Source organism: Chaetodon trifascialis, chromosome 9, assembly GCF_039877785.1.
Source record: "Chaetodon trifascialis isolate fChaTrf1 chromosome 9, fChaTrf1.hap1, whole genome shotgun sequence".
In the NCBI taxonomy this organism is placed as follows: Eukaryota; Metazoa; Chordata; class Actinopteri; order Chaetodontiformes; family Chaetodontidae; genus Chaetodon; species Chaetodon trifascialis.
The window spans coordinates 23,658,301-24,214,194 of NC_092064.1; the positions used below are offsets into that span (position 1 = coordinate 23,658,301).

Sequence of the window (555,894 nt, forward strand, 5' to 3'; positions counted from 1 at the left end):
CGGCTCCCCGACTCGCTCACAGTCGTACCTGCAGCCCTGGGCTCTCTGCGACTCCATCTGAGACGTTTTTGTCTCGTGAGGGTTTGCTTTGAATGTGACAGGTGTGAACTCAGTTATGCAGAATGAGAGGCATGTCACAGAAATCATTTCTGAAGAGTTTGTGACGTGCTTCATCTCCGGCCGCTGATTTTAACTAAAGTTTGCCTGCATACGTATTGTTAAGTCTCTCACTAATCAAACTGACTGTTTATTATCTGAGATGTGACGCATTAAAACGAAATGAGTTTAAAAAGATCAAATGCAACTCACTAAATAATTGATGAGTCCATCAAATTAATCAATTTATTATTTTTCTCACTTGCCAAGCAAAAAAATCTGATTGCAAACAAGACATTCAAAGACGGCTCTAGAAACTGAAATGTCACCATTTTCTGACACAGCACAGACTAAATGATCAGTTGAATAATCACCAGATTGATTATTAATGCAAATAATCATTATTTGCAGCCCTAAATATCCCTTGTGTGTGCTTTTCATAACACCTCTGTAGGCTGGACCCTCAGAGTCTGCATCAAGAGTCCAGGCCTGAGGTTCGTGCATCCAGTAGAGAGGAAAATAAAGAGTAAAACAGGCTGTAAGTGGAGCGCAGCAGTCCGTTTACACTGGGTCACTGTGCCTTAAAAGTATGTTAAAGCCTACTCAAACTAGTCCTTTGTAGATCTACACAGCTCTTCAAAGCCCTTCATTATGTTTGATAACCTAATGTTCTGGCTTTTCTTCTGTATATCCTCTTAATCAGTCATGTAATGAACTGCGGGTAGTATGTTTGGATTAATTATACATCAACCCAATTAGACACAGTGCATCCATGTTACAGCTTCATCTGATTACAAAAACAATGTAAAGATCAAGAACTCGTCACATTTTACATAAGAAGGCCTTCGTTTCCCAGAGACCAGTCAGCTCCTTGAGGAAACAGAGTTGAAGTAGAGCAAATATTTTTCTTGGAAAGAGGACAAATCACACGCTACATTTTTTGTCACAAGTTGCGTTTTTCCAATTTGTGTTTGTAATTAGGGTGTGCAGCAGCCAGACATCCAGCTGATAATCTGGCCTTTCTGTATTAGACGGGAAGTGGACCGTGAAAGTAATTGGTGAGTGTAGCACAAATTGGATCTAAGCGTGATGCGATTTTTATTCCTCTGGGGCAATATTTGCAAAGCGATTAGAACAATGCTGCTGCTGCACAATTTCAAAAGCTTTATTACATATATGTAGCATTTATGATCGAATGTTAACAGGTCTGGTAATCAGCCTTAAGGTGGGAGGTAGTATGTGAAGCTTAGGCTTCAGATGGGAGGAAGAGAAAATCCTGTAGTTTACAAGCGTGGCTTTGGCTGCTTTAAATGGGGAATGAATAAATAATGAAAATAAAATCCAAATGGTTTTCATCACTCAACTGTTTCAACACTGTTCCAATTAGGATTCCTATTAGATGCGTCTGAAATAAACTGCCAAATCAACCACAAAAAATATGGATTGCAGAGTTGTTTTCTGAGAAATAAATCCCACAGAGAGACGTTTTATTTTTGTTCCTGTTGGGAGAGCTGCGGCGTGTTTTACCCAAAGTTGTGTGAGGCACTTACAAATAACATGATTAGAGACAAATTCATTAGCAAGTAACACCACTTGGTAATGAGATCTTGAGCTTGAGCGGGTAACCACCGGGGGTTCAGTAAGTCAGCCGGAGTCATACTGGCGTGACCCTGGCATCAAAAGCACAGAGATTGGATATATCTGCAGTCTGCGGACGCTTCCAGCTGATAAATGGGGTTTTATCACTTCGGCAGAATCCTGGCCAGCGTGCCGGGCTGAATGCTGAACGGGACTATTGTGTGGCGGGGGAGTGAGGGCGGCTGGCAGATGTGGGTGTGGGAGAACTCAAGTCATTAGAAGAATATACTGTAGGTGTTGTGCCGACATAAAGATGGATACGAGCTCCTCTGTAGATTTATGGAGGCAGAGGGGCTTCGAGACTGTTCTTCAGGTCCTGGATCAACAAGTTGCAGGTAACAGGGGGTTTGATCCCATTCATCTGATGGCATATCAAACATATGACTACAGCCTGAGGTGATATTTGACAGCTGAACAGACATTTTGTGGCAGAAAAGCAAACTTACAGGTTGTCATGTTATTCTCACACTGTAACAATAAGTTTCGTGAAGGTTATGCTGTTCAGTTTTTTATAAAAACTGCTTTAGAGGGGTTTAGAGTTAATGGACAAGATGGGAAGTTCATTCTTGTGGTACCAAGGGGTGCCAGCCATCAACATCCCTGCTTAGCATCTGGCTAAAGGCTGTTGCATCTCTCTCTTTGTTTTCTGTCATTTCTTCACTGCTAATAAAGCCTTAAAATCCTCAAGAAATATTTTTACCTTAGAAAAATGACTAGACAGAACAATCGCACGACAAAGTCCATTTTCCGAGGTCAAGAATGAACTTTCAATCTCAACACATCTGCTGAGGAAGGTCGCGCAATACAAGACAGCTACTGAATAAGCTCTCATTAAGGTGCCTCTGATATTCAGTCTACTCTCACTGACACAGCAAACACTGAGGACCAGTACCTTCATGGAGAAAAGGGTTTATTGCAGGAGTTTTGTATTAAAGCAGCAGCTGCGTCATCGTGCAGCGTCTTCAACAAACAGCGTCGTCCCTGCTGATGTTTACATCATCAACCCTTTGCTGAGACCAACTCTCTGCTCCCAACCTACTAATCTAACTGGTGGGGTTGCTCCCAGTTTGCACTGTGCAGCCTGTGGCAGTAAACCTCCATCAATTACCCGCTGCAGTCTGTTTCATGCTGAACATGGAGGAACATGTCAACACCCCAAGATACTGCTCTGCACACACATGAAAGCCCGGCCATCCAAACAGAGGAAAACTCCTGACAGCATAAATTACTGGGTGGAAAAAGGTGAAGCCACTGTACATGTATCAAGCCTTGTTTGCTGTCAGAGACGGGAGACAGGGAAACAAAGGAGCCGAGCAGAGAGCAGGAAGGAGGAAGCGGGATGTAAAAGGAGCAGCGGAGAGGAAGAGGAGAACAGGAAATTTAGATAAAGAGGGGTGATGGACAAGAAACTGGCCAATGAACGAGCTTCCAGGCGACATGGCGAACAGGAAATGAAAATAGCCTTCAGTCGTGCGGGGGGAAGACAAACAGCCGCCGGCACAATCCGGTGTGCTTATTGTGTAGTTTGTGGAAGAGGAGCTGTGGAACTGTCTGATGAGGGATATGTCTGGGTGCCTCTGCTATTGTTCGGCACAGTTGAGAATCATTTATCACAATAGGAGCACCTGGTGTTCAGAAAGAAAAAAAAGCTTTAACAGAGCAGGAGCTGGAACACCACAACCAGAGCGTCTCAGCTAACAAAGAGGGTGAAAATAGCAACATCTTTCTCCGCATCTATCGCTGTTCCCCTTCACATCTCTCCCTTCTGCCTCCATCTCCCTTTCTCTGCTGCTTTTAACATGCCTCCATCTCCTCATGTTAATTTGCTGCTTCAGTGACACGCATCATTGGGGGAGTCATTTCTAATAACCCCGTCAGCCCCTATACAAGTGCCTTTGAGTCATGCACAGAGATGTCATTCAAATTATTAAGCATAATGGTGACAATGATGCATTTGTGGAGCCACGCTTCCTTCCTGACACGACTGCAGTTAGCTCAGCACAGCCAGCCAATCCTCCGACGTTCATCCCTCACCCCCCTCCTCTTCAGGGATGAACCCCATGTCCCCCATCTCCTCGTTTTGAGGAAGAGCACGTACTGAACCGCTGGGGTGAATCGTTTCATTTCCCTGAGCGTTTTGCCACAAGAAAAATCTTTTTATTTCCGAAGGATCTCGGCATGTCACAGCCTCCTCAGTGTCAGCGTCTTATCACATGCCATGATGCAGGGCTTCCCATTTGAAAGGGCTTCAAGGTAAGAGGGTTAGAGGTTTCTAAACCTTCTTCTCCCTGACCTGAGTCAAAGCAGAGTAATTATTCATTCATGCCGGGCTGTCAGGGATGATGCGCAGATGACATTTTCCCTCAGCTACTTTGTTGTTGCAGATCCAAGGCAGAAAGGATTGTCAGAGTCTAACATCTGCTGTTTTCTCCCTCAGCCTCAGCTCGGTGCAACACATTTCACCAGCTAAGAAAATAACTGAACAGAGCCACAGGGATCCTCCTTCCCTCATTTACAGACGTTCAGGTGTAAGCAACACATGTGAGGCAGATGGCAAGATGAAAACAAACCCACACAATGATGTTTAATATTATTTTTGTTGTTTTATCGGAGCAACACGAGCCGAGGTGTGAGATTTTTAGGTTACTGTGGCATCAACTTGTAATTTGCTGGGAGCTACAAGAGCGCCATTACTACAACCTGAGAGAGAGAGAGGTTTTTTTTGTTGATTATTTCAAACTGCCTGCATAATGCCACTGTGTTCTGGATTAAAAAAGCAGAAAGCAGATGCCTCAGTAATATAGACAATTAAACCGGCAGCTGCACCATCTGCTATTGTCCGTGACCGAAGTAATGAGTGGAAAGAGGAGGAATTGAAGAGGGATTTTGAGAAGGTGCGCAGGTACATCTCTAGCCTCATCAGGGATCCACAGATCCACGGAGCGGTCAAACCACGCTCAGGATTTCCAACCTGCATAGTACATCTGATAAATAATCGAGCAAAGTTGACATTTAAGTCCCAAAACAGATTAGAGATGCAGGATAATATGAAATATCCCTTTTACATAATCTCCATTATCCCTTCCCCCTCCTCCTCCTCTTCCTCCTCTCCAGCCCCTCTGCTGCCTCCTGTGTGGCCTGAGCTGGAGACGATAAGTGTTTGGGCAGCGTGTGTCTACGGTGACCTTGCCCGTCTTGGGGGTGATTACCTGATTATGCCTCAGAGAGTGGTGACATTCATGCTTCGAGGCCAGTAATTGTGCTCCTCCCTGGCTGCATCACTTCATAGCAACATGCAGCAGGTGAAGAAGCGAGAACATTATCAGGATTAAAAGACCAAGGCTTCCTCTCCACCCGTGTGCTCCGTTTTAAATGTTGCAGCAGGAAATCAGGCGTGTAAAACGTGTCATGGGAGAAATATCTCGCAATCAGAAAATGCGTGTACCGTGCTCCAAAAACTGCGGCTGGATGGAATCTGCTTTTTTATTCTTGAGTTTAATGTTTGTTTTTTAAGTTTATTATGTGGTAGCGCCATTGAAAACAGCTCTGCAACATTCAAAAGACGAGGGCAGATTTTCAGCGCGAGTCCTTGGCAGCGACTCCTGTCTGCACAGCTCTGCCTATCACACATGATGAAGAGCTACTGTGTGAAAAACATGAGCGCGTTTCCACAAAAGTTAGGCTTTAAAAATATATATCTCATCCTTTATCCCTGTGCGTGTGTGCTTGTCTGAAAGGCAAAAAAAGAGAGTTTTGCATATTTCCGCCCCATTTCATACAACCGGAGACAGAAGCTGGCCTTGGCGAAGCTGTTTCTTTTCCTTCAGTGTGGTTTTCTAGCAGAAGGCAGCGCGTGGGTTTAGAATCGCTTCCTTTTCGTGGACAACATTTGAAGGACAGGCAGAGGGACACGTGTAGTTTGGGCTCGCAGTCAGAAAAATCATTTCTGAATTTATCCTTTTACCTTATGTACTCTCTGATTGCCTTAGATAAAGACCACAGGACACAATCATGTCATCTAAAATACAATCTCTTGTTTCTCTGCCTCCATGAACATCCAAAAACCTCACCGACAATCAGCTGAAGATAATTTTATATTAACAAAACAGAGCAGTCACTCAGCTACAAGACAAACATTAGTTAACTTACAGGTTTCTCTTTTTATTTCCATGACATTATACCGCATAATTGCTGGAGCCAGTCTTTAATTAACGAGAGGCAGACAAGGTTTTGGGGTGTCTCCCACTGTGTTCGTTAACACACATCATTAATCAAGGGGGGTTGAGGGTGTGGTGGGGGTGGGGGGGTTCCATTATGCGGGTCACTCAGGATCATGCTAAACAATTAAGCTTTGATTAAGAGATTGTTCATCAAGCCGTCCGCACTAGCAGCAATGCTAAAAGCACACAGGATGCCTCGCACCTTAAAGTCTGCACTCAGAAACAGTGTAAAACATCTAGCAGCACACACACACTCACACAAACTATTCCAGTCAACAGAGTAAAATCATGCACGCAGTGGGTGATTTTCAACAGCTTTTACCTTGCCTGGATGCCATTACAATACATGACAATTACTGCTTATGTCTGAGAGCCAGAGTTTTCTTTTCTCGTGAATAAAATCTCTCCGCTTTCATGAACATCTCTGCTCCCAGCTTGTATGAATAGTCCCTTCTGAAAAGACTGCAAGGTGAAATGTAACGCCCACACCCACTCCACATCCATCCACCCATCCAGACACACAGAACATAAAGATCTCATGCAAAATGACTTAAACTCATATAACAAAAGGACAATAACAAATGAGAAAACTTACGAGAGAATTACAAACAGTCCTACAGAGTTCTCATGAGGTTGGGAACGGTGACAATAATGCCAATTAGCAGCACAAAGAGGTCTACTAATCAGCACTCTAATATGCAAATCATAAAAGCAACATGAAACATGAAAGTATCACGGCTCCAACGAAGCCAAATCATCTATGAGTGAGCTGCAAAGTTGTCTGATCGCTTAACATGTCAAAAGCAACAGTCTTAAAGATCGTGATCATACAAACAGATTCATATCTGATATCAAGCAGCAGGATACAACACGATTCACACCCCTCAGTCCTCAGTCTGTCTGCACAGGATGCGTTCAGGCACAGTGCTGAGCTGTAGGTCACCTGCGTTTCAGCAGCGCTCAGAGCCCAAAACACAATAACAGCAGGGACGAAGGAAGAAAATAAAGACTTGAAGCATCAAAATATGTGTATTATATTACGTGCTAGTGTGAGTAAAAATGCAAGCAGATTCGTGTCTGTACAGAAGGCTGAATGATTCAATTAGAAGTGTATTTGTTCCAGCAGGTGCTCATGAGACGGACGACTGAAAAACGAGGCTGAAACGCCTCCTGTGTGGAGTGAAAGTATCTTCAGATTTGCTCCGTGAACTGAATAATTTTTCCAAGATTTCCATGTTTGTGAGGATGTTCTGAACAACAAATTTGTTTTTTGTTTTTTCTTGTTTTAACATGAAATCAATCCACAAGTTATTTATCAGTAGAGCATATTAAATGACCAGCAGCTGATGTATTTAAACTCAGTGTTTCTCAGTTCCGGTCCTCGGGCCCCCCTGCCCTGCATGTTTTAGATGTTTCCCTCCTCCACACCTGATTCAAATGATCGACTCGTCATCATGCTCTGCAGTGGCCTGATAACGAGCCGATCATTTGAATCAGGTGTGTTGGAGGAAGGAAACATCTAAAACATGCAGGGCAGGGGGGCCTGAGGACCGGAACTGAGAAACAAAGTGAATTTTAGTTTGTAGTTATTTAAGTTTTTACTGTGCTGTGCAGGACGTAGAAGGCACAGTGTCTGTGCACAAGCTGAATATTTTAGGTAAGAAAAGATTACAACTCAAACTATTAATCGAGTGACAGAAAATTCATCAATAACTGTTTGTACTGATTGTGAGCAGAAAAGCCAAACATTCAGGTTCCACCTTCTCCAATGTGAGGCTGAATATAAATGAACAAATTAATATCTTTGGGGTTTAAGCTGTTTGCTGGAGCAAATAGTACATCTGAAGGTGTCATTTTGGGCTCCAGGAAATAAGCATCTGTCACTACTTCAGATGCTTGAAACAATGAGTCAATTAATGAAGGAAAATCTGATTCTATTGTCAACATTAACCAGTTAGATGGTCAATATCACTCCAGGCTCGCAGCCTTATCAATGAAGAACTGCATGCAACCAGCCCAACCAGTCTGTTCTGACACAAAGCTCAATATATGCAAAGTGTTGCTCAATAATGCCGCGTTTTCCCCCAAACAGGTGGAAAATGATGCAGCTTCTGAAGTCATTTATCAAATGTGGAGCTATGAAGGAAATATATAGAGAGATAAAGGCAGACACGGAGAGCGAGAGAGGGATGAAATGCTAATTTCTGCTGCTTGTCCCCAGCAGCTGGTCTAGATGTTTGACATGTGTGATGAATGGTGTTGCATTGGTGCTGCTGCCCTCTCACCTCCACTCATTGTCACCAGTCCAGAAACAAAGGCGAGGAGAAGCAGGAGGGGGGAAATCCTGCAGCATGAGGAGTAGATGCTTCCTTTCATCACACACACACACACACTTACACACACACACACATAGACAGCAGCTCCTTTCTCCCAGCGCAAACCCGCTGCTACAAACATCAAAGCACGTACCCACACACACACACACACACACACACACACTCGATAACTTGTATCTTACTGCAGGATGTATTTGCTGAGTAAAGCTTATTTCCTTCTGCCTGGCTAACCAGCTTTTCACTCTCTCCACAGACCACCTCCACCAGCGCCTGATGCAACAATCACACAGCCGTATGAAAGCGCAGGCTTCTGGGAGCATGCAGACAAACAGGTACATCACCGCAAACTGCATATTTGCTGCACATTCTGGCAGTGGTGAGAAATGAGGAAGAGGTGGATGAGTGCACACTGGTAAACAGTTGGAAATAAAAGATGGGAGCGGAGAGGGAAAGTTGCTTTGTTGGCAAAGGAGCGGAGCAGTCATTACTCGTCCCGGCCCCCAGGCGAGGCAGAGGAAGAGGTGTGAAATGGGAGCAGCTCCGACTCGTCTGCGGTGATGGGTTTGTTTAAAGGGTCACTTTAGATCGCTGAACCTTTTCTATAAATGTGAATGCAAAAACCTCCCAACCATTCCACAGACGAATCATGAAAATGACATATTCATGTAATGTTACTGTTTGACCCCTGTGGGGGTTGTTTTACGCATTAATGAACCCCCAATTCAGAAAGGAAAGGGTTCTGCCACCAACATCGCTCTCAGTTCTGCAGTATCAGGTTTCTTTCACATAATGTAAGAAATCTCTCACGATCGGGGTTTAAGGGATTAATAGAAAGAGCTCTTAACAGCTTCATCTTTGCCAGAAAACCTGATTTTTTTTTTGGCCGTGTGAATGACTTATAATGGCCTCAAACAGGGCACAACAGGCATCACTGTGACTGCAGTGCAAAGGCAGGTAAGAAAAGATCACTACTGTCAGCAGCGCAACCTTGTATCCGAATTTAATTAAACCCGGCTAAAATTAAAGCTGACACTAAAGTAAACAAGTGTAAATAAGCTGGTTTGCGCAGATGAACAGGAGGCTATTTTTAAGATTCAGACATGAGCGCAGTCAGGGAAAAACCGCGTGCTCTCTGACTGCAGAGCGCTGCAGTCAGATCAAATGCTCTGATACATTAGCTAACAAATAAACAAGTGCAGAAATAAACTCTTTTATGTCACCCCCCCAATGCCAGCCTTGGTTCAAAAATAAGGATGGGAGCTAGGGAGAAATTTGCAAAAACATGTTTTTCAGATGGAGGGAGGAGAGCCAAGAAGAGTGCAGCTGAGGAGGGACAGTGAGTCCGAGAGGAGAGCCAGCAGCTGAAAATCTGAAGAGGAGCTGAAACTGTGGTCAGCTTTCCAACATGTCATTATTCACGATGCCAGCAGATTCTCTCATTTCATAGGTTCAAAACGAAGAGGTAACCTTTAAAATCATGGTCACTCACCGTGGAGAGAAATGACACAAAATTAATGGTCCGACAAAAGAAATCACACATCAGGCTTCACAGAACAAAAGCACAAAAGCATCCATGTTTACAAAACACAGAGGGAAATATCTCATTTCCAGATGTGGAATTAAGACCAAACCCTCTATGTTCCACATGTGTAAGGACTGACCCCACCCCCCACATATCTCCACCCTTCATATTCCACTCTGGGACCCACTGCAGCTCCTCTAACAGCAGCAGCAGATGAAACTTAAAGAGTTGCCTCCATCAATAGAAAGCTCACCCACAGACCACTCCAACAAACACGGCTTCACCAACATTCAAAGACCTGCAGGAAACACGTCCCCACAGCTGACACGAGGCCCATGTTCACCTGGAGCGGCTTCAATGTCCCTAAATGTCCAACACTTTTCTATGAGACACATGAATCCCAGCTGGTAACGCGCGCTGACCTGAAATGAACAGAAATGAGATGCTGCCCCTGCAGATGAATGAGCAGCACAGAGGCCTTCATCCTCAGCGCTCATCAGCTTTAAGAGGATTCTTCAGTGTGTCTGGTTCAGAGTCATGATGTCAGAGTGCTTCCACGCATCTGCGCTAAACAAACGCAAAACTCCGCAAACAACACGGAGCAGGGGGACATGAAAACACACTGCAGGCCTGTGAGTCACTTACGGATTTACAAACATTCACATAAAGCAGCTCAACAATCACGAGGCCTCATCGACGCTTCTCTTAACAAACCGCAGCGTCTTACCTTCCTCCAGGTGTTCCCTCCTCATCAAAGTCCGGCCACAATCCACGACACCTGTGCTAAAGGTGATGCCCCTAGTTTCTGAAAACTCAAACCCTCTTCTGCCTCCTTTGTGCTTATTTTCGCTTGTTATTCTCAGAAAAACAACGTTTCACTTTTGCACAGTTCTTCTCGACTATTTACGTCAAAGTGCGGAAACACGGCAGGAAATGAGCTCAGGTGCTCTTGATTGACAGGTGGGACTGTGCCGTGATGGAACAGTCCACTAATCTGTTTGAGGGTGAAGGTGAGGAAGATGATAAAATAATCACCTTCAGGGCATTTTCGGAATGATTCACATGATTCACGTGACTTTATATATACACATAATGATTGTGACAATAATAATATACATTGGTTTTAGCTGTTAGGGGCCTTCTACTTAGATGCCCACCTGGCCTGACGGTAAAGTCTGCACCTGGGGGCTTTGACCCTGGAGGAGGGTTAAACTATGGTCACATATCGCTGCTGAGAGGGATGAATAATATGAGGGGGGGGGGGGGTCATATTACAGATAACACATATTGAGCCAAATAATCTTTTTCATTTAACTTTCACTACAAATCATATATACACTATATATATAAAAATGATGATGATGTTATTTTTGCTGCAGTCTGTACCAAACAAGCACGCTCCCTTACATCTTGGGAATATGATTCATAGCACCACAAAGCTTTATTTATATTGGTATGTTTATGAAAGAAGCTCCTGTGATTTGGATATTGGACTTGGCCATATTGTAATACCAACAATATTTTACTTAAGCGTTCGGCCCTGCCTCCTGATGGATGAAATTCCCCCAAATTCGGCCCAGAAAAAGAAGATTGTGTCAAATTCACAGGGAAAAGTTAAACAACAGTGAACCCCGACTTCCCCTCCCACCAGGAGATTGGACCAAAAAAGCACATACATTGTTGAATTCTTCAGTTGTACCAAATATCTGTTCACAAACCAGTTAGAAGAGGCTGCAGAGCAGATCTCTGGCGAGCGGGCACCTCGCCATGAGGCCCATTAGCATGTGCAACACAGACTGCCCACTGGAGCTGGCCTCCATCATGGACAAGAAGTGGAAGCACTCTTTGTGTAATGAACTGGCGTGTAGTTCTCCCACTTTTATGGCACGGCTCCAGCTGCAGAGGGTCCATCACCAGGTCCAGGTCTACAGGCGCACAGCTGGCCTCCTGTAAGGCAGCAGAGCAGCAGCAGGCTTGTGCGTGCTTGGAGATCACATCACCCATAAGTTTGGTACATATGGAGCACAAAAAGACTGAGAGGAACACGGAAACCGTTTGAAGGAGAGATAAAGACGATGGAGAACAAGTTGTTTCTTGTTCATTTCTATTTGCACGTAACGCTGATGCAGAAGCTGCTCCTCGTTTCACACATGCAGCTCTGCAGCATTTCTGTGTAAGGGAGCTTGAAAGCAAGCGGCTTGTCTCAGTGATTTAGGAGATTTGGATTTGTGTTTGAAGCTGCTCCTCGAGAAGGATCAAGGTAGGGATTGGTCTGACATAAAAGCACAGCTGAGTCAGGAGCTCTTTCACACACACACCACAAAGTAAGTGCATATATGTTGTTGCTGAGTCAAACACTAATGAGTAGTATGAGGTATGAGGAAGAACCCTACAAAAACTGAAATATTTATGTATATGCAATGACTATGTATCCCCTCCGTTATTATTTTTAACACCCAGTTTGGACGTGTCTATCTCTATCAAGGACAAACTTCAGGCCTTTTCATTTTTCAAAAATATTTTATTTGATATTGATCCAGGTACAAGGAAATAAAAGAACATGGATTTATCTTACAGGACATGGGAATGAGACTGTAAAAGTTTATTTTCTTGATCCACTCTCTTCTTGGACAAGGACATGCAAGTGAATACAGAAGGTGGTTTACAGAAACAAAAAGAAAGGAAAGCAGAATGTATTGTACTGTAGAAATGGCATTGGATCGGGGCGTCACCTCGCCCCTTACTGTACAGAAAGACTTCACCCTACAACTTTCTCTTTTTGTCATTTTTAATCCTCTTTTATAGCAAAAAGGCAACACACAGATAGGCTACAAAGAATCAACAATATTGAGAAAATGAACAAAAGAGAGGGAAAGCCAAAGTACTTTCATCCTTCCAAAAAGATGTTTTCTCTATTGACTTGACAGGCAAATTGTGAGCGTTTTTGCTCCTTGTGTTCAAAAAGGTTTTAAGTTTCTTTAGTTTCGACATGAGAGGAGCAGTGCAGTGAACATGCAGGACGAAGAGTGACTCGGACGACTACTGACCCGGCGTTTCACCGCGCTGTGAGCACAGTGGGCCTATCATCTCCTTATGGCCTCGCTGCTCGCCTCTGACAGCAAAACTTTACAAGGAACAAAAAAAAAAAACAAAACAAAACAAAAAAACACGTTTTATATTCCACGAATCTTTATGCATATTTCACAATATACTTTTATTATCATTTTAATAAATACAAAACGACACTGATTTGAAAGAAAACAATGAGTATTAAAGAGACACTAAAACGCATTAGACATTAGAAATATCAATCTTAATTTGGTATGTTCTTTTACTGACATCTTGTCTTAAGGTGGATGAACCAGCACATTATACTCAGAATCAAAATCCACAGCAGAAAAGAAAAGAGGGGACGACAGAATCGGACATGAGAGGGATATTTTTGTCAATGAAAATGGAATGGCATAATCAAGTGGAGATGCGTATGGATATATACACATATATACACATACATAAACACCACCAGAATGTAAAATAACCTGAGATACTCTTTGCACCTCATTTCCAGAACACTGGCCACTGGGTGGATGATATAAAATGACGATGGCATGACGACAACAGTACAACAGCATCTGACGGCCTTTAGTTTCCACCCCCCTTTTATCAACATTAGCAGTACAAAAAAGGACAAAACAAACAGTCATTGAACCACAAAAATCCTGAACATTAATATTGAAAACATTGTTGTAAGCAGCGTTTTGGAGTCCATAAAAGGCATACAAAGGAACAAGCTTTTCATTAAAAAAGGACAACCAATAAAAATTGTCTGAAAAGACCAAAATTGAGATTCAGAGGCTGAGAAGTCGAAAGCGGCGGATGATAAGTGTGTGTTTGTGGCGGTCAGGCAGATAGAAAGTGTTCTGCTCCACACTGTGGCTGTAGACATGGAGGCAGTGGGACCTGCTTGTTAACATACAAGGCTTTTCTCCATTATCACTCCCGAACAGTGACTCAAAGCTACATTGTAAATCGTACACACACCGTTTCTTCTCAAAGTTATCGACACGAGAGTGTGCTGATCAGAGCGTACTGGAAAGTGAGGCACCGACCTTTAGAGCAACAACTGCTTTAACAGATGACCTAATTTTAGCAGCACTTAGCTGGACCGAACAGCTCAGTGTGTTCTGGGCTGATATTGTACCGCAGATGATGAAACAAACATAAAACAGTAAGTGCTCTAAAAAGCAAACAATATTAAAATGGATGGAATTAAAGACACAAAATCTAAAACATAAAATATGTAAACAACTTATGTTGCTCCATGGATATTTAAGGTAGGCTTGGGAGTATCACTGCTGCTAATCACAAGAATACTCCTTTGTCTGTGATGTCTGCTTACCTATTAAGGCAATAGAAGAATCATAAATCTGCCTCTGTAAGTGCTTTGAGTGAACTACAGCATGCGGACAGATTTCACTGACTCCCCCCCCTCCCTTTTGACTGTTTTATGGGTAGTGTGCTATTATACTGAATGAGGAGCGTAAACTCAGTGTGGTAAAATTATTTAGGCAGTAAATCATAAAAACAAAACTTGAAATGCTCGGAGACCCTCGTATAAAAATAATAAAAAAATCTGTTGTCCGTGAAAACGAGACGGCGCCTGGAGGCGGCAAAAACATTGAGCACTAAGTGTTTCTGATATCGAGCTATTGTTTTAGGACAGTTCTTTAGAATTAAATAGTCACCTACAGTAATACAGCATCCACTGTGTACAATTCCTCCAGCCTCACGTCTGCCCTTCAGACCCTCGGGAACCTTGCGTCTCTGCCACCCAATTAGTCTCCCCTTTGGAAACGGGTGCCTTATTTGTTGCTGTCTGTGAGCAAAGCCTTACTCTTTAATATCTCTCTGTACATTAGTATATAATTTTCTTCTCTTTACTTTACAGTACAGAAACTCCTCTTCACATATTCTTCCGGTTCTTCATGTCAGCAGGAGCTATGTTTTTTGTGCTTATCACCAAAAATTGCAGTGCAAAAACAATAATTAATAATAATGATAATAATTAATGGTAACTATTAACAAACAATGGATTATAAAACAATTATCTTATGGCACAACAGCCACTCAATTCACATATAATACAAATAACCAGATAAAACCAACTGTTCCTGTATATGGAAATAAAAAGCTCAAACTGAATTAGGCTTGCATAGCAATGCAACAACAAGTTAAAGAATATATTTACAGCAAACAAAATTCCCTTCCCCCCCAAGGACAGTTACCAGAAAATTTGTTCTCATATAGATGTTTTCTTTTTTTTTTTAACTTGCCTTTTTCTAACAAAAAGAAAATTACAGTAAGGTAGGAGGTGGAAAATATTTTCTTGAGGACGAAAACATAGTGAGATGTACAGTATGTCTGTGTCTATACATCACATTTACAGTTCTGTGACACTGCTTCTCTCCGCTGTGCCCTCTGCTGCACTCCCTCCCTCTGAGGACACACAGATGAGGACGACAAAGTTCATTGCCCCGGCTGGGAGGGCGTCATTCTTTTGAGGACAGACCAGGTTTACTCCAATTCACATCCCGCGCAGATCACTCTGTGGGAAGCGAGGGGAATAAAAGAAAAAAATGTCACAGTTGAGGATGTTTTTTTGAAGAGATACTCTCATTCGCTTTCTTTCCAGGAATTAGATGAGACCAATGACGCCACACTGCAAAAAGCTACATCTAAGTAAGGTGAAATGTCTAAAATCAAGGCAATAAAAGCTTGTTTTTGTTTGACAGGATGTATAATCTCATCATGCGGATTTTATGTTTGAACATTTCGTGTTTCAAGCCTTTTTCGTCCTTAATTATCTAAGATATTATGACTTGTTTTATTGCTGGTTCTCAGTGTCTTAATGCTTAAAACTAGAAATTTCCAGCTGTTTGATCGACACTGAAAAGTACAAAACTGCTTTGTCAAAGTCAGAAGTTCTTTGTATCCAGACAAATGAATGTGTTTTTAGTCCAGCAGCACTACTTTGAGACAGCTGCGGGTTCTTTAAAAAAAAAAAAAAAAAAAATCTTCATCACCCCTCACTTTACAGCTTTTTATTCTTGCTTTTGAGAGCTGAGTTTTTGCAGCGCACTCTCACGTCAGAACTGGAGCCAGGAGTTGATTTGCTTAACATAAACCAGAATCAGAGTCAACTTCGCTGGCCAAGTACGCTGACACATACAAGTAATGTAACTCCAGTTTATGTTAGATCTCAATGCAGTGGAAGACCGGAGCAGGGGACAGATTTACCGGACAGACACACAGCTAAACAAAGACAAGGAGTCAAGCTAAACAGAAGAGAAGGAAACAGCTGGATCTCTAAAGCAAAAGAAATTAACAGCTCTAAAGCTCACTGATTAACGTGCAACTCATTTGTTGTGAGTCAACCAAAGCTACACAGACGCACTGAGCGGATGGATAAACTATGTGGCAAGAAGTGGTTATGGTCATATTATTGTCACAGTTGTTGGACAACAAAACTGGACTTTTTTTTGGCTATAATGCAGCGTCCTATATCGTAAAACCCTGCCGTAAAACATCCAACATACTGAAACACTCACATAACTCCCCCGTGTACTGTCCCTGTCCATTGGTCCCCAGGAACTCAGCGTGCTCTGAGGCGGTCCACTGTTGTGGCTGTCGTGGACCCTCGGCCTTGCGTGGCCCCGTCGAGCCCTTGGAGGAGGCTGTGCCAGAGGAGCTGTGGCCCCCAGGGGAGGGGAAGGATGGTTTGTTGTATGGCAGGCACCCGTCCTCTGAGAGCACAAAGAGGGACCAAAAAGCACACTTGAAGTTCAAACACTCGATACAATGTGTGACTTTTATTGTTGCAGTGAAACACATCTAACATCTGATGCATGGAGACAAAGAGCACTTTGCAAACCCGACACCCACCCACTCCTCCTGACATCTGCAGAATGGTGGTGCCAACAGGCTATGCCAGGGCGTGCCACAGAGAGGACTCTCAGCCTCACACATGGCCTTGCAGCTACCAGCCTTTTGAGGGGGTAAATACAATAACAGAGGGACCACTGGCTGCTGTGGAACCCCCTGCTGCAGGGCAACATAACATTGACCCTCAGCAGTCTCCGTCATTGCGTGAAATCTCATCAAACTGCTCCCCACTGCTCCGCTAATGACTGTAATAGAGGATGCCCCGACCTCAGTGGATTCTACTGTGAATCAGTCAGCACTCTGACACATATGGGAATTCACCTATGGGTTTTTTTGTAAAGATGCTGATTGTGGCACCTGTCTTTGTCTCACAGTATCAGATTAACTGTCTGAGTAAGTCCTGGCACAAAGAGCGCAGGGCGCACAGCATGGGGATCTCAAATGGCCACAAACACACACGCGGGCACGCACATACACATGAACGCTGACACACACAGATGGGGCGTAGAGTGGCTGCTGTTTGTGTGAGAAAAGAAAGCTGAAGCGATTAGAGTGCATTTCAGTTGCTCGGGCCTCCTGCCTTACTTGGAGCGGAGCGGGCCCATATTGGCAACTGTTACAGGGGCATTGGGGAGGCTGAGGGAGGCATTCTGGAAACCAGAGCAAGTGGCAGACAGTGCAATCTGTTCATGGGAGCCCAGTCTCAACGCAGCATGAAAGCTAACTTCAACACAATAACTTAGGAAAAAACCCCAATTGCCACAGGATAGGCAATTGATACATGAAATAATGCGATGAATTATCCCTTTATTCAAACAAATACTTCAGTCATGCACAGGAACTTGTTCAGGTTGTAAAGCCTAGTTGTTTCATTTCCTTAGTAATGAATAGTTGTAAATAAGCAAAATAAAAAGGATCTTGTCTGGTTGGAAAATGGTGGAGAACTGCTGTGCAGTATATTACACATAACAGCCCTCGATTTTTAGGAGGAAATAGAGTGGGTGGTTGTGTGAAGCATGGAGGGCACTACACTAAAAAGATGTGTGATTGGCTTTCCTGAACTTTTTGTAGCCCTGCTAGCAGCGTGACTCTACTGATGGAGATGTCAGTCGACAGTCCGTCCACGCATCTGACGCTTCAGCATTTGCTACAGGTTATATTGTGCCAACAACCATTGGATGGATTTCCAAGGAAAGAATCCGAATAAGTTTTGTGATCGCCCGACTTTTCATCCTCCACCACAAGCAGGTCAAAATGTACTTTAGTTCATGAAAACACAGTCTGTCAAAACCTTCTGAAGCACGTTTGCGTGCCTCCAGACCTCGTTTCAGCTGTACCTGTCTTGTGTCCCCTGCGCCCATCATCAGCTCGGTCCATGGAGCCCAGCCTGTCTTGAGCTTGGCGATGATGGTCCAGAGAAGTGCGTGTCTGTCTGTCGATGGAGCTCTTCATGTCTTCCGGCCCACACAGGGCTCCTGACATAGGCGGGCGCTCCAGAGATGAAGCCTTCCTATCTGTGGGGGGTACCATGCTGCTTATGCTGCGGGCCCCCTGGATACGACCCTGCCCCTGACAGGGAGGAGGCTCAGGGGGAGGAGGTAGGTCTGTGCCAAAGGGGAAACACACAGAATGAATCAACTGAGGCCAGAAATTACTTAGGAAATGCAGTTTGTAAAAAACTGAACACTGAACATGTCCAGACACATGTTGATCCAATATTATATTTCATATTGGTACAACTTCTTGTTTATAAAACAACAACAGATGTTTTAGAGCATTTCCTTTATAAACTATTTAAAATGTGTTTTCAGTCACTGCCTCACCGTCTGCACCAGCATCTCTCCGGTGGGGTGCTGTGCCCTGGCTTCGGGGTTTGCGTGTGGGCCTGGTGGCCCTCTGGTGGCCCAAGCTGTGTGTGCCGACTGTGCTGCCATCTGTTGAGAATGGGCTGCTGGGCCGGGGCCTGTGGGACAAGCCTTTACCTGCAAGAAGGAAACAGGTTAATAAAGACATGAAGGAGCCAACACGTCAACAGTGGAGCTAAGGCTGTCATCAAGAAGTGTAGAGGTTATCAATGAAGATCCAAAAACCTATCAGACAGCAAAGGTTTTCATTAGAAGAGAAAGCACTCGCCTAAAAGTCTGTAAAGGGTAATTGTTGGAAGTATAACATGTCAACCATTTATTACTCATTGAACCCAGGAAAACCAGAGTGCAAAGCCAGATGAGTTATAGAGGAGCTGAGTTAAAATTAAGGACAAGGAGAGTCCAGCCATGTACAACAGTTGCCATGCACAACCCTGGCTCAGCGTCCAAAAGCAGCAGAGAGGAAATCTCAAGCCAACGTTAAGGGGAAAACATGAGCCGATGGATGACAGGAGGAGGAATCAGAGCAGAAAGGAACAAATCATCAAGTTCCAGTCCAGCAGTGGATGGCCGGTCTCCACACACCAACCTCTCTTGCTGAGGCTAGTGCCCTCCAGGCGGTAGCCTGCCTTGTCTGCAGCGGCCACCAGGGCCTGGGCAAAGCTGCAGTGGGTAAAGATGGAGCCGTCGGACGAACTGCCCAAACTGGACCTATGGCTGGAGAAATTACGGTCATCCTCCGAGGCTGAGCCCCACCCATTGACCATGGAACCTGTGGAACACCGCAGGTTTTCAGCAAACGTGTGACTGAGTGCGTTCGACTGCAAGTGTGACTGACTTTTTGTTTCACACCACTCAAATTCGGCCATATCAAGTCCATACTTTTCCAGCTCGGAGGGCATATTATCTGACATTTTGAACGCAGGTGCTGTGATTTCTCATTTAGACGGATGAATGTATTGAGTGATCTTATAAAAAGGGGCCAATATTAACATCCCACACTTAAATAATTTCATATTTGCTGCAGGGCATTTTTGTTCTTGCAGGTGAGTGCTTCTGTGTAGTCATTCTGTCCTGGCCTGTCCTCTTTCATCTAGTACAAACACACGCAGAACATACATTGCGCACACACACACATGCACGCACGCATGCACACACACGCACACCACAATGTACACAGTGGAACAGCAGGACTTGCATCAACTGATTTTGCTCGTCTTTTGATAGAGAACAATGAGCACACCTGTGCAGAGCCGAGTTAGCTACAAAACTGCCTCAGGTGACACAGATGAAGCATCTCACAAAACACTGTATTGAATCAAACACCTGGTGGTATGCACACACAGATATTTTCCTGTTGAAAAATGCACAGCCACCGCTGTCTGAAATGTGCTATAATCTAAAGAGAACAGAGAATCTGAACATAAAATTAGTGTAAACGCCTCTTTTCATACATGTACTCATATACTATATGTTCCATTAAAGATGGTTAAACTATAGGAGATTAAATCAATACCTTAGACCGAAACATAACAGTGTATTCGACAGGACTGAATGTGCAAACATAGCTAAGATGTGTGCATATCTTAAGACTTTTAGCTTCTATATCTGTGCTGCTGTAAGTGTTTCTTCATGCTTTGATATTTTTTTTCTTCACATAAAAGCCAGGCCAGCACTTTAAATATAAAAAGTATCAGCGCGCCAATAAAAATATGCCACTTTGGCAAGCAAAAACACAGAGAACAGTCGGCTAATGTGACAGCTTTCAGTGGGACTGGTTTGGCAGACTTTGCTCAAGTGGCACAAACCCAAGTGCTCTGCTCACACACTCCATCCCTCCCTCACACAGAACACAAGAGTGATGTGATTGAACAGACTGGTGGAACAGAGAGCCGGGGAGGTGTGAGGGTAAAGGTTGTACGGGGTGCGATGGGGACAAAAAGTTAGCAGCAGGACTTATTAAAAGGTCAGTGTGATACAAAAGGTAGTATAATCCTGGCCAGGAAGGTTGGCAGAGTTCAGACCACTCACATTTATTTCGGCTGCAGTAATAAGTGTTTGGTCTCTCGGATGGTACTTCCTTTCGTAATACAATGCACATTTAAAATTACGCACAAGACTTGGTCATGTGATTGTGGTTTATTTATCCAGATACGCTGGGAAAGCCCCTTCAAAGAGATTTCCAGCTTCCCCATCTGCGAGTCTCTTCATCTTTAAGCATACATCTCAAAGAGGTGGTTACTCAGTCACCGGGTGTGACTTCAGGGAATTGCACCTACGACAGCTAAAGTTGCAACAGCTTTTCGCTCCTATTGCAGTAAAATTCTCTCAGATTAATGGAAACTTCTATAAAATATAAGCTTGCATTAGGTAGAGAACCCCTTACACAACCCATTTTTACAGCGCTAACTGAAATCCAAGGCAGTAACTACTTCGAGCCCTCCATCTTGCCGAGCTATTTTCTTTGAAATTCTTTTCTAAGAGTTTTTCTCTAAGAAAGAAAGACAGCAATTCCGCTGGGTCCAATCCTCCCACAAAGAATAGAGCAGATATTGAAGTATAGGCAGTGCCAGCCAAAGCACTGAAGCTTCCAACTCCTCCGGCTCAGCGAAGGAACACTGCCTCAGCAAATCACATCACAGAATGACTTTTCAGTTGGACTAACTGCCACTTTCTCTGCTGAACCTCTGGAGCACTTCTATTCTCAGAAATAGCAGTCCAATCAAACTGTGATCATTGTAATATAATTTGATAAAAAATTCAATCTAGTTTCCATTTTGCCCCAGAAACGTGGATTTTTTTTCTGTAGCTCCGGACGAAGGTTTGCACTACGGCTCTGTCATTTTATCGTGTCTTGAACCAGAGCAATGGGCCAAGCCGTGCGCTCTAAAATCCACTGGCTGACACCTCCTGTGCTCCACGCACTGATAGAGCAGGGCCAGTAAATGGGAGATGGTTGGGGGACAGTAAAAGCCAGGCCAGGTCCCTCCTGCCACTAAAACTGATTTATACAGACGGAAGCCCTAATCTGCATGTCGTTAAGCAGGAAAATCATTCCCCCTGACGAGCAGGCGTCTCTACCTGCCGTCAGGAGACGTGACCCCGCTCCTCACAAACCTGGCAAGGCTTTATGGGAGAGTAATCGGCCAGAACAGCCCAGCTTTCAGCTCATTGCAAGCATAACAGCCTCACTGCTACCACACCTCGGCTTCACACGACCTATAGCGCCTACACGCAAAGCCAGGTAATACCTGTGTGTTCACTTCATCTGTCTGGCTCAGCCGCGACACGGCTTTTCAATACCCCGCGCAACATAAGGATTTACATTTATCGACCTAAAAAATGTGTTGCATTATCTCAGAGCGTAGAATAACACGTTGGAAAGTCTGTGCAGACAATCTGCTCGTGAAAAATGGTCCCCAAGGAGAAGGATGGTGTTTTATGCTTTTTTTCGGGGGCATCAGTGAAAATGTTTGATTTACTGGCCTTTGGTGTAACATTATGAAAACAGACCTATTTCCATATTATTAAAACAATGACAAATCTATCAAGCGAGGCTCGAATCTCACTCCTACCCTCCCTGACTTTCGCAGCCTCAAAATGGTGGTCACAATAAATCTCGGCGGCTTCCCCTATCCTCCCTCTCTCCCTCCCGCTAACCCTGGAGCTGGGACTGTGTCTGTGTTGTCAAACGAGGGGGTGCGAGGCAGACTTGCGAAGAGATAAGAAGAAATAGTGCTGTCTTCAAAGTAATACAGTGGAGGAGAGATGCAGTAGATTAGAGCCCAGTTGCTGCTTTATATTCCTCCAAATACATCAGCAGTAGCATGTGTCAGCGTTACCAAAACCACTGTTCCATCATCGTATGGAAAACTACTCTTTAGGGCTGCCACTGACGGGGTAGACCAACAAGCAGCGCTGTCAACCCTCTTATTCTCATGCTTCCACCCTCAGCTGGCTCAGCTCCTCTACCTTCAGATAGTGTATTTTCTGCTTGCTCCCTGTTTCTTTCCACCCATAAATTTCCCAGTATAGATTTTATTTTTTAGGATTAAGCAGACTTTATTGGAGGGCCTGATAGATACACTGTGTCACGGGGCTACACTACACAGCATCAAAGCTTGTCCCTTCAGTGCATGATAGCAAAATGCCACATATTTTTTAATGTTTTACCCTCTAGTTTACAGATGGGTAGCATGGTCTGGTCAGTGTGAGAGCAGCAGTCCAGAACGCAGCTCTGGCGCCGCAATGTCATGCCCTTCATACGTCCCCCTGACAGACGGCTGTAAAAGTTTTCAGTGAGTTGTAAAAATGGAAATGGTGCCTCTAGTCTGGAATGGAATATGCCGCACGTGAAATTTATTTCAAATCTCCTCGGGAAGATATGGGTGGTGCTGTGCACGAGTTAAATCACAGTCACTCTCCCCTGCTCGCCATGCCTCTCCCTCCTCTTAATTTCCCTCTCACTATCCTGTTTAAAATTCATGGATGTTCTTATCTCTTTTCGGAAATGATAATTATAATTCCCCGGAGTCTGCCAAAAGTGCTTAAAAAACTTGATTAAGGGACACTCAGTAAGCATGTTCACATAAAAATGTACGCATAGCAGACTGATTACGAACATGTCATGAACAACAATCCATTAACTGTAAGACAAGCTGTAATGACAATGGGAATTGGAGTCATTAGAACGTAGTGCAACTATAGTTATCGTTGTATAAAATAACAGAACACTTGTACAAATATACACGTATGTATTGCACAAAAGGAATTACAACACTGTTGACAAATATGAGCACCAACGAAGAAGAGCCCCAATATCTGCAATTCACTTCAAAATGGCCTAACCTGTTAAAGAGCTGTCCAGGTTGTCCATGCTAGACCCTGGTGTGTGCTCAATACCACGGGGATGCCTGGCTCCGTAGCCTTCATCCTCCTCCTCTTCCTCCTCCTCCTCGTCGTCCTCATCAGGCAGGTCCGTCTCCAGGTCAGAAACCATTGTGCTCGACACGTAGCCCACTGGAGGAGCCGGAGCCTGGGGAGGAAGTGAGCCTACCTGCATGTGCCTGGGAGAAGGAGGAAGAGACGTTAGTGCATATTACACATACACATCACTCTACTGGAATTTACATATGTTCTACAGTATTTATGAAGGAATGCGGAGGAATGATGAATATAGAGGGAGTGATGGGAGAATTGAGTAGTTTCTATGCCACAGAACGGTGAAAAAATAAGGATGTATGTGGAGCTAATTTTAGAGACCTCTTTCATATGTGAAGCACTGCATAAATTTGGAAAATTCCACTAATTCTACAGTGCTGCTTGCATGCTAACACAATGACCCACTAATTGCTGCTGTAGATGGTACAAAGGCACGCTCCCCAGGCCTGTCGACACATGGCTGTCACCTCAGTGGCAGCCCACTCTGCTGACAGCCACGTTTGTTTGAGGAGAGCAATGTCTTTTACGCGTTTTGCAGTGGGAATTGGTTGTAATTACTGGCCCTCTGGTGTTGTCAGAGATGCTCTCTAACCAACATAGTCATTACCGGGTAACATGACATCTCCTTCCTGACAAGGCTTCCCTGTCTCCCCCCACTTCACTATTATGAATGAACGGCAGTCTCTCATTCTCTCTGCGTTGCCGACAGAATGAAGCATGGCCTTCATCTGACTTGCATGAGCACAACAACAATGGAATGTGCCGTATGGGTGTGGGGGGAGTAAACAACCGTGGGTAAGAAACTGTGTCTCTCAGAGTGAAGAAAATACAGTAGTCGCCTAAGTGGTAGCATGGGCCCATTAAAATAAAATGATTAATGGGTTTATCTCCACTGCACACACAGTTGACAGTTGTGGGACCAAAATAAATCCTGGCTGCGATACACGCACAACACAACGTACAGTAAACATTTTTAAATGTTATGAACTACAGCAATATATCTTTATAGATAGATGTAAACGAGATAATTGCATATTCAAAGAATGTCCTTAACTACTGCAGCGTTTACCATGTCTGCTTTGCCATGTCCATTTGGTACGCTCTGGTCAGTTCATCCAAATGGGCCTGGAGCATGGGCTGCATCTCGTCCCGGGGAGAAGGGGTGAGGGTGGCTGTGGACTGCTGTCCAAACGACACAGCGGCTGGGGAAGAGGCGACCCCTCGGATGGGCGGGGTGGGAACCCTCTCCTCCTCTTCCTCCAGCTCATCCTCCATGCCCTGGTGGAGATAGGTCTGCACGGGCATGGGCGGGCCCCAGCCATCGCTCTCATACCTGACATAAGAAGAGACGTTTACTCACACAAGCGTTCTCACAGTCGATGTGTCGAATTGTGTGTGCAATCTTTAGTCTGATCCTGGGTTGTAATATTTTTATTACTGATTAATCTACAGTTTATTCTCTCAGTGTCAAAGAGTCAACAGTCAAAACTCCAAAACCCAAAATCTGAGACTTAAAAATGATCAAATCATTAATTTACTGTCAATCCACTAAATGATTAATCAGATAATTACTTCGGCTCTACTCTGATCATCTACATTTCAGCACACAATAAGCGAAGAAATTGGGGCAAAAACATACGGGCAGAAGCTGAACTACAATAAGGTGTGTGATACTGCCAATGTCTATAAATATAAAAGGTTACTGCAAAGGGAAGGAGTAGCATGCAACATAATAATATAAACATTTAATGAGAAATTCTTATGTGCAGGGATTAGCGCTTTGTGACCTTGTCCAACTTTTGTGGAATTTGTTATACGACAGTCCTGAGTGGAATTATGGAGGTAGTCAGGCTTCACTTCCTCATAGCTGTGCTTATACATGCTGAAATAATACTAGTCATAAAGAAAATGTTCATTAAAGAAATTTGTCAGTGCACACTCCATAGGACATAACTGTTTTAATCTGCTGCCATTAAGAGCAGCCTCAGATTTACAGTGCACAGGACTCTTCATTTGCCAGACAGCCTATTAAAGCAGATGACTCTCCCAGATTGGAAATGGGAATGAGGGGACATCGCACCTACTGGACCAAAGAGAGGGACACACACTAACACTGAGTGGAGTATGATTGAGCTTCTGTTGATTTCACTACACTAAATGAAAAATATATATAAAAAAAAAAACATGTCAGCTGATCTTAAAAAGGAATGGAATGGAATTAATGTATATACAGACAAAAAGGAGATACTGCGTCAAACACATATAAGAACTCTGGCAGCTTTTTACATCGACTGCAGACTCAGAGATGGATAACAATCTGCTGGTAGAAATCTCCCACTCTGTTTGTCTCACATTTTTCTTTACGAAACAATGCAATTATGATTTTTTTTCCCTGTGGAATTCAGCAAATAGATTAATCTGAAACCATCTGTGTGTCTACGAGCCAGTAGCAGCAGGAGACTGCTCGAACATTGTTTTACTTCCCCTTCATTTATTTTCAAGTCATGGAGCCATCCCATAGATTGAAGACAGGATCAGCAGATAGTTTGATCTGCAGCCATCTGTATATGAGTCTTTGTGTGAGAGCCTGTGTAAGTGAGTGTGTGTGTGTGTGTGTGTGTGTGTATCTGACTGCCTGTGGAGACTACACACACTGATCCTTTACTCTTCTCCAGATGTACAGTTGTATGGTAATTAGCAGCAGAGAAAACAGAGCTGAAGCCTGTTATTACACACAGAAATGCATGAAGTGCTCATAGATTCTGTACGGCTGATGTAGTCAGAGGAGGAAACATAGAATGACAGTAATAAGAAAGCTCAAGTGCATCCACAACAGAGGTAGCAATTATATTATTATAAAATCCTGCTTCATTGTCTACATTCAATTGTTTTGTACTTTTACTTTACATTCTTCTGTGTCTGAAAACACTTTTAAAAAATATAAAAGTGAGGCTAAATTGAGCCTAAGTAAAAGCTGTGTAACCTTTAATGGCCTGGGTGGAAATATGTGAGTCAGAATTGAATTGGACTGTATTGCATGATTTGTTTTTAAACTGGAAGTTGTGCATATAATGGGAGGAGGTCCAGATGAAAATTGAATTGGCTCGAAGTGTCTATGAAAATAAATGAGAAAGGTATTGACAAAATTCTGGAAAGCTTATTTTGCATGCACTTTTGATTTGAGCTTCATGTATTCTTTTAAGTTGCGCCAAGTGCCAGACTTCAATATCTGATCATGAAATAAAAAGTTTAATCCTGCACTCAGCAAAATAATAAAACATTACTGCACAAATATCCTTTCATATACGTAGTGAGTGCATCATCTGCTCATATCTGAACAATATATTCATATTTGTTCACATCACTAGTGGACATACCCTCCTCCTTCATGATGCTCATTGGGATAATGGTCCATCTCGGTGCCAGGGAGAGGGTGTACAGGGGGAGGGGGCAGGGGGACATTGGCCCAGTTGGACCCATTGGCTTTACTGGGTTTGGAGCCAGCCTTGGTCTTCTTCTTCTTTCCTCCCTTCCCACCTACAAAAGGACGGGATGCATTTAAGAGCCACAATCATTGAAAATTAGATTGTAAAACAAAATCAATTAAAACTAATACACAAGTGGGATAGCATTGCAAAATACAGTAGCTGCTTTTGCCGTGACAAAGGAGAAATTTAAAGGAGCTCAATTTAATTCAAAAACGGTACCTAGATTACAGATCCTTGGACTCAGTTTCAACACACCCTTGGAAAATCATACAAAATTTCAAACACAACATTTCAATGGGCTCCTGCCTGTCAATGCTTTGGCTGAAAAGCTCAAGGTTGCCTGATGAAAAGCATGCTTCCATTGATTAATTGGCTGAAAAGACTCAAATCTCCATAGAAACAGGAGAGAACGGCAGTAAACGAGGCAGAGGCAGACCTTTGTGCTCCACCCATCCCTCAGTGTCCCCTTTAACACTAGGCTTTGGGTTCCACAATGAAATATCTCACTTCACAGCATCATCATAATGAATGGCTTGTGTAGTGTCAGTGTGTCCCTAATGGAATTCACTGAGAGTCTATTACTACTTTCATTTCTTTTATTACACCGGAGAGCCGCTAACCCCATCCATTTCAACTCATATCCCTCCAACACCAGATTCTCCTCTGTCCCATCCATCTTTATAAATCTGCCAGCCAGGTCAATACCGGCTTTTATACGATTTGATCACTGTGAAAGAAGGCTTTTTTTCCCTCCAAAACATATTTGACTTCCCAAATGTGTTTTTGAGTTGAGGTATATACAGAATACACACGGTGGAAAATAAACTCTTACTCTGGTTCCATCAACATAAAACTGAAAACACAAGTCTAGTTTGTTCTGAAGCTTATCAACAAAAACCAAAAACTACACATTTAGTAAAAAAAAATGTCACAATTTCCTAAAGCTCAAGATATTTAGTTTACTCTCAAAAAGGACAAAGACAAGTCACATATTCTCATAAGTGAAAGGGGGTGTTCTGCATTTTTGCTATAACAAATGACCTAAACCTAAAACTGTAGACTATTTTTCTGCTGACAAAGTAATTAATCTTTTTTTTTTCAGGTCTGCCTAACACATATATAGAAATATATCCATTAAAAGTAACTAATAAAAGGTGCTAAATGGTACTACAACTACATGATACATCATATTCTGAACGTCATTGCTAAAATATGTGGATGGGAGAGGATGCCAATATGACAAAAGACAAGTTAATTCATATAGAAAGCTGAGATAAGTCAGAGCTCTTTCATCTACTGGACGTAAGGTGTCTTGTAAGGGTAAATTGTGATGTTAAGTTTGTACTTTGAGGTGGCAAGTCAATAATCTTTGCTCCAACACATGATTTTTGCCTCTCAATACAGGCAGTATTCTGAAATACTTAAAATACATCATGCTAAGATTGAGTGGTACCTCAATTCAGTACAAAATCTATACTTGGTCAAACACAAAGACTCAAGTTTTCATTTTCTTGCATCCCATACTGCCTCGCTATTTCTATCAAGTCCATCACATGCTGCATAGTTGTGTAATCCTCTACCATTAACTTTTGAGCATGGAGGTTTATTAATGTATGACTTTTCTCTCATGTTTCTGAGATGTGCACATGAAAGGGAACCAGGGAGATATACTGCACAGCATTTGCATATATAAATCCATCTGTGGCAGGCTGCAGTGCCTCTTAAATCGCTATCCAGGAAATACCTCAAACTGACGTCACCAGCCACACAGACTAGTGACAGCCATCTTTGGGAAACTCTCTTGAACACATTTGTATCTGTCATCTGTTGGTTAGCCTTCGCTGCCAAAGGCCTGTAATCACTTTTCCCAGTGCCACAAAAAAGCTGCCAATACTGCATCTTGTGCAACGTAACACTGTGCACTCTAAAGTAATCTAATAAACTGCCTTGACTGAGGCACAGCAAAAAGCGGATCACTGTCATCGAAAGACACAAACAGCACAGAAGCAATGAGGTACATTGCTATTGATTTTCATGGACGCCAGATGGCAGAGAAATTAAAAAACTGTGCAAAATGCTTTAAGTCCAGAAGAGTCTGATAATGTTGCCATTATAGGTTGTTTACCAGCAAGAAAAACAAAAGCATTTCAAAGATGAGCGTGGTAAAAATGCTGGGGCAGGAGAGGAAATATCAGGCTTGAGGAGACAGAAGAGGTGTCAGAATAAGATTAATAAAGAATGGAAGTAATAAAAGAAACAACTGTAAGCCCAAGGCAGGCGGCACCACAGCGTAAGTGTAGTCTGAAAGTAATTGGGTTTCCTAATCGTACCTCTGGGCGACGCTTAACTTTTACCAATAAATGGTGAGCTGACGTGATTGTTCAATCATCCTTAGTCCATCCACACAAGACCGGCCATCAATATTGTAAATGAGCCTCTTCTAGGGAAGGATGGTCTGGCACTGGAATTACAACAGCTCACCCCAAATATGAAAAATACAGAGCAAGGCTGCGGCTAGGAGCTATACAGGAATTACACAGCGAACCCATCTCCTCTGACAAAACTGGGCCTCTCTTCAAAGGGAAACTCATACTAAATATAGATTCAGCATTGGGTATTTATACGCAAGGTTTGGGCGCTCCCAGCCTATAACTGCAGGGCTGCATAGCCTTGAGCTTGCTTTGTTTTCATTGGGTGCGTCAGTGCTGAGGGGGAAAGCCACAGAGCAGAGACTCGAGAAAGACTATGCAGCCAGATATAACTTCTGAGTGGGAGAACCGTCTCAAAAAGGACATGAAAACAACTGAAAGTCAAGTATCATCATTTCTTTGCTAAAAAAATCCACGACATGTTACATAATGAGGTGAGAAGCAACACATATGGAGAGTGCAGGAGCACAATATGTCACACACAAGCGTGGACTTCCCATAATCATGGAGCTTCACAGAGTGTGAGGGACTGCGGGAGCCCTCTGGGTCTAACTGCTACAGAAAACACAGAAAACACCAGCTACCTCTTTCTCCCCTACACTAAGAGAGGTTTTAATGAGCAGCTTCACGTCCCCAGTGGAGATCCATCCTGCCATGAAAGCTGCTCTATTTCTGTTCCTTTTCATCCTGCTCTCCTCCTTCAGACCTGACATTCTTTATTCCCTCCATCTCCTCCGAGGGAGAGCAAGACACTGAAGCTTCGACTTGTCCCCTGTTCAAATGCTGAGTTTGCTTTGGTTGAAGTCTGAATCAAAATTTTGTTTGTACAGATTTCCATCACTATTGTAAAGTACACGGTGTAAACTATACAGTATAGAATACAAAAATAGTCAGAAACTCCTTTTATTGCTTACCTCCTGTTCAATATAGCAGGTCTAGCATCATTAATACCTACTTCTTATCTCTTTCATTCTTGTTTAGATATTTAATTTTTATCATCAAACATGCAAAGCTGTTCTCCTCCTTACCTTAATACATTATGCAGTTTACATGAACTCAAATTGTATATTTTGCGATGCAAGGGGGGATGGAAGGACACTGACTAAGGTGATTTCTGAAAACAATATCTTTTTACTGTATTTTAAATGACATGCATCTATATTCTTTCTTACTTAACTCATAAGAACCTGATTAAAGAAACAGTTCAACATTTTTCTGTCCACCGGTAACAAAATGAATTTCTATGTTGCATCTTGTTTGTTTTATCTGTGCAAAAGTCGTGGTTTGACAGGTTATGTGCTATAAGGTGGATTTTGTTACCTTTGGACAGAGTCAGGCTAGTGGTTTCCCCCTGCTTCCAGTCTTTATGCTATGCTAAGCTAAGCTAACAGGCTGCTGACTGTAGCTTAATTAGTGTACAGATGTGTCGATCTTCTTATCTACTCTCGCCAAGAAAACGAACAAGCATATTTCCCAACACGTTGAGTCATTCATTCAAAGCACATTTTCTGACATGTTATACTGCGCAGGGATCTTTTTGTTAATTATGTTTTCTCTTCATCTTTAAATTACAACAGCATGTGCCAAGCCCAGTCTGGGCCCTCAGTAACCTTCGTGTCTATGGGAAGAATCTGCCTGTAAGGCATGGCCACTTCACATCCTTCTTTCCAGCCCACTGTGTGCCAGAGCATTGAATTAGAGGCCAGTTAAAGCAGTGGCTTGTAACTAGATAAAAGAGGAGAGTGGAGGGGAGGCAGGCAGAGGGCTGCCTTGGTGTCCTATAAATGACATTGTAATTCTCTGAACATGGGTTTTAGTGTAGTCAGCCACCATTAGGAGAAGAGGGAAAAAGGGAGGTATTTTTGCCACTTTACCCAGCCAAGCATCTCTAATGGTGTGTGTGTGTGTGTGTGTGTGTGTGTGTGTGTGTGTGTGTGTGTGTGTGTGTGTGTGTATCGTCTACTCTGTCTGAAAGACTCCCTTTGCCCCTATTCCCGTCTGCTCACTCACACAGTGAGAGACAAAGCCTTTACAAGGACCAGCAGCAATGGCAGAAACCCAGCATTAGCACTTGGAGCCATATTCTGTCAGGAGATCATAGTATTATTCTTTCTCTGATTTAAATGTCCTGTTTCTTTATGGTCCAATAAGCTGTCGACTCTTATCCAGTATCACAATATAGCTACATATAGCAGTAGCTATTGTACTCAGAACCCCATGGAAATTAAAAAATGACTTTACAGCATATACATGTGATAAACTGTAAGCAGTGGGAGCTGAGTGAGCAAAGCATCTCTGGTGAGGTAGAGGGACTGTGTTCATAAAAAAATCTCCTTGTCAGGTTAGTACATGCAAATAACCGATCAATAAAGCAATTAAGACATCAGTCAATCATAAAGTCAAGCGGCAGAACCCCAGAGAACGTCCCAGTGTGCTTTGTAAGATTCTCGTCTGCGTAAACCAACCTGAGAGACTGCCGCTTCGCTCTGAGCTGTTGTGAGAGCTGGTGGTGCTGAAATCTTGTGATTGGTTGTGTGGTATTCTATTAGACAATCCTTCGGCCAATCGGTAGTCAGGAATGAAAAGGAGGGCTACAGTGGGGGTTAAAGGGCAAAAATCACAGTGGCATCAGGTGTTTGGCAGTTAGCACAAGCACATGCAAACATGCAGTTAGAGCATTGAGCAAGCAGGACATATTCAGGATTCAGACATTCAACAGAAGCACATGTTCGACCATTCACTCACTTTGATTTGTATGCAACAGACAATACATTCGCAGGACAAATATGATTTGTTGTTGATTTGAAAAACATCGCACTAATCTTTCACAAACTCAACTCATGAAATTGGATGAACGAGTCAATAGTGGAGATTTTAATTCAATATTTGCCCCCTTCAGAGAGATATAATCATAGATAATCATACCTCTTAAAATAATGCCAGGGAGAAATATGTAAAAACTATAATTAATCAGTTTTAGACTGTTGGAAAATGAGATCATAAATATGTATAAGAACACAGCGGAGAACACTCATTACACCTTAAGTATGAAACTCTGCTCAGCTTTAAAAAATCCTGCATCAAATCCACGGTAATTAATGTGGATTATTTTCTTAAATATTAGTCAAGCTAAAATGGATTGGCAATTACTCTGAACCTGAAGGAAGAGTGGTACCACCATGAAAACCAAGCAAGGGAATGGATGGATGACTCAACTGCACTACTCCTTCATGAAATGTTTATTCAACCTTGGAGAGAAACCAAGATGATGTCTGCTGGGGGAAAATGATTCTTTTTAAGACAAACTCCTCCCAAAAGCAGTGGGTTTGGAAAGGCTTCAAATACTTTTGGTGGAAAAGTTTCAATTCCAAATGGCCATCTTGTTGAAACTGTAAATTTGTGGCTAGTGATCTGGCTTAATTCACTATCACACATACTCTAAAAACACTTGTGAGGGCAACAGCATCCCCACAAATTGCCATTAGCACACTCACTGTCTCACTGTGACTTACTGTTGTTGCAGGAGTTCTTGTCAGGCAGGGAGTACCCCAGGTTGGCCATCTCCTGCTTGGCCTGGAGCGAGGCCTTCCACTGGGCCTCGGGCAGGTCCACAGCCAGCTCGTGGATGCTGCTGGAGTGGAGGATCTGGGTGGTGGCGTAGGGAGTGGCCTGGGATGTTTGGCCAGGGCTGTTGTAGTTGGCTTTGGTGGTGAAGTCTATGCTGCTGTAGATGGCTCCATCAGAGAGCATGGTGCCTGTCTTATCCCCTTGCCCAGTGGGGAGATCTGAAAAAGAGGAAGATAGGAGTTTAGCTATGGTCTAAAATAAATGGAGTATTTAAACAGAAATGGCAGATGAAGATAAGAGGACTATCCCTGTACATTGCACCTTGAGTGACCTGGGATTCAAGTTCATGAGGTCCTGGAGTGTTATGGAATCACACTTAACAGGTTCTCCTCATTCCCCTCCACATGAATGAGGAAGAACCTCACTCCCCTCATTTGTCTGTTCATACACGAGGGATAATGCTACTGCTCTGCATATGTGTGTGATGACAGAGGAAGGGTGGGTGGCAGAGAGAGAGGTGGAGCTCGGGAAAAGAGAAAGCAGGCTCTCTCCGTAGTGCATGGTTTGCATGCCCAGTGAAGGGGAGATGATGTAGAGCCGTGGCGGAAGTGTCCGCATCTGCGCCAGTCAAGCTGCGCCTGTCCTTCACGACTGGCTGCTCAAGACCATCCTTTCAAACACCCATCCACCCCCTGCTCCTCTGCCCGTCTCTCGCCTCACATTCTCTTGCTCTGAGGTATGGGCCATGACACCAGGCTGGATTATTTGCCATTACTCAGCCTGGTGACAGTGGAGGCCCTGCTGTTAATGCTCTAGCTGTCCTCTGCTGTGATATATAAATATACACCCAAACACACATGGGATATGCATATTTGCATTCATATATGTACATGACGAACAAGAGTAGCTCATGTAGAGCAGAAGGAAAGGCAGGCTATCATCTTTCATCTCTTATGGTCTCTTTGTCAAAGCACTGGTGAGAGCACCAGGGCACTCACCTCCTCGGCCAAAGTTACTGAGGTCATTGGGTCCCCCGGAGCTGCTGTTGACAGGCAGGCTGGTGGCTGGCCAAGAGTCCGCTAACCAGGGGTAACCTGGGTCACTGGCATTCAGCAGGCCTGGCCGGCTAGGCAGAAACACAGGGTGAAACACTAGATTAAACATAAGATGCATAATTACATTAATACTAGAGAGTCTATGCAAAAAACTAACAAACAAAAAACATCATTATGCATGGTTTAATTCTGCTTTATGTTACTGGATTTAGAAATAATGAACAAAAAAACATGACAGCAATCAGCAGCGACACAATGTGAAGACAAAAAAAAAAAAAAAAATCCAACATATGTTTAAATCTCAGTTTGTACACAAGAAAGTATGTTTGTGTGAGATAAGCTTGCTGTAACCCACTGGGGCTAACGAAACACTCCTGAGATATGGCAAAATACTATGCGGCTAAATTTCTTCTCCCACAAAGTTGGAATTCCTTCAGGCAGACACAGCCCTTTATCTCTCTGTTCCTCCTGCTGTGTCTTTGTCACATTCCCTGAGTTATTAATGCAAAATCACACTGTGGAGACACTAATGCATGCATTTGCTCTCAGCACACATGTGCAGCAGTGCACATGGACACCCACATGTATACTGTTTCCTTATTCATTAATATCACGTTCATTCTGCTGTGTTTTCCCATCAACCCCTTGTGGTGATGTCCAGACAGTCTAAATCTTATTTGATGAGACTTCAAACCTCAGCTCTAGCCCCACCATGATGCCCTGGCCCACTTGTGGGATGCCTGCATATGGGAGAGGGCAGCTCCATTTAACAGGTGTTGTGTCCCTCCTGAGGGGGTGAGACCCATAAAAAGCAGCCATTAAGACTTTAACCTGTCATGGGTGACTGCTGGGAGGCCATTAGGGCCACTTTACTGTACAATCACGTCTGAGGCTTGTTACTGTGGGTAACACAGATGGTGTTAAATGAGAATGAGAGATGGCCTTAAATGCTTTTGTTAATGTGGCACTTAATTGATATGTCATGCCCCACTTTGCATTGAAATTGATTAAAATGCAAAGAAAATGTAAGAATGTATAATCACTAGTTTACTTCAGTAGAGGAATGATACAAAATAAACACATTTTAAGTAAACAAAAGTATTAGAAGTATTTTGATTGTATTCATTTTCCCTGAGAAATCACCCCCCCCACAATATTTAGACAGGCTCCACATGTGATGAAACGGATGGCACTGTCTTCTGAGAAACACAGCATGCCCTGCTGTCAGTGCCCGGCAGTGCTGTACACAGCAGCATACAGATACATATGCGCGCTCTGAGAGGCTGCGGAGCACAGTAGTTAGCAGCCGGGCATTCCTGATGGGGTTTTTTGTCTTAGCTCCAGTGGGGTGGCATGTTGGCTCTGAGGGACTGGGAGAGAGTCAAGCCCTGAGGACAAGGGCAGGTAATGGGCGTGCTGCAGTCAGTCTCTCCCTCAGCCACAGGTTCTAATGAGAGGAGCCGTTCCACAGAGGAGAGGAGTCCAAATGAACTGCAGCCCTGGCAAGCTAAGAGCCCTCGCTGTGGTTTCTGAATGCCAAAACAGGCCCTCGGGGGAGACAAGTCATTCAAATTGATGGCTGTGCATCAGACAGATGCACTTTTATGGGGTAATACATCTCTCTCCGTCCTTCCTACCTCTGTTTCTAGCTGCCATGTTCCCCCCGCTGCCATCACTCTCTCTTGCCATACCATCTTTCCCTAACCCTATTTTCCTTTATTTTCCCCTTATACACCTCCACCTCCTCTTTCTGCCCCTCCTCCCTGCTTCTCGTGCGCTTAACATCTGTCAGACTAAAAATTCCAAGCAGCTGAAAAAGAAGAGGACATTATTCTCTTTTGTTTACTAAAGCAAGGCTACAACACATATGTACACCATCTAAAGCAAAAAAACATGCCTTTGTCCCATTACTTGTCTCACTTGTCGTGTGTGCTCCAGCGAGTCCTCCCCCAGCCCACTAGAGAAAGACGATTTGAAAGACAAGAATCTGACAGTGGAAATTGCTGTGTCGTCCTTGTATTTATCACACAGCAGTATTTCTGCTAAGGATAATTAGAATAAGACTGATTTCTTCTTCCACGTGTGTTTGTGTGTGCGGTTGGGGTTGGACACCGGGTCATACGTCTAATGAAAAGTCAACACCTAACTTTTAATCCCTGCCCAGCCTAGGATGGATGGTAACCTTGGCCGATAAAATTTGATTTGGAGCATTTCCTCTTCCTGTTAGAAATTTCAGTTACTTGTGATGGGTAGGAAACCATAAATACTGCCGAAGATGCCTGACACTGAGCTTCTCATAAATAAGCCAAGTGAGAGATATTAATTCGGAGCAACTTCATAAATCAGGTGCTTATGGCCCTGCAGACTGGTGAATGGAACTCGGATTAAAAGTCTAGACATTAGCCAACACTTAGAGCAATGGGAAACACAGATTACTTTCTAGATTAACTCTCAGCGAACATGCTGTCATTTAGCATTCAGATCCTGGGATGTAAAGGAATCTCCATAGCAACAGTGTCAGTGAAACCTGTTCACTGCAATGCTCAGCCCATTCTCCCCGCCTATAGGAGGGAATCTGCTTTGCTAAAATATTGATCAGTGCCAAGATAGGAAGTTATTACTACCTCCTAATTACCATCTCCCTATTGGCAGGTGGATAAGGAATGAGCCCTTATCGGCTTTTATCAATTTCAATTGAGCAGCCAAAGTCAAATCGTCCAGGTCTACCAATCTGCAGCCTATTCATCTTCCATGAATCATTTATTTTGTGATCGATTAAGTGTAATTGTTCAGTCAGGGCAATTTGGCAGCAGCCAATGAGAAACTGGGAACAGACGCGGCTTCATTTGCTATTGTCTAATTAATGCAATAAACATCTCATGTAACAAATGAACACATTTTCCTCTGATACCCTGCTACACATTTTCACTCTCAGGGCAGATGGGCAAGTTGCAACATCTGGGATTTGATGGCACTAGAGTGACTAACGGATCAGAGGCGCATGTTAGAATAAGAGTTCCAGACTGCATCCTTTTCCAGTGTAGTAAAAATCGTGGCAGTCGCTGCTACTGACTAAAGATATGACAAATATAGAACAGCACAAATACAGACATTTCAAATCCCATTCGCTGGGGCGAGAATCAGACCCACTTATGTGGAAAATTGAAGGAAAAACACTACAGCTGAAAGTAGATGAGAAAAGGCATAGCAAGTAGCGTGGCTAATTCATTGAGAGCATGCTGGCAGCTCACAGAACAATATAGGCAAAATTGTCCGTTGTGGCATCTGGCGTGCGCACGCAGAAAGGGAAAAGCATGGAAAGAAAAAAAGGCATAACTATAAAAATGCTGCAACCAGACTGCAGAACAGACACATTCCCAAAAGCCCAGAGACACACAGGGTCAGATTTAGTTGGCAATCTCACGCTGAGTGTTTGAGATCTGGAGGCTTTACCTAGTCAGGTGTGATAAGCAGTAGATAGACAGAAGCCCAGGATTCTCAAGGGAGTCTCCTGAATACCCACAAAGGCTCAGTAACTGGTGTCATTGAGATGTGCCCTAGTCTCTGTAACCCCTCTCTCTTTCACCAACACACAGTGAAATGGAGCAGGCTGTATGGGGGTGCAAGCGGGGTACCTCCACACATCTCTCCCCTGGGTAATTATTTTTACATTATTACATGTGCTCAGATCCCAGCCGCCCACGCAAGGTGACAGGCAAATTTATCACTCCAGAGGGCTTCTGGGCTGCCTGTAGCCAGCAGCGGAAGATAAATGACAAAATAAAAGCACTCTCTGCTTAAATTGTTTCTGTTAATTCTGTTGAGGAGATTTATGAGTTCATCTATCGATGCATGAACAGAGATGTGGTAGAAATGTATATTTGCACGGCGGTTTGCATGGCAGGCACACAAACAGGTATTGGTTATCTATCAATCTATCAGTCATTTATCAGTGTTAGAATCAAAAGGAGCTTGCTGTAGACTTGATGCATGACTGTGGAGGGAAAGGTTGTGTTAGACATGTAAAGCTTAGGACAAGGAAATGAAATAATAATGGTGGAAAGATTTTTTTTTTTTTTTAAATTTCCTTGTGATATTGCACTCAGAAATTGATCAGCGTTTCTCTTGTTTTGGTGGGACACTCACCTTCCATTGCTCATCAGACCACCATCAACTCTCTGGAATGTCACTACAGTCAGAAATGAAAGACAGAGGAAAAAGATGGAGGAAAAAAGACAAAGCCAGATATTAAGTTTTTGAGTATAACAGATAGTAAACAACCAGGATTTATTTCCAGAATTAAGATAAGATGCATTGTCTGTTAAGTATTGTCCAGTTCGCCCTTCAGCAGCTATGTTTTCATCTGCTCACTGTTTCTTACACAGCTAGATAGTTGATGGATTCACTGAGGGATGCAGATGTCCCTCTGCGTCCAATACCTTTCATGAAAATTAAAAAAAAAAAGAAAAGTGCAATGATGAGGATTGCATACTGCTTTGCTTTGCTTTGCTTTGCATAAGTGGAGACGTCATGTGTTCCTCAAGGACAAGATGCCTGATGAGAGGCAAAACTCATTTCATCTTTCTTATTTTGCTGCTGAGTTATTATCAGATTTGTGATTAAATCTCAGCCAAAAAATGATTAGAAAAGGCAGAGGGCTCATTAATCACGTTCAGTTTTCTATCTGCAAGCATCGAGGCTGAGTTACTGATCCTTCAGCAAGCAGGGCTCCCCAGAAGCCATACATGTGGCCTGTTCCATTACAGTGATCTATAGATAACAAGGGCCGCGCTCTATGTCAGTGGCTAGTAAAACTCCACGGCTCAAAGTGAGAGACGGCTGTGAAGGATCCATTTCATCTTTGTTCCACAACCATGATGACAAAGCAGCATCGGGAGTTCTAAGCATGTTAGAACTTCAATGGATTACAGGAAACACAGAAAAGCAGCAAGAGTTTTGGAAATCACCGCATACCGATGAAGGGGGAAAAAAAAGAGGGAAAAAGAGAGCTGGTTTACTCAAGAGGGAGAAGGAGAGCTGTTGGTAATTTGGCTCATTTGTTCCACAGATGGAGATTAAAGAGAAAAGGAGGCTGAACATTCCTCCTCTCTTTTCTGTTTCATTCAAGTTGATTCCACTGCAAGCCCAGGCATGGGCGAGAGAGAGGGGGCTTTTCTGTGGGTGACGTAGTAACAGAGATGACAGGGAGAGGAAACTCCCACATTCGATTACAAAGGCTGCTGACAGGATGTTTTAAGGCATCATCAACATTACCTAAGCTCACTTAATCCAATTTGCTCTTTCATGAACAGAATTGAAGGATTTTAAACAAAAGAAACAATTTAAAATGTGTCTAGCATGCACGTCGGAACAGTTGATAGTTTATTTACTGCATTAAGGTTTAAGCAACTGAATATCAGCGAGTGGAATTAAAATACTGCTCAAAAAAGTTTTACACAGATAAAACAAACATTGCAGGTCTGCCTGAATAAAATATAGCTTTGACAGCTCGAGACAGAGTTGGCATTCCTTATTCAGTCATAGCTAAAGCCATTTCTCTTTGTTCCACCACCAACAAACTTGCATTAGAGAATTCTCTGTCGTTTGAGAGAGGACTGACAGGAGAAGGAGGTGGAGTTGAGGGGAGGCTGTGCAGCGGGAAGGCCTCTGAAGTCCCTATCTGTGCTCAGGCACATTTCTGTGCTGCTGTGGAATACTTTTATGTTAGCCGGAGTGACACGGCGGCATAGCTGTGCTTTTCGCCTCCGTCTTCCAGATAAGCACTTTCTCCAATATGAATACAGATTAATCCCCTTTAATAAGCATTATGGGGGGGTGGACATAATCAGCATATAAAAATTCCATCAAATCTCCTTCCTGCTGGCTGTGTGCCTCTACAGCGTAGTGATTTACCTCTCATGTACTGACAGCTTTAGGAGGCTGAGACAGGACACTCTCGATACATCAACTAATTGTCAATACAGAGAAGAGCAGCACTGTGAGACTCTTCAGCAGCACTCTGGCTCGTGTTCTAAATATCACCTCACTCTAACTCTATAATCTCTACTATATTTGACCTTGTTTTGTGCTTGCCACTCAGAACTCTTTTAGCGAGATAACCTGCTTCCTCTCTGGCTTCTCCGAGGTGTGCTTGCAATTTAAAACCAGACAAGTTTCACTAATATATTAATGTGTTCCATAATCTGTTGTTACAGCTGTTATGGAAAGGCCAGAGTTAATTAGGTTTTTGGCTGTAAGCTCCGCAGGGACCCCATGGCTACATGTATACTTTACCAAAAAAAACTGTATTAGTTAAGCTGTCCGTAAATCCAGGAAACAGAGGGAAGGGCACTGTGCTGACCCCTGACTGGTTGTACCACAGCTATCAGATACACTGATACTGTACTGTACAGAGTCCTTGAGGCATGATTTACATATTCATCAGTAATGCCTTTTTAACTTTCTCCTTACATCCAACTGCTCAGTGTCTTAACAGGCAACTCCTTTCTCAATCCACTCCATCCACAGACAGGATGATTTGTACTGTATTGATACCCCTTAATTCAGCAGAGGCCAGACAGTGAAAACATAACATTATAACATTACACCATTCAAAATGGCTCAATTTTGCCATGAAACAAAAGAAATTTAGCCAAGGTAGCCAGATATGTTGAGTCAAAGCGGTGAGGGAAATCAAGTGAAGAACACAAGAAGTAAATGGAAGGAAAAGGGGAAAAAAAATCAAACACACCAGCCAGCTGCCTAACTGACACCTATGGAGAACAAATATGTAAATTACAACACGATCCGAGTCTTGAAAAGAAAACAAAGATGAAGAAGATTATTGGTGGAAGAGGGAAGTGGACAGTCTTACTCAGCACCACAAGACTGCCACGAAAAAAGATACACAAGACAGGATGAAACGTCATTCAAAATCACGTAGCCACAACAGACACACACATAAATACAACACAATATGTAAATAAGGCTGTAGGTTGGGCAGGAATAAGGGCTTAAGTTCGCAGGGCTTTGGTCATGGCCAATAACAAATCTTTTTTCTTGACTTGCTAATTTGCTTCTCTGGTAGGTTAAATTAGCTTCATGGTTATGAAGTTTGGATTTGTATTAGCCATGACCATCAGTCTGACAATCCAAGCATATATAAGCGGGCAGGAGATGAATCTGCGTTGAGGTGGAGTGAGGAGACAGGACAAATGAACAGTACCTGCAGGGGTGAAGGTGAAGGACTGAACTGCAAAACAAGAAGACAGAGAAGTTGTGCGTTAAAAGCCTGCAGAGATAAGCGGTGCTTTAGGGGTATCTGCACGCTGGGGACGGGGTCAAGCTGCGAGGCGTTGAGGGTCAGAGAAGGTAGGACCACATCGTCACCCAGCGTGCAGAGCAACAGCCAGGAAAGCAGCCAGCTCAGAGGCCACAGAGGTGTAGAGACGGTGGCACAAACCAAAGAACACACAAACACATAAATGTAACGAACAGAAATGAAGAGCAAATTAACCAAGCCAGCTTACAGTAGCTGCTGCATGCTCTTTTTGGCTTGCTAAAAATAAGAAAAAACTGCTCCATGAATATGTATTTCTCTTGAATATATTTCTAATATGGCGAGAGCTAATGTGAGAATATTGCGCTGCACTAATGTGTTCATTAGCATTTTCTGCTTTCTAATTAAATCTTGCACCCTTGGCAGTGTATGTCAACTTGGTGGTTGCTTGTATTGACTGGGGGTCATTCAGTAAGATGTCAGGGTCAGCGTGTGGGAGGAGAGCTGGACGGACTCCAGCTTCAGTGACCAGCAGAGTCCAGTCTGCCCACTCAGCTCGACCACCCTGGGCTATTAACCAACACCGTGGGTGGATTTGTCAAAAACTGTAGTCCTCTGGAAATGACTCACGCTGACATCTGTCTCCCTGTTGAGCTTTAACACTGTAGCCAACGCAACCTCACTGCTAGCTACTTCTTCATCAAAACTGTACTAATTAAGACTGAAAAACAATATCGTGGTTGCTTTAACAGAGAGAAAATAAAAATGTTGAACTTCAGAAGAATTCTTCATTGTTTGCTAAGGCACAAGAGCAGAATGTCAGTGTAAATTTGCATAGGTGACTACGAGATTATGATCAATCTAACCTGCGTAGTTGCTCAGGCCCTTTCTCTTCTTTCTCCTCCAATAGAGCCAGATGCTGAAGCCCATGAGGATGACCCAGCAGGCCCCTCCGATACCGGCGATAAAAGCAGGCTGTTTGACCACATCAGTGATCTGTTCTGTAATGCTGTTGTTCCGGTTTCCATGTATAATCACATCCCGAAACTCTTTACCTAAGGGCACAGGAATAAACAGGGAACATAATGCTTCGCTGGGTGGACGGTTACTGGAGAAAAACAGGAAATAACAATGCATGATCTGCTGCTTCAAGGTGAGAGTTAAAACAATCGTGTGACACTGAAAGGTTTGAGAATGCTCGGAAAGAACACCTATAGATACTTCAAGACAGGGTTAGGGCTAGATTAAGCTCAAAGGAAGTAGGTCTGATGAATTATATGTGAGATATTGACCCAGGTAGCAGGACATAGATCTAAAGGATGTGCAGTGAAATATAATGTACGGACTGAAAAAGACAAAGCCTAAAAGCTTATAACAAACCCCAGGTGAGCAGGCTGTTAGCTCAGGCCCTAATTCACTCTACTGCTGGTAAAACACACCATGTGAAATGAGAGGATCCTAGCCTGTATTGATCTCCAAACGCAGCTCATCCTGAAAAGCCTGCATGGCACTATTTCTTGGAGGTTGATAAGAGCACAAACAGATCTTCCCACACACTGACAGGAAGACGTACACACTCATTAAGATAAATATTACATGTGCATGCATGCAAAGTTGCACCAATGCTCTTCATCTTCATATTACTGTGTAACCACATGAACACACGCCCATTCACACATCCACAGACAGGCAAACACACAATATATTATGGCTGCAAGCTTGAGGCTCTGCGCTCAGAGATGGATTATGTGAGTGACACTGGGGAAATAAGAACATGCTACAGGCCAAGCCATCAGTTATGGGTCAAATCAGGCACAATCTGCTACAGCTCCACATAAATCATATGTGGTCAGGCCACATATCAAAATAGTAGTATTTTAACAATATCATCCATTCAGCAGTTCCTAGCATTCAATGAAAATATTCACACTGTTTGTTCTTTGGCTGAAATCACCCACAAACAGTCAAATACAACATTATTCTTTGTGAACACTGATGTTAGCATAGAGAAAAACTCTGGAAGATGAAAAGCTGTGAATGCTTGTTATCAGTCCATCTTACCAATGATGATAGACTGAGGGTCACTCTTGACTCCAACCCCTGCACTTGTGCTGGCAGCCACTTCCACCCGGTACACCACTCCCACCTGCAGCCCGCCCACCACCACTGAGCGTATGGCTGCATCCACCGTCTTATTTACATGGAAACGTGTCTCATTCCCTAGACACCATATCTGACGCAGAGAGGGGAAAAAATAGAGAGGCAGTTGATTCCACTTGGCTTTGGATAAGTTAAATGAGAATCCATGCTGATTCACTGAGACCAACCTTGTACTCTTGTATGATGCCGTTCTGATGGTCGGGTGGAGGAGGGTCCCAGGAGATGCTAATGGATGTGCTGTTCTGGTTTCCCACAGTCAGGACTGTTACCTGCTGAGGAGGGGCACTGGGAGCTGGAAGAAAAGGCACAAAATAACCAGGTCAACAATCAAAGACGCTATTCTGCAGTTCAGGCGGCAGAAGAATATTTAATCCTTACAAACAAGAATAGTGGGAAGCACAGCAGTATTGCACATCTGCATTTGTTTGAACAGGAGCTCATCAATATGTATGCACAAGTACACATCGCAAAAACAGACACACACATTCTTTTCTGAGGAATGTTATGCTTCAGGGATGGCACAGGTGGCTGAAGGCTGTCAAGATGTCTCATTAGAGGGGGATTTACATGAAGATCAGGGCAGCTCTAACATGGCCATAGTCTTTCTTGAACATTTCACTCTGATTTAATATCTAATATATCCTTTGCTCCAGCCTGGTGGATTTGCAGAAAGAATACTAGTATTGATTTGTGGAAAGACAGTGAGGCACAGTCAGACAAGTGCTCTAAAGCTAAGATTCCAACACTGACCAAGCCAGGGTGGCAAGTGGGTCAATGAGCTTATAGGATGAAACACAGACAAGAAGGAAATATGAAAAAAATACATTTCGCACGAAGGGAACATGGTCTCTGTAAACATATTGACTGATTCCATCGATCAGCCAGATGAAACTAAAGCCAGTATGTAAGGATCAGAGGGGAGCTTCAGAGTGAGGCACATCTAAATGAATTGGCTCTGTCCACAGGTAGACAGAGAGTGGATAGAAACGAGACAAGTCAAGCTTTCATAAACCTCACTCTGTTGTTATTCTGATGGCAACAATCTTCTGACCCCACAAGGGCTAACAGAAGAAAAATAAATAACAGTTGGCCAAACTGGAAATAACGTTTTAAAAATAATGTTTTCTCATTTCCGCAGTGGCTGGCAGGAGAGCGGCACCACAGCAGAATACTGACAGGTCAATTACTCCTGGGCTGCCTTCCCTCACCTCGCCTCCATCCAAAATGGCACGTGTCACCCTGTAAATCTGTGCTCATCCCTCAGCGCGATTGGCCACACTGCCCCCCAGAGAGCCTGGAGGCGCTGGCATGGCGGAAGATGAATGGGTCCAATGATGAACCCAACACCTTGGCCAGATTAGAAACAATCTACCAAGGGAGCATCTGATCAAGCATCATGCTCAGGGCTCTCCAACGCTGCATTACGTGCAGGTGACAAAGTGCCGGATTGGAGCACAGCAGCCATCAGAGACAATGTCGTTCAAAGTTAATGTTATGAATGATTTAGCAGCTTATTATCATGCATATTTGCACTAAACAATACACATTTTTCATTAGAGGCCTCAGAGGGTGTGCTAATAGAGCCATTAGCGGAGTGATGTATGTCAGGCAGGAATGTGACCCCCTGTCTCTTACGCGCACACAGTGCTCTGCTGCACGGTGAAGGAATACAAACATATCATATCCAAACAAAAAGGGAGAAGCCAATAGCTAATGTAAAGACCTTCCCCAGAGACACCCATCAACGAGGATGAAGATCAGTCCTCTACAAATGAACATTTATACAACCATCACTGACTTCCCTACCCCCTAAATAAGCACTATTTGGAATAAAAGATGGCTCTCCTTCGTGCCTTCTCAGACCATCTTTCAGAGGGAATCAGATGGCAACTGTGGCTGAAGTTCATTTATCAGCCACGACATGACTGTCCAGATGGAAAGGGAGGGAATGTGTGAAAGAGGAGGGGGGAGACTACAAAGATGGACAGAGCATTGGAACACTGAGCATACTGTAACCCTGCATCCGTCTGGACCTGCTCTGGGGTCTCTCTAATTGTGTTAGCTAATGGACAACCTAAGTTTTAATCACCCTCTGAAAGGGACTTCTCTATCCATCTAGCTGCCCTTCTCAGTAGTCCCACAGTCTCTGAGGAGCCTAGAGCCGTGTGTTTGAGGGTGTATCAGCTATGGCCAGGCACAGCGGTGGGGTTGTGACAGAAATAGAAAGTGGTCAAGCTCTCTGAAGGACTGGGATGTAGATAGAGCAGGGAGAGTTATCAGCATTGGTAATAGCTAGGACATGCAGGTTCTGGGGCCTTGGGGATAGGTGGTGTGCTGGCATGTCGTATGTTTACTGTGTGTGTGTGTGTGTGTGTGTGTGTGTGTGTGTGTGTGTGTGTGTGTGTGTGTGTGTGTGTTGGGGACAGCTGTAATGTGATGGCAGTTCCGCTACAGCCATGCGTACACTGGCTGGCCACAGGAGATATGGTCCCACTGAGGAAGGGAAAATAAATGGGCCTGTCACACCGACAGGATGTGAACTGTCTCTTATACATGCAGGCCTAAATATGTTGTGGCAAGATGGGCTTTGTCTCCAGTATAAAGAGTCTGTATTTGTCTTTTTCTGCTGTTGTACGCACATATTGCGTGTCTTTACTTCAGATCACATCATAATTTAATTTCAGTTATTAGACTCGAAGGTTGAAGCAAGGCTGGTGCAGTGCTGTTGGATGCATTTCTGTTTTGGCATAGGTCAAAATAGTAAATCCATCCAAACACAGACCTGTGTGTATGTGTGTGTGTGTGAGAGAGAGAGAGAAAGAGAGAGAGAGAGATATTGTGCCACACTGCTCTGTAGCCTTGTCAGAGCCTGTATGAATCAAGCTTTGGGCGACAGATCATATACGCAGGAGGAAGTGCATCTTGCGTCCAATCACAGCTCAGGCCTGTGGCTGCTGGGTGATGGATTATAAGACAGTTGGCACTAACACCACCAATCATAAACAAAAAAGGCACAGCAGGAAGGTCAGACAGACAGACAGGCACAAACATGCATGAACACACACACGCATTCACACATACAGTATATACCCTCAGTTCTAAGTATCAAAGGGAGGGGCAGCGGCGTCTGTGATATTACGACAAAAACCAACGTGAAAGCAGCCTATGGGGTCATGTGTCACCCGTCTTGTCGTATTGGTGTGGACGCGCCAGAGTTTTACTCACTGTGCTGTATTGCTTCTGACATAAACACTCAGCATGCTCTTCTTCTTCATACCTTCTTCAGTCGTCCGTGCCGTTCTGGATTCACTGTCCATGCCTTGGAACTCGTTGAAATAAGGGCGGACCTTGATCTCGTACACAATGCCCTTTTTAAGCGCGGAGAGGATGACGCTGCGCTCAGAAGGGACCTTCACATCCTGAGTCTGCCAGGGTCCTGGTGCAGGCAGTCCTGATGTCTGCCTGTAGAGAACTCTGTAACCCTGGATGAACTGGGACTGACGATCCACCTGAGAAAGAGAATGAAGACAAGATTACTGGTGTATTTCAGAGCAAAAAGAACTGTGCAGGCAAGATTGGTAGATGCTATCTCGGGCCAGCCGCTAGATAATATAAACGGATGTTTTTCCGCAATGTTATTTCTCACAGGATTGCATCCATGACACTTTAGAGGCTGTTACTCGTCTAATGGGCCTTTTATCACCTGCTATGACACACTTAGCTCAATTAACACCTTGACATTACCTCATTCTCCCAACTCTCTGCACCAAAGTGCCCGCTTCTCTACTAAACAGACCTTCCTTAATGCCACCTTAAAGGACATATGCATGCCTCCCATGTATTATAAATACTAACTAGTGACACTGGAAAGCACATCCCCCCACATTTAATATAGGCTTCAAGTATGAAAATGTCATGCAGCAACAAACACAGACACTGTGGGGACATGAGGTGAATACACAGCAGAGGTGATAACAGCAGATCTGTCCCATAGAAAAGACAGAGAGACTGGAAGTCTGATAGCCCCCTGCAACCCACAAAGGACCCCTCCCTTTAAACTTGAGCCCATTTAGCTAGACAGAAAAGCTGAATTTATGCAGAGGAGGAGCGGCCGCATAACTCATTGTAATGGCTTGTTAACAGTAGAAGAAGTGAGTGGGGCTTTCAAGTGGGATATTAAGCAGCTGTTTTTCGCCAGTGTAGCCCGAGTAAATCAGCAAAATGGATGTGTGACTTTTACTAATGGAATGATTTGGGAATATAAAAGCTCTCTGAGAGTGGCCCCTCTGTTTACTGAAAGGGCCCCTGATTGATTAGGTAGCCATGTTTTGCATTGATTGTACATTACAATCATAAAGCAAGGCTTTACCATTAAATTAGCTAGCAAGTCTTGGGGTGAGACTTATTACAGGGGTCAATAAACATGTCACCAGGAAAACTGCTAATGCGGTTCGTTTGAAAAAGGAAATAGCCATGTGCACTGTAAATACCTGGACATGAGTGATGTACAGCACCACAATCAAAATAAACCAACACCTCAGCTTTGAATAAAATAAATAGGGTTTTTGTCCTCATTACCATACATTTCACTGAAAAATCATTTTAGCAAAGGCTGCAGCTGATTTGACATTTTCCACACTTAATAAAAATGTAAAATTCTGGAACATTGGCAGGTGTGTGTTTGCACTGTTTACATGTATACAGTGTACAAGAAGTTTGATGCATCATCTCAAGGTGGGAGGAAAAGAGAAAAACTGTTCAGAAAATACAGTTCAACCACAAACATTCATTTCAATCTAATTTTATCTCTGTTAAGTCTGTGTTTTAAGAGGGAAGCTGCTGAAGACATATGGAGGGTTGATGAACAACCAGATGTCTCTGACATCTCTTTTGATGTTCAGTGCGGTTAAGAGAAACAATTTCCCAGCTATTTGATGTTCAGTTACTTTTAAGGCACCAATTACAATATTTCAAAGCTGCTGTCTCAGGGAACAACCTGACTAAAATTTCCTGAGATAAAACAAATGGTAGCCTCAAGGAGCACCTTTTTGGCTTCAAAGAGGAATCTTTCATATCAAGTATCTTGACTTTATGACTCAATTCTACAAAATCAAAGACGCAAAAAGAATGCAGAGAGATTAAAAAAAACAAACAAACAAACATAAAAATTGAATGATTTTATATTTTCATATAGTTTTTCCAATGTTAAGACTTGATCTGTGCAAATGAAAATGATGCACTTGCTGAAGGTGTGGCATTAGTTAAATATAGCTGTGTCCTGTACGCAAAGCCACAAGCTGCACTTACCGTCCACGTGACCTGAATGGTTGTGGCACTCAGGACAACTGGGTTGTGCAACCGAACTATGACCTCACCCAGCTCCTTCTGTACATGCCTGTGGTCGACACCCTGAGCTGGAGGACTTATATCTAAGAAAGAAAAATTAGAAAAAGAGGGGGGGGTGGTAAAATACACTGTTGCCCACTCTCCTCCACTTGGTTTTCACAGAGTTCACTCCATTTTTCACAATAAAACCTACTTTATCGCCATCAAAAGTGGAATTGGGAAAGAGCGCCTGAATAGACCAATCGGTTTCAACAAAGAAATGTACACTTGGTTATCACAGCTTCATTTGAAAGGAGCAACTTCATCTGCATTAAAATGACCTCATTGTATTTTGTGTTAAGGCACTTGTCTGGTTTTGTAGAAAAGAAAGAAGACTCTGATGGGCAAAGTTCTTCAGATGTGTGACTTGTCTGCACTTATGGGGCAGACTGAACAACCACATCAACGAATGAACCATGAATGCACAGCCCCAGACATATTGGATGGGAGATGAATGGACACTGTGACACTATTTTCCAGCTCATTTCCCAGTTTGTACATGCATGTGTTTCAAGTTACAAGCTATAAAAAACTCCAGTGTATGAGATACTGAGTGCAGTTGAAGTGAGCCACATTTTGAGTTATTTATTGAAAGGAAGCAAAAAAAAAAAAAAAGAGAGGAAATTATATTTCAAAAAGCTTCATTCAGAGAACCCAACAGACTCATGAATCACAGGCCACACTAATAGGGCAAGACGGGCCAAACACAGTTAAAAAGAAGTGAAAAATCAATTTGTCATCAATGCATGCCATTGTCAATAAACACGTCTATAAATCATCTCAAGACCTTCACCTCAGCAGGAAAGAGATATGCTGCAATTCAAATCGACTCTTCTCTTAGCTCTTTGGCTTGCATCTAACAGAGCTTGGCCAAATGTTGCTTTTTTATTTATTTATGCCAGGGACTTATCATATCAACGTAATGTGGAGACTGTGGTCTGTCCAGCGCCGTAATCAAATCTTCTATGGGTTTGGAGGCAGTCATTTTCTCCTGTTATGACCATTAACATAGCAGGGATAGCACTAACTCAGTTAGGCCTTCCAAAAGTAGACACGCTTATTTTACATAATTGCTTAAGTGTAGCCTTAATGAGCTGGACTGAGAAGGAGAATTTGACCTCTGGAAACGTCTGCAATGTTTCAGTGTAGCTATTCAATGCAGACTGCTGAGAGGGGGCTGATAAGTATCACACTTTGAAGTGGGGCACAGTGACCTTTACTCTATCAGTGGAAACACAAATTATTCTCAGCAAAAAAGGAAACCACATAGCAACAGTGAATGAGATTATGACACATATACACATTCAATAAACACAGTCAGTATAATGAATTCCTTTCACGTTAATAACGTGTAAGGTACCTTGTGTTCTGACAGGATCGGACATGGGGCTCGGATCACTCAGGCCCTGGCTGTTCACTGCTCGGACCATGAACAGGTAGATAGTGTTGGGACGGAGACCTTTGACAGTGAACTGGGTGGTTTTGATGTGATCAGCTACTGTCTGCCAGCTGTTGCTCACTGATTGACTGTAATGCAAGAGAAAAAAAGATTTCATGCTATTTTTCAATATCCTTTCACATGGTGCAATGTATTTGTACCTGCAATCTATGGCTATACCAAAACCAGGGCTATTCAATGGTGAGTGGGGGTTTGACATTACAAACCTGAAAGCCTCAATAACAAAAGAGGAGACAGGTGATGCTCCAGCCATCCCAGGCTGCCAGGACAAAGACACGCTATTCTTGGTGACATCAGTGACCTGAGGTTTGGATGGCGGGCCTGGAAGCTCATTCTCATCATGGTTTTTCATGACCATCACTCCACCTGATTCTGAATGGATGGAGAGAAACGACACGTTCTCTAAAGGAAGCTAAAGCTGACAAGTTGAAAAACATTTTTGCATGGAATCATTTTGCCATCTTGTACCTTTGACTTCCAAGAAAGCACTCCACGATGTTTCACCGCTCGAGCTGGTGGCCACACATGTGTAGATCCCAGAGTCTGAAAGCTGGTGTACGATAGAATACACATGTATTTATATATGACTCGAAACAAACATACGCATACGCGCACACACACACACACACACACACACACACACACACACACACACACACACACACACACACACACACACACACACACACACACACACACACACACACACACACCACTAACAGCACTGACACACAGAGCATAATGACACTTTTAGTGGAAGGGCCTTTCATTTCACACATTCTTAAAGCAGCAGCAATGACTGAATAAATATAATCTTCCTATCGCTGAAATACTGAAAAGTGATGGGGCGACTTCATGAGCTAGCCCTGTGCTGGCTAAATTGTGTGTCATTTGTGAGTGCCTCAAAGTGCTGACGTTAATTTCCTAATGAATTCCATTTTCTACTCACCACCCTTCCATCACTTTTCCACTCCCCCCCCTTATTTCCCCACTGTCCTGCCGACCACAACAAAGCCAGGCTAATTAATTTAGGGTGGGCTGCTGGAACCCCCTGGACCGATGACAGCTGGCTTGTCTCTCCATCCCTCTTAGGAACTTTGGTTGTTTGTTGATTTTTGTCCCTGTGCCTTCCTTCCATTTATTAAATAACATGTCAGTGGTCGGCAGCTTTGTCAAGCGTAATAGATATTCCACCGAGGCCCCCGAGTGGGGAAAGGAAGACTGAGCCTTTTAAATTTAATCTACTCTAAACGTGTACATGTGCACACATGTGTGTATATATCTGTAAGTGCATACGTGTTTCTACCCTACAGCTGGAATCCATCCAACCCTGCACAGCTGAGCCCACTTGGAGATGCCGTACCACTAAGTGATACTATCAAACAATTAAAAAAAAAAATAAAAATCAATGCTGCGGTTTCATCTCTTTAAGGCACTATGCTACCATGCTCATCGAAGTTATGCTTCAGCCATGTGAATTCTACACAAGCTTGTATCCTGCAGTGTTGCAAGCAGGACCATACACATGCATATAATCTTAGAAATGTTAAACATTATTGGCATATTAGCACAAACTGATTAGTCTTTACCACCAATAAGACTGATGAAGTGCTTCACCTTTATGTTTTTGATCTGCAGACTCCCCAGCTCCTGTAGGGACATGCGGGGGTCCTTCCCCAGCAGACTGACCCCATCCTTCAGCCAGCTGATGGAGGGGATGGGGTCTCCTGATGCCTGGCACTTCAACAGTGCCACACTGTCCACCCCGAGGGTCTGATTGGACGGGCCTTGGCGAATGATGGGTGGCGGCCTGTCTGTGAGAACTGTGTTACAAAGAGAAACACATTCTATCACTCTGAAGTTCAGATGGATGATGGTGTTCACATCAGGCGTATGACTGTAAAATAAACTGAGTGACAGCATTGATCATAAAATGCACTGGGGGTGGATGTGGGTATCTATCATAAAATAGACTATTTTCTCTGCAGGTCTTGTAATTGCACCACAGAACAATGACCATATCCTGTATTTCCAGGAAGCAGGGAAAGAACAGCTGAGTAGAGTTTTCTAGTTTCATTGATGTGGCAGAGGGATGCTAAGCAGCTTCCAGTTACTGCCTGGGAAGCCTTATTTTTATACACTACTCTAGACTCTGTGGTACAGTTTAGCGGTGAGACTCTTGCCTATTGACTCAGTGTGGTTCAGATAAATACTTCATTATGTGCAGCGTGGGGCACAATAAAAGGTGAACTTCAGATACTAAATGTTACTGAAACCACCTCATGATGCTCCAATGATGTGTAAACAGAGTGAGGAATAGGAGCTAAACTTTGACACAAAACAATGAGAAAAGACAACCTTTTTATATTTTGTTCTTGCTTCACTTCAGATGAATGCTAATACCGTGATGAATTCCATTTACACAAGCTAATTCATTTGTTGTAATGTGCCAAAAAAAGCCTGTGGCTTCCTTCTATGAAATAGTGGGTATGTCAGAGGTGATCTCAGAGAGAGTTAGCACACAGGCAGTTTATATATTTAGAGTTGAATAATGTGGAGTCCCCCTGGCATCACAGAACCCACATTAATTAGAAGGTATGGATTAATGATGGCAGACCTGCAGGGGCTAATTACCAAGTCTACCTCAGTAACCTTTCAACACATTATCACACCCTCGTTTTCATCCCCATTTTCTCTCTTGCAGCTACATCTGACAAAAGGAAGTGATTCCAAGTAATACACTTTTGCACCCCTCGCTTTGGGTCACCAAATACAGAAAAAGAAAAACTGTGCAGAAACCCGATATACTATCTACCATGAACTAAACGTCATAAATCAATTTTAGCAATTATATTTCACTTATTGTTTTAATCATCTGGAATGTTTATATTAGGCCAAATCCAATCATATGAATCAAAAGGGATAATGTAAATCAGAGACTAAGCCAAAGAGGATTCAAAGCACCTGCTACTGGCCAGGAACCGGCTGTGTTGTAGTTTATCTTACATCATAAACACATTCGGGAAGTTTTCTGTCTGCCTTCACTTAAAGATTTACATTAACATTATGAACAAGCATAAAGCATTTTTCTTTATTACTAAATAGCCTGAACTTACAGGAGGATTTGCCCTCCGAGGACTGGGAAGAAGCGTGTGCTGAAGCACAAACAAAAACTACCAATACACGCCTCAAAGTACTGCAATATAACTGGCTAATGAGGACGTATGTGACGCCTGAAAAGCTCAATAAGTATAATGGTGCCATTCCTGACTTGTGTATCAGGTGTGGAGAGGAGAAGGGGACATTCTTCCATTGTATCTGGAAATGCAATAAAGTTCAACAATTCTGGCGGGAGATTAAACAAGCTTTAGAGACTATACTAGGTATAAAAGTTGTTCTTGATCCTAAACTGTTTATTCTAGGTTTATATCCTGATAGACATCATATGTCTAGAAAAATAATTACTGCCATGGATTTATGTTTACTGCTTGCAAAAAGAGTCATAGCACTCTCATGGAAGAGTACCAGTAAACCAAAATTCATTAACTGGATTAAGGAAATGTCCACAACTTTACCTATGGAGAAGATTACTTACATTATAAAGGGGAAACTATCACTATTTCAAAACATTTGGGGTCCTTTTATGGAATATATGGAGAGTGTGGATTTAAGGGGTGTGGGGAGTGGGGCGGATGAGGCGTAGTTACCAGTAATCCTCTGCAGTGTCCTAAAACAATTTCTTTTCTTTTAATATTTGATTTTTTTAATCTGTGTGAATTGTGAATTTGAGTTTGTATTTCTGAACCATGCACAATTGTGAAATAATTTGGGCTAACCCTTGATAAAATAGAGAAACCTTTGGTGTTTTAATTGTTGTTGCTTTCTTGTTTTGGGTTTGTTTTTTGTTTTCCTTGTTTGTTTGTTTTTTCTTTTTCTCTTTCCTTTTTTATAAACTTTGTACTTTCAGCTAAGTGTTGCTCTATGTTAACTCGTAGATATCTGACTTGTAAGGAAAGATGATTTGAATGCTGGACAATAATTTAGCTGCTCTTGATGTTTCCTTTGATGTGAGAGCACTCTTATTTTTGTATACTATTGGAAGCATTTTGAAAACCCAATAAAGATAATGTTGGAAAAAAAAAAATAGCCTGAACTACTTTGTTTGTTAGCAGATGTTTTAAGTAAAGTTCAAAACTTTAATGCTTTCCTAATCAAGAGAAGACCATAAGTTTTGACTAATTTTGACTGAAGCATGTGCAAGCATAAAACACTGCTTGGTCCAGGGATTGGATGCGCCTGATGTATGTGTTGATGGCATGTAGGAGTGACTGAGGGAGGAGACAAGGCTCGACTAAGGCCTTGGGTCTCTGGATCAGGAATTTCTCATTACAGATCTCCTTGAACTCCACAGTCTGTTGTCGAGGCTCAGGGCAGTAAATCACATGAAGACTGTGGCAGGTGTGGCCATGACCTCACCCTGGCCCTTCTGTACTCTTTCCTTCTCTCCCTCTTTTTCTTTTAGACTTGCCAAACACCTGTCTGGCAAACATGCCTTTATTGCACATTTAGCACGAAGAATATCCGAAAGATTTAAATAGAAAAAGATGCGAGCATATGGCTGTAAAATGTGACTGTATGTTGCTGGCAACTGACGGACGTGAACATTTTGTTTGTGCAACAGAACCATTCCTGCCTCAGACAAAATATTGAAAAAAGTGTCCTCTCTGCTAGCAGGTACTTCAGCAGACATATGGAAAACCGTCTATCTTGCCATCTCAACAGCCAGGGTTGTGATGGCAAAACAGACACTCCCACACCTTGCAGGACCACATAATTCATTCCACAGAAAACCATTGTCACTCACTCACTCAATCATGTCCCCCCTCTTTCTCTTGCTCCCTCCCTCACGCACACATGCTTGCACCTTGCCCACTCACCCAAACGCTGATCATTAAACTTGAAGGAACTCAAGGGCAACGCTTTATTTCCTTTCCAAAAGGAAAAGTAGAAAATTTTAATTAAATTGTGTCAGGAAAAAAATGAAACAAGGAGCGCACTGCAAAAACACAGTAACTGAAGGTCATGGGCATACCGGCATTTCTCACACCGAAGCTGAATTCATTTCTGCACATGGAATTCAAAAAAATATCATTTGTGCTTGTGTGTATACTTTGAAAGCTGTTAAAGGCCAAATTCTTATATAAACTCAGCAAGGGAAGAAAGCCTTTACAATAAAACCATTACAAACTTTAGTCAGATGTCACTGATGTTGGTATAAATCGGTAGGAGAGAATCAAACATGCACATTGAAAGCATGTCTGTGCACATATGCACTTCACCACATTTGCAGTGGTTCTAAGGAGTGTGCTCGTGTGCTGTAGTGTGCTGGCATGAAAGAAGAAGAAGTGAGGCGTCAGTTTTCCCTCACCATCTGTGACCTCCAGTTGAGCCTTGGCGAGGATACTGCCTGCAACGGTCAGGGCCTGGCAGATATAGTAACCAGCATCTGCCCGCTGCACAGATGAAATGGTGAGGTCTCCGCTGGGTGACACTGAGAAGCGACTGTTGGGCTGCTGGGGTTGGTTAGGAAAGAGCAAATTCTGCAGGAAGAGGAACAAACAGCCAATTAGTGAGAATGTGGAAGCAGTACAACCTGGAAAAATGACAAAACAGTCACACCACCAAACTCACACATTCTGTGCACACATATACACATACACACAGATCAGACTATCACAGCTACAGTATGAACAATTGCATCTATCACTTGGTTAACCAACCTCACAAACTGGCCAGCATGTATACAGTCTGATGGCTTGGTTTCATACTTATTCTTGGGCCAAGCCAGAGGCTCCACTGTGCTATGAAGGCAACTTTTGCTCTTGTTGGCTTCATGACTGCTTTCCTTTCTGCTTCAATTCCACAGCAGTCCTGAGCTGCTCTTTTAGCCACAGAGACCACCCCATATGAGTTAAACTTATAGTGAGTATAATACCACAGAAGAGGGGATATTCAATCCTGCATATTCCAGAGTTAATACACAGAAACAGAGGACTGATTAAGCTGATGAAACATCAGACACTCTATCCCTGCCCATTCTTTTTTATCCCTTTTTTACATTATGATCACCAAAGGCAACCAGCAAATACATTAGTTGGATTTAATGACTTCTAATCACTTAAATGCAACAAATTAATTAAATTAATTGTTTTTTTTTTTTTTTTTTTTTTTAAAATAGGCTTTACACATGTCCAGCACAAGAGACGAGCACTCCATTATCCTCAAGTGTGAGGAAAAAAAGGCCTTTCTGTCATTTAATTACTGTTGTGAATTAGCATTAATTTGTTCTCTTGACAAATACCTTCATACCTTTTGTACGTCAGTGTGGGTGAAGTAGAGAAAGCATCCATAAACACGAGGATGGAGACGAGTGCGGAGATGGCGAGGACGTGCAACTGCTTGCACAGAAGTGTTTGTAGTGCATTCATATCAAAAGGCTCATTTTTAATGACAACGTGAGACACACGATAGAAATCTGCTTGAAGTTCACAAATTACTCAGAGTTACTGAGTCATTGGCTTTAGGTTGCACATTGGTGAGGGGTAAACTGGGTGATGTTTGTGTGAACATGTAAACATGTGTCTCACTTCTGTTCACTGTTATAAAGAGAACCTTTCTGTGATTGTTGGCCTACAGGCTATGTGTGTGTGTGTGTGTGTGTGTGCATCTGTGTGTGTTTGAACCTTAGCCAGAGCTGAATCATATCTCTGGCTCATCTACAAGCCCCAACAGGCTCCTAATTGGCACTGTTGTTGAGCGTTGTGAGGACACCCAGGTATTTGAATGGGTTATCTGCTCCGAGTGAGGGATAGGATCGTTCTTATCAGTGCAGGGTCACAGGAAACCGATTAGCACTTTGCCAGGCACACTGTCGTTTGGCGGCTGCCGAGAACAAAGGTGTATCTGTGTCTGTAGTAAAGATACTGATGACAGATAGTGTAGTTTGAATTGCTGTGTGTAAGTGCATGTCTGTATGTGCAGGGCAGGAGGCTCATAAGTGCTCAGCTATTGTGCATACAGCCAAGAATCCAAACAAAGTGCAGGCGGCAGCTAAGAGAGCAATATGCAGTATTTTCACATGTAAGAAATAATGCAAAAAAGGACACAAATATCTTCTTCTTGTGTACGATTGTTTGCCCTTACCTGACTCCCTTCCTTCTGCCAGAAGACAGCAGGCTGAGGGTTTCCTTTGGTTTCACAAGGGAAGGTGGCTGTGCGGCCTTGAGCCACGATTTGGTCCCTTGGGCGGATGACAAACTGGGGCGCAGCTGAAGTCAAAGGGCAAAAACACCAGTGTTAGTAGAACAGTGGTACACAGTGAGGCCAAACATCAGTGCTGGAGATTATCGGGGCTTGGGGATTTCAAGCAAAAAACAAGCAATATACCACACAGTCAAATCAAAATGGGAGTGCGGTACAGAGCTTCCATGCAGCGTTATATCCCTCTTTCGCTCTCTAATGGCTCTGGAACAGAGGAGGAACACCAATGACTATCATTGCCATGGTAACCAGGTTGGCCATTCATCCAGGTGAGGCTGAGGCTGAATGAATGACAGTCACATTGGCATTCACACGGGGAAGCGCCTTGGTCACAATGGCATTTAGATCTGAGACAACACACAAAGGCACACCCATGCCCTGGACACATCCAAAACTATGAACAGGTAAAGACGCACAAGGGTTAACCATGTCTGACTTTCCACATGTGAGATTTAGTCAGAATGCATCTCGTGTAAAGGTCGTTATCTGCAGAGTATTTCTGATCAAAGTTGTATCAAAATGGGAGTGAGAGACAGAAAAGACTATTTCTGTGTTCACCACACTTCAAGCTAACACCTCTCCATCAAAGAGAGAAGGGGCTTGAAGAGCTATCAAATTTTGAAATCGCAGTGTGAAGCTTTCTCGGTCAATATTCACAACTCCATCAGGAGCCAGACCAGTTGTCACACACTCAGGACAGAGTGAGACATTTCTGACTGACAACTTGACAGATGCAGTTCAATAATAAAGAGAGAGGAGTTTAGAGATTAAGTACAAGTTCTTTTGCTGCGCAGTGTCGCCTCTCTTCACTCCCTGACCATTTTCCTGTTGGTAGTTTAGGGAGGCAGGATTTCAGGACACCTTTCCTTCACTGCTCCACGTGCTCAAGCAACATTTACAGCTATTTCTTAAACCAACAAACAAAGGAAAATCAATTGAGTGCATATAGTTGGGAAAATAAGGGTGTATATACTGTGTTTCTATGCCCACAATGAACTTTATTACTTTACACAAACAGATATTTGAGCAATTGATTTCAAAATGTCAGTTTTTATCCCAAATAATAAAAAAACTATAGAGTCCTTCGAGAAGCAAAGAAGACAGTTTTAACCTTTATAGTCTATCTTTACAAACTACCAGTGATCTTGATTCTCATTTTTCATATAACTGCTGTATGTTAATCACAAGTCCAAGTGTAGAATATGAACAATAATCTCAGCTGCAAAACTAGAATATGATGGAAATGAAAATGTCATTTACCACGAGACCCAAGACATCTACTTGTTTATTCTATGAAAGTTACGTGGGGTCTTAGTCCTGTGTTGATAAGATAAGACATCGATACGTTCATTAGAGGAGGAAACATGGTTCCTGCAGAGATAATGAAAGTCAAGAAATCAAGGATTTGTACTTCCTGCCATAACCTCCAGTAAGTGCAGACAATGGGCTATTTGAGGACACTTTCTTCATACAGACAAAATGAATAGTTGAGAAATGTCTACAGTTATAAAAATGTCTGACAAAGAGCAAAAAAATCTGAATTGTTGCAATGCAACATCTTGCACCCTTTCTGTTTCTTTTGATTTCTTTGTAAGTCCTTTCACTGACAAGCCAGCTGGTTCCAGTAAGGCCAAACTCTTCCCATTTGGCTGGTTTCTCCATGTAATCCCTTTTTGGGGGTGTGTATTTGTCAAAGATACACACAGTTGGGAATGGTACAGATGGCTACAGATTTACTGCCTTCCCGTTTGGCCTTCTGCAGCTTGGATATCTTGTGGCTCTCACAATGCTGGGCCTCATACAGGGCTCCTAAATCATGCTCTGGCAAGGATTCAGTTCCCTCCCTTCACTTCCTCTGCTCCATCCAGAAAACTGCATTACTAACTACTAACTAAAAATATGCTTCAACACCTTACAGTCAGGTATGTCAGTACTGTCAAACAGGATTAAATTACGTGAATGTTTTTGAGGTTTTCTGCTTGTATGGATAATTTTTTGCAGCTGCACATCAAAAACAAACATTTGTGGTTCGGCAAGATTTCATCAAACTTCATAAAAGAAAGAAATCTGGTTGTGAATCATCTTTACTGTACCTAATAACCTGGCATCACTGGAGGCTTTTTGCAACATATCCTAATGATGTAAAAATGTCTCCTGTTGCACTTGACCCAGTAGAAACAGGTCAAAACCTCAAATGCACTGTTTGAATTTGAGGAAAATATCTTGTTTGGGCTTGCTTAGCTTTTCCTGGTGGCCTGAGTTTAGTCTTGGGCTCATTCTGTACCTGTGGCACTACTTTCAAAAAAGGAAAAAAAAGGAAAAGGAATGAAATGCTTCTGGGAGATGTGAGGGGGTGGACCTAAAAAGGAGAGGGAGGCCCACAGAGAAAAATAGATCAAAAACTCAGACAAATCAAGAGGAAGTCAGTGTGTGACAGTTTCACAGCCTGGCCCAGGGCTAACTCACACTGGCCCTGTTTTGATTCAGAGAGCCTTAATGACATGTGAGAGGCTCCTTCCTGTCCCCTCCTAAGGAAGCACATGATCAGGTGTCCATATTTAATTCATGACAAGTCTGACCTGCCTGGTTTGGAGAGGGCTCAGCATAAAACAGCAGCCAGGGTGAAAAGAACAAATGGACAGAGAGGCTGACATTCAGTAGACCCAGGCACAAAAACTGAGAAGCCTCCTCCTTTAAAATCCCACATTCAATCATATTTTATTCAGAAGTTGACGGCAATTACTGTCGCTTCCCACAGGCAGAGTGAATGTGTAATTTACTCCATCTTCTTGAAAGCTGACAGTTTGACAATTGCAGAACATTCACTGCTGTTTTGCCAACCAAAGTCCTGCCACTGAGGCAGCGTCTGGGTTTTTCTGCCAGTCAAGCCTGTCTGAACACACACACTTCTGCCATTTTCCTCTCCCTTCTTTGTCCTGATGTATGTTTCTTGTTCCTGCACTCCTTCCGTTTCTGCTCTCAAAAAGCACACCTTTCTCTCCAGATGCCCATTTTCATTCACTTCCTCTAACAATTTAGCATTGTAAGTGTATCAAATTTGGTTCTTCCCTGACCTTTTCCCACTCTAGAGGGAAATAAAATGAGATTCCCGGCTCTGTGTCGTGGGGCACAGAAGGAAAGAAGCGCGTCCAAAACAAACAGATCTCAGCTTTGTGTTCCAAAAATCCACAGATGGCCACAAGACTTGCAAGTTAAACACGTCCTGCACCATATGAGATGACAATGCCTGAGACTATGAGACTGCCAGCCTACACACTTATTGTAAAGGGCAGGATGTAGATTCTATAGTGACTTCAGTTTAGAGCTACGACTGCAGGGGGAGTTCAGGTGTAAGTGATAAAACACAAACCTAGAGAAGAGAATGTGCACTAAATGATGTTTTTTTTTTTTTTTTTAATCAAAATGTTCATATGGAACAACTTTCATTATAAAGTTATAGACTGATTACTGTCACATTAGTAACAATGGAGTTAGTATCATAATGCATTTGAGGTTATTTCTACATACAGTATTATGGATACTGATAAACCTTGGAAGCCATATGAAAATAACATGTCTCCTTAGAGCTTTGTCTCTGAGTTCTGTTGAGTTGTTGCAGGATAAGTGCAGCTGGCTGCATTGAGCTGTAAAATCTACACAGACTGCATAACTATTTGTGAACAATAATCTGAGGGTATACAATGTGATTTAACACCTGTGTTAGTCAAATACAGTAACGTTAGCAGCAATGGCAGCTGATTGTCAAGCAGTCAAATGCAGTAGGGTGTATGGAGAGGGCATGCAGGATGGAATCAAATCAGAAGGATGGGTACTTACCGACAGGGCGAGCTGGAGACACAACAATGGAGGAGTGGATACACAAAAGGAACAAATTAAGACACAGACACACAAACATATAAAACAAGAGAAGAGGAACAGAACAAACATAATAAAATAAGACAAAAAGAAATCAAAGTCAGAATGAATGACATGTTGTGTTGGGGCCAACATATTTCTGGCACAGGGTAAGCATGGCAGAGAGGATCCAGTAGCTTTTGTCCACCTGACAGACTAACTGATACACTCAAGGTCTCTGTTTGTCAGACACCTGAATGTGCAAGACAGGCTGGTGTGAGCGCCCCCTGGTGGTCAAACATGTTCAATTGCATTCACACACCTGCAGGGGCAGCCAATTCTACTTGTCAGAGACAAAAACTACTGGACCTGTGCTGTCTGCATTAATGAAATCTACAGTTCTACGTGCTGATGGACAGAGCAGAAAAAAGAGAGCAAGAGGAAGAGAGAGGGCATTTCAAAGAATATGTGCATGTGGGTTACAGTCAGAGACCAGAGCTCCTGAAACACTCCATCCAGGTGAGTTGTTCCCCAGTGTTTCCTCTGTGTTACTGTATGTGTCCCCACAGTCAATGAAAACACTAAGATGCCACTTTCACAGATCCACTTTCCAAAAAGAATAAAAACAACCCAGACCTCGTTTTACCTCCCTCTGGCCCCCCGTGTCGCTCTAAAGGACTCCACAGAGACCTTAAACACTTGGGTTTAATGGGAAGAAGAGTGGTGAAAAGAGGGAAAATTATGGTTAGAATGTTTTTATTAACCTTGTAAACCCCAGGTGTGAAACCGGCGGTGTGCATCAGTAATCTGTGAAATGGCTTTGCTGACTGGGTGGTTACAGCATGGAGGGTAGCGTGGCTAGCAGTCCACCATGACGGGTGAGGGGGGTTGGGGCGTAAGGCGTCAGAGTGTGTCAACGCTGCACTTGGAAATGTAAATAATTAAAGGGATTCATAGACTGTCTACATCTCTCTTGGCTGTGGGAGTCAGCATTCTGGGTATCCATTTGTGCAAAGGGGACCCTATGGAGCAAACGGCCAATCTAAACCTCATATTGGTGTACAAGTACAACAGCCCCAGTGGTCCATGACTTCTCTAAGTGTTGTTATGCGCTAATGTGAAAAAATAACATAGGACAAAGGTGTTTTGTACCTCTGACTGTGAGAGTGGCGGAGGCCTCCAGCTTGCCCACGCGGTTTTCTGCCACACAGGTGAACGTCCCCTCGTCGTTAACAGAAGCCTTCTTCACTCTCAGCACATAGTCGTCCTTGTCATACTTGATCTCATACCTGTCAACAAAGACGTAACATCATGAAATTGAGGTTGCCTGTTCAGCATTAAATGCAAATACTGTAAATTGAGATAAAACAATTGTCACACAACCCTGTGACAAAGACATGCTACAGTTTCTCGGCCGAGCCTGTTGAGCCGTCTCGCAGTAGCCGTGGAAAGTGTATTTCCTCTTGGAGAGGTACAAAGGAGCATAACTATTCATTTTGACAAATGGAGATTGTAAGGAGGAGGATCAATTATTCAGCAATGACAGACAGTACACAGAGAGGTGTGCATTCAGTTGGAACCCTCAAAACTCGTTCAAAATTCATGAGATGTTTCCCTCTGTGAGTATATATGTTTAAACCATGTTCACAGCTTTGTGTGTGCACATTACGGTGCCACTGTGTATCTGCTGTTAATGCGTGAATATATGGTTGCAATAAATCTATACAGAGCTACACCTTCTTATTGTAAAGCAACTGACTAAATCAATACAGCAAGTTTGCTGTGGCAAAGCTGGCCCGATTTCAATTCCAATGCAGTAGTCAAATGTTTGTGTTTATGTGCGTTTGCAGACGGTTGCATGTGTGCTTAGACCTGCATGAATTGTATGGCAGTTGACAGTTGGATGATGCTGGTCTGGTATGTGGTTCCAGTCTGTAATTGAAGGGGGTGCTGCCCTGGCAGTGTGTAAGCAGTGTGCTGGTGGGGGTGGTAGGGCTGCATGATGATGGTCTGTCAGCCTGACAACCTTCTGCTGTCCACAGTCTGTCACTCACAGACACTGAGAACGGAGTTGAGATGAACAGATAAAGGGCCACTCTATCAGAGCCTGAAACAATGTTTGCTCCTTCAAAGCCCTTGTGTAGGATTTCTATATGAGTATGGAATATTTGTAATTATTGTTTTGTATATAAAATAAACAATCCAAGTGAAATTGGTGCAGTCCATGTGTTGCTTTTCAGGCTTTAAAATGTGTAGAGTCCCCAAAGTCAGAATTTTTCAAATCCACAATAGGGCTTTAAAGGACGAGCCTGGCGTTATATTATCCTTTTATTACATCTTATGCCTCTGTTCCATAAAACTCCAAACTTGTAGTCCAACAACTATTAAAAACACATAAAAGAACCAAAAGCAGAGATGTCTGCCCAACACTGAGCTAACCCTCCTGAGATTGAAAATGCAGTCACAGTTGTTATAGAACAAACTACACTGGTCATGTTCAAGATAATGAAGAAATATGCAACAGCGTGACTCCTTTATGTGTTTTTAATAGCTTTTGGATGACAGTAGAGCTCTATGGCACAGAGGAATAAGTTACATTAGGATTTGTCTCCACAATTGAAACTTGTTAAAGGATTCATCTGGTTTATTTGGGAGGATTGTTGATGGTAAATACGCAATAGTACACAGTATGAAGGTGGATAACAGTGTTTACTGTGTTTACTCTGGATAATACATTGAACAACTAGATATGGTAACAAATTCTGTCTTACAGCGGTCAGTTCTGATGTGACATTGCAGTAACAGTGAGCTATGGTCAATTTGCCTCAGAGTGGGAAAGACCCCTCTGCACGACCATCAGGTGCACTGATGGCTGCTCGCCACTGGCAGCTGCAAAACTAATCTGTCCTGTCTATCCATGTCTTGTTTTTTTCACCTGCTGTTATGACATTTCCTGAGCAAGCATTCAAAGGCAGCTTTATTCAAGCACATTCCATAACTTTGACTGCCAGTTCCTCCTCTCTGCACAGGTACTTAAAGAGTCATAATGATTATTTGACTGAGTCATGACTGAATGCTTTGTTCTAGTGAGAGGGGATGTACAGTTCAGGTAATCACTGGGGACGTGAATAAAGCATTTATTGTTGAAACTGAGTGAGTGGCATCCAAAGGAATGAGACGGCACCTTTTGGGACAAGCCTGTTGTCAGATGAAAAACAAACAAGCTAATAGAAAGAGAGTCCTCCCATATGCTGCCCTCCGGCTACGAAGGGTAGCTCAACACGCACTCCTGACTTGTAAGAGGAGGTGGAGATGAGCAAAAGAGTGGCAGGGACAAGTTAAAACACTTTGACTCCCTAATAAGCCATGATGAGAGCAAGTGAGCAGGGATGTTTTTCCCAGTATGCTCAATCAACATACCATTACCAGTTCCGTGCCAACAAAGCAGGAAGGCAATGCTTCACTTCAGACATTGGTTGCTACAGCTCAATTTCTTCCAACTTGTCTCTGCCTTACTTAACATCCAATCTAATTGTCTTTTTCACTCTAGTCTCAAAACTTTGGAGATACAGAAGCGGAACACAAATGATCTCCAGTACATTACATTACATTATCGTTACTGTAAAAACAACACTGAAAGTCTACAGTCATGCTGATAGCGACTGTATGAACATCAACACGCAAATATGTTCACAATGTCAATGCTAATTCCGTTGGCAGGAGATGAATAATCAAGGGTTTATCATTAGGGTTCATCCTCTCATTGCCATAAATGCCTGCACCATATTCTATTCTAATCCATCCAACAATTTTTGAGCCATTTCACTCAAAACCACATGCCAACCTCATGGTGGTGTTATAAGACAAGTCTGATGCTAACAAAATTCAGTAGAATTGATCCTTTGGGGAACAATGATTACATTTTTACAATTTCACAGTAATCTCTCAATAGTTGCTGAAGTATTTCAGTCTTGACCAAAGCATTCAACTAACATTGCCATACAAAGAGTCATCCTTCTACCATGTCTAAAAAGGATGCCACCATGTGAGATTGATTAAGGAGTTATTAGGCTAGCATTTCCTCCAACTATGTAGAACAAACCATGATATTGTTAGCTAGCTACAGAGGTTCAAACACTAAGTGGCTAGCAGCAAATTGACTTAAAAGTTAGTAGCTAAACAAATATTCACAAAACATTAAAACAACCGACAAGGTAGTTTGTTGAGCTTCTTCTCTTTGCTTCACGGCATATAATGGGACAATACAGTCCAGCTTCCACCTCAATTTTGGTCTTTCAAGTTGTTTAGAGAACTGCAGATGTTGTAATTACTCATACAACCACAAACAGTTCAACTGGCCATACAGGTTCCCCCAGCCGGACATCTGCAGGACCAAGTCGTTGCCGTGTGGGTAACCCATGTACGCAACCCATGTACGCACCTACTAGACAGCATGCTTATTGTTCTTGGTCCTGTCTCCATCAATCTCTCAAACAGAACCTCAGGCTGGTCCATGACTTATTAGTGGGAAACATGAGCCCAATCAATCTGTAATCAACTTCCTATATGGAATCAGCCTAGATGACAAGATGAGTGGAAATACTCAGGGATAAGAGGTAGTGTGGCCACACACACACGTAAGTACACACAGAGAGGGAACAGTAGCTCTTTATTGAGACTGGATTGGGATAGAGCTCTGTTCTCTATTAGAAGAGGAATGTAATTGCGCATGTACAAGGGCTGTGGAAAGGATAGGAGAGCCAAACCCCACTGGACTCTACCTCTTTTTCAACTAGAAAAGGCACACTGTACACACGCACGCACACACACCCTCACAAAGTATACAATCATCCAACACATATCCACACATGTGCAGAGTCATTCGCTCATGAAGGGAGATGAGGAGTGATGGGAATGTAAGCAAATGCCAAGACAAAGCAGCATTTTTCTGGGTTGTCAACTCGATGTGTTTGCTGTGCTGAGAGGGCTGTGCAAGGATGAAAACTTTATTGGACACACTTTAAAAGCATTACATCTCAGAAATCCTCCGGATCATCTTCAAGGATTTGCCTTAAGACTGTCTGTCAGGAGCACACTCACCCATGTTCCACCTTCAGACTTGTGCCAATTCACTCACATTAAGAGAATCTTATCTCTTGGCTGTATGGACCACTGAATGTGTGTGTACAGTTATCCACAAAATGACTCAACCTGAGAGGATCTTATCTGCCTCGCCTCTGTGTGTACATATGAATGGAGCCGGCGGTCGGCAGAAGGGTTGTGTGCCAACTCTGAGCGCGTGAGTCAGACTCAAGATACAGCAGAGGACTAATTCCAGGCTGCTCTCTGGCCTGGCTGCTCTGACACAAAGTCCCCTCTCTGCTCCATTTCATTCTGACACTCACTCTGACGATCCAGTTTCACACCATCTGACTGCTACTTTACCTCCTCCAGATCAAAAGAACTGGAGACTACCTGTCCATGCCTTGTCACCCATGAGAGGGAATCAATTAGCCACTATTGCTTCTCATCGTTCTTCTGCAAGGTCTTTCGCCAGAGCTCCACTGCTTCTTGGCACTTTTCAGGCCTTAGCAGGGTCATGACCTTCCCATCAGCCTGACTATCATTCATCACCTTATCCTACATTAATCAAAGATCAGTTTGGGAGATTTCAGCCCTCATGGTCTGGCTGGGGGTTTGTGGGAAGCCAGTTGATCCTAAATTTGCCTTGAAAAGAGCTGCTTCACCTCAGTTCCAGAGAAACAGTGACGGCAGTGCAGTCTTTACTTAGTGGAAGTGGTCTGGAGCAGACGGCATGGTTGTACTGGAAAATGCTGTAGATAGAGAAACAGAAACGGCAAAGTACAGCTCACTGACCCATGCCTGGAAGCAATTCTTACTCTTTCTTTATTTGTGAGCATTTGTGTTTCTGTGTGGGTGTGTGGCAAATTTTTCTATCATTCATGAAGATAACTGAAAAACACAGATACATCATGAAAGACCAGCTGCACATCTTCCTAATTTATGTGAAATCATATTTGCTTTAATCTGAATTATGCACTGAATTATTATTTTACTCACCTGCTTGTTGGGATAATCAGTGTCAGTGTAGATAAAGATCAAATATATTCCCGATCATCCTACTGCCATTCCAATCAACAGCCCCCACATAAATAACAGATGTATCCACTTATATATCAGGGGAAGTAATGGAGACAGGAACCGTATCCTGCCGTATTTTCATTCTGCTGAGTTGCAGAGGTGAGAAATCACTGAAACTGGATGGTCAGCATAACACAGGCGTGCCTGTCACACTAGCTTTAACAGCTCTCTCAAACAGCATGACCCACACACCTCTATCATACACACACGCACACCCACACCCACCACAAAGGGATTGAGTCAGAAAGAAAGCCTTTTCTGCTGAATGTTGCAGGGACTGTGCTTTGGAGGTCAACGGGGACACAAGGCCTGAATACAGATAGACTGCAAGACCAAAGGGGCTCTGATAAGGCACAGGAGAGGGCACAAGGGTCCAGAGCAAATGAGGAGGGAGAGGTAGACCAAAGGAGGGAAAGGGGACCACACACTGAGCTGGTAGGCAGCAGGAGATAACATACACTGCCCAAGTCTTTTCACTGGGATTCAAGAGTAAAACTCTTTCATTTGGAGACACAAAGCTCTCTAATGTGCGAGCAGCTATTGTGTGCTTTCCCAAGATTCTGCAGAGATGCCTGACAGACGGAAATTAATCTGATAGTGATATTATTCCAAATGAAGACACTCTTACAAATAATAAATTGGCTTGTTTACGCATTTCCAAATGTGGAGGGTGTAGATGTAGCCTCATTATGGAAGGGCATTGTAGATATACCATGTCCTGTATATACACTTTAAATAAACTCCATTGAAGTTTTATAGCATTTTCAGACACATGCTACAGTCTAGCTGCTTGATGACACATGCAAAGACTTTCCCCCGGGAGGACACTACTCTACCATCTGAATCTAATCTTATGTATATTGGCAAAAAGAATGAGCCACATTTGAACCAGCTTTATTTCTCTGGGGGAGGTTGGGTGATTTTAATATTACATGTGCTGGTCAGTGATTTTAATCCCGCCTGGAGCACATACATGTGATTTTTCTCCTTCTATGCTGGTAATAATTAAAGCCCCAACTAACTCCTGTTTTTCGGCACACTTATTGTTCCTTTCATTATTTAAGCCCCATCCTGAGAGACTTTAGAGTTTCATTAGCTCAGCACACAGAGCTCTGTGTACCAATGGAGGAGGCAGGAAGGCTTTTTCCTGACCTGATGTCAATATAAACTCCTATTTGGGAACCCAGATAATGAAGGAAAAAAGAAAAGCCATTATGAAAAATAAGAACCTGCAAGCTCAACAAATGGCCTGATCTAATTTCCGCTTCAGGTAATTATTCTGTCTTGGCTAGTCTGCCTTCATATAACTAATTTTTGTGTCTGGTGGACTACATGTATTTAACACTATCACCTCACACCCTCCAGTTCTCTCCTTACTGTAAAGGTATAATAGGAATTCAGAGAGGACCATTTGATAACTGTTACATGAATAACAATATAAAAAAGATGAGGTCTTTGTCTCTTAGAGAACCCAAAGCTTAAATTTGGCACAGGCTGATCCAGCAGGATGAGTGTGCTACCGCCCCCTCCCCCTGGGATATTAATCCTGTCCAAATGGGGCTTATGTGAATTTGTATGAACATGCCTACAAGTGTGTACCATAAATATTATCTAAGGTTAAATGATGAGTTATTAATAGGGCTGCACTCCATAGAATGCAAACAGAAACAGAAGAGACACAATGCATGCAAATAAATTAACCTAAGTCTTTTCTTGGAATAAGGTCCAAGAGTCCATACAAATGTTGTCCTAACATACAAAAAACATCTAAATTCCCATCATAATCAATGCATCTACAGTAATAATGCACCTGTTGTTCCTTGACATTTTTAGCTGTTCACTCTGACATGTGCCAGGCTGTAATTTGAATGGTTTCACAGGGATATGTCTTGGGATTTCTCATCATAATGTACACTGGAAAATATAGAACTGACCCATTTTTGACACTGCTGTACCAAAGCACCTTGGCAAGTGCCCTAGAGTAGATCAGCCTGTAGGCTGATTTTAATTTAGTTTTTTAAAACACAGCGCAACACCCACACAGAGGTAAAAGAGCAGCACCATTGTCTTTGTCCTCTAATTGAAACTGTTCTCGTGCTGTCTCTATCTCCTCTTCTATCCTACAGAGACTGAAGCCAGTGCCATCCTGGCGTGCTTTATGTCTATGTGCCAGTGTGCGCGTGTTTGCCTGGGAGGCTGCTGGAGCCACTGAGCATATTAAAGACCTGTTTACTCAGCTGAGGCTCCATTTCCCTTCTTCCTGGTACAAAAGTTGCACACACACAAATATCGACAAAAAGACACAGGCATGCACGATGTGTGTTAAGGGACCAGCAAAGACAAGTTAAAACAATTTGATGGCAAAGAAGGAGCAGCCTTATGAAGTCTCTCTCTTTCTACAGCTTATCATAATAATAAGGACAGTGTAACCTTTTGGATAAAGAGCAAACAAAGACCCCTTCCCACTGAATATACAATTGCTTGATCTTTAGTTGTCTTTTATTCCTGTGGTGAAGACCGGCACTGATACAGCTACAGGCGCCCACAGTGTAATGACACAATGGTTGTGCTGCAGCAGCTGTTTGTATTTCTTCTTCTTCTTCAGAGCAGTTATCAAACTGGAAACTATTCTTTCGTGGGATTTAAACAATTCTTCTGTCTGTCAGAGAGAAGCCGTGTTTGATGTTTATTAAAGTGAGGATAAGCAGCAGAGAAAGCAGGAACAGTTCGTCACTTAACAATATGAGGAGTCTTCTTTTTGGCACGCAACAAAGGCAGCAGAAAATGTCAGAATTAGAATATCTCAGTCTTCGCGCTTGCTTTCTGCTTCAAAGCTAAACTGGAGAATTAAATATAGCCAGGAAAACAAAAGCTCTCACAGTGTAATTAGAAACACTGCAATATTTATTGCTTATTTATTTTGGCAGTGTCTTTTTCATGTGTTCAGTTCTTTCCTCATATCCAAAAAAGGCTGAACTTCAAAGGGATGGTACAGTTTAGCAAGGACACAGGCACATGACACTCATCCTACTCCGTAATAAATCTGTTAATTAGTGTACAAAATGAACTCATTTCCAGAGCCAACTCCCTATCAAAGACATGAGTGAAATACTTTTATGTGTTTGCTTTGGCACAGCGCTCGTGTCCCACTGCCCAGTGAACCAAATCCTTATCAGACACAAACAACCCGCCCACGCTCAGCTCTGCTCTAGCCTTGAGAGATGTCAGGTCTACTGAGTGTATGTTTTATGAGGTGATCCAAGCAGTTTGCGACTGACTTGCTGGCCGTGGACAGAACGCTGGTCTCTTTGAAGTCCACTCCTGACCATGACACCGCTGCTGAGTCCACTGAGTCACAGTGAAGCAACAGGCCGACACACAGGACACGACATGAACGGTATCACTACATCATCAGTGGCTTTTTACAGGAAGTGAGACAGATCAAAGCTGGCAGTAGCGCCGGCATGTCTCAGTAAATTACAGACATTTATTCTTTCATCAGTCTCTGTTTTCGCAACCGTGAGTGAATGCAAGTGTCAGCAGGGGGACGCAGGCTGAATGGGGGTTAAATGTGTAAGGGAGGGAGCGATTATCTTCCAGGTTTCTGAGGTGCCCAGATTTCACCTGAACAGCTGCACCTGTACACAGACACTTGAGGGCCATGTCAGCTGCTATACTCTGTCTCTTCCTATCTCCTGTCATTCTATCTGCCTCTCTCTCTCTCTCTACTGGTCTGCTTTTCAATGTGCCAGATTTTTTCCTGCATGTCTCAATGTCTAACTTTCAGCCTCCCTGCCCACTTACCTGTCACTCAGTTTTAATTGTCTAGCTCAATATCTGTTTATCTTCATGCAGCCCCTTCCTTGACACAAGACACCGTCTAACCCTCGTTATGGCTGTGGGAGCTGTCTTCTTGGGCATTTAAGGGTGGAGTCATTTTATCCTGAATGTGTAATATGTATTGTGTACAGCCTAAGAGAGCTATTTAATGGCCCCTGGCAGCCAGGCCAGGTGAGAGCTCGCAGTGTGAGTTATCATTAGTTTGAAACAGTCACTCAGACTGACATCAAAGCTTTCACAGCTACTTTGCATAAGGTGCAGCCTGTCACATTAGTGTTACACGCACACATACCAGTATGCAAAACACACACATGCACGCACACGCACGCACGTGCACGCACGCACACGCACGCACACACTCAAAAGTGGTTACTCATAAAGACAGTAAGGGTGAGCCATTTACTCGTATGAGCCATCATCTTATTACTGTCTGCAGAAACTTTTCCTCCTCAAAATAAAGCTCGTTCTGGGAATATTCTTGTAGATGTACATACCTCCCACGAGGAACATCAATGTCGTCCTTCCTCCAGCGTACATTTGGCTGAGGGTCTCCTTGTACCTGGCAGCGGAACTCCACCATCTCCTCCTCCAGGACCACCTGGTTGATGGGCCTCCGTAGGAAGGTTGGCCGCTCTGCAGGATGGGCAGAGAGGACAGAAATAGATCTTTTTATGATGTAATGGTCTATATGCAGTGCATGTACACAGTGGTCTCTTCCTACAGAATGATCCCCTCTGTCTACTCAGTTTCCTCTCTTAAAAATTCAGTTTACAGTGTGTCATTCACAGAGAACAGGAGAAATAAAGCTTACCAAACACTGTGACTTGTGCTGTCTCGCTGTCCCTCTCTCCGACCATGTTGGTACCCACACAGATGTACATGCCAGCGTCGCTCTTTCTTGTGTTGGAGATCATTAGTTTCCCTCCTCGAATCTGAAGGAAAATAAATTAATAATAATAATGATAAATATTAGTAAGAATCCTTCATTAGCTTTACTCCTATGTGCCCAACACAACAAAATTTACATTGACAGCAGCTCTTCCTATTCAGTCCAGGTATTGAAACAGATGGTAGCAGTACTCACAGTGATCCTGTCATCCTTGTCATCAATTCGCACTTTGTCTTTCTTCCAGTAGATGGTGGGTTCAGGATGGCCTCTTGGGGGAACACACTCGAGGATTGCTGGCTCTCCTGCTGCCACCACCACGTCTGTAGGGTTTTGTCTGAAGTCATCTCGCAGCACTGTGGGGGGAAAAAGGAGGAAACTGTTAAGAAAGAGTGCAGCTGTATAGCATACCGTTGAATTTAAACACCTAAATGTTAAAGTTCACCATCCGTTTTATGTATTAAGGTTTGTGCACAACACAGCCTGTATGTATGCAGCTTTCACGGTGGCTATTTAAATGGGATGTGCAGCTTCATCTGACAAGGCAAGCACAAGTGAAAGCTAATTGGAGCTAATGTAGGTCCCTGTGGAGGTAGTAGAACAAACAGAGACTGAATGCCCTGAAGCCTGGTGTCATTCACATGTGAGAGCTCACAGGGGTGCAACACTGCTTCACTTTCCTTGGCATGTACACACACACACACACACACACACACACACACACACACACACACACACACACACACACACACACACACACACACACACACACAAGAAAAACAGTGGGTGGTCTGATGAACAACTGTGGCCTTGTATCTAATCACCCTCAGGTAGGCCTTTCATCACAGAGATAGCCTCTCACCCTGCATAGTGTTCAGTGAAACACACAACACAAGCTCATTATTAAACAAGGAGAGCAGCCGTCTCACACACACACACACACACACACACACACACACACACACACACACACACACACACACACACACACACACACACACACACACAAACACAAATGTGAAGGCACAAACATATTAAACAAACTGTAAGAAATTAAACCCTCAGTCGATTGTGTATTCAGAGCAGGATACCACTTCTACACCAGTGAGTGAGCATTCTTCATACCAAATGTTGTTTAAAAAAAAAGGTTCAAAGATACAAACTGGAGGTCACTCTGGCTCTCTCCTGCTGTTTGTACTCAAACAGAGCTTTCTCCATTTGATGTACAATAGATCTAATCTGTGGAGCAGCACTTCAGGAATTCAGCTTCAGCACTGTCCATCCAGTGAGGGACACACGATTCCTCTGAAGAATTAAAAGGCTCAGCTTGTTGGAGGATGTTTGAAGATGCTTGAGGAGGGCTAAATTAGGGGCAGCACCACAGGTCCTTGTGTAAATTCCACATGGCACTGGGGACCATGGCGGGGAGGGCCGGGATTATAAGAGGGGATAACTGGTCCCTGCGCTCCAGGCTTCTCTCATCTCTTCATTCACTCTTCTTACTCTCTCTACAGAAAGCCACACAGCCACTGTCTTCTTATTTATTTATTTAGACCAAGGGAAAGCAGGACGGAGGAAGAGAGGAAGCTTTCAACCCAATCATCCCGGGGATGCACAGGGGTACAGAGTGGGACTTTTGTGTGACATGAATTCCAATGAAACCTTTACTCGGGGGTAAACAGGAGAGAATATAGAAGAGGTAGAGGTAGAGGTTTTCTCTCTCTCACGCAGGGCTGCCTGCTAATCTAAAGAGCTAAGGTAATTAGCCAGCTCCAGAGTTGTCGACCCCCTGGCCAGGGTGGGCATAACAGCCACCGCCACTGGGCTCTCTGTATTTGCATTACAAACAGGAGTCCTGCTGTTTAAAATCATAGCCTGGTTTGGACCATACACTGCCTGTTGTTTTCAAGATCACATTGGATTTAATTGCTCCTTTCCATTCATTGCTAGCACCCATGGGATGCTGTCAGAATCAATTTCCTTTGAAACAGAGCAGTGACAAAAGAAACCCACATTAGGTGCATCATTACGGTGCTTGTGCCACGCTGTCTAATCTGATCTAAAACTGCACAGTATGTCACAGTGAATGCATCCTGACCCTGTAATCTAAATAAATGCACAGAATGTAAAAAACAGAAAAATAAAAAGAGAGCAGCTGCAAACTCGAGCAAATAAAATACAATATACACACACTTGTTGAGGACAGGATAAATGCCTGGTGACAAAGAGCTACAAGCAAACAAACAGATGACTCTGGTGAACGGATTATACCCTGTGTGTTGGTTCAGGCTTTGTTAATACCAAAACAACACTCTGAACTGATACATTTATTAAGTAAATGAGGGGAGGGTCCAGTCCAAATATGCTTTAGCACACTATCTAATCCTAGCTACAAGGCCACAGTCATCGAGGTCAACCTCCTATGCTTGAAGCACACACAGCTCTAATGTTCCTCACCTCAGTGTAACGTCTGCTTTGCTTCATTACAGGATGAGCATGCACCTCTCCCCCTGCTGCCTGCAGGCACTTCCATGCCCTGAACTACACTATGCAGGGATCATAAAGCAAGTGAATGCTTTTATATGAGAATCACAACATGACTTCTATTCTCCCTTAATCTATGCGAGTTGCATCCGATATCATTAAGTGGGTCTCTGCATTTGCTGTCAGAAGCTGAACTACGCTCCAACTCTGAGGCCCTGTAGGCATTCAGGCCTGAATCAGCCAACAGACGTAAGGTAATTGCCTTTCTATCCCCCTGAAACACTCAGCTCTTCTTCCACTGAAAACACCTCCCATTGAGTTCCAGCAGGCCCCAAACTCTGCCTTCTTGCTTACTTGCTTATTAATATTTATATATTTTAACATTTACACCCCTCAGTTGGCAAGTGCTACATCTGTCAATCCGGCTGCAGGCTAAAAAGAACCCATATCTGAATAATATTAATCTGTCTTTGCCTCACGTGTTTAATGTATTTATTTATTTCCCAAATATCAGACGAGTGGGCTGATTTGAATGAAGGAGCATCAGGCAGGGGGCAAAGCATGGCAAATTTGCAGCTCTTTCAGCTGGCACTGTTTCAACACTTCAGACTTAAAGGGGAGGGAGTCAGGTTACAACTAGCGCTGTGAAATAGCCAAGGGGTTGAGAGTGGAGGTCTCTGCCAAACTAAAACACAAAGGAGACACCCACACAGTTACTTTGTAAACCAGATTGTCCTACATTGGTAGGGGAGGCCTGTGCCAGCAACCATTATGGAGGTCTACCTGTGTGTGAGCGTTTGTGTGTCCTTAGCGAAGATAGACTCAGCACACAAAAAAATCATCCCGACGCAGATACATGACAGCACAAACACCCGGCATCATAGCACAGAGGTGGCAGGGCAAGGACAAGGTGAGGAGAGATATTTCGTACGGTGCACCCTCTTCTCCCACCCAAGATATTACTCACTGGAGGGTGACACTGCTTGTCGGTAAGATTAGTGGGGAGCCTTGACTGAAGCGTCCAGCCTGCATACTGAGATAAGTGCTGACAAATGCATTCACCTACAGGAGCGCACCTAGCTTCGGTTCACAAAGGTTGCGCTCACTGGCACGACACCACAGACTGATGTCTAAAACCAAATTCTTCCCCTCCGTTCACGTCCCTTTGATAGACATTCAACACACACACAAAAACCTACACACAAGCCTGACAAACTGTGAAACATCTCTTAAAAGCTGCAGGGCTTGGTATCTTTTTTCAATACTGCAAATGTGAATGTTTGTGTATGTTTGTGTGCTTGTTATTACTTTCCCTCCCTATTTACTGGAGAAAAAGACCCTCCATGCTTTCATAGATATTCTCCTGGGTTAGGGGCTAAGAAATACAGAGAGAGATTACAACAGCTAGAAGCCCGGGGCCATACCCCAACACCCAGACCCACCACCTTCTACACACACTCTGATTAGAAAATAAACCATGCACACACACACAAACTGGGAGAGCTGTAGAGAGGTAGCTCCAAGCTATAATATCATTTTATTTGAGTGCTTTTTGTGCTTCATCCGGTAGAGTGCTATTACAATACCGCCATTTTCAATTCCACCCTTAGAGAAGGGAGACAATATATATGTCACTTGACAAAACACACCAAACCCACTCTATGTGGTGTCATTGATGTTTTGTATTACTTTTGATGCTGAAGGCAGGAGAAGGATAATACCACACTATATAATACTCCACTGTGAAAGGAGATGTGCTCCATTTGTCTGGATGCAAGCTTTTCCTCCAGCTCAGACTCCCTCATTTGCCCTCCCACCGGCCAAAGCTAACCTTTGAACTCCATCCAGATGCAGAAATTACCCCCTCAGCAGGCAGGCAAGCAGCAGGTTCACACATATCCCCTATATTCCTCCACTGAGGGGTCGCACGTCACACCAGAGAAACAGCTGCAAAAATATGGCCGGCTGGCGGTGCCCAAGGCTGTACCTCCTGTGAGAACTGAGAGGAGGCTCTCATCATTAAGCCAACTCATCACCATCTCTCTCTGTCTGTCTTATTCTCTCCTCTCACCATCGGGGGTCATTCTCTGTCTTTCCTTTTCTTCCCTGCTCTCAGTTCATCAATTTCTTCCAATCCCACAGCGCTGTCCCATGTGTTGCATTCTGCCCCCTCCATTCACTTTCTCTGGCTTGTCAAGGCTTTCTCTGCTCTGACTGCAGATGAGGATTTGCAGATGAAGCCATATACATGCACAACTGATCATTCTCCACAGACCATGGCAAAGCCCGATATGATCTAGGCCACCATTCTCCCTATCTGCAAATCCTGAGCTCAGGGATTGTAAATAACATTGTCACTTTCACAGATAAGATGCAGGAAATATGGAAAAGAGTGAAGTTGAAGAGAATCATATGGCCGGCAGTGATACCATAGTTGGGGGAAAACACAGGTGGTGATATCATATGAAATGTGCATCTTTAATACAGCCTTGGATGGAATAAAAGAGAAGGGGCATATGTGTTCTAGTGAGACGGCTGTGAGAACAGAGGCAAGACATAACACAACACAACACAACGGGGAATGACGAGAGGATACCTGTTCAAGGTCAAAATGCAGAGAGGAGTACAAAGGTGCTGAATCGATGGGGCTGACTGTAAATGAATGGAGTGTGTTCCATCAAACTCATACTGCTCATACCTCATACCGCATACTGTGCTTCTTTCTCTGATTCAGTAGATAAGCCTAAACAAACATCCTTATTTAAACAGCAGCCCCGTTCAAAGCTCATTTTTCAAACAGCACCCCTAATTTAGCCTAACAAGCCCCTGGGCAGCACAGTAATGACAGTAAGACCACAGCAGTGGGTGATTCTGCTGGCCGATCCAGGAAAAATGTGCAGTGCTGCTCCTGAGAAACAATATAATTAACTCTTAATGAACCTCTTTCCTTTACACCCTTTGACAATACCAACACACACACACACACACACACACACACACACACACACACACACACACACACACACACACACACACACACACACACACACACACACACACACACACGCACACACACACACACACACACACACACACACATACGCATTTTCACACACATGGACACAATTCAATTTAGCCTAATCCATGCTTTATGGTAATGTATAGCTCATTAAAATGTTAGTTAAAAACTCATTAAAATTCACTTGAAGAAGTAATGGCTTCATTACAGTAATATGCTGAAAAGCAAAGAAAAAGACAAGTAAGGACAATGAGAAGAAAGAGAGCAGAGAGCGACAGCTTTCTAATCACTTAATTGTGTCTAAAATGGAATACATTTGCATAATAAATAACGATGTGCTGTATCCTCCTTTCTATCTGTTTCTATTCTCATAGGGCTCTGTAATTAACAGGCCCTACAATTTAAGACACATTTTGCCCAAAAATGAATTTGGTAGCCACTCCAGTTTTCCTTCTGTTGTCTTGTTTATGGTCATGCATGTGTTCGGGGGGCTTGGCAGATGCAGAGAGTGTGCTGAAACTGGAGCTGGCTGATACTGACGAACAATGTGCCCATGGGTCTTTGTGCCTGCTCTGATAAGGCATGATGTTGTGCTGATGCTTGTGCTCAGTCCAGAATGGACACTTTACAGCCGGGAGGGGGAGTAAGACGTGAGGGAAGGGGAAGGGGAGGGAGAAGGAGCAGGGGGGTGGAGGGGGTTGTAGATGAGAGCAGGATTGATTTCCTGCCAATTCCAGCACAGAGACAGCACAGACAGAGGTAGTGAGGCATCATGATGGAGCAGGTGGGTCTGCTCCTGCATCGGGTAAAGGAAGAGTGGAGAGGAAGTAAAGTGAGAAGAAGAAAGTGAGAGGAAGTGGAGCACTCAGGCAGACCGGCAAATGTCTCCTGCTAATGTCTTCTCTCTTCGTCTCCTATCGCATGCGTCTAAACATGATAAATAATATGGTACGGATGCTGCGGGTGTTTTATGATTAGGCGTGTAATAGAGCTACACAAAGAGTGGCTGAGCAGGCATATTGAGAGTTAGTATGCAGTATTTTGGAACATCTGAACACCTTGAAAGCAAACTCCATTTAGCGGCTGGAAAAGCTGCTCTCTCTCTCTCTCCATCGTGTTGCGACCGGAGGTATCGATTCTTCTCAAGACTAAAGTTCCTTAAAATAAGTTGCAAAGGTTTGGCCAGGATGCAAAAGTGTGGGGAGACTCAGACGGACCAGTCACTCTGAATGAGCATAGTGTGACACATTAGAAGTAAGTAGAAGACTCTCCATAGCTTTTGATCATGAGTTACCAAACAATCTAAACTATCTAAAACTATCCAAGGGAACCTACAAGTCAACCTACAGAACAAAGCACCAGCCTTTCATCTGCCATCTTGTTCTCCTCCTACACCACCTCAAACCATGTCTTAATATCTCATTATTTTTCTTCCTCTCCATCTCTCCTGCAGTGTTACAGTTAATATGTGTAACACCCCACAGTTTTCTCATGTAGCCGTTCGAGTGTAACAGATGTCACATGTCCAGCTGTGACACACTGCTGCACTACAGGAGTAACTCCATTGAAAAAAAGGTGCAGTTTTAGAAGTCACTCAGATAGAAAGTTGCCTGACAAGAGAAAAAAAAATCGGAAATGCTGTTTGTGCGCGTGTCTTCAGCAGATTTGTGCGAGCTCTGGCCTAATGACATTGAAGTAGTGACCTTCCACAGGGAAAGATAATCCGTAGGATGCTGCTGAACTGTGTCCAGGCTGAGAGAACAGGGGTATATTTCCTCAGAGACTGCACACACACAGACAGAAGCTGAGTAGCTTATCCGGTGTGGCATACTTACGCGGGCATCTCTGGTGAAAATGAAACCCCTGCAGCCTTGTTGTGCAGTTCACTGTGCGAATCTTCATATAATCTTTAATAGCACCCCCCTCTTATTCTTTATGCTAGCCTATTTGCTGCAGCTCCTTCTGAATCTATTTTATTGTTTTGGTCTATAATTGGATTGGCAGTAACGGCGAGCAGAGAGCCGTTAGGAGCTTGTAAAAGGTGTCACTCTGTGATGGCAGGCTCGTTTTAATTAAGCTCTCTGCTGGAGTTGAGCAGCTTTTATCTAGCTTGGTCTGATGAGCCCCAAGTGCAAGTGTGCTCCACACTGTCCTGCAGGACAGGCAGGAGGAGGAAAAGAGGTGTTTACAACAGCTGTAGATAGCCCAGTTTACTGGACTCAGCATGCCTCCCTAGACGTCAATCTACATGCCTGGACCAAGAAGATACTGGGAGACATCGTAAAAATTCACTGTGCTTGTGTGTTTGTCATTGCTGTGCCTCCTTGTGCTCATTGTGACAAAGCCCCACCCATCAGCGGTGTGCAGTCATGTGTGTTTTGGTGCAGATGCAGAGCCAGTCCCACAACATGGCGGCAGAAAATGGGCACAAATAAAAATCTAAACACAATTGATCTCACACAACTGCTGTACATTCTGAACTAATCATACTTTACTGTCATGCTGTCTGCGTTTGTGTGTGTGTGTGTGTGTGTGTGTGTGTGTGTGTGTGTGTGTGGCTGATGCTGGAGGCAGTGCTGTATGTGGCATAATGATTAGAGAGGTGTTCATCACAGTCCTTCCTTGCCTGTTTCCCCCTCCTCAATCCTCCTAATGGCCTCCTCAGATCATCTTTTCTTCAATCAATACTGCCTGAAAGGAAGAATCCCACACCTAAGGACACTTTGTTCTCCACTGTAGATCACAGGTGACACATTTTCCATATCAGGAATCATTCAGCGGTTCTGGACCAGAACCTTACAGAGGACTTTGAACCAGTTCTGATATCTATCAAATGTAAAGGTCTGGCCGTTTTCTATGTGGGAGGGTCGGGTGGGGGCTAATACAGTTAGATTTGTGAGCAGATGAAGGTTGAGATCTGTCAGCGTGGTGAACAGAAAGCAGGCAGCAGATGTGGCGGGGTGTTAAATCACATGCAGCCTACATGCAGAGACATTTAAAGAGATTTATTGATCACTTTATAGATCTTAACTCTTGAGGAAGAGCAAAAATTTAACTGGATACGGAGATGACCTTTACAACAGCCTCACCCATGGACAGGGATTTTTTTCTCCGTCTCCATATCCCAGTGTGTAGATGTGAGCTGTTTATGATTGAGGGGAAAGAAGAAATTCACCATTTAGTCAGAATGTGCCTCTGAAAATTCCCTTCTGTACAACCAGCGCCACTATCATCCTGAAGATGTGCTTTACTTTATGCGCATCTGCTGTAGCATGATTGAATGCTGCACATAACATCTAAATACTTGGAATAAATTGTAGCCGTGCTGCTGCCTGCTCAGCAAATCACTGCTACATTAGGCTCACCTAAGTATCACACACTCACACACACACAAATCACAGTTTCAAGTGTCTGTGCCACAGAGTCTGTCAGTTTGTATGAAAAGCAGTTACCCAGCACATGACAGAGCAACGCACCAGCAGCACTAATAACAAACTGATCACTCTATACTGCACTGAAATAGAGTTTTGCCCATATACAGTCCATTAGTGCATTGGTCAGATAAAAAAAAAAATCCTAGGAGACATCAAAGACACCCACCCACACACACACACACACACAGACGATTTAGTGTATAGCTGACTTCACATTTGTACATTTAAATGCGCTGCAATGTGTGCAGCATGTGTGCTGAAATGCACTGACATTAACTATCTCAGCGGAGCGTTTAAATGATTTATTGAAACTATAGCTTCTCTGGCGTCATTCTGTAGTGGAGCTCTACATCTTGAGAAAATCTGCATGACAGTCCAGTTGCTTATTTCACAATCCAATTCATGTTAATTACATTACAGAGGAGTAATTGTGTTAGTTCCATCTGTAATCAGCTTACTGCCTCAGTGCAGCTGGATATACCTGTACACCAGGCTTATGTAACCTGTGTGCTAATGGGGGGAATTTCATTCATTTCAGGGCATGGAGTAAAAACCAGGATACTCACTCAGGTAATCTGGCCTGCTGGAACCGTCAGTCTGCATGTAATAACTCTGGTGTGTGTGTGTGTGTGTGTGTGTGTGTGTGTGTGTGTGTGTGTGTGTGTGTGTGTGTGTGTGTGTGTGTGTGTGTGTGTGTGTGTGTGTGTCAATCCATGCTCATATTATCATGCAAATGGAAAACAATCTGAAACACACCACTGGCTGCCATGCTCAGGATCAGTGCAGAGCACTGTGTCTAAACCATTCCTGTTATGCCCCTCAGCCCTCCCTTTTTTTTTTAAACCTCTCCATTCCTTTCCTCGTGGTTTATCCCATTCCAAGCCCCCTTAAATTTTCTCAGGCACCACATCAAAAAGGCAGATTAAACAGTACTGTTTCATACTGTGTTGGTACTACAAACTTGTCCAATACATCTCTGTAGGCTGGAGATGTGAGGTTAATCATGTAGGCAAAGGAACAAAGTTAATGAGGCAACTTCTAATCCGAAGCTATTTGGAGTTCTGTCAACAGTATTGACTGCACTGCAGATGGGATAAGATATCGTTGGAGGGCACCGATGACCTACATAGCAAGGACAAGACAGTGGCTCAACAGCAGCACAGCACAGTGATCCCACAGCTCTCCAGGGCACAGATTCTGCAGCAAAGACACAACGCTAAAAAGACACTGTGTGTGTGTGTGTATTGATGTGTGCGCAAGGACAAGCATTTCCACTTCCACCCACGCAGTGTCCTTTATCTTTACAGTCGCCAGCTTTCATATCACCCAGAAGCAGAATCCAGTTTGCGACCAGCTATATACTGCTATTACCACTAGCTGCTGAGCAACACACAATCAATACTGATTTCACCTGGCAATTAGCTAATAACTCAATGAGCTAGAACTACTGGGCCAGAACTGCTAAAGATAGAAGGCGGGAGGAGGGTGGAGTGGGTATGGCTGTGGTCTGCTACATATCTGCTGTGAATGATGCTCGTGAGTGTCTGATATTGAAGCTATGTGTATGTATAGTAATAACTAGAAGATAAAATCAAGTGCTATTCTCAAGTGTCTTTCAACCACAGAGAACATTAAAGGCATTAAAGGATGTTCGCTGATAACAGGAAACAAAGCATTACTACTCTACCATGATCGGGATGCAGACAAATCTTAGACATTAAGTGATCATTGAGAGTCTATAATTGAGGAAACTAGTGCACATTCAGAATGTGCATGATCAGATGGGCTCTGGTAGTGCTGGTAGTTTCTCAATCATCGACCTACAGAGCCAGAGAGGCCCTGCAGTTCTCAATGCAGCAGTTCCAGACCCACAGTTTCACATGTGCGCATAGACCACTGCTTTATCTTCCCTTGCCGCTGCATCAACAGCCTGTAATATTAGTTAACCCCATTTTCTCACTCATACATGACAGGTAAATCAACTAGAAAATCCAAAACGGCCGAATAACAACATTAGGTAACTTGGACAACTTGGGTGTCCTTTGGTCAGTGAACAGCTGGTCAGAAGAACACTGAAAAATGTGACCGCGGGCAATTGCACAATGCAAAATATATAGATAATTTTAATAATAAATGGATGATGAAGAAATGTTTGGTTTTAATGGAGCTTTTCTTTTAAGGAAATTCCCTATATTTTTAATTCTCTATGTTTTCCCTATACTTACAACAACATTACAGTCATTTCTTGCTTCTGTCTCCTTATTTGATGTATCTTAATATACATTATCATACAGAATACATTATTTAAATCAGAAACTGTGCCTACTACTCCTAAGGGTAAAAGCAAGAACCATAAATGCTACTGATTTCAAGAAACAGACCTTTCACAGTAAACACAGCCTCTGAACTGTCCTTAAATCACTTCACTTCTGAGGACAATTCAATCTAATGCTTGGATCAAAGGTGACTATTCCTGCCATTTAAGGCAGAAGGCACATTTTTTCTTTGATTAATTCCAGGTCCTTGAAAGGTCACTGTGATACAATGACATTTGAAATCGTCATGTCTAATCCCAGAAAGCAGGACGGTGGGGAGCCATTAGGAGGGACTTCTAGTTGTGCTGGTGTGGCTGCAGACACCACTTGAGCTGTTTTTCTTGCCTCCACTGGAATTTCTGATTGCATACGGACACTGCACTCTCAGATCGGTGGGGGTGGTTGACACATATCTGTGATACAGGCACATACAAGCACACACATGCACACACAGATTCTGCAAACCCCCTGTATGTCTGAACACAGAAACAACCAGACGCACTGTCCCCTGGGTAATGAAAGAGCATTGTGAGACTGTGGCTGCTGTAAAACCCAATTAGTGTGTGTGGTTTTATCAGTTCTCTCAGTTAGAGCTACACATACAGATAACAGCCTCCACAAGATTGTGTTTTGCATGTCTGGTGGTCTGCCCCCTGCTGGAAACACACAGCCAAGCAGGTACACATGGAGAATCAAGGAGTAGGGGGCTATAAATGACTGTGATCATGCATTCTGGGTTAATGTGTTCTCCATAAGAGGCTTAATCAAGAGTAGAAAATCACTGTGTCTCTTTTGGGAGAGGCTTGTTCATGACCCCATACATGAAAACAAAGGAAAAGCCTTCCCTAATAACAAACGACCCACTACACATCACACACTACATGCTGTGTTTATTTCAACATAAATGATCATGCGTTTACATCTCTGATGCAAAAGCTGAGTCTCACTCTGTATCAACTGTAATTAAACAAAGGTTTTGGCTGTTTCCCCGTGTCTGCTCGGCACGTCTCAGAGCCGGATTTCTTGCCTTCAAATGACTGTAGCTGAAGAATGAAGTGGTGGCTGACAGCGTCACAACACCAGCCTTATCCCTGTCTTCAAACACCTCCATCTCCCACAACCACATAAAAGAGCAGAAAAGAGTGGTGGCAATCACAGCCGCCATGGCATGCAAGCCTCTGCTCCACCGCAACCGTAAAAAGAGCTAGTTCTGTATTCATGTGCCGCATCACTCTGGGCTCTTTTATGGCACAGATCACTGTCAAGATGCTGAGGCTCTCACCAAACCATACAGCTGGAAAATAGCGTAAAAACATAGAGGGTTCTGCACAGAGAAAGCGCATAGAGAACGCTTGTGTGCATAGTTGTGTATTTGCGTGACAGTGATTTAGACAATTTGATTAGTATCGATTAGCTAATCATTTTCAATTTGCATTAGCATTATTGAATATCAGAGGTCATTTTCGTGACATTTCTCCCAATACTATTGACTTCGCTGATAGTGGAGATGCCCCTGCTCAATAGGAGTCAAAAACTAAGTAGCAATCCAGTTGAGAGACGAGAAAAAGCAAGAGGCAGAGAGAGAAACAGAGTGAAGTGTTTTTTCACCATCTTTCATTATTCAGCCTCAAGCCATGAATAACTGAATAACTGAATCCATGATAGCAGGGATGGAGAGCTGTATTTTCATACAGCATGTCTGAATGTGGGGGAAGCATAACAAGCCACAAGAAAGCATCCTCCTCCTCCAAAAGAGGTCTTTAAATGAGGAGTGAGGAGCTCCACTCATGCATGACTGCTTCCTCTACGTGCAATTTCAGTATGGACCGCTGCACTCCCACCCCGTTACTGCACACACTCAAGACAAAAAACACATAATGATGCTTAAAATGTCTACTACTTCTAAGCTGTGTCGTACATTAATGAGCCAGTGAAGATGGTTTTTGGTCAATGGGAGAGCCATTGTTATTTCAGCTACTATTAAGAAAGGGGCCAAAATGGTCAGTCCCTGCTCCAGACCAGACTTTAAGAAGTAACCCACACACAGTACTCCTACTGCACAGACTACTGAATTAAATATGAGGGCAGGAGGGGAGGGGCGGAGAAATGGGAGGGGGAAAGAAGGAGGGAGATAAGAAGAGAGGGGGCAAAGAGCCTCTGTTTAAATAGCAGAAAGGTGACATGTGAGCACTCTGCCGAGAAAAGGGACCCCTGACCTCACCGTGCCACAGTGACAACCAGCACTTAGCATTCTCCACAGGAGTCTGATCTCACCAGGTAATTGTTGCGTGTTTTACATCAACATGACCCAGCAGCGCCGTGCTACTGACAAACATGCTGAAACAAATAACGCATGTGTATTTGCTTTGTCACATTTTAGTGCAAACACCCATGCCCAGCTAAAAACCTGTCATTAACACAGATAATTCATGGCCACTCTTCCACAGAGCACTCAGATGATTGAAGTCGATCAACTCATTTGAGAAAAACACAGCAGTTTAAAATTGCCTTTTCGAATTCATCTGCTGATTACCATAATCACTTCATGGCTGACAATACAACGTAAATATGTGTGCTATTAATGCCAGCAATTATGGGAGCTAAATGCAAATGGCCTGCCAGTGTGGACGGACCGATCGATCTTAGTGGATAAGGCACAAACAAAACAATCTTATGATTACCACTGTAGAGTGACCCCTCCTGCCCACCTCATAATTATCCTCTATGAGTTTTGTCCAAGTGATCGAGGAGGAAAACTTTGCTTGCATTTCTACTCTACGCACTGAAAATGGGTCCTAGACCAATTTATAGAGGTAATTTTACTGTGAAAATGGATTCATTCTGAGTTCACAGTGAATGCCTTCTTGAAATGTAATGGCTTCTCTACTCTACACCACTCCAGCATCTGCCTCTAGACTGTGCCTAAAGCTGTAGATCACTTTCCCGTGAGCCCTCACTTCACTGTCAGGCCAGCAAATTCAACCTTCATTAATAGCAGCCACTCATGTCTGACTTAAATTAACGTACAGGCTATCAATTAGCTTGGGCAAGGCCAGGCATAGAGTACTCAAGGGGAAAGGAGAAAGGCTTCCTGGATAGATTCTGGACAGCGGAGACAGATGATAGCGTATCTCTACCATCATTACTCCTCTTTTCTGCTTTATTTTCCCCTCATTATCTAAAACTATTCACCATTTCGACAGTGGGTTGTTCTTTACTCTTGAGTAATTCATCGTAATTTTGATAAGATGCATTCTTCTTTCTGTTGAGCTGCCTTACTTTAAATCATTTAAAACGGAGTCAAACAGCAGGCAGCTGTTTACTTTCTACAGAAAGGCTGTGCAGGACAGAATGAGTGTTTGTTTTCGCACACCAGTATGGAACAGGTCAGGAGTGGGAGGTTTGATTGTATGTCTCAGCCCAATAATGCATTCCTCGCCTCACCTTATGATACCATACTGCATCATCTTATACATAACCCGAACGTTTTTTTCTCTTGATTATTCATGCATCCATCCATCTTTCCATCTAGCCCTTTTCCTTGATGAGTTAATTTCTCTCTCATTGCCTGTTGTCTGAGTGACCCTGACGACCCAGGAGAATCTCCTAACAGGCTCCTCTTGCCCATCAGAATTGATCGGTCCACAGCACCCTGTCAGACGCGATCAATACATCATTCCTTCAGTAACGAGCCCTGCTCGCTTGCCGCCTCTTCCTTTTCCTGCATTGCTTTGCTTCCATTTTTATTATTATTTCTCACAGCGGATCGATGTAGGCAAACAGGCCCACTGTAAACCACACCACAATTAGAGCAGTGTCTAATCTTCTTCTTGGCTCCATCCTTCACAACAGCGTGAATAAAACACAAATGATAATGAAATTTAATGGGATTCTGTGGAATTTAATCACTTAAACAATGAAGAGAGCCCAACCACAGTTCTGAACCGATAAAGATCCCGACAGACGTATATACCAGTCAGTATCTTATATGCACATAGACTTAACAAGCCAGAGGAGCAGCTACTCCTCATGGCATCATTTGGCCCAGACGCTTTCAACAGGTCAAAGTGAAAATTATGCAAAACTAACAAACAAAAATACAATGTTTTTTTTTTTTTTTTCAGAAAACTGGAAAAATGCATAACCAGGCACATATATACATATACATGCATACACACACACCGACCCACACCAGAGAAAGTGATGACACGCTTGAGTGAACAGTCGGAACTTTAGATCTATTTTCATCCCATTAAGTGGATCTCTGCAGAATAAAATTACATTTCTAATACTGAGCACAGCAAATGACATGCTTTGTGGTAAGATAATTTAATAACGAAGTCTAGCCTTAATTAGGCTAATTTAGTGAGGGTGAGCACTAATGACATACTTAATACTGAGATGTCAGCATTTTTTTCTCCAAGAACTATAATGACATCATATTTCTTTGTCTAACATGCAGGAGTTCCCAAAATTGAGGTTAAAACTGTCAGTGAATATGACAGAAATGATTTCTGCAGTGTCATGGCATTGGCAGCTGGTTTACGGGGGGACAGAAACAGACACAGAGCTAATTTCATCATTGAATTATAGATTTAACACGCCTCTGTAGTTTGGCCTGAGTTTGAGGGTAGGCCTGTCTGAGAGTAGCGCTGGTGATGCGAGAAAAGCTGTCTCCTTGGTGCAGGCGGTACACAGGGCAGCAGTGTGGAACTGCAGGAGTAATTAGCGAATCGGGCCCCCAGCTCCCTGTGAAGTCCAGCCTTTGAAGGAGGGAGCTCAGACCGATCAGTGGCCCCTCTGATGTATGTTTGTGAATCTTTCAAGGGAGTGAGAGCTGCTAACGAGGCCTCATCTATTACCATTTGAGATGTAATTAGCGTCGTTGGAGGAATGGAGCAGGGCCAAGCAAGAGTGGCTCAATCTGGGCTCTGTGTGCCGCTGTGTCCCACAGGGCAGCAACAGCAGGGGGATGAAGTGAGCGAGTGGAAGAAGACTCCCTGGAGAGGAGACAGGGCCTCAACAGCCCTGACACATAGGCCAGCCAGACACATAGCCACCATACTGGAGCACAGGGGTGCATCAAGGCTGGCAGAACTAGGCTCTTTGTTGGAGAAGAAAGAGGCTCTAAAATAAACATATGCATATGTTTCTCAGCCCCAATTAATCTGTTGAAGTATCTGTTGCTGTGCTTATTGGTCAGAGTTGCTGCTTTATACAAGGCAAACAAACAATATCATCCCAAAAATTTTATTTAGAATGAAACTGTTGACTTTTGTTGGGGGTCTTTAAGTTAAAGTATATGTAGAGTTAGTGTGACTCATTTGTGTGATGCTGTTGCTTCCACAGCAATGAAGGGGTCTGATAACCTCTACACCCCACAGTTACAGTGAGATGACAGTCCTTCTATAGCCTCCTCCAGTGCTCATAACGTTCTATTTGTGTGTGTTCTGTGTCAAAATGTGTGGGTCTGAAGTGACAGATTAACAGTGGCCTCTCAGGCTACAGCGGGGTCAGGTCAGGTGTGACTCTTGCTCTGTTAACTGTTTTAGTCGACCTTTCACCCCTTAGGGTTCAGTTGCCTGAACCCCTGGGTGTCTGGAGGGGCGATAAGGGTCATGACTGTTTTCACTGAACATCAACTGTGATTTAGTGGAAGCTAATGAACCATTAGTCTTCATCAGGTCTCGCTCTACACACGTACCACCAACAAATTACAAACTGGGGGTTTTAAATGCTACATGGTGGAGACACCTGCTAAACACACCTCTTTGTTCTCAAGCCATGTGTCAAAACACATAACTCTGAGATGACTAAGACTCACTGACAGCTGGTGAAAACTTAAGAGACCAAAACATGGACCTTGCACAGGGCAGTCAGCTCTCTGGAGAGTGGTGGTGTAACTGGAGTGGGAAAGGGCGAGGCTACTTAGTGGAGACAGTAATCTGTGTCAGGCCAAGACAGTTTTTGTCTCTGTTCCTCACGCTCCCTCTGCCCAGGAAGGTTGTTGAACTAGGGCATTAGGGCTGCTTGCATCAGTATGCAGCATGGAGACGATGAATCAATGGAGCCTGGACCACTTTCCACTCTCTCTCCGTTGCAGCCCTGCTATTAATGAGCAGGAACCAGGGCCTGTCCGCTCCCCTCGTGGCCACGCGCTAAATTACCAGCCGTGAATCAAGACAGCATTTATGGGCAACCGCAAATTAAAGTGGCTTAATCTACAAGGACAACCAGACCTTATATAAACAAGAGGATCATAGGGTAGGCTGGGAACGGGAGCTGAAGAATCAAATAACTGTATAAATTAACAGACATATAGTATATAAGGAAAAGTGGCTTTCTCCAATTCTCAGTGGAAATATTTGGTCTGGTGCGAGTTTTAGGATCAGTGGTAGACTCGTATAAATGCCAGGCCGAGCACCTGGCTAGGCACTCTCATCAGCTCTCACAAACAGAGTATAAAAAAACAAGCCAGATATAAAAAGAGAAAAGGGAGAGATAGAATAATATTACAACAGACCGTATAAATGAGAGGCATGGTAACATAACAAATAGGTAAACAAACAGTAAAGCTGAAGGGGAAAAGGCTTTTAAACATTTAAGCACAGCGGCAGGAGATGCCGCAGGATGACCTGTAATGGGACAGAGGGAGAAGCGGAGGAGTGGTAAAAGCCTGATAAAATAAGAGACTGTAACCTCACTCCACTTAGCCGTCAGACAAAGAGATGCTATAGGGAGTGCATGAACAATATCACCATAAAGTCCCAACATGCTGCACGTCTGCGGCTGTTTCTGCCCCCCCCCATCTGCTTCTCTGCACACTGAAATGAATAAGTTTAACAAGTGTTTCTCAAAGAATAGGAATAAATGTTGAACATGTGGGATGGAAAGAGGAAAAGGAATAAAAGTGAGTTGTATATTGGATGTTTAGAACATGAAGAGTGGTGGCCAATATGCCAATAGAAACAGTAAAGTATGAAGATCAACCTTCTAATCGCAAGCTTGTGAGGAGGGAGTGTGGTCTTGAGATTAACCTTAGCATCCATGTGCCAACACATGCAAATGCATATAAAACCCTCTAATCACATCTCTGAAACCTTAACAACCTAAAGTCTTATTTCAGATACAGATGTTTATCCTAAGCTCTAAAATGACAGCGAAACCAAAATCAGTATTTGAGCATTTGTTCACTTACATAATGTAAAATCCATGACAAGTGGATGGATTCTGCCCCCTGGCTCAAGAATTATGACTAAAACCTCAGTCCAAAAATCATTGTATTGGACTAACAAAAGGTATTGTCCGCACTGTGTCAGGCAATCAAATGGATTGGCTTACTGGAATTTGAGCAGCTAGTTTTTGAGTTGGTGCCAAATAGAGGCATTTAGATAAAATAGAGAGTCACTGCTTGCCTGATTTAATGGTGGTATGACTTTGAGTATGTGGCCCTCTGCTGTGGCTTTGCCATACCTTTATGATGGAGAGTATGGCTGTTTGTAGGTCATTGTGCTTTTGACAGTGTGTCAGTGTGTGTCAAACATTAAATGCCTCAAAATGGGCCTCCACTAAAAGTGCCTTGGGACCAGACCGCTCACCCTTCTTCCATCTCAGTAGTGACAGTCCACCACTGAGGGAGAGACAGTCTAATTTCACTGCTGGCTGACATCCATTCAACTTGAGTGATGAGGGAGTGGGCCCTCATGCACCCGTATGCACACACATGTATGCTCACATGGTCAGAAATACACACTCGGGTACACGCGGCCACAGAAAATGATACTAAAACAGTAAACTCAAAGCGAGGTTGGCTGTGTTGACAGGCCCATTAACTGGCCTCTGCCTGCCGTTTCAGTCTTGTTTCACATCCTCCAATTCCAGAGAAATATACTGGCCTGCAAAGCCCTACTGTACGCTCCAGTGCACCACGGCCCCTTCAAAGCCACCCTGATCCATTGTGCTGTCCTCTGTCTGCAACCCATTCCCCCTGTTCATTATCATGCTAAGAACAACTGCTTCAGCGTAATAGGCTGCCATAGTACCTGCTATCAGGTGATTGTCAAGGTAAGGGTTAATGAGAATATGCATGGACCTCTCAGGGAATGTTAGAGGCAGTGATTGAGACATGACCAGAAATGGGGGTCCCCTATGGGGCTAGGGAGGCCTCCACTGTGATAGGCCCTGATGAAGACAAATGGACAGGACCAATATGGCCTCCATGTGGCAGGGTATCATCTACAGGAAAAGGGGGGTATGCAGTGGGTGGCTGGATGACGGACGCACAGCCTAATTGGTGACCTGCAAGGTTAGAGGTGCGGTGGGGAGGCCTCTCCACCGACTGAGTGGCATGAGTGTCAATCTATCCTGAGCGGGGGTCAGAGATCAAGCGATCTGCAGAGGGAGAATTGAAGAGATAGGGATACATGTCTCAGACACAGCCTGTTTACTACTCTGAGAAACACTGAATGATAGAAATTAAGCACTATAGCATCCGTCTGATGAACGGAAGACACAAAGAATCGTTGTGTGGAAGTGAGATTTCTAAAACATCTGACGACTGTTTGAGGCTCATATTTCCAGAGGGAAATACAAAAAGTACGCAGTCTTCTCTGGTATCTTGATGATACCAGAGAAGACATTTCTTTGTGTGTGGTCTGTCTGGTCAGTTCAGCACTGAATATTGTACATTAAGCCCAGAGCAAAACAGGGAAAAAAAGAAAAAAAAAAGATCTCTTGTTGAACACTAATCCGAGTCAGGATTTGAACATTGCCCTCTGTGTTCAGTTCTTTTGCAGCAGCTGGAGGGAAATCGATCACACGCCTGAATTAATACTTAATCATAGCACCCCAGATGCTCTTAGCTGAGGCCTGTGTCCATTGCTGAGCAAACATGGGCGGCACAAAGGAGGAGGGTAGGGTATGGGCCAAAGGCTGAAGCAAAGTCCATTACAGTCTATCGTCTTCTTCACCTGAACAAATAGAGACATTCATCACCATGCGTGAATGTAGATCACCACTAACTGTCAACATGCACATACAGTACATACGGTCGCAGGCTCAACAGAAATTGTCCAAACCAGCTACATTTGCCAGAGCCGACTGTCTGACATTTCATCTCCTTGTCAGTTAAAGCCCATTTCCATCCGAGAGAATCATGTAGCGAGCCTTAGTGTATTATTATTTGCTGAGAGTCATGTGCAGCTCGGCCTTAATGGACAGCACAAAGACTGACAATGATCCTGTGGAGAGCAATGTCAACATGTTTCCCCATACCACAATACTGAAGTGACACTACAACAGAGGATGTGAATATGAATGGCTCCAGTGTCCAGGCTGCCACTGGAGAGCTTCCTCCCAAGTCTATTCAGAGAGACAACTGCAGCAGCACTGTGTACGAGGGGCTTTCACCAGTGACTGACATGGCTAATCACACTGGCCTCTGATTGAAGAAGAATGAGACAGAGATAGCCATTAAGGGAATCCATGTGAGAAATGGTTTTAAACCCTGTTATTTGCTACCAAGGCAACAGATGGAAACACGTTTATTGTTGTGTCTCACTATAGACAAAAATAATGGTTGGCCAAGGACTGTCTATGTCAAAGAGTCAAAAAAGCAGAGTATGCTGCACATAACAAAGCCGATGAATACTTTCCTTTTTAGAAACAATTGTGCTTTTAGAACGCCACGAGCAAATAGGGCCAGAATAAGCAGTTAAATCCATTTATTTTTAACCTGCTGACATATTTCTCAGTCATTTGCTTGCTTAGTCTCACCAGGAGTTGAGTACACTTACCATTTAATTCATCAGACAGACAAAGTATTAGCTTTTGTGAGACTTTCATCTGCTAAGTAAAAATGCCTCTACATTAAAAACTAATCTATTGTCAAAATTACAATTGATTAATTCTCTGTTGAGATTAATCATTTCTAGATCAGTTTTCACCCAAAATTATTTCTAGGCAGTAGCTTTAAATGGAAACTGCTATTGTTTTATTTATATCTGTTGGAACTGACTGAGAAATGATGTACGCAGAAGTAAGAAACAGGGCTTCACTCTGCGCCAGGAGCAGGTATAAAATAGTACTGCTTTTACTGAGAAGACAAAGAAACAAAAGAAAAACGAGACGGACAACAAACCCATGTGAATCAAAAAGGCTTTGGAGGCTTTATCTGGCGGCACCATGCGGGAATGATAATGACCATCTTGGATCCAAAAGGACAACCATTCATCTTAACCCTGGTCTGTCTGGCAAAACTCATAATCCCCCTAACACCCACGACCCACCACTAGACAGACAGCAGGAAAAAAATGGCACTTTGAAGGCACGGGATAAGACAAAACAATACCCATTTCTCCCCGTTCTCTTTCGACTCAGCGTGATTATTTAACATTCCCTGGAATACGCTCCATCTGCCAGCCGGCGTTAATTCCTTCTTTTACCAAATCCTCACCTTTACACCTCTGAGATTATGTCACTCCCTCTTGCCCCCGACTCCCCCTCAAAACCTCCCTCTCTTTTACTCTTGTTACTGGTCCTTCAATCAGACTAATACCTTTTCCCTAGTGATGAATCATTTTATTCAGTCTTTCTTTTATTCCTTTGCTCCACAGCCACACTAGCATCAACTGCTCTTTTCTCTTTAAACATCCTCTATCCATCATAGCAGGAAGCCTGGTCTGAGTCCCCCCGTGCTCCAACTGTCCTCTCCAATCTGGCTTCCTTTTTTCCCCCTCCTTCCTCCTTTAAACCAGCCATCAGGATGAAGGATGGTGAAGGTTAGATGGCTCCATATTCACCCTCCTGGCTTCTCACCCCCTCCCCGCTTACCCCAGGTGACATTACTAAATACTGCCGTCTCAGGGGGAGTGAATAGTCTCTCCATTTATTTCGAAAAAGACTTACCCTCCCTTGTTTTGCTGTTTCAGCGCGAGAGCTCTCCATGTGTTTGAGTTTGAACATGTGTCAAGACTGGATTTTTTAAAGTGTTTGTGGTATTTTGTTGTTGCTTACATTCAAAGCCACTGCACAATTTCCTAAGTGCACTGTAGTTACTCTCATTTCAATCCCTAAAAATTCATGTTGTCACATTAGCAGAGTTGTATAAATAACTGCTACTATTTACAGTATGAGTGAACCCGTGCCAGTCAGAAACACGATTTCTAAGAGGACTGACAGCCCCCAGGGTCAGCAATCGCTGACTCAGCCTCTGGTCTTTCCAAAAAGAATACAGCAATTAGCTGAAAAAGATCCTCATGCATCTAATGGATCAAATCATGACCCAAATTACACCACTCACCGTCAGAGAGGCACTAAGAGGACGATGATGAAAAACATAAAACCACAAGACAGACGGGAAAAAAGAAGCAAAGAAAGATTGACAGCTCCAAATAAAAAAGCAGTAAAGCCACAGAGAACAAAATAAAGGCTGAAACAGTTCTAACTGCGTGGTAAATCTGATTAAGCGTCAGAGCGAGGATGACAAGCAAGGCTAAGTGACTGAGTAAGTGAATAAATAAAGGAGAGAAGATTGTGGTGGCCGCCTGCCACTGCACCACGTTATTTGAGCAGCCTCATGTGTACACAAGCCAGGTTGCTACAGGCTGAGTTTTCACACTCAGCGCAATTACTCTGCCTGCGTTCTGTGCCGGTGAGCTAATTAGACCTTGGCGAGCTCGGGACTGGTAGACTGGAATATGAGGTGAGTCACTGGGGATGGAGATGGAGGTGATAGCCTCTGTTTTTCACCTGAAGCCCTCTCATACCAAGGGAAGTCGTTCCCTGTTTACACCACAGACTGTAAATGAGAAATGGCCCAGAAAGGAGGAGTAAATGTGGCGGGGAGAATGGCTGAGCTGCGGCCGTTAAAGCGGCCGTGCATGCTCCTTTTCCTCTTTCTTTCTCTCGTCTTCGCTGTTTCCCTCTCGGGCACACACGGAAATGCAAGCCTAGCCCCATCCTGTGCCACCAGAAACACCCAGCTGTCCGCTCTCTGCCCCCATGCTAATCCGAGCCCACCAAATCTACTCCCACCCCTGCTGGAGTAACCCAATAACACTGTGTGTACTTAAACAGCAGTGTTGGCAGGCCTCCTCCAGTCCCAATCTCCTCTCATTGCCAACAAACACACAGAGCTCTCTTTCAACAGTGCTCTACCAAACTCAACCCCTTCTGAGAGCCGCTGTTAAAACAAACACGGCCCACAATGCAACTTACTCAGATGTTTCTTTAAAGGAAGAAGAAAAAAGGGAAATACAAACTGATGATTGCCCATCTCTCTCAAGGCATTATTAGACAATATGTTATAATTAATTGAATTGTGGTCTTGTTGGTACATGAGGGTTCTTGGCTGCTGAGTGTTCTCATTAGCTACTCAGATTCTGGCCCTAACCTAATGAACAATAATAATACTCGCCGGTTGAAATGTGTTACGGAGATGAAACCTGATGGCCTCTGCTGGTAATTGGGCTCCCTTCCACTCATTAAGGGAGGAAAGCAATAAAAAGCAATAACACTCTCAATGTGCCATCAGAGGAGGAATGTGGCACTTTCTTTTTGACAATTCATCAAGAGTGAAGCCCTGTCTATTAGCTGAACGAGAGCCCAGGGCCAAATAAACATCTCCCACTCCGCACTGACTGTTTGATGGGTAAACAGTCTTTGATGCCTTCACTGCCAGACACTGACATTTTATGTGGACATGACCATCAGGGCAAAGACCACGGAGAACATCTAGTGTAGTTAACTATTACAAAAATATGGCAATTCAAGGTCTTCTGTGTTTACTCGGACTACTTTGCTAATTCCACTTTGTGTGTTCTCCTTAGCCTGCAGGTTAAACTTTGTAAACAGGTTAAGTTCTCGGGTCAGGGCATGATTGCATTTTCCTATAGGTAAGAGAGAAAAAAAGCCTGTGTGTACTATGAACTGCAGGAATTTCTGCCAAGTTGTGCACATAGAAACTTTCAGCTCCATTTACCACCGAATTTTTCACAACAGCGCTGCTCATCGTAATTTGTTTTCTGAGCAATTGACATGGGGAAGCTGTTGTGCACCGGAATATTCAAATAAACAATTACCTCTGACTGGCTTATGCAGCAATGTCAGGAATGTTACTGCCTGCACTGTGTGTTTCAGCTTGCCTCCCGACTAAGCCTGAGGCTTTCATGCAGTGAAGGGAGAGGATATGAGCCAAGAGTGACACACAAGTCATCCTCAGGTCTCATTCCACCAGAGTCCTCTGTCGGGTCCTGACAGGGTTAGCAAGCAGGCAGTTCAGAGTTCCACTGCAGCTTGGCTAGGGAGATAAAGCTGTCTAAATCTTATACCCTCTTCTGCCCTCTCCATCCGTTGAGTCGGAGGGACAAGGAATCAAAGCCAGAGGAAACACAGGTGAGGTTAACCGGGGAATTCAAAACTACTTCTGGAAAGTTTTCAGGTTTTCTTCCAGCACTAAAAGCTGGTGCCAATTGGCAGAGATGACAGGTATATGGTACATGGCTTAGCTGCGACAGTTCATCTGAGAAAAGAAACTTTTCAAGCATTAAGGAGTAGAGAGTATAATGTGGAGAAGCAATGAAAAAGAGAATGAGAGGGCCACTGCAAAAGCCTGATTGCTAATCCTCTCCTACCTACTTCTATGTGATGCATATACATAATGCATAGTAAAAAAAAAACCACACAGATGAACATATGCAGATTAAAATTAGACTGATGTGCTGCAAATACATACTGCATGGAGAGAGCTGGAAAATATGGCACTTTTTTCTTTTTTTAATCTCAGAGCCCTTAACTTGAACTCATTATAACAGAAGACTTGCAAATAATTCAACATATACCTTCTAATTATGTTACCAACAATAGCAGTTGTAGCATAGGCTTCAATGGAGTGTTTAGGTTGGTGGAGCATTCTTCGCCTTTTCTTTAGCTTCTAATTCACTGTATCACAAACATGCAAATCAAGTCGGGGCAATTTTCCAATTAGAATACCTGCAGTGTAATTTAAGTACTGAGTGTGCATGTCTACCAGGCGAAACACGCTTTATGAAAAACTGTTCAGCGTGTGATTTCACACTGGAGCTGTCGGTTTACACAGCATGACTCCTGATTGTCCAAGGTTCCAGTTCAAGATTTCTGAACAAATAACCACACAGCTAAGACTTGGGGCTGAAATGCAGTAAAGTGCCAGTTCTACATGCAACATACAAATGCTACCCAAATACTCACATTCACAGTAACACACACACACACAAAGCAAATTTGAATCTTTCAGAGATTTAGGCTGGGAGAATCCCTGCTGGCAGACTTGGACAGCTTCACCGAGATACGGGGTGTCAGCCTGTCCAGACAGTCACAGGGAACGAGTAGATAGCCATTAAAGATGTTCAGCAGACAACCTCCTCTGCCTTCTCCAATAATCACAACAGAGCAGATGAAACATGCCATGTTTATGGATGGTCATTTCCTCTCTCTTTTCCCTCACTCACTCTGGTTATGTCATCAAATGCCTCTGGAGAGAAGTTAAAAAAAAAATAAATAAAAAAAGGCCAGCCAATATAAAGCCCCTGTTGCATTGTATGTGCACAGACAAACAGAACTGTTTGACTTGTGTTTTTGGATTGCTTTTATTTTGTGTTTTGTACCCTGCTGAGTCATTGCACTTTTGGATGCTTTCCACCGTGTAGTCAATGTCTAGAGTCAACCAGAATTCTGCAAACTGACAGTGATTCGGTGTCTTGTTCAAACACACCTGAGTTGTGCTGTCACTGTGGTTTGAACTTGAACTTTGCTAAAGAAGAAATGTTTCCCGACTCATCAATTCCACCACCAGACTGCTGCCTCTTATCAGTGAACTGCAGGCATACAATCTGCACTGGATTGAGACACTTCTTATACGACCCACTGTTAACTGGTTACTGCAACCACCTGCTCTGGACAGCATGCTTAGCTGAAGTTAACTATTATGGTATGTGTATATATGAATCAGTGTTTCAGCAGGAAGGGCATGTCTCTACTACTGTACTAGTCCACAGGGATATACACCACTACACTCTCAGTCATTATATTTTCGGTCTGAGGATTTGTCTGGTCTTGGTGTCTCTCCATCTCTGTAACAAAGGGGGCCCTCACTAGCTGCTATCTGGACTGTGGTCCAGCAAGATGGAGTTTGTCTGGATCACCTCCCTTCCTCCCTGACAGTGACCCTGGGGAGATAACACCAAGCTGGGAGGAATGTTGTTTGCGGGTAAAAAATAAAAAAATAAAATAAAACAAAAATTGAGACACACTGACAGCGAGGAGTGTGATACTCAACATGTGGACCAGACAGAGGAGATCTTTACTTGCTTCCCGACAGAAAGTGAGAGTGAAATCAGACTGTAAGTGAAGTGTAGGTGGAAGAAAGCCAAACAAAAAGCAACACGTTGAGGGGAGAGAAGAGAGAGAGTTTGTCCATACTCCAAATAATTGTGCGGAGAGGGAGCTAAAAAAGAAAACTGTGCAAAAATAATGGCAGAAGAGAAAGCAGAGGAGAGAACTCCTTCCTCTGTGGAAGTGATGTATGTTTTATGGCTATACAGGGTTGGTGACCCCACCCTTGGCCTCTTTGGGACCCCGGATATGGGCTGAACCAGCTGTGGAGGGTGGGAGGACGACTGTAGATGAAAGTTTAACAGCCCTCACAAGGCCTGTATACCACCACCTCCCTAATGGAGCTACATGTATGGAAGGTGGGGCCTCTTTCACATCTCCACACAGGGCTCATCAAAGCCCTCAGCTGCTCCTCACACAGGGAGCCCATCTGGTGCCAAGGAAGCGGGAGGAAGAAAGGTTACACTAGCAAGTTGCTGCGGTGCCCTCCCACACATTCACGCATTTGCAGTGCAGCGTTCCAGATAACCTCACTCTGCATCCACTCCAATTTCTCCTGTGCCATTTTAATTTAAGCCAATTAAGCTGATTTTCTAGATTTTACTTTCTCTTCAGCGTCCCGCTCCCTCTGCACTCAGCAGGATCCCAGCTGGGCTTAAACACACACAGACGGGTCCTCAGAACAAATATTAACTGCTCAGCCTGGGAGGATTGAGTAGGATCCTTGTTTAAGTGTGTAATTTGGTGGGCATGAAAACATATGTTGAAAATCCTGTTAAAGGAATTAGTTGTAAACCAAGGGACTGCTCCTTTTGGCCTTCTGCTAGCTGTCAAGATCTCTCTCTCTATCAACAGCTATATCCTTTTGAAGGTTCTGTTTGTGCTGCACAACATTTTTACTGTGAATGAATATTTTCATGTTGATGTTACACTTACCTATGGAAGGCAAGGGTACAGCAGACGACAAAAGGATTGCCAGGAACAGACATGAAAAAGAGAAAACAACTGTTTAGTTAGAAGCAAACAAACAGCAGACAGGCAGCAACAGCAATTTCCAGTAAGAAAGAAAGCGATGTAAACCTTGCATTTCCCATAGGTCGGAGAAGAACTAACCGTGACCTGGGGTTACTGTTAGAACCCAGTCTGAGACCACTATCATATTCCCTACCCCACTTCTACATGCCCTCTACCTCTTTCCCCCTCCACCCCAGCATCACCCCATCCTCCCAGCTTTCTTTCTGACATCTGCTAATCCCTAGACCTCTGACCTCGGGAAATTTACTCTCTCAACCTTGACCATTTTCTTTCTCTTTTCCCTCTTTATGCCTGGCGGATCACCATTATCCATTATCATTCCATTGTTTGAGGCCAAGAAAAACAATTTAAATTCCCGTGAACTGACATCCACTTGCAGGCTAAAGGGGGTGGGGTTATACATTGGGATGTGGGGCTAAAAGGTGTGTGTCTGTGGTGTGATAGTCTGGCTGTGTGATTTTTAACACAATAATAAGCTATGTATAGAGCCTTTGGCCTACCGGAAAATTACTATTTATTACATATTGTATGGTTGTCAAAGACATCTTCCACACTTGGAGCATACATTTGTGGCAATTACATTTTACTTCCTACCGACAGAAAGCAGGCATTTTTATATGAATAATGCTTACACTGCATTCTAGCTTTGGCCAGGCTGGGTAACTCAATTTGGTGAGACACCTGCTCAAAATGAAGAGATATTTCTGTCTTTTTCCACTGACTCAGAGACATAATTATCCACATTTAAGACTGAGGAGTGTATCTCTTTTTGAGTATGAAGCTGAACACACACAAGAAACACCACAAAGACAGACAGAGAGACAGAGAGGGCAAGAGAGATTTGTATTAAGCTTTTTCATTGTTTAAAAAAAACGAGACAGCCGACAATGGCCTAAAAATGTCACAGGGAATCATTAAGGAAATATTTCTCAAGTGAAAGTGTTACACCTGCACCCCCAAGGCGTAACTGCAACTGAAGCAATGATACCCTATTATACAGAATTCTTCCCCTTAGCATTGAAAACTTGATCCATTAAATAACACTGAATGCAACATAAAAGCTGGTCCTGTAAAATGATAGGAGGACAATCAGAGGTAGTTCTGCATGTCAAAAGGCATGAATGCACGTCCAGGTACTGAATCATATTTGCAAACGCACTTGACTGTCACAAGAACAGACAACTTCAACATTAAACAATACAACACAACACAGTATTACTTTATAGGGGCCTGCATTTAGTCAACTTTGACATAAATTATGACAACACATGATATAAAATAGCAATTTGTGTCAATTTTGGAATTAAATTATGTTAAGAAATGTCTACTGATATCAGGTTTTCCCATAAGTCACAATTTTGCTTTACTACATCAGGATGCTCCCGTTGTTCATCTGCTGTTGATCTGGGCTGTGCTGGCGCCCATCCAACTGTGTGGATTCTGACCCCTGAGCAGAGAGGCCCTCATACACCACACTGCTCCTGCCTACCCCAGGATCCTGGCACCACATGATGCACTCCCAAATTTATTATTCATCTACTTCATTACCCTCCACAGATATTTGGTTTCACGCTGCAGCCCTGATGGTGTGATCTTGGGGCGAGCATTATGCTGCTCTTCAACAGAACGAGGGGTAAGACAGATGAAGAGGGAGAGGCACCACCCCAATGTCATTTCATTCATCGCCTCTCTCTTGAAGCACGGAGAGCCAAAGCGAACAGGAGCTGCGGACTGAAGTAGAGTGCTGTAGAGAAGTGGATTTGTGCGGAAATTGCCACGAGGACACTGGCCTCATCTATCTCAGGTCAACATGCTAAGTGCTTAGAGAAGCTCGGTCATTCCTAAGTAAGGATATCCAATCAATTCCAAAAGCCCCCAGGGCAGTCACCATCCCAGGACCCCATGCAAGTGCTGTCTTTCTGCCTCCCTCCCGACGCCCTGATGGAGGCAGCTTATGTGTTGGGCTCAGCTCAGTTAATTGCTTGCGACCCTGTGTGGTTTGTGGGAGAGTTTTTAAGGGTTAGTTGTTGTGGTTGCAGAGATATTCTCTGAACCATAAACAAGAGATAAACCTCACAATGGGAAGGTATACAGCACAACTTTCCTGTGGGACTAAGAAGATAGGAGCCCTCCATTAGCAGAGTAGGGGACACAATGGATTCAGAGTCTCTGTTACTTATATGCTATGTGCAGCTGTGTGTGTATGTGTGCACATCTGCACAACTGTACAATGCTACTTTGCCAAAATGTACATACGTTTCTTCACCGATGTTCTTAGGAATCCATTCAGTCTTTTAATAGATTAATTCCACACTTCCCCTTTCTATAAAAACACTCCAACATTATATCAAGTATTTCAGGGACCTCCTGCTAACTCTCTTGGCTGAAAGAACAGAATTAGAACAAAATTAGAAAATTTCAGACTCCAAAGGGAATGTGGTGCCAGTTTTTATAATTGCATTTATTTTTCTACCTTGATTATTTTTCCCCTTCTCTTCTAAACCAACACACTGTGGTGTGCATGTTTATTTTGGATGCCATCATAATAATTCAATGTGAGCGCTAAACCAGGCCCATAATGACTTCCCTTTTCTTTGCTGTTATTTCTGTGCCACTGGCCTGTGCCAGGACACTACAAGGCTGGGGTGACCACAGAGGAGTAACTCTGGCCTGGTTGCGGTTCTTGGACCAAGCCCTGGGTTCCTGGCTAGGAGTCCATTTCAAATCCAGCCTTTTCCCCCTCCTTTCCACCCTTCATTTCACTGGGGCAACAAAACAGCCACACTCCTTTGCACTGGGATTGTGAAGACTAGGCCACATTGTACTCCAAACTAAGAGTATAATTTTCACAATTAAGAAACAGGCCAACAGACACACAGATGTATACACACATGTACTCTATATGATTCGTCCCATTCTCTCTGGCTTCTTCGTACACTATAGTATCTGCTGTGTACATCTGCTTCTGCGGTAATCATTAGCGCACCCTTGAAATACATGTCCTAAAATAAGCAAAGTCCATCTCTAAATGATCAAAGCCTCTCCGCTGTGGTTAAAACAAAGCAAACATCCAAGCGGAGGCCACAGAAAGACACACAAAACGGGATGTTTATCCTTAAGTGAATGACAGAGAGAGAAAGAGGCAGACGGACAGAGAGCAAAGAACTGCTGAGAAAAAAAAAACAAAAAAAAAAACTCCTGATTGCTAATAAAACCGAAAAAAGTAGAAAATATCATATTCCCTGAGAAGTATCCACATACAGACCCACATAGATATCAAAGGTAATAATGTGAGGGCTCTTATTACTAATTTGCACCTACAAATGAATATTATATAATAAATCTGATTATAATAAATCAGTTTCTGGAAGATTGGATGATGGCCTGAATGCTGTCAGAGTCTATACACCGTTCTCCATCTTCACTTACAGCAGCTGAATGTGTTTATCACGATAACGCTTCCTAAGTGCCTAAATGTGGCTGTGTAAAGGCCATAGGTAAGGAAATGCATAAGGATGAGAGTGACTGCACAGCTGGTCAATATATGCACGTTGTTAACAGATCGATGTACACAAGGACTGCCATTGACTGGTGCAGAGCCAGCCAAATGAAGAGTGGGTGCATAAAAATGACCCATAGCTGCATACATCTCTCCTTGACAATTAAACTGATTGCATCTTCTCGCCTTCACATCATTAACTGTCTCCCTACAACAATAATACAGCTTATAACTTACAACTGGCCATAGAGGGAAGACGTAATTCAACACACATTACTGCATATTTCATGTTACGGTGGCAACGTAGAAAAATGATCTTGTATAATTATCCTCCTTCCCAGGAAGCGTGAGGTTTGGTTACTCAGACATTTCTCACACTATCCGAAAAAGATCTTATGTATTGCCCTCCTGTGGTGATAAACCTGAACTTGTTGTGCAGTACAATGGCAGGCCTTACTAAAACCCTTCAATTACCTCCCCAGTCCCCAGCGCCCCCAACAGGATACACGGCTTTTGCAGACCATCAAGTAGAGATGGGCCAATTGAAAACCTCAACACGCAGTCACACTGAGTACAATTATAGACCACTACCCGCTCGTCTGCCCTCTCAGCCCCACCCACGCATGCACAGGGGGTCATTACCTCTACCCTCACCATCAGGCTGCTGGCATCCAATTGGCCATGCAGCGTGAGCTGTACTGCCTACATGTGGTACAAATGAGGGAGAAGCCATGTGGACTTTGTGAAACTAAAGCTGCATCATGTAAAACCACAGCAAAATGTTCCAGCAGGTCTGCAGGCTGGAGGGCCAATTAGATTAGAGACGGGCAAAACTTGGGTTAAAGGATGTCCCAATTCACTTAACATCTGCTCAGAGAATATGAAGCTGTACATAGTGAACTTTAAAACTGATGCCTAATCCATAACATTCCCACTGAAGTCTACTGTGTATAAATAGTGGATAACCTGAATGGTAGTAAGCACTACAAAGACAACATGCAAGAAGATCTATGTTGAAACAGTGACAAAACAGAACACAACGCCCCGCCATTCGCTGTGTTTGGGTTTTCTACAGCTGAACTCTTTCCCTTGGCTCCAGAAAGAACCTCCAGCTGCGTCTTGTGCCACCATATGCATGAAAAGGGGCCATCAAAGAACATATTTCTTTCATTCCAGGCAATTTCCCTAATCCCTGATGAGCTGCAGGGGAGAGGAAAACATTATGGATGTGGGTTAGCAGGTGGTGGAGAAGGGATTTTGAGGGGAGTGCATGAACGTGCGTGTTTCAATGTGTGCTTGTGTGTGAACACAAGTTTATCCGCATACATTTGCATTATTGCAAAGCCTTGTTTAATGACAGAACCTTTTTAGTTTGTACTTCTGTTTATACTCGTTTGTGTTTGTATGTGTGAGCATGTGTGTGTGTGTGTGTGTGTGTGTGTGTGTGTGTGTGTGTGTGTGTGTGTGTGTGTGTGTGTGTGTGTGTGTGTGTGTGTGTGTGTGTGTGTGGATATTTGGACGTGAGCCTGACACACTCAGGCCTCTGTCCCCCTGGAGGAGGGACTGAGGAGCCTTGAAGTAGCTCCCAAGGATTAGTTTATCCAATCTTCTACTAATCACAGATAAATTCTTTCCACTGGTGAGCTCTGTTCAAGATCCCTCTCTCTTAAGACTCCTCTCACTTCAGCTGGAAGAGAGAGGGCAGAGGAAAAAGAGCTAAGACGTGCGCTTCCTTTCCTAAATAAACTTTGCCATCCAAACACTGGCTACTGCTGCTTCTAGTTAAGGTACAATTGCCATTGTTTCTCCAAGTACTACAGCAGGTGATGGTCCACTGACTAGTGGCCTTTCTCTCATATTTCAGGTCAGGACACAGCAGGGGAGGAATGCCCTCCAGAAAGCAGTCAGTCCAATTTCCCCACATCACCACCAGCTAGCCCCTGACAGCTCTGAGATGTGGGCTGCAATAACAAGGAACAGCAGCAGCCCACGATGTCAGCATTTTCCTGTTGGTGCTCTGACAAACCTCTGGGCTCTGGAAGGAGGTGGGGGCTGCAGGGGCAAGGATGGGGTGCCAAGGGGGGGCTTGTTACGATTTAATAAGTGTCATTGTGGGGCACTGTGTCAACTGCACAAGCAGGCTGCTATTTCTATGCCATGCATCTTCTCTCCTTTCATGGTTGGTGTTTGGGAAGCAGAGCACACATTGTTTTTTTGCAATCATTTACTTTATGCAGGGAAGGTCAACTGAGAATGATGTTTTTCAGCACCTCTTTGCTTCGCACTCACACTGTCAAATTCACACATGGAAGCTGGCCAGTCTACTACTTTTTGCCACCAAGAAAACCTGTTTTTGTTATAGTCTCCACCTCAGTGGTGGCTGGTGAATATTGCTCTTTTACTTTCTCTACCCATACACATGGGAGTCAAACAGGAAGTCCACTGGCAGTGGACAGGTAAAGTTCAGCTGAAACATTACACAGAAAACGGTCTCCTCAAAGGGTGTCAAATACAGAGAAGAATTGTATTGACTCTACCACAGCAAACCATACAGTGTACATGTAAGACAACAGCAATCAAAATGGCCTTTCAAAAAAACCCTCTTTTACTCTACTATTGGAACACTAGCTACAAGGGAGTTTCCATTACTTTCTGACAAAAGATCTTGGCACTGACAATAAATGGGGGGAGGAGAAGGGGGAGTAAAAAAACTGTGAAATCTGACTGGCTGACTTCCAAGTCTCCTATTCTTCTTTTTATCTGAACCCTGGCCTCACACTCTGCCTGGCTGGCTGCCAGAGAGACTGTTTTATTATTCCTGCACTTTTTTTCCCACTTCTCTGCATACTCGCTTTCTCCTGCATTCTCTTTGATTCTTGTCTAAGTGTCTTTGCTACTGTGTTCTCTGCAGCAATCTTCTATTCCCTTTAACACACCTCCCACAAAAAAACAGTACTCTTTTAGTCACTCAGTCTATGCATATGCACAACATGCATCTTCCTACCTGTACTCTGTAACTCTTGAACTAGTTAGAACAGTATATGTGGCATTTCCCTACATGTAATGACAGAGCCATTAAATATCTGACAGGGGAAGGTTAAACAAATTGTACCCAGTTTTGATGGATTAGTTCAATTTGAACTGTGTAAGTCTTCGCTTGTGCATGAGGAGGTTCCCCAGTGTAGGACAGCTGAGCAGCTGGGGGGTGTTTAAAGAGCGCTTTTTCACTCCCTGCCAGTTTCCTCTCTCAGTGTACTACGGAGAAAGCTAGTGATTTATGAAGCAAACAAATTGGGAAATGAGCACACACCACTTCAACATGCCACACCACAAACCTGCTGATCAGAAACAAAAAGAGCAGAATGAGCAGGGCACAGCCTGCTGGCTCAACTCATAGACACATACAGAACAATTGTGTCTCCAGGGGTCCAAATGCTTCTATGTACCATGTAATTCTCTGTTAAGAAGCTGAAGTTAATTCAAACCTGTAACAAAGACTTCACTGCACTAAGACACAATGTTCACCAAATGCAGGTGTTAAAATAAGGGATTATTTAAAGCAGCTCAGGTAATCATACAAACATATCGCAGAGCAAATGAGATGAAAATGATTAAATCACAGTGTAATGTCTGATTCATATATTGGCCCAGTTCAGCAGGTTGGATTATCACGCATCTATTTTATTCTGTTTTGTTGTATTTTGTCAAACATATCATCTCATGCTAGCATTCCAGCAGGAGGGGAATGAGTGAGGAGCAGGAGATGGTGGGTGGTGGTGATGGGTGGGAGAGTGAGGGAAGGGTGGGGTGGAATATCAGTTCCATTCTTCCCCTGAGGGGCCTAGATATGTGGAAGCAGCGGGGAGGAGAGAGCAGGTGCATGGGAATTCAGAAATCATTGCATATGCATGCTACTCAGACTTACACAGCATGCTGTGGCTTGAGGAAAAATAATGCTCAAGAGGGACACCAAGCAGTGGATATGAGGGATTGGAGCGGAGGCAAATTATAGCCTTTTTGACCCCAGCCTAGGCTTTGCAAATCAAGCCTGTTTTGCTCTGTAGTCTGACTAAGGTTTTTCCTGAGACCAACATCAAGGTACAGGCCACCCCAGTCCTCCTCATTCCTCCTGAGTCGTCCCTAGTCAACACTGGAACTAATGTGCTTGAACAAGACATGTAATGGTTCTTGTGAGTATCAAAGGCCTTACCAGGGGCAGGCCTGTTCCAACAGGGGCCCCCCCGGCAACAACACTGGGAGACAACAGGACTGGGGGCTCCCCGTGTGTTTAGATCATAGCACAATCACACAGGGAACACAATAGGCTCCTATCACGACAAGAGCCAAAATGAGACCGCACAGACCCCACATTGAGATCAGTGCAGGATAGTGTAGATTGTCGTTTTCCCAAGACTTCCATTTGGAAGACTCACTTCGGAGCATCGCAGCTGACACACTGATTCTTATGAGATGAGTCTAATGTGTTTTTATTTTTTGATATCTCTCTCTTTCACTGTATTCTCGTCAGAACCTAGACAGGATTGGCTGAGTGGAGAGAGAGAACATAGAGATTTATTTTAAAAATCACACAGCTGAAAAAAGAAGGAGAGAATGTCTTGTCTTCCCCACTAGGCAGTGTAATAACCTTTTAAATCATGTTTGACATTTTTAAGGTGGCACTGTGGAGACTCTGGCAATAACCGAGCTCTGATATTAAAACCGGTTACTGGCGGTAATCTCATTGCTTTGTTTGATGATTTGTAATATGACACCCATCCCCCTCGTCCTCAGCTACCATATAGCCTCCCGCTCTCCCCCAGGAGACCATCCATTCCCGCCCAGATTTGCCCTTGCTCTGACACCAGTTGCTAATGGTGCTGCTGTCAAGGGAAGGCCGGTGGCAACAACAGAACATGGAGACCCGTCTGTTGAGCTTCCTTTAGATATGAACATGCTTTATGGTCTGAATGGACAACATGAGGCCTCTTCTTCTGTGTGCATAACGGCGCAGTGATCAGAAGGCTGTCCCTTTCCAACAGCTGCTAGACATGTCTGTTGGAGTGACTGATTGGCCGTTTGACTGGCTAGTCGGAGCACGTATAATCTGTATAATCAGCCACAGTGCGGGATGAAAGCATACAGATGAAAATCTGATCAAAACAGTGTCAAACATCCCCACAGCCATGTTTGACACACTGCCAGTCTTCACTGATTGAGTGTCACAGCATTTATGATTTACTGTTGCTCTTGATGAAGGTGAAGTCAAATTAACTGTCAACACTTGGGTACAGGAGTGGAGCCACAGTGTGAAGTCTACAATCTGGTCGCTGCCACAGTGCAAGGGCAAACGTCAGGCTGTGGAGCAGGTGGAAGACCACAGCCCGAACTTAAGCAGGGACATGAGAGGGAAGGAGAGAGGAGGCTGAGAGGCAACACAACAGGCTCGTTAATTAGTGTTGCACAAATGTCTTCATAATGAGGCCTAATCGCCTGAGCATGGCAGCAACTATATGGCAGCAGCCATGCAGCCATACTGCCCGATGATCCCACAATGAAGCAGGTACCACACAGGAGAGAAAGAGGGGGAGACAAACCAAGCAGAGGGGAGGTTGACAAGAGTGCAAAATGGAAATGCGGGAGAGTTTCTGCGACTGAAATGTGCATGACAGCAGCCGGTCTGTGTTGTCTGTGCGTCTACTCTCTGGTGGCATAGTTAGGTGTTGTACACCTTGGATTCGAGGCTGGTCTAATTGGCCCACTGGGCTCCAGAGAAGGGGCTGAGAGCAGTGCTGCTGTGACAGCGATTTCCTCAGCAAATAAATCATCTAGTCCCTTTCTTCGGCATACTGCTACATCTCAACACTTCTGTCATTAATGCCAAGCCTACTCAGCTCAAGAGACATATTTACTGTCATTGATCTGATTATAGTTATTAAAGATGCAGCATCACCCCACACGGTACACAAATCTCCCAAGGCAGATGTTAGTGCGTTCAGAGCGCTATGTGGATTGATGTTTAATAATGAAAAGAGCAGGGAGTAAATTAAGCTCTGTAAAGAATATATTTGCATTTTTATCTGAGGTATAAAGTACACTATATAGCGATAAGTAGCTTGTCTTTCCTTCTGGTAAACACAATAACAGTAGTCACACAGGCAGTTGTTCCTCCCACAGGTGTGTGTTGCCATAGAGAGTCATTTGTGGTGAACTAGTGTGAAGCAGGAACAGGAGGAGGCTTGTCCTCGTCTGCCAGCATCCATTCTGTCTGTCCCTGAGAAGTGGCTGTGGCAGGAGTAAGACCACAGGGATGTGCTGAGCTTCTCTCATGCCTAGACTGAACCCTCTCATCACTGCTAGGCAGATAGCTAAGCTTTAAAGAGAACATCCCCACTCCCTGCCACTTACTCATTTCCGGATTACGCGACTGTGCAACCAGCAGCCCGATGCATGGAACACAAGAAGGAGGGTCAACACATCATGTCATCAGAGAAAAGCTGCCACGCACAGACGGAAACTGCAGTCCACAACCTACCACTTAGCAAAGAGGCACGCTGAGATTTAGATTGGATGGGTTCAAATTATACCCAAGAGCTCGCAGCTTAGTTAGAGGGAGGATTAACATCTACTTCACGTCAAGAGCTTTCTGGTTGTAACATCCGCAAGAACATACAAACACAGGCGCGCGCACGGACACACACACATTTGCTTTAGTTATCCAACCAGAATCAGTGTGGGACCAATGGCAAGCTGCCAACCACATTATGACTAAAACCCATTTACAAAAAAAACACTAAAAACATTTGGAATCGAGGCCACAACATCCCAGGACTCCTTAGGAGCCTGGTGGATGGTACGGAGAGCTGGTGAGGTTAGAGGCACTGGTTACCCTATGATCTGAATTTAGATTTGATAGTTGTCAAATGAATAATTGCAACAAAAACCAACAGCAAAGTTAGATTATTTCATATCAGATCAGGAATCAGTGAAGCTGGTGAAAGCTAAGCTAAGATAAGCTGCATATACTCTGGCAGAGTCAAAATGAAAGCCTAATCTCCATGGAGTGCCTGATAGGGGTTAAAACAGTGCGCAGTAAAGCCTGGTAAACATCTTTGGCTTCTCTGCTAATCAGCCCTTGCCTTAGCCCCCCTCCCCTCTCTCTCTCAGAGGAGCTGCCACTGCCTGGGCCACCATATTGTCATTAAAGACCATGGCATAGCAAGGGAGCACAGGAAACCCCAGAGCCACATCTCAGGAGGCCCAACTGCTCTGCTGAGGACGGCACTCTGTCCCAGCCACAGCGCTGCTCACACAAAGGCACAAACAAACAAGCGGGACCACAGACTGCCAAGCAGACAGACATATGTGTGCAAATTCATTATATGCATCTTCAAAAGTAAAGGGGAAAAAAAATCTGTTTAAGGGGTTCCTTTTAATCTCTTGAGACAGACCATGGAATGGACCAGTATTCTATTTAGCTCTTCATAACACCTAAAAGTGAATTCTCAGCTGTGCATTTTTTGGGAAAAAAACAAATTTTTTTTCAACTAAAATCCCTCCTGCAGGCTTTTTACCAGGCAGGTTTGAGATTAATTGATTCCAAGCTGAATAGTCCGCTAAAGAGAAGGGTTTAAGCAGCAATAGAACAGAGCTTCTGTCTGCCTTGAACTATCAGTTGGATCTGTCTCCAGTGGATACTAAAAAAACTGGAGGCAGGGCCGTAAGACAGGGAGGACTATAATCATATACTGCATATGTGTGATGTGTGAGAGCGGGGAGATGGGGCGGCGGCAGTGTCTGGGTGGTCGGAAAGGGAGGAGAGAGAAAGATACTGGGAGGCTGAATCCAAACGAGGGGGCTTTTCTGTAGACTGAAAGCGCCTGTGTGTCTCTAGCAGATGGACTATTGTCTGTTGAGTCCTGGGGAGTGGGTGCTGAGAGTTTTCCTTGTGCCCAGGGTGGCCCATTCTTTATCCCATACTTCACCTCTCTGTCTCCCCTCAGCCTTGGGCTTTGTTACACTCTGTTTTGTTTGCTGTTGTTTTGTGCCTCACTATGTATCTCACTTTTGTTAACCTTTTCTCATACAAAACACGTGGATTATATTCTGTCGTGGAGGGAGGGGGTCATTTTTCTCTGCGCGGGTTGTTTTGTGGTGTCTGAGGAACAAGTTGGAAGGCTGGTTGTGACAGGAGAAGAATGCTGAGTCGAGCTGTTCGGTGGCTGTCCCTCCCTAAGGACTAAATGTAAAGACCAGCACATAAATCACCAGCCACCCAAACAGGCGGAGAGGAAAACAGCCGTCAGACAATGCGACTGATTACAGCAGGAACCATCATCCATATGCACCATCATCTTCCTTGCATATCTGACTCAAAAAAATCTGCTACTGCACGAGTAAAATGTCTATAAAAAGGCGGGGACAGACAGTGGGGGATTTTTTTTACTACACAGAAACCAGACTACACTGCATAAAATATAGCCTCCTGAAAACTGTGTGTATATATACGTGTGTGTGTGTTTTGTCACTGTGTCCTATATTTTTCTCAGGGCATTATAGCGAAATCTGTCTTTACTTCAACCATATGGTAACATTTTCCTGGCCTTCTGTGGTTTTCTGTCTTGCTCTGTTTGAGTCATTAATTACATCACTATTCTAAAGACAAGTATATCAGGATCACTTGGAGGGATCCCTTACCGCACTTAGAAACATTTCCAGTAACACAAAATACATATTAAGCCAACGTCCTTCAAGTCCCCCCACCCGCACCCTTGAGTCAAACATTCCAAAACTGGCAGGACTTGACAAGACGTTCTGACGTAATGTTGTTGGGTAACCCCACAAAATCCCCCACACCAGTCAGAAAAAGTCTTTGAGGCTGTCTGCATGAGCGGGATGTTATGGGGTTGGATGAGGTGGGTGGTTTGAATAATAGTCAGAGGTCCCCCCATGTTACCTCGAAACAAACCCAGAGCAAGCAAGGAAAGAACAGAGAAGTTAGCTTTATAAAAAGGGCCTGGCATTATTTATGACTCCCTATAAAAGCTGTAGTTAATTACAGTGTTTTAGACTTATAAATTACAGATTGTGGAGCTCCTGTTATAATTAGAGCAGTGGAGGAAGGGCCTGGGCTCGGTCTCTGGGTTAGGAGGTGGAGAGGAGCAAGGAGGCAGGGCTGTTGGATGAGGCCTCCTCTACTGATGTGGTGAAGCCAGGCCCAGAACACATCCCTGCACAGGGCCCTGCCTGCTGCATGTGGCAACACTGGGCTGCTCTCTGCAAACGGCTCTCTAATGCTTATCCTCTCTGATTTTTGCCAAACTAGGACCACCATGACGGCTGCTACACAGTATACTGTAAGTGCTGCATGACAGTGGCAATGCACAAATAGCAACCCAATTGCTAGAATAAATGTTGGCATTGTAAGGTTCTGCAAACCACGGATATGTTGAAACTTTACATTTCTTTACCACTTTATGTTGTGACAATGCTGTGGTTAAGGTCTGGTTAGGTTTAGGCACAAACACCACTTGGTTTGGGTTGGGAGAGGAATCATGTTTTGGCTTAAAATACCCAGGTTTGCTGCCACAAACATGGCTGGAAAACGTCCCGTGTATTGTTAAAAATACTCAGTTTTGTTGCAAGAAACACGGCTTGAACGGCGGTCTGCTGCCTCGCTGTCCCACCACCACCACCACCACCATCATCCCCAGCTCATATACAGAACACGTAATCTGAACTCCACTACTTTGCTACATGTTGTAGAAACGTTGATATGATATGAAATGAACAAATTTAACATATCCGGGGTTTGCAGAAACATACAATGCCAACATTTTATTTTGGCGACTGAGCTGCAAGTAGTGGTTATTATTTTGTCAGCAAAAGACATGCTTTCTTTTTCTCAAAATGCCTCTTGTGGTGGAACAAATCAGTAGCTCTGTGTGACATATCTCGAGCTATTGATTGTCTTTTTTCAGCGGCTCAGTGAGGCAGAGCCAGACAGGCAGATAGATGGTGGGATGCTAAAGAGGGTTAATCCTGGCCATCCCCTCACACTCATTAGCTGCATTTTCAATGGCCTTTAGCAAAGGCATACAGCAACATGTGTGGACAGAGAGTGGCCTCAGTGTATCATGGGAGATCTCCCAACAGCCAGGGCATGCCCTGAGGATGTTTCAGATGTCAGAGGTCAAGTCAATGGCCTGCTGTAATGCACTACGTTTTCTCAACTATATCATTAAGTTATTAGGGAGATTTTGATGACCCTGCAGCACTTACACAAAAGAAAACAAAATGCAGAATATATCAGTCTGATATGACTAACAAAACCACGGTAATCTTTTTTTAGGTTTTCTTTATTGTGCACTGTGTGTAGGCAAGTGGAGCAAGCATGTGTGTACTACGTCCGTGGGTAGTGGAGTCCAGCTGAGCCCATCTGGGGCACAGGAGCCAGCGGAGAGGTCAGTCTTGCCATTTCTGGCTTAGACACATTTGGCTTGAGTGCCTGAGGTAGAGAATAGGTGTGATGTTACACCAGCTTCTCACACTAATGTAGAGCTGAGAAGAAAGTCCCTCAGGTGGAGGTGAGTGTAGAGAAACTACTCAGGTCTACAGGGCGTCTTTAGAGGCTTAGTATAAGACTCAACTAATCCCTGGGATTCTGACTCGTCTCGGAGCAAACATTAAAAAAAATAAATAAAAAATACCTTCACACAAAACTGGTGATTGTCTGCATCTGTTTTAAATCAATAAACATCTACTGGTAAGTGCCAATAAATTATAAACATTAGAAGTCACTCTAGATCCTTGATTTTATTCATTTATATATTTTCAGTCCGAACCCAGTTATCCAGCATGGGGTTGTTACTGCTGAATTCTGAATCAATAAGCAGCATAATTTAGCAGAGCTGAGACAGCGGGATGACATTGTGTGTCTGAGTGAAGAGGCTTCAATCCTTGAGTCTAACAGCCCTAATCAGTAGCCCTCTTCAACAGAGTAGAGGTACCCCTTTCTTGTATCCACATCATTTCTGTACAGAGGAATTCAGGACGGGTGCTGTGAATTAGCCATGTGGGCAGTGTCACCAAAGACAGATGCCATCCTCTGTCACCTTAGACCCCCCCACTGCTTAGAGCGACCCCCATCCCCCATCCATATTCCTCTCCAATTCTTTAGCCTGGCCCCGGGCTACAGGCCCTCTCTCATTAGGGGTGCTGACAGGGCCTGTCCTCACCCTGATCCCTCATCATTAGAGCATGTAAATCTCCCTGTCACACATACAGGAACACACATACGCACACATACATGCTGCAGACACACACATCTGACACTGGAGGGGTTCACCTGAGAAATAGGAGCCACTAACCCCCACGACCCAGTAGAAAGATACAGTTCATGCATATGATAGACACAAGTGAGGGAAGCATTAAGAAGGGGAAATAAAACTACATGCAAGCTCAACAGCAGTCCTGTTGATTGCAATGCAAACATGAATGCAGTTTCTTCTCAGAACTGCCGTCCTTGTATGACAAATATTGCGACTATTCTAAAATTATTAAACAGGGCCACACATAAAAACACACAGACAATAGAAAAGACACGGATACAACAAGTGCATGTTGAGAGAGGCAAAAGAGACAAAAGCAGTGAATCTGGAGGGCAAGCATCTGGTGGGTCCCGACTGGATTGGTGCACTACTGCTGCTGCATGTATAATTCAGACTAGCCCTCTCCTCTCCTCTCCTTTTCCCTTTCCTCCAGCCATGTAAACGAGCCCAGACACAGCATATGGAGACAAGGATAGAGGGGAGGGGGAGAGGAGAAGGAGGGAGCAAGGGAGATGTATGAGGGCAAAAATATGGAAACCAGGAAGGGGAAGGGAAATGGGATGGTGAAGGAGAGATAGAAGAAGAGGAAAAAGAGGTGAAGAGAACAGGCACCTGAGGTAGATGAGCAAAGTTGGTAAAACCAGAAGGAGGAGTGGGTGTGGAGTGTGGGGGATGTGCTCCCCAGAAAGCTAGTCTAAATCCCATTTTGTTCATTTCACCGCACGACAATTTCACAGCACAAAATGCAGGCTCCATGCTGAAAGTGTTCATTACTTTGCTCTCGAAAGGGGCCTTCAAAGGAATATCACAGTTATTTCAGCCAGATCCCTTGGGACAATTCTAGTACTCATCAGCTTATTCAGACAGCAGTTATGGGTGTGGGTGTGACTGAGGTGTGCATGTCTGCATGTTCACATACTGTATGTGTTTACATGCATGTGACTGTGTGTGTTTCTGAGTGTGTGACCGTACAAGTGCAGTGAAAACTGTGGAACTGCATCTACACCTGGTTCGTATGATTTATAATGAGCACAGGAGAAAGCAAACCTTACTCAGCGGTGTCTCATCTCTTACAGGCAAATCAGATGAGGAGCAAACTTTAAATACAATCAGTTGTAAGAGTGTTTCTTTCTAGAATAAAAATGAAATGACTGAACAGGAATAAAACATGACTCACCTGAATGATGAGATTTGGGAAAGGGCGGCGTCATCAGAGAAGAGCGTCAGGAAGGAGAGAGAAGAGACAAGAGGGAAACATTAGGCAGAGTACAAGGTTACATAAATATGAAACACAGTGTGTGAGTAAGCATTTTATTTTCACTCTAAGATGCATGCTGTCTCTTAACCACTGCACTGCAACAGACCGGGTTCACTCATCGTCTAAAATACCTGATGTTGTTTACTACTCGAGTTTCCTGGCACAAAATCAAGGTGAGGGAAAACAAATACAATCTTCCCAATAAGAACTGTAGTCAGTGTGTTCTGTAGCTTCAGTACACTGCAGCCATGATTGTCAGATACACATTTAGGGGGGCATAGATTGGCTAAGATACACAGTGCTTGTGGAAAAAAGAGATACACAGAGAAAAGAAGAGGGACAAAGCGATAGCAACTGAGAGACAGAGACTGAGGAAGGCAGAGAAATCATTAATGCAAATGCACCCCAGAAGCCAGATAGACTGGAGTTATCGGAGGTTACTGCTGTTTTTGGAGGGTGTTAATTGTTATTCATGACGCTGTTGGCTTGAGCAGGAACTGGGGATGGTTGTTTTTGAAGTGCTGGATCAGGCAGGGATTTATTGACCATCGCTGCTGGGGGTACAGGCCCATAGAGGGATGTCAGTCAGGATGGAGGAGGACTTGAGGGGGAAGGTGAAGCTTTTGGTGGTTAGGTCAAACCTCCAACCTCACACCTACTGTGCCTTCCTGCATGCCTGTAGCTGTGTCGAAGACCGCTAGTGTACTCAGCAGACAAAAAGGTGCATCTGTGTCCACATCCATTCTTTGCCACCTCTTCAGCACTTGTTATGACAAAGGTCTCCAGAAAAAAGGAACAAAATAACGAAATCTTCAAAGGACTGTAAAAATAACTACTCATCTAAGGTGCCTTAACAGACAGACTGCTGAGATTTCATAAAAACTCATCAACCTTTGTCTGGCTAAAGACGGTTTACCAATGTAAAGCGTAAGCACTTTCAGTTGAAACTGTTTTTGAAAAGCAAGAGACAGCCTTGTTGGCCATATAGGCTCCAAGCTTGTGTCCATATGTTGGATTCACGTGTATGTGCATTTGTGTGTCCACAAAAATGATCTGCATGCCTGTAAGAATGCATGTGTGTGAGCACACGCAGGAGATGCCAGGGGCTGCTAATTGCAGTTATACAGCCATGTCCCCATAAGGCCAAGTGCTGAGAGAGTGACAAAGCTGAGCTGCCCCCCTCCCTCTCAAAACATGCGTACACATACACACATGTAGACAGAGGTTGTCAACAGGCCCGTCAGAGCAGAGTGCCCCTGACAGCCGCTCATTCACCAGCATTGCGACTGCACAGCGCTAACAGCATTATCTACATATTAGCATTGCTGTCCAATAATATTTCCTGTCTCAGTCTCCCCCTCCTTCACCCTCTCCAACCAGTTGTTTACAACAATAGAAAGACAAACAGATGGATAGACAGATCAATGGATAGACAGAAAGATAGATAGACAGATAGATGGATAGATAGATAGAACAAGACAGTGCACAAGGGAGTCAGAGGGAATGACCTTTCCCGTCTATAAAATGACCTACTTCAAAGGAAACAGAGTCAGGGACGGAGGGAATACATGAGCAGAATCAGAGAGGATAGACAGGTAAATAAATAAAGAGCCCTGCTGGATGATAACACGACAGTGGCCTCAGTGTCTTTTTAACCACTAAGCAAATATACATAAGGACAGGCGATGTGGGCTGGCAGGTAAGGCAGGGAAAAGTCCAGATAAGGAAGCTGAAGTAGATGATATCAGGGAGCATATTGCCCTAGCCTGTTACTAGTGTTAAGTCTGCTTATCTCTGGGATCCACTGGTCTTAACAGGGAATTTGGACTTGTTTGCTGGTTGTAAAAAAAGTCTTAATATTAAATCTTTATTTTTAAATACTCGGCAAAAATGGGCCAAACTCGACAGCGCGATGTAAAAAACTTCATCTGAGATGAAACCTTTGTATAGTGCAATGTTAAAAAGACAGGTGAAATTGACTTTTTTGTTGCCAGTCTATCTCAGTCTCTTCGCTCTCTATCTTTGTCTCTTACCCTCACTGTGTCACTCTCTCCACATGACCTTGCCTAACCCACCATTGGGTTTTCCTCTGACGGAGGGGCAGCCAGGCAGAATTTATCCGTCTGAGATCAAAGGGGGGAAGAAAAGAAGCCAATGGGGGCTAGCTGAGGAAAGATTGCATATCCAGGCGTGAACCCCAGGACAGGCACACAGGTCAAGAGACTTCCAGCACTGACATCTTCCATTCGCGCACACCAACATCACAGGCAGAGATCAGTCGTATGTTCTTTTTGTAAGTGAAAAATTAAAATTAGGACACGACTGGGTAAGGAAAATCTACATATCATCTCCATATTGGGTCTGTTTCTCAGCAATCTTTATCTGCATCCCATCCTCTTGTTTTCCTGTCACATGAATGCAAATGCACACTCACGCTGACGTAAACGCACACATATATGCAGCTCTCACTCCTATCTGTATGACACTGGTCTCGGGGGAATGCCAGTGAGGTGTGAAGACTGTGATGGGATCATAGGGAGCCGCAGCCTCTCTCCACCAATTACTCAACAATCTGGCCTTGTCCTAATCTTCCTCTGAAAACACCCGGGTTGGAAATGATGCAGAAAACAGCAGGTTGCCCACCAGGCCACACAAGCTAATCCTGGTGCACTGGAGTGTGTTCTCGCTCTTGCTCTTATAAATACTAATACACTTCTATGTCTTGCGGGTTCATGTGCACATTCAATGGCACCTCTGGTCTTCTCAAATGGGGGGTAGGGGGTGGGGTGTAGATTCTATCAGTATCTATCAGTAGCTTTGTCCACAGCTATGTTGTTGGTCCCGAGCTAGAATGATCTGTCCTCAGGCCACCTCTTAATAGGTCAGACACAACATCTAACCTTTCAAAAGCACTCCATACAATACCAAGAACATTATGTATGAAATGAAAATGCTTTCATGAAGTGTTATGTATGAAGGAGTATGCCACTACTGCCGATATCTCACGAGTCACTGAGCAACTACTGTGTGTGAAGGCCTTTTCGCACCGATGTCTGCAGCATCACTAAACATAAAACCACACAGGCCTACACTATGTAAAGTTTTACAAAGTTGCGGAGCCTAAATAAATGTAAAACAACACACCTTTTAGTATATGCACAAAAATCAATGGAAGACCGCATTTCAGTCAACATCACCGTGCTTATGCATCAGTCATCGTCTAGCCATCAGAACTCTAATGAGAATTAACACCTCAAAAATAGCTTGTGATTTCCATAAGTTAATCAGGATTGAAAATGACTGATGGCTTTAAAGGCAGCACTAAAAATACTGAGCAGCCCAGAGGCCTGCCTTTGATCCCAAAGCTCAAATTAAATTGATTGTAACTGTTTCAGACAGCTTCCTCTGTGTCCTTCAGATTCAAACAATGATTTCATCAGGCTCTCATCACACGGCGGTGCCTAAAGCTATCTGGACGGAACCCCTGTTTCTTGATCCTTCCTCTGCCAGAAGGAGCGAAATGTCTCTGTCTCTCTGTATAAATAAGTGAAGAGTGAGGTTAGTCCATCTAAGAGCAGAGCAAATAAATGAATAATAAAAGGAAAAGTGAATGTCAGTCAGAGTGAGCGTATTGTAACATTTAAGCTACTGTGCGATGGAGTGTTTCAGATGGCTGCTGTGGACATGCCGTTGCTTGTTGTTCCTCCCAGTCCTGTGCATCCTGACAAATCTATCTCGGCCCAAATTCTAGTCTGGCCCAGCCCATCCCAGCCCAATCAGCCTAGCCTTAGCAGCCACTGCATGCTATCACCATGGCCACTGAACTTCACACGCAAACATGACGAGTATTTTTACCCAGGCCATACCATTCTAACCCCACAGCAGCTGTTCTTCATCCTGTGGCTGACACTCACATCTGGTGTCAAGGCTATGAATGGGCCAACAACAAAGGCTGTTCTCTTTTGAGCTGACACTACACAGAGAGGAATAGCCAGCTTTGGCATACAGTCATTTCAATATAGCCTAGGGGCTGCAGTGACCTCCATCATTCTCTCAGCTGAGCACCTGTCCTGAATGTATCGAAGGTGCACCCCCACACTAAGGTGAAATTGTATATCTCTTTTTTATGATGAGGATTAAGAGCTCCTTCTCCCCCTGCCTTGCTCTCAACCACCACGCCTCCTGCACTAAATTACTCCACACAGCATCACCCTGGCTCCCATTAGCCCTTTCAATCTGCCTGCCTTCAGCATGACGAGCCCTGGAGCTATAGGGGATGGTAATGATCTGTGTACACTCCACATTGTACACCCCCCACACACATCTTTCCCCAACACCCCTCTCTCAAACATCTACCCTCATGAGATATGTCCCACCTCAAAACCTTAGCGCTGTATTCAAGATTTGTCCCGGTGTCTTTGGTAACCCATTGCGTGGACTAGACATGCACCAAATTGAAGTGGGCTTTCTTTATCTGCTATGGCGGTGGAGGGGGGTCTTCAAGCGGCAATCCTCCAGCCTATCTCAACGCCCCGCTCAGTCTCCGAGCAGACATCCCCATCCATTAGTGACGGAGAGGGGTGGAGACCCTGTAAATTATAGACGAGTTCCACACAGCGAACAATGGTGCATCCACTCTGCATTCACCACCACATCTGCATTCCTCTACACACCAAGGCACAAACTCAACGTTTCAGACAGATTTTCCAATGTATCAGAGCCCAGTGGAGATAAACATAAAAGGTACTTGGTTAAGATTTTGTATCCTCTTGCCTCACAAAGTAGATCAATATTCTACATGACTATTGATTGACTACAGGCATAAAAAGCTATCTAGAAGTGTGTCCTGCACTAAGAATACGAATTGGATGTATTAACGTGGATTCTTATAAGCAGTCAATTGTGGGTGACATTAACATGCAACGAGACAGATCAGCTCTGTCGGCACACAAACGCAGGTTATGAGAACAAGAAGTCTGAATCATCTTTGTTCCGGTGGAACCATCCTCAGCTCTCTGCTCGGTGAAAAAATGAATGGCCATAATTAACATTCCTCTCTCAGCATCCTTTCCATTAAACTCGCATTAATGAAAGCTCAAGATAAAGACTTGAAATATTCTCTGTCACCCTCATTCTCATTTCCAGAATGAGGCCATTCTAAAGCCACCATTAGCAATTATTCTTTGTGTCTCCAGCATAATATTTTATCTTGTATAATCCTCGTAATGATTTGGATCAGCTGAATGAGAGTGTTGGTATTTGCCACTGTCTCTGAAAGAGAGTGAGTCCATTGGCACCTGCTTGGGATGGAGCTCATCCTCTGTGGCCTAAGCCGTGCTGCTTTACTCCCAGACTGTGACCAATAGATTGTCTTCCAGAGAAAAGTGAATTTAGGAGGAGAAAAAGGGAGAAAGATTCAAAGGTAAACACAGCATAGCAGCTGCTACAGAGGGCTGCAACATCGCTCCAGCTTGGCTTGATCCACAGTTCATTTTCAGCTCTCTCTGTCTCAGATCAGACAATTTTAATCAGCCCCCTTCTGTCCGAGATTTTCACTGAAAATCACATTTTTTTTTTTTTTTTTTATTTCTATATGAATCACATTAGTCTTGATTATGTGCTGTGAACTTGCCAGGTAAAGAGGTGGCAGAGACTTGTTGTTGAAATGGGTAGAAATTAGATGCCTTTACTTTCTACAACCCCCCTCTGCTTTCCTGGGCTATATTCCCCCTAGATGGGCTTTTGTCTAATCCTCAAACACTGTGTACGTGTGTATCCATTAGCACTGTGGCCTGGAGGCCTTTCTACCGCCCCTAACCAAGGAGGTAACCCCCAAACTCTCCATGGACGAGATCAGGTTAATATTATATTGGTGAGGGAGAGAACATTTCTTATTTATTGAAAGGCAGCCTAGCATGAAAGAGTGTTTGCAGGCAGGCCAGTGGATTACCTGACCCCATCCCCCTTCTATCAGATCACGGTGGACCCCAATAACTTCACATACCATTGCTGTGTGAGGAGGACAAAGGAGAGGATAGACAGCCGCTTTCTTAACCCCTCATCCGCCTCATTGACCACTTTAAAACACTGCTGAATTTGTGGCCAAGGAAATCAGGGCAGCTAAACTGAGTATTTGCCAGTTTCAATTGAAAAGACAAGTGGGAAAGACTGAGGTGAGATATGTGAACACATACCATCCCTACATCCCTACAACAAAATGATAGAGTCTCAGAAGATTTATAGCACAATTTCAAATGGATTGACATGTTTTATATGAATTTGAGGGAGCACTGCTTTGGTTTGCTTGGCTACACATAGCAACATGTTTTTCCCCTTGTATTCTATCGATGGCAGTTTATTTGCCACTATTTCATCTTCATTCTTCCACTTAAGCTGTTTGTGACTTAGTTGCCACTAGTCATCTTTTGACATTGAAAAAGAGAGGGCAGTGCCCTTGTTGTCCATGCTGCAGATTTTAAGAGTTGAAAAAACATTTAATCTATTTCTTCTTGGCAGCTTCAAGGGCTATTGTAGATGACGTACTGGAGACGCACAAAGACAAGAACTACTTAGTCTGACAATCCACTCATGATGGAGAAGAGTGAAATGAAGCAAATGAAGGAGGGCACTGTGATCGGGAAGTCTACGACCTTGAAGTGAGCAAAACTTCAATGAGCAAAACAGACTGAACGGGATAAGGTCGGTGGTTGTGTGTGAATCAGGGTCGTTGTCGAGTTGAATTTATCATAGGGTGTAAAACATAACATTAAGTCCTTGGAAAGTACAACATGGAAAACCCATAGAAGCCTGTTCCCTGGGAAGAATAAACCACTCCAGAGAGCAGACACTTCATCTTATTAAAAGAGCTAATCAGAGCCAGATTAACTTTAACAAACTCCAGGGACAAACAACTGAATGAGTCGAAGTACTGCTTCTTCCAATACTGCTGAAGACACAGAGAAAAAAGGCCTTATCATCCTGACTATTCAAATGCATCTATCACAGCCCATGCGAAAGAGACCAATTTAAGTGGTGCCAACAAAAGGACCCTCTGAATGAGTGTTGTGGTGCTCCTGGCACCATAGATGACCCACAGTGGTTAAAACAGCACAAATGAGAGATTGCAATGAGATCTCAACAGTCAGCGGGCATTGAAAAAAAGGGGGAGGAGGGCTCTGCTGGCTCTCATGTTACTATGTATTATGTAAAAGCACTTATTCTGTCCTTTCCACTTATTTCATGAGCACTGCTGGTCCTCCTCCCCTCCCCAAGAGTCCCCAGTTACACAGCTAGCCAGTGGACCCGACTTTGGTTTCTGCTCGACATGAGTCTTTACTCACACTGCAGATCCTTGCTCATAGTCTCTTTGTTCAAAAGAGCCACTCAGTGGAGAACCAACGCTGAACACAGAGAGTCTGGAAAGAAATGGTTTCAGGAAGACTTTTATGTTAAACACCCCCTGCCAATTAGATACTGTTAAGAATTTGCATTTTGAATTTCAATGCGCAGAGCAGGGCTGTAGGATACCAAGCTATCAGAGCAAAAGCCTGTAATGCTGACTACCGCAGTGCTACATGCCCTGGCCATATTTCAGCTGTTTGCAAGAATTCAATTTTGATGTTGATAGGAGCAAGGGCATTATCCACTTAGAGTTATTAATTTGGCTGTTCTCAGGAGGAGCTGGAGGGTTGTTGATGCTTTCACACTGCAGATCCATAGATATTCACAGGCTCTAATTGATTTGGCCAGTGTGGCTTTTCAGCTGATAAGATACCGTGTTGCAGGCGAGGCATGCATGGATAAGCAGCTGTGTGGTGTTTGTTCTAATGGCTGAGAGAGCAGAGCCGGGGGTGGCCAAACACTTCTCACTCCTGACCCATATATTTACACCCCTTTTGACAGAGCTTTAGGCTAAATTCAATAACAGCCACTAGAATATTCAGATTGAAGATGGTGAAACTGGAGCACTTGGTAAAGTGAAAAGAGAAGAAATTAGAATGAGGAACAATTTAAAAACATAAATACTGCCTGTTAAATAGCAGTCAAAAATACAACACAAAAACACATCACCCTAAATAAACATGTCTACTATTTCAGTGTCTAACGATTGTGTCGAATGCAGAGCAGTTTTTTGGCTCTGCAGCAAAACAAAAGCCAAGCCACGCATCTTAGAGTAAAGATGAAACAAAGGTCTAATGAACTGGCTACACCACTTCTGTTGGTGCCTCTCTGTACACAAATAGGGAGGGGACCCTCTCTCCAATTAGGATTTTGTGTGCACTGTGGCGGGATGATTATCATGCATTTTTCATGTGCCCCCTCCGTCTTTACGCTTGGCCTGCAGGTCTGACATACAGCAACACAAAATCAGCCTCCGCGGAGCCTCACACAGCCAGTCACAAGTACGCAAAACCACGCTCACACAGTGAGGGGTAAAACAATCATGCGGGCACATCACATAATATCACTTCATTTTGATTCAGCTGTCTAAGGATTATTAACAATTAGTGCAAAGCGCACACACACACCCTAAACCTAAATAAGTAAATTAGGTTGGGTGTATTTTGACAGGGAGGTAGTGAGAGCACAGAAGCTAGAGCTACTCCTGAATATTTCAGCAGAAAACAAAAAGGAGGAGTTGGAAATGTGCTGGCAAAGGCACGCCAGATGTCTGAGGATTTAATGGGGGGTAAATGGAAATCAATCCCTTTCACTGCTCAAGACGCCCAATCATAACACATTGTTTTAATGGTCCCACTGGATGACATCCACATTATATGTGGAGGGAAGACGGCTCCACTGCTGACTATTATTATACCCAGTGGTTACAAGCAGAGACAGACAGATAAATGAGCAACACTATGGAAGATACTTAGTGGATGGCAATAAGACAGAATGTGAAGGTTTAATGCAGGTCCCTTATTTTTAAAAAGAGGTCTATTGTGTGCAGTTCTCAGAGGAGACTGAATTATTTATTTCACAGATTTAGTGTTTCTCCTACTTTATCTTGTCTTGGGTAATCATGAAGTTAGACCAATTTACTATGAGAGGAATTTAAGAAAACTGCAATTTGTGTGACACACTTGGCACACAGATGAGAAAACCCCACTGTTTACATACAGAGGGTTGATTATCAAAACTCACTTCCATCATCTCATTTCACATTGCCTTGGATCAGATCTGAATACGACCTGAAGTTAAGGCTGGTATTGTGATGCAGAACTATACAAAGTTGCCAACACATAGCGTGTTGTATGCCATATGTGCCACAAAAGGAGAATTTGCTCAGAATTTCATTGTGTCTACCTGGATTCTTGACTCCCTGTGTCTGAATAAAGGAGTCAAAGCAGAGCATTTAATGGGAGCCGACACTATGGGGAACTTCATGTCACTAGAGACAACACAGCAAATTAGCTGATAATTAAATTTTTCTCCATTAGGGAAAGAGCAGAGTAATAACTCACACAGTAGGACTGCCAGCTCCATTAATGTCTCTATTCTCCTCATGTGGGAGGAGAAAAGAGCAAGAGCGGGATGTCAACAGCTCAAAAACACACAGCAAGACGAGAGGAGATGGAGGAGGTCACGTTCTCAAACAACCTTAATGACCGTATGAACAGTGTGACAAAGAGGATCGTGTATGTTCATTGTTTTCTTCATGGAGTGCGCAGCATTGTAAAGAAAGAGGAAAGCAGTTGGCTGGCTGTGCCATTGATTATCACAGCACTGGCCACTTGTCTCTTTTCAGCACAGGTGATGATAATTCTTGTGGACTGTGCGCATGCGTTTGTGTGTGCTTGTGTGTGCGTATGTAATCACCCAGCTGTTGAAGGGGCTTTAGCCTCCAGCTGTTAGCCCGGTGATGACAGCGGTCCATGGCCCCACCTTCATGCTCACTGATCCGGGTAATTACCTCGTCCATCTGACCCCCTCCCCTCTAGACGCAACTCTGCCACCACCACACCACTCTGACCAAACTGGCTGTCACAACACCAATAAGGACTGGTCTGCCAGAGAGCTATATGGATGGTAAGGCTACATGTGATACGGCTCTATTACACCACCAACAGTGATTGTCTCTGCATGTTTATGCTGTAATGTGAAGGCAAAGGCTAATGGATAAAGGAAGCGATTGGCAAAGAATTCATGTTGGCTATCACAAAGCAATCTTCTGTGTAACAAAAGTAAAGAGAGATATTTAAAGTGTTGCGACCCTCAGCAGACCCAGCTGTTAGCCTGGAGGTAAAGCTCACTGGCTCCATGTGGCCCGATGACAATCTCTGTACCTGCCTTCATCAAAGGAGGTGGACACACAATCAGCCTTGGCAAGATTGTCTTCAACAATTGATGGCAGAGAAGAGGAAGATGGGAGACAGGGAACACATGCTGAGCCAAATACCTTCCCCTCCTATTCTCTACTCCATTGCTCCTCTCTAACAGTCTCTACGGCTCTCTCTTTCTGCGGGCAGAAACAAGAAAGACCCGGATGATCAGCAATTTCACAGCTGACAGACTTTAGGTTCCCTGATTTGATATCATTTGTAAAAAGAAGGTAAATCTCCCTACTCGACGTCTCTCCCCAGTGGGATATAATGCATTCTGTTCATCTCATTTTCTGGAATACTGGGAGCGCACAACAGCAGGCCAATCTCAACTGGGCCGGCCAGGAGGGGTAAAGGAGAGCAATACGGGGAAAAGTGGAGGATGAAATTAAAAGACAATGGCTGTGCATCTGCCCTCTGGGCTCACTGGTGTGTGTATGTACAGTATGTGTGTTTATAAAATGTAATGGGGAGCAACTGTCTCTCAGCTCGTGAATGTAATTAAGGCTTTACTATCAGCAAACACCTGGACATCTGGCCCTGATTCTCAACATCCTATTTCTCACAGATATCCAGTTTCATCCAACACAGCATCTTGTGTTTATATTTGTGTGTGTGTGTGGTTGTATTCAATTGTGTTTGTATGTGTGTATGTTTAAACATACAGTATAGGGTGATTAGTAAGCACAAGCAACACTTCACATCTGTGTTTATCCTAGCTTTCCTACCCTGCACTTGACTGGGTAGCCTGGCTATGTCCCAGTTCCCCCAGTGACCCCCCCGCATTCACCCTGGAGGGGCTGCGTCAGCTGGACTGGACTGGGGATCAATGCTGGGGAAACAGCCTCATAATGGGCCGGATTAATGATGAAAAATTTGGTGTCATCCAGTGAGCTCCTAGATATTTATCACTGGGGAAGGGTGGGTTGCCAATAGGAGCCTCTTAGCACCCTCCTGACCTGAAAGGCTGGTGGCAGGACAAGAGTGTAACTGTGGTTGCTACTGTCTCCAGCTGGAGCCCTAATGGAGGTGCTCTCTGGGGCATTTGGTCAGAGGACGATGGATACTCTTAACTGGATACCAGAGCTGTTGCTTCTGCTTTTTATAGGCCAGGGCTGCAGCCGCTGCTGCCATTGTCTCTATTTGAGAATGCCGCTTGTTTGAACAAACTGTCTGCAATCAGTCTGATACACAGAAATGTTTTGCATGTCTCACTGTTTTTCATTCCACCTTCTTTGTGTAATGACCCATAGAGGACAGAAAAAGAAACATGCTATGAGAGTACACTAATATTCATTCATCCTAACTGTGACATTTGCAGCTTAAGAGAGAAAAGACACTTTGAAGGAGACTAAATGCATTCAAGTGCATTTATCAGGGAAGATAAGCTCCTATCCAAGCCAATACCTCCATCCTAGTTCTCCATTTTTAGGAAGACAGATGTACATAGACACAATCTCTTAAGGTACAATCACGGTCTCTTGAGAGACTTCTTTCACAAGAGGATGGATTGAGGCCAAGGCTACTGGTCTCCTGGTGACTGAGAGACAAGGCTATTACAGGCCTGTCAAAGGAGGAGTGGGCCTGAGGAGTCTACCACCACAGGACTTCAAATGGTTCCCCAATTACCTTTCAACAAACCAAAATAATGCTGCCTTGGAAGGAAAGATCTCAACAAAGCCTACGTGAAGTTCCTGCTCACTGGTCTTGCACCTCCCACATAAACAAACATACAGTATGTGCTGTGGTCTCCTCTGCTGTCAAAGCGATGACTGGACATCATCACTGTCAACACAACGAAAAACATTTATTTCAAATGAGCACTGAGGGACAAGGTGCAACGATTTGGATACAAGGAATCATGAAGAAAGGGGGCAGGTTCACTCTGCTTCACAGTCCACTCAATTGTCAGAAGAACAAGGTCAAAGTGTTTAAACATAGCATAACGAGCCACTTCTGCAGCCAGGATTTGGATATTTGCTAAATTGAACTAATACAGAACAATTTAAAAATGTTTGGATAGTCCTAAGCTTTACACTGGTCTAGCCAACAAGTGAAAAGAGCGGAAAAAACAAGTATTGAGTTTAATTCTCTCAAAGCTAACTGGAGCATATTAAGATTTAAATAGTAAGAATCTGCCTGGCTGTTGACAATGTATGCATCAGAGTGAGCAGAGAGAGACCACTGCAGCCGCTTGTGCATGTTTATGGCACATGCGTGAGGGCCAGTTGTTCTATTTGCATCCACCTTGTTGTGACCCTCACTCTAGGAGGATCTGTCTGACTCTGTGTGGACATCACTTCAACACTCCTCCATGCCTTCTGTTTTTATTTGTTTTATGCTTTCTCCACCTCATTGTTTTCCTCTGTGGTATGCCAGCTTTGACCCTGACTGCGAGCGATCTGTCAGTCCTGAAAACCATAGGCAAATGTCACCACTCCTTCTCTTCTGTACAGGAAAATAAGACTGCCCCCTTCCGTGCTCAAAAAACAGGACCCTCCTAACCAGTTCACCAGCATCTCCTGCCACACAAAGCCTGAAATGTTGTTTCCTAGCTTCCATAGCACAGCTATAAATCCCATGCAGCCATGGCACTAATGGACATAAGGCCTCTATCCAGGAATGTGAGGCATAAGCAGATATCAGGGTCTGAAGCAGGGGTGGAGGTGGAGGGAGCGGAGGGGCAATTAAGTGTGTGGTGCAGGGAGGAGTGCAGGTGTGTGGACTGGTGATAAGGACAGTGGTGCTGCCATTACTCATCCCCCACCAACAACAGCAAATAGACTGCCAGCAGATGACGGGTCTGCTCTGGCAGCCTCCGAAAGCTTTTCCTCAACCGGAGAAAAGAGTGTGTGGTGGAACAGAGTGGATAAGGGATAGATAGCAATGGAAAGCGCATTTCATCACGCCAGGAAAGACAGGGGGAAAAATGGTTGTATGCAATATTGTTGAAGGGAGAGTCGTTTAGAAAAACGAGGCGAAAGCAATTAAGATTAATTAAGTGTTGCTGGTGGCATTCCATATTTCAGATACTGGGTTTTATTATCACTGAAGTGCAGCATTAAAGCACCATATAGAAACATAATTTAAAAAGAATTTATTTACATAACTTTGATAAATATAAAAAAGATTGCACTGTTAATAATTCAACCTATTCACGATAGTACCTACAGCAAGAAACAACTCCCTCCCACGGTTAATGGATAGCAGTCTGACAGATGATTCTGGTTGTGATCAGACGGAGGTAAAATAGTGCGTGGCATATAACGTATTTTCTGTGGAATTGAAAATGAAAAGCAACATGATTGCAAAGTAAGAACAGAAATAAACCCTGTTAACCCCATTACACGATATCTATTGATGGTTAAAAATTAAAAGGAATAGGGGTTGTTTCATTGCAAAGCTTCTTGCTCACACTTAACCCCAATAAATGCCTAATTAAGCAGGTACAGTTTGATGTATCTTCAGTGGTGGTGAATTATCTATTTGACTAACTATAATTAAAGCCTAAAGATGTACTTGCCTGCCTTCTAAAAGAATATAATGAGGGAATATGTAAGTGGCCTTTCTGCAGGTTCACCTAGAGAACTACCACAATCTTTATCCCCTTGATGAAAACACATTCCCATAAGAGAGTAAATTTGTGAATTGTCAAAAGAAGTCAGTCTGAAAATCATTCTGATGATGTGCTGACCGAGTCTACTTTGTCAACTCGATGCAGCAGTTCATCCACAGCAGTGCATCAGTCTGCCCCGAGGATCTTGGCGGCCCCTTTCTCCCGGTCAGCAGATCCTGTGTCGTCTCACTGGCCTTGGGGCTAAGGACATCCTGGCTGCCTGTCTACTAGGGCAGCCGCGAAGCACGACAAGCAGATGCACGCTGTTTCATGTGTAGGAGCATGCATATGGATGTGCAGGTTTAACCACTTGACAAGGGATTGAGACCTGTGAAGAGAGCATCTCTGCTGAGGGACTGGGGAAAGGGCATCTCTCAGCTGTGACAAACTCATTGTCATCTGTGACATTTATCATTGTCCCCTTCATATCTGTGCGCCATCATTTCACTCCTCTGTTTAAGCAACCTCATGGGTGAGCAAGGTGTCACAACCAATAAATGCACGGCTAAAGATTTTGTACCTGCTGCTAAAAATTCATAAGGGACACTGAACTTTGTGAGGGAGAAAACTGAGAGAAAAGACTGCAGCCAATTCCAATTGTTAGAGGAATAAACCTATAAGCACTTTTTTTCACTGTGATCCATTCCCTCTAACTAATATGGCTTTTGGATGCTGATGTCAGCAGTTCCTTATTCCCAGAGCCTTGAAATCCAGCACTCCTCCCTCCTGCTGGCCTCCGGCAGTCCAGTAGCAAGCGCAAAGCGAAATAAAAACTAGGTCTATTTAACCAAGAAGAAAAACAACTTGGCTCAGTGGACAGATATGTGATTTGGTGCACCACATACACTACAATTCATATGAGTACAGTTATAATACGCAAATAAAGCATAGTTCAACTGTTTGTGCAGACTATGGCAAGTGGAGCAGAGGACAAAAAAGAAGTCCTGGCTTCCAGACAGGAGCTGATGCCACCTCACTGTTCCATCCCTCTGTCACCTGCTTGGCATCCTCTCTGTTTAATTAGCTGGTAGTAATCAAATGGTAGGAGATTAAGACCCCTAAAACACTGTGGGCAGATGATAAATCCTCAAGAGACACAAAGGCCTTGCGGAGGAAAACAAAACACTGAAACTGTTTATTATGGTGAGTTGGAGGGAAGATTGAGAGAGAAAGAGGGAGGGAGAGAGAGAGAGGATAGAGGGAGGGAGAGAGAGAGCTTATCTCAAATTTACCAAAAACCTGGTGGAGAAAAACGTGTAAATCACTTCACCAAGCAGAGGGCTGCAGTAATTAGACTAAACACACCCTGCACAAATACACAAAACAAAAGCACACACAATAAATTCACTGCCTTCGCTCTCTTTCCTATAGACTATATAGAATTTATAGGAAAAATTTTATTGTTCTACAGCATTTTAACATGTCATATAACATTCTTTCTTCATACATACCTGCGTAGGACACTCAAAATGAATTTCTCACACAAGTGTTATGATGTCAAATCATGACGTTTCAAATTATGAGCTACATGCATCTCAAGTGTGTCTGCTTATCAAAGCGGTGGTTGTTTTTGCTCCATGTTTTACAGAAGTGTGACTTCTGAGAGAGACACTTATCTGGAGGGGTGTAATGGCGGTATACCCACAGTTGTCAGCCACATCTGTCCTCTGGCAAATTCTTGTGGGCTGATCTGTACTGGGGCTGGTAGTCATTATCATGATAAGTTGCTAATGTATGTGTCAGTGACACCAAATATGCAACACAAGCCTCCACTGATACAGTTATGCCTTCAATAAAATAATTTTAGGACTAAAGGAATCTCACTATAAAACTGCAAAAAAGGAGATGACTGAGAGTTTGCTCATGCGAGAGACTGCACATGAATTCATGACTGTGAGTGTGTGCGCATGTGTGCGTACTTCAGTGTGAATTAATGTTGACCCAGCAGTGTCTGATCCCCTGTATCCCAGTCTTAAAGCTGGGTGGTGCGTCTCTGCCCCCCTTTCGTCACCAAAGCCAGAACAGGTGTAGCTGGGTTTCTCTTTGTATGCTTACCGCACACACCCCACATGTGCCTGGACACGCAACCAAATGCTCACACACAACCTTGACCTTTTCCCACAGAAATTGGAGGTGAAGGGAGGCTAGGGATCAAGGGGCGACAAGGGGGGCAGACAGTGATGGTAAGAGGAACGTGGGGTTGAATTTGAGAACAGAATCAAAGAGGGACATTGAGAAACAGGTATCTTATACATAGCTAAAACTGGAACTTTGATCAAGTAATCCAGGAATTTACTGGTGATCCTGAGGGAACTGATGGATGCAGTCTTTAAGGACAGAAAGTCTCTAAGGACAGAAAGACTTTAAGGACAGAAAGACTTTCTGTATTCAAATTGGTTGAACTTAGAGTATTTATGCTCTTCGGCCACAAATTGTTACATTTGGTCATTTCTACACAGAAAAATCTGATTTACAGTCTGCACTTTGGCTAAAGACAGAAAAAGACGTAAAAAATGATTTTGTGGTTAGCAGTGGTGACTGCGGTATGGTAATATGGAAAGAGAATTAAGCCATGGTGTTTTTGCTCTGCCTTTGTTTTAGCTAGGAGTCAGTGGGCGAGACAGGCCTTCCTGGCTTTGATGAGTGTAATTATGCTTTAAAGAGTGCCGCAGGAGTAAATTCATTACCCAGCCAGCTAGCTCTGGTTGCCCGCTCTCTCCGTTTCTGTCTCCCCCAGCTCTATGCACACAGACAGGGCCTGCAGACACGCACACACACAGTAAGCTCCCCACAGACCAGCCACTGCTATAGGGCTACAGCTCCGTAGCCACAGCCCCCCTTCTCATCAGGGCTCTGGAACTCTCCATGCAACCCCAATGATTCTGGATGAATATGTGGAAAGAAAATATGAGCGCTCACACACATATGTGCAGCAGACACACACCAATGCAACTGTACACACACCCTCCGAAACATCCACCCACGTTGCTTTGGGCTGTAATCTGTGCTTCTTCCTGGAGGTTCTGTGTAAAAACAGTGGAATAACAATGACCCCAATTTCCTCCCACACACATCAACACACATGGAGCGCACAACGATGATCCTCATGACCACAGCAAAGGAAAAGCTCCATGACATACATAAACCCCTGGCATCTAAATATCTAAATAAGCCTGAGTTTAAAACCTGAGTGTGTGTGCTTAAGTCTTTACACGTTGCACAGCTGGGGTCAAACCCAAAATTGATGGGATTGATTCCCTGGACCAAACTGTCTATCACAATTGGAAAGGTAGATGTGGAATCGAGTGACGGGTCTCAGCAAATTGGTCGATGGCCAGTGGGAATTGACCATTACAGTCTAAGCTGCTGTGAGTGTGAACAGCCCTCAGCACTCCTATAACGAAACAACGCATAGCAACGGCAGATATTTGTGAACTGTTTATTGCATTTGGGTGTGCACATGCATGTTTGCTTGTCTTTGAGCTCCAAGCCAGGTCTCATCACTCCAACCCCAAATTCATGGCTGAGATGGTGTTACCCCTCCTCTCCCTGTCACTTTTCCTACACTCCAGGGAGCCTCCCAATTTAAGACTCACAGCGGGGGCATATTGGGTATTAACAGTCCATCTACACAGGGCACTAGCTGCTTCCATATTCATTGCGTGAGCGAGAGACAGGAAGAAAGGGAGGGAAACACGTGTTTTTGAACAAGTCATTAACGATGCTTCCTGCAGTCATGCAAGTCTTTTCACTTCTTTTCTGTTTCAATCTTTGATCTATTTATCAGTATGTCAGATTGTGTGTGTGCGTGAGATGCTGCAGCCATTTTATAAGACCTCGATTATGTCTGTCAGTCTGTCTGTCTTTGGGAAAAATGTCTGCAGCCTCTCATCTCCTCCCCTTTCTCAGCATGTCGGCCTGTGCGTCTGTGAGGATTCATCATGCATCCTTAGGAGTCGATCAAGGGGAAAACACCTCCCTCTTTCTCTCTGCTCTCCCTCCTCCAGCTCCTCTTGCCCTCATCTAACATTAATGGCTGTTGGTTTTTTAATGAGGAAGTGGGTGTCCCTGTGCAGCATGTCTGTAGAGGGCTTGCAGGAGGGGGATTGAGGGGAGGGGGAGGGAGAAGAGATGTACTGGTGCAAAACACATCCCCCGGCTGTGAAGCTCAAACGCCAGCCTAGCAGGGTGGGACCAAGGGGGGGCACTCTCTCAGTAAATATTGCCATGCCCTCCTTCAGCCTTCAAAGAGCAAAACAAGCCAACTGCAGCATTTCTCCTCTCATGTGCTCCTCTCCACACTGTGAGCAGGCAGTATGCATTATGATAATAGACATGCCTGTGTAAAACTGCGACCAAGTGTTTTGTGAATCAAAAGCCTTTGTAAGTAAAACATAACTGCATACTCTATGTTTTTGCTTCCCATATTGTTACAATGTGAGAGCTGTCTTGTCTAATTAGCAGCAACACAAAAGACCGTGTATTGAATATGTTTTGGAAATTAACATGAACAACAACCTCTACTTTATCTATCTGCATATTCATATCTGACTAAATAGTTATGGCCTAAAAAAAAACATGGTTTTGTTGTTGTTTTCTATCAATATTGATCTCCTACTGTGAGCAAATAAGCTTGCACCATCATGCCCACAGTGGTTCCTCAAGCAGGCAATTCTGTTGGCACACATCACTGACAGATAAATATGGCTTTCAAACTTACAATGCAGAACGGTACAATGAATCAGACATATCTAATTGCTGACATAATTCATATGTAATTGCTGTTAGCCTATCACAAACACTTTCACTTTTATGAGCATGTGGCTCTATTAGTTTGTCACCTGTGGAGAAAAATGTCACCTACCAGCCAGGTTAAATCTATTCAGTGGCATACAAACTACGATTTCCTGTGGTGTGTGAAGGATAGAGCCTGGAGTGCAGCCTCTATTACTGCACAATAATCTATTTTAGCATGCCACAAGTAACAAAAGTTGCTCAAAAGCGCAATCTGCAAATCAACACATTAATTTTGATATCTATTGTGATATAATATGCACACGCTTTTATTGGTGTACATTTGGCCTTTGCCTTCATGAGAGTGTGGGTGTGCGGTCTTTACCCCTAAGTAACCCCTTCTTCTACTTATTTGGACTCAGCTAAGCATTCACTGCTACATGTTCCTTAATAACACTCACATATTTATAGCCTAATAGTAACCCACCCAACTGTAGACACAAAGTGGACCTTTTTCCTTTTTTATCCACCTATCTTTTGTTATTAACGACAATGAAAACAACTGCAACAACTGGAGCCAAACTAAAGAATAAAGTTGATGCATCTGGAGGACTGGACGGACACATTAACTTATTCATACCTTTATCACTCAAGAAACCTCTGTATGACGTGCTCTCTTAGACACGTTTGATTCTTTCATATGACACTGTAGACTAGTCAATTCCTGGTCCCACCTCACTTCCAACCTAGCATCTGCTCCACTAGCATTTAAACAACATTAAATATGGTTATTTTGTTAGCATTCAACAGAAACAGCTCCCTGAGTAGTTGGATGTTAACCAAATGATAATTACTGATTAAATTATGAAAAAAATGTTTATCTACAACTGCATCTTCAAATAAATTAAATAACTTAAGACAAACTGAATGCTGGTACATTCTGTGGAAAAACTGCATGACAGAAATAGAGGTTTGTTTTCCCAGTCTATTAGCGATATGCAGCGAGCAGATACAAAATACACTTGTTTGATGTGTCTGTAGAGCTCTCAGCCATACCCTCATGCAGCACTCTGCTAGCTAAAAGAGTGGAGCACACACAAGCATATTCCAGCAAGAGAATGAAATGACATGCAACAAAGACACTGAGATACTGGCAGCCAATTAAATAAAGGAAATGGCCTTCATCATTGTATGATTAATGGGGCACACCATTAGTGCATAATCCCCCCCCAATCCCAACCTGTGTGAGTGTGCAGTGCATTCATACACGTGTGTGTGTGTGTGTGTGTGTGTGTGTGTGTGTGTGTGTGTGTGTGTGTGTGTGTGTGTGTGTGTGTGTGTGTGTGCGCGTGTAGAAGAGAAAGAGACAGGGAGGGGCAGGGGGTACCACAGTCCCCAGGGTGTAGTAGCTGGAGGTATTCATCGCTCTCTCCTCCCTCTGAGTGATAATTCCGGTGTTATTCAGGCAGGAGTGGGACGGGCAGTGCTGGGTCCGTGATGAAGCACCATGGCCTTTAGAAATTCATTTCCACCCAGCATTCATTTCATTCCCATTCAGCACTGGTCTACACCCTGCACTCACACCCATGCACACAGAGAGAGTCATTACAGAGCCATGATCCATACTCAAAGACCAGTCTCTATCCGCCAATTATAAAAAAGCTCCACCAAATATGAAAAACAGCTCCAAGCAAGCACAGGAGCCCTTCTTTTTGACTACAGGTGAAGCATGACTGTAGAAAGAAACACAGAGCCCCAGAATGATGGAAAAAGAGTGATAGAGATGAGAGGGAGAGTTTTTAGGCTTGATCTTGGTGTTTGTCTCCACTGTATCTGAGAATATGTCCAGATCAAAAGCTGTCAAGAATCTGACAGTTTTTCCGCCTTAATGAAAACTCAAATCTGTTTTTTTGCTGTGCACCAAAGGATAGCACACCACAGCAGACAGACAAATAGGCTAGTGGATGAAAAGAGTGCTATAATGCATACACCTAATCAATGCCTCTAACTTCCAGGCTGAAGTAAAAAAAAACTGCTTCTCGAACAAACACATAGTCCCAAAACAGCATCAAGGAGGCAAGTCATCTGATTAGAGCAAAGACATGAGTATTTGTAACAGAGTTAGCACTATGATAGAGAGCGGATTTCACTCCCTGATGTCAAGTCTCCAGCCTCACCTTTAGCATTATTGGACGAGTAGCCTCAGAAGAGCAACAGACTCCACAATAAATGTCCCCTCAGCAGTCCCCTGACTGCCCTTCAATGACCATGTCACACCCCCTAGACAAACATACACCCCTAAAACATCTGCTCAGCAAGCAAATGCTGCATCCCATCTGTACGCAGTGCACCCTCGACCACTCTCGCTTAGCAGCCACACCCCTCCACCATCCTCTGAACTTCCACTTAGCAGTCCATCCACATCAACCCCCCCAAGCAGACATTTGCACACACAGACAGATAGCGCACAGAGTGGGCCTGGCCCAGTTTGGCAACGTGCCCCGCCTGTCCGTCTGTGTGCCCACCCCCTGAGCCAGCGCATCAGGATAGCCTTCCCTATGGGGTGGGGGGAAGTGGGGGGCTGTTGTGTTGGCTCTGCCACAGCACCACAGAAGTTCCATAGTGCCTCCATTGGCAGGCAGACTGATGGGTCCCCAACCACTGGTGCCTGCCAATTGGTGTGCCCCACTCCTACAAGGACTAGGCCCACAACCATCATTCAGCAAACTCTGGGAGACGCCATTAATATGTAAGTGTTAATAGGTGGAGCTACACACTAATTGCACACTGGAACAGGATCATGTTTAATATTAGAATCCATTACACGCCGGCTGTTGCAAGCAGAGGCAAATGAATTAAGACAACACATTATTTACTCGTGCACAGGGCAAATGGAGACTGACAGCACCGAGAAGGTTGACACTCAACATGGCAGCTGTTACTCACATCTGTTGGCTCCCGTATCTGCAGCGCTCAGCGGCCCTTTGATACAAGCTGCTCCCGTAATTAGTTGACTTTCGTCTGTTTCTCTGCGTAGCCAAATCTAGCTGCAGTGGGCAACACAAAGACACAACCGCACTATAGAGTCCAAGGTTGATTGCACCTTCTTTTCAGTGGGAGAAGGAAAAAAGCTCTTAGCTGTGGCCTTTAAACAAGGTCATCAATATGGCAAAAATAAAGGGAAGATGTGAAGAGTGGCTGTGTGCAAACATGTCTCTGACATCAACACCGCATGTCAAACACTTACTGACCTATTGTGAATACATATCATATCAGGTTCAGTGTTGCTAAATAATAAATGTTGTGTATGTACAAAATAAAACTGCTATTGCAAAATGTCTACATTCTCCAAAAGAAAAGCGCACTCAGTAGAGTGCAGATCTCCGCTACATGTGTCTGAGGTCATGTGGGTGAAGCAGCTGTTGATCACTTAGGGCCCATAACAGAACAGTCAATAAAATACGTTTTTCAAAAACTGTGCATCACTGCAACCATGAGAGGTCCTTGAGCAGACGGTCATAAATGGGCACAAAAAATATTAGACTGGTAGTCCAGTAGTTTGCGAGATTAGCTGCGGTCAGATACACACACGGACGCGCCCAAATGCATGAACCCCTCCAGGCTTACGTGTGGCAGAGATAAAAATGCAAGGACAAAATTAATAAAATATAGCAGTGACACATTTCTGTCTCCCCCTTGCCTCCCTTTCACCAAGTCCCTAATGAGCATGTCGCTGGCAGAATTAATTTCTTATTGTTTAATTGATCCCCAAACAGCTCTCATCCATCATAGGGCCATTCAATATCTTACTCTTTTAATCTCTGGCTGCCCCTCATCATAATTCTATAGCACAGGCCATTACACACAGAGAGAGGGCCCACACTGTGCTGTGGGCATCTTTAACACTGCCCTTTAACACTGACACACCAACCCACACACATGTACATATTAGAATGTTTCTATTAAAAATGCATCCAAACAAGCACAAGAGTTGATGCTGAAGTGGTAAAGGCTCCAGCGATGAGAGCTGGTGCACCAGGGAATGTGTCTAACATCTGTTTTACATTAATGATTCCTAGTGCAGCTCACAAGCTACTGTAATATTCACAAGGGCTGTGAGAAACCGGAGTAATTGGGATATGTTTAGGATGTCTTACTGTGTAGTTCAAGCTAAAAGCCAACAGCAGGGCTGCTTGCATTTTCTCATCTTAAAAATCATCAAATATGCACTATAGGCATTCAGCTACCAAATAAACAGCCATGTTGAGAAGAAATCGCTTTTTTGGTTGAAAAATAAATAAGCTCAAATGGGTTTAACAATATAGTTTAATGAATATTTACTTGTGTTAGAGCAGTAAATAATATTTACTTAGCTGTGCAGCTAAAATGAGTAATGCTTACTTGGCTGGCTGTGTAACAACAAAGTAATGTTGATTTGGCCATGCACAGTAATGCTTGCTTGGCTGTGCAACAGAGTAATGGCTGTGTCCTCTTTAGATGCAAGAGCGATTGTAGAGCCTCGTCATGTATCAGCACCCAGTGACGTGCCCATCCCAGGGGCGACCACTGCACCATGTCCCGTCCCTGACACGCCAACATAATGAATGGCCTAGCTAATGAAGGCTTACTAATTGATTATGGAGAAAACAGAGTATTACTCACCCAATGATGGCAGCTCCAAGGGGTGCTGAGACACTTTGTCAATGCTCTGTTTTTCCAGCCTGTCCAGCCCAGAGGTTCTTTATATCGACCTTCTGACCAGTGTGGACACCTCGCATGGGATGAAGTGTATTACTTTTGTAATATTTTATTGTCCTCTTACATGTTTTATAACACAGATCAGTGCATATTTTTTGTTCATGCATCCATTAACATTAATTCAACAAATTAATGTGTTGTACATCTTGCTGCAGGCATACACCGAACCCATCCAGGTGTGACCACCAGTGATGAGAGCGAATGGGAATTTCGAGGCTTTAAACTCTGAGCTGCTGTTCAGTGAAGCAGGCAGAAGCTGCTTTGAAGGGAGGTGTGTGCAGAAGGCCATTGTCTTTGATTATCTAATTAGAAGACATTATCAAGACTAAATACAAGTCATTACGAGTGGGCTTTAGTGAGCAGGCGTCCATTTCCCCATGGACCTCCAACCACTGTCTACCAGGCTCTGCCCAGTCTGCCACAGCCCCGGTCACCTATTAAATCTATAACAACTAATTTTGCTTTTTAAATGACGCTCTAATTGACTTTCGTGTGAAGAAAGCGATGTGTATGACCCAGCTTGTGTTATCTGAATCACTGATTGAATCGTTGATTGAATGTGACTGAGAGATTTGGTATCGGGTTTCCAGACAATGGAAGCCAAGTTACGGAGATTGCTGACCCGACTGCTGATGCTTCACCGCACTCACACATACACTCACTCATTATCAAACACACAATAATTCTTGCAACCGTAGTATCAGCCAAGCTATTTCTTGTTTCCCATCTTTCTTACACCTATTTCATCTCACTCTTTGGAGATATCTTGGAGGTGATTTGCACAAACCTGATGTTGAACCACAGATGAAGAGTTAAATATTTCTGCAAATACTGATTTAAATGGCAAAAAATACCTGCCACATTGGCATCACGTGCTACTGCAACAGCAGGGTAAGCTGAAGATAAACACAAAGTACAGCTTGTGTTTATGGAATCTGAAAGGAAGTGTTTGACACTGCAGACCCAGTGGGTTGCACATACTCCCCATTGCCATCTTCTGTTGAGCTCAGACAAGGAGTGTCCTCAGGCTCACAGGCAGGGGCCAAACCATAATCAAGAAATTATCATAATTCACTCTAATCATAAGTGAAGGAGGGCAAAATGACTGAAATTAAATTCTGGATTACTGCCTCCAACTGCAGGGATGTTACAGTAACTGTTATTTTCTGCCAGTGTTTTAAATATACGTTTACTGTACTCGTGCTGCCAATTAAAACACGAAGTCAAGGGGAGTGCCACAGGTTTACTGGGAAGCAACACAAATACTGCATGCATGCATACACACATCCTGGTGTGGATTTATGCTGTTGGTGGGTAATGACAGGGGCAAAGGCTGAGTGATGTGATTGTGTAGAGTGCTATATGGCCGGGCTCCCAGTCTGGGGACATTAGAAAGCTCCACTGCAGTGGTAGCAGCATGGTAGGAGAAGTAAGGAGGCAAAATAAAGGCCTGGTCAGAAAGGGCCGTTATGGTCTAATTGAGTCCTTTGGGTTGAATCTCCACTGATCAGAGACTTGTTACAGGAATCCGGTTTCATGGTTTCCAAACAATGAGATTTGAGAGGAGGGATTTGTAGTCCTTTGGGATTGCATCCCAACCTTTCTGAGATTTTTTGTGGTTCTCTCTTGGTAGTCTGCCCCTGTGTTCCTGTGTTTTAAATCCGATTACTGTGACAATATGGAAACACTGTGGTTGAGCTCAGCGAGTGGTATTCACATACAAAACATAGCAGTGATGCTGTGCTTTGAATGTGAACATGCTGTTTGATGCCTATGGTGTGGATTGTTAGAACTGGTGTCTGCTTCTACATGACTGGAGCTTCCATATGGATACGCAGCTCATGAAGCTGAATCACCACAGCAATTGTAGCTGTGGCCATTAGAGAAGGCTGTAACACAGGTTGAAGGATCAAAGCTCAGAGTCTTTGTTCTGAGGTAACATAAATCCTAAGACCGTTATTCAGACCTGCTGTCCAGATGATTAAATATTAATAGAGATTTACAGGGCCATGCACACAAATGGTGTTGGCAAAGTTTGATTTATAGCACTAAAGAGGCCTAAGAGGTGAGCCATGTAAACATATAAAAATGCATCAATGCTGCATATGTTCAGATTTTTTGCCTAATGTTTGGAATAATGGAAACTCATCAGAGGCCTATGAATGAACAACAGCAACGTATAGCTTTCAGTCCAATGGTCCAGATGAGGAACATCACACCATCTACAAAGAGATTCCTGAGAGAAAGGCATGTTTTATTGTTTGCTCTTACTCCCTTTCACTCTTCATCTCTCTTGCTGTCTTTTTCTCTCTAAACAATCCCTGGGAGACGGAAAACAACAAAAACAAATGACTTTGGCCTTTTAAAAGAAGCGTTGAACCTCTCCCTCCAGTGGGCAGAGGATCCACAGAGGTGTCCATGTTTCTTGCTCACCCCCTGCAGTGGCATTAACTAGTGCAGGCTCTAGATGAGCTTCCTGTGGAGCAGGAAAGGCCAGGACAAACACAGGCGATGTGCTGTTTTTAATAGGCCCTAGGCCCACTCAAGTGTGGCAGTTCATAAATTAGAGAAGAGAGCAAAGAGGGGAAGATGGCAGACTGAGCAAATACAAGCGGCAAACACATGACAGAGAACCGCCTGCCCTCTGGATCATCACTCACTTCAGCATAATGTGACAGAAAGGAGAGGAAAGAAAGGCAAGATCGGACAAGGAAAGGGGATGGGGAATCTAATAAAATGATAGTTATTTGTCAAGGTTTCAGTGAAAATGGGACGGGAGCCTACTGACTGCATGAGACACAAATTCACAGCTATTCAAGACTCAAGACTATATGCTTTTTTGTGGTCTAGAGAGGAGACGGATGGGAGGAGGGAAATAGGGGGACAGGCGCAGCGTCTCATCCACCTGATGCCACAATGCTGCCTCGCACAGCCTCCTTTTGTAGCCCAAAGTGCTGGGCAGAGGAGAAAGGCAGACACAAAGAACAGACAGGACTCTCTGCAGGACACGCTTTGTGCCATCACCACTCACAGGAGGCAGGACAAAGCCGTCAGCTGCCTGGACACCTCGTTAGTCTGCTTCCCGCAGCTCTCACATGGCACAAGGTTGACTGCAGTCCTCCTGCTGGGACTGGCTCACCGCTACAGTGGAGCTTCAGCCACGGAGGAAAACACACACACACACGCACGCACGCACGCACGCACGCACGCACGCACGCACGCACGCACGCACGCACGCACGCACGCACGCACGCACGCACGCACACACACAATGTGGGACTGTAGAGCATTTAAGACCAAAGGACAAATACAGTGCTATAAAACACACCTGTTCGACAGAAGGTTCAAGGCCCTCTCTTCACAAGCCTTTTCATGGATATTTGCTTAGGTTAAAGCTGATCTTTTCAGATGGAGTCCACAACAAAAGCACCTCAAGCCTGGTGGAGGTTGGGGTGGGGGGGCAGCCGAGGCTCTCTTTCCTCCTCATGCTCTTTTATCTTTTTACCCTTTTCTGTCCACATTGGATGAGATGCAGGAAAAAAATAAAGGGTTTTAACTGAGGCTGGGTGTTTGATTGACGATATCAATGACAGGTGCATGAAGACCAGTGGTCATAGAATCAGCCCGATCAGAGCCGAAGGAAAGATCCATCATGTGAGAGCTACATTCTGTATTGTACATACACTGAAACACTCAGACTCAGCAACTAATTTACAGTAAGACCATCCATGTATATTAAGCATTAAAACTGAATTCAGCAGGCAAAGTTTTGACAGTAATTAACACAATGATGAATTTAGTTAACAGCAATATCATGACAGTATCTGTTATTGAGTGGATTATTTCCTCTCACCATTTCGCACAGCTTTCAGATATTAGCCTGGGACTAAACGACATAAAATAACAAAAGACAGCTGGAAAAGCAAATCCTAGCTCCTAAAATTGACGCAGGCATCCATGCTAATTTTCAAGGGAATAAATTGTTTTGACATTCTGAGGCTCCTGAATTTTTCCACTTAAAATCTTCCAAAGGCTGCATGAGGCTGTTTTGCTATCACCAAATGGCTGTTCCTCTCCGCATGCCTTGGAATATTAAGTGGAAATAGTGCTTAGCTTGCTTAGTCCGAGCCAAATAAATATGCAGGAATTAGTTCCAGCTTCATACGCCGTCAAAATAGGATCCACCAGTCAATGCACCAAAACAACCCATTCACCACACTTCAACCCATTCTGGCTACAAAGAAAAGCAAAGCAAATTTCATATCGACGGAAATAAATAAATATATGCCGGGAGCTTTTTGAGCGCAGTGACAGTGCTATACATGAATGCAAAGCAAAATAACAGCCAAAATCAGGGATAAACACACAGTAAATCACAAACACACACACACACACACACACACACACACACACACACACACACACACACACACAGTCACATACTGCATTTATATCCAGGAAATAATAAGATATAGCTGGGTATTGTTTTGATAATGATATGCATGCATTATGATGGAATATGTATATATAAATATGAATGTACTTTATATAACACATCTGTGTGTACTGGAGAGTGATTTTTTTTTCCCATGTCCCAATCTGATTGCGGCTCATTGTTCATTCACCATTTCTTTTCCTAACTTATATTAATTTTCTCAACATTGCGACATGATTCTCTGATTAACCACGAAGAAGTGGACATTCAATTCATTCAGTCAATCAATGAGCTCAATAAAACACATCCTAAGGCACTCCCGGTGTCTCATAATCAATGTTTTAAATCACTTCAGCATTACAGAAGTTTCTCCCTTTTCGGGAACTAACTTCCAACATTACTTTGACTTTACCATTCATGTTGATGCTCTCCATAGTCAAGACGTAAAGACTTAATATAACATGTTGTCATTTTCTTTTATCATGTTGAAATTATACAGGTATTATCATGAATTATATGACATGGGACATCCCTGATGCATATAGAAATCAAACAAGCAACTTCCCCCACCACTCAACCACAGCATGCATAGTATTCGCAAGGAATGATGTACCAGAAGGTAGCAATCAGTCAGCCTGGCTGTGGCCACCTCCCATCTATCAGTCTGAGCATCCTTTCCCATTCAACAGCTGCAGACTCATATGTTACTGTCCCTCTACCTGTCACTGTCCATCCACAACCACACCAACCACAGCACACATCAATCAGCCCACCCCTGCTGCTTTTTAATCTGTTCCCGCCCCCAAAGACCAAGAACGCTTCAAAATTACAGTGAAGAAAGGTCACCCTATCCAATTAGAACATCGTCAGGGATGCACTCTAGAGGGTCATTCCCTGAACCCTTGTAGCACATCGTAAATCCTACACTGCCCAAGAAGGTACACCCAATCTCACAGAACACAGAATGGCTGACTGATCACAGCACGGGTAAATGACGTGCAAGACTACATCTTAAACTGTAATAGTGAAGATAACTGATATGAATTGTTGTTTGGATTGATAGGTGGTGCAATGGCATGTGAAAGTGCCGTGATAGGTTTATTCCCTTAAGATGAACCATGTTATCATCAGTTCATGTATTGACCCCGTGACGACCCCAGGGCCCAGATCAATCAGGTCTCCAATCAGGATTAGATCAAGATGCCCTCTGCATCCTCTCATCATTCTAGTAGTCTGCTACTTGCAAGATTTAGCTTCATAACAGGACATAGACAAAGGCAGAGAAAGTGACAGGCCTGCTGGAAGGAGAGAGAGATTTTGGATTGAACGGTTCAAAGGAAAGGACCATGTGGAGACCATTGTCTTAGCTTGGCAGAAGAACAAAAGCTAATGAGAGAGGGGTAGAGAGAGAGATGGAGAAAGAGAGGGTGGGTCAGTGAGCTTTGAGCCTCTTGTGAGCTGATCTAAGCCAATTAGAGACAAGTGACAGCTCAGCTACATGCTCATGACACAACTAGACCACGCCACCGCTCTGAGCCCCAGCACCCCACAGTACAAGCCTGACTTGGACCCCAACAAGCCCTTAACACTCCCCAATGAACATTTATATACCCCTGTGCCACAATCCTCAGCACTCCAGACAGCGACCAATGCCAAGGAAGAGGGAGAGAGTATGCTTAACAAAAACACTGTTCTCTCCCTCCTGTCCTGCTTCCTGTGATCTCCAGAAGGAAGCGGCCGGCCAAGCAGCTCTCTCTGCCTGCCTTCGTCATGGTCAGCCAACTCTCTTGACATCTGATGTTGAAGAGAGTTGCCGTGACGACCTGGCAAATCCACTGACCTTTGCCCCGGCAGTTCAAAACTTGTGAACCCAAGACGAGAGAAAGCCAAAAAGCTTGGTGGGGGATACATGATGTGAGGAGTTTCAGTTGAAAAGGGGGGCTGGTTCAAATGACCACTGGCAGCTGTCATTGCTGTGCTGCCTTGTTCCTGTGAGCAGATAATAGTGCAGAGCCTTCCCAGTATACATGAGGGGAGGTGGTAGGCCACCAGGTTGTGGGTTGTCAAGGCTCCAGCACAGGGCTTGTGATTAATGAGACAGGGCGTCGCACCACAGGGAGATCGGCAGCACGTGCCACACTGGTGGTAACAACAAATACTCCTGACACTGTGTGGTAGTGGACTCTCCTCACTGTTACAAAGAGCCAGAGTCACAACAGTGCGATAGTTAGACGGTTGTATAAATGTCGACAAATCTACCCCCACCACTGCACATACACATGAATGCATACAATACCAATTGTGCACATGGACGTCAACAATCATACGACACACCCATGATGGTGAAATTGGATATGCATCCCTTAATGCGCCCTCTCATTCACCCTTGACTGAGCATCAAGTGTATGAAATCTGTGGATGGATGCTTGGGGGAGAAGAGGCAAGAAACGCAGAAACAGAGGATGACAGGAAGGAGTGATGGGGGTTGAGGGACACCCAGCAGGGGGTGGGACAGGACATCCCTCTGCACGTCTAACGTCTGCCACTCAAAGTTAATGATGCCACGATCTTGGGCCAACCATCCCCCTGCTGCGGTGGAGAAAAGAGACAGACAGACAGACAGACAGACCGACAGAGAGGACTGAGGGTGGTGTTGCTGGCACATGGATGCAGTCAGAGGAGGTGAGATGCTCTTGCGGGGTGAGTTGGGGGTGGGGCATGTGGGTGAAAATTGAAGGTCCAAGAATATTTATGACAATCAACACCCCGGTTGGCACCGTCGAGTGATTTTGAGATAAATGATATAGCCCCCTGTTTTTTCCTCTCAATCTCATTGCTGCCTCCTGCCCTCATCAGCGTCCTTTATCACGTCAAGTTACTTATTAAGGTTTATGAGAAGTCCTGATAATTTCATTAGCAGTCAGTCACTAGTGTTGCTACTTGATTTTTCATAGCCAGAGGGGGGATGGGCATGGGCGTTTTGGCTGCTAGGTTGAAAATGCTATCATCTACAGACAGTTAGGGAACAGCAGTTTCGGGGATAAGGAAGAAATGGAGGAGGGATGGGGGTTGAAGAATGGCAAGATGCTGAGAAGAGATAGCAGAATCTGGTCTAAGCGCTCAGCAAATGTAGAGGGATTGTGCAGGGTTTGGTTTCACAAAATGTCTCACAAAGCGGAAAAGACCTTTTGTTGCGTAAGATGATAAAATGCATAGTAAATAAAGGGGGTAAAGGTCTTTATATGTCAAAATACCAATCCAGGCTCAATTTAAGTTAAGTCAGAGTTAAATCTGGTGGCAATCTAGTTTTGAGGTTACTGCAATAACAACAGAACTTGAGTACTATAAGAATGAATTAACTGACAGATGCTCATATCCCTTAGCCTGTAATTGAATTATCCGTGCTTCTCTTCCTCTGACACAGGAATAACCCTTCCTTCCCAGGCTATTTCTCCTTTCATACATCTCCCAATAACACCAGGGTAACTGTATTAGCAGCGCATGCTAGAGATGCTCTCCAGACTGCCAAATGGACCCGTGTGCAGCTCTGTTTTCAAGCACTGGGGTCAGATGCTGGTCAATCGATGGTCAGTCAGGGGTCACATCCAGAGGTGGCCAAAGGTCAGCATATCGGGACTCGGAGGTATAACTGGCCTATCAACCCCCTGTACTGACATGAATGGCGCTAAATCATGTGGACAACTCCCTTCTGCTTGAAGTCTGAGATTCTGATAAGAAGAGCAATTTACCAAATCCTGATATTTAACATTTTAGATTCAGGGCTCATGAAAGCAATTAACAGTGTGTCCACAATATTTCTAAATTATAGTTCAGCTTTAATGTTGAGGGTGTTTTTCACAGAGCAAGGATGTGTGTGAGAGGGGAGAAGTTAATTACCAAAAACAAGCAATTAAACTAATAACACATTAGTTGCATAAACTAACAACTGACTAATTGCAGATGTATCCCACTCAACATGTTTTGAATAATATGGTTTTTCATAACCTCCTGCACAGCAACAGCAGCCAAATCGATATTCATGAAGTGTCAGAGTCGTAATTCATGTGTCTGTTCCACATGAACACCACGGGGACCTTTAAAAGAAAGACGGGAAAAAACATGTAAATTTCACAGTTAATGCTTGGGCATGGCTTATGTTGGCCAATTAAGCTGTTCTTTTCAGCTCCATTACAACACGTCCCGTGCGTCTTGGGGTTCATTTTTCCCTTACTGTGCCATTTAGGCTTCAAATGGGCAAACGTTTATCATGCAAGTTGGACGACATAGAGGGAGTTTGGAGTCTGTTACAAAGTGTGTGTGTGTGTGTGTGTGTGTGTGTGTGTGTGTGTGTGTGTGTGTGTGTGTGTGTGTGTATGGGGGGTTTTGGCATGTGCATATGCGCCTGTCTTGTGTACGAGTTCCAAACATCTATGTGCTGCTGTGCCTGTGTGCCTTTGTGTGTGGAGGTCTAATTTGTGCATGAAACAGGAGAGCGTTAATGGCTTTTAAAGATCGGTGGAGTCAAATGAGCGCGCTCATCAGTTAGCCACACACCCCCTGGTGATCACTCAGTGTCGTTAGATTTCATTTCCTGTGAAATAAGAAGATCTCGGTGGATCCAAGACAAATCCCTGCAATTATAACCACGCTTAAGATGATTCACTGCCTTCATTTCTGTCGCACTGGGTGGTAGGTACTGTTGTGGATGGCATTATTGACTTAAGACTAACACATCAACAGTAATCACTGGAGATGCGCTAACAACAAGTTAGATTTCTTTGAATTTTACTCAAGCACTACCTTCCCAAATACTATACCTTGAGTTTCTCCTCAACAGCAAGCAAAGAGAAACGTACAGACAAGTGACCATGCACCTATCTTGACTCATCCACAATGAAACGCAGCCAAACAGGGGACGCACCTGCATGCTCATTAATTGCTTTGCCTGGGACAGTGTAGAGCACAGGGGCCAGCAGCAAGAGGCACTGAGATAAGATTCTGCTTAGCATTTGAATAGGATGTTCTGATTCCTATTCAGCTGGCCTTTGGCCACGCTAGTGCTTAAGTGGTCTGGGCAAGTCTGTTTGGTCTCTACTGTGCCAACCAATGTGCAAGCTCATATCTGGCAATGAGGAATGTCTGTCAGTGGTCCAGTCTGTCTGTCTGTCCGTTTGGCTGGATGGGTGTCTGGATGGTTAATAATCAGCCTGGCTAGCTGCTAATCATCCTCCCAGCTGCAGAAGCAGGTGGTCACACATACCGCAGCTCCCAGTCTCATTCACCATGTGATGTCATCTCACTGCACCTGGTCACACTGCATCACACATTACTGAGGTAGCCTGTTTCCCTCTATCACATCACACGTCTTTGCTGGTCCTGAAGCTGAGAGCCTGTGACGTTTACTTCTTAACAGACGGGATGCAGTGGCTCCTGCAGTGAACGGGTGGCTGCTGAATGAACAACATCAAACCTCGGCGTCCCCTCCTTCACCTCGGCCAAACCTGGGACAGATCCCAGAACAGTCTAACAGGCAGGGGCAGCAGTTAGGACACACTCCACATCAAAATGGGAAGCCATTAACTCTGCTACACACAAGGTCACCTTCAACTAGACACAGCAGCCACCCAACTTCCTCTGCTGATATGCCCAATGGATGCAGCGGCAGTCATGTAAAGGTCAGGCTGTAAAACGGAATGGAACCACAGCTGTCTTAGAAACCACACTTAAACATTTGATCTTGTCTCCCTTCACTTTTGAAAGTGATCAAAACGCTTTGAGTATCACTTTCAAACAGCAGGAAAGGAAATGGGAGGGGGAGGGAATGGAGAAGGGGAAAGAGGAAAGAGAGTGATAGAGGGTGGGAGACAGGGAGAGAGGGAGACAGCAGAAACTGGATGATCAGGTTTCAACTCTGACCTGCAGCTGTTGAGGGCTCTGGTGGCTGATAGGTGTCCCTTACAGCAAATGTAATCTAAGCCAAACACAATATCTGTCTACGCCATTGAGAGATCATCAAGTCATAACACATCCAGATCCACCATAACTCTGCCACGGCCCAGGGCCAAGCGAAGCCTGGTAAAAGCGTAAGGAACAGCAATAAAAGAATGAAGAATATTTAATAATTATTCATTAACAACAAAATGTTCATATTTTTAGTTCGCTTTTTCAAAAAGCCGACACTACAAACTCTCAACTTCCATGGGCCGGTTTGCAAATTGTGGCACATGTATTCCCATTCTCCCTTCCCCCAGTTTCCTACTTCCTACTTCCTCTCCATCCACACAGTTCAGTTGAGAATCTAATGAAGCTGAAACGCTCTCATGTTCCCAAAGGGCTACTTTAATGAGGGACTGCCCTTAATGTTTGTACAACTAGAAAAAAACAGCCACAAAAGAAATTTACCTGAAGTATTTTTGTATGAGCTAGTGCACTTGTGTCAGTATGTGTTGGGTACCTGTGTGTAAGTATGTAAGACATATCCATCAGAGTGCCAGTGTGCAGTGTGACAGTCGTAACCCAAAATAAACAGACTAAATCTTGGGTCTGGCAGAGTCGTGACCTTTGCACAAGAGCAATCCCCAGCAGCATTGTGCACCACACAGTGTTGCGCAAAGGCATGTATGCGTGTGAATGAATGTGTGTTTAAGGGTGTGTGTGTGAAAGTAACCAAGGAAATAATGGGCATTTGAACCAGGAACATCAGAGCAGAAACAACACACCATTCCACACACCAGAGGGTGAATCAATTTCAGAGGCATTCGATTCAAACCCATATCAGCTAGCGGCTGAACTTCAGCCCTCCACCCTGTCACCTCCTCCCCAGCTCTGTATGATGGATTACCATCTCTGGCAGTCTCAGAGGGTCTCAGAGAGAGCAAGGAAGGTGGGTGGGGGAGGTCAGTCACTACAGGGACACATTCATCGGAGGGGAGCGCTGGGTTAAGGAATTATGGTTTGACAGAGATCTGGGGTGGATAGGAGAGGGCAAAGGGTTCTCCAGGGGTCAGAGGATCCAATCCTGGCTGGACTCAATGGCAAGCCACCCTCAGAATGGAGCGGTCTACAGGGATTTCACTCAGGGTCAAATTTTTCGATTAATATTATTATCACTCACTTGTCCCTTCGTTCACTTGACAGCAAATAGAGTGGTATCAGACATATTCATCTATGCAGGTAAATAACACTCCTGCACAACAATTCAACATAGACTTAGAGTTGGAAACCCCATGTGTTAGGTTATCTACACACAACCTGGAGAGCAGATTAATAAACTTATAAAGTGGGGTACATTTTGAAAGATATGTTGAAGATAATCAAAATAAATCTGATAACTAAAAACTGCAAGTTGCGCAGGGCTTGAATAAATTACAAGCATAAGTCGATTTTAAACCAGAAATCAAAGTGCAATCCACCCATGAAAGCAGGAGCCTCTGAGCCTGTCTGTGTTTTAGGGCTGATCAATAATCAGCCTGCAGACAGATTTCAATAATTTACAGCTCAGTCTATATCTACAACTGTCTGATGAGAGTGAAAGAAGCAGCAAGATAAGGTCAGTTCATTTTAGAGAATGTGCTTGTCTGAAAGTGCTTACTTTTTACAACAATGCCGCCAAGCTTCTACAATTTAGGGACTCGATGTTAATGCAAAGATTTATTTTTCAGTCACTGCGGAGCGAGCACCCAGAGTGTGAAGCACGGGTGATGAGACATGGGTAGAGGGAGCAAGGAGAACGAGGAGAGAGGCAGCAAAACTCAGGCAGGCAGGAGAGACAAAGCAATAGCCCTGCATTGTAAGAGCAGAGAGGCCATCAATAACAGTGTCACTATAAAGAGAGAAAGAGGGAGAGAGTGAGGGAGCGAGAGTAGGGTGTATAAAAGAAACACAACAAAACCCGGTGCGACGGGTGCTTCATCTTGCCGGGCACTAATGGGCGTGAGAAGTGGCTGGCTCAGCATTCTCTGCTTGATGGCTCACTCCTCTGCTGACGGGCCGTGGCATCCGTGACGGAGCGCCACACACTTGTTTAATCCAGTTTATACACTTGAAGGTGACACAATGGTGGAAGTAGAGAGGTGGAGGGTGAGAAAAGGGGGAGAGCAAGAGACTGATAAGGGGCAGAGAAAGATGGTCAAAGGTCATCCAAAACTTGGATCTCATTAAGTGTTCCACCTCTTTGTTATCTTCCTGCACCTTCTCACCACGCTTTCCATCTTTGCCCTCAGCCCTTGCTGCACTCCTCCATTATAGCTGTCATTATTCAGCCACGGAGCGCCATGGTCAAGGTGTGCTATATTTCCCATCTTCAGCACTACACTCTCTTCCTCTGAAGGTAAGAAGGCAACACAGGCAGTCTATTTCCCTTGGTGGAGCTGGGGAGGTCAGAGCTGGGACACAAGGCCCGTTGAGGATAGCAAAAGTGCAGTCTCAGGATATATCATGTGTGTGTGTGAATGTGCTAGTTTGTGTGTGTGACAGTGAAAGGTCAGAGTGCTGGTAGTGACTGTTGTGTATTCCTATGATTTATCTCCCTGTGAGAGTTTTCCAAATTTCTGTTCCATTTCTGCAGGCCATTCTCTTTCCACGCACTGCATGGGAGTCAGGCTGTGGCGGAAGCTCCTCATTTGCTGGTGCCATCTGCGGCTGATAAAGGAGAGAACAATCTGCATGCGGCTGCATATGGCTGGTGAGAACTGTGTGTGAACATTTTGGAAATCGTGTGAGCAAATCCCAACAGATAACAACACCTCTTCACAGAGGTCAGCAAACTCCAGCAGCACAGACACAGAGCTGACACATTTAATCAGGGATTTTTCCCTTTCTCACAGTTTATCAGGTGAAGGTATTTCTCACACCCTCGCCTGCTCTCACCATCTCTCTTATCGCAGGACAACACTCTCACCTTTTCTGTATCTATCCTTTTTGCTTTTCCTCTGCCATATCATTACTTCTTTCTGCACTGAACATGACCACCTTCAGCAAGAAATATCAAAAGTGCTGTGTAATTAATAAAAAAAGTCATTCTGATTACTTTTTCTTAATATCAAAATGTACTGTAAAAAGGCGGAACTGGCCTCTCCTCAGCTGAGGCTCATGGGTACTGTAGCATTTAGACCCACTCGCCATGCCAAAATTACAGACAAAAGGTGATGCTCCAAAAACACCTGTTTGGAACATTCCACAGGTAAACCGGCTTATTGGTAACGGGTGAAAGTATCATCGTTGGGTATGAAAGGGGCATCCTGGAAAGGCTCAGTTGGTTACGAGTGAGGATGGAGCGAGGTTCACTACTTTGTGAACACATGATTACATGAGGGATATTACTACATGGGTAGTGGGTACAGGAACACTTTAGGAAATTGTTGTTGGTAAACAGTTGGTTTGCAAATGATTGCGTTCTGCTTTCATTATGTTTTACATAGCGTCCCAATGGGCGTTGTGAAACTGGGGGTCGTAACATAACCCTATCAGATCATTATGGCATCTGAAAGAGTCTTAGGGTTTTATGTTCAGTGATACTGAGGATATAGCTTAAAGAAAATTTAAAATGGGAATACAGAACGGGGAAAAACACTTTGCAAAACTGAGCCATTCAAGGTGCAGAAAAATCTAAGGTCATATTAATTGTTTTAGACTGATCCTCAACTCCCACCACGTAAACACACACTGATGTGCTGTGACAGTACAACGTATTTAAATACAAATTAGACTGTGCTCAGTTTTTGAGACTGTGTTTTATTTCCTAACGGCAGCATGCATCATTAATGTGCTGTAATGGTTGCATTGTTGCTGCTTCCTTCATTACCCTTCATTATTTCTCAAGGACTTCAGTGCAGATTAAACCTCAGCCTACCGGGGTTTATACGAGCGTGAGGGCAGGTGTTTGTGTACACTTCTGTGTGAGAGTGTGTGTGTCTGTTGTTTGTGTGCACTTGTCACTCCATTTTCTCATTTCTGAAATGGAATAATGAGTCCAGATGAGCTTGTGAAAGCCTCTGCAGTGCGGCTCCTGACTCCCCACCTGGCCTGCTCCTCCTGGCCTGTCCCTTTATTAGCTTCCCCTCATGCTGGACACAACAGGAACAGCTTGGTACCCTCCTCCTCTCTTCACCACTCACACCTCTCCCAACTCTATTTTCCTGCTAATTACCTTGTTGTACGAGCACCAAATGCTACCTAACGATTCACTTAATTGCAGAAGTGGTACATTAGATGATATCAAAGGACCTTTTTAAAAGTCATTCAATCCCATTCCAAGCGGCATTTAGAACAAACCCAAGTCATCTGTTTCATTTGTGTGTCATTTGCATTTTTAAAGGTTACAAACTGAACGAAGCAGCAATGGATACAGATTGTGCGCCTTCATTCCTTTGCAATGCCTCTCCCCTGAGACGATAACACACATTTAAAACATATGCAACCACATACATGTCAGAGGGCCAGAGTCGCATTCGACACTCAATTAGAAGTGCAACTGTTCACTCCTCATGCTTCTATCTGGAGCACTATGCATGTGTGTTACCCATCCACCTGAAAAGATGGGGCCAATTAACATTTTCCTTGGAATCCTATCGCCCCAGGTGTGCCTTGTCACACTTACATATACACAGATATCCGCAGTGCTAGCAATTTATTCAGCGGCGGCTGCAGCTAGCTTTTCTGACACAGGCTTCACAATGATTTATGAACCTGCTCATTGACCCAGTTTGTTCTGAAAAGAGAAAAGGGGGCACATCGTATATGCAGCATATCCATCCCATAGAGCTGGCCTGCAGTCAGTTCTGGAGAGCATGGGCGGAGGAATAAGATAGACAAAGCAGACTGCTCAGATACCCTCTGGGCAATACGTTTCTCTATCTTCTGCACTACAGGACAGGGAACAACAACTATTAGGAAATCACTTCCCAAATGCAGCAAAGTGATGTTCTTTATCATTATACTCACACTCCAGACACACACCATGGACTTATATCATAAGGCAGTTCATGCTCTTACCCACCCATTTGTGAACAATGTGTGTTCAACATCCAACTCGTAAAGGAGACATGTTTGAAAGACTAAGCAGTGTAACCGCACAAGTCCCCCCAATCTGGCCCACATTAATAATGCAGAGGCACCTCTCTGAGGCCTCTTCCCCCTCTTCCTCTCTGCTCCACCTTTCCTCCTCAAACAGAGAGAGTGGTGAGTGCTGCCCAGCTTGATGTCCAGCATGCAGCAGCGCAACTCTGCTCAGTGGACACTGAGTTCAATCTGTTTCAGAGCTGCAATTCAATTATCTCACCAGGGTCCTGCTCAACCACTCGTGAATGGAAGGGGGGCAAAGGTGTGTTCAATACGAGAGAGGGAGGGAGAGAGGGAGGTAGGAGACTCAGGGTGGGGTGGGGGGGCAAGACATATCATGCACACAAACCCAGTTCAACATGGATATAGATTTAAATGCTGCTTTTTCTTGTGCGATTAGCTATGGCTTTACAATCACTAGACGGATGTCAGGACCTGATAAAGCTAATCACTGCAGTAAGCCAATGCAGTGGGATTTAGTACCCCACCCCCTTCTGCTCCCCCAGCCCCCCTGAAGACCTGGCTGAAAGAGAAAGCCAAGAAAGCCCAGGGCCCAAAACAAACCGGGCATGAAGCGCTCCACAAAATGGCCTTCTCCTCACTTTGGGATGTCTGATTGCCTTATTTCTGGGAAAATAAAAATACACAGAGAAAAATACACTCCCAATGGCAATATCTTTCTGTTGTATAATTGATCATCACCTCATTCTTATTGTCACTGAATACTTACTATTTATGTAATTTTATAAGTAAGTGGAACATTACTATTTCATGTGTTAGAAGACAGAAAAACACTACTGTGTATTGAAGGGAGATGGAGTGAGAGAGAGCAGGAGAGAGAGTTCACTCAAACAAAGAAAATAGCACGATGGCAAAACAACAATGGAGCTGTGCTGATTCTGTCCACTCTGGTGCTCTAGGCCAGACACTTGATTGGGTCAGACACCAATCCTGCAGATCAGCTTTGGGACATTCCTACTCAATATCCATCAGATTACTTGCCATTAAAGTTGCAACAAGTCATTAATGTCTTATTATAATACCTGCCTGCATATTATTTCTTTTTCCTCATCTCCTCCATTAGCTGTGAAGTAGCTCTGAGGGCTTTGGTCTGTTCATAATGAAATAATTCATATTAACAATATTCTACTTTAATAAAACTTCCCTGCACACGTCACAACACAATCAAGTGACTGTCCCTGTTGAACTGCTCTTGAGGCACCAGCACAACCATTTCCTACACCCACACACCATCTCAATCAGTGCAACACTGCTGTCATTCTCAAACTATGAGTGCCTCAGGTCAGGTCAATGTCGGCAAAACTGTGCCAATTAGCATGGGGCCAGCATCAGTTTACCTATAAATGGTATTGGAAGGTCTAAGGTGACTTTGGTGAACTATTAAATGTAGATGGGGTCATTAGAACTCATTTAAAGATGTTCCCCTCCCCATTGGTTGGTTCGTCTATGAAAAACTAACCAGGAAGTCCAGTTAGGAAGCTTATTCAATGCCAAGAGGCCGCATGCAGGACATTTTTGAATGGTAAGCTATTTGCGTATATATGCACATTTGTTTGGCGAGTACAATGTGCTGTCTAATGATTATGGTGTACTTTTTTGTCAGAATGGGAGGTACAAGGTACAGAACTGTATCCTTGTTTGCTCAGACTATGGCCTGAGGCTTTGACGTGAACCTCTCTCTCTCAACCCCAGTATCACCCTATCATATGTGTCTTCTTATTTCTTCACCTTGCAAGCTCTTGCTTATCCCTTCGTTCATGGCCTCCTGACCTGTCACCCATCAACCTTTAAGCCACTCAAGCAGTCAGTGCCTCTATTCAACCCCCTCTGCTGTTCAACCCACATTAAATTAGAGAGAGCACTCAAAATAAAGACTAAGAAGAAACAGTGTGAGAAGGGAAAAATAAAATAATCTGGAGACTTTATCAATTTTTCATGAATTTTCATTTAGACTGGGAGAGCCCTCTTACAGCAATCGATAGATCAAGCTTCGGTCACGCAGTTAGCACCTGGGGGCTGCTGGAAGGCCCTCGGGGAGGCAGGGGACTGGATCAGAGGCGGAGACCAACCCCCTCCTCTCCATCACACAAAGTCCATTTCCCAAGGATCACAAACCAACTACCCATTCTACTACCACTGATCATTGTAATCACATTGGAAAACAGTTGAGGGTCCTCTTTACTGTGTGGCAGATAGTATTTCTGCTATCTCTTCTGCTCATTGTCAAACATCTATTTCGTAAAAGGTTTACTTGTTTTATGTATACGAAGGAGAATGAGAGCTTCACGTTCTGCTAAATTGCTGACAGAAGTTAATTACAGCTAATGCTACAATGCCTTGAGAGTTCATGTCACTTTTCAGGATATGCGATTCAAAGTTTCCTCTTCACGCCAAATCACACAAATCAAGTGAGGTATCCAAAAAACATCTGTGAAAATGACTAAAAACACATTGTACAGTGGCTGAAACCCAGGACTATGTTACTAAAAGTACCACCAGTTAAAACAACATAAGCACTTAGAGACTTTCCACTCAAACTTATGGGCAGCTGAGGTTCCTGGGAGCCACTAAATAGGAAGGCCAGCCTGAGCCTTCTGGGGGCCGGGGGCTCATCTTCAAAGGTAATTTGACCCAGAGCTCAGGTTCTGCCTGTCAGTGTTCACCAACACAGGCCAGGCGGCCTGTGTCAAGTGTCCATCAGGACTTTGATCTGTGCCTGACGTTCAACCCCCACCCATCTGTGAGAGACCCATGTCTGCCATGCCATCATGTCCCTCACATATAGTCTGACAGTAGCTAAAGGCAAAACTCATTCTGCACAACTTATTGTGCCAACAAACAATGTCACACATAGTAAGATCACAATGGAACTTAACTGTACCTTTAAGACCTACAGGAAATCATTTTAGTCTTTTAGGGAACACCAAAAGCAAGATCAAATCAGCTCTTAAGATAGTGTTCTTTTAAACTTTGATTTGTTTAATGTTATTCCCTCCAGTCCAGAGAATATAATTTTCTATTATGTATGAATGGGGAAAAAAGATTGCAGGAAACATTCAATTAGCATCGCTAAAAGAGGAGAAATTAACAAGAGATAGGACAGAGTCCTGACTTACATGCTACTTCCAAAGATGCATTTCGGCTGACAGCTTCTCCCAGGTAGTTGCGGGCCACGCAGACGTAGGCTCCCTCATCCGGTTTGCTCCGTCGTCCATGAACGATGCGAAGGAAGAAAAGCGAGCCACTGGGCAGCAGCATGCGGTGAGAACGTGGGTCATCTTTGTCCGTTTCCACCCGCTCTCCATCCTTGTACCACTCCACTGTCGGAGTTGGCCGTCCCTCTGCTTTACAGTTCAGAGTGGCGGGCTCCCCTTTGGAGACAATCAGGTCAGAGGGGTGCTCCACAATCCGGGGTGGGGAGTCCTCCTGGCGCAGACGGGATCCTGGGGGAGAAAGAGGAGATGCGATTAATCACTCAGGAACAGCATATGGACTTTTAGCATTGTTTTAGTTTGATATATGAATATAAAAAGGCCTGCTTAAGTCAATAGCCTCTTCCATTAACATAATAGCCAGCAGGAACAAGATTTGAAAAATAGAGAAAACGTGGGGTAAATTAATAAACACAACTAAAAGAAACAGATCACATGTCCAATCTGGCTGGGGAAGACCTCAAGATACCACAGGAGCTACAGGATGTAGCTCAGGTCCAGAGTTTATCTTATCAATGAAAACACAAAAATATCTGCTGCTGACCTTTGTTCCATGACAAAAAAAATGACATAAAATATACATAATATATAGTGGAATAATAAATATACAATAACATAACTGAAAAAACAGTAACATTTAGAAACAAAACCATGAAGACATACTACAATTTTCACTTTGACATAAAAACCACCAGGATTGCAAAAGACAGACAACTGCAAAAAATGAAGTATGGACTAACTTAATATTGCTACAATCTCACTGAAAATAAAACAAATGCAGAAAGCCAAACATCTGGGAGAAATCATGAAAACAGCCAGTGCTCTGCTAAAACTTGAAAAATATCAATTCAAAATCAGGTGCCAAAATCAACACTGCTGGGCAGCAGAACATAAGAGCTCTTTTCCGTAGCTTACTGCCACTGCTACCCAGACATGGATAAGCAGTGGAAAATGGGTGGATGGCTCTAACTAATAGTTAGCGCAGCTTATCTTAGGTTAGACGGGTGTAAAAAAAAAACATGTATTGGACCCTTTAATCACCATTTCAGGCCAGTGAAATAGCAGCCATCTGCCCTTCTCAACCCTATCTGCAAATGGTTGTGGGGAGTTGGAGCTATGGGTGAACGGTGAATGCAGACGTGCAGTCAGTTTACATCTGAGCCATACACACACCCGAATTATATATTTTGCTTTCAGTGGGGTGCAAATAAGTAAAACAGTTGAGTCCACTGTTGTAGAAGCGTACATGTGATGTGAACATGAATGCCAGGGTCTAGATTGATGTCAAATGCTAATCCCCTGTGGCTGAAAACCTTGGCCTACTCCCTTTTATTAGGGCTTGCAGTGGGTGAGCCCTGGGAGTCTGGCAGCTAAGATAATGCTCCCCGAGTCAGGGTGCTCTGTGTGTCTGTGCCCAGGTCTTAACCACAGAGATAAGATGCTGTAGGCCACACACATGCATTTACATCACAGAGGCCCTGGGAACCATGCAACAATCAAATAGTTTGATCCAACATCAAACAATCAAAGACACAGTAAGGGGAATGGAGAATAAGGGAAACTTTTCCGACAGCCTTTTCTTTATCCTCTTGCTTTTGAACCGCATTCAATACCCCATCAATAACTCTGATTCAGTTGGCAGCCAAATGTTAACCAGTCAGTGTTGCTTTGAGGAGAGCGCAGGGCTCTTTGTCTTAAAATTAGTTGTTGCAGGTGTGCGTGTGATTGAGCTGAGTTGATGACTGTGCCCTTCCCCGGGGCAGTGCAGCGGGGTAATAGGACGATGCCTGCTGCACAGAAGAGCAGTGTACCACATACGCCTTTGTGCTTATGTAAGGACTAATTCCAACATGGGATGGAGGCAAAACAGCAGAGGTTCCAGCTCTTTGTTTGCCTGGGTTTGCACATGTTCCACTACCCCTTATACTTAAACCTCCCAGGGGAAACCAGGTCACGCTGTACCCTGGTCTTTTCTGCCCAAGAGTCTCTGGGCAGAAGGACAGGCGCAGTTCGAAACCCACTGATCAGCACAAAAAACACTTCAAAGGCTGTGTGGTGAATGTGTGTGCACACATTTACACACACATACATGCAAAAACACTCTGTGTTAATGTGTACTAGTCCATCATTTGTCTTAAAAGGGATCAGACATCAGACAGTGGCATATTGACCCCTGAACAGGAGGTAGTCTGTTCTCCCCTCCTCCTAATTTGGGCTAATTCCCTCCATTTCCCTGTCATTGATTAGTGATCAGGCCTAGTGTCTTGCTCTAAGTGGGGCCACAGAAAGGGGTTTGTAGTTGAGGGGGTAGTGATATCCTGCTCCCAGAGAACATGATCTAATCTCAATGGCATTAAAACCAAATATGCAGTGTTGGTGGTGGAACAAAAACCTATGTTACTGGCAGTTTTTAACCCAATTACTCTCACCAGTGGGCAGGTAACAGAAATCTAGCAAGCAGTCAGTTTCCCTGTCAGCACAGGGGCAGAGGGGCAAGTCTGTATTCTGGCAGTAAGTGACTAAATAAATGAAGCAGTAATTAACACTGTGACATTGATAAATGGTGGGGAAGATAAAGGACGGACACGGGGACCCCCATCTCCCTCAGATGGAGTGTCAAATGCACATTTATTCTTATCTCATTGGAGCATCTGCTTCACTCATAATCCACAGGCCCTGCGGTGGCTTTCCACTAAGGCCAATGCGCATGCACAGCACTAAACTGGGGCGACTCCATTCGATTTATATCAGTCTAATTTCTTTAAATCCAATTTGTATTCCAATCTACTGCCGTCTAATCACTTAAACCTTGAGTCTCCATCTGCTCTCCCTTTTCCGGTGGAAATGAACACAGCAGATGCCTCTACAATTGTCCTTTCACTGCCAGAAAAAGCTGAGCCGGGCACACAGAGGGCCAGACGTGACTGGTCAGTGTCCTTCCTGAGCGGAGGTAGTCAGGTGTAGAGGTAGAGAAGGTTAAAAGCACATCCATATGCCATGGAATGTGTTTTAAAAGAGGCACATCAATCTCATTACTGGGTAACCTCAACATGGACACCCAGCCTGTTGTTGGGCAAGCTTCACTTTCAACAGCACAAACTAAAATGTTTGTCCATTCATGTGTGTGTGAGAGAGAGTTTTACTGTGGCCTCATGTGGCTCCCATGTCCTGGAGAAGTTTCCCGAAAAGATCAAATAAAAAGAGTCATGTACAGTAAATCCCCATGGCCCGGCCATCAGACCAAGCTCCTGAAGAAGTGAAAGTCAATTTTCAGCTTCCTATTGGGCCCCCTTTCTCACTCTCTTTGCAGTAAATGGGCTTTCTGTTGCCCTTTTAATGCGATCATTGGTGCTGTGCAATCAAGTGCTCTCTGATCTGAGGCGAGTGCACTTCACTGGGTCTCAGGGCACACGCTCCAATCAAAATGCTGTGTTTCCCCCTGTCTGCAATAACACCACCATTACTTTTCAGCACTGCTGCGCAGTCATCCACTCCTGAAGGAAAGCAGGAACCAGAGAACAAACAAACAAGCGCACAGGCAGAGAATGAAATCAGAGAGGGATTACTGAACCAGAAGCTGATTCTTTTCTGCCTTTTCTTTCAGTCTGCTTATGTCAGCTTCACTGAAATCGGATGCAATTTTCCAACAGTGCTATCCAAGAAAAGTGTAGTTTTGTAGCATGCTATCTCACTCTGTAGTGTTTTTTTCTATCTTCCAGATATCACACTTCACATTTATCACTGACAAATAACGAAAGACATATAAAAGTTTAACACAGTTAAACAAAAATAGGTAAAACTTGGTGAAATCCAGGATAAAAACACCACCTCATATCCCACTGACCACACACATAGAAGGCGTCTTTTCTATTATCTTTGTCACATATTTATTCATGTGTGCAACAGAAGGTCAGGCCTTTGATGATCTTTCTGTAATTATTTTTATTAGCTCCCAGGAGAAATTCTAGCCCACCAACCAAATCAATACCCAAACCAGTCTCAGCCAGAGCATAAAAGGAAGGGCTCCCCAAAGAGATATTAGTTATTCTGCCAACAGACATGTGCGCTGATCACAGGTAACCAACGGCAACCTCAGACCAAGGCGAAAAAAGTTCCAGTCACTGAGGCTCCATAAAACATCAAACATGAAAACCAAGGGCCCAGGCCAAGACGCAGCAACACTGTGATGTGGATAGTGCAGTGGCAGCGGCATTTCAGGCAGAAAGTGCTGAAACCCGGCGAGCTGGGAGAATATAAAAGTGTACCAAAAACAAAACAAAAAAGAAAAATGAAAGCCTGAAAGAAATTTCAAAAGGAATGAATTATGCATTAGATCCTTGTTGTCCATTGTGAAATATATTCTCCCCTTTGCTTCCCTCTTCTCCTGGCTCTCTCTACTTCCCCTCAACCTCCCACTCCATCTCCTTCTCTCTATATATCTCTGCCTCCCCCTCCCCAATATCTCTCTGTCTCCTTCACTTGCTCCCTGTCCTTTTACATCCCCCCCTCGCTGCGAGGGTGACACAGTCATATCCGTCATGTCATCAAAAGGGAAATGTGAGACAGCAGCGGGGGGGAACCGGGGGTGGCGACAGAATGATGTTACTGGTCGCCCTCGCCTCTGCACTGGCCTGCCGTGACACTTGCAAGCGGCCCGTTCTACACCCAAGATTCATCTTCTTTACGGTGGGCTGTCAGTGGCGTCACAGCACACGAGCCACACTATACCGCAACACCAGACATATAGCTCATCTCAGTGAGGTGTCGCCGAAGACAACCGGGAATCCATCTCAGCCCACCGCGTACAGCCAGCCAGCAAAATCCTCAAAGTGAAGACAGAGAAAGTGAAATAAAGGGTGTTCACTGGTGGCGAGCAGATTATTTTGTTTCATCTTCTGTTGCAAGAGAGGGGAGTTGGAGCTAGCTAGGTAGCAAGCTCACATGATGGGCTCTGTTCCACCTCAGTGCTCTGCTACTCTACTGTCCCCCTCCTCCTCCTCTCTCAAGCTACAATCTATACTCTGAAAGCAAACACAAGGGTAATTCTAGGAGCTTCTCTCAACATCTCACTGCATCCATGCTTGCCTCCCAACAAATATCAGATAGAATTCCACTCTGAGTGTATTTCGGGCAGTGGTGTGTTGGGGTCATATTGACTCTGCTTCTGTGTATTTGCCCTCTCTCCCCTATGCAGTTGGAATATATAAATAGATTGCTGTGGGAAATAGAATATCTGATTTTGCTGCAAAGGGCCGATTCACATAGCTTGCATTTCAAGCAGTTTCCACCTTGTTTTTCTCTCTGAGCGACTCTCATCTTCACTCTTCATTATACTATTAGTAGCCATGAACAGAAAGGCTGATGTTTCAGCAGACAAGATGCCTCAGAAGAGCTGAGACTTGAAAGAAGAGAGTGGAGAAATGAGGAAGACATAGGGACAGTTTAGACCTCTTTGGTGAAGTGCAATGTGTTGATAAGGGTGCTGTTGCTCTCTATATATGGGATGATTAGTGTAAGGAGTACAGCAACAGCTCTGTGGGACTGTAAGGCCACTGGCAGAGACACTAAACTGTGTGATGCAGATTAAATGATTTCCAATAAAGAGCCATTCAAGCATGTCGCTCGCTGCACCACCCCACCTTCCTCAGTCGTCTCTTTTCCTGCACATCCTTCTGAGCAGCCTGTTCTTAACTGCCTCTGCTTTGGACTATGGCACTAACCTTGCTATTGAAGATGTGTTTGTGTGTGTGGAAAATCAATGATTCAAATCCCAGAACAAGAAGTAAAAATTAAAGAGGTGAACTGAATGATGAATAGTCTCCCCTTCCTCGTGGACTACTGCAGAGGAGCCCCTGACTTAAGTTAATGTCCATTTGCTCCAGTCCAGCAATGATCATCAATAGAAAAATATGGCAGGGGAGCACACTTTTCTTTGATCACTTTAATCACTGTAAATGTGCTATAAAATCATATAAACAAGCAGCAATTTGTTATGTTGGTGTTCTCCAAATACATATCTGTGTCTATGTGTGCCTGTGAGCAGGGTGCAAAATTTTACTTTCACAGCAATTCACTTCCTTCAAGTGTGTGCTACTCTAAACAGTTCCTACTGAGGGAAGTGCAATGAAATGAATGGCATCAATTGATTCTCCCTCAAGCATTGTAATCTCTTTACTTGCATTGCTGAGCTGGCTCAGCGCATTGAATAGGGCAAAATAAATAAGTGCTTTATTGCTTTAGAAATGAAGGCAAAGGGGAGGGGAGGGTGGAGGAGGAGGCCTTCAGGTGTCCATGATACACTGTGTTGAGAGATGAGTGGATAATTGGAGGTGCGCCATGGGTGCTGACCTGTTGTGAACACATTGCAGTGTCCCTGCATGTCAATGATGGCAGTCACCACCTCCAGCCACTCACTGGTCATGAGGAATAAGAGCTGTAACCACACAACATTCAAGTGACGGACTCAGAGGGCAGAGCGAGGTAATCAAATGGCCCTCATAGCTCACTGTTTGTGTGTGTGTTTTTTTTTTTTTTTTTTAAGGTACAGCATACCAAGTCGAGATTTATGAAATTTCTATTCCATGGGACACTTCATCTGGTCTGGCTTAGGGTGACAGGGTCAAGGGTGCAAGCAGTAAGTGGATGAAGGACTTATTCAATTTACTCAGCCCCATAAATCCAGGTTAACACAAAAACAATGGGCTGTGATGGTTATTAATGGTGCTCACAAACACATTCACACACATGCACTCACTACATTTCATAATTCTACCACTGGCTGGGTGTTACCAGGGCTCTACATGACAAATGTCTGTGAGCAGCTCTCCAGAAAAATCATCACCATCCTGGAAGTGAAACAGGAGAGTTCAAACGTTCAAGGATGCGATTAAGGCTTTCTTCCTATCCGCCGCAATGCTTGTGACACTTGGCTTGTGCCACGTTCCACACTGAGACTTCAGCCACAAAGCCAGTCTCACCAGGAGCCATTATATACAGTAAATCAACTCGCGCCTGGTCATGGTGGATCGGTTTACAAAGCAGTCTGGTGCCATGTGTGTGCAGCAGGCACACAACAGGAACTGATTCCCACAGCACTGACATACAAGTCGCATTACTTATCAAATCATTATGTACGTATTAATGTGATCATCTTTCATCTTATAATGAGAATGCTGTGAAATCAGGCTGCTTGGCCTGACAGTCATTATTTTCAATTGAACTGTTAACATAATTTAGCATATTACAGTATATTTTAGCACGCAGACAGACTGATTACACAACAGGGTTATTTAGAAATAGATGTCAGGAAACACTATGTCTTATTACCAAATAAGGCAAAATCATCATATAGTTGTTGCAATTCATAAAAAGCCCCAACAATATGAGCACATTAGTGCTCATATATTGGGCCAGGGAGCCAGCTTGACAGTACTGAAAATACTGAGATGGCCTCATTGACATGCAGGGAGACATCAGTCTGTTCACCTCCTTGGACGATCTCCAGGTTACTGTAGTTTTCGCACTAAAACACTGGTTTGGTAAGTCATGGTGCATAGTAAGGAGTCCATGCACTCTGATACGGTGAGATTCCCCAGTTAGTTGCAGGGCAGAAAAGGTACCAAGCTGTCATGGCTGGGTGATCCATAGACCAGGCTGGTGATGAAGATGGTGGAACAAGACACTTATTCACTGGCTCCACCATTCTGAGCAGCACTACAGCTGCGCTGGACAACTGCTGTGTGTGACAGATGTGTGCTTGAGTGTCATGCTCTAGCTGTCTATCTTCACACATCTCACACTGAGAGACAGCTCATGCATTTTTATCACCAGGCCTGATCTCACTGGTGAGACGCATTCAGCTCAGGTACAACCATCACACAAACTCTTTGCAATGAAGAACAAGGCGGCCTGTTATTGGCTGAAAACTCAAAAAAGAAGGAATGTGATCATGGCCAGAAACACAACATTAACAGGTGCGTACAACACAATGTATGTACTGTCTCCTGAATGGCTCCTCTTGCAAATCAACCACAGAATGCATTTGTGCATTTCTCTGTGTGTTTACAGTGTGCACATGGGCTCACACCCATGAGCATGTGTAGTTATACAGTTGTTATGTACTTCTGTGAGTCCTTCAACGTTGACATCCCTCCCTTCCATCTGAAGGTTGCTGCGAGACAGCCAACCAGAGGGCAGAGTGAGGACAATGGGATACAGAGTAATTAGGTGCTTTCCCAAATATGTCATTTTAGCATAGCATGCGACATGAAAACACTCATAAGGCAAACATGTTGTCTCTTACGGCAAGTTTAAGGCATCACAGGCTCGCGCTGCACTCTCTTCTCACTGCATTTTGGCATGCTCTTAAGATAATCAAGTTTTGTAGAGATAAGAATACTCATCAGATCCACACTCCTACACAGAGGCAGTTTGAATTGTAACTGCTGGCTGGGTATTTACCATTGATCAATAAGGGTTCATTCCCTATCATCTAATCATCAGGGATTATATAACAGTAATTAGATTAACGTTTTCTGTCTGTTGGCCTGCCTAAAACCTTTAATCGGCTGTTGGCAAACAGAGGCAGTGAAGGAATAGAGCAAGGATTATATCTGTGTCTAGGGGCCCAGAAGGGAAAGCACAGGTGTGTATTCTGTAAGTACAGGTGTGTGAGACAGGTGAAGGCCCTGGCTGCTTGCTTATCCTCATAGCATGCTCAATTCATCATATCACTCCTCCCCAATCCTTGCCTGTACACACACAACCACTATACTGCCACCGCAGGTGTACAACAGCCCCCTCAGTGTTTGAATTCCACCCTCATGGACAACGGCAGCGACGGATAGTTAGTGTGTGTGCGTGCGTGTATGTGCGAGTGAGAGATGAGTGAACGAGACGGGCGCGAGGAAGTTTGGAAATATAAATCTATGAAGACAGATACTTATCCTTTACTGCCGCCTACCTGTTAATGTTCAACCTGTACCTCCTCCTGTTGTAATCTCTCATCCTCTTTTTGTCTTTGTTTCTTTAGGCGAAAGCATCAAGGCATTAGGGCTTTTTCTGCTCTGTAAATGTCAGCAGCATGCTTGGCTGGGACTTAATAAAGCAGAGGTAAACCAGGGAAAAGTGGTATTACCTCCCCTGAATTCTGCCGGTCTTACAGCAAAAGCAGCCATGTGCATTGTCTGGCGCTGACATTTTCTCCCCCACTTCTGCACTATGAAAACGTAGAGGCATTAACCAGTATGATCCCAAAATGTAAAACAGCTGTGAATACTTTTATTTTTGAGTGATCACAGATCAGTACTTTGGACTTAATAGAAGTATGCAGAGCTCAGAGTCTGTTCTCTTCTATCCTGAGCTTGTGGAGTTGATGGCTGCTGAAATGTGATCCACAGAGAAGCCAGACTTGGCTGTTAAAATATCATATGAGTTGACAGGCCTTCATCACTGGTCAAGTAACACTTATTACTCACACACACACGCACACACACAAGGGCCTGTAAGCTGATTTTCATTGGACAAGTGTTCACCTCATTCTTTGTTCCCTGTTCACTCACTTCCTCTTATCATCACTACCTTTGTCTTTATTCTGCACTCATTTTTGATGTTAATCACAGAATAAACAGCAGCGCTCTCTGATGCAGAGGCAATCCGCTGCCTTGACAGTGATGAGACCGTGGGAGACAGTAGAGATAGCTTCCTGTAGATCTCAGATGAGGGTTCATCATTACAGCAGCCCCATTCCAGCAAATGAACCACAATTACAATAACGTTGCCTAAACGCTGCCAACTCGAGCAGAACAATCACATTTGGGGCGAGACATCACAATGGCTCTTACACAATGACCTCAGCCTGGCTCATCATTCACCTAGACTATTTTAATCTGGGCTTACTTTCCATTATAGGGCAGTACTTTAAACCTCTCTCATTCAATCATGACCATCAACAGAGCTGTTAGTCTCCGGGTGCTTTGGTAATAAAGCCTCATCTCGCCATTTCCCTTTAAAAGATTGTGTTGTTAAACAACTCTTCTCTCAATTTTTAGATTTGATTACACTCATTCCACTTCCCTCTCCCCTCCTCCTTTCTCCCAACACATACACAACCACTTTCTGGGTTTGAGTTTCTCTTGGCTCAGCATTGATGAAACCACAACCCTGCTGGCAGATAGAGAGCTGCGCACTGTCTAAGCCACCGAAGACCCCAAGCGACTGTCTCCATGGCCTCTAAGACAGATTCAAGTTGGACCATATTTCAGCACCTCCCAGTGTGTCACCCAGGATGGATGTGATGTCACCAGCTCCTACATCAGACACAAGCATGCAGGAGCTCTCAGAATAGCACAGGGTCAGGAGTGCATGTCCACTATGCAAAGTATGTTCTAATCCAGCTTCAAAAGCAGCACGGAGCAGTTTAAGAGATAACCATGCAGCTGCTGACTGGTGTATTCCTGGAAATGTCTTTGAATGCAATCAATCAGATTCTTGCAGTCCTCTCACAGGTCTCAGAACAATCCCCCTCTCCTCCAACCCAGGCAACAACACCCAACACACACTAAGCTTCTCCCCCGACACTCTCTCCATCTCACCTTTTCTCCCCTCTCCTACACACTAGCAGTATTAATCACACCACTCTAAACAGTGACTGACGCCATTCACAAGGCTTGGCTTTGTTGGCAATGCTGCCCAGTGAATACAACTCCAGACCTTTTTGTCTGCCTAAGTGGACTCTTAGAGGAAGCTCCTCCCTTTCCAAGGACCCTCAGATTACCTCTGAAAAGGGCTGGGTGATGGGTGGGCTCTGCAGGGATGGAGGTGGAGGCAAAGAGGAGGGGGGTGGAGGGTGACAAGCAAATGATTGGGAAGATCCAGTGCTCCCTGGGAGTTGTGCACCCTCTCCCTCTGGACAGCCAGCAATGCCATCAGCCACTGCTTAGCAACCAGTGGGTTTGGCTGAACACAGTGAAAGACACCAAAAAAAGGTAAAAGGAAAATATTCAAATCCCAGCAGAAAGGGGACTTGATTTGCTAACTGCAGAAGGCATGAGGACTGTTTCAGACCCTAAACTCGCAGCTGTGAAGAACAAAAGCGGGAGTTGACAGGTGAAAGAAAAGAAAAATGGGGCCTTGCAGGCTCTTGCATTCAGTGACAACAAAAACTCAGCTTTACATTCTGCTAAGTTGTACAAACAATACAGAGCAAACACGTGTGAATCATCGCTCACATCCTGGTGCTGATATAATGTCTGTGTGTGTGTGTGTGTGTGTGTGTGTGTGTGTGTGTGTGTGTGTGTGTATGTGTGTGTGAGTGTGACTGGTCAGAAGAATTATTTCTTCATTCTATGATTATGAGGCCCTCTTTGTGCAGGTGTGTGCGTGTAAGAGAGAGACAAAGGTGAAAAGGTGTGTCCAATTCAAAAAGTAGCACTAAAAATTCAATCACACAAAGGTTTCATGCATTTTATAAGCAATATATCTCAATCCCTGCCATCATTCCACCAGTCACAGGTTGGACCAAATCACGATTTCTGTCATCTACGCCCTCCTTCTCTCCTATTTTGATGATTGATGTGAGTCATCACATTAAGTCTGCCTTTGAAGCCGTTTTAATTCCTCTGTGAAACCGGTCCTCCTGTAGGTCAGTGCCTCAGAATCCCATGAAGCCTTGTAAAATCACTAAAAAAAAAGATGCTGATTTAGCACTCAGCAGCAGACTGGATGAAGAGGACTGAGGCTTTTGGCTGCAGAAATTAAACAGTACCAATCTCATTTGCATCATTATTAAAGTTTAATCAAACAAATGGGAATAATAAAGCGGGACACTGCCCCATCTTGGATTTAAGCCGGCTTACACCACACAACTGCAGCACTGAAATCCTAAAGCGAAATGACCACAGCAGTACCTCTACGACAGTGCAGAGGCAGGGCGTTCACAGCACATTTGCCAAACACCTGCAAGCCAGTGAACCTCCACCCACACGACTTAACTTTCTGTTGTGCTAGACTACTTTGTCTTTCATTTGTGCCGTCTGAATACACACAAATATTTGGGATTTGTTTGCTATTAATGATAATTACAAAAAAAAAAAAACCTTGAACAAAATGCTGTCCACATCTGCATTTGAAAGATAACCTGTAGCCACTGTAGCACAGCCTGAGAATCATTCATGCTCAGAGTTTTTTGCTTTACACTGACTGGCAGACGAAAAATAAGCACTGGAAACCCATTTTCTAACTGGTCCTTACTGTCACAATAAATGATTGTCTGTCCATCATATTTACATCTTAAAACACAGGCTGAACGCTGCTCCTTCCATCTGTTGCACAGTAAGAAAGAAAGAAAATCAACTCATCTCTGCCCTAATTTTAACCTCCTGAAAGGCAAACATTAGCTGCACGGGAGTTATCTGTTGAATTCAGCTGCTTGCTTATGCAGGCTTTTACTTCCATGTGTAATGAGTTTAATTAAGAAATATATATTGATATGTCATTTAAAATAATCGCTGCCACGATAAGAAACTGCTTTCAATTGCAAAGCCATAAGATGAGCAGCGTTCATTGAAATGTATTCAGTAATCAAAAGTCAATGAAGTAATGAAATGTGTTTGTTTTTGTTTGTTTGTTTGTTTTTTTTCCTGCAAAACAAGTCCAACAACATACATTTCTAATACTGCTTCGGAATCAGAACTGGTTTAAAATGACGAGTTGAGTGCCAGGGGCAGTGTCTGGCGAAGTCTGTGCAAAACAGAACTATTTGAACAGATAAAATAAGCTTCTTTTTAGCGCAACACACGCAAGGCAACTTACCATCAACTTGAAAATACAGTAATCCACCAACAAGGATGAACGCTAGCGGACCCATACTAGCATATTAAACATCCACGGCGGGCGCGCAAATCCTCGAATTCACTGCAGAAAAATATGTCCAAAATGACACGCAAAGCTACTCCGTCTTTCTGGGACTTATGGAGACGTCCTAGTTACTGACAAAAGCCAGTTTCAATGTCCAGAAATGAAGAGGATCCATTTCACAGTAGGTCACCGGGAGCTGTTCGGGGTGTTCATATCCACCAAACCTTGAAGCCAAACTCTCGGTCTTTGAGTATTACCCCTGCCTGCCCCGCGAGTTCATCCGCAATTTCTGCTATTTCTCCAAGATGATCTACAAGCTGAAGCCCACAGAGCCTGCGAGGAAAGAAGTCCACAGTGGCAAACAAACGTTGGCAGTGCACTTCTCCGCAGGTCCTCGCTTCCTTAGGACGCGTCTCTGGCACCTCTCAAATCTTCAGCGATGTCTCCACAGTTCAACACATGGCTCGGCTGACACTGACTGGAAACCAGCCTTCAGCTCTCGGCGCATTCCCAAAAAGTTGTTTTACTAGGCCAACAACGGGAAGCTGCTCCCAAAAGCCCCATGTGCTTTGCATGGGATAAAGCGCTGTAAATGTACAGTCATACTACAAGTCACTTGAACATCCTCTTCTCTGTCTCTGCTGTTTGGTCTCTACAGCGCTGCCGCTAGGAGCGCACGGTCGACGCGCACCCGGCACAGCCCCGCAGCCCACCACTCTGAAGCTTGACACACTTGCACCAAACACGGACCGGTGGGGGAAAACAGCAGCGGGAAGGGAAGAGAGTAGTAGACTGAGGGGAAGGAAAAGTCTAGGAGGGCTTGGATCTCACTCCAAATCCGTCTGTAGTTAGGAAGAAATGAAGACTATAGGCGAGTGAGCCGTTTTACAGGTAAGATCCTCATCTTAAAGACATGTACTGGAGTGGAGGATAAACCCACATAAACTCTGTGTCCTTCACGTAAATGTGAGCACTATACTGATGATATTGCAGAATAAATTTTATTTGAAAAAATCTGGATTGTTTGAACCCACTTATTTACGACAATTTTAGTGGACAATTGTGGGGAAAAAGCCAACAGATATCATATAATCACATATGGAAAAATCGTTTAGAAAAAGAGAATAATGCAGATGATTTGATTACAAATCATATTTCACAATTTTCAGGTTATGGTGAAACTACCAATCAATAGGCTGCACATTTGTATGTATGCAGCTAGGAAAGAAGATGCTGAACAGCACGGGGATGTTAATGTATTGAGATATTGAAGCAGAATTGTAAATATGATCTCTGTCAGAAATCAATGACTGATTGACCGAGCCCCTGCGCCAAGATGAGGGGAGAGGCAGCCTCTTGCATACCAATGTTGCATACATGTGTGTGTGTTTAAGGGCAAAAGGCTGTAGACAAAGACAGTACACAAGAAAATCACTACAATCCCATTTTTGAGAACAAATTTAGGTAATGTGATTGAACACAGCAGTCAGGACCAAAGACATGCTGAGGTTCAGAGATGGAGGGGTGGGGGGTGGGGGGCTGAAATGTGGTCTGCACGCCTGCCCAGCAACCTTCTTCTTGTTGCCTCACTAGTATATTATAGAGTGAGCTATGAGCTGTGAGCTCCCCCTACTGGTGTCAGTTATAGCAATCACTTTGTCACTCGGCCTTTTAATACTGCGCTATCAAGTGGTGTAAAAACAGGAGACAGCATATGAAGCACCAGCAGGAATATTTTAATAAAACAACGTGATTGACATAAGATAACTGTGGCATCACATGCATTTTTGTGTTGCTTTCAGCAGGAGAATGAAGCAGATTTGATAAATACCACATCAGAAGAGCTCATTCAACACAAAGTAATTAAAAATTAAATAACTGGTATGTTTTGGAACTACATAAAGCTTAATTACAGCATTGCTTCAAGGTGTATGAAATGATAATAATTTCAATTTCAATTTTATTTATTTGTATAGCGCCAAATCACAACAGAAGTTGTCTCAGGACACTTTCCATATAGAGCTGGTACAGACCAAGCTCTTTTATCTACAAAGAAACCAACAATTCCCCCATGAGCAAGCACTTGGCGACAGTGGCGAGGAATAATAATAAGAAGAAGAAGAAGAAGAAAAATAAAAATACAAAGAAGAAGTTACTATTGTCTTTTTCTTTCCCCACAGAGCACACCAAATGGAAACTGCTTCACTATTTCACTCAAATAACTCCCAGAATGTAAATACTGTAGCTGTTTGCAACCTTAAATGAACACCTTTATAAATAAAAGAAAAATAACGTATGGCCACACAAACATGAAGAGATGTAAGATCAATCTAACAGGTTGGCCACTTTGTTTTTAGCTGAAGAGCAACTAGAAGGAACACAACCAAAGGTTTGGATTTCCCACTTTACAACTGGCATCAAAGTCAGCCATAGAACAAAGCCATCAGAGCTCACAGTATGTGCCCTGAAGGTGTCTGTGAAAACCATACTCTCCCAATAAAAGAAAAAGAAAAAAAAAAAAACTATAGAGGCTAACACCATGACAGGATGGCTTTGGCAAAGGGAACCACTTCTATTGCCTTTAATAATAGCTTTGCTCCCCCCCCCCCCCCCCCCCCCCCCCCCCCCCCCCCCGTTTGTTTGCATGCCTCATGTTCATGCTTGCCCAATAAAGTCCTTACTGGGAACTGCGACATGTTGTAAGTTTGCTAGCTTGCTCCCTTTGCAGGCGGCGCTGTCAGCTGGCCAGACACAGTGATTTGTCTTCATATTTTAATATGTTTGTGAGCTGCATGCAAATGCTGTCTTCTCAGTGCCTCCATAGTGTCCTAGATTCCTAGAGGCGTGCTACCACACACACACACACACACACACACACACACACACACACACACACACACACACACACACACACACACACACACACACACACACACACACACACACACACACACACACACACACACACACACACAGTGAAATAGAAATTTATTGTGTCATCAGTGTTGCTGAGGGTTCAAGGCAAATAAAAGAGAGGAAAAAGGGAATTGGATAAAGGTAATTTACTAAGAAGACACACACTTCAAACATAAACAATGGAGTGTATGGCTCCATTGATGGAAAAGTAAGTAGAGCATAATTCTCCCTCAAGCTAAGCCTTTTATTTCCCCCTTTCAATCATTGTATCTATAGTGGAGGCAGTGATATTCAGCCGGTGCCCAAATATCAGCTGAAAGTGGATTTATTTTAATTAAACTGGAGGCTGTGTTTACTCAGGGCAAGGCATGTTACATAAAAATGAGATGGTTAAGCCACGGACCGATAACTCACGGACACGATAATATGAGCTTATGCTTCATTCCACAGTTGGAAAAACATCACAGATCTTCTATTAGGGTGCCATTCGTAATATTACTGACAAACAGGGTGTGCTGGGTTGATTAGTTCTTTCATTTCACGGAAAGAAAACGGAGAGCATGCAGATGAGGTGTAAACACATAAATAAGTGTGACGTCACTGAGGGGAGAGCAAAGCAAGAGTGGTGCTTTGGAACGATTTTATCAACAACACAGATGAAGGCAAGGATATTAAAAACATGGAAATTACGACACCTTTTTATCCCAGCAAAGATGATCCGAGTCCACCACCAGATGCTGAAATGGATCATTTGTTTTAACCTAAACTTATCACGCCACAATTACTGTCACGTTTTTCTGCAATTATGTGTTTTTAATTGAATCAAAACTAATAATCAATCAGATAATTTCCCATTATTGTCCCCAGAACATCTGCTCATTGATGGATCCTGGGTGGAGCCATTCATTAGGAAGGTTGTTTGGCGTGACCCACATCCATCCCCGTCCACTGCTCAAGTCACATGACTTAAATCAGTCAAGCTGATCCCCAAAATCCAGCCCTTTGTGGAAAAATCAGTGAAATAATTTATTCTATTGATACATAACACACAACATAACAGCTTACAATAAGACAGAGACACTGTCAGCGGCTCACTGAGGACTGATATTGAAGACCAACTTTAAAATCTGCATCCTCTAATTTTTTATGTAAATGATTAAAGATCTTTTATTCAGTGGCTCAGTTTATAGTGAAGCAGCATGAGCATTAAGTGCTGCAGTGTTGTAATTTTTTTGGAGATAAAAGCACAGCTGAGGATCAATAGGGGGTCCCCAAGTGGAGAGTGTGATATCTTCCAGACGATCACGAGTGCGTACAACAGCAGCAGCACACACTCTGGGGGTTTGGAGACACATTCCAGCAGAGACATTTTCTGCACTTTAATAGCATGTAACTAAGATCCAATTCAAATGCAAACTGTGAATCAAACGCAGACAGTGACAGAATGTGCAGTTTGAGCCGGGCTGCATCTGTCTCTATGTACGTGTCGGGGGGAGAAAGAGGAAAGTGTTTTTAATTGTGAGGCAGGTCAGAGGTTCAGGTAGCAGCATCACTCATGATCAGATCAGAGTGGTATTTGGGGAGCTCTTAGCTGGATATCTTTCATGGCTGAGTATCCCCTTACTGGGTTTGGGTCTCTGTGTAGGGATGATTAGGAGCTGGAGGTGGGGGGGTGGCGGCGTGCGGAGAGGGAGGGAGATGTGTGGAGGGGTGATTAATGTAGATGTCAGTAGCGGCCCTCCCTCCTGTGCTCCCTCCCCAGCATCCGTAATGACACCTGGGGAAGGCAGAATGGGCCTACCTGCAGCCCAGGCTCCCTCAGCAGGGTATGATTCTTCCCCATGATCCTCCTCTGTCAGCAGTCCTGTCACTGGACTCGGATCAGGCCCTTATTAATGGGACTCTATGTCAAACATAGATATTAAGCTGTGCTCTGCTCCGCACTTTCCTCGGCAATAACACCCACATAGGCACACACCCTGACACAATCATTTCTATACAAAACAGTGACAGCCACAAACACACACACGCGCACATACACAAACACACAAACACACAAACACACACACACACACACACACACACACACACACACACACACACACACACACACACACACACACACACACACACACACACACACACACACACAGAGTGAAGCACGCTCATAACTCATAAACACATCACTACATGCGCGTTAACATTCGCTGAAATATTACTTTCTTACTTAGCGAGTTTTACAGATTCAGTTCCAGCTTGAGTCCATAGATCTATTAGATATCTCTGTTTCCCTCCTCTGCACTCTTTAATACACATAACCCAATATCACATTATGCTGAAAAAGTGACAAACCCCTCACAATGATGCATTGTCCAACAATGCAAATCACTCTGCTCAGGAGTGAACTATATTCACGCAGCTACAAGAAGGTTATATGGCTACTGAGTAAGGACTCAGCAAAGTCTCTGAACACGCATACACCCTGAGTGCTGGCGGAGTCTCAGAAATGAGGACTGCTTTTGCGATTTAGGCTCTTGTGGCTTTAAAACGATACATGGAAGAGGGAGACATTTACAAGAACCCAAGTTTTTGGAGACGTAACACAGCAGATCTGGATTCATTCAGAGCAATAAAACATTTAATGGATGTCAGTGTCACACGTTAAATTCTGGACTCTCTGATACTCCCTCAGAGCGGCTTAAGGAGGAGGCTGGACAGACGGAGGAAGTATGGAGGACATGACACCTGAGCTCGATGTGGAGAGAGGCTTTTATCAGCAGGACATGAACTCTGTATGTAATGCATCGCCCCGTCTTCCTCTGTGCTAACTGAAAGGCACAGGAAGTGAGATAGAGGCACCCTATCAAATGTTGCAAAACTGGGGATTACTGTATAGGAATTCTTGCTTTTCACATTGAGTTCAGCTCTGTCATTTCTTGTTCTCTCTCTCACTTTCATGTTGTGTGAAGTACTGAATAAACTAGCAATGTGTGTGGGATTTTGTTTGTCAATTTATGTGAACTTGCAGCAACTACAAGGCAATTTCAGACAAAAACCAGCCCCTGAAATCTTGGTTTCTTGGTGACTAAATAAGCAACAATTAACGTTTGGGAATACAAGCATCCCTTAGATAAAACACAGCTTATCAGTTTCTGTGGGTGCAGTTTCATAGCAACATAACAGAATGACCCCAGAACACATAACATGTTGATTAAAATGTTGCTTAACTCTGATTGGCGCAAATATATGACATCACCTTTTTCTAACTGAGCCCCACCCACTTGTCAAATAACCAAAACCGTCAAAAAAAAAAGAAGAGGAAAAAAGTATGTTCACATAAGATCCCACAGCTCATAATAAGAGACAGTTGAGAGGGATTTCAGGGATTTTCACATTTTTTTCTTTCGCCAACCATACTTCAGCAAAATGAAATACGACGATGTTGCAGCAAAGAAAATACTGTGCAACAACTTATCAATGCAATGACACAAAAATTCCTGTAGCAGATGAACTTTTCTATTTAGCCCCACCAGTGGTTTCATCTATTTTTCCCTGAAAAGGCCATTTCAAAGATGCTATGAAGAAACTCACAAATGTCAAAAGAGAATTTATAAAGTACACTAAGAGTTCAGTTGCTGGGATTCCAAAGCAAACTTTCTAAGATGATCCGTCTCCTCCTTCCATTTTTCCATTTTATGTCATCCTCCCACTCTTATTAGATATTCCAGCCCTTTTCCTTCTACCACATTCCTGTCATTAATGGCATTTCCCTGTCTAGGTGAAAAACAGCCCACTCCCAGGGTCCTGAGAACTGTAGCTAATTAGCTGCCCTGCTTTTTTCCTGAACACAGCCGCTTAATCTGCCTCTGTGGAAACTCATCTCAGCTGTCATCCCCCATCTAGGGTAGACCTTGATAACAGGGTGCTAGTCATTGTCATGACAGGGCAGGGTAAACAGTTTGCTCCAGTGAACGATGGGCAGCAGCCGCTAATGAGTGAGAAGTGAATACTTGAGCTGTGACGAGTCAGACGGGAGGGAACGACGGGAAGGGAGGACAAGAGCTTCTCAAGTATCTCTCCAACCTCATTATCAGTTAAGACATTGTCCTTCCTCTCTGCAGTCCTCCTCCTCAGACCCACAGCTACAGACATCATTAGCAAGGCTCTGAGCCTCTGGTTTGTAAATCCCTTGGTCCTGCACAACTGACCAGACCATAAAGAGTGAGAGGACTAGTTTCATATTTGGCATGAGGGACCCACTGTGTCAATCTTCTATATACAATGGTCTCTGTTAAAATGGGAAGTTATGTATTTTCATTACCCCCGCAGGAAATCCTGATAATGGCACAGCTGGTCTCATAAACACCAAAGTAACCCAAACAAATGGGTTTATTTAAGCCATCAGCATCATTTATTCATAGTAATTTCCTTCACCCTCATTAAGAATATTATTGCAAAGAACCATCAAGTCTCCCCCAGACTTGGCATGAGCATTCTCAATCATGGCACAAGAATTTACAAGTCTTGTTGAGGAGAATAAAACTTTACAAGAAGGGAAGCACAGCACATTGAAATATCTAACTAATTCCAAATACCATCATTAACCATTATTATATATAACACTGTTAACCGTTGAGTTTCTCACATGAATTAATCCTTGTAAAAGACACATGCACTGAATATGTCCCATTCCAGGGTTTATTTCCACTGGCAAATTTAACTAAATAAACGGGTTTTTAATGAGAGGAGAATGAGATTTGGAAAGGTTTTCAGATCAGCTGGTAGTAGCACTTTGCCTCAAGCTAGCATTTCATGCACAATCCATGACCGGTTGTGTTGACATATTGTGTTTTACTGCATCTGCATTGCTGCTCTCACATCCTCTACAGTATATTATTGTAGCCTATACTATAAATATGAATTTAGCAAAATGGGTTTTTACTGAATGTGTGAGAATATCTCCTCGTATTAGCGGTGTTAAATATTTCTTATTCTTTGTTAGAGGAGGCAGAGTGGGTGTGAGCATGAAATAAGAGTTTAATTAAACCTCCTTCTGTAGTGATGGCATGCGATCAATAAACAGTATTTAGGGATTGCTAAACTATTCAATTGTTGGAAGTCATGTGATTTATTTTCTGTGTCAGCAGGTAGCAAATGTACAGTGGAAATCACATTATACTGCAAGTTTCACAAAGGTAGTATCTCTGTGTTAAAGGCTGTGTTTTTGTATTGCATTGCATTAGATATCGGATAGCATCGCCTTTTACAGGTGCTCATTCTTTTCTGCCTGCCCTCTATAGATCGCGGATGGAAAATAAGTGGTTAGCAGAGCAGCGGCTCACTCAGTCATGGAAAAGTCTTGAACTGAATTGAATTCTCCTGTACATACTTTAGTCTGCAGCTGACAGCTTTGAGGACTGTGATGGAGGACTTGGATGATAGCAAGATTTTGGGCTGCAATCTTAAATAGATTCAAGTATCAGGAAAAAAAGGGCAAAGTTTTCCAACTCTCCACTCTGATTCCTTAAACAGCATTGTCACCAGACTTTGTACAACAATTTGTATGTACTAATGCACAAACAATGTGTCTCTCTCTTACAAATAATCAGATATATCCAGTATGTTTAATACAGTGTCACTCTGAACCCAGTATGATGGAGTGTAAACTTTTACTAAACATTATAATGTAGCTATTGGAACAAAACCCCATTTTCTGGGAATACAACTGTGTACAAACAGTTTATACAAATAAAACTCTGCTTTAATCTGCTAAAAAGCTGTTTCTTTTTTTGCACAGTCAAGATTAAACTCTAAATATGAACCCCATTACACTCTCAACTATGCACTCACTTTTGGAACAGAGCCCAGAGCTGCTCCTCTCACCACTTATCTCATCCCTACTTAAACCTTTTCAATCGCCCTGTCCCCTCTGTACACTGCAAACTGGCTGTAATCATGACTAGAAAAACAATATTACCCCCTCGCGGCCTTTCAATTGTCTGCTTTATTCCTCACTTCCACTCAGGTGTGAGGAAGGGGAGAGGCATTAATTTCAATATTTGGATTTGGTAAGGCTGTGGCCTGGGACAGTTTGAACATCTGTTGTCCCCTATTGCCAGAAACTGAAATTTGTTGCAGGCTTTAATGTGCGATGTTGTTATGAAGAGCCCCATGAAACAGTGTGACACTACCCAGGATGACTTGCTGTGGCTGTAAATGAAGAACAAATAGTCACACTGTAGCAGCAAGCTCATTTGATCCTCTAAGTACAAGCAAGTTTACCAAAGCAGCTTGACCATACACTGTTATGAATTGACAAATGAGAATTTTAGATGTCTAGTCTCTCATTTATCAATGCCTTTTGGACTGGCTGTGACCACCGCCTTGAATAAAACATATCGACTTCAAAAATGAGGGGCTTAAACAGACAGCCCCGCCCCTGCATGCTGAGTGCTATCGACAGAAATCAATTGAGGGCAGTGCACATCAGAGGTTCAAACTTAATTGTCCCCCAAAATGGAAAGTGATTTAGAGCCTAAGGTCAGAAACAGTCCCAAATGACACATTAGGGCACCCCTTCCCCATGCTCGATCAGGGACACTATGACCCTTTTTGGGGTGAGACACTTGGGGGCCCTCAGGCACCCCAACCGCCAAAAATGCCTCAATGTCACCAGTCTGAGCTGAGTGATGGTCTGACACAGATGACGCTGGGAGTGACCGTCCAAGCCTGTAATTATTTTTAGGTATGAACTCACGCACACACTAACAGGAACACAACACATGCCTACAAGCAGCAGGTGGTGATGTTTAAGTCAGGACTGGCAAAATGTGAAACCACAAAAAATTCAGGACAGACTGTATGTTGATCACCTAAGTGACAGATTGATTGATTTGTAAATGACAAATGAGTTACTGCATGACATGAGGCTGCAGCTCAGCTGTATCATTCAGGCTAAGCTCCCCTCGACCACTGATCCGGTAATAAAACAATGGAGGTATGTAAGTGGATTCCACAGGGTGTAAGTGGATTTCACAGCAAGCAAGTTTCCACAGCCACTCCTAACCTGTGACCTCTTTCTGTGTTTGCTAAGTGTCTCCCACAAATAATTCTAACCCCCTTCGGCCAAATGAATTACACAGACAGTATGGATCGTCATAGTCTCTTCAGGCCCTAATGAAACCGGGCTTGTGCCCCTGACATTTCCATCCACCCCCCAGGGCTGAGCCTCGCTCGACCACAGCCTCATACCCTGGCCTTGCCACTTCACACTCTAATTGCTGCCTCATAAGCAAGCGCCACAGCAACAAATCCAGTTAACGACAGTGGCATATTGATCGCTGGCAGGCAGGCAGGCAGGCAGGCAGCACCCCTGTCCCTAGGTACGGGAGGAGGGGCACTGTGGCTTTTACAACCTGAGGGATGGCCTGCACCCAATAAAGAGCAGGTCCCTGTGACAAAATAAAAACCAAAAGAGGGTCAGAGTGATACAATTACTGCTCGGCAGCTCTGACCCTAACTGTAGGTGAACAATAGACTGCAGGATGATGGTGGGAGTGGGGGGCAGAGAAGAGGGGGCCCTCATTATAGAGGTAGGCCGGGAGACCTGTTCAATTTGCTCCATTAATGAGCGCTGAAGAAGCACTTTCACGCTGTCCCAACAGAGCCATTACAGGCCGAGTCTGAGCACCGAAGAAGTCAGCTTCCACACCATGCCACAAATACTGCCGGCAGCACTGGGACATTAAGCCAAACAGACCTGAAAGCTATGAATACACAAAGGCTGTTCAAAGAGGAGCCTATAAATCCATGATGTCATCAATAGAAAAATGCTGCATTGGTACTTAAAATGCTTTATGATTACATGGCATCTTAATCAAAATTTCACTTTATCTATGGTGTTTTATCCTATTTCAAATATTGCAACTCTAAACATGTTTCACAATGTATGCTGACTAGGACTGCAGAACTTTGGGTGTTTTATGCAGCAATGGGATGTCTAATTGTAAAACAAAACAAACTACATTAGTCAAACTCATCATTTACATTCTAGATTTGCACAAAGGAAAGGTAACGCTGTGCTTTCCGCTCATTTATTTGTGCGGCAGAGCGCAGTAAAAGGTGAAAGAATGAGGCCAAACAAAGGGAAGCTTAGCGAGACTGCGGTTCTGCTTAAACCTACCATCCATCAAAGATGATATTTTTGTCAGATACTGTACATCGTACATTCACTGAAGCTGGTAAACATCAAAGTTGTAAGCAATCATCAAAGAGCATTTTTGCGCATTCCATAATCTGTTTTAATGCAGCACTAAATTACTGTTTTCCGTTGCCTTTGTTGTCTAATCTGGCTTACTTTCAAGCCACACTGTATAATACTGTCTCCTTCTCCAAGAATAGCTCTTTATTCAGTTCTAAGCTGTAACAACAGACACTAGATGTTCGCTCTCTCTTTTATTCCAGACACATTACAAATTCTGCCTCAAACATTTGTTCTGCTTACAACAGTGACTGAATCTACATTTTACTAGTTGTGTGTATATTCACATTTCCATCAGCTGTAAGAACCTGAGACAATTTCTCACATCACATCACAGCAGCAGCAGAATGTGTTTAAGATAGATAGTGCATCTGCCATTGTTCATGCACACTTTTTGTATCCAACTGCTTAAAGTGTCCAAGTGTAGATTGAATCTGTTCATGACATGATGTTATATATGCATAAATCATTTTATTCATTAATTAATAAAAATGGGTTAGTGGGTCTCAATTGTGCTAGCAGTGCGAAGTAAATTACTGCTAGAGAAAGAGTAGAAAACAAACATCTGGTTTTACCACAAAACTACAAGAAGGCCACATCTGGACGAATAAAATTAGATGCTGATTCCTCTGGATAACTCTCTGTTGTTACAACATTAACCAGACTCAGCACCATTTGGTTTCTGGCACCATCTCTATGTGCCTCTCTGAGTAACAGCCTCCCCCTCCCTTCACAGTGTTGACCCACACTGAGTCTCAACTGCGATGGTCCAAGCACTTCCGAACTGCCTGCTGATTTTTTGGCATCATAAAAGTTGAATGATTTCAAATTTAAGTTTGGCAGGTGGTTGCTTACTGATTAGCAGCTGCATCAAAGCTACTTCTCTTTCTCCATCATGATCACCCCTCTTCAAATTCCCTGTTCCTTTTCCCCCCAGAGGCCAAGTTTTCAGGTGTTAATGCACCAAAACACGCAGATACAGAGATACTCAATTTAATCAAAAATAAAGTAAATATTGTACACATATTTATCTTTGGTATTCAGGCTGTTATTCAGTATAAGCATGTATCTATCAACCTGTTTTCATATGCATGTTGCATTTGTACATACTGTATCAACACAGACTTGAAACAGACAGCAGACACAATCATCCATAAAGACGTGATGCAATAAAAGCTGATGGAAACAGTTTCTTGCAGTGATGCTAGGAGACGTGCTTTGGCTGTTCTGCCACTGTTACACACAGATGCAAAAAGAACAGTACACAACATGTATGATGTAGTACACAAATCAAATTAGAGACTATATTAGGTGGGAAGCTGTCATTAAATGGCATGATTTACTGAAGTCAAAGAAAAGTCGTCGTTGTATGATTCGTGCTTGTATTTGTCATTGCATATATTTGTGTTTGGGTTAATTTAATGCGCTAGCTTGGCACTTTGATGAGTCCTCTTTCCTTGTTTTGATTTACAGTTAACACAAAACAAAACAGACGCAGGAACATGCAACCATGTTACAATACACAACTGTAAATTATATATGCACTCCCTGCAGGAGTGAATTATATTCTAAATTGAGAATGGAAGTAAAACCAAACAAACAAAACCACAATGCAGATGCAGTCACATGGGAGAGAAAAAGCTCTGCGCTGGGACTCAAATAACCTACATTTAAAAATGATCAGAACAGAAATTAGCTGCTTGAAGACTCATTCGCCATGTTCAGGGTGTTTCCGTTGTTGCTGTGGCTGGTGTTACAGCCTTCGATGAAGTAAACAGAATGAGTGTGTGGGCATGTGGCCTTGGGTCAAGAACATTATTTGGATTTTACTACACTGCTGTGCAGTGCTGCTGGCCTTGAGACTTTACTGTGTGCCATTACTGCCTGACACATAAAATAGAAAAGGTCATCTCTGCCCTGAAAGCATGAGGTTGTTACCTTTACAATGACAGAGAGACAAAGATAGAAGAGGGAGGGAGCAGGTGCTAGAAAACATCTATATTTGCTAACTTTAAACACAGAGATGTACAAGTTGTTAGATAAGGAGCATCAAAATAAACTTTATTTGAAGCATTACCTGTCACATTGTAACTGAACCCATTCATATTGTTTTTCTTCCCCTTTTATCCTTTTTTGTTGATATTTATTGCAGCCATATTTGGGGAATTTATTTTGTGCTCAACATTGTGTGCTAGCTGTAAACTGGAAGTGTCTATATAGTCTCTGGTATGCCACAATTACAGCAGATTGTAATTGTACCCCCACTATCTTCAGGATCAAGGAGAGGACATAAGAGAAAACAAGAGAGGATGTGTGGGTCAAAAGGGATTGCAACAATTTAAACGTGGTGAGCAGTTTGAGCTGAGCTTAATGATTTCTGTGAGACAGTGTCATCCAAACACCTCACAGAAAAGGACCTGTTTTAATAAGGCCCCTTGTTCTGAAACTACCTATTGATTTCCACTGTGGCGGGTTGTGGGGCAGTGACCTGCTCTGGTTCCTGGCTCCCACAAAAGCTAAATTGAGCCATTTAGAAGCTGGGTCTGCCTTTAGAGACTCCAGCTCAGCACTGACTCCCCCAGCCAATTTATTTCCATCAGGTGGAACTTTTTTTCTGGGGCTGCAGAATTTCACCACAATGGGCCTGCTGCTGAAGATCCTGGCACGCAATTTCCTACTTCCTTCAATCAGTCTCTGCTGAGTTTGGGTCTCACCCCTCTGCTTTATTACAGTTCCACATTAGACATAACTCTGACCGCTAGTGCACCACCACAATTGGTCGGACTTTTCTTTTTTGCCAAATCACAATCAAGTATTGTGGCCAGAAAAAAGTTGGAGGAACACTTGCTGCTACCTCCTCTCACAGCAGACTGTCAAACCTATGGGCCATCTGTAGCTGAAATGCACTGAGTTGACAAACAATGCAGAAACAGCAAAAGAGCCATCAGCACGGAGGTTACAATGTGACATGGACATGATGAAGGAATGCACCTGCCACTCATACATGCATACACATGCACATGCACATACCTTGCTTGGCACCTACAGTATCAGTACTGATTAGGGACGCGTACTGAAGACCAGGCTTTAATTGCTGCCAGATCCTCATCAGTCAGAATGCTAAAGCTTCAGTTTTCTCAGAATTAAACTGCGGCCTGTATCTGTTCAGTAACGATGAGTGTGTCTTTATATTATGTGGACTGCAGTTAAAGGTGACAGGCTGAAATGCTCTGCAGATCAGGCTAACTGTAAAGCAAGCTAAAGATAACAGCTAAAACTATGTGTATGCTTATTACAATGGTGACACAACCACGTGCAAACTAGACAGTCGGTCATAGTCTGGATCTCACACACTAATTCTTTCCCTCTCTCTGTGTGAACACCTAGCAGTATCCCATGAAAAAAAACGTGTATTGACAGCGGCATCAATATAATCCTAATGATTCCCATGCCTTGTGCTGGCTGTAAACCCCAGCTGTGGTGCTAATAAAGTTCATTGATGTCTGTAAAAAGTAAACAGCCAGCTGTAGCAGTTGTCTCTACTCATGAAGTGAAGAGGGGGATAAAGTGCAAGTGAAGCTAAAGCAATTGTAAGGTTATTCTATTATGAGAGGCTGTCTCTGCATGCTACATTCCATATCACCAAAGCGTTGTGTATAGTCAGTGTGCTGTAAGAGAAATGCAGCAGCGTACTATTGAAATCCTGGTCAGGGATCACGTACAAGCACATAACGTACTTTCCATCTGAGTGAACTCTTGCTGAAGGAGCTAAAAAGATGAAAGGAAGCAGAGAAACCATCATATAAATGATCTGAACCAGAGATCAAACAAGAACTGCTTCATGTCGTTTCCTCGATCAAAGTTAGGAACAAATCCAAATATTTTTCTCTTTTGAGAAGGATTAAATAGAAAGTGTAATTCAGGTTAAGAAAATGTGAATACTGAGCCGTAGGTCAGCGTACACGAGGATATCAGAAAGACCATGAAACAGTGCTAAAAGGGAGAATGAAATAAACTGATATGAAAGTAAGAGAGGGGGAAAAAACATTCAAGGTCACCCTCATTCTTTTCCCCTGCGGCTGCAAAACATTTCAGTGTACAGTGCTGCAGCACATTCATAGCTCAGACCAATTTTACCAGAGGAATCAATATGGCTGAAATATTGGGATTTTATGAGTTGCTACGTTCAGCTGGGGGCTGTGTGAGCAGAGTAATGTGTTCAGCTAGATTAGATTTAAACGGCCTAGACATTGAGAAGGGTGAAACAAACTTACAAGAGAAGAACAAAGAGGAGCACAAAGCTATTATTATTAGTATTAATATTATTATTGATTGTTACATCAATGACGTGTGCAGAACATTCATTGGTGGCATAATGCATACTCAGATGCAACTATATGATATCAGTGTGGGTGAATTGTGAATTATAAATCATACACATGACTTTAAAGAGACTTATGTCCATGTTACAGTGGTGGTGCGTTAAGCCTATAAGCACACCATAATTGATTGTTTTTCATAATTCATGTTGTTTAATTAGATACACAAGGCCCATATTTCCTTTTGCTTTTCATAATTTATTGAAGTCTTCTGTGCTTCATTATATGCTGCAAGGCATGGGCTTTACGTTTTGTGGAGTTTGCTGTATTACTTTAGATGATCTATTTGCCCACTTCTCTCTATCGGACAAAAATGAATACGCCACACAGCATCACTGTATGTCTCAAATGATCGTATTTGTATAGTGTTTTCATAAACAGTATTGATCATCAGTGTCCGTGGTTAAATATACTGTAATTAGTAATCACAACCTGCACTGCATCTCCAGTGTGGTGCAGGTGGTTCTTGTGGTTTCTGACAGAGGCCTCTTTGAGGCCTCATAAAGTCTCAGAGGTGTGGAAAAGAACATCTTGTCAGCCACACTGCCACTGCTCAGCCAATGCCAGAAGAGAGCAGCTGAGGAAGCCATTACACAGCCACAGTGCCAGGGAAAAGGGTGGGCCACTGGGGCCCCCTGGCAGTGTTACAGTCATTAATGCCCTCAATTTGCCTTAATGGCTTTCTCAATCCCAGCCCTCAATTCCATTCGTCCCCACGCCAGACTGTATTTCGTCTCCTCTCACTGCCTGTAATTAATCCATTCATCTCTAAAAGATCCGATCAATGCTGTCTGGAATGAGAGCTGGCATGCCATGGGAAAAGTACAGGGAAAACATGCAGACCATGGTTTGGTGCAAAGCTGTACCTGAAAAGTATAAATATTGGTGAGCTCTAAATGCATATGATAACGCATTTACTATGTGACATCAATAAAATGCAGCATAGAAATAAATGTTGTTCAGAGATGATATAAAAACCCTTCAGCACTTCAATACATGCCTGAACTCCCACAGCGAGCCATTACAAAACTCAAAAGGATCATACAGTGAGCATTCCTACTGGAGATGATTTTTCAATTCCAGTCCCATCATATTACTTTTCCGAGCTAAATGTCATGCACAGCATATATGAAAAAATCCATTTCCAATTTATGTATTTTAAAGGGAAGACATGTTGTGCCAAGGGAGTATTCCATATGAAACCAGATCTACTTACCGTCATATCTGTGATGCTTTTATGAAAGGAAAGCTTATTAGAAGCACATGTTAGGGCTGTAATTGATTCATTTTGGGTAAAACGTGAACAGGCACAACACATGCATGGATGTGTATGTATTTGTGTGTGTTTTCATGATTCAGAAATGCTGGCTGGCAATCAGGAAACACAAGCCCTCCCACTGACCCCACCACTAAATCCCCCTCCTTGGTCTGGCCTGGGATCAATAAGTAATTTTTTGGAGCTGATTAGTTTGCAGCAGGAAGGTGGTCACTGTCCGATCTGTCCTAAGGATATAATCAAGCACTAACAAGTGGCATTATTGTCACTGCGATGTGAGGTGAAATAGTATGATGTGATACATGTGTAAATGCAGTTCTGGTCCATGATGCAGACAGAGGGATCTGACTCGGAAAAGGAGACTGGAGAGCGGTTTGCTTCTCAAGATAAGTGTTCCTGGAAATGAAAAGAAATCAGTAATCATGAAGGATGCTTTTGATTGGTTGAAAATCATGTTGTTGCTTTGGTTTATAAAGGGTTTTATCAGAGGAAAGCGCAGAAAATTAAAGAAAATAAGTGGACGGCTACAAAGAAGTCATTTATTCTACAGTAAGAGCTGCTGTTTCTGTCCCTGAGAAGCTGGTCATGATCCAGTTTCCCCTCCTTTTTCCCCGTGTGTCCCCTCTCCCTCTGTCTCCTGTCTGTCTCTCCTGTGTCTGTCAGGTGTGAGTTTTGCTGCAGGGCGTGGCTGACAGGTTGGGCTCGGCCTCCTCCTCCCCTGAGCGCAGCTCCACTCAATCAAGACTCACCTGCCGCCACAGTATATAATCACCAGCTCTCCACTCAGTGTTTGTTTAATTGTCTGTTATGCTACATGGTAACGACTGAGACTCCTGAAAATGCCTGCTTGCTGGCCTCCCTGACTCTTGCTTTTCATATGTGCTCAGGTGCCTTGGCCTCACCTGTCCATGCCCTGTCTATCTGCCTCCTTGGAAAAGGCTGAATCAACTCTCGTCTGGCCTACTCCTCTTCAAGCCTTCCTCACGCTTGGAAAATCACTGACACTGAATGAAAAGAAGCAACTACCTTTCACATCTCATGTCCTCTGCTGAAGTTTGGCATTTTGGGTCCTGTAACAATGATACTAAAGAAATGAACATAGGGGGCATAAAAGAAATGAGTGGCTTGGATGAATTCTCAATTCTCTTTGGATGAAACAGACCCATCATTTTTTCATTATCAGATTCTTCCAGTAAAACTGCTTCATTACTGTTCATAATTATGTGTTAAGCTTATGCATGGTTAAGTCTACAGTATATGGAAGATCACTATGTACTAACTAAAGTAGGACTCAAGCTCTCATGCAGATACTTGTGCTGTGATTAATTCAAGCAAGATAATCCATCCACCTGACAGGTGTGGCATATCAAGGCGCAGATTAAACAGCATCATTATTACATGGGTTTCTATGTAATATGGTTTTGATAAAAGGTCACATAAAATGTGAACTTCACATTATGAGTGCTACAGATACTCAGTATCTGGTGTGACCACCATTTGCCAACAACGCCATCTCACGCAGTGCTACACATCTCCTTCACACACATCACTGGCTGTGTGAAGCTGCTGGATAGTGGCATGCAAGTTCACCTCATGTCAGATACCTCATCTAGAAAAAACAAACAAACCATATTTTGGACATGTTCCACATTACAAACTACTTCCCATTCAAGTTGGTCTTTTTGGCACCATCTCTAGAGCTTTTTTTTTTTTTTTTTACTGATGTGTATCTGCTGCGCTCTGTCTTCTTAACAGCAGGTTGTCTTTCATGTGTGACATTACACAGGCTGTGAGGAAGTATGTCAACACAACAGGCTTTCAAACTGTCCACTATTCCTTACTACGGAGCTGAATAGTCACCTCTCCACTAATACTCAAATGTATTCACTACAGGTGCTACATTTTATTACACAATATTAGTTTTCTTTTGTCTTTTTAAGGGTGATTTTGTTCAAATCTGTAATCACGTACCCAATCGCTGCTTTAGGTACCGCTATATCAAAATAGTTTTGTCCAAGACACACAGCTATACAGATGGAAGAAGTATAGTCGAGATTTACTACTATTTACAAAACTATTTTTACACAAATGCAGTCACGGCACTTTTTACAAAAGCAGAAACATTTCTGAAGGAAACATGCAGCTGAGTAACACAAGCTGTGATCTGATATTCTTATTTGCTGTAAATGTAGCAAAAGAGCAATAAATCAATTCATACATTCATGATACAAATCAAAATCTCAGTACGGAAAGGTATTTAATACATCTGCCCTTGCAAGCTGTTGCATTTCTGGGAAGAGCTGCAACCCACACAGTGAACCTCCTCTAATGGGTGCCATGAACTCTCAGTACCGTGATGTCGAAGTGACGTATCTCTTCTATGAAAAGCAACACAGTGATACTAAAAGAAACCAGATGCGCAGCTTGTTCAAGAGGCTTAAAATAGATGTATTCTGAGGATTTCAAAGTTAGGCACTCAAAATGGATCTTTGAATTTCAAGCATTGAAGGCCTTTGTGACTGGGACTGCTGTACGTTCTCCCTCTGCTGTGCAGCCACAATGCCGAGCTCTTCTCCCTGGAGTGCCATGATGGTGGTCATAAATTGGGTGTGTGTTTAACAGAGAGGTAGTTGCTATGCTTCTCATATTTTAACCTAAATGCAGGTACACCGCAGATGATTTACAGTCTGGCCTTTAAAGTGACGTCTGAGGAAAAGCTCTGTGTGTAAGAACACGGTGTAAGTCAAACTGTGAGGCCAAAGGTTTACTTTTCTTTCTTCTTTTTCTTACTTAACACAGATACCAAATGGCTCATTCTTACAGCTCAAATCATAGGTGTGACCCGGCAGAGACAAACTGAAAAACACAACAGAAATAGTCTGAAAAATCAATCAGTTGTGCAGCATGTGGAAATAAAAAAAAATACTGGTAGGTTTAAGTGTTCAACGATGCTTTCATCCAGTCATTTCTGTGATGCCAGTTCAATATCTCTCTTGTTTGTGTTCAGTCACAGCAGAATAAGAGAGAGCAGGGTGTATGGTACATTTAAAAACAAAGTGATTTGAAAGAAACAAGCAACTAGCAAAATGTGCCCTCTACTGGATTCTGACAGTAATGTTTACAAAGGATGACACAGAGCAGAGCACATTACTACAGATGGTAAGAAGATACTGAATTCTATTCTTCTTGTATGAATCTATGATTGGGTGTCAGGAAATAAAATATTCTGGATTTGTACAACTGTACACAATGTGTTCCCTGAAAAAAGTGCTCATATCTGAGACAAATGAACACAACCAGGGAAAACAATGGAGACAGGAAGCATCCTGGATTCACTGCAATTGTTTTCTGAATGAAGATAAATGGCTGGACAAAACAATCCTACAGCCAAAAGAACAAAGAGAGGACTCTAATTCGGTTAAGAAGAAAGGCTAAAATTTGTGCAAACTGAGGCCAGTATTCAAGAGTCCCACGACATCACCTCTAAATCAATAGATCAAATCAAATCAATAATCAAGTGAATGCATTGCATTTATAATTTAGTGCTCATATTGCTGTACACTACTTAGAATAACTAATGCAGTTTTTTGACATTAATGCCCTCAAACAGTTTATAAAAAGCATGTAACAGCTAAAAGAGCCATATTCGTGCTTTGACTAATAGAGTACATCATGTTGAAGAATGAGCATATTCCCTTTATCCAAACATGAGTCACTGCTGCTGCAGTTCATAATTACTTCCATTATGGCTGAAATTAATTTAAGGATAAAGCTGCACAAAGTTTCCTGTCATTCTGACATAAGTTGTCTTTCATGTCTTCTCTGCAACCGGAACTAAAAAAAGCACAGAACTGACAAAAACTGTCCCAAAATCGTCCTCATCTAATCTGACGAGGACTTGAAAGATAAAACCTTGCATTTAAAAACTGAAATACATTGTCTACATGATTTAGCATGTTAGTCCAGCCAGCAGTTCGTCTCTGCAGGCTGTTTCTAATAGATTTTGGAATAGTGGGAGCCCGCAAGTTTCAGGAAAACTGCATTAGAAGAGGAAGTAACAATGGCTGTTTATGACTGAAAATGACTGAAAATGAAAAATTTTGACATCTCATCTGCAATAACAGTGACACAAAAAGCCTGGTATTTCACCTTTCCTTGAGCAGCTCTGCTAGTATTGTGTGAATTACCCAACACTGAACTGTAACACAAGCTACAAGGCTTGCAGCAAATTACAAGGCAACATTTAAAGACTCATTCAGAGCTGCAGCGTAGCTACTGGCCATATATTCAGAGTCGCAACAGAGGTGTGGTGGGAATGCATTACACTAGCATTACCTTGCTGTTGTACTGCTTGCTCACTTGCCCATTGCAGCACATGGAGCACACACTCTTCTACCATTTAATCTATTCTATGTCAAAGGATCACTCCCCCAGAGACCCAGAACACAAGTTGTTTTATGTGGTGAAATCACAAGACCACCACAGCATGCAGACACACACTGAGAGAGAGAGAGAGAGAGAGAGAGAGAGAGAGAGAGAGAGAGAGAGAGAGAGAGAGAAGAGAGAGAGAGAGAGAGAGAGAGAGAGAGAGAGAGAGAGAGAGAGAGAGAGAGAGACTTAGGAGAAGACATACATTCACGTTACTTGCATGAAAGACAACAATAGAGTGGAGGCGAACTGAGTTTTGTGAAGAAGGAAAGGCTTTTCTGACCTGTCCATCATGAATAATTGCAATTTAGTGCCTACATCAGTGGAGATGGGTCTGAAGGGAACCACGTCTTCCTGCTCACCTAGCCACAACAGTAAATAGGGGGGTTGGGAGGGATAGATGTTTTTTCTTTGAAGTGATGAGATGGTGTAAAGAGCACCACCACAAGGTTTGGTTTTACAAGCGGGATCCAAATCAAAGCAATTAGACCATAATGTGCTCCATAAAGCTGAAAGAGAAGGGCCATTGAGGGGGAAAATGGCAGAAATACATTTCCATGTCCATAGCTTTAAAAGGGAGTTCAAGCTATATTAAAGAGGAAACGAAATTACGCGGCCATAGCTCAGACACTACACCTTGAACTCTTTGCTTATACCGTGCAGTAGTACCCTGCATGCACACACACATTCATACCAGGCATCACTTCTTACCCGTTGTTCCCTGATAGAAACCACAGGGGGTCTAAATGTGACAAAAAGGATTTCAAACAATCCAGCCTGCCGTTTAGGGAGGTTAATTGGTTGGTCTGGTGCCAAACACATCCAACGAAAGCTGAATCTGAGCCTGGACTATCAGACTTAGAGTACTTCAAGAGATTTCTAGGAATGTCAAAACACTGCTGCTTAACAATCAGGCACTGGCAAATGTCCACAACGCTGATCGAAACATGAACCTCTTAAGTGCAAAAGGATGCAGGAGAAAGGTCACTACATTGAAGCGGTGCTATGATGTCAAACCACATCAGAGATCTGTTACTGATAACGCAGTTACTGATAGCAGAGCTTTACTTTACTGTAGCAACACTGAGGTTCAGTGCTGCAGCAAAGCTGTTATTTTTAACAAGCACTGAGCGATGGCCAAATAGAGCTTGTTTCCTTTCTGTGACCCCACCTAGTCCACTGGCTAAATGCAGCCATAAACAAGACAGACCTAATAATGATGACAGGGCCAGCCAATGACAGTCAGGCTACAAAACAGACTCCTGCGAGACTGTAAAATCCAAAACAGCTACAATAAAATATATAAAAGCATGTATTTATCCTCGGTCGTGCTCCAAAGACAGGTGCCACGTACAAACTTTTATGCTGCACACAATATGCAGTTTAGCTTAATGTACTGTTCTGTATGATTAGACTGTAAACCTCCAACACTATGACTCCCAACAACTGTAGACAGTATGTCCTCAACCCTGTCTAACCTCACCCAAATTACTACAGTAGGTACATACGTAGCAAAACTCCTTCACAGAGGCATTACATTTCCCCTAACCTAATCTCTCGCCCACACAATAAGAACCATAACAGATAGGGGCCACATCTCATCCATGCCCCTATTCTGGACTGGACCTTATCTGCAGGGAAACACATTTCAGCTGGGGCTTGTCCTTATGCAGGAGACTGGCCTGCTGACGGTGGGCTCTCAGGGCTTAACCTGGGCTTACTGCACCTCCTCTCCCCCAACACATACTCCCCATCTCTCCCAGCCCCCTACTCAGCACGAGATCTAGCTCCTGCACTGGTCCCTACACAAGGCAAGACACTAGCCCTGCACAAAGGGGTATTTACAGAGCCTGTCAAGTTATTAAACTTTAATCCCACTAAGAAGAGCATATTCTGACAATGAATTATAGATGACACAGGTTAGAGTCTCCTATATGACCTCCATTCCACCAAAACCACCATGGTGGGTTTTAATAAACTGTATTATCAACTGAGTGAGGATAGTGCCAGCACCTAAATGGAGTTTCATATATATATATAACAGAAGAAAATATGGAGGAAGCATGAGGAGAAATCTAATCCTGATGTGAATTACAGCTGTGGGGGGTCAGGGTCTGACTAAATCTGTGTGCACAAGATGGCAGGGTCTATCGAGCTGAAACCTACAGCACCTACTCGAGAGCAATTATGAAAAGGGTGGCGTTAATTCAGTCACAGAAGCTCGTCAGTAACCCCCCCAACATTTCATTTGTTTAGTCTTCGGGGAGCTAAGCAAAATTGCCACTTCTCCATCTGTCAAAAAATGGCAAAAGACAGTAAATGAGTTTTAAAATTCAGTAGAGACCAATTGTCCTTCCTTCAAATTATTTTATCAGCTGCCCCCTGAGATGAGCAATACAGGCTGTCCTCCTGACAACATCACGCACTGTGATTCACTTTCAGAAAGGTTACTTTAAAAATAACATTCACTCCATGGATCTGATGGTCTGTTTCAAATTGTAGTCATAATATAATCCACTGGTTTCTGCAACATCTGTCAGATGTAGAATAATTTTATGATTAACTTACTAAATACATACAAATCTATTGATATCTACTTTTTAATACAACAAATGATCCCAGGGCTGAATGCCAGATTTAACTATTTGTTAAAATACATATTTAATGACTACGAAAGCTGCATCTTCAGGTGTCAAGAAAAAGATCTGGTAATTCACAATCGCTCACTAAGCCACAGACGTTTTTTCCACTTGAAGGATTTTAACCTTAAATATAATATTCAACTATAATTTAAGGTCTGTATACCACTGTAGACCCATCTACAACCATACACGTAATGGATGGACAGTGTGTAACTGTCACACTGAGGTGTTTGTTGTGTGACCTGGAGCCAGGGTGACTTCCTGTATCACATGGCTATCCCGTGCAGCTGAGAACAGGGGCCTCTCATTACAGACTGGAATCCTGCTTCTAAATTGCAGGGCATAGATGTTGACTCCCTGATTCTGGAGTAATGGGATCCAGGGTCATCATTATCAAGTACACAGGACCTACATCATGGAAGTTTTTACGGTCTTCAAACAGCTGCTTTTTACCCCCAAAAACCGCATTCCACTCCCATCCCCTTTCGTAGAACCTCCCTTCCCCACAGCGCTAATCCCGGTCAGTTGAGAAGCCTTGTATTTATGGAAAGGCCTGAAGTAAACATCTTGCAGCTGTAGCCATGCTGGGAAAAAGACAGGTCATGAAACCCATCTTGGTACTCGCAAGCGTACCTGAGGAGTCTTCCTGCGTTTCGAATGGAAGAAGAGTCGCTCAGTGTTTGGCAGCCCCCACCACTTGATTGACTCAATTTACAGAAAAGAAAAACAGAAAAAGAAAAGGGATGTGTGGGTTGCACATAAGCATAAAAACAAGATGTGATACATGTTTGTCTCTTCAGGGTGCTTTGGATTCAACAAAAAGATAAATAATATTGGAGAGGCGCATATGGCACATCGCTGCAGAGTCTATGGAGAACCAGCAGTAGCTGTCATCTCTGGACATGACTATCAGCATGGTGGAAACACAACAATGTGGAAACAAACACAGTAATTACCTAGTCAGACAATAAGATTGTGTTTGAGAGTAAATGGCAGGTGGTTATGATAAGTGGTGAAGCTATTGTGCCAGCAGGCCATGCCTAGCCCAGTTAAAGGTGGGAGTCATGCAGGAAAGAAGATTACTACCACAACTCTGTCTCGTGGCCCCCTGTGTGTGGACCTCGTGGAAAAAAAAAAGCTTGATAGCTGCCATTATCTTTGCTATAGTGCATTTAGAGGGAAAACACACCTAAAGCAATCTCCCCTCCTGACAGTAAAGAGAGAAGAAACTCAGCATCACTAATTGCATTACCAAAAATGCATGTTTGACATAAAAAAGTCTTAGTTCTCCCATCACAGTGGTAGAGTTTCACAGGGGTTATAATTGTACAATTTCCATTTAAATGAGATTCACAGAAAACTGTTGGGGGCTAGGGTTGCTTGTGCTTTGACAGTGCAGGGCATATTAACAGAGGCAGAGGCAGTAAAGTGAAAATAAGGTAGACTCTAATGGTGTGACAAATACAAAGGGCAGTTTTTAATAGTAATATCACCTAGGGCATTCTAAGGCACACTAGGGTCTAATTCTTTCTTAATGCCGTATCCCTGTAGACCCTCCGCCTTGGCTGCTATGGAAAGGTAGCAGCAGGGTTGTAGAGGGGTTGTGAACAGCCCTCCTCAGAACATGCTGTGTGTGTGAGGCCCGGGCAGTGGGGCTGCTACAATTGGTTGTGATCTAAACCCCAAGGGGCCAAACCCGAGCGTGATCCTCGGGTCAGCCGAGCTCGCTCTCTGGTCTCTATTCTCTGCTGCGCTCCTTTCATCCACCTCTCTCAACTAGTCATTACAGGGGCTCCTCTTCCCCTTAGGTGGAGGTAGGCTTTATGTGGCCCCGTGCTGTATACATGCCCAGTGTCACTGCCGCTGCTGCAGCAAAGGAGGAAGGCAGGCAAGTACACCGTGGATTAGGTGGGCTTGACTCAGGCAATGCAGGAAAGTGGCTTATATCTAAGGGAAAGATTGTGGAGCAATGGTAGTTATATTGGCTTGACTTCCACATAAACAGCTTCTTATCCTCAAAAGCAAGAAAAAGCCGAGCTGAAACTCCAACGAGGCAACACATTCATTTCAAGTGACATTAGAGGGCTGATGGATTGTTTATTGGAACAGTGTTTAGTATACATACGTTCTTGCAATAATTTCAGGTCTGATGCAGCCGTATTCAACGGCATCGTGGAATTGTGCTGAGGATGAACTGTCTGGGGGACGCGCATTTACATTTTATAGTCAATCAATCATGAAAATAGTGGGATGAATACAGATGCATTTACATACTGACAACACGGTGAGATTTTCTTTCAAATGCATGGCTGGTTCAGGATATGTGCAAGATCAACTGCAATCTCCGTGTGAACACACAGCGACGCTTTCACCACACAGATTTATCTCGGATCTTTACTACACGGTGTAATTGATGCTTTAAATTTACAAAGAGTCACAAAGGAATTTACAAGGTTGAGCATACTAACACAATAAAGGAGCTTTCTGGATTCATGAAGCTGTCACTCTGTTACAAATCTAATGACTATTAAACTTGAAAACGAGCGCTCTCATTTTGCTGCTTTCAGCAGAACGGTCTGATGGAAAGATTGCAATGTAAAGGGGAGGTGATCGAGAGGGGAGCACAGAGACCGAATGGCCATATTGTTAAATTAGAGAGAATTATTATAGAGACATTAGATAGGTTATTTATGTCATTAATCATTAATCATGACATATGTGCACCTTAGCTGAGATGTGGGAAATGTCTATCCTTTGTCAATATTCTTTTATCAGAAGGCAATAAGGTTGCGTTAGCCCAACTCCCCAATGCTGGCCTCTGCTCTAATATTAAAACCTGTGGGGGTTTCATCAGAGCCCAGGGCCCAACAGGCAAGTGAGCATACGCCATGGACCACGGTGCATTGCTTAGCCACATTACCCAGCATCCACCAACCCAAATTTCATTATTAACTCATTACTGAATCGAGCTCAGCCATGAGAGAGCAGCACAGAATCATAAAGCACTCATTTAGCACCAGATCCAGTCACAGATTATCCTTTATATTGGCCTGAGCTGCACTGTAAAAAAATGGGTCATTGTCTCAACTGCCAATCCTGGTAAGTCTTAAACATCTATTCTGTAAATTTCAGTAGCATGTGTGGTTTGTCTTCTATATAATTTCAACTTACGTTCAATGCACAGGGTGAAATAATGTATTTAAGATGGTAAATATGTCCAAAAGTATCAAGTTGAAAACAATATGAATATGAAATGAATTACCTTTGACAAGACATGCCTAAATTATTAAAGTTATCTACTCCACTGAATGTGTTTTGACAATAAAGAAGGTATAAACTCAGTAGACAAGAAATGAATGAACCATCCAATGTGAAGTTAGGTATGTCTTTTTGTTGTTTTGTTTTACAGCGAATACAAGACCAAAGAAGAAGATTAACTTGTGGTGGCAGTCCGTCAGCAGCGACTCATTATACTGAGAAAGAAAAGAGTCCTCACAACCACAGGTCCTGCCCTCTTTCCACTGTGATGTTTGAGCAATTGATGACACCTTTCCAATGTTTCCTTTGGTTGATTACACACATCAATTCCTGCAACGGAATATGATAAATGTAAATGTATTCGTGCGCTTACCTAGTCGGAGTAAGGTCGCAGAAGGAGTCATCCGGAGGCAAAAGAGAAAGAAAGGAAAAGAGAAAATTAGGCTACATACACCATACAACAACTGAATGATATATATTGTATACATAAGTAGTATATATATATGCAAGTATGATACGGTTGTTAAAGGCAAATTCAGTAGACAATAACATCAACAAGTTTTTTTTGTTTGCCACCACTTCTTCAGCAGAACCACACAGTGAAACGACAGCCACCATCAGCCTCGCACATGTAAACAAACGGCTGTGTGGAGATGAACAGACAGCTAGTTTGTTATGTTTCCCTTGAAGTAGATCCCAGCGCAGTCAGTGACAATAACTCAACCAGGACTCTGCTTTCTCTGTGTAGCATTTAGAATGACTGATGTTTTTGAAAGCTCTAGAGGAGGAGGGCTTGCTCCCATGTACGATGTTTTACTGGATTTGCGACTGCAAAGTTAGCATGAACCAGAGCTGAAATTATGATGATAAGTTCACTTTAATTTCCATTTAAACTAACTTAAATGTATACGCTCTAATGTATTTAGATAAAATATCAAGTAACTATTAAAAGTACAATTTTGCATATTTTTAACAAGCGTTGCATAAGTTCAATGTGGGCAGTATATACAACGTGCAATGTTAAACATCCCCCATGTTGCCTGCACCCACACCTCCCTGCTCATTTGCTGCAAACATCCGCCAGATGATGCATTTTGCCTCATCACGACTTTTGCCAGCTAACTCACACAGCCACAGCCCTTCTTCTCTGTTTTCTAGCACCAATTTCAAATAAATAAATATATATATATATATATATATATATATATATATATATATATATATATATATATATATATATATATATATATATATATATAAACATCTTTCCAGCTGTGGAATACCCTTTTAAACTATGCAAGATAGAGATCTGTGAACTACAAGGCTTCGAATGTGGTCTGACTGATGTTTGACCATATGTATTGGTCTCTGTATGTCAGACAGAAACGCTCCCAAGATTTCCACACAATTCAGCATGTGGATTTAACAGAATGGTGCAATAAATTGAAGTAAGAAAACATTCAGCAGCTGCTCTGTAGGAACAAACAAATATCTTGTCAATGTGAGACCTCAGAGGAGAATGGCCAAATATGCTAATTTTTTACACTGTTACAGGAAAATGACAGCAGTTTCATTTTACTACAATAGCTTGAACAACTTCAACCCAGAAGACGAACATTTTGGCCACAAGATCTAAAAAAAAAAAAAAAAACCAACACATTATTTCATGGTATCAGTGTGTGCCACAAGCCAGTCTAGTCTGAATGCAGAACAAGGTGGGTATCCCTTGTATATTTGCCAGTGAGTATAATAAAAAGAAAGAAATGTGCTCAGGTAAATTAATAAAAAAAAAAAAAATGAACAAGACACCTTTTGTTAACCTCAGAGGGGGCATATTGACTTATTCGGTAAATGACATATCAGCAAAGAATGAAGAAACAATCCTCTTTTATGTTAGTAGCCATTTCCCATTTCCATTTTTATAGCTGGAAAAGATCTGTTTAAGAGCCACTGTCTGTTCTAATGAGATGTCACTTGATTTAGGGTCAGGCCGCTTGAAGACTACAGTGTTTTACACGGGCTACTCTGACGGTCAATAGAAATCAATACAGCCAATGCAATTATTAATACAGTCCTGGGCAGTTAGATGTGAATGAGACAGATGACATTAGGCCAGATTGATCTAGAGGGAAATGGATTTCATGAAGCACTCAATGCCTTCATTATATTCCACACAATAGAGATTGTGGGGAGGCTCAAAAGCATGGGCGCTGAAATTCTATTCCTCCCAGTGCACTAACATGATGGGAAATTACACTGTTCAATCTAAATGTTGTGTTAGAACACATTGTTGTGGTACAGTGTTACTTTTGTTGTTAACCTTGTTCTCATGACCTCGACAGTATTGCTGCATTTTAAATATTTAACCGCACTACCACACTGTTTGCCTTGCACCATGTCACTTTTACAAACAACAGCATTTCCTAATTATCGAGCACATTTCTACAAAGCTACATAGACAATACTGTGGAATAATGGAATAAACACAGCGGTGAAAAATGAATGTGTGGATGACGGTGGATATTTCACTGAAACGATGCACTCACTACTGTGCATCCATCACATCACTAATGAAGAATGAGGATGTGCTCTGTGAGAAGCTTGCGAGTCTCAGGTGTCAGTCTCAAATGAATATTCACCCCGCAGACGAACCCTGCTCCCTGTGGGCCCGTGGCACTAAATAACAGAGTATTAACGCTGGTAAACAGAAACAGAGCTGTGTTTGGTTTAAGGGGGTTTGTTTGAATAACCTCTAACACTCCAGCTCAAGACATAGTATACCAATAAAGCCTGCTTATTGTCACCAAATCCCTGCAGCTTCATTAATAATAACAAGCAATATATATCCAGATTTTGGCTTTTGTGCCTCTCTTTGTGGACAAATATTCCAAAGTTTATTTGACTCATTGAAATCTCAAGTCTTGTGAGAGTTAACAGTGGCATTAATAACATCATCAAACAGGCAATAAAAACACTCTGAGCAATTAACCACAGGCAGGTCTGCAGTGCAAGCTTTGCTAATCAATATTTTTTTTATATTAATAACGAAACTAATGACTACAGTTGGTGATCTGAGCAAGACTGCTTGTAATTATTAGTCGACTCTGCAGTCCTGTTTAGTCCACGGGTCCCTTGAGCCTTTTGGTCTACTTTGGATCATTGCTTTGGTTCTTCAGCTCACAACTCCACTCTCCACGACCTCATTTCCAGCAGCACCAGGCAGCTTTTTTCTGACAAACAGCAATAATGAGCCCACTGTGCAGCACCTGTGCGACACCAAACAGCACACAGACAACATTAGAGACTAGCTGGTGAGCGCAGTCCAGCATCTATCAAGCTAAAGAGCCAATGCTTTTTCTCACTGTTTGGTGGAGACCAAAACACCCCTATACTGACGCCCTCTACTGCATACCGTTGCCCTCAGGCAACAAATCACATTTTTAGATCCCACACTGGCCCTTTAAAGGAATTTATTTATTTATTTATTTATTTGCAAATAATACAGCCAAACATCTCTGTCAATTGACATGACGATTTGAAGTTGGTGTGGCCTTTTGTTTAGGGGTGGAGCAGTCCTTTCAGGAAATCAAGTCACATGGGACACATTGCTACCAACTGGTAAGATAAATGTCACTTTTTAACATGTTTAAATTGAAATAATTTTATAGCAAAAAATATGTGCATGTGCGTGAGTGTGCAAGGAAGCATGTTTGATTGTTTAAATACTTATTTTGTTTTATTTATATAATAAAACTGTGGTTTTCCATTCGTTGCCTCAGGGCAACAATGCGCAGTTAGCTCAATTTTGTTCAGGCAATATAATGCATTAGCATGTGTGTGTATGGAGATGTGTATGTATGCATAAATGATCATAGTTAATGTTTTTCCTTTTCAATCTACTGATACTGATACAGGACATGGATATAAAGACATTTTATGGAAGGAAGCAGCAGGAATGTGAGGTTAGGGCCATTCCCACAGACAGTGAGGAGAGTGAACTGGATGACAGTGACAGTGAGGAAGTGGACCAGGAGGAATGGATCCCTGAATCAGGTTTGAAGGACACTTGGTAGCTCAAGGGTCAGTTGGTAAAGTAACTGTGTGTGTGCGCGTGTCTGTGTGCGTGTGCGTGCGTGTGTGTGTGTGTGTGTGTGTGTGTGTGTGTGTGTGTGTGTGTGTGTGTGTGTGTGTGTGTGTGTGTGTGTGTGCGTGCGTGCATGCAAGTGTTCCTGCTGCATTTATTCATTTCTAATATGTGTTTCATTTTTCTTCTGTTCAGGAGAAAACCAGCCTCAAGACAGCAAGTCTGAGACAGAGGAAGAGCAAGGGGATAAAAATGAAGAGGTGGCTGAAGTGTCTCACCTTCCAAGATGGAGAAAACTCTACAACCCCAACACTGATGCCTACCCAGAATGGCAGGGCCAGCTGCCAACAACTGATGACATCATGTCCCCCCTCCAAAACTTCAGAGAGTTCTTCTCCAAGGAGACTCTTGAAGTTATTGTAGAGGAATCCAATTTGTATGCAATTCAGTGTAACTGAGAAGAAGAGACTGTGAAGGCACTGGCATTGGGGAAAAAAGACGAAATTAAGCTCTATACCTTCAAGTCATCCGTCGCAGAGGGCCTCTGCAAAGTGGGAAGAGCCTGGAGAAGAAGAGAGGTCGTCACAGCCTGTCCATTGCTGGCTCCAGTCCCAGATGTCCGCCTGGGTCAAACAGCCCACTGGCTCATCATGACTGGGGATAAGGGACAATGCAGGGTGCCATGGTGCAACGGTACACCAAAAGCCATGTGCCGTAAATGCAATGTCCACCTCTGCTTCATCCCGGACCGCAACTGCTTCCTGAAGTCTCACACTGAATAAACATCCCCGAATCAGGTGTGTGAGATACTTGAAGGCTTAGGGGTCAGTTAGAGGTCAGTCAGTAAAGTCAATGTGTGTGTGTGCGTGCCCACGTGTGCATGTGTATGAATGCAAGTGTAACTGCAATGTGTTTGTAATAAATTGCTTATTTATTTGAATGTTTTATTTGTTGAGTGGTTTGATTAAATAAAAACTTTAAAAACATGGATAACATTGTGTATTTTCCTTGTTCCACTAATACGACTTATTTTAGAAAACCTTGGTGTTTTATTGCCCTTGTCTTGCCTTGAAACAACAAACCAATACCTGTTTGGGGGGGGGTCAAATTTTCTGATTGATGTATGCAGTAGAGGGTTGTGAAGTGAACATTGGGCTTCCATTTATTGGGTGGACACTACACAGCTCAGCAGCATTAATATGACATGTTTTAGCACGTGAGTTCTTTCATTTAAATTACTTGAATTTCTGTAATGATTCTTTTTTTAGCTCTGGACATTAACAACTGTCGTTGAGGACTGTTGTGAGAAAATTAAGCCCTTGTATACCGAGCCCTTTTATTATCTTCATATTCAGTGATGTCACTTTGGTTACCCATGAGAGAGGTGAAAAGCCCGAGGAGGTTTATGGGCAGTGAAGGTTATAAACTGAGTGAGTCAGTGTGTCCTGAAATGTGACAGCAGCTGGTGTGTGAGCCAAGCAGCAACTGCTGTTCTGCCATGGCCAGGCAAACAAGACAGCAAGGCTGCCCTGTCTCGACACAGGTACAGAGAGACACAAGGCCACACATGCACGTTCACATATCCATGCACACAGACACACACCCGTTCAAAAAACATTTGCAAAGCAGATATGCATGCTCCCATGTCTGCACATCATGTTTTTTAAATGTTTGCATTCCTGGAAATATCTGCAAGCTACTGGCATTTCCCCCGCACTAATCCAGCATTTAGTCTAAGTAGCAAATCCTGTAATGTTAAAGCAGTAATAATGCTCTATGATCCCATTTCTCCTGACTCTATTTCCCAAAACCCTGCTTGGAAAAGGGATCCAAAAAATCTAGACTGTCACCAGCCAGTCAACTCAAGCACTTCAGTTATCAAATATCCAAATCAAAAGTCTGTTTGGGGTCACTTTTACTGCACACATCCAAAAACTGCCCACCTACACATCTACTGCCCTTCACATACTTTATCCGAGGCTCAGTGCTTTTAACTATTTTCATCAAAAGATATCCTGATTCATATACAGTCAGACAAATGGACATTTATGGCTGAATATAAAGGAAAGAAAAACCAGTAAATCCCATTGCTGGCAGTATAGATTTCTGCAAACCATGGATGTACTGCATCATTACATTTCTTTACATTCAAACTTTGTGTTTCAATTTAAATTTTATGTTGTGACAATGCTGTGGTTAAGGTCTGGTTAGGCACAAAAACCACTTGGTTGTAATTAGGAAAAGATCATGTTTTGGCTTAAAATACCCAGGTTTGTAGCCACAAAATCATCAATCACTGTCATCGTCTCCTCCTAATGAGAAACTCAGCTCATGTACTGGTAATCTGATCTATGTTGCTTTGATACCTATGTAGAAGAGTTTATATGATGTATAACGTACAAATGTAACATATCTGTGGTTTGCAGAAGCGTGCTTTGCCAGCATTTTACTCTTGCAACTGGGCTGAATCAGGGCTCAAATGCTTTGCCCAACTTGCAATTCAGGAGACATCGCCACTTTATCTCCATCCACTTAACAATCTTATCCACTTTATCAGTGAATCAATAGGTTTCATGTATTTCTGTGCAAACCAGAGTTTAGCATCTATCTACCTCTGCTGTGACTGGCAATAGAGTAGGTCAGCTCAAACCAAGGCGTTTTGCTCTATACTGAGTTGGATCCGATGGCAGCAGTATTTAAATGAGATGTTTTAATATAAGAAGAATTCCAATCTAAATGATTCCACAGCTGTGATTACATGTCAGAGCTCAGCTTCATAGATTAGAACAAAAACGGCTGAGCATAGCTTTTCATTTTAATCACCAGTGTCTGACTACATGCAGAACAGTGCTAATAATTCTTTAATTAACATGTTGACTAGAAATAGCAGAGGGCACCGTTACTCCCCTCCCCCTACTCAGGCTTATGCTCGCTCACACACACACAGACACATTAACACACAACCACGGTTACATTATGTGCACTTTAGTCAAGTTTTAATTTAAACATAAACTGGTTAAATAAAAAGCCTAAAGTTTAATCTAAGGCAGACTGAGCCGCACTCTTTCACTACTTAATAGGTTCCATCAGTATCATTATCACTAGTGTGTACAGCAGGAGGACTATGCCTGGGTAAACATAAAAATATGCAGTATAGTGACACTGACTGAGGTTATACTGCAGCTCAGTCAGCCATGTTGGGGCACACAGTAAAGGTAAGCCATTATTATTGGTTTGCAGTAACCCCCCCAACCCCCAGTTTCCATTGCGGTGGGACTTAGTGTCACTGTGACTCATTTGAAGGCCTTTTTTCAGGGTTAGCCCTGCGACAGCACCGCTGCACTGCACTGCAATCTCCTCCCCTGCTCCCTCTATAGATGGGAGCAGAGAGCAGCTGGTGAAAAGAGATAAAGTCATGTTCTGAGCGCTTCACCCTTCCAGTCTACCTTGCACTGCTCACCCAAGTGCTGGGAGGACAATGATAGAGGCAGGAGAGGCAGAAAGTAGATTAAAGAAAGCAGAAGCTCTCACTCCTATTACTGCCCACACAAACACCTTGAACCAGTGAGGTTCCAAATCCCTGTGTGATTTCAGTGGTTGCATCATGTCCGCATGCATTTGATTTTACTTAGCCAGGTAGCCTGTTTTGGTATGAGCGTCTGCAGAACTATATATTGATCATTCTGTTCGTCTCGCTGAAACACTGATGAAGTCTGTAATGATATAAGGCAAGCTCAACTCTGAGGCGAACACAACCCATCCCCCACGTCTTAATGAAATTAGCTTTTGCCTCACTAGAAACATCGCCGGTGGCAAAGAGAGGTGACAAAGAAGATCATCTTCAAAGGTTACTCCCCACTTCTTTGTTCTTATTGCCTTTTCTCTCGCAATCAGTACAAGTTCATCTATGTCCTAAAGCCATGTTCAAAACATTTGAGAGGGGCTTAAATTACATCAATAAAACATTTTATATAATTCCAGCACATGAAGTGAATATTGAGAACAATTTAATTTTCCAATAATCACTTTTTGCAGTTTTTAATATTTCATGACTGGAATCCATAAGAGATTTGTCATACCATTATTACTACATGGATACATATCTGGTCTCTTGAGCTAGTTATGACATTAAGCCATGAAGTCTAGTGAGATGCAAAGATCTGGGTGAAGCACGTGTGCTGACTCAAAAAGCTTCATGATGCAGAATATTTGAGGGGTAGAATAAAAAAAAAGAAAAGCTTAATAAATCAGGATTTCTGCTTCCTACCCAGTCAAACCAGCTGCTTTGAGATGACAACTTCTCCTTCTACTACACACTCTTGTTTTTCGCAGAATAATACGTTTTTATAGAGTTAAAGATCTTGATGTGTGAGAATTCCTGTTTGACTCAGTTGTTCACTATCTAAGCCTAAACTGGACAGGCTACATCTTTCTACTCCAGATCCAGTCACAAATGTGCCGATAATTACAGTCATCTCGTTTCCTGCAGGGTCTGATGAGGCCAAGTGAAATAGCAGACTGCAGCAAATAGCACAAACATCACTGAACTTGACAATGTCCACATCTCAGCCTCAATTTGTCCATGACCGTCGCCAACAGGCAATTCAATCATCCATCCAATCAACCAAACAACTAATCAATCAAAATCAAATTAAATCTTGGGCCAAATCAAAGTGATAAACATATCAGGATGACAAAGCTGCAATACTCAAACTGACATTTCAAAACTGATGGAAACACAAGTTACTGAATAAATATTTCGTTTGTTCCACCCCAGACGTGGAGAAGATACATTATTAACAGATATAAGAAAACATAAAAGTGGTGAAGACCAAAGAGAGGAGCAGGAAAGCTCCAGGTCATGTGATATTTAAAACCACTCTGAGGTCGGATGTACGAAAAATCAGCGTGGCCAGAAAACTACTGCAAGCTGTGGCACCCACAACCCATATGTTGCTTTATTTCATTATGTTCCACCATTCCTTTCAGGTGCAATAACATTTTACTCATGAAGTTAACTGTCTGGGTGAGTCGTGACATCCCTACAACCGCATCCAGCAGAGTAATGTACACAAGCTGTCAGACTGTAAGAAAAAGAGCCGTATCATCTAAACAACTTTAAAAGTGAGAACACCACAAAAGTTAAAAAAAAATAGAATTCCCTAAAGCAAAAAAACACAAAACAATGGAGAGAAAAGATGCATTGGTCTGAAAAAGCCTATAAATAACAGAATGCCACAGAAACCTATTAATGTTTGGAGTCACTAATTAAACAATAATTTTAAGGCTACTACAGCTCAGACACTTGGCAGAAGAAGTGAGTCTGTTTATCAAACATCTGGCTATAGAGCTGCCATGTTTGGACGCGGTGGACTCTAAATGACCCAGTGGGAGATGCTCTCCCGAATATAGCCTGCTGTTTATTAGCGGCATCCAATCACTATAGCAATCATCTCACGCATTTGAATTCTGAGGTGCCATCGGAGTGATCAATCTTGTCCTGGGTCCAGAGGTTTATGCGGTCACCTGCCGGCCAGTTGGCAGCTGTTTGGGTTTGGGGAATGGCGCCTGGTAGTCTGCTGGGACAGCTCCTCTGCAGCCAAGGCAGGAGGTTAATTAAGCAGATGTTGGTAAACAAGCAGGTCATCGGTGAAATGAATCCGCACCTCCGGATAAAGAAACAGTATCTTAACTGCTGCTCATATGTGCACATAAATCTGGTGTCAGAAATGAGCACATATGGCAAAAGAGCCAACATGTGGCAAATGGGCAATTTATCTTCAATAGCCTTCGCTGTAGTGCCAGAATGAAGCGTTACCATAGCAACAAAGTAAGTATTAGGGGAAGCAGTTGCCCAATCATTCAAATAACCAAATATTTTCTCCAGAAGCACTGCCATATCTGATAGAGGTGTTTGATGTCACGTAATGGCCCCTCTTGTTTTAGAAAATAAATATCTATTTCAAAAATCTGCAAATACACGACCAGCAAGCAAACAAAGATAAATCCAAAAGAGACTGCAGGGGATAAAACTACTCATCAAACATTCAAACACACATATAGCAGAGCATCATATCATCACACCTACACAAAGGGATGAATATCAGGATGAGATGACTTTGCTGGTGAAGATATTATAAACCCTCAAGTAGACTCACTTTACGTAGACGTGCACTTACGATTTATCTTCACCTGAGGTGTTTGCAGGTTTTCGTCCACAGTCCAAACACATGTAAGGTCACTTGTTCATGTTTTAATTGTCTCCAATCCAAACAGAAAGACGGTAAATCTAATTTCCTAATATTTGAAGAAAAAAATCTAAACATCCACTTACTATCCAGTTTAAAAACTAAACTTAATTTCAACTACAGTATCAATACAGTACAATAATATACCACTTCAACTACTGTAAACATAAAAATGTATATCACGCTGTAATATGCACCTATAGCATCATCTTGTATCAAGATGAAGCATTTGCACTGACAGAGTTTGTTTTTTGTCCCTCACAGATGACACAGTCTCCATCTTTTCTCTAACCAGCTGCTTCTGTTAATTGCTCCTCCACTTGCTACTGTCAATCTAACATGGCACCCTCCTAATTGCTTATGAATTGACGACAATAATGGAAATCAGCGGAAACAATGGAGTGAGATTAAACACTAAAAAGGGCAATTTCTCCTTTATAACAGAAGCATACAGAGGGATCAGAAAGGACTGTGTCTCTTAAAATAGACAGAGTCTTTTCATTATATGCTAGACAAATGCAACAGCTGTTGTACAGGGAATATAACTTGCACTTAGACCATCTGGCATGGTGGGGTATATTAAAATGAAGACTGAATTGGCTGACTGAAACTGATGTGCGCAGAGTGAGGACGATGCTTCTCTGTTTGTCAGGGCTGCTGTTTGGGTGCATGGAGTTATTGAGCAGAACTTGAATGCTTACTAATGGGGGCTTTCACTGTGGACATTTTAAGAGAAGTAACGACAGTGCCCTCTGTCTGGCCCACCCACACTACACCATGCCTCTGCACCGATTGCTGCAAAAAGCCTCAGGCAAAACATCAACTACACATCAGCTACAGTACAAACAGAAATGGATGCACCGCGATCCTCTGAACTGAGAGAATTAACGAAACAGTGGCCAAGAGGTTAGCTGTCTACCTCAGAAGATGAAACACAATAGAAGAAAAAAAACCTGAGTGCACCATACGACCGTGATTCAAACTCTGGTTCGGTCGTCTTTTAAAGTGTCATTCTTCAGACCTGTGTGTGACCTCTCAGAAACCCACATGACAGTATAAGAAACAGAAAAACGTTGAGTTTAAGTTCCCTATCAGCCAGGACTGCAAGTCTACTTCATAAGAAATAAATATTGCATATGATGTGCTTTCTCACACAATGTTTCGCTCTGTTCTCCACCCTGCCAGGCAGACACAAAGAAGCAGAAGATTGGGTTTGGCCCATCAAGGACATAATGGTGCTGGTGGAGGAATATTAGATCTCAGCTACAGCTGGGGTACAACGAGCATGTGGCTCCTCCACAGGGACTAACTCCTCGCACCTAATGCAATCAGCCCAACAAATCACACGTATGCACATGTGTGTGAGCGAGCACGTACCCACGCACACGCACATTCAGCACAGGACACAAAGACTTCTCAGCATGGCTTGCTGTAAGTCAAATCATCATCACTCAAATCTGATTTGGGTCCAGAGTGTTCTGACTGCAATTTCCTTTATTAAAACAGTCAGATACACATTCAGTCCTGTGCAGTGCTTCTGGGTCACACAGCATTTACAGACTGAAGGGCAATCTGAAAGGGAGTTGTTGGAGCCAGTAGGGGTGAAATGCAGGAGATGTTTAATTGGCAATCTGTTCAATGACAGTTTTAATGGTGACATACATAGCCACAGTTCACTCTTTCTATTGGTAAAAAGGACAATAACTGTGTGAGTGCATCTGTCAGTTTGGAGCATGATCTAACAACAAGACTTAAACTGTCTTACACTGATATCTGGCACCACACTCACTCGAACATTCTAAATCATTAATGCTGTTGGCGAGTGCGCTCCGCATCAATTAAAGCAGTAAATAAGAGAGGCCCTGCTGCTACAAAATACACAGAAAGAAGATGAGAAAGTTGGACAACTTGCTGGTAGCAGAAAGAAAAGCACAGTTCCTTTGACTGCTGCATAAGAGCAACCATCATGTGTATTTACTTCATAATTTCTAAAGTGACCACTGACCTCCAGCAATTGTTTATTTCAAGCTCAAAAACACACACCAGTTATACTGACGACAGTAGATAATTTTCAGGGTAAACAGAAAAAAATGACCCCATCACTTTATAATCATACAAAGCACACAACGCCTGCAAAGTGACAGCATTTCACATGCATCCAATCCCATGTGCCAGAATGCCCATCTGTTGTTGTAAATTATGAATGAGCCATTAAATTTTTATCTACATTAAATGTCTTCCATTTTTTAATTATGAGACATTGGGGTAGCTCATCCTCAGAAATTAGATTTTTTTTTTTTTTTTTTTACTTATAATATGAAATTCATCAAATCCAAAACCATTTCTTTGCAAGCTACAGGGGTCTACAGGGTTGAGTGCAGGAATTCAGATCCACTGCAGCTCCTGCTTATTCTGTACATAAATGCTGCCACCTGGTGATATATCATGAGCACCCCATGTGCATGCAGTAAAACTGCTCTGTAAATCTGTGGAGGCATCACACAAAGATCTGATCCAAGCTTTGACACCACTGTCATCTCATGCAACATTTCCATTTTTAATTGGAATGCTGACCAGCTGCATACAGACAAGAAAGGTCACAGCAATAAAGACCACTGTGGGTCTAAACACACACATGCACACAAACATTCACGCAAACGCTTCATTCGCTTCTGCTCGCGCATCAATCAAAATGGCTGCTTTGGGACGTAGGGTTAATGGTTTTATTTGTCATGCCAACCAAGGATATGAGCATGCGTGCCCATTGGATGTGATGTCTTTATTAGCAGACATGACAGCAGCCAACTCACCAGTCTCCCCTCCATGTGGAGCAATGCCAACCAGTTAAACCCTCAGGGTTGTGTAACCAACACGCAGACACTCTGAACATTAACTGAGGGAATGCACTCATTCAGAGCAAAATCAGAATTGGTAAAGACACTGTCAATGCCAACAACTTGATAACAAATGTCACTGGGTTTTGTGACACAGTTAAGAATGATTAGAATTTCTTTGCAGCCTCAGTATGCATTTAAACATATGCAGAATATTTACAATGTGCAAATTAACTGACATGCTGCTTCGTGGAGGAATATAAAAAAAGCCTCACTTAATACAGAAGGGAAATAAGACACAATGGCCTTGAATGGCACATATTGGTGCAAGGCTCATGCTAACATTAACAAATGTTGTTTGACACAAGTCATGTTTTTGTGCCCACTCCAAAATTGCATGGTTTGTATGTAATGTCACGGCTCCAAAGGAAACTGCTTGCACTAAGGTGGATGGAGTGGCTCAGGCAGGTTGTGTTTATGCAGATCGCAGCAACGTGCAATTTTATTGTTTGCTCTGAAATTGCATTTGTATTTGCTGCTGCACAGACCACCTCTTACTGCCCAAGCATGAGGAACAATTTTGGTGGCTTTACTAGGTGGAGGCACAAACACAGACCTCTGTTAAGTCACAAAGAACACATTTCAATGGATGCCACTATCTGACAAAATAGCTGGACGACCTTCTGTACTTTTGTAAACAAAAGAGAGGCAAAATATTCCACACGTTTATATGGCAGATGTCATCATCAGATGTCTGGATGCTGGAACATTTTTACTATTTTTACACTGGGCTTTTAAGTGAAGGATCTCTGTAGAAAACAGCACTACTCTGCTGTGGTCTTAACTTCTCTAGCTGTTATCAGGGTATAGCTGTGCCGTGTGCGTGAGCCTACAGATATTTAGATTTTGGACAGCTTGAGAAACGTCTAAGTGTTGAAAAACAACAAAAAAAACTATTTAGATTTGGCTCAGTGACAAGTAAAATATATGTCTGTAAAGAAAGATCTGACCAGGAAGTCCACCTTATTGGTCAGACATGTTCTACACATGACGCTCCAGCTGTTCATACAGGGGTTTGAAAATAACTCTCCATGTGTATTCCATGTGTCTACAGCTGTTTATTATGTTAGCGGTTGTTATTCTAGCTCCCTGTTTGTGAATATCATGAATAGTACTGTTGTAAATGTGCTGGGAAACTACTTTAAAAAAGTAATGTTTCAAAGATGAACTGGGGAAGAAGAAGAATGTCTTATTTTAAAAATATGAATGAATGCAAAGATGTTGTAGATGAGCCAGCTGTACGGAGGGGAAAGCTTCCTCAGATGGCAGTGAGATTGCACTGCAGTTATTTACTATCCTCGGGGTCTGTTTTATCAAGAGTGTGGACATAAATTTGTTTTCCGCTGGAAACTAAAAACAGGCAGAAAACTGATAGGAATCTGGTGGTGTAGAAAAAACACACACACACACACACACACACACACACACACACACACAATGTGTCATTTGCTTTTATGGCTAAAATGGCAAATAATAGATTTTTCACATTCATGTAAACAGTGCATTACCATAGAAATGGCCTCTTATATGCACATGTGAGGGCCAAAGTGGGTGAGTGGGGGATGGAGTTGTTAATCCTGTTAGTTTTCCTCTACCTCTGAGCAGCCCCTGCCACCAGCACCCATCCTGGGAGGACGGGCACAGTAATAACCCGCAGACACTCAGGCTGTCATTTTCAGGAATGCTCACTGCTGCAGGCTGAAAGTCAGGCTGTGAAACTTACATCTCATTCCTTCTTGTTAATGTGCAACTCTGTATTTTTACCTGGCTCTTTTTAATGGCCGTCGAGCACAGCACAACGAATTCTGCTGATTGCTGGATCCTTGAGTGAGAGAAAACCAGATCACGTATTGCAGAATTCCATATTGCTGTCAGGAAGAAAAATAACAGATTTCTGGCAATTTACCTACAGTGAGACAAATTTTTTGTGACAATATGCTGTCTGGATCGAGACAATTTGTGAATCAGCACAATTTATAAAGAACACACGATGAATCCTGAGATGTCAGGGAAGTACAATTTAAACATGATTACTAAGCTATAATTGCCTTCACCAGTCACATTTCAGTCACTGATCTCATCGAACCTGAACATGTTTGACTGAAAGCAGGATTTGGTGACGGAGGAAAAAAAAGTTGTAAGGAACCAATAAAATGTGTCACTCTGGGAAACTCGAGGGATTTATATTGTTGACTGATGAATTCGACTGCTGTCAAGATACACAGAGACACACAAACCTTATTATGCTGCTCTTGTTTTGATGTCAGCTGTCTATGTCATGTCATACAACTGGCAACGGCTTTAAAGCAAGTCTGAGTTTAAACACAAGCTGTCCATGTTTTATGTCTATGCTTTGTCCAATTTAAACATCAGAGCCCAACCTCACCTATTTCATTCATTTCTTAACAAACTGTTCTTTGCATCAGATGTTGCACGATAATTTCTTTGCTGTGGACATTTTTTTTTTTTCAAGCATGGTTGGTAATGTTATTTATATCAGCGTGCACATTTGCTGTTAGATGGATTGCGAAACCAAAGCCATTAGTTGATAATATGCTGTCTGTTTCTCGTTGTTACTCATCTCTAAATTGCATTAATGTGGCACGCTGATCGGGTAAACTGTTTGTCTTCCTGTCTAGAGCGTGTGTGTGTGTGTCTGTGTATGTATGTATGTGTGTGTGCGTGTGTGCGTGTGTGTCTGTGTGGGTTTAGGCATTGTTCAGCCTCTTTTGTTTTACCCTTGGGAATGGCTGTGTTAATACGTCTCTCTTGTCAGTTTTTGGAAAGTTTATGTCAATCTGAAATTCCAGTTGGATATTTAAGGTCTCAGCATGAACCCATGATTGAACGGTTTCCCAAACCCAGCATTTACATTTGCACCTCCATTACACACCTACAGTACAGCCTCAGGGCAAAGGATAGCGCCCACACAATGGGATATACTGCTACACAAAGGGAATGCATATTTGTATCGAAACCTATTAAGTACTAATGCATGTCTTTTCGGTTTTATAATGCATGTCATTAATTTTGTTTATCTTAATGTTTCTCCTGTAGGAAAATATCAAACAAAGGACTGTAAAGCAAAACTGAAAAACAGTCCCTCCACATCATCTATGTACATGTATGTATGTATGTATGTATATATGCATGTGTCACACACACACACACACACACACACACACACACACACACACACACACACACACACACACACACACACATACATATATTAATTAAGCAGTGTGTCCATTTGTACACAAACTGTGTGATGGACTAGGCAGGAGCCTGATCTCCCCCCATGGCTGCTGTGCTGCAGAGTGAAGACATATGGCTGGTTATGTGTCCTCCTACCCCACCCTGTGGTCTGTCTTTGACATGCTCCTACTGTCTCGACAGAGAGGGAGCCAGACAGATAAGGAGGGGAAGCAGAGCAGGAAAGGAGAAAATGGGCTGACCCTGATCACACCAGTGCCACATTCACTGCAATCCCTGCCCACTTTGTGATTTATATGACACAAGAAGGTGAATATTTTATTGTAATACATCTACGTTAAAATTCCCGCTTGGGTCCAAAGCATTAGAACCAACTGAGTTTGCGTCGCCAGGTCCTAATCAATCAGGCCATTCAGTGGGTGGAATAGCTTAGAAAAGAGCTCTGTTCTCATTACCCAGACAAATCATACATTGCATATTATAAATTACACAGTAACGCTAGGCTCCATTCCTGCAGCCATCATTCCCTGAGAAAAGATGGGGACTGTTGGAAATATTTGGTTTTATGTTCAAATGTGGGCAATAGGAATAGCTTAAAAGGGGCAAATTGTTGGTAGAAGGCAATATGAAAATGTAGAGTACTCTTTATACCATTGTAATGTCTATATTATGTAAAAAAGGTTTTGAGAAGAGAGAGCCTCCAGAGGAAAACAAGCCAGGCACATAATATAGTGTTACAATATTGAGGGAATATAGAATGTCATGAATAGAATTAGATTTTCACTTTCAAAATTTATTGCTTTACACTGCCTCTGAAATCAGTTTGACAGGCAGACATAATTTTGCAGGCATATTCCTTCAAGCAATAATAATGATACCTTTGTTTTGTACAAACAAGTCCATCTTGTTTGCCTCTGTATTGGTAAGAGGCTTATGCATGTTAAATTTAGTCAGTGACAGGAGAGGAGCCAAAAGGCTGGACCTGTCATAAGCTGAGGCTCATCCCATGTTCACATCATGTCTCAGAAGACAGAAATTACTCCTGTTCACATTGTCACATCGTCATATGAAAACACTAATGAACCTCGTTTTCAATCCTTTCTTTACCTCCAAAAAACTTGGATGCTCTTGGAGCCCAAACTACACCTGACAGCAATCCAATTAATAACTTTTACATAGTTTGAACAAAAACTAATACCATTCTGTAAGAGTATTCACCCACACTGCACTGACACACTTGACATTTGCTATAATTGCACTCAGTCGAACACAGTTTAATTTAGCTTGAACATCTAAGCAACAGTGTCTTACACCTTACAAAAGACATCTGACATATTTTCTTAGTTTCACTTTGTCGAGACAGGCGCACAGATCCAGTGAAAGCAGCACTCTACAGCTTCAGGTGTCGCACTATGTTGCTGTAACTTACTCTTTCACATAAGCGGCTGCTACCACTGTTTTATCACATCTAGCAGACAGTAATAATAAATAGGCACCACTACATGTTCATTTAGGGATCCAAGCCACAACAGTATTTACAGTATTTACATTCATAGCGACTGTTCAGCAGCTTTCCAAACTTAACAAGCATACTCATCAAAGTCATAGGGCAACTGGTTTCATACAAGATCATGTAATGCTAACTACTTACATGACATGTCATTAATTAATCGTCTGATGCATTAAACTGCGTTGTGTGTTTGCTTAACAGTGACTTTATAATCCTCCCTCTACACATCCCTTCATTTACACTGGCACAGGAGTACAAACTCAGCACCGAGGAAACAGGGAATTCAGCCAGGGACAGGAGGGGAGACAAATGGTGTTGATCAGCCGGTAACATGACATTAAGCTTTGTCAATCATCACATTTACATACCTCAGCTAGATTTTTTTCCTATCATTTAGGTAAGAAAAAAACCCTCGTTTTGGCAACGTTAGCATTTGTATAAGTGTTGCCTGATATCAAAATGCAAAGCTTCGATGTAAAGTACATAAAACCACGTCTGATTAAAGAGTATTTAAGTGTGTGGATGTGTGTGGCAAAAGGCGTGTGCACATGTGTATCCATGTGGTTGTGTGTGTCATTTCATAAGGTTTTTTTTTTTTTTGTTCCACAGTGCCAGTCAGGCAGTAGGAGCAGGAGGCAACTGTGGAGGAAGGGAGCTTGTCAGAGCTGTCTCACTGGGTGATGTTAATATGGCAATGCTAAGCTGGCACAGGACTTAAGCAGCTTACAAAGTACAGGGAAATAAACTTGATGATTCCACAGCAGTTTGCAAGACTTTTTAAATCCTAAAGAGTTTAAACACACGTCCCACCTCATGCTGGCCACATGACAACTTGGACAATGCACGCTTCAATGCAAATGTACAGTTTGCATCATATGTTACGAAAGACGTTCAACCGGTTTGGTCGTTGCCAGATGCATCAACGCCTTTTTTTCATTGACTACTTCAATGGCCTGCACGACCTACTTGCCAATTGAAGTCTGGTTTCCATTAGGAATCAATATTCATCTGGGTCATGGCAAATCCCTCAATTAACTCAGGGTGCAAGGGAAAAATCAACTCTGTATCAGTCCTTCTGTGTAGCCTCTTTTATCTTATCTCCTGATGGAGAATAAAAAAGGGGGTTGCTTCAAAATACAGGATCAAGGGCCAAAGACCTGATCAATAGGAATTGGCAAACACATCTAAACAACCAGCACTGCGACTTGCCAACCGGTAAATCTCCACCACAGACCCAGTCGTGCCAGGCCATAAGTTTTTCTCAGCTCATAGAAGATCAGATGGCATGCCACAGATTCATACCGATTGCTATTAAAAGCCATCAATCACTCAAATGGCCTCCATAGTTCTGGCGAAAAGTAATTCTAAATGTTAGATACTACATGGAGAATACTATATGTCCATCATTGTTCAGTGATCTGATGTCAAACTGGGCTGTAGGAGCTGATGTTTTATTGTTTAAGCGTTATGGTTTCATGGATTTTCTGTCAGTTTGTTGGATATCAGCAGTGACCTGGAGATCGACCTTGTCAGAACAGGGGTCCAGTGACGGCAGTTCCCTTGGCCGACCCCGCCTCTGAATACTCACCCCCCTCCCTTTCCGCTACACGACACATTCCCTAACCATCTGCTCACATCTGAGTGTCAGTAGATTCCAGTTGCCCACACTTTCACCCAAATTTCTCCTGCAATGAGAATATCCCCAATAACAGTCCTAATCCCAGCACGCCGCACTGCTCAATTACAGTCTTTAGCAGGATGGGATTAGGAGCAGATATGGCGGGAGTGGAAGGGGGGGAGGGCAGTGGGAGGATGGTGGAATGAGTTGAGCTGAAGGGTGAGGGGGGAAGAGACAGGAGGAAAAGGATAAGGGGGAGGAGAGACTGCTTTTTACTGCCATGAAAGGCTGCAGATGAAGAGACAGGCACAGCAGCAGTGGGTAAATCCCAAATAGCCTGTCACCAGCCGACAGTGCACTGGAGCGTGTAGAGCACAGAACAGCCCAGCAGACTGGCAGCCTGGGTTGAGCCAGGCTAGGGGGAAAGGGAGGAGGTTGTCTGGTGGGGCTGTAGGAGATGTTAAGGGTTGGCCAATTTTACTCTGGCACAGAGACAGGAGGTTGGAGAAAAATACATCAGGTGACAGAGACGTGGGACAGGGTGGCTTGGGTCATGATTTCAAGCTTGCCTCATAAACATTTCTCTCTGATTGTGGCGTAGGGACTGAGGAAGGGGAAGCGGAGTAGAAAGCTGACAGGGAGAGAATGAGAAGGAGCATGAAAGAGGGAGTCGGGGGGAGAGAAAGCAGAGAAAGTTGAGCTTGGAAATAAGGCACGGGGCTTATGTATCCACACTGGCATTTACAGAATCCAGGCCCAAATAAACATCCCTCTTCCTCATCCCTTTAGTTGTGGATGTTGATTGAGGGTGCTGGCAGGCAGATGAGCCATAATCAACTACCCATCACAACAGCAGCCATCTCACACAGTGACACTGCCAGCCATGCAAGGGATCCTGCAGCCAAGTGACAAATCTGGGTTTGCAGAGCAGATTATATATTTACACACACGTCAATGTTCACAGTGTTTCTGTAGTCAGAGCACGTCAGTAAACTTTCAAAAGGTAATCACCATTTGAATATGAAACTAGTAATGATCCTGTTTCACTGCAGGAGCAGCCAATGACATCGTATGAAATCCCTTAATAAGGACAAAGATGTTTATGCTACTATTTATAGTGTGCAAAAATATTCCCAAATTAGGAGTGACCTGTACTCTGTATTGGCAAGCTTATCAGTATTACACACAGATTCCTTAACAGTATCAGGACCAATATCAACATTGTGCCCTTATATTACACCAGTCTGATATGTGAATCATTCACCTCTTATTTATTGAAGCCTTAGTAGGAAATATCTGTTTAAATTGATTTGTAAATAGCCAATTTTAATGTTGTTCCCTCTTATTATATTTGCAAAAGCTTGTTTTCATTTAACACAACAGTAAGGATCGTATAGATATGCTTTGAAAATATAAAAAAAAAAATGCAAAAACAAAGGCGTGTATATTATAGCAAAATAAATGTCCTGCTCTTTGCCTGCCTCTGATCTGATCTCAAATACAGTTTGTGTTCTTTTATGCTCCCTTTCTCCAATGAAGCAAGCTTCGCGTTGCTGAGATGTACAACACTTATTCTTCATTTTCTGTTTATGGGATGTCTCACCATCACACAACAGTGGCCAAACAAACTGAACCACAACAAAACTGATTTTAATTTCTCAATTGTTGATCTTTTTGCAAGGTCTAATAGTTTGTGGCAGCTAATAAACCGATTTTTTGGGTGGCCAAGTGTTTTGCAAATGTTTTTAGTCTGTGATATTGTGCAAAGTACAAGAACCATGGATTGTACAAGTTAAACAATTACTGGCTGTGTAATGCAGAACTTCAGTTAAGAATTTCTGGTTTATGAGCTCCATGGGTAGAGTTCCCCTGCCATGGAGCTGAGTGTAAGAGGCTACACTCAAGATAAAAAGCTTCCTCTTCTTCTTTCTCTAAGCAGGAAAAAACAGATCAGTCATATGAGTTAAACGTTCGCTAACATCAGAACCTATTCGGAAAAGGTGTTCCATCTGCCATTAAGCGCATTAACACCTTTTTGAAAAACGCAAAAGCCACCTGAAGAGAGCATAAAAACTTGTCTGCGAAATTATTTAATTTTTACAATTCTAATTTTGCAGTATCCATCAACCTTTTCTAATGCAGTACTTCAAAATGCGATGGAAACACGGCTGCAGAGACTTTGGAGAGGCTGTCTGCAATCATGCATCAGGACTCAACTGAGGTAAAACAAGAACTAGCAAAGGATCAAACAAACACTGAATGAAATGTTTCCCCCACAGGAAGTCTTTTCCTAACCTCCTCCAAAGGGAACCTTCATGTTCTCTTGTCAAGTTCTGTTCCACTGATTCTCCCACTGATCCTGCACTGTCCTCATGTCAAGTCCAAAGTACACATGCAGACAGATCCTGGTCAACAAAGCCGTGGCCACCAAAGCATGAAGTGAAAAAAGAAAACAAGCCCTCTCCCTCATTCTCCCCCACACAAACCCGGTGAAACAGCACATCACCTGATAAAAGCTGATAAAGTGGCTTGATCGGCTTGCAGAGATGGTCAGTGGTCCACAGTGGCTACAATGCCGTGGAGAGGGAATGTACACTTACTGAAGTAAATCCCCAGAACGCTCCAACTGCAGCTGGCAAAACAAATTATACGACTACTGCTGACATGAATTTACACAGTGGATAAACAGGAGGGCAGTGTGTGTTATGTACTGAGCAGTTTTTAATTACCAGAGTAAACCTTCTCATCTATGGTCTGAATTTTTATGTACACTAAACCCCACAATCTCGCCTGTGCATTCAAGCGCAGCAATTATCATTTTTCTTGTATATATTTCTTTGGTTTTATGTTGCATCTGTTTATGTAAGGATTTTAATTATTTTAAGAGGTTTGTAAGAAAACCTAGGCCCAATGTATTTTTATTCATCTATGATGAGAGAACAAACAAACAAACAAACAAAAAACTAATAAACACAATAATATACATCCTGGTGGTACTTTCACTTCATAAAAATGTAACATTTTCATCTTTCATAAACATGAAGTGACTCATCTGCTTCTGACTGAGCAGTTAATTGCATACTACTGTAATGTTCATTTATTACTTAATGTCATGTAGGAAACAAGAAATTCACAAGTTCCCATCAGGCATTGTATTTGAATTCAAGCGGCACAGCAGTCATTGGCAGCAATGAAAGGCTTTTGCTGTGAAGTAGCTGCAGGCGTGTAAAGTACACATCACTTCTAATAGCCACTTTGGGATACTTTGTTGCTCAAAGTAAGATATAGATGTTTTTATGTGTGATTTTTTTCAGGATCAGTTTGACACATTTCAGAGAATGACAAATTTGACCATCTTCATATTAACTATAGTTAGATGTTACTCACCTCAATTATTATCTGTGATAGCTTTGCACATTAATTAAGGTGTAACATTTTTTTAATTAGAGGACACACTGAACAGATTTTGCACATCTACTGTGTTTCATGAGACAGGTGGATGAGGGCAAATAAATGTATCATTCAAGGCTAGACAGTGTGCTTTGTTTGCAAAATTAGGTAATACTAAAAATCATTATTCAGATGACATTGAGAGAAAGTCTCAAAATAAAGCCTATGAGGAACTTATGAATTAAGTATATTTGAATTATAAGCCCATAAAATAATTATGAGACGCACTAACATATTTATGAAGAGATGACAAATTACAAGGGAAAAGTGGTGTAACAACCTTTTTGGATGAGCAGCTCTGGAAGATTTAGTGGCTCAGCAGCTTACTTTTACACTGCTACTGAGCCCAAGATAGGAACTTTTTGGAAGTTTGGGTCCGTAACATGAACTGATACGATGCTGGCAAATGTGGTTGAGTCAATTTAATATGATTTCTCTGAAGCAAGCAGCTCCATCACAAGCTCACATGCTTACTTTGAACTGTACAGAATCATATAGCCCTGAGATTTGAATGTTCGATTCAGGTCTTTTGGCAATATGATTCACTTCAGACTGTTGTTCAGATAAATAACTGATTTGTAAATTGTCCTACTGCTACAGAGGAAGTGGGGAGGACCAATCCAATCAATGAGTCACTGTATAACCAGCGGCCAGAGTGAAGCCCACTGACAGAGGGCGATGGGAAGGGGAGGATTCGTAGCAGTCAGCCTAATTAATCTACAGATAGCTCTGATCCTACGCACTGGGGGGGTCATGGGAAGTTACCATAGTGATGTCCTGGCCAGGCAGCCTTGATTATTTTCCACCAGATTGGTCTCTCCTGGCAAAACAGGGAAGCATTAACAGTTCAGAGTGTGGGGAGCAACTGGTGCAGCATCTGGCTCCCACGTTAACATGCAAGGGGACAAGATTAATGGAGTGGATTAGCATATCTATGTAAAGACCTAAGAAGTGTGCATTCTAATTACTTCCACAGCCAACACCACCAAGACCAGCTAACTCATTTGGTCTTCTGCTGAGCCACGTGTGGGAGGAGGGAGTGGATGGTGTCATCCTGACAGCAGATGAGAGAGAGAGGAGTTGGTCAATGATGTCAGCTTCAGAGTGAGACCATCATGACAATTACCGCAGAGACCCAACAGGAGCCTGAACACAGGCCCAGAGACACAACCCGCTGATGACAGTACTATTCTTAACATCTGTAACTCCTGCAGAACGAGCTTTCCAGCTTAGCAGGGGAGATGCACAAAGAGACATCAGTAAAGGTTTGCGAATACATCAATCTCAGAATACAGTCTGAGCAACGAGCTTTATAGCGAGGACATGTGGTGTCACGGGTTCATTGACAGCAGGATTATGAAGGACAGACAGATGGATGTGTTGTCATCGAGATCAAGGGTAAAGTATGCAGCATGCATCATTCAATAATTACCTGCACAGACTTGTGTGAGTGAGACAGAGATGATAAACCATCATAAAGCCAATAAACAGGTTGTGAAAGATACAGTTGTTCTTCGTGAGGTGACACACCTGTTGCTGATACAACAGAGAGTAAACATCCCTCTTTTAAGAAAAACAATTCTCAATGATGGTGAATGAGCTGTGCGTGTGTGTTGATGTGTGTGTGTGTGTGTGTGTGTGTGTGTGTGTGTGTGTGTGTGTGTGTGTGTGTGTGTGTGTGTGTGTGTGTGTGTGTGTGTGTGTGTGTGTGTGTGTGTGTGAAGGTGATTGGGGTGTCAATGCAGCAGAGTGTCTCTATTGAGAACAGTCAGTAGCTTCTTCACATGTGCTGATATGGCTCATTCCTGGGCAAGGCTCCAGCAGTCTGTAGTCCCTTTTCCACAGCCTGTTCAAGGCGGGAATGTTGCACTGTTATTACACCTCACTGTTCTGTATAAAACGTCCAAACACAAGATGGGGGGGGGGAATTGTTGGTCTGCCTAGTAACATCTGTGTGAAAAGGGTGTCAGAATCACTATATGCCAACATTGTTTGGCCCTGCGTAAAAAAAACAAAGGTGGCATAATGACAGGTCTTTTTTTACGACAGTGTTGCGGGATGGTTATTATGGGTCCAAACATTTAGCAGGGTACTTTACAGGAGAAAGCTGCCACAGTTAAATTAACAAGACTGAGTTGAAAACTAGTATATGTTTGCATGGTCGATGTGCTCCTGAGGATGCAGTTGAAGACTGTCTGCGCCTCACTGTAAAGCTTTGGTTTTGCTTGATGCCCACACAAAAAGTGACCCACTGTGTTAAACCTTTACTGGGAGTGTGTTTAGTTAGTTAGTTAAGACTATATGATCATCTTCTCACAATATGATTCTTCCAAAGTTGAGGATAGTGAATTTAGGGCTGCAACTAATAATTATTTTTGTTATCAATGAAATCTGCTTATTTTTCTAATTAACCATCAACAGATGAAACAGAATACAGAAAACAGAATGATTTGACCTCTATTAAGTTCATGTTAACAAAGTTTTGTTCTACACATGCAGCATGGGAGGCCTGCTGAAGTGATGCATTTTACATTTTCAGTGCAACAAACATGCTGGAACATTTGGGAACAACAGTCCACTCACTGACTTCATCATCATTCACATGACGTGTAGTGTAAGAAATGTGAAGAGATGTAAACAAACCACACACAAACTCAAACATTCCTGTTCCATAGATGAACACTGTCTGAAAACTGACGGTGACTTCATCAGAGAGGGATGTACTTGATTATTCAAATGACCTGCTGAGTGTTTGTGGATGGAGCACTAGTCCTAGGAAACATGGTAGCTACACTTTAGCAGTTCACATGTAGGTCTTAATGGAATAAATAAGAAAAAACAATCATGGCAGGTAATGCAACAGAAACGCAAAAGCACCAGGAATCTCAAACATAAGGAGAGGCCACATTGTTATTTCATGTGATTTCACCATATCCTACGATGGCATACACTGCTCTATCACACACACACACACGCACACACACACACGCACGCACGCACGCACACACACACACACACACACACACACACACACTGCTCTATCACACACACACACACACACACACACACACACACACACACACACACACACACACACACACACACACACACACACACACACACACACACACACACGGGTTTCCAAACCCGCTACAAACACTGCTTGGTACAAGCTGTGCCTTTAACTTTCCCAACGCTGTTGACAACCTCTGTACTTGAATACTCGACCGAGCTTTCAAAGGGCTCTCTACATTATTGAATACCTTGGATTTTAAATGAAACACTAAAGCATTCCTCATGGTTCTATCCTCCGCTGGTTATCCAACCACTTCCTCTGCACAGTTTAGGTCTTCAATTATCCATCAATCATGAGCTCACTATAACCATGTAGTTACTTTCCAGCATCTACAGAAGCTTGATAGTTGTGCATGCCTAGTGTGTAGCACAGAGTAATGCATACATTTACATTTAATGCATTTAATCTATGGTAAGGATCACATGAAAAGCCCAAGGCCTCGTTAAGCTGCAAAGCGCATGTCAAAAGCACATGCATGTAGAGGTGTTTGTGTCAGTGTGTGCATTTGTTGCCATGTACACCGCAATGTATGTATGCACACTTTGCAATGGAGAGCTAAATTGAAATAAATGATGCCAACGCTGCTGCCCCACCCTGTTCACGTATTCAACGCTGCGAGAACCCAGTAACTGGGTCAGCAACATAAACACGCTTAAACACAAGCTGGATCCTCCATGTTGCTTCCACGGACAAGATGTAGAGTGACACCAGAAATACAACTCTGAAATATGGATGCATTGGGACACAGTCCATAATCCCAGTACCTAGAAATGGTCTGTGCGTGTGTGTGTGTGTGTGTGTGTGTGTGTGTGTGTGTGTGTGTGTGTGTTTTTTATAGCTGTAGCAGGGATGATGGACAAGGGAGAAAGTACCAAGAGTAGAGGATGTTATCAGGAAAGAGAAAGTGGATCAGGTGACTCACTTGGAGATAAAAGCATGGCGCACTCTAAAAACGAGGCAGTTCCCAAAAGGTTATTAGCTTTTACCGTATAATTCGGCTTTTGTCATTCTGTGAAAGATTATGTTCTTAAAGTAACACTTTCGTTAAATATACAAAGGGAAATGTCACAGGACTTCAATTGAAGAGTCACAGTGACCCATGTTTCCTTAAAACATTAAGTGCTTATATTTATATTTTCAAGCCTGTTTGAGCATTTTGGAAATTATTTTTTATTATGAATCTTCTTTTTTTTAATCTCAGTTCTGTGTCACAGATGGAGCTTCAATAGGGATGATGTATGGCAGTGAGAGCAATGTACAAACACCCACAACAGGTCTCCTAAAATAAAAAGCTGAAGTAGCTATTGACACTTTGTGCATCTGAATAATAAAGACTTATTTTACACAAACATTTTGTACGCTTCCTATCAGCCACATCTTTCCTCATGTGCAGTAAATGCCCCTGGTAATACCACATGTCTAAAATGAAACTATGTGTTAATGTTGTATTTTCAGATAAACCTCACCACCAAAGATGAATATCAGTATTCAACCTTTGCGCTCTGTTAACACACAGTATCATTGTCCTGTGGGTAAAATAATACCAACATGAGTTCAATAAATGTGTAGAGTCATAAAATATAAACAGACAATTTAATTATATGCCAGTGATTTTTGATGAATAGTGCTGGAATCCATGCATCTAATCTCACATTTAACAATAAAATCAATACTTCCATTAATCAACTCCCAGGGAGTCATTACTACACAGCGTGAGGTACAAATGATGAAAAAATGCAGACATGAGGGCATGATGCAGGCTGGGTGTGGGACAGGAAACGCAGTCACACAGGAAAAACATGACTGTCGTGACATCTAACGGGGTGACAGGCGCAGTGTGACTCTGAATTGAGGTTTTAATTTGGCACAAGGCGAGAGAGTCAATGGAGCTAACTTGTTTGTAATGGGACTTAGTTTGCCTGGCGCACTTAAACATAAATTTAATTAGTTAGATCTCCTTCAGAGCAGAACAAAAAATCAACTGTCCAGGCAGGAGAGATTGGATTTATATAAACAGAACATCAGGTGAAACAATAGCCAAACGTCTTCAGGAATATGTAGAATTGAGGAAATCAGCTGAGCATACACCATATTTCAATAACCTGCACAGTTATTGCAGAGGTTAAAATTGCTTTTTAGTCTCTAAACAGTGTGAGTAAACTCGTTAACACCACTTCTCCACAAATCCATGATAATCGTTCTCCCACTGCTATGGGAATGCTGAGGAAATAATACCTCTATGTTCGCATATCTCCCTAAATAGTCGGAGATTTATGAAATGTCAGATTAGCTCCAATTCTCAGCCACCACCCATCAAAGGGAGAAATAAATGCATGAGAAATATACAGTTTGTCTAAGGTATTTATAAATCATTTTCTACACACACTCCATCCCTGTATGGCAGATTTACATTTTTATGAGCTTTAAACTAATCTGGAATGGCAGATGTTTAAGATTCCAAACAGGAGATGGAGGCCAGTTGTCCACATTTTAAATCATGTGTAATATCAATGACAGCAGACATGGCTTTTACCTTCAATTTCAGCTGGCAGGTGAGCTGGGTGTGTGTATTTGGTATTCTCACATGCAACACGCCTTCTAAACTTAGCACCAACACAGCACTATAAAACACTGCAACATTAATGAGGGCGTGTGTTTTCTTTCAGAAATGTGAAAGAAATGTAGAATATTGTATATTAGTACGGTGATGCAAATGCATCTCCCGGAAGACATGTTTACTACAAAATTTGTCCATTTTAGCAGCGTAGAAACATTAACAAACGTAGGCTGAATTTTGTTTTCAGTAAAGAAATAAGACAACTTCTCTCACCCCATAACTAACCACATGTGGTGTAGGGCAAAGGGAATGTTCAAAAGGTGCTTTCCAATTAGGCATTAATTCGTCACACAACCTCGCACTTTAATTAAATGTAGCACATCAAATGGAGATGTGAAATATGGGGATATTAATGTGATGACCGATAATGGATGTTGCCAGGCAAGGGCCTTCATACCCACTATAAGCCTGCACCCTCTGAAGACTGGTGGCATCACAGCTTAGCATTAATCCCTCTGCCCGTCAAAAAGACACATTTTCCTAATTGCCTTTTAACTTATATGAAATTAGCACCTACGTAAGTCAAATTATCATTGCATGATGTGGATAATGGAGAATGGGGAGGGAGGTTTCTGCAGTGATAGGCTGGTTGAGCTCATTAATTATCGTGTTGCTGGGGATGGCACCAGGGAGGAGAGCGAGCTCTGCTTTAGGGATGCGAGGATAGGGCCTCTCATGGGGCGATCTGGGGGCGTTAGCCCTCTCCTCCAAGGATTATCCATGCAGTGTTCAGGGCACTGCCAAGGAAAAAGTATGCTGAAGAGGATTTCGGATCAACTCCATGGAAGGAGTAGGTGCCACGAGAAAGTCAATTCAGCCTACATGACATTATACAAATGATCAAAATGAAAAAAAGTAAAATATTTGTTCAAAAACTGCATCATTCAGAGCCATCTCTTAGCTAAATACATGTTTTTTTAAATGAATGAAGATGACCCATTTGATAGTAACAGACTGCGATTAAGGTTTTTACATAATTTGGGATTATGATTTAAAGTGGATTTACAGAAAGACCCTTTAATAGTCACTAAAATTAGTGAAAGAATAGCTATTCACATCCAAGACAGGCTTTAGATTATTGATCTTCTCATTGCTTACAGTACAGTACATACAGTATTCTTCAGTAAGTATCAGAGGGCAATTACATTTGCCTAATGCACAGTAATGTTTGAATGTCATTAAGATTGACCTAGATCAAGTGGCTCATGTTCCGAACAACATATTTTTCAATGACAGATGGCTGAATTCCCAAAGCTATAGATCAGTGGGCCAACCAAAACTCATCAGTGAATGGAAAATAATAAGAGCCTTGATTGGTTTTGAACGATCTGTGAGACTGCTGTTAAATTTCCCAAAACAATCATGGAATTGCTTAAGCACTGATGAAATTACTCTTTAGTGCATGTATTTAAGATGATCAAAAACATGTACTCTTTTTATTATACTATTGTGTTTAATACCATTATTATTTCATGTCAGCACTGGTAATTTGCACTATGATCATTATGTAAGAGGCATCTATTCATTTACGTCATCACATCAGACTAATGCAGCCAAGGAAAACATTTTGAGGGAAAATAGTACATATGAGCAGCATTCAGATTAGCTTTGTTGTATACAGAGCAACAGAAACATCAGACTTCTGTCACTCCGGGCTTATCGTCCTCTCCACTGCCGTTTCCTTCATCCCCATGGCAACTACTCATCTCCTTATCCTAATCACTACAAGTTAACCTTGATATGAAACAGTGCCCAAGGGACCACTCACACTTTTGTGCCAGCTTCTGAAGACAGACACCATTTCTAATAATAGCCATAAAAGACATCACTGTCTGAATATTATGGGAGTCTGAAGATAAATGATGAGCTTAGCAAGACAAGTTAAAAATGACATGAGGAGAGCAAGTTAGTGCTAGACAACACAGAGCTGAAGATTTCAAAAGGATGCACTGTGAGACCAAATCAACGATGGTTTCATCAAGTACGCATAGTCTTGAGAATAAAAGCCATGTTTTTCACTGCTAATGTGAACCTCGCTGCCCTGATCCACTGACACCGAGATATATTCTGACCTCAATTTTATGACATGTAAAACTTAATTATATCCTGTATTTTCCTCTTTGCTGCTATTGGTCTTGCCAATTTATTGTGCAGAGCCCATAATCCTCCAGTTTGACTTCTGTAAATGAGAACTATATTGCAATTAAAAGACAGTCAGTCAGCACAACACAAAACAAGACTTCTCCCCCAGAACTTAACCTAATGCAAGTTAAACACACGAACTATAAAAGTCCTTATGTTACATAACCCTCATTTGCTATTCCTCTGATCAAGAGCCTGCTATGACACTATTCATTATTATTAGTTAGGTATGCAGGTTTTTATGTTGTAATGAAGATGAACTGCATTGTGCTGGTGTAATGAGGGGAACACGACTGTGCCTGGACGATTCAGAGAGAGTCTAAAATATTTAATGGAGAACAGGGCAGACACAATATTACGTTGACGCCTTCATGCAGCTTCATGCATCAGTAGTTTTGGAAACATTCATAGAGGAAAAAACAACATGACTGAGTCTTGACTGCCCAGGGACACTGCATGGTGTTTTATGGAAGCACTTGGTTGGAGGTCACTGAACACATTTAAAACTAGCGCAGGAAAAAGCTTGGCTAAGACGACCAGAGATTGAGATGACCTATCTCATTTTTATGGAGTCCCCAGGCTGCAGGCCGGCTAATTATGACTGACCCAAGGAACGTGTGGCTGCTGGTCACCTCTGGCCTTGAATGGCCTCTAGTGGCCCTGGCTCTTCCATTAAACATGGCCAGGATGGAGCAGTTTATGAGACGGAGAATAGACACATACACTTCAAAATAAATAAGAGAAAGTGGCCACAGGATGAACATAGACAGCCTGTGTAAATTGGCCGTTGGCAAAGTAGCATTCCAGATATAGACTGAAAACTTCAGTCAGGCTGCAACTAACATTTATTTTCACTATCGATTCTTCTTTTAATTATTTTTTCCATTAATCATTCAATCGTTAAGTCTCGTAAATTCAAGAAAATAGTGTAAAATTCCCAAATAAATTGCTAGACATATAGTCCCAACTAATATCCATACTTTTACTACTTGTAAAACCAATGGCTTAAAAAAATTACTACTTGCCATTGGTAAAGAAAAACATGAGCCGGTAATACTTCACAGCATGGCAAATGTCTCTATCATTCACAGGATTAAAACTCTGATTAAACTTTGGCTTTAATTTGATTTAAACTTAAACTTTAATCAAAGACAGATTGGCTTTGGATATTTTATTTTCAATGGGAAAAGATCTTGTAAATGGACTGCATTTATATCGCATTTTTCTAGTCTACCAAACACTCACCCACACACATACATGCACACGTGCGCACGCTTGCTCACACGCACGCACACACACACACCAATTGCACAGCCATCAGATGTGGACCACTGGCTCTACCTCCTGAGCGCTAATCTTGCCTGATCAGTATGTGCTCTGATGTAGCCAAGTTGAACAGATAGTTGTGTTGTAGCTATGGAGCCTAAGCATGTAGCCTGTATAGGCTTTCCTGTGGCTGACATGCACCTTCTAAAAAGTAAGTTAACTACACATGGGGAATAAGATGCAGATACCATGAAGAGACAGTGAGACCTGTGATTTGGCTTCCTGCGGTGCTTGTGATTTCTTGTGCAAGCCCCTGATGCCAGTTGAGACTGTTGAAAATTATGACATTAAGAAAGTTAAAGAAAGTAATTTAATCCTTTTCATTAAGACACACTGAGCAAAGCCATTTCCATTTCCCAAACCTGCTGCTAGCCACTCTCTCACAATGACAGACAGCATAAACATGATTACTTCAGCCGTTTATTTCAAGGCAGCAGTTTTCTTTTCAATGGCTAAGACAAGGCGAACACCTCCATATTCTCTCTACATCAGAAACTGAATGAAAGACCATAAACACTACGATCGTCAAAAGACTGCAGGCACAACTATGGGAAATATCACTAAAGTACGATACCTAATCATGTACGATACGTCCGTTGGGTTTGGTGACGGTATCAAGGGATGATATCCAGCAGTGAATTATAAATCCAAAACTATGCCCAACACATCTACAGAAAGACTGCAATCATCTCTAACATAACCCTTTGTGATGGAGCACCCGAGTAGCTCATCTGGCCGAGCACATATCATCTCCTCTCTCTGCTCTTTCCTGCCTCTCTCCACGATCACTTTCAAATAAAGCCGAAAACAAAAAAATGCTTAAAAAACTCCCTTGCATTAAGTGCAAATACACAGTACTAAACAACAACAATAACAAATGTCAAGAACATAATATCAGGACAAAATCAAATTGTAGATGACTGCAAAGCAAGGTGGAATGGTTGAGCAAAGTGTGCTGCATTTATTCTGTTTTGAGAGTGAATTTTACATGTTTGAAAAGGAAGCATTTCACAGTGCAGTATTCATCTCCATGATCACTGGGTGTGATAATACAATGGGCTGACCTACTGCTAATTCCAGGAAACACAATTACCCTGAAACAGTAATGGCTCATGCAGGACGTGATGGTATCATTTAGCACCATTACATTCACAATTCACAGGCACATAAAAGAGTAAAATCTTCTCTAGTTGAAAAATACGAGACAATGAACACTTAATCACCACATTAATGAGATCAAACACCCACGACTGCCTTCTCTGATACAGAAAGAGTACTATGACTGGGGTAAAAATGCTCTGCCTCAGTGTTTACAAACTCGGTGATCATTCTCTTCAACCCACAGATTATAATTAATTCACCTGAAACATGTGGGTGTTAGATGTAATATAATAAAATTCCAGCAACACAAGTTAATGTATCCCTTTAAAACATAAACTACACACAGGGGGTCAATGTGGTTTATCTGAGGTGTTTACTTTGTGCTTGACCTCAAAACATAATTTTCAGCAATGTTCTGTCCATCCTAATTGCACCCACAACACAGACCTATGTGTAAAACCAGGCTGTTAAACGGAAAATAATAATCCACTAGGCCAGAATACTACCCAAGAGTAAAACACTGAATAAACGTTTGCAGCAAAACATCCCTTTTTGATTCAGCAAATTATGGCTTGAAGCAACTTAACCGAAGTGAAAAGAAGTGGTGTGTTTCCAAGGCAAATCGTTATCGCTGTTCTTCAAAGAGGAGAAAAATAACTCTGGAGAAGGGAGGAAAGAAAAAAAGAGGGGGGATGTTAAGATTGAGAGGAGAGAAACAGTAAGGCATGAGTGTGTGTGTAATAGAGTAGATGTAGTAGTGAGAAGTGGCTCTCCATGAGGCCATAAGGTAAACTCTATGGGAACTGTGACTCCAAGCCAGAGGTATTGAAAAGGCAGGCGATAGCAGTAATGAAAGAAATGCAATAATAATGCAATAAAGCTGGTTGGGTGAGTCAGCTGGGCCTCCGGCATTGTGCAGTAGATGACCTGGTTTCTCTCCTGTTCCGTTCCTCCACTGCAAACACAGGGCCAAGGTGCTAGCCATCAATAATAAATACACACAGTTACTGTTGCCACAAGCCCCTGAGCTGCACAGGGCTGAGATGGAGGCTTATTAAAGTCCCTCCCTTCTGTTATTGTTTAGCCCTGGAAGAAAGTGTTATTATGAAAAATAGGACAACAAAGGAGAGCATGGGTTGGCACTGTGTCAGAAACAGCCACTACTAAATTGCCATTGTCCTTGGATAGAAAATTAGGGCTGGGTTGGGCTGTACATTCAGGCTGCATCTGTCCTGCTGCCATGGCGTGGAGGAAGCGCAGCCATAGCCAGCGATTTGCCTTTTGTGGTCACTTACTCAGGGATGCTGAGCAGAGGGAAGGTGTGGGGCAGCACCGTGCACAGTCTTTCTCTACTAAGGATTTTGTACCACACCTCAAAACCAACTGAAATATGTAATTTTGCACAAAGAGTTGAAAACTGTCAAATAGCTGACAATGAATGTTTGGGCAGTTTCACGACATTGTTTACTCATTCTTTAATCAGACATTCAGAAATCATAATTTTGTAGACTTCAGTTTGTGTAGGCAAAGTTTTTGTACAGCTGCCCGTGTTTAGAAACATTTCACATTTAATAAGTTTTGCTTTCTCTGTTAAAAAAAAAAAAAAACAATTTGCAGGAAATTGTTTCTAATACTAAAATAATTTTTATTTATATTGACCTCAGATGAAGCACAAGATCATCTCTGAACAGAGATGGGTGTTATGACCCCCAATATAAGACCGTCTGTTGTCAAGTGAGTGAACTCCATCTGCTGATGAAGACGATAAGATGTGGTCTCAAATTTATGAACAGATCACAGCAAATATACATTTAATAAAGGCTGATTATGTTATTATTCTGACAACAATTAGCTCTTGGTAAAGAATTGACACTTGGTAGAGAAAATACACAACTACTATAGACTAATATCTCTACTTTTGAAACACGTCATGCTTTTGCTATTTCATCCGGCTCCACTACAGACATCTTGCTTGACTGATCTGGGAAAGAGCCATGGTCTTCAACAGGCTCACTAATGCCTCATGTCAGAACAGGTTTTGTGCTTGTTAACAAGTCCCTGGTAGAGTGAAGCGGAACTTGTTCAAGGTCTGATGGACTGTAGCTTTAGCACGGCATCACAACAGGGACAGACAAGGTCCTGTAGCAGACCTGACAAATGTAACTTTTCCTGATGACTTCCTCGCTCTACCCGCATGCTGTCATGACCGTCCTGACGGTGGCAGGGCTTGCTGTGGAAGGTTAAAATCTAGTTTGTGTGAGTGTCTGTGTGTACGTGTTTTATATGGTTGATGGGGATCTCTGGGGGAGCTGTTTGTCCATGCATCCGCTCTGTAATCACTGCCATAAAAGAAACAAGAAGCAATGCGAGACAAGCAACTGGCAATAAATGACACGTCCTCCCAGCAGTGTAATAACTTCCCTATCCATCAGTCAACCTCTGCTCACACATCTCTCTCCCTTTCTGCCATGCGACTTCCTGCTCCTGCCCGCCTCACTACAGCTTCCCTCTCCAGGGAAGAATTACTTGGCTGGACAAAGGGATTGATTGAGCTAGGCCACCATTTGATGTTTATTTCAGCTCAAATGAAACTGTCTTGTCCCCTCAATAAACCTCTGGAACAGACATGTGGACGGCAGAGACTATAGCCACATGATAAATTACAATATGATATCACACCTTCATATGTTCTGCCCGTTTCAGACAGGCCATGTGTTGCGCCCAAAAAGACCTTGAAATTAATCTGTAGCCCTCGCTCCCAAATTTACTGTTGCAGCAGGGACGTCCATGAGATCGATTTCACACCATATTCCTGTAAATGATGGCTGACATGTCAAAGTCCCCAGCTCCCTGCTGAGAGAGCGGGCAAAACAAAGACAAGCAGAGGTGGGAGAGGAACAGGATGGTAAAGGGTAGGAGGGTACACAGTATTAAGAAAAAAGAAAAAAACTTGTTAAAATGTGTGGAAAATGAAAGAAAAGAAATGAAGAAAGCAAGATGAGAAGACCAACAGAAAGCTGCGACTTGTTTGAGAGGACAAAAAATAAATAAAAAAAAAGGACAGAGCAAAATCTGGTCTTTCACAAACATGCAGGGGTGAGGTGATGTGGACCCCAGAGCAGTGCTTATTTATCTGCGGGGAAAGTCGCGTGTCACCCTTCTCCCTGCCAAACCGAGAGGTCATAAATTACCTGTCTGTAAACCATCAATCTGCACCGGGGGCGACAGCTAACCGCAAGCTTACACTCAATCTCGCCCGCAAACACACATACAAATATGTACAGTACACACAGGTGAACACACACATTCACAGAACCAATCCACACGCACATGGACCTGACTGTGCTCCACTGACACAGTTTGCCATCTCACCACCGCTCCATGCACAAACTTTCCTCACTTGGAGATAAACATTCCCCCTTCCCACAAACACCAATAGAAGTGATTATTTTTTTGAAATCACTGCAGCGGAGAAAACAAAGGCTCACTTTCTGCACAACTGAGTTTAAAAATTCAAAAAAATTGATGCATTTAGATCTTTTAACATACACCTAGCAAAAAATAAAGAGGTCTTAGCTTTGTGCTATTTTTGCACTATGCAACACAGGATGGGACTCAAATAAAGATTCAAATATATCAATTCATGAGGTAGTGTGTGAGAACACACATACACACACAGCACTTTGATGAATTTTCGTTTTTCTTCAGCAGGAACGCCAGCAGAAACTTCCAATCACATCCAGTTAGAGCCCTTCAGCATTAATAATGCACAAGCCTTTATCTTCCTTCTCTGACCTCTTAAATCACTATCACAAAGCTGCTGGTCATGGAGTTAAGACCCCCTCCCACTTCCCTCTGTTTTGCCTCAATCCATTCCTCTTCATTACCAATAATCTTATCTACCCTCTATTTTTTCAGAGGAACCATGAGAATCACCAGGATTATTCATGGGCAGAGTATCTTTTATCTTAGTAGCCAAGTAGCCCAAGTGGCAAACGCCTTGTCTTACACCATTAGTTAGAAACAGCAAGAATGTGATGGATTTCTGAGAGAAACTATCCCTCTCAGGGTGGATATGCAGGAAAATGAAACCGAACAAAACGGCGATGGTGACCAAGATGCAATGTCATGCTACTGTGCCGAAGATTTGCAACAATGGCCATTTTTCAAGCTTATGTGTTTGTACATGTGTACGTGCGTGCGCTTGTTTGTGTGTGCGAGTGAGTGAGATGGAGAAAGTGTGTGTGACTGCAAATGAGAAAGAGAGGGAGAAAATCTGATGAATTGTCTCATATATGGAAACCATCAGCAGCCCAGTGATTTATGGGGTTAATAACGGAGTCTATTCACAAGCCTGCAGTCCTGTTGTTTTTCTGTTTGTGGTGCGATGACAGAAATACTACAGTCAAACCACCCATTTGCTCTATCCCATCCTCATTCAAAAACCCATAAACCCAGTCCTCGCTCGCATCTGTACCACTTGGCACTAAGGGCAGAACCATGTGTACGTACGTACGTATGCACACGTGCACTCCAATGGCGGGTCTGTTTGCATTGGCGCACATTTTCTCAGCAAGACAAACACAATTACAAACCGAAAATTATTCTCCCAATGTAATGCACAAGATCTGTAAGATTGGGACAAACAGACAGGGAATTTACATTTTTTATAGGCTTTTTTTTATAGGCAGTGTAAAAAAAACTGCAAAAGCGCAAACGCAATGCTGACATATGGACGGTTCCCTGGCTTTTTTAATATCAGTCTGCTTCTCCTGTGATTGCCAAACCTGTTAAACTTTCATTCACGTTAAAAAAACATGCATGTATGAGTATTTTATTCACCATCAGGTCTCCCTGATTCTCAAAGTTATACATAACTCAGATAATATGGTAAATGCTGTAAACAGCTTTGGTCCCTCGATAAGAAAACTGCATTCATTTTGTCCTTGAAGCTACAGTCATGTACGAACATGCTGCACATGTATGCAATGATATTTGTAAAATATCACTTTTGAGTCAGTGAGTCGTTCAAATGAACAAATAAAGAAAATGACCATGTTCCGTAATGTACAATACACGCACCTGTTTCAGTGCTGTCTGGGGTAATGTAATTGTGTACATAGTCTTGAGTTTTATAATGGGGGCAGTCATTATACATGCACAGTAATGAAAAGATAATTACGAATCCCCCAACCGTGTTCTGTCATTTGGCAAACTCTTTAACACAAAGCATACGTTCCAATGAGCCTCAGCTAATCTTCACAAGAGACAAGGAAATTGGCTCTCTTCAACCAGCTCCATTCCACTTTTCATCTGTGAACTTGCCAGTTTTGAAATCAACATGAAAGATTGGAGTACGAGGGCAGAACAAGAGCAGGAGAGCACATGAAAGCAGAAAAGTAAGCGAGAGCAAGGGACAGAGCGGAGGAGAGAAACGTAGAGCCAAGAAACTAGGTGTGGGCAACTATAAAGGAAAGAAAGGGGGAGGGGGAGAGAGAGCACAGCAGCAGTGCTAATATGTTTACCTACTAAATGCTACTGTAGTGCTGATTGCTTTATCAACCCAGTGAGCCTGCATATGAGCTGGTAGAATTGTGAGCAAGAAGATCGATGAGCCTGGCACGCAAGAAATAATGTCACAAGAAGATCTGTGTTGTTAAAAGAAGAGAAAGAGGTAGAGGGAGCAATACTGAGCCAGGGTAGCTATCGACTTGTCAGCTGAACACTGTAGCTGTCACAGCAGGCTACAGGTTACAGTATGTGATTGTGGCAACTAGGCTGAGCTGGCAAGAGTTAATAGGAAGCTGCAACCTCCACAGCTCTCTAATTGCTGTATTAAGTGGTGGGTAGGAAGATAAAAGGGAAAGGTGTGGGGCTAAATGTGTGAGGACTCATGATGTTTGAGGTACAGAGTGAGACAAATTAGCCTGTTGATAAAGGCAGCCATGGAGGGAATGATGGTGTGTTTGGAACATTGTCGCAGGTTGATTGATCACCTTGCCACAGCCCCATGTGTGTGTGCGTGCGCCTGTGTGGGTCTGCTTGTGTGTTATAAATGTACTCACAAAAAGGGGTGTGTGATTAATTACTTCTAGCACCGTCCTACCCTGGTTATCAGGATGCAATTAAAGCCGAAAAGGAATCAGCTACAAACATTGTCAGAGTTGTACAGTTGCATAAACGTGTTTGGATAAAATTTTGCTATACTGAGGACACGCTCACTAAATCAAAACCAGGCACTATCAGCAGCTACCTGAATACGCATCCATCAAAAAAAATGTACCCAAAGAAAACAGGCAATTCAAATAGCCACACAAAATATGTTTTGTCAGTTTCAAAAAATAAAAGAGCACAAGAAAGGTGTTTGCATACAATTTGTAAAAAGTGCTGGCTTGGATTTGATAAAAGATTCTTTATTCCAGTGACTGTGCTTTCAACAAGCCTTGAATGTCTGTTGTCATACTAATGCAACTCCTTTTGACAGAGGCTCTTTTAGCCTAAAATAGATCCATCAGCATTCTCAATATATTCAGTGCACACAAGCACATTTTACACACAGACACACACGCATTAAAAAACCATGCACCATGGAGTTAAACTGCAGTAACTATAGCCACATACTGTAGATAAAGCAAAAACACACACACACAGGGTCATGCACACACACATTCCGGGGCTTATAAAGAATCTGCAGCTCAAGCTAGAGGCCTTGATATGACAAAGACACAGCTCAAGGATAGAAAAGCACTTTTCCCTCACCAAGGCCGATTGCTGTGAAATGGAATGGAAACAATGATACCTATAGCGAACAACAAGCAGACAGACAGACAAACAGGGAGCGAGCTAACATCACATCAGTGCCGCTGCCACAGCCTCGTTTCATCGACAGTCAAAGCCATTTAGACAGAAGCTGTTAGATGGCCAGACCCAGGGCTGCTGCAGCCACACTCTCCCAGGGACTTCAGAGCCATATTTATCTGCATTAGGAATTAAAGTGCTGGGGACAATCAGATTGGAGATGGCTAATTCCACAGCTGTCTACTCGCAACACAACAGTTGATTATTCCTTAGACTTATCTCTGTGCGGGTTTAGATGAAAGAGCTTGTTGTCTTTTTTCCTCTTCCCCCTTGTGTTTTTCCATCGCTTGTTTATCACCCAACCTTCGTAGCGCATCCCAAGTCGAAGTGGCTGGGTTCAAACAAAATGCCTCCCTGCTAATTATCTGCAATTCCTCATCTTCATAAGACCACTCTCCCCCCACTTTTGCAATTGAATGAATTTGAATAATAATGACTACTTGGCTCAGTGCAGTGTAAATAACTGGCTGGTGCAGGCTAGTTGTCCTAATTTCAGAACTTGTTAGGAGACAGGTTCAGCTCCTTAAGGAATAACTGTTGGTAATGCTGATGCCAGGTGGTGTGAAGAAGATGAGATTCAAACTACGGGTGCAACTCATGATTGTTTTGTTCATCAATTAATCTGTTGATTGTTTTTTTTTTTTTAATCAAAGGTTTGCTTAGCCTATTAAATGTCAGAATATTATGTGAAATGCCCATCTGACATCCGACCAACAGTTAAATCCACGAAATATTCAATCTATAATGATACAAAGCAGAGCAATCATAGCACTTTAACCACAACAATGGCAATTTGTGCTGAAATGATTTGTCACTTAATCAATTACTCCATCAACAAAATTAATTGCTAACAGTTCTTATAATTCATTTGATGCAAGCTGTGATCAATTAGGCAAAAAAAATTAAATGTAGCTGTTTTTTTCAGTTTATTACCATTGCAAATGGAATAAATTTTGGTTTCTGAACTGCAAAAAAATAACACATTCTGAATTGCTTGCTTACACTGTTCAAGTGCCTTCTTATTGCCAGACCTCCTAATGGTTCTCAGTCTGCAGTGGGGTAACTTGTGGACAGGTACAAACAGACTCTGCACTGGGTTTAATGTGCTGGTGACATGAGGGTAGCACTGCCATGCAAATACCAGCCCCTCCCAGTCCTGTTATTTATGAACCTGACTCTTATTAATGAGTGCAAAGAAGACTGATGGACTCATTCACCCATAGAGACACACACACACACACACACACACACACACAAAGAGCAGAACTTACAAGATTGATGTATTTACCATTTAGAAAGTTCACCCAAATGTAAATAATGTCTGTAAGGTTGTTTTTTTCTTCCTGACTGACATTAACGCTGTAAGAAACAGAGGATGTGAGAGTACAACTAGTTTTCAGCGCATGTGCAACAGCAGATCTATGACATAAGACAAAATAATGATACACTGATTATTGATTTCTGTGATCCACGCACATTTAAGCATTATAGTATATGTTTGTCATAGGACACAAAAACAGCAAAACACAAAACATAAATTACTTCTTTAAACCTTATTTATGTGTGTTTTAATTCTTCTTCGTAGCAAATTCATGTATCAGATCATCAAATATGTTGTAATAAAAGTTGTCTCTTAGTAGCCTAATGGAATACTTGAAAACTCATCACAGTAATCATGTCAAATCAAATAGATAAATAGCAACAAGAAGTGCAACTAGTTTAATAAAACTGCTATTAGGAGAGGAGAGGAAAAGAGGGTCTCTTAAAACACTGACAAATAATATTCATTTTATGAGCTCTTCAACTTACAGTAGGTGCTTCAGTACATCTCAATATAGCACTTTAAAGCTGGTTCAAGGAGACATATCTGAGAACACACTGACAGGTCAGTATAAGTTGTGACAAAACTACACAGACATGAAGGCAAATTTGCCTCCTCCATGATTGTGGCAGCTTTCAGAGGGAACACAGATGATAAATTGGTCTGCTCTGGCACCAGCAGGGACACTACAAACTCTGGAAGCTGCCGAGCTCTCACTCTTCCTTCAAGGGAATCCTTTATTAGCCCCAAAGCTCCATCTCAATAGCAGAAGATTTAAGCCTATCCCTTTCTGGATTTCAAGCCCCACATCTCTGTATTATTTCTCTATCCCTGCTGGCCCCGATGAGAGCTGTCCACCCTCCCCAGGCGCCTGAAGCCCCATCTCAACACTGTATCACCTCCCACCCAGCCCCACTCTGCACAGTCCCTCCTCTGCTCTAATCTGTGATTCAAGCTCCACTGTGGGTTAATGCCATTGGACACACTCCCACCCGATTCCAAATCTCACCTCTGGAAACAGATGAAGAGCATGTACCATCGGTGGGGTAATGTGCGAGAGAGAGGAGGAGAAGGGTGGATCTAGCTGTATGCTACAACTCCACAGCCATCGAGGCAGCAATGTGTAGGCTCTATGGAGGAGTAAATCGGGATTACTCTGGGGAAAACACCCTCTCCCAACGATATGGCAGCACTAGGGATGAACACTCTGCCCGGCCCACGCAAGCTTTGTGTGAAACAGAGAACAGGTGACTGATCACAGAGGTGCAGCAGGATGGGTGGGAATCTAAAGCAGTCCTCTTGAGATTAACTGTTGCAGGATTGACTGTGATAAAGGAAATGGTCACCTCATGTGAGTCAAATCAAAAACACCTCAGTAGCAACTGCCTCTTCAAAAGGAGTCTAGATGGGACAAAAAGATACGATATGTATGAAATGTGCCATAAGGCAGCAGACTCAGGTGTAGTCCAGGTGCTCCTGGCACTGTGGCTTAAGTCTAACTGGCAGCCTGCGGTGCAAGAAGAGACTGTGACAACTGAGACGCCCTAAGAATAACGTTAAAATATGATCACTGCAGGTGAGAAACAAGCAAAACACAACAACAATGTAGCGGAAAGCTTGCAAGGCTCGAGGCAACTTGCAAAGGGACCTCACTTTTAGTTGTTGTTGTTGTTGTTCACTTTGGTGTGAGTGAGTGGGAGTTTTGCCCGGAGGGAATGCTTTCTACCTCAGTTGGGGACTGTAAACCTCGCATAAATCTGCTTAAAACTGGGACACCTCTGCTTGGAATATAGGATCATCAAACACAAAGTATTCTATCTAAAGTACAACTAAAGTACAAGGCTGGTGACACGCCATACATTATTTTCAATGAAGGTCCTATGAAAAGACCAAAACCAACAACGAATGAAAAGTATTAGCTGTGTAATCAAAGCCTGATGTAGCTGTGCCATAGATCTCTATTACTGACCCAAAACTATTAGGATCATATATATATGAGCAATGCATTTCAATTGCATATGTGCTGTCCTGCTGCCATGAATACTCAGCCAGAGATCTGCTGGTGAAAACTGTCCCCAACAAATCCATTATTTACTCCTGTTTGAGTGATGTTTAGCAAGGAAAGCAAAGACAGGCTGAGGAATGAGATTTGTTGAAAATAAGAAAAATAAAGAATATCATCAGCCTTATTCTTTAGAGAATGGTTAGCACTCAGTCCTTATGACTTGAGTTCTTGTAAAAAGTGAAAACAAATACCAAATGTATTGCATTGTTGTAAATGCTATGTGCTGTATAGAGTGCCCTAAATTCTCAAAGGGTTTCTTGCTCTGAACAATAATCAGACATGTTCCACAATCTCTGCCTTTACGAAGGTCAAGATGAAGCTACACAAGAAGTGCTGGTAGGACGATGGAAAGATACATGCAAATGGGCTACGTGGTATGAGGATCAGTCACTCCTCTCATCGTAATTGCACATGACATTTAATTGTGAGAGTGGCGTGTTGTTTAATCAGATGTATCCTCGAGCATCTAATTAGTCTTTGCCAAGAAAAGAAAGAAAATTCAAGAGCAAACAAGCTCTCATTTGTTTTGTGGTGTTTAAACACAGTTCACCGGCATGTATTTGATGGGGAGTAATCGTTTACAGGGCGGTTCACTCCTCGTAATGTGACTGGATTGATGTCGCCTTGTCTGCATTCCTACATGACACATAGGAACGGAGTGTGTGTGTGTCTCTTTAGTGGTAAATGCCATCACAAGAGCTTCTTATTGACATCTCAACCTTGCAGATAGAAAACTTTGGGTTGACTCCTGTCTACATTCATTACCAGCCCCCTTGATATTTAACTCAGCCTCATATAATGACACTCTTGAGGTTGGGGAAAAAAAAAAAAAAAAACGGTTTTCCGTGCTTGAGAGAGGCAATTAATGTCAAGTGTAAAATTTTCAATGTTGTAGAGCCTGGAAAGTATGGATAATATCCCTCGTTAGTATGATAAAGGTTTTCACTCTCCTTCAATGTCCATCAGGGCTCACTTGCTCTTCAATGGTCATAATGTATATGATCCAAGACTTTCGTCTCATTAACTATTCAAATCAATCATGTGGTCTTTCCTGTAAATGTTCCCTGTAAATCTCAAATAAAAGCACATCAAACGGTTGATATTATATGATGTCATGCTTTTGTTCAATTATATACCACCAGTTTGTTAGAAGGTTACAGTATGTGATGCCAAATCCACCATATGCTACAATATAGCCACAACATTTTTCAATTCTCTAGCATTGTCATCTGTAGGACCAGAGTCCCAGTTCAGCCATGTCTTCCCTACATTAACATGCAGCTCAGTATAGAAAGTGCAGAGGCCCATACCTAATGAGTCATGTTCCCTGTCCTCCCGGCAGCAGGCTGATGTTCCCAATGAGCTGTGGCTCCATTCCCATTCCTTTCTCCCACTCCCACTCTAAGGACCGCAGCCCCTCTCCGCCACTGACAACCTTCATCCCCGCTGCTCACCTGGAGCCGCTCACAACAGCACCACCATAATGGAGTGTGAAGTGTGAAAACATTTAACTGAGAGGCAGGTTCATTTGAGCTGCATCATTTCCAACCCGTCCAGACAGGAGACGTGTGGCTTTCATTACACTTAATGTCCACACAGACATGGGCAGCAGGCAGCTACTCAGTGCCATTTGCAGTTTTCCATTTATGTTCTACCTTCAGATAAATAAGAGCCAGGGGGCTCAACGACTGCAGGCATTGTGTATTCATTGCTGGGATTGATAGGTGTGCAACATCCTGCCGTCAAATCGCCTGTAGTAAATTCCCACGCATTCATTGTTTCCTCACCTTATCAACACTGACCTCTTGAACCTCAAAGTGTTTATTTAACTACTCTGCAGCTCCATTGTGTGATGACTTGTCCTATTTCTTAATTCTTGTAATGGTGTATGATCAGGGCCTGATGATGCAGTGTAGCATTACAGTACTTGGCTTGTGATAGTCTACCTTCCCGTATCCTTATCCTCTGGGAAAATCTTTACTGTACATTGCTGACCGCAGGCGACATTTTCACTGAGCGTAGCAACCTGGTGTCCTACTTGCTTTTTAACAAACAGCCTGATCAGCAGTGTCATTAGGACTTCAGAAGAGCCCTTTGATTATGGAAACCCCAAACTCTACAGTCAGTACCCTTTCCATTTTCACCCCTTTTGATGAAGTCACAAGGTGGGTTCCCCTCTTCTCCCCCTCTTCTAACGTGGTGGCCACGTTCCATTGTGGCACTCAAGAGATCCCCTTCTGTCTAATCACTGCTGCCCTGCAGAGTCTCTTCTCTGCCCCCAATCCCATCCGTATGTCCTGCTCCTAAATTACCCTGGCTAAGCACCCTCTCCCACTCCACTCAGGGCCATTATGCCGCCTGCCCCTCCCTGTGTGACTGCCAGAGTTTCAATACTGTGCAAGCTGCAAGGGTTGCCTGAAAAGCCAGGGGTCAGACAGCAAGCACCTCCTCTTCCTCAAATTACAGCTCCCTGCCAACACAGGCCTCATCACAGGCCTGCAGTGTAGCATCAGCAGCACACTGACACTCCTTGAAGGGGAAGGTTCTCTTTCACTGGACTCCAAATATCACAGGGTTTTTATGGTTGCTATGCCTTGAAAGATGCGGTGAAACAAAGTAAAGCACATGTAGAAATAGCACACAAAGCAAAAAAACAAAACAAAAACAGAAGCTTGGAAGAGTAGCTGGAATTCACAAAGAGATGGAAGTTAGACAAGTAGGAGGTAGAGGCTGTTATGTTTGCTTTTAATCAGGTACGCTGTCCTGTGATGTGTATTTTTATTGTCACACTGCCCATGGCACCCTAAATCTAGTGGCCATTTCAAGTCAGCCTGTCAGCCATGGTACAGACCAGCCTGATGGTTTATAACTGCTCTAATATTTCAGTCCCTCATGGAGAGATACTGGCCCTCACTTCTAGCCTTCCAAGCAATGGGTGAGGGATTAAACTTGGTGGGAATCTGGGCCCTAAGCAAGCCTTTCTTTTATGCCTGCCTTCCTGCAAGCTGTTCCTGGACTTTTGCAAAGCCCAATGTTTTTCCTCTCACTGTGCTAATTTATCTAAAAACATAGCACCCTGACAGCCAGAACCCCAAGCTGCCTTTATGGGTTAGGAGGGTGATTCTTATCCAAAGCCACTTGGCCCATCCATCTGTTTGGCCCTGGAACCCAGGCATCTGCTCACTGCTATTGTTAGGCTTTGTCAGATGACAGGCCAAGACCCTCATGGGGAACCTTGGTCAACTCTCATGCACAGTTATGTGTGTATGCACACGTACACAAGTGCACATGTGTTTGTGAGTGCCTTTGAGGGCCAGAGAGAGAGGCCAAGTGCTGGCTCGGGCCAGTGTCTTTGTTATGGTGGCCTGCAGTAGAAGCAGCAGTGGCCAGAAATCATGCTGGGAGCCCTTGTGTCACCCCAACAGACCTGCCTGGGTGACCTCCAGCCACAGTAACAACTCTTTTCCTGGGGTAGTGGTTTACAGAGTCACTCTCAGACTACAAAAGATTTCAGAGGTGCAGGTCAATGTTTTCTTCCACTTCTACCCTCGAATGGACCTTCAGAATACGTAAACTTGAAACCCATTTACATGCACAACACAGGGGTGTGAAATGCATTCATTGTTTGTATATATACACAAATCAACAGAAAGAGCATACGCAGCATTAGCATGACCTTGTAACAAACATAAAAGGGCTTGTCTTTGTTGAAATATGGATGGATTAAAATGTGGCCTTTCATCTTTTGCAACCATTTAAAAGGGATTATATTAATTAATTTTCATTCTCACTTCATGTGGAATAAACAATTTAATGTCAAACAACATAAAAGAATTCCAAATACTGCATAAAGGCTACTCTCCATTCTAGATATGATGCTGAAGTAACTGGACAGATCGAATCAGAAAAACATCGTGGATATTTATTATTTTCTACACTCCGTAACTTTCTGTAACTTCAGTTTTAATTTGATCCAACACGATTGCCAAATTAGACCCTCTGTCTGTCCCCACTGGTCTAAGTCCCCAGCTGGACTGCTGTTCCAGGTCAAAGATCTCTTCTGCACCACTTAGGTAATTCTGTTCATCTGCCCTGCATTAACTTTTTATCAGATAATTAAAACCTGGTCTTCTTCCCTGGTGCACATTTTTGACTGAATGATGAGTGGGGAGAGGCAAACCTTGCTGCACAATGTGCGGTATTAGACCTTTACTTCACCACCTCTGTGTGCATTTTGTTTTTTCTTATTCCTGTATTCATCTGTTCTGCCTCTTCCACATTTAACTTTTCATACATTTTGCAGTTTTGAATAATTAAGAATGTTGATTCCCAAATCATGAAAGATTAATGTGTGAAGGATGCATAATTAAGTGCTTTAATTCTAGGCTTTCTGACGCATTCCTCGTTTAATTATCATTTTGGGGGAAGGGTTGAATATAATGGGAGGAGACGGACATATTTCATCTGAGCAACGTGATGATCTAAAAAGAATACAGCATTCATGAGAAGGGAATGTGAGATTATCTCATGAGTAAAACGTGTGAGGTCTGGCAAATATCTCAAAAGTTGCACCGTATGTCAGAGATATCATATTGTTCATGTGCAAAAGCAGTCTCTACAAAAGCCTATACATAATAAAAGTTTGTCTTTTCTTACATAAATTAACTAATGGACAGATACTTAGAAAGATTTTTTTCAGAGAAGCCTTCAAGCCAAACACCAGGTTCCAGCAACTAATTTACCTCATGTTTTCAATGATGAATGGAAGCCATTATGCAATGAATAATAGGAGTCAAGAGGATTTATTACACGCAGCACGGTAAGACTTCAATAATGCATCCACCACTTGCTATACACAAACATTAGCAAATAACTTCCTTTGTAAGTGGCTGCATTCTTTATGTTTTATATATTCCTTCCAGAAGCTGCCATGATCCAAACAAATTATTCATAATTCTTATTAAGACTGATTAAATGTTATTATGCCAGCTAGCCTTAATAGTTAGCCCTGTGACCTCAAACAGACATTTACACATGCACGAACTCCACGTGCACTAAATTGTACTTGTACTTACTTAAAATTATACCTCCAGTCCAAAGCATGTTTACTTTATAATTAGGGCTATGCTTGCATTTAAAATGTAGATTATGTGGTTTCCTGAGGCCACACTACAGGTCACTTAAAAAAATACGTGCTGGTATCCACTGAGTCTGGAAAAGGCTGTTATGAACATATCTGTCCATTACTGTTATGTGCTTTATTAATCAGTTGGATTGTGCATGTATCATCTTTTTTGTTCAGGTTTTTATGAATATAAAAAAAGTACTGTCAGCAGGGAGGGACAGTATTTCCACAATTAAATGCATCAAGTCAAATCAATGAAGTTTATAAAACCAGCTAAAGATGGATTAGAATGAATTTTGGTTTGTTAAAGAAACCAGACTCAATTGTGTGTGCTAAATAAGCTGAGACACACTTCTGTGACATTGTCACAACTCAGCATTAACAGCTAGGCAAGTGAATGTGAGCAGGTGTTCCAGCCTACATCCTGACTCAAGCACTGCCCCCTCAAAGCAAACTCATTCTCACACGATAAGGAGCAGTTGTGCTCTATGACAATATCCCTCTCAAATATGCATTTTAATACAAAAACTGCGCCAAAAATGTATCACAGAAATCTTATAATTCATAACATATGTGGTGTTTGACTTTTGAGAAATGGGTTTCAATTATATATTTTGTGACCCCAAGTAATGACATTTCCTATTCCAGCTGAGTAAGACCTGATTTAAAGCAGAGATAGCATGTGAGCACCGAAGTATCAAGTTTGCAGGAAGAGAAGAGAAGAGAGGCAGAGGGGTTTCAACTGTTCCCTTATGAAGGCACATGTTTTAGCTTTGGTATCTGGTAAATTATAATTTGAAGAATATATATTGTGTATGTGTGTCAGCATGTGTATGTGAGTGGGAAATAAGTGACATCAAAAATAAAGTGAGTACAAAGACAGCTGAGAAAATAAGGATAAGTTCAGCGACTCAACATCAGTGTCTGCATGTGGGTCTGTGTTCAGGTGGATTCAAAAGTAGCATCCCCTGTCCTGGGAGGAGCCATGGAGACACAGAGATGCTGCTTTACGTGGCTGCTGGTTAACTTCTCAGCCTCCTCCACACATTAATTAGCACCCAGAGGAAAATGGGAGGGGGAACTGGGATGGAGCAATGGTAAGAAGGATGACTGGGGGACTTACAACAGGGATCCCCTAATGACAGGTACAGCATAGAACTTACTCTAGAGGGCACACCACAGAAACACAGATGAAGCTCTTGCTCTGAAGTATTATGTTATTGTTACTGCTCTGAGACTATATGGATGGTATTTTTTGAAATTCCAAATACTCTGTTTCTCAGTGGCCTAAAGTAAACAAAACAAGTTTGTTTTTTGGAATTATCCCATCAACATGTAGCAAAATACTAATAATAATAATAATCATCATCATAATAATAATAATAATAACTCACAGGTCTCCTCAAAAGGACTAATCAATGACCAGATGGATCAGACAGTTTTTGTGCACTTCGGTTCTCTGATTAATGCACTCTTACCAGTACTTGTGCAGACAGACAGACTGATTTTAAAATATTGGTTTTAGTTACTTAATCCATCCATCCATTTTCTATGCCGCTTATCCCTTTCGGGGTCGCGGGGGGGCCGGAGCCTATCTCGGCTGTCAATGGGCAGGAGGCGGGGTACACCCTGGACCGGTCGCCAGCCGATCGCAGGGCACATACACACAACCATTCACACTCACACTCACACCTAGGGGCAATTTAGAGTCACCAATCAACCTAATGAGCATGTTTTTGGTCTGTGGGAGGAAGCCGGAGTGCCCGGAGAGAACCCACGCATGCACGGGAAGAACATGCAAACTTCACACAGAAAGGCCCGACCCGGGAATCAAACCGGCGACCTTCTTGCTGTGAGGCACTAGCACTACCTGCTGCGCCACCGTGCAGCCCTTTAGTTACTTAATTGCTAACTTTATTTCTTAGCTGAATGCTGTACATCTCAGCTCTGCTTCTGTATAACAAATCTTTGAAATGACATGGAGCTGGTCTGGATACTCTTCTGAGAGTTTAAACAAAGCTTGCTGAAGCAGCTTTTAGTTTCAGTGCACTTCATATCTGCAGCAAACATCTGAAAGATCTGACATCTGTTCTTTTAAATCAAAGGTAAAATTCTCCTAGTTGTCACTGCCTTTTATTACATTTGGGGCTATTTATTTCTGCACTGTAACTGCACTGAAATGGCACTCTGCTTTTATCCCTAACTGCTACAGTGGAGCTGCTCAGTAGATAGTGGTATGAGACTGTGGTTGCGTGTGTGTGTGTGTGTGTGTGTAGGTGTGATGGTGCGAGTGTGAGACAGGACAGTTTATTTCATGCTCAGTCAACCCATGAATAACCCAGGTGTTATTCATAATCACAAACACTGACTGAACAAAAATAAACAATGAGCCTGAACTCTTCTTAGCGGCTCTGTAACTGCATAACAATGACTTTCTGTAAGAAATTAATTTTTGTACTGCACCATGCTAATACTGTCACTGCATATACAGTAACAAAGACCTGAATATCATGTCCCAAACCCTTCAAACTAATCTGCAATATTACAGCTCAACTATTGGTCAATGAGAAAAAAAAATGTTTTTTGTAGTTGTTAAAAAAAATGTAAAAAATTAAAAATACTTCTTCCAACACTATAGTGATTTGAAAGTAACCAAATAAAGTGCTTTCTAATCACAAATACAAAGGCTCATTGCCAGCTGTAACCAGTTTATATGTATGTATTCATCAAATGCTTCACAACAGCTTTGATCATGAGTCAAAGAGAGATGATGCTCAAAACAATCCACATTTTGGATGCCAATCTTGGAGACCTCAAAAGTGTATAATCCAAACACCGACATAATCTGAGGCACATTGTTGTATAGAAAATATGAAAAACCCTTCACTTCACATGCCAAAACATTAGATCAATGTTTTACCACCCCTCAGTGTGGAAATTTCAAACAAATAGAGTATGCTTGAGTGCATGTGTGGGTTACAGGGCTTTGCGTGCGGGGGGTTACAAAATGAGTTAATACAGTTAATAACAAACTGTCACACTTGCATCAAAATGAAGACTGCTTGTGTTAAATTGATAATCAGAGAGAACATCCTGACACAGATAAATCTCAATGGGCCAATGTTGTTTAATATCCGAAAGCTTGCAAATGCTGAATTACAGCCATTAAAGACTATAGGAATCTAGATAAGGCTTAGATTAAATGCTGGAGTTGAGATCATCAGTCGCCCAAAGGCAACATTTCTTTTTCAAAGAATAATTAAGCCTTACATTATTACGACCAAGGGTGTATCCCCAGTAATTATCACCCCTCAGCACTACACTCAGCAAGACTGCATGCAAGCATCTTGCCTAATGCGCTCGTGTTTTAATATTCGGCTGCTTTTTAAAAGACACCCAAATGGCGAGATGAACCTAATCCTGTCATGCAAAATTGACACCCTCATATGCCATCTGTTTAAATACAGTAAATCTGGTTTAACATAACCGGCTCATAATGGAAAGATAGTAATCCTGTAAATTGGGGCAATGAGAGAGACCAATATCTTTAAATGAAAACTCCAGCTCAGCCCCAGTGCTCCAAATTTCCATCTTGGCAGACAGAGTGCCAGTGTAGCCTAATGATGCTTAGGATAATTTTCCATTTGTTTGATGTGTTTCACGGATTCAGGTACAGTTTCCATTAAAGTGGGTCACTCAACATGTAACCGAACACTGAATATGCTTACAGTCAGGTGAATACGAGCGGTGGCAATGAAGCGGATTATTAGCTACCTGCTGCCGATGAGTTCCAGAGATGGAGGTGAAGGGAGAAGATGGGGGGTGCTGGGGGGATTTTGCAATTTATTATCCTCTGGCAATTAGCCAAGAAATGCTACAGGCTATTTGATTGTGGGATGTTTAAAAATGGAAGAGATAAGAGAGAGCCACAAAAGTAGCAGCCCTTCCTCATGGTAGACACTGGCTGCAGGCGCAAGAGATAGCAGAAGCTCTGATAGTCTCCTAGTCAGACAGAAAGGCCCAGATAGGCAGTGCTGAACTGATCCACTGGTGATAACTCCTGTCAATCAGGCCTTGGGCTTGATTAATACATGCAGCTCATGGGAAAATTAGGCCAAATGGGAGGTCTGATGTGAAGGGTTACAGAGAATTGAGTTATGGAGGATGAGTGGAGGAGATGCAGCAAGGCTGTGTCTCGGCTAATGATAAAGAGGGAAAGAGAAACATGCCAGTTAGGTCAGCCCTTCGACGGAGCTGAGAGCTCGTCATGGGTGAGGCATTTTGACTGGCTCACCCCAGTCATGTCAGCTCGGGTCAAGGTCACAGTGAATCTGTCACTGTCTTATGGTTTCAATCAAAATTTTGATGAGGGACTTGGTACTGTCCATAACCCCTGCCCTTCACTGTCATGTTTGAAGTTCGTCTTTTTGGATCCTGGCCACAGAGACATCTACTGCACTGACTTTTTCATCACATTTAAATGGTGAGTGACTGTTGGATTTAAACCAGGACAATCCATTATGTGAGAAATGACAAGAATGAGAAATATTATTTAAAAGTGCCTTTAATGTAAAATAGGCCCATTTTTAATGCACGATTCAGCCCCACACCCATTTAAGAACCTTTTGTAGTAAAGTGACACGTGATTTGTAACATAATCTCCAAACAAGCAAAAGACTTTTAGTCTTTTCGTTAGACTTCCACCTGCTATCAAAATGTGGTCTGTGACTGAAAAGGGGTCTGTGTCAGGGTGCTTTATCTGAATAATGACGTCTGATCATGGGTCTTGGTATTAATAAGGGTCCTCGTTATCACAATTCTGCCTGCATTATGACTGGATCTCAATTTGCACATTAGGTAGACGGAACTGCTGGATTTGGTGGTCAAGGGCAGTGAAACTATCTATTGCTATTTATATTTTGCTATTTCCTCCTTGGTCCTTCGATGGTCCCCATCCAATTTAACCAACCATTTCAAATAAGACATACTAGTTAATACCAGTGGCTTTCTGCTAGGATTACAGCACTACAGTAGGTGACCTTTCAACTTGTCAGGCATATTTTTATCTTGAGAACGTGGTCAAACTACATAGAATGCATTTACATATAGCCAAGATCAAATCATACCCATACCTCCTTCAAATGTGGTCTGCTTAGTCCAATCGCATTGCACTGCAACCTGCTTGCATCTGTGTTAAATTTCTTTTTGTTCTTTCTTTCTTTTCTGACCAGGTGTGAATGGGGTAAAAAAGAACATGCACATGGCAGCTCACTAAGGTAAAAAATACATTTGATGCTCAGTCAAGCAGATGTGTACACCATTAGTTCTATCACAGCTGATTTTATCCACATCTTTCGCATATCCAACCTGCTTACCGAGCCCCCAGCACTCCATTATTTGCTGTATCAGTTTTCCATTGGTCACAGTGGATGGAGAGTGTATTATGTACTGCATTAGTCAGATGCCTAGAAAATAATAGGAAGATCTCTTGAGTTCTGCACAAGAATGAATGTTAAAGGATGTTGACACATCTAAGAACAGAGCATTGTTCACCCACACAATCTGCAGTGAGAATATGAGTAAAGCAAAATATTCAAGTTATAAAACTGACATTTGATAATAATGAAAAACAGATTATGCGTTAGGCATTCCTCAGGAGCTCCTTGACATCAAAACCAAAACAGAAACTCCTGTTAAGCATCATATTGATTCTTTTCATGCTTATCCCACCATGTTTTACCAGGTGTATTCAGTTCACTGATGTCCTTGAAGCCTTGTACTTCAAGTCAGAACATACTGAGACAAATCTCTCTTACACCCCATACCTTCTTTACAGAGTTAACCCTAATGACCCTAGTCAGAGAGAAGCGAGAAAAAACTAATTCTGTGTAACTTTTTAATGTCTGCTGCTGATTAAGATAAAGCCAGCCTGTCTTGTCTCCTCGTGATTCTCCTTCCCACTACCCTCTGGAGCCAATTTTGTTTGGTTGGGAACAGTGGTAGATAAAGCTGAGAGCTGGCGAGTTCTCTAATCTGAGGAGCAATGTTGGAGCAGTTCGGGTGACGTGGGGGAGTAGTGTGCTCTCAGAGCATGGACAGATAAAAAAAAGGCTATGATTGGGATCAGGAGTTTGATGCTGGGTGTAAGATAACAAAGACAGCTCGTCATCCCAATGGGACGGGGTTGAGGATAAATCCGCCCCCTTTGCCTCTTGTCTGGTTTCATTGAGTCGGGGGCTTAAACCAACAGGAGGAGTTCTGAGGGAAATGTGAACAAAAGGTGATCATTTTGTCTTCTTTGGATAGTGTGCCATTTCGTTAAGAAAGACATGCATGTAAAATGTAGTGACATTTTCTGGACTTTCACTCGTTTTGAAGATGAGTAGGAGTAGCAGGTGTAGGGGTAGGTGAAGGGGTATGACACTCGGACCTGAAACCAAGTGCATCAACTGCCACAGAATCGGGATACCAGAGCGCATGGGTGTAATCAAGTATTCTTTCTAATTTTGATGACCAGAGGCACCAATCGTAGCAGACAGAAGAGCAATTCCCTGATGCAACCCGTACAAATATTGCTGTTCCACCCACCCTTTGGCATCACAAAATGGACAAACAAGTACAAATTCAAACAAACAGCATTTGCCCAACATGTTCGACAGCCAGCAAATGGATTTGTGCCCATTTGTGGGGTGACTATGGCTTAGGAGGTAAAGCGGTCATTCACTGCAGGATCCAGGGATCAAACCACTGATCCCTGGCCCCTGCAGTGTATATGTCGAAGTATCCTTGGGCAAGAACGGTGCATGTGAATGGTTATCACTCCTGATGAGCATGTGGCACCTTGCATGGTAGCCGCTGCAATCAGTGTATAAATGTGTGCATGCTTGGGTTAATGCTTGCTTATATTATAAAGGGCTTTTAGTGGTTGCTAAGGCTAGAGAAATGCTATATGGTCAATTTATCAACATAAACGGCACAATGCAGTCATTATGTCATGTCATTATGCAACTCAAATGAATTTACAATATATTAAAGATGTCTTGAACCACAGGCTAATGTTCAGCAAGGCTTTATCAAACTCCTGCCAAAAAGCAATTTATTTTTGAAATGTGAGAAAAGTCAAGACTAGAAAGAACAAGTAAGTAAACTAAAAACCAACAAACCAGTAAAACTCATCTACTAATGGCACAAACATGGTAAATATTAGTAGTCATTGTCCACAGTTATATAAACATTGGGTCGAGACAATTATTTTAATTATTAATAGTTACAGGATTAATTACAAGGGGTAAACGTACAGAGTAGCCATGGTCGCTGTGTACCAGGAAGTCCAGTTTAAAAAATGCTCTTCCCTCGAGGCTCACTGAAGTAACCCATTACAGCACATACAATGAAATATTCATATGTGATCATGATGGCCTATTTACAGTAGCACTGCACCTCGTTCATTCAAGCCACTGTACAGTACAGCTAAGTGGATAGAGAACATTCGGGCCTCATCCACCACAATAAGCCACTCTGTTACCATCTGTTTGGAAATCTGTAGTGCGTTTAAGCCACAGTAGATGCACAGTTAGAGTACCAGTATGATGAATATGTATTGTGCTCCTGCATCTGCTAGGGTGCCTGTGGAGAGATTAAATACTAAAAGTGAGAGGCGAGGATATTCATCAATTACTCTAAAGTAATAGGTCAAGGTTTACCTTGTTAAAAGTTGTACATTGTTAAATTAAAATTCATATGAAATATAATTAACATCTAGTCAAAAAGATAGAAGCTGGCAGAAAATAAAAGATAGCCATATCAAATTCAATACAATATCTTGGCTTATAAGTACTGATAAACATATCAGAATAAAGCATTCAATTGTTAGAAGTGAAGCCCTCATGATTTTGGGGTGTAAGTGGGTTGTTTTTTTTAATAATATCCCCATCATTAGATTCACCTCTGGTCGCAGACTGTCAACTCACATCTGCTCATTCATCTGTTAGAGTCAGAGTCTATCCTCTCAGCTGGTACTGTAGGCTGCCACTGAGCACAGATCTGGGGCATGTGTGGGCATGGATGAAATTATCTTCATTAATTGGAACAGTGCTTCAATATGTTAATGGTGTCTTCTTAATCGCAAACGCATGTTGACTGCAAAAAGATTTTGTCGGTATCGACAAACTGAAGAGCTGAATCTCGGAAGCTGTCCAAATAAGTGCTGGGAACATTTCAAGCATTATTCACAACAAAAGTGAGACCGCTGGAGTTTTTCTGTGGTGAACAATCACAGTCAGCAGCTACTTGAGTCACACAAAGACTGAACCTGCTTGTCAAATTGCAGCTCTGCAGTTTTACTTCTCGACTCTTTGCAGCGTAACACCTCTCCTGAGCTCCCGTTTACAGGCAGTGACACTTTCCACCAGCTTTTCATGGCTCCTTGGAGACCCTTATTTGCTATGCAAGTGTAGCAGAGCAGCAAGTTCAGCCTCCAATGATTCTGAATGATATGAAGTGAGGTGCCCTCCTTTCTTTTGTACGAGCAGGTGTTATTCAAACTAAGACTTGCTCGTCAGGACATAAAATAAGATGACGATAAGAGTTGACAGACAATGGGATAACAGATGACTATTTATAGATTAGACAAAGTTATTTAGACCATCAACAACAGAACAGAGACAAAAACACTTTAATCTCTACCAAAGGGTCCCGTTATGTTCTTCAGACAGCAAACAAACATTTATTTCAGCGCACAAATGTAAGAGTTTGTCCAAACAACACCTTATAGAGCATTAAAATCTTCTTCCTCTATTTAGCAATGAAGCTACAGTCAAGGATAAGAGCTTCTCAGGGAGCCAGACAGCCATTCTTCTTCTAAATTTGCATATCCTACTGAGACAAGCTTGGCTTCAGATTCAAAAGGACAGAAAAAGAAACAAACGCATACAAAATCAAAGCTCATTCACCAAGCTTTTGTATTTGAATAATCCAAGGCTCTGTGTCTCAAATACTTTTTGCTATGGCAATGCAAGTAGGCGTTTAATGTATAGAAATATTTAATGGCTGGTATGGATGATACTGTGAATGAATGGAGAGATTAAGACATGGCCATTGTAGTAACATACTCTAGGACTGAAGCATCTTGGCTGTTTCTGTTCTAATTGAAAAAAAATTGAGCCAAGAGGTATTTTTGCTGACTGATTCATTCCTAGGATCTAATGCTCTTAAAAAGAGCTTGCAGAGTTGCATGTTGTTGCTATCATGGCAGTGATGCACTGGTGCTGATCCCTAAATAAGATTTCATCCCCTGCTCCACGGATTAGAGCGGTGAAAAGATTCAGCTGTAACATATTATCTTCTCCACGTGTGAAAAAAAGGAGAGGAAGCCATGGCTTTGAGACGGTGATATGTCTGTTACAGTCTTACACTGCTCTTCACAGTCTCTCAAATTTCAAGGCTTGTGGTAACAAATGAAACCACTGGGGGAAAAGAGTCAAGAGCAATGACACACAGGACTAACATACCTCAGTCAAGTTTTGAAACTGAGTAAGCTTGCTTCCATGGTCTCTGCTTTCTCACTGTCAACTGGAGCTGCCAGAACAAAGGACTATAGTGGCACCTGATATCCCACCACACAGTGTTCCCTAGCTCCTCTAATAATAGTATGCATTGGAGATGGCCACCTGACTGTAGTCTGCGCTGTCATCTGCATTTTCTGCACTTTGGAACAAAATGGGCTCATCATCTTTATATGTTTATAGTGTCTTTAGTTGCTCATATTTACCATGCTTGTATGCACCAATGACGACACGCCAACATACAAAAGTGTTTTTTAGACATGCGCCTCCTTACATTCATGCCTGTCTTCACCACTGAATAAGTGTCCAATTGAATTTTAAATCCTGTAGAAGTCACTACGAGCCTGAATAAGTGAATTGAATATAGAGAGAAATTAGATGCACATCGTTTTCCACCTAATTTAGAAGCTGAGGAACAAAAAAAAAATCATAGAACAATAATAATCAGACCTAAATGTCCATCACATATATACACTAATACTACTATTGTGACAACCTCGCTAAAATGCTTTACATTAGAGCATGTAAGAATTAACTGTGAGCTGCTGGACAGCACAAAACAATGAGCAGTCTCTAATAAATGATTAAATGATTAAAGGATTCACTGTGTAAAGTGGTAGCGAGTTGTTCAGTATTCAAACAAAAAAAAATTACTGCATCCCTCAGTGATGCAGCCATTGAAATAAGTTGCAACACTCCTCCTTGTTGATCATTACTGTTCAAATCCAGCTGTTTTGAAGCAGTGACACCACTCACTATTGGGCTCCCAGTGGCAAATATCACTCTCCTGTCATGTCTGAATAAAGCTGAAAGAAACATCTACATGAATTCACCTGTGTCTTAATGACCAAAGGCCATTATTTAAACACATGAAGCCAGCAACGTTACGTTTTCCATGTCAGAAAAGGGCTTAAGCTGGAGCACTAAGTAAAGTGTGGGCTGTGTCATTCATTCTCACACCTTCTGGGGCATTACTTGTAGGTAATAGTGGGGTGGTTCATTAAGCTGAGGTGGTAGTGGAGCTGTAACGTTTCCTCAGCTGAGCGGTCTGGGTGGAGGGATCTGATGGCTCTCGGTTGCCTGACCTGTCATCTGAGCAGAAACAGGTGAAGCCATTCTTTGTCGCACCTCTACACCTCCTCAAATGTGCTTAACTGCAGTTTTATGGATATTGCAGTGCTGCTCAGTCACAGAGGTGAGGCCAGTAGTGTGAACAAAGGATATGCAGTGGAATTAGTGGTGGCTGCTTCATGGTAGAAATAATGTACTGTGGTACCAGCATTCATTTAGAGCAAGAAAGAGCAGATGAAACTGACATTATGGTGGTTTTACTATCTTTTACTGCAAGCCGTTTTTCTACACAGAACGAGGGCCATGCAGTGGCTGGCCCCAAGATTTCCACCCTGGCATAAGCCAAGAAATGTACTCCACTAGGAATGTCACTGGGATCTCTATTTCTAGCTCAGTCAAGCCTCTGGACCCTCCCTGCCTTTCTCCTCAAATTAGCTTTTCACCTTTAATTATCCAGAGTCTGGCGTGGCACAGAGTCGAGACAATGTTGCACACACCCATTAACACAAAAAACCTGTTTGGAGAAAACAAATGCCTTCTGCTTCTCTTTTTGAAGTTCGTTTAACAATGTCCTCGAGCCACCGTTTTCCAATGTGTGAGGAAGTGCCGGCAAACAAGACATCCATCAAACTGACAGACAAAACAAATTACAAGGCAAACAGAACCTTAATGTGTCACCGGAGCTAATGGTGTCAAGGCTGGTTGGCAGTAGACCCAGACACTCGCATGCTGCTGCTGTCACACTCATATGGCCTTGCTCTTCAACTCGCAAAACACCCAACTGAAAAGGACAGAGGGATGACTTCTGGATAACACTCAGGTATTAACACCCTGCACACTATTAACAATGCATCAAACTTAGATTCATAAAAGTCCATTAAACTGCAGCGAGTCAGAACAAGAGGCTTTCATGCAGGTATGATCTATTTGTACTGTGGCTTGTGCTCACAAGTGAGATTATTCTTTAAATGAATGATGCAGTCTCCCAAAAGCCAATAAAAGTGTAATTACATGCCTTGGGCCTTGGTGACAAAGCCTGTGCTGGTGACAGCTATCTGGAAATGAGGAAGAAAGGATTACCTTCACTTTTCATCTAGCTTTGGCATGATCATCTCTCCACAGGGGTCACCTTGGACGAAATGCCACAATTTTACCAGTCATTAAACTCTTAATCCAGCCTCAGTGTGCAGACTTCCATCTCATCTTTCAAAGCATCCATGGCCTTATATTACTTCATACTGCCATTGCATCATAGCCACCCATTACGCCCGAAAGCAAAGGTGAGAAACCTCTGCTGGAAGGGTTACAACACAGAAGAAACCATAGATTGAAGCTCATAGCGATTCAACATTTTTCATTTCATACATTTTATAGGCTTCAGCAGAAAATGATCCTTGGCAGGTAAAGCAATGTCCTGAGAATTACTTTGTTTTACGCTCATTGCCTTCAGGTTAATATTCTTGAAGTTATTTTAGTCTCAGCAGGAAAGCGTGCTCTCGAACCTTAGCAGGGCATCAGCTGGAAGATTGCAAGATCACTTGTTAATATTCCTCTAGCTGTATTTGCAAAGCAGAGCCATTATGTATTCAGAGATAGGGAGATATTTTTCACGGCAGGCAAACTGAACATGATAAATTGGACAATAAACAGTCTAATCCAGCTACACAAAGTGCACAGAGGCATAATGCTGCACTAAATATGACTTTAGAGTGACAACCTGCAAAGTCACAGGAGCACAGCGCTCACTAAGAATATCATGGTCACACTCACACGCAGCTGTTTATTATACAATCACTTGTTTTTATAATTGAAATTTAGATGGCGTAACAGCTGAGTATAAGCCCAAACAGTTGAGATTTCTTACTGTGACGAACATAATGAAGGTCTTTCTTTCACCCTACATTCCATTAGCCATTACACTCCTTTGAATTCTTTCTCAAATTGACAACACACAAAATGGGAAACCATAATCTGCAGGTACTTTGAGAGGTTTTTCTTCATTCAACGTCTGACTCAGACGTTTGCAGGTTTGCTGTGTCAGTGGAGGTCCAGTTAAAAGGCAGGAACTCAAAATCTATCTGGAATACATCCACAGCAGTGGCAATTCCAAATATTGTAAAAACAAACCTCTTATCACAACAACCAAATTACACTGGCACAGGCTGATTTCAACGGTCCTTATCTAAGAATACCTAACTTCAAATGCCAACAATCATGTCATAACTTGCTTCCATGCAGTTAGAAGCCTTCATACATATACTACTACTAAATAATGAAAAATCTCTTTTACAAGTGTAAAGCTAGTTTTCCAGAATTTGAAAAATCCACATCTCTAATCTCAATATAGTCAGACAACAGAAACCACTCTTGCCTTTCTCCCAGTCATATCTGTATTTGTAAAGAAGTTGTACAATGTGTTTTTTTTCTTGCTGATACTAGCTTCTTTTAAGATCTTTCACCAAGTTTTCAGCTGTGCTGGTGCAGAACCAAGCATGTACAGTGTGATGGAAACAATCTTGGCATAAACCCTGACAAAGGTTCCTTTGTAGAGTAAATTAAACTCATTTTAAGTAAATGTGTAATTCTCTTGCACAGACTGTACCTGACACAAAACCTCTTGTGTTCTCATTTCAAATAATCTACATCAAATAATGTATTTTTAGGGAGAATATCTAAACAATGAAAACAAATATTGACCACAGGATGCAAAATCAGCCTTAATCAAGTTTTTCTTCCTCTACTTTCACTCTACGACCCAAGACTATGGTTTCATAAATGTTTGAACGTTTTTCCAACTGGCTGCTGCAAGACAAACTCTGTGCATCAAATGTATTAACAAAGATGGAACTACAAGCAAGTCTGAGTAGAAACAACAAGTCATGCATGTGTCTGCTCTTTCACCATGGGGGACAGGAATACTTGAAAACTGAAACTGTGCTGCTTGAGTTCACTGCTGGTGGTAACTCAATAATGGCAACTTGCTGATAATATGGTCATATTTAAACATGACCGATAAAGCAGCTGTGATTTTAATCAATCAATCTTAGTAATGAGAACAGGAAGTTAATCCATTGTTATGCATTATTCGTCAGTAAATTAAGGTCTTTGGGGTTAATTAACCAGTGGGCTAAGGACAACGTTAATAATGCAGCACTAATACAGGGCAGGTAATAACACACTTTAGAATGTCCTTCTCAACTCTAGTTTTCAGTTCTTTGAGAATACAGCAGATGTATCCTGACAGTTGTCTTTTTCTACAATGACTTCTTCAGAACAGACATTAACTGCTTTGATCAGCATTAGCTTGTCCACAACACTCCCTTCTTTCCTTTAAAAACATTAAAAAATAACTCCTCCACCCTGAAATAAGCAGAATAGCTGCTTACAGTTTGTTCACATGTTATGAATGACAGCCTCCTCTGATTATAAGATTTTAGCTTCATCACCCAAAACACATTTGCTAACACCACTGGCTGATGAATTTCCTCACCTTTGTCTGGGTAGAAAAATTGTTTCTACTAGAAATGAGCAAAAGGAGGACCAGATAATTAGTCATTAGTACGATTAATTTCCTGATGACTGCTTCAAAAGCAGAAAGCCAAGGCAATTAAGTTCAAAATGTTAATGTTTTCAAATGCTCACATTGATGCTCACATTGTAGGATGTGGCCCAGGAGTCTGTTTTTTGTGCCCCTGCTGTGTAACCTGGACCTGGTAGGTTTGACCCAACACGAACCATTTCCATCTCACATTATCCTCACAACTGCAGTATGATCGAGCTTAACGACAAAAATCACCATGAATGCACAGCTAATGATAACATATGAGAATCCATCCAAAAGAATGTTTTTAAAAATGGCTTTGAACATGCAATTTGGATGACATCTTTCTGAGGGCAAGAGAAGGATAAGACGCGAGCGAATGCAAAATGTAAAGAGGGCCCTTGTAGACACCTTAATCTGGCAGTGAAAATCCCTCGCTTCATATAAATACTGCACTGACATATTAAGCCAGAGCTTTTCACTGCATCTCCTGGGGTCCAAAACGGCATTCAGCATCTGGTTGGACATACTTGCTACTGCACGGGTGAGAGGCAAAACGTAGCCCCCTTTACTTGCCATGGATCCACATCTGACCTAACATGCTCCCTACAGTTACTACAAAGAACCATACTGGTGCCGTTTTGATGGATATCAGATATCAGTGTGGATCTGTTATAGCTGGAAGGATTGGTCAGGATTTAGACAACCTGAGCATGAAGAAGATACTACAAGTCCAAATGTAGTTTATCCCCACAACACACAAACTGCGTTGATGGCAGAACCTGACTGTTTCAAGTTGGCCATCAGAGGACTGACTATAGTAACTTTCTGTATGCTATGACAAGCTGTAAAATTAGCAGTACTCCTGACTTTCACTGCATGTATTCCAACTAAATTTGTCCATAAGATTTATAGCTTCCATGACTAAAGGGAAAGAAATTTGTGTGTCAAAGTTAACTCTTGACCTTGGAAATAACATGTTGACAAAACAATTCTCAACTCAGGAACCACTTAAGACAAAGATTTGTTCACCTGTGGGCTGTCACGGGGCTAATTCACTTTTCAAAGTCAAACACGGGAGATTATGTGACCATCTGACTGAACATCGAGCAGAGATTTTTATTGAGCAATCCACTAAACACACATCAAACCAGACGACATTGACTATTAAAGATAGGGACAATCTCTGTTAATGACAGGAAGTCAGAATAACACCAGTATGTTCCTTTAAGCAATGTCCCTGGCATTAGACTGTTCCCGTTTTTTTTTAATGTGCACCTCCAGCACAGGCGGCCTTATCTGCCTCCCAGCTCTGTGCTGGCTCAGGAAGAGGCGGTTGCTTGACACACAATATTGGACAAGACAGTAACATGGAACATTTAGAGGAGGATGGAGAGGGTACCGTCGCACCAGGCTTACCAGCTGTGATAATGATGTATAATTTAATTGAAGGCTGTGCTTCTATCCTCCATAGAACTCAAACTGCTCTTCTCTTGTCAATGCATTATTCAGGCTAATGGTGACCCTGAAATAGAAAAAAGCTTCTTATCTCTTTAAAGTTTTATTGCTGAGAGCAAAGAGAGGTAAGGAGGTATGTGAAAAGAAAGTGAGTTAGAGTGAGGCAGAGAGTCACATATAAGGTAAAAAAAACAAAACAAAACAAAACAAAAAAAGCTTACGGAGATGTAGTTCAGTTTAGTGAAATGCTTTGTGAAGTATTCCTATTTCTGACCATGACAGCGTCATCTTCCTGGCAACGGCAGAAAAATTCAATTGGGCAGAGAATGTGTGATGTTACTCTGTCCTTAGCTGCTGACACATATGGAAATAACAAAAATTTCCTCAAAAGCAAATGCCTTGGATGGGAAGCTAAAGAAGAAGCTTTACATTTTCTCCTCTGCACACTACTTCAGTGCTATTGCTGCATTCCAACTATTCAAATCATACATTTAAACAGCAAAAGTTGTGTTCCATCACGATCATCAGCACGACCATCACCGTCTCTTGTGAGAAAATGAGAGCAAGAGAAGCAAGATTGGAAAGATATGTAATTCAGTCGGGCATTCATGCATACACTATTACACATGGACCAACCTCACATGTGATCAAGCAGATACTCTGCAACATGGTTGTAGCCAAGTCAGGGAATGACAGGGTGAAAGGGTCCCAGGCAGTAAAACGCACTCACATCTATCCATCATGCTAAGATGTCATATTTACAGTCTGAAATTCACCCATAAAACACTGTTATTGTAAAGTGTTAATTTCCACTGCAATTAGAAATCCGCTTCATTAGAGGACGTGCGACTGGAATGTGGCAATTAAGCTGCACTGTATAAGGGTTGGGGGTTGGGGTGGTGAAGAGGAGGAAGTGCAATACCCAGCGATGGCACTTTACCAATTCACTGAATCAGTTATTTCACAGCCTCAGTCTCTAATTGCCCACAATAACTAATCTGTCTTCAGATTAATCCAATATATAACTTTTTTCTTTCTTTTTTTTACCAGATGATAAATCCCTCATGTGAAGGATTAGGAAAGCTGCGTGTTAAAATAAAATGTATTTGTTTAAATGTATAATATCAAGGATATTTAACCTGCTGTATTGTGGAATTTTTAATATTATGACTGGCAGCTACTAAAGAAAAAATGTCTGTTACAAAAGAGCCAAATTATTATCATAATTAATACCAATACTAGAAATAAAATATGTTGCAATAGGAGTAATTTACAAACATTTTCACACTTTTACCCAGAGTTCTCTTGAAATTCAGTTACCTTCAGGCTGACTGGCTTGACGACTTTATCTTGAAATTGGTGAAGATCATTGAGGTTAAATTGGTTCAGGCTCTATATTCAAATGTAATCAGTAAAATCAATTAAGAGGTTACTCTGCTGAACTGCACTTGAAAAATGGTAACATCAAGACAAAGAGAGCTAAGACAAACACCCAATGGGCAGCCTCACACAATAACCTGCTGTAAAATTATTCAAACGGACACAGAAAGCCAAACAACATGAACAAACATACGGAAGGTCAGAGGCTGAAGACCAGCTCATATGAATACTGTGACATATCGCAGTGGGAAAGCACAGGTGTAAATAATTAAATAAATGATGGCTGAATTCCATTTAGCTGCTGAGGTTCAGGATCCTGGTGTTGTGGATGCTGGCCCACTGTCAATGACAAGTCAGAATGTCTTGAAAACCAAACTGCTACGCAACATCAAGTGAACACATCTTGGAGAACGTTAACCGTCTTTTCCTTAAGGGTATTTTACAGAAGAATATGTTTCTTTCTACTGAACTAATGCTATGTTAATGTTATGATAATTATGATCTCTGAATTCTCAACATTTATAAGCATGTCTACATTACATGGACGTATGCTGCATATCAAGATTTTATTTTATTTTATTTTTTTTACAATACCTTATAGTAAGGCCAAGCAATGCTCTAGCACAAATCACACAATACTTGTTTTTAGCATTGGATTTGATAATATCCTTCTGCCGCTCTAAATTGGGTAGTGACAAGATTTACCTAATCTTGACACAATCCTGTTACCACTGCATCTCTAATATCGCCCACACTTCAGATTGTACACATTACATTTATTTCTAACAAGGCGTAGGCGAACAAAATTAAGGCAAGCACATTTGAGAAACCGATTCTTCTCAACTTGGAGTGGCACAAAGCTTAATGATCAAATTGGATTGAACGAGGAACAGCAGGCACATTTTCTGCCTTTCTAGCCTTTTTCATCATGATTGAGTAATTATGGGAGAGCAAAGTCTGCTTCATTATAAATGTGCTCGCTGGCGGTCCTGTAAACATTTTGTTGATGAAATCAAGTGTTCAGAAGGACTGAAAATTCAGCCTACGTTTTTTTGCATTAGCATACATGGGATGTTGCTCTCAAGAGTTCTCACCAGCGAAACCAAACTGAGTCACAGTATGTCAGCGAAACGTCACAGGAACAGATAGTGAGTGATTTTCCCTTGCTCCATGACAGCCATTGCTGTGCTCCCTGCCCCAAGACATGAGTCAAAACATATTAATTGAAATTAATGACAGTGATTTAATTTTTCTGTCAGGCAGTTGCCTAATTTTCCCCCCATTAGTTTGTATAATATTTCTATCCCTGCGGCTAGTTCTGCCTTTCCGCGATGGCTAGGGCACAAGTGGCATGTTGGGGGTGGGGGTGGGGGTGGGGGTGGGGGTAGAGATGACAACCATTAATAGTAATTCTATATAAAGAGATTCATAAAACAATCAACTTAAGTCTTAAGAAAAATGGACAAACTATGTTGCAGAACACTTCAATAATCACTCATGACACAGGAGAACAAGGTGCACAAATGACTACAGCAAATAAATTAGGGTAAAAATGAACTAGAAAGTTCTGTAAACTGATGGATAAACTGTGATGGATATTATCAACAGATGGTTTGGGAATAATATTTTCTGCTCACCTTTGTTTTCTCCTCTGAATGATCTTTGCTAAGCTGTGGTTTGTCTAAAACCTGTGTGGCCATCTGACAGCTTGTGCGTCTCTCAAAGTTAGGGTCGGCCCCTATTTCAATAAGTTCATGACTTCACCATTAAATAGTGATTTTAATTATTTAAATCATTTCGAGCAAGAGATGCAAATTCAATGCATTTCAGGCACTCTCAATAAATGTATTAAAGTTAACGCTGTTAAGGAACATTTTCAGTCTACTGAAGATGGTTGCTTTACTCTCTCGTTATCTGAGCAGCCCTGAATAGCTTTTCCTAATTGCACAGTTATGGAGCATGTGCAGACACAGTGATGAAGTAAGCAATGTGGGCTGTTGATGTGTAGTAGGCTTCACTATTCCTGTGTGAGTAGGGAGTGGTAATATTAATTCCTGCTCTCCTCTCCTGGTCTATAAATCTGATACTCTCACTCCCACCCCAGATGGTCAGATACACACAGCTGTGGGAGACAGAGGAGTGTGAATGGTATTTCTGTAATAGGTGTTGGTCACTTCTCTTTACCATTACTCTTTCACTGACTGCCTCAGCAGGCCCCTGTTTAGTAAATCAGATGTTGAGAACACTGCAAAAAATGACCCTGTTTCTAAACCTCTGCTATTCTACATATCATTTGTCTTCAGAGCTCTGTGCAAACATGGCCAGGCTTCTCTCCACCTGGTACTGTCTTCATATTACCATTTATTGTAGTTTAGTGGGATTGTTATACATCCAATTGGATTTCCCTCCTACTGCCAGGCTCCCTTCAATCTCTGCTGCCCCTGATCCAGTCGCCTGTGTGATATTAGTTACAGAGGCTCTCTCTGCAGGGTGGTATGAGAATATAAAGGAACAGTAATTTGCTGGATTCTGGGTGATGTCAGACATCATGCATAGGAAGTAAGTGGGTTGTTTCTGGATCACAAGACCTTCAGAATTTGTGCTCCACTCTCTAGAGATGGGAGGACAATAAATAACGTTCTGTTGCAACTGTCACCATACCACAGCTGGTACACCTGGTGTTAATCCACTGACTACCCACAGTCAGCATACAGTACATCAGACTGTGCAAGGTTGGCTGAAAGTCAAAGTGAAACATGGTTTGGTCACACAGAACCATAAGTACACAACAAACTTATCTATACAAACTTAAAACTCTGTTTGTATATGCTGGTTTTACACTAAAATGTAGCGTTTTCCATGTCTCACTGAACCTTCCTGGTGTGTTTTAAGGAAAGGTTTGTAAGCCTATGTATGAATATTTAGGCGTTCATACTTCTGTTCTTAGAAAACACAACTTACACATTCAATTTTTATTGCTAGCTTCTTTAATTTTACATAATGGACCTGAAAATCTCCCAGTTTCACATTTCACAATCTCGAAAGTTACATAATCTTTATTATTCTTAAAAAATAAAAAAAATGTGAAACTGCAACCTTTTGGTGTCCATCCATCCATCCATCCATCCATTTTCTATGCCGCTTATCCCTTTCGGGGTCACGGGGGGGGCCGGAGCCCATCTCGGCTGTCAACGGGCAGGAGGCGGGGTGCACCCTGGACCGGTTGCCAGCCGATCACAGGGCACAACCTTTTGGTATATTGATTTTGATATATAACCTGGCTTTCAACATCCACCATTGAAGTGATGCTCCACCCAGAATCACCCAATCCCCTGTAGGCTCGACAGGTAAAGTAGCTGTGAAAATTTTATAGCTTCGAAGCTTCCAGGATGGTAACAGGCCTATTTAGACTGCACAAGTGGTTTGACAAAGTTCTGTTCATCATTCTTCCTACAGGTCAACCTGCCACCACTGGAAATTGTGCTCACTGGCAGAAATTCAAGGTGACAAGACCCCCTGACCTTTGTGTCAGAGCAAAATGCAAACTTTCAAGTAAACAGACACCTTTCAAGTAAACAGAAGGTAATTGTTGATAGTCAAAACATTGATTTTGGGTGGATAATCGCTTCAATCCATGGTTCGCATTTATGGAAAATTATAGGTGACATCCTTTGTTAAGCTTTAACAACTTAGCATTACCAAGTCACTATGCATTTTGCATGCACACCTCCAGTGTGTTCTTAATTACATAAATAATAACAGAACAGACAGTATTGATAATTTAGCTAAAATTGTGCATTTGTAAATGACAAGCATGAAAATGATTTTGTTAAATGTGATAATGGATTGCAATTTACAGTCAATGAAAATTGCCGCTGGTGACAGATATCGAACGGCACTATGCCAGCAGGCGAATGAAAAGTTAAATAGCTATTCCGACCCAATATCTTCTATAGGTAATGACGGGGGATCCATTAACATTTGTCAACCCTGCACAAATCTTATCTTAATTATGAAAAATATTAGTCTTTCCAAACATGTCACAAAACTATAATTAAACAAGTGAGGTTAGGATTCAGAGTATGAGTGTGGAATGATGTGTTCAACTGTGCACAGAAAGGGATGTAGTCTATGGCCTAATTACACCAAGGGAGGTCAATGCCCTCCATTTCACAGGAGGCCAGTGATCGCTGGGATTTCATACTGTATCTGCTTTTACCCTTGGTTTACAGATTCTGATTTATATTTGCACCAAACACATCAAATTCCAACCTTGAACAAATTTCAGCCATCATTTCAAGTGATTCAAAAATTGGGTTGGAAAATGCATGTTGTTTTTGATAAGCTCTGGCAGAAAGAAACTTTATTTTCTCTTGTTCCATCTGAAAATTTTCCTTAAAGCAGATTGTTGTGACAGTGCAAATCTAGAAAATGAAATGATTGTGAAATTGTATGACCTATTTTTTCTATTATGTGAACTGTAGCAATTTATACACATATGAACTTATTAAAGTAAGATCAGAAATGGACATCAAAGGAGAAATTCTATCATTACACTAAACTTGAGAGTGGGTAATATCAATCTAAGAGCGTGGTCCAAGTCATTAAGTTAGAACTTCTGTGTGGTAATGATGTGTTGGTGAGAAGTGCGTGGACACGGTAAAGGGAAGGTGCAAAAGAGGTCCATTGGAAGAAATGTAAAGTAGAGAACAGGCGAGGAACGAGAGCAATAGCAAAGTGGCAAGGAATCATTAAATAGATCACCGCGGTCACACTGCCTCTTTGAAGACACACACATCCCACAGAGCACGCGCTTCGAGTGCTAACAATGCCGATAGGCTGCAGGGAGCATCTCTCAGCCTTCTCACTGTGCACTAGCACTAAGATTAGAGGTTCCTTTAATCCGACAAAGGGGATTAAATGCTACAAGAGAGGCGAGAGGACCGCTCCCACGGAGGGGCTGAGATGATTTATTAACACCTCTCCTCAACACTCATGATCTAAGTCTTTAAAGCAAATATCACAGATCTAAGACACTGGTGGCATGTCCTGCCAACCAAACATTCCAGGGCACACGCATAAATGTGATCTCAATCAACAGACTATGCCATAGAGAGAGGGAAAGGAGTGTGTGTGTGTGTGTGTGTGTGTGTGTGTGTGTGTGTGTGTGTGTGTGTGTGTGTGTGTGTGTGTGTGTGTGTGTGTATGTGTGTGTGTGTGTTTGCGAGAGAGTACGTAAATGGAGAGCTTCAAAATGTATCGTTAAAGCACTAAAAGAAAGCAGCAAAATAGTACAAGAGTGACGAAAAACCTAAAAACTGTGAAAAAACATTAACTTCAGCATTCACTGTTAGGCGCACATTGGCTAGCACCAAAAAGTTAGAAAAAAATTCAGTGGACGTTAGTGGTCATCACTTCCTCCAGTGTTCAAAACAGCTTTCTTTGAACACACCTCAGCTGCCACAGTGAGTCATAAATGTAGAGACAACAGCATACCAGAGGATGAATATTATGTAGAAGTCCAGACTTTTACATGCATCTAAATATAGTGGCACAATATATCCAAATCCAAGAGTGTTTTTAGGCAAGGTCAATCTGTGATGAGAACGTATCATCCAAAATTTTAACGCTGTCCCGCCCAAGATCACCTGAAAATGTCCATCAAATCTTCAGCTCTTTTAAAAACATACAGCTACAGCGCAGCTCAACATCACAAACCCAAATTTGACATTACAAACATCAACCATGATTGCCCATCAGCACTTACCCCCCTTGTTCCATCTGCCTTTAGTCCTTGCCTGATAGGTGAGTTCGGGACAGCCAGACAGCACCAAGAGAAAAAAAACAAGTTCAAACACAGAAAGAAATCCAGAGTTTGCCCTGGAAAACATGTCCAAGAGTTGCTGGCAGCCGAGTCACTTTCACATGGCTGTGTTTCCTCCTAGAGCGGCGCGGCTGTGGCGCATGGTAACCCACGCGTGGGCTGTCATCGTCAGTCACGCTGGTGTCAGCAGTGGGTCTCTAGTCCTACCATGCTGCTCTGTGACGCCCCGGCTGGGTGCTGGTGTTTCACTGATGCTGGAGCTCCGAGGGAAGCTGCATCTCTCCCTTCTGTAAGCTCTGCCTCACCAGAGCGCACAGGAACCAAACGGGAACACACAGCTTGCCACGCGACGGCACGGCTCAGCTACGCTCGGCACAGTGCATAGGAACTCGCTCTCACTCAAGCTCTCTCTCGCACACACACACACACACACACACACACACACACACACACACACACACACACACACACACACACACACACACACACTCTCTCTCTCCGTCTCTCTCACGCTCACTGCTGCCACCGCTGTTGATGCCGATGCTGCTGCTGGAGCTGCTGAATTATTTCCTGCCCTCCTAACTCTGGGTTTCAGAGGGAATTCATTCCTCTGAGCTCTGTCTTTCACTTAGAGCTTCGCATCGCAGAGGAGACGAGAGGTGGTAGCACAATCCACTTTCTACGCTCTAGAAATAATTCTTCAGGGGTGTGTTTGACTGAGGCTGTCTGGTAGTGTAAACCAACAAACAGGCAAGAAAGAATAACAGGCAGTTGGTGAGCAAAGTAAAAGAAAGACAAGGTCCATATTTGTAGAGATGTTTTTTTATCAGTAAGAGGTGCATGTAGATTGCACCACTCTCGCCAAAGTAAGGTGCTAGGCTTCACGAGGGGCATGGAGCAAGGAGAGAGGGAGAAAGAGAGGGCTGGGAAAAGAGAAGGAGATCAAAAAAGAGCACTCTGGTGAGGAAATTGTAGGGTTCTCGCCTGTTGACCCATCCCCCCCTCTTTGCTGTGACAGCTCATGGTCAAAAAAGTGTGCTAAACATCCCTGAACCACTGCACACAAAGTCAAACAAAAATCATTGCTGAGAGATGTGTTTATTTGGAACATCTGCATTTTAGAACTAACATGATAACATCAGAGCTTGTCCCATACATTGTACAAATATTTGTTTCTACAGGACTTGAAGTGTAGTCTACCATGTGATTTCATATCTGCATTTGGAGCTCGAACCAAAAGAAAATGTGGTATAAGTCATGTTTGTGGATCATGACCCATGACATGCTAACAACAATTTGAAGATGTTGTGGACAGCTTTAGGGCTAATGAAGTCATGTCACTTCACAAGCCCTGCAAAGAATGGTTATCTTTATTATCAGTTAATCTGCAATTAATCATTCTGTGAATAGAGAGTCACAAATAGTGAAAACTGCATTTCTCATAGCCTGAGATGACAATTTTTTTTCATTCAACAGACCAAAACTCAAAAATATTAAATTTACAATTGTGCGAATGCAGATGTTCACATTTGAGATGTTGGTACCAGAGAATAGTTAGTTTCTTCGCTTGTTAAATGATGGATTAAGCAATTATCAGCGCAGTTAATAATTTCTGTTATCGACTAATCACATCAGCTCTACACTCCGCAGAGAAAAGAACAATCACACATCCCACATTCGTACTACAGTAGTTGTCTTGCAATACAACCCCCTCACAGTCACTCTAACTTAGTGCTTGTGGCTGCAATGAACCATTACAAGCTGTTGAAAAGCTTCTCAAAGACAAGAGAACCAACATAAACATGTTAACAAATTAAAAAATGCATATTCTGATTGATTAGCTGAGACCGTCATGACTTTCTAAGGCCCACTCTTTATCTAGATACTATCCACATTTCTCCAACAATCCTCCATGTCTGTTGTGCCTCCAAGTTCATAAAACAGGTACTTCACAAGCAGGGAGTACGAGCAGGCTGTGTCGTACACACACGATGGCTTTAATGTCCTAATTACAGCTCCTGAGGAAACCCATGATCAAGTCTATAACTTTTTATACACAGTGCAAATTAATATCTTGAATGCACATAATCTTCACTCGTTTACTACCTACCCCCCGACAATTCCTTCATGCTATCTTGCTGTTTCTTCGTAACAACCAGCAACTGCACTGGGAAGTATAATTGAGCTTTCTGCACATGAAGAAAGAGATGTGTATTTTCTCTAAGATACCAGCAGGAGCATCTGTCAACAATACGCATTTCTGATGACTGATAAACAAGCGCAATGTTTGCTTCTCTCTGGGCTTTTGCTTAAGTATGTAATTCTGAAATATGACAGTCCCCTGTTAACTGAGTTATAAAATTACAAAACAAATCTGCACCAGACAAGGTAAATTCAAAGCGAATGCAACAATATATCCTGCATGTATATTCCTGCATGTCTACACCTCTAAGTAGGAGTTTTTCATCAGTAGCCTGGAGCTTTTTCTGTTTAACAGTAAACCTCAGAGCTTATTCTTTTTGCATATAAAGAGCCTGGCGTGGTACCTTGGGCTCCACATCTAAATGATGCTGGCAAGGCAAAGCACCAAATAGCTTAGATGCAGGCAGTTAGTGGAGGACAATCTGAAAATACATGGAGTATGTGGTGCAGCTTGTGCTAAATAGTAAGTGGTCTACAGTGACAGCTTGTTACAGTCTGTGTCCCATGGCTGTACTCCTTCATAAACCACAGGTGAAGAGCAAGAACCTTGAAAATAACAATCGTTGTTATAATGGCAGTAGTCTTGCTGCAACTAGTGCACAGTGTTCATTTACACCTTAAAAGGTAAAACTCTTATTCCCACAGTGAGCACTAAATTTATCACAGTTCAACATTAAAGAGCTGAGAGCTGTTTTACGTTTACCAAACCAAGGCTAATCTAAAAGCTAGTGTGCATCAGAGTCCCTCTAATAAGCAGCCAAATAACACAACAACACATGAATCTGTGGAAGATATATTAACAATTATGTGGGAAAAGTTCTGAATACAAAGTTCAGAAGGAGGAAAACAGCACAGATGTTCCAAAAACAAACTCGGCGTGTGTGTCATCAATGGATAAAAGGGACAGACTTTGATGCCCACTGCCTCTTGTGTAAAATTAGTTCACACAGACATAAATCTGGTGAAGGGTAGCTGGAATTAGCATTCACTGTCTTTGTATAAGGTCCCTTTGAGGCCATTACACTAACCATTCAAAGTTGTTTTTGCTTCAAAACACTTTCTGTCTCTTTAATATAATACTAAGATACAGAAGAGGAGGGAGGAGAGGGAACTAGAGGGTAAGACGGGAACCTGTGCATTGTGTGAGAGTCAAGGCAGATGTATAGAAAAAAAAAACATGCACAGGAGTATTGTTGACTGTCACCAAGCAGTGACTACTACTATGGAAGGAGTAAAGTGGAGTAGAGTGAAGAGGGGATGTGGGAACCCCTACATCCATACTGGTAAGTCTGACAGCTTATCACCCCCAGACAAGAGCCCCTTGGATAAATGTGGTCAAGCAGGAGAGGAGCCCAGCTTCAGCAGTGATGGGGTGCAGGACAGCGATAAGGATGAAGCTCTACTGGGCAAAATGGGGGAGCGAGGCAAGGGGGCCCCGGGCTGAGAAACTCAGCCAACAGCAACGCTCATTCCAGCTCTCACTGGCTAAACCTCTTAAAAAATTTACACATAGGCATTCACCATACTCAGCAAATATAGGTTACTGCATGCGCTCATGTCTTAAGTGTAACTGTGCATGTGTGCGAGAGAAGACAGTGTATTTGCACTTACGTCTTTAAACTGAACCCAAAAAATGGAGAGTAGGTGTGTGTGTAGAGAGGAAACAGCAGAAGAGCAGAAGAGAAAAAAAAAAGGAGAGCTGAAAGAAGAGAGACAGAGAGAGAGAAAATGTCTTCTTGATGTTTTTCCGACACCGCCCTCCTGAAAACACACCATGAAATTTGCTTTTTCACAGGAAGTGACAGAGCGAGCACCATGAATTGATCCCCTGATGGAGATCTGGCTCTTTGTGTAGTCGTTTTCTCCTCTGCGCATCTGCCTGCCCAGATACTGGATAATCTACTCGCTCCCGGCATTCCTAATCCAACCATCCATCCCCATTCACTCCGCCCATGTGTGTCCCAGCACAGGACAGGGGTGTAGTTTGGAAGTCTATAATGGAATAGATTTGGTTGTTTGTCTCTCTTGAAATGACTGTTGTGCGGCAGTGAAATGATTATTTCTCCTGCAATGCTAATCTCTGGGTAATGATTAACGTTCTAATTATAATTTACCAGAATCAGAGCCCAGCAACTTTCAACCAAATAATCAGTGTGGAACCTTTTTTTTATTAGCAGCTGAATGCTGTCTTTCCCTGAATTTTAAATCACCAATACTGGCATGGTAAATATATCAAGGCTAGGAACGCCATGCCAGTCTGTTTGCTTGTGTTTACATTTTTTAACACAAAAATCTCTGGGTAATGATTAACGTTCTAATTATAATTTACCAGAATCAGAGCCCAGCAACTTTCAACCAAATAATCAGTGTGGAACCTTTTTTTTATTAGCAGCTGAATGCTGTCTTTCCCTGAATTTTAAATCACCAATACTGGCATGGTAAATATATCAAGGCTAGGAACGCCATGCCAGTCTGTTTGCTTGTGTTTACATTTTTTAACACAAAAATGTATAGATTACGGACAACAAAGCAAAATACCTGAATAGAGCACTATTCCCAGTATGGCTCCTGGCAACCAAATGTTAAAGATCATAAGCAGATTAACTCTCCGTCAGCCAATTCGAATAAGTAAACAAGCCAGATTGGAAACGAGCGGCGCTTGTAGAAGATGATTAGTAAATATGATTGCATTGTACACATGTGCCTGGCTGCTCTGTCAGATGAATGATTACTGCGAGACCTGGAAATCATAACGGAAAAAGTAACGGTAAAGCAATGTCCATTAAGAAATATACTGCAGGTTGATTTTGATTACAGGTCATGCCAATTCTTATTTACAAAACTATATACATATGCCTATACAATGCATTGATATGTAATGTCCTTTTAAATCAGTTAGAATTCAACAATTGCTGTATTTCTGAGAAGCAAATGTATGTGCTTCCTTCAAAACCTATTGTGGATGATCTAATTTTGTAAGCTAATCAAAAATGTATTGTGTTCTCCACCTTCATAATATGCTGCACTAAAGAGCTCTTCAATCACGCTGCTGGTACAGGCATCCATATGTAAATTTTATACGTTACCATTCAGAAACAGGCTGGGCTTGTTGTAATGTACATGAAAACAGCAATTGGAGTCAAAAGTGTGGCACAAGCTGAAGGCGCAATTACATCAGGAATAAACTCCTTTACAATCAATCCTTTATACCGCATAAACTTGTGCACAGAATGTGTCTGTGAATGGTCCCGCAAGTCAAAGAACAGAGAGGTAATAAGAATCAGAATGAGTTAGTGATGGCTGTCATAAAATATGGCAGGGGCTTCTATTTACAACCTGTAATAAAACTGCCTCTGCTGGGATTTATGGAGATTCCTGCCCCACAGAGCTAAACCCTTTTTGCCAAGGGCATGTTAATAACCTCCATAGTGCATTCTGAATATATTGGCAGATGGACATTTTGTCTAATAGAGCATTGCAAACTGGAAAGCAGGTGCTAAAAAAAGCAACAGTGTCATGCTTATATGGTATTCTGGTGGCAGCGTTGCTCCAGCCTGAGGCTTTCCTCCATCTCTGAGACCCACCCAAACTGCTACCGTGTGCTTAGCTTTTCTATTGTCTCCATAAGCATCAATCACTTGTTCCCCTTCACACCAAACAACTTTCTCCTCTCAACAGCTGGAACTGAAAATGGCAAACCTTATTAATGGCATCAGGCTTTTCAACTATGGCCAAAAATGTTCCGTAAAATATGGCATTATTAGTGGACACATATTAAAGAGTTTGCCGCTAAATCCAACTGTTTGCTGTTGCTTTGCTTTTATTTTGAACACATTTGATTTTTATGGCTGGTGTCAAGATCAGTGACATCACATCATTATTAATCATCAATCAAGTCAACTCAATTTATTTATACGGCCAAAAATCACCAATCAGAAAGTGCCTCAAAGGGCTTTAAAGCCTGAACAGCATAAAACAAACTGTCCTTAGATCCCTGAAAAACCCTTTTAACAGGGAGGAAAAATAAAGAAAAAAAAGGAATATTAATAATCCAGTGAAAGTGCCTTTTAAAAACTAGTGAAGATTAGTTTAAACTGCACTTGAGAATTTATTAAAGTGAGAGTAGAGGAATATATAGAAATTAATATGCACATATTCACATACATTTCACATAACTTAGTATCAAAATACTATACGTCTTTGTAGTTACATTAATTTACATACCAAAATTTATTTTGTGTTATTTACTTTTCCATTGAATATGTTTGCAATGAACTCGATGTCTGGGGATTAGCAATGATTTGCTAATATTCATAATAATTCATCAGTTGTTATGGTGCATGTAATAACACAGTACTACTGCAGCAGTGCTGTAACCATTTCAGGGCTCTACACACCCACACCGGTGTTTTTAATTATTGCAGCTAATTACACCTCTGCTCAGGTCAGAAGGAGGTGGAGCTCAGGTGGGAATTGCATGATGCCACCTGACTATGCACCAGCAAGAATGACAAAGATGTCTTTGTCCTTTCTCTAGCAGCTGCAACAAAGCTACGAAAAGTAAGGGACATATCAATAAAGCAGTCTGTAAAATTCAACTAAATCCAAGTAGAGATAAATAAAGCAAGACTGGAACTATTACCCCATTAGTTAGTTAATGGTAACTAAAGGGGTAATAGGGTCAGTATGATTACACCATAATTGCAAAGGTGCAGGGTGTTGTAATGGCTTTTTCTTACTAAATTACTTTGAAGTGATCAAAACGTAAGCTACATGCTTCATATTCCTTGTCATCAGCTGTGTTAGTGAACAAAGGGGTTTAACAGCAAGTAATAACCAAGTAAAATTAAATTTGGTCACACCTACAGGATAACATAGAAGAAAAACAAGGCAGAAGTAACATCATTGTTCAGGGGAACTGTTGCAACCAGAGCAGATAGGTGATGCAGACTTTAACAGGAATAATTTGTACCCTGCCATAAGCCCTTACAGCACAAACAATGTTTGTTTACAATCACAATGACCAATTCAAGTGAATTATGAACCTGTTATGAGAAAAATCAATTTATTGCTACTCTGGTCTCCATTAGTGGGGTGGAGAGGAACAGTACATGGACAGATGTGGACAGAGTTCCTCTCCCCATTTTGGCTGAAGAGTTTCACCCAATCACAGGTGTCACCGGTGAAGGTCACTAGCTCTTCTGGCCAACAGCACTGCACACCCTATGTTACACACTCAATTAAATAACAGGTTTCAACAGTCCCAGCTCTCAACTCTCACTCCTCCTCTTTCTCTGTGTCGCTCTCATATCTCAAAACACTATAAAATCTCAATTACGCTCTCAACTGTCGTCTACAGAACTAAGTTTCCATTTTCAGTATTCAGTGCACATGACTAGAATGTAGCAATGCTAGTTTGTAATCATTCATTTGTTAATAACAATGTCCTGAAACGTGCTGGTATCATGGTGCTATTTATATGACACTGTCACACCTGCATTTGTCACATTTTGGGGTAAAGCTATCAGAGATTACAGTTATGTAGCAGGTATCTACATTTACACTGACACCGTACAATGAAGCTGCAGTGTGTTCATTTGAAAATGGAGGAAAAAGCAAAGGGGAAATAGAAAAGCTGAATAAAGTTTTAGGAGCATTGCAACTTGAAAGCTGGCAGACTGTGAATAAATTCACCAGCCTGTGATGATGCAGACCCTTAGAAGTAGACCAAAGCTGTCACAGTCTCCACCCTCAAAGGAGCTGTGGTTCTGCTGAACAGTTCACTACGTCAGTGACGGTACTTAACTTTACTTTTCAATTGCTCTCAAAAGTAATTGTCATAACACTCAAAAGTGGTTGCCTTCTTATGGCAGCAATGAGAAACTACCAAAAAAAATTAACACATGACATTACCAAAGATTAAGTTATCTGACAGCCTGCACATTACACTGCCTTAAATCTCCACTTTGGCTGCTGAGCTAACGATACAGTTTTAAAGACTGATAGAGACATGTGCCAATATTCAGATCTAGTAAGATTTAATTAATTGTACTGTCAAAGGCTTATGAAATTTTCTGATGACATTTGTCAATTTAACTGATGGTTTCCAGGTAAAAGCTTAAAGTTTGAAGCTTGATGATATTAATGTCTTAACAAGCATCATGTAGAACTGCTTGTTGATCTTAAAAAAAAACAACACTTCAAGTTGTCTGGAAAATCACGTGTAGGTGAGCATAACTTTACATTTAGCTTCAATTATGGCTATACTTTCTTTGTGATACAGTGCAAGATCAGACCACTAAATATTATATTTTCAGTTATTTTGGTTTCAGTCATCAGTATCAGTAGCTAAGAATACACCAATAATTGGTTTCAGCTTAACACATACCATTACATCTGTTACCATCTGTCATTTAACACTGATGTCATGAATTTTATCATTTCACTGCATATATGTACACAACATCTACCCATTCTATCTATCATAAACTGGTGCATCAAGTAGAAAAGGACCAAAATAGGCAATGTTATGGAAAGGTGAGAAATGGGCTGTACTTATCTGTACTCAATGTGCCACAAGACATAAATCATTACCTCAGTTTAGCTTCAGGCTGTTGCACAGTCTCATTCATTTGAATACTGTACATTTGCAAACTACTAGACTGTTGGCCAATCGATCATCAGCTGTATTCAGTCTTGAGACTTGTTTGCTCTAGGAATATAAAGCAACTTCACTGGGGTTATTTATTAGCACAAAATAACTGTGGCAGAAATGCCAAAAGGTGGTCTGGGATCAGCATAGGAAGCTGTCATTATAAAAACACACACCCAAAGCATTGTGGGAGTGGTATTTAGTCAGATAGATGGAGTGAGACACCAAGTCTCAGACTAACTTTCTGGACGTGTTTACAAAATAGGATCCCCGGCGACAGACAGAGGAGGAGAGACTGGCAGTAGATTGAAAGCTATACACATCCATTACCCCATATCATCAGCAACAATCACATCATCTCCCAGACACTTCCAGGTAGACTTGAGCCCCCTCAGGCTTTATTGGAGCTGCCAGCCCAGTATCCATACAGTCACCCAAGCCTACAGCTCATCCTTCCATTTCAGTAACACTTTTGATCACTGCAAATTGAATGAGTATAATAAGCCAGTCAATATGAAATCTACCCCCTTCTATCCTGACTATGCAGAAATAACAGCAGGAGAGAAATGCACTCAGACTGAAGTCAGGTGTTTCCATAATGATATTCTTTTCCCCCGCACTCTTTTGCTCTCTTCCAGAAAATGGGATCACTTTTCATATGGGGAGCAAAATGTAGCCTACTACTCTTCTCTTATTCACACATACAGGGGGTATATTGAAAATGTGTCTGCTTTTAACACACTGGTGCAAGAGAAAATGTTTATCTGACTGATAAATACCAGTAAATTGCTATTGTACATCTATATTTTGCCAATGAAAAATGTTGATCGACTGTCACGTAACTCCTGTCCTGACTGACAACGCTGCTCGCTGCCAATACTCAGAGCCAGTAAACTGGCAGTATTTCAAACCATGCTTGTATTCCCATGTGTAAAATCAACAGCATAAGGACAGTGGTAACACACTTAGCTCAGGGCACATTTTCTAACTTTTGCATTGGCTGATTTAAATAAACAGACTTCCACACTGTCTCTGTCACAATGGCTTCCTGATCATTGCTGCAATTTACATAATCTCTTGCAGCCGGAGAGGATGGCAGCATACACAAAGTTAAGGATTTTGAGATTCAAGCGACAGTAATGAAGTGAACAATATGGAAAAGGGCTGCACTGTGGATTATTTTCATTATAAGTTAAACATTCAGTTGGTAATTTTTGAGTAATCAAGCACTCATTTGGTCTATTAAATGTCAGTTTCCAGTACCAAGTTAATATTTTTGTTGTTTTCCTTGCTTTGCATAACCAAAACCCCAAAATTCCTCAACCGTTATCATAATTATTGGTTATCAATTTGTTGTTGATCAACTAATCGATCAGTTATCTCAACACAGAAGTGGAATATTGCATCAAGCCTTGTTCAGCTACTTAGGAGCTTCATTTATGCCTCACTATCACTTGTTCACCCACCAGCTAACGAATAACATCCAATCATACTCACACAAGTGTATATGCCCTCATACCAACCTCATTTGCAGCTGCAGTTGTTTTCAGTATGTTTTGCATCACTAATGTGTACTGTTCATATACAGTTTGTTTGTTGAGGGAAGAGAAGAGCATGTTCAGCCAAATCTACATGCATATGTATTTGCTCTAAATGGCCAATTGCTTGATGTAAGTTTCTCTGAAATGTGGTGTTAGATTGCAAATAATAATACACAGTCGTTTAAGCTATGAACTTATGCTACTGAACTACAATTGAGAATGTGGAGCACCATTACGGCAGTGGATGCAGACACTGTTTATTATGATCTAGTGTTGGTTCCTGTATAGCAGTAGCAAACACATTCCTAACACATAATCCCTATTCAGATCCCTTCAACAGGAAGCAAAGAGGTCAAACCTCTGACCTATAGAAACATTCTGGAGGGAATTCAAGGTTCAGCTCCACAATAACCCCACCTGGGTCCCTTTGCAGATACACAGAGAGAGAGATGGAGAGAGATAGAGAGAAATACACCCCTTGATGTGCTGGGGTTGGGCCATTGCTCTCGGGAGTAGTGTTGGGCATTAAATCTGCCTGCCGATGAGAAAGAGTGGCAGCCACTCAGCTAGGGGGCCTCAAAACACATTTTAAATTTTGTCGAGATGACATGTCTCGTCCACCTCTCAGACTGTGCTGACAGGGGTGACAGTTAGCCAGCTTTTATGAGTCCAACTTGAAGGTTGCAGAAAGTCGGTTGAAACTCACCAGCAAATGTGGGTTTTTACATTTCTTTTTCTTATTGGGCTTTTATTTTTCATGTTTTTTTAATGAAAAAACTTATATATACAAAAACCTGATCCCAAATAAAGCTATGACTTAGTCTACAAATTGCACTGAGAGAAAGAAACTGCCAGACACAAAGCTGACCACAATGCATTTATCACATGGACTGCAATGATGATGCAAGGCTGAATATGAATGTTTCGGAGATAAATTGCTTGTCATCTGGTCATAGCTGGCTGCATGCCGACGCTCATCATGAGTCCATGTTGGTTGTTTGTCTCTGGCTGAACCTCAACTTACTGTACAGAGATGTCAACATGTTTCCACTAGTTGAAAACAACCTATTGTTTGCCTTTCTCAGACAACATAATATTATGCTGCGGGGAATGGGAGCGAGACAGAGTGAAAGAGAGAAGGGGGTCTGATAAAATACACTTCTAAATCCAAGGGCCAATGTTACACTGCAATGTATTGATTGGGGATTATTGATTCTGTGAATCAATTTTTTATTAAGAATTTATGTTGTTGCTCCCCAGGCAGAGAAATCTGTCTATTAACTGCAATGATTGCACTACACCATCAGCTAACAGGGGAAGGCATTCAGGAGGGGTCTTCAGTGCCACAGGTCTGAGTAGTCGGCTAGTAAGTGGACAGGTGTTCAGGACCCTAGCCTTGTAAAGTTGAGAGGTCATAGCAGTTAGAAAGATGAATGAAATCTTATGGAAATGAGTGCCATGTAACAGAGTTGAAAGATCATTGCAGTGAAATATCCAACCATGTCTGCAAATTTACTGCTCAGTGGTGAGACACTTTCTTGGTGCGATACAATGAGCTGCAGGAGAAAACTCCAGTTAACATTCAAAATGCTGTATCCAACCTTGATAATAACAGTAGAAATGTACATTATCAGAAATATTCTGGAGGTCACATGAAGGGAAAATTACCACAAAAGCCTTTATAAGCACTGGAAATTACTTTTTCGTCATTCTCACGAGAAAAAAACTGTAACAGAAATGACAGGTGCAGTGAGCAAATCTAAAGGAACAGGTGTATCTGACTTCTTTCTCTGGTGCACAAAGACACTCATGCACGTGTGAGCACACAGACAATGCAATAAACATTCCTCCAACCGGTTTCACGCTATTTCACTGATCAGTTGGCAGCACTAAGATGCAAAGAAATATGGCAATGGTATTTTTAATTTGGCAACAGTATTCTTAGAATCTTTTACATAATCTACATGTAAATAGTTTATTTTCATTTTTTATTCTGCATCCTTTTTTATTGACCTTTTTATCTCTCTATGCCTCTCTTTTTATACTTTGCTGGCTGCAACAACTTCATTTCCCCGGCGTGGGATTTTTAAGTTTTAACTTATCTTATCTTATCCTACAGCAAAGGCGTAACAAAGGGAGTGAAGGAATTTTTGGATTGTCATCTAATATCAGTTCAATAAGTAATAATAGGACATTCATCTTACTTGCTCCAGCTGCATTTACTTTAAGATACAGTATTTGGTTATTTTGATGTTTTTTACAAAGGTTAAGTTTTTTATCTTTAATGAAGAAGCACCTCAATTAAAAACACTTAGCACTACATGGAAGCAATAAATTGCTTTGGAAATTTGACTGGTATGTGACAAAATTCCATGTAAAAAATTATGCTGGATTCTGTTATAATCCCTACTAATGCTCCAAATAAATGATGTGTAACATTAAAGGGTTAACCATTTTCAGTAACTGGTTCTGGACACTTTCATTTAACAAAAATATTCATGCTTCAAAAACTCCAATGTCATCTGAATCAAATCTGTCAAACTCTGAACCACATAATTGCTCCTGTCTTAGCACTTGAAAATGTTGGCTTATGATTTGCAAACTAAAAAATAAAATGGATTGCAGATCAACTGCAAGCTTTTCCTTCCATGTGTTCATTGAAAGAACTTTCCTTGAAGGTTAGCCAAATTATTAACAGAAATGCACTGGTGCATTGATGGACAGAGGCATAACATTTAACAATAGTACTTCCTTTGATTAACGAGACAACCAGATGTGATTAAGATGCTTCTGATCGCGCTGTCAGTCTTCCAAATGGACAGGACCTCAGTGCTCACCTCTCTGCCATTCCAGTCCAAATGGCTGGGTGGGGAGATGTGTCTCCACATTTCCAGCACTCACTCATTTAAAAGACCCCTTCGCTCGTCACTAAATCTTCCTCGGCCCATCTGGAGATAGGGTTTTATACAGGACAGAAGTCCACTCAGGCTAGCCATCACCTTTACTGTCTCCACTGATACAGCATACAATTAGCATTAACGCCAGGATACCGGCAAGGAAATCGAAGATGAGCTTGAGATACAGTGATAACAGAGGTGGAACACTGTATTTGAAAAGTGCATCTTAGTGTAACTACAATAAGAGAATTATCGTATACTGTTTAATTCAGTCATTTCTGTTGCATTAACCTTCAGATATTTCCTATTCCAAGTAAGATTTGTTATTCTCAAGTATTTTCAGGCCAAGTACCAATAATTAAACTCTTAATTGCTTTCAAATCCGTGTCACACAGATAGACTAAATAAACCGTTATGATCCGTAAATTTTGTGACAGAAATGTTAGCCCTTTGCTTTATGATCAAATCTTGCATTCTGTTGTGCTTGAGAAAGCAAGCTTCATTTGAAAAGGATGCACAAAGATGGTGCACAGGTGAATTAATTTTCCTCTCATGCAGATGTGTGGTTAAACACTGGCTGATCGATTCCACCGCATGGTTAAAATTTTGTGCCCCTCAAATCTATGAATCTGTGTGTTTGTTGCCCACAACGTAAAGCTCTTATTGAATATTCTTTTCCTAAAGATCTTGAAATGCCATTCATAGCAAAATGCACACTATTGGCAGATTGTATGTATTGTCACTACATTCACGAGAGTTGGCCCAAAGGATGTGCCCATGCATTAATGCATGTTTCACACTGTGTATGTGCTACACAGTGTAGTTAAAGTGTGCGTAAACGAGACAAGCAGGTTTTCTTTTTTTTTTTTATGGTGTGACTTATTACACTTTGTTGGCAGCATTAATCATTCTCATGCTGTTGTTATTTGAACTTTAATACCCAAAGCGGATTTTGTTGATAAATGACGTGTCCTTCTGCCATTTGTTCACATACAAACTCTGCAGAAGAGCAATTAATCAAATTAAGATGAAAAAAATGCAGATTAATTATTATGACATTTTCTTAGGTAAGAAAATCAAATGAAAAACATTGAGACTAAGCAGACAAAACATGGCCCAATGGCAAGATGAAACAAGACCAATTGCGATGTGATCAAAAAGACTGTGTACACGCAGCAGTCAGACCCAGCAATATATGTGGCAAATGTTTAATAGCTAATTTCCGCTTTATTTATAATGGTGACAGCTGAGAGAGATAGGAAAAGCAGAGGAGATAGAGGGGATCACATGCAGCAAATGGCCTTGGCTAGAATCAAACCTTGGCCACTGATGTAAGGACTCAGTCTTGATACATGGTATATAAGCCAATTAAATAAGCCATTTAATAGTTCAGACCATTGTGTGGTCACATGTCCATAAATAATGTTTAGAATTGTTCATCAGTGTTCGGTTTTGTTCAGGATCGGCTGCTTCAATATCATTAATGATGTCTTCAGCGATAGTGCTATTCCCTGATGCTGACAATAGTCAACACTTCTATCACCAGGTCTTCCTAATTAAATAGGTGCAACAGCAGCACTTCAAATAGCCATAGCAAGGTGAAGTGGTTGCCAACTACGGCAAGGAATTCAAAATATCTACAACTATACTGATGATATGCAGGTGGCAGTAATGCAACGCTTACAGATGGCAATAAAACTTGACAGAAGAAAAAGAAGACAGAGCAAGACCAGATGTACATGTACGCAGCAGAAGATGTCTCTCATTAATTTCAGGAATATGGCGGGAGAGGAGCTGCTTTTGTCCTGTGCTGCTGTCATGTATCTAATATTATAAGATATTTGTGACCTAACTGCCAGCAAGTCGCAGATTCTAATTCATCAGCGGACTCTTGTGATTGGTTCCCTCGCTCCACATGACCGTGTCTTTCATCACAGACATTACCCTTTACATGTTTGTCCCTGGCTGTATTGGCATTTTCCACTGGGTCTTGAGGTAGGAAATTGGTGGCATGGATTTCCCTGAATATTGATACCTGTTCTCATTCACACACAAACCAATTCAGGGAATGTTCCTGAATATTTTAAGGATATACTGCATGTGTGAAAGGGGCATAACTGCCTTTAGCAGTCTGCCATTTCTGCACAAGCCAGGTAGTGTGCAATCATCGTGTCAGAGCTCGACTTCTGGAAACAGTTGCAACAAAGCAACCCTTTCATTTTACATTTAATTCATTCTTAATATGAAGAAGAGAGGTTCTGTCTTTCAAAGTCTATCAAACCTATACTCTTGGTTCAATGTAAGATCACTGACCACTCAAAGTAATTTTGTCTGATTTGGTCCATAGTTATTAACAATTTTGACCAAAGGCTTTTCTTTGTTTGCTGTCCAAATTGCACCAAACTTTGTACATAGCTAGATGGGTTGAACTTCAAAGCAACTTTCCAGACAAATCCGATCTGACACCATGACAGCCAGTAGTGGCTGAATATAAAACTCTGTTGTCCAAGATGAAATTAGACTGAGTGAGCCTATAGTGGCTTTTTTAAATTTGACAAATGACAAAAGAAAAGTTCACAACCATGTGAGCTGTGAGGCAATGAATTTCTGGGTTTAGCCCTTCACATAAATGGCCACTGACCTGGCTACAGACTACTTTTCACGGAACATCTTCTTGCCCACATCATTGCTCCCTGAAATTATGAAATGTGTATAAAATGTTCTGTATAAACTGTATAAATCAATTACTGTACTGCACATTGATGACTGTTTAGTCAACAGTCCTCTCATCTCATTTCTGCTGAGACAGAAACCAGCCTAAACATCCTGTGTGATGAGACAGCTAACATACTGCGTGACTAGAGATATAAACCTTTGGAGTAGAAGTCATACAAGGAGCATACGCTGGAATAAGGGGAACTAGTGATACAGACGAGCTAAACAGATAAACACTGTAGGAGGAGCTGATATGTTGGAAAGACAAGTGGCCTAGCCATGCAGCTACATGATTAACCCCGTACTGGTGATAGAAGTCAGTGAGTCAGTGAGAAGGTGAAGGAGAGGAGAAAGAGTGACAGCAGAGGAGTAGAGGAGAGGAACAGAGGAAGTGTCAGCGTTGCTTTAGAAGGCAAACAGAAACACAGGCTGACAGGTGAACCCGTGAGGATTGACCAGCCTACATCCAGCTGTCAGTGAGAGCTCATCTGGCACCAGCAGAGCTTATGTGTCAAACAGGAGAAAGGACAGGAGGATCCCTGCATATGGCCGCACATGTACAGCTGTGGCCCGGCCCCACACTAAGCAACTTTAATGAGCGACATGTAACAACAACAGAGGACACAAGGACACGAGAGTGATTATCATCTCGCCCATGGTGATGGTCAAGTGGTTGCTATGCCGCCACAGTAAATCATTTTTGAGAATGAGCACTGCTTGAAATCTGAATGCAATTACAATTAACTGGATCTGAAATCTGAAAGGCTTCTGGAAGGTTTGGGATGACAAAATACATTGATTTAAACTATTGAAGTACTATATAATTTTATGAAAGTTATCTCTTTCAGGTATATTTTTTAACATAATGGTCCTGGCATGGTTACAGGGTTAACAGAAGCAATGGGTCCTTGGGTCTGTGGAAGTGGCCCAATTTTCTTTTGTTACCCTACAGCCTTTAATGTAATGTCACAATAGTATTGTTGAAACACACACTAAGTATCAAATAGTGTCTAGTATTTCTTTGAAAAGAGTGCTATGGAAAAATCATAAAAAGCTGATTTTGTTCGTAAGGCTGTTTGGCCTCACACTTGACAGCTCCTGGCTGAGTGTGCACATAAGTCTTGCTGACTCTCAAATTATGATGTAGATAAATATATTAATATTAATATAAATATATATTCCTGTAAATATACAGGAAAGCCCTCCGCAGTGCCAGGGCAGCCTATTACTCTGCACTAATAGAGGAAAATAAGAACAATCCCAGGTTTCTCTTCAGCACTGTAGCCAGGCTGACAGAGAGCCATAATTCTTGTGAACCATGTATTCCTTTAGCTCTGAACAGTAATGACTTCATGAGCTTCTTTAATGACAAAATTCTAACTATTAGAGACAGAATTCATCGACTCCTGCCGTTAACAGGTACTGTTTTGTCTTCAAACGCAGAAATTGTAGAAACTGTTACTCAGTCTGTCGCAGTTTTAGACTGTTTTACTCCTGTTGACCTTCACCAACTAATTTCAATAATTTCATCATCAAAATCATCTACCTGTATTTTAGATCCTATCCCGACTAAGCTGTTTAAAGAAGTATTACCTCTAATTGACTCTTCAGTTTTAGACATGATCAATCTCTCTTTATCAACAGGCTACGTACCACAGTCCTTTAAAGTAGCTGTGATAAAACCGCTACTGAAAAAGCCTACTCTTGATCCAGGGGTTTTAGCCAACTATAGACCGATATCCAACCTTCCCTTTCTCTCAAAAACTCTTGAGAAAGCAGTTGCCAATCAGCTGTGCGACTTTCTAAACAATAATAGTTTATTCGAGGATTTCCAGTCAGGATTTAGAGTGCATCATAGCACAGAGACAGCACTGGTTAAAGTTACAAATGACCTTCTAATTGCATCTGATAAAGGATTTGTCTCTGTACTAGTCTTACTGGATCTTAGTGCTGCATTTGACACCATTGACCATGGCATCCTATTGCAGACACTGGAACATTTCATTGGCATTAAGGGGACTGCGCTAAGCTGGTTTAAATCCTACTTGTCAGATCGCTCTCAGTTTGTACGCGTTAATGACGACTCCTCTGTGCTCACTAAAGTCAGCTATGGAGTTCCGCAGGGTTCTGTGCTTGGACCAATTCTATTCACCTTATATATGCTTCCTTTAGGTAAGATTATCAGGAAGCACTCAATAAATTTTCATTGCTATGCAGATGATACCCAGCTATATTTATCAATGAAACCGGAAGAAACCAGTCAGTTAACTAGACTACAAGCATGTCTTCATGACATAAAGACCTGGATGACCTGCAATTTTCTGATGCTAAACTCGGACAAAACTGAAGTTATAGTAGTAGGCCCTAAACATCTTAGAAGGTCACTTTCTGATGACATAGCAGTTATGGATGGCATTGCGCTGGCCTCCAGCACCACTGTAAAGAATCTGGGAGTTATCTTTGACCAAGACATGTCCTTTCACTCCCATGTAAAACAAATTTCAAGGACTGCCTTTTTTCACCTACGTAATATCGCAAAAATCAGGCATATTTTGTCTCAAAATGATGCAGAAAAACTAGTCCATGCATTCGTAACTTCCAGGCTGGATTATTGCAATTCTTTACTATCAGGCTGCCCAAATTCGCTGCTGAATATTCTCCAGTTGCTCCAGAACGCTGCAGCACGTGTTCTGACAAAAACCAGGAAGCGAGATCATATTTCTCCAATACTCGCCACTTTGCACTGGCTCCCTGTAAAGTTTAGAATAGAGTTTAAAATTCTCCTCCTTACTTACAAAGCCATAAGTGGCCAGGCACCTTCTTATCTTAAAGAGCTCATAGTACCTTATTGCCCTACTCGAACACTGCGTTCCCAGAATGCAGGTCTACTTATGGTTCCTAAAGTCTCAAAAAGCAGAACAGGAGTCAGAGCATTTAGCTATCAAGCTCCTCTCCTGTGGAACCATCTTCCAGTCTTTGTCCGGGAGGCAGACACTGTCTCTACATTTAAGAGTAGGCTTAAAACTTTCCTTTTTGATAAAGCTTATAGTTAGGGCTGGCTCAGGCTGGTCCTGGACCAGCCCCTAGTTATGCTGCTATAGGATTAGACTGTTGGGGGACATCCAAAGATACACCGAGCTCCTCCGTCCTTCTGTCCCTCTCCATCCGCACGCTCTCATGTCCTACCACGGCGTCTTACTAACTTAGCTCCTTCCCCGGAGTCTCTGTGCTTTGTCGTCTTGCAGGTTCCCATGGACAGTGGCTGAATCTGGATTGTGGATTTCAGCTGCGTCTCCTGCCTTGGCCCTGCCTGACATCCACTGCAACTGCTACTGCTGTTATTACATCCACTGTCACTGTTACTGTGACTGCATGTCTGTCTCTCTGTCTCTGTCTCTCTCTCTCTCTCTCTCTGACTGCTTTTCTTTCTGTCTGTCTGTCTGTCTGTCTGTCTGTCTGTCTGTCTGTCTGTCTGTCTGTCTGTCTGTCTGTCTGTCTGTCTCACTCTCTCTCTCTTGCTCTTCCTCTCTCACCCAACCGGTCGAGGCAGATGGCCGTCCACCCAGAGTCTGGTTCTGCTCGAGGTTTCTGCCTGTTAAAAGGAAGTTTTTCCTCGCCACTGTCGCCAAGTGCTTGCTCATGGGGGAATTGTTGGTTTCTTTGTAGATAAAAGAGCTTGGTCTGTACCAGCTCTATATGGAAAGTGTCCTGAGACAACTTCTGTTGTGATTTGGCGCTATACAAATAAAATTGAATTGAATTGAATTGAATAGATGCATTGGTGCTCACTTAGAATAGCATTTCACTTAACTGTTCATTACATCTGTACCAACCCTGATATGCAGGTTTTGTACAAAGATATGAAATAGCTGATGAGTATGAGTAGGAATGTTTGGAAATCTAAAGAGTTTATTCCAAATGGCTTCTGGATCCATTAAATGTAAAAAGCAGCTCTATTTTCTAGCTGGCTTTAGTCCACTGGGTCTGTTTAGTCCACTAAACTGTCATAAAAAAACATAACTGGCAGTGAAGCTAACTTCTCTGGATGAAGGTCACTGATGAAAAAAATAAAGCAGGGGAAAAAAAGGGTGGGACTGTTCAGCTTCTTATTGGAAAATGTTTACTGCAATAATCTGTAAAAATGTTACAGTCTTGTGTTTATAGAAAAATAATGAAGAATTGCAGCAGGAAAAAAAAACAAATAAACCAAACACAAGGACTGTTCCATTTAGCTATAATGTTCTGTCATCTGAACAGACAAGAACTGTGCTAGGTTTAGCTGAAAAATACAATTACCACCTTTTAAACTTACTGACGGGAGTGCAATTAACTGACCACCACTACTGACTGGAATGTCTAGATGCTTTTGCAGATACAGAAGTTGATCCACACACTCTGGATTGCTCCGTTCACAGTGTATCACAGTGTACAATACATACGACTATACTGCAATGCAAGTATCAGGGATGCACAAATACAGTTTGGATAACTTGGTCACACAGGAAAAGACTGCCTCTTGAGACCTCTGCAAGCTGATGGGATTGTCCAAGAGTGGCAGTTGGAAGGTTTCCATGAACGTCTTCAGCTCCTCTGCTGTGTTGCTGCCAGATTCAGCTTTTATTCTGACCTCAGTGAACGTCTTACTCACTATATCCGCCAATGCAGATACTTTTTCTTTTCAGGGCATGTCCTTCATCTAAACCTGAACTTGGGTGATCTGATATTTCAGCACTGTCGCCATCGTTTCCTGCAGCAGTTGAAGAGCCAGGCAAAAAAAAAAAAAAAAACACTACCAGATTAAGTCTTAATGTCTTTTATATACAGTAGTTCTCCCCCCGCCCCCAAGATAAAAGATAAAATCTCAGCAATCACCTTGTAGCATATAACCTCAGGTTAAGGCAAGAGACTGTGCGGAGAATGGTCATCTCATGCACAGTGATGCATCTCTTAGCCAACTTTATTTGCATCCCCTGTTTAATTTCCCAAACAATGGGTGTGTCAGCACAACCAAAGCCTCTTTCTGTGTCATGAAGCAGAGGTGCAGTCTTTGACAACATTAAGTGTCCTCTCCGTCGACATGATGATAGCCGCTGCTCTCAGTATCTTGCGACCCCTCCCTATCATGCTTTGGAGATGTCAATTTGGATTAGTGTGCAAATGTCAACTGCACTTATTCTCACCTGTGAAGAGAGGAGAGGAGTGCAAATGGCCGGTAGTTTGAGGAATCTGTCCAGCATGTGGAAGACGCTATTCCATCTGATGGTCACATCAGTCTTCAACTTGTGAGGTGGCAACTGCAGTAGCCCGTTTCTCCTCCAGGGCATGATTAGCTACAGTGATTCGCCTAATCCTTCCAAGCAGTCGTGATATAGAAGGTGGCTGCAGAACTCACCAAGCAGCTAGGCTGAGGATATGTGTAAAATATTAAATGTTTTTGAAGCTGTCCAGATGTGCAGCCCTTAGCATGTTAGCAGCATTATTAGTGATCTGATGTTGTAAGCTGCTACTCATCTGCAACAGTGTGAAACAACTAATTTGTGTTTTTCATCTGTTTAGCATTGTTAAATAACTATAATTTTCAGAACATGAGATTCAAGCTGCTAGTCGTTGACAAGGTGACAAAGACTGAGTTGTTCATGATGTCCACATGTCACAGGTGACTGCTACTCTACTCTGGTGGCTCTTCTCAAGGCTTCCCTGATTTGTTCCCATGTCTCCTAGTGTAGCTGCATCACTGCTTTCTCAGTTAAAAGCCAGGGAGTGGGCATGGTGTGACTGGGCTCAATTGTGCAAATCACTCATTGACAACCCTACTGACTGGGGTGCTGGTCTGCTGAAATGAAACAGGCTACAGAGCAGTGATTTTCTTGACACCAGTCAAAACTCTGTAAAAACTGCTAATAAAGGAGTTTGCTGCGCCACCTCAACAATAGTTGATGATGCCATACGATGCAAACCTGCTGTTTGTAGTATTCCTAAAATACCTCACCTTCTTTTTTCCAAAGCTTGCATATTGTATGAGTCATGTCACCCTGCCTTCCCCGAGAGATTCTAAAATCCAAAATGCACCCAAACACTTGCCTCACTGTAGATGCCACAGATTAAATCAAATTTTCCTCCCAGATAATGGCTAATAAAAGCTACATAAAAGCTGGGTCTGTGCAAGTGGTAAATAATTAATGAGGATATTTGCATCAACGTTATGAAGTACCTTGATCTGTCCAGTTTTCAGTTTACTAGATTGGACAAAAACTGGTATTCCCACCTGGTTATTTAATCTATAAATAATTTTTTCCCCTTCCATTAAGGTTATGATGTTCAGTGTTTGCTGAAAAAAGAGGTGTTGTTGAATTGTGTTGTTTTATAGTGATTATACTATCCTATATGACTTAATAGTATACTCCCCAATTTGCTTCCTGAAAAACAAAGCTGTGATGAGAGTTGTGATAAGAGTTGCATCGGCCACCATTGTTGGCAGGTTCATAACACTGCGGTGACAAAGGATTAATAGGTTGTTTTCAGACACCAGCTGGTAGACTTGCCCTCTTGGTCAGTAAGCCATCATTTGAAACAAAGACAGTTGGGAAGTAATTAGGTAATTAATGAGCAATGAAAATTGATGCTTCTGTAAGCATTTATACAATGTTGAGTTGCCCTAAGATCAGAGAAAATGCTTTTTTGAAGCTTGACAGGCAAAATGTACATTTTTGCTGTCCATCTATGATGAAGGGACTTGTTTGCTCGGTATGAAGGCAATAAAACCTAGAATAAACAAAATGTAATTAAATCTGCAGAAACAGCAGTGGCTCTGAGCAGATCTCTACATCAGTTCAGTTATTGCTTGCTGGTTTAACTCCGTATATCAAAGCTAGTGAGATTATTTCCATATTCAAGATTTACTTTTAAATATAAAGATACTTCTGATATGTTTATTGTTACTGTTGTTTGTGTTAACATTTTTTTCCAAGAATGGACCAGCAAGATTTTGTTCACTTCATGTTCACACACTCCTGTCAGTCAAAAGGCTGTAACACAGGTTATAACCATATGGAGCTGAAACACAGATCAAAATATATGGCTAAAAATGCTATTTCTGGTGGAGAGTTAAAGCAGTGTGACTTTGGATTATACTGAAAGCATGGATGGACAGAGGAGCAGTGAATATACTGCAGGAGTGGTTACAGTCATTTGTATAGCCAATTTGGTAGTTTTCTGTACCCGTCTGTCAACTAGCAACTGCACCCTGGCCACCCAAGAGGCCACTGCATTAGCACAGGGCTGGCCTGTTACCAATATTCAAATGTACATTTAGACAAAACCTTGACTAGGCCAGAAATCTGAGTGTAATTACATTTTAGGTGACTGACTGCAATTAATGTGATTTTTAGCATCACCCCTCTGAGCATATTTTTACAGAATGTGTCACTTCCATTCATTTTACCTTTTATATTTCCATTGTAAGAGTTTTGAGTTTTATTCTTCTGTAATCATATTTAACTCTATTTTTGTGTCTGACATTATTATACTTTATTTCCTCTTTGTTTAAAAACTTTGAAAAATAAATTGTTAAATAAATGACTTACAAGCACATAATTATATCTTACTATGAAATCTTGACAGCCCAACTAAAAGAGGCTGTCTCTGCTCTCACTGAATGACAGGGGGATACTGTGAAACTGAACAAAAAACTTTGCAGAATAGAAATCAGACTGCACTCAACATTGTGTCTTGTCATCTTCTGTGTCAACTTTCTTGTTTTACGCCTGGCTGCCCAAAAACTCTTGATACACACAGTTATCAGACAGGAGTTGAAAATGCCCAGCACATAACCAAACACTGCCATAATCATTCACTAACGTAAGCCAACAAACCTGTGACAGGCCATGTACTATGGACAATCAATGTGCAAGGCTGGATCATCTGACATTTCAAAAATGAAATAAACGTGACTAATGAATATATAGTGGAACCTCCTTATGGTGTCTACACAGAAAGTGTTTCAGGTGTGTTTTCAGTCATCTGTCTCACGCATGTCTGACAGAACAGATATGCTTCTATTTTACAGTGATTGCGTATTGAGCTTTAAGCACTGCCAAAATATGGGTGACCTATACTCAAAACTGTGCCTAAACGCATCCGGCGTACAGAGTACTGATGCTATTGCTGCTGCTGCTCTGCAAACATGCTGCTCACACTACATCCATATTTACTTCAGTCAAATACAACTTATACTGACATGCTATAGACATTCAAGATACAACTGCTACAGACTCAACACCTTAGCACACACATAATTGTTAAGAAGTTTATTATGATGGCAAATCCCACCTCCTTTAATGCAGATTTTAACACCCAAGCCACAGATCAAATACACAATTTTCTTCCCTGCCAGCTGTGTCTCTGTGGGCCCTCACACCAGGATAACACAATCAGACTCAGCAAATCTGTTTACCCAGGTGAATCTACCATCTGGCAAAGAGATGTGTGCCAGCAGGTAGTTCATGCTAACTTCTGTCTTGCATTAAACCATCAGTTTCATAAAAAACTGGGTAAGTGTATTAAGGCAGAACATCTCAGGTATGGGTTTTGTGGAGCCTACAGTCAGTAATTTAAGCACTACAAAGACTTTTCCCCAGTTGTCATAATGCAAAATGCAAACAGAAATGTCTGAGACCTTGTATCTCCACAGAGCATATGCACAATACTCATTGGAGGACTCATTTTAAGGGCTGCTATACCGATAATAACAATACTTGAAGCTAGATTTACATTTGAGATACAAGTGACTTTTGTTAAATTCAAATAACTGTACATTTTTTTCTCACTCAAAGAAGCTCTGTTTGTGATACTAACAATCAATAAGAAAAATACAGAGTAACAGCAGCCTTATTCTTTGGTTGACAGTGTTTGAGGACACTATGCTCTGAGTGGCCCAGATCCCAGTCCTGTGGATTAGCTTTGGACATCTTAAGTGTCTGGTCCCACTCTCAGATTGGGTGATGACCTACAAGGTTGCAAATACAATCCAGGTTGTTATGCTGCTGATGCTGCTGAGCTACTAGACTGCTTCTGCTCTCAAGGATACAAGATTATATAGCAGGCTTGGGAGTGATGAGTGAAAGATGTCATAGGGGAAATAAGCTGCAAAAGTGAGCCATGCCTGTCGTCAACTTAACAAGGAGATGTGCAGAATATCCTTCCTACAAATTATGAGCAGAGCAGACAGAATCCCGTATTACCTCTCAGAATCTGATCTTTAAAATAGCAGTGTTTTCAATGTAGTCCATGACAGGAGATTTGCAGCATCCATCATATAAGAAAAGACCACTTTTAATCTTTTTTTTTTTTTTTTTTTAAATGTGAGAAAACAATACACATATCTACACATACAATAGTTAGGACATTAGTTTTGTCTGATTTTGTTGTTATTTTATAACTGATGATGTGAGAGGATAATAAAGAATTAAAACTGAAACAAGTACAATTTTTCACTAGCTATTTTTGCACTCCCTGCCTTTAATTGACTCTGAAGGTATACTCAGCTGCACCTGAAGATGCTGACTTGTCCCAATTTATGTCCTACTTGGACAAATACCTTGTATATTAAAGTATATCTCTGACAGCTGGAAGCCCTCTAGTGATAAGGGTCACACAATTTTCCTTATCCTGTCTATCATGAACAACAATAGCTAAAATGCAGCCCAAAATGATTGTACAAAGACTGCAAATATTCTATTAAGCTTACTAATTTCACCAGCTGTGTGAAAAAACAGATGGACAGTATTTGTGAGGTTTTCAAATATGAAAACATATGTAAAGAGGCAGAGCAGCTCAACTTTAGTAACAAACAGCTGCTATTTCTTTGTATTTGCCTAGGTAGCTCAACTTAAACTACAAACATACGACAGCAGCCCAACAAAGTCAACAAAGTGGCATCATGATAAATGGACAGTAAATGTTCCAAACAAAACAACATACAACAGTGGACACAATTTCAATATCCCTGCTTTCACTTCAACAGGCGTAGATGGTTTGAGTGGCTCTCAGGGCAAAGAAACTGCAGTCCCAGAAATGGCACCAAAATCAATAGCTTCCCAGGCCACTTGTTAAAAATGCCATTTCCATCTCCAAGTCGCTGAGAGGGCCCTTTACCAGGAAAGAGCCACATATCATTCTCTCCAGACAACTGGCGGGATGAAAAATAGGGGACCACTGTCACTGACCAATATTGATTATGAGTGAAAATGTGATCATTTTGTATTAACTCGCCCCCAGGAGCCCTGTTCTGTCAGGTTTGCTGGCAAGAGTTAATGCTTTCATATCATGCTTAACAAAAATATGGGTTGTTTCTCATTTTAGCCTCCAGACAAAGAGGTATATGCCAATCACAATAATTTAATAGCTTCCACAAGAGAACATGATGATATGAATTGGATTAAAGCCATTACTTAAGACATTTGTTCCTACTTTAAAGATATTTATTATTGCCCCTGACACCACTTTAATGAAGCTCCAGACTTGGGATTTAAAATATCAATTTATGCTGATTAGAGCTGCCATTGTTAAAAAGAGGAACTGTGTGTCTGTGTGTGTGTGTGTGTGTGTGTGTCTGTGTGTGTGTGTGTCTGTGTGTGTGTGTGTGTGTGGGGGGGGGGGGGGGGGGGGGGGCATGACACCAATGCAACAAGATTTTGCAATAGTAGATGTGTGATTTTACTTTTTACAGTACTATCAAATACATTTGCCACTTGTGACTTGTGAAGGAAGTGATCTTATAAGTGATCTGGACAAGCAGCATTTATGTGGATAGTTTGGTCATACAGTCATAAATCAGGGAGTGAAAAGGACTTCAAACAAATGCTTGTGTCCTACTCTGTCTATCTTGGCAGTTCCTCATTGCATACTTATGACCAGCTACAGTCTCAACTAATGATGCTCCTGATCTCTTATTTTTTCATGAGCTCTGTTTGACACCAGAGGAGATAAACAGATAAGAAGCAAATGCTGTACGACCTGCTGTCAGCCACCGAAATTTATTTCCCCACATGGGTCCGTGTAATGCTAATGATGCAGGATAACATGAGTGGTCCAATCACTGAGTTATCTTATTTTTAATATTTGTTTGACTCCTCTCAGTCTGAGCCTGTAAACACAAACAAACCAGAACCAAAATATAACAATGTAAAGGTGCAGATATTTGCATTATGTTACACTCACAAAATACATCCCCAGACATAAAATACATCCCACCCCCACACATGTGAGACAATGCACATGTTCTGAACACACTTCGCTCCTTTGTATCACTTCAGAAAATTCTTTGCAAACCACAGCATATGTAAATCATACTGCAATAAAGGGAAGCAAATGGAAAGAAGGACTTAATATAACAATTTCAGTGTGACAGGAGAATAAAGGCAGCACTGAAGTCATTTTGGATGCAGCGTGACTGGCCCTCTCTCAGACCCTTCTTAGCACGGTGATGGGGGTTCATAATTACAACACTGCCTACAGACAAATGCACAAATCTATGCCACTCACTTCTTATTGAGGGCGCATTTCCACAAAAGTCATAAATACCACGCTATAGGAAAATAGCCTGTAGGATTTTATTTGAGTGTTTTTGTCCCTTTTTCTATTGAAAATTCAATAAATCTGTACCAATTCTCTCACGCCGTCACACTCAAACTGCCTTGTGCAGCTTATCCTTGCAGGCATTTTGTCCCAATCTCAGATACTGGCTAAACAAGGGATGGCTACAGCAGTGATATTACACTCTGTGTCACATATCACAGACCTTATCAGGCCTCATAAGCACTTATATTCAAGAAGTAATGCATTAAACATAGAAAAAACTAGAAGTAATATAGTTTGTTTGTTTCAGAGCAGAATCCATATGAAAAATTTAATATACGTATGGCCCTTCTTGAGGACAGAAATATTGTGTATACCAGTCAACAAAAGCACAAATTAATTAAAATGGAAGCTGATGTTAACATTTTCCATCATTTTTCTCACTATCTCCTTCGGAAAAGAAGCATGCATGTTCACTGGATGCAGACTTGGGAACGGCCTGAAATTATGAAAAAAAGAGTGTAAACGATAAAGCTAAGAAGGACCTTAATATTTTGAGAGATTACTCTTCTTCAGCCTGACGTGATGGCTGGCTGACACTGTGCTGAAGTGTGCGTGGGTGGAGGTGCCGGTTCTGACAATAGTCAGGTATATCAACTGCACAGTCATAATCCCTCTCAGGCTGCTGGGGAGCCACTGCAGTTGTCAGGATGCTGCTCCATACAAATGCACTGGATTACCCAGAGTACCCAGCAACAGCAAACAGATGTCACAGAACACCGCACTGTCAATTTCTCAAGACAGGTGGGAATCGCTCTTCAATCAGTGATACTGCAAATCAGGTGTGCTAGTGAATTACAGTATATGGAGACAAGCCTGTAGGAGATATCTACTACCTTTTCATACAGTAATGTGCAGTGGAGCGATGGAAGTCAAAGAACAACTTGACACAAGACTGAAATATACATTCTACACATTTTCTAGTTCAAAATGTCAAGTCTACTGCACGTCAAATAGCAAGGCTGACTGCTATGCCTTAGCAGCCCCAAACCATGATATGGACTGGTATGGCCGCAAGAGCTCCAAGCCTCCCACCCCTCCCCTTGTTCTTAGCGGTTTTGTTGGGTCTTGGGCAGGACTGTCTTTGTGCTCTTTCAATTTGACAGCAGGAAAAAATATGTGATATAGAGAGTTTATAGATTCAGTTTACCTCCTTTCAACTCAAGATATTGAAGCCCTCCACCAAAAACACAAGGTATGCCAGGTGGCCAAATTGTGCAGCATCCAGAGCACATTAACAGAGCACTGAAGCTTCAAACCCATTGGAATCAATTAGAAAAAGGCTCTCTTCACTTCCAGTGTGACTGTCATCCAACAATATCATCTGGTTGTCTTGAACACATCCAGAGTTTACATCACTGCAACAAGTTCAGATCTTGAACTACTGGAGGTAAAAGATTCATACATACAGCTGATGGTTTGTTACTGTTCTTAATATCCCTTAACACAGTGGTCCCCAACCTTTTTTGCGTCAAGGACCGGTTTAATGTCAGACAATATTTTTACGGACCGGCCATTGAGGTGTGGCAGATAAATACATCAAAATAAAATCATACGACCGTCTGCCCCTCTGCTCTCTTTATAAATCGATGCTCTGCCCCCTATGGCTCTCTGGTCGCTATGGTAACGCTTAAACATGCCTTCAAAATATGATACAGATACACCACAAAAATTTGTAAAAAAGTGCCTGAAAAATCTAACTCACCTTAACGCAATTGTGTCTTCATGTCTTCTGCTATTTCCTCAATGCACCGAGTAACAGTGCTAGCTGACAGAGGCACCTGTGCTATCTTTTTAATCGCATCCTCTCCTAGAAGTTCACGACAACTGTCTTTAGTGGCGGGCAGGATCAATTCTTCACCAACAGTGAATGGCTTCTTAGCCTTAGCAATACAGTTAGCCACCAAGTATGATGCTCTCAGTGCACTCGCATTTGTTGATGTGGTGGCCCTTAATAATTTTTGGCCCTTAACATTTCTGTCCTTCCTGTTCCCGCTTTTTTCTTTCAAAAAATTCCAAAGGCTTGTCTTTTAATGCAGGGTGCTTGGTCTGCAAGTGGCGAAGCAGTTTTGAAGGCTTCATTGCCTCATTAGAGAGTCGATCGCCACATATAATGCAGAGTGGGCTTGGTGCGTGGGAATCACCTGTCGCGATAAATCCATATTTTAAGTGGGACTCCTGGTACTGTCTGTTAAATGCAGCTTTCTTTCTCATCTTCTGCCTCCTCACTGGGCCTTTTTCCCTTCGCAAAGAAACTTTCTAAAGATGTCTGTTTTTTGCTCATTTTGCTAGCTTAACTGTAAAATTTCAGGGGCAATGTGTCACGTGACCGAGATGTACCAGAAAGAAACCTAATTTTTCGAAATAAAGCATCGTTCAGACTCAGATAATAAATGAAACGGAAATAATGTAAGTTATTTATTCTTTCTGTGTGGCCCGGTACCGAATGACCCACGGACCGGTACCGGTCCACGGCCCGGGGGTTGGGTATCACTGCCTTAACAAACAGTGAACAATATTTTCAGTCAATATCAACTATGAAACCATGTACATTGCTTCACAGGACCAGAGGAAAACTCATACGCCTGGAGGTTTTCAGGACAAAAATGTCCAATCATATCAGAGCTACCAGTCATACCTGAAGCCTTATTGGCCAAAGAGATTATACTGAGCAGGATCTCTATTACTCACACTTGCCACATGGTGTAATATGGGGGGCATTCAATGACAACGAAATTAGATTAACTCATGAAAAAATGGATAGACTTCACCATTTTAGCCCAAAAATGATATCTGTGGAGCTCTAAAATCTGATATCTTAATAACTTCACTGATCTGGATGTGACCAAGGAGTGACATTTCTGAGGTGGTTTAGAGACATAAGGAAGCATGGAAAATGAAATGCTCAGTGTCATATTGAATGACTCTACCAGCAAGTTTTAAATAAATAAATAAAATAATAATGGAATTAAATTTAAAAACTGTCATTGTTGTGTGCAAAGTCTTGGCTTTGAACAGAAGTGCAAACTCTACAATGACAACACTATCAGCAACTCACCAGAATCTCATGAGCCCATCACAATCTGTGACAATGAGTTCTGGCCAAGAATGTCAGGCTTTTTTTTTCCCCAATCCCTTTTTCCTCTTTTTTTCATTTGGCTTGGCATGCCATGAAGTAAAGTCTAATTAAACAATGAAGTCCATGCAGTCCCCATTCCCCCTCTGTCCTACTGACTTTGTCACAGCACTCATCCTCTCCCCAGTATAAACTCCCATGTCTAATGCCAGCCAGGGAGAAGGGCTGTTGTCACACACTGTTTGTCCCCCTATCTCTCTTCGTCTCTGTGAGCACAGAGTCAGCATCAAAGCAGCAGGCGTACTGAGCTCTGAGAGAGCAAACCAAAGCTTTGAGTCTTGAGTTTAAGCTAAACTGCTGAGCACAAATATGACTGAAGTTGTATTGCGGACTTGCATCTCTGAAAGTGTCTGTAAGTGACTTTCTCTTGATGTAGTGGATGCAAGAAATTAGCCATTTAGCACAGGACTTACTCAAAACAGGCTGCAAGGATACACAAGACCTTACATGTGGAACAAATAAACAATTCCCACATAGCTTTCGATAACAACATCACCCACAGTAAATATGTGTTACCAAGGTTATAGAAAGTTACAGAGTATGTTTCAAGTTGCATCACAACAGAAATTTTAATTGTAATTTTAATGTGCCCCCTTTGATCTGTAATTACTTTTAAACTGTCTCTTACTTTCTGTGAAATATTCAAATTAGTGTAAAATGAACATTTCACTGAAAATGATTGTGGTATTATCTGAACAAAACAAAGTGTAAAGTTAAAATGACGAGTCAAAGTTCCAAGAATAAAGTTGGATATACTCTAAACAAGTTGGTCCTTAGAACACTTCGATTGATGATGTTGGAAGTCAAAAGTGTTTATAGTTGTTCAGCTTGGCCCCACCCGAAGACACACATCATGAACAGGGTCAGACAACATTCATTCAAATGGAGATCACAGAACACAACTTACTGTGGACAGTCTTTCCTGGAAGGCTTTCACATTGTCCCATTTATATCCAAACTTACAGAATTGGCTGTGGACAGTTTCTACCCTGCCATGCCTGGACAATCACTGTATGAAGCAGTGCTTTAAGAATAAGTGTTGAGCTGCTCTTTAAATATGGAAATCGTGAAGTGAGAGAAGGTGGCATGAAAGTGAACTGCCTTAAAATGTTGTGGCCATTTTAAACGGTTCAATATTAGTATTTGGCTATCTGCTGATTATCTTTCATGAAGCTTTTAAGATGGAGGCGTTATCACATCCGTAGGTGTCTAAGATCATGGTCCCCAGGAACTTAAACCAGTGAATCATGTAAACAGTCCTGTCGTTTATTTCTCATGGGAAATCATCAGGCAACTTTAGAACGATCTGCTCTGGTCGGCTCAGAGAGCAGTGAGAGCAGTTCCTGTTGAGGTTGATCACGTTGTCAAGTTGTGAAACATTTACTTACAACAAGTCACATGTCTCACATAATGTTATGGTTTTGAAGGACTATGAGGGAGCAATTTCTAAATAGGTTCACGGGTGACACATTCAATCAGCGGTATACAAGGAGATGTCTAGAACAAACAAGTTGACAGGCAAAATATCGGTCCTTACATGAAGTCCTTCAACAGTTATTTTATAAATAAACAAATACAAAACAGGGTTTAGATAAGCATACAACCAGTAAATCCATGAGTCGAAAATAATTGAATAACTATTGAAGGCATTTTGCCAGCTGTGTATTTTGGAGATGTGATTCTTCACAAAAGAGCTCGTCTATTCTGAACAAAAGGAAACACTGATGGCCAAAATCCACTGATAACACTGAAGGTGCTTCTGTCTGGGGAGTGCTACATCACCTTTTCTTTTAACAACACTCAGCAAGCATTTGGATGCTAACTGTTCAAGATTTAAAATAATTTTTTCCCAATCTTCAGTGTTTATCTGGAAATCCTCCAAGATGCCATTTATTTTGTCTGCCTCCACAAGGCATGTCTGTGACTCATACACAGCTTTGGTGTTTAGCACCTGTTCTGCTTCCACGGCCATGACTGGTGTAGTGCACATTAACTGTTAAGTAGTAGTTCTGTGCCAGACTGGTGCATTTGATGAGTGTACCATCACTGGTTAAAGTCAAGTTATTCCTCAAACCATTGCCCAGAACTTCTCCACAGGCAGCCGTTAGCATTTCAAAAACAAAAGACAGGCAACAGGTGTAAATGGGCTGTCTCTCTGACCCTGTTGATGCCAACACACACACACACACACCACACACACACACACACACACACACACACACACACACACACACACACACACACACACACATGTTTTCCCACACAAAAAACGTTTAATATTTCCCATACTTTTGCATCAAATTTCAGGATGCAGAACATAGTGTACGTTTAGAACGGTTAAAGTGGCCATCCTGATTTCAACGGAGCCTTGAAGTCGGCAGTCAACACACAGTCTGGAGCAAAGACACACCAATCCAAGAAATGCAACAGCATACAAACAGCACAGTCAAATACAGGAACACACACAATCACAGTGACACGCTCTCATTGGGAATAAGGAAAGTTTACATAGTGTATACATTCTTATAATGGATTTTAATGTGCTTTGTTAATCTGGTAAATTGATTGGTCCTGACTGTTTCATATCGATAATGAGCCACTATGGGAAGGAGAGATAGCCATCTCTGCCTCTCCTATCCCTCCTATTACAAGCAGAGCAGTATATTTTACATCATTTGGTGATAACCATATTAAACCATGATCACATGGCATCTTATGCGCTTTGCAGTTTTTAAAGCTCATCAGCTACTTGATGGTGCCAATGGTGCACTGTACAATCTTAATACAGTGTGATGTGACATCACATCCCACGTCACAGTCTGTGGCAAAGCTGCATGCAAGATGAGTGCCCCCTACAAACATTATACTATAGCACATGTAAAGCTGCGGCACAAATGCGCTGCAACATTGGGAGGTGTGCCATTCTCTCAGTAGGGTGGGGCAGTTTTGAGTGCTACTACTATACAAGAACAGTAATCCAGGTGTTGTTGTTGGTGTTTATGTAACAGTGTTCAAGATTACTACATTTTCTTGTCAGCTGTCATGGTTTCTGCTACAGCACACAGTGGTTGCAGACCACACCCTGTCTCTCTCAGCAGTGGCATTGAGTATGCACACGTGCCAGCCGTGGGCTTCAGCAGAGAGATGGGGTAGAGGGCTGAGAACACTCAGTCGTACTACTCAGGATGGATGTTTCCCATCATGCAGCTCAATCAGCCGCCCAATGATTCATTTCACAGACACTTGGGTAATTATAGGAGTCTGCTCTTCACCTCTGGGGATGAAACTGCATGAGTGCAGCCAGGGTGGGGAGTGGGGGTGGATGGTGGTTGGCGGAGGAAGCAAAGACAGAGTGAGAAGTGAATGAGTGAAAACAAAGAGACAGGAATGACGAGGGTGAAGATGGAGTAGGAGATGTAGTGAAATTCATTTAACTGTTGTCAATGGTCTTGTTCAAGAAAACCCATATTTTCAGTGACTCAACAATGAAGCAAACTAATCACTGCTGTGTGAACACTGCAAATCACTGACAACTAATGTGACAAAACACACAAAAGCAATGAAAATGTACAGCACATGACCTTTTAAGGTGGAGAGTAAAACAAAGGCTGTAAAGGGGCTATATGGTGGGGCATGAATAAAGATGCATGATGAAGACTAAAAAGAGAAGGCGATGACAAGTGTGCAAGCTCCCCCTATTGGTGAAAGTGAAAAAGCACTTCTACGCCACATACCTCCATACAAGTCATACGTGCATATACAGTAGCATCTTAGGCTCACACACCCATTCAGCAAAAACTATAAGTTATGATTTCTATATGAGGATGTTTGTGAGTCCAGCAGCAACTAAACGAAGAGGAGGAAATCAGATCAGATTTCCAACAATTTCATGAATTCAATAGTCTTTAGTGAGTTCAGTGCAGTGTACAAAATATTGATTTGGATGACAATAATTGCATTGAAATGGTGTGGGAAGACTGGTTGAAAAAAAAGGTTGTGGGAGCAGTTTGAACACTGCAAAGGATGTAAAGGGAGTCCATTGATTCAGCTGTGTTTGTTTCCATATGTGAAATATTCATAGTGGATGTGTATTTAAGCGTATCAGATTGAGCTGCCTGCCCAATTCTGCTCAGTGGACTGTTCATTGCTGTTAATACCGAAGGATTTCACTTCTATGAGAATCATGTGAAACCATTACAGTTGCAATGCCCAGGGTATCTACTGTAGGAGGCTGTATGTCATCTGTATGTTCAGTCCCAAGTCCTCAACAGCCAAGTCGCACTGAAGTATCTTGCTGACATAAAAACAAAACAAAGACATAAAAAGGCAATCCTCCCACTCTTTGTAAGACACTCTCGATGAGAGAGTCAGCTAAATACAGCATTTGAAATAAAATCATTATCTGGAGATTTGTAACAGAAACTGAATCTTAGAAGTAAGTGTTCAACAATGTTTTTAAAAAGACAAAAAAAGGCTAATTTTAGATGTAAAAATCAAATACTGCACTAGATGCTTACACAAAACTTCATCGGTGAGAATGTTTCATTGAACGTGCAATGCAATCGCTTTTACTCAAACCTTAATGAGGACTTTGCAACACAGTCAAATATTGGTTACCAGGCACCATTTCTTTCCCACAGCTCAGAAGCACAGCAGTTTTGTCGGCAAACACAAAAGTGCATGTGTAATATTAACAGAGCTATTTCAATATTGAATTGTATAATAGTTTTCTTGGCTAAGATGGGAAATTGTTACACCAGCATGTTTTTGCTGTGCACAGTAGCCACTTTATTAGGTACACCAGTATAATCTGTTGCAGGTCATTATAAGACCTTTCTTTACAGTTTTTTTTCTTTTACTCTGATCATCTTTTTTGATCAATGGTGATTTCAAAATTCTAAATCCTTTTTTGGAGGGTAGCTTTGGAGCGCAGGTGTTTGCATGAGGTGTGGTATACAATTTAAAGCAACAACTGGGTCAATAAACCTCTCTTTACTGCATTTCTACCCCTCCTCCTCCCTCCTCCTCCCTAGTCCACCCCCACCACACCACAGCTTCCTCATACATTTTCTATCCATGTTGTGACTCTATTTTTTTATAGCCCCGAGTGCTGTGTTCAGAAATGTGATGCTTTGTTAGAAATTCCAAGGCTATGGAGAGCAGGTGCAGGGCCATTGTGACAAGTACAATTTATCGGTTGCTCCCAAGCAAGGGAACACATTCAATAATGTGCTGGGAAGATTAATCCATCCCCCACACAGGGTTGGGCTCACAGGGTGCAGCGACAGAGGTAATTTACACATGCAGGTAGCCCAACTCAGCAGTTAGGCCTTAGGAGTTGTAAAATACCTGTATAATAGCAGCCCCAATCCATTTAATTACACTTTAAACTTTACAGTCTGACACTGTCATGAATTAAAACTACAAGGCTGCCACACAGACCACGCATTATCACTTTGTTTTGCACATTTTTAAAAAATATTGTTTGTTCTCAGACACTCCACAGATGACTCCTCATACGTGCTCCCTCTATGCTGTGTCTCAGCATAGTTCATTAATATGAGGTATGTGTTTGTATGTGTATCAACAAAGGCCAACAGAAAGATTGATGGCTTTACAAGTGAGTATAGTACTCGGGGTAGTGGTGATGTTTCACCAAACCCGTACTTTATGCAGATAAATGACAAACTGCTCAACCACATCATATTGCTTAAGTCTGGGGGTAAACCATGGGAGTCGTTCTTGCTGAAGGCGAGTGCCACTTTCTGCTTTTTTCCATGCAAGGATAGGATATAGGAGGGTGGATCATTGACAGGCAGGGAGAGCAGCAGGCAGTTAGACAGACATGATGTACAGCACTGCATAATCAGCTCTCAGCCCCATTAATCTGGGCAGACTCCAACACTTGATGAGACTGTGATGCATTTGGTGAAAGGTCCCTCCCTCAGATGTCATTTTGAAGAACAGTGTCAGCGCTACTGCCAAAGCAGGAGCCCAGTCACACAGCCACACCCCTTACCACAACACCATCATGCTCAGAGGACAAACACTCCAAGGACATCTGGATTCTTCCCACTCTGGCAGCACAGCTAAATTTATAATCACAATGGTGAGCTCACAAAAAAACTCCCATGCATAGTCAGCATCACCTGGTGCAAGCACAGACACAGGGTCTCATTTCAAAAATCAAACAAATCTCCTTCATGATCACCTCTCCAAGGGCATGCAGCGATATACCTAATCCTGAGTCCACAGCCATTACAGTCACTGGATTACAATGAGAGAATACCATGTGGGCTCTTCTCAAGAGAGAAAAAAGCATTACACAAGACTACACAAGGCGTCATTGTGTAGGATGACAAGGTCCACTGGATCCATTCCTCTGCAGCTTTAACTTCTTCCCTCAAGGCAGGTCAACCCACAGTAACATGTTCAATTATAGCTGTAAGTGTTTATTTCTGTTATTCTAATGACATCTCAGCTGCAACTATTCATCCCCCTTTCTCTACCAGAGTGGGGGCTGGCCTTTATTTGGATGACATAACAGAGGATGACAGTGGACAGACTGCATGTATTTATGGAAAGTTAGGAAAAGTGCAATATGCACATTAATTGAAAAAAAAAAGTTAATAAAAAAAAAATCAAAATAAAGCAGCCAAGGGTAGGCAGCTATGTCAACTATTATTCCCTGGTATTAGCTCTGAAAAAGGCTGGATCTTACAATTCTCATGATGCAACTCAATGGCATCTTTTGTTAGACTTTCCCTGCCTGGTAAATGGCACATCTTTCAAACTCCATGCTGCAGTTTGTAACACAGGCTCTCTGTTAAAAATTTGTATTTTCTAAGCCCAAGCTGATAATGTAATCAGCGGTTATTTTCTCAGACTTCACAAAACTCCTGCCAGAGCCACAGACAAAATGATCCAACTCATTTCACAGGGTGAGTAGCACTCAGAAGACATTTGAACATAACAGCTTCATGACAACCGAGAAAACTCCATCTTGAGATTGTGTGATACTATCAAAAGCTCCACAACAGCTCCTAAACGGACGGTATGGTGAGATTGTTTTGTCAACTAACTTATCATTTCAGCAGAGGGACCTGTGATAATTCAAACTTACACTGCCGCATATCCAGTCAGAATAAAATATTGGTAGTCTCTCCACCCTTCAGTTTGTGACTACTGTTTGCCTGTGAAGCTCATGATTGAATAACCGAGGCTCATTGTCTACTGCACTCCCTGCAAGTTGCTCTGGGTAAGAGTGTCAGCTAAATGACAAACATGAATTCAAATGCAATTTCTTGGTTGCTCTCCAGTTTTCCAGGAAGACAATTTAAAGGACATGACCTCATAATACAAAGCCTAGTGTGTGTCACACTTATATCATTTTTCTCCTGTAAAATTCAATAAACATTATCATCACAGTGATTTTAGTTGCAAAAGAGGTGCTGCTAGTGGGAAGTGTAAAGCCACATACAGCAGTTAGATTTAATGGGCCTTGCTGTGTGTAGGGAGTCAGAGGCTGTGACTGTGACGTCCACTGGGACTTATTCTGTACTGGGCGGTAGATGTGCCATGTCTTTTATGGCCTTCTGTAATATTTCATGACCCTATACATTGGTAAATCAGAGCAAAGCAGATGAAAAGCAAAGCAGCAACTGCCATAGTCTTCTAAACTAAAAACTGCCACAAACACTCTTCCAGCATGATGTCTTTTGGCTCAGTGTCATTAAGGTCATCAAAATAAGCAAGTGCAACCAGGCATCCTAAATGACTCCCTAAATAGTGGTTTTCAAAAGATGGCTTTCTGAAGTCATTTGTGTTGTAATGGGGCTGTACCCCGCTGTGTTGGGGTTTGTTTTTTTTCAATTGACTACAACAGACATGTTTGGACTAATGAATCTTAGATGACTTTGACTCTACACTTTCATTAAGAAAGGAGACACTGCAGCCCCACAGTTCTGGAGAACACAAAGACCACCCTGTTCTGTTGTCTGTATTTAATAGAAACGTTTTGTTATAAAATCCTATCAATACAATATAAGTTATTAAAAGTATTTTCAAGTAAAATCTACAAAGCCCACCCATGACACAATATGAACTAATGTGAATGCAAAAGCAAAAGCAGGATCAGATTTAAGCAATGAAAGACTTGTAATCACTTCATAGTAATTATTCATTAATTTAAGCCTATGTCACTTTGACACTGACCCACATAGAAAAGTATGGTGAACTACTGCTTTCAAACAAAACAACACTGCCATCTAGTGTGAAGAGAAATTTGGGCACATCTTCCCTGGCTTACTATATTCCCAAAAGCCATCATAATAAATAAATTAATAAATATATAATAAATCTAAAATGAAGGATAACATGCTGTCCAAAATGTGTTGTACAACAATGGCAAGACTACAGTGTGCTGAAGTATAAAGTTTGCAGGTCTTCCTTCATTCATTTTAGATCTTGTAATAAATATAATCTCAGTGATAGCATTGCCTGCACATCTTGCTATTGTATAATCAGAACAATGCTACCAGCTTGTTGTATTGCAGAGAAGTAACGCACACCAAAAACTGCAGCAAAGTGCTGATCAAGAGGAAAATGAGAAAATGATGTTGCACACTTGCTCCGTATGAATTAAACTTCACTACATAATGTTCCTGCCACCTGCTAACAGCTCCCTCTCCACTACAATATTAAATAAATGTATATTAATAACATTGACATGAAATTTGCATCAAGTTTATAATGGCATAGTTTATATTTTTGCCTTGAGTGAGGAAAAACATGCCATTTTTCTCTTTGTGACATTTACAATGTGACTGATCCATATTAACATCTCTTCATTAATGTCAAAATTACGTGTCTTCTCTATTAGCTACATTCATTTGTTTCCTTATACATAATATTGCTCTATTTATGCATATGCCAGGGATGGGATTGGTACTCTGTATTGCCAGTTTCGGTATTGGTTGGAATCAACATTGGGAGAGGAAAAGTTGGATTGGTGCATCCAAAATGCACACATCAGCATCTTCATAAATAGATGTACAAGTGACTGTAGAACATTGAGATATGCAGGAAGTCAGGTATGCAAGTCTCTGCAACTTTTTAATATTCATGCTTTTTGTATTTTGTCATTTATGATCCGCCCCAGAATGTGGTCCCTTCAGGTCATGCCAAATGAGCAAGTACTCCCACACATTTACTACAGACCTTCTTTCAGCAAGGCTGCAGTACTGATTCCTCTGTTCCACCACACTTCTGCTTTGAATGTCTGCCATGCTCTCTCAAGGTTTTGAATGTTGGCTCAGGTGTCAGGATCAACTAAATGCCTGCAGTGACAAACGGTATGATAGTCACAGTCGTCCTGCCTCTGTCTGAGCCCTCCGGTATGTTTGCTTGATATCAGCACATGTTTACTTGAAGCAGACAGTGAGCTGTCAGGCATTCATTCTGGCAAGCCATCACCACACTCTCCAAGCATTATAGTTACAGAAAGCAATGTGATATTTATAACACTTTTAATGCAAAATAGTTACTGTGATTGGAACAAGAACTGTGCTAGTGACATATGTTACTTAACATTAGAAGATTTGTAGCAGCTCTTATGATGCTTTATTAAAACAAAGTTTTTGGATTATAGATATGGCCTTCATAAAAAGTGACATAGTTTACAGTTATATGTGATGTTAGTTGAACACAGAAATGAAGCATGACAAATAAAACAGTACTTACAGAAGTGGTTGAAAAATATGACCATTGCCAGCGTAATGAGTCTCTGGATGTTCCTACTCGCAGGTTCAGGCACTTTTCATTGTGTAAATGTAAAACACTACACCTAATAGAATCAGCTTAGCTGTCAAACTGTGCTTTCCCACACTGGACTTAAATACATTAGTGTCTTCATTGCCAGGTCACTCTGTTACTCACAGATTCAATATCCATTTATTCTTGGTAATAAAAAAATCAATCTGCAAGGTGGTTGGCAGGCTTCCACAGTTGCTGATAAAGCAGAGTTGTCTTTTGGCACATTACATGCAGCTGAAGTGCCTCCAGAGCTGTACCCTGGCTTGTGCAGTGTATTTGAGAAATTACTTGCATATCATTCACATTGATTGTTTACTCAAAGATCGTGACTTGGCAGACTTACTGCAAATAGATGTATGTGTGACAGTTTAATGTGATGCCACAAGAACAGCATTAACAGCACACTTTTTTTTTATTTTAAGCATTTAAGTGATGACAATCTTGATCAGAACAATTAAGAATGAGTGCAGGAGTATGATGAGCTCATATTCCTAGATTTCAAAGATGTATATCAACCAAAAATATGAAAAGCCCAGCAAGGAGTTATAGAACTATAGCTGTCAGTACACCACATCATGATTTAATCTAGAAAGAAAACTAATTTTGTGCTTAGTAAGACTGTTAGAGAGAAATACATAAAATGTAAGTGACCAGACAAGAAAAGTCATAATACAATGGAGAGAAAATGACAAGGGAAGGGAAACAAAACGACTCCAAGTAGAACTCATGTTAAAGTGGTATCTTTGTACAATTGTGATGAGAAACCTACAGCTGCAGAAAATCCAAACACCAAACACACAAATCTTGTCCCATTAGGTCACTTATGTTACCATTGTTACACGCAAATCTGTTCACTGTTTTAGGCATTCGCCCAGCACTAAATATTTTACAGTCCAGAGGATGTAAACACAAGCAAAGTAAAAATGTCACATAACATTCTGAAAACATACCAGTGGTGTAAAGTTGCTCATGAATTCCTTTTGAAGCTCAAGTTGATAAGGCAACGACTGCATATAAAGGCATTTATCTCTGCCACCAGTGTGACTTGTCATTGTTCACATCTGGCATAGCAAACAGTAGGCATACGGGACGAGCTTACTCTCCTGCCTGTGTCTCTGCAGCAGATAGTTCACCTTGACAAGAATACCATATCCTCAGCAGAAGGCATAGAAGCATGGGTAGCACAAAAGCAAATAACCAGATGTTTACCACAAAGAAACTGACGTGTTCCACACACAACAGCACCTTCTAAGCATACAAATACACTTAGATTTGACATTAAATGCAACAAGTGGTATTTAAAACATAAGCACATCACTCTGTCTCATAATACTGTATGTATAACCTGCAAATCTCACTTGCACACATATATATTCTGACAATTATTGAGTCTTTAAAGGTTGTACTCTGCGTGTCTGCAGAATCACTAAAATCAGTATCCATATACAAAGATGCTTCATGAGGATTTGAGGAATATTACAATCTGAATTTTAACTGACCACTTACTACTAGAGGTACACTGAGTACTTAAAGGCTCAGCAGTTAACCTAATCATAAATAACTGCCTGTGCAATGTGCGAACTCATGGGTAAATGGATCTCTAAATAAATGGATAGATTAATTAATCATCAAAAAACAAACCACAACAAACATATTGATGAATTACAAATTAATCAACTAGAAGAAACAGTAATAACCGACAAACAGCTACACAGCCTATGCAAATGACTAACACTACATCACAGTTTACATCATAAAGTATTACTGTTGGTGCACCGTGGGAGTGCACAGTTTGTGCTCATTATTAGTGCGATTCATCTCAGAGACTGAGAGTTGGAAATGATTGACCTGCCGCCCCACCATTGTCGATGTATAATATGAAAAACAGACTTTTCCTGTTCAATCCACCCACTTCTTCACTCTACTGAACATCAATTACAATATTACTGCCAAATACATTCAAAGAATGCCTCAGCTTGTGCTAACTTGGAGATTTGCAGTTCTCAGCACAAGACAGTTAAAATGATTATCAAGTTTCAGGCTTGAAGTTCTTCAAGCCTCCTTTCTTTATGTTAAATAAACTTAATTTTACATTATATAGTACAAGACGGAGTAGCTCTCAATACTCACCTACCAGAAAGAACAGCTGAGAGAATGTTTTCAAATCAGAAACACAACTGTATACTCATTATTCCAAATGCCAGGTAAATGTTTGTTATTTGTTACTAAGGATGGCTCTAATCTTCTCCTAGTCTGGCACTTGTCCTCTCCTGTCCTCCCACACGAACTGCCCTGGCATATGCCACAGCGGAGGCCCATTAATCAGAGCTCATTTTATAAGGGCTGAATACACTACTCCCAATTCTCGTGCATTAACCTTGTTGCTGCCCCTTACCACCCCTGAAAGTTGGCACTAGTGTGCTGCATGTGTGTGTGCATGTGTGTGCGCACGCACGAGTGTATATTTTGAGCCCTTGTCACTTGTTAGTGTAGCAATTCCTGCCATGCTATAAATAAAACCAGTCACAGGGAGGGATGGAAGCCAGTGGAGTGCTTTGACAGCAGAGGGCATCGTGGCCTTGTCTCCCTAGGATACGAGGATTAAATCTGGTCTACAAACTGAGTTTACTAGGTACCTTATATACTGAACTACACCAGGATACAAATATTTCCGAATTACTTTAATCTGTCCTCAGATGTATAAAATACATACAATACATACCCTCATACCCTCATAAATACCCTCATTCTGTATCACACTTTTGGTTTGTACTCCTGTTTCACACATTATGCACAGGGTGTGATTTACTTTTTATTCGATTTACTGCATCTGTCTTAAATATTGTTGCCATGTTTCTGATAGTGTGGGGGTAATAAAGAACACATGGTCCCACAGTATTTATCTAGTGATATTAACACTCATCTGTCAATAAATCTGTCAATTTTTACTAGCAACCTTACATACAATCTGAACAGACCCACAATCAGTCCCAAGACATGGTCGGGAACAACCATTTGCATTTTCAGTTAATCTGTCCTTTCTTTTTGTCCATTGACTTAACTAATTTCCAGCTGCAGGATATGGCTTCAAATTGCATTTTTTTGTCAGAACAATGGTCCAAAACTCAATTAAAGTAAATTTACAATGACAAAAAACTGCCTAAAATCCTGGAACCAAAGAACAATTGACATTTGTGCTTCATAAATAACGTAAACATTTAATGAATAAATTAAATAGTTGGTGATAAAACCTCATTGTTTCAGCCCTACCCAAGATCAGCATTTCATAAAACACTTAAAATCATTGCTCTAGCACCATAGCGCAGAAGGGAAAACAAAAATATAACTCAAAGGAAAATTCTATGTGCAGTCACTGTGAGAAAAACAACAACGATGGCCATATGCATGCTCTCAGTCTTGGTACCAGACCGAGAAGAGACATAGTAGAAAAGGTTAGATTTTTACCTTGACCATGGGTATCCAGAAAGCGACCACAGAGAATTAGAAGGAGCTGGAAGATAGAAGAAGGCACAACCGGTCGGAGCGCTCTGCATCCCATACTGGTCTGGCTCCTTGTGGTCATGGCACCACTGGATACTAAGGAAAAAAGACGTACACAGTGAGAAACAAGCTATTAAGATATCGACAAACATTTCCATTTTCTCTGCACATTTCTTGGTATAGTTGTGGAAAAGGCCCATTAAACACAATGCATTAAAAAAGAAGAAAATATGAGACGACTGGGCTCATGGGGCCCTGCAAAAGAGATAAATCATCTGGCAGATATTTAATTTAGCAAATGTTCAGCACTGAATATTACTCTCTGGCCAAGCAGCACAGCTATTAATAGAAGAAAGCATCCACTGACCAACAATTTATCAGATTCTAATAACACAATCGTAAACATGCATTAAAGGAGAAAATGTATCGCATATCCATTACATTTAATAAAGTGCTATTTGTGAAAACATTCAAGCAAATAAACAGCAGCTACAAACACTGTATGACTTAAAATCAAAACAGCTTAAAATAATCAGTGTAGCAGATTTTACAGGTCTATAATATATATATAATGTAAATGTATGTGGATATAATAAGGTCATCTTTAGGCCTTGTCTTCTATCTCTATGTCTAATACTGCTGTGTTTACAGAGAAAACAGCTGACAGAAAATGTGGGCAAAGCTCCAACCTGTCACTCTAATAAGTGATGTACACTGTGTGGCAAAGTTTTCTAAGTGCTATCATTCACACTGACATTTCACAACAAGCTTCCAAAGGAAGAATGAAATCAATAGGCCAACACTTTTTTACTCACCAATTTATATTCACATCTTGACACCCAAGAAGGAGATTAATTATCCAGCACCATTGCATCGTTGGGCACGTAAATAAAACCAATTTGCTGTGCTCCCAAATATCAAAAAAAAAAAAGCCACCACGAACACAATAGGCATCGTTTGATCACCAAGCATTACAGCTCATCTACAAACTCTTGCTCTACAGTCTAGTAGCATACTGCTTTATCACCATTAAACAATGGTAACTAAATGAGTATTGAAAATGTAATGGTATTAAAACCTCTAATCAATAACTACAATTATAAGACACTGATTCCTGAACACCAAAGCCAGGATGAAATTATGATTATGTCTGGGTGTTGCAATATAAGTGGTACTTTCTTTCCACACTTAAGTTTGAGAGAGGCCCAAGAGGACAATCTCGCCTAGTTCCAGACCTGTGAATGGGGGCCAACATTCAAAGAAATTGACATTGGTGATAAGGGACTGTTTCTCCTGTTCAAAAACTACGAGCCAATCAGAGATTTAAAGGCAGGAAAAAGGATGGAGCTGTCAGCTTCCAGAGAGCTGTACAGAAATAACAACTCTTAAAATTTCATATCTCTTTGAACTATGTGGATGGCATTAAACGTTATTTTGTTGGATGGATACTGTATGTCACTTTCTCCTGACTGGATGGGGAAAAACCAAACTAAATCCCTCCACCCACACCGTGCATCTTGGAGCTGCAAAAATAGTTTGCAGTATTAAGTTAATATTGTAAGTGGCTTCCAAATTAGGTGTATGTAGGGTGACCGGAGCGACTTCTTTCTCTACTACTTCAAGATAACTCTTGTCTCTGCAGGATCCGTTTTAGCCTTCAGTCGTCTGTTGTAATCAACTCATGCGCAACTGCCACAAACACTAAGTACTGAGAGCACACAGTTCACTTTGCATCAGGAATTCACAATTAGTAATAAAATAAATGATCATGTTTTACTCCAGAGATTACTCCTTCTGCAGGCATTATTTATGAGTTATGCAGTCAAAGCAGAATATTAACGAGAGCTGAAAACCATTCAGTCATTCAGGTAACAAAATGAATATTCAGAGGAAAAAACAGTGGTTACAAAACATCTTAAAGCATAAACACATCCTTCATGTAATATGCTGATTAAACTTAAAACAGGAACACAAAGATTTTACTTCAAACAATGAAGACAGCTAACGAACACTTGCATTCCCTTGAAGTTTGTAACTAACTTTTGAAATATGTTAAATCTCAGAAGAGGACAGTCTAAAATATACTCCAAGTCTTCAGTGCTGCACAGAGAAGTTCTCATTTCTTCTAATAATAAATCATGAAGAGCTCAAGATCTAGTGCTGCTGATGACTGCTGTACAGTCCCATTCTCTGCACACACGCACAGTACCTGTCCTGTATCCGCGCCTCCGTGTTGGTTTTCTGCTGTATATCCCACGACTGAGTCCAGCTCCCACTGCTGCCTCAGTGAGTTTCTTCTCTTTGCCTCCGCTGTACAGCTGGCACAGCTCTCTTCCCTTTCTCCGGCCAAACAGTCCATCTGCAAAGACAGAGGGAGGGGGGAAAAAGTGGAAAATGAAAAAAAGAGAAAAGGAGAGTAAAACCAATGGATGGGAATGAGGAGAAAAGGAAAAGAGAGACAGATTGCTTTGATAATGTAGATTGTCAGGAGCTGCATTCTTGCTAAGCCAATGTGCACGGAGTAAAATCGCAGAGTTAAACTAATTTGATTTCACATTCCCTCAGTGCTGCTGCTGTTTTCTTTTCTATTCATTTGTTCGCATTTCAGCTTTTGAGCTTCAAATCACAAGCCTGGCTGCTGTGCACTTAAATCACAATCTATGTAGGATCTCATTGAAGCACCGGGCAGCATGCCCTATAGCCTTTCAATGCACAAAGTAATACAAAACATTTGAAATTCGCAATAAGATGCAGGAAAACAAACATATGAAAGAAAAACTGCTGCTCTTTGTCAAAGGATGAGAGCTGGATAGATGTCACATGCTGCGGCCTTAAATCAATAAAAAACCAAGACAGTAAAAAAAGTAGTGTCAGTAACACAGCGTCGGGCTGATATCTGTGCAACAAGATATTGTATTTAGTATTGTTTATAAGAAAAACTATTTTTAAGAAAACTATATTGAAAGTGATGGGTCAAGCTCTTCCTACCCTGAACAAAGTCTGTCAAAGCGCCCTTGTGCAAGGCATTAATTATCGACTATTCTAATGGGGCTGCCAATAGAAAAAGGAGAACTGTGGTTAGGCTGGGTAGCTCTCAGGTGTATATGCATTACTGGAGGCTCTCATGATTTTTAAACATAGCTTTTGCAAATTAGGCAAAGATTTGGCATATCTGAGCTCTGTCAGTTGTCTCATATTGCTTTAAGAAGGATATAAAGGTGTTGATTTGTGTACCGAATCACGTTGACGTCATTTTCGCAATCGAATGAAACCACGTCACTGTCCTTGAAGACGGGAAGGTCAGAGCACAGTTCAGCTCAATACCCTCGAGATTGTAAGAATTTAGCAACTTCCACAAAAAAAACAAGCTGGCACAGGGACTTGAACCCAAGTCTACAGCTGAAGGACACTCTCCCTGCTGACTGCACACCCTGCTGTCCAAAAGGTACATTAGTCATATGGCAGCATCACCTTTGAATTCACCGATCCTTTCCTTAAAATAGAAAACACCATGTAACAACGTTTTTAAACTGCGCTTCTAATTATGGACATCGCACATTACAGCCTGAATTAACAACATCAAAATAGTGACATTAGGCGGCCCATACTGTGACCTCTTTCATTACTGCTCCAAGGGTTTTGTTTTTAAATAGTTGGTGCACATCGCACAAGCAACCAAATAATCATGTACGATATGATAGTATGAATAGCAGGGGAAAAATGTATAAAATACCCTCAGAAATACCAGTGAGTTTTGAATTTTGCTGGCTAACTACAGAACCTGGCAGGGGCACTTGGCTTTACAGCTTGTTTTTCTGCATTGTTTTCTGTATAATCCAGTCCAGATGGGTATGAACATGAAATTGGTTACACACTCCTATTTTATAGCTTTAAATAAGACACATACAGTATCTCTTCTTAAGGGTTTCAAGTTTGCAAAAAACGACAGGTGAGCAGATGTGAAAATTTAAATTCAACCACAATCAAAGACACTGTTGGAAACCAAGTAGAGTTCATTATCCATGTAACACCATTCATACCTTTCCGAAATGTAACCCAGTGGGTCCATTCTTTGTCTCAGAAACTTGAATACTGCAGATGAGAAAATGAACATTGAACAAAGCCAACAGTAGGTAACTTATTTAGAAGAGCCAGCTTCAATTTCTGGAGGCCAGCCTCACCAATAGAGCCAAATCAACATTGGACTTGCCTCAGACAACGCACATAAAAGTCTTTAATTAAACCAACCACAGAGGCTCAAAACCCACAAAATGAAGTATAGCCACGCCACACTGAATCTTATGTATGTACAGAGAGTAAATAGATGGCAGAAAAACACTTGATATTAGCAGCACCCTCTGCTTTCAAGCATATCATTAACGATATTCACACCTGTGCTCTTATTCGGCTACATCTCAACACCTGTCTCGTAAAATACGTGTTAAAATAAAGCTAGGCCGATAAACTACAAGACGGACATGAGCATTATTGAGGTAAGATGTTAGCTAAAACCGTGAGGTCAAACGGCGACTAGAGAATTCCTCAGCGGTCATTTTAGCTAACTTAACCGTCGGAGTGAAGCTAGTTTCCACAACGTAGCTAAGTGTGCCGTTAAATGATTTAATTTAAATTAGCTACTGCTTACATTTGATTTAGATACATAAATTATGGTACGTTCACTTACTGCTCAACTTCCGTTCCTGCGGGCAGAAATGTTTTTAAACTTGACTGAGTTTGTTATCGAGTTAAAGCAAACGTTGCAAGAAACGCTTCCTCCCGCTCTTGGTACGTCACGCGCAAGACGTTTAGCCACTACCGCGTAAATAGTGACGTCATGAGTCACGTTCACGCAAATGTTACCCAGAAACCAAAAACAGTCTAAAAACTCATTATTTACGATTATTGATGTATTTATTTGCCCAGTTAGCTGATCAGTTAAGGTGCCAGTAAATTTAATTTCATACTGCTGTGAACAAAATACTAAACCATTTATTTATTTGGGGGCTAAAGATAATAATAAGAAGAAATTCATTGGTTCTTAAAATACTGGAAGCTGAGACAGACTGAAAGGGCCTCTATTAGGGAAACAAATGTGGGATTTCAAAAATAAAGTCGAAATATTTTGAGAAAATGTCACAATCTTAGAAGAATAAGGCCATAATATTACAAAACTTAACTCATGATGTTATGGGTATAAAGTCAAGTTATTACCAAAAAACCTATAAATATATTGAGAACAAAATGTTATGACTGGACTACTTGATTGCATGTTTTATGTGCATGTAAATATGGATCCATATGTACTGTACAGTTACAATTACACTGACTTTATTCTCAGAATTGTGCTACTCTGGACCTTCGCTCTAATATAGTAATCTTATTAGAAAACCACACTATATATACGTTTTAAAATACATGACCTTAGTGTAACTTACAGTCACATGTTGCCAGATGAAGCACATCTGGGAAATGATTGCTAGGAGTCAGGAATAGTCAGGACAGACAGGATACAAGTTAAAAAAAAAAAAAATAGGGGACCGCAATTCCTCTGTAAGGGTATTAAGGAAGAGGCCTGTTTTTTGGAGCACAGAAGTGTTCATATGAATATTAGTACCACAGTGTGCACCCATCTGCCATGTGTTTTTTAATTAAGATCATTTGAGCCTCTTGAAATTTGTTTCAGGAACTATGTTTCTCCAGCAAGCCGTCTTGAAAATATCAGTCTATGTTCAGTTCAATGGCAGTGATGCATTGTCTATTTTTTCTCAAAGCTGAGTGAATACACATTTCAAGCTTTTGTGTTTTATCCCATCCCTACCATCACAACCCTCCACAAATTCTGAATCAGTCCTATGAACAGAAGCAAAGCAATTAAACATGTCTGCCAGTGTTAATGAGATGTTGAGTGCTGAATGGATTCGGTCTCATGAGAAGTGTAATTGCTTGCTTGATTTTGGTTAGTGGAATATAAGTTGCAAGAAATTCTCCTGCATACTTGTTTTCCACGCTTTCTGAGCAGCACTTCGTAATGTGGAAGTAATACTTAATATTTGATGCTTTTTTAATAGTATTTTCATTATGCTTTTCGACACACAAACACAGACAGTTCAGACAGCACCAACAACACACAGTGGCCACAAAAACTAAACATCTGACTCCCATATATCCATCTGGACGTTAGGGGGTAATCTGTAATCAATGTGTTATCCTCTCTGGCTGTATTACATATGAAAATCTTGCACACAAATTGCCATATTTCTGCCCATGTTGTTTCTTTCTTTTCCATTCATGGTGTAGATATTCTGAAGTCAAGTTACATGCAAAGTCTGCCAAAGAGTAAACATTCTGTCTGTGAAGTCTGACAGTCAACTGCTCTGAATTAAGCTCTAAATCTGTAGTGATTTGTGGAGAGACCATATTTCTGTTGAATTTGTTCCAATGTAAGCATCACTCCCTTATTAAATAAATAGGGTTGAAATCCCCCTCCCGTACCTGGGCTGCCCTATCTGAGCAGGCCGGAGTCAAATCAATGCTGCAGTGTATTGGAGCCAGCGAACAGTGTTTTTGAATGACCTCTAACTTTCTTATTGCCTGCCAGGCTGGTAGACTTGTTCTAATTCTGATATTATTATCCACAACACTCTTAATTTTACTATTACATTGAATTTCGACCTTTTAAATTGTAGGAGATCTGCTCATACAAACGTGATTGAAACTGTATCATCAAATGTTTAGTTATGTTTGACCCAAATTTGAATTTTCAGATTTTAGGTGTACGTGTCACATTAGAGTCCAGGTGACCCGTTAGATAGTTGGTGATAGTTGGTTGGTGGACCTGAGGCTACACCTGTGCACTCATTACCTGAAGTTCTGAGTCATGCACTCACAGACCACCATCGAGTGAAGCAATCAATACACTGGGAGACAAAGGGACATCCAAAAGCAACATCTTTGATGTTGTCGACAGTCTCATCAAGTTCGATCAAGCCATTCTGTTCATGAAAAGTGAAAACGTTCTTTTAGCAGTAAGAAACACACAAACCAAAAACATGTCATAAAAAACAATATTCCTTATTATAACTATCACATTTGTTCTCTTTGGTCATCCCACGGTAAACAGATGTAAACAAACACAAAATATTGCCGTGCTGTTGGCAAGCAGGTTGACTTTCATCCTTCAGTTTAGTGCACTGACAATCCTGATGAGAACGTCGGCTCTAGCTGAGGGACCGGATGGGTCTCCTGAGGACAGCGAGGACGATTAAGAATATCATTGGAGCTGCAACCACGGCAACAGCAGTGAAGAACTGTGGGAAATAATATGACCAAATCGTCAGCAAGATGTTACATCACATTGAAGTGAGTCTGATATGCCTGCTGACATGCTGCCATGTATATTTACTCAAGCAGCATGTTATGAATTAAAGTGCACAACAATCCATTACATAAAAAGGGAACTATATCCTAATGTAACTGATACATTAGTAATGGTACAATTAGGTATAATAGTAATTATTTTATTATCAGCAAGGGACTTTTATGTATATAAAGCTAACTCTGCATTCTTTATATTAAAATACACTTGCAAACACTCAGTCATCCAAATACCAACATTAAAATTCAACTTAAATAGTAAAGAAAGAACAATAACAACACATTCATAGAAAATACTTCTTACAAATGCGGCTTCAGCATATCACACTCACCTTGATAGCAGCACTGTGGTCCTTTTGGAAGGATTGAAGATACACTTTGAAGAGGGCAAGGCTGCAAGGCAAGGCTGAATCTGTATCTTCTGTGTCTCTGCATCTATTGGAAGAAAATATAGCTTTTCTTTTTACAGATTTATGTTAAAACAGTATTCTGCGCTGACGTACTGTATATACACAATTCACACACACACCTTTTGTACAAAGCACTTCGGAGCAAAGTGTCATCTGCTAGGTACAGCTCTGAAAGGCCAAGATCAGTCAGTATAGACAGCGGCAGCCTGAAACCCTCTTCAGCAAGGAGGCCAAGGTTGTACCATCCCTGTTTAAGAACAGCATGGCTTTCACACACACAATTAACGAATAAACACAAGCTTAAAAATCAGTGACAAAGAAGCAGACCTGTGGCTCATTCCTCAGCGCTGCCAGTGTGTACATCTCTGCTGCAGAAAGCAAGTCTTTCTGGCCGTCACCCTGCCCCTCATACAGCAGGTCACCCATCCTAATCAAGGCTGGAGATATTATAGAATTAAAAAGGTTTCTGCCTGCACATGAATCTGCAAATACTGAAGTCCCAAAGGATAGTTACCATATTTGTCAGGATTTTGACTTTGGATTGTAAGGTTGTAATATCTCCACATACAGTTTGTTGCAAAACCTGGATCCAGAAAATCAAACTATGGATAGACAGAGTGACATGTGTCTGAAAAATGAAGAAAAGAGCCATCATATCATGACACTGCCGCTAAGACAAAGATAACTCACCCCATTTTGCTCACACAGATATGCCACATTGAATTGGGCAGCTGCGTAGCCGGACTCAGCAGCCATCATGTAATATAACAGTGAGCTGACCCTGTTGAAAAGCCTGGGCGTTAATTTGCTGCAGCTGCAGTGATCAAGTGGTCTGATTTGGATAACGGCAAGTGTGAATAGAGAAAAAGATTACATGTCACTCTTGAGATATGAATCCAAGGCCTTCCGTAGGATGCTGCCCAGGTATCCGTTGTGCTCAGCCGCCCACTTTACCCACCTGCAGTCAGTTACGAGACATTTCAGTCATGATGTCAAGAAAAATCGTACATGTCAGTAAAATTAATAAAGAGGGAAGTAGCTAACACAACAGCATCTGAAGGACGTCTGTTGACACGGCCAGGTATCCCAGTGGTCCAGATGTCTGCGAGGTGAACGGCTCCCCTGATGTGCCCTCTCTCTGCAGACTTCAGATAGTACTGATAGGCCATAAACTGATGGAAAGACAAAAGAGTCACCTCCAAGCACTCTGCTTGTTAGCATGCTGGAGGATAATCCAGACAGCATTTACACTTGGGCTAACCTGGTCAGCAGCTTTCCCTGGATACAGACCCTGTGAGTGTACGACACCGAGGTTCAAAGCAGCCTCCGGACACTTCAGGAGATCAGCCTGCTCCCACAGCTGCACCGCCTGCTTGTAGTCCTGCTCATACTGCTCATAGTACCAGGCCAAGGCAGTGATTGCAGGAACAAAACCCTGTGGGACAGAAAACTGTGAGAAACAATATATGGAGTGTAACTGTTTAGTGAGCTTTCGAAAGAGAAAGTGGACTCCTAATGTTAGAGTATAGGTGAGAGATGAGTAATGAAGGAGAACATTTAACCATACAAAACCTTCTCCATTGCTTTCTTCAGGAAAGTGACAGCTTTTGGAATGTCTTTTTCAACCCCTTGTCCCTACAGGGAAGCAAATTAGTATTCAATAACAGGAGATAATACTGAATGATTCCAAAGCAGTGAGTAGTGTCATGTTTCTCACTGAACATCAGATATGATTCTGACCTCCAGCAGGACTACGCCATAGTCATACATTGACGTGGGGTCTTCCCACTGGACAGCTCCCCGTTCATAGTGTCTCACAGCCTCCTGGATGTTTGGAGACACTCCCTGCTGACCCCAGAACAGCATGCGGGCAATCGCTTGCTGCAAAACAGTGGCTGAATTTTTAATAACAATCACATGATAAAATGTCATTTGAGTATGTAAAGCCACTTTGCTCTCCCGAAATGTTTATGTTGAGACTCAAACCCAACACTTGAGGTCAGATTTCTTGAAATTTCTTCACACTTTAGCTGACTTCCTGTGTTTGTGGATTTACTAGCAACTTAATAAGCACAGATGACAGAGCAGGATACCTCGGCTTCAGCTGCACCTCTGCGTGCCTGCAGTTTCAGCCATTGGAAGAGATGATGGTCCTCACTGGTCTGGAGTTTCAACACCTCATCGTTGTTTAGGTAAACAGCCTCAACAAACGTCTACAACACAAAGGCAAGGAGAGAAGATATTTTCATTTGTGCCCTCCCTCTGCAGAACTGCAGCTCTGTGCTTTTAATAAAACATGAACCATTTTGGAGCACTGTAATATTACCAAATTTATCATGCTGGCATTTTTCCCCATATGGAAAGCAGAGACAAAGGTGAACTTATTGATGATGGAAATCTGAAAACTATAGTCACAATAAGGAAGCAAATAATAATAATATCACATATCATATCACATATCAGCTCATATGTTGTAATAAGCCCACAGTGGCATGTGAGAGTTTCCTCCAGCCTCTGCATTACAATCACTGTATGTGTGACACGGCTTGTTATGACGGAATATATCCTACAGATACTGTTCTCTGTTATTTTGTGTGATATTTTTCTCAAATATGTTATATGCATATGATAATTTAAATAATCTCATTAGTTCCAATGCATATTAGGAAAGGTTATTATTGACTACATAAATATAGATTTACTGACAGATGTAAAAAAGGGGCCACACTTACTCCAATGATGAGCTTTGGGTTCAATATACAGAAGACTGTATTACTTTTGCATTAAACAAGATATGCAAAATTCACACACCAAAGCATCCAGTTATACATGAATATATTACCTGCTGTGGTGTGGGATTATGACGGTCTAAAGTTGTCTGTTTAGCAATGTTTGCATAATATGCATAGGCCAGGTCTGGGTCTCGGGAGAGGCCCTGGTGGTGCAGGTGCCCAAGATGCAGAAGTGCTAATCGATCATCCTTCTGGGCTGCCAGCAGGGCCAGGAGCCAAGCCTGTGCCACACACAAGGGCATGAGAGATGATAAAAAATTAAACATGCTCACCACAGGCATAGTTTTACTATTGCTGACCCAGTTGCACACACCTTATTGGGCTGCTTCTTGACTCCCAGGCCAGTGCTGTAGAGCACCGACGACATGTGCAGAGCTCGATCATCAGCTAAACAGCCAGCTTGGAGCAGCAGTGGTAATATTCTGCTGACCACTGCAGTGCTGCTTGCTCTGCTCAGCTTATGAAGTGATAAGGAGTACAGTGCTCTGCCCACAGCTGCCAGGCTAACTCTTCTTTCTCCTACAAGTCAGGAAGTGGACTGATTTCAGTGCTTTATGCTAAATAACACATGGATATCATCAGTGAATCATAACCTAGGTAATCAAATTGTTTACTTAACAAACAAGTGTGTCAGTTATTACAAACTAATGAGGGCAAACTTATTTTAAACTTCAGTGGCGATCCAAAACTTTGCAAAGATTCCAAAGATATGACTCTGCGGATAACATCTGGAATATGTCCATTTGATGGAAGGAGTTTGGCTATTTCATCCAGTAAAACATCAGCTTCAGTTTAAATCGGGTACAAGCTGATAGAGCATATACTGTATATAGAGTTATGCTGTCAGACTGTATGGAATTGGCTTATTTTTCCAGTCTTAAAGCTTCTTAATGGAAAATTAAAGGGGAAACCTCAGATGTAAATCAAATACAATTAAATACGGAATCAAAATTCCAGTCTTGTATTCAAGTTTATCTGGATATTTTGTGCTAGTGCTACACAGAGCATGTGCAGTTCCTCTCCTACCATGTTGGAAAGCCAAAAGCCTGGCTAGTTTTGCAGCTTGTTTTCTTTGAGGGACAGTCGCCTCCCACAGCTCACACTGAGACTCTGATGGCAGCCCGTCCTTTGGCATCCACTCCCAGAAAGCATCAACACAAGTCTCTGCAACATCATAGGCACTTTCTTTGTACTATGTAAAATTTCAGACATAGTAATTTTAGCACCATCTAGTGGATGTATAAGCCTACTACCAGACTGTGTCCCCTGTTTGGCCTGGAAAGAATAGCCCCTGATTTTCATAGTCATCTCAAGGCGAAATGCTTGACAGGTCTGCAGCCATCCGGTCAGATTCACAGTCCTAATAACATCTGGAAGAACAGCTTCAGACTGGAGAGAAGGACAATGATCAGACTGAAATGTGGTGAAAAGGTGACATTGACAATAACTGGGCTGGTGCAGTACATTACCATGCTGTGGGGTGATATTCTGTTGCGGTAGTAAACCAGTGGTCCAAAATAACCTTCCACACCTCTTATGTATCTCCCTCCACCAATCACAAAATATCCCTCTGTGTCATCCAGCACGACACTATGCGTCAACCTATAAGATGAGAACAGTTGAAAGCATTTTTTTTTTTTTTTTAATTTCTGGTGTTGATATAGTTTGATCTCTTTGTCAAGTCTTAAGTACTCACATAAGTTCCATAGAATGAACCCTTCTCTGCTCATTATCCATGCACACCATGGAGACAGTCACCTGGGATGCAGTGACAATCACCTCTTTAGTTTTCATCTTTACCATTATTTACACACTGTAAGGATATCCTCTGTCAACAAGACTATACTCACCATTCTACCATGCAGGATCACATCGATTTGGCACCACTCGCTTAAAGGCACCTTGAATGGAGTGAGGAATGCAGAGGATTCCTCAGACTCTCCATTCATCTGAATGTGCAGCTGGCCTGTGCATATGAGGCAATGGGGAGAGACTAAGTTCGGATAATGACACTGTGTGGTCACATCATGAAGAAAATGTGAGAGGAAAGTCTTCATTGTACCTGAATTTGTAAGGAACAGTGTTGGTGTGACATAGTTATTATGAGAGTCTATATGATGAAACACACCACACATGTTATTCTGGCAGTGTCTGGTCACAAATATCCAGATGGAGAACATACACCTGGGAAAAATACAAAGCGAACTTGGTGAACAAACCCTGAATAACATTAACAGAAGCTACGTTACGTGTGGTGTGACTTTGACTTACCATGGAAAAGAGATGGCTTTAACACGCAAATATTCCAGTAACTCGCTGCTGTAGGGCTCCAGCGTCTTTGTAATACCAAAGCTTTCTCCAGTTGAAGCATATATCAAAGACAGCAAATGCACTGTTTCTGAATGACATAAACAGCTTTTTGGTTGAAATATTTAAGACTGCAAGATTTTCATTCCGCACCCATCATCTAATAACACAATCGTCCTTTAAAGACCTGAACAGTATAACATTTAAATATCTGACACATCCTAAAATCATTGATCTGTGGAGCTGTTTCTGATGATCGGTTCTCTAGCTCAAAAAAGCTGACAGAAGAAACTAATGTTTCAAAGCTCTCCTTAAATTATTTTTGATTTTAAGTGCTTTGTCCACATGTGCAGTTTAAAGCTCACTCCTCCTGACCTCACCTTGCTCCAGAGGGCACTGTTTCTTAGAAAACCATTCAGTTAATTGCAGCATTTGTGTGCTCCAGGCAATGCACAGCAGATGCCGTTTAACAGGTCGATTAAAAAAAGGCTTAGGCTGCAAAGTTGCCACATCCTGAGCTGCGACAGACCTCTCACTGTCATCAAATCCACTGTATCTGACTGACGCCAGCAGGAAACAACTCAGCACCCACTGAGAGTCTGGAACAATCCCATCAGCTTGATACACCAACCAATCCGGCAGGTTCAGCTCCAGAGTCCTTATTTTAGGGTCACTGGGGATGCATCTCCACTGTCTTAGCAGGAGTGTGGAAGTGACGCCCGTGTCAAAGGACACAATAAAGTCAAGCTGTACTGTAGCGGGTTCATCACAAGAGTAAAGTACTTCCAAAAGATGGCCTGGCAGGGGCTCCTGTGGAGGATTCAGGAGTGTCACCTGGTCTAAACCCCAGACGATCTGTATGAGGCAGAGGACATGCACACAGTTGCTAATAACATCTGTTTAAAGCAGAAGCGAGCAGAGTATCACAGATCATGAAGGGAAGCCTGTTCCTACCTGTGTACAGAGACAAAACACACAGACATATCTGTAGTGTGAGGAAATCCATGGTTCACACAGTCTTTTCATTAATCTCTCCATTAAAGATTTTCAAGTTCCAAAGAAACAAGAAGCTTCGAGAGCCGGACCTCATCCTGCTCCACCTCACTTACGTTGACGCATAGGTAAATATTTAACAGCACATAGCCCCACCCAATCACTGTATACACAGTGTAGTAAGGTGGAGCTTTGTGAACTGGGCTACTAATATTTAACATACAACCAAAGGTACACTAGCATAATTCACCTGCAATGACTTTATATTTATGTTTGAATTAAATTTCTTTATTTCACAGCAAATTTATTAAGAACATTGCAGTTATATTTCAGTGAGGTGCAACGTGTCCTAAGTTTTGTGCAGCATGTGGTGCAATGTCTACAACAAATCAGCTCATCTTTCATTCAAAATAGTTTATTGCTATCATGCAGGAGTGCCATAAAAGTTTTAGACCATCACAGAAGATGCAAAATTATCATTTTCTCTGTACAAATATACTGTATGTATTCATAAATAGAAGCCCAAAATAAAGAGAAAGAAAATGCAGGGTGGGGAGCAAAAGAGCGTAAGCCGATCCACTCTTCTAACCCAATATAGGTTTCATTACAGTAGTTGACATGCATCAACATTACAGTGCATTATACTGGGAGCAGACGGACACACACACTCACACTCGCACGCATTCTGATGGCATAATCCATTTACAGCTTTGTCGTGCAAAAGAGGTACAAATGACACCTTAAAAAAGTACCAGTAGGAAATTGATAGTATATGTTTTTTCACTGGTCTCTAAAGTAAAATATTTAAACATGTCGTATACATCGAAACCACCTGTTACATTATGAGGCTGGGGGAGGCCGACTGTGTCTTTTGCAGCACTTTTTGGTTGTTCATCGATCAGGAACGTCCTAAGTGTCCCCACTACTTTAGTAATAACCTACGACTACTGATGCATAGTTCTGTGCTCACATGAAGCTGTCAATATTAAAACGGGCACAATGTTCTTTGTTGTGGTAACTGGAGGATAGTCATTATCTGTAACAAATGTAAACATACCTTACTGAGGATACTGTTACAGCAGCAATACCCTCTAACATTCAGCATTTAAACTCAGGATACACATTTTTTTTTTGTTCTGTGTAAAATGGGCTCAAAGGGCCAAACACACTACAAATACAAAGGCCTCTGACAGAAACAGGTGTTGGCACTTTGACAACTGGTCTTCTGCTTCCATAACTTGTTGAGCTAAATCTCTCATAAAAAATTACAAAGTGGTTACGACATGAAAATCTCCATCTTATACAGAGCAAGTGATTTTGCCTTGTAACTATAGCCCTTACCAGCACCCACTCCTCACTGACTGACTGACTGACTGACTGACTGCTGTGAAGTTTTCTTTGCCCGCCTGAATAATCACGAAAACAGCCGGAGCCAAGATTTAAGTCAAACTCGCACCCGGTTCTTCAAATTTCTCATCAGTGGAAAATGTTGGATCTCATTTATCCAGCATCCCATTTATTAAGAGTAGAATCTTCAAAAACAAAACATAGCTGTTCACTTTTTTTTTTTTTTACTAATTGTGAAAAAAAAGTGCTTCACGTTTTGTTTTAATGTTATATACTTTCTCCAAAGAGTATCCTCATTTTTTTAGTCTGATACAAAATGTTCAGTGTCACGCAGTCACTGGTACTGTTATGTTCAATGTTTTGGTAACACTTCTGCCTCATAATAATGGGATACCTACTTCAGCCAGGACCTTCAAACATTTTGTTTAAAAGCTGGACCTTTCACTCTCTCATGCTCACGTGCACTCGATCCTAAATACTAAAAATAAAGCTAAAGGTCTAAATGCATTGTGGAATTTTGTGGGGAATTTGAGCACTTGTCCAACTCTGTCTATATAAGGTGATGCCATTTGGGTTGCAAATTATTTTTCAGTCTACATCACACCAAGTAGCTACTGTTGCTGTAATGTGCTCAAACGACACATTTTCTGACAGCTAAAAGTGAAATTTGAGTCACTAATTCAGCAGTCTGAGCTTTCTAGTACAATTATTCTGCTTGAGGATCCTCCGAAATTGTCATTTGCTCTGTCAAGAAGATGACAAAAGACAGAAAAACTTGTAACCATCAACAGAAACAAAGTACTCAGTGGAAAAAAGTGTGCATTCACTTTGGATTTGTAGGCTAGGTGGTTAGGTAGTCATAAAAAAACATCAAGTGTTTCTAAGCAGGTTAACGACGAGAACCAAGCAAACACTAAGAGCATTCGAGTATCAGTCAAACAAAAGTGAAGACATGCAAAATGTTATAGATTGTAGAACAAGAAAGAAAAACCAACTGGGAGACACATTTCCCTTTGAGACTGGCACAATTTCCTGCAGAATAAATAATACTTTACATTCCAATATACAAACCGACCCCCTCCCCACATATTCAACATTGACCAAGTAAGCAGATAAAACTGAACAGCTGGTTGCTCCCACAGTCCAGTTTCTCCGAGTAGGTGTTGTCCCTACAAAAACGGCTATGGCAGCGACTTGTGCCATTATTTAGCCATTAATGAACCCCGAAAACCTTTTTCAAAAACAGACCAGAGGAATACAGTCAAGCAGCTTTGATCGCCTGTAGTTCATGTAGCCCTTATTTCCTCTGTTTCTTGAAGATCTTGAAGGTGTGTTTCTTGCGGCTGGCAGTGGAATCTGTGTCTTCTCCCGTAGAGCCGCTGTCCTCCTCCAACGGGCTCTTCTTGGAGGACAGCTGTGGGATGCGGGTGCTGCCCTTTGCCCCCACGGCCCCCGGCTGCCCTCCTCCTGTAGGTGACGGTGTGTCAGGTTCGGTGGAATTGGGGCTGAGGGAGCGGGATGACTCCGACAGGCTGTTGATTTCTCCCAGGCTGGGTGACTTCTCCATGCCATACACGTTCTTCATGAGTATGGGGCTGTCAGGGATCGGCTCTGCGGGACTGACCTCATGAATGCGGTTCCCTCCGTTGGGGGTGTGAGCATGCAGTGAGACGGCATCATCTGCACGACCGGAGAGGCCGTGCATGAGAGAGGTGGGCTTGATTAGGTGGCCTTTGGAGCTGTAGGCAGACAGCCGATCGCCAACTTGGGAGAGGGACAGGGAGGAGTCAGAGTCAGAGCGATTTAGGTCCCTGTGGGGAAGAAAAAAACCTTGTTAGAGGACAAAAACACCCAAAATCCACACAGTTTGAGGTTGAAGCTCTGCATGCTGGGGTTTATCTACACTATGCCTGCAAAGCCATGGACACGCTGGACACAGTCTGGACACTGGAGCTCCACACTGGTTAGTTGAGCAGGCAAAGAACACCAGGAACACTGAGAAAGGCTGAGAAACAGTAAATGCAAAGACTCTGTGATCAGGTGCATCATCTGGTGCAAAGGCATGAAAGCAAAATGAGTAAAAGAAAAATGAAAACTATAGAGAGCAAGACAAAGTAAAATGGAAAAAAAATGATGAAAAAAAAAAAGATGTACAGAAGGTCCCAACGCGATGATACATGTGTTACAAAAATGAAATGAGAGCAGGTGGTGTTAAAAAAACACCCACGCACATGCGATGTGTGTGGAGAATCGGGAAAAAAGACAGGTACCCAAAGCTGTCGCAGCATGAGGAGTGTGCTTTGGACACGTCTGAGAAGGTGAAATCAGGAATGGGGTCCATGGGCTGGAAAGAAGCATGACATATGTGGGAGGAATGGGGGGCTACAGCGCCACCCATAGAGCTGGGTAAGCAGGAGGAAGAGGAGAGGGACTGAGGGTTTGGGCTGGAGGCACAGATGATGGACGGGTGAGACACAGCTGAGGAAAGAGGAAGCAGAGGGAGACACTCGAGCTGGCCAAACGACTGGCTGCGTGACTGTCTGAGGGTGGCCCTAGACCTGGATGGGTAAGGGGATCCCTCTCCCTGCTGCCCCGCCAACGGGCAGCTCTCTACCAACCTCTGGGAGCCCATGGCAAGCTGTGGGTCAATGTGGCGTTGGCGCAGGGACATCATACTGGGAGCTGTGGGCACAAAACAACAGCATTATCAACAACCACAAGGGGAGGCCGACTGGGAGATCAGTGGAAAGATACACAGGTGCTGGGATACATTTCTCTTCACTTTAACCGACTTAAAACTTATATGATTAAAGTCTCAGACATAAATCCCATTTACTAATTTAGCCTTTACACCGCAGACTGTTATTACATTATGAGAAAATCCCAACGCTCCTGTTTTATCTCTCCTCCTTACAAAGTAAAATATTAAATCAAACAAAAGGAGAAACAGTGATTGTGTTACCAACTATGATATCTTGTTTAAAATGAATACAAAATATATATTAAACAATCATCAGCCCATTTACAATAAAAGTAAGTGACAACTCACTATGGGAAGAAAGCAGGGGTGCACTGGGTGGTGACAAGATTGGTAAGGTAAATGTGGCAAGCAAGCAACTAGTGTGAGGTGTTTTTAGATGAACGCAGCATGGAGCAATTTTTCCCTTTCAGCTGTGTCCATCTGCAGCCAACGGTCCGATTAAAAAGTATTATAGCTCTGTGCGGCTTTGAGTCAGGGGGAGAGACAGGGATGTCAAACCGAGGACTGAACTGGGGCATGAATAAATGGCCAACCAGGATATTTCCACAGTGGCTGACAGTCTGAACCGACGGACCACAGGTCACTGGCTCGCCGTTCCAACAGCCGGGTGGCATCTGTAGTTAGGCCGAGACAACAGTGGAAGCCAAATGCCAGAAAGGTGGTGGAGGGAGAGAGGGGGGTGAGATAGGGAGTGCAATTAATGTTGATTAAAAGACTTACTCACTATTGCTGTCGGAAAAGGACTCTGCAGTGCAACTTTGGCCTGCAGTTAGTCAAGCTCAAGCCTGACGTGCTACAAATGGTCATCAGAATTTTGGTGATGAGATAAAGATGTGACATGAGTTCAGCCCAGGATTTTGCAATGAAAATAATAAGTGTTTTTGTACATAAAGATTCCCTAAAAATGATGGGCAGCTTTTGTGTATTTTTTGTGTCTCATATTCAACCTAAAAAAGAGTTTGAATTGGGCGCTGACTCCACATAACACGTTTCCTTTGGCTGCAGCTGTTTGACCAAAAGCAGATCTGTAGCACATATCAGGACACAACCACTACACAAAAACTTGTTCTCATTAAGAAGTATATTTTTCTTGACAGTTCAGTTTCCAGAGGAAAGTCACAGGAGTCTTCAGTCTGCATGATCGACTGAGAGTCAAGTAAACACTTTTATCCAAAATGAGAACAATCAACAAGAAGGCATTCAGCTGGAATTGTGTGCAAAAGAACAACAATTATGTGAATTTACAAGATATACATCATACAAATGTAAAACAACACTCGTTCAATCACAGACACATGTGACCCTCGCTACCTACATCACCAGGGCGGCCACAAGGACAGATTCAGATAAATGTAGCATAAAAGGTCCAAATTCTCATGAGGGAGGATTTTTGGATTTCCCCAGCAGGGTCTTGGTGTGTTTAGTGCTTCGTTTGCTAATCCCCACAGACTGGACGAGAGATTCAGATGAACTCTTACATTGGAGAGTTCCAGGCACGATACCCTCGTCCAAGTCGTCCATGTCGTCAGACATGACGAAGTGCTGAGGTGTAGCTCTGCCACCCATGAAGGCGGGGTCCAGGTTGAGGGATGAGGCCAGTGAGGGGAGGCCTGGGTTGTTGACAATGGTGAAACCTGTGAGGATCTCTATCTGCTGCCAGCGATGAAGCCGCTCTCGCAGGGCAGCCGTCACCTCGCCCAGAGCTTGTCTGCGAAAGACGAAAGAAGTAGCAGAAGGTCAAAAGGAAGACTAACGATTAACACTGCATGAAGAAAAATATCTAAATCTATCATATGCAAGAAAAGTCTAAAGCCCTGTTCGAGCTGGATTTCTGGGTGATTTTTTAGCTTGTAACCCCCTAACCCTGACCCCCCGAAAGCCCGTGCCCCTCAGAGTGCTCCCCCAAGAGCACTGCGCCCTTATCTAAACCTAACCCTAACCCTAACCTCCACCTCTGTAATAATAACAGCTGCAACCTACCTCCTGTTTCTCACTGAACTCTCTGTTCTTTGTATAATTTAATTCAAATTACCTGGAATATCAATCCTGTCTGAATAGGGTGACCAGTTTGAAAAAAAAAATCATTAAACCATTAAAATCTCTGACTCACTTTGCTGCCAGGATTTTGTGGTCCACATCATCCAGGGAGGAGCTGTGAGCCACATGGAAAGTCCCGAAGAGAGTGTTCCTCTTTTTCTTTATCTTCTCTGCCTGTAAAAACGGATGACCCAACATTTATCTCTGCTTGTTTCACAGAACCAGCAGGAATGCCATCGCTCTTTAGGTTTTCACATGCTCACCCCCTCTTTGGCCACCAGGAGCTGCCGTTCAGCGTTTTGCTTCTTGATGTTGTAGTACTGCACTTCCACCTCATGGGTGAGCTGCAGCCACTTCTGGAGGGACTCTGGAGGGGACCAGCTACTCCGTGACTCCAGCTCCTTCTCTGCTTTCTTCAGTGCCATGCGCACCTGCAACAAATGTCAAACATAAGAAGACAAATGAACACATACTAACAACACAACCATTCACTTTGTACTGTCTTGAAACACATTCTTGGCAATGATTGTTTTATTGTTAGCATTTAGCATATTGTTAGCAACAGGAGAATTTCACAAGCTACGTGCAACTTTGCAACCTTAATGTAAGAGTAACATGTCTCTAACACGCTCACAAAACTCAAATAACCATGTTTATAGTCACAGACTGAATTGAACATGAAAGTCACAGCGGATTGCTACACTCAGTCTGAAAGCCTTGCCTGTTTCCAAGTTATCACTGTGTTTCTGAATGGGACAAAAAAAGACTGTGACCAAAGTGTCTGAATTAGATCACTGTGATAGTCCTTCAAACAAATGCTCATGTGTTTTGCTTACTTGTGTGGGCTGTGCTGCGCTGTTCCTGCCAAATTCCTAATGGACAAAGACTTCAGTGGGTGTATTTATACTATAGCCAGTGTGAATCTGATAGACCTAAACATACTGTGCAGTTGCCACCTCCATAAAACACTATTTATCCAGCTTCACTGCAAACTACGAGCTCCATGTTTAAATCACGTGTCACTTTGCAGGTACCTGTTCCAGCTCTTCTTCAGCGTACTTTTGGCGGCTCAGCTCATTCTCTGTGCCCTCACGCAGCTCCCTGAGCCGCTGGGCTTCCTGCTTGGCTGTGTTGATCTCATCCCTCAGCTTCTGCTCCAGGTTCACCTTCTCCACCTCCACTGTACGGTGCTCCTCCTGTGCGATCTGCAGCCTGACAACAAGGACCAAAGAGAAACCGTTATTTTCGCATTCTGGGTCGTCATCAGTGGCTGTTCAATAAAGTATAACAAAGAATCATAGCGTGTTAGGTACCAGTGTCATTTTCTGTAGCCAGGTGTGACGTTTAAGCATGTGAGGGCCTTGAATGTGAGGAATGTAGGACTTGCATCAGCCAAGCATGACCGGAAACAATGGCTATCATGTAGAAAGCAAGGAGCCACGGTCAGCTGCTAGGCAGCTCACAATAAACTGACATCAGAGGGAGCAGAGCCAAGAATGGGAACAGCTGCCAGCGTGTAACTTTAGAACAGTACAGTGTGGTACCCAGCGCTCCTGTAGTATCCCAAACATACGCGTTAGTTTGAATGTGGAATATTTTTAGAGCAGCCTCTTAAACAAAGTTTACTTTTAAAAGCGCGGCTTGTCACCCTGACATAATTATTTTTGCTTAGACACACAACATTTTAAGATACAGTCATCTGTTTTAATCTTGGAACTTCCAAATGCCAAATCCCAATGCATACTACTGAGGCTTACGACACAACAAAACTACAGCAAAACAAATCCTGTTTTTCGTGTCCAGAAACTGAAGGGCAGGAGGCAGTACTGTATTTCAGTCACTAGGGAGAAGCACTGTCCTCCTGTCAGGCTCAACACGACAGCGGACGGAGCAGAGAAATGAAAGGTGATCCATAGAGCTAGCTATGGAAAATGTGGGTGGTGAGCAGTCCTGCTAATGCTTTCGACCCTGACCTCTACCATTCTCTAGCTGAGATTCGAAAGCACTGGCAGAGCTACAGCACCCAGAGAGAAGACGCCAAATGCTGTTTCATTTGACCTGCATTGCAGAGCTCACAGGACGCAGACACAATGTCTCTGCAGACTTTGGAGCAGGTAAATAATACCCCACAAGACTCCATACACTAATATTATTATATTTGTGTTTATCTTACTTTCCTAAACAATCAATTTGTGTGGAAAAAAAACCTTAATGCCCAACACATGATGTTGCCACAGTGTTGTCGTCCTTGTCGCCAGTCTCTTTCCAGAATATCTGTCTGCACACCACGCCCCGATCCAAATGTGGGTGAATTAGCACTAGAGCTGACATGTTAAGCAGTCATGCTTAACACCATCTCCCACCAGTGAGGTAGAGGCTGGGTCAAACGGCGCTGTAAAAAAGCACCCAGGAAATCCAGCTCCAGTCAAAGCCTCCTGCCGCTGTCTCCCAACAGGGAAGTCATGACTGGGCCAGGCTACTTGATACCACCACAGGATCTGCTTGAAGGTATGGAAAGAGAGCAGCTGGCAGCAGGGATCAGGAAGAAAAGACACGGCCACAGAGAGAGGACATAACTCTCTCTCTCCCTCTCAGCTTCAAAAACATGCACTGTATGAAATGAAAGTCTCTCTTCTTGCTGGTCACACTGACTGATGAAATAATGCTATATCCATCCCCACAGGCACAGCTCTTGGCTGTTCATTTAGAGAGATCTGATTTCGCGTAGTTTAACACAAACCGAAAAGTCTATGAATCATCTGCTTTTGGCAGGAGACACATAAGCTAGCTTGATTGATTTTCACTTAACATTGTCTTTTGATTACAAATAAAGATTAAAACACAAGCTACTGCAAATCCTCTGTATAATAAATATCATTTTAAAATGATTATGCTTTATGAAACGTATTCGACTTTATGAGAAACAGGCACAAGACAATTAGTTTGCTTGTCCTTTCCCAGAGCGCTTATCCACCACAGATTAGATTTAAACGTGGGTGCACAACACTACTGAATTGCAGCATATAAATTATACTGGAATACTGAATGAATAGCTAGAACTTTGGGATTTAAGATATAATGCAATGCCTGTACTGGTCACAGAGAAGCAGCACAGCACTGTCCAAAACAACACACCAAAAACAAGGTATGACAGTCAGCTGTGGTACCTGCAGAACCCACTGAATCATGTCTGCACCTGTGGGCCTTCAGGATGTTCTGAAAGCTCTGTGGTTTCATCTGCAGAGAATTAAGCATTAACAATAAGCTCAGCAAGAGAGAAATGTCAGAGCCCACTTCAAAGTTGGCAGTAGCAGGTGTGTTTTCACAACTGACCAAAGTACACACAGCCACAGAAACCACGCACTGACTGGCAGTCTATCAGAGGAACAGAGTTTGACCTCAATGGTTTGTCCCCAGCTGAGCAGTCAATGGCTCTTTTGGTTGGTATTCAGCAGGCAAATCCCACAAAAATACCTTCCACTCACATTGTGGTTCCGATAAAGAAATACACCTCATATGGACATTATATAGAACACAGAAGCCATGACGTAGATACTACAGTGCAACAGGAAGAGGTGTTAGTGTACAGAAGATAAAGAATCCTGGGCCGACACAAACGCCAAGTAACCAACCCAAGGCTTGTCTTTCTGGTTGATTTGATGCTCATCGGAGCATACTGTCTCATGTTTCAAAAACCCGTGTCTCCCAAACAGCTGACTGATTTAAAGAGCAACTCATGTGTGTAATAAGGGTAGTAAAATTGAAAGTTTTTATGCCTACAGGAGCTCGTCTCCCCTTGGTTAATGTCCACTAGGATCAAGACTGATATGCAGTCATGCGGCAGCGCCTGTGACCGCTCTGTACTCTGAATGAGACTCAGGCTGCCGTTTGTTTTTTGCTTTAATAAAGCAAGATTAAACACCTCCCATATGTTGCTGATGTTATTGTTTCACTGACATAACCTGATATCACAACATACTGACACTGAGCATTGACCACTGCATTTAGTTGTAACTTCATGACAGCCCATCATGCATGTGCATTGCTGCATTTGTGGCCTAGAACAATGCAACTATAGTACAACTGACTTTTCAACAGTCACTTCGTGTTAAAATGTACGCTAGAAGTGTGTGACAGTGTATTTATCCGCAGAGACTGTGCTTTCTGATTTGCTGTGGTCCGGACATTTCTGGCGGTCAACCTCTGGGGAGTGGGTGTGTTGCCTCCAGCCAATAACAGCACACAGGTGAGGTCGGGACTTTAAGACTGTAAGCAGCCTTACCTTCAGGTTATGCCCCAGGCCCTCTAACATGTTTTAATCAGATTTACAGGTGCAAGACATCAGCTGCAAAACATCAATTGTCACTGTGACTTTACACAATGGCACTGCACTCCTTGGTAATACCTCTCCTTTTCAAAGTTATAAAAAAAACTAGAGAAAAAACCAACCCTGACCTGAGGCTGAAGCTGTGTTTGACTATCCTTTAAAGGAACAAGAGGAGACAGTGCAGGCTTAAAAGCACATTCTGAGCATTCCTTGAAGTATTACCAGGACCAAAATAGTTAAGATTTGTCTTTAAACTTTCTTTTATTCCTCATGATACTGCCAGGTGCTTATATGCATCTGGCTCTACTTTATATACCTCATAGACGTGAAGAAACCTGTGTCAGAGCACAGTGTATGCTTTACTGCAGACACACAACATTCACAAATAACTATACTACATAACTATATTGTAGAAAACATGGAGGCAGCAGGCTGATCCGATAAAGGCATAAAATAATGATAAAACAATAATTGCACATTCATGACGACTTCCATTTTTTAAATAAATTTTAACTTTTAGACTTAAACACTTGTTGAGTTATTGGAAATTTCCCAATGAGTCGGAAACAGTCCTACACAGCCAGCACTGGAATGTATTTGCAACTGTGCAGAAATACTGGGTTTAAACCAACACGTTGCCACTGCAGGATGTTAAATACAAACACTGCTTTCATGCTCCTCATGTGGTATCTCATGTGCGAGGCACAAAGATTTCCTCACAAAAGCTTTTCTAACACGTTGATGTTGTGAGGTGGTCGCAGTTTGGTTCAATTAAGGCACCAAAACTAACTGGTTAGAGTTAAGAAAAAGGTCTGATGGGTTTACATTGGAGTTACTTAAAAGCCCTGAGCGTCTCATAGGGGTCCTAAAGGGGACCTCGTGGGTCTGTATCAGAGCCTATAGCTCGGGTCTGGATGAGCCGCTGAGGGGCATGAGAAAATGTCAGTGTTTGACCACCTGGGAATGAGATCGTGCTGTTTCAATAGAATGAAAAAGAAGATTTGAATGTTGATGTAGAATTCAAACATCAATGCTGTGAATGAAGCTTTGGACTCCTCAGCCCAATGCAGACTGAGGCAAACCTTACTGTCAAATACTGTTTCACACTATATAAGACTCATTTAAGAAGCCTAACTGCATGCCTTGATCACTGAGACCCTGTCCTCTTCTGTCCCTTTCATTGTAATGCTTGGGAGCCAGCCAAACCCTGATAGTCTGCACTCATCTGACCTGTGATATGCAGCAGCATTTGTTACTGAGATTAATGTCTGTCCACTATTGTTGAGCAAAGATTGGTCTAATGAAAGGAAAACGACTCGTGCCATATCCACATCAATGATCATCACTGCTCAAAGCAAAGCTCCTGCTTCTATCCCAACTATAATACACCAAACCAACATGGTTGGTTGGTTTGTTTTTCTCCCTTCCAAAAGTTTGCACGGAAATGTACTTTAAAGAGCATACGAACTGAAAATTTGGAAAACACGCCACTTGGCCGTTAGCTAGTGAATGCAGTACTGCGCTTCTGCTGACTCTTTAGTCAAGTGCTGAGGCTTCCAACTCAAACATGACCCAGAGAGCTAAAAATGACACCTTGCCACTGGCACAGTGTACAGAGTTGTCAAACTGGCTTAAATACCATTCCAACAGCAAACAGCACTCCTGCTCTCACGTTTCCCTCAACCACTCATGTGTCTTTGTTATACAAATCTTGTCTCTTTGTGTAATTTAATGGTTACGTTTAATTTAAATGCGACTTGTTTAATTCAATGAAGTCATTTGTCTAAAAGCTAACAACAGTCATCCACTTCCCAGTTTAGGACAATGTGGCTCTGTACACACAACAATGTGAGCGTTCTGACGTGTGACTGAGTTGTGACTGTGGAAACACATACGGGACTGAGAAGCACTATATGCAAATTTTTACCAATCAAGCATGCCTCATTTGAATAATGACATTGTTGAGACTGACAGGATTTCCTGCAGGCTTTTTGTGAAATAAACTGGTAACTTTCAGGGAAAAAAAGAGCAGGGGTGCGATTTCACACACCAAAGGCTTTATATAAGTAATGAGTAAGGCTGTTATTCAGACTGCCATATCGCTATCACTCTCAAAACTGTCAGAATTATCCTAGTAAATATGGATTAATTAATCATTCCTACATATTAGATTTCATAGCAGAACGCTGCCACATGCTGAGAGCAAATTGTGTTTTTTTTCCCCCTAATTTGGTAAATGTTGGAGGCTACCCACTCAATAAATCAATGAGCTAGAGATGTGTGAGGAATAACTGTGCATGCAAGACATGTCAGCAGCAATCCCAGCTCGACACCTGACGCTGATGTTTTAAGGGCGGTAATTATTAGCAATAAAAATACCGTAGAGTTCAAGTCAGTCTGAAGTCATTTCACAGCAGTGGATGAAGGCTATACTGTAGACAATGGGCATATATGGTTTGGTCTGATGTTCAAGTGTTCTAATATAAAGTGTGTTTTATGTGAAAATGGAAAACTAATGTGTGCACAATACAGCAGCTGTAGAGTATAACACAGTTTGTTGTGTAGGTGGTGGGAAAAACCCTCACTTCTGTTGTAGGTCATGCAGACTCTGCTCAGCTCTCTGCAGGCCCTCCAGGTCTTTCATCATCTTCTTCATGTGGTCCTTAGAGTAGCGGTTCTGGATGTAGGCAAACCAGCAGCCACCCATGCCTATGACTATAGACACTACCAGCATGAAGTCCTTCAAGTGGTTGTGTCTATTCACTGATAGAAGGAGAAAAATAAGGAAGACATTTTAGCGACATAATAAACATCAAAATCATATGATAAACCAAGAGAAGAGTAAAGCAGCCAGGCAATATCCATCAAGATTATGAGACAAAGCTGTCTAACAATGAGCAAGTTTCACACGGATGTGGTGTGAAACTTGTGCTTGATCGTAGCCTAGTCATACTGCAAATGTTGCGGAGTGACACAAATAGGAAAGTCAGTAGCACAAATTCAGTTGCGGTGAGAGGACACTGGTGCAAAAGACCACGACAAAGCCAGCTTAACACGGCCTATTTCAGTCAGGTAACCACTGCTGACAAACATGCACAGAAAACCAGACAATGGCAACTTAACATTTTGGGACATATGAAGGGCAATTAATCAAATCCAAGCAGCTATCCCTCTGAATAACAATGTGTCATGTTGTCATTGTCATTCATGGCTATTTAAAGTCTCAGCAGCCAGAAAGCAGCTATCCCATTTATAAGAAGCCTTAGATTAGATTCACTTTCAAGTGAGGAGGACTTTCACAAAAGGTCATCTTAAAATAAAATCCAGAATCATCTTGGCTTCAATGGAGTCCATTCGTCATTTGACGAGTCCGAAGAGCATTGTCATGCAGCCACTGACAAAAAGCCTGAATTTCAGCCTTGCAAGCTAAACGATGAGGCAAGTTTTTCTTGCAAAACCTGCAAAGGGGTGTGCGGGAAAGAGATGAGAAAAACATGACTTCTACTTCCTGGAGTGAGAAAAAAAGGAAGTAAAATTAGGAGAAAAACAAAATACAGACTCATTTCTATTCAGATAAAACCAGGAGCACACGACACCTAAAAATCCTGCTCTTTACAAACATGCTCTGTAACACTGGCTGCTACTGACAAAGAGCTGAATCGAATAACACCATGAATCCAAGCGATTCCTCCCCGCAGCACACACATCCGTCTCCACATGAACCCTCTGTATGGTAAAAAACACATCACCAAGTCTCTAGCTTGTGTCAAATGATCTTTCAGCAGGGCTGTGTATATTCCTGTAGCCTTGCTTATAAAGTCCAGAACAAACACAGGTTCAACAGAGTCAAGGGACTTGGACCAGCTGTGCCTGCTATTGTGTCGAAGTATGTACCAGAACTGAGAAACAGAAAGTCTATGGGACTGCGGTGAACCACTGCTGCTGTCTCAATTCTCCTGAATAAGTAGGCTTTAGCTACATTTGATAGGCTGGCATATGCAGATCGTTAGCTCTTAACCACTGAGAGCACAACTCCCCAAAATCAGGTCACAATATTTAACTGTAATGCATGCGTGCTAAATTTGTCTTGGGACTGCATTGTGACTGAGCACAGTTGCTTAAAATGAAATGCTGTGGATTATCTCTGAGATAATATAAAATAATTTCCTACTGCTACGCTGCGCTGCTTCAGGTTCTATTTACTGCAACACTATCTGTCTTTAACAGGAAACACAGTTTGCCTTCTGTCATTTACACAGACGACACATTCACTGCCTTTCAGAAATACCACCAAGACAGCATACAGTGACATTTAATTGACTACAAAAGTGGAAATAACTGGACCCAACTGTGCCTGGGTTAATTAATACACAACTGTCCACCAGATTAGGATCGGGCCATTGTGAGATGTGTCTTAAAATGCTGCTGCTATGCATCAGTCTGACTATTAGTGGAACCCTGTGGCATTGAGAGGCTGTCAAAGCCAGACAGCACTCACTAATGTCTTCCTTTGGGTGTGACTCGAACAAAACACATCCTCAATGACACATGCCAGACACAGACCACTACACACTTTTCTCCAATGCAAATGCCTGCTTTCTCTGAAGGTTCATTACATTTTCTCTTCTTCTCTGCATCTGCTCTTCCTCTCTCAGGACCCCTCCTCTCCCATGTATTCTACTTTAAAATTAATAATTCTGGACACGATTAATATTTTGTGTAAACTCTATAGATCCCTATTTGGGCACAAAGGCCAGAATCTTCCTGCTTGTCTAAGCCCAGCAATGCACAATGTTACTGTCACACCCTGTTGCTGTTTTCATGGGAAAAAAGGAATTTGGCAGTCATCCTGAAAACATGTCAACTCAGATTACGCCAAAAAAAATAAATAAAGCACTGCCAAGAGGTATGACGGCTAGACACACCTCATCCATTGTGATGTTAAAACCTCTAAAGAGGACAAAAGAGAGGGAAGAACCTGAAGGATTACGATGTGTAGTTACAGAACTGGAGCAGGGATACTCGAGAAGGAGAAGGAGAGGATGAGTGGTGTGTTTATTTGTCTCAGTACGCAGAGACGTGTGTCTGGAATACAGAGCAGTGTGGTCTGCCCCTCTGCTCACATCCTCAATACCTGAACCTGATACAGGTGGAAACAGAATTTTCCATACAGACCAAAGACGGGATGACTAAAGTGAGTAAAGGACAGTTTAGTCAGTGAGTAGATGAAGTGACTAAAATAAATAAAACAAACAAAATCAACCACAACGCATCAACGAAGTTCTGATGGAAAATGAGAGCAGACGACAGCAGTGGACAGGATGGTGGTGGATGGTGGTGAGCTGTTCATACAAACTCAAAGATTCCTACAGATGTTTCATAGTAATATTCTTCCAATTCAGGAGGATCAAGTCTGGTTTGCCTGCAAGGATGTTTTATGCCGCCTGACGATCCGTTTTATGCTGATGAAGGAATGCCTTTCATTTGGAAGGACAACTACAAAGTGCTGCCTCCAAATTAGTATCTAGTTCAGTAGCTCAATGAAAACAGTAATAACAGGAAACTACGGTATGTGACGAAGTTTTTAGCCCAAAAAAACGGGCCTGAACTCTAAACCTTCCTAAAGAGGTAATGAAACAAATGATGTTTTATGAATGAGAGCACAGGAATTAAAAAAACAGAAGAACTTCACATACTGAGCGGGGCTCCGAACAGTACGGTGTCCAGAGACTTGAGCTGCAACTTTTGCACATGGCTGCGATCCAGAATCTTCAGAATAGACAGCGTCAGAGTGGTGTTCTTTATGGCCAACCTGAGAGAGAGCAGAGACACAGTCGTTTTGCAGGAACAAGGAAGGAGGAGCGAAGGGTGTCATCCATTTTGAGCCAGGTGTAATGTGACCCCTTAACGAATCTAAATCCAACCAATCAGATTTAAAAGAATAATGGTTATACGATGCACTAATTGTGCTATTTTTGACAAATGTACAGACTGGAGCCCTTTTACTGAAGCCAAACTACAGGAAGTGACACTGACCAATCAGAGTGGGGAATGTAATGGCTTACAAAGAGGGTAATGTGAACTGATTTTTAATTCCTGGTGCTACAGAAGTTGCATCAAGCCAATTATTTGTGTTGGTACATTGCGCAAAACTGCTTCATGTGGTCATAAATAAAGTCTGTGGCTTGAGTCTTATCACTTTCACTGAAGTATTCAACTGGTATTTCTGAGAGAGACTTACCAGCCTTATATAAACCACAAAGTATTTACGGTCCAGACAAAGAGGCACATTCACAGAGGTTCAGTACAGATCGAAGAAGCCGATGCGGTCACAATATACCTTACCTTGGCATGGCACTCCCATTGAAATTCATCTTGCGAAATGCATCCACATATTGTGGCAGTTCCACATAGGTGATGAGCCATTCCACCACCTCATCCACTGTCCAGTTATACACTAAGGGGAAAGGAAAAAACAAAACAAGTGGTTACAGCACTCATTGCCTCTCGTTCATCTAATACCTGCAGAATTCAGTACCAACAAGGCTACGCGGCTTTGGTACATTTGCAGCACACACAGTGCAGTCACAAAGCATTCGAAATGTTCCTGGGGCCAAGCAGTTAGTCAGCTGACCTCAGTCCAACGGATGATGTTTTTCACTAGCTTAAGTATTGACTGAAGGCAAGAAGCCCCTGAAAGCAGCAAGAATTGCAGACAGCTGCAGTACAGGCCAAGCAAAGCACCAGCAAGGAAGATAACAACCGTACGTTGATGTCTATGGGTCATAGACTTCAAGCAGTCTTTCCAAAAAAAAAAAAAAAATCTGCAACCAAATATGACTGTACTAAAGGTTGTGATAACTTCAAACACCATCTGTCCTCTAATCTCCCCTCTACCTACACTGTCCATCTGAAACTGATGAGCAGGAAGCATTAACCTAATAGAGGGTATAATAATAATAGATGAGTGAACACAACTATAATGTCTCACTATCATAATATTTTTAACAGCACTGTATATACAACTTGACACATGTATCCCTATCCTGAATGAACTACAGTATAACATACATTGGCTTGGCCACAGTGACAACTGGTGAGGGAAAATCTGCTCCCCAGCTCCTGGCAGACAGTCAACATTGTGGACTTTCTGTGTCAGTGCGCTGCTCTCTTGAACAAAAACCCTGTTTTCTGGCTCAAAACCTCTGGAGCACTGTCAAGAAACTGCAATGCAGGCTAAGTCAGTGCTACAAATGAAAAAGGGGAGAAAGGCAGCCAGAGGAAAGGGTGTGAAAGGACATGAGTGCCAGATGCAGCAAAGCACATGAGAAGTGCTCTGCACGAGTACATGGCAGCCCAGCCGAAGAGGCAGATCGGAGGTGAGAGTGTGGTTGTGAACTTGGTGCTGACAGATTCAATGATGTCCCCTCTGCCACTGGCTGGAGTTGATAACCAGGCTGCACTTTGCTGGACAAGCCATCTGATCAACTGCCTTGCTCCTTTGTTTGGAGAGTGTAAAGGTCAAGCAGGGGTAACGTGGGACTCCCACATTCAGTCACATGCAAATACATAAACTCTGATTTACTGGCTATTTAAGCACTGCTGTCCACACGGACAAAGTCACAAGGGGTGGTTTTGTTAAAAAATAATGACAATTCTCAGCCCAATATCAAACAGTCAGTGTTGACAGAACATGTCAATACAGAACATAGTGTGCAAAACAAGATTAACAGTCTCATAAACAAAAAAAGATCTGAAAGGAAGGCCTGTTTGTGCAGCCACTGCTGGCCTTCAGGGGAAACCGAAGCCTCAGAGCAGTACCTTCAGAGCCCTTCCATGCATTCCACAGGTCCTCCACACTGATGAACTGGTCATCCCCGTGGAAGGTGTTATGTTTGGCCTTCGGGTCATGGTAGTTTAGATCTTCTCTCAGGAACTGCAGGGTGACAAGGATGTTTGGTCACAAAGACTCGATCTTGTGCAAGCATTAACTGACAAACCTTGCAAATTGCCTTTTGTTACAAAACTACATTTCTACCTCCATTACTGACACAATCTGTTATCTCAGTTTTATCAATGCTGCAATGCAGAAGTTTTCTTTTCACGTAATTCAAGAATTAAATATCATTGCAAAAGGCCACATGCTAAACGGTACAGACTGTAAGTCTGAGTGGGGATTGAATAAATAAAGAACAAATACGGAATAAAATGCATGAATAGCAGGAGGACAAAGGCCATATTTGGTGTTTGAAATGTGCTTTTTAGGGGTTCTGATTTATTGTGAGCGCTGTGACCTGTTGCACTTCTGTGGTCTTTATGACCCCTCTAAAAGAAGAATTCTTGTGGCTTGTGTGTGTACTTGCAACACTGACTATGAAAGGAACATAAAACAGTACAAATATCTCAACCATACATGACCTGAAAAATTGCTGCGATTTTTCACCTAATAGTTATTCTACATTATGACACAAGCATGTTGATCAACAGCAATTAAAAGCCAGATTGTGGGGCTAATAAAAACCAAAAATCAGATGGGATAGGTTTGGGGACACTAAACACCGCAGACATTGGTCAAACTGTCAAACACAAACATCGTCAAACCAGACACAAAGGCAGTACTCTTTGGATTTCTGGGTGCAATAAATGCTTTGATTTCATCCTCGCTGGTGAATTGGACCCCATCAAAAAGGGACCCATTCACTGCCTTTGCAATTTTTAGACCAACCAAGAATAGACCAAAGTTCATTTGGAGAAGTACACTTATTTGATTTCTTGCTGTCATTTTTCACATAAAAAAATCAAGTTGTTTTTCTTCTGAAGTCACTGTCAGGTAACCAGGAGCACATAAAACTGCAAATGGACATTTTTACACATTGGTGTTTTTAGGAATTAAACAAATGAGACATAACATATTAATTAGTGAGTGCCAGAGTTGTTGGCATAGTCACGCTAGCTGTTTCCTGTTTCCAGTCTTGATGCTAACTGACTGATGGCCTTATTTTTACTTGACAGATGTCAAATTATTGTCTGCAAGAAAGAAAATCAGCACATTACCCAAAATGTTGAACTTAACCTTTAAATATCTCTCTAACATGTAAACACTGTGGTATTTCACTTTAGGGTAAACACTATATTTCCCAGCCAAAGATATGAATTGCCAGAGAATAAAATAAAAGTATTTGCTGAACTGTCTTACTCTGACTTCCTTTCTCGCCCCCTTTGGAGTGCTATTGGTCAATTACCGGCCAATGGAACTACACCACTGGTTGCCCACTATCCTGTAGGCTAAGTCAGTCACCAGTTTTTTTTTTTTTAAAAACAACCTCCACTCCCACCACACTCCCAAGACAACTCATGCAGCAAGGGTGGAAGACAGTAATAAGTCATGATGCCTTTCTTTCTTGATAGATTTGTGTGGGAGGATTTCACTACAGGGTAGAGAGATGATGTGTTCTGCAGGTGAAATATCACGCTCCTGAAAATGCATTCAGTGGAAAATTAGCAGGACCCGTACAGCGTAATGTGGCCAAGGCCTGAAGCTTATTCTTAAAGGCCAGATGCAGACTTTGATCTTGGTTATAAAGAAATTAACTATCCTCTTTATTAAATGGCTGCATGATAACAGGAAGCGAGACTACTGTCCTGAAGTGCTCTTAATCGTCTTGAGGTTTCTATTCCTCGGCTCAAAGCCACTTCAAGAGCAAGTGCTCACCATGCCGCACTTCATTCTTTGCCTTTGGGGTATTTGCATGCCAAGTGCCTCATCTCAAAGCAAAGATTGCTGCAGTGACGACGCTGTCTCTGCTGTGGTCTGGCCTTGACCACAGACTGAAGCAAACCAAACCGAGGCTCCAGAGGAGGCCGTCTCAAGGCTACATTTCATTTAGACTTCTCAGGATGTAAACTAAAAGGACGACAAGCAGCGTCTTTAAATCACCAGCGATGTCTGAGAGGCAACAGACTCGATTTGTGATGTGCATAAAACAGCTGTGAACGGACACGAGCAGTGACTGTTTATATTGTGCTTTTGAAGTGAATCACTGTACTGAAAAGACAAGCAGCTAGCACCATTCCTGATGCCTTTTTAAAATACAAAACACACGCTCCAATTAAAAGTGCACTAGTGTCCTTCCAACTTTGGACATTTTTACAATGTGTTTGTACAAACATGGCAACATCAATGTCACAGCATGCATGTCTGGTACAACCAGACTTAATGCGAATTGGGTTAATTATTTGACAAAAACAAGTTGAAAAGGCACTGGAGCACAAACAAATCCTGCAGTTACTCAGAGTAAGTTAAGGTCATTACAGGGATACGATTAACTGGCCGTCTTAGTAGGAAACCCTAGGACCAGTCAAATGACAGGGGATTACCACAGTGATAGCTGTAAGCCTCTCCAGACTGAACAAAGACCAATAACCACCAACCAGAATACCCCCTTTCAACAGAGCATCAGCCCCTGTTGATGATGGCTTTCTGGGCTGGTACTTACGCCGTCTGTCTCTACCACATCTACGTTGCCATTTGCGTCATCATCCATCTGCTTGTGGATACTACGGATCGCCTCGTAGCTGAGAATGGCGATCTCGTCCTTGCATAGTGGCTCATCGATGCGACAAAAATCTGGTGGAGAAACAGAGTGAAATTAAGATGGTGTTAAGAGACTTTTGAAACTCATGGGTGACCACAGATTTGCAAAATTGTATTTACACTTCTCTTCTACTAATACTGTTAGTACACTTCCTCTACCTTTGAAAACAACAAAAATATGAAATTCTGTTCAGAACATGTTCGAAGGAAATCCGAGTCACGGTCTTTGCTGCTGATATGTGAGGGGACAAAAATCTCTAGATCATGTTTTCAGATTTAACCACCAAAAGTGATGACAGTGTTTTTCAACTAAAAATAGAAACAGCCAGCCCAGTGAAGAAAGGTCATTTAAAAATAGAGTATATATACACAATCTGAATCAAGCATTAAACAAATCAAGTTACTTAAGTACTTATTTTAGCTCAACACTACAATTGCTCTCTTAATGTCAACTAATCCTGTGATGTTCAAAAACATTTCTGACCTTTTGTGCTTTTTGCAGAAATGTCAGAATGCAAAGTCCCTGGTCGGACAGCCTGAACTCACCCTCTTGCTCTTGTTAAGATAAGTGAACTGCAAAATTCCTTAGCTGAAGACAAAGCCTTGTTTATGTAAGGCCTTTCACTCACTGTGAGGATGTTACCAAGAAGCCAGATACCATGACTGTCAGACCGCCTGTGTTGACCAAAAACAGGCCACGTCATGAGATGACTCGGCTTTTAACAATAATGAGCTTTCATTATTTTTTAACCTCTTATTAATTTGAAATTCACATACCTGTTTAATGTTGGAAAACTTGGGATTGTTAGTTTAAATGTTCAACTTAAAGTCAGCTGTTTGACAGTCTGGCCTCGGTCATGCAGTGTGGGGCTCCACAATCAATTCTAGGTGAATCAGAAATGTGTTTCTATGACAAATGATCACGTAATTCAGCGGACTCTAAATTATCTGGTGAAGCCTGTCCGCTCTCTGTGTTCTCGCTCCTTCCTGAGGGATTAGAAATCCTCTGCCACAGATCAGAGATAACAGCGCCACTCCCATTAAGAGGAAACCTTGTTTGGCACATACTGCAGACACAGAGTCGTGTGAAAGGGCATATCAGACAGTCTGTAATACCAGTACGCTTCATGTTCAAGTGACTTTATAACTTATAATTTATAACACCTTGGTGAAGTCACAAGTAAACTGGCCTTGACACCTTCAAAAGTCGGTATTTTATTCAGCTCATTTTAAGCCCCTCTTACATAACCTCTCTGTGCAGCTATCTTAGCCTGGACACTCTTGCTAATTTGTGATTTTCAATCTCAGTGAGGCCTTTTCCTGGTTATATGAAGTTACATAAGAAGCATGTCAAACACAGTATGCTTTCTTTCATTGTATTATAATCACAAAAGAAGAAGGTGACAGCGAGGGGGAGGTCGGCCTTGCTCACCCACACAAAAAAGACGCTTGCACTTTCGAAGCTTGCTTTTACAAACAGGAATGTGCTGCTGCATAAAAATTTGGATTGAATTTTCAAATCACAACAATTTAGTTTTATGTGATAAAATGCTATATTCTAGTTTATTCCAATTTGCTGAGAGATGGTCAGTTTTCGGTTTAACATTTGGCTGAAATGAATTCCCATACTGCCTACGTCATTCTCACAACAATATGGTGTAGGAGTACGCAAAAATCAAACTCACTTCCCCTTTCATAAAGGGCTGAGCACAGGTCCATATATCTCACTTGATACTGCTTCATCATTAATTACTGTCACCCACACAACAGTGTAATCATGTAGCTAATGCATTTGGTTGGTATTGTGCTGGCATTTACAGCGTAATGCCCCCTCCTACTGATCAATTTATCATACCAATCCACATTTTCTTTATTTCCAGAACCACAAGCAATGACATGTTGGCTCAGCGGTTAGAGAAAGAGAGAGAGGACAGAAAGTAAACCATGTCACAAATTAACCTCTGCAGCAGTCGCTGTGTCCATGAATCTGAGTCTATGTTTTGCAGTTGGCAAACTGTGCCTTACATTCCTCTACGTGAAACCACTAAATCAGAACTAGGAAGCCTGGATGCACAACGTGAACTTCCGCATTACCAAAAGTTAATTTTTGAGCCACAGTTTTCAAGCATTCAGCCTCAGAGAACCTGCAAAACCACATACCAAAAAGGCAATTTCTCTGTCAGATTCTCACACTCAGTATGCTAAACAAAGAATGACAGTTATCTGAGTGAAAGCCTACCACCTGTAACACTCCCATACACCCAACCTGGCCCTTTTTCTCATTTGGCTTGCAAACCACCGAAGACAGAAGATAAGATATTTACATACCAGTCAGCCTGCCTTTTTTAAGAGCTCATGTTATGCAAGCCATTCAGTGTGCCTACATGCAGATGAAGAACACACTCTAAAACTTTGTCACTTTGCAACTGCAGCAGTTACTATGTCCCATTGCTATTCACAATACCTGCCAGGCTTTGAAAATCACTGTTAAGAATAGATTCTTTCCCACACTTTGGCTTCTTGGGACTGTTGAGACATGTGACATACGAGTAAAAAATGTGCTTCAAATGCAAAATGCATATGAGCAACTTGGACAATGTCGCAACAGTTCCTGTTTAACCACACTGTTCAGTAGTGCTGACAAAGGATCACAACCAAGTCTGTATGTAGTGTTGGGTGTTTGCCAATTTGTTGCTAAAAGTAACGTGAAAGTCAAGCAAAAGATATTGAAATGCATATCACAGTTATGCCTTTTGGAAACAGAAATTCTTACACTAGTACACTGGGTCATAGATTATCATAACTGGCTCATACTTTTCCACAGTAGACTTGGGTTTCATAGTTTAGTCTGTTTTGGAGTCTCAGGATACGCTTAATTGATGCAACCGCCGTCATAATTCATGTGAAATCCCAACATGGATTGAGGCAAGAGATTATCACAGTGATCGAGGACCTCATCTAATAAGATTTCTATCTTTACAACAGAAGCTTGTTACGCTCAACATGTTGTTCTTAAAATTTAACCTTAAAATAAAGAGAAAAAACTGTGCTGTGCCATGTACTGCAGCAATTCACGACAGGGGCATGCCATTAGCAGAGGCCCAAGTTTCCCTTAACATGCGAGTCAACACATTAGGTTACGCAGTTAAGAATTCTGGTGACACACATGATAAGAGGTGCAAATCCAAGATGTGAGTCTCTACACACTATCATTATATAGCCCTCTATCGTACTGTGCACTCAGTAATTTAGTAATTAGATAAACTTGTGTTAGGCCAACTAACACAAGTTTATCTATGACTTTTTTTGCACAGTTAAAGTGTACTGAAGAATGACACTTCATCTTCTAAGTACTGTACAGCCAAATGTTGAAATAATATGCAATATACGGATCCTAATTTAGGATTTATAGTAAACGATTAACATCTTGATTACTGCTAAGTGGTTCAGAAACTACTTAGACCCCTGCTCATTTGCTCCATTAAGTATTGACCAATTACCTCATGTTTGACTAGCTGGCTTGATCTGAGCTGGAGGACAGGGCTTAATGGAGAATGCCAGCCGGACTATTCTCAGCCTGGCTACATATAGAGCCTGCACCATCACAAAGACGTGGCACGAACAGTAATACTCTGACTGCCGATCTATAGTGTGTGTCAACTTGGCTTAACAAGTGGACAAAAATAGGCCATTAACAAAGTAATTCAATCATTAATTACTCACCTGACACCCCATTTTCAACGGCCTGGCTGTCTGATGTGGGTGAACTTGGTTTTTCGGTCCAACTTTCTCCGACGAGACACAAGCAAAATATCCACAAGGTCACCAATTTGTTGAACTCCATGACTGGTGTATACTGGAAAAGAGACAGCAGGTTCCCTTCAAAGATCTGAGAATATCAGCATAACGAATTTACAGTATTTCTGTGTGGGTAAACCAATTAAACATCGCTCATAATTAAAACAGTGTAGCTGCTTTGTCTAGTGGAGCATATGACATCTAAGCAAGGAGAGGAAATTGCATTAATCGGCTTTAGGCAAACCAAGAAACACAGTTAGTTACATAAAGATCCCCTGCAGTAACTGCGGACACATGCTATCACTCCTCAACTGTGTCTCTTCTTCCTGAATGAATGAACGTACTCAGTCGTTAGCTTGCTAATCCCCGGGTTTCGCTACGGAAGCCTTTAAACCCCTTTTTTGGTCAGTTTAGCCGTGCTTCGGGGTTCTTACCGGCGTGCTTGCAAACACATGTCACTTAAAGGAGAGACACTAATAAGATTATGAAAAGTAACGTTAACAGCAGCCTGGACCGTCGGCGTCTAGTGGCTGGATGTCTGACAAGCCCAGACTAGCTAGCTGAATACCTCGGCTAACTAAGAAATTCATTGAAATACCCAACAAAAGGGGCTGTAACGTTACGGAGCCCTCACACAAACGCTTCCGTGTTTTGTTTTTTTTATCAGTTTAAGTCGGTGTCGGTTCACTGCATTTTCTACAGACGTACATTAGCCACCGTTGACGTTTGGCTAACCACAAGACGCTGCAAGTCACACAAGGGGCGTTAATAGAGAGCAAGTGTAGTTTTAGCTAGGCTAGATGGTGATGTGTCACTACTGGAGGAGTATAATGTTAAATAACAAAAAATAAAGTTACCTGTCATGTATCAGAGCCAGCAGATATGTAGTTTCAGCTCTGTGTTAACATTGCAGCAGACCCTTGGTCACCTGGAGTTGAAGCACAGCCGACTCCACCTCCTGTTAAAAAGGTCTCGGTCTTTCCCCCGACCGAGACTGAACCGAAAAAGCCGCAGAATGTGGAAAGACTGTGTTCTAGTCTTTCTCTACGCCATAAGGTCCCTGGATGCCTCTGGCAACTGCCGCCCCCTAACGTCTGGAGTGTGTACTAGCGATTCCGTCGAATTTAGTGAAGCGTGCCATCTAGCGGATTGTTTTAGCCACTACACACCGGAAGCAAGAACCCTTTTAGTATGTTAAAGGACTATTACACCAACTAAAGCATACCTGTACAGGGTGTATCTGTCATTAGGCCTCGGCAAGAATGGGCTCTGTCACAGAGGAGCTTTTAAAATGAAAAGCATAAGTGTGGATAATGGAATTAATGTTGGCTGAACTACATTCAGCTACTTCACTTTCAGGGTCCTGGTATTGTGTGTGCTAAATGTCACACCATCATGGCTTACTGTGACACTTCAACAGCCATCGTTGATGTTATTAGTAACACCTGTGCTCTCCCCACATATTCACAAGGTAAAGCCTCTGGTGTGGAAAAGGCCTATAAATATGCTGATTATTGACTTTTTGTGAAATCATATATATATGAGGTATATTGTTCAGTATAATTATGCTACAAATTACATATTGAAGGTTTTGTTTGGCAGATTTCAACATGCCTTTATTCGTCCCGCGAGGGGAAATTCCAAGAATTTGAAGAGTTTGCGTGATGTGAAATAATCAAATTGATGTTGTGGTGTATCTAGCCTACATTCATATGTAAGCATCATATTTCAAGTAGATTTACCATACTCTCTGGTAAGGAAGGGGGCACTGCACAGTGGTGCATAAAATAATCTAACATAAGTGTAACAATATACTGTATTATATACATTCATTAAAGCTTTCATTAAGAAGTTAAAGAATTTTTAGACCCCCCCCCCCCTTTATTTCAAAATGAAAGCTGAGCACACTGGACGAGCTGTCACTTTACTTTGGCACTCACACAGTATGACCACACATTTTTATCTGAATTGTACAAAAGTTGAAATTTCACATTACATAAAATCCAGTATGTAGGCGAAGGCATGCATGAATGAGGCAAAGACTGTACTTACAGCTAACTGAATAAACCACACAGTAGCACATGTGCATAGTTTTTGTTCAGACCTGTCTGACAACTACACCCTCTATAGGACTCAAGAGCTCTTATTATGGAAATATATGGAAAAGGCCTTCATCCCACTCTTCCTCTTGAGCAGGACCAACGCTGTTTTGATCAGGTGGTTGAGTGGTTGTACATATAGTACTTTGTCCTTGAGTTTCTAGTCAGAAGTCTTTATCTTCAGACGATGAAATGACCATGACCTCCCGGCTCTTGAAGTCCCAAACTGCTGTGAGATGGAAGGCCATGTTGGAGAAGACCACTAAATACTCAAACAGGGCAAAAAGTGTATAACCTGTGGAAAGAAGGAACGGGGGGATAACATAGACATATATGAAACACAGTTAACAAGTAATCCAGATTAAACCCCAAAGGTCAAACTGATTTGATACTTACTCCCTGACTCACAGTACACATTGTGTTTCCAATAAAAGAATCCAGCAAAAGCACAGAAGGATACGTTGAGAAGTAAGAAGCGCACTTTCCAGTGGTGAGACTTGGCATCCTAAAAGAGAAAAAAACAGGAATGCTGAATAGGACTAAAATACTACAAATGACAAGAGGGATTTCAGTGTGCAGTGTGTGGTTTCTCACCTCAGGACTTAATGAATACTTCTTAATAGCCTTCCATAAACGGCAGGTGATCAGCATGTAGATAAGGGAGCTGATAATGAAGAGGACAAAACCCTCCTTATGTACAACTGGAAAGCAAAAATATACAAAGAGCGAGGGAAATTTGGTCAGTGAAGGATAACAACTGAAAGCCAAACTTTGAATCAATGCATCAAGCTGCCTGTTACAGTCTGCACGTACTTCAGACAACGGAAAACATAATACTTTGCTGTTCGGAACAGAAATCAGGCTTTAGTTGTAATTTTCATAAACCAAACCTATCCCCTCATCTCTCCTTAAAAGCTCCAATAAAAGCACCTTAAATATGAATTACTCACAGTATGTTTCACTGGATGATACATATGTGAGGAGCAAGAGGCCGAGGTTCTCAGAAATAGAAAAGGCCAAGTTCAGGCAGCTCAGTGGTCTCTCAGGGAACCTCGAGGCAAAACGCATCTTGTAAAATCTGAAGTAGGTAAACGCCACCAGGAACCTCGGTGCTGAGTGCAGCCCGATGCAGAACCGCCATATGTGGCACTCAGGACTAAGGCTTATTGAGGCACTGATGGATGGCAGGTAATTAGGAACCTGAAAACATGCAGTAATTATTTAGCATAGTTTCAAAAATGCATGCAGCATCGGAAGAAATAAACAGAGAAATAAAGACATTACCTGGCAATGTGTACCAGTAGAGTCCTCAAAATGAAAAACAGACGATATGAAGACACAAGTTATTAGTCCAAACAGAGGCAGGCACACAGTACCCAGAACACAGGTGCTGAATGATATCCTGATGACCAGGGGCCTCTCATGCCCCAAGATATTTGAGCCTTGTAGCATCATGGCCTGAGGCAGTGAGAAAGTCTGATTTAAGAACATTTACTTTGCAAAGGGGGTGAATGTAATTCATGTTGCAGGATTTTCTACAAGGCAACATAATACATGAATATAAATATGGAGATTGGTAATGATTCGGGGGGATTCTGATAAATATGCATGCATTTAGTAGTCATCTTAAGTCTGAGAAACGAGATCAACCTACCTCCACTAGGTGTGGGTGCTGTTTAACATTTGCTACCACAAACTACACGCACTTGGCCTTTCAATACACCCGCTATTACAAAAGCATTCATCATATCAGGCTGCAGGATGGAGCCGAATATTCCAGATACCAGCAGCAGGGTGCAAAGAGCTGGGGATCATCCAGCCATATTATATCCCTGCGACACGAAATTTGAGGCGAACGCACCCAGAAGAGGACAAGAGGACGGCGGCTGCAGCAGCATCTTCCCTGTGCGAGGAGGAAAACAGTGCGTGACCAACATCAGCACCCGGAAGGGAAAGTGAGCGGAGGAGAGCGCTGAGGTGGCCACGTTTGGGCGGAGCCGCCTATGAAAAATAATGCACAGATCTCAGCCCTCATTGTAATTCATGTCTAAGATGTGTGTCTTGATTATAATAATGCGCCACAATGTGAAAGCAAAACGCGCAAATGCGGGTTTATTGCTTGAGGGTGGAGGTGGGAGCTCTCCGTGGTGCTGCACCATAACAAACGAGCGACTTTGATTTGATTTTCTCAATCTTTCCTGACAAATCCAGTCAAAAAGTATGCTGCACGTGTGTGTAACTTACTGTGAGAGATGGCCTGTGTGCGCGGGGTTAACGCGGCTGCTGCCCCGCCTCTCCTCCCTGTACGAGTCTGTGCACCGGATGGCGTGGCGCAGCGCACAGACGCAGAGCGGCAGCATTCTTCATCAGACTGGTTTTCTTTTCTTTTCCTCTCTATTTTGGATTTTTCTGGGAATGAAACTTGTTAGGCACAGAGCAGCTCCAATGGTCTTTGGGTCGAGATAATTTGTGTCAGCAAGATGCAACGATGGAGAGTCCAAACTTTTTCTCTTATGCTTTTGTGTGTCAGTATTCTCCCAAGTAAGTTTACATTTATTTTTATTTGTCTCATGTGATTTCAAATGATGACTTAATATAAGCTTCTTCTTTATTTATTTATTTATTTTTATCTTGCCTGCAGTTAATTGCAGTTCAAACACCAACATTGTGCCAGCAAAGATGATGATGATGAGGAAGAACCTTTGCATAAGTTATAGTTCATGAGCTGTATTTCATTTATCATTTTATTATTGTTTCTTCACAGATTCCCCATGCTCTTTCAGGCAAGCCGCCACCCAGAGTCCGCAAACTTGGAGCCAGTTGTTGAGGGATTTGCTAGCATCATAATCCCCCAGGCCTTATTTGTAGCAGAGGCTTTATTGAACAGTGTTTCAGGGTTAACATCTGGCTAGAACAAATCCATTGTTGACACCGGAAACAAGCTCCAATTTTTAAAACTATTCATTGTGTCCTCTCAGGTTCCCTGGTAATTTTGAATGACAAATACAGAGATGGTATTAACAATTACCTTATAAAACATAAACAATTGTATCTATAAATGCTCTTTTGTTAGATAATTAATCACCTTAATGTTTGCACAGTACAGGGATGTTCATCCTCCCTGTTCCTGGCTCATTTTGATACTGTACGTTCGTGGATTAAGCGTTCAGGGAACACATGCTAAAACTGCACATACACAGGCTGAACAGAGAAAGTCTCTGCTGGTGCATTATGCTGGTCCATTATGGCAGATTTGCCTGATCTCTTTCTAGAGCTTTACAGAAGGGCAATCTATCCCGACATCCCCTCTTCTCTTCCACCATCTGTCATGTCTCTCATCCTTTTCTCTCATCCATTCACTCCGTCACTGGCCAGGAAATGGAACTACTCAATTTGTCCTGACAAGAAGAAAACTGTCATGTGAGATAATTAACTGAAATTCAACATTTTTGTGAATTGTGTCTCTCCTTGTCTTAGCTTGTTGGTGTGCTCATGGGAATTACGCCCAGAAGCTCCTGAATGACTTGTTCACCAACTACACGAGTGCGCTGAGGCCTGTGGAGGACACAGACAACATACTGAATGTGACCCTGCAGGTTACCCTCTCACAAATTATCGACATGGTAAAACAACACAGAATGAAAAGAGTGTGTGCAGATCTCCACTCAGCAGCATTAGATCAGTGATGACATCCTCACATTTGATCATATTTCTCTTTCACCTTCAAAACGTCTCCCGTTGTTGGCACTCATTTTCTATAATTTTCTTACAGGATGAGCGAAACCAAATTTTGACTGCATATTTATGGATACGGCAAGTGTGGGTTGATGCATACCTCAAATGGAATAAAGATGATTACGATGGACTCGATACCATCCGCATACCTAGTAGTTATGTATGGAGACCTGATATAGTCCTATATAACAAGTAGGTCGGACTGGTATTGGGTTAATCATTTAATTTTTATGGCTCCTGTTGGTCAGTATAAAAGGCACAAGCTGAATATTCCTTGAAGCCATTATTTACAGGAGTGTCCAGGCCTTTGTCTGCTTTTTATACACCAGAAGTGAAACTATTTAGAACCTGATAACAGCTCATACTACGTACTGACCACAGCTAACACATGTAAATACAAACAAATGCATTACTGGAAAGATATAAAATGCAGACACAACACTGAAGAATGAGTGCACCTCTCTTACAGGGCTGACTCTTCCTTCAGTTGGTGCACTTGTGCCTTTGTATCCTGATCACGTGTCTTTGTCAAATCATTCTGCACCCACTCTCTGCTCTTCAAGGTATCCAAAACATCCTTTTGCAAACACCTAATTTGTTTTTCCAGACCAGTTTTCTTTGTCTTTCAGTGCTGATGACCATTTCACTGGCTCCATGGACACCAATGTGGTGATCCGACACGATGGCCAGATAATGTGGGATTCCCCAGCTATCACCAAGAGCTCCTGCAAAGTGGATGTGTCTTTCTTCCCCTTTGATGCTCAGCAGTGCAGGTTCACCTACGGCTCCTGGACCTACAACGGTAACCAGCTGGACATCTTGAACGCCATGGAGAGTGCTGACCTGGCCGACCTGGTGGATAATGTGGAGTGGGAGGTGCTGGGGATGCCGGCTAAGAAGAACATTATTCAGTACGGCTGCTGCGCTGACCCTTACCCTGATGTGACCTACACACTGAAGCTGAAGAGGAGAGCATCCTTTTATGTCTTCAACTTGCTCATACCATGTGTGATGATCTCGTTCCTGGCTCCGCTGGGCTTCTACCTGCCTGCTGACTCTGGAGAGAAGGTGTCTTTGGGTGTCACTGTGATGCTGGCTCTCACTGTCTTTCAGCTGTTGGTTGCAGAGATCATGCCACCCTCTGAGAATGTGCCACTTATTGGTAGGGGCAATAAAATGGGGTCAAAGCCCAATATGTGTCATGACTGTGTGGTCCAACTCTATGTTGACTTTCTTGTTTTCCTCCACAGGAAAGTATTACATTGCAACAATGACCATGATCACTGCCTCCACTGCCCTGACCATCTTCATCATGAACATACACCACTGTGGCCCGGACGCCAAGCCCGTTCCCAAGTGGGCCAAGAAAGTCATTCTGCAGTACATGGCCAGAATGTGTTTTGTTTATGAAGTCGGGGAGAACTGCTTGTCACCACAGCCGGAGAAACAGGAGCCCCCACCTGTAAAGAACAACAACTGCACCATGAATGGCCAGGCAGGACCATGCAGAGAGGACTGCGTCTTCAGAGTGGAGAGAGGACAGGAGACAGTGGGCTGCATGACCACAGAGGAGAGGGAAGACATGGATCAGATGATGAGTCCATTAGGCTCAATGGGGAGGAATCCTACCAACTCCTACACCGCTTGGAAGAATGGCATGTTCATGAGCATGGACTGTGGAGATTCAGCGGGTCAGAGGAGATGCAGGAAGGGAGGCGTGAGTGACGGAGAGGTTTCCTGCAGCACCCTCAGCAACGAGAGGCAGCTGCTGCGCAACATTGAGTACATTGCCAACTGTTACAGAGATCAGAGGGCCACGCAGAAAAGGACTGGAGAGTGGAAGAAGGTAGCCAAAGTTTTAGACCGCTTCTTCATGTGGTTATTTTTCATCATGGTGTTCTTTATGAGCCTTCTCATCATGGGCAAAGCCATCTAACTGCAGAACTGAGAGGCTGCTCTCAGTGACACTTTTAATAGGTGGACATAAGAGAGAGATTAACACAGGTTAGTACAGGATCCATTAAAGGTGCAATATGTAAGAATTGACCACCTGTCAAAATTAATACTCCAAACAAAAAAAGCACAGAAACCACAAACTGCCTCTTCATTAACAAAGACCACGCCAATAAGATACAGATTTAAATTATTTACATTGCCAATAATTTTGTATTTTTAAATGTTTTAAAGGACAATTCTTACTCATTTCACCTTTAAGTATTACTGTCTATCTAAGTACATGTCCAAAGACTTAATGAATACTCAGATTACACTTTTTCCAGACCTCTTAGAAATGGTTTATTCTGGTTTATTCTGGCCATGCCATCGTCCACCTTACTGCAGTCCTCACTATGAGTAGAATTAGACCTTTGATAAACTTCTTGTTTATAGATTTTGTTGTTGACAAGTTGCATTCCCCAACATTCGTCCCAATGCTGTTACAGAGCTCTACCGAGGAATAGATACTCTGTTCGCAAATCAATAAATTTTTCTACTGATGGGATTTCAGCAATTTTGTGCTTTTTAAATAAATAAAATATTGATTAGTTTCTGTAGAGCAATGTTTATTTCTTTGTGTCTTAATTAATCAGTCGGAGACAAGACAAGAGACAAGAATGTGATATCAAATCTCTTATTTCTGATCTGATGGTGCCCTGAGGAACACTGGGGGGTTTAGATACTGTAGAAAATCTGAAAATGTGACTTCATTCTTTTCAATTTCAACATACACACAGAAATAAACACACTAGTGTGAGCCTGATGTAATATTAATTGTAATGTGTATGTGTCAGAAAATCTATTTTCACTATCATTTTACTATCATCCATCGAGAGAGAGAGAGTCCCAACTTTACAGATGAGTCAGTGTGTTAAGAAATAGCCATGCAGCGTTCTGTACAGAACAAGAGAAAACAACATCTCAGCGTAACTTGCATGGATTATCAGTTAAATCCTCGGGATCTCCGCCATTTGCTTGGCTCTTGATGTGTATTATCCCTGGTATTTATGTTGCAATGGGCCATGACTCTTTAATCTGAAGCCAAAGGAAAGAGGAATGCTTCATCAGTACCACTGTGTTTTGAATCAGTTTTTGATTTGGAAAAACTATTTGAGAAATGTGCAATGTCAAGGTCAGAGAAGTGGAGAATTGATTTTTTCAGACAAGACATTTTCACACTGCAAGGCCTGTTGAGACTGCTGGTTGAGCCTTTGTCAAGCGATCATCCAAGTTTCTGCAGCCCACAAGGCTGAATGACATCCTTTGTACAGAAAGAACAGTATTTCTGGGAACACTGAGTACATTTCTCCTTACAAAGAAACGTATTCAGCCTAATCTTGTAAAATTCTAGTACCCATTATTTTGAGCTGAAGATCATTGTATTGGCTTATGTCACCTTAATTTGTCATTAAAATAGTAAAATTAAGTTAAAAAAGTTAACATATATCACTAATCCATATTGATAGGTCAAACAATAACAAAAACCCAAGCAGCTGATAATACTGGCTATTTTAAACACATTATACATTATTTGCAATTTTAGGACCAAAGAATGTGTGTTAGGTATTGTTTATGCACAATATTATTTACACAGCAAGTACAGGTTTTCATATTTTCATATTTTACTGCTGCACTGCAGTGAAACACAGTATTGACAGCTCTGAGTTCAAGTTTTATAGTAATAAGCTGTTAACAATGAATACAAGAAATATTATGAAATATTATCATAATACCTGCAACTCAGTGAAAGGAAATACACAAATATTTTACATTTGTATGCTCACTATTAGAAGCACGTGATTATAGTAATGGAAAATAGTGAATTTAGTGATTTTCATTACTTTACAATCATCAAAATTCATCAAAAACAGAACACAAACAAGGTCCTTGGTGTTATTCTAGGATTAAGACACAGGGTGTCGGTAGAGAGCTCGTGTGGGGGTCAAGCACACAGGTACCGGGACAATCATTTTATTGTCTTCACACTTTATCACAATACTCCTGTGCTGAGTTTGAAACTGTGACTTGCAAATCAGAGGAAGTTCTAATTTATCCATAAACAGCATAAAATTTGGCAAAACAGGGAAGAACTTGTAATTATGTAATTATATTTCAATTGAAACAGACATCTGTGTTTCAGATAGAGACAGGCTTCACAACAGGTGCAACAAGGGAAAACAGTCACCTACAGTCTGTATCGTTGTTTTCTAGCCTTAAGAAAAGTATGAAGAAAAGACAGGAAGCGTTAGGTTGGAGTTACTTTTCTTCGCAGTATTTGGATAATTTTATCCCGCAATGTCCTTGTTTGCATGCCATAAATGACTGGATTTAAATTAGCAGGGACCACATGAAATAAAATGTATGCGATCTTCCTTAAATCTGGGTAATCTGGGAAACGGTGCAATATGATTGTTAGAAACCCAGACCAGAGCATGATGAGATAAAGAACGAGGTGGCTCGCACATGTCTGCAGTGCTCTGTTACTCAACTCTTTGTTTTTCTTGAGCCAGCAGATGAGAGCTATCCTGAAATAGGTGACAGTGATGCCTCCGATTGAGCAGCTGAACAGCACCACGGTGAAAAACAGCCCATAGATGTTGTTGATGGACACATTGTCACAAGAGAGCTTGAACAGTGATGCGTTGTCACAATAAGCATTTTGTATCACTGATCTGCAGCGGGACAGCCTCATTGTGAGACCTATCAGAACGGACACCAGCACTAATGACAACCCCCATGCAGACGCTGACAACCCAATCACAGTTTTGGTGGTCATTATTGAGCTGTACCTTAAGGGGTGACATATGGCCACGTATCTATCAATTGCCATAATGATGAGAATCATGTGTGAAGCCGATCCAAACGTGTGGCTGCAAAAGGCCTGAACGACACACTGGCTGTAGGTGATAAACCGCTCTGTTGAAATGATGTGAGCCATCAGCTGAGGCACTAAGACGGTGTTACCTATCAGATCATTGACAGACAAGTTACAAAAAAGAAAGTACATGGGCTGGTGCAAACTCTTCTCAGTGATGATCAGAAGAAGAACTCCAATGTTGGAAAAGAGCAGTGTAAAGTAAACAAACAGCAGTAGGAAAAACAGAGGATACATGAACTCAGGAGGTATGTCAAAGCCTTGGATCTTTAGGATGTCACTTGAAACTGTCATGTTGCTTTCCATTCTGTTTAATCTGGTGAGAAACCTAAAAGAGAAAAAAATAAAAGAAGCTTTAATTCTGAAAAAGTAATAAACGTTCAGTAACATAAAATGTATGCCGGAAACATGTTGGGCAGCAAATTGAGACCCATTTTGTTATCTGTTGCACATTTCATTAAAAAAAAAAAAAAATCTAAAACATGTGACAAATTAAATAGTTACAATATATAATGAGAATAAAAGAAACACAACAATGAGGTCAGATGAAAATCACAAATGCTTTGCGTGTCAGGACAATACTTACTTTTCTGACTGTTAATTTCAGTCTCCCTCTCCTGCACTTTAAGCATTGAGCACAAATGTGTTCGACTACATTCTCAACATAAAGATGCAGAGTGGTTACTTTGTGTACATGGTGTGCGATGCTGACTTTTATCCTACAAATATACAATAAAAGTTCAATGAAACTGACAACCAGGCTAAGTCATGGTGTCGTATGTTCAGATAAGAATGGATCAGATCACAGTACCTTGCAGTTGGAGGAGAGAATCCCGACTCAGCAGCTAGATCTTGATCTCTTCTATCTTCAGCATGAGGGACATTTGACTCTGATTCACTGCCCTCCCCCTGGTCAGAGATCCAGTGTTTTATTTAACAAGGGTTGATCCCCACATGTATCAGGATGGAAACTTTGTCTTAGGTAGTCTTAAGTCAGATGCCCCATTTTTGGGACTAAAATCAACCTCTCTTCCTGTATTCCTTTCAGTGCCTCCCACCAATCAGAGTATTGTTCATTAAATATGTTAAATGGACACCCACATACAATGAAGACTGTGCAGATACATGTTATCAAGTGAGAAGTCAACTGTTTTACAGGGGTCCAATTAAATATTTTCAAAATAAAGGCAATACAGAGGGGAAATGCCGTAATCTGATTTTACTTTATTCACATTAAAAAGCTGCAGGAGTAAAATGACCCTGCAGGAGCTGGAAGAGCCACATTCTGAGTCATGAGGTGTCAGTATAGTCTATAGAGGTCAGAGAAGTACACATTTTTGAGTGAATAAAAACATTATGCTGCCTGGATATGTACTGTATATACTGTGCCGTGTGACTTTAGGACAAGAAAGTGCTTTAGTAATACACACACGTGGCAAACAGAGGATTCAGTTATGGCAGCACAGAAAACCCCTGCAGAGGATCCAGGTGACCGGTCACCAGTCCCTAACTGGATTAACACATACTATCAAACATACAGGACAAGATATAGTTTAAAAATCACCAAAATCACCTGAGTTTGTTTTGGGAAGAACAGACAAAGTAAACTCTACAAAGAAAGGCTCCAAATAACAGATTCACACCATACACTCATTATTATACTTCAATTGTTGTACAGGTGAAAGACCACAGAAAGTAATTAGAGGCTCAAATCAATTATTAGAGCAACTCCAGGGTCCATCATGTCCGGTCCTCCTGGGTGAAATGATTAGTCTGCCCTAATGTCCTAACAGGCCTTTTGTGTGCATGAACAAAGTCCTTGTTCCCAAAGGACTGATGTGACCGCTTCAGTACTCTGTTTCAATTAGTATTTTTCTTCTGGGACATATAAAAAAAGGACAGCATGATTATAATATGTAATACATTTTTGATTGATTAAGAAATTTGACAACTTCATTAAATATGTGTATTTTATAAAACATTGCGGAAGAATACAGAGAAAGGAAAAAACACTACTGTATGTTGTGGTATTTTATCATCAATTGTGAACTTAAAAATATTTTAAATAATAACATTAATGATTAATGATTAAAGATAAGGGATCAAATGTTTACATGTTGTCATGTCGCATGTTCTGGCCTCCCTTGGGTGTTACTGAACAACGTTCTTCATTAGCAATAACAAGGAATCTCATTATCAGCTGCAGGCTTCCTAATTGTCCAGGGATTAATTACAATGTGAAACAGTTAATAACACATCATTTGTTACATCTCAGAGGGGCTCATTAATAAATGTGTTTTGACATCGCATCTAGCTGATGTAACTCTGCCAGTTTGTCGAGTATCCAGTTACATAATGTTATTGATGAAGAGCATTTGGATCAGAAAAAAGTTGGAAAAGATCATTTTGAGTATTCTTGATGTTGTGTGATATCGAAAGGCTTTTCAAAGTAAGGGACTTTAAATGGTGCAAGACTGTAGCTCCAGACAGGCCTTTGCAGCAGCTCTGCAGGCCTAAATGTGGTTTTGATAGTAGACGTGATCATCCGCCATTAAAACAATGGCCAACTCTGTTGCTGGATTTATAAAATTCACACTCTGAAGCAGACAGAATGAAGATGTGACAGGTTAAAGTGACTGTAAAATGGTACAAATGTAATAAGCCCAGTCTCTTTTTATCGATTTGGTCATAGTAAAGAAGCACTGATACATTCACAAAGCCAACAATGTCTATATCTGAGAGGTCATGTGATTGAAACGGCGAGTTCAGATGTTCAGATTATGAGGGCCGATAAGAGGCTGCTGACATTTGGTACCATAGTTTCTTTTCAATCTAAGATAAAACTAACATTTCTTTCAGTCCAACGTAAATCATCAAAATATATTCTGAACTGCATATTGCAACGTAAAGTAATTTTATTTCATCATTTATCGACTGTTTCTCACAGGTTGATTGCAGATGATCATCAATAAGCTACAACTCTACATTTCCTAAAACGGTTGTTTATCTGTTTCTTTGCATCTTGAGCTGGAGTTTATGCTGCTGTCGCTCGCAATCTTCATCTTGACTTATTTTGTCAATTAATGCTTTAATTTGAGGGCAAATCTGCAGTGAAGCCTGTAACACCACCACTACCTCGCTGCAGCTATCCATAACTTTAATTCCTTCTGCTGAAGGACCGTGACTTACTTGTATTTGAGTAATTTGAGGACATACCTCTCGTAATTTATTTGCCCATAAAATTCATTGATAATTAAATCACTGAAAATGGTTTTAGATTTAATACTCGCTGTGTTTGTTTATCTTCATAAAGTTATCTCAGAACTTTATACTTACAGTATCCCTATCATAATTCATGTTTGCAAAGCCACTGACAATCCCAGAGGCAACAGGTGACGTAGCCGAGTTATGGTTATGGAACAATAAATAAAGCAAGGTGGTCTCATCCCTTCATATGTGGCAAGTCACATGTTGTCTGCTTTAGACTCAATTTCCAACAATGAAATTTCATCACTGTTTTTCTTCTGACTAATCAAAGTGAAGATGGAAAATGAATCTTTTGGGTTCAGCTATGAGTTAACCCTGGACCCATTTGTCATTTCACCGGGAGGAAAGTATCCCATATTTTTTCTCGGTCTTACGATTTATTTTTTTAGCATTTTTTGCAACCTGACGCTGTTGACTTTGATCATTCTGAGGAGGAACCTTCACAAACCCATGTATTTCATCCTGTTTAGTCTTCCCGTCAATGACCTGATAGGGATTACTGCAATGCTCCCCAAAGTACTTTCAGACATTGTTACAGAGACGAATAAGGTTTACTATCCTCTGTGTGTTTTACAGGCATTCCTGCTCCACATGTACGGCGGGGGAATCTTGTTTATTCTTGCTGCAATGTCTTTTGATCGTTATGCTGCCATCTGCATGCCTTTACGCTACAGCTCTATTATGACCCCCAGAGTTATCATCTGCATCGTCTCTCTGGTCTGGGGTCTTGACTTTGTCTTGATTGTGTCATTGTTCTCTTTGCAGACAAGGCTTCCCAGGTGCAGATCTGTGATTATGAATGTGTTCTGTGATAACCCGTCTCTTCTGAAGCTCACATGTGGAAACACGACAGTCAATAATATCATAGGATTATTTAACACGGCTGTTGTGCAAGCCGTAAGTTTGTCTGTTCTGGCGTTTTCCTATGTGAAGATCCTGATCACTTGTGTGGTTTCAAGGAGGTCGGAAGCGAAGACGAAAGCTGTCAACACCTGTGTTTCGCAGCTGGTTATATTGGTCGTATTTGAGATTGTGGGAACTTTCACAATTTTATCTCACAGGTTCAAAAATATCTCAGCTGACTTGCAAAAGATAATGGGCATGCTGATATTTATTGTACCTCCACTTCTGAATCCAATTGTATATGGATTGTATACAAGTGAAATACGAAACACACTCCTGACAGTCGTGAAAAAAAGCAGAGTATCTGTCTCAATCTTTACAGAAGGCAGTTAACAGCACTGAACTTTGCCTTTTTCAACCAGAATCACCATCACGGCACTGTGCTATCTCAGGAGCACTCTGATAGTGGAAGAAATATTATGGAAATGCTATCAGCTGTGCACAGAGCCATAATCAGTGCATGAAAACAAGCTATAATTACTCTCTGTGTGGAAACTCTAAAGTCTGTGTGAGTATGCTTTTTTTTGTTTTCTGGTGAGGGGCAAATCATTTTATTTTACTGGATTTGAGGTGCATTATTGTATTAAGGAAGTTTTTCCTTAATACAACTTGCTGTAAATTGAAACAGTTTTGTAAAAGGTAGATACAGATCTGAGTCTTAGTCTCACAGTGATGATGATAAGATGACACTGGATGAAAGCTTTGTGCATCTTACTGCAGTCTTAAAAATATGTTACTTGACTACGTATGCATGTTACATCTTTGAAAAAAAAACTTCATGATGATTTCTTCTTCTGTGTTTCTTTTGGCGTGCAGAGTGTTTTGTCTTGTGTAAGTAGAACGGCGTTTTTCATCTCATACTTCACGTCTGCCCTATGCGCCGCACATGAATACCTTTTGTAAAAGTGTCTCTCAGATATTTTATATGTTCTTTACTTGTTCTTGTTCTCTTCACATTTGGTCTTCACTCTTCACTTTGAGTGAACTTTGCAGCTTTCTTTTGAAGTATGCACGTTTTAATTTGATGTTCGGGCTCTCCATGCACCACAGCTGCCGGTTGTTTAAAGTGCAAACAACTTCTCATCCATGAATCACACTGCAGTTACTGCTGAAGTCAAAACTAACAAAAGTATGTACAATAGAAACAATATGTGCAGATGTTTCCTGTGTGGTCCGTTAATAAAAACAATATAATCTGAAACACATTTCATGCTGTTCAGTCATTCCATGAAAACAAAGAAAAATGGAAAAGAAAACACAATTAATAACATAAACTGAACCTTCATTGTCATAGCTCTCACATATTGAACTAAGACAGATGAAAACATCATTTTAAATACAGATTTAGAAGCTGAGGGAAGAATACAGAAACAGAAAAGGTGGTGCCTGGTAACACCACCACTTATTGCTACTGAAGAGCTCCAGGAGATTTAAATCTCACAACAGCAGTAACAGTACATGTGTTGTTTTTGTACTGTTCTGAATTGAGCATATGTTTGTGCACAACCTTTTTTGGCCTCATCAAGTCAAGCAAAGCATCATGCTACAAAAATACAAAGTACTGAGTCTTTAATGGGAAATTCACAATTAGTTCCTTAACAGCAATCCAGGAGAAAATCTATTTTGATTTTCAACATTTAGTAAAGTAACAGATTGCTTACCAATAAACTGGGATTAAGAAACTTTTCTCACTTCCTGGTTTGTGATGTAATTGAGGCGGTGGCCTCTCAGCTCCATCACCAGACAGATTAACCAGAACAGGGAAGATGAACAAAATGTGTCTGATCGTATAGAGGGAAAAAAAAAGTGGCTTAAAGCAAATGCTAAAATACCGTACATCTTATTTATGTGTGTTTTGTGTGGTGGACAGGTAGCTAAAAGAGTGACAGTATAAACCAACTGGCAGAGGTGAAGTAAATATTATATTCTGTATCTGACATCCTAAACAAAACTATTCTGAAACTGCATTACATCATAATCTTTTCACTCCTGGTTGTCAGTCTTGTTGCAAAAAAAACTTCTGCGCCGTACTCTTGGGTAATATCACTGCTCACCCTCATGCAAATAAGAGGCAGAGGCTTAAAACACCTCTCAGCTGCAGGTGACAACAAGTTCACATGCTGCCAGAGGTAAGACGTCAGAGGCACAGCTGAATTATTCCAATGCACGTTATCTGAGATGGTTTGCTTGTGATTCTTTAATGTTTTCTTCTTTTTCCAGCTTTCCCCAGTTGGAAAGATTTGGCAGTTTTTTCAACAGAAGAAGCAAAGAAACAGTAACAACATTACAGTGTACAGTGCTGCACAATTATGGACATGAATTCATCTTCTTTAGTTATGCTAACACTGGAAACACTGGGTTTATCTAATGCATATGTCTACCCAGCATTTCTGTTTGGGACTTTAACGTATCTGTTCATTATGTTTTGCAACTTGCTGGTTTTGACCTCTATTGCTTGGAGTAAAAAGCTGCACAAGCCCATGTTTATCCTGCTGTTCAACCTGCCCATTAGCGACATGGTGGGTGCTACAGCTTTCTTTCCTCAGCTCGTTATCAGCATTGTGTCACAGAACCGACTCATTTCCCACCCTGAATGTATTATTCAGGCTTTTCTGATTCATGTTTATGGTACAGGAAACTTGCTGATCTTGAGTGCCATGGCGTATGATAGATATGTTGCTATATGTTGTCCTTTGAGGTATAATGCCATTATGACTCCACATAACTTAGTTAGAATTATTTTCTTAATATGGTTCATAAATTTCTCAATAATGGTCACGCTGCTTTCTTTGCTTGCACGGTTCAAACTTTGCCGGACAAATATAGTAGATTTGTACTGTAACAATCCATCATTATTGAAACTGGTCTGTGAGGACACCAGAGTCAACAACTACTATGGGCTACTTTTTATAGTTTTCCTCCAAGGAGGATCACTGTCAATAGTAATATACACATATGCACAGATTTTACGCACATGTGTTATGACTAATGAGTCTGATGCCCGGCGAAAAGCCATTCAGACATGTGGCTCACATTTAATCGTTTACTTAATCTTACAAATCAATACTTTGGTTACACTCATTTCTCATCGCATTGGGAATGTGTCGCCTTTTCTGAGACGAGCTCTTGGTGTGTCAATTTTAGTTTTCCCCCCTTTTTTGGACCCGATTATATATGGACTGAAAACCAAAGAACTCAAGCAGAGCATAAAGAAGTTGCTAAAAAGAAATGTTGGTTCATTAGAGCTGTAGCCAGCTTTTATTCTTGGCTCTGTGGGTAATAAACCCCTTGTTTTTCAAGTGTATGAATATGTACAGCCTAAGCTAAATTCCGAATCCAGTATAATTTAATCAAATATAGGCTCCATATAAAAACATCTGCCAGGTCTTGTTTCACTATGAACAAAAACACAGCATGCTAACATTTATTCATCTGATGAATGATGATTACATTGTTAATTTATGAATTCTGTAATGTTCGTTTATGTTAAAGTATGTTCCTGAGTCATATCATATTGTATGTTTATTAGTATTTGCAACCTTTTAAAAAAATACTACGCTTCTTTTCTGGAGACTTCTGCTGTACTGTATATTCCTATCATGAATGTGATGATAGGAATGAATGTGAGAGAAAGTAGTCATTATAATGACAGCTCTGGTCTTACAGTTGCACAAGCAATCATATCTGAAAAAAAAAAAAAAAGGATATTTATGTATATACAAATGTTGTTTTTATGGCTCTGTACATCACCACAGTGGATCTGAAATAAAACAATCAGTATGTGCTTTCAGTGCAGACTTTCAGCTTTATTTCAATGGTTTTGAGCATATACAACATATGAACTGTGCAGTAATTACAACCATTTTTAAACATTTCAGGGTTTAAAAAATCAAGTAACATAATAAAGTCATTATATCTAATACTTGGTTGCAAGTGGTGCACAGGAGGGGTGGTGCACTCTTCTACTGTGCAGCAACACCTGCACAAATACGACCTTCTAGGAAGAATCATCAGAAGAAAACATTAATCATCCTCAAAACAAAATTCAGTGTCAGAGGTTTGCAAAGGGACAAAGAGCTGGAGATGAAAAGAACATGGCTTCTACAGCAGGATAATGATCCGAAACACACCTCAAAATCCACAATGGACTGCATCAAGAGGTGGAAGCTGAGGCTTCAACGCGGCCTCACAGTCCTCTGACCGAAACATCATCAAAAATCTGTGGATAGACCTCAAAAGAGCAGTGCATACAAGTCGGCCCAAGAATCTCACAAAACTAGAAGCCTTTTAAAGAAAAAATAGGTAAAAATCCCTCAAACATGAACTGAAAGAATCCTAGCTGGCTACAAAAAAAGCCTTTACAAGTGGTGATGCTTCCCAAAGGGGGTGTCACTCAGTACTGACCATGCAGGGAGCCTAAACTTTAGCTTCCGGCCTGTTTCTTTTTCTGTCATCTTGAAACTGTACAACACAGAAATAAAACTGAAGTTGGAGATCGGGTCATCTTTTACCTGCTTAGCTATTCACAGCAACAGAGATTTTAAACAGGGGTGCCCAAATGTTTGCCTGCACTGCACTCTGCTGCGTGTGAAACCTTCGACAGAACGGTGTTACACTGCAAATAAATGTGATACGCCATGTGATTTGATATTTTCTGATACTGTATATGCACTAAAACAGGAGTCACCAATGCTGAACGACTGATTTTATATGTGCATCACTTTTTCATGGAATAAAAGTGAAATTTGACCGTTTAGGTGCATCTTGTATTATTTAATTTGAAGTTGTGTGGGGAAGTGTACAAGTCACAAAAGTAGTGGATGGAAAACACACTCAGTGAGGGTAGAAAACTGTTCTACATAAAAGTACATCAGAGGCGTATAGACCTATTCGGATGCAAAAAATGCACTCTAAAAAGAGAGTGAAAAATGATCCTCAGCCAGCTCACCACCTGCTTCAGCTGCTGCCAACAGAGAAGTGCTATAAATCTCTGCACAACACTTTTCAGGGACTTTTTCCATCTTTGTGACCTTTCATTTGAGTTTCTTCTGGCGTGAGCGTTTGGTGGATTTTTGCATTCTTGTGTTTGTTTAAAAGCTCTTTCTTTTTGTGACCTGCTCCCAGGTCACGAGGGATTGGCTGTGCTCTGATACAAGCTGCAAGGCGACCTTTTGTCCTTCATGTAAAGCCTATGCACAGCCTCACCTGATGGTGATGGAGGAGGTGAGGATGGACTCAGTGATGGCTGTGTAGAAGTGCACCATCATTGTCTTTGGCAGTACATCCTCTGCTCTGCTTTCTTGATGATGGAGCTGATGTTCGGCTCCCACTTGAGGTCCTGGGAGATGATGAAATATCTTATTTATGTTTGTTTTGTATGGAGGACAGGTAGCTAAAAGAGTGGCAGAATAACCGGCTGGCAGAGATGCAGTAAATTGTTTAATCACTTAATTTTCTATCTCTGACATCCTAAACAAAAGGCAGCTATTAAAAAACTGCATTACATCATAATCTTTTCACTCCTGGTTGTCAGTCTTGTTGCAAAAAAAAGAACTTCTGCGCCGTACTCTTGGGTAATATCACTGCTCACCCTCATGCAAATAAGAGGCAGAGGCTTAAAACACCTCTCAGCTGCAGGTGACAACAAGTTCACATGCTGCCAGAGGTAAGACGTCAGAGGCACAGCTGAATTATTCCAATGCACGTCATCTGAGATAGTTTGCTTGTGATTCTTTAATGTTTTCTTCTTTTTCCAGCTTTCCCCAGTTGGAAAGATTTGGCAGTTTTTTCAACAGAAGAAGCAAAGAAACAGTAACAACATTACAGTGTACAGTGCTGCACAATTATGGACACGAATTCATCTTCTTTAGTTATGCTAACACTGGAAACACTGGGTTTATCTAATGCATATGTCTACCCAGCATTTCTGTTTGGGACTTTAACGTATCTGTTCATTATGTTTTGCAACTTGCTGGTTTTGACCTCTATTGCTTGGAGTAAAAAGCTGCACAAGCCCATGTTTATCCTGCTGTTCAACCTGCCCATTAGCGACATGGTGGGTGCTACAGCTTTCTTTCCTCAGCTCGTTATCAGCATTGTGTCACAGAACCGACTCATTTCCCACCCTGAATGTATTATTCAGGCTTTTCTGATTCATGTTTATGGTACAGGAAACTTGCTGATCTTGAGTGCCATGGCGTATGATAGATATGTTGCTATATGTTGTCCTTTGAGGTATAATGCCATTATGACTCCACATAACTTAGTTAGAATTATTTTCTTAATATGGTTCATAAATTTCTCAATAATGGTCACGCTGCTTTCTTTGCTTGCACGGTTCAAACTTTGCCGGACAAATATAGTAGATTTGTACTGTAACAATCCATCATTATTGAAACTGGTCTGTGAGGACACCAGAGTCAACAACTATTACGGGCTATTTACTATAGTTTTAATCCAAGGCGGACCGCTGTCAGTAGTAATATACACATATGCACAGATTTTACGCACATGTGTTATGACTAATGAGTCTGATGCCCGGCGAAAAGCCATTCAGACATGTGGCTCACATTTAGTTGTTTTCTTAATCCTACAAATCAATACTTTTGTTACACTCATTTCTCATCGCATTGGGGATGTGTCGCCTTTTCTGAGACGAGCTCTTGGTGTGTCAGTTTTAGTTTTCCCCCCTTTGCTGGACCCAATTATATATGGACTGAAAACCAAAGAACTCAAGCAGACGATAAAAATTTTCCTAAAAAGAAATGTTGGTTCGTTAGAGCTGTAACCAGTTTTCAGTTTGGGCTTCTCAGTCAAAGGACAACTTCCAAATCCAGTATAACTTCGAGCAGGATTTCATCTTTTGTGTGTTTTTAAATACTCATGTTAAAATTATGAGCATTACCAACCTGTTAGCACACGCCACACGTCACATGAAACAGCTGATGTCTTTTCTCTTCTGCAGATTTCTACTAATCTTTTTGATTAACAATAAGGAATACGATGACAGGAAATAATGTGCAGGACTGTGGAAACTGGACACAGTAGTGACTGAACTGAACTGAAAGATTATTGTGAGATATGAATAAAATCATTGTTGAAAATAAAAGAAAGTTACCACAGGTGCACAAACATCCATATTTGAATTAAAGAGAGACAAAATATATGTATATATAAATACATTTATATATAGTTAATACATGCTTTTCTGTGTGAAACTTTGCAGTGATGGTCTACAGATATTTCTTATTGTCTACTATGTGGAACATAACATGAGCAACTGATGCGAATATGAAGAACAAAGATTTATTTTCCTTTATGACAGAAATGATGTGGGAATACATATATATGTTTGTTCTCCTTTACAATGAAATAACAATAAATTGAATCAAAGATTTTCAATATGCGTCTATTCTATGTGTGAAATGTGTGTAATTTCACAAAAATAAATAAATTTAATGGCAAACGTGGAAACGGTGTGACATGTTATTTGACATTTTCTAATACTGTATGTACCCTATAAGAGGAATAACTGATGCTAAAGTAATGGATGGATGGAATGTAGATTTGGTCTGAATAACAGCACATATATACATACGCAAGCCCGCTCAGATATCTCCTAGCACCCGGCCTCTCTCCAGCTTTGCACCAGGCTTCTCAGATAGGTGAAGCCCTTTTCAGTTGCAAACACTTCCTGTAAAAAGAGCATGAAAAATGACCCCACTCACTCAGCCAGCTCACCACCTGTTCCAGCTGTGGCCAGGAGAGAGATGCTGTAAATCACTGCACTCTGACTTTTCAGGGACTTTCACGTCTTTGTGACCTTTCATTTCTTTCAGTTTCTTCTTGTGTGTGTGTGTGTGTGTGTGTGTGTGTGTGTGTGTGTGTGTGTGTGTGTGTGTTTGTTTTAAAGCTCTTTTTTTGTGACCTGCTCCCAGGTAAGGAGGGATTGACTGTGCTCTGATATGAGCTGCAAGGTGACCTATTTTCTTTGTGGAAAACCTGTGCGCAGCCTCACCTGCCCTGCCCACTCACTGCTGTACAGCTTTCTCACAATCTTCAAAATGTTGTCCTGTGGCATGAATTTCTTATCTCCTCTTCTGTCTGGCCTCTGCTCTCAGGAGCTGACCTTTAGGAAACTCATGGCTTAATTTCAAGCATCTTGGAGCTTCCTGGTGTGCTCAGACCCTGGAGGGGGGGCTCTCTGCTTAGCACAAGGAGAGCAGATGAGCAGAACATGCAGCCCTGAGCACCATACTGCTGCTCCATAAACACAAGGAGTATTGTGTCCCTCACCATGGCTTTGCCTCGTGCTTATGCACTGTGATTTCTTTCTTGTAGAGCACTTTGAGCTATAATTCCTGTTTGAAGGGTGCTTTATAAATAAAGTTTATTATTATTATTACTATGTGTGGTTCTTGCGCCCAGGCAGGGGAGGCAGCTGAAAAGAACCAATGTGTACATCAATAAACACCTGCCAGACAGTCTTGAGAAAACAAAAGAGACTCAACGTGGACAACAAACCGCAAGGAGAAGAGGAAATTACAGGGAAATTACACATCTGGACAAGCGTAAGTGATGAAAACCCCAGGGTGAACACCAACGAGTAATGAAACTGTCAGCCGAACGTGAACCCAGGACAGCTCACAGAACATAAAGCGTGACTGACATTAAACACTAAACACTGTTATTCATGCAGACTGTCATGTGCAATAATACGCTGCATTTCTTCCCTGAAAAATGAGGATATAATGTTTTTTGTCATGGGAAATGTTGCTTAGCCAGCATCAAAGTGGTCAAAAAATTCTTACCAGAAGTCACTCAAACATAAATCAAGTAATCCATCATGTTATTGATATTGTAGCTGTTTATTTTTATTTGCTTTGTAAAAATTTTTGGTGCCGTGTGTTTCAGACAGTTTTGCTCTTGTTTCTGTTTTGGGTTACTGTTGTTTATTTTGTGATCTTTATGATTAGCTTATTCTGCGTTTCCAGGTATTATTGATACAGCGTGATTTTAATTTGTGTTTTTTGTTGTTGTGTTAATGAGGATCCCAGGAAGACTTGCCTCCAGTGTGTACAAACTAATGGAAATAACGATCAATGAATAAAGAATAAACAATTGCTGGTGTGTCAAGCGTGTCGAGCCATCAGAGTGGCGGCTGTCTCTTTGCTGCAGGTTTGGCCACACGGTGAAGCCCTCTCTCATTAGTGAAAAAATCATAGTTTATATTTAGAATTGAAATATATCTGTCTCTGTGTCAAATCAGCCATTTGTTTATGTTGAAGTGGGGCTGGTGTCAGGGCAAATAATACATTTCATATTCGTCCGAAGCCCCTCGAGAGTCAGTGCTTGAGTCACTGCCATGACAATCTGAAGATAAACTTTATGGTAAACCAGAAGACTCCAGGGAGCTGCCTGCTGATCAGCAAAAATCACACCTATAAAGCTACTAATCCCTCTGAACACCTCACCAGTCGGTCATTGCCAGTATTCTGAGTGCAAATGATCCATTACATGCGTCTTATTGTAATATTTATTCATCTTATTTTCTATTTTTCCTCTCTGTGTTGCTTGTTCCTGGACTTTTGGTGCGGAACTGTAAATCCAAAAGATTTGTTTAGTTTGTGTCATGTTTAACTGAAATGTATGTGGACTCATAGTGAAGTGGGGTCACCAGGCTTTAATTTGGTAAGCTCTGTCCCTAATAGTAAGAATTTACAGTTTGCTAATTGTAACTCAGATCTGACTTTTCACTCTTTCTAGTCTTTGCTTTTCTTGTATTACCATATCCTCCAATGCCTTTGCTAAATTGATGTTGTGTATGAAATAAGTTATGCTGTTTGAGAATGAAATAATTAATGATCTTCTTATTTTCCAGGGTGGAAGAGGATAAAAAATGGACAATCCGTACAACATATCATCTGTTTTAGTGGTACGTCGCTTCAATCTAGCCCCTGAAACTGCTTTTGCTGCATTTCTTTTTGCAACTCTGAGCTACATGATCATACTTTTCAGCAACCTTGTTCTAATCTTAACCATTGTACTGAACAAATCTCTGCATCAGCCCATGTATCTAATACTGCTGAACCTTCCCATCAACGACCTCATAGGCTCCTCTGCGTTGTTCCCACGGCTCATTAAAGACATACTGACGAACAGTAGCACAATGACATACTCAGTGTGTGTTGCCCAAGCTTTCTTTATCCACATCTATGGAGGAGGTACAGTGTTCATTCTCAGTGCTATGGCATATGATAGATACATTGCCATATGCTGTCCTCTGAAATACAACACAGTTATGACGAATGCTCACATTATGAGAATAATCACCTATGCGTGGATGAGCAGCTTGGTTGTAATTGGTGTGCTTTTTGTCCTGCTGCTGCGTTTACCTCGCTGTCGGTCTGAGTTGACACACCCCTACTGTGACAATCCCAGTTTGCTGTCTCTGGTCTGTGCTGACACCACCATCAACAACATTTATGGACTTGTTATGGTCGCACTGACGCAGATCATAGCTAATGGGATGATCTTGTACACATATCTCCAGATTCTTGTTGCATGCTTCAGATCCAAACGCTCAGACACAAAATCTAAAGCTCTGCAGACGTGTGCTACACATCTGGCTGTTTTTCTCTTGCTGGAGTGTCTGGGTCTTTTCACTATCATATCATACAGAATTAAGAGCATTTCGCCACATTTAAGGAGGTTCATAGGGGTGTCGACATTAATTTTCCCCCCGACATTTAATCCAATCATCTACGGGCTAAAAACAAAAGAAATTCGAGACAAAATATTGGACTTTTTAAGGAATAAAATCCTTCCATCTTAATGCGCTGTCAGGGCCTTCATGCAGCCGACCAAAACGTCTTTGTTGTGACATGATTTTCAAGATATGTTTTATTTGTCTTGTATGTAAATAATATGTAAATACACTCCTTCCTTCTAAGTCCCTTTTTTTTCACCGAAAAACACTGTTCCTTTATGTTCATGAGCACAAACTTAATTTTTAAATAATGTATATGAAGACTGCAGTGCTGGATGTTTATAATAGAAATTAAGTGCTTTAATGTTAAATAATTGCTGTCATACTGCTTTACAATTTTTCTTTATTATACTACTATGCATGAAAATCGATTGCAGTCGATCACATTTTTCCCCTGCAGCAGTTTCACCCAATACGAACATTTTTATAAATAAATCACCAGTATTTGTCAGTTATGTGCTTTGGATCTTTTAATTAGAGCTCTACCATTGCTTCAAATAAACCAGGTATTTGTCTTTTCAAATTATGTGTGTTTATGCATATTTCTGTAGTTTGTGTGCATTGATCGTGTTTTTCTGCACATGCAGAATTTAAATTTTAACAGGTGAACCTGTGAGTCCAGAGTCTCCTAAAAGTTTGCTTTGACCATCTTAATGTACTGTATGTCATCACTATTTTTTAATGTGATATTCTCAAAAGGGCGTCTTACTGCTAGGGCATGAAATATAAAGGGAATGAGATATAGAGGCAAATGAAATAAAGAAGAAATGAAAATGAGAACAACCTTTGTGAAAGAAGACAGAAGACATTAAACTTAAAGTGCATAATCTAAGATGGAGAGTAATATGAATTTGTATGAAAAATACAGGAACTTTGGGGGCAAAATTAAAACTATGCATTATCAAAGTTGCACTTTCAGACAGAAACTGTGTTTAGTCAGCACAGGTCATGCACAGCTGCTTTTTAGACATTAACTAACTGAAATAAAGCATTTCACTCTCAGCTCTGGAAAAATAATGCAATAATTTAAAAATAAATATAGAAGCATCATCAGCGTTTGAAATGGACTGAAATTTAGAGCTTATCAGAGGAGCACTTCGTGGAATCTGACAAAGGCATGAATCAGTGTTTAAAATATGTCATGCAAACTTCAAATGAAGCGAATACAAAGCAGCTGATGATTGTTGTCAGTCGTACAGGTCACTGACAGCTTGAAGTGGTATGCAGTGTGTATTTCCTGTCCAAATATGTGTATTCACCCTGTATGTACAGCAGAGGGCGCCACTGACACACACTTAAGCCATTCATACTAACAAGTAAAAGAAAGCACATGAATGTGTTCTCACTCTGCTGCAGTTTGTGTGCTTTGCTGCCCTCTTGTGTGTCTCCAGTCGAGGCCAGTCCTGAACCACATGAGGCCTTAAGGTGCCAGTTATTCCTTCAAAGCACACTTTAGTCAGAGTGAGCTGAATAAAAACTAAACATGAGAAAAATAAAATGTTTAAGTGAGCTCAAAGAAACACACAAACAATACGTGGCTCCACATATAACTGAAACCACAAAAAAAAAAAAAAAGAATTTGTGCTCTTTTACAGAAGCCTGATTACTTAATGAGTATATCACAAGTGTACATAACAGTATGTTATGGTGGTGCTGTTTCCAGTGATGTTGAGAGTAAAGTTAAAAAAGAATAATTACACAGATTTAAGAGCAGAATTGATTATAGTGGTTTTAAACTGACCTGAACTGAGCTGTGTCATGTATTAATGTTGTAAAATGTTCTGAAACTACAAACAGTTTTACACTACTTCAGAGTCTGGATGGAAGTCCACGTCAGTATGCTCAGTATACTACTATCTAGTACATTTTAATGTATTTCTTCTAGCACCACATTATAGCTTCAAGGGGATTTACATCCGTAGCAGTATCAGTATTTGGGAGAGAACATGTGCTTTGCTGGTGCTTGCATACGTTTGCAGAGATAGGAGAAGTGTTTCTGGCACCGGGCTGGATGGAGGGTAATGAGAAGAGTCGTGACAGAGCAGAGTGTTGCCTATGGTGCTGCAAGGAAGGGAGATACTAAAAGACAACAATACTGTGTGTGGTGCATTATGGGCCCTGATGTTACAGTGTTGATTTTGTGGTCTTTATGTGCCCAGAGGGAGAAGCACACCCATCCACTCCCTGCCAGTGGAACAAATTATTTTAAACAACTTATATTTGTTAAAAATCTTAAAATATTGAAGATTTTTGAGAACTGAAAAACATCTAACCTTTTTTTCTTAAATCATTCTAACCCTGACAAAAATGCGCTTTGTCTCCACACTGTGGTGAGATTTGATACTGCACACCTCCATTTCTTAGAACCATGCAGAGTTCATTTCCAACCAACAGTACAACAACATTTCATCAACTCCTTTATGCTCTTGTTGGCACAGTAATGATTTTTATTTATGCAGAAGAAGCAAATAATGTAATCTGGCACTTGATCAATGAATGTGCCTGAACAAGCTACAACACTGCAGGGACTGTACACTGATGAGATGCATTTAATCAACAATCGATTGGTTGTGAATTCACTCTTTTATCAAAACATTTCATTCGTTTTATCGCTGAATTACAAATAAGAAACAAAACTCCTGCAGCCTTCAGAGGCTGTATTTCTCAGTATCCAGCATCAGAGAACAAAATGATTTGACGTGTGAAATATGTTTTTGCTGCTGCTCTTAGACCCTGATCACCACGGGTCAAACAACTGCAAACTCTGAAATAATGACGGCTTGAGATTAAAGGACGTGCAGGTTCCTAAAAGCCCCTCAGCTCTACTTTGTCAGATTTGGCCACACTCAGACAAGACATTTACTCATTTTGTGTCCGCCACAGCTAATGCTGACACCAAGAGGCCTGACTGTACAACCCTCATACCAATGAACAGCATTGTAGCTTGTGTGGTGGCAACTCTGATTTTATATCATAAAACATCAAAGCTGATAAAATGACGTGATCAGACACAGATGTTTTTCACTGCAGATGAAAAAAAAAAAAGAAAAGTTAATACACCCACACACACTGTGGGCTTGATCAGGGACAGACGTGCAGAATCAGGGTGCACCACCAAGCACAAAACTGAGCACAGGCTAATGATGTGTGTCATGTTAAAGAAAAGAAAATGAAGGGAAATACATCAAGACGTTTGTCCGAAGAAGCTCTGTACAGTATAACACTTGTCTTTATGTTTTGTTTGTATTTTTTCTCTTGCTGTTATCTTTGTTATTTTGCAGCAGGTTATGCAGCTGATGTAAGACAGTTTCTCAGAAATTAAACAAGAAATTTACTTGTTTTCCAACTCGAGAACCAATCCAGAGTCACTTTGGTATGTTTACCAGCATGTGATCAGTTGGCAGCGAGCATGTCGTCAGCCATCAGAGCATCTCGTCTCCCCCAGTGCGAGGCACAGCAATGCATTGTGTCGTGGTTACCGGCGCCTGGTTACTGTTTCTTTCTTTAACTTTGCTCATTAGGTTAATGACTTCTTTGTTTACTAAGCGTTGACAGGAAAGATGTGTCACACTCAGCCCTCCGGAGTGATTCCTCCTCAGTCCTCAGCTCTGGTAATGAACCTCAAAGGGTTTGCTGTCACAATGCAGTAAACAGTTACTGTTTTGTTTTGGAACAATTACAGCAGTGACAGACAGGTGATCCTCTGAAAGTGGATGAAAAAGACATATACTGTATATTATAATTTTGTTTAACATATAAGCTAAATTACTGGAACAACAGACTGATTTTCCTTCCATGTATTTTATTAACATCTCAGTTGTACAGAATGTACAGTCGGACAGAATGATGTGAGATGATACAGTTTGTCTACAGTTTATTAGACAAACTGTACCATCTCATGTCCTTTAATATTTCTTGGCTGCTGTTTTATGGCAATATCAAACTGAGCAAACTTTTTCCTCAGTATGACTACTTTTCCTTGTCATACATTACCGTTCAAAAGCTTGTAATCGCCGTCAGATGACTGAGTGGACTGCTTTATACTTTTGAAGTCTTTCATGCTTTTAGATTCGAGAAAGTTCTTTTTGGCAAATAGATATTGTTTTGTATGAAGGGTTTGCCAAAAAGTTACTCAACCAGATTGAAAACTGAAAGGGCAGAATGTTTAATAAGAACATAAGAAATCAGCAGTCATCAATAAAAAGAAGCTGCGCATCAAAATCTGTGCAGATTCAAACTGGAGCAGGTTCCTGCTTCTGTTCCACAAAGCTTTTCTTAAAATGTCAAATAAGAAACAGAAGGTTAGTCCAGTACTGGAACATCAGCTGAACATACTGTGGATCGATAAATCACAGTGTAAACCTTTTCAATCGCACAGGGCCCAAAGAAAAATTTCCCAAAAATTTAGAGCCCAGCTGCGCCATTGTGGTTCAGGAAAGATCAAGAATCAATGACGCTTTCCTGGAATTCAAAATCAATATTATGATATATATTGCTGTTGTAAAACATAAACATTCACTTATTTTTTTGTGATCAATTTTTTATTGATTTTTCCATTTAGTTTAAAACAGGCAGATGTGGCAAGCATCAATGCAACAGAGAAAAAAGAATGGTAGTGTAGCATGACGAACAAAAAATAAATAGATAAGTAAATAACAATGGCAGTATATATCAATAATATTGAGTGTTGACAAATAAGAAAAAGAGAGAAAAAAAAAGAAGAAACATGCACTAATAAAGATTTCATCAGCACTGGCCACCCTGAGAGCTGGACTGGGATGTATTGTTTATTCTAGTAACAAATCTTTTATTTATCATTACACAAAATAGTGTTTAAAGATACATCCAGTAGTTAAAAACAGTGTCTTCAGTCTGAAGAGCAGCCACAGATATTTCCAATTGACAGGAAAGAGATGATCTTTATTTTATTTTCAGTCTTTATTTTCAACATTATTTCCATGAGTTCACACCTCCTGCTTTCCTGCATTGCACGATTAACTGTTGATTTGTTTTTAAAATCAGCTCAGCAGTCGTGGACGAAGTATTCAGGTTCCTTATTTAACTGCAAGTGGCAATGCTGAAAATGTATATATTTAACACTTCATGTGGCTGGTTGTGGTGGAGCTGATTCAACCAAATTCATAAGTTATTTCAGTCTGTAACAATGCATTATATTTTATAATCATAAGTGTTTTATGTGAAACATAATCTGACAAGTAACTGAGACGGTGAAGTAAACATCACGCAGTGACAAAACACTGTGCCAGTGCAGGTTTATGTTCAGTGTCTTTATGATACCAACACAAAGGAGGTATCACAGTTAGACATTGTCAAACTCCTCATATGATGACCAAACTGAGGCAAAAATATGTATTAACGACTACTAAGTACAGTACTTAAGTGGCAGTTTGAGGTTTCCTTTTCACTTGCAGGCTCATGCAGTGTGCTGCTTATTGTGATGCATAGAAATACACAGATGATATGAAACTGTATATATGTGTTTTTGCACAGACAGAAATACTAACTGTTACCGTTTGTAATTTCGATTTCCATCCTCCTCTTCCCTTTCCTCTCCTGAGCTCCTCCCATGCTGCTGCTGTGTTTCTGAGCCTGCCATTCCTCACTTGTCACCAGGTATCTTCAGTGAGCTCGATGGATTCATTGGCTCTGATCTGCTGCCTGACTTCCCAGCTGCTCCTTATCAGTAATTAGATGTAGAACTCACAACAAAGCAGGCATTTTTGTAACAAAGGTTTTATGAGTTCGGTTCAGTTTGGGGGAATGAATGAGGAATAAAGAGTCCAAGAGTCTAATTAATTTGAGCTTCAGTCATTTTTACTGACTATACATTATTATCACCAGTATGAAAACATGTGAGCGTCAGCATTTGCTCCGTCTTTGCTTTCATTCACACACTTGTAACACAGGACAAAGTACAGTAACGTGTAACATCAGCAGTATCTCTATCATAATATATATATCACAGTATTTCCAACATTATCTTTTCTATTTGTGTCAACTGGCAGTAGTTTTCTAACATTATCAGCACATGTCCTATCAGTAAAAACAATGTATTCTGTTTCAGATACAAGATGCAGCTGGTTTGTGTCTGTACAAGGGGCAGAAGCCGGTTTTCCAGACATCATTCAAGAAAGAAATGTTTTTTAAAATAATGTTAACGCAAGCCTTGTGATACTAAGATAATCCTAATACAAGGCTACTCAAGGCTGATGTATATACTGTAAAATTGCAGCTCTGATATGCTGATATGTACCTGAGACAGGCATCTGTTGTCCAATGATGAAAAAGCATTCCATATGTCAATGTCTTATAATTTATTGATATTAAAACAAGCAACAAGCAAACAGTTTAGAAAATGCATTGATGAATGTTTTCCATCATTTTTAGTATAATACTTAGCCCATAAAAGGATGCAGTGCTTAATAGAAAGTGAATTCACAATTCACAGCAATCTACTGGAATGCCCCAACTCTTTTGAATCTGCTAAAGATCTTATATTTAATTTCTTTTGTCCTGAGACAGTACACAAAAGGATTTACAAGAGGTGGGCCAAGGACGGCGCCGATCATTAAGCCATGACGTTCCTCAGTAGTTAATGCTACACCTAACCTGGTCAATACGATGAGGATAAATAAGGGAATGTAATAACACACAACCACAATCAGGTGACTCAAACAGGTGCTGCCCATTTTTCTTCTGTCATCATTTGAGGATAATTTCACAAAAAATATGATGATGACATATGACAGGCTAATAAAAGTGAAAGTGAAAAATGAAAGAAGGAATGAAATGATGGCAGCCAAATTGAAGTAGTAGCTGGGATCAAAACAGCCAGTTCTTATGATGGCAGCGTAGTCACAGAAAGTGTACTTGAGCGTGGTGTGGCAGTGAGGGAGAGGAAGCACAGTCGCAGGCATGACAGACACAAAACAACAGGCCGCAATCCACAGGACACATGTGAGGCCAAGAGTGCGCACGTTTGTCAGATAACTGTGGTACTGAAAAGGATAGCTAATCGCAACCAGTCTATCAAACGCCATAACTACTAATGCAAACATCTCCATCACTCCCCCCAAATGGAAAGCAAACATCTGAATTATGCACGGCACATAGGATACAGTCTTAACACCAGCAAGCAGAACCCCAATCATTGTTGGACTGGCACTGGAGGTGTACAGTATATCAACAAGAGCCAGGTTACAAATCAGAATATACATGGGTTTGTGTAATCTCTTGTCATAAATAATGAAGAGGATGTTTACAATATTGGCAAAAATGGCAAGAACATAGGCAATCAGCATAGCCCCACCTACTACCATAGGCCTTTTGGTTGTGTCAAAACCACCAATAATAAATGCTGTTACTTTGATTGAAGCATTCTGTAAAGGCATATTCAACAAAATGTCAAGATGGAAAAACTCAAAAAAGAAGTTGAGCAACAAAAGAAGCTCCTCTTAATGCAAAGATCATTCAGCATATTGTCGAGCTTAACTGACAGTAACAGTTACAAAAACATCTGAGCTCCGTCACACAGCGCTCACTACAGCCAACGCTGGAGTTCAGCAGACAGTGTTCAGGATATAGGGTTTTAAGACTCACCAGGACAGACACGTTTCACTGGGCGGACCCATCGTCCAATCACATTGGATAATGAGCCTGGTCACTCTGAGCATTGCAGCTCGATCTGTGATTATCATGTTCATACAGAGTAATTAAAGTTTGAATGCCAAAATCCCAAGATACTCAGACTCTGTGAGACACACTGCGAGGAATGAAATGGCAGGAGAGTTCAAGTGAGATGTCACCGCTACAACCGAGCGCTCACCCATGTGCTCCAAAAACAGAGCTGCTTACAGAGCACAGGCCTCAGGCCTAAACTCCACTCTTCCATAACGTGCATCCAGACTAAGAAGGAACACATATGGAATGATGTAGTGAACAAAAAAGTGACTTTATTGTTGCAGCTCTGATATGATATGAGACAGGCATCTGTTGTCCAATGATGATAAAGCATTTCATCAAGCATCTTATAATTTATTAAAATGAAAACAGATAACAAGGAAATAGTTTAGAAAATGCACTAATGAATGTTTTCCATCATTTTTAGTATAATACTTAGCCCATAAAAGGATGCAGTGCTTAATAGAAAGTTAATTCACAGTTCACAGCAATCTACTGGGATGCCTCAACTCTTTTGAATCTGTTAAAGATCTTATATTTAATTTCTTTTGTCCTGAGACAGTACACAAAAGGATTTACAAGAGACGGCCCGAGGATGGTGCCGATCATTAAGCCATGGCGTTCCTCGAGAGTTAATACTACACCTAACCTGGTCAACACGATGAGGAAATGTCAAGATGGAAAACTCAAGAAAGAAGTTGAGCAAAAAAAAAAAAAAGCTCCTCTTAATGCAAAGATCATTCAGCATATTGTCGAGCTTAACTGACAGTAACAGTTACAAAAACATCTGAGCTCCGTCACACAGCATTCACTACAGCCAACGCTGGAGTTCAGCAGACAGTGTTCAGGATATAGGGTTTTAAGACTCACCAGGACAGACACGTTTCACTGGGCGGACCCATCGTCCAATCACATTGGATAATGAGCCTGGTCATTCTGACCGCTGCAGCTCGATCTGTGATTATCATGTTCATATAGAGTAATTACAGTTTGAATGCCAAAATCCCAAGATACTCAGACTCTGTGAGACACACTGTGAGGAATGAAATGGCAGGAGAGTTCAAGTGAGATGTCACCGCTACAACCGAGCGCTCACCCATGTGCTCCAAAAACAGAGCTGCTTACAGAGCACAGGCCTCAGGCCTAAACTCCACTCTTCCATAATGTGCAAGTGCAATCACAACATATGTCTGGATAAATTTCCAAAAAGTGTTTGAATTACGTCAAACATGGTTGTTCCTTGCTGAAGCCTCATAAAGTCAGCCTATCTCTGGCTGAATTTATTGCAAACAAGTCACATTTAGATGTGAGTAAAAGTCTAAATAGTTGTATGTGTGTGAATTTACATTTCCATCCTCATATCTTACAATTGTCAAACTTGTTTCAGTTCTGTCATGAAGTCACTGAGAGTGCTCCGTAATGACTGCATGCTGTTTCTACAATTAGCTATGTTTTGTCAGTATTGAACTTCACCAGCATCTGACTGGATTATAAGATGTATGGCATTTTTTATGGCAAGGTCAAATGATATAAACAATCATTTGAGAATGTTAGCATGTGGATGTTGAGCCACTAGTGTGTCTGTAGACTCTTGGTCTTGTTATCTTATATCAGGAAAGCTTGAGCTTGTGGTTTTTTGACCAGCAAATGCATAAAAAACTCCTTTCTCTAACTTCTCCAACTCATCCTTTGATCCTGTTTGGAGCTTTCCCAGCATACTCTGAGCTGGTGATGGGGTACACCCTTAACGGGTCAATCACAGGGATAACCACAGACAACCACGTTCACATTAACAGGAAATGAAGGTTTCTGGACACAGAGCACACAGGGGACAGCCACGCAGACGCAGGAAGAAAGCAGTGACTGCTGCCACTTTTGATCCTGCGTGTATTCGTCTATTGATGTTGTGTTCAGGGTAACAAGTTACTGTCAGAAAGTTTTGTCTTGGAGGCAGAGTGACATGTTTCTTTGAGGCCGATGACACTCAGAGGCAACAGCACAAATGAGTTCCAAGAGGAAGCTAATTAGTGTCTCGTGTCAATAATGGTTTACATGTTTCTGATTGTAGTTGCATGCTTTTGTTAAGTAACGTTTACAATGCAGGACTTTTACTTGTAACAGAGTATTTTAACTGTGTAGTATTAAGGCTTTTGCTTATGAACCTCAAACCTTCACAGACCTGCTGACAAAGTTTCCTTTTCACTTGCAGGCTCATGCAGTGTGCTGCTTATTTTGATGCATAGAAATATACAGATGATATGAAACTGTATGTATGTATGTATGTATGTATGTATGTATGTATGTATGTATGTATGTATGTATGTATGTATGTATGTATGTATGTGTATATGTATGTGTTTTTGCATAGACAGAAATATTAACTGTAACCGTTTGTAATTTCGATTTCCATCCTCCTCTTCCCTTTCCTCTCCTGAGCTCCTCCCATGCTGTTGCTGTGTTTCTGAGCCTGCCATTCCTCACTCGTCACCAGTTGTCCTCAGTGAGCTCAGTGTGTTGCACACCTGTGACTGATTCTACGTCATCGACTGCACATTATTATCACCAGTATGAAAACATGTGATTAGTGTTTGCTCCGTCTTTGCTTTCATTCACACACAGACCATAAACACACGACAAAGTACAGTAACATGTGTAACATCAGCGGTATCACAAAATATATATTGCAGCATTTGCAACATCATGTTTTCTATTTGTGTTACCTGGCATTAGATTTCCAACGATGTATTTCAATTAACATTACCAACATGTGCCTATTTGTAGAAACTTACACAAAACATTCTGTTGAACAGACAGATCTTTTCTAACTAATTAACTTAAGATCTTTTATTATGATTATAAAGGTGTCTTCCCCTCCTGCATGAATGATGATGATAAAGTGCTCAGAAATGATGAAAGGAGATTTTGACATTTGTGATTTGCTGTCCTAAAATAGAGAGTGACCTGTGGTGCCAGTGCCAAACTGGTTTTCCAGACCCATTCAAGAAAGACCTGTTTTTGAAACTAATGCAAACACATGCCTTCGAATCCTGAACAAAGCTAATGTTATACTAAGATAATCCTAATACAAGCCTTCCCAATGCTGATGCATACAATGTAAAATAGGCTACGCTGATGCAAGAAATATTTTGTCCATTAAGATAAAACTAGAAAGTCAAATAAGAACCAAATAAGCAATGGGTTAAAGTTAAAGAAGGATCAAGGACATATAACAGAAATCTTTCAAAAGGTGCCTTGAGCAGCTCTGACACAGACGAAGACAACCTTTCAGTCCTCGAGCATATTTTGCCATTATTATTGTCACATAACTCTGTCTGAATTTTTTCTGTGAGCAGTATTTTGTGAAATATATCAACATATGTTGTCGGGCTGTAACTAATGATTATTTTCATTTGTGATTAATCCCACAATCATTTTCTTCATTAAATGTTCTGTCTTTCAAATATCAGAAAATAATGAAAATGGCCTTTATACTTTCCCAGAGACCAAAGTGACTTCTTCAAACGCCCTAAACCCACAGACATTTAATTCACTATCATGTATGACAAGGGAAAGGATGAAATCATCACATTTAGGAGGGTGCAACCAGTAAATATAATATATACCAGTAAATATTTGGCCTTTTCATTTATAAAATACTGAAACAATAATTAACAAAGTAGTTGCTGATTATTTTTCTGTCCAGTGACTCATCAGTGACTTCATTGTTGCAGCTCTGATATGATATGAGACAGGCATCTGTTGTCCAATGATGAAAAAGCATTTCATCAAGCATCTTATAATTTATTAAAATGAAAACAGATAACAAGGAAATAGTTTAGAAAATGCACTAATGAATGTTTTCCATCATTTTTAGTATAATACTTAGCCCATAAAAGGATGCAGTGCTTAATAGAAAGTTAATTCACAATTCACAGCAATCTACTGGAATGCCTCAACTCTTTTGAATCTGTTAAAGATCTTATATTTAATTTCTTTTGTCCTGAGACAGTACACAAAAGGATTTACAAGAGACGGGCCGAGGATGGTGCCAATCATTAAGCCATGACGTTCCTCGAGAGTTAATACTACACCTAACCTGGTCAACACGATGAGGATAAATAAGGGAATGTAATAACACACAACCACAATCAGGTGACTCAAACAGGTGCTGCCCATTTTTCTTCTGTCATCATTTGAGGATAATTTCACAAAAAATATGATGACGACATATGACAGGCTAATAAAAGTGAAAGTGAAAAATAAAAGAAAGACTGAAATGATGGTAATCATATTGAAGTAGTAGCTGGGATCAACACAGCCAGTTCTTATGATGGCAGGGTAGTCACAGAAAGTGTACTTGAGCGTGGTGTGGCAGTGAGGGAGAGGAAGCACAGTCGCAGGCATGACAGACACAAGACAACAGGCCGCAATCCACAGGACACATGTGAGGCCAAGAGTGCGCACGTTTGTCAGATAACTGTGGTACTGAAAAGGATAGCTAATCGCAACCAGTCTATCAAACGCCATAACTGCTAATGCAAACATCTCCATCACTCCCCCCAAATGGAAAGCAAACATCTGAATTATGCACGGCACATAGGATACAGTCTTAACACCAGCAAGCAGAACCCCAATCATTGTTGGACTGGCACTGGAGGTGTACAGTATATCAACAAGAGCCAGGTTACAAATCAGAAGATACATGGGTTTGTGTAATCTCTTGTCATAAATAATGAAGAGGATGTTTACAATATTGGCAAAAATGGCAAGAACATAGGCAATCAGCATAGCCCCACCTACTACCATAGGCCTTTTGGTTGTGTCAAAACCACCAATAATAAATGCTGTTACTTTGATTGAAGCATTCTGTAAAGGCATATTCAACAAAATGTCAAGATGGAAAAACTCAAGAAAAAAGTTGAGTAAAAAAAAGCTCCTCCTGAAGCAAAATATCATTCAGCATATTGTTGAGCGCAACCAACCGTAACAGTTACAAAAACATCTGAGCTCCGTCACACAGCGTTCACTACAGCCAACGCTGGAGTTCAGCAGACAGTGTTCAGGATATAGGGTTTTAAGACTCACCAGGACAGACATATTTCACTGGGCGGACCCATCGTCCAATCACATTGGATAATGAGCCTGGTCACTCTGAGCATTGCAGCTCGATCTGTGATTATCATGTTCATACAGAGTAATTAAAGTTTGAATGCCAAAATCCCAAGATACTCAGACTCTGTGAGACACACTGCGAGGAATGAAATGGCAGGAGAGTTCAAGTGAGATGTCACCGCTACAACCGAGCGCTCACCCATGTGCTCCAAAAACAGAGCTGCTTACAGAGCACAGGCCTCAGGCCTAAACTCCACTCTTCCATAATGTGCAAGTGCAATCACAACATATGTCTGGATAAATTTCCAAAAAGTGTTTGAAAGTCTGGACACACCTTCTCATTCAATGGTTTTGCTTTATTTTTTTTTATTTTCTGAATTGTAGATTAATACTGAAGCTTCAGTATTAAAGAAGCTCATGAGCTTCTTTAATGATAAAATTCTAACTATTAGAGACAGAATTCATCGACTCCTGCCATTAACAGGTACTGTTTTGTCTTCAAACACAGAAACCGTAGAAACTGTTACTCAGTCTGTCGCAGTTTTAGACTGTTTTACTCCTGTTGACCTTCACCAACTAATTTCAATAATTTCATCATCAAAATCATCTACCTGTATTTTAGATCCTATCCCGACTAAGCTGTTTAAAGAAGTATTACCTCTAATTGACTCTTCAGTATTAGACATGATCAATCTCTCTTTATCAACAGGCTACGTACCACAGTCCTTTAAAGTAGCTGTGATAAAACCACTACTGAAAAAGCCTACTCTTGATCCAGGGGTTTTAGCCAACTATAGACCGATATCCAACCTTCCCTTTCTCTCAAAAACTCTTGAGAAAGCAGTTGCCAATCAGCTGTGTGACTTTCTAAACAATAATAGTTTATTCGAGGATTTCCAGTCAGGATTTAGAGTGCATCATAGCACAGAGACAGCACTGGTTAAAGTTACAAATGACCTTCTAATTGCATCTGATAAAGGATTTGTCTCTTGTAACCCAGGTCCTGAAATGACATTCTCGTTTGTTTTGCTGAAATTCTCCCGTAATATAATTCATTTTAATTATGGGATGAACAATTCATTAAGCAGTCAATAAGAATCTGTAAAATAATTCATCTTATTTTGGAATACATAAATAATTCATGGAGTTTATTTATATGCTTAAAAACGGTTAAAAGTGTCTTAGAAGTGTTAAAATGGAGAAAAGAAGAAAAAATGTTTTGTACATGACCAAATTCAGTCTAGTACGGGGTTTCCTCACCTAGCCAATCAGCGAGCTGTGTGAGCCCCATGTGATCGGCTCGGTAGTCTGACTTCCTGTTGTGATATTCTGCTTCGGAGCATGTTCATGCTGCAGTCTTGTGCGAACTCAGAGAAGGAAACTATTGAAATGAGTCGTAATTTACTGGGTAAGATGCTACAAAAAATATCTTAAATGAAGCTGTGTTAACTCCGGATAATGTATGACGGCTGTAAATGCTCACGTTTCACTTTGTAGAGCAGCGCAAGAGTCAGAGTGGTTGTGCCGACCTGGTGGGGTGAAACTCTTTAAAGCTCGTGCACATAGTGATTCAGCGGTGAGTGAAAAAAGTTTTTAAACTGTTGTAAGGCAGCTGATACTCATGTCTAAATATGAATGTGTTTTAAAGTGGCTGTTACTCATGTATATTGGCACAGAGAGCCACGGGAAAAAGTGTTAATGATGCTAATTGTTTGAAACGCTGTTTTGCGATGCTAGCGGCTTGCTAGTTTGGGCGTAGCCATTAGCAGCTATGATTGCTTGGTCTCATGTGCGATTTATTGAAATGTTCATTGATGATATGTTTACAGAGGAGGATGTTCTTCTAAACTGTTTACTATATGTTGAGAAAGAAAAAAGATATTGGTGTGTTTCATCTGATTGTGTTCATTTCTGATTGTGGTGATAAAAGAGGTTAATTTTTAGTGCAATCTCTCACTGTTACGGGGGGAGAAAATTAAGCACGTTGAGCCATATTACCTCAAAAATTACTACAATAGCTGCTGTTCTGAATGTAATTGTTCCTCAACTTAAAGATGCACTATGTGATTTATTTCTGAAAACTGCTCTTTTTGATTGTTTATCGGCAATCATAATAATTTATTAATTTGAAATGGTTAATGTTGTAAATTGAATATTAGAACATGATTGAGAAGTATTTTGAATGTATTTGTGGTTTCACAGCTGCAGATGAGAACTTGAACTGGAAATAGATTTTTGTTGTAAAACTAAACCTTTTGAGAACATGATTAAGCCAGAAATGCAAGTGATTGCTATTGGTTGATAATAATACATGAAGAATTAGAAAATGAACATGATTTTGAATATAACACTATACTTGGATTTCCTATGACCTGCTCATAGGTCAGGTTTTTTTGTTGGATGACATCGTTAGAGGAGGTTGCGTCCACGTTCCACCATCCATTGCAACGCTTCCTGTTGGATTCGTGGGAGGCTTCCAGATATTGTTCAGGATTCCCAGTGTGAGCTGGGTGGCGAGCCACATCGAATTATTGGTATCGGATGGGAGAATCGTGACGGACTCCTGATCTTCCTGTCGCACGGACGGTGTGGTAGGACAAACACTTACACTGATACATTGACACTGAGTGGAGAAGGAAAAAATAAAGGGAAGCAACAAGGGCCCCAACACTGACTCTGGAAAAAGAAGGGGTTTTATTTTTGCCGGCTTTATTATTTTAGTTTGTTATTTTTCAAATACTGTTTACAACGAATTGCTGTGTTTTCATTGTGTTATTATTATATAATAACAAGTTACACACAAAACCTCAAACCATTGTGTTTGTGTCTTCTGAATTCAACATAAGGGCTCTTACAAATCTAAATTCTTCTGGTACTGGTCCATTCCTCATTACAGTTTATTAATTACCTGTGCCTTGTCATCATATTAGACCAAGGGTTACACTCTGTACTAGTCTTATTGGATCTTAGTGCTGCATTTGACACCATTGACCATGGCGTCCTACTGCAGACACTGGAACATTTCATTGGCATTAAGGGAACTGCGCTAAGCTGGTTTAAATCCTGCTTGTCAGATCGCTCTCAGTTTGTACGCGTTAATGATGACTCCTCTGTGCTCACTAAAGTCAGCTATGGAGTTCCGCAGGGTTCTGTGCTTGGACCAATTCTATTCACCTTATATATGCTTCCTTTATGTAAGATTATCAGGAAGCACTCAATAAATTTTCATTGCTATGCAGATGATACCCAGCTATATTTATCAATGAAGCCGGAAGAAACCAGTTTGTTAACTAGACTACAAGCATGTCTTCATGACATAAAGACCTGGATGACCTGCAATTTTCTGATGCTAAACTCGGACAAAACTGAAGTTATAGTAGTAGGCCCTAAACATCTTAGAAAGTCACTTTCTGATGACATAGCAGCTATGGATGGCATTGCGCTGGCCTCCAGCACCACTGTAAAGAATCTGGGAGTCATCTTTGACCAAGACATGTCCTTTCACTCCCATGTAAAACAAATTTCAAGGACTGCCTTTTTTCACCTACGTAATATCGCAAAAATCAGGCATATTTTGTCTCAAAATGATGCAGAAAAACTAGTCCATGCATTCGTAACTTCCAGGCTGGATTATTGCAATTCCTTACTATCAGGCTGCCCAAATTCATTGCTGAATATTCTCTAGTTGCTCCAGAACGCTGCAGCACGTGTTCTGACAAAAACCAGGAAGCGAGATCATATTTCTCCAATACTCGCCACTTTGCACTGGCACCCTGTAAAGTTTAGAATAGAGTTTAAAATTCTCCTCCTTACTTACAAAGCCATAAATGGCCAGGCACCTTCTTATCTTAAAGAGCTCATAGTACCTTATTGCCCTACTCGAACACTGCGTTCCCAGAATGCAGGTCTACTTATGGTTCCTAAAGTCTCAAAAAGCAGAACAGGAGTCAGAGCATTTAGCTATCAAGCTCCTCTCCTGTGGAACCATCTTCCAGTCTTTGTCCGGGAGGCAGACACTGTCTCTACATTTAAGAGTAGGCTTAAAACTTTCCTTTTTGATAAAGCTTATAGTTAGGGCTGGCTCAGGCTTGTCCTGGACCAGCCCCTAGTTATGCTGCTATAGGATTAGACTGTCGGGGGACATCCAAAGATACACCGAGCTCCTCTGTCCTTCTGTCCCTCTCCATCCGCACGCTCTCATGTCCTACCACGACGTGTTACTAACTTAGCTCCCTCCCCGGAGTCTCTGTGCTTTGTCGTCTTGCAGGTTACCATGGACAGTGGCTGAATCTGGATTGTGGATTTCAGCTGTGTCTCCTGCCTTGGCCCTGCCTGACATCCACTGCAACTGCTACTGCTGTTATTACATCCACTGTCACTGTTACTGTGATTGCATGTCTGTCTCTCTCTCTCTCTCTCTCTGACTGCATTTCTGTCTGTCTGTCTGTCAGTCTGTCTCACTCTCCCTCTCTTGCTCTTCCTCTCTCACCCAACCGGTCGAGGCAGATGGCCGCCCACCCAGAGTCTGGTTCCGCTCGAGGTTTCTGCCTGTTAAAAGGAAGTTTTTCCTCGCCACTGTCACCAAGTGCTTGCTCATGGGGGAATTGTTGGTTTCTTTGCAGATAAAAGAGCTTGGTCTGTACCAGCTCTATATGGAAAGTGTCCTGAGACAACTTCTGTTGTGATTTGGCGCTATACAAATAAATAAAATTGAAAATTGAATTACTGAAGACATCCAGACTATGAAGGAACACATATGGAATGATGCAGTAAACTGCTTTGATAAAGTAGCTACCATTTTCTTTGATGACAGCTCTGCACACTCTTGGCATTGTCTCAATCAACTTCATGAGGGAGTCACCAGGAGTGGTTTTCAATTAACAGCTGTGCCTTGTCAAGAGTTAATTTCTGGAATTTCTTGCCTTCTTAATGTGTTTGAGACCATCAGTTCTGTTCTGCAGAGGTCGGGTCGGTACAAAGGTCTACAGTATACAGTGAATAGCCCTGTTTGACTACTGTTCTAATCCATATTATGGCAAGAACCGCTCAACTAAGTAAAGAGAAATGACAGTCCATCATTACGACATGAAGGTCAGTCAATCCAGAAAATTTCAAGAACTTTGAACGTATCCTCAAGTGCAGTCGCAAAGATCATCAAATGCTATGATGAAACTGGTTCTCATGAGGACCACCACAGGAAAGGAAGACCAAGAGTTACCTCTGCTGCAGAGGATAAGTTCATCAGAGTTACTGGCCTCAGAAACCGCAGATTAACAGCAACTCAAATCAGAGCCCACATAAATGCTTCAAAGTAGCAGACACATCTCAACATCAACTATTCAGAGGAGACTGTGTGAATCAGGCCTCCATGGTCAAATTGCTGCAAAGAAACCACTTCTGAGGACAAACAGGAAGAAGAAGAGAATTGCTTGGGTCAAGAAACACAAGGAATGGACATTAGACCAGTGGAAATCTGTCCTTTGGTCTGATGAGTCCCAATTTGAGATTTTTGGCTCCACCCGCCATGTCTTTGTGAGACACAGAAAAGGTGAGCGGATGGTTTCTGCATGTGCGGTTCCCACCGTGAAGCATGGAAAAGAAGGTGTGATGGTGTGGGGGTGCTTTGCTGGTGACACTGTTGGTGATTTATTCACAATTCAAGGCATAGTTAACCAGCATGGCTACCACAGCATTCTGCAGCAATATACCATCCTATCTGGTTTGCGCTTAGTGGGACTATCATTTCAACATTTTCAACAGGACAAAGACCCCAAATACACCTCCAGGCTATGTAAGGACCATGATGGACTACAGAGTGAAGGCAAGCAACCAACAAGTGCAAGGCACCTCTGGGATCTCCCTCAAGAAGACCAGATGAAGCTGATTGAGACGATGCTAAGAGTGTGCAGAGCTGTCATCAAAGCAAATGGTGGCTAGTTTGAATAAGCGAAAATATAAAACATATATAATATAGAACATATTCTCCTCTCCGGGCACCATCACCTTATCGTGGTGGAGAGGTTTGTGTGTCCCGGTGAACCTGAGGGCTATGTTGTCTGGAGCCTAGTGCTCCTGGTAGGGTCTCCCATGGCAGATTGGTCTCAGGTGAGGGTCCAGACTAAGAATAGTTCATGAAGACCCCATGAACCGTTGTGGAAGAAGAGGTAATACCCAGCCTGGAGGAAGTCCGGGGCCCCTGCCTGTAGCCAGGCCTGGACGGAAGGCCCGTCAGCGTGCTGGTGGTTCAGCTTGCCACGGAGACTGGCCGGGCACAGCCCGAAAAGACAACGTGGCACCCTCATCTACATCCTGTGGGCCCACCACTTGCAGGGGGAACCGCTGGGGTCGGGTGCGCTGCCATATGGGTGACAGTGAAGGCCGGGGATCTCGATGGACCAGATCTGGGCAGCAGAAGCTGGCTCTGGGAACCTCTATGCACAGTGTCGGGTCTGGGACCATTCTCCTGGATAGGGGTTGGACTCTGTTCTTCTCCGGAGTTGCCCAAGGAGTGAGGTGCCGGGCAGGCGTGGGGATACTCACAAATCCCCAGAGATCTTCAACTCATACCTCCAGCGGAGCTGTTCTGGCATCCCTGTGGAAGTTGGGGGCATCGAACCTGAGTGGGCGATGTTCAAAGCTTCCATTGCTGAAGTTGAGGCAGAGAGCTGTGGTCTAACTGTCTTGGGTGCCTCAAGGGGTGGTAACCCTCGAACACCGTGGAGCAATCTACTGGGATGCCTCAACTCTTTTGAATCTGTTAAAGATCTAATATTTAATTTCTTTTGTCCTGAGACAAAAGGGGCAGTAACCCTCAAACACTGTGGTGGACACCGGTGATAAGGGAAGCCGTCCGACTGAAGAAGGAGTCCTTCCGGGATATGTTACCTCGGAGGCACCAAGGTGTTTCTGGAAAACCATCCGGAACCTGAGGAGGGGGAAACGGGGAACCATCCCAGCTGTGTACAGTAAGGATGGGACACTGTGGAAGGAGCACTTTGAGGAACTCCTGCATCAGACCGATATGCCCTCTATTGTAGAGACAGAGCTGGAAGCTGATGGGGGATCATCATCAGTTACCCTGGTGGAAGTCACTGAGGTAGTTAAACAACTCCAGAAATGCTGAAGGCTCTGGGTGTTGAGAGGCTGTCTTGGATGACACGTCTTTTCAATATTACGTGGAAGTCTGGGACAGTGCCTAAGGAGTGGCAAATTGGGGTGGTGGTCCCCTTTTTTAAAAAAGGGGACCAGAAAGTGTCTGCCAATTACAGGGGTATCACACTACTCAGCCTCCCTGGTAAAGTCTACTCCAAGGTGTTGGAAAGGAGGGTTCGGCCGAAAGTCAAACCTCAGATTGAAGAGGAACAATGCTGATTCTGTCCTGGCCGTGGAACAATGGACCAGCTATTTACTCTCGCAAGGATCTTGGAGGGGGCCTAGGAGTATGCCCATCCCGTCTACATGTGTTTTGTGGACCTGGAGAAGGCATATGACCGGTGGGAGGTGCTGTGGACGTATGGGGTGAGGGGGTCACTTCTCAGGGCCATCCAATCTTTATATGCCCAAAGCAAGAGCTGTGTTTGGGTACTCGGCAGTAAGTTGGACTTGTTTCCGATGGGGGTTGGCCTCCGTCAGGGCTGTGCTTTGTCACCAATCACACGCCATATCAAGGATCAAGGAGGATAATCGGGGGGAGGAGGGTCTGCAGTTCGGTGTGCTGAGGGTCTCATCGCTGCTTTTTGCAGATGCTGTGGTCCTGTTGTCGGTCTGTGACCTCCGGCACTCACTGGATCGGTTCGCAGCCGAGTGTGAAGCGGCTGGGATGAGGACCAGCACCTCTAAATCTGAGGCCATGGTTCTCAGCAGGAAACTGATGGATTGCCTACTCCAGGTAGGGAATGAGTCCTTGCCCTAAGTGAAGGAGTTCAAGTACCTTGGGGTCTTGTTCACGAGTGAGGGGACAATGGAACGTGGGATTGGTGGGAGAATCGGAGCAGTGGGGGCTGTATTGCATTTACTCTACTGCACCGTTGTGGCAAAAAGGGAGCTGAGCCAGAAGGCAAAGCTTCGTTCTGACTCTCACCTATGGTCATGAGGGCTGGATCATGACCGAAAGAGCTAGATCACGGGTACAAGCGGTCGAAATGGGTTTCCTCAGGGGGGTGGCTGGCATCTCCCTTAGAGATAGGGTGAGAAGCTCAATCATCTGTGAGGGACTCGGAGTAGAGCCGCTGCTCCTTTGCATTGGGAAGACGCAGGACTAGGTGGAGAGATTATATCTCCACACTGGCCTGCGAACGCCTCGGGATCCCCCAGTCAGTGCTGGTTAATGTGGCCCAGGAAAGGGAAGTTTGGAGTCCCCTGCTGAAGCTGTTGCCCCCGCGACCCGACCCTGGATAAGCTGTTGAAGATGAGATGAGATGAGATAAAACATATTCTGGTTTGTTTAATACTTTTTTGTTTACTACATCATTCCATATGTGTTCCTTCACAGCTTGGATGTCTTCAGTATTAATCTACAATTTAGAAAATAAACAAATAAAGAAAACCATTGAATGACAAAGTGTGTCCAAACTTTTGACTGGTACTGTATGTCTGGATATATTTCCAAAAAGTGTAAAAATTATATCAAACGTGGTTGTAATGTATAATTAGAGGATTCATCCAAAATGACAATAACCATTAGTTGTAGTGTTAGTATTAGTTGTACAGTTCAAAATGACGTCCACCCCAAACAACAACTATAGTCCTGCTTTTGCATCAATGCAATAATAATCTAATGATAAAATATACAGTAGTATGACAGTCACAGGGGCCATTTTTCTGCATTGAGTATTTTCACCTTTAATACTTTAAATACATGTTTCTGATTGTAGTTGCATGCTTTTGTTAAGTAACATTTACGATGCAGGACTTTTATTTGTAACAGAGTATTTTCACAAAATACTCTGTTAATTATGAACCTCAAACCTTCACAGACCTGCTGACAAAGTTTCCTTTTCACTCGCAGGCTCATGCAGTGTGCTGCTCATTTTGATGCATAGAAATATACAGATGATATGAAACCTGTATGTATGTATGTATGTATGTGTATATGTATGTGTTTTTTCACAGACAGAAATATTAACTGTAACCGTTTGTAATTTCGATTTCCATCCTCCTCTTCCCTTTCCTCTCCTGAGCTCCTCCCATGCTGTTGCTATGTTTCTGAGCCTGCCATTTCTCACATGTCACCAGTTATCCTCAGTGAGCTCAGTGTGTTGCACACTTGTGACTGATTCTACATCATCGACTACACATTATTATCACCAGTATGAAAACATGTGATCAGTGTTTGCTCCGTCTTTGCTTTCATTCACACACAGACCATAAACACACGACAAAGTACAGTAACATGTGTAACATCAGCGGTATCACAAAATATATATAGCAGCATTTGCAACATCATGTTTTCTATTTGTGTTACCTGGCAGTAGATTTCCAACGATGTATTTCAATTAACATTACCGACATGTGCCTATTTGTAGAAACTTACACAAAACATTCTGTTGAACAGACAGATCTTTTCTAACTAATTAACTTAAGATCTTTTATTATGATTATAAAGGTGTCTTCCCCTCCTGCATGAATGATGATGATAAAGTGCTCAGAAATGATGAAAAGAGATTTTGACATTTGTAATCTGCTGTCCTAAAATAGAGAGTGACCTGTGGTGCCAGTGCCAAACTGGTTTTCCAGACCCATTCAAGAAAGACCTGTTTTTGAAACTAATGCAAACACATGCCTTCGAATCCTGAACAAAGCTAATGTTATACTAAGATAATCCTAATACAAGCCTTCCCAATGCTGATGCATACAATGTAAAATAGGCTACGCTGATGCAAGAAATATTTTGTCCATTAAGATAAAACTAGAAAGTCAAATAAGAACCAAATAAGCAATGGGTTAAAGTTAAAGAAGGATCAAGGACATATAACAGAAATCTTTCAAAAGGTGCCTTGAGCAGCTCTGACACAGACGAAGACAACCTTTCAGTCCTCGAGCATATTTTGCCATTATTATTGTCACATAACTCTGTCTGAATTTGTCTGTGAGCAGTATTTTGTGAAATATATCAACATATGTTGTCAGGCTGTAACTAATGATTATTTTCATTTGTGATTAATCCCACAATCATTTTCTTCATTAAATGTTCTGTCTTTCAAATATCAGAAAATAATGAAAAATGGCCTTTATACTTTCCCAGAGACCAAAGTGACTTCTTCAAACGCCCTAAACCCACAGACATTTAATTCACTATCATGTATGACAAGGGAAAGGATGAAATCATCACATTTAAGAGGGTGCAACCAGTAAATATAATATATACCAGTAAATATTTGGCCTTTTCATTTATAAAATACTGAAACAATAATTAACAAAGTAGTTGCTGATTATTTTTCTGTCCAGTGACTCATCAGTGACTTCATTGTTGCAGCTCTGATATGATATGAGACAGGCATCTGTTGTCCAATGATGAAAAAGCATTTCATATGTCAATGTCTTATAATTTATTAAAATGAAAACAGATAACAAGGAAATAGTTTAGAAAATGCACTAATGAATGTTTTCCATCATTTTTAGTATAATACTTAGCCCATAAAAGGATGCAGTGCTTAATAGAAAGTGAATTCACAATTCACAGCAATCTACCGGGATGCCCCAACTCTTTTGAATCTGTTAAAGAGCTTATATTTAATTTCTTTTGTCCTGAGACAGTACACAAAAGGATTTACAAGAGACGGGCCGAGGATGGCGGCGATCACTAAGCCATGACGTTCCTCGAGAGTTAATACTACACCTAACCTGGTCAACACGATGAGGATAAATAATGGAAAGTAATAACACACAACCACAATCAGGTGACTCAAACAGGTGCTGCCCATTTTTCTTCTGTCATTGTTCGAGGATAATTTCACAAAAAATATGATGACGACATATGACAGGCTAATAAAAGTGAAAGTGAAAAATGAGAGAAGGAATGAAATGACAGTAGTCATATTGAAGTAGTAGCTGGGATCAACACAGCCAGTTCTTATGATGGCAGGGTAGTCACAGAAAGTGTACTTGAGCGTGGTGTAGCAGTGAGGGAAAGGAAGCACAGTCGCAGGCATGACAGACACAAAACAACAGGCCACAATCCACAGGACACATGTGAGGCCAAGAGTGCGCACGTTTGTCAGATAACTGTGGTACTGAAAAGGATAGCTAATCGCAACCAGTCTATCAAATGCCATAACTGCTAATGCAAACATCTCCATCACTGCTCCCACATTGAAAACAAACATCTGAATTATGCACGGCACATAGGATACAGTCTTAACACCAGCAAGCAGAACCCCAATCATTGTTGGACTGGCACTGGAGGTGTACAGTATATCAACAAGAGCCAGGTTACAAATCAGAAGATACATGGGTTTGTGTAATCTCTTGTCATAAATAATGAAGAGGATGTTTACAATATTGGCAAAAATGGCAAGAACATAGGCAATCAGTATAGCCCCACCTACTACCATAGGCCTTTTGGTTGTGTCAAAACCACCAATAATAAATGCTGTTACTTTGATTGAAGCATTCTGTAAAGGCATATTCAACAAAATGTCAAGATGGAAAAACTCAAGAAAGAAGTTGAGCAACAAAAGAAGCTCCTCTTAATACAAAGATCATTCAGCATATTGTCGAGCTTAACTGACAGTAACAGTTACAAAAACATCTGAGCTCTGTCACACAGCGTTCACTTCAGCCAACGCTGGAGTTCAGCAGACAGTGTTCAGGATATAGGGTTTTAAGACTCACCAGGACAGACACGTTTCACTGGGCGGACCCATCATCCAATCACATTGGATAATGAGCCTGGTCACTCTGAGCATTGCAGCTCGATCTGTGATTATCATGTTCATACAGAGTAATTAAAGTTTGAATGCCAAATCCCAAGATACTCAGACTCTGTGAGACACACTGTGAGGAATGAAATGGCAGGAGAGTTCAAGTGAGATGTCACTGCTACAACCGAGCGCTCACCCATGTGCTCCAAAAACAGAGCTGCTTACAGAGCACAGGCCTCAGGCCTAAACTCCACTCTTCCATAACGTGCATCCAGACTATGAAGGAACACATATGGAATGATGTAGTGAACAAAAAAGTGTTAAACAAACCAGAATATGTTTTATATTTTAGCTTTTTCAAAGTAGCCACCATTTGCTTTGATGACAGCTTTGCGCACTCTTGGCCTTGGCCTCTCAATCAGCTTCATGAGGTTGTCACCAGGAGTGGTTTTCCGACAGTGTTGAAGGATTTCCCAGAGGTGCTGGTACTGTATGTCTGGATATATTTCCAAAAAGTGTTCGAATTACGTCAAACATGGTTGTTCCTTGCTGAAGCCTCATAAAGTCAGCCTATCTCTGGCTGAATTTATTGCAAACAAGTCACATTTAGATGTGAGTAAAAGTCTAAAGAGTTGTATGTGTGTGAATTTACATTTCCATCGTCATATCTTATAATTGTCAAACTTGTTTCAGTTCTGTCATGAAGTCACTGAGAGTGCTCCGTAATGATTGCATGCTGGGTAGCACGGTGGCAAAAGTGGTAACACTGTCGCCTCACAGCTAGAAGGTCCCCGGTTCGAATCCCGCTGTGGGCGCTGGTGGCGTGTCCTCCACCATGCCTTGGTGCCTGCTGCTCGAGGAAAAAGGGGCCTTTCTGTGTGGAGTTTGCATGTTCTCCCGTGTTCACCCGGGGTTTCCGCCGTAAACATGCAAGAAGATCACCACCTGACCGATGGTGACGGAGAAGTGCTGGTCCGCGTGCGTCAGCGTTGCCTGGCAGCTGGCAGCCCACCGCTCCTGGTCTGCCGCGGAGGATCGACAGATCGAGGATGGGTCAAATGCGGAAAAAAACTAATTTCACGGAAAGCATGGTGTGTAGTGCAACTAACACCTTGTGTGATGTGATTAATAAAGTACGTTTCTTCTTCTTCTTTCTACAATTAGCTATGTTTTGTCAGTATTGAACTTCACTAGCATCTGACTGGATTATAAGATGTATGGCATTTTTTATGTCAAGGCCAAATGATATAAACAGTCATTTGATCATGTTAGCATGTTAGCATGCGGATGATGAACCACTAGTGTGTCTGTAGAGTCCTGGGGCTCTATTTTCGATTTCGCCGCAGGTGCGGTGCAAAGTCAGGTGTGCATCGCCGATGGGGTGTGGTGGCGCAGACTTTGGTATTTTTGTGCACTGTGCCGCCGGCGCACTTTAGATGCATGTGTGAGGGGAGAAGGCGTGGAGTGGGTTTGACACAGCCGAGTCAAATCTTCACCAATCACACCAGCTCCTCGCCTCACCTTTAAAAACATTTCTGGGGAGGCGCATGGCAAGTTTCGAGAATGACTGAGCCCGTGCAGGAAGTGTCCGACGCCCGAACTTCTCCCAGGAGGACACTGACGTAACTCATGTCTAAATATGAGGTCCTTAGATGGTAACTCCTCGGCCTCCTCCTCCATGAAATGACGTGGGTAATAGCGGACAACAATCATCACTTACGTTTTTTCCATGTGTCTGTCTCTCTCTCTGTCTCTCGAGTGCTCTGAGATTGATGCAGTATATATGCTCTGAAGGATGCCACGGCTGTTTCTGGTTGGCACAGTGACGTTAATTGATTAGTTTGCATCCCTGTTTCACCTGTGTACATTCGGTCAGGGTGAGTGACCATTACGCGTGCCGAACGCGCTTGCGATGTGGTCAGATGGGATGCTGATCAAAATATATAAATTTAGGTCTGACTGTATGAGCTGACTCAGATAGTTGTATTGAATCAGAATCAGAATCAGAAAGCCTTTATTAGTCCCCCGAAGGAGAAATTTCATTTCAGTTACATCCCGTCCAAGAAACATGAAAAGAACAATGACACATAACATGGGGAGTACAGGAACAGGAGAACTGTGGGTCTGCACAATCCAGCGATCAGAGCCCCGTTTAATTAGATAAGAAAAAGGAGAACAAAAGGCAGGAAGAGGCAAAAAGGGGGGGGGTGCGGGGGCAAAGTGTGGGATTAGGAAAAAAAACCCCACCTCAGCATAATAAGACATTACAACAAAACTCAAAGACTTACAAATGTGGGAGCGGGTGAGGGTTTTCGGGGGGGGGGTTTCCACATTACGGCGCCTCGCAGCAACCCTCCGTGCTATACTGCGACAAGGAAAGGCGGGGGGAGGGAGCCACGAAGGCGTTGAGTTAGAGGGGGGTGTGTGTGTTATATGTGTCTTCATGTATGTTTATGTGTAAGCCCATGTACATTATCTCCGCTCAGTCCCAACCCATTGTCTCTTCCGTCTGATGACTGATGACGAAGACACAGCCGTAGCCATGGAGACGACCTCAGAGAGTTCTGATCCAGAAACAAAGTTCACGGGAGTAGAGGATGTTTGGGGGAGGAGATAGGGCCAGAGCGTCCTGTCTGCATAACATCCAGGAGAGTGGAGAGAAACCGACCTTGAGAAGGCCGGTTATCTCGGGGAGCCAATGAAGATAACAGTTTGTTCAGGTTAGGCCAGCACTGCAATTTTCGTCTGCCTTGAGTCTTTCTGAGTCTCCCGGTGGCTGTAATTCAAATATATCTAAATTCGGTGGTCAATTTGATCCGAGCCGAGCTAACAACTTCTCCAAGTTGGAATCCACCTTGTGAAGGAGTTCAGAATTGGCATCCAGCGTACGATTTTGATCAAGAATCGCATCCAGTTTGCGACCGATCTCACTTATTGCTTGAGTCTGAGTGTTGACAGCCCTGCACATTCCCTCAACCATGATGGGCAGCCTCTTGGTAGCCAAGTGTCCTGCCATCAACTTCCGAACTTTGCGATAAATCAGGAAACTGCTAACTCCAGACAGCAGAAAGCCTGTTATCATAAATCCAAATGTGTGTATGAATCGTGGCTGTTGAGGCTTTGAGGCCGATGACACTCAGAGGCAACAGCACAAATGAGTTCCAAGAGGAAGCTAATTAGTGTCTCGTGTCAATAATGGTCTCAAGTGTGTGATTAAAGTGTGCATGTGTGAGTCCTGGCCTGTGTGTGTGTCTTTTACCTTTGTGAATTCTCATCTCAAAACACTCTTATGCAATGCTGTTTACCCCAGAATTGCTTGTTTTTCTGACATATTCCAAACACATATATCTTCAACTGAAGCCATTATTTTGGTTATTTTTATTATTTTTGTTAACATGAACCTTTTAGGGCTGCACGGTGGGGCAGCAGGTAGTGCTCGTGCCTCACAGCAAGAAGGTTGCCGGTTCGATCCCCGGGTCAGGCGGGGCCTTTCTGTGTGAAGTTTGCATGTTCTTCCAGTGCATGTGTGGGTTCTCTCCAGGTACTCCGGCTTCCTCCCACAGACCAAAAACATGCTCATTAGGTTAATTGATGACTCTAAATTGTCCGTAGGTGTGAGTGTGAGTGTGAATGTTTGTTTGTCCTTGCATGTGGCCCTGCAATCGGCTGGCGACCGGTTCAGGGTGTACCCCGCCTCTCGCCCACTGTAGCTGGGATAGGCTCCAGCCCCCCGCAACCCCGAAAGTAATAGGCGGTATAGATAATGGATGGATGGATGAACCTTTTAATTTGCTATTTACACATGAATTGTTGATGTCTTGACGCCAGGAAGAAGTGAAATCTGTGAGAGCAGCAGGACGAGTAGCCTGGAAGGCAGCAATACATGAGGCCTGAAACCTCACTGGGTCTTCCACATTAAAAATGGAGGTCACAGGTCAACAGCGATGACTCTGATTATCAAAATAATTTTCCCATTGATTGAGTGTATGTTTGTATGTAATGTAATTTCTTATTTTTGGGAGAGAGTAATAAAGTTTATGAGCCACATCTGAAGAAGCACAGTCAGTGTCCTTCTGTCATTGTGCAAGAAAACACAAGCAAACAGATAAAACACAGCCACATGAAGAAAACATCCTCATTAACAACATACGAGCAAACACAGAAACACTACAAAATGTGGTTTCTTAAGTTGCAGGGCATTGAGCTCTCAGCACCGCCATACAGGAAAGACAATGAAGAGAGACCACCATGAAACACTGGGGAGATTAACACTCCTGCCCCACCATCAGTCTAGGAACTCACTGGGGCTTTTACTCCTGTAGGATTTTTAATCCATTAGCACAATTAAATTAATGGTTCTTCCAATTGTCAAATGGCTCTTAGAATTAATGTTCCACTCACAGAACATTGAATTCATATTCTCTTCCTAATAGCTTTTTATTTCTCTTTTTACTCCACTACAATTATTTATAGCTTTAGACACTAATTACAAATTAAGAGTGATGCATAGAAAACAAGTAACATCCAATAAATTATGATATAGTTTTATATTAAACTACCTAACAGTATACAAGTTCAGTTGAAATTATTAGTGGATTGACAGAAAACTGACTGTTGGGACAATTATAGTCATCTTTCATGCAAAATGTGAGGATTTGGTGCTTGTCCTTTTAATTATTTTACTGAATTTAATCTATGTTTAACATTTTTGAATTTTGTAGTATTGGTTTGACAAAATAAACTAATTGAGAGCATTTTTGACTTTTTTTCAGAATTTTTACAAGCCAAACAATCAATTGATTACTTGAGAAAATAATTAGAAGATTAATCCAAAATGACAATAACCATTAGTTGTAGTCTGAAACAGTTCAAAATGAGGTCCACCCCAAACAACTAGTAGAGTAAAGTCCTGCTTTTGTATCAATGCAATAATAATCTAATGATAAAATATACAGAAGTATGACAGTCACAGGGGCCATTTTTCTGCATTGAGTATTTTCACCTTTAATACTTTAAATACATGTTTCTGATTGTAGTTGCATGCTTTTGTTCAGTAATGTTTACAATGCAGGACTTTTACTTGTAACAGAGTATTTTCACTGCGTAGTATTCGTGCTTTTGCTTGATTATGAACCTCAAACCTTCACAGACCTGCTGACAAAGTTTCCTTTTCACTCGCAGGCCCATGCAGTGTGCTACTTATTTTGATGCATAGAAATATACGGATGATATGAAAACTGTATATATGTATATATGTGTTTTTGCACAGACAGAAATACTAAGTGTAACTGTTTGTAATTTCGATTTCTATCCTCCTCTTCCCTTTCCTCTCCTGAGCTCCTCCCATGCTGTTGCTGTGTTTCTGAGGCTACGTTTACACTTAGGGAAAGCGCATATGTTTTCATACGGTTTGGCCTCTCGTTTACACGCAAACAGAGTTTTTTTTACGCAAAATGATCATTTTTAAAAACTCTGGCCAAAGTGGAGATTTCCGAAAATGCCGGATATGTGTCGGCATTTTAGGTTCCGAAGCGTCACAACACGTGAATGAAAATACTTAATGTCATGTGAGCGTTTACACTCTTGCCCATAGGTTTGGCATAGTTATGATGCGCTCGACGGCGTATGCGGGTTCATATAAACGACAACATTTCTGAAAACCACATTGTGTGCACGATGTTATTTTTGAAAACGGAAGGGCCAAAATATCCGTTTTCCAAAATACCCTGCTACATGTAAACGTAGGCTGAGCCTGCCATTTGTCACTTGTCACCAGGTATCCTCAGTGAGCTCAGTGTGTTGCACACCTGTGACTGATCGATTCATCGGCTCTCATCTGCTGCCTGACATCCTAGCTGCTCCTTATCAGTAATTAGATGTAGAACTCACAACAAAGCAGGCATTTACTGACTATACATTATTATCACCAGTATGAAAACATGTGAGCGTCAGCGTTTGCTCCGTCTTTGCTTTCATTCACACACTTATAACACAGGACAAAGTACAGTAACATGTGTAACATCAGCATTATCTCTATCATAATATATATATCACAGTATTTCCAACATTATCTTTTCTATTTGTGTCAACTGGCAGTAGTTTTCTAACATTATCAGCATGTGTCCTATCAGTAAAAACAATGTATTCTGTTTCAGATACAAGATGCAGCTGATTTGTGTCTGTACAAGGGGCAGAAGCTGGTTTTCCAGACATCATTCAAGAAATAAAACATTTTTTAAAAATAATGTCAAAACATGTCTTCAAATCCTAAAGAAAGCTAATAATGTGATACTAAGTTAATCCTGATACAAGGCCACTCAAGGCTGATGTTGTAAAATAGCAGCTCTGATATGCTGATATGTACCTGAGACAGGCATCTGTTGTCCAATGATGATAAAGCATTTTATATGTCAATGTCTTAATGTCTGATAATTTATTGATATGAAAAGAGGTAACAAGCAAATAGTTTGGAAAATGCATTGATGAATGTTTTCCATCATTTTTAGTATAATATTTAGACCATTAAAGGATGCAGTGCTTAATAGAAAGTGAATTCACAATTCACAGCAATCTACTGGGATGCCCCAACTCTTTTGAATCTGTTAAAGATCTTATATTTAATTTCTTTTGTCCTGAGACAGTACACAAAAGGATTTACAAGAGGTGGGCCGAGGACGGCGCCGATCATTAAGCCATGACGTTCCTCAGTAGTTAATGCTACACCTAACCTGGTCAATACGATGCGGATAAATAAGGGTAAGTAATAACACACAACCACAATCAGGTGACTCAAACAGGTGCTGCCCATTTTTCTTCTGTCATCATTTGAGGATAATTTCACAACAAATATGATGCGGACATATGACAGGCTAATAAAAGTGAAAGTGAAAAATGAAAGAAGGAATAAAATGACGGCAGCCAAATTGAAGTAGTAGCTGGGATCAAAACAGCCAGTTCTTATGATGGCAGCGTAGTCACAGAAAGTGTACTTGAGCGTGGTGTGGCAGTGAGGGAGAGGAAGCACAGTCACAGGCATGACAGACACAAGACAACAGGCCACAATCCACAGGACACATGTGAGGCCAAGAGTGCGCATGTTTGTCAGATAACTGTGGTACTGAAAAGGATAGCTAATCGCAACCAGTCTATCAAACGCCATAACTACTAATGCAAACATCTCCATCAATCCCCCCAAATTCAAAACAAACATCTGAATTATGCACGGCACATAGGATACAGTCTTAACACCAGCAAGCAGAACCCCAATCATTGTTGGACTGGCACTGGAGGTGTACAGTATATCAACAAGAGCCAGGTTACAAATCAGAAGATACATGGGTTTGTGTAATCTCTTGTCATAAATAATGAAGAGGATGTTTACAATATTGGCAAAAATGGCAAGAACATAGGCAATCAGTATAGCCCCACCTACTACCATAGGCCTTTTGGTTGTGTCAAAACCACCAATAATAAATGCTGTTACTTTGATTGAAGCATTCTGTAAAGGCATATTCAACAAAATGTCAAGATGGAAAAACTCAAGAAAGAAGTTGAGCAACAAAAAAAGCTCCTCTTAATGCAAAGATCATTCAGCATATTGTCGAGCTTAACTGACAGTAACAGTTACAAAAACATCTGAGCTCTGTCACACAGCGCTCACTACAGCCAACGCTGGAGTTCAGCAGACAGTGTTCAGGATATAGGGTTTTAAGACTCACCAGGACAGACACATTTCACTGGGCGGACCCATCGTCCAATCACATTGGATAATGAGCCTGGTCACTCTGAGCATTGCAGCTCGATCTGTGATTATCATGTTCATACAGAGTAATTAAAGTTTGAATGCCAAAATCCCAAGATACTCAGACTCTGTGAGACACACTGTGAGGAATGAAATGGCAGGAGAGTTCAAGTGAGATGTCACCGCTACAACCGAGCGCTCACCCATGTGCTCCAAAAACAGAGCTGCTTACAGAGCACAGGCCTCAGGCCTAAACTCCACTCTTCCATAATGTGCATCCAGACTATGAAGGAACACATATGGAATGATGTAGTGAACAAAAAAGTGTTAAACAAACCAGAATATGTTTTATATTTTAGCTTTTTCAAAGTAGCCACCATTTGCTTTGATGACAGCTTTGCGCACTCTTGGCCTTGGCCTCTCAATCAGCTTCATGAGGTAGTCACCAGGAGTGGTTTTCCGACAGTGTTGAAGGAGTTCCCAGAGGTGCTGGTACTGTATGTCTGGATATATTTCCAAAAAGTGTTCGAATTACGTCAAACATGGTTGTTCCTTGCTGAAGCCTCATAAAGTCAGCCTATCTCTGGCTGAATTTATTGCAAACAAGTCACATTTAGATGTGAGTAAAAGTCTAAATAGTTGTATGTGTGTGAATTTACATTTCCATCGTCATATCTTACAATTGTCAAACTTGGTTCAGTTCTGTCATGAAGTCACTGAGAGTGCTCCGTAATGACTGCATGCTGTTTCTACAATTAGCTATGTTTTGTCAGTTTTGAACTCTACTAGCATCTGACTGGATTATAAGATGTATGGCATTTTTTATGTCAAGACCAAATGATATAAACAGTCATTTGATCATGTTAGCATGTTAGCATGCGGATGATGAACCAACGGTGTGTCTGTAGAGTCCTGGGGCTCTATTTTCGATTCGGCCGCAGGCGCGGTGCAAAGTCAGGTGTGCGTCGCCGATGGGGCGTGGTGCCGCAGACTTTGGTATTTTCGTGCACTGTGCCGCCGGCGCACTTTAGATGCATGTGTGAGGGGAGAAGGCGTGGAGTGGGTTTGACACAGCCGAGTCAAATCTTCACCAATCACACCAGCTCCTCGCCTCACCTTTAAAAACATTTCTGGGGAGGCACATGGCAAGTTTCGAGGATGACTGAGCCCGTGCAGGAAGTGTCCGACGCCCGAACTTCTCCCAGGAGGACACTGACGTAACTCATGTCTAAATATGAGGTCCTTAGATGGTAACTCCTCGGCCCCCTCCTCCATGAAATGACGTGGGTAATAGCGGACAACAATCATCACTTACGTTTTTTCCATGTGTCTGTCTCTCTCTGTCTCTGGAGTGCTCTGAGATCGATGCCACGGCTGTTTCTGGTTGGCACAGTGACGTTAATTGATTAGTTCGCATCCCTGTTTCACCTGTGTACATTCGGTCAGGGTGAGTGACCATTACGCGTGCCGAACGCGCCTGCGATGTGGTCAGATGAGATGCTGATCAAAATATATAAATTTAGGTCTGACTGTATGTGCTGACTCAGATAGTTGCATTGAATCGTGGCTGTTGCTAATTATTGATCACAGTGTGCGTTCGATGACTGACCGAGCACTGCTGAAAACACCGTTAAAACCGCACTGCCGTCTTGTTGAAGGTGTGATATATGGCGTCATCAACCACGTTTTCAGTTGATAGCCGTTATCACCTAGCAGCCACCCGTCCAGAGGGATGTCCCCCTGAAAGTCTGTATGGATGCTAAGATTGGCCAGGATGAACGAGTCATGTGCCGACCCGGGGAAAGTGGCATACACGTTTGTCACCAGGCAATTTGAGTCACAGATCACCAAACATCCCTGTTTCTCCTGCGTACATTCGGTCAGGTTGAGTGACCATTACGCGTACCGAATGCGCTTGTGATGTGGTCAGATGAGATACTGATCAAAATATATAAATATAGGTCTGACTGTATGTGCTGACTCAGATAGTTGCATTGAATCGTGGCTGTTGCTAATTATTGATCGCAGTGAAATGCCAGACACTGTGGAAACCTGCCTGTGAGGTATTGTTGACGTGAGCGCACGACTCTGCAGGTTGACGAAAATCACTTGCCCAGCGGTGCACTGCTGGTGCACAGAGTTGACCAGGTCTGGGGTGGCGAGCTTTCAGCGCACTTTTACGTCGCCGGCGTGGACCGAAATGGAACAAAAATCCAAATCCGGTGGCTGATTATGCCGACACCTCCCCCTAGTGCGCCGCAATGCCCATCCTGGCGCACCTCTGTGCACCTCGGTTTACCAAAATACTAAGTGCGCTGTGCGCCTGCCTGCGCTGCACGAAAATACCACTGCGTGAGATGCGCATCCTGCGCCGCGCCGGCGGCGTAATCGAAAATAGAGCCCATTGTCTTTTTATCTTATATCAGGAAAGCTTGAGCTCATGGTTTTTTGACCAGCAAATGCATAAAAAACTCCTTTCTCTAACTTCTCCAACTCATCCTCTGATCCTGTTTGGAGCTTTCCCAGCATACTCTGAGCTGGTGATGGGGTACACCCTTAACGGGTCAATCACAGGGATAACCACAGACAACCACGTTCACATTAACAGGAAATGAAGGTTTCTGGACACAGAGCACACAGGGGACAGCCACGCAGACGCAGGAAGAAAGCAGTGACTGTTGCCACTTTTGATCCTGCGTGTATTCGTCTATTGATGTTGTGTTCAGGGTAACAAGTTACTGTCAGAAAGTTTTGTCTTGGAGGCAGAGTGACATGTTTCTTTGAGGCCGATGACACTCAGAGGCAACAGCACAAATGAGTTCCAAGAGGAAGCTAATTAGTGTCTCGTGTCAATAATGGTCTCAAGTGTGTGATTAAAGTGTGCATGTGTGAGTCCTGGCCTGTGTGTGTGTCTTTTACCTTTGTGAATTCTCATCTCAAAACACTCTTACGCAATGCTGTTTACCCCAGAATTGCTTGTTTTTCTTACATATTCCAAACACATATATCTTCAACTGAAGCCATTATTTTGGTTATTTTTATTATTTTTGTTAACATGAACCTTTTAATTTGCTATTTACACATGAATTGTTGATGTCTTGACGCCAGGAAGAAGTGAAATTTGTGACAAGACAGGACGAGTAGCCTGGAAGGCAGCGATACATGAGGCCTGAAACCTCACTGGTCACCATACATTCTTGTTCATGGAGCCAAACACTGTTTGGCTCTGAAGTTCCTGGGTCTTCCACATTAAAAATGGAGGTCACAGGTCAACAGCGATTACTCTGATTATCAAAATAATTTTCCCATTGATTGAGTGTATGTTTGTATGTAATGTAATTTCTTATTTTTGGGAGAGAGTAATAAAGTTTATGAGCCACATCTGAAGAAGCACAGTCAGTGTCCTTCTGTCATTGTGCAAGAAAACACAAGCAAACAATTAAAACACAGCCACATGAAGAAAACATCCTCACCTACAGCATACGAGCAAACACAGAAACACTACAAAATGTGGTTTCTTAAGTTGCAGGGCATTGAGCTCTCAGCACCGCCATACAGGAAAGACAATGAAGAGAGACCACCATGAAACACTGGGGATATTAACACTCCTGCCCCACCATCAGTCTAGGAACTCACTGGGGCTTTTACTCCTGTAGGATTTTTAATCCATTAGCACAATTAAATTAATGGTTCTTCCAATTGTCAAATGGCTCTTAGAATTACTGTTCCACTCACAGAACACTGAATTCATATTCTCTTCCTAATAGCTTTTTATTTCTCTTTTTACTCCACTACAAGTATGTAGTGCTTTAGACACTAATTACAAATTAAGAGTGATGCATAGAAAACAAGTAACATCCAATAAATTATGATATAGTTTTATATTAAACTACCTAACAGTATACAAGTTCAGTTGAAATTATTAGTGGATTGACAGAAAACTGACTGTTGGGACAATTATAGTCATCTTTCATGCAAAATGTGAGGATTTGGTGCTTGTCCTTTTAATTATTTTACTGAATTTAATCTATGTTTAACATTTTTGAATTTTGTAGTATTGGTTTGACAAAATAAACTAATTGAGAGCATTTTTGACTTTTTTCAGAATTTTTACAAGCCAAACAATCAATTGATTACTTGAGAAAATAATTAGAAGATTAATCCAAAATGACAATAACCATTAGTTGTAGTCTGAAACAGTTCAAAATGAGGTCCACCCCAAACAACTACTAGAGTAAAGTCCTGCTTTTGCATCAATGCAATAATAATCTAATGATAAAATATACAGTAGCATGACAGTCACAGGGGCCATTTTTCTGCATTGAGTAATTTCATCTTTAATACTTTAAATACATGTTTCTGATTGTAGTTGCATGCTTTTGTTCAGTAATGTTTACAATGCAGGACCTTTACTTGTAACAGAGTATTTTCACTGTGTAGTATTCGTGCTTTTGCTTGATTATGAACCTCAAACCTTCACAGACCTGCTGACAAAGTTTCCTTTTCACTTGCAGGCCCATGCAGTGCGCTGCTTATTTTGATGCATAGAAATATACGGATGATATGAAAACTGTATATATGTATATATGTGTTTTTGCACAGACAGAAATACTAAGTGTAACTGTTTGTAATTTCAATTTCTATCCTCCTCTTCCTTTTCCTCTCCTGAGCTCCTCCCATGCTGTTGCTGTGTTTCTGAGGCTACGTTTACACTTAGGGAAAGCGCATATGTTTTCATACGGTTTGGCCTCTCGTTTACACGCAAACAGAGTTTTTTTTACGCAAAATGATCATTTTTAAAAACTCTGGCCAAAGTGGAGATTTCCGAAAATGCCGGATATGTGTCGGCATTTTAGGTTCCGAAACGTCACAACACGCGAATGAAAATACTTAATGTCATGTGAGCGACCTATGTTTACACTCTTGCCCATAGGTTTGGCATAGTTATGATGTGCTCGACGGCGTATGCGGGTTCATGTAAACGACAACATTTTTGAAAACCACATTGTGTGCACGATGTTATTTTTGAAAACGGAAGGGCCAAAATATCCGTTTTCCAAAATACCCTGCTACATGTAAACATAGGCTGAGCCTGCCATTTGTCACTTGTCACCAGGTATCCTCAGTGAGCTCAGTGTGTTGCACACCTGTGACTGATCGATTCATCGGCTCTCATCTGCTGCCTGACATCCCAGTTGCTCCTTATCAGTAATTAGATGTAGAACTCACAACAAAGCAGGCATTTTTGTAACAAAGGTTTTATGAGTTCGGTTCAGTTTGGGGGAAAGAATGAGGAATAAAGAGTCCAAGAGTCTAATTAATTTGAGCTTCAGTCATTTTTACTGACTATACATTATTATCACCAGTATGAAAACATGTGAGCGTCAGCGTTTGCTCCGTCTTTGCTTTCATTCACACACTTATAACACAGGACAAAGTACAGTAACATGTGTAACATCAGCATTATCTCTATCATAATATATATATCACAGTATTTCCAACATTATCTTTTCTATTTGTGTCAACTGGCAGTAGTTTTCTAACATTATCAGCATGTGTCCTATCAGTAAAAACAATGTATTCTGTTTCAGATACAAGATGCAGCTGATTTGTGTCTGTACAAGGGGCAGAAGCTGGTTTTCCAGACATCATTCAAGAAATAAAACATTTTTTAAAAATAATGTCAAAACATGTCTTCAAATCCTAAAGAAAGCTAATAATGTGATACTAAGTTAATCCTGATACAAGGCTACTCAAGGCTGATGTTGTAAAATAGCAGCTCTGATATGCTGATATGTACCTGAGACAGGCATCTGTTGTCCAATGATGATAAAGCATTTTATATGTCAATGTCTTAATGTCTGATAATTTATTGATATGAAAAGAGGTAACAAGAAAATAGTTTGGAAAATGCATTGATGAATGTTTTCCATCATTTTTAGTACAATATTTAGACCATTAAAGGATGCAGTGCTTAATAGAAAGTGAATTCACAATTCACAGCAATCTACTGGGATGCCCCAACTCTTTTGAATCTGTTAAAGATCTTATATTTAATTTCTTTTGTCCTGAGACAGTACACAAAAGGATTTACAAGAGGTGGGCCGAGGACGGCGCCGATCATTAAGCCATGACGTTCCTCAGTAGTTAATGCTACACCTAACCTGGTCAATACGATGCGGATAAATAAGGGTAAGTAATAACACACAACCACAATCAGGTGACTCAAACAGGTGCTGCCCATTTTTCTTCTGTCATCATTTGAGGATAATTTCACAACAAATATGATGCGGACATATGACAGGCTAATAAAAGTGAAAGTGAAAAATGAAAGAAGGAATAAAATGACGGCAGCCAAATGGAAGTAGTAGCTGGGATCAAAACAGCCAGTTCTTATGATGGCAGCGTAGTCACAGAAAGTGTACTTGAGCGTGGTGTGGCAGTGAGGGAGAGGAAGCACAGTCGCAGACATGACAGACACAAGACAGCAGGCCACAATCCACAGGACACATGTGAGGCCAAGAGTGCGCACGTTTGTCAGATAACTGTGGTACTGAAAAGGATAGCTAATCGCAACCAGTCTATCAAACGCCATAACTACTAATGCAAACATCTCCATCAATCCCCCCAAATTCAAAACAAACATCTGAATTATGCACGGCACATAGGATACAGTCTTAACACCAGCAAGCAGAACCCCAATCATTGTTGGACTGGCACTGGAGGTGTACAGTATATCAACAAGAGCCAGGTTACAAATCAGAAGATACATGGGTTTGTGTAATCTCTTGTCATAAATAATGAAGAGGATGTTTACAATATTGGCAAAAATGGCAAGAACATAGGCAATCAGTATAGCCCCACCTACTACCATAGGCCTTTTGGTTGTGTCAAAACCACCAATAATAAATGCTGTTACTTTGATTGAAGCATTCTGTAAAGGCATATTCAACAAAATGTCAAGATGGAAAAACTCAAAAAAGAAGTTGAGCAACAAAAAAAGCTCCTCTTAATGCAAAGATCATTCAGCATATCGTCGAGCTTAACTGACAGTAACAGTTAGAAAAACATCTGAGCTCTGTCACACAGCGTTCACTACAGCCAACGCTGGAGTTCAGCAGACAGTGTTCAGGATATAGGGTTTTAAGACTCACCAGGACAGACACATTTCACTGGGCGGACCCATCGTCCAATCACATTGGATAATGAGCCTGGTCACTCTGAGCATTGCAGCTCGATCTGTGATTATCATGTTCATACAGAGTAATTAAAGTTTGAATGCCAAAATCCCAAGATACTCAGACTCTGTGAGACACACTGTGAGGAATGAAATGGCAGGAGAGTTCAAGTGAGATGTCACCGCTACAACCGAGCGCTCACCCATGTGCTCCAAAAACAGAGCTGCTTACAGAGCACAGGCCTCAGGCCTAAACTCCACTCTTCCATAACATGCATCCAGACTATGAAGGAACACATATGGAATGATGTAGTGAACAAAAAAGTGTTAAACAAACCAGAATATGTTTTATATTTTAGCTTTTTCAAAGTAGCCACCATTTGCTTTGATGACAGCTTTGCGCACTCTTGGCCTTGGCCTCTCAATCAGCTTCATGAGGTAGTCACCAGGAGTGGTTTTCCGACAGTGTTGAAGGAGTTCCCAGAGGTGCTGGTACTGTATGTCTGGATAAATTTCCAAAAAGTGTTCGAATTACGTCAAACATGGTTGTTCCTTGCTGAAGCCTCATAAAGTCAGCCTATCTCTGGCTGAATTTATTGCAAACAAGTCACATTTAGATGTGAGTAAAAGTCTAAATAGTTGTATGTGTGTGAATTTACATTTCCATCCTCATATCTTACAATTGTCAAACTTGTTTCAGTTCTGTCATGAAGTCACTGAGAGTGCTCCGTAATGACTGCATGCTGTTTCTACAATTAGCTATGTTTTGTCAGTTTTGAACTCTACTAGCATCTGACTGGATTATAAGATGTATGGCATTTTTTATGTCAAGACCAAATGATATAAACAGTCATTTGATCATGTTAGCATGTTAGCATGCGGATGATGAACCAACGGTGTGTCTGTAGAGTCCTGGGGCTCTATTTTCGATTCGGCCGCAGGCGCGGTGCAAAGTCAGGTGTGCGTCGCCGATGGGGCGTGGTGCCGCAGACTTTGGTATTTTCGTGCACTGTGCCGCCGGCGCACTTTAGATGCATGTGTGAGGGGAGAAGGCGTGGAGTGGGTTTGACACAGCCGAGGCAAATCTTCACCAATCACACCAGCTCCTCGCCTCACCTTTAAAAACATTTCTGGGGAGGCACATGGCAAGTTTCGAGGATGACTGAGCCCGTGCAGGAAGTGTCCGACGCCCGAACTTCTCCCAGAAGGACACTGACGTAACTCATGTCTAAATATGAGGTCCTTAGATGGTAACTCCTCGGCCCCCTCCTCCATGAAATGACGTGGGTAATAGCGGACAACAATCATCACTTACGTTTTTTCCATGTGTCTGTCTCTCTCTGTCTCTCGAGTGCTCTGAGATCGATGCCACGGCTGTTTCTGGTTGGCACAGTGACGTTAATTGATTAGTTCGCATCCCTGTTTCACCTGTGTACATTCGGTCAGGGTGAGTGACCATTACGTGTGCCGAACGCGCCTGCAATGTGGTCAGATGAGATGCTGATCAAAATATATAAATTTAGGTCTGACTGTATGTGCTGACTCAGATAGTTGCATTGAATCGTGGCTGTTGCTAATTATTGATCGCAGTGTGCGTTCGATGACTGACCGAGCACTGCTGAAAGCACCGTTAAAACCGCACTGCCGTCTTGTTGAAGGTGTGATATATGGCGTCATCAACCACGTTTTCAGTTGATAGCCGTTATCACCTAGCAGCCACCCGTCCAGAGGGGTGTCCCCCTGAAAGTCTGTATGGATGCTAAGATTGGCCAGGATGAACGAGTCATGTGCCGACCTGGGGAAAGTGGCATACACGTTTGTCACCAGGCAATTTGAGTCACAGATCACCAAACATCCCTGTTTCTCCTGCGTACATTCGGTCAGGTTGAGTGACCATTACGCGTACCGAATGCGCTTGTGATGTGGTCAGATGAGATACTGATCAAAATATATAAATATAGGTCTGACTGTATGTGCTGACTCAGATAGTTGCATTGAATCGTGGCTGTTGCTAATTATTGATCGCAGTGAAATGCCAGACACTGTGGAAACCTGCCTGTGAGGTATTGTTGACGTGAGCGCACGACTCTGCAGGTTGACGAAAATCACTTGCCCAGCGGTGCACTGCTGGTGCACAGAGTTGACCAGGTCTGGGGTGGCGAGCTTTCAGCGCACTTTTACGTCGCCGGCGTGGACCGAAATGGAACAAAAATCCAAATCCGGTGGCTGATTATGCCGACACCTCCCCCTAGTGCGCCGCAATGCCCATCCTGGCGCACCTCTGTGCACCTCGGTTTACCAAAATACTAAGTGCGCCGTGCGCCTGCCTGCGCTGCACGAAAATACCACTGCGTGAGATGCGCATCCTGCGCCGCGCCGGCGGCGTAATCGAAAATAGAGCCCATTGTCTTTTTATCTTATATCAGGAAAGCTTGAGCTCATGGTTTTTTGACCAGCAAATGCATAAAAAACTCCTTTCTCTAACTTCTCCAACTCATCCTCTGATCCTGTTTGGAGCTTTCCCAGCATACTCTGAGCTGGTGATGGGGTACACCCTTAACGGGTCAATCACAGGGATAACCACAGACAACCACGTTCACATTAACAGGAAATGAAGGTTTCTGGACACAGAGCACACAGGGGACAGCCACGCAGACGCAGGAAGAAAGCAGTGACTGTTGCCACTTTTGATCCTGCGCGTATTCGTCTATTGATGTTGTGTTCAGGGTAACAAGTTACTGTCAGAAAGTTTTGTCTTAAAGGCAGAGTGACATGTTTCTTTGAGGCCGATGACACTCAGAGGCAACAGCACAAATGAGTTCCAAGAGGAAGCTAATTAGTGTCTCGTGTCAATAATGGTCTCAAGTGTGTGATTAAAGTGTGCATGTGTGAGTCCTGGCCTGTGTGTGTGTCTTTTACCTTTGTGAATTCTCATCTCAAAACACTCTTACGCAATGCTGTTTACCCCAGAATTGCTTGTTTTTCTTACATATTCCAAACACATATATCTTCAACTGAAGCCATTATTTTGGTTATTTTTATTATTTTTGTTAACATGAACCTTTTAATTTGCTATTTACACATGAATTGTTGATGTCTTGACGCCAGGAAGAAGTGAAATTTGTGACAAGACAGGACGAGTAGCCTGGAAGGCAGCGATACATGAGGCCTGAAACCTCACTGGTCACCATACATTCTTGTTCATGGAGCCAAACACTGTTTGGCTCTGAAGTTCCTGGGTCTTCCACATTAAAAATGGAGGTCACAGGTCAACAGCGATTACTCTGATTATCAAAATAATTTTCCCATTGATTGAGTGTATGTTTGTATGTAATGTCATTTCTTATTTTTGGGAGAGAGTAATAAAGTTTATGAGCCACATCTGAAGAAGCACAGTCAGTGTCCTTCTGTCATTGTGCAAGAAAACACAAGCAAACAATTAAAACACAGCCACATGAAGAAAACATCCTCACCTACAGCATACGAGCAAACACAGAAACACTACAAAATGTGGTTTCTTAAGTTGCAGGGCATTGAGCTCTCAGCACCGCCATACAGGAAAGACAATGAAGAGAGACCACCATGAAACACTGGGGATATTAACACTCCTGCCCCACCATCAGTCTAGGAACTCACTGGGGCTTTTACTCCTGTAGGATTTTTAATCCATTAGCACAATTAAATTAATGGTTCTTCCAATTGTCAAATGGCTCTTAGAATTACTGTTCCACTCACAGAACACTGAATTCATATTCTCTTCCTAATAGCTTTTTATTTCTCTTTTTACTCCACTACAAGTATGTAGTGCTTTAGACACTAATTACAAATTAAGAGTGATGCATAGAAAACAAGTAACATCCAATAAATTATGATATAGTTTTATATTAAACTACCTAACAGTATACAAGTTCAGTTGAAATTATTAGTGGATTGACAGAAAACTGACTGTTGGGACAATTATAGTCATCTTTCATGCAAAATGTGAGGATTTGGTGCTTGTCCTTTTAATTATTTTACTGAATTTAATCTATGTTTAACATTTTTGAATTTTGTAGTATTGGTTTGACAAAATAAACTAATTGAGAGCATTTTTGACTTTTTTCAGAATTTTTACAAGCCAAACAATCAATTGATTACTTGAGAAAATAATTAGAAGATTAATCCAAAATGACAATAACCATTAGTTGTAGTCTGAAACAGTTCAAAATGAGGTCCACCCCAAACAACTAGTAGAGTAAAGTCCTGCTTTTGCATCAATGCAATAATAATCTAATGATAAAATATACAGTAGTATGACAGTCACAGGGGCCATTTTTCTGCATTGAGTAATTTCACCTTTAATACTTTAAATACATGTTTCTGATTGTAGTTGCATGCTTTTGTTCAGTAATGTTTACAATGCAGGACTTTTACTTGTAACAGAGTATTTTCACTGTGTAGTATTCGTGCTTTTGCTTGATTATGAACCTCAAACCTTCACAGACCTGCTGACAAAGTTTCCTTTTCACTCGCAGGCCCATGCAGTGTGCTGCTTATTTTGATGCATAGAAATATACGGATGATATGAAAACTGTATATATGTATATATGTGTTTTTGCACAGACAGAAATACTAAGTGTAACTGTTTGTAATTTCGATTTCTATCCTCCTCTTCCCTTTCCTCTCCTGAGCTCCTCCCATGCTGTTGCTGTGTTTCTGAGGCTACGTTTACACTTAGGGAAAGCGCATATGTTTTCATACGGTTTGGCCTCTCATTTACACGCAAACAGAGTTTTTTTTACGCAAAATGATCATTTTTAAAAACTCTGGCCAAAGTGGAGATTTCCGAAAATGCCGGATATGTGTCGGCATTTTAGGTTCCGAAGCGTCACAACACGCGAATGAAAATACTTAATGTCATGTGAGCGACCTATGTTTACACTCTTGCCCATAGGTTTGGCATAGTTATGATGCGCTCGACGGCGTATGCGGGTTCATATAAACGACAACATTTCTGAAAACCACATTGTGTGCACGATGTTATTTTTGAAAACGGAAGGGCCAAAATATCCGTTTTCCAAAATACCCTGCTACATGTAAACGTAGGCTGAGCCTGCCATTTGTCACTTGTCACCAGGTATCCTCAGTGAGCTCAGTGTGTTGCACACCTGTGACTGATCGATTCATCGGCTCTCATCTGCTGCCTGACATCCCAGCTGCTCCTTATCAGTAATTAGATGTAGAACTCACAACAAAGCAGGCATTTTTGTAACAAAGGTTTTATGAGTTCGGTTCAGTTTGGGGGAAAGAATGAGGAATAAAGAGTCCAAGAGTCTAATTAATTTGAGCTTCAGTCATTTTTACTGACTATACATTATTATCACCAGTATGAAAACATGTGAGCGTCAGCGTTTGCTCCGTCTTTGCTTTCATTCACACACTTATAACACAGGACAAAGTACAGTAACATGTGTAACATCAGCATTATCTCTATCATAATATATATATCACAGTATTTCCAACATTATCTTTTCTATTTGTGTCAACTGGCAGTAGTTTTCTAACATTATCAGCATGTGTCCTATCAGTAAAAACAATGTATTCTGTTTCAGATACAAGATGCAGCTGATTTGTGTCTGTACAAGGGGCAGAAGCTGGTTTTCCAGACATCATTCAAGAAATAAAACATTTTTTAAAAATAATGTCAAAACATGTCTTCAAATCCTAAAGAAAGCTAATAATGTGATACTAAGTTAATCCTGATACAAGGCCACTCAAGGCTGATGTTGTAAAATAGCAGCTCTGATATGCTGATATGTACCTGAGACAGGCATCTGTTGTCCAATGATGATAAAGCATTTTATATGTCAATGTCTTAATGTCTGATAATTTATTGATATGAAAAGAGGTAACAAGCAAATAGTTTGGAAAATGCATTGATGAATGTTTTCCATCATTTTTAGTATAATATTTAGACCATTAAAGGATGCAGTGCTTAATAGAAAGTGAATTCACAATTCACAGCAATCTACTGGGATGCCCCAACTCTTTTGAATCTGTTAAAGATCTTATATTTAATTTCTTTTGTCCTGAGACAGTACACAAAAGGATTTACAAGAGGTGGGCCGAGGACGGCGCCGATCATTAAGCCATGACGTTCCTCAGTAGTTAATGCTACACCTAACCTGGTCAATACGATGCGGATAAATAAGGGTAAGTAATAACACACAACCACAATCAGGTGACTCAAACAGGTGCTGCCCATTTTTCTTCTGTCATCATTTGAGGATAATTTCACAAAAAATATGATGATGACATATGACAGGCTAATAAAAGTGAAAGTGAAAAATGAAAGAAGGAATGAAAGGATGGCAGCCAAATTGAAGTAGTAGCTGGGATCAAAACAGCCAGTTCTTATGATGGCAGCGTAGTCACAGAAAGTGTACTTGAGCGTGGTGTGGCAGTGAGGGAGAGGAAGCACAGTCGCAGGCACAACAGACACAAAACAACAGGCCGCAATCCACAGGACACATGTGAGGCCAAGAGTGCGCACGTTTGTCAGATAACTGTGGTACTGAAAAGGATAGCTAATCGCAACCAGTCTATCAAACGCCATAACTACTAATGCAAACATCTCCATCAATCCCCCCAAATTCAAAACAAACATCTGAATTATGCACGGCACATAGGATACAGTCTTAACACCAGCAAGCAGAACCCCAATCATTGTTGGAGTGGCACTGGAGGTGTACAGTATATCAACAAGAGCCAGGTTACAAATCAGAAGATACATGGGTTTGTGTAATCTCTTGTCATAAATAATGAAGAGGATGTTTACAATATTGGCAAAAATGGCAAGAACATAGGCAATCAGTATAGCCCCACCTACTACCATAGGCCTTTTGGTTGTGTCAAAACCACCAATAATAAATGCTGTTACTTTGATTGAAGCATTCTGTAAAGGCATATTCAACAAAATGTCAAGATGGAAAAACTCAAAAAAGAAGTTGAGCAACAAAAGAAGCTCCTCTTAATACAAAGATCATTCAGCATATTGTCGAGCTTAACTGACAGTAACAGTTACAAAAACATCTGAGCTCCGTCACACAGCGCTCACTACAGCCAACGCTGGAGTTCAGCAGACAGTGTTCAGGATATAGGGTTTTAAGACTCACCAGGACAGACACATTTCACTGGGCGGACCCATCGTCCAATCACATTGGATAATGAGCCTGGTCACTCTGAGCATTGCAGCTCGATCTGTGATTATCATGTTCATACAGAGTAATTAAAGTTTGAATGCCAAAATCCCAAGATACTCAGACTCTGTGAGACACACTGTGAGGAATGAAATGGCAGGAGAGTTCAAGTGAGATGTCACCGCTACAACCGAGCGCTCACCCATGTGCTCCAAAAACAGAGCTGCTTACAGAGCACAGGCCTCAGGCCTAAACTCCACTCTTCCATAACATGCATCCAGACTATGAAGGAACACATATGGAATGATGTAGTGAACAAAAAAGTGTTAAACAAACCAGAATATGTTTTATATTTTAGCTTTTTCAAAGTAGCCACCATTTGCTTTGATGACAGCTTTGCGCACTCTTGGCCTTGGCCTCTCAATCAGCTTCATGAGGTAGTCACCAGGAGTGGTTTTCCGACAGTGTTGAAGGAGTTCCCAGAGGTGCTGGTACTGTATGTCTGGATATATTTCCAAAAAGTGTTCGAATTACGTCAAACATGGTTGTTCCTTGCTGAAGCCTCATAAAGTCAGCCTATCTCTGGCTGAATTTATTGCAAACAAGTCACATTTAGATGTGAGTAAAAGTCTAAATAGTTGTATGTGTGTGAATTTACATTTCCATCCTCATATCTTACAATTGTCAAACTTGTTTCAGTTCTGTCATGAAGTCACTGAGAGTGCTCCGTAATGACTGCATGCTGTTTCTACAATTAGCTATGTTTTGTCAGTTTTGAACTCTACTAGCATCTGACTGGATTATAAGATGTATGGCATTTTTTGTGTCAAGGCCAAATGATATAAACAGTCATTTGATCATGTTAGCATGTTAGCATGCGGATGATGAACCACTAGTGTGTCTGTAGACTCTTGGTATTGTTATCTTATATCAGGAAAGCTTGAGCTCATGGTTTTTTGGCCAGCAAATGCATAAAAAACACTTTTCTCTAACTTAACTCACTTCTCCAGCTCATCCTCTGGTCCTGTTTGGAGCCTTTCCCAGCATACTCTGAGCTGGTAGTGGGGTAGGGTAGACTGAGTATAGTTGAGACACTTTTTGCTTCTCCATTTTTGAACAGATATTGCACAAAAGCTCTGCACTGAAAATAAATGAATTTTCATATGCTGTTTAATTTGTTTTTATAATAAGTTATTATTGATGATTATCATTTATTATTTGTTTATTTTTGTTCAGACACCTATTGAAATCCATTGATGATGACTGAACATCAATTGTAAATGCAATAAAAAAAAAAAAAAAGACAATTTGACAAGATAATTCAATATAAATTAATTCCTCTTCATTGAAATTAAAAACAATGGAATATTATTGTAAACAAGCAATAATACAAAACTAAACAACAAACAACAACGAAAAAACATCATCATTAATTCACTCATCACAGTGATGGCATATGTAACTTTGGTTGCCAGATGTGCACTCTACATGAGACCACATGCCACATCTGGAACACAACACCCTTTGCTCTCCTGGTTTTGACCTTGAAAACCATTCCTTGCACACCCGGCACTGGGTGTCTTCTGCGCTCTTCTTCTTTTTCCCTCCTTCCTTCTTTTCTGCCAGGATCTTTCTTTTCACCTTCAAGGAGGACTCTTTCTTCTCCTCTTCAAGGGCCTTCTTTTCAGGGGTATCTGTGAGAATGGTGCTGATCCTTTTCCTCCGCTGCTGACGATTGACCTTTCTGGGGCCAGCTTTCGGGTGAGGCCTGACTATTTCAGGAGAAAAGTCTGGAACAGACTCCTGGTGAACAGGAAAACACACACATATGAATATTTAACTTTCAGAATTGGACAAGCAATATAGTATAAGTAAAATACATTTTTCTTACTTCAGTGGTGATAATTTCCTCCTCTTGAAGAGACAGAGGAACACCAACTAATGTGAGGGTCACTTCTTGAACACCCTCAGAGTTTACGGTTATGACAGGCCTAGGAAGAGCAGTGGACAGTGGTCCAGCTGATGTGAGGGAGGCAGAGGGCAGCTCAGGTGGACTGAGGTTGACCATGGATGGTCTGGCTGTTGTGAGGGAGGCAGAGAGCAGCTCAGATGGACTGAGGTTGACCATGCATGGTCCGGCTGCTGTGAGGGCAGCAGCAGATGGCCCAGATGTTGTGGGGGCGGCAGTGGACGGCTCAGGGAGAGATGCTTCTGGAAGGGGCCTGTCAGTGACTGATGCAGGGAGAAAATCATCTTTCTTGAAAATGTCTGCTTTGTATGGCCAGATGCCAGTGCTTGAGAAGCCCTTTTTTACATTCAGGGTTGACGCTGCCAGGAGCAAGATGTTGTTCAGCAACTGTGGAAGGTTGTAGATGGTCACCGTTTCTCCTGGATGCTCTCGGTGCCACTTGTCTATCTTGCTGTTGAAGTGCTTCTTAAGTGGCCCATAGACAGCCTTGTCCAGAGGTTGTAAATGATGCGTGCAGTGTGGTGGAAAGGACAACATCACCACACCGTTTTCCCGGCAGAAGTTGATGGCTTCGATTGAAATGTGGGAGGAGTGGTTGTCCAACAGAAGCAGGACCTTCCTCTCTTGAGCTGGCCTGGCATGATGGCTCCTGCATCCATCCGCTGCCATTGGCTGTGCCTATTGACCCCTCAGGACCACCACGGATAAAATGTGGCAGGTACTTCTTCCGGGTAAAGACAAAATGGGGGGGGGGGGGGGGGGTGATGTTGCCAAGAGCATTTCCTGCCAATGCCATCGTAACCAGGACCCCTCTCTCAGCTGATGTCACTGCTGCCACTCTTCTCACTCCCTTCATGGTGACAAGTAAACCAGGTTTCTGGACAGTCATGACCCCCGTCTCATCAACATTCCAAACATCTTTGGCCTCAAAGTTGTGCTTCTTGTAGAATGAGGCTAGCTTATCAAAGAAGGTTGCCACATTCAACTCATTGAAATTAGCATTTCGGTGGAGATCTCCACATGAAGTTGGTAAACCAACTTGCCACTGCCATGCCATTTTCTGCCCAGTGTGGAGGACAAGGCAACCTGTAGAAAGCTGCCAATTCAAAGGCCAATTTGCGAACCTGAAACAATAATAATTAAAAAAAAAACTTTGATAATGCACTTGCATTGAACTAGTCTAATATGTTTCATGTTACAACTGAATAATCTCATGATTTAAAATTAAAAGCTATTTAAAAATGCATTTACAGAAAATTGATGTGCAACAAAACATCTGTTATGTATTATGATACTGGCTTATCTGTCATTGTATTTGACCTGGTCTCACCCTATAGGTGTTTTTAGTGCATTCCTACCTCTTTTGGGGGTAGCCCGTAGTATAAGGCTGCTGCATAGGCTACCAGGCTGAGCTCCTGTTCAGCAGTAAAAACTGCATTGCAACTCCTGTACCATACTGAGGGCAACATGCTTGAGCCCTGTTCAGCCAATGCTATCTTCCTTTTGACATATCACGCAAGTGAACAGGAATGCAAAATTCCTTAGCTCCACTCCGAACTGACCTCCCTTCCTGCACCACTTCTGAGGTCCTCTCCAAGACCTGTGCTGGCACTCTCCTATTTGTGGTCCTAGCTCTGAAGCAGGGCATCCTGCAATAGGTATAGCACAAGAATACAAACATAAACAAAAAGTCCATACTAGGCTACACAACATAGCTAACACGCACACACTGCAAGTCTTTTTATTTCTAAACTCTAAAGTAGGCTAGGCTACACATCCCATAAAGGCTGTATCAACTGTGCCCGTTCTACCACCTTGCCTATTACACCACACACTAAATTATTCTTATATTATTCATGGTTAAAAAGATATCCATTAATATAACACTGTTCAAGTATCACAAATATTAAATTTTATTTTCATTTCATTTGTTGATTTGTTTGTGCTCTTATTATGACTTATAACATGTTATCGTTACACTGCACAACTTAACAGCATATGATGTAAGAGAACTCTATCACGGGTACAGTTGAGACATTGTGTCTCAACTTTGCCCCGCTAACCACTTTGTGTATTTCTCTAGATTGTGCAGTGACCTAACATGCTAGGTTAGCATGAAATATGTGAGCTTTTAGAGCACACAATAATGTTTGCAATGATGTAAGTTATGTTTGATGGTCACAAAAGGATAAAAATCTATTCATTGTGGAAGGGGCATGGTAAAGTGAAATTCTTTCCTTCGTAAAAAGACTTTTGCTGATATCTTCAGACTGGAGATGCTAACACTCTTCAAATTTCCCACCAACAAAGAGGATGCTAATTTGCATGTGCTGAGTAAAAATGGTGGCTCAGCCTTGCAGTGCAGGCAAGATATTAAGGGTGTTTCAACTGTACACGTCTCAACTATACTCAGTCTATCCTACACCCTTGACGGGTCAATCACAGGGATAACCACAGACAACCACGTTCACATTAACAGGAAATGAAGGTTTCTGGACACAGAGCACACAGGGGACAGCCACGCAGACACAGGAAGAAAGCAGTGACTGCTGCCACTTTTGATCCTGCGTGTATTCGTCTATTGATGTTGTGTTCAGGGTAACAAGTTACTGTCAGAAAGTTTTGTCTTGGAGGCAGAGTGACACTCAGAGGCAACAACACAAATGAGTTCCAAGAGGAAGCTAATTAGTGTCTCGTGTCAATAATGGTCTCAAGTGTGTGATTAAAGTGTGCATGTGTGAGTCCTGGCCTGTGTGTGTGTCTTTTACCTTTGTGAATTCTCATCTCAAAACACTCTTATGCAATGTTGTTTACCCCAGAATTGCTTGTTTTTCTTACATATTCCAAACACATATATCTTCAACTGAAGCCATTATTTTGGTTATTTTTATTATTTTTGTTAACATGAACCTTTTAACTTGCTATTTACACATGAATTGTTGATGTCTTGACGCCAGGAAGAAGTGAAATCTGTGAGAGCAGCAGGACGAGTAGCCTGGAAGGCAGCGAAACATGAGGCCTGAAACCTCACTGGTCACCATACATTCTTGTTCATGGAGCCAAACACTGTTTGGCTCTGAAGTTCCTGTGTGTATGTTTGTATGAATGTAAGCCCAAATGAATCATTGTATTTCTTATTTTTGGGAGAGAGTAATAAAGTTTATGAGCCACATCTGAAGAAGCACAGTCAGTGTCCTTCTGTCATTGCGCAAGAAAACACAAACAAACAGATAAAACCCAACCACATGAAAACTGAGGGGATATTAACATTCCTGCCCCACCATCAGTCTAGGAACTCACTGGGGCTTTTACTCCTGTAGGATTTTTAATCCATTAGAACAATTAAATTAATGGTTTTTCCAATTAGCCATCATTAGGTGAGTGTACTTTGCATAGAATATGCATTATTTCCCATCTGACCAATCAGTTCATTGTTAATTACTATGTTTTACACACACACACACACACACACACACACACACACACACACACACACACACACACACACACACACACACACACACATACTGTATATCACATATAAATCACATTATATATTTTATTCTAAGAATTACTCAGCATTAATGTTCCAATTCTTTTTTTGTCTTCCTAATAGCTTTTTATTCGGCTGTCTGCCATCCTCTCCCACATCCTCTTGTTCTTAAAAATTCCATCATCCACATTCTCAGTTTTTCTTTATCAATTATTGCCAAAGCAGGCCTGTTAATGAGCAGAATGGGGTAAGTTCTGCATCGTGCACGCAAATGATCCCACCCAACTCCCTCATGCTGTCATTCTCTAAGCAGCGTATATAAGATGCTGCGCAGAATTCAGTTTGGTTTGAAGTGCAGTGTGACCTTTATTGTCAGGGTTGCGATTTGCCTCTAAACTCTCGAAATAAAAAAAAATGACACTTAGAAAACAGGTAGATCCTAAAGACAGCCTGTGATAATTGATGATGGACCAATTACAGTCTTGCACATTTCTATTTCCACAGCATTTTCTTGCATTTTAATACATAAATTATGTTTTACACGAACATAACAACAGTCAAAGACTTCATGATAATTGGATTCCCAGGACTTCATCCAGCATATTATGGACCTGCGTCTGCACTTCTTTTCTTCACCTACTTATTCATCCTTGCTGGAAACTTTTTTATTTTAGTTTTTGTTGGGCTTGAGAGGTGTCTTTACAAGCCAACATATCTGATCTTCTGTCATTTGGCAATGAATGATTTGTTGTTTGGGACAGTGACCTTACCGAAAATGATATCCAGGTATTGGTGGGATAACAAGATGATTTCTTTTGCTGCCTGCTTCACTCAGATGTATTTTGTTCATTCCTTGGGAGCTATTCATTCTCTCCTTCTGTTGGTAATGTCACTTGATCGTTTCATTGCAGTTTTTCTTCCTTTAAAATATCCCGTTCTGATTACAAACAATAACATTTCTATAGCTTGCGGGTTGTCGTGGATTGGGACATTTCTCAGGATGATGGGTATTGTATATCACGCTCAAACCTTGCCTTATTGTAATTCTAACATCATTGTGCAGTGTTATTGTGACCACATTTCAATCACGAACCTGGCATGTGGTGAAAGTGTCAAATTTGTTCAGGCTGTTGCTGTTGGTTTTGCGATGTTCAGCCTCTTGCTTCCACTTTCATTTGTCATTTTTTCCTATATTTCCATCTTTGCAATAGTTTTGAGAATGCGAAACATTGAGGGACGATACAAAACCTTATCAACTTGCACACCTCAATTATTAATTTCTTGCCTGTACTACTTGCCGAGGTGTTTTGTTTATCTGGCTCATGCCGTGGGATTTTCTTTCAGTCTGGACATCCGCATTTTATTGATTTTACTGTACAGTCTTCTTCCTTGTGCTGTTAATCCAATCATATATTGCTTCAAAACCAAGGATATCAAAGATATTTTGATGAAGAGACTGACAAATGCTAAAGTTGGAATGAAGCAAGCTTCAAAGTAATGCATATACTGTCAGGATATGTACCATTATCTCTGCATATCAAATGAAAAAGCACTTCCATTCTAGAGTAATTGAGATTGCAAGCTTGTGCTTCATTTTTTGTGAATGTACGCATGTTGGAGTTCTGCTCAATGAATTTAAATGCAGTTGTTTGCGTTGTCTGCTCTCTAAGAGGCGGCACGATGATGCAGCAGGTAGTGCACGTGCCTCACAGCAAGAAGGTCGCTGGTTCGATCCCTAGACAGGGCCTTTCTGTGTGAAGTTTGCATGTTCTTCCTGTGCACGCGTGGGTTCTCGCCGGGTACTCCGGCTTCCTCCCACAGACCAAAAACATGCTCATTAGGTTAATTGGTGACTCTAAAATCACCTTAGGTGTGAGTGTGAATGGTTGTTTGTCTTGTGTGTTGCCCTGCGATCGACTGGCGACCGGTCCAGGGTGTACCCCGCCTCTTGCCTGTTGACAGCCCCCCGCAACCCCGAAAGGGATAGGCGGTATAGAAAATGGATGGATGGATGGATGCTCTCTAAAAAATGAATGTGAGAAATTGACCTGATGTGGCATTCAAATTAAACAAAACTGTAACATGCCAAAAAGATGTTTACTGCATGTTTCTTTCACATGTTGATATATTTCCATGAGCCTGGTTAAAATTAGGGCCGCATGGTGGCGCAGCAGGTAGTGCATGTTCTTCCCGTGCATGCGTGGGTTCTCTCCGGGCACTCCAGCTTCCTCCCACAGACCAACATGCTCATTAGGTTGATTGGTGACTCTAAATTCTAGGTGTGAGTGTGAGTGTGAATGGTTGTGTGTATGTGCCCTGCGATCGGCTGGCGACCAGTCCAGGGTGTACCCCGCTTCTCGCCGTTGACAGCTGAGATAGGCTCCGCCCCCCCCGCGACCCCGAAAGGGATAAGCGGCATAGAAAATGGATGGATGGTTAAAATTAACAAACAATATTTAGAAAGAAAAGTTGTTCCATGTCATTGTACCTGAAGTCAGATCAAGCCACCTGAGCTGTCTTATGATGCACACATGAGGGATTTTAGCAAGCGAGACATATTCAGATATATCAGCATAATGTGGAAACTGTGTCTGATAAGATAAAAACACCCTGCACATCTTTAGAACCTGTTTTGCTATCACACAAACATCAAACCTTGAACACATAACACCATCTTTCTTTTCTTTCTCTTCTTAACATACCTGTGTTTCATTGATTGAGATCTGCTTTAGTTTTATCTTTTAAAGGCTTAAAATAGTTTTATTACTGCACAAGATTCATCCAAACCCTGAAGTAAATGTTCAACTTTATCAGAAATGTCTCATTTTGCACCAAATGTTCTTTCTGCCTTTAGTGCAATTTTAGTTTACTAGTTTTCAGGAAAATGTGTCCTTCAGCAAAACCATACATCAAAAAGAACACCAGCAGTTTGTTTAAGGTGAATCCAGTTTTGCATAGTTTTTACATGGCACCCACATATTTGTGCCCAAGTATTGACAGCATGCATTATAGTTTGTGCTATGAGAGTTTCAGTGTGGTGTTGCTCTTTAATGTGTGAGGCAGAAGGGGAAGGACCCAAGTACAGACAATGTAAAACAGCAACAGTTCAGGGGTTTATTGCAGCAGTGGACATGCAAAAGCTAAAGGCAGACAGGCAGGCAGGCAGGCAGGCAGGTAGATGCAAGTTCCAGGGACAGGTAGGTGGCTACAGGTGGCTGGAAAGCAGATGTCAAACAAAGAAACTACAAAACATAACGATCTTGCATTAAATGCTGCAGCCTGATGAGGAAAGTGGGAACAGGTGTGGAGTTTCATGTTGTACCAGCAGACTGAAGAGCACCTTCTATCCTCAGTCATTAGCTGCGTTTCCATTACAGTTGTTCGCAAAATAAAAGCGATATTTCTGAAATTTCGACAAAGTTCAAGTGCTACTTGCAGGTGTTTCCATTGAACAGTGTTTTGCGAACTAACCGAAATTCTCATAAATTCTTGGCCGTCCCGCGAGACTTCACTTTGAGGAAGATGGCCGAAAGCGTTATGCGTCTCGGTACACTGATCTCAGGAGCCACTACGGCTGTTGCTGTACTTATTATGAACAGAAGGCGGAGGCACCGTATAACTGTTCAAAGGTGAAGCCCTTATGTGTGGCAGCGGCCACGAATAAGGGATTTCTGGGAGAAGATTGTAAATGAGGAATTCACAGATGAACTGTGGATACAACATTTTCGGATGACCCAGGCCACGTTCAACAAGCTTTGCGATGTTCTTGAACCTCTTGTGGCACCAGATGTGTCATGCCCCCGGGAGGCTGTTCCTACTCAGAAGCGAGTGGCTATTGCCCTTTATAAACTGGCAACCTGCTCTGAGTACAGGGTAATAGGGGAAACGTTTGGTGTCAGCAAAACCACCGTACACAGGTGTGTGTATGGGGTTTGCCAAGCTATATGCAGCAAGCTCATGAAAAGAAAAATTCATTTGCCGGACGTGGATGAGGCTCTAGAGATTGCGCAACGTAATTATGAGGCACATAAAATACCCAAGGTCTACGGTGCAATCGATGTAAATGCGAAAAAAGTGTTTCCATTACACTTTTGCGATACACTTTTATATCGACACATCTGAAAAACCACCTCATGAGAGCGTAAAAATGTTTTTGCGATATTTGAGAGGATTTTCGAAATATAGGTGTTTCCATTACCAGTATTTTATTGCGATATTTAGGTTTTGCGCATTTCTAGGGGTAATGGAAACGCAGCTTGTGACACCCCTCAGTCCTTCCTCTGCACTCCACAATAAAGAACACTTCTTTATCCATTTCTATCATTTTTGTTTTGTGGGTAGCATAAAGGGATTCCAACTAGCATGTGTTGTAATGAGAAGGGAATGAACCTTGTGCCTTGTAGGTGGGAGGAGATGGAGACAGAGACAGAGAGAGAGAACAATGCAAAGTGCTGGGATGACAGATCAGGCAATTTAAGCAATGCTATAGTTTATTTGTCATCTTGAGGTTTGTGTCAAATCTTTTAAAACACTGATAATTATAAATACAAGAGGAGACACAAACCCTGATCTTCATTGTCAGCTGAAGCGCAACACACACATCTATCACCCTCACCTGCATACTGTTAGTTTTCACCATACTCTATAAGCCGTAGGCTCTTCAATCCATCCATCCATCCATTTTCTATACCGCCTATCCCTTTCAGGGATGCGGGGAGGCTGGAGCCTATCCCAGCTGTCAACGGGCGAGAGGTGGGGTACACCCTGAACTGGTCGCCAGTCGATTGCAGGACAACACACAAGACAAACAACCATTCACACTCACACTCACACCTAGGGGCAATTTTACCCCCTAGGTGTCACCAGTCAACCTAATGAGCATGTTTTTGGTCTGTGGGAGGAAGCCGGAGTACCCAGAGAGAACCCACGCGTGCAGGGGAAGAACATGCAAGCTTCACACAGAAAGGGGATCGAACCGGCGACCTTCTTGCCGTGAGGCACGTACACTACGTGCTCTTCACCATTAGCAAACTATTAAAGCCTAAAAGGAGCCTCAGCTGTCAAACCCCCCAAAATCATTGTTTGAGCTTGATTGAAATTACATAGTGCTAAATCATCACTGCCCATTACATGGATGCCAATTTACTGTCATTTAGAACAGGGACAGAAAACCCCATTATAATTCTGCAGCTTTTTAGAAACCAAATTAAGGGCTTCTTTCTAAAATAATTTGATTCCAGACACTAACGTCCTCAGTGCGGGGTGCTGTTGGACTACTTAGTCAGGGAAAGGTTGTGGTTCTGATTAACTAATGAAAAAGTCCTTGCATGGTGTGTTTTGCCTCTTTTCAGCATTTCCAACTTTTAACCAAGGCCACAGCCTCGAACCGTATCCAGGAGCTTTGAGCTGCATGATTATAATCATAAAAACATTCATCATGCTCAAACATGCATTATGTTGCTAATAAAATGTAATCCAGATATCATTGCATTTGCAGCAAAATGTACTGTCTTTACTAATGCATAGTAGTTGTATATGAACATTATTTTTAGAGGATAACATTAGAGAGAATACATTTTCTGGCCCAGGTTGGAACACAAGCCATCTTGAAAAGATTGAGTTTAAGAAAAAGTGAGTGTCTGCATTGTTTTGTCCTGTGTTCCTCAAGCTGAATTCATTATTGGAAACACGTAACTCCTTGATTCACAGTCTGGTCTTTCGAGGATATGTCCTGTCAGACTTGATAAAAGGCTCATATCACCTGGTGTACTACATTGCATTGGGTTTCTGGACACTGAACTCCAATCCGGAAAGTAAGAGTCCTATTCAATCTGAGCATAGGTGAGCACCAAGATATGCTGTGATTTTCAGATATGCTGAAGGGATCATTTTGAATGGTTGGGTTTTGGATATCTGGTTTGTTAGCAGTATATTCTGCTATTAATTTTCCTAATCAGTCTTTTCACCTTGTCGATCTTGTTTTCATGTCTTTTCATGTGCTAGTTGTGGAAGATTGTTATCGTAAACTCAAATTATGATCGCCAATGTCACAGAGATGAAAAGCTTCTCCATCCTCGGATTCCCTGGACTTTCACCTCAGTATTATGGACTTGTGTCAGCTATGTTCTTTTTCATCTACCTTGCTATCGCAGTAGGAAACACTTTCATTTTAGCGTTTGTTGCCTATGACAAGTCCCTGCAGACACCAACATACTTGGTCTTCTGTCACCTGGCAATGAATGACTTAACCTTTGGCACTGTGACTCTCCCAAAGATCATATCAAAATATTGGCTGGATGATGGCATCATTTCATTTTATGGGTGTTTTACGCAGATGTTCTTTGTTCATTATCTGGGATCAGTGACTTCTTTCATCTTGCTGGTCATGGCTCTTGATCGGTTTATTGCCATATGTGTCCCCCTGCGTTATCCGGCTCTCATCACAAACAACATCATATCTGTGCTCTGTGGATTTGCCTGGTTCATACCTCTGCCTTTGATGGTAGCTGTTGTTCTCCATGCACTCACTTTACCTTTCTGTAAGTCAAATGTCATTGCTCAGTGCTACTGTGACCACATTTCTATAATAAGTCAGGCATGTGGTGCAGATGTTAAAATAGTTGCAGTTACTTCTCTGTGTGTAGCCATGTTTTGTCTCTTGCTTCCTCTTGCATTCATCTTGTTTTCCTATGTTTCCATTATTGTGGCCATTTTGAAAATGTCCAATGCTGCAGGGCGTAAGAAAACCTTATCAACTTGCACCCCTCAGATATTCATCACATGTCTTTTCTACCTGCCCAGGTGTTTTGTTTATGTAGCCAATACTGTTGGCTTTTCTTTCAGCTTAGATATTCGCATTTTATTGATATTGCTGTACAGTCTTTTCCCTCCTGCTGTTAATCCAATCATATATTGTTTCAAGACTCAAGACATCAAGCAGATGCTGATGAAGAGGCTGAAAACAACTAGGATTGGAATAGAGGTAAAACTGTCATTCTAATAATGGCCTGATGATAAGAGCATGCATTTGACAGCAATTCAGATGATAATGATATCTAGATGGTACTTAGTGGTTATTTGAAGTGTTATCGCTTTACAAACACTGCACTGTGTATCATACAATGGAAATGATGAGCTAATAGGAAGAAATAACAATGTGTTTAAACTATGATAGGAGTTCAGAAACCACAATTAAAGTTTTGTTTTTACTCACTCAAAAGGATGATACTTTTTTCATTCATTCATATCTCCTGGACGCTACATAAGCCTTTATCCAAAGCAGCGTGTCTGTGATCAGGATTCATTAAAATAACTTGTTTCACTTATGTTTCACATAAAGTTAGCTCTCAAACTCGTATAAAGATGTGGAAACATTTAAATAAAGTGCATGAAGAAATGTCTGTCATGATTTGAATTCAAGACACACACACACACACACACACACACACACACACACACACACACACACACACACACACACGTACATACGTGTATACATAATTTATGGGGACATTATATAGATTTCCACTCATTTTCTGGAGAGTTACCCTAACTATTACCAAAGCCACTACTTGCCTCACCCTACCCTTAACCCCAGTCTTCATCCTAAAATTTAAGGATTTACATTATGGGGACCTACATATATGTCCCCACAACACACACACACTCTCTCTCTCTCTCTCTCTCTCTCTCTCTCTCTCTCTCTCACTCACACACACACACACACACACACACACACACACACACACACACGTACATACGTGTATACATAATTTATGGGGACATATAGATTTACACTCATTTTCTGGAGAGTTACCCTAACCATTACCAAAGCCACTACTTGCCTCACCCTACCCTTAACCCCAATCTTCATCCTAAAATTTAAGGATTTACATTATGGGGACCTGCATTTATGTCCCCACAACACGCATGCACACACACACACACACACACACACACACACACACACACACACACACACACACATAGTTTGAAACTGGTCGAGGGAAGCAGGATTATTGTTGATGGGTAGATTTTGTGGTGAAGTTCTACTTGTCACATTGACTACAACTCTATGTGTTACATTAACACTCAGGTTGGATTTCCCTGTTATTTTACTCTATCACTGCCACCTGTACTGCTCTATTTATTCTTAAAAAAAAAAAAAAAAAGAACTGTGTATATATATCCATCCATTATCTATACCGCCTACTGTATCCCTTCAGGGTTGCGGGGGGCCGAAGCCTATTGTGTAGATATATATATTTGTTGTTATATTTTCTACTTTTTAATAGCTTATTTCAAGAAGATTTGTCATGCACAAACTTCACCAAAACAAATTCCTGGCATGTGTAAAATCGTACTTGGCAATAAAGCTTTTTCTGATTCTGATTCTGATCAATAGAGTTAACAACTTCGCAGGCAGTATTGACTGAAGCCCTGCAGGGCTGCCAAACCATGATCATCAGTAGAACTGGTGGAATGCATTTGGGATCATGAGCCATCATGAGACTTTCCTGTTTACATAAAATATAGTGTCAAACAACATGTTCAGCACATATTAGGTGGCGCTGCGTAGAGATATGGCAGTTCGCTCATGCAAGCGGATCTACTGTAAGTTTTACAAGGTAAGATTCACACGTAAGATCCTCCACAGAAAACATGAAGTCACACTGTAATGGTTTGTGCTCTCTTTCCTTTTCTTTGTGTTCTTGTCAGATTTGAGCGAATTAGATCTACTGTTAATAATTCCATGTTATTTGCTATTTTTCTCCACTTGAATACACATTAAATAGCCACTCCAATCTTTGTGTTTTCTGTAGGTTGTTATTGTGAATTCAAGTGATTATGTTCTACACTAATGTAACAAGGATAAAACATTTCTTCATCCTCGGATTTCCTGGACTTTCACCAGAGTATTATGGAACTGTGTCATTCCTGCTTTTTGTGCTCTTCTTGGTTATAGCTGTGGGAAATATTTTCATTTTAGTGTTTGTTAAATGTGAAAGGTCTCTTCAGAAACCTACATATCTGATCTTTTGCCACTTGGCATTAACTGACTTAGCATTTGGGACTGTTACTCTGCCAAAGATTATATCAAAATATTGGTTTGACGACAGCATTATTTCATTTTATGGATGCTTTGCACAAATGTATTTTGTTCATTTTATAGGGGCGACTCATTCATTCATTCTGATGGTGATGGCTCTTGATCGTTTTATTGCAGTCTGCACTCCGCTGCGTTACACAGCTCTTGTCACAAATGCTACTGTTTCTGTGTTTTGTGGAATATCATGGCTTATGCCGGTATCGTGGATGGTGGGTATAGTTTTAGATGCTCTTACGTTGCCTTTCTGTCGTTCAAACATAATTGTACAGTGCTATTGTGACCATATAGCAATAACAGCTCTGGGATGTGAGAACGTAAGAGAAGTTCAGGTCATCGCTTTTGGTCTTGCCATGTTCAGTTTGCTGGTGCCTCTGGGTTTTATTATTTTGTCGTATTTTGTCATCATCATTGTTGTTTCAAGGATGTCCAGCTCTGAGGGCCGCCTCAGGACCCTGTCTACCTGTACGCCACAGCTCCTCATCACGTTTTTGTACTACATGCCACGATGTTTTGTCTACCTGGCAAATAATGTGGGATTCACCTTTAGTGTTCCAATCCGCATTGTTGTAGTGATGCTGTACAGTCTTTTACCTGCTGCCGTCAACCCCATCATTTACTGTTTCAAAACCAAGGATATCAAACAAAACTTGAAGAAGAAATTCTTTGTTAGGAAGATCAACATCAGCACAAAAACTTGATTTCCTGATTGCTCCGACTACAGGCTTTGTTAGTAGACTGGCTGAGCCTTTCCTTTCTGGGTCTCTCAGCTCTGGATCCCCTGCTGTCTCCTGATTCTGGAGCCACATCAGAAGTCACTTTATACCACATCTTAAAATTCACTTGCACTGGAAGGCCTATTTTTAACAGTGAATTATAGCAATTTTGTGCCTTTTTATGTTTTATTTAATTGTTTACTTACTAATTTTACATTTTTTATATATTGATTTCGGCTGGCGACCGGTTCAGGGTGTACCCCGCCTCTCGCCCATTGTAGCTGGGATAGGCTCCAGCCCCCTGCAACCCCGAAAGGGATAGGCGGTATAGATAATGGATGGATGGATGAATGGATGATTTTGCTCTACATTGCTCTGTTTTTATTGTTAAGTTCTTTGTAACATTGTTTGAAAAATGCATAAATAAAATGTGTTACAAGTTCTTATTATAAACATATTTTCATCTGGCATCTTCTGTCCAAAAACTCAAATATTGGAAATGGGGAAACTGGTAACCTGTTCAGCCTAGCAGCACCACTAAAGGTGATGAAATATCCCTTTATATGTTTACTCTGTTGTTGTTGTTGTTGTTTAGGGGGGTTATGCGTATGCAACAACTTGGCTTGGTGCAATGACTTCAGGTAGTTTCATTGAACACCGTGAGGCTGAGACTTCAGGACAACAAGGTGTTTTTTAAGGATTAAGTGAGTGTATTTCCCAAAATGTAAAATGGTTCCTTTAAGTTTTATGCTCATTTTACTGCAGTTAGTAGAAACCTTGCAAAGATACATCAAGGCTTATGCAAGTGATTCTTGAATGATTTTCAATTCAATATTCCTTTATTCGTCCCTTGAGGGGAAATTCCGATGATACCTCTTGCACCAAGATTCAGTAAAAATTGCTGATTTTTAATGTGGCAATTTTAGAATGAATTAGCAGGATTTATGACAATTTTCTTCCCATAGGCCCATAGCAGGAAGACCTCCAATGGCTCTGCCTCTTGACTGCAGAAAATGATCTATTATGGGGATACATGTATCCGAATTTATACTAACATTAAAAGTCACAAGCACTTGTTGGTGCAAATTGGGGCAGACATTCATTAATCTGTCAATAATGTGTCACTATGGCTCTCTAATAGGAAGTGTTCAGTAAGTGTAAGGAAAGCCACACAGTCAACCGTCTGGTCAACCACAGCACAGAGTTGGGACCTCGAGCACACAGGGGTGTAGGCTCCTCTGAGTCTTAATCTCCACATATGTCATTAGACCAGAGTCTGTCAGGGCCCTTCATAATATAAAGTACCACAGACGTCAAGCATGTTACAAGGCTGGACAGGTACAGTTTCACAAGGTAAGACATGCTGTTGTTATGTGACACGTAGGGCAAAGTAATCACTCGGATAACATCGAAAATCCTGTGAGGTACTACAAGTTTGTATTCTTTCTTTGACATTACCACATCAGTATTTACACTGGAGTGTTATTAATTCAATCGCTCCTTTCTAGTTTCTCTCCTGGACCCATTTCACTTTCATTTTTGTTTAAAGGCAGCTTCTCTATACATTATGAAATACACCAATATTACAACTGTAAAATATTTCATTATGACTGGATTCCCAGGACTTCCTCCTCAGTATTACGGCCCAGTGTCTGTTCTTCTTCTCTTTGTTTTCCTAACTATTGTGGTTGGAAATGCTTTCATTTTAGCTGTTATTATGTATGAGAGGACTCTCCACAAACCAACATACATGATCTTTTTTCACCTCGCAATGACAGACGTCGCATTCGGCATTGTGACTCTTCCAAAGGTCATTGCTGTATATTGGTGGAATGACGTGGTGTCTTCATTTGGAGCCTGCTTTGCACAAATGTATTTTGTTCACTCCTTAGGAGCCATTCATTCTTTAATTTTGCTGATTATGGCTTTGGATCGCTTTATTGCCATTTGGTTTCCTTTTCGATATCCTGTTGCAATTACAAACAAAGGAGTTTCCATTCTTTGCACCTTGTGCTGGGTTGTAACATTCATACGTATGATGGGGATTGTGCTCCACGCCTTAACCTTGCCCTACTGCGACCTAAACATCATCACGCAGTGCTACTGTGATCATATATCAATCACTAAGCTGGGATGTGGTGAAAATGTGAGATATGTTAAAACTGTTTCACTTGCGAACGCCTTGGTCAATCTCTTGGTTCCTTTAACATTCATATTTCTTTCTTACCTTTCAATCATAATGGCTGTTCTGAAAATGTCTCAGACCAAGAGTCGCCACAAAGTCCTGTCCACCTGTGCTCCTCAGATCTTCATCACCTGTCTTTATTATGTGCCAAGGTGCTTTGTTTATCTCGCGAACAATCTGGGATTCAGTTTGAGCACGGAGGCCCGCATTCCTATTACCATGATGTACAGCCTCATACCTGCTGCAGTTAATCCATTGATATACTGTTTAAAGACTAAAGATATTAAAGAGGCTTTAATGCAGAGATTCAATAATAGAAAAGTGAGCATTGCAATTAAAGTTGATTCTAAACAAAGTACTCAGTAATATTTTACTTCTGATGAGCTTTACAGTATATGTTGGTCATAAAGGTGCCATGGAAGACAGGAGTTTTTTATATTTAACCATTCAGTTTGCTTGAGAGAAATATTTAACCTTTTTTTTTGTTTGTTTTTTGTTTGACCAGGGTGATCAACCACAGACATACAATATATATGTTAAGTACTGTGAGAAAAACAACAACTAGATGCCATTTTCAAGATGATATTCCTTCAGATCTGTGGGAGAAATTGTAGACCAAAATCAATAAATCATTTTGTTAATACATGCAAATATATAAAAGACAGAAGCTCAGCTCATTGTTATTAACTGAAGATGTTATTTCAATGTGTGTAGTTTTACTGTGAGCTCTACTGGAGTTCATGTTTATTCCATCATAGTTATTTTTGTCTCAAAATGCGCTTTTATGTCTTTATTTTTCTGCAACTATTTGTCTATTTGATGAGTAGAGGCAGAAAGTAGAACCCTCCTGCTGATATACTGAGTCAGCTGAAGTCAAATCAACTCTTTTTTCTGGCATAAATCCAGCCTGTATCTGTCTTTTGCTCTTGAAATGTAACTGTGATGGTCTGCAAGAATAAAAACCCCTCAGAATAACTGTTGGCACATTATTACAAATATACTGCAGTTTATTAAAAATATACATCTGGGAGATTTTCAACACTTCCAGAATATTATTGATTGTATCTGAGAAACTGATATGCAGCCTGATATCATGGACATTGTGATACAGTGAAAACTCTGAACTTTGCTTGAAAAACATCTTCACAATGTGGCCCAACGCTGCACAGCACTACTGTGGGTGTGCTGCAAATTATATACTGTTTAACAGAGCGCCTGTGAATGTAACCATGAATTTGCCCACTAGATAGAGCCAAACCATCAGGGTATGCTAAAATAAAGTGTGTGGATGCAAGTCCACCCACAGCTTATATTTTATATGAGACGATCATAATTTATCTTTGATTTTGGAGCACTGACAACAACAAAGATCATTCTAATAATCTGAATTCGAGACCATGTTATTCAGTAATTTGACAGTGTGTCTCAGGGATTTCATCCACGGCCGGCATGAATTTCAGGACACATGCCATTCTCCATTCACACTCCACAAGGTCACACTAACCTTAAACACAACTTGAATTTTCACAGTTCTGCAAGCCTGCAAATGTGCATTGACACACTCTGTTGGTCTCTTTGGGAAAATGCCATGTGTTTTTAAAAGTGCCATCCTCTAATGTACAAGAAACTGCAAACAACATCCTGAACATGCATGTAGCAAATAATGCACATGGTGCTGAAGAAAGACTGGGCATATAGAGCAGTTAGTGACATAATGGATATTTTAGTGTGACATTTACATTAAACATTGTTGTCTTCACATGGTTTCTATACATTTAAGGATCATCACCAAATACACAATCCTCTGCTGCTCTGAAGCTGTAAAATAAACTAAAAACAGATAAATCTTCAGTGAAAACCACCAAATTATGACTAATTCATCATGAAAAGATCACAAATTTTGGTGTTGAGAACCATTTTATATGATTTACAATTTTAATGAGATTAATTGAAATACTAAAAAATAAATATTTTGTATTTTCCACCTGGCTTATTAGCTAAACCTATATAATAAGCATCAAATGATTTCCTCTATGTCACTTTGCATATCGTAGCTATGACTGGGTTCACTGGGTAAACATGCAATATCCTCAAATACAGGTGCATAGCTGCTAAAAGGTAGGTTCATATTTAAATTTTTCTCCCATTGCTCAAACATACTGGAGGGAGCACTCTCAGCTTTATGCTGACCTGCAGTAGATTCAGAGGTGTGCTTGAAGAGTGAGCTGACAGGCAAGATGCCATGTTGTCTGAAGCTGCCCCCTGACAGGTATGACTGCTCATGTATATATTTCCTGGCACTGATGATAGGAAACTGCCCACGCTCAGACTCCGCACCGGTGAATGTGCTGTCTGTTTCACTGTCAGATGAGACATCTATCATCGAGGTGGTGGGTCCGGACCTCAGGGATGATCGATGTGACACTGTCTGCTCCAGGGGAGTGTTTAGTTTACTAATTTCTTCAAAAGTAAGGGACTGTACAGGTTCCACGAACTCTGGTTGAAGGAACCTTTTCTTGTAGCAAGGCAGTGTATGCTGGGTCTGCTCTGCATCAGTCTTAATCAACAACTTCTTGTTTGGGCAACCCACATTTTGAGACTTCGTAGGACTTTTTGCCCTCTCATCATTGGAGCGTTCTTTCTTAAATCCTGCCAAAAGCATCCTCAGATCCCCCCACCGTTTAGGTTCAGTTTTCACACACTTTGTGGTGTATAAATGTTTGTGCCAGCTGAGCTGCAGTGAGGTAGTGTCTGAATGAAATGCACTAGAGATGCTGCCAATTTCATAATACTCCAGCTCACTCCTTGGCACCGGCTGAATACGTGACAGACTGGCATCACAGTAAAACTCCATGCTCAACCTCTGCTGATCAGCAGTAATTGAATCATGTTGTTTCTCTTCTTCTGCAGATGCAGCACTTGTGAGCGTTTTGCTGTCATTGAAGCAAAATGCTACATTGTCCGTCCCTTGCTCTGTTTTCTGTGGCAAACTATTACTCTGACACTTTGCATTGTTCCGTCTCACTCTGCAAAGGGCAACAAACATTCCTATAATCACCAGAATGGACATTAGAGTGAGAATCACAGCTATGAGCCACAGAGGCAAGCTGCCCTTTGCCTCAGAGCATTGATCAGGGCTCGCTGTTGCAAAGATGCAGATATCGCAGGCATGGTCAGAGACATTATGTAAACAGATGCAGGACCTGCTCTGCACAGCAGGTCCGCACCTCCACCGGTTTTGACAGTGTGTAGAGAGGCAACCCCTCCTGGCCGTGTCCTCCTCAGAGCAGAGGGAGGGGAGGCAGACCGCTGGAGAGTTGCAGCTAGACTGGAGGAGAGTCAAGCTTGGCCAGATGTCCACCATCGCACTGTGCCCACCCACAGGCAGAGTGTATCCGCTCACATTGAAATACTGCACACATCCAGTGAACCCTGTCGCAAAAGAATGAGTTCCATCAGTGTTAATTAAAGTGCTAGCTTAGCCATTTCATGCAAGTTTACACACCCAGGTTGTATAATCTGTCAGCAAATATTTATGTAAACTGACCTGACTGTTGGAGCTTTGCATCACCTGTTAGAGCTGCACCAAAAATAATCTTCTCAACACTAACAGGAGTGAGATCCATGCTTTGGTCAGTGATGTTTAAGGCTGGTTTACCATCCAGAAGCAGAAAAGTGTTCTGTCTGTCACTGAACATGAGGAGGACATGCCAGACCCCGTCAGCCACGGGAGAGTCCACAATGAACTCTGACAGGTGTCCTGACTGTGTATCTTTGGAAATGTACACAAGCTTTCTGCCTGTTATCTAAATTACAAAGAAAAACAACAATTTTACACTTCAAACATGTAAACACAATTAGTCAGTTTCTGGGTAAAAGTATTTCATACCAACCTTCAGCACGATATATCCTGTCTGTCCACCAACAAACATTAACACTCCATTGTCTTGAGTCTTGAACTTGATGTTAATCACTGTTTGCTCTCTGGTGTTTTCCTCTTTTTCATCATCCAGTAAGTCTTTCAGCAGGTAGTCTCTTTTGAATCGCTCCTTGATGACATACTCAATGTAGTCATTCCCATTAAATGCCAATACAAGCTCCTCTGACATTTCTGTCAAAGAGAGAACATGGAAAAAATCAGCATTAAACCTAAGGTACAAATTAATCAATAATGAGTTCTGTACATTAAAAGGTATCTTTACCTTTGGCACAGTTGCTTCCAGTAAAAGGGCTTTTGCACTCACAGAAATAGTGAGACCAGTGGTCACGGCACATGCCGCCATTCTTACATGGGTTGCTGTGACATGGTGATGGTGTTGCTCGAGGACACCTTTATGAAAGACATGTGAGTTACAAAGACAAATCACTGAAATGCAGACACAAACAAAAGTGAGAGAAAGAAACTGAGAGTATCATGCAAATAAGTTCATAAAATATGTCTTTATTAGATGCCGACAAGGGAGAGATGACAGCAAATGGGTTTTTGAGAGAGAGGGAGGATGCTTAACTCAGGGATGCTGTTTCCCGATGCCACCAACATGCCCTCATAACAGTTTAAATCAGAGAACCTTGCTATTTGTTATTATACTGGAAATGTGAATTGTGTGTATATTGTGAAAGACTCTAAAATGGTTACCTATCAAGGATGTTATATGATGCAAGGGCCATTGAAGGTCTCAGCAGGATGCCATTCACACGAATGTTGCGAATACATCCAACAAAGTCATGGGTTTTTATTTGTGCAGGATGCAGTAGAATAGGTTCAAAAGTCCTCAGTCCTCCAAATGTCATATTACTGCCAACATCGAGTGTCCTGGTTGTAGATAAAGACAGAGAAAGGCAATCAGTATGGATTAAAAAAAGGGTAAAACCAGAAATGAGTAATTATGGAAAAGTCATTATTTCATGAATACCTCTCTAAGCCTCTGCCATCGCTGTGTGAAAAACAAAATCCATTGCTCTCGACATCTGTGCAGTTGTCCACTTGCAAAGAACCCATCTGTTAATGCGAACAGTGCCACATCAGTTTATTCACATTCACTTCTCTCATTTCCAACTTAGAAATTCCAGCTGATTAAGTTTGCGCATGGGCTGTTTAAAACTCACATTGCCAATCCTCCTGGCAGTGACACTGTGGAAATATCCATCGGCCACCTGTTTGAGTGTCTGCACCCCCGTAGGTCCTGAGCCCAGGTCATAAGAGAGATGCATGGCTCCATCCAGTATCTCCAGTGCAAAGAACTCCCTGCTGGATGGTCCTCCAGGGTTGTACAGGAGCAGGGAGTTCCTCTGCACGGTTGCAAACTCTAGAGAGATTAAATTAGTCCTGCGGTCCAATACGGGAAACTCCATGAAGGACAGCTCTTCAAAGCCATAACTATGCTCCTCACAGTGGACTCCGCTGACTCCTAAAATAACACATTTTAATAGATAAGTTGTTTTCAGTTGAAGCTTAGAAAAGCTAGCGTATATTCACAAAATTTAAAATAATAGCACAAATTAAGTTCACTGTATTTACTTTCTTGTGTAAGGCTACAGCTAAAAGTCGGTTAGCTTAGCTTAGCACAACGACTGGATGCAGGGTAGAACAGCTAGCCTGGAAACAGTGGAGTATTCTGGTGACCAGTGTCTCTTCATGATTTTGTTTGATTTTGTTAATCGGGCTGGGTTGTATCAATGTTCTCATCTAACTCTACACAAGACAGCAAATAAACATACTGTGTTTCCAAAAAATGTGTTGATCATTTTCATGAGTTTTTCCTCACCAAAGGGACAAGTACAGGAGAATCCTGTCTGTGAATTGATGCAACTGCCCTGAACACAGGGGGTTGATCTACAGTGGTCTATGAACTGCTCACACACTTCTCCTAGAAAAAGCAAATAAAGCCCAACATTTAAAGACACCCCAGAACCTATTTATGCAGAATAATGTGACTTTTTTTTTTTGGTATAACAAAATCTACCTTCAAATCCAGGCACGCACTGACAGTGATATCCCTCCTGAGTGGGAAGACAAGTTCCTCCATTTTGGCACTTCAGCTTCAGGCATTCGTCTACATCAGGAGAGCAGACAGATCCAGAGAAGCCACTCTGACAGTGACAGTAGAAACCTCCTGGAGTATTCACACATGTGCCTTTATTCTTGCAGGGATTCACCTCACATTCGTCAATATCATTCTCACACAGTGTCCCGGTGAAGCCGGCTGGGCAGGTACAATTAAAAACCTCCTTCTGCGGTGACACAAAAATGACCCCCATGCTTTCCAGAACAGCGACATCCTGGCTGATGTAAATGTTTTTGTTGCACGTTGCCCCATTTTGACAAGGGCTGGTGAGACACGGATCACTGGTGATGTGAGAAATGGTCACATTGCTCTGAGCCTCCAGTAATTTCTTATGGCCAGCAGAGATGCCACTGGCTACCTCCCTGCTAAGATATTGACCGTTGTAATTTTTAACTGCAGCCAATAACAGGATTTCACTGCCAATATGTTTGATTCCAAATACATGAGTCTTAGAGGCCTGAAGGTTAAACAGACTGTCCAGAGCTTTGACAAATCTCAAATACTTATTTGACAAAAACTCTTCCATTGAGGGTGATGATACATAGAAGAATATGCAGCTGTCTATAGAAGCATTTGTGAAACCTTTGTAGTTTACATAGATGCTGTTGTTGACTGGGAAGTGAAGATGGTCTGAAGCTTCGATGGTAACATTAAATGTGGCCTCGCCTTGGAAAGGAGACGACCACAGCTCACATGTGCCATTAGCTATTGTAAACATATTAAGTGGTCCACTTCTGATGGCGCAGTTGAACATATCAGACTCATCCTGATCCTCAGGATGGATGTTACCGATCATGCCTCCTTCAAAAGAACTGCCGAAATATTTCACCTCAATGAAGATATTTCTAGGCAATGAAGGGTTGTCGTTTTCATCCACAATCTTGATGCGGATCATTGTTGTTGATGACAGCAGAGGGATCCCTGCATCCCTGACGGCCACCAGGACTCCATATGCAGAGATTTGTTCCCGATCAATAGTCTGCGTGGTGAATAACACTCCATCAGGAGTCAGAGAAAAAGCAGTGTCTGTTGAAGGATTTATCAACCAATAAGTAAAAGGTCCTTGGTTTGGCGGCAAATCAGAATCAGATGCAGTTAATTTAGCAACAATGGTGCCCTGAGGCTGATTTTCCCTCACTTCAGCCTCAGTAAATGTGAGTTTGGGAGCATTGTCGTTGACATCAACGATAGTCACAATAACACTAGTTGTCCCAGTGGCTGGTGGAGAGCCGTTATCAGTGGCTGTAACAGTCAGATTATAAACTGGCATCAGTTCTCTGTCAAGTGGAGAGTTTACTGAAATAACACCACTTGATGGATCAACGGCAAAAGAGAAGTTTGTGTTTCCACTTTCAATACTGAAGAAGAAACTATTCCAGTCCAAGATGGAGTCCTGATCCAGAGCACCCACAGTTATCACAGATGTTCCAGCTGGGCTGTCTTCTGAAATGTTGGCCAAATAAAGAGCAGAGGTGAATGAGGGTGCATCGTTTGTGTCGATCACACTGATGTAGACCAAAGCCTCGTCCACATCCATGCCAGTAATAACACCAGAGTTCTTCGCCAAAACTTTCAGAACTACCTGGCTGTTGCCTTGTTTTCTCAAACTGCCAGATGTGTATATTTCTCCAGAAAGTTTGTTGATTTCAAAGCCCATATGTTTGTTTCGACCAAACATCAGGTAAAACACCTGACCTTCAGAGCCTTGGTCATCATCTGTAGCTGTCACTTTTCCAATCCCTGTTCCAACAGGTGCGTTTTTAAACACAGAAAAATTAAATTCTCTTTTCCTGAATGTCGGTGTGAACTCATTGACATCTGAGATTTGGATGACAACATGCGCCAAGCCAAATAAAGCGTGCCCGCCAATGTTTGAAGCTTTGATTGTTATATCAAAGATCTGCTCTCGCTCGTAATCAAAGACATTCAAGGTGGTGATTGTGCCATTTCTTGAATCAATTGCAAATTTATCTACATGACCAGCAATAAGAGAGTAAGCTATCTGTGCATTAGCACCTGAATCAGCATCAGCAGCCTTCACATTGAGGACATTCGTTCCAACTTCTGAGTTTTCGGGCACTGAAGTCTTATACTCTGAGGATGAAAACACCGGAGGATTGTCATTCACATCCATAACTACTACTGCAACATTTAACATTCCAGTTTTAGTGGCCCAGCCACCATCCATAGCTTTGATTTTGAGATGATAAATACGCTGTGTTTCAAAGTCAAGCTCTCTCATCAGTGTTAGCAGCCCTGAGCGTTCTCCTATGGAGAATGGTAAATATTTATTTTCTGGGGTAATGCAGTACATGATGGCACCATTGGGACCATAATCCCTGTCTTCTGCTTGAATTTTCCCAATTACTGAACCTACTGACAAGTCCTCGGGGACAGAGAAAGTGACCTCTGGCTCTCCAAAGCTCGGAGAAAATTGGTTTTTCCCAGTGATTTCAAAAGTGATTTCAGCCTGTGATGACAAAGAGGGGGAACCCTGATCTTTTGCTATAACTGATAAAGTGATAAACAAATTTGCGCTCTCTTCCACACTTTGATTTAACATGACTTTGCCATTGTCCACTTTGATCCAGAAGAAATCAGATGCATTACCTCCATTCAAAACATATTCAACACCAACACTGCTGTTACTGACATCCTGATCTATTGCTGTAAATTGGACCACCTCAGTACCAACAGCCATGTCAGATGGAATGGCAATCAGAGGCTGAAAAGGTAAAAATATTGGTGGGTGGTAGTTATATGGTTCTAGACTCACAGTGACAGTGGTGTTACTGTATAGGGGTACTCTCCCAAAATCACATGCAATGACTGTAAATTGGAAGATTTCAAAAGCAGAACTTCGTAACATCAGCGGCTGCTTCGTGTAGATTTCGCCAGATGAAGCATTCACCCAAAACTCCTCATTTGCAGGTTCAATAATGTACACAATCTCACAGTTTTGCCCAATGTCTGCATCTGTAGCAAGAACCTGCCCAACGAATACCTCTTTATTCTTTGTTTCAGGGAGGACAACAGTGTAAAAGTCTTTAGAAAATACTGGTCTATTATCATTGACATCTGAAATAACTATAGAAACATCGGTGCTGATGCTCCACGCTGAATCATTTGCATTGACTTTCAAGATATAATGATCCTGCATCTCCCTGTCCAGAAGTCCTCTTACAGTGATGTAGCCAGTGGCAAAGTCAATATTAAATGGCATATCATCACTTTGGTCAATTATGGAGTAATTAATTACTGTATTGGCACCTGTGTCATCATCCGTTGAGGTGACTTGTATAACTGTGTGTCCAACAGGAGAATCCTCAGGTACCTCTGTGAGAAAAATCTGTGAAAAACGAGGCGCGTTGTCATTTCTGTCTAAAACGACAACAATGACAGTTGCTCTGTTTTTATGAAGAGGGTTGTTTAGCTCTAAAGCTTCAACTGTTAAATTGAACTCAGGCACATTTTCTCTGTCTAAACTTGCAGTGGTGCTCAATAAACCATTTTCTGGGTCGATTGTGAAAAAACAATCAATGTTTCCGTCTGTTATGTTGTACTGCACTGCGCCGTAACTGCCTGTATCAGCATCAATTGCAAGAACATCGCAAACCCAGGATGGCGGGGAGTTCTCAAAAACCTCACACCTGTACTCCACTTGGGTGAACTGAGGGAAGTTGTCATTTGCATCGCTGATGTTTATGTGAATTTCTGCAAAAGATGAGAAAGGAGGCGAGCCAGAGTCTCTGGCTTCCATCAACAAAGTAAACTCCTTTTTGTTCTCATAATCCAGGGGGTTCTCTACTGTCAATGCTCCACTTAATTGTTCCACATGAAACATGTCTTCAAAGTTTCCAGAAGCCAGATAAAAAGAGACGGGTTCAGCTCTGATGCTCGCCGCAGAGGCAACCGCCACCAGTGTTCCCACTGGCTCGTCCTCAGAGAGAGAATATCTCAGAACATCCACATTCATCTCTGGAAACTCGGAGACGTTTTGAAACCTGATGCTAATGGTGGTGATGTCAAATTTAGGATTTTCTCCAGCATCTTCCACATGTACATTTACAATAATATCTTCCGTTCTCCGGAGGGCACTTGAAGTGAATACAGTGCCACTAAATGGATAGATGGAAAACAGATCTGAACTTTGTCCATATAATGAATATTGTAGTTCTGCATTCATCTCAGTATCTCCATCTGTTGCTTTTACTGCACAAATAACTGAACCTGTTGGGAAAAAAACACAAAACAAAATAAAACTCTCAATCTTATCAAGTTCATTTCATCCATGACATCCAAGAACCGTCAAGGGGAAGAAAAAAATTCTCACCTGGAGCCATCTCAGTGGGCACATAGGCCACATATGGACTGTTCATAAACTGGGGCCAGTGGTCATTGATATCCCCAATGAGCACAGTAACAAGCACAGAGCTTGACAGGGGCTGAGTTGGATGTTTATCACTGCCAATCACCACCAGCCTGTAAATGGCTACTGTCTCCCTGTCCAGGACATCGGTTGTAAACAGCTCTCCAGATGTTTCATCAACAGCGAAAGGCACGTCGAGGTTCTCCATGAAATACCTAAAGGAGAGTCAAAATATGCAACAGCCTTTCAGTGTATTAAGACAAAGTAAAAACCAATTGTGCAGTAATTTCTCTAGTATACATTATAGACAGTAGCTCTCAACATTGCTCTCAAATGTTCAGTGACTTTTTGATGTGGCATTTTACCTTATTTCCCCATTGACACCCTCGTCAACATCAGATGCCGTCATCATGGCAAACACAGTGCCTGTAGGACTGTCCTCAGATACTATGGTGTTGTAGACTTCCTCAGTAAACTCTGGACGGTTATCATTGACATCATCCACCATGACATGTACGGTTAGGGTACCTGTTAGAGGTGGCCAACCTTCAAATGACAGATAATAAGGAATTATCAAACTGTTTGACGTGACTCCACAGAACAACATATTGTCAATGTTTTAGCTTTGGCCTGATTTACCTGAATCAACAGCAACAATGGTGATGAAGTACAATGATTCCCTCTCTCTGTCCAGGCCATGTAAAATTTGAAACATGCCGCTGGGGGTGATGGAGAACAAACCATCACTATTTCCTCTCTGTATAAAATATGTAAGCTGGCTGTTGATGCCTAAATCTTCATCCAACGCTAAGACCTGGTTAAAAAAGAAATACATGATCTATAAGTTTGCATCAAATCATTCTGTAACTCAGCCTTCAATGAACTCTTCAGTGAACAACAGCCAGGAGCACCTGATGTGTTAGCTGAGAGGGGTCCTCCTCATTCTCCATTACATGTATGGTGAGTGTTTCTGGAGCGAAGAGGGGTGCGAAGTCATTGACATCCAGCACTGTGACACTGAAAGCAGCAGTAGCAGATCTGGGTATCTTCCCCTGATCTACGGCTGTTATGATTAAGGTGTAGTTTGACTCCTTCTCCCTGTCCAGTTTATCCATGACTGTGACGTCACCTCGCACCGTGTCAACCACAAACGGACTCGCCTGGCTCAGTCTGTACCGCATTTGTCCATTCGTCCCGATGTCTGGGTCAAGAGCCTGAACCTGAAAGAGGCTCGTTCCTCTGGGGATATCCTCTCTGACTGTCAGGCTGTAGATGCTTTGTAAGAACACAGGCTCGTGGTCATTCACATCCTCAACATACACCGTGAGATTCATAGCAGTTGCCATCCTGGGTGAGCCTTTATCGGTGGCAGTTACAGTAATAGTCAAGGTATCTACCTGTTCTCTGTCTAATGCCTCCTCCAGGTATATTTTTCCACTTCTGTTATCGATGCTAAACACACCACCAGAAGTGCTGTTCAAATAATATAAAACTTCCCCGTTGGATCCACTGTCTTCATCCTCAGCATGTACAGTCATAATAACAGAGTGAAGTGCAGTGTCCTCTGGTATACTGATTATTTTGGCTGATACAAACAAGGGAGCGTTGTCATTGACATCACCAATCACCACAACGACATGTGTTGTGCTGGTGAGCTGTGAAGACACAGGCTGGACGCAGTCATTGGCAATCACAGTCAGATTGTAGACGGGTTGCCTCTCCCTGTCCAACTCTGTTTTCAGGCATAAACGACCAGCTGGGTTAATTAAGAATACTTCCTCTTCATCTCCAGCAGCCACTCGCAGTTTCAAGTCTCCGTTGTCACCTGACAGAAAGGAAAACATAATACATGACAATATTACAAATGATTGCTCATAATGGCTTTAAATAGAAAATCAAGGAACGAAATGTTGCACTTTGGAACTGACACGCTAACAATAACACCTCTTTGCTGCAAAATACATATGTAAATAATGCATTTTAGCCAGGGATTCATTAGGAATAAACAAAAGAGGCCAAGAATAGGAATCCACTGACAAAAAGGAAACTAAAATGTGCAGACTGGCCTCCAACTGAACATGAGATTTTCAAAAAGCAGAAAAACACAATCAAATCAATAAATAAACAAAAATAAAGAGATTCATTTCTGTATTTGTCTTGCCAAATGTTACATGTGCTGCCAAGAAATGTGTGAATATTAATTCTGCCTTTTAACACTCAGAACTTGGAAGCTTTAATTTTCACACTCATCCATGCTTTTCGTCACTCTGGACATGCAGACTGAGTTTGACGCTTACAGGTCAATCCAATTAATGGGGCAACATTTTTTGTTGCTATCAAGTTTATAGCTGTGAAAGATGAATCTGAAGCGAAGTGCAGAAAGTGTAAAACTTTTTCGAGAAAAAAAAATCCTATCATACCTAGCTATAGCACCTCATTAGCTTTGTCTGAACCGTGCAATTCAGTGAGGACTGTCGATTTGACCCCCATTAATTGCATAGACCTATAAATCCCCAGCTGGAGCAGCCTGTGAGAAAGAGGACAGAAAATAAATCCTGTATTTGTAGTAAATGAGTGGTATGTGTCAATTATGAATAGGCTTTATTCATGTAAAATAACAGCTTTCCTTTACTTTAAACATGTAAGTTGTTTTATTTGTTTTTTTTACTTTAGGAGCTTTTTTTTGGCTTCAGCACAAAACAATAAAAAAGTGTGTACTTTAGCTATATTCAAAGTTAAATAAACTGTATATTCTCTCGATACAATGGATTTCATCAACAATGCTTCAAATTGTTAAGGTGCATCAGGCTGCCTTTAGGCCTGTACTAGATGCAAGGCCAGCGCGTCAGTCATGGCCACTGGAAAATCAGTCATAGGAAGGAAATTTCCCACAACTTCCCACCACAACCCAGCATTTTGTTATTCAGTGCCGTGGTGCACTGTTTTGATCCCTTTGGGGTTCTCACTGTTATTAATATTGTTTCGGATCGTAGTTGTTGACACCTTTGATCGAAAACTACTTTCTAAAGATGCATGTATGGTGACATCTGCAGAATGCTAAATTCCAATTCTGCACTTACCTTCATCTCTATCTGACACATTCAAGGACAGGAAGCAAGTGCCAACCCGTGCGTTTTCCAGCAGTGACGCAGAAAAGATCTCCTGACCGAAAACAGGGGGGTTGTCGTTCACATCCAACACATTGAAATACACCCTGACACTGGATACCTGTGAATCCCCCTGCTGGGCCACCACAGTGAGTATGTAGAAGCTTTGTGCTTCGAAATCCAGGCTGCGGGATAATAGGAACTCCCCTGAGAGGGGGCTGAGGAGGAACAGGTTCTCCCCATCATCCTCCTGCACTGCATATGTGATAGGCGTGAGAGTCTCAAACACTGTTTCCACCTTTCCCACAACTGTTCCTGTCAACACATGGATAATGCATAATCACTGGGTGGTCTAGTGACTGGAATGAAAGGAAAACATTTTGCTAACTTTACTGTCAAAAACAGGAGGCCCCCCAACTATCCTAGAAATGAGGATAATATAGATTTAAACATTAAGTAATATTTCAAATTATTCTGTAATATTCAAATGAACTGTAATAAAATATTTGTGCCTATTTTGCATTGGGAGAGGCCTTGCAGCACAGATGACTAACCTGGTACTGTGTCTTCTTTCACTTCGAATGAATAAACTGTTTTGGAGAAAGCCATCTGTGTTCGCCATCTGTTATGAGAGCGTAAGCTGACTGTGTCATGCTTGGGCACAGCATCAATAGATGTGTAATACCAGGAGGGAAGCGTATGCTGCTCTGAGACGATATCTGCAAACTGCCTCTTGCTGCTTGCATTCGCTGTGTTTCCAGATGAAGGTTCGTGAGAGGATGTCGTGTTTAACACCTGAGGAAACAAATAAACTAATGATTCTCGGTTTCCTGTCAAAGTGAAATGTGCGTAAAAAGGCAAGTTTTGAGGTTTTTAAGTGTCTTTACAGCCGTCCATATTCCACACATTCAAATGCACTGTAAGCGGTAACATGAATTGTAGTCAGTTATCTAAAAAAAACCTGCTTTCATGGCTGCAACATATGAGCGAACAGGCCAACTTACCAGAAAATTCAACAAAAATACTGTGTATTTTTTCCACTGTCCAGTTGGGTCCATTATAAAGTTTACTTCCTGAGAGCCTCTTACTTGGTCATACTTGAAAAATGAAGTGAGAGATTGAGATCCGAAGCAAAACAAAACAGACTCCAGTAAGAAGTAAAGTCCTGGAAACTGCCCAGCGTTACCTCCACACAAGCCCAACAAATGGAAAACTATAAAAGCTGTATCCATAGTGATTACTCAATCTCCTCAGCTTGTAATCCTGACTGACACGCCCCTTTGACATCACTCTATGCAAATCCTGAAGCGGAAAAAAAGCTCTTTTGGGCCTGAAAAATGCAGCAGATTGAAAGTTTGCGGTTGCTATACGTGTTTGAAAAGAAAACATGCCTCATCATCATTCAATTAATCAATCCACATGCTTCTGCTTTCTTTATAAAGTTAACAAAATATCCTGGGAAATAAAAAAAGAGTAATAATATATAGCACTATGTTTTGCTGAATCAGCCTGTTTTATATTCTCTCCATGGATTCCGCTATTGAGGTTCCTCAATGCAGAGATGAAATGGACTCTTTGAACAGTTGCCTCCAGTAAGGTGACCTAGAGGGAGCCTTTCTTGCTGCATGTCAGACGGGGGATTCGTTCAGACACTGCGAGGCGTTCATTCATTTGCTGAAAGGAGAGAAAAGAAGGGAAAAAAAAACGCTGCTCTGAATCACAGGTTTGAAAAGAGAGCTGACATGATACTGTAGCACTGAATGTTAACACTGAATTTCGATTCACAGACTGTACAAACATAAGCAAAACCATACAGTTTCTTGGAGTAATTGTTTATAATCAATTAGTATAGTAATTCTTCTAAGTTCCTCTTGTATGAAAATCTAATTTCTGCCTCTTATAGAATTACATTCATGGTTTGTTGAGTTAATGGGACTATAGCACATAATGTAACTGATACACAGGGGTAGTAGGGGAAACTACTGATGTTAATGACATGCAGGAACACTGGAGATGAAAAAAGCCCTATAAATGGACACGTGAACCCCCTTTAAGTGACTCTGAGGCCACCGTGACTGCGAGATTGTCTACAATTACACACAGAGGGAACTCTATCCAGCAAAGGATCACAAAAGGTCCTTCAAAGGACTTGCTGGGAAAATATGCACACAAAGCACAAAAAGGACTGTTTTCTGGACAATTTAGTGAGACTAAAATAGACATGGCGTACTTAATTTCATGTTTCAGATGCCGTCAGTACAACTCAGCCAACAACTGGGATTCTTCCTCCTTTAGACACAGAAAAACACAACTGATTCTTACATATGACTATTCTTCTTGTTGGTTCAGTGTATCCATGTCATGGATTGAATTATACCCTTTCAATAATACAACATGATGCATTGAAAGACAAACGATATATTGAGAAACAGGCAGGTTTACTGGCCTCCCTGAGGAGAAAAGACTGTCTGCTGTCTGCTGTGTGATACTGATGAGTTCTTCTCGATGAATGATTATAGGCTTCAGCTGTGTTTCAGGGAGGCAACCTTTGTGTATGAAGTTACTATCATGTCTTAAATATGTTGTACAACTGCAGGTGTGTTTTGGTGTCTTATAAGACCATGTGGGCTTTCTTGTCCATGACACAGTAACTCACTATACAGTAGTTTAAACCTTGAACTTTATTTAGCGTGCAGTGTATTTCATCACAGCACCACCTTCTGGATTCAGGTCGCTCTAACCGCATACCAACAATAAACCAGAGAGTACACTGACTTTTCAATTAAATTTGGGAAAATGTCAGAAGCCTGGCAAAGAATCAAATCACACAGTTAGGTAACACACATACTTATTTCCAGGTAAACATGCAATAAACCTGAAGGGCACTGATTCATTTACTCTTCCCAATCACACTTCACAGGCTGTTATCTTTAGAATCAATAATCTCTGCTGAAGCTCAGAATTTTATCTTGCCATAAAGACATAATTGTGCTTGAATTATTTTCTGTTGCCAATTCTCCGTTCTGCTGGCCAAACATTTCCCTGAAGACGGCTATTTCTCCAGAGGCAACTTCACTGCAGATATTAGCAGCACATCAGTTGATACCATTTTGCCGTCAAGTTTAAAATAGTTGCTTTCGCCGATGCTGTCGAAGCCTAATTTGATGGCAGAAACAAGAACAAAGAGCCGTCATGCTGTCTTGTACTTATTCAGTTGTGCTGCCATCAGCCATACTGTTTAAATGAAAGTGTTTGAATTATTTATGTGTATACTTGCTGGGCTCCATGTCTGACACGTTGGGTCTTTGATAACTGACTGGTTGTCTTCGAGATGTTGAGATAATACAAAGTAGAGCAAGAAAACACAAACTTCTTATGAAAAACGACCTTTATTGAAGACATTCTTGAATGTCGACAGCTGCATTTGATATTAGAGTGGTATTCAAAGAATAAAAAGACATTGGGACATCACATAAAAAAATATTTTTCAAAATAAAGAAAAATACACTACCAACTCAGAAATCTTATTTTTGAGTTGCAACACCTAAAGACTAGTTACTTTCATACTGATTTGCAGTCCTTCTAAATTGTTACGTAATATGGCGAGGATAAAGAACTACCACTAGAAAATCTCAAACTTAAGATATGTAGTGTTAACTTTACAAAAAAAGGAGAATAACACTGTACATCTTAAAAACATTAAATATACACATGTTCTTGTTCAGTCTGACTTCAGTTTCGAGATGGTGAATTGAGTATATTGGGTTATATGGCATAAACAAAACTTCAGGTCCCATCCCTGTGCAATCTACTCATCGTCCTCGTCATCGTCTTCCTCCTCCTCCTCCTCCTCACCCTCCTCTTCGTCCTCTTCCTCGTCATCGTCATCTGCTGTAGCAGCCGATTCTGAATCCACTTTGCCCTTCGTGCGGTAGGCGACAATGTCCTGTGGAAACCACAATGAAGATGTTTTTAGTGAGTTTGGACCTTGAAAACTACAAAATATGATTATTAATGTCATAGTCCATTTACCTTGTCATATTTCTCCTTCAGCTTGGCCGCCTTCTTCTCATAGGGCTGCTTGTCCTCGGCAGATGAGCTGTTCCACATCTCTCCCAACTTCTTTGCCGTGTCCCCAATGGAGAGTCCAGGACTCTCACCTTTAACCTTGGGGCGAAAGTCAGCACAGAATAGGAAGAATGCAGACCTGTGGAGAAACAATGTGTCAGGGTTGAAGAAGTCCTAATATAATTTGCATTTAGTGTCAAGAAAATTTATATTACATACGGAGGTCTCTTCGGGGCATTGGGGTCCTTGAATCGCTTCTTCTTCTGGCCCTTGGGGGGAATGTAATTCTTCATTTCCCTCTCATATCGGACCTTGTCTTGTTTGGCCATGTCTTCAAACTTGCCTTTCTCTTTCGGTGACATTGTCTTTGGGAAAATATAAATTGATTGTAAACAATCTGGAACATGTACAATGCTTGAAAGAACATATTGGATTCAGAAAATGAACATATTTGACAGTAATTTATTTTACCTTCCAACGCTCTGAGCATTTCTTGGAGAACTCTGCAAAGTTGACAGAGGCTTCTGGGTGCTTCTTCTTGTGCTCCTCTCGGCATGTCTGCACAAAGTACGCATATGAGGACATTTTGCCTCTCGGCTTCCTTGGATCCTTTCCCATCTTGGATTTCTAAACAGAGAGAGAGAAAAAAAATGTTAAAAGAAAAATCTATCCCAAGTCTACTCATACTGGTGCAGTGGCAATAAATATCCCCCAAATATCTGCCTCTTGCTTTGTCAGACCCATCTATTGTTTAAAATCGGGTGGTGGGAGGGGGGTGTCTGGTGTGACTGATAATCCTTTGTGTGTAGAGGCCAACATGATGCTTCTTTTAATATTACACATAAGTTAAATGGTACTTTACTAACAGCATCCATTCACAGTGATACAGTGCAGAGCTAGTGAAATACTACACAGTGCGTTATAGTATCTAGCAACGTTAGCCTCCCGTTGATACAACGTATAGCTAGCGGGCTTGGGGTTGTAATATCACCAGATGAATACATTAGCATGAGCTAGCTTCCACAGCCTTTGATTGTTCGCTAACTGTTAGCCATTATGACTCCGCTGTTGCTTTGTGTTCTCGCTTTTCCCGTTAGCCTTTCAGCTAGGCTAGGCTAGCTAGAGCTAGCGGGCTGGCGCGCCACAGTGCTCATTTCATGATGACGATTATTAAAATGGCTGATTAAATTGCTAACAATGGCTAGCGCAGCTTTCTCGCACCACCCGTGCTTCTAGCCTATTAGCCGGCCTCAAACCTCTCACCAATGGCCTCTTTGGATAATTCAGAGTATTGGGTTTCACTGACAGTAACGGTCTGACATAAAGATGCTTCGCCTGTATCAACGCACAGGGGCTGCCTCAGCACCCACCGCTGACCGTTTGCGGTATTAACCTACGTTCACCTTCTAGCTAGCGCTAGCTTTCCTGATAGCAACACGGCCAAACCCACCAGCCACCTTTGTCAGGTTAACATAGGAGACTATACGGGTTAGCTCGTCATTGTTAGCTGACAGAACATTAGCCGACACCACACTAACAAGACAGTAATAATTAGCTTGGTCATTGGAGAATTTGTTTTGGTTATTATTTAAGGCCGCAGCTAATTTAAGCGTTAGGTAACTACGTAGCTAACGTTAAACGAGGCAGTGTTAAACATAAGCAGTGCACTGTTAGCATCTCATCCAGCTCAGTCATGCAACCAAACATATACAACGCCGATGTACACTGTGCAAAGTACACCACAACGCACCGTTTCATTCATACCAATACAAACTAGCCGCTTTGTCAGTAAGTCAACATTTCGTTTGCTTACCCCTACAGTGCTACAGGAGGCCAGCTGTACGTCTGCACGTCTCAAACAATGGGACGGGAAGCACCGTCAGTCTGCGGTCGTCTGGCAGTGAGGATCCCTCTGTGTTTATCCTGCGTGTTGAGCTCCGGCTGTCGGACATTGGCTGCTGTCAACTCCTTAGAGTATCTTATTGGACACTCGCTGCTTCAGTCACGCTTGTTACGCAGTTGGTTGTCCAAAACATGACGGGACGATGGCGCGAAAATTGAATGAGACAGTCAGGATAGGAAGCAAATGCAGGATGAGGATGAGGAGTGGAGAAGGTCACACTACCATTATCCTTTACTTTAGTAAAGATAATACAAGGGTGTGAAGTTACTCCAGTAAGTAGGCTACACTAATGTAAAACTGTGTGTATTATTAGCAGAATGTCCATAAAGTTATGAGGGGTGGAAGTAGGCTAACAAAGTTAATTGCTAAAAATGGATGTGATGAAAATGCATGTTAATTGAAAAATGGAGCGATAAATTATTGAGTGATTTGATTAATTTAAATCCAATTTGATGAATGATGAATGCAAGACCAGGAAAATGATGAAGCATGGCTCTGTTTTCATTGATTTAATCAAATCATCTTCAAATTAATCAGATAAATTGACAATTTATCACTTCATTTTTCAGTTTACATCCATTTTAATCATTTTTTTTGTTACTTCCACCACATATAAAGTAGTGCTATATATTTATAGCCTATTATGTCACTGTATTGTCTTGTCAAAGCTTATTTTATTTCAGTTTCTATTTATTTTTCAAATCAGATTTAAAGATTAAGAGTATTAGATGTCAGCTTGAGTGGTAGTGAGTCTGTGAATTAGATTGAACATAAGACATAAATTATCTGGAGGACTTACTTCTCTGAAATATATCTTGTATCTCTATAAACTTCCATATTTGGAAGATATTTCCATCCATTATCTATACCGCCTATCCCTTTCGGGGTTGCGGGGGGCTGGATCCTATCCCAGCTACAATGGGCGAGAGGCGGGGTACACCCTGAACCGGTCGCCAGCCGATTGCAGGGCCACATGCAAGGACAGACAACCATTCACACTCACACTCACACCTACGGACAATTTAGAGTCATCAGTTAACCTAATGAGCATGTTTTTGGTCTGTGGGAGGAAGCCAGAGTACCCGGAGAGAACCCACGCATGCACGGGAAGAACATGCAAACTTCACACAGAAAGGCCCCGCCTGACCCGGGGATCGAACCGGCAACCTTCGTGCTGTGAGGCACGCGCACTACCTGCTGCGCCACCGTGCAGCCCTTGGAAGATATTTATATCATAAATTGCACATAGCCTAACTATTACACGTTGTGAATACAAAATGTTCAAAAGTAAAATATTTCTCTCAGAAGTTTGACTTGATTACTTGAGTAACAGGCATGAATAAGGCATCTCTGGCAACCTTGAATTTTTAATGCATCATCTCCCCTGGTGAGCAGCTCACAATGGCCATTCAAATGTTGTAGGTCTCCATAACCACAGCACCTAGAAACATCCCACAGTGACCAGCTCTCTCTGTCTCTGTGCAGACAAAAACAATACCTGAAAGCGAACCTTACAAGTGTTACACACTAGGATCAAATTTAGGATCTGCAGCGGTCAGTTAGGTGTTTCAGCAAGTCAACCATGAAGTGAACCTTCTTCTGGAAATGGAAAGGTTTTCATGACACCGAAAACAACTATAACACAAGGTATCAAAACAGTGGTCACCAATGGCAGCCAAAGGTAATGTTAACTTAAGGAAATATAAAGTTTGAAGGAGACTTGTAATTAACTAATGTTTTTTTTTTTTTTTTGCCTTCATTTTCTCCCTGTCTAAAATAGATTATTCAAAGAGAAAGTGCACTCTGTTTATTACCAGCAGCCTGGAGTGTCTGGTGTACACTACACATGACATGGCTATAATTTATTGATAGCCGATATATTTTTTTGTAGAGGGCAAACAGTGGTGGGATCCATATGAAACATCTAACAGAAGACAATTTGTCTACCGGCCACACTCAGCTGCAGAGATTCTGCCGTAAGTTCTATTTATGTTCTTCTGATTTGCAAAATTTGTGCTTTTTGTGTGTGTGTGTGTGTGTGTGTGTGTGTGTGTGTGTGTGTGTGTGTGTGTGTGTGTGTGTGTGTGTGATGGCATGTAATTGTGCGTCTATGTTGATGCATATGTAGGTGCCTGGCGCCCACTTCATTTATAGACTCCTATTCAAAGTCTGGACCTTTTGGTTCAAGTGTGTACAATAAGGATTTTTGCTGGAAGCCAGCCTGTAAACCTGAATGCATTCACACAGGAACAGCCTCAGGGCAGAGGAGAAACAACCCACATCCCAGTCAGGTTGGTATTTAGGCTGTGTTAGCCTCAATGTTACATTTCTAGTTGAATGCCATGCTTGACCTCTCACAGTGTATCGTAACCTTTAAGTCAAGCCATTTTTCTCAAGTCTTTCATGATGTGGAGGCTGCCCAGGGATGCAGCACAAAGCGCCGAGTATGTTGGCTTCCCTTGGAAATGTCCCCCGTCACAGGGGGAGATCCGTAAGGCCTTGACAGCACAGTACCGCTCCACCTACAGATGTGACTTCATGAGTATGCCTCAAGGTAGGACAGGTCTGTTGGCTCTGTCTTGTGTTTCTGAAAGCATGTCAGAACAACTGAAGTGGTAACATTCAAGCATGCAAGCAGGTTGGAATCAAACCGTCTTAATATTTCTCTCTACAGCTTATTTTCCATTTGTTGTGGAACTTGTTTGACAGGATATGATCATGTTAATGGTGCAGAAAGACGACTTGCACCTAAGCACAGCAGGCATGAAGTGCCACCCTCCGCTGACACAGAGATGAGGGACAATTACCGCCAGCCAAAGCAAAAGCCTGAACTGCTGCACTACAGCTACAACACAGATCCTAACAGAGCCTGTTGTGGCATAGGTACAGTACTGTATGCCAAAGAAATATGATGTAAACACAGTAAACAGTCCTCACAATTGACCAAGCCTAGTCATTCCTACCTCTTCATTATCTTCTGTGTGTTGCAGTTCCAACTGTTGTGCAAGGGCACATCTACGCTCAGCAGAAAAGACCAGATTTGACTCATTATGACAGGTTTTGTGGAAAGAGAGTCACTAATGTCACGCACGAGCTGAAGTCTCTGCTGCCCCAGAAGCTGCGGCACTTACACAAAATTTTACCTGAGGAGGGTTAGCATCAACTTATGCCTTTGATTGTCTGAGCATTTTAAAAGGTTGCTGACTGATTTTGGTTTTGACAGACAGGTGGAGTTCATGGTTTGTGTCTTCTGGCTTTGCAGAAAGGGAGGCTGTAAAAGCAGATTGATGCTTGTCCAAACAACATGGAGGAAGTGAATAAACTTCCAGCAGTTGTGCTTAATTCCTGCTCGATATCCTGAGTGGATGTCAAGGGGGTCAGGACGTCTGTGAATCTTATTGCTTATGTTTGTTTGTGTGTGTTATTATGTCTTTTTTTTCTTGGAAGGGGTAAAAATGTAATGAATGAAATAAAATAGAAAAATAATACATTGTAAATCAAGTGTGTTGATTTTCTCTATCATTTTTGTGTGTAACGTGTGTGTTTTAATTCCTTTGTGTTGTAATTAAACATCTCCGCCTGATGAAAAGATATTTTCTGCCTCCACGTTTCATCTCCCCCATATTCTGCTATCTGACATTCTGCAGTCTCTTGGCAGCTTGATAACAAGACGGAATAAAACTTGTTGCATTGATTTGATTAATCCCTTTTCTCTTTTGCATCATTTTCCAAGTCTATCCAGCAGGAATATTAATTATCTCTTTGTTTAATGTATTAATTCCCCTGGTAGTTGCAGTGAAAATGTGAAATTGCTTTAACATTAATGAGATGAATTAATCTGCGATTGCCTGAAAACTGCTACAATGGTTAACTGATTGAAATGCAATGTGAACAGAGCAGTATACTATTTTTTTTTAAACAAGACTGAATATATAAAGCTGTTAGTGTCTTGTCTTGTCTACAGTCTCAGTTGTCACTCTTGGTTTCTTAGTTACCACAGGGCCGCCTGCTCTGCTCAGGTGTAATGTTAGAGTGAGTGTCAGGTAGGCTAATGTAAGATCTGTCTGATTAACATCGCCTTGGAGGTTAGACTGAGGAAATGTGCTGCACTAAAATCTGCTTTTTACACCACGCCAACCTTTAAGAGACACCATCAAACAAAGATGCCACTGGGGAAAAGGGTTCGCTCTTCTTCAGCTTCAGGAAGGCTGGAAACCCAACATGTGACCAGGTAATCTGCTGTTCAGTTGTTCTTATAACCACTGTGATACACATCCTTATGTGGAGTTTCATTCCTATTCAGTACTACTTTTATCATATCTTTACACTTTTAATGTCCAGACATGGATAATGGGACTGTGCTTTAGGTCTTGTCTCTCTGTCATGTTTAGAAAATGTTTACTGTTGTCATGGTGCTTGAGTTTCCATCTGTGGCAGCACTGAGCAGTCAGCATGTAATAAAGCAAGTCTGGTCACCTGGAGCTTATGATCATATTCCTGAGATGAATTTATTGTTATTTTCCACTGGCTTTTTTTTTTATAGCAATGTTTGTTACCATGAGTCATTGAGGATACAATAACATCCCTCTCATGTACATCTGAATAAGGCCAAGACAATAATTACCCATAATAAGAACGCAGTATAAGAACAGTGCGTGCATTTAATCAAAATGACATCTTAAATCCTCCAGCATCCTCTCTGAACTGAGTAATACAGACGAGAGGACGAGAAACAGCCCTGGGCCAGGTAGTCAGGGTGAGAAAGTCACTGATGACTTCTCAGTGCTGAGACGAGTGGGTGTCAACGAGGACAGAAAAGAACAGCCTGAATGGTTGGTTGGAGAGCTGCTGAAACAGAACAGACGAAGACACTCTGTCACACTCGGAGACCAGGCTGAAATCATCAGACAACAACAGCACGGTATTGACTCAGCTCACGGACCCTGCAGCCTCCAGGTACACTTTTCAAAACGTCTGTCTCGAACATAAATCCCACACATGCATGTGACCTATTTGAACCCATCTTCATCTGAAAAATTGGCCTAAATCTACATTATTTCAGTGCAATGATAGATTTGTATCCTCTCTCAATGACTCTGCTTTCCTAAAGTTACTGCTTTCAGCCTGAAGGTGTCACTGGAGTGCTACTTTGCTCGAGCTATCAGCTAACAGTCTCTTTCCAAAGTGCTTAAACTCAACTACAGCTGAGACATATCTCACCCGCAGGAGAATGAATGTGAGGTAATGCCAAAAATGCCATTTTAAATCAAGCTGATGATCAATTTACTCGCAGCCTGACAGCGCATCAGGCATAACAATCTGTCCCAGAGCCCAGGATGGCCATGTTTCTGGCCAGAGTAAAACAAACATAGATGCTGAGCGAGCCAGCTGCTCTATAGGACCCCAGTAGACTCAGATTCAAGCTTTCAGGCTGACAGGAATGATGGAATGATGACTGCTGCAAATGCACCAGCCCAAGTTTGTGGGTTCCAGTTGCAGATGTCAGTCACACTCCTGTGCTTAATGTAATGAGCAATGTGCCATAACGGATTAGGCGGAACAGGCTCAGGAGTTCAAAGTTATGCAGCTCTAATAGAGGGATTTGCAAAGCAGTTGAGGTTACGTGAACATTTCAGCACTTCCATCACTCTGACTGATTAAACAATTAGCCCGACATTTCAGGAGAAACCGTGGGGAAGCCTGACCCCGGTTACATCCTTGAGGAATTAGGCTGTTTATCCCTGTTATTTATTAATAATGGATCAAAGAGTGTCATGGATCGAGGACCCGTTGCTAGGAAACCTTTGCAAATTGAAGAGAGGCCATTAACACAAAGAGCATGGCCTGTCATCTGGCCTTGTGCGAGCATCTCAGAGACATGTCATGGCTGCTGGTGGCTGTTACAGATACTGCTCAGAGGTGGAGCCTTAATCATGTGTGTGGATAATTAAACAGCGTTCAGTGTGAGAACACATGTTTCTATGGCCCTCTTGACCTTGGTTTGTATTTTTAGCACTCAGACTTTATGAAATGCCTGGTGAGTGGATATGAGTGGTCTGAAAAAAAAAAAAAGTCTGCAAGTTAAACTGGTTTTGCGCTGCGCTGTCTTATAATATTAATAATCACCCCGCATGATGGTAAATGGCTTATGTCACAGCATAATGTCAACATTTATCTCTTTCCCATAAGATTGACGAGACGATATCGCTCGACAGCCTCCAGAAACTAAAATTAGGATTTGAGGTACTGTATAAGCTGCACCTTTCAAATCTGGTTATTCACTTCTGGAAGATGTGACTGTATTTTTCTTTGAAAGGAATTTGAAACGGGTGGCTTGAGATCCATTGATGTGAAGAATTTTGGACATATAGTGAAGAAGTGTTTGGCTTTGCCTAACACGGTAAGACAGCGTGACATTTCGCTTCATATCTCACTCTCTGTCAGATTCTCACATCTCCATGTTCTCTGTGTTTGCAATTAAGAACAAGCCTTTGCAATTACCTGACTAATTAACAATAAGCATCACTGTGCTTCAATCTTTTGTTCTTTGGATTTCACAGAGCAGTGCGCAGATTCAAGGGTTATTTAAGAAGATTGATTATTCAGGCCAAGGAAGGATTTCATGGGTGAGATGAAATTCATATTTGTTTCTTATGGAGCATGCAGCCTTTTTATTCACTGTGAGGAGAGCCTTTCCATGCATGCTAACAGGAATCTGCAATAAAAAAGTTAGGCCACTGTGAAATATGATAGGGTTATTTCGCCAACTGAAATTCAATTAGGATTTGTGAAGCAAGTGTAACTGAACACAATGTTTCGGACTAAATCAGCTTTTCTACTGCCAAGTTGAATGTACACTAACACATTTGTCTTGTGCTGACTCAGAGGCAATGGTTCCCCAAGTATCGACTCTTGATGCTCGACTTAATTTTTAATATGTATTCAATGTTTTGTTCTTCAGCTGGATAGTTAGTCAATTTTTACAGGCTTGTGTGGATTGTAAAGCTGAAGAAAAATTGTCCTGGTTTGTTAAGCGATTACAAGATATTTCAAGTTAACATTGGAGTATGATTTGTTTTTTAATTGCAAAAGTCAAGTAATTAAGTTAACATTTGCGTTCATTTATAAGAGTGTAATTTTCACAGGGGGTGGGAGGACATGTCCCCCTCACTCTTCAAAATCCTGATTCCAAACCGCTCTGCACATTTTGCTTAAAAAAATGTATTTGATCCATATGCTTGGCACTTCATATTCTAAAAACATGCAGTAATTGTATATTAATTCAATAAGACGATACAGGGCAATGTTCTTTTTAGTGAGGATACACTAAAAGATATTCAGTCATAAAATGTGAGTATGAACTGTTCTGTGATTTTAAGTAAGGTTAGTGAATAAATTACAGCAATTACACAGCATTTTTATTTTATAATATGACTGCCATTAATTTGGAGGACATTCTGACAAATCTCATAATTTCCTCCACACACGAGAGCTTCTAACTTTTACGGTCTCCCCTTCTGAAACCAAACCTTTGCCTTTGCTCATATAACCATGAGGACAGACAACCTGAAGAGTTGTAACACTAAGTGATGTGATGCAGGGTGACTTCTGCGCACACATGCTGCAGGAGTACAAAGAGAGGCAGGAAACTGCACGGCGCAGTAAGCAGGTGGCCTTCACTCTGCCAGCCACCGTGAAAACACTGTGTCACGGCATCCCCATTGCCAACGTCCACTCCACCCATGACGGCACCACCGTCACAGTGCGAGAAGATGGGGTCGTTTGCTACTGGAGCCCTGAACTGAAACCCCTGAAGACCAAAAAAGTGTTTGTATGTTTTAACTTTTGTACACAGTCTGATGTCATTCTGTCTTTTTCCTATTGTCAACAAATCCCATGAAGTGACCAACAATGTGTTTGTCCACCTTTCAGTACTTCAGTGCTGTCTGTGGCACAAATCTTTAAAAATGGCTCACAAATACATAATTACATTTTAAACATTTGGAGTGAATAAGGCTGATTGATACCTTTGGTGGTCTTGTGAGTATTTACAGCAGGAACGTGGGTGACAAAGGCTCAAAATAAATTATGTTCATCGCTCATTTGAATTCGGTTTTTAACACACTAATGTGTTCTTTTTGCAGACTGAAGGACCTGCAAACAGGAAGTCAAAGTGGGCGAGTGATTTCACTCTGATGACAGACTACAACAAGCTGATGATTGGAACGGGGTAATATGAGAAAACCTTTAATAAGATGGCTTAAAGACCAAATTATTTACTGAGTATACTGATTACTCTCTTTAACTGCAGGTCCCAGGCTGTTCTCGCTGTTTACTGTGCATGTCTTCGTTATCTTGCAGGGACAGAGAAGTCCAACTTTATGAGCTTTCCACTCTGGAGCCTTATTGCCAGATCAGTGTGTTAGACACAGTGCCTTTGACTTTAGACTACAGGTGAGTAACAAGACTGCTTGTTAGCACATTCCAACTGTCACAAAAAGTCCAAATGCACATGATGATTTGTTTCCTCATAGCCGCACTGGCCCTGATAAATGTTGTATTCTGTACGGGGACACTGAGGTAGGACCTTTTGTTGAAATCTAATGCGCTTATCAAACAAAAATCACTCATTATATGCTCCCTGATTAATACTGAGAGAGGTTAACTTTTGTGTTTGTGTTTCAGGGTTGTGTGACTATCATTCTAATATCATCTGTTGGAGATACTCTCAGGTAACTGTGCTTTTCTAAAGACTTACTACACCTATTCACTCGTGTGTTATTCACTATTATTTGAACAGGAATTAAAAGATGCCATGGCACAGTGTCATAAAATCACTGGAAAGGTATTATTATAGTAGAATAAGGCAAGATATGTAATTTTCCAATACTGTGAGTGCAAAGACACCTTTGCATTCATGCAATAACAAAAGCTGTTTTAACTGTATGACTCTTTTCTTGAGGTTTTTCTTTTGAAAGGTCTTTACTTATTGCTGAATTTTTATTCACATTTTCAGTGAATGCAACTTTCTGCAACATAATGCAGTTTTCATATTTTCTTTAGAATATAAGAATCTCTTGATTATATCACAAATGTATAAAATATTGAGCTTTGATGAGACGATATTTAGAACAGAGCAAGGGGATTATGTGTTATCTTCCAGACAAAAATGTCTTGATTGAAAAATGTCCTTGATTCCTTTAAATCAGCTGCAGATGCATCTTTTTTCCAGGTTGCATAAACCTTTTGAAATCTATGTTATGTATTTCCAGTACAGGCAGTACTGAGTGATTTATTGACTGGCAGGTCAACAACATTTCCAACAACATTTCCGTGTATTCAGGTTGGAAATGCATGCATTTCACTTTGACAGTAGTAACCGTGCACTTATTTTGCTGTGGACCAGAGTGTATTTGTACAGTGAAAAAATAGCCTGGTTGACAATCATCGGAGCGGCCATTCCAAAGATGTGGTAGAAAATTATACCTTCCGCTTCCTTTGGGTTCCACAGCCAATTACATTAACTATGGTCTGTACATATGTGAGGGGTTGTCTGTGACCACTTCTGACTGTGCCTGATTGTACATCTCAACTTCCCTTTTTATAGATTGTGGAATAAACTACCGAAAATTGAAAATATGCCCAGCATAGCAATTGACAATGCAGTGCTTTCTCCCAACGTGACGTTTGTCAGATGGAAGGTTCACCAGGACTGGGTGACACAGGTGACAATTTACCTCTCCATGTCACTGCTTCCCTCACCAAGAAACATGTGACAACTCGCAGTATTGCAGAGGCCACATAACAGTAAAAATACTAACATTATGAACAGATGATACTGAAATAGACGACTAGCAACTAACTTGTCTCTCTATATTTAGGCAAAATATTTTGAAAGTTTTCAAGCCGTCGTCTCCTCATCAAGTGAAGAGTCTTCCTCTCTCGTTATAGGTAATTTCTGTTTTTTTTGGCACATTCTCAGCAGCATCAGGATAATAACAGTGTGAGATTCTCATTATCGTGACTTGGATTTAAAACACACACTGACTTACACCTGTATATTCTTCTTGACTTTTTCTGTGATTTAACATCCAAACAAAACATTATGTTGCTGACGATGATAGTAGAAAGTATTAAATCCCTTCACTCCACAATGTGCAGTCATTAAACTCAGCTCTGGAGGAGCTGTGAGGGATGACGCTTGATGACTCATCTATCACAAATTCACCAGTCAATGCCAGCATGTCTGTACGTCTGTGTGTGTGTGGTGGTGGTGGTGGGGTGATCACACATGTTCGCTTGCCAGCTTGGCTATTTATTCTAGTAATGATTTACCCTTGATCCAAAAAGCCTGTTTTGATCGATGCTCACGGCCTTGTGATAAAATGCTTCTATTTTGTCCTTCTTGAGGCCGCGTGCTGCCTTTAACAGACGCCGAGCAGCAGCTGAGTGAGATCAGAGAGGCCTGCTATGAAGGTAAGAGCAAGAAGGTCCAACTGAGCTGGACACCACAGGTCCGTGCGTCATGCGACCAGACAGTTTTCACCATCCGAAAAGGTGTGAAGACGTTTGACCTCTGTCAGAAGCACAGCTTGCTGGTCACGGGAGGAATGGACAGACTCATCCGCTTGTGGAACCCACATTTTTCTGGGTGAGGAATCAGATTTCAGTGTTCTTTCTTTAAGAAAATTAACAATTACTGTCAATTACTGTTCTTCTGTTTTAGGAAACCAACTGGTATTTTGAAAGGTCACTCTGCTCCTGTCGTCTACCTCTGCGTTGACCGAGAGGACAGTCAGATCTTCTCTGTCTCCATAGACAGCACTGTGAAAGTGATTCATGACTCATTTTCTACGTTTCACTTGTGATTTTGCATGCTCTAACTGATCCAAAGTCATGTTTATACATTAACCACTGCAGACTTTTCTCTTAAGTAATATTTTGAGACACGTTTTATACCACTTTTTACTTCTAATCCTCTACAATTATGCTACAGTTATGAGCTACTTTTCAGATTAAGGGTTTATGCATAAATGTATCTATTAATAAACCATGATGCATTATTCCAGATTAGCAGCAGTATAAAAAGCAATATAAATATCTCTGCAGTGTTTCAGTGCTGCTTACACACATCAATAATAATGATCCAGTAGTGTAGTGTGACACTGACAGGAGTCATTCTGCGTGATAAGTGCTTTTTCTGTTGATACTTAGGTCACACATCTTTTACTCAAGCTGGAAATCAGGACTTGTACTTGTAATGCAGCATTTCTTTAGCATGGCATCACTTTTCCTCATTGTGTGACGACTTCTTCCATCGCTGTTCACCTGTTCCCATTTCAGATCTGGGATATTCAAGATCAGTGTTGCCTGTTTACAGCAGACCCCAAAGCAAGTGCGATTCACGGTGACATATCTGCATGCTCGTACTCCTCTGCCATGAAATCCCTCTACATCGCAGCAGACTGTATGGCTGTGCTCTCCCTGAAGATAAGGTTGGCTGGCGCGCCTTTGTGCTTTATTCATCATAGAATCAAATACGCTCTGAAGATATTTTGAAAATATTCCTCCTCTGAGCCAATTTTAGGATGACGGGTTGTGAAGTTCTAAAACTACAAAAAGAAAAGAAAAAAAAGAAGAAGTTGATGATTTCCTTTTAAGCAATTAAACGTCCCATTTTCACCCAAACGACATTTAAGATTTTCTTTCTTCAGAGAGCACTGCTGCTCCTTAATATTCATCTCCCTGTTATTCATTTTGTTATCTTTTTCCTCTCTAAGGCCACGGCTTCACAGCCGTCTGACTGTTTCACATAATAAGCCTGTAATGTGCTGCGGCTACAGCGAGGAGTTTCGTCAAGTTGTCAGCTGCGCAGGGGGATCTGTGAGTAAATTAATATTTTACAGCACCAGGACACAGATGACCAGCTTCATATTTGTACTGAAAAATCTTAAAAATGAATCTAGTCTGCATTAAAGCAGGAACATGAATATCAGATTTTTCTGACACGTATCAGCTGCGTAATTAACTCCAAATGTTGGTTTCAGGTGGTGAAGGTGTGGGATTTGGACACTGGCCGTCAGGTGTTTGAATTTGGTGGCACACGTGACCGTTCAGTCATCACCTGCATGACTTTCGATTCCAAAGGGAGGAGGTTCAGTACATGATGCAGCTTGTGAAAATGTTTTCATAAAATCTATTTTCTTCATCACGCTACAGTGTGTTCCTGTGTTTGCAGACTCATCACAGGTGGGACAGACGGTTGTTTAAAGATCTGGAACTTCAACAATGGTCAGTGCCTTAAGACACTAAAGAAAGGTATGTCAGGTAAATTTCTATTACTCCCTCAAAATAAGTAGTTTGAAATACTATTTTATCCAATAATTGTGAAAAAATGCTTTCAATCCTTCCTGTAGATGGTGAATGTCACGAGGTGTGCGACTGCATTTTTCTGAAGGTTCACAGGAATTTGTGAGTAATGATGTGATATTTGGCAAATGTTCTTGGCTCAGTATAAATTTTAATCCATGCTGGGTTTGTGCAATTTATGTTTGAAGCCATGTGATGTCTGTCGGCCGGGACCGCAAGATTGACATTTACTCAGTGAGTACAAAAGCAAAGACACGAGTTCTAGGTATTATTTGTCAGCTGAGTTTCAGAAATCCCATTCCAATTATTTCTCCAGTTCCTCCATCCCTCCATTGTATTGCATCCCATTTGCATTTGTTTACATTGTTATTACCAGCTCAACTCCATTCTGAAACAACAAAAAACAACTCATAGTTCATGCCACATATAGCCTGTTTTGAATTTCATTATGAAACCAGACAATTGAGAAAGAAGTGTGCACATTTTTTGCTGCCTGGCAGATGACCCTTGTTCTTGTCATTGTCTAGTTAATAAGAATTTTAACGTGCTAAGAAGATGTTCTACCAGCTACTGTGATCCAAACATAAGAAAAGGTATTAATATGGAGATGTAAAATGTCTCCCGTTTGCTGACTGTGCGTCTGTGTTTCATCAGGACACACCCGAGGACCTTCATCACGTCCAGAGGCCACAGCCTTCATGGCAGGACGATCTGGTGATTAATGAACAGAAAACTGTCTTGACAATAACTTTGAGAAAAGATGTTCAGGCAACTCAAAATAATAAGCAGTTCAATGGGCTCAGCCTGAGAGTTTGTATTCACACTGTGACATTTGTTTCATTCAGACGAGATGGCAGCGGTAGAAACATTAGCTGCATTCAATCGTTATTCTTCCATTTCTGGAAAGCACAGCGCTCTGTGTTGAAGGGGACAGGAGGACAAATTGAGTCTTTTAGTCGTTAACTGGATGTATGATGCACAATGTGTGCTAGCTCTGCAGTTATTCAATTATCACAAAAGTAACCTTTTTGTTGCTTCAGTGTATTTCATTTATTGAACAGTGAAAGAAAATCTGCATTTTGGAAAGTAATGAAGTATATTTACATAAGTATTGTACTGTACAATTGTAAGGTACTACTACTACTCCATTACATTTCATTACATACATTACATGTATTTGACAGCCATGGTGACAAGATAACTGCAGAGTCAGATTACATACAAACTGAAATATGATGCCTTGTATACATTTATGTGCTCGTATTCGAAATGATGAAAGTGAAATACAGCATTAACATGCTGTGTACACACCAACTCATCTGTCCATCATTCACTATAGTAGGGGTGCTTGGCCAGTTCTGTGCATGCTCTGTCTCAGTCACCTACAGGCCTGTGAAAATAAAGCTTCCCTGCCGGTTCAGTGTTCATATGAGATGGACAAACGGAGGACACTGTGGTCTTTGGTCATAAGAATCGTTTTTGCTGACTGGCTGGAAAGCTCAGAGAAGATGGGCAACAAAGTCTCCATGATCTCTGCCCTACTGTGCAGCATCGCCTGCAGACACAAATTCAATTCAAGCAGCTACTCCATCCCTCCATCTCTGTTTTATTCTCCCTCTTTCCACTGCATACACATTTCTACACATTGTACCACCTTCCTGTACCCACATTGCATATGCAATATATTAGTACATATAGCGTAATATATGATTATATTGATCGTATTAGCAGAGTTTTCTCCCATGCGCATCGTTGTTAATGTCGTCACATCGCATAGCTTTTCTTTGTGTCCCAGAGCCGCCAAGCTTTGACCTGTTAGTGTACCTGTAGTTTATGACAGGCTCTGCTCCAGAGCTGTCACTGAAATGTGAAGATGGTTTTATCACCGACTCAGTTCAGAACACAAGGTGTGCACTGAATGCCCTACGCAGGCCCACTGCTGTGTCATACAGGGTTACATCAGTATTTTATCCCTTATGATTTTTCTGGCACATTTTTGTTTGCACTTGAAATGATATCAGGGTTAGTTTTGGAACAAAAGTTCAGCCACATGATTATCAAAAGGCGATGAAGATATTTAGTTTTGTAACCCGAGGCACGTCAGATAGCTGCCAACACAATTGATGCTCTTTAGGGATTTCTATTTCTCATCATTGATCATGGTGACAGACTTTTTTAGGTTTTAGATGTAGTTTCTAACTGTGAAAGAAACCACTGATTTGATTTGATGACTTACCACTACAAGGCTTCTAAAGGCAAATCCAAGACTACAGCTTTGTGAGCTGGTATAGAGGCACGGTGATGCTTTGAGCTGCTAACATCAGTATGCTAACATGCTCACAATGGCAATGCTAATACGTTGATGTCTAGCTGGCACAATGTTAACTAAATTCAGCATGTTAATTTAGCTTGTTAGCATGCTAATGTTTGTTAAGTAGCACTAAACACAAAGTGTAGTTGAGGCTGATGGGAATGGAATTTGTTCTGCAAGTATTTAGTCATATAATTAATGCAGCCTTGTGCTCTCAAAGCTGTACCATCAGTACCCAGTGATATCACACAACACTGTACACTGGAGTTCCTTTACCTGTATCATGTGACCAGGTTCCCTCCTGCAGGACGCAGTTCTCTCTCTGCGTGAGCTGTAGGAGGGAAAATGGATTCTCACTAATTCTGTATGATTCATTGGAGGAGGTGACGCTGAGTCCCCTTCCATCTCTTTCATTATGGCTGGTGGTTACACTCACCCCCAAAGAGGCCTATTAACAGAGCCGAAAGATTGCATTACAGTGGCCAGTAAGAAGATTGACCCCTCTGATTATCTACAGAGCTCTCTCTTGAAATTGTTTTTCATTAATGGCCTGCAGGAGGAAGATCAATGGGTTGCTCTATATATATTCGTCTCTTTTCCTTATCCGCTGAGCCTCGGGTTCATTTTTCTGTTCCTCCAGATGGTCAGTGTTGTGTTGCATCTCATAAAAAAAATGAAAACATGGCCCAGTTCAGCTAAATATTTCACTTTGGCTTGGAAGACAATTTATAGTAAGTTCGCTAATCAGTGCCTAAGTCAAAAATGCCATCTGCTTCCCATATGTTTTTACTGATTTCTGTAGTTTCTTGGCAGCATCGCTCCAAGCAAAATGTTCCTGTTGAGTTCAGTGAGAAATGAACACATAAAGAACAAGATGAATGGCTTTGTATCAGTGTGAAGTACAGAGACAGGAGTAATGTTTGGCTTGTCTGCTCGCTCGGGGGTTTGACATCAAGTTGGTCGCTGATCCAAAATGTGTGACACTTGGTGCTGTAAGCAAAATCAAGACTTCAGTGAAAACTCTTTGACAGTCACATGTGGCTCGAAACATCCACAATTCCTCTCTACTGTTTAATGAGACACCTTAGCTCTTCAGAGAGATACTTCAAGATGTCCTATTATTCTGAGGACACAAACTCCTTGATCATTTCCAGATTGATAAAGTTCGAGAAATAGTTTGACGTTTTGGGAAAAAACGCTTATTCGCTTTGAGAAGATTGATTACACTCTTGTGTCTTGTATGAACTACCACCAGCAGGCCGTTAGCTTAGCTTAGCATAAAGAGTGGCATTATTATTATTATTACTAATATTATATTTTTATGATCATATTTAGAGATGTTTGCATTCCTTTTTGAAATGTCATTAAAATGTTTAGGTATGTAAAAACAGTAATTTGGCATGTATTGCTATGTATTTATTATGTATATTCATGGGCAAACCAGGTATACCTTAATATTAACAAACAAACATGAGATGGTATCAATTTTCTCATCTAAAGCTTGGCAAGAAAGAAAATATGTTTATTTTTTTTCCAAAAAAATATCTCTGTCAGGCTGTATGTGATCTGTAAAGTGTGATATCAGGTTTTATCTGTTAGAAAATATATCTTGGAAATATATCTTGGTGTTAAGAGAAGAGGACAAACTGATAGAAACTTTGCGCATCTCTTGCCTCTTGAGAGATGAAGAGATAAACTTTGATGCTTTAACACATTTCCACGGTTTGTTAAATGCTGAAGTGATGGGGAATGTAATAGACTTTATCTTTTTGTGTGAAATCCCTCAAAACAACTCAGCCATAACTTAGCTGAAAATAAAATTACTGTGTCCTGTTGAACTGCAAATTCATTTTCACTTGGCATTAATTAACTTTTTATCCTTGCAATTATTTAAAGACACTTAATAATAGTAATAACTCTGTGTTCCCTCAGAAAAACGGGCATAAAGAGGACATCCTTTGTGTGGCACAGTGTCCTCCATCTCTCCTCGCCACCAGCAGCTATGATGGAGAGATTATGGTGTGGAGCGTGGTTTCAGGACGTATACAGTGTCGGTTTGTCACCCCTCTTCCAGCTGAACACCAGAATGTTGAAGGTGATTTTGGAGCTTCAAAGTGAATGATGAATGCGTTCAATGAAACCTCTGATGTCATTAGACCATTGCATTTGTTTGACGTTGTCCTTTCTCCTACGCAGCGATGGACACAAGTGTTCCATGCATCACTTTCCTAAAGAACTCCAAGTTGAGGCAGTTTTCCTCGGCTACAGCTCTCGTGACGTCTGGGGCAATGGGTCGGTGTTATGGATGCACCAATTACAGCACATGACTGCACTTTACAGCCTGTCAATACACTGTTAATTATCTATCTTCTCTTTAAAAGGCTGCTTGAATCTCTGGAGTGTGCTCAGTGGAGGGAAATTTGTGGGCAGCTTCAAAGCTGTAAGAGATTTAACTTAACAGCATTTCTTGCTTTCACTTCTGCATACAAAGGGATAGGACTCTTTCTCTTGCCTCCAAGATTGCTGATCAAACATTAACCTAATTTGTGGTGCGCTGTTTCTTTGCTTAGTTCGAGTTTTTGAACTAGCAGGTACCTTCCTTGCAGCTACAGTACATAATGCAAAGCAGGGATCCTTGATACTGGGCGGTGGGTGAACATGGAGGGCATGAAGCTGAAATAAAACATGGACATATGAAATGGTCATTTTAGGTTGTTAGCAGTTAATATTTTACACAAAAACCCCTTAAACAACTTGTTATCGTACCACACTTGTGTTTTGTTACCTAGCAACAATGAATTTAAGAAATTTCCATGTACTTTAATTTCTTCATGATTAATTTCTACAATTTGTGGCCTGGCACATTTTAAATTATTTCAAATATCAGAGTGTTTGGAGGGGACTATCATCTGAGGAAATGTATTAAGTGTGTCTGCAGGGAAGGTAACATTTACTCACCACAGGGGAGATTGAAGTGTTGTTAGAGTCTGATTCCACCTCCCTCATTCTGTTAGAGCTATTGCCAAATAATGAATATGAATAGCTGGTGATATATCAGTGCTGTGATTGAAAATTTATACTGATTTTCATTTCCACTTTGCAGTCTAGATTCCAGGAAAAGATTATAAAATTGGCAAAGACGGACAAGACGACGTTGCTGTATGCTGCTGACCAAATTGGTTACATCTATGTTTATGACATGGAAAAGTTTGCCCCTGAGCAAAAATCACTGAGAGGTTAGCTGCCTTTTGTTCTCTGACTCTGATTAAACATCCAGTGAAAATACCAAGCCGTCCTGTCTATCAGAACATGCAAAATCCCGTTTGAGAGAGTGTTTCTGTTTGTTTTTTCACATTCATTCAGCTGAAAACTTCTGGCGTGCCCACACCTGCAGAATTACTGGGTATGTAAAATGCCTACAGCTCGGGCAACTCATCAAACAGAGAGGAGAGTCTGGATGTGTCGTTAGCTCGTTGTATACTTAAAACTCCCTGTGCGTACATCTTTAGTTCAGCCAATCATCCTCAGCGTGGGGTGTTGGTGGCAGCAGGAGCAGCATAACTTCCCTCTGCTGCAGTAAAACAAAGCGTAGAAGAGACTGTGTGTGTGTGTGTGTGTGTGTGTGTGTGTGTGTGTGTGTGTGTGTGTGTGTGTGTGTGTGTGTGTGTGTGGGAAGGTCTTTTAAACAGATGATCAGTATAGGTGAGATGCTGCCCGGGGTGCATCTGCCATCAGACGTACCAACAGAGTGGATGATTTAGAGTGTTCTGCCAGAAATGCCTTCTCCCATTTCATCTCATGTCTCTTTATTCTGGTCCAGCCTGCAGATTGTTGACAATGATCAAGTGGTGCTTACCTCATCCACTGACTGCACAGTGCGCCTTTGGAGTGTACATGGAGAATTCATAGGTGGGTGTCATTTAGCATCTGTCAGTCTCCTCTTTTTAGACATTATTGATGCTCATGCAAATATCATCAATCTTGAGCATTGTGCAGTGATTAAGGGAGGGATGCCGTTGTTTATGGGCATATTCATCTCTGTGTGACAGTACACATGACTGGATTAACCTGCTGGGAGACTCTGAGGTAAAAATGAACTGTTGGGCCCCTACGGTCCCCTGCTTTCGCCCACTCTCCGTGTATTGTGTATGTGCCCTGTCACCTTCAAGTACCCATCAAGTACAGTAATTATATTTTGCCTAGAGTGCGAGTAAACAAGTACGATACTCCTACGCTGAAAACAACCTGGCCCGATGTTTACAGAGTGTCAACTGCATTTTGTAGCAGATTCATTTAGCAATATGAACCTGCAAGCAGAACATTGCTTCAGTAATTAAAGACCTAAAAACTTGATTTTGAGTTAAGACATTCAGTCAGCTCGTGATGCAGGTCTGGCCATAACATTTTGGTGAAAATTCTTTTGTTGGTGTTATTTTTCTCATATTTGCAAACAAACAAACAGATGCACATTAAAAAAATTACCACAGGCCAGCTGACACACAGTGAACCTGTGAAACTGTCCGATACATAATTCTGTTATTGATTGTTAGATTAAACAAAGGAGATATAACATGTTAACTGGTTGGTGCTGGTTGGTGGACTTGGTTTCCTTTGGACAGACATAGCTGTTTTCACCTATTTTCACTCTTTGTGACTGCTGGCTGTAGCTTCACATGACTTAGTATGAGAGTGGTATCAATCTTCTCATTGAACTCTTGTGATTCTCAAAATGTTGAACTATTTGTTTAAACAGCTGTCAGCTTCACCGGTTGGTAGTTCAACCTTCATGTACCCTGACTGACTCTCACTGGCTCGAAATCCTCATTATCAGTGTTTTTGTACATAATTCTAAGTTAATGATCATCACTTTTTTCCCACTGACAGACTGTAGACAGAAAAAAATGAAAGTGAAATCCACATTATCTTGATATTTTTGCATACTTTTTTGAAAAATAATTGCACATGAGGAACTGTCATCATTTACATGTTTAGGGATGTAAAAGCAGTAATTTGGCATTCATTTTTTAACCTGATTCCTCAAACATTGGCGATACAGATAACATTTTTCTGTGGCTCTGTAGGAGATGTGCTGCACAGCAGAGCACTGCTGCAGAGAAATGATTTCAAATGAATTCAGACATTGTGACATTTTAAGAAGCCACAGTTTTCACTGTGTCACATTCTTTCAGCACCATGTCGTGCAATTCTGCAAAACATTAGAATGGAGAATTTGGTCTTTATCCGCAGGGACCTTTGGGCAGTCTGAGAGCTGGAGCGTCCACATCCCCTCTTCCTGGAAGCATCCTGCTGTCCCCTATGAGGTTCTGATTGATCCTCTAAGTCTGCCAGATCATGAAATTCTGAATTTAAAAACACATCCTTCTGATGCCATCAGTCCTGGTGAGACTGAGGCTCACAGAGGGGAACTAAAGGTGAGCTGCATTACTTTACAAATGATTATCTGAGCTGTGTAAGGTATGTTTTTCTCTCTGTCTCCCCCCCTGCAAATATTGAACTGAACTGAACTTTGCCTGCTCTTCTTGTGGCGTAATTGCAGCCAGAGACGCACAGTAAGCTGAGACTTCCTCCAACATCCACCAGTGACACAGATATTGAGGAAGATTGAAAGCATGTTTTACCCAGAGGAACACAAGAGTGGGTGTGTAATAACCATTACAGCAGCGGAAACTACTGTACATATGCAATGCAAGTCTTACACCAGACTCAGCTTAAAAAGTGACAGATTTATATTTAGAGTGAGTGTGTCTTATTTTGCATTTCAGGCTCTGTCAGAAAATTGTCAGGCATACTAACAAGCTATCGAACCACTGCGCCGTGAAAGGCTTTGATACTGTGGAGCCACCAAACAGCAGTGTAAGACCTGACCTCTCCCTCGCTCGTATTGATCCTTTCATAAGCAGCACTGAGGAACTGGAGCCAGCTGCATAAGCCGAAACTCTATTGATCACAATTGGGAAACTGGGTCATTGCAGCACCCAGTGCTATAAAGACAGAGCAAGGAAATATTAAATAGAATTAAATAAAGGAGAGAATTAGTGCTATATGGAATCATATCCAACTGGCTTGTTCCACATCAGACCATGTGAAGCAAAACAATGTATGAATGGGAGTGTTAAAACAGAAAATGTGACAATAAATGAACTGATTTCATTAATCCAAATGAGAGTGCGAGTGCTCCCGGGAAGGTTTTGCAGGATCTACAGCTGCTCGCGTTAAAAAAAGGAACCGAGTAACCTGCTTTCCAGAGTGCTGCTCCACAAAATTGCTCTTATTTGCATTTTGAAACAGGGGTTGGGAACTTGTTACCATTAGACTAGTGCGACCATTTCACTACATTAACCACCTGTTTATTTTTGTTACCATGACAATGAAGGTCAGTTAATGGGAAGGACTGCCGTATCATCTGCACGCAAAATTGGACTCGGTGTATGCGCTGCACGCAATTTGAAAGTGTAGAGTTGTGTTATTGTGTGCAGATTGAAGAGACCAAGTCCTCATCATACATTTCTTTATCATCAAGATACGATGCATTATCAGTGTATTAAATGCATTATGTAGAACCTTGAGAAGGTGATCTGGCATAAATTACATTATAAATAAAAGCCTGCATATTTGAGCTTGTTTTCGCTCTTCGCTTCCTTCTTTACAGCTTAAAGGATTTGGCAAAGCGACATCTGTCTCATGCTGGAGTTTGCCACATTAAACAAGGCTCCAATAGAGAGGATGGAGACTCTCTGTCTAATAACGAAGAAGACCATATACTAAATATTACAGCCAGTAATGTTTTAGAACATATGACAGTGGAGATTAGAGGGCTGTTAGCTGTGCATTTGGGCAAAGTGAGACACTGAGTGAGACACCGCCATGTTTGTGCAAGCAAAATAAAGCATAGTGTAAAATAACAAACGTGTGGTGTGTGGCGCACTCTGCACAGTCCATCGAGCAAATTGTCACCGTGGTATTTCGATATTGATTAGTCACTGTTCATAGAAATCAGACACACAGAGACCTTAAAAACCTGCAATTCATCATCCCTTGCACACACACACAAACACACAAATAAACACACACTCACCTGAGCACTCCCTCTCTTCATCTTGCTGGGAAATTATGAGAGCATGCAATGTAATGTTAACAAACAATAATTACAAGAGTACCTCAGGGGAAGTTATACACACCACATTCATTTTTTGATTACACTATTATAACCTAACTACCCACACAGATTCAAAGCAGTGGGACCCCAGAATTTTTCAGAAATGCTCAGTGAATATAAACACCTTTAGATAGTATTTTCTTCCAGTGAAAGCTGGAAATATTCTGGGTGGGAAACATCATAATTATAGGTCACAACTTTCACAAACCAGAGCCGAGGCTTTCATCACAGAAAAGATGTACTGCTGCTGCTTCACTGAGGGTGAACTGCAGACGCTTTGCTCCTTTTGCCAGCAGTCATGAACCAGAAAATCTGACTGTGTCTGTAAAATCAAGTAACCGTCACTGTCCACAAATCTGCTCTTTCATTTATTGTCACTGGAGAGAAATTCGTGGTGAGGCTGTCTTGGTTTTCTTGTTTCTGGCTGTGGGAGAGACTTGTTCACAGTCACAAATCTGGACTGATCTGTCAAAGTGCATCTGAATGAATGCTGCCTTCACAGCATATCAGGAATAGTTCACACAACTGCGCTGGGAAGAAAACTAATCATGCAACTGTGATGCTGCTGCAATGTGGCATTTATGGGTCTCAGAACACAGAACAGAACAAGTAAAGTTTAAATTTCATGATATTATATTTAGTATGTAGAAACAGAATTTGTGTTTTCAATACATTGCTGTGAGTAAAACATCATTATATACATTGTTGCATTTGTCCATTTGAGGGGAAAATACTGCACAAAATGAAGGGATTATGGTGTACATATGACAGATAATGTGCATGATTTAACAGCCCTTCTCCATCATTTAAAAGTGGCCGAACTTCTCTCATTTCTACGGGACCATTAACTTCTCAGCTTCATTACAGCCCTCAAATTATGTATCACACAACTGAGCGAATCTGTGAAGGAAACTTTTAACCTAAAATTTAACCTTTTTCCTGAATCTTCATGCCTTAGCTGAAAATCTTTGTACAACTCCCGCAGCGAGAAACACACAAGTGTAACTAAAAGCCCGAATGATGCTAAATTTAGGCGCGCCACTGAGCCGACATGCAGTAGTTGAGCAACATCTAAATGCAAGGTAGCTATTATAAATGTCAATTACTGGTGCACTGATGCAAGCACTTGCTGTTTTGGGATCATAATAGAACATAAGCAGCCCAGAATAAGCATACATGGTAATGAAGTATATGTAAAGGTCTAGTACACTTCAGCAGTGTTTTCAGTTATTGTGGCAAAATTATGCTGGGAATAAATGATTCAACCAAAATGTATGTAATCTATAGTAAGTTCAATTTAACTCAAAAGAAAGTGAGATAGTTGTCAAAAACCACAGAGAAGATGCCTTTGTGGATGTATCATGGATTTGAATGGGTTTTAATAGATAGTTTAAATAGTATGTATGACTTCAGGAAATACTGGTCTCAGTTCCCCAAAACTGAGACACAACCAAAGAAAATGGGCCTTTAAAATCAATAAAAGAGAAGAGTCAGGGAAAAGAGTTGTGATAAATTGTTCTCTGTGGCTTCTCCAAGTGCAAGCAAAGCATCCGATGGAGCATGTTTCAAACTGGAAGACACTGAGGTCAAATCATTAAAACTGTTCAGGCACATAAGCTGCTGGACCCCGGCTGCCCTTTTTCATGACAGACGTTTTGACTTGACGTCACAAGAAAAGCACAGGTGCTATTTATAACACTGACGGTGGCTGCGTTCCATGTAGGTGTTCCAGGTCCGGGGGCCATTGGCATGTCATAAATAGAATGGAGCTGTTATTAATTAATGCAATTAAGAACACCTGTGCTTTTGCTGCTATGACAACACAGCCTGTCGTGGTGTGTCAAGGTTCAAGGCTTTAACTACCAAACGCTTCATACTGAACAGATATTTTGAAAAAAAAAAAAAAAAAAAAAAAATTGTTTTTGAGGCTGCATTTTTTAAAGCATACTGCTAAAAGAAAAGCCAACACATTAACATATATCTTTAAAATGAACAAAATTGTCAGATAATCTGAACATTTTCAGGGTTTTTGGTGGCAAGTTAAAAAATCAGGCATGTTGGTGCTTGGGGAATTTGGGTTTCTGACCAGAACCTCAGCAATGAGTCAATTAATCAATTAATCGGTGGACAGAAAATTCCTTTTTATAATTGGCCAAATATTGGCGGTTTCAGGTTCTTATTTGTGAGGATTTGCTGCTCTGCTCTGTGCTGTGTGATTGTAAATTGAATATATTTGGGTTTTTGGACTGTCAGACAAAATAATCAATAATGAAAATATTTGTCAGCTGCAGCCCAACTCCTGACCTCAGAGTTTAAGCAGGCAGCCCTGCTAATGCTCTCTGTGCAGGCTGTGAACAGTCCCTCCAGCCTCATTTATTCATATAATAAACGGTCCTTTTTGTCATTGTATTCTCCAACGTGGAAGCAGCAGGAGCGTGTTTCCACACCCAGCGCTCAGAAACTTGAGTCTCACAAGAGCACTTGAAGGCAGCAGCTGCAAACGCCTATGTGTGATTTTCTCCGTATTTTTATTTATTTCTTTATGTAGTTTTTAGCCTCCATCTGGTCGGGCTGCCTGCAGGCTGAGCTCAGTGACCTCATCCCGCCAGCAGAGCGCGTCCCAGCGCCTCGCACAGAAAATGGAGATGCCACCCACCGGAGCACAAACCCACTCCCCCGTTTTCTGAGAAACTGTGAGAAGGGAAGCCCAGTTGTTGTTTTTCTTCTTTTCTTTTTCTTTTTTTTTAACACTGACAGAAAGCCCATGCACGGCGAGCTTTCTCCACCTCCTACACTGCTCGCAGGACTCTTCCAGGATGCTGTCGAACAAGCCTCATATCGGGCACAAAGTGGCAGGCTGTTGGATTTTCCTCTCCCTCTGTAAGTCCTCACTTTACTTTCTAATCTTCATGTCCAGGAGGGTCGGACCGGGCAGCCGTGAGGGGCGTCATGAGCCTCAGCAGTAAACAGTTTGTCCTGTTTGTCAAAGGTGAAGCTTGTGTTTTGGAAAGAAGCGACAGCGTAGCGCTGAGCGCGGGGCTTCCAGCGGCAGGAGGAAGAGGAGCAGCGAGTGTTATTTCCACAACTGTTGGAGAAGTGCGGAGCCATGATTTCGCCTCAACTTCCTGAGGAGTTGAAAGGCGATTTGCACGTACGGGTTGCCATGTGGGTTTGTGCATACTGTTAATTGCAAGTTTACACTAGAGTTGATCGCGGGGAAAGGGCTGAAAACCGTCGCGTTATTCCTGCTCAAATCTGTTCCCACTCGCGACAAGCGGCGTTAAGTAGCTTCTTCCTGACACATCGACGTTGCACTAGTGGGAGTGAAGCCCGGGGATGAATGCACCTCAGGCTATAGCGACTGTAAGCTTAACCCAAGTCAGGTTTTTCCTCTGTCACTGTGGATCTGCGCAGAGGATCTAGCTACAAAAGTAGAGGATGATAGAGGAGAGATTTCTTCCTCTTTTTGTTGGCATAGGAGGGGAAAAATCCTAACAACAGTCTTGCAATTCAAAGAGTGTCAATGTGCTGTTATTTAAAAAACTCAATTTGCTGCAGAAAATTGACATTTCTACCTCCTCTCATGGACTTGATTGCTAAATTGTCCAAATAATTAGTGGCTTAATGTCAAATAATTAAGGTGAATTTAATTTAACAGGACTAAAATCAGGTTTTAACCCCTTTAACTCTTGCATGCATCATTATGTGTTCCACCATTAAAAATGAGGATCTCTACATTCAGTACATCCGTGCGTATGTTCTGGCACATGTACAGAATATATTCAGTGATGTGTCACGTCCATTGGGTGGGGTGCAGCACACAGTGTGTGGCTGCAGCTGTGAGAGAATTGCAGTGAGTGACCAATATTGCATCGGCCCACTGTACCATGTGGATGTCCTCCTGAAAAGACTGAGATAAATGCTGAGCGCGGGAGACTCTGTCTGCCTTGCAAGGACTGGAAATTGTCACAATGCAATAAAAAATAGAGGCCAGAAAACACACAAGGACGTGCAAATATCTTGCCTGCCTGGGCTGTGTTTTCAGACCACAAACATTTTGCAAGCTCATCTATGAATCTCAATGCTGCAAGATATTGTCCGTGGTCACACTGATTCATTATTAATTGGCTTTGACCCAAGATAATCGTTTTTTAACTTACACTTAGTTACTCCTTACATTTCCTATCAGCTTACTTTACACCTGACCAAGCTTATGTCATGTAAAATGGTCGCTTTGTTTTTATAGACTTTCATTTCTGAGTTCTCTGGCACTGCAAGAAAAGTCGTCACATATCACGTAGGATCACCTTTCACTCTCAATTCGTGGTTTCGGGTCAGAAAATTTAAGCTCGTCTCAGTTTAATCCGTGTCGAATGACAGGATGAGGGTGAAATGTTAAGTTTACCTGAAGTTGGATGCACTTCAGAACTACTATTCAAGTGTGTGGATTTGTCAGAAATACAGTGCGGTCTGGGCGGTATGGGCAGTCAGGCTCACTGCTGCAGTCCACCCGTATGTGCACAGGGTAGCATGTATTTGGCACCAAGTCAAGCATGTTTAGTTGGGCATGAGACTCTGACAAGGCAGCTTGTCTTCCTCCCCTGTATGTAATATTCATGGAGCTTACATCAAGGCACACTGTGGTCTGGAGAGGGTCCAGTTTGGTGACATTAGGGTGCCACCTCTGCTGTTTTTCAATGATGTCATCCACAAGGTTTCAACAGACCGTCATTTCTGATGTGCACTGGAGCGGTTTGCAGCTGGGTGGCATGCATTCAGGATGAGGAGCAGCACCTCCAAGTTTGAGGCTGCAGCACTGTTTCCTAGTCCATATGGGCTGCATTTCAAATGTGGCTCAATTGTGGTCCACAGAGTCTGCATTTGATTGTTGATAAAGGGATACTACAATGACGTGCAATATTTGGGAAAGAGAGCGTACAGTACACAAACTGTGGATTCCTATTTTCCGACTGAAATCTTAAAGGACATATTCATATGCTGTTATTGTATGAGTGCTGAAACGCTCAGAATCTATAGTGGTTGGAGACGATCTTCATACTTTGCTCCTGAGAAGCTTGTTGCAGTTTTGTCATCCTAATTTCAGGTCGAACATGTGGAAAGTTACAGCTCACCATTTTATCTAAAAGAAAAAAGAAAAAAAAGTTGCCTTTCGCTTTCTGCCCACTCTGAGACGCCTCAGTTCAGATGTCTTGGGATCTTTCTCAGAAGTGACAGTAAAATTGATTGTGAGATTGATGTGGGTAGTGATGGTAATGGGAGAGCTCAGCCACAGAGAAAAGCTCTCAAACAGCTGCCTTTGTTCTGACCGTCAGCTGTGGTCGGGGCTGAGGGAATGAGATTGCAGACGTGAGCCGCCACGTCGAGTTTTCTCCGCAGGATGCTCGGCCTCACTGTGGGTGAAAGGGTGAGGAGGTCTGTGATTCAAAATCACGTCAGGGTCCAGCTGCTGCTGAGGCCCCCGCTCCCTGAAGGGAAGCAGATGAAGTGGATCAGGTAGCTGGTAAAGATAGAGGCCAAACTCTTTGAGATCCAGGATGTGCTGGAGAGATTACTGTATATCTCTAACTGGTCTGGGATTGTTTGAGAGTCCCACAGGAAGAGCTGAAATGAGCTGCTGTGCATGTGCAACTTGGTCTTGAATGAGCAGCTACTGGCTAAAGCATGAATGAATGCATGGAGGCCTTAGTCATGGTATCAAAATTAATCCTAATTGGAAACTTTAATTTAACTTCAGTTACTTACAGAGAAGGTAATATTAATGGGCAATAGAAATTGTGTTCTGTCCTAGATTTTGCTGCGTCTCTGGAGCAGTCTCTGAGATGCCAGAAATGAGTAAAAAATGCATTCCCAGAAGCCAAGGTGAAATCTTCAGATAGTTTGGTTTGTGCAAGCGACAGACCAAAACCCAATGGTTCAGTTCACTATCATATAAGACAAAGAAAGCACCAAATCTTCACATTAAAGCTGAACATTCTGAGCATTAATTAATCAGCTTAGTGTTTAGCTCCACCACTAGCTGGACTGTTTTTTTTTTGGCAACATTTGGTTCTTACACAGTTTTTGCATCCATGTCATTCAATCTATCCAAGTGCTTTGATTTGTCAGTTTCCTTGATCAGCCAAAAACAGACGTTCATGTCTCATTATATTATCCACGAACAATGACTCAATTTATTTCCCTCTAAAATGTTCACAATAGCTGTCAATTATAAAATTCCGTATAAACATGCAAACATCACTGTAAAAAACTATAAACATTATGAAAATTACAAATGTTGGTGTTTGCAGTCTGGCCACTGGATTGCATATTTTTCGAATCAGAGAGGAAGACAGTTTGTGTGCATATTTGAAATATCGATGAATTTTGAATCACCGCACACCACGTTTGTTAACTGTTTCCTAGATTATGGCCATGAGCCGTCACTAACGTTGTAACATCTTTCTTAAAGATAAATTTCAAACCATCTGAGGATGTTGCACATTGAGCATCCGAAAGAGGATAACAGGATGTCATCTGTATTTAAATAAAAAGATAGTATTAAGAGAGATCTCCAGCTAGAAGCTCTAACTGGGTTAGGAGTTTCCAGTATGCATTCTAGATGGCTGCTGGCGGTGCTTGAATGGGAATAAAAAGTTTGAATTTAATATGACACAATGCCAGATGAAGCCTGTGCTTCCTGCATGCCTAACAGTGTGCAGAGCAGTTTTCATAAAATACAAATCAGATGCATTATTACAACTGTATCTGCAGTGCAAACTGTGTGCCATCTGTGCCAGTTCTTTGATGAGCTACTTTCATTTTAATAGTGTTTGCTGCCTCTGTCCCCGCAAAGCGTTATGTTTCCCCATTTTTTTCCATTATCGAAACACGGGTGTTTTGTGATAAACTTTGCAGAATTTTCACCAACAATGAAAAATGATTTAAAACAGCCTTGAGTCGTTTTTGATTTTCAGGAACCAGAGAGTGGAATCCAGTGAAAAACTTTGACGCACTCTATCAACTCGTCATTTTAAGATGTTTTCCGACTCGTCGCAAGGCAGAATTTAAAGGGAGGGTGATTACACGCAGTGGAAAGAGGCAAACAAACATGGATTAGACAACACAAACTGAGGTCAGGACAGGTCTGCAAGAGCTGGAAACGTTTCTCATTGAGCTGTACGGCTCCTCTCCTTGGATGCACAGAGATAAGAGTAAAACTGAGAGGGCCCACAGCAGAGAGTTGGCTTTTGATAAATTTAGAGTTCATTCCCAGTCTGAGCTGTCACACTTTCACAGTTTCGAATCCTATCGCCAGACAAGAGCGTCCACATAGAACGATTCTGCAGAACCACAGAGTGTAGTGTCACTGACAGCAGTATCTAGGTATGACTGAGGTTAGGGAAAGACAAAGGATGTGGTTAAAAATAGAAAGGAAAATGTGAATTGAACACTTCTGCCGTATAGCTAACACCCATCTCCTGCACGTCCTGATGGCACCACGACCTCCACACTAGACTCCCTGACTGGATACATATAGGGCGAGCTGCCTCCTGCGTGGCCACTGAACATTGCCATTGGACATAAATCATCCATAATCATCCAGTATGGATGTAATTACTGGGTACACCGGGCTGCAGGCACCATCTGCACACACAGTCAGTTAACAGCTTGAGCTAACCTTTGTACACTCAGTGCTTATGCTGTTTTGAGTGTGAACTGCAAAAAAACTCATCAAATTTGCATGAATAAAGCAAAATTAACTTTGTGTTAATTTTTAACACACCTCGATGGCAGAAGCACACGAGAATCCCATTTTAGTCCACTTTGTCACATCCAGTAGAATTTAAGTTGCCTTTTATCTCAGATTGGATTTGCCAAATGCAGAGGAAATGTCTGGGTCTCTTTGTCTTGGTGAATGTTTGACCGTCCTCACCAGCCACTACGCCATTTTGTGCCATGTGGAAAGTGTTCTTGTCTGAGCTCGAGTGCTGGGAGCTGCTGTCTGTGGCTTCAGAAGGGTTTGGTAAGAGGTGAGACCAGGTTTAATGGTCCTTAGCATGAGGATGTTTGTGCACTGGTCTCAGAAGTGTTCTCTGGCAGGCAGCCCCACCATAAATATCTGAATTGTGACGCTAACGTGATTTTAGGTTTTATTGTCTCTTCCATATTGAATAACTTTGCTTTTCGGGACCGCCGCAGCTGCACTTCGGGCCCTTCACTATTCACCATCTTTTGAAGGCAGTAGTTGTCTGATTTCGCTTTGAACGCTCGCACATGGACGCAGTGATTATCAGAGCTCTTCTAAAGCTGACACTGACTGTTAATTAGCATTCAAGTTAATATAATACACCTGCGTAGCTGGCTTTGTGAATGTGATTTAGTTACTTCAAAGTACTTTCATGTGCTGTCCACATTTATTTTCACTCCCTCTGTAGCCATTAAATCTTGGATGAAGCGGAAAGTTAAGTCAGACACCAACCGTCAAACAAGCAAATCATCGCTCAAGTATACAAATCTTTTCAGATTTTTACATTATGTACATGCATTTCTGTGGAAGGAAATAGTGGAAGAAGTATTCATATCCTTAAGTTAAAGTACAACAGTGCAAAAGTACTCTATTTCAAGTAAAAGTCCTGCATTTTAAATCCTACTTAGGTACAAGTATGGTCAAGTAAAGTAGGTCAGTAAAATGTACTTAAAGTATCAAAAGTAAAAGTAGTCGTTTTGCAGTAATATCCCCTGTGACTGATATTCTGACATGATTAGATTGTAATCCTGATGCAGCAATGTGTAAGTAGCATTTTACTGCTGTAGGTGGTTGAGGTGGAGCTAGTTTTAGCTACATATTTAGGTCTGGTGACTTCCAACCAAGGGGCCGGACCCCTTCAGCAGGTCACCAGATAAATCTGATGGAGCTTGAGATGATTAATGAGAGAGGAAAGAAGGAAAAACAAAGTTGTTCTGAAACACGACGAGGAGACACATTTTGTCAGCTTATCTAATGTGTTTTATGTAACATATTAATCTGAACTAGTAACTATAGCTGTTTTTGTAAATGTAGTGGAGTAAAAAGTACAACATTTCCTTCTAAAATGTACTAAAGTAGAAGTATAAAGTGCCAGAAAATGGAAGTAGTCAAGTAACGTTCAAGTACCTGAAAATTGTATTTAAGTACAGCAGTTAAGATATTTTCCACCACATTCTTCTTGCAGAACTGTTTTCCTGTAACCAAGAGGAGTTGTATTTCTATGAAGTACCCTCTGTACATGCTTTCTTTGTCAGACTCATTCTGCAAAGATACCAACCTGACCCCCCCCACCCCCACCCCCACCCCCCTTTGTTATGAGCTATGAGCACAGTGTTTCCTGGCTAATTGCATCGGACGTGTGCTTTGTTTACAATGACAGTGTAAATTTAGATTCTTGTTGAAAGGCATTCAGCTAAACCATTCAGGGCTTTCGGCATGTAGAGAGATTTCCTGAGTTTCTAAAATCAAAGCAAACAAGTTCCCTTCGGTACGGCTCAATTGAAAACATGGTTGGAAACAACAGACTTGATTATGCAGCGATGAGATGGAGGTGCTCCCATCAGCACTCCTGACATTATGTAGTGGGTTACTCCCACCCTCTCTCCCTCTCCCTCTCCCTCTCCCTCTCCCTCTCCCTCTCCCTCTCCCTCTCCCTCTCCCTCTGTGTGCGTCTCTCCCGCTCCAAGGTGAGCCATGAAAAGATGGGAAGTTGGAGCAGATGTAGATGAGTGAACTTGGACGTGTTCCTGAAGGAAACTTCATTTCACGCCAAATGTGGCATTTTTAATCCTGATGGAAACCTGGATGACAACGAGCTTTGAACTTTGAATGTTTGTGAGCAGCTCGAATTCGTGGACATTCGATCATGAATTTGTTTTAGCTGGTTTTTGAGGCAAATAAAGACATGGATGCAAATTGTTATTTCATTGTAAAGTGTCGTTGCTCCTTTCGTCAGCAAGCACAGGTGTTTGTTTCCTGTAGGAGCCATAAGATTGTGTATGTAAGAGAGGGTTAGGTGTTATGAGTGGCAACGAGGTCCACATACTCGCTGTTTCTGGAGCTTTCAACCATATTATGTGGTCTTCATCTGGAGATCCATGAGTCAGTTAGATACGATAAGATTAAATAATGCTTTATTGATCCTACAGTGGGCAGTGTTACAGCAGCAAAAGGGATAGTGTGATAGTAAGAAGCGCCTGCAAAAAAAGTCAATGGTTGAGTTCACATTATTGCACATAGGGGATATTGATTTTACAGTTTTATAAACACTGATGATGCACATGAATGAGTTTGTCGGTGTCGTTGTGTGTGGTCTGCTGGGAGCAGTGTTGAATGTACAGTCTGACAGCAGCAGGATGGAAGGACCTGTTCTCCTTCACACACCGCAGGTGAAGCAGCCTGTCAGTGAAGGAGCTGTCCTCCGCTGTCCTGCATGGGGTGGGACATTCTCTCCATCAGGGATGATAGCTTAGCCATCATCCTGTTTTCTCCCACCACCTCCACCAGGTTGAGGGGGCATCCCAGGGCAGAGCTGGCCTTCTTAATCCGTTAAGTCTCTTCGTGTCAGCAGTTGAGATGCCGCTGCCCCTCCAGACCTGTTCATACAAGATGGTTTGTGCCACCACAGAGCCAGAAAAGGTCCTCAGGAGTTCCCCCCTGCACTCCAAAAGACCAGAGTCTCCTCTGCAGATACAGTCTGCGCTGGCTTCTCTTATATAGGGCATTTGTATTGTCAGTCCAAACCAGTTTATTACTCAAGTGATCACCCGGGTACTTAAGATTCCATCATCTCAATATTCATTCTCTGGATGTTCCCTCATGTAGGAGGAGAGCGTTTGCACCTGTGGAAGTCCAGCTGTTTCCCCTGCATAGATCTGGTGGTGGCTCTGCTCTGTCGGCCTGATCTGTGATGAGGCTGACGATTCCAGATAGCTGAATTATGCCTAAAGTCTGCAATGTAGAGGGTGAAGAAGAAGGGACAGGACTGTCCCCTGCAGGGCCCCCGTGCTGCAGACAGCCATGTCAGACTCACAGTCCTGTATCCTCACATACTGTGGTCGCTTGGTGAGGTAGTCCACGATCCATGCGGGGGTCCACCCCTGCACGCTCTAACTTGTCCCTCAGTAAGCATGAGCTGTATGGTGTCGAAGGCACCTGAGAAATCAGAGAACACGATTCTCACTGTGCTACCAGCCTTTTCCAGGTGAGAGATGGATCTGTACAGGAGGTAGATGACAGCATCATCCACCCCGACGGCAGGTTGATAGAAGAAGTGTAGCCGGTCCATTGATGGGATCAGCAGGGGTAATGTTGCCTTAAAAGCTGAGCTTGACAGATTATTCAACATTCATAATGATTAACAATATTTTTATTATCACTGTAAAATATCTTCCTCTGGTTCAACTGAAGTTTTCCTGCTGCCGTTAAAATGTGAGGTACCTGAACTAAAGTTGAATAGTGTGTCCATTTTTGTCACGTAAGAAAATGAAAATGTAAAATCCTGTAAAGTTCACTGAGCTTGACGTTGGACAGCTCAACAGCCATTTATTGCTCAGACAGAGCTTCGGTCAGATTTGCTTTTGTCCTTCTCTCAGTCTGAAAAGTCAGTTCTTCATTTGAGGCAAATAACTTGTAGCCGTGGAAGCTGTCATTGGACTGAACCGGAGTTGTGAAGGCAGCAGGTGATTCTGCTCCCCGTGACCTTCATGTGTTTCAAGTGCACAAGAGCAGGACTGAATTCAGTACTGACCATCTTGGTTCACATTGTTTTCATTATAATGAGAAGACGCTACCTTGGATTAACATGTATTAGAGACGCAGCTCTCAAACAATGCATGCTTAAAAGTTTTTTTGTCCAGAAATTTAGTTTAACGAGTTGAGTGAAATCACAGCAGTACATTCATCCAGTTAATCAATTCAGCCGTTCAGAGGTTTTGAAGTGGTCTGCAAAGAAAAATGTAAAAAGTTAAAAGATGAGGTGATTCCACTAAAATGCTGGCAAACAGGTGAAAATGGATTGAAGAAATGGAAAAATCTCTGCTGAAATTTGATTAATAAAATTGTACATGCTGCAGAAACATTTTCTTTTACGTCAGGTGACTTTTTATCCGCAGGATCAACAGCAGCTCCTTTCTGTTTTCTCTCTATTTTGTCTCATTACGTTTTGTCATTGGAGGCATATTCCGAGCTGTCCTCGTCACAAAAAGGCTCTCACTGCAAACTGCACTGAACAGAGTCCTCATGCAGCAACAAACAAAAGCCACTTTTGATGTGCGGAAACATATAAATTGTGTGTGAAAATCAGATCTCCCTTTGAAAACTGGGTGAATCTTTGTGTGAAAATTGAAAGACATCAGGTGTAATCGCTGCCTTAATGTGGGTCTTTTCCGCTCCTCTAAAGAAATCTTGTGTCTTCTTTTTTAAAGGAATAATAATATTTCATTGGCTCGCCAACTGCCTCGCATCTGTTGTTTTTTGCCGCTTTCGTGACTAAAATAATTAGGTTCATTACATTGTTTGTGGCTGTGGCTTTACCGCAGGCTTTACACACTGAGATGTTTTGAAGTTAACTCAGCTCTCTGAATAATTTAAGGAAAGGATTCCCCTGCATGGTGAGAATTAATATCTGACCAAATTACTGCAGATTGGGTCATAAAAGCAAAGTCACAGAGATCATATCTGTCTTATGAAATATGTACCTTTTTATATTGGATTTTTTTTGTGCACATGCTGTATATTAGATATTAGACTATAGCTGTAATGTGAGCTGGCTTGTTCCTGGAAAACTTATCTTCCAGGCTTTAATCAACATTTGCCCTTTAGTGGCTGCTACAGCGAGTCAGGAGAGGAAATTTAACTCTTTCTCAGTTCTATCACCTGATTAAAGTCAGATTTAAAGTTGACTGATGTTAGAGTGCAGGCAGCCTGATTTAATATAAACTGCTTTATAAATTCATTCTCGGTGACACTGCTGTTTTTGATGTATTGATTTGAAATCCTCCGAAGATTTTCTTGTCTGAGAATCGATGGCAATGTAATTGGATAGAAGCTCTCCTGGCTCTTATTACAAACTTGTATAGATGAATGGCGCTCTTACAGATCCAACGTAGACTCGAATGAATCAGGCTGCGAGTAATCCTTTGAGCATTTAATTAAATATTTCTATCTTCAAACATAATAACATGAAGCAGATTGTTCCATTTGGTCCTGTCTGCGTAGAGAAGACAAGCGTAGAAGTGTACGGTTCATCTTAAAAGGATTCATTGCTGTTTGTGTTATTATCATCTAAAATATCATTTTCCTCTTCCTGTTCTTACAGTTCATATCCACTTTTCTGCTGGCAGCTCAGGAAAAGGCTCACAGGTAAGAAAAACAGTTGACACGTGATTCTTGCTCTTGAGAATTAGTGTTTATCATTCATTTCCTGCTCGCCTCGCCTCCATTAAAACCTTAATTACCTGACCAGCTGAAACTAATGACCATCTTTCTTTTAAAATGGATTGATTATTGGCCTGCAGATCGGGAATTTAATTTGCTCTTCCACACAAATCTGTTCGCTCTTTCTTTCCTCAAGTGCAGGATGATTTTCTTGCTGTTGCATTTTCTAAGTCTGCAGTTGCAGCTCGATAAATAATTAACATGTTCAGTTGCTCTGCTTCTTCTTGGTGTGAGGAGATGTTGACAGTAAGCCTCCTGGCAGAGGTGCTTAGCATCGCAAAAATAGGAAATTACTGTCTTGCCTTTAACTGATGTCAACTGATTCCTTCCCTGCAGAGGAAGTTTCAACCTTTCACTTTGTCGCGTTTCATATTTCTTATATTGTTGTAAACGATGTGAGGCAGAAAGTGTCATCAACTTAACCTCCAGTGTAATCTGTGAGAATAATAACAAAAAAACCTTCAACATCAGTTTTCCTGCCTAAGAGAACTGCGTCACATCACCTGTGTCCCTTTAAGAAAGGATACTCAGTTAAAACGCTTCATTTTTTTTGTCCATGAAAGAGCGATTTGGGACAGCTGCCTGTCAAAGATTTAGACGCCATCTATTCAGGAGAAGAAAGTCTTTATGGGAATGACAAGAGCAGTGTTTTTGCAGCCTAATCAGGAATAAAAGTCATGTCTCATGTGCTGGAAAAGAAGATTGTAAAAGCCGAGAAACTGCTTAATGGAGTTCCTTTTGTTTGAGCTGTTACAATGCGTCTATTCTTAGACATAAGCGTCCGCTGAAAACAACAGAAAAACATGTTTTTTTTCTTCTCTGCTCTTGACCCTGACATGTGGCTGCTAGCACATCTGAGATGGGAGTGTTGTTGCCTAGTTGTCATGGTAACGCAGCACACGTGCCCTGCGTTTATCAATGCATTCACATTTTTTAATGTTAACTTTCGACAGGCGTTTGTCAGACAGAGAGCGGCGCCAAAATGTGTTTTACGCCTTCTGTCAGACATTTGTTTTATTGCGAAATGTTTGTTTTTCTCACTGAGCCCAACTGCAAAGTGGAAGCCAGGTGGTTAACCCCCTTTTTAGATCTCCTGAGCTGAAGAGCAACATTAACAAATTAGATAGGAATACAAATTTTTAGGTCATAGACGTGCTCCAGTTTCATCATAGAAAGTCATGAAATTTACATCAAGGCCATGGCCGCCATTATTGAATACAACCTGTTGCAACATGTGCTTGCAAATTAGTGGACTCCAATGTAAACACACTTAATTTACTATTCCAGAAGTAAACCATTCACTGAATAAAGCAATTACTCATGACTCTTTCCACAGAGGATTATTGAAGTCGCAGTGTGCTGTATGTGGGACCTTTTTGTCACTGTGGTTTAAAGCAGTTTTGTAGCAATAAGATCAATCATAATACAACTCATATTTAAGCTTCCAGCGAAAAAATAAATTACCTTTGTGGTTTGGAGAATCCAAATCCAATATATTTAATCTAACTTTGCTTCCTGTCTCACCAACTCGGGTTATTTTCCTCAAGAGAGTTTTTGTTGGTGCCAGATATTTGGTTTTGAGTGTGCAGCTATAATTTAGTTGTTAAACACACCGAACATGATTGATATTTCTCTCAATTATACAGGGTTGTTGAGGAGCATATAAAGGTAGTTCTGAGTTAGAGGGTATGCCACATGTTTTAAGCTAATGCTGAAGATGATATTGGTATTTCAGTTATTAAGCCTATTGACAACCCTTTTTTTTTTTTTTTGATGTATAAGGTGTTTCTGAATCTGCATTTACTTTGTTTCAGTCAGCCGTTTGTTTCAGTAAGAAAACTGACTTGCAAGAACAGTCACCACAATCCAGCAGAGCTTCATTGTCACTATCGCAAGCTAAAATTACTGACTTGGCAGCAGTTTTTATGGAAAACAGCAATGAGGTTAAACAGTTGCAAGTCTCTGAGAGGAAGGCATGTCATCGTTAAAGTGAGGAATGGTGAGAAAACGAATTAATGAATCTGACATTATCGTGTGCTTTGGGAAATGGTTGACGGGGGTGTCGAGTGAATTGTTCTCAGTATGTTTTGCGTTTAATGGAGTCAGTTCTAGGTCTTTGAGCCGGTGTTTGATCGGAGCCTTTTTCCACATGATTTCTGTGCCAGTGGTCAGCAGAGAAGATCTGGCACCTAATAAGAGAGGATTCCCCATCTGACTTCAAACAGCTGGGCTCATCCCATCACCACTAAAATCTGGCTAAATCTGCAGGGGCTCCTGTAGCATGAGCTGTGGGTAACACTGATCTCATAATGCAAAGCAGCAACAGTCAAGGAGTATTAATCTTACACTTAACATGTTAATAAAAGTGATGAATGCATTTTCTGTGTAATTCTGCAACCCGTGGCTGATTGTTTGCTCCCTTACAGTGGAGGAAAGATCTGTTTTTCAGAGGCAGGATTTGAATAGTTACACACCCTTTGATCAATATTGTTGCATATAACATTGATACAAAAGGCTTATGATATGTAAAGCAGGAAACATGGCTGCGGCAGTAAACATTTAAGTGTAATTTTCAGTGGCTGTCTTTGAACACAGTCCGTGTCTTGCATACGGAAGAAGTTTCAGCATCTCCCTCCCGCTTTGAAGACGGCCCGAAGCCTCTGATGACTGGCATCAGCTTGAACTTAGAATGACTCAGAGAAGTTGGCGATGGCAAGCACAGGTACCGTGATTATCCGCCGCTTCAGGGCTTCATAAACAGCCTAAACAACGAGCCTACTTCAAGTTTGCTAATGTAAGCAGAAGTGCCTTGATCTCATGCATCAAGAGGACTCAGAACAGTGTGAGGATGCATGAGCACAACACAGTGAGAAATAATTTACACGCTTCCAGCCCAGCTAGGGTCGGGCAAAGCCAGCGAATAACTTTAAAAGTACACGTGGCACTTCCTGTCGCTTTGCCACCATTTGGGTCTGAGGACACTTTTAAAAGACATCGCAGGGCCAAAGCTTTATTCTGAAAGGGACGGCTTCACCTTGAGGTGATGTTCCTAGATGTGGGAAGATGCAACAGCCAGTCATACACACACAACAACACAGCCAGTGCAGCAGAAGTAATTGAAAGTGTTGATGTTTGTGAGTCATTACCTTCTTTCATGTGCTTTCTAGACTAAATGTTAGCTTCACAAAGTTACATAACACACACATTTTCTTAGGTTCATCCTCAGGCTATGCAGGATAAGACAAGGTGTGCTCCACAAGCAGGAACAGCACATTTTAATCCCAAAGTATTCAAAACAGTGAATAGTCTCCTTAAACTTGCAGATAGGTGATATCAACACTTCTTATTTGCCACCAACTTCGCTCAGTTTTGCTTCATTTAAGCACATAGATTTTCATCTCTGCGTAGGCTGCACTCAAGTTTAAGTGGCGTTCAGTTGTTGACATAATAACCAGTCTTCAAGGAAAAGAGCTCCTGCCTTCCTGAACAACACACTCAATTGAAGTCATCATGTCTGATTGGACAACAACATCTTCTACGTTGTTGTTATGTTGTTTAAACTCTCATCCGCGCTGCCTAAATGGATGCCACTACATGCAAAAAGAGCTTTCCTTTTTCTCCCCAGCTTGGGTTGAGTCGAAAATCAAACTCAAGAGGAAATGTGTGAGACTGATGTCTGAATCATTGCTTCAGCTCCTCTGCAGTGACCTTATCTCAGCAGGAAAGGCACATTCTTTTTCTGAGATCGCAAAGCTGCATGAATGCTGCCAGCGTGCACCTGAAGATTCCACTGCCACTGGACAAAAAAACATGAATATCAACAGCTGTCCAGGTGGTACACACACACATCTCTGTCCATTTCTTTCTGAAACCATACAGAAAGCAGCTTATCAGCACTGAGGAGAACACACGATGGTATACTAACCACTCATAACTGAACTCCCATAAGCTCGTTATATTGATGAAACTGTTCCCACTAATTTACTGAGAGTCTTTGCTAATTTATGAGTTCAGGTGATCATTAAGATGCAAATTTAGACTGCACATAGTGCTTTACAGTAATCACTTTCCATTTGTAACCCACACAATCCATGATAGGAGTCCAGGAAGTTCTTCTCTTCTTGTGTGAGCAAGCTCTTTTCTTTTTTCAAAGTGTTATGGCCAAAATTTCCATCTCATGTAGAGGCCAGGGATCATACTGTGACCCTAAATAACTTACACAGCAGGGCTTGACAGTAACGGTTGCCCCGTTGCCCGAGGCAACCAGATTTGGACCACTATCAACGATTTGGTGCGGTCTGGTCGCTTCTGCTGGCAACAGTTTTTCCTGTGCTTAGAAACACAAAGCTGAATCCCTCTGCGTACGGTCTTCTAACTAACTGAGAGTGCCCCCGTTGAACTGTTTCACTGTTTGAAAGATTGTAAAATTCTGGATGAAAAATGCAAATATTAACCCCACACATTACACATACAGCAACACAGACAACATAGAATAACACACGAGAGAGTGGTAGAAACTGCATCGACGCTGTGAGGAAAGAAAATACTGTTTGGAAAAATATACCGCAAACTCTATGCAACACATATTTCAATTAAAAAAAAATCATCCATTGCAAAAACAAGGGGAAAAGGCAATAAAATGGGGGAAATTTTACTTAAAATAAGCAAAATTATCTGCCAACAGAGCAGGAAAATTTCACATAGCAAGATTTTTAAAAACAACTAAAAACAACCAGTCCAGCACACCCACAGTTATCCTAAAGCAGCATCCAGAAGTACATTTGTCTGGATGCAAAGAAGTTCTGACTTTGACAAAGCAGCTTTGTGTTTGAGTGTCGATCAAACAGCTTTATAATTCTGGAAACTCTGTTTTCAAGCATTAAGTTACACAGAACCAGTAATTAAATCCCAGCAACAAGTTGAATATTTTAATTAAGGACAAAAAAGTCTGAAGTGAAATTCGTCGTCTACATCCTGGCCGGACTCTTCTACCGTCTCCGGATCAAAAAGCGACTCTGACCTGGCAGAAATGTTGAGCTGTAGTCAAACCAGGCCTGCAGGAGTTAAATATTCACCATATTGTAATTTATCCTGCTAATTATATTACCTTGCAAATGTGAAATTTAAATGCGCTGACATTAGCCGCTCTCTCTCACTTTTGTTTTGGATTATTAATGAAGCTCAGCCTCTTGTTCTAATCAAATCCATTTAATGTGTTCATTTGTGTCTCTGATAGAGAGAGAAAGAGGGGCAGCAGTTATTTAACTCATAGACGTGAAATGTTTTGGATAGCTTCTAACTTCAGCGTTCACTGATCCGCACTTTACTGGGGGTAGGATGATGCCTGTATCTATGGATACCATCCAATGCTATAAGAGACCCCTTTAGTTTGCATTTTCGCATCGTAGATCCTCTGTTCATGACACTTTAGTTTCCGAAGTCTAGAGGCTTCATGAAAAAGTGTTTGAAGCTCGAGGGAGATTTCTGTCTAGCTGGTACAAAACTGCTGCTCGCCTCTTAACACACACTAGAAGATGCTTCAGCCCTGATGTAGCTCCGCTTCACTGCTTACCTGCAAGTTGTAGAATTGATTTTAAGATTTTTCTGATCACATTTAAAGCACCCAATGGTTCACTTCCCAACTGCATCGCTGAATTGCTGCTCTCCTTTGAGCCAGAGCGCAGGCTCAGATCCTCAGGCAGGGCTCTGCTGGCTGTTCCCACATCCTGGATCAAGACTGAAGGTGACCAGGCTTTTGTAGTCAGAGCCGGTCAGCTCTGGACCTCCCTGCCCTGAGAATCGGAGGCTTGAAGGATCAGGGACATCGTATACTGTAAATCACCTTTATACGCTAAGACAAACTAGCCTGCAGCGAACGGTGTATGAATCATTAGCTGGTGAAGTTTTGCCTTGGACTTGTAGCTTAAACCTAAAAATAAATAACAAATCAAATACCCATGTAAGACCCAAAGATAAAGCTTGGTTACTTCTAAAAGTTGCTGTTGGGCATATTGTCAGGCACATCATGGGGAAAATTGCTACTGTAGTGTCATTACAAGCAAGTTAACAGTTTAACTTGTCAGTTTTGAGTCCGTACGCCCTGTTATCAACGGAGCTATGAAGAGTAGCGTCAGACGTTTCGAGTCATTAAGTCATTACACATTAAGAGCATTTGAATGGAAAATGAAATTTTAATCTGTCAATTCTTTTGGCACCCTGACATGGGGGAGGGATGCAAAAACATTTCAAGTGTTGGACCTGAAAGCGTCCTCAAAATGAAGCTGACAGTTTGCTCTTTGCCAAGAAATTGTTTTATTCCGTAGTTAATGTAAATAGAGAGTGAACACATGAATAATAGATGTCAGGCTCTCAGGTATTTCAGGTGCTCAAGTCCTTCTAGAAAGCCAGCTTCTGTAAACATCACACATTTTTCACCCACATGTCAAAATTCAGAAAACCCTGCAGCCGTGAGTCGTTCTTGCCATCAGTGAACAGAGAGCTAATGTGACCTGACGGGTCACTCACATCAGTGGAGCGTCTGTGCCCTCCGGGATTGAGAGATGTAGCAGGGGGCAGGGGCGCTGCCGTGTATGGATGTGAAGAGCCTCCAAATCAAAGGCAGGGATCAAAGGTTTGTCTTTGCGGGTGTCCTTGATTACATAACAGTCACATTAAGTGGGTTGAGCATCGTTCTCAAGGAGTTTGCACATGTGCACCGCGGCCGTCGTTGTGTGCTTTAACTACAGGAGGCACAATCTTTCTGTCTGTCTACATCAGTGCTGTGGTTCCGCAGATCAAAAGCGCTCGAGGGATGGTGAAACTCACCCCCTCGGATGGACAGTGTAGACTCATAGCAATATCTTTTTCACACCTATGGCTGTCTGATTCCCGCTGCAAATGGCTGACAGCCTGCTGTCGAATGGGATTAAGGGGAGCGTTACCTGCGTGCACAGGCATCGAGGGCCAAAAAGAGTCCTGTGAGCTGAGAATAATTCATCTCTCTGTAATTGGGAAAATGATGTTAGACCTGATCTGAGTTCATTCGATCACAGAATATTCCATCATTTGCCGGAGAAAGGTTTGTAGCCCATCCTGCCACTCAAATGCAGGAAAGTGCAAGTGCAGGATTTTCTTAAAGGTCAAATAAGTAACCTTTTGACCATATAAATGGGAGGTATGTTCACCTTCGACTGTAGAAAGCAGCTATGGCTCATATATTTGTCAATATTCGTATCATATTAGTGTAAACATCAAGGACAATGAATAGAATGACCTGATTGCCTGAATCAGTTTGGTCTTCAGTGTTGTTTTGGGTTTTACCTCCGCTGATGAATGCATATAAATGGAGTCTGATTTGTCATAATTTCAAGATGTTTCAAGAGATCTTCCATTTAGAACATCCCTGCTAAATGGAAATCTTGAAAAATGTAGGAAATCATAAAAATAAGAACTTGATCCAGGTACCTCAAGCAGGTGTTCAGACTCAAAAATAGAACTGCATGAAGAGGCACAAAGGGCTGCATTGGTGGGGGTGCGTTGGTACAGGTACAGGTGAAAGGATGAAGTATGATCCCAGAAGTCAGGTTGAGTAATGCATCCATGAGTGTGAAGGCTGAACAGACAGCAAAAGACTGCACAGTTGTTTGTAACACTGAAGACTTGGATTTACAGCTCTGGATCGCAAAGCAAACAATCAGATAAAATGGTTGAAAGTGATGTGCAGTGTGAAGAATGAGCACTTGCATGTAATTGATTGGCCAGAGCAGTGCCTTGCTGGATGATGATGTGTTGTGGAAAAGCTTCGTTTGCCAGATGACCCTGTGTTTTTTGCTTGCCAGAGGCAGCTGCGTTGGAACCTCTGCTGTGCCAGAATCGTGGTCTAATTGAAATGAATGAGGAGGCTGCATTTCTCTGCACTCGACAGCCTGTATAACAACAGCTCAAAGCAAAGGAACTGACAGACACTGTGCATTACAATCTGACGTATAACAGCTCAGGACTATCTACAGTTCAACTAGATTCAGAGATTTCTCATTAAAGCCCCATTAATGCCTGCCATAAAGCATTAGGTCTCTGTAGTGGACGCACATGCGTACATTACAAACGCACACACAGTCGCACACAATCAATACAATTGGTAACGATTCATCAACCACTTAATTCATCACACCGGAGGTCTAGATTTATTTTGTTTGACAGTGACAATGCAGCAATTTACTGTCAGTGCAGTTTCCGGCCTGCCTGACGGTGAAGAACTTCGCAGCCGCCGCTCTTTGTCACAACTACCGTATTCACAAAGCCGACTATTTGCCTCATCTTTCTAGATTAGTTTTCCTTCGATATTAACCTGCTCTACAATATATGTTTTCAAGCTGGAAAGATTTTCTGTGAGTAATTATCTGATAACGAGTCAGATGCTCCTGGCTTATGAGATGCATGTTTTCCGTCAGGTGCCTTCTCTCTTCAGCTAAGGAAATGATTTCAGAGCAGTAGTGTGTGATAAGATGAGACAAAAACCTTTTGGGCATGACTAATGCTACTGAGTCCAATTAAGCTGATGTCTTGTACCCACTGAATTAAATCACCCTGATATGATCTTGTCTGCCTGTGCATATATTTGCCTGAAACTCTGATCACCTGGAAAAATAAGAGAAGAAAGAGCGCCGCACATGTGCGCGAATCACTGCTGTGCATATCTTTGTAATTGGTGAACTTTCTTCTATTATTTCCTCATCTCAAAATGTGACGCTTGTCAAAACGCTGCATTCAGGATTTGGTTAATATAATAGGAAGGATAGGAAGTGCAGGAAACAAGCTCTTCAGGAAGTAAGTAATGTGTTGTCGTGACATTTGCAAGAAATTGTTCATGGGCAGGGAATTGACTAAATTTACAGTTTCTGTATTATGAAAATTGCTAGTCCTCTGAATGTGCTGAGATAGCGGGTTACATATAGGCTGGTTCACACAACTGCCACCAAACTACTGTGATTCCCTGTAACCACTGCACCACACCCGCTGGGAGTGAATTTATGACTTAGTTAAGCTCTGTGAAGGCTGCAACAGCTTGCCAGTAAAATGATTGTTAGTCTAGAGGAAGTCATAAATCAAAACAGGCCTCGGTTTGTCATTATCTATTAATACTTGAGCTCTCGAAACAGTCAGAAATCGCACGTTCTCGCCTTTTCCCAAGGCTGAAAGATTTCCTCTGAAAGATGGAGGTAAAAGACATCTCTTCAAAGTTTGCTCAGCTTGTGATTGATTTACTCATCCCTCCATGGTCTGCTGGGTGCACTGACAGCTCTGGAGGTGGAACAGTGTTGAACGCCTTAATTGAGCCGAATGTGCAGAGCTTAAATGCTGCAGGCACAAAACCCACACAATTAGGAAGGACTAATGACGTGGGGTATCACCCATTATTTCTCCAAATAACCCACAGGGCTTTCCATATTTAGTATCACTAAGTCTTAATTAGTGATTAGGAAGAGGAAATAGAGTATTTAGCTGAAACTGAGCGTCTTCACAAAAGCCATTCTTGTCAGTTTCTGCATCTTTTGTGAAAACAAAACAGTGGATGTATATAGGTCATTATTTGAAGTTGTGCTTGAACATCTTTTTTTGGCTGTTATTATTAAAAAGTTTTTCTCTCTTTTCAGAGCCAAGATGATATGCATGTCATCCACAACAATCAGCTGGGTAAGTCTTATTTTTCTGATAAAACTACAAGCACATTACAATGTACAGATTCTGCACACACATGCAAGGCTTCCAAAGGAAGAAGAGGGTTACAGATGTGCACATAGGAGCGACCCTGAAATAAATTACACTGTACTGTACGCACAGTGTGTCTTTTTCACATCATGTCTTTTTAACCATAGCTGTAGTAGCCACTGTCTGTGATGAAAAGGAGCCAACCTACATCTGCCACTTTCACTTCATAGAAAATATATGAATAAAATTCTATGCTGTAAATATAAAACATTATATAACAACTCTCCATTGTCCAGGAAACTGCAATAAATGTCTTTTCTTGGTAGAAGTATATTCACCTTAGTTACATGATAATACGACAGAATGTACAAGTTGGTTAAAGTAATGTTTTATCAGCGTTTTAAAGACGTATGTACACAGTTTTATAGCACCAGCTGTTATACAGCTGCATCTGTCACCCAAAGTTAGCAGCAACAAAACACCATGTTCAGCATAAAACTACTACTACTGCTGCTACTACTACTAATGCAATAATAATTACAATGATAATATTGAAATAAATGATATCATAACTAAACTTGTTGCATTATTAACAGTGACAGTGATGCACTGACTTTCCCTGTCTCACTGTGTCAACCACCATTACTGATGAAAATCTACCTGACGTGACAAGGGACGAGGTCATGTAATGAAGTTTTACTCTGGTTTCGTTGAGTCTCAGACACGTCATCTGGTGTTTCGCGTGTTTCTGCGGGAGTTTTAGCAGCTAAAGGGGATACAACGCCACTGACAGTGAAATGCACCATCTCCTCGAATAAAATTATCGATCTCGACAAAATATATATCCAGTGGTTTTTAGACATTCAATGCGGAAAAGTTACCTATTAAGGAGTTGTAAAATACTTTCATACTTATTTCTAAGTCCCTCTTAAACACAAAGTTGTCTTTTTCAATAAACTCTACAGTAAGTATGGTATTGATACCCTGTATGCATGAAATCATTACACTGTAATTTGCAGGATGTAATCTAAAATGCCAAAGGCTATTCTGTGTTCTCTGTGTGTTCAGATTTTTATTCATTTATATGCTGCCGTAATTGATAGCACCTGTTTTCAAAGCTGCTATTCATAGTACAGGTCATCTTTTGGACCCTGTTATTGTTTGATATTTGGATCAGTCTGCATCATCGGAGCGACTTTATGGAGTTGGATGACATTCAAAGGGATGAGCTATTACTGAGTAATTTAGAGAACTGCTCGATCAAAGGGTTGAAATGTGCTATCACTTGATATAATCATGAACAGTAACTCTTGAAATGAAAAATGTTGGATAGTGTGAAATTTAAATCGCAAAAGTTATTAAAGGGAAATTGTAAAAGGGCTTTTGTCTCATGCCTGCCTTGAAAATTTAATCTTCTGAGATCGCCAGATTTTTTTTCATAAATATAGTCCCCTCTCTTTATTGATTTGACAGCAACCAGGAATTTCATAAGTAGAGCAAATAAAAAGATCCCATGCATGCCTTTCATGCTTCAGGGGGCGCATACAATCACCATCTGAGAGTGATTTTCGGGAGCCTGCAGAGGAGTTTGGAGCCAGTTTTCTGGACCTCTGCCTGTTGTTCATTCAACTGGGTCACCACAGACGCAAAAGCACACAAAAGCAACTTCATAATGCTCTCATTTGGCACCTCAGCACAGAGAGGAAATACAAACAGACAGCTATCTGAAAAATAGAGCTTCACTATCTGGCACGCCACAGTAATTCCCTTTGTCACAGCAGAAAAGCTACGCTCGCCTGCAGTGAATATTGTTTGTGGGCAGGAATTCAGAAGATGAATAAAGGAAGTTGGACTTTCTATTGTTTTAACAACACAGCAGCAAACATCAATAGGTATAACTGACTTGTTTAATTTAAAGGAGCTGTGACCCTTTAGAGGGTATCGGAAGTAATCATTCAAACAGTGCTTCTTTTGAGGGAATACAGGGTGTTGAATGTAAATAGACTGATGTCTCATTTCAGGCTGAATAAAATGAGATGCTCAGTGCAGCTTGTACACACCGCAGATCTACATTATTATATCTTGTATCTGTAGAGCAAACACAAAGCAGTGTGAGTCCCCAGGCTGCTTTGTGCTGCACGCTGTTTTTAACAATGCAACATGCCACATCTTAGCTACACATGTAGCTGAAACCTTGGAGGACATCACTGACCGAAAAGCCTCAGGAGAAAAATTCATTTGAAACAGCCACAATATAGAGAATACAGTTGCATTGTTAAGATTTTAGTGAAAAAACAAAAACCTACATAGATTCACGAGTCCTCACCGAATATAACGTGACCTCCCACAGCACAATAAAAACACGGAATCAGAAATACTCAGTTTTCCGCGTTTATTTCCAAGATATAGTTTTAGAAATGTAGAGAGCAATTCTTCTTCTTCAGATCAGTTTCTTTTAAAGGCTATTAAACAACATCACGGTATATTGTGCATCATGCCAAAAACGAATAAACATCATAATAATACCAATCTTGTCAGGCCTTTGGCTGTCTAGCCCAAGCAGCCCAATCAGTCATGGTTCATCTACTCAATTCACTTTTCATTTCCAGACTCGTAGTCAGAAGAAGAAAGAGATAAAGTAGGAAAAATGATGTTTTATATGCACAGTGTAACAGCAGAGGAGACTGTGCACTGAATAATAATATTAAAATAAAAAAGTACTTTGTCAATTAATTCCACTTTTTAAGCAGGTAGTTTCAGATCATTCATGCAGGTGCACTACATGGAGGCGATGCATTTGGACAAGAGTAACAACAAAATCGAAAGTTTTCATCTGATTTTCATGTCTTGTTAGCCGAGCTCAGCTTTTTAAGTACAACCAGTATGCAATAATGTTAATAAATGAGGCAGTTTTGACTCAAATCCTGATGGGTTTTCACCATTTTCCTGCTTTAATATAAGCAGATTTTATGTTCAGTATACCTGGAAATGCAAGCAGTTAATGTACTTCAGAGATTTTATTTTTTGCATATGCATAAGGTTTGATCTGAGGTATTACAGTTGGCTGCCTCCTTATAAAATTTCAGTCTTGTTCTAATAAGATTTCATATTGCAACTTGTACCTAAAGGATTTCATACAGAGACCCAGTGAGACCCGGCTGGGAAATTACATCAGAAGTCATAAAATTCCACTTTTGAAATTGTGTTTCGTGGGTCAGACTGTGTCTTCCTGCGCTAATAGATAGACTTGTGGAATGTGAATGAAAAAAAGGTTTAAGTGGTTGCAATTGTGCTACATACTTGCTCGCCAAGTGACTGCATCTCCAGAGTATTAATGCAGCCTTGTTTTCTTCTTGATTCAGCTGTTAGTTGTGCGATTTGGTGGAAAGAAACAATACAGAGATCATCTCCTTACTTTAAAAAAATGGTCAAATTGGTATTTCTCTACTCTCTTTTTCCTACAGTTTCATTTGGACATGGCCAGTGCCTGTTTTTTTTCTTGTTCAACTTTATTGCAAAAGTGCAAATGTGGACAGAAAACCTTGCGCTTTGACTTGAAGGGAATAGCTCTAAAATCAGAAGTTTATTGTTGATGTGCCAGAAAAGAAAGTGACCAAAAGGTTTGCTGCTTTATCTGTGGGAGAAAGAAAAATGTTCCAGCAAACAGTGAATGCAAGCTACACCAAAAGCTGTTTTTTTTTTGTTTTTTTTTTAGATTAGCTTTAGGTTTTTGATATATTGTGTTAGTTGAGGGTACAGGGCAGCTGTGAAGGTGCGCCAGAACTGGAATCAGATTATCGTTGTAACAATAATTAAGCCCAGGAAAGCAGTGTTACTGTCCCCTCTGCACCTGTATTATATTCATGAAGTGGCACAGAGCCAGCTTCTTTAGACCAGGGGGATACACATTGTATCTTGAAGGAGGCACAATGTTCACAAGATTTTGACTGAATTATTCCCACATACCAAGCAGCATTTCCTGTCTATTTACTTTTCCTTGCTTTCTTTCTCTTACCCTCTCACGTTCCCTAGCGCCTGGCTGCATGCCAATTCTGTTGTCCCTGCTTTTCTTTCTTTATTATTCCAAACACGGCCAGTGGCTTTATTTTCCAAATTAAAGAACACCACACATTAATCCTCAATAATGTCGCTGCCGTATATTCCTGTACGGGGTATGAAATCATGCATCTTTCCAAAAAACTCGAGCTTTGCAGAAATTAGGAAAAAACAAAGTTATTTTCAAGTGGTGTATCATCCATTTTTGAAACACTATTATGGATAATGAATGGGCTTCTTAAGCAAAACCTGGAATCTGCTCTGCATTAATTGCCTTTGCTTCCTGAATTATTGATGCTAAGTGAGGTTTAAGGGTTGAGTTCAGCACTCATTAGTCTTCAGCAGAGTTGTCCATGGAGTCGTGAACTCTGGAGAACCTCTAATGAGTGCGATCATCGCAGGTTGGAGACCCTTTTCGCCAACCTTTAGGTGTTGTGTCTGCAGCGTGATTGTTTTTTATGTGTGTTCGTGCACTGCCACTGTAATGAGCTAATTTTTACAGGACAGTGGCTTTTCCCTCTGACGTCCACCTCGTGCACACCTCTATTTCTCTCACTCTGTCCCTCTCACACACTTCCTCTTTCTCTTCTTTTGCAATAATAGTGCATCTTCCCATTTCTCTCCACAGGTTTGCTTCCTCATTTCACTCCCTTTTCTGTCGGCAGCTTCTCTGCTATTTTCCTCTCTGAGAGATATTTATGACGCTGACCTTTTCAGCTGTAAGCTGAAAGTTAAATACACCATGTTCTCTATTGATCTTGTGCAAAGCAATTAAAAGTCTGTATTAATATGAGAAGGAGGCTGATAGAAAATCATTTCACTTGCTGCATGACACATAGGCCTGTGCCACACGAGATGATTGCCTGTAGGGAAGGTAAATTATTTTTATATGGCTAAATCAAACTCTCAACAGCCTAAAAAAGTTGGCTATATTGAATTTGGGCTTCAAGATTGAATATCACCGAATGTCTGTGGATTGGCTATTAAATCCTGGTGCTGTCTGGTGAGACCGTCACGCTTAGTTTGTTCTGGAAACGGCAACCCAATTCTCTTCGGTGTAGTATGTCTTCTCGGATGCACCGTTTTGGACGTGAGGAAGAGAGAGATGGAGCAGAATTTTTAGGAGAAGGATGAATCTGGGCCTTCTTGTCTCGGGGAGTCCAATGATGTGAGTCATTGGAGTGTAGCAGGTTTTACACTAGCGCAATCAGCTGCTGGATGGGGAGTCAGGCCTGCCGACTATGGAAATGAGCCATTGACATCCTCTGTCATCTCTGAATATTGCTGCCGATGAAGAGCTCTGGATATGTCATGACAGTTTCATTGTTCTTGCAGCAGTTTAATGGCCCCACTTGCAGGATCTTATCCCTCTAGACTTTTGCAAACATTTGTCATTGAAATTGCACTATTGATCTGCTTTCCATCCGTATGACCCTCCTTTTCCTTTCAGAACTAGATTTTAAATCCTGCTCTCCCAAACTTATCCCTTCCTGCACTGTCAGTCGCCTCTTCACAGACTTGTGTTTATTTAACTGAGGGGATGGAGATACTCTAGGCTGAAATGAAATGTTCCTGTGACAGCTCTGGTGACTACACACACCTGCTCTGTGACACTGATGGAGATGACAGAGCTACAGGAGTGCCTAGAGGTCAGCGTGCTCTCAGTTCCTCTGCCACTTGGCAACGACTGCCATCCTGCTCTAAGGAAGTGTCACCATTGATTTGTGTCAATGAGGTGACAACACTGCAGGCCCAGGCCACTACAAGAGCACATCATCTACATTCAAGAGCAGATATTTATATATCATCCTGTGTGTGTGCATGTACCTAGAAATACTAATATGTTTTAGTGTGTCATTCTTAATTCTTTAATTCTGATCCTCGGCCCTCTTATATTCAGAGAAAGCGAGGGAGTACACAGAACACTGAAAGCCTTCACACAGAGTTTGCCATAGACCAGATCATAAAGGCCTTTAAACAATGGCTCCGTGCATCGAGGAAAGTAACAGATCAGAGAAAGGAGGGCCAATTCTCCTGTGTCTCATTTCATCCAATATATTTCAAGGCTGATACAGTCTTTTTTTTGTGGAGTGGCCCCTGTGGAATACTGAATGAGTGAAGGGAGATAAACGAACACTAGATTCAAGCTTTCTAGTTCCATCAGGCTGGCAAATAAAATCATCTGCTCCGAGGTGACCCGGGCTTTGGCTTCATCTCCCTAAGAACCTTCAATCTCTTTCATTTAAAGCATATTATTATGAGCCAAGAGGCATCCTTTGATAATTTCACTCAAAAAAGTGTTTTGTGGTGTGTTTGGCACCAGGGTGCAACTTCACATCTTTGCCCTATTATTAAATGGATGAAATGATTCTGTATTTTTACCTCCGGGAATAGTGCTATTAATATAACTACAGGTAGAACTGCTAGCTCTAATAGCATCCCCTCTATAACAACTGTGAAAACAGACAATCAAAACAAACATTAAATACTCCTGGTCAAGCACCCAGAGTCACCCTAACGACCATCGCAGTAACAGCAAACTCCCCGACAACATCCCAGCCAAATGCACCCGAAACTGCCAAGTGAAAATCGTATAAGAAAGGAAATTGAATCTGTTTAGCATTTTTTTTTTTTTTTTAAAGAAATTCAAAGAAAGGAAAGAACAAGAGGCTACGACCACAGTAGCAGCCCTGTGAGGCTGTATTGAACTAAATGCTTCTGGAACATGCTAACATGCTGTCATTAAGCATAATGTTGACCACATGAGTTTAGCACATTAGCATGCTAACATTTGCTATTTAGCACTAAATACAGATGATGGGAATGTCAGTTAACTTTGTAAGTGTTTAGCCACAAACCAAAGTATTGTACAAAGTAAAAGTTATCAGGGGATCACCGCAGTTCGTCCTGTGCTAGTAATCTACCCAACTGGCCATTAAATTCATTCAGTTGCTGTTAAGATAACACAAATGTGGACCTCATGGTGGCGGGGTTCAGAAAGCAGGGTTCATCCTCTGGGGACCTTGCGGATTTTAAGGTGCTGTTTGTTCTCTGCCCGACTTCTCTAACTCTGCAGGACCCTGTAGCATACAGTCGTGGAGCAGACACAGCAGAAGCAGGATAACATCTGGTGTTCTGCTTGTCCTTGGACTTACACCCCATCACCACACAGTCTGATAGCATTTCATTTAACATAACATATCGTAACTGCCATCTAAACACCATCCAAGCTACACCCTACCAAGCTTAGCCAACCCCCAACACATTAACATCCCCTTATAATGCCCCCAGTAATGGCATGTTTTCTTATTCATTTTCTTCTCAGCCCAGAGGCATCCTTGGATAATCTCACCTATCCACTAAAAAAGTGCTTTTACTGCATCGTTGGCACAATGTGTTTAAAATCTTTGCCCTATTAAATACAGATTGTATTGATTGCGCATTTGTAATCTGGCACGAGCTGCCATGAGTGTCAAGGGACTGCACAAAGGTGATTTTTACCTGAAAGGCGAAGGATGGAGGAACGATAGGTGACGGAAGAAGGGCGCTATAACAGGATTTTTCCTTTTCCCCTTTTCTCCCTGTTGTTTGATGATTAATCGAAACCCATTAGTGTGGAGCCAAGGCCAGTGAATTCAGTCTTAATTAGTTTCTTTTTTTACCCCTCATTCTCCTTTGCTTTGGCATGAAGTCCGTATTATCTACACAATGAGGGATTGGCAAACTGCTTATCTGATTTTACTGTTAGTCTCATGCAGCTGGAATTATAGCTGTACTGTGCAGTATCAGGAGGCTGGTACCTCACCTGGGGCTTTAAAATGCACTGCTTTATGTGAAACCAGATGCACACACACGCACGCTCACATAGTCATTCATTTGGCAAGCTCAGCAGAAGGACATTTAGAGGAGGTGCAGTGGTATTCGCTCTCTAAGCTCAGCTCTCGGCGGAGGTTAGATCTGTTGGGAGATGGGCATGCTGAGATTTAGCAAGTAAATCCCCCCCCTCACCAGGGACCCACGATCAATGGGATCTTTGTTATGAGTGGTGCAAAGGAGCGACACACCCACCACCACTTAATTAAAAAGATCTGACAGGGATACTGTACCCTGACATAGTGTCTGCCCCTGACTCTGCTGCTAATATCTGAACCCAGGGAGGGAAGAGGTTCAAGCAGTGTAATTGAGGAGGAGGCGATCCATCTAATCCTGCCATTGTCAGCACTCGTCCGTCCCCTCTTTCCTTCTATTGCTTTTGCACAACTATTCCAATGGGAAGATTATAGACCTGTCAGCGGTGGCTGGCACTTATTTATGTTTTGAAACACTAAAATACACTTAGTCAGCAAATTTTGAAATGCTTCATGGGAAAAGCGCCTTCTGGTAATCATAATTTATGACATGGTTTACCCTTTATGACTGTATTCTGTACAAATACTTAAGTAGCTAATTAAAATGTATAAAGCAAGTGAGAATTAGCTGGCGCAAAGCCTGCTGTGTTTGTTTGAGCTCAAATTAAACGGAAAATATGCACAAAAAGCCCTGCATGTCTCATTACAGAGAGGCAGCCTGTCATAGCAGGACAACTCTGACATCTCTCGCTTTTCTTCTTACTTCACCTGGATATTGGCTCCCACCTCTCAGCTTTAAATCCTTGAAAAGCCTTTTTGTTGTCAGAGTCGCTCCAGCCAGGTGCCGTAGACTTCATTTTGATGTGAGGGACAGCTTACAGGATTTAGGAGTTGTCAAATGTAATTGTACAGAGCCAAAGACAAATGACAGATTTTTTTTATATATTCCCTCCCGGTCTTTTAGGCTGGTTTTGATTGTGCTCGGCTGTAAGAGCCACAGGCTTTTGTGAGGACTTGTTTGTGCAGCCAATGTCATTCTTCACTGAGCTGTGTCACTATTACCGCACTGTAAATAAATTTCACATGAAGAGGAAGTGCAGCACGCCCGGTCAATGACAAAGATACGTCCAAACGTCTTGTCAGAGTTGAAGTAGTCTGTATGAGCTGCTAAACTGGCATTAATGAGCTTGTGGCTTCCTGTTAATCTTCGTCTTAATATGCAGCAACATCACTGAGTTATATTGAAAATGCACTTGTGCAGTTCAGCCAGCAGCGGACAGCTGGCCTCTGTCAACCTTTTGTGTGTTATGTTACCTCAGAGAAACTCTTCTGACTGCTAATCTTTTATTAAGTAACACAGTCTGGGCTGTGACATTTACATACTCTCTCCCAAGCCAATTAAGCTCTTGATGTGCTGGTTATTATCACCAGGCCAATAATGGAGATTAGCAAAAATCACCTCAGTTATTCCGACCGCGGCTCTTTTCATGCCTCGTACTCAGAAGGTCAACGATCGGCATGATCCTTTTTCACAGGGTGTGAGCAGTCTCACATCTTTGTCCTTTGTCTTCCCCCAGACCTGCGGGAGATAGTCTTCGTCCTCCAGAGTCAAAGCAACTCCTTCCATGTGAGGCAGGCAGAAAGACGGAGAGCAGATTTACTGAAGCAGGCGCACAGTCTGACAGAGGTAAGATTCGAGACATGCTTTCACTCCTCGACGCGAGATCTTATTTTGGCATACAAAGAGCACATGAAAGCTCACATAGATCTTTAAAGAAATATGCGCAGGTGATGAATCACTAGCAGCAGAAGTCGCACCTGCACAGGAGCTGTTGTAAGCCGTGTATGTTGCCACATGGTGTCAGCACTGATTTTTTAAAAATGATTCAAAAACTTTGCATTTTTAGAATTGGAAAATCTATTTTGGAGAGTGCACTGCACAGAAAAAAAGCTTTGCCAAGTGTTTACCATTTGTGACACGATTACTCAATCCTCATCATTTCAAATATTGAATAATGTTATGAAGAATTATTCATGGTACCAGAATAAACCTCTACAGTACATGAAAGTCTGAATATACTTATGTATGCGTACTTATAAGCAACATCCTCAGCTCCTTGCAACAGTGCTAGCTTATAATGTTATGTGTTTAGGAAATCCAGACATTTGTGCAGCTTTGATGTCCAGATATATATCACTCTCTTCAACAAATCATCCTTCCATTTCTGGCCTCTTATTGGTAAATTTTTAATGAGATGAGATGATGATCCGAAGGCATATGTTCATCTTAATGAATATTGTAAGTCCTAATTACCATTCACATATTCAAAAAAAAAAAAAAAAAAAAAAAAGGCTGGAGGAAAGAAAAACTAGATTTTCTGTCGGGACGTCAGCGCAGTGTTTCGTGCAGTTCAGTTAAGACATTCATCATCGTGCTTCATGTCATCGGAGCACATTTACAGGTCAGCGTGCCCTTTGCTTCTGTTCGTTAAATGGCTTCAGAGCCAGAGGAGATGTGGTGTAATACATGTTTATATTCTATTAAACAGTGAATGCAGCTTCACTAATGACAGCATTACAGTAAATCGGATTGCTGGCTGTGTTTCCTGTATCAAGAGACCAATTTAGATCTCCTGTTTGGGTTTAATTTCTGTGGTCTTGGATTTGTTGGCTTTCTTTGCCACTGCTGGATGTCACATCCCTTTTATCTGTACTATCGACCGACTGTGCCAAACTGACAGAGAGAAAAAATAATAATCACGGTGAGTCATTTCTTTCTCTGTTTAGTTCTGCTATTATGGTTTTGAACGTAATCTTAAAATATTTCGTTTGGCACACCACTGGAATACTGTGCTCTTTGAAAAGCACTCTCCGATTTGTCTCCAGTCAGCAACCCAGAAATCCTGCACTCCACCTTAAGCAATAAAACGTCCAAAATCAGAGTTGTGCAATAGCTCACTTCCTCATTTAGTTGTTATTGAAATCTAATTTGTCCAATTTTATTCACAATTTGGAAGGATTGTTTCTTGGTTTATGTAATGGATAGTGGCAGCATGTTGTGACAGGAGATAAGATTTGTCATGAAACGATTTAGTTGCATGACTGGACATCAAATTTTATGAGATGAGACAGACTTTATGAGTAGCACATCATGTTGTGTTTGCATTTATGATCTCAGAGATGTCTGACTTTTTAGTATATGTTGCATGCAATTACACTAAGTCCAGTGGGATTTTTAATCAGCGACTTCTGAAAGAGGCAGCAGTAAAGGTTTGACAGCTTTTCAAAGAGATATAAGACCCGAAGACTCTTGATCAAAATGAGTTATCTTCACAGAATCAGACTGAAATGCTTTTAGCCTCAGGTGTACCCATAAAGCTCTCAGAGAGGTGTACCTCCACCAAGGCTGCAGAGCCCTCAAAATATTATTATATTTATAAAAGAAAATGTTCTGTAACATGTTCTGTAAAGCTGGAAAGGGTGAAAACTCCAGCAACACGTCTCGCATAAAGAACAACTTTATCGTCACTTTTCAGTGTGTAATATTAATATATATTCATATTAATGCTTAATTTTCCCTTTCCATTACAGATTTAAACCTTTAGATTTTGCATCTACATTTAAGATCTTCTATTTTAGTTCACTTTCAGGTTTCATGTCAGCATTTTTTTAATTGTGGCCTGATAATTATTGCTTTTTTTAACATATTATTTGAACTTGAGCACGTTTATCCTTCATTGCCCTGATCTAAAGAAATAATCTGCTGCATTTTTTTTTCCATTCAAATGAGAGTCCCTCTTGAAAAACATATTAGAAAAGTCCTTTCATGCATGGATCCACACTAAAAATTGAACAGCTGGCATTTTAGATCACAGCTAAACTTCATTTCAGTTGTAATTATGCAATAGTTAAAACAGCCAGCAAAGTAGCTTTGAAACTACAGCTAGTGATCACGAGCTGTTGTGATAACTGTGTCTGCTGTCTCCATTGCTTTTCCCTTATTAGTTGTATATAAATGTAATTTCTAGGCGACAGGCTTCCACTGGTGTGTAAAAAATTCGAACCCTCCGCTTCATCTTGTTTACTACCATCCTTAAGCCAAACATGAGTTACAACCAGCCATTCAACACTGACTCCCCCTTTCAAGGCACAACGCACACAGCGTATAATGCTGCTATTTAACAGTTTTAGAGGGTGTTTCTGCGACACCGCAGGGAAAAGATCAAATAACACAAGATATTTGCCCAGTTTGTAGCTGTTAAACATGTTTGTGGTATGTTGTGGTATATTGTCATGGAAATCTTTGTGCAAAGCCCTTTTTATGCCCTGAAATCAGTATTGAGATGCGCAGAAAGACAGAGGAGACATTAGGGAGCTGAAATAAGCTTTGATATCTTGCCCTTCTCCAGAAAGAAGGCTCAAGGATTAAACTGTTGTCATCCAGTCTGGTCAAAAGAGTTGTAATACAAAAGCATTTGATTTAAAGCTTCTTGAATGATTTAAGGCTGACTGGGTGGAAATAAATATGTGAAATTTCAGGCGAACAGCAGAGCTAAGATGTATGACCTGGTCACTGCACCTCGGAGATGGGAAACGCATGTAGTGTCAGTATTTCTGTCTCCAAGCCTTTTTTACACTCAACAGATATTTCAGTTTTTTCCTCATCTGGCTGTGGACGGTTGTGTGATAGCCACAGATTTACACAGACAGGAACTTGTGTATTCTACGTGGCGACTCACAGCCGTGTTCCTGCAGTCTGACATCTGCCTTCTGGGAGGAATTCACATTACATTTATGTAGTATTTTTGTCGTTTAGCCGATACTCATATCCACAGAGACGCACACCGAGAACAGAGTGAGATTAAACTCAGAAGCCTTAAACAGCAGGACTGAAAAGCACTGTTTTTAAATGCTTTAACTCTAAAATCTCAACTATTTGTGCACCCACGGAGCCGCGCAAAATACTTTAATATGCGAGTCCTGTTCGTCAATAAGAGGTTTGGCTCTTATTGTTTTGACTGAATTAGCCATCAGAAATGTCTTGTTGGACTGCAGCTCATCACTGAAGTGGATTTGACAGGTGGCTGTCTGCAGTCTCCCCTGCAGCGCCTCATATGAGTAAAAACATAGCATCCTGTCCCTCCATGACCCCCATCTTCTCCCAAGTCACCATGCAATCAGTGTCCTATTCGTCCCATGTATGTCCACACAGGGACCAGCCCTTATCTGCTGATTTGGAGTCTGCTGCTTGCACGCAGTTGGTGTAAAGAATCGGCCTCTTCTTCTTCCTCCTTCATCACAGGAATGTCAATAGCACTTTGAAGGAAAAGCTGTGAGATTTCATTATCCGAACGCTACGCTTCTTCTTTTCTATTCACCTTAATAGAAAAAGTTTTTTTTTTTTCATAACAGCGATGGTGTGAATGTCAAGCAGAGAGCAGCTTAATAAAACATGGTCGGTGTCATTAGCTTTAAGATAAAGCTCATATCAGACGAGAGCTAACAAACCTCCACTGACTAATATGGTTTAATAAGTGTAAACAGCGTCAGACTCATCGCCTAAATCAAACAGGCTGCCGTTAGACAGAATGGCTCAGAGGAGGCTGTTCCCCCTGACTTCCTGCATGATGAGTGGACCGTGCAGTAATGAGCCACAGGGTCTTACGCTCTGCTGCTTTGTTTTCCTGGCAGCGTGAAACATCGGCTCTCTCAGACAGTCCTCACACACCTTCTCCTCTCCGTCCTCCATGTAGAAAATTTTGCTGAAGCAGATTCCTCTCATTTGAAAGTGATTGTGTGTGCTGCTCATGTCCTCAAATGCCCTGAACTTGTTTCCAGTGATATTTCTGTCTTACTGACAGTTTATTTCTTAGCGTAAGGGCAAGCAAGAGCAGAAGCCCTGAAGGCAATATGGGTTTTGAACGATCATACTGGTGTCTTTCCAAGTTTCATCTCCTTAAAGAATAAGACGATTTTCTATGTTGTTCTTACTGTCAACCATTCACATGGAAAGATCAAAACCAACAAAAAACATAAGTAAAGCCAATATCAGGCCACACAAGGCTGATAATGGCATGACCTGACAGAAGCTGGCAATGAAAATGAGGCAAATTTGAGACATTGAGCTCTATAAATAATAATAACAATCGCTTATTTTATCCTGTGTTCTTACAGTGTTGCATAGTAGAAGATGAGCATTTTGCTTTCCAAACAACTTCCACAGTGCATTCTGTGCCATCGGCCTGCAGGCAAAGCGACAAAGGAATGATGTTTGTTCATTTCAGCGAACCTGTAGTCATTTGCATATCACCCTCCAGTCCAGAGAATTACACTGAATTAATCACTCCTGTGAGTGCGAGATCATAGTTACCCTCTGCACACGTACTGCACATGTATGTATGTTTGCTTTCATTCATGAAAGTGTCCATACATATGTTAACGCTTAGTGTTGCTGTCAGGTGGAGTAATAGTTATTTCCTGCCACCTCTTTATGCATGCAAGACAGCCACCTTGGTAGGGGTCCAGCATGTAGTCATGGTAAGAATTTATGGACGCAGTGACCACATCAAAAGGCAAAAATATAATGTAGTCTGATCACGGCATTGGGCCATCTCTCAAGACTTTCTCTACCACGTCTGTGGCACTACTGCTAAAAACAGTCAAGGATACGTAGTTACTTTAAAAAAGGCTAAATAATATGTTAAAATGTTCGTGGTGCATGTATTGGGGACTATTTCTGGCTGAAGGTTAATACACATTTGGTGTTCTAGTGACTGTTTAAGGCAACAGGACACAGTGTGGGGGACCAAACAAGAACTAAATCCAAAAGATTGTTAATATGTTTAATAAGATTGTGCATCAGCAACACACTATGATGCTGTTTCGTGAGGGCAGACTGCACTTCCCCAGAGATCCTTTTATACCATCCACAACAGTTCTGTTAAACGAATCCTTGCTGTTGTGAAGCTCTTTGTTGTTAAATGTCTGTCTTTAGTCACCTTCCCTGTTTTGGTTGTATTTGTCTGGCAGTTGCCACAGACGCAAACAGAATTTTCAAAAGGATAATAAATGAAAGCTAATGTAAAATAAACCGCAGCACTCACGTTCATCGTGATGAAGGAACATGTTTTTGCACAACAGTGGGGATCCGTGGCACAGCGGTCTTTGGCAGCACAGGCAGCGCTCGTAGGATAAATTTATCGTTGATTTTGGCCTTTTCAAGGGAGCTGTTGACACGCAAAATAATAGTCTGTGTTTGTTTCTGTCACTGTTGCACAGTATTGCAGTGAGGTCAAGCTGCGCAGATTTTTCCAATTGCATTACCATGCAATATTAATGTAACACAAATAAAGGGCGACAAATAAAGGCAGTCTGTTAGTAGATGTGTGGCTGTGTAGAGTAGTTTTACACCCGCCACATAGGCACAAGGCTATATGCATGTGTATTATTCAAAACCATAAAATACACCACAAAATGGTTAGCTTCAGTGCTTCAATGCAGAGTATATGAGACTTGTACTAAATGGGCTAAAAGCACTGGTTCTTTAAGTGAGAGACAGGGACAGACAGAGTCCAGATCTGGCTCATTAGCACTGATCAAACCTTTGACTTTGCAGTTACAGAATAATCTCTCCTTCTGTTGTCTCTAGCTTTGTGTGTAGCTGTTGTACAGTTAATGAACTTCACTGTATGTCTGGTCTGCTGCTTCTTTCAGAAACCACCGGCGGTTTTGCTTCTTCACAGTTTATCAGATAATGAGGGAGACTGGAGTATCCTTCCCCTGCTGCCTTAGTAAGTATTGCTGAACTCTCAGGATCGAATCAGTGTGTGGTTAACAAAGATTTAAATGTCAGAAACATTTTGCCTTCCCACAGCTGAGATTCTGCAGGTTTGAGCACAGTTTGTTTGCTACGTTTTAAGGCTACAAATTGCTTGGAAGCTATTATGAACAGAATAACTGACTGATTGCGACACACTGTGATAAACGCCTTCCTAATGCGTCTATAACTGTGGCAATAAGCCTATTATTGAAGCTATCCAGCGGTCCAAAGAGCACAATAACGACATTAGCCACAGTCGACTACATGATTTGGCCTTTTTAAAAATCCGATATGTGTTCAATAATTGTTTTGGGGAGATGTGAAACAACATTTGAATCTTTTTTCTTCTTCTTCTTCCACCGCAAAGATTTAGGACCTAGACCACCAAATGCACCCCAGATCATTACAGAGCTGCCCTTTCTGAAAGAAGTCTGTGTGCTTGTGATGTTTTTTTGTCTCTCTGCCCTCTAGGGAAAAACTCTGTGGCTGCCTTGATCTGACTGGGTCAGGAGCCTCAGTGAGATAGTTCCTCTGACTGGACTGAATTTAAAAAATCTGCTTTATCTAGAGTTCGCCTGTGCATGGCAATCTTCCATTTATTCTTATTTTATTATTTGCCTCTAGTTTTTCATGATACTTTATTTTTTATGTGTCCCCAGTTTATCGCGCTCCTTCGGGAAAAACTCATCCTGGATTGTATTTCTGGAGGAGGAAACAAATGTGAAGATGACTAAGCTTATTCAAGTCCTTGCAAAATTTGACAAGAATAAAGTAAGTGTATGCAGTATTCCCTCTAAACCTCCATCTCTTGCTGTCTGTCTTTGTTGCTCTGTCTCTTTGTCAAATTCATCAGCTAGAGCAAAAGCTTCCTGCTTGGGGCTCTGGCCTAGTTGATCATCGCTTCAATTAAGAGATATGGTATCAGGTTGGCTCCAGCTTGTCTGCAGCTGCACTGAGCTCTGCCAGCTCTCAGTGTAACCTGTCAGACATGTCACTCCAATCTCTGCTGTAGACCTAATTTAAGGCCTGTCTCTCCACTCATGAAATTATTTTTCTTGTATATGGGTCGTTGGGGTAGGTCGAATATAAATATTAGATAAACACTGCAGTCAGAACATTGTAATGGAAAAGATTTCTTTCTTAATCAAGCTTAGCAAAATAGCTTTCTCCATCAATAATTTGTTTGTGTATGAATTTTTAAAATAATCCAAATAACAGCAGCATTTTTCTGTTGTTGTTTTTTTTGTTGCTATTTGTACATGTTGACAAGCTTTCACAACACAAGTTTGCACTGGCTTTCAAGTGAAACAGGGCCAAAAATGATGTTAATTACATTTTGATGTAAAGCCCACAGGGAAAAAAAAAAAAACACAACAAAACTTACTTTTATCAGCAAATGCTGAAGTTTGCTTTGGTCTCTGCACAACAATTAATGGAAACCTTTTTTATTCATCGTGAAGTGTTTAGACAGAGATGGAAATCATTATTGTGTGACTATAAATGACATTTTCCTGAGGACAAGACAATGAATACATCACATTATGATTCCATTCATTACAGCACGCCCTAAAGCAGCGACTTCTCCAAGATAAGATAAGATTAAGATAAGACTTTATTGATCCCACACTGGGGAAATTCTCTTGTTACAGCAGCAGAATAAGAAGGAGAGGTAGAAAGCAGAACAAGGAGACAATAACAAAGACCATGTGCATTATATGCAGAAGAGTATAAAAAGTGATTGCCTTGTGTGGCTCAATTTCACATTGAAATAACACAATTTTTATTTTACATTCCTCTAAACTTCCTGTACTTTAACTGTCGGAGGATTTTCTCTAAATATAAGATCATTTTTACTCCAGATATGTCGAGAATTGTGATGAGACCCTCTTTGGCTACAATATCTGGTATCTTTGAACTTCATTCTATTAAGACATCTCATTATTTTCCAAGCTAGTGACAAACTTAGCCACCGGAAAGAATTTCAAAGATTTTCTGGCAAGTGCAGCGTGAAGAGTTCCAAATTAGGCCCGAATGTGTCTTTCATAAAAGCTCACAGTGATGTGTTCACGGCAAAAAGTGCAACTAAAGTAAAGTGAAGTAGCTCATGCTGATGCTATGTCACATGCTTCTCATTTATCAGGAGTGGTTTCTTGGTAAGCCCCTCCATGACGAAGAGTCGACCATCATCCATCACTACGCCTTTGCAGAAAACCCCTCCGTCTTTAAATATCCTGACTTCGCTGCTGCTTGGGTCCTGAGCATCCCCCTTGTTGTTCGGTGAGCACGTGCAGTAAATTACTTTTGCATCTGTAAAATCGAGTTGTTCGGTTTGCATCACTGCATTATTCCCTATTTTTGAGAGGTTGACTTTTGTATTTGCTGCATATTTCAAGAAAAAAAAAGTGATTTCTTATTTCAGGCTTGCAAACAAAGTGAGAGATGAGCCACTTAAATCTGACTTCACCATTGACCTGAAACATGAGGTAAGATAACATGCAAGTCACACGGTTACCTTCAGACCTATTTTGCTTGGAAAGTGATGATGAGGCTCCTGGTTTTCAACCATTTTCTATCAATTTTCTTGTTTGTCACACACAAGCCAACGCTGACCTACTATAAGTTATTTGCACAAAAAGAGCGAGGCATGAAATCGATCTAACCTTGAAGTGAAATCTCATTACTTTGGAGAATTGTCATGGCGCAGCATTGAGGTTCTTATTTTTATCACTGAAATTCAGTCAGGGAGGCATCTAGGGATTTTGTTGGGGTAAACACGGCATCAGACTTATCAGGCTCACTCTGGAAAAGGTAGTGCAGTTAGAGATGGCATGAGTTCAGTCTGAGAGATTAAATTATAATACTGCATATTATTTATAGGTAAAAAAAATATGCAATGCGTTTTTTTCCTGCTGAGGTTTCAGCTGAAGTTAAGGAAATTTAAGTTGTTTTAAAATGATATTAAGTGGTGTTATTGCAGATTAATGGGTCACAAATAAAGATCACTTATATGTTAAAGTGCTGTACTGACATTGCGTGATTTCTCAATGTCAGCTCAGTTCACTGTCAGTAGATTAGCTCCAGGCTGTAAGTCAGCAGAACGTCACAGTTTATACTTTCTGTAGATCCTGATTCTTTGGGACATCCGTCCATTATCTGTAAGCGTTTATCCTTTGGAGGGTTGCAGGAGGCTAGGCCTGCTCCCAGCTGACATTGGGTGAGAGGCGGGGTACGCTCTGCACAGGTCTTCAGTTCATCACAGGGCTGCAACACGGAGGCAATCATTCACACTCACATTCACACCTACAGGCAATTTAGAGTCACCAATTAACCAAACCTGCAAGTCTTCTGACTGTGGGAGGATGCCAGAGCACCCGGAGGCTCCATGCAGACACCAGGACAACATGCAGACTCCACATAGAAAGGCCTCAGCCCAGCCATGCAGGCAGCGCTGACTGTCTGTCTTCATCATGTATTCTTTTACTGTAATGTCTGGATCTTTCCCTGTTGAATAGCTCAATTAAACCCTACATTTGCTGTCCTTCAGAAAGAGATAGCAACACTCACCAGCTCTCAATTTCTCCTTTTCCATCATCCTCTTTATGTCTTTTGTCAGTCATCTTAAATAGTCACGTTGCTCACTGGAGTTTTGTTGTGAGAGCAAAATTGTGGTAGTTATTATAAAAGAAGACAGACAACATTCCACGTCTCTTCTGTTGAGTCTGTAACAGGGCATTAATGTCTGAAAGATTGCATCTTGACTTAACCTCGTAAAGCTGAAAGATCCATCTGTGTTATTACAGGTCGCCTTGTATATCTGGGACAATGGGAACGGTCCACATCTCACCGCCGTTCCTGAGCTGTGCACTGAGCCGGACGACTCTCCTCAGACCCTCAGCCACTGTGCTACCACTCTGAGCAGCAAGCCTCCTCCGTGTGTGAGTATCAGCCTCAATTTGATTGTCCTCAATCTCCAGGAAATGGAAAAGGGACACAATTGAACAACAAAAAAAGCAGAATGCGCTTCACTGTTAGCCATTGGCAGTTCTGTGATATTCAGCCTTCAGCCTTCGTGCCCGCGGCTGCATCAACGCAGCAACCAGTGCAGCACAGCCCTGAACACTATATTGCCTTTACACTTCATTCAATAGAACATTGTTCATTAGCTTAAAGGGACAGATGTCTCGTGTTTGTCTCACTAAATCTAATTCAGTCATCTGCAAAAAGGGAGAAACACATTGCTAAGCCACGTCCTTTTGCATCCTCTCAGCATCAAGGGTTACATCTGATTTTTCTGACTTATTTTTGATATTCATCTAAATGTGTTGAAGGTTATCCATCTCCAGTTTTAGCATTAGAAGTATTTTAGTATGTGCCCTGCGATCGGCTGGCGACCGGTCCAGGGTGTACCCCGCCTCCCGCCCGTTGACAGCCGAGATAGGCTCCGGCCCCCCCGCGACCCCAAAGGGATAAGCGGCATAGAAAATGGATGGATCTCATGTTGTTTTAGGACCAATTTTTTTACTATTTGTTGCTTATGAATAAGCTGAACAGAAAATATATTGTATAAGTGTTGGAAATTTTATCAATTGCATGAAACTAAGTGGAGGAACTGGTGCTACACTGAAATTCTGACAGTTCATTGAATATCTCTCTTGGTATTTTAGTAGTAATTGATCTTAGTTCCCTATTTATAAGATAATACAGAGAAAAGTTATTATAGTCGGTTTTATGTTCAAGGGAGAAATATCTGGGAGGCGGTTTCTTAGAATAATCCTGCAGGATATAATTGGGACTGTCTTAAGGCTGTACTTGGTGTTGCATTTTGTCTGAATGGGTCGAGTGTGTTGGCTGAGGAAAAACATAATTAGGTCACAAAGTAAGTAAGGTCAGTGCTTTCACTGTGATGTAGGAAGAATAGGTTTAGTCTAATTTAATCATGATTGTTGGGACACTTTCTTACTGTTCCAGTATATTAATTATTATTTTTCTGTCCATGTCAGTGTCTTGAGTTGTTAGTGCTATGTTTGCTGTAGCTGAAAGAAGTTTGGTTTGTGAACCGATCAGAAGGGTCAGTCGACCTTTAGCGGGCAACTGTCGACGCCTCATGCACCCTCAAACAATCAATAACGTCGGAAGGAAGTGCTAGAGTGGCACGGATGTGTCTGTGACTGTAGTTTTGCTGAGTGGGTGAGGTGGGTTTAATTTGGGATGCCAGGACTGCAGCTGAACGTGTCCCAATTCAGATTTTTCTCCCTTCCCGAAGTTTTGACAGAAAAGCCCAATCTGATCTTTTCATTTGTGATTCAAATCACCTACCGCATGTGCATATGTGGCCCAGAGTCTGCTTCATGTTTGTCGCAGTCTCGACTGTCAGATTTATTTCATGTGGTTTTTACCCCCCACCCCCCCCCCCCCCCACCCCGATGGAAATCACTGTCCTCATAAAACTGCATTCATTTGACCAGAAAACAGGACAACAACTGGAGCAACCAGCGCGGAAACATGAAGGTCACAGGTTTGATAAGCATTCAGGGACAAGTTTCCATTCAGACAAAACAAGAGGGACATAACATAATCAGCACTTAGCTGCAATGTCAACAAGGAATCAAGGGCCTCAAGAGGCAGATTCCAGGACGTGAAGGACGACAAACAAAGTGGCCGCGGCAGCAAAACACATCCTTTTTATCTGAGGCAGTAAACGTGGCGTTGCTCCTCTCTGCACGCCGGACGTTTGAGGACAGATGCATGTTCAAATTTGGATCAGACATGAGTCATTTTTTCTCAAATGAGTAAAACAGGCAAAAACAGAGACAATGAGGCGGACGAGAAAACTGAAAGTGAGCAGGAAAGCCCATAATAGAAATGTATTTTGAGCCGTCTTGAGGTTTTTGGGGTCTGACAGTCCCATAGATAACAATTAGTCAAAAACTAATGAGAAGTTTTGACAAATGATTAATTGTTCGTGTCATTCATCAAGTGAAAAAGACAAACATTTGCTGATTCTTGACTCTCAATCTGAAAATTAGCTTTTTCCCCCATTTTTATTTCATCATCAATGGATGGAAAAAGCAATTTAAAGAAATCACTTTGGATCAACATTTTAATGAGCATTTCTAATTTTTATGTGGCATTTCGTGCACTAAATGATTAAAGCAGCTATAACCAATATTTTTACAATTAAAAAAATCTAATGTGACAGCAGTGTGACACTATGAAAGGAGTCACTCATAGTGATGAATCGACAGAGAGTCAGAGAGCTTTATGTAACGAGTTTCAGCTCATTGTTTATTTGTCTGACTGCAGCTTTAATGTTTTGCTTCCCTCTCACACTCATATGACGTCATTTTCAGCATTGTTTCAGCCAAAAACCTCTAAAAACCCCCACTGTATATGACCTGCTCAGACACAGTTGGCAACTAACTGGTGAACAGAGTGGCGTGTTTAGCAGCAAAGCAGCAAGATATTTCCCTCAGGAGTTGGTAGAGACCAAAAACTGAGCTGAAAGAGAGTGAATATTGATTATTGTTGTGTTCATAGCTTGTTCCTGCTGCACACAGGTGGCCAAAAAATATGTCATAGCAGGTTTAATCAGTTAAAATGAATAAAATAATGGAAATAATCAGTAGCTGCAGCCCTAATTTGTACATTGATGTTTCAATGCTCAGGCCTGATCATCGCACAGTGGATTCTTTCTGTACATCACATCCTGTCTGTAAATGTTCCTGGAAAAGTGATGGTTTCTGCAGCAGCTGATGACATTTTAATGTTGCATACACTGTTAATGCATCCTGTCTGCTGTTGATTTAGTTGATCTTTTTGTGTGACTGTTTGAGCACAAGATTAAAAAAAAAAAACATCATATCAGCCCTTTCCATTTTGGACTGAATGTGGTAATAAAGGGCACACAGATGCACACAGAAATGTTCCATTTTCAGCTTATTTTTCTCTCACTCTTTCATTTCATTTATAATCTTTCCCAGTTTCACCGTGCCTCTTTTTATTGCCAAGGCTTTTATATTTCACACATGCACACCTAATGCAGTCTTGAATTTCTGTGTTATCAGCTGCTGTATGTCTAAGTTTCAGAAGGAAAGCCAGAGGGCCAAATGACCCCAGACTATTAGCAGAAATATCCATTTCTAATTTCACTTTGAAGACTCCCACTGACCACTTTGAAGCTCACTATCACCTGAAAATCTTCATTTCTACTATTAGGCTGGATGTAATATAGATTCTGTTTTAATTACGTGTGATTTATTCTGCGTGTTCATGCGAGCATTTCTTTGATTAATGTCTCCTGTTTTCATCAAAGGGGGAGCCTGTAAATAAAGAAGATATATTTGTTGCTGTGAAAACGTGTAGGAAGTTTCACACTGAAAGAGGTGAGTCACACTCCCACTCTTACACAGTCCGCCAAAGATGCACAATTTCTCGTTTAATTGCAGATGCTTTTGCCTTTTTCTTTTACCTTTCACGTGTGTCACACCAGAAATCATGAGATTTTCACACGATAATTCCACCAACATGTCTGAAGGGATTTATAACACATTGCATTTGTTCATCAACAACAGTTTTACTGTATGTGTTTAAGTGTTCCTGAGCTCATGCAGTAATCTCCTTTATCCAATCATGTGTTCACAAAGTGGTGACCCTCACTCCATCCTCGCTTGTGAACAACTGACCCTTTCCAGGATGCCCCTTTCATCCCAATCAGTACTATCACCTGTTACCAATGAACCTGTTTACCTGTGGAACGTTCCACACAGGTGTTTTTGGAGCGTTCCTCATCTTTCCCAGTCTTTAGCTGCTCCTGTCCCAACTTGTTTGAAACATGCTGCTGCATCAAATTCTGAAAAAGCATATATTTACAAAATCAATGAAGCTGTTGAGCTCAGACATTAAATGTGTTTGCCTTTGTGCTGTTTTCAATTGAATATTATGTCAAGAAGGATTAGCAAATTCTGCTTTGTTGATGTTTTACACACTATCCCAACTTTTTTGGAATCAGTCTTGTAATGGTATTGAGGCTAAAAGGAAAAACCATTTCTTTGCTGGAAATGTAAATTCACCCAACAAGCTTCTCTGAAGTTTAGCCATTTATTTGCACGCTGTGCCTGATGTTAAGACATCTACAGTAAATCTGTCTCTCTTTTAACCTGATGAAAATGTAGCAGGCTCAGTCAACTGCTCAAATTGCAGATTCATTTCTGAGGGATCAGACAAATTGTACGCCACGCTCAAAGAGTATTGCTCCAAAGTAATCCCACTAATTACCTTAATTACCATTCCTCTGCCAAGCTGCCATTATTGGTTTCAAATGTAGAAAAGATGAAAATGAATATTCGATTTATATATCGGGCTGCACGGTGGCGCAGCAGGTAGTGCGCGTGCCTCACAGCAAGAAGGTTGCCGGTTCGATCCCCGGGTCAGGCGGGGCCTTTCTGTGTGAAGTTTGCATGTTCTTCCCGTGCATGCGTGGGTTCTCTCCGGGTACTCCGGCTTCCTCCCACAGACCAAAAACATGCTCATTAGGTTAATTGATGACTCTAAAAATTGTCCGTAGGTGTGAGTGTGAGCGTGAATGTTTGTTTGCATGTGGCCCTGCAATCGGCTGGCGACCGGTTCAGGGTGTACCCCGCCTCTCGCCCATTGTAGCTGGGATAGGCTCCAGCCCCCCGCAACCCCGAAAGGGATAGGCGGTATAGATAATGGATGGATGGATTTATATATCAAAGATTATCTTAGATCCATTAGCAAATAGACATGAAAGAGCCACACATTTAATTTACGATGTTTTAATCTCCCTCATCTGAAGTGATTATCTGTGCAAAAACAATGACATGGACATAACAAATGCACCTTCATCCATTTTGAAATTAGAGTTGATGTAAAATTAGTGTGAACGATTGATGTATTACTCTCCCTTTTCTTTTCATGGTAGCTCAGTGTGCTTCTTGTGCTGTTACAGTGTAAGAGCCTCGGCCTTCAAGACTATGTTTAGCTTTGTTTTTTGGATTTGAAGCTACCACAACAAAAAAATGAGAAAAACATGTATCAATAATTATTCGTGTTTTGAGTTTTCATGGCTCTGTGTAGATTTTGCACATTTGAAGCACAAAAAGTATTATTTTATTTATCCTTTTTATGATTTGGTGGGTGTTATTCTGTCAGAAACAACCTGCAAATAGCAAAGTTTTGCAAATATTCACAAAAGAAAGAGGAAGAAAACCAAAACAAAAGGCACAAATGTGATTCCTACATGGAGTAAAAACTATAAAATGAATGAAATGGCTGAGAGAATGAATAATGTGTTGGAATGGAAGAGTGCTGTGCCTGTGCTGCTTCACAGACTGTAGAATACAGTGGTCGTGCTGTATGGTCTTACAGTAGCTGTTACTCATTGTGTTGTTCCTAAAACACATTCCATTTCTTCTCTTTCCGTTTCCTTTCATAAGACATTTTTAGACGTTTTTAAAGAGTAAAACACAGAATATCACATGTCATCCAGTGACTTTGTGCTTTACCAGTAGTCTGATATGAAATCTTATATGTTTAGATAGTATTTGATAAATAAAATCCCATTTCATATCCACTAAAGCTGCATGTGTAGGTTGCTTGTCTGTGTCAGTATCTGTTTTCAAACTTTCTGACCAAATCTATTGATATTGATCGTTTGCTGTAGTAAGGCAGGAAATCAACATCTGACCTGCACAACTTCATTTTGGATTCTTAAGTTTAGTTTTTTATCGTTTGATTGTGGTGGTATGAAATAGCGTTGTTGTATTTGGAGCTTAATTGTACTTCTTCATTAGTACATTTGTCAGTTTCTAAGAAGCTTTAGATGCAATGAAGGCCAGCCAACTCAACTTTTCGCTTTTTTGGTTCATTCTTTCAGTGTTAAATATGCCACTCTGATTCACTTTTGTTGATTTATGAGAGTTGAACACAGCCTGGAGCGGCTGCTGCTGCAGATCTCTGGGTATTCAGGGTTTCTCAGCCCTCGAACACACTCGCCTCGACAACTCAGAAACACATCACAAAACCTCCAGAACTCATCAGTCAAATGCCAATCAAGTCTATTGGAAAACTTAAAACTCTGATGCCAAGAATTAGGTCATTGATAGATGAATGCTGCGTGCACTAATAGCTCAGCTGAAAGAGAGTGTGTATAAATGGAAGGGAAAAGGGCATGCAGACACAGTAATCTGCTAACCTGCACTACTTCTCTTACTTACTGCTGCTTTTCAGCAGAGGACAAAAAGTCAAAAGGCTGCAGGTCCCACTGTGTTACTCTACATCGAGCACAGGCCGACAAAAACTAGAAATTATAACTTTTTTTTCTGGCAGGAGATCCCAGGATTCATAGACCTGAAATTTTATTGTTGAAACTGAAGCGAGTGCTTTTTGTTTTACAGGATGTTACATTTTGACAGCAGGTTTGTGCACACCAAACTCTATGAATCATAGGAAATATAGCATCAGCACTTTATTCCTCGCTGTGATTATTTTCAAGTTGTCTTAAACATTCAGCGAAGTGGGAGGACTAAAGAAGGACACTGAAGCATTTTATCTCACTCTCATCTTCTATTTTCAATATCATGTCTCCACTGATGATTTATTTCTTTAGAAGCCGCTTCGATGGTCTTTAATAGAATATCTGACCAAAAACAGGCAGAAACATCAGAGAAACCACGTATGGTAATAAATATGAAGTAATCATTCGTCCAGGGAGCAAGTCTACATTGCACAGAAGCAGAGGTCTGCTTGTTGTGAGACTTGGTGAACACTGTATTGATTGATTTTCTCCCCTTTGCTCCAGTTCCAGTGATAAAGAAGACTTGGGAAAAGGATGCCTTATTTTTAGAGTACTACAGTGACCACGCCGATCCTTCAATACCAACCATTGATATTGGAGTACCAAATACTGAAAGAGGTAAGTGTTCAGCCTCCAGGCTATCTGCATCTGCGGAGGTAGACGAAGAATTAAATGGTGAAGCTGAAATGTCTCACACCTTGTGAAGTGGATGGCAGGTTGTAGATGTATATAATTCAAATCTAATTTAGTAGGAGAATTGGCACTGAAGTGAGCAGGAGTGGCCCTCTGCACTTCAGAAAATGGCACAATAACAGAACTGGATATTTGTTATTCAATCGACTTCATAAATGGATTTCAATCAATTATGTTGGCATTGTTGGTTAACCATGCTGAGACTTCTTTAGACTTTTCCATGCTTTCTTCTGTTTTTTCTCTGTGTAATTCTGAGGTGATAAATGCGTCTGTGCCTTCTGTTTGTTCTCGGATTTGAGGAGCTTCTGTCTGACTGAGAGCAATAAACTGCACATTTACTCAACAGAAACTTGGCCAACATCTCCTGCTGATTTCCACAGACTGTAGGCCTGTCGCTATTTAATAACTGAAATGTTTTCTCCAGATATTTGTTTGTTGAGGAGCTGGTGATCTTCTGATTTGTCATCACTCACAGTGTATTTTTAACCATTGCTCATTTTGCTTGACACACTGTAGACTCCATCTTAACAAACTCTCTCTGCAGGACCAAGTATCATTTAAAAGAATAGTTTTTGAAACACGTAGCTGCAACAAGGAGCTGTTAGCTTAGCATAATTTCTGGAAACAGAGCCAGTGTAGCTGTTACCCCCCTGTTTCCAGTCTTTATGCTAAGTTCATCAGCTCCTTGGTGTATCTTTATATTTAGCGCACAGATACAAACCACAGAACCTCATTTTAAATTCATGACAAGATCCCAAATGTTGTCAAACATATCTGAGTTTGAGGCAATGTGTTTAAAATGATGCATGAGACATCTTCAGCATCATTATTTCATGTAATGGTGGAGACTGCAGACACACGAAAACATTTTTTCACGTGTGTGCAAACAAACAGATACAGAACATGTAAAAAAATAAGATGATCACTGTGCCTCTGCATTAAGAGGTTGAACCTGGTAACAAAGCCCAAAGGTGGCTCCTTCCACTGCTGCACTGCACGTCTGACTGGGCGGAGACGCTGGGACACACCAGGCTTCTCTGCACCGAGGCAAATTCCTTATGTGAAAACGTACTTGGCAGCGAACGTGATTCTGAATCTGGAGGACAAACACATCCCCCTGCCGGTCTGAGAGCCTGGTGATCCCTCAGCACAAGCTTTAACCCAACAACATCCTCCAGCTTCTCCTGAGGGAAAAACTGGAAATGCATAATGTATGATAATCAGAAACAAGCACAAGAACATGTACATAGAGCGTAAGACTGCTCAAAGCAGCCCAGAGTAGTTTGTAAAGACAGCAGTAGCTCTCTGCTTCAGCACCCTCCTGGTTGCCTGAGGCAGCGGCCATTCGGGCGCAAATTATTTTACAGTCTGATGGCTGTTGGCGTAAAACGGCACCTTAAGACCTCTCATGTTGCACCTTAATGGCATGATGCATGGACTGAAGCCACTCTCATCCCACTGACTTTGGTTAATCTCCAGCCTCCATTCAGTTACTGTCTTCAGGCAGCTTCTTTAACAAGGACATCTTCTGCAGCCTCTTTGCATTGAGGAAGTGAAGGATGCAAACTGCCACCGGCTACTTGCTGGAACATGTGAACTTGACTGTTGCAGAGCTGAGACTCCTCAGGAATAAAAGTCAACTTTTTCATGTTGAGCTACTCTGTTATCAGTCCAGTTTGTTGTTTATATGCAACCCCCGTACTTCAGGGCCGCCTCATCCCCACCTCTTCGTTTTGGGCGGTGACAGGTCTCAGCAGCTTCTCGCTCTGTAACAAATCCTCTACCAGCTCCATTGCCTTCATGACCCTGAGCCACACATAGTTCTCCCTGCACCAACTATCTATGCTCTCAGATGTCTTTCATACTGTATCCTCACTGGAATCACCATGTTGGATCTTTTTAATCAAATGTTAATGGGAAATATCCACAAGGAAACAGACTTTTACTAATCTAATTTTTTAAAATTTGATCAGATTTAAGAACGCTTCATCAGATTTCTGAAGGTGGGTCTCACCCCAGCTGCTAATCTAATTTCAAACTGAATTTAGACCATTACGTCACTCGTAAGGGGAAGGAAATCTTGATGTCACATGGAGAATGATGTTATACCAGTCAGCTGACCTCATGGCAGCAGCAGGAATCACGCGATGGAGTAGTTTCACACTGCAATGAGATACTGTGGATCTGTGAAGAGCCAGTGCATCTGTTTTTGGTCTGTAGCCTGCTGCTTGTTATTTTCCTTCCACATTGGTAAAAATGCCACCTGAAAATGCAAAAGTGTGTGTAGTTTACATCTTTACAGCAACCAGTATATCCCGACCTGTCTGATGCATCTCATAAAAGTAGAGCCATAAATGCAGAACTGGTGTAAAGTTGGAGGTGTGATATGTGGAGGGTAGAAAGGAAGGTGACAGTACAATCCCCCAGGCCACCACAGTGAAACCCTGCAGCTTATAATTCATCACTAATGTGTAATTGTTTGGAGTCGGGCCACGTTTGACCGAGTGCTTTTAAAATCCTTTAAAAAGCTAAAAATGCATTGATTTTGAAACCTGGCGAGTGATGAAACACGTCGCTGCTTGATTGTATCATGCACTTAATGACTGCTCAGGGTTAACTGTAAGTGGAAAAATGCACTGCCGGGTCTTAAAAGTCAAGCTGAATTCACAGCTAATAGAGCTTCTTGGATTAAATAAGGAATTAAGCTCTGACTGCTTTTTTGGTTACACTTTCTAATTCTCTCATTGATTGGTACAGCGTTATACTGGCCCACTTATTGCATGGTTTTCATCCCATTGGTGGTGTTGCACTCGATTACATAATACAGAAATGTATTTCTAATGTCCATCTTCAAGAGAGTCCACTGCATCATCGCTATCTGCAGCCTAAAATCTGGCCATACATGCAACTGTGAGTCAAAAAAAAAGACACATTATAACCTTCATGGGGTTTATTGGAAAGCTGTTGAAGTAGATTGCATTAGATTACAGGTAATTTAAAAAGGAGATAAAAGGGCTGCAACTAACAATTATTTTCGTGATTGATGAACATGCTGAATATTTTCCCAATCAATTTGTTTTGCCAGAAAATAATGAAAAATGCTTGTTTTAATTTACCCTCAGCCCACGGAGATGTGTTCAAATTACATGCTGTACTGATATATTGTTCTGAAAAGCATCAAATCCTAACATCAGACAAGGTGCAATGCAAACGTTTGGCATTTTTGTTTGAAGTAGCAATTAATTAATTGATTAATTGTCGCGGCTCTGTAGCAGAGTGCTGCTTTGTGAAGTGGATCTATTCTAACCTAAAGATTTATTAAACGGCCGTCTGTTCAGTCATTTCCACTGAGCAGAGCAACATTCATATTCCAGCTTTTTAAATGATGTTTGTCATGATATTCTCCCTCCGTACGACAGATACCGGGGTCAGGGCAAGGCATGATGTGTGCTCCCCATTCACAGTTTGCATACTGCCAAGCTGACAGGCTGGCAGCTGGTTATGCCACAGCAGGAAAAAAAAAGAAAAAAAAGTGGAAGTCGTCTGGCTTCTCAAACCTGCTCATTTGCATACTGTAACTCGACATGTTCCCTAACTCGGAACAGAGAGTTGGTGTGACTTACTTGTGAGTTTGATGTCTTACTCCAGAAAAAGCCATGGCTCTACTCCTCAAGCAATAAATTATGCTAGTATTTTTTAAGCCAGTGTTGGACAGGAGAAAGCATCTCCTTCCCTTTAATTTGGCCTTCCACTGCACGCCAGTATTCTTACTCTCAGGAGACAACAATTGAGTATTGGATCTTTGGCAGCAACCCACAGTCCATCATCAAGGCAGGGGGGTTTTCTCTAGTTTGGTAAGCAGCCAGATACCGAAACTACTCTCAGTTTAGTAACTATGCATTCTGTCATTCAAACAGCACTCATACAGTAAATTGGATTCTTTCGCAGTGGTTTCAGTCAAGAAGCAGGGAGAGTTTAAACATGATTGGCCCTTGTTTAAGCGACACCATGGCTAGAGAGAATACAGTTAGTATCATACTGTATCTTTAAACAAAAGTATGTAATGGAGTCATTCACCAAGGGACATAGACCGAAGCCAGTGTTTCAGTACATGCTTAATCAGATAAGCATGCACTGAAAACAAGGAGCGATTGAGGTCAAATGAAAAATAAGCAGTTTATCTTTTCCTCGGTGCCAAATACCCACGCGGTATTGAATCGGTTATCGGACTGAAATTGAGTTTAAGTCAAGACATGCATTATTTCTTTCTCTTTGTTAACCTCCTTTTCCAAGACCTCAAGGTTTGTGCTAATGATTGCTGAGAGCAGCCTGGAGTTCATCAAGAGTCGACAGGCATCAATATGTCAGGAGTCTGGAGTCACCTTTCATTATTTATTTTTTTCACCGTCCACTGACTCCATTGATTTCATTGAGTTGCCTTTGCTTTGAGAGCCGAGTGTTAGAACTGTATCGCTAATGTATGTTTGTTAAATACAGCATTTTTGTGTATTTTTGAAGAGGAAGTGCAGAATTTCAAGCTGTCCAATCAATTTTAAGCAGTACCAGATGTGTGTGTGGGGGGGGGGGTCATCGTACTATTAAACTAATAGAATTTTATGTTTATATATAAATACATTTGTACAAATGGGGTTTATAGATAAATAGGTACATACATACTCACAGACTATTTTAAACATAAGATAAATTGTCTTGAAAAAGCTTTGATCCTGCTGGGTTATCATGCTACCATCTGTAATCTCAAAGAAATGTTAAGCCTGGTGAAAACACACAAGCCTTACAGTATATATATATTATTATTTTATTTTTTTCTTGTGAAAATGGGAAAATAAACTCAAGCGTGTGAGATTAAAAGTTTAAGATGTTAGGGTAAGAGTGATGCAAGACCTTGTAATGGGAAAACACCATATCAAGTAAATACTCAAAGTATTTACAATAAAGTGTGTCGGAGGCAAACAGAGAGCTGATGATAGGAAGTGCTTCTGGGGCCAGCGAGGACTTTTCTGTAGAGCTTCATGTTGCAGTGACAGGTAGGACATTTTAATGGTAGTGCATGAGACATGGACATGGACGCCTCTTCCAACTAGAAATACTGTAAGATTACCAGGCTTGTCTGGAGACCTGCCTCTGAAAGTGCATTTTTGGATTTTATTCCTGTCAGCAGTTCAAGGTGTCCTTACTTATTCTATATTCAGATACCAGTAAAAAAAACAAAAAAAAAAAAACACCTTGGTTGCCTTATAAATAAAACAGTAGGGCCTCAGTATTCTTTGTGATCCTGGCCACCAGGGATTTCCATGTCTGAGCTCTCAGCCCTGATGGTGTGCAGATATTTGGATTCTGATGGTTATATTTCTTTTGGGTTCCTTGTATTTGTTCTGTGCTACCACATCACTGTTATTGTTTTCAGGAGTTGGCAGAACATTTTGTTCTGTCTGGCAGTCATGTCAAACATGCCAGAGTAAAAGTTTGATCTTCCTCGCTCATCATGCCAAACATACCTTATTATTTGTTTAAGGTGTCAGGATGTTGACAACAGCCTTCTCTCTGCTCACAAAGCTGGAGAGGACACGTCCTTGCATTGAAAAGATTTTCTTTAATGCCGTACAATACAATCTTAAGAGCGTGGCAAAAGCAGTTTTGCCCCTTAAACACAAGGTCGCTTGTTGGATCACGGAGGTGGCTGATGTGTCCGCCTACAGTCATGTGTGCTTCTGAAGTGTCCTTGAGGCTTTTGGCATTGAGAAGTAGTACTTGTTCACACTTTGAAATATATGATGCATGCAACTGTCAAATTAATGCTGAAATATACTGCAAATTTGCTGCACCCTTATTAGGGTAGAGTTAGTGTTATGGTCAGGGTTAGGGTAGGGTTAGTTGTTCCATGCGTTTTTATTTCCTTCACATAAACTGTGTGGAGTGTAATCAATTAATGCTTGTTGAAATGGTTTCATATTGTTTAAAGAGAGCACCATCGGCCACATCTGATGAATCTTTATTTCATCAGTTAGAGCTCATTTCCTGCAGAAAAATTCCTTCACTCATTGTCGTGGATGAGACTTTACAATAATGTCTTCTCTTAAGTAAAATTTTGTTGTTTTTATAGTCATTGCTTGTGACTGTTGGTTAGCCTACCGCCTTTCACATCTTTTAGCATTAGCATAATTTCTGAGTGTGATGTTGTCTTTTTGTGGCTCTTGTTTATGCATTTGTGCTTACGCAGGTGCGTGTATGTGTGTGCATGTAAATACCTGCTTATGCAGAGTGTGTTTTTCTTCCTGCAACAGGGTCATTTATCTTAGTAAACCAGAATACAGCGCGTGGTCAATATGTGATTAAGTCGTACAGGCCAGTCTATTGATACCATGTCTCTATTTGCAGGCCACTGTGGGAAAACCTTCGCAATCCTTCAAAGATTTCTAAGCAGCTCTGTTCCACACACCAAATGGCTCATTGTCGTGGACGATGACACACTTATCAGGTATATTTTTGAAGTGTGTTTTCAGCCTTGTGTTTCTCCCCTTTGTTCACGACGTCTCACTATTTCAATGCCACGCTTTCGTTTTCCTCAAACTTTGACATTTATTCATACATTTTCTAATAGATTCTGTCTCGCAGCCATGAAAAGGTTTGAACAGCAGAAGAGAGAAACGCTTGGAATAAAGTCATTTTGTGAAAACGAGTTCCAGAGATACTACCTTCCCGTCGAACATCTAAAAAGCTCAGTATATAAATTCAGGTCCAGCTGGATTCACTTTATATCTGTCAGGTTACCCCTTCATGTCGAAGCCTCTGGATGTGTAATAGCGCCTGAGGGAGAGCAGTTATTTCAGCTTCTAAATGGGCAGTTTCATACGCATGTGTGCTTGCGCAGGTGTGTGCGTCTGTGATGATGATGAGGGTGTGATGAGTTTGATCTGTGCTTTCTGCAGCCTCCCCAGACTGCAAGTCTTGCTGAGCTGTTATAACCCCTCTGAACCAGTGTGTCTAGGAGAGAGGTACGGCTACGGCCTGAGCCAAGGCGGCTACAGCTACATCACAGGAGGTGGAGGGTGAGTTTCACAGCTCGGATGCTCGGGGAATAATGATGAAAGATACAGACGCAGCAGAGGGACTATAAAACCTGTAATGGAAAACCTGTAATCTGTAGTTTACAGATAAACTGTTTCGAGTCCATTTAAAAGTGTGTTGCTCCCTTCAGGGACGTTTTGATTTGCAGGCTGCATTACAGTAAACATACTCAATAAAAATATGGAATAAGTCACCTCAAAATACAGTAAGCACACAGTCTTCAGTTGATAAGACAGGCAGTCAATACTTAATACTCTACATCATACAAACTGAGCACAAAAATAATTGCAATCTACATGATCCATATTTGACCGCCCTCTTATTAATAAAAGTGGGCAATAAGCAAGTTATATGCCAGTTGTCAGTGCTGGAGGAAAGCTGCACTATAGATAAATCTTGAGCTGTGAGTGAGCTGTATGAGAAACTCTATTTAGGGACACTTCAGTTGCTGTGACACGTTACAGCACTGCGACTGCCAGCTCTCAAAAGTGATATCTCCTAAAAACTGTTCTGAGTGGCAATGAGCGATTCCTTTGGCAGCTCAGGATTTGTTTTCATGTGTAATTGCCTCTCTTTTCAAAGAGATGTCACGTCATTGTTGTGCAGAGTTGAATCACAGAAATCTCCCTCTCAGCTTGATTTGCAGTTTCACCCCCCCACACACTGTCGCCCTCTCACGATAAAATAATCCCAATGAATCTCACAGTGATGGCTGAAAGACGTGTTATTTTCTGCTTATTTCCAACGTTTGCCTCATCTGTTTCTGATGTCCGTCTCTGTGTTGCTGCAGTATGGTGTTCAGCAGGGAGGCTGTCGTCCGACTTCTTGACAGCGGCTGCAAGTGCTACAGCAATGATGCGCCGGATGACATGGTGCTGGGAATGTGCCTCAATGCTCTCGGACTTCCTGTCACACACAGTCCACTCTTTCACCAGGTTTATTCACATTCTTACAGTTCTTTCTTTGTGTCTATCTATCTGTGTGTTTGTGCCTATGGTGAAACTGATTTGGGTCTTTAAAGACAACTGCTGCTTTATTTTTATTTTTTGGATGTTTTCTTCCAAAATATCCTGAGAATTACATTTTTTTTTTCTTGGTGAAAAATCATCACTTGAAATCTCTTCAGCACCTGTTGAGTTATTGGGGACATTTTCCAATGAGACATGGTGCTTTTAAACAAATGAACTGTTTAAAGATACAGGTAGAGAGCTCTATTTATTGGTAGTCAACAACACAGCTCTGATATTTAGAGGTCCTGTACACCCACACAGAGGACTTGAGTTTTTCTGGCTGATTAGACTTTTCCTTATGTTTAAAGGTCCAGTGTGTTGGATTTAGTAGCATCTAGAGGTGAGGTTGCAGATTGTAACCAACCCCTCACCTCACCCTCCCTCATCAAGCATGTAGGAGAACCTATGGTGGCCTCAAAACCCACGAATAACACAAAATGCGCTCTCCAGAGCCATTGTTTGGTTTGTCTGTTCTGGGCTAATGTAGAAGCATGGTGGTTGAACCTATAGATTCTCCCTAAATCTTGCACACTGGCCCTTTAAGTCACATCTTAGATTTCATAATTACAAGCAGCAGAGTGGGAAAATTACATCAGTCTCTCTACTTGTAATTCTGAGTCAAAATGACCCACAGAAGAAGAAAATGACCACATAAATCGCCGTTATGTGAGGTTTTCCCATTGTGCTGACATGATGTAAATGCACCATCTTATTCACATCATATGGGATGGGTCATAAAGATGGGAAAGATTTCCCATGGGTGTAGCTCTCTACTGTACCACTCCAGATGGCTGCAGGATTGTTTTTGTGAAGGTTAGAAATACAGTGAAATAAAATTATAGCTCTATAATCAATTAAGAATGGGTTTAATTACCCTGAACGATGGATTTGAACAGGCATCCATGTTCAGGCTGTATTATACATATGGATATATCTGCGCTTTAAGAAAAATTGCAGTCTGAATTAGAGCTTGAATTTTGTGTAAAAATCATGAACTGGTAATTATTCTCATTCTGACATGAACATATATATAGCCTAAAGGGGGGCAGAGCTTTGCTATGTATGCAGTATCTGTTTCAACATAAACTTCACGCCTTCACTCTTGCTCTCTGCAGCACTTGCACGAAGTCTCTTGTGACTGCTTCCAAATATGAATTGCTGTACTTAATCTTACCTTTCAGGCACGCCCAGAGGACTATGCCAGAGACTTCCTAGCTCACCAGGTGCCCATCTCTTTCCATAAACACTGGAACATCGACCCGGTTGCGGTTTTCAACAAATGGCTCAAGGATGACTTTGGGGCAAAAGTTTCAGATGGACTTAATGAGAGCGCTAAGACGGAGTTATAATGATTTTAAGCACACAGCTAGCCTGTATGAATATGTATGTATGTACAGCGTGTGTGTGTGCGTGCGTGTGTGTGTGTATTATGGAGTCATGCAACTGAAATATTGCCCATCACAGATGTAAATGTTTTTGTATTGTTGATGCTAAAGTGTTATTGAGAGGGACCTTGTGAGCGTGTGTCCATGACATGATACATGAGTGTTTTCATGACGGACTGCATGCTGAGGTTACTGTCATTTTGGAAATATGGATGTAATATGTGTATATTTATATTATATGAATAATCTAAACCTAACAGAGGAGAATCTTCCTCTATGGGAGGTACTGTATCTTTCAAAAAGTATCACTAATGCTGTACAGTGTGCTCTATTTTGACATAAAAGTGTAGTTACTTGAGAATGTTTTGCTTCTCTGTGTCATTGGAGGCTTATTAATTAGTTAGTTTAAACCACTAATGTATAAATTATGAAGCTGTTAAAGGTTAATTGGGGCTAAAACTACACTATGAAGACAGACTGGTGCAGCTAAAAGGCAACATTAAAGCTCTCGGAGAATGCTGAAAGTTTGCAATTACTCCTCAAATGCACCCATACTGTAGTCTTTAAAGAGGCCCAGCTGCTGCTCATGCAGATAAAGTTCTACCTTCACTTTAAACTCACCTAAACAGTCTCATTACATTTTGGCTCACTTTGACCTCAGCTGCAGGTACAAAAAAAAAAAAAAAAAAAAAAAACTTCCACGAACATACTTTCTTGTAAAACATGAGCTGATATCCTGAGGTATGAGGTGGAAATTGGTTTTATCAACACCAACGCCAGTTTTTCATTTTCACGTTTTCCTCCACAAAATTAACTGTCTCGGATAATTAATTGGCAGCCTCAATGATTTTCTGACCATTATAAAAGGTCTTTCAAAGACCTTGAGCCTCGGTGGAAGAATGAAAATTTCCTCCTGGCTGTTTGCCATCTTAAGAAATGAATTTGCAGCTGTAATGCCTCATTCAAGTGATGTTTCAGGAAAAAAATGGAAGTCACTCGTGCCTCACAAACGCTGTGGAAAACCTGAGGATTATTAAAGGCTTGATATTAATTACACTGAAAATTTGAAATGTGAATACAGGAAACCTCATTACTGCCAGCACACTCTAATACAGCCGATGTTCCTCTACTCACAGATTCTGTCAGTATTGTGGTACTAAATTTACACTGTCCTAATAGCACACCAGGCCACCTCGAGTTCATGAAAAATCTATTAGCCGCAGGCATTTGAAGCAGTGCACTAAGTCAAGTAGACATCTCCTAACACACCTATGAATTGTAACCTATTTGCAGGAAACAAGTTAAATTCCTAGTGGGACTCTCCCACACATGGAGGGAAATCCTCTGCGTGATTCTAAGTAGGTCCGCACAACATGCTTGCACCGCCAATATTTCTAGCATGTCAGCAACAGCATCCCAGTGGGGTTAGACTGTGTCTGGCACTGAATTTCATTCTTTAATCTTTGTCCAAAACAGGGAAAGGAGGGAAGATTAGTGCACCACTGCATCTCCTTCATGTTCTGTCCTTTAAGAAAAGTACATTCTCACACTTTATTCATTTGGTGATGATATTACGAAGGCCTCTTCACGCTGCCAGGTGTAAAACTCTCAGCAGGAAATACTGAATTTTTTATTTGTGTTTTATTTTGTTGGCCTAAAGTTATGGACTCATGCTTGGAAAACACACGCACACAATGTGTATTTGTGAACTGTAAACTCCCCTGCAGAGAAATTCAAATTTTCACAGAAAAGAAGCCTTCAGTGTCCTCAGTGGTAAAAACACGACGGTTTACAGAATAACATCCAAATCTGACTTAAAACAGCAGCTCTGCGGCTATGAATATGGTTTGATGAGCCTTCAACTCACTCCTTCACTGAAGGGATTTTGCATCATGTGCTTCAAAAAACATCACAGATGCCCACATTACCTAATTCCATTCATTTATTTGCATGGGAATCTGCTTCAGCTTGTGTTTTTTTTGCCTTTTCTCCTCTTTGGTGTCATCATATTTCACGCAGTTCGTCCAGTCAGGAGTTTGTGATTTATTTATTATGATTGAAAACATATACGAGACTCAGATGTAAGATCTCCTATGGGTCTGCTTTGACAATATTCACCCTTTGTTTAGCCTTTTGTGTTGATTCACTCAAATTACAAAAAACTTTCCTGCACTTTCTGCCCAGGTGTTCAGATACCTGCCTCTGAGATTTCTGCCTCACCCCCAGTTCAGTGGAGGTAAATGGAAAAACTGCATATTTTGTCATTTGGGTGAAGCAGCCCTTTAGAATTGCCGGGGGGGTTAAGTTGGGAGCAGCAGCAAAGAGGTGCCACCTCTTTACCTTCATTCCTCCCTTTGAAGCAGTTAATTAGATTGCAAATGAACTGTAGAGAAAGTTCAGTTTCTTATCATATTTCAATGTCTGCTTTTACCTTTGTAACAAAAGATTTGGCTTCCCATGGCCGGTTATTATTCATAAAGCTGCGTTTGAATAAAAGCGTGTGTGAGCCGTGGCGAGTCCTGGCTGGAGAGCCGTTGGAGGGTTTTGAGTTTTCATGCGGGGCTGTTTGAACATGAGTGCCTTTTCCTCTGAGGATTCGCTGTGATCACCAGGGCCTCTAAAATGGAGCAGATGAGAAGAGCTGCCGCAGTCAGTGCCGTCTCAAATCTCTGTTTCCGTCGGCTCTGCTGAGGCTTTTATCATCACTCAGTTTTCTCACTTGTTGCTTGTTTCCATCCCTCCAGGGGAACAACTGTGACTGCAAAGATCTCTTTAGCAAAACAATTATGAGACTTCATTTTCCCCGGTTGCAGGGATCCTGTTAGATAGAAATAAAGCCCTGGTGAGCCATGTTCTGTAATGATCATATTTTTGTTGTAGCATGTTAGCTGTGCTAGCACGTCTCTTGGTCCGTCAACCACTTTACTCCGGTCTGAAATATCTTCTAATCATCTAAGCATCTAATGTTAATGGAATTGCCAGGAAATCTCATATTTCTCACATAGTTTGTCTTTAGTGCTAATTAGCAAATGTTAGCATACTAACACTAAGATAAGAACATGGTAACCATACATCACCATGTTAACATTATCACTGTGAGCATGTTAGCATGCCCTTAGCATTTAGCTCGCTGCATAGCTGCTGTAAGGTTTAGCCTTTTCTCCAGTTCCATTTCCATTTTAACACTAACCCTAACTCTAATTTCCACACAGATTTTTTCTGTCTATATTTCCATTTTCCTCTTTTTAGATTCATCCTTGTGTGTCATTCAGGGACTCATGTTAATAGCGTGAATGTAGAATGGAAAAAGCAGTGACATTTTTTTTTGTTCCCCTTTACGTACATTCAGTTAAGGAGTCAGGGTCAAGGTGCAAACAGATTAATTCATTCAACTCGTTGCATTTTAATGTTTTCTCTTTAACATGAGGCCACTGATAATTACACCTCTCTGACACACACACAGGGCCACACTTTAGCCAGACAGTGTCTGATGAGTCCAGTGTGTAACAGTGCCTGTAAGTTAATGGTGTGATGTAGATGCAGATGCAGAAGATTTAGAGGTGCCTAAAATCTTGTTTTGCCCAGGGAAAATTTCAATGATACTGTCCAATAAAATGAGGTCGTACATTTAACATTATGCATTCAAGGGGTGTTCCTCAGTAGGAGTCATCTGTTTGCTTGTCTATTTGTAAAAAGAAAATCACGATAATGAATGTTGGCAAGGCTGGTGAATTAATTATTTTCAATTATATGTATAATTCAGCAGTGCCCTGTAAAGGTGATATGATTGTGCCTGCAGAATTTAGCCTTCAGAATAAACTCAGTGTCAAATGAGAAGAGTGAGCTTGAGAGAGGGTCTCTTTAAGAGGCAGGGTGGGTAGTACAGACGGTGTTGTGCAGATGTGGTGGTAAATGGGCAGGTTGCAGTTAAAGCCAGGCCAAGGGCAAGTGTTGAAAGTCAAAATGCTCACAGGCCTCAACCACGAGTTACACAAGATTGGTTTTTATAGCCAATTCAATAGTAAAATAAATAGTATGCTGTCATAATGTCAGGCTCCTGATAGTGGTTAAAATATTTCTGAATACTTACCCTCCACCAGCTGCTTATTCTAAAAGATGAGATTAGATCAAATATATTTTATTGCCCTTGCAAGGATGATTTGTCTTCTATGTCACAGCAGCAAGGACGCGGAAAAACATAACAAACAGCAGCGCAGGATAAAAACACAATATATCATAGAAAAACTGCAATTAATGGCAGATACCATGGGATGAAATCTTGTCCAACTAACATAACCAGTCACCATAAATAAATAACAGGAACTAAGGAAAGGAAGGACAAAATGGGAATGTGAAGCGGTCTGTGTTTGTGCAGTGGAGACCCAGACTATCATTCTGAGTTAATCAGTTTTATTGGCAGGGGAACAACAGACTCCTTGTATCTATTCAGGCTGCAGCATGGGACATTGTATCATCTGCCTGATGGGGAGAGTCGGTATTACTGTAGCTGTCCACGATGTGAATGGAGTCTACTGATATATATATGTACTCACAGCAAATGTGTTTTTTTGCGATATCAACATTTTATTGAGATAACAAAATAGTCAAGACAAGACAGAAAGCTAAGTCAAGAGGTAAACATCTAAACAGCAAACAAAAGGGGGACTTTCAGATGCAGGCGGCATGATCTTATGTTTTTGTATGTCTCGAATGAAGAATGAATGAAAAGAATGATGCATTTTGCACAGTTTTCACAGTGCCCCCGTGGCCTAATACACTATAAGAGTATTTGTTGGTTCACTGATGGGAGTACAGACCAACCTTGAATGACTACATGTTCTATTGCTGCAGAACAATAGTTTTCACTTAGGAGCACTTAAGAATTACTCCTGCGTTTCAGTATAACATTGGGAGACTTGCAGAAGAAAAAAAAAATGGTCAAATTGGAGCTGCAGAGGTTGAAATATCCTGACTTTTGACCCCTTGAATGAGTCATTTCTCGTAATGCAACTCAATGGGATCTTTCATTTCACCTTCCGTGCTTCTTCCCTCCTCTTTCAGACTGCTTTCAGTTTGCAATGCAGGGTTCCTATCAAATATTTGAAGTCCTAAGCCTAACCCCAAACAAAACCTGATTATATCATCAGTTATTTTTTTATACAACTGTTTTTACATGATGAGTGGAACTCAGCTGACATTTTTCTAAGAAGGAAGGATCATTACAGTCCTGAGCAGTCAGACATGCATAGAACCTGAGGCTTTAATGGCATGGATGCTGGGAGTTTTGTTTTTACAGGCATTACTGTGAAAAGCATCACCGACAGGGGAGAGGCTGACAGCTACTCTGTTGATAGTCATGGGCTCAGGCAAAGTATTAACTTTAACACTCTTAGTTTGTTAAGTGAGAAAGGAGTGGGAGCACTTGATTATGTGAGCCTTCACCTCCTGTTCCTGAAACTGTATGAGCTGCTGTCTGGAGGTGTGACACAGCTGCAGGATTAGGAGTGAGGTTTGTATTACTGCCATAGAATAAAATATGCAAAATCTGATTTTGCTCCAGCAGTATTGCCCTACAAGTAATGTCTGGTTTCCTGCAGACTGAGGAGTATAACGTGTTTTTGTCTGTTACACTAATGCACTCTGCACAGCCTTTGCACTTAAATGCCTGTGGGTTATTTTGTCCTTCCGAATTTGACACAACCTAACTATTTAGGAGTGGTGGGCAGCCACACTGCATCTGGGGAGCAAGTCCAGTTCTGAGGCCACTGTCCTTGACTGAGGCACATATTAAATTCTGGTAGTGTATGTTTGAGTAATACTGTTCAACACTGGTCTGCTTTCAAAGGGTTCAAGCATGGGTACCGCCATTATACTGATGCTGAGCGTAGTTATTCAATAAGCGGAAAAGAGTGCAAAGCAGCTCAGTGTGCGTCTGCCTTGATACTGTAACCGTGCAATGAAACAACATGTTGTGATGAAACCAGTCAGAATTCCTCCCACACATGTTAACCCTCATTTATCTTTGAGACACAGAAAGCGGAGAAAAATGGCCACCTGTTCACTTTCATCTCCGCATGAAATGTAATTATTTTGAGAGGTGTGTATGTTGAAGCAGCACAGACTCCGCAAGTCGCAGCTATACTCGCTGATATTTGAAGAAAAGTCTGGAGATACTGCACCAGTCAGTTTTACATTTTTTATTCAAAAATGGGAGGCAGTGAACATCTCAGGCGAGGTATTTCATTGCCTAGCCAAACTTTCTTTGTGGTCATTATCCACTGAATTAGCGTTCAGTGCTGTTGAGTAGATGTTTAGCTTAGATTCAGCACCTCCTAAGTATTTACTGACTTTCTTTGAAAACATTTAGGTACTTTGTGCCTAAATATTTCAGATATATAACCATGATTGATGAAAGTCATTTTAATTATGCTTAAAGGATAATGATCATTACTAATCTCCGCACTTAATTTTCAACATCAAAGTTTCTGACTTTGATGCTGGAGGTGAAAAATAAAACTGGAGTTATTTCAGAGGAGCTCTTAATCCTTTGTGTGTTGTTAGTGATGGTTTATGATATGCAGAATGAAACCAGCAGAAGGGTACAGGTAATAATGCCATAGAGTAACTGAGAAACCTTCTTCTTTCTTCAGATTTGTCCACTCACAAGCTCAAAAACAGTTAATCTTTTATAGACTTACTGTTGGGGATAGCATACCAGAGTAATAAAATGCATGGAAAATCATCCTCATCGTGCAAAAGCTTTGCTGTTGGAAGAAAAAAAAATACTCAGTCTGATTCTTTATGCCCTTGATCACCTACTGATAACCTATGGACACTATTTTCCAATAAAAGACAACCATACTTAATAATTACTCATTGACATTTGTGAGGATATTTGGCGTGAATGTGTTTGACCAGATGAACAACAAGACTCTGAACTTATGACCTTTAGCCAGAATAATATGGTGTGGTGCAGGAGGTGAGAGCAGTTTTGAAACAAGGTGCAGCATGCATTTTAATGAAGTGCAGAGTTAAATGTGAGCAGCATGAGAAGAAGAATTCCTGAGTGAACAAAATCTAAAATAAAAACCTAATAATTGTGTTTGGCTGTGACCATCGATGATGTTTTTCTTCTATTTTTCCCTGCTGCTGCTTCATTGTCTTTCTGGTGCATTTTGGCTTTTCACAAAGCTCACCAGGCTATACTCCTCAAGCACTTGTTAATTTGTGAATCTGCACTGTGATGGTGGCACCACGCAGAGAAAGCAACCCTCATGAATACTCCCTCTCCTACTCTGTGTGTTGACAGCTGCTTGCAAATATCAAGCAGCATGGTAGCTACAACTGAATAGCAATTTCTTTCATGCACACTTGATCTTGATTTCCCCGCTGCTCTGGTCCTTCGTAAATCACCATGCTGGTATCATCTTATTATGAATTACATATGTGGTAGAAAGTTCCTCTCCTGGTTCATCAGAATTGCATCTTTAAAAGTTTTTCTGTGAAGAAACAAAATCCCTTCATGCCTTTAAAATGTCTTAGATGCAACTCCACACCTTTGCTCTCATTTAGTATGCACAGATCTATAGTCTCTGCCTCTATCTCTACCCACCTCTCGCCTGCAGCTCGAGCGTACCTGCTCACACAAACCTCTGCTTGTTTTCTGTTTGTTAGCCACTGTACAAAAACACAGTTGCAAGTGGTATCATAGGAGTAATTCAGCCATACATGTTCAAACCAGGAACCGATTCTGAAGTAGAAGAAGAACTACCCCAAAGTCATGAAGTCTTCTGTCACAATTACCATAATAAATATAGCCATCATCGAATTCAGCAGCTTAGCTCTCTGACAAACTGTTTTGAGTAGCGTTTGTCATAACTTTCCTCATCAACATCCCCCAGCCATATTAAATATTCTGTCAGGATTTGACATGAATCATCTTGGAACTTGGCAGGCTAACGCTGGCTAACATTATCTAGCACACTGCAGGTTTGTTTGTACACACTCAACGGATAAAAAACCAGAAGACTAAACTTACCAATGTGTTGGCTGGTGCTCGCTGTGTCCCCAGGATAAATGGATGGAACAGTATCAGGCTTCAGTATACGGTCTGGGGCAAACTCCATCTGTTGTGAGCAAAATTTTCAGAACTGCTCTGGAAAATGGCTACTGTGGTGACACATGAAGACTCACCATTTCTCCATCTGCAACTATGCAACCAAAAACAGAACGCTCTCATTGGTCCACTGCAATTCCAAGGTCCAAATGCTCAGCCATGGCCTTGACTGCATATTTTACTCATAATAGTCTTGTAGCATCTAAAAAACACAATATGGACATGTTAAATGTTACAAGCTTGATTTTCAGCTGAGGGGTTGCTTAAGATTGTTTTATGTCCATGTTAAGTCTATGGGAAAAGAGTAGTAAGAAGTTTCACAAATATATGCTTTTAATATATGGAATTTTATGGGCTCTTTTATACAAAGTTTTTTCTTTCTAGTGTGTGTAGCATCAGTCGGAATTAAACCCCTAAATCTTGTATTAACAATATCCCGCTCGGCCCACAGAGCCTGTTTAAGAGCAGATCTAAACAGAGTCTTTCGCAGTAATGCTGTACAGTAACATAAAAGAAGCAAGCAAACGTGAATAATCAGGCACAATAAAGGGAAGACGTTAATTGCCGGATGCATAAATGCCCACTCAGCCGAACTAAAATAGCAAAGTACAAATACACATAGCATTGGACACAGAGTTTCTTGTTTTATTCATTCCCTCAGTATGGAGGTCCATACTGCAGATGCAAGAGCTGTATTTGAGGTTCTGCAGCATGAAGGCAATAAGATCAAGCACCTTGTGAGTTTCTTTTCAACGGTGTTCGCCCATCAGCAGCTGTGCTATGAAACCATAAACACAGACATGCTGATCCTGTTCTAGTATTTTGAGACCAGGTTAGTTTTTAGCCTCTTTGTATTTCGAGTGATCGCAGTCCTCCTGTACTGGTGAAATGTGTGAGTCAGTGACAGACACAAGTGGTTGAAACTATTTGGAGTGCAAAACATTATTTCCCTTGAGTGTTTGCATCTCCAGTTTCATCATATGATGAATGGGGAAAAATAATGATGGTGAATCCTCAGTCATGTTTGAAATTTTAATCAGAGCAGTGAAACTGTCGATGGCTGCTGTGGATGTGAACCTGGTTTAATTCTTCTTTAGGCAGACAGCCAACATGTTGGGGAAAAAAAACCACAGATGACACACACGTACACTTCACGGTTTATGTCCCTTGTCTATGTTGAAATAATTCAGGATGCTCTGGGATATATTTCATTCACTTTAAATCTTCTTAAATTAGTCCAGTATTTCTACAGTAATGTGTCCCAGCGGTCATTAATATCACTTAAATTGCTGTCAGTATTACATTATCTTTATTGTCTCCATTATTATTGCTCCGGCCTCCTGAAAGTCAGGCCTCATGCAAATTCATGCAGCAGCGGTGAAGCCACAGTTCAAAAACCTTCAGATCAGTAAAAAAAAAGAAAAAAGAAGAAGGAAAAAGACATAATCAAGTGTGACATTTGAAGCAGAATGAAGCTCTGTGGTTTCCTCTGTCCTGTCTGTGTAGATACAGTCTGTCTCCAGTTTTGTTTTATGTTGTAATCTCACTGTGCTCCATAATCACTCTCTGTTCAGCTAACATGCCTGTTTCAAGTCAAAGCTGTGTCAGCAGTGTATGACCCCAGGTACTTTGAAATACTTTTTTTAAAACTAGAAGAAAGAGTCTACTGCCATGATAGCGGCTCTGTTAGGCTGCATTAGGCACAGCGGTACTTTGTGCAGCCTGCTAACAATTGGAAAGCTAATATGCTAATGGTTAGCAGGTATACTGTTCACCAAGTTCATTGTCATAGATTAGTGTCTTAGCGTGTTAATATCAGCAAATTAAACACAAAATAGAGGCTGATGGGAATGTCATTAGTTTATGTAGTCATGAACTTTGATATCTCACAGTGTCCAATAAAAGTCAAAGGATCACCAACGCCAGTGGGATTTGTCCTCTGGGCATCATGAATGTCTATACTAAACTTCGTGACATTGAAGTGAATAGTTGAGATTGCCACCCGTAGAGCAACGCCCACAGGCTGGCTGAAATCTTATACCATTCTTAATTGAACCCTTTACCTTTGAGTCTATGTACTCACTTCATCGTACTCACACAACAGTGAAAGACAAATAAAGTTCAGATGCAAGTAAGCATGTCCTTATTGCCTGTGTTAACCTTCTCACCCAGACATGATTGCTTTGCCAAAGTTGTAATGGATTTTTATTGTATTGCAGTCACCTCTGGACTGAGAGGCTTCGTGGTCTGCTGAGTGTTTACTCTATTTATCTGAAGCAATATTAAAAACATCACAGACATGATTAGCAGTGCATTGGATTGTGCTAATGGGAGAGGACATTGCACTGTTTGAAATATGAGACAACTAATTCCACAAGATACATTATATGAAGACTTGAAATATTGTTTAGCGCTGTTTGGCTTCCTGAAATAGAATTCCTCATCATGCTCATGAGTAATAGCTGCATTATAAGCACTGTACGAACACTGGGAATATAGTGTCTGTGATATGGTGTGATTTGTCTGCTAATGTGTGCTCTGTGTTGGTGAATGTCTCTCAGTGTCATTGCTTTCAACTTCTGGTAAAAAATTTGCAGTCACTGATAGAGGCCCTGATTGAAGTTGTCCAATCCGGTTATGTGTGGCAAATTGGTGTAAAACACTAAAGGATGAAACATATTCCTGCAGTTAATGATTCGATATCACTGGCCCTCATCCTTTAGATCTGTACGCGCTAATCAAATTAGGAGACGACCAGAGGATAAATTCCACACCTTATGCGACACAAACATGCACACTCACAGCAAAATGTACGAGACAGATGTTTGTGCTCTTTCAGTAGCCTAGTAGAGTGAGGAGTACGATTAGAGAGTGACTTTAATAATATCGCAGGCCTCTCTGCAACATGTTTTGACTGTTAATGTTGTCTAAGGCCACACTTATCAACACTTTGTGACATTTTTGGTTTCGTCTTTGTCTGTGATGCCTTTCCAACTGTCAGTCCTACTTTGAGAGGTATATATATGTGTCAAGGCAGATTTGATCACCCGTTTGAATCTTCAGCTTCTGGGGATGCTTCTCAGTTATTGTGAGTTATACCATGCCCACGACTAACCTTCCAGAATGGTATGATAAGCCCATCTGGGCATCTTCTTTTTTTTAATCTTACAATTTTGAGTGGTATTTCTTACAGCAGCCTCATAACTCGAAGCCGTGTCGTCTTGTGGTGTGTTATATATCCAGAGAAGCAGATTGTTGATAAAATCAAAGATAAACAAGCGGCCTTCCTGCACGCTTTTGTGCCAGGCCCAGGCCTGCTATCCCTCCTGGGGGAGATTAGCAGGTAGAGGACAGATTGAAACCAGACAGATAGGGGATGATAAATTGGAGCATCAGTTCCAGGAAAATGATGCGCTGCACTCATTTCAGCTTTCCCATATAGTCCTAACAGTGAGACTGATGCTGTTCATACACACACAGACGTCCCAGCTGCTTTCACAGCCATGTCCATATCCATATTCATTTAGTATAATTTGACTCATTTTTGCTGCCTCACATGTGGAGTAGTCAATAAGAGTTGCAGCATCATCATGACATCAACAAAAGCATCAAGGCCAATTGTGCGAATTAATCCAGAATTGGACACAGAGATCTAAAGGTCATTATATTTATTGCGAGTTACAATACAAGCCCCAGAGCAGTGAGGCGGCAGCACTCAATCCTCTTTAAATTTTCCAGTATAGTGATGTTCAGGGTAAGATGTAGCCTAGCCTACAGACTAGCCTGACTTGTTTTTACAATGTTTGCAATCACTCACCTAAATTACATTACATAAAGAGTTTGACACCACTACCTAATACATTCCTAATAATAAATGACAATGTCCAAAGTCGCCACCAATGGAAAACATGCAAATTGAACAAATCCATCATATGTGTACGGATATGAAAGTAATTCATCTCTGGATGCCAACATAATTACATTGTGTCTTTGCAAAAACACAGGGATGCTAGCAAATCCCATCGTATTATTAATAACAGTGCTACTATACATGCACTTTAAGCTATGAACTTATGAGCTTACTTATTTGTCTTTTTCCCACATGTCCGTGACAAGTAAACAAGTACACAGACAGAACATTTCAAGCAATCACTATTTCTCAAAAGCTAACGATCAGAGTGTCAAGCTACAGGTTGTGTGTGAATCGCTGAGCATGCAAAATGCACTCAAACGAGACAGGTGCGACTCCACTGATGTCCTGTCCAGCAAGTGGCAGCAGGTTTTGTTGCTAAACCTAAAGTGGAAAGAAAAACCCATTAAAGTCCTCTTAGCCGTGCAGAGCATTGGGGCTGCAGTGTGCCGTGCACAGTGTGCCAAGTGGCTAGCTGTGCATAAAAGGAAATCATGGCTGTGGCTGAGGCTGCCAGCTCCTGATTTGCACTTAAGTCAATTGTAAGTGGTCTAAT

At 41.8% G+C, this 555,894-nt stretch overlaps 22 protein-coding genes across 28 annotated transcripts; 12 read left to right on the top strand and 10 right to left on the bottom strand.

The window, feature by feature from the left end:
* Window positions 1-12,323: 12,323 nt before the first annotated feature.
* robo2 (roundabout, axon guidance receptor, homolog 2 (Drosophila)) lies at window positions 12,324-270,266 on the bottom strand. 4 transcript variants are annotated; one of them, XM_070971049.1, is made up of 29 exons: window positions 269,787-270,266; window positions 158,246-158,572; window positions 72,644-72,801; window positions 72,371-72,491; window positions 72,054-72,192; window positions 62,710-62,846; window positions 57,586-57,710; window positions 55,811-55,982; window positions 52,000-52,205; window positions 50,851-50,932; window positions 50,589-50,754; window positions 50,284-50,450; window positions 48,846-48,967; window positions 46,816-47,047; window positions 43,706-43,830; window positions 43,440-43,611; window positions 42,245-42,433; window positions 41,325-41,351; window positions 38,246-38,288; window positions 34,043-34,170; window positions 32,990-33,262; window positions 31,943-32,068; window positions 26,938-27,097; window positions 24,630-24,893; window positions 23,468-23,685; window positions 18,578-18,736; window positions 18,092-18,358; window positions 16,421-16,615; window positions 12,324-15,417 (listed from the first exon to the last, which is right to left on the bottom strand). In XM_070971049.1, coding segments are annotated over exons 1-29 (4,626 nt in total). In that variant the 5' UTR covers window positions 269,911-270,266; the 3' UTR covers window positions 12,324-15,415. The 4 variants fall into 4 exon arrangements, with proteins under 4 accessions (XP_070827150.1, XP_070827152.1, XP_070827153.1 ...); XM_070971051.1 differs by lacking the exon at window positions 41,325-41,351; XM_070971052.1 differs by lacking the exon at window positions 31,943-32,068.
* Window positions 270,267-321,151: 50,885 nt separating this feature from the next.
* On the bottom strand, window positions 321,152-327,855 carry LOC139336709 (protein sel-1 homolog 3). Its single transcript, XM_070970901.1, has 23 exons — window positions 327,772-327,855; window positions 327,198-327,672; window positions 326,782-326,908; window positions 326,573-326,694; window positions 326,361-326,476; window positions 326,207-326,268; window positions 325,980-326,112; window positions 325,761-325,899; window positions 325,537-325,674; window positions 324,824-325,029; window positions 324,561-324,731; window positions 323,812-323,931; window positions 323,459-323,599; window positions 323,291-323,353; window positions 322,980-323,153; window positions 322,763-322,890; window positions 322,593-322,676; window positions 322,409-322,499; window positions 322,233-322,320; window positions 322,046-322,155; window positions 321,838-321,965; window positions 321,641-321,743; window positions 321,152-321,241 (listed from the first exon to the last, which is right to left on the bottom strand). The coding sequence occupies exons 1-23, from the start codon at window positions 327,853-327,855 to the stop codon at window positions 321,152-321,154; spliced, it is 3,093 nt and encodes a 1,030-aa protein (XP_070827002.1).
* Window positions 327,856-328,085: 230 nt separating this feature from the next.
* On the bottom strand, window positions 328,086-353,720 carry stim1a (stromal interaction molecule 1a). 2 transcript variants are annotated; one of them, XM_070970115.1, is made up of 14 exons: window positions 353,532-353,691; window positions 352,600-352,732; window positions 348,779-348,909; window positions 346,104-346,218; window positions 344,628-344,739; window positions 343,979-344,094; window positions 340,868-341,045; window positions 334,990-335,167; window positions 334,219-334,386; window positions 334,029-334,129; window positions 333,397-333,626; window positions 332,452-332,532; window positions 331,776-331,839; window positions 328,219-330,968 (listed from the first exon to the last, which is right to left on the bottom strand). In XM_070970115.1, exons 2-14 carry the CDS (start codon window positions 352,718-352,720, stop codon window positions 330,455-330,457), a joined length of 2,109 nt encoding a protein of 702 aa, XP_070826216.1. In that variant the 5' UTR covers window positions 352,721-352,732; window positions 353,532-353,691; the 3' UTR covers window positions 328,219-330,454. The 2 variants fall into 2 exon arrangements, with proteins under 2 accessions (XP_070826215.1, XP_070826216.1); XM_070970114.1 differs by lacking the exon at window positions 332,452-332,532 and having other exon boundaries at window positions 328,086-330,968; window positions 353,532-353,720.
* Window positions 353,721-354,267: 547 nt separating this feature from the next.
* LOC139336450 (post-GPI attachment to proteins factor 2-like) lies at window positions 354,268-357,108 on the bottom strand. 3 transcript variants are annotated; one of them, XM_070970576.1, is made up of 6 exons: window positions 356,428-356,762; window positions 356,058-356,231; window positions 355,724-355,973; window positions 355,368-355,474; window positions 355,170-355,278; window positions 354,268-355,068 (listed from the first exon to the last, which is right to left on the bottom strand). In XM_070970576.1, exons 2-6 carry the CDS (start codon window positions 356,226-356,228, stop codon window positions 354,938-354,940), a joined length of 768 nt encoding a protein of 255 aa, XP_070826677.1. In that variant the 5' UTR covers window positions 356,229-356,231; window positions 356,428-356,762; the 3' UTR covers window positions 354,268-354,937. The 3 variants fall into 3 exon arrangements, with proteins under 3 accessions (XP_070826677.1, XP_070826679.1, XP_070826678.1); XM_070970578.1 differs by lacking the exon at window positions 356,428-356,762 and adding an exon at window positions 357,018-357,108 and having other exon boundaries at window positions 354,543-355,068; XM_070970577.1 differs by having other exon boundaries at window positions 354,543-355,068; window positions 356,635-356,774.
* chrna10a (cholinergic receptor, nicotinic, alpha 10a) lies at window positions 356,730-361,003 on the top strand. The gene is made up of 5 exons (XM_070970575.1): window positions 356,730-357,314; window positions 358,251-358,396; window positions 358,546-358,700; window positions 359,138-359,670; window positions 359,759-361,003. Exons 1-5 carry the CDS (start codon window positions 357,254-357,256, stop codon window positions 360,442-360,444), a joined length of 1,581 nt encoding a protein of 526 aa, XP_070826676.1. The 5' UTR covers window positions 356,730-357,253; the 3' UTR covers window positions 360,445-361,003.
* A 1,745-nt stretch (window positions 361,004-362,748) lies between these two features.
* Window positions 362,749-363,684, bottom strand: LOC139336437 (olfactory receptor 52N4-like). The gene has a single exon (XM_070970558.1). It carries the CDS (start codon window positions 363,682-363,684, stop codon window positions 362,749-362,751), a length of 936 nt encoding a protein of 311 aa, XP_070826659.1.
* Window positions 363,685-366,921: 3,237 nt separating this feature from the next.
* Window positions 366,922-367,881, top strand: LOC139335938 (olfactory receptor 52B2-like). Its single transcript, XM_070969721.1, has one exon. It carries the CDS (start codon window positions 366,922-366,924, stop codon window positions 367,879-367,881), a length of 960 nt encoding a protein of 319 aa, XP_070825822.1.
* A 1,976-nt stretch (window positions 367,882-369,857) lies between these two features.
* On the top strand, window positions 369,858-370,799 carry LOC139336710 (olfactory receptor 51I1-like). Its single transcript, XM_070970902.1, has one exon. The coding sequence runs from the start codon at window positions 369,858-369,860 to the stop codon at window positions 370,797-370,799; it is 942 nt and encodes a 313-aa protein (XP_070827003.1).
* Window positions 370,800-373,393: 2,594 nt separating this feature from the next.
* Window positions 373,394-374,335, top strand: LOC139335940 (olfactory receptor 52B2-like). The gene has a single exon (XM_070969722.1). The coding sequence runs from the start codon at window positions 373,394-373,396 to the stop codon at window positions 374,333-374,335; it is 942 nt and encodes a 313-aa protein (XP_070825823.1).
* Window positions 374,336-377,446: 3,111 nt separating this feature from the next.
* LOC139336638 (olfactory receptor 10A3-like) lies at window positions 377,447-378,382 on the top strand. Its single transcript, XM_070970802.1, has one exon. It carries the CDS (start codon window positions 377,447-377,449, stop codon window positions 378,380-378,382), a length of 936 nt encoding a protein of 311 aa, XP_070826903.1.
* Window positions 378,383-384,789: 6,407 nt separating this feature from the next.
* On the bottom strand, window positions 384,790-385,728 carry LOC139335941 (olfactory receptor 4D1-like). The gene is made up of 2 exons (XM_070969723.1): window positions 385,208-385,728; window positions 384,790-384,946 (listed from the first exon to the last, which is right to left on the bottom strand). Exons 1-2 carry the CDS (start codon window positions 385,726-385,728, stop codon window positions 384,790-384,792), a joined length of 678 nt encoding a protein of 225 aa, XP_070825824.1.
* Window positions 385,729-389,956: 4,228 nt separating this feature from the next.
* LOC139335942 (olfactory receptor 4D1-like) lies at window positions 389,957-390,895 on the bottom strand. Its single transcript, XM_070969724.1, has one exon. It carries the CDS (start codon window positions 390,893-390,895, stop codon window positions 389,957-389,959), a length of 939 nt encoding a protein of 312 aa, XP_070825825.1.
* A 10,919-nt stretch (window positions 390,896-401,814) lies between these two features.
* LOC139335943 (olfactory receptor 7D11-like) lies at window positions 401,815-402,681 on the bottom strand. Its single transcript, XM_070969726.1, has 2 exons — window positions 402,419-402,681; window positions 401,815-401,971 (listed from the first exon to the last, which is right to left on the bottom strand). Exons 1-2 carry the CDS (start codon window positions 402,679-402,681, stop codon window positions 401,815-401,817), a joined length of 420 nt encoding a protein of 139 aa, XP_070825827.1.
* Window positions 402,682-411,889: 9,208 nt separating this feature from the next.
* LOC139335944 (olfactory receptor 52E8-like) lies at window positions 411,890-432,046 on the top strand. The gene is made up of 3 exons (XM_070969727.1): window positions 411,890-411,948; window positions 423,982-424,007; window positions 431,106-432,046. The coding sequence occupies exons 1-3, from the start codon at window positions 411,890-411,892 to the stop codon at window positions 432,044-432,046; spliced, it is 1,026 nt and encodes a 341-aa protein (XP_070825828.1).
* A 4,536-nt stretch (window positions 432,047-436,582) lies between these two features.
* Window positions 436,583-437,548, top strand: LOC139336548 (olfactory receptor 52E8-like). Its single transcript, XM_070970684.1, has one exon. It carries the CDS (start codon window positions 436,583-436,585, stop codon window positions 437,546-437,548), a length of 966 nt encoding a protein of 321 aa, XP_070826785.1.
* Window positions 437,549-439,395: 1,847 nt separating this feature from the next.
* Window positions 439,396-440,355, top strand: LOC139335945 (olfactory receptor 52E8-like). Its single transcript, XM_070969728.1, has one exon. The coding sequence runs from the start codon at window positions 439,396-439,398 to the stop codon at window positions 440,353-440,355; it is 960 nt and encodes a 319-aa protein (XP_070825829.1).
* Window positions 440,356-441,937: 1,582 nt separating this feature from the next.
* Window positions 441,938-442,921, top strand: LOC139335946 (olfactory receptor 52E8-like). Its single transcript, XM_070969729.1, has one exon. It carries the CDS (start codon window positions 441,938-441,940, stop codon window positions 442,919-442,921), a length of 984 nt encoding a protein of 327 aa, XP_070825830.1.
* Window positions 442,922-443,540: 619 nt separating this feature from the next.
* Window positions 443,541-456,705, bottom strand: LOC139335947 (protocadherin Fat 4). The gene is made up of 15 exons (XM_070969730.1): window positions 456,651-456,705; window positions 456,070-456,411; window positions 453,901-454,814; window positions 453,629-453,803; window positions 453,355-453,535; window positions 452,954-453,204; window positions 448,519-452,850; window positions 448,321-448,422; window positions 447,662-447,963; window positions 447,469-447,554; window positions 447,192-447,368; window positions 446,758-446,885; window positions 446,449-446,666; window positions 446,103-446,361; window positions 443,541-445,987 (listed from the first exon to the last, which is right to left on the bottom strand). The coding sequence occupies exons 1-15, from the start codon at window positions 456,703-456,705 to the stop codon at window positions 444,573-444,575; spliced, it is 8,937 nt and encodes a 2,978-aa protein (XP_070825831.1). The 3' UTR covers window positions 443,541-444,572.
* Window positions 456,706-459,466: 2,761 nt separating this feature from the next.
* Window positions 459,467-462,259, bottom strand: hmgb1b (high mobility group box 1b). Its single transcript, XM_070970907.1, has 5 exons — window positions 461,978-462,259; window positions 460,636-460,791; window positions 460,384-460,529; window positions 460,129-460,303; window positions 459,467-460,042 (listed from the first exon to the last, which is right to left on the bottom strand). Exons 2-5 carry the CDS (start codon window positions 460,780-460,782, stop codon window positions 459,905-459,907), a joined length of 606 nt encoding a protein of 201 aa, XP_070827008.1. The 5' UTR covers window positions 460,783-460,791; window positions 461,978-462,259; the 3' UTR covers window positions 459,467-459,904.
* A 1,377-nt stretch (window positions 462,260-463,636) lies between these two features.
* tex26 (testis expressed 26) lies at window positions 463,637-465,493 on the top strand. The gene is made up of 7 exons (XM_070971293.1): window positions 463,637-463,748; window positions 463,959-464,043; window positions 464,196-464,358; window positions 464,465-464,621; window positions 464,777-464,950; window positions 465,058-465,219; window positions 465,330-465,493. Exons 1-7 carry the CDS (start codon window positions 463,736-463,738, stop codon window positions 465,353-465,355), a joined length of 780 nt encoding a protein of 259 aa, XP_070827394.1. The 5' UTR covers window positions 463,637-463,735; the 3' UTR covers window positions 465,356-465,493.
* A 13,472-nt stretch (window positions 465,494-478,965) lies between these two features.
* wdr95 (WD40 repeat domain 95) lies at window positions 478,966-483,109 on the top strand. The gene is made up of 6 exons (XM_070971037.1): window positions 478,966-479,039; window positions 479,129-479,187; window positions 479,851-479,983; window positions 480,111-480,150; window positions 480,568-480,656; window positions 481,995-483,109. Exons 1-6 carry the CDS (start codon window positions 479,036-479,038, stop codon window positions 482,210-482,212), a joined length of 543 nt encoding a protein of 180 aa, XP_070827138.1. The 5' UTR covers window positions 478,966-479,035; the 3' UTR covers window positions 482,213-483,109.
* Window positions 483,110-486,246: 3,137 nt separating this feature from the next.
* Window positions 486,247-543,983, top strand: b3glcta (beta 3-glucosyltransferase a). Its single transcript, XM_070970914.1, has 15 exons — window positions 486,247-486,804; window positions 497,271-497,314; window positions 507,043-507,082; window positions 516,579-516,688; window positions 522,715-522,791; window positions 523,480-523,591; window positions 524,961-525,097; window positions 525,240-525,303; window positions 526,621-526,755; window positions 530,133-530,202; window positions 533,640-533,753; window positions 540,228-540,327; window positions 540,779-540,898; window positions 541,708-541,852; window positions 543,109-543,983. The coding sequence occupies exons 1-15, from the start codon at window positions 486,741-486,743 to the stop codon at window positions 543,274-543,276; spliced, it is 1,500 nt and encodes a 499-aa protein (XP_070827015.1). The 5' UTR covers window positions 486,247-486,740; the 3' UTR covers window positions 543,277-543,983.
* Window positions 543,984-555,894: the final 11,911 nt, after the last annotated feature.

Coding starts and splice junctions, on each gene's coding strand:
- robo2 (XM_070971049.1), bottom strand. CDS start 269,910: ATGTTTTCCAGGGCAAACTCTGGATTTCTTTCTGTGTTTGAACTTGTT. Junction 50,933..51,999: donor TGCAGATCAAAAACATAAAG/GTGAAGCACTTC, acceptor ATCGTACACCAG/CTTTCAGACTCTGGGATCTA. Junction 43,612..43,705: donor GCATCATACAAGAGTACAAG/GTTGGTCTCAGT, acceptor TCTCTGCGTCAG/ATATGGTGTCTAGGGAATGA.
- LOC139336709 (XM_070970901.1), bottom strand. CDS start 327,855: ATGGAGAGATTAATGAAAAGACTGTGTGAACCATGGATTTCCTCACAC. Junction 326,113..326,206: donor GTTCATTCTATGGAACTTAT/GTGAGTACTTAA, acceptor CTCATCTTATAG/GTTGACGCATAGTGTCGTGC. Junction 324,732..324,823: donor TCAAGAAGCAGCCCAATAAG/GTGTGTGCAACT, acceptor TGTGTGGCACAG/GCTTGGCTCCTGGCCCTGCT.
- stim1a (XM_070970115.1), bottom strand. CDS start 352,720: ATGGAGTTCAACAAATTGGTGACCTTGTGGATATTTTGCTTGTGTCTC. Junction 334,387..334,989: donor CTGAAGAAGAGCTGGAACAG/GTACCTGCAAAG, acceptor CATTTGTTGCAG/GTGCGCATGGCACTGAAGAA. Junction 334,130..334,218: donor TCCTGGTGGCCAAAGAGGGG/GTGAGCATGTGA, acceptor CCGTTTTTACAG/GCAGAGAAGATAAAGAAAAA.
- LOC139336450 (XM_070970576.1), bottom strand. CDS start 356,228: ATGATGCTACAAGGCTCAAATATCTTGGGGCATGAGAGGCCCCTGGTC. Junction 355,974..356,057: donor CTACTGGTACACATTGCCAG/GTAATGTCTTTA, acceptor GCATGTTTTCAG/GTTCCTAATTACCTGCCATC. Junction 355,279..355,367: donor AGTATTCATTAAGTCCTGAG/GTGAGAAACCAC, acceptor TTTCTCTTTTAG/GATGCCAAGTCTCACCACTG.
- chrna10a (XM_070970575.1), top strand. CDS start 357,254: ATGCAACGATGGAGAGTCCAAACTTTTTCTCTTATGCTTTTGTGTGTC. Junction 358,397..358,545: donor TCTCACAAATTATCGACATG/GTAAAACAACAC, acceptor ATTTTCTTACAG/GATGAGCGAAACCAAATTTT. Junction 359,671..359,758: donor TGAGAATGTGCCACTTATTG/GTAGGGGCAATA, acceptor TTTCCTCCACAG/GAAAGTATTACATTGCAACA.
- LOC139336437 (XM_070970558.1), bottom strand. CDS start 363,684: ATGGAAAGCAACATGACAGTTTCAAGTGACATCCTAAAGATCCAAGGC.
- LOC139335938 (XM_070969721.1), top strand. CDS start 366,922: ATGGAAAATGAATCTTTTGGGTTCAGCTATGAGTTAACCCTGGACCCA.
- LOC139336710 (XM_070970902.1), top strand. CDS start 369,858: ATGGACATGAATTCATCTTCTTTAGTTATGCTAACACTGGAAACACTG.
- LOC139335940 (XM_070969722.1), top strand. CDS start 373,394: ATGGACACGAATTCATCTTCTTTAGTTATGCTAACACTGGAAACACTG.
- LOC139336638 (XM_070970802.1), top strand. CDS start 377,447: ATGGACAATCCGTACAACATATCATCTGTTTTAGTGGTACGTCGCTTC.
- LOC139335941 (XM_070969723.1), bottom strand. CDS start 385,728: ATGCCTTTACAGAATGCTTCAATCAAAGTAACAGCATTTATTATTGGT. Junction 384,947..385,207: donor CACTGCCACACCACGCTCAA/GTACACTTTCTG, acceptor CGTATTGACCAG/GTTAGGTGTAGCATTAACTA.
- LOC139335942 (XM_070969724.1), bottom strand. CDS start 390,895: ATGCCTTTACAGAATGCTTCAATCAAAGTAACAGCATTTATTATTGGT.
- LOC139335943 (XM_070969726.1), bottom strand. CDS start 402,681: ATGGTAGTAGGTGGGGCTATACTGATTGCCTATGTTCTTGCCATTTTT. Junction 401,972..402,418: donor GTGGGAGCAGTGATGGAGAT/GTTTGCATTAGC, acceptor CGTGTTGACCAG/GTTAGGTGTAGTATTAACTC.
- LOC139335944 (XM_070969727.1), top strand. CDS start 411,890: ATGACTGAGCCCGTGCAGGAAGTGTCCGACGCCCGAACTTCTCCCAGG. Junction 411,949..423,981: donor TCTCCCAGGAGGACACTGAC/GTAACTCATGTC, acceptor TTTTGTCCTGAG/ACAGTACACAAAAGGATTTA. Junction 424,008..431,105: donor CACAAAAGGATTTACAAGAG/GTGGGCCGAGGA, acceptor ACATAACAACAG/TCAAAGACTTCATGATAATT.
- LOC139336548 (XM_070970684.1), top strand. CDS start 436,583: ATGATCGCCAATGTCACAGAGATGAAAAGCTTCTCCATCCTCGGATTC.
- LOC139335945 (XM_070969728.1), top strand. CDS start 439,396: ATGTTCTACACTAATGTAACAAGGATAAAACATTTCTTCATCCTCGGA.
- LOC139335946 (XM_070969729.1), top strand. CDS start 441,938: ATGAAATACACCAATATTACAACTGTAAAATATTTCATTATGACTGGA.
- LOC139335947 (XM_070969730.1), bottom strand. CDS start 456,705: ATGGCTTTCTCCAAAACAGTTTATTCATTCGAAGTGAAAGAAGACACA. Junction 453,804..453,900: donor CCTCTCAGCTAACACATCAG/GTGCTCCTGGCT, acceptor TTTTTTAACCAG/GTCTTAGCGTTGGATGAAGA. Junction 453,205..453,354: donor GGTGTCAATGGGGAAATAAG/GTAAAATGCCAC, acceptor ACTCTCCTTTAG/GTATTTCATGGAGAACCTCG.
- hmgb1b (XM_070970907.1), bottom strand. CDS start 460,782: ATGGGAAAGGATCCAAGGAAGCCGAGAGGCAAAATGTCCTCATATGCG. Junction 460,304..460,383: donor AATGCCCCGAAGAGACCTCC/GTATGTAATATA, acceptor GTTTCTCCACAG/GTCTGCATTCTTCCTATTCT. Junction 460,043..460,128: donor TGAAGGAGAAATATGACAAG/GTAAATGGACTA, acceptor TGGTTTCCACAG/GACATTGTCGCCTACCGCAC.
- tex26 (XM_070971293.1), top strand. Junction 464,044..464,195: donor TCAGCTGCAGAGATTCTGCC/GTAAGTTCTATT, acceptor ATGCATATGTAG/GTGCCTGGCGCCCACTTCAT. Junction 464,359..464,464: donor ACAACCCACATCCCAGTCAG/GTTGGTATTTAG, acceptor ATTTTTCTCAAG/TCTTTCATGATGTGGAGGCT.
- wdr95 (XM_070971037.1), top strand. Junction 479,188..479,850: donor TTGTGGGCAGCTTCAAAGCT/GTAAGAGATTTA, acceptor TCCACTTTGCAG/TCTAGATTCCAGGAAAAGAT. Junction 480,657..481,994: donor TGTACATGGAGAATTCATAG/GTGGGTGTCATT, acceptor CTTTATCCGCAG/GGACCTTTGGGCAGTCTGAG.
- b3glcta (XM_070970914.1), top strand. CDS start 486,741: ATGCTGTCGAACAAGCCTCATATCGGGCACAAAGTGGCAGGCTGTTGG. Junction 526,756..530,132: donor GCAGCAAGCCTCCTCCGTGT/GTGAGTATCAGC, acceptor TTTTCATCAAAG/GGGGAGCCTGTAAATAAAGA. Junction 540,328..540,778: donor GACGATGACACACTTATCAG/GTATATTTTTGA, acceptor TGCTTTCTGCAG/CCTCCCCAGACTGCAAGTCT.